Source organism: Clarias gariepinus, chromosome 13, assembly GCF_024256425.1.
Source record: "Clarias gariepinus isolate MV-2021 ecotype Netherlands chromosome 13, CGAR_prim_01v2, whole genome shotgun sequence".
In the NCBI taxonomy this organism is placed as follows: domain Eukaryota; kingdom Metazoa; phylum Chordata; class Actinopteri; order Siluriformes; family Clariidae; genus Clarias; species Clarias gariepinus.
In genome coordinates this window covers 26,475,001-26,987,500 of record NC_071112.1, presented here as the reverse complement: position 1 = coordinate 26,987,500, position 512,500 = coordinate 26,475,001, and the positions used below count along the sequence as shown (strand labels likewise).

General features: G+C 39.1%; 15 protein-coding genes and 1 non-coding gene across 38 annotated transcripts in view; 5 read left to right on the top strand and 11 right to left on the bottom strand.

The window, feature by feature from the left end:
• Window positions 1-48,173, bottom strand: part of tiam2a (TIAM Rac1 associated GEF 2a) — a 75,874-nt gene extending 27,701 nt beyond the window's left edge. The window contains exons 1-12 of one of the 5 annotated variants that reach the window (XM_053509891.1): window positions 48,114-48,173; window positions 12,365-12,443; window positions 11,149-12,196; window positions 8,502-8,979; window positions 7,906-8,078; window positions 6,075-6,299; window positions 4,480-4,665; window positions 3,829-3,975; window positions 3,363-3,407; window positions 2,829-2,885; window positions 748-918; window positions 14-118 (exon numbers count right to left, since the gene is read on the bottom strand). In XM_053509891.1, the coding sequence (XP_053365866.1) occupies window positions 14-118; window positions 748-918; window positions 2,829-2,885; window positions 3,363-3,407; window positions 3,829-3,975; window positions 4,480-4,665; window positions 6,075-6,299; window positions 7,906-8,078; window positions 8,502-8,979; window positions 11,149-12,189 (2,628 nt within the window). In that variant the 5' untranslated portion in view covers window positions 12,190-12,196; window positions 12,365-12,443; window positions 48,114-48,173. Of the gene's footprint in view, window positions 1-13; window positions 119-747; window positions 919-2,828; window positions 2,886-3,362; window positions 3,408-3,828; window positions 3,976-4,479; window positions 4,666-6,074; window positions 6,300-7,905; window positions 8,079-8,501; window positions 8,980-11,148; window positions 12,197-12,364; window positions 12,444-15,645; window positions 15,665-30,406; window positions 30,553-48,113 lie in introns of those variants that run through there. The other 4 variants (XM_053509890.1, XM_053509893.1, XM_053509892.1 and 1 more) reach the window with 4 other exon arrangements.
• On the bottom strand, window positions 47,374-75,645 carry scaf8 (SR-related CTD-associated factor 8). The gene is made up of 20 exons (XM_053509895.1): window positions 75,472-75,645; window positions 72,043-72,126; window positions 55,844-55,888; window positions 55,576-55,737; window positions 54,553-54,709; window positions 53,674-53,801; window positions 52,802-52,978; window positions 52,588-52,667; window positions 52,318-52,432; window positions 52,038-52,169; window positions 51,682-51,791; window positions 51,394-51,587; window positions 51,171-51,271; window positions 50,900-51,013; window positions 50,614-50,770; window positions 50,398-50,528; window positions 50,173-50,311; window positions 50,025-50,090; window positions 49,733-49,942; window positions 47,374-49,596 (listed from the first exon to the last, which is right to left on the bottom strand). The coding sequence occupies exons 1-20, from the start codon at window positions 75,499-75,501 to the stop codon at window positions 48,128-48,130; spliced, it is 3,801 nt and encodes a 1,266-aa protein (XP_053365870.1). The 5' UTR covers window positions 75,502-75,645; the 3' UTR covers window positions 47,374-48,127.
• Window positions 75,646-79,726: 4,081 nt separating this feature from the next.
• Window positions 79,727-91,206, bottom strand: map7a (microtubule-associated protein 7a). 4 transcript variants are annotated; one of them, XM_053509251.1, is made up of 14 exons: window positions 91,050-91,206; window positions 89,812-89,913; window positions 88,702-88,776; window positions 88,454-88,617; window positions 87,373-87,475; window positions 87,136-87,249; window positions 86,448-86,560; window positions 86,211-86,320; window positions 85,258-85,487; window positions 84,200-84,471; window positions 83,017-83,100; window positions 82,779-82,826; window positions 82,339-82,552; window positions 79,728-81,404 (listed from the first exon to the last, which is right to left on the bottom strand). In XM_053509251.1, the coding sequence occupies exons 1-14, from the start codon at window positions 91,156-91,158 to the stop codon at window positions 81,394-81,396; spliced, it is 1,749 nt and encodes a 582-aa protein (XP_053365226.1). In that variant the 5' UTR covers window positions 91,159-91,206; the 3' UTR covers window positions 79,728-81,393. The 4 variants fall into 4 exon arrangements, with proteins under 4 accessions (XP_053365227.1, XP_053365226.1, XP_053365225.1 ...); XM_053509250.1 differs by having other exon boundaries at window positions 79,729-81,404; window positions 86,448-86,584; XM_053509252.1 differs by lacking the exon at window positions 89,812-89,913 and having other exon boundaries at window positions 79,727-81,404; window positions 86,448-86,584.
• A 2,783-nt stretch (window positions 91,207-93,989) lies between these two features.
• On the top strand, window positions 93,990-101,876 carry si:ch73-204p21.2 (uncharacterized). 4 transcript variants are annotated; one of them, XM_053510209.1, is made up of 7 exons: window positions 93,990-94,270; window positions 95,737-95,820; window positions 98,343-98,492; window positions 100,372-100,441; window positions 100,528-100,570; window positions 100,666-100,728; window positions 101,441-101,876. In XM_053510209.1, exons 3-7 carry the CDS (start codon window positions 98,365-98,367, stop codon window positions 101,485-101,487), a joined length of 351 nt encoding a protein of 116 aa, XP_053366184.1. In that variant the 5' UTR covers window positions 93,990-94,270; window positions 95,737-95,820; window positions 98,343-98,364; the 3' UTR covers window positions 101,488-101,876. The 4 variants fall into 4 exon arrangements, with proteins under 4 accessions (XP_053366184.1, XP_053366185.1, XP_053366183.1 ...); XM_053510208.1 differs by having other exon boundaries at window positions 93,992-94,270; window positions 95,737-95,836; XM_053510210.1 differs by lacking the exon at window positions 95,737-95,820.
• Window positions 101,877-110,350: 8,474 nt separating this feature from the next.
• On the top strand, window positions 110,351-117,669 carry znf395a (zinc finger protein 395a). Of its 2 annotated transcripts, none has more exons than XM_053509177.1 (10): window positions 110,351-110,459; window positions 112,323-112,556; window positions 112,648-112,835; window positions 112,915-113,021; window positions 113,100-113,296; window positions 113,395-113,495; window positions 113,944-114,163; window positions 115,137-115,232; window positions 115,898-116,019; window positions 116,226-117,669. In XM_053509177.1, exons 2-10 carry the CDS (start codon window positions 112,362-112,364, stop codon window positions 116,335-116,337), a joined length of 1,338 nt encoding a protein of 445 aa, XP_053365152.1. In that variant the 5' UTR covers window positions 110,351-110,459; window positions 112,323-112,361; the 3' UTR covers window positions 116,338-117,669. The 2 variants fall into 2 exon arrangements, with proteins under 2 accessions (XP_053365152.1, XP_053365151.1); XM_053509176.1 differs by having other exon boundaries at window positions 113,941-114,163.
• Window positions 117,670-118,852: 1,183 nt separating this feature from the next.
• Window positions 118,853-131,268, bottom strand: pnoca (prepronociceptin a). Its single transcript, XM_053510082.1, has 3 exons — window positions 131,216-131,268; window positions 123,078-123,230; window positions 118,853-121,625 (listed from the first exon to the last, which is right to left on the bottom strand). Exons 2-3 carry the CDS (start codon window positions 123,198-123,200, stop codon window positions 121,032-121,034), a joined length of 717 nt encoding a protein of 238 aa, XP_053366057.1. The 5' UTR covers window positions 123,201-123,230; window positions 131,216-131,268; the 3' UTR covers window positions 118,853-121,031.
• A 31,463-nt stretch (window positions 131,269-162,731) lies between these two features.
• On the bottom strand, window positions 162,732-165,575 carry LOC128536075 (serine/threonine-protein kinase pim-1-like). Its single transcript, XM_053510231.1, has 7 exons — window positions 165,395-165,575; window positions 164,914-165,008; window positions 164,456-164,506; window positions 163,818-164,199; window positions 163,554-163,730; window positions 163,329-163,441; window positions 162,732-163,135 (listed from the first exon to the last, which is right to left on the bottom strand). The coding sequence occupies exons 2-6, from the start codon at window positions 164,983-164,985 to the stop codon at window positions 163,350-163,352; spliced, it is 774 nt and encodes a 257-aa protein (XP_053366206.1). The 5' UTR covers window positions 164,986-165,008; window positions 165,395-165,575; the 3' UTR covers window positions 162,732-163,135; window positions 163,329-163,349.
• An 80-nt stretch (window positions 165,576-165,655) lies between these two features.
• LOC128535322 (uncharacterized) lies at window positions 165,656-170,570 on the bottom strand. Its single transcript, XM_053509196.1, has 12 exons — window positions 170,492-170,570; window positions 170,002-170,052; window positions 169,533-169,914; window positions 169,270-169,446; window positions 169,056-169,168; window positions 168,103-168,232; window positions 167,717-167,789; window positions 167,473-167,611; window positions 167,041-167,155; window positions 166,572-166,668; window positions 165,899-166,001; window positions 165,656-165,820 (listed from the first exon to the last, which is right to left on the bottom strand). Exons 1-12 carry the CDS (start codon window positions 170,561-170,563, stop codon window positions 165,656-165,658), a joined length of 1,617 nt encoding a protein of 538 aa, XP_053365171.1. The 5' UTR covers window positions 170,564-170,570.
• A 332-nt stretch (window positions 170,571-170,902) lies between these two features.
• Window positions 170,903-173,236, bottom strand: LOC128535321 (serine/threonine-protein kinase pim-1-like). The gene is made up of 4 exons (XM_053509195.1): window positions 172,966-173,236; window positions 172,715-172,879; window positions 172,515-172,627; window positions 170,903-171,076 (listed from the first exon to the last, which is right to left on the bottom strand). The coding sequence occupies exons 1-4, from the start codon at window positions 173,234-173,236 to the stop codon at window positions 170,903-170,905; spliced, it is 723 nt and encodes a 240-aa protein (XP_053365170.1).
• Window positions 173,237-177,935: 4,699 nt separating this feature from the next.
• Window positions 177,936-233,451, top strand: kif13ba (kinesin family member 13Ba). 2 transcript variants are annotated; one of them, XM_053509449.1, is made up of 40 exons: window positions 177,936-179,076; window positions 181,737-181,830; window positions 196,534-196,546; window positions 196,661-196,721; window positions 197,748-197,840; window positions 198,766-198,946; window positions 200,959-201,046; window positions 203,671-203,805; window positions 205,802-205,914; window positions 208,170-208,281; window positions 208,816-209,028; window positions 209,185-209,295; window positions 209,381-209,515; window positions 210,349-210,479; window positions 210,608-210,694; window positions 210,787-210,980; window positions 211,293-211,521; window positions 211,867-212,029; window positions 213,214-213,360; window positions 213,442-213,591; window positions 213,696-213,821; window positions 214,385-214,558; window positions 215,396-215,553; window positions 215,853-215,985; window positions 216,292-216,438; window positions 216,548-216,577; window positions 216,655-216,754; window positions 216,884-217,010; window positions 222,107-222,162; window positions 222,257-222,381; window positions 223,027-223,203; window positions 223,406-223,498; window positions 223,594-223,746; window positions 223,867-223,944; window positions 224,098-224,151; window positions 224,247-224,385; window positions 226,431-226,528; window positions 226,680-226,745; window positions 226,825-227,482; window positions 229,144-233,451. In XM_053509449.1, exons 1-40 carry the CDS (start codon window positions 179,007-179,009, stop codon window positions 229,347-229,349), a joined length of 5,418 nt encoding a protein of 1,805 aa, XP_053365424.1. In that variant the 5' UTR covers window positions 177,936-179,006; the 3' UTR covers window positions 229,350-233,451. The 2 variants fall into 2 exon arrangements, with proteins under 2 accessions (XP_053365424.1, XP_053365423.1); XM_053509448.1 differs by having other exon boundaries at window positions 226,395-226,528.
• Window positions 233,452-233,999: 548 nt separating this feature from the next.
• On the bottom strand, window positions 234,000-243,791 carry hmbox1a (homeobox containing 1a). Of its 7 annotated transcripts, none has more exons than XM_053510245.1 (9): window positions 243,573-243,791; window positions 239,507-240,034; window positions 239,298-239,383; window positions 238,945-239,055; window positions 238,332-238,488; window positions 238,052-238,134; window positions 237,863-237,958; window positions 237,249-237,385; window positions 234,000-236,550 (listed from the first exon to the last, which is right to left on the bottom strand). In XM_053510245.1, exons 2-9 carry the CDS (start codon window positions 240,031-240,033, stop codon window positions 236,407-236,409), a joined length of 1,341 nt encoding a protein of 446 aa, XP_053366220.1. In that variant the 5' UTR covers window position 240,034; window positions 243,573-243,791; the 3' UTR covers window positions 234,000-236,406. The 7 variants fall into 7 exon arrangements, with proteins under 7 accessions (XP_053366220.1, XP_053366221.1, XP_053366223.1 ...); XM_053510246.1 differs by having other exon boundaries at window positions 237,249-237,367; XM_053510248.1 differs by having other exon boundaries at window positions 237,249-237,364.
• Window positions 243,792-249,018: 5,227 nt separating this feature from the next.
• Window positions 249,019-251,975, bottom strand: kcnk13a (potassium channel, subfamily K, member 13a). Its single transcript, XM_053510330.1, has 2 exons — window positions 251,633-251,975; window positions 249,019-249,988 (listed from the first exon to the last, which is right to left on the bottom strand). Exons 1-2 carry the CDS (start codon window positions 251,973-251,975, stop codon window positions 249,090-249,092), a joined length of 1,242 nt encoding a protein of 413 aa, XP_053366305.1. The 3' UTR covers window positions 249,019-249,089.
• A 7,489-nt stretch (window positions 251,976-259,464) lies between these two features.
• Window positions 259,465-312,778, bottom strand: tdp1 (tyrosyl-DNA phosphodiesterase 1). 2 transcript variants are annotated; one of them, XM_053509235.1, is made up of 17 exons: window positions 312,613-312,778; window positions 310,945-311,405; window positions 310,807-310,854; window positions 310,353-310,396; window positions 309,707-309,762; window positions 308,306-308,402; window positions 305,388-305,422; window positions 301,973-302,065; window positions 294,588-294,758; window positions 294,408-294,486; window positions 291,804-291,989; window positions 287,345-287,393; window positions 286,163-286,229; window positions 283,230-283,337; window positions 277,038-277,140; window positions 268,620-268,725; window positions 259,465-259,721 (listed from the first exon to the last, which is right to left on the bottom strand). In XM_053509235.1, exons 2-17 carry the CDS (start codon window positions 311,402-311,404, stop codon window positions 259,648-259,650), a joined length of 1,776 nt encoding a protein of 591 aa, XP_053365210.1. In that variant the 5' UTR covers window position 311,405; window positions 312,613-312,778; the 3' UTR covers window positions 259,465-259,647. The 2 variants fall into 2 exon arrangements, with proteins under 2 accessions (XP_053365210.1, XP_053365209.1); XM_053509234.1 differs by having other exon boundaries at window positions 310,807-311,405.
• A 712-nt stretch (window positions 312,779-313,490) lies between these two features.
• efcab11 (EF-hand calcium binding domain 11) lies at window positions 313,491-397,576 on the top strand. 3 transcript variants are annotated; one of them, XM_053510165.1, is made up of 6 exons: window positions 313,491-313,630; window positions 314,175-314,270; window positions 314,467-314,515; window positions 319,895-319,996; window positions 339,938-340,028; window positions 396,014-397,576. In XM_053510165.1, the coding sequence occupies exons 1-6, from the start codon at window positions 313,598-313,600 to the stop codon at window positions 396,135-396,137; spliced, it is 495 nt and encodes a 164-aa protein (XP_053366140.1). In that variant the 5' UTR covers window positions 313,491-313,597; the 3' UTR covers window positions 396,138-397,576. The 3 variants fall into 3 exon arrangements, with proteins under 3 accessions (XP_053366140.1, XP_053366141.1, XP_053366142.1); XM_053510166.1 differs by lacking the exon at window positions 396,014-397,576 and adding an exon at window positions 389,069-389,157; XM_053510167.1 differs by lacking the exon at window positions 396,014-397,576 and adding an exon at window positions 345,266-345,328.
• Window positions 313,969-314,041, bottom strand: trnak-uuu (transfer RNA lysine (anticodon UUU)). The gene has a single exon. It is a non-coding gene; the product is annotated as a tRNA-Lys (tRNA).
• Window positions 397,577-414,521: 16,945 nt separating the features above from the next.
• foxn3 (forkhead box N3) lies at window positions 414,522-492,346 on the top strand. Of its 2 annotated transcripts, none has more exons than XM_053509772.1 (6): window positions 414,522-414,774; window positions 440,423-440,985; window positions 454,877-455,013; window positions 465,606-465,673; window positions 484,830-484,938; window positions 488,993-492,346. In XM_053509772.1, the coding sequence occupies exons 2-6, from the start codon at window positions 440,437-440,439 to the stop codon at window positions 489,480-489,482; spliced, it is 1,353 nt and encodes a 450-aa protein (XP_053365747.1). In that variant the 5' UTR covers window positions 414,522-414,774; window positions 440,423-440,436; the 3' UTR covers window positions 489,483-492,346. The 2 variants fall into 2 exon arrangements, with proteins under 2 accessions (XP_053365747.1, XP_053365748.1); XM_053509773.1 differs by lacking the exon at window positions 414,522-414,774 and adding an exon at window positions 433,385-433,499.
• Window positions 492,347-512,500: the final 20,154 nt, after the last annotated feature.

Here is a 512,500-nt window from a genome sequence, read left to right as displayed (position 1 = left end):
ATAGTTCGGGTACCAGGTCCTGAAGCAGCTCGTGTGGTGCCACAGTCCAGACCTCCGTCTGACCGTTGATGCATCTGCGCAGACGCAGGCAGTGTCTGCTGGGGTCCAGGTTCTGCACCTTAAAGAGAGAAAATGCTCATAAAGACACTGCACACACACACGGAAGTACGACTCCAAACAATTACGGCTCATATGCAATGTTATTAATGTTAACTTAATACGGCAGCTACCTAGCGTGAAGGTTTTATGCTGTTGCCAAAAACTACAATAACGTAAGAAATGTTCATCAATGAGCGTATTTCCTAAATACATAAAAAAAAAACTTAAAACTCGTGATCAAATAAAATCAGATTTTTCTTAAGCAATCTAAACAAGATAGGAATATTTCTGTGTGTATGTGTGTGTGTGTGTGTGTGTATGTACTATCATTCGTGTGTGCTGTTGCCAGTCAGGCTGTGGCTGTGTGAATATGTAATTCATTCTGTTTGTGAACGACGACTCATCTGCATTTCTACATTTGCACTACAAAACAGCCTGAGTGAAAATAAATGTCATCTAGTGAAAAGCTTTAATCATTTTAGTGCGCGATGTGTCAAAGCGCACGCCGTGTGTTCTCACAAAAGAGTTAAAACAAATGCAACAAAGTCATTAAACATAAAATAGGGAAAAAAATCCCAACATTGCTTCAAAAAAGTCTGTGCACGATCAAGAGTTCTAATCTGAATGAAGTGTGTGCTGTTCCGGCACCTTGCAGGCCGCGCTCAGGACCTCCGAGACCGTGTGCTGTCCGCTCAGACTCAGAGTCACCGCCTGACAGTCAGGCATGCACACGCACACCGGCTTCTCAGGCACGCCGCGGCCCCACTCACTGCCAGCGGGTGGAGCTAGTGAGCATCTGTCGGCCAGGGAATCCAGTCTCTGTGAACATCAGAGCAGAAACCACACGTTCCATCAGAGAAAATGTAAAACCGGGCACAGACTCAAAGCTGCCATTAATTCAAGCAGCTCGTTACTTTGACTTTAACGAGCGTGTAGCTGGGAAAGAATCGCCTCAAACCTGGCATCGAGCCAAGATTAAAATATTAAATCTGTCGATGTCACTGATCCTGTTTAGCTAAAATACACATAAGAGCTTTAACAGCTACACTGAGTGTTTTATACAACCACAGGCTCAGATTTCTCCAGCTGTTGAGATATTATACATTAAAGAGGCACTAAACAACTTTTAAAGGTGTGGCTTCTTTTACCACTCCACAAATTATCATTATCGTTATTACTGTTGATAAAAAGAATAGAATTTGTTTTACATTTATTTTTAGTTATATTTCTTAAATTCTAATGGCATATTTCATACACATTTGTACTATAATAATTCTTAAATAAATATAATAAACCATAATTTACATCGATTTTTTACGTTGTCACACTACTATATATATATATATATGTGTGTGTGTGTGTTTAGTTTCCAACATTTTTTATGGCACACATTAAAGCTACACTGGGAAAAAAGGTCACAGACACACTAATATTTCGCTGAAGCGTCTTTTGCTTTGATAACAGCCATGGCATTTGGTTATGGTTATGTAACGTCACATTATTTATTTCTGACCAGAGTCGCTCCTGTATAAATGCAAGAGTGAGACCGCTGCATAAAGTTCACTCCAGCACATCCCGAAGATTCGCAAAATGGTTAGTCCCTGGATTGTGTCCAGCAATCCATGTGTGAGAATGATGCGTCATGCTACCTGAACCATGCTTTCATAATTTGAGTGAATCCTGGCATCAAAATATTTAAAAATGCCCACGCCGTCCAGGAAGAAAATATCAACTGATGGAAATTCTCATCATTCATTATATTCATTGTTGGTTGTTTGCTTTTCTTGATGCAGGACAATGGTTTGATCCTTCTGCAGTAACATCTTTGCCACAACCGCAGGTTATGACTTCTGACATAATTGTTCAAGAAATAAGAAGTTATGGTTATTATTATTATCTGTAATAGTAGTATTCATCTTTTTCTGTTTTCAATCATTTAATTGTTAAGCATTCACACTCCATTTTAACACATTACTCTTTTTATTTATTTTACTCCATATTTCATAATATTTTTTCCCTGTTTTTTATTTAAGTACTGGAGTTTTGTCTACAGTTTATTTCTCGTCTTCTTACAAGGTAAAACAATCTATAGATGTAATAAAGTGTATATATAAAGCTCCTTGGCTCCACCCCTTTTCCTTAAAAGGCAGGGCAGTAAATGCCTCAGCGTTTATGTCCACTGTGATAAAATGACACAGCGCCCTGTTAAAGCAGAGAATACACGCTTTCAAAAAGAACGTGACTCACCAGAAACCACAACATAACCGTACACAACGAACAGAACCTGAGTCTCAGAGAGTTCGGCGGTTAAAAGGAAACACTTAAAGTGTGCAGACACGTACGCATACGCACGCATACACACACCCACATGTTCCATCTTTGGACAGAACATAAAAGCTTCCATTGTAAACTTTCCAGCTTCACAAAGTCACACTGAGAATGTGCCAAGGAAAAGGGACAAGAAGTCCTGGCAAGGGTGCATCACCAGCGGAAAAGAAACTGTCTGTCTCTGTGTGTGTGGCGTGATGTTGGGAGTCCGGAGCGTTTCAGAAAGACCGAGAGACACATAGACGCCCTGCTGTAAAACACCAGCCTCCACAATTACACGTGTGTGAGTCAGAGGACTAAACAGACGTGACGAAGGAGAAACACACATCAACACACACCTCTTTCAATCTTATTTACATTAAACACATGTAAAACATCAAAGTAAACATGAGAGAATTTACCTCTCTGCTGTACGGAGCAGGAACGTTGAACTGCTCTGCAGAAATGCCTTCAAACACCTGCAACACACACACACACACACACACACACACACACACGCACTTTATAACATAGACTGGAACTGTCGTACTCTCATTTACTCTCTAAAAGAGAGAAACGGAGAGACCTTGACATGAGTATGAGTAATAAGACCCAGGTTAATATTGGCGTCCTGGTGCAGGTCTCAGGACACACACCATCTGTCTGTCTCCACAGTGTCACACTCCCCACACGCCTTTTAATAATGTATCCTCCCTCTCTTTAATCACCACTTTCTCTCTTTCTCTCTCTCTCTCTCAGCACTGAACACAGAGAAGCATCAGGTCCTGTTACAGCGCACACATCAGGGAGGGACAGGGACATTCCCCAAAAAGCACACACTGTGGCAGCAGTGTAGCTGTTCATGCAGTGATCGCATTTGCGTGCGTTACACTAAGAGCACAACGACAACAACGGTACGATAAAGCGCATGAAGCCAGTCGAGCTTTCCTTCTTACCTCACAAACCTCAGTTTGAGAGCAGGAGCTGATGGAAATGCAGTCCTTGCCAAAAAAATGAAATAAAAGAGAAACAGATGCTTTATATTTCCTATATTTAACTGTGTGTTTAAGTGTGGCATCTGTACACATCTAAAAAAGAGACGGCTGAGCTGGCAGAGTGTGTGACGTCTAGAAACATCATCTCTCTGAATGTAATCATTAGCAGAGACGACAGGATGTACAGAAGCCAGGAATACCCTCGCAACATGAAGAACGGCGTGATTTAAAAAATAAATAAAATAAAAAAACTCTAGTACTATAGCTTATTGATTACAATGTTAGACACTAACATAGCACTGAAACAACAGTAGATTTCACAGTCTTAAGGAGGATATAAAATGCTCAGCACTGCCACCACAGCGCTGTCAGATTCAGAAGACGATGAGCTCCACAATAGCGCCTGTTGAAGAGGTGAGTGCTGTACCTGTGAGGCGCAGGGTCTCCTCTCCCGGCTGCGTTTGCTCAAGCTGTCCAGCCCTTTGAGCGAAGAGAACACTCCTCTCCTACTGCGGCTCCCCTGGGACAGAGACAGAGAACGTTTCCTCAGCATGGCCTCATCTCTCGAGCAGATCTAAGAGAGCAAGAAAGAAAGAGGAAGAAAAACACTTCTTTTAAACACAGCGAATATAAAGAGAATTTTGAAGTGAAAACCTTTTTTCCCCCAGAAGATGAAGCATTGAGGCTGAATCTGGAACTGCGGCGTTATAAAAGATCACACCAGAAATCACAAACGATGCAAATCGTAAGTCAGAGTTAGGAGGAAGAAGCTCACTCATTAATGACTCGCTACTATGAGTGTTTTATTTCTCTTATACCTCAAAGAATTACAATTATTATACTTATAAAAGAAACATACATACAGTATTTATTTATTTATAGTTTTATTTGATTTACTTCAAAAACATTCAGCGATGCGCTGTATAACACAAGCCTTTGATCAAGTGGTCACTATGGAAACCATTAGAATTAGAAAACGAATAATTTCTTAGTTTTCCAGGAGAAATACATTACTGTGTTCTGATATAATGTGTGTGCGATCGAGGATGTTATTTGGTGTTAAAAAATTGAGACTAACCAGTGCGTGGAACGAGGAGACGGAGAAGATTCCCAGGCGCCCAAGAGCAGCTTTAGAGGGGCGACTGGCGGTGGCCAGGAGGCTCTTGGGGTTGGGAAGCTCACCGCCCTGCAGGCTGGACAGGTAACAGCGCAGCCGAAACAAGTCCATGTTGAACCGCTCCAGGTTCTGATCCCACTGCTGGATCTGTGAAAAAGCGAGAGAGGAGCAGTGTGAGATGGGCTACCAAGAATTCAGGGCTGAGGGAGAGAGAGATTTTAAGAGAGCTGACTGACATCTCACTGCTTCTGCATCCAAGTGCTTCTTTGAACAGAACAGCGGTCTGATAAAGTCAGAACCTGAACAAATATTTTGTGGTGAGAAAAAGCAGGTTGTCATGACCAGCAGGTGAAACAGAGGGAGACACACTGAGTGCTGAGTAATTACTGTGGGTCTAAGCAGCAGGGTCACTTTACCTACTAAAGCAATATACATTACACAACATATACTGTAGTACACGCTCACTGCTTCATAGCCCTGTCTGTTTTATTTAAAATGACCAGAAATCCTTGTCTGACCTGATTTATACACGTTTCTTTAGGTGTGTATGTACCGCATTCAGCCACATCATTAACACTGATCACCAGCTACAGTATATACCAGTAAACTAGTGACAGATCATGGGCACCCAAGGCTCACCCATGCCCACATGGTGTCAAAGGTCAGCCCTTCCAGTCCAAACCACAAAAAGCCAAATCGCAGAAAAAAATCAATACTGACCACACTAGAACACACGATAGATTAATTTAGAGGTTGCCACTCACAGGGCTCAGACACGACGTGCAGGTTCTACTAGTGCACTTGGTTCTTACAGAGAGGATGGAAAGGAACCCGAGAAACACATGCACTCAGCTGGCACTCATTTACAGAGACTTCAAAGAGGTTCAGCTTGACAAGGTCAACCTCTTACCCCTCCCCAAATTCCTCATACACTGCCTGGTACCCCGTCACTGAGGATAAGCTCCTGCTTCTTTGCCCTCTGGCCTTCTCCTGACCCCTGCACTGAGGCAATCAGCGTGACTGAGAACCAGGAGAGTTTCTTCATCGGACTGAAGTTCATAAGACAGAGAGCAGAAAGACGTACATCACACTGAGGTGAAGTCTAAACCAGCTGAACGAAATCACTTAAAAACATCAATCAGAAGCTCTTTCAGTGTTCCACCGTGTTTTCACTGTGAACCTTTACCAATCCAAACTCAACCGAAACCTGTAAGTTAATCAGGGTATCAGAGTTCTCCATCTCTTTGTAGAACCCTACATAGTTCTTGGCCATCAGTGAAGGTGTTTAAAAAGCTAGATAGCCTTAGAGCCTTTTAGAGCCTTAAAGCTTCTTTGATTTTCTTCCTGTGGGGAGAAAAAACTTAAAAGTTCTGCATAGAATCTAAGAACTCAAGTTCCACATAGCACCTTCAACCATTTCAAGAACACTGACACCAAACATACAATTATAATGGTTAAATTGGTCAAAATCAATAAAGTCTTAACACAACTGTGTGTCTTGTCCCTCCCACCTGGACGTCTGAAACCTGGCTCCACCCACGTTTCCTTCAGCTCACCTGGTTCTCAATGGCCTTCCTGTTCTTTGGATCGGTTACAATAGACAGCTGGAGCTCAGCCATCTTCTTCATTTTTCCATCCATGTCGATCTTCTGCAGCAGACTGCGGATTTGCCCGCGGAGCAGGGGCAGTGTGTCCTCTTTGCCATGGCGCTTAGCAAACAGAGACGCGCTGGCCGAGTGGATCGCTGTAACCCAGTTCTCCAAATCCGTCTGGCTAGTGGCCTAAAGAGAGTGGACAGAAGAACAGTTCTCAAGAAGGTTGGCATTATTATGAACGTGTGAGTATTATTCTTAAACATCTCCATTTTTGAAGAAACAAGGATATTCAGTTTCCTCAATCATTTCTAATTCTTTTAAAAAAAGCTAAGAACCTCCACCAAAAAAAAAAAATCCACGCAACAAGCGCCTGTGAAATTCGTTTTTAACAGCACAAATTATGGGTTCAGATCTGAGAGGTAAAAATTTCTTTGCATATACTGTATGCATAAGCTAAGAACCATTAACTATCCAAAGAACCTAAAGAACAATCCTACTGTACATATGTTTACTCCATGTAAAGACTGCAAGTCTATTTCGAAATACAAAAAAGTAAAAATGTATAAATCTAGAACACTTAAAGGTTTTTCATCTCTTTTGGATAGACTTTGAGTAGAGCTCTAATCTGGATCAACTATCCAAAGAACCCATAAGAAACCTATTTTCTTAGAAAAGTGCATTAAATGTTTACATTCCAGAGTTATCGTCCATCACTTCAGTGGATTCATGAGTGTTTTCAGATAAACAAGTTTATATCTAGAACTCTTCCTTCTCCCTTTAGGGTGATGCTTAACAAAAGAAACATGTTTATCACACTGAGAACATTTACCACTTCAAAGAATTGTTGTTTTCTTACCAATTGCTTCACACTAACATCAAAAAATATCTTCGGAAAAATATACATAAGTATTTAACAAAATAAGCTTCAATCATCAAAGTTCCCCCATCACCCTGAGCATGCATTAATGAGTTACAACATCTGAGAGTGTGTTCTTTACAACCATGTGTGCTATGTGAACTCTAACAGGGTCTGTAGAGAACCTTGTCAGTATAAGGAAGAGGAAGTGCTCAGTGAGGTCTCGTCTGAGATCCCTGGCTGAGCGAGCAGGAAGACGTTATCAGGAGCAAGCAGCTTGAGCGCTGGAACAAACCTCAGCTTTCACAGAGACTGTGATAAAGATGAAAAAAAAAAACGCAGTCGAGTTTCAGCTGCTTATTTCTGGCCTGAAGTGTGAACGGAGCTTTTCATGACGGCTGGCAGGACGTTCGTTCCGCTTGAGCGCTCCACATTCCCAGCATTCCACAGGACACACAGAGGCAGAGCTCTAAAACTCTCGCTCGGGAGATGAAAATAGTCTTGTTGAGATGCAGTGTAACGTGGAGCTGTATGAGTCAGTTCTGCACGGCTGGTACATCAGTTATTTATTTCAGGGCTATTGGGTTCTTGGTTTTGGTGCAAAAAAAATTACTTTTTCACAATTTCTTAAAGAAATGGAGAAATTATTTTAGGTTTTTTATTTATCTTTATTTAGGATTTCTTTTTTAAAGTCCAGAGAACACAGGTATTATAAAAATAAAACAATTCTTATTCAGAATCTCTTCCTTTCTACAACCACAGTGATTCTACTGATAAAAATTTCCCATTCTCGGCTGAGAGCAAAGTTTTGACGCTCTTACATATGTGTAAACAAACATTTATTCATTCTGTCTCAAAATATGAGATTTGTGCATGAAGAGTGCAGGCTGAAAGTTTAAGTTTCACGCTACTGCATTAGCCAAGTTTTGGACCGACCTGAAAGAGGTAGACATCTCCATAGGCATTGCTGAGGCAGAACACGTTCTCCTTTTTCGGGTGTTCTGGGACAGCCTGGACTATTCCATCCTCAGCCAGCAGAGCGTAACTCGGTGAAGTCTCCTGCTCTGGAGAACCTTTTCCATAAGTCTCGTAAAACAGGAGAGTGCAGCCTGAAGGATGAAAATGGTATTATAGTAGAATTAATATGATCTCCAGTGATTTCTTTACATTTATGAGAAAGTTTTATATTCCAATAATAATAATAGCTTTTTTCATTTGTAGATAAAGTGGAAAACTGCTTGCAACATGACAAGGGAAATATGAAACTTAGATAAAATTAATCAATGACAAACCCCTCACTATGTTTAGATTCCTTTCACACTACAACAATCTGCAAAATAATTTCTAATCCTTTTTCAACCAAACAAAATTTTTTTTAACGTTTTAGTTGGTTTGCATGGAGCCTCACTATGTAAATGGTCTGTTGCTATAGCAACAATCACATTTTCACTTAAACACATTAATATTAATCAGTGAGCTATAGCGGCACTACTTAAAATGAACCACAGGCGTTGTCCCCAAAAACCCCACACCTTTAAGCGTCACCCAGTACTGTTTCCACTTGCGCCTGGCCACCAGTTCCAGCTTGCGGTCTTTATGCAGCGTGAGCAGAGGTTTAAAAGTCAGCCACCCGGCTCTCCTGACCACGCCCTGCTCCTTTTCACACAGCAGATCCAGCTGCTCCAACGAGCCCACCGTTCCTTGACTGCTGCTCTCCGTGTCCTCGCCAGAGTTCTCGCCTCTTTCCTCGCCGCTTCCTGCCGCGGTCTGGCTTGTCTCCAGCTCTCTCATGAAGTTGTCGTAAATGTTTTGCCGCAGAGCGTCCGTGCCCGGGTTGAGGGCGCCGACAGACCCCTCACAGGAGGGCAGCACCTGGGATTGGGAGCGGCCCCTGGACTGAACCCTGGGGTACCCCAGAAGACTGGACACTTGAGAGGGGGAGCTTGTGTCAGCCGTCAGACCGTCTATACCGCTGTCGAAACAATCGAGAGGCTCTTTATATCTCGGCTCCTGGATGGGAGAACAAATAAACTGTGAAAATTCTGTAACCAGCTGTAAATAAAGAAACGTCTTCAATGATCTAAAATAAGATTTAAATTAAGAGCAACTAACTCATTAAGAATATCTTATTTCAAAATGCACACAGTAATAAAGTACTCAAATTTGCTCTAGAAGTAAAGGCTTCAGGCCTGTGTTTCAGTAGACTGGAAAATACCAGTCTTTATGCAATAATAAAGAGTTAGCACTGATACAGGCTAATGTTAGTTTTGAAGGAACATGAAAGAAAAGACAGCAAAAGCACTGAAGAACATTGTGGATACGAGAAGTCATGTTCCGTCACTACATCGCAAGTAAGAGATATTCCTTGAGTCTGGCTGCCATATTTATTTCCTCTTGAGATGTGAGGTGGCCGTTACATAACAGCACTGGAATTTATTTCCTTTCCAATAATCATTCAGAAACAATCTTTCGTTAATGCCTACATTCTAAAAATCCTGCCAAGTCGATTTATTGCTGATATTTAAAACTATTATAAAGCTCTAAACATAACAATTTATACATTATATATTGTAAAAAGCATTAACAAGTAAGAGTTAATGATTTAAACATGTTTAAAAAAATTTATTCTCAAAGTGTGTCATATAATATTTTATGGAAAATAAAATAATAAGAACACAGAGTTTCATGTGAGCACACGTGCTGCTCTAGCGTAAAGCAGACGAGTGCACTTCAAAAGGCGACCTGGACGCAGACGAGTGCCCTTCTCCATGACTCAGCTTTGAAGCCTTCATCTCTCCAGCAGCTGTGTGTCATTACAGAAGAGCATGTCGATGCCCGTTTAGATCCACTTTGCGGCCAGATGGGGTCCGTCATGACGGCTGTGAGTGAACACTACTAATTTTCTTCATCTTTAAACACAATCAATGTAAAGTGCTACATCTTTAATTTTCCTTAAGGTGAGAATAAACACAGGCAGTAAATTATGGTCGTTTATTTCTGGCCTAATTGCGGGGGGGGAAAAAAAGCAACGGCGTGACGAGAGCAGAACAAAACTCAAGTGTCTGAAAAGTGGATCAGTGCTATACTAAGGCACAACACCACTGTGATATATACAGAGATACAGACGGACTCCCTCTTAGAATGATTTCAGGACAGTCATTACCCTGCAGAATGAGGACACGCGTCTAATCAGGAATGACCCACAAACCACAATCTGCACATTCTCCACACAGACTTAGCATAATATCACAAACATCCCTAGCAGACAAAACAAACGGATCATGAGTACCAACCTGACTGTCCTGACGGACGGCGATTAATATAAATTAGTTGTAGATTAAGTGCCATATTAACTCACCTGGAAATTACCATATCCTTGTTCTTGCTTGCTAACTCTAAACATACAGAGCAAACCTGACGTGTGTTCCGAGCTCACCTTTGTTTCCTGGAGCACAAGACTGGACCAGCGTGTTGTGAGTTTTATTCGGTCACGCCCTGCCACCCCACCTTGCTGACAGCTGGCATGGTGCGACAAGCAATATTGTTCACCACATGGGACAAAAACAACAGTGACCGCGAGGACACTACGCACAGACCCAGCCAGGCCCTCGTTTACTTTATGCTAGTTTTCCCTCTTACAGAACTTCCCAGGTGTGCTTTATTCCTCTTGTGCCACAGCTATTTACCAACATCTGTTTTAGACTTGTAGAACATCTGTAAAACAAATTTGTTCCTGTTCTTGTTCGTGTTACAGAAGCTATAAACACACCCTCTTTATATTCTTCCAAATAAGTTCAAGTCAAAGCGACAGAAAAACCGAAACTCCTCCATCCTGAAGATGTCCGGAAACTTACAGCTTTACATCTGACTGTTACAAAGTGCTGAAACTGCAGACTCCTTCAAAACATGCTACCAAATGTGCCTCACTGAATACACACCATATCAACAACTACACACAGTTTTTAACCTGTTTATGCGGTGTGTAAGCCGTGCACTACCTCCACAACCTTCCTGAACCAGTTGTTACTCTAGAAACTAAAACAATTTATATAAACCTGTGATTTGTAGCTGCACAACTGATAAAGTTGCCATTATAAAAACTAATCAATGTCAAGTAACAGCCTGAACATGACTTGCCTTGCTTCATGGTCTACACAAACCCATGGAACATTCTCTTACCTTCGACTTCTTTTTCCTTCTGGTCAAGCTCCCGGTCCAATCACTCAGCCTTCTCATTCTGTTCCTGAGAATTTCCTTCTTTCCAGTGTTCTCCATGATGGGTTTGGGTTTGGGGCACGGTAAGGTGAAGGAAGAGTACTGCCTTGCCCCCGAGGACTCGTCTAGAACTGGTTCTTCCATCATGCAGACAAACGATGCCCTGTGTTTGAATGACGTCTCATTTGCAAGCGTCAGATCTTTGGCGCCAACGCCAGGGTCGTGATAAAGATGATGAGGAGGCAGCTGCTCATCAAAGTACTCTATGCGAACGGAGGGAAGAGTTTCTGAAATCCTAACGGGTGAGGCGGCGACATCGTCATTCACCTCGGCCCCCGGCCCCCAGGGCGAGTCGTACCAGCTGCCTTCTGAGCTCAGTGAGCTTCGCTTGCTGGTTCTGGTCTTGGGGCTGTTCGCTGCTGGAGCAGAATCACGATCCGAGGTGGACATGCAGTGTGATGTGGGGGAAAACTTCAGCAGCTGGACAGGACCACCATTCTCATCCGGAAGCGTTGAGTTTTTAGAGAGCTGGCTAAACTCGACCCGAACGCTACCGTCACTCTTGATCACAACTCTTGGGCTGCTGTGATCTTTTAGTTCCTCCAGTTTAGTCTTCCTCTCAGGCGTCTTGTACCCGTTTACGGTGTGACCGTTACAACCCCGTCCGTTTTCCTCGAGGTGGCCGTTCTCAGACGCTACACCTGCCTGCGGTGAGACGTTCCACTGGGCGCTAATTCTTTTTTTTGCTTCCCTTCCTTTGGCGAGGTAGTCATAACGTCTCAACATGGACGACTGATTGGACTTGTGCTGTGACAAACAGCCACGCGATGCTGCTTTGGATTTGAAGCCAGAAACACACGCTCCTGTCTTCCACCAGCCATGGGGTGACACAATGGCCTCTTTGGAAGAGCGAAGCTTCATGGCAGAGGGCTTCTGTCTGTTAGGGATTGTGAAGCTACTGCTTCGAGAGCCTTGCAGGCTGTACTGGCTGTCTGAGTTTCCCATCCCTGACCTGGAACACACAGATCCCACCAGATCCAATCAGACATGGCTTATCAACAGCGTTCATAAACCCATAAGGCGCCAGTGACATGGCTTTAATTAGGCATTCGTTACAAGCTCAACTATTATTTCATAGCCTTGTAAAAAAAGAAAGAATTTAAATGCCTTGAAAACTTACCAGTTTTAGTAATCACTACACAGCTAGAGAAACGGGTTCTGCATAGTCATCATCGTCTTTGGGTCATCTAGCAAGCCATCTTTTGGAGATAAAAAAAGAAATAAATAAACAAGTTATTAAGTAATTAACGATTCCCGGTCATAACACTTATGACTAAAGTGAACCCTTTACACTTACATATAGAGTAATGACTTTTTGCTACATGGACAGAAACTCATTATTCATTCTCTTCATAAGAAGCTTTGTTTGGTTCATGTAAATCTGCAGCTTTATTTTTACAATCAATACCCATTCAGACTTCAACCAAGCCTAAGTCGTGTCCTGCCCGGACAGTTGGGGAAAGTTTTTGAAAGCTGCCTTTATTTCAGTACGTGTTTATTTTTAAACACACAAATTCCAGAGAATTTTTTTTCCTCTCGTCTGAGTTGCCGAGCAAGTCTGCAGCAGCAAGAGGCCAAAGACAGAATGTCCAGAAAACACTTGTAACACAGTTACCACTGTACTGCATATACTGTACATATAAAAAAATACCTGGTACACTTGTGTAAGATTTACTGAAGTGTTCAGGTGTGTTTTACTGCCAAATATTCAATCACCCAAGGACATCACCCACACTGCCAGAATGTTTTTCAAGACACTAGCATACTTAAAAAAAAACTAAAAATTATACATTTGCATCGGTTTAAAAGTCAAATTCAGCTCGCAGGACCTCGAACACCTGAGTGTGGGAAAATCTGAGGATGGGAAACAGGAGAGCATCTGCTCCTCATGCGTCCCTTCACCAAAACTTTTCTCCAGCTGACCTTCTGATTAGCATCGACACAAGTTAGTGCTTCTGCCACGGAACAGGTGGAGACAGGAGGAGAAGCGTGCGCTCACATACCAATGAGCCGAGAGGCGCAGGTCAGAGAAGAAACGCTCGAGTCAGCATGAAGGACGCGGGACTAAGACACTTCTCTCACTGTATAAGAACTTCCAAAAAGAGAGAGAGAGAGAGAGAGAGAAATGAAGACAGAGAGAAATAGGCAGGAAAATATGGAGACAGTCAGAGAGGGAAACAGAGAACAGCGATAAAGAAAGACTGAGAGAGACAGCCAGTAATAAATAAATAAATAAATGAATAAATAAATAAGAGAGAGAGATGGACAAGCAGAGAAGAAAGAGACGAGCAGGAAAAGAGCAACAGAATGAGAGGCAGAAAGAGACATGGACAGAGAGAGAGGGAATGAATGTGGAAGAAAATAAATGGCACAACAATAATAAAGGATGTGTTTAGATGCACTGACAGACAAACAGAGACACAGACAGACGCAGACAGACAGAGTCAGATTAACAGAAAATCAGTTAGAGACAGAGACACAGACGAAGAGAGATGTGGAATATGATAATGTGAGCTGGATCTCGCTGTGGTCCAGCAGGAACCCAGAGAAGCTCACATCGAATGAAGGACGTGTATGAGTAAGTGTCAGGCCCTCAGATGAGGCTGCAGTGAGTGGCGTGTGTGTGTGTGTGTGTGTGTGTGTGTGGGGAATGTATTACTCATGCCAGAATAAAAATACAGCTCCACTGTCTGCTGCTGAGACATCACAACTGGAATGACTTTAAATAGAAATTTTAAATATTCTTATATTTTTATTTTGTCGACGCAGACGTGACCACACAGAGCAGAAGTTAGTTCCGTGGAGAACGTCAGTGACTCAGTCTCAGTCTCCACGTGTCTGTGTCCACCAGAGAGAGCACTCGTTTGAGTCTGACTCGCAACCTGGAGTCGCTCAGATCTGGTGAGGAGAAACCTCTTTATCAGCGCGCGGAAAAGTTAAAAACCTCTCGACCTTCAATGTGTGTTTGTAATGGAACAAAGACTCCATGCCACGGGGGAGTTCTCAGGTTTCACGCACACACACACACACACACACACACACTCACATGGACAGAGAGGTCACAGACTCGGAAAGCAGGGTTCTCCATTAGCGTGGTCAAAATCCATGCTCCCAAAAGTCACCTTCAAATGTCAGAATACATCTTACACACTCCTGTTCGGATCCGAACCCCGTGCTGTTGGCTAATCACATCATCACAGGGTTCCTCAGAGACGCTAACCTCCAATAAGCAAACCAAGAGCCTCTGTGTTACGCGCAACACTGCTACAATTAACTGTGATTCTTGCTAGCACTTCCTGCTAATGTCTGAGAGACAGATTTGTCTGCTAACACCAACCCTAGGAACTGACTTCACCCAAACTGAAAGGAGACAAAGGTCAGTCTGAGGGAGGAGCTCGCAATCAAGGAACAAGTGGAAAGAAATGGCTGTACAACACACACACACACACACACACACAAAGAGACCCCCACACACAGAGACACACTGACGGACACGTCCCCATGTACAGATTTTTTTTTCCATTTTGTCTGTACAAAAATGACAATTTGTTACCAAGCAACCACCTACAACAACAACCACCAATAACACACTAGCCAACCTATTTTAACCACCTGTGACATCAACTCATCCCACTAGATATACAAGATCAACCACCTGGGACACGATAGCACACAATTAGCAACACCCTAACTACCACCTGGACTACCAGAGCGACCACACATCAACCACCTGGCAACCCTGTAGTAATCAACTCGCCTAAAACCTACTGAAAACACCCTAGAACAGTGTATCAGCTACCGAGCAGCGTCATAGCAACCACCAGGGATACCGCTGCAATAACACAGGAACCCTCTAGGAATTACCTGGAAAAAGCATTGAATTTGGAAGTTTTAATGATGGAACATTTCGATCTCTAAAGATCCCTATTCACGTGAACAGACATTAACTTTAGAAAGCCGTATCCACAGAACACCCTGACGCCGGTCCTCACCAGTGGCACTCACGCCGACTTGGCGCGTCCCTGCAGTCTGCACGGAGATTCATCGTCCTGGCCGAGACTCAAACAGCCGAGTGATGATAATTAAAGTGTGCGAAGTGGCAGAGAAGCCGGAGTTACAACAAGGAGCAGAAATATTCCATCATTTAGAGTTTAAACAGTAAGTGTCCTTAAACCCCTGGCTGCGGAACACACAGCAGTAACTCTCTTTTAAACAAGGTGTAAACACACACACACACACACTTACTCGAGTGCCAGAGTGACTCCAGACCACCACAAAGCACACACCTGCAGGTCGGCGCCAAAGAAAGCAATACACACTGTTCTTTTTTCTTATCTTTAAATACAGGGAACAAAGACAAGAAAGAGAAATAATAAAATAAAAAAACGCATCTTTCCTTACCTGTGTGTGAAAGCTTTAATCTAAAGTGCTTTGAAGAATGAGAAAGGGAGAGAGAAATCCAGCTCTCAGTCTAATGACTCGCACAAAAAAAAGAGCTCTTGGAGTGACAAAGTTAGACTGAGCTCTGACTCTCCCTCTCTCCCTCCCTCACACACACACACACACACACACACACACACGTGGAAACTCCCACCCTGGTGGTAAGTCTGTGTGACTCTTAATCGCTCAGAGAGGGGAAAGTCTGAGGGAGACGGAGTCTCTCACTCACTCAACGGCTGCAGTGTGTTTGGATTCAAAGCCACATAAAAAAATAAATATATTTTCACTTTTACTGTACGTTTGGCGTCGAGCTAGAACGCTGCTGTCGTCCGTTTGGACCCAAACCCTTACACAAAAGATCCAGCGATTCGAAAGACAAAGGGATTAGCTCTGAATAAAGCACATAAAAGTTTGACTCCAGTCCAGAGAACATCACGTCCAGATCACAGGCATTTTTTAAAAACAATCTCACGAGGAGAAAGTGAAATAACGAGTCTGTCCTGACGAGTCATGGATTTTATCCTGGTGCATAACTGAACATTCAAACGGCTTTATTCACAAAACGCAGCCAAAACACACACACACACACACACACACACACACACACACACACACACACACACGGCACAACTGCGCTGCTGTTAGAAAACGAGGTTAGAGTTAGACTCAGTAGATTTGATGTGATGTCAGTCACCGTGTTGAGCACAAGAACGTTTTATTCATAATGACTCGATCCAGTGCAGTGCGGGAAACTGAAAAGTGTGTGTGTGTGTGTGTGTCGTGTAGTGGTATATAGTGTAATTTAACAGCATACAGCATGTTAGCTTCTAGTGATGGAGAAAAGTTAATTAGGATATTTATAAAATAATTATACAGTATTGTAATACAAATCGAATCTCACCTCGGTATCATGATGATATTGTATCAGGTGATCCCTGGAGACTCCTATACCTAATCGCTAGCTTGTGATGCACTTTACTAAAGACGAAAGGGAATAAACAGGGATATGAACCTCATGACATTTTTATTAGTATTAGGAGGATAACCCCTTGAGATGGAACATCTCGTTTTCGAGGGGGTCCTCAAACCTATGAGTGTCCTATGTTTATGTTGTGATCTCGAAATGTACAAATATTTTCTCAAATTGTGTTAAAATTTGTACTTGGATTAGAATAAAACATAAAGGTGATAACCAAATTGAGATGATCAATAATCTCACTGTGCTAAAGACGAGAAGAAGGCAACGGTTCTGTGAAATATCCGTCATGCGGAAGAAGGCGCTCGGATCAGGAGTGCGAGTCGAGCTTCACTCAGCAGTGTGAGCAGGCAGGGCGGAAGGGGAATGTCTTTGGCGGGATTAGTCGGGGGTCCGAGGTCATGAGTAAAGCCTGCAGGCTGTCCGGGACACGGAGCCGCGCTCTCGGGGCTTAATTAGGTTCTCCACAAAGCTGAGGAACAACAGCCATTGTGTTCAGTAGATACGCCTTACAGCCAATTACAGGCAGTGGCTGTGTCTCCTGATACATCATCAAAGCTTCTATAAATAAGACTAACATTACTAGTGATTTTTTTGAAGCTGAAGTCATTTATAATTCTGTAAAGATGCGCATAAAGATGATGAGACAGCCGATAAAAAAATGGTCACAGCAAAATCGCCTGGATGCTTAATTACTCCTTTTCTTTATCTTTACTTCTCAAACAGCGACACGGATAAGATCAAACTCCAATAAGGGGATGAGTAAACGTTCGCGTAACCCAATTTAAACTAAAACTTTTTAGTTTTGTTCATTTTTGTTTTACACATAAATTCATCGAATATGTTTTCTTTAAAAAATAGTTTTTAGTAATACACTAATTAAATGTCGTGTTGGCATGACAACCATAACATTTCCGTATTCAACCTTCTGCAAGAAATTCAGTCTGAATGCAAAGTTAGTGTGACAGCGAGCACCATTTTATTTCCTGAGTTATACAAGATAAGTTTCTGCTTTTTCCTTCGCCATGCAGCCGTTAGGTGACATCATAATCGGATTTACACAGACGTCATGAGAAGCATGCTTTACAAATGTGAATTCAGCGCTGAGACAAACACCCCGTGTTAAACTTTTAACACCAGTTAAACATTAACACACTGTTTCACTGTGTTAGTTTGAAGACCGTCTGCTTCTCCCATCTGTACCTCTCTGTGTGCGGACTGTGTGTGTGTGTGTGTATATATAAGTGAGAGAGTGTCTGTGGAGTCTAAACGAGGTTATCTAGTCCTAAATTGAATAAGACTGACTGGACCTGTCGCGTTAAGTCTCCACAGTAATCCGTCAGCGCTGGAGGAGCCGCGGCGCGTTTGTGAGACGGATTAGAGATCAGACAGTTCATCAGTCACACAAACCTGACCGGTGAGGAGCCACGGAGGTCAGATCGAGTCGGTCAGGGGCGGTCTCTCTCACACACACACACACAGATAGTGTTTGCACATCCTTTTGTTTGCAAGCTAAATAATTTTACGTCCGATATGTTTTATCATTTTATAAAGTAAAAAGGAAAAAAAAGGAAAAATTCTTGCAAAATTATTTTGAATGTACTGTAGCCAGAACGTAAAATCCTCTGCAATCAAGCTCGCAGCTAATCTTACTGAATTAATGTGAAAAACGGGCGTGGCCAGACACACACAACACATTTCTCATCCTCTAGCGATGTTAAAAAATGATGCCTGCGAATAGAACATATCAATCAATAATACACATTTTAAAACATATTTATATATTAATAGGCATATCTACTGACTGGTACACCACAAGAGGGTATTTTTAGCTGCCTGGTCTTTGCCGGCCTTATTGTGTTATTTTGGTTTGTAACCCCAGTGTCCATGTTATGTTACTACACAGGAAACACCACAGGAAGTCGTTCACTCGTCAGCTGTAGTTTCCATCACACAGTTTACTCAGGGATTATTTTTATTAATTAACATGTTATTATTATAACAAGTTATTAGTTTGAAGCACTGAAACTCTTTAAAAACTGTAATGAGAACATTACTACAATAATAATGTGCTCTAGACACAGATTAAGAAACATTACACACTTTTACTGTGTGCTTCCGGACCCTACTGTCGATCAGCGTGGGCCGAGAATCTAAGCAGAATAATTAAAAGACAGAATCGAGCTGGGAATCGTTATTTCTCTCATTACTGCTGACAGAATGGCTGACTCGGCAGATTTGCTGTTGGTTTAACAGATTTGTTGAGCTCTCACAGGGGGCAAAACTACAATAACTACAGCAGAAGCCACCGTGTCACAGCCCAAGACTGGGCGCAATAAACCACGTGTCACGTGTTCGGGGTAAACAACACCTCGAGACGTTCAGTCAGGTGAAGTTAATCGTCTTCAGTCCGCTAAAAATAATCACAATGAGAAGAGAGATGTGTGCGTGTGTTGTGTAACAGGAGTGCTATTCTGAGTGAATTAAAATCACTATTTTAATCCTGACCTTCCATCAGTGTGTGTGTGTGTGTGTGTGCTAGCATCGTGTCAGCTTATTAAAGCTCTGTTTGGACAAGCAAATGCAAGACTATAAAACACTCAAAGACACGCATTTACAGGAAAATCATCAGTGTCAGGGTGGCGTGGGGTGAAGCGGAATTATTCCTTTCTTCGACCAGATGTAAAGTGTTTTATTCCTCGTATACCACCGCAGTTGTTAACACCTTAAAAGACCTCTTTATTCAAAAGTAACATATTTTTTATATATTTATTGTTTGTTTCGCTGCTGCTACAGCTTTTAAACAGCCCTACCCCCACCATCCGCTCATAAATTATGGTTAAGTGAGGCTTAATGTGTATTCATTTCCATGTTGTATGCATTTACATTATTTTTTATGGCAAAATGCGTTTCGCAATATGAAATTGGATTATATTTGTATGCTTAGGTACCATTGTGTTTTTACACGCAACTCTGCTGTCCTAGAAATGTACAACTTTGCCTCTAACACTGGAGACTCCTTCCATAATGTAACGCATGCTTGCGTATTTACACTCTCCAATACATCAAATGGCAATATGTACCTACTTAGCTTTTGAGCCGTCATTAAACATTAAACAAGAGAACAAGGAAGGTAGCGTTTGCGCTATGCCTAATATTACTGATGCCAAGAGCTAGGCTCTCTTGCGCGCCTTCCCACATAATCACTTATGGCTGTGTAGGTCAGCGGATGAGATTGGCACGTGTTGTGCACACACACAGATTTTGAAGGTCACAGACAGCGCTGATGTCGTCACACTTAAACAGCGGTCTACTTCCCTTCTCAGGTACGATTGCTTCCATATCTGATTTGATTTGTGCCAAAATACACTGCATTGTGTTTAAGACCGCCTTTTCCAGGGGACTTATGCACAGTTCCAAAATGATTCTGTTCTCACTGATGGAAACGAACCAGACTTTGGGGCGAGGTGTTCTCAGAAACTATCCTGTTGACGTAATGTGAAAACACACTCAGCTTCACACATTCACACGTTAGAGCTAGCAGAAGTTCAGGCAGTAAACCTGACACACACACACACACACACACAGCAGGAGTGTCACGTGCAGCGTTTATACAGCACAGGTCGAAGGTTTGCCGAGCAAACGGCCACGCGTTTGTCTTTTCTTAACGATTGTACCGTGTCTGTACTCATGTCTCCACTGTTTTGGTAAATCAGCACCAACAAACACACACACAGTCATTATACACTACTGAGCTTAAAGCATTCGGAATCTTCTCTGCATTAAGATCTCTACAAACATCACATCACCAAAACCTAAAGCAAGATTTAGCACGTAAACTCAAGCAGAAAACTTAAAACAATGACCGACCAGATGATCACACACTACCACAAGCGAAAAGGAACACACTTTAATCTCCCTTCTGCAATCAAAAAAGTGAAAAAAATTCAATGCTAAAAAAAGGAGCGTACATAATGACCGAGTGGTGTGTGGTGAGTTTTTGTGATGTCACTGAGGAGACCCTGTGCTGGGGGAGAAAGTGATCATGAGCTCCGGGACACACGACCTGCTCAGCATCGTTTAGAGCTGAAGGTGTAACCTGCCAGAAAAACGCTGACACAGATCAGATCTCCTCCTGAACAAGGTTAGGGCAGGCTCTCAGCATGCACACACACACACACACACACACACACACACACACACACACACACACAGACTTACTCACCATGGTATATTTACTTAGGAGTGAGTAGTTTTACACACACACACAGAAAAACAAAAACACACACACACACACACACACACACACACTGCACCACAGGAACACCTGCTACACAGGACACCTTATGAGCATTGGCGCTTTCACACATCGAAACTCGACAGAATGCTTAAGCTCTTTACGGATGCTTTCACACCTGCCTCACTGTGTTGCTGTTGGTGTGGACCAGCCAAACTGTTTCTCACACACTCCTGTTCATAACACACTCTTCGTTTTTATTGCCAGGGAACACACACATTTAACAAAATAAGATCAGATCACTGTTCTTCTTTTAGACGTCAGTTGGATGATCATAAGACGTGAGCTGATAAGGAGACTTTACAGAAACGTGTGTGTGTGTGTGTTGGGGGGGTAATGAGGTCACAGGCTAACACATTTAGCATACGTGGCTGACTTTACTCAAATATCCGACAGATGGTTCCAGCGTCGCTTCCTGGGACGCCTTACACAAGCGTCACACAGCGGGAGCGGGAAGAAAAACACAACTAACATCACAAACACGTCTCGCTTTAAAACCCCTAAAATGAGTTGAACAGACCTGAGGAACAAGCAGGTGGCAAAGTGTGAACTTTTTGCTAAGTTAATTAGGTTGTTCAGAGCGTTCGGTTTTTGTTTTTTGTTTTTTTTCTTCACGAGACCATGAAAAAACAATACTCAGGTACTGATAAAACCTGACTTGATGAAACTAAACTGAAAGCTGAATGTCAGGAGTTTACATCAGCGTCGCTGTCTGAGCGATACATAAAGTCACGGTGGATAAGCACAGCCACAAATCAAAAACAAAACAAAAAAAGGAGCAGAGAATGGCGATGTCACCGTGTAATACGTCATAAATAAATTAAACCACAATAATTTTTTTATTCTCTGATAGATATGAGAATTATTCTAATATCTGTATATTAAAACCTGTATATTTCAATAAATAAACAGAAAGCAGCAGATTTGATGTCTAGATTTTGTAAATACACACATACCCAACTTTAAAGTGTTACGTTTCTGCATTAAAAATAAATAATAAACACAAATCCAATAAATAAAAAATTTAATAAAAACATTGAAAAAATACATCATGATAAAATATAAATGACTTAGATAATATCATGATATAATATTTTATCATCCCTCACCTTAATTCCTTCCATATCAATAAACTCCAAGCTTTTTGTTTTTCAGTTGAAAAAAAAGATAATACCATGTAGAACGAGCCGTTTACTGCCAACCAGCGGCTACTACAGCACAGAGCACGCCCCCTGGGGATGGAACTTACACCTTCCTGAGAGCATTTAATTGGATGAAAACAAAATAAAATTAATATGAAGGACCAAAAGAAGGTGGGATGAGCTAAAAAATTTGACAGGAAAAAAAAAGGTATTTGGTATTTTATTTTTAATAAAAAAATTCAACAACCTTTAAGACAAGTCCAGAAAAACAAGCAGAGAGTTCAGGGAGGACACACACCGGGACAGATGGGTGTGCAGCTGGACGAATATGTGTTAAGTGTTTTATGAGCATTACAAAGTGAGACTGATGTCTTGAATTGCTTTTCCTTTCTGGGAAACAGCCTCGGTCCAAAACCAACACACACAAGATCAGGGTTTCAACCATCCAGCCGATGTCCAGGAGACACGACTAGAGACTAAAAACAGCCTGGAGGACAGGAAGCTGAAATTCAAGTCTAAAGGTTAAAAGGTTAATAATAGAGTGAAAGTGAGGGGAGCATGCTGGAGCAGGTTACACATCGTGTTTACACCAGCAGCAGCTGATTACACAGTGTACAGGAACTCCTGCAGCGGTGCAGCGGTGCGTCTGATCACGCTGTGTACAGCAAGCGTTTACTTCAGGACATAAAGCTAGGTGAAGACTGATCAGCACACAAACGGTTCAGCTTGGGCAGGTCAGGCGCTTTTCTCAAATGAAACGCTGTTTGACCTTGAGTGCAGTCGCAGAAATCGACGCAGCAAGAGCTCTGATATGAGTCAACGTGTAACAGATCTGCCCCTCGAGAGGCTCCCGGAGTGCAATATTAAAAAGACACGCAGGCTCACATGCCCCACTGAGAGCCCGAGGCCAATCGGCAGGCATACCGCCAACGATAATAATACAGCAAACATTTTAACAATGGAGTCTGAAAACCAAAGCTCTAAACTCTGCCAGAATCCAGACAATAGCCACAGAAGCTTAATAACCATAATAAAGTGTTTTTCCACTGCGGGTTCTGACACGAATGCTGAGCCTCAACACAAACCAGCGGAATTTCAAGTTTGGAGCGACTGGAGTCAGCACAGCGACGGCAGGAAAAGCGCCCGTTAGTCCAGAGCACGATGACGCCAACATGGAGAATGAGCTCAAGTTAAAAAAAAAAAAAATCAGCCCTGAATGAGAACCTTAACGATGGAAACGTTTACAATTAAAACCAACAGGAAGGTGTAGTGATACGGCAAAGTCACTGTTCCCTCACTAAAGGTGCTTTTCAAATAACAGCACATCCCTCAGGCCTTTTATTCTCTTTATGCTACAATTAACATCTAAACGATGAGGTCATACTCTTTATTGTTTATATCTACGTTCTGTTCCTGTCTGTTAGAGCAGATCTGGACTGGCGTTCCTGCATCAGCCTTTTGTTTTTAATCTAATAAGCTGTAGCTTTCTTTGATATAAGAATAAACAGTCAATCAGAGGGGGCATTTAAACCTGCTTTGACCCTGAATGAGCCCAGAACTGGATGCATCTGGTTGTGTCGGTGATTAACATTAAACCAGGCTTTTACTAAATCACACCTGATCGGGTGTCCAGTAAATGTAGGTGGTGAATCGCTGTGAAACATTACACCACTGTATTCCACACTGCTCCACCTACACAGGTGTGTTAACATGTCTGCATCCTCACCTGTATGCTTTACCGGCTCAGTCGAGCAACAAGGGATGAATGGATACCAACAATAATAGGCAAATGGTCTGACCTACTATAAATAAGATATCTCCAGTTAAATCTAATATATATCTATGATTTGATCTACACTATATAGGATGTTTGCGGTCCAATCTACTCCATATCAAAGTGATCAGTGGTCTGATCTTCTCTACAGGGTGGGTGAAAATGACTATAGAACTTGCAGCAACACTGGAGCACCACTGGTTAGACCAGCATTTCCTAAGACGTTGGCTGGGACAACGCAGACTCATGAATGACCTCCAAGAGGTCCAGATCTCACTCCATGTTTTTTTTTCCTTTGGGGCTAGACAAAGAGGAGGTGTACAGGACAAAGCCTCACGCTAAACGACCTGAAGGCACAGATCAAGGAGGATCTCAGCAATATCCTAAAAGACTCCCTACAGACATTGGAATGTGCAGTCCATTCCTGGCCGTTTGAGGAATATATATATAAGATATCTGTGGTCTGATCTACTCTATACATTAGTGAGCCAATCTAACTGGAACTAACATGTGGCTTGGACGTTCCACAACATTAAACGTAACTATAAACAGGAAAAAAAAGAATTAAAGACTAAAATAGCAAACATTGTATTACTTTAAAGTTAAATGTAACGCTGTGGTAGCTATCTGATGCTCCTGTATGATCATAATAGCTTTAATGTCAATTAATTATAGATTTTACCCTGTAGTGCGTTTTATTTATTTAATCAGGATGTCCTATAATAAGGCAGCACTCCCACCGATGGTTGTCTAATCCTGGTTTATGGCTATTCCTGGTTCGTCACTGGAGAAGCTTTATGCTAATCTGTCACAGGTGATATTGACGTGAACGAAGACACTAACGTTTCCACGGCTGGCGTTTCCCTGACAGACTTAACGCTGTTTTCAGTGAAATGTTTCCTCCAGCAGTTTCTCATGTGGTCCGGCCTCGAGTGTGTGCTCGCGTTAAAGGGTTAGCGGTCACGGGTCAGCGCTGTCCCACCATGCTTCACACACTACAGGCCTTTTGTTGGGTCTCCCCCATGAGACGTTCGCACGGGAGTGGAATTTTCCAGAGCAGTTCACTGTGAGAATTTTACAGCTCAGTCACTTTCATTATTTCAAACAATCAGGTTTTTATATTATCGATATTCCCACGCCTCTCTTCCATCAGCAGTGTGTGTGTGTGTGTGTGTGTGAATGGTATAATGTTTGCATCTATTTTTATCTGCATTTCAATTATTATTTTTATTACCTATTATTTTTTCCTGGAAAATTTAATTCCTCAAAAAAAAAAACATTCATATGTGAGTCAACTCAATATTTATATAAAAGAGACATTTCAAAAAGTTAAATCACTATTTTCAACATTTACTCATTCGACTGTTTATTCCTTATATTTATACTCGCATTTCTCATTCCATTCCGTCTGTCCTGATGCGATCATAATCCCTCGCTGTAAACCACAAACCCGTCCAGCACACGTCCTCAGAGTGTGGAGATCTCTCAAGGAGGTCAAAGCATCTAATTATCAGGTTAGGGTTATTTTTAGCGTATTGTCTGTGACGCCTGCTGCTTCTCATGATCTGTGATGTGGAGTGTCCGGAGATTTCTGCTGGTTTAATTAGCGCTCATCGTTTTTAACGAGCTCTGCTGGATCCGAGGCACAAGCGGCGTCTCTAAGGACCTTAGGCGTGAGCGACGTCTTTGCTGGACCTGAGATGCAAGTGACGTTGGTTTTACGTTGCGTTTTTGGAGTTAAAGAAGAACTTGGACATGATGATCGCACAGTCAGTAAGAAACAGAAAAGAGCTTTCTCAGAGGGTCACCAGTGTGGATCAGGATCTCAGTCACAGCTGTGTGTGCACTTCTGATTAAACAGAGAACGTGAGTGGTGTGTGTGTGTGTGAGGGACAGCTGGACTCAACATCAATCACGCCCTTGACTAGCGATTATTCAGACGACTGAACATACAAGTGTTTCTTTATACACGTCATTTACACACGTTGCACCCAGTGACCACAGTGTGTTTAAACCTCTATTAACAGTAGAAAGTAATAAACTACGCAGCACTGACACCTCCATGTTTTACACTGAAAAACATACAGAACCTTTTTTTTTTGGTCAAAGCAAATGAACAATAAAAAAAATGTTGACTTAAACATGGAGGATAAGGCCTGTCTTGTTAGTGAGAACGGAAAAACGCTCCCGTGTATCTCTGTGATGCTCAAATCTACAGCGAAGACAAACAACCTCCTCATCACTGGAACTCCTGGAAGCTATATTTTACCTGCATTACTGAGAGATATAAAGATAATCGACACATCAAGCCTTGCTAGCTAAGAATTAAGAATAGCTAATAATCGTAAGAGCGATGTTTTTGTCAAAAAGTGTTCACATGCCTCGCATAATTGTTCAGCGCGACATACGTTCAGTGAAAAGAGTGTTGGAAATGAGCAGTGTGTTTGATGCGGTGTGTTCAGACATGTTCTGACTCCTGCAGTATAAAACTGAACAACACACTTGAGCTCTTGAATAGACTCACTGATACAACACCAGGATTCAAAACTAATACATCATTATGATGAACAAAAAAAATAAATCATTTCCCTCCCAAGCTGGGCGCTGGGCTCAGAGACGGTCCTCTGCTTACACATCTCCATGTCTCTCGCTGGTGTTTAATCTTATTTAATCTTGATACAAGGCAGAAACGTGACGGGAAAGGACAGATTAAAGTTGAATCTTGGCATTAATCTTTTCGTGGCTTTCAATTTGTCGCCGTTTGAAGAGGTGACGACCCTAACATGGACAAACCACATGCTTCCATCTGCTCACTTTCAGCTGATTCTCTCGCTCTCTTTCCATTTTGAATGGTCAATTAGCAGGTAACATTAGCATGTGAGGGGGAGCAGAAACTCCCTGAGCAGTCTTTCCATCTTAATTTACTAGAAAAGGGTCAAACCTCCAGTCTAACACATGACACGGTATTAATGAGCGTATTCTAATACCTCATGGTTGCCATAGCAACAGCTCGTTCACCGAGGTTTGTACAGCTGAAACGCAAAAAATTAAAAAAAGAGAATCCTTATTCATTATAAATGGAACTTTCCCCCACCAAGTCTTTAATACCGACGAGTTTATGCTGGTTAGCAATTTCTCTGTAAGACGACAAGCTGGGGGCTTTTTTTTTGTCTTACTAACAGTGGAGAAAGGGGTAAAACAGAGGCTGGTGTGGGAAAGAGTGTTTATAGTTGTTATAACAAAAAATAACTTGCTCCGATACATTAATATTAACATGTATTAACTTTTTATTAATTAAATACTGTAATGCATCATCCTATGTACTGTACACACACTCCTTCTACAGACACTGTTACTGTATTGTCAGTCTCCACTACATGACCTCCCCTGCTCTGTGACGTGTATAACTCTAATCCACACACTCTTGGTTATCTGGGCATTCGCCAGACGTGCGGTAGGGAAATCTGGGTCTACAGGAAGAGGAAGTCTCCCACACCGGTCATTTGCTCGTCTTCTTGCTGCTGGACGGTGAAGCTTTTTCCACACCAGTCACCTGCTTTATATAGCTGCTTCTTTCTCTCACTCACATACACACACACACACACACACACACACACAGTAGTCTACATGCAGCCACAGATAAATATAGTCTTACCCTTAAAAAAAAAACAAAAGGAATGTTGCAGCCTCACAACTAAAAAAAAAAAAAAAAAAAAAGCAGAGAACTGTTGCAGTTTTTAAAAGAGAAAGTTAAGACGTGGACAGAAAAAGGGTTTAAAAGACAAGAAGAAGGAAGAGAACTAGATTTTGAATTTTAAAAAGGAAAAATAGTGATAAATCAATGGCTCTGCTATACCCCAGGGGGCGTTTTTTTTACCCTTGTATGGTTTGTATTCACACGTCCCCCTAGACCGCAGGATCCCCTCATTATGGAGAAAAAAGGGATACGTTACGGTGAAATAAATCCGATTAATATAACAACAGCAGCAGCCCAAGAGCCTATTCTCATCATCTGAAACTAATTATAACTGAAATAAACATAAGAACCACGCTTATATTTCTGCATCACAGTGAACTGTTTATCTGTATAATGAACATTATATTATTTTATATGTATTATGAACTTTGGAGTTATTTAAAATGTTGTGGAGGATCTAAAACAGGTTGTAAATGTGTTATAGCAGCTATAAACAGTCACGCCCTCACCGACCTCACTGTTCATTCACTCGTCAATGTCAATAAGAAGAAAAAAAAAAACAATCACAGCACAAACTCCATAAAAAGCACAAACTCCTTTGTCATAAAGACCTATACGTCTGAGACTGGAGACTCCTTCCATTACAGAAAAACTTTTCTTCACAAACTAAGTGACGTTTTTTTTTTTTTACATATGCCCTGTTAAAGAGCTGTTGTTATAGAAACCTTAAGGTATTCGTTCATATGACATGCGTATTCATACAGATCTTTTATTTGAAGTTGCCCTACTGTATGAGCTGCTGTTACAAAAAAATAATCAACGCCATCTCTCTAAACCAATCAGAACGCAGAACTCCAAAGCACTGTGGTGTAAGAGATTTGCACTAAAAATAGTGCAGCTTCTGCAGTCTGTGTTTTCAGAAAGTGTGTTTAGAACTCAAATGTGCAGAAATAGCACTGTAAGGACACTTCATATTTTTAAAATAGCATCCTAAAAAAAAAGGAAAGGGTTTAGCGCTGAGGTCTGAGGCCACGTCCTCTGGTCTAAATTTGCTTGAAGTGGATTTGAATAAGTTCAACTGCCGCGTCAAGAAATAATAAACAAATAACGCTGATTCTGCAGATAAGCAGTACAAACACCATTTCCTTCAGTAATAAATAACCAGCGCTGTCATTAAGTGAGTGGTGTTTTTGTTCCCATGACGGATCTCTAATGGCATGTCTGGGCCTCGTTCCTGCAGCCGCCGTGTGTTTGTTCTGTCTCCTGCACTACCGTACACTTCCAGGGGTCTTTGTGTTATGGTTGTGCAAATGCTGAACCTGATACCGCACCCTGCCATTAGAGAAGCTTCCAAACATCACATGGCTCCGCTTAAGGACTACTGCAACACTGCAAGCCGGAGGGACAGGACGAGGGGGATTAGTCTTATCCCTGCCTGGTGGAGACGATATTTAACACCGCTCACATTTCTCCACCCCAGTGACCTTGTACACGCATACAAAGTATCACCGAGTGTTCCGGACTGATGAGTTAAAAAGACTGATTTGTTCAACTTCGCTGTCAAACACAGCATGAGTTAAATTAGCAATAAATGGTATTGGAAGGCAAAGCAATTCCAGAATTTTTCAGCTAGTTTAGAAAATTTTAAAAACACAACAGATCTCAACTTCTACAAACAAGGTAGACAATCTAGTCAAAAGCACACAAATCTTCCACATCCGAACAAGTACAGAATCCTCTTTCCGACATACTGTATTGTTACTTTATTTTGGCAGCAGGAATGCGTAGACAATTTATCATACGTTTCTGTCTCAGTATCTCATAATTCTCAAGCTCAAGTCAGAATTCTGCGATAAGTCAAACAAGTCACACTTGAGATATAATGTCAAAAAGTCAGATTTGTAAATGTCAAAATTATGACATGGTTTAAATTCAAAGTTCTGACATCAATCAGGATTAAAACTGTCAGGAATGTGAGGTGAAAAGTCAAACTTGAGATAATCAGGTGGGATTTCGAGTCAGATGCTTGTAGAAACCCGGATTTGGAGAGTGAGGAACCAAATTCTGATATCATAAAGTCAGAAACTATTGTTTGTTTTCTTTCCAGTGTTCTTCCAATCCATTCTACCCATCATTTTTTTCGACACGCTTGGGAACTGTTTCAATATATTCTGTTGATCATGAACTGAAATTATTACTTGATAATGTAATTCTGTTTGCATGGTGTATTGACAATAAAGTTGACTTGACTTGATGGGGGTATGATGGGTAGCATATTCTGATAAACAGATATCCCCATGAAGTAATGATTTCATTGCATAAAATTTTACAATAAATACTGTACATCCTACAGTAATAATAATAATAATAATAATAGTATCAAAACATTCTCCACCAAAGATTGTTTTTTGGAAGAAATCTGATTAAAAGAGGCGAATAAATTATTTACTCAATCAATGTAATAAATCGGATCAGTAAAACAGAAACGTTATTGGAGCCTGTGTTTTGGGAAGGGGGGGGGGGAGTTTAAAGAAAGTTTTTAAAGGAACGAACGCACGCGCACCCGCGCGGACTCACACGCACGCGTGGATGCGCGAGCTTGTGTGTTCGTGCGGACACATACACACACGCGCGCGCAAAGGTAACAAAGCACGACAGTCAAACGCCCAAAGCAAAGCACGCGGTGCTGTTTACAAACACTTTATTATAATACCTGTTTATTCCAGAAAAAGCAACAACAACAACTTCAGCACGCGTCCAAAAACATTTCAGTTTCACTGTGGTTTTAATTTTAAAATCTATCCAGACAACAAAACAAAACTCATCATTTACTCACCGAGCCCAAACGCAGAAGAATAACAACAGATTGTTCTCTCCTCTTTATTCCTCTCTTTATTCTCCTGCTGTTTGTCTGACTTCAGTAATATTCCCTTAAAGCGCGTGAACTTTCTCTCATTTCTCCCAGCAGGATTAAACACAGCGCGCGAGTCCGCCGCACACACCGCCTCTACCACGCGCTGCACGGCCCTGACTCCGCCCACATGTGATTGACAGCTCCATCATCCAATCGGACTGAAGCAGCCTCAGCGCTCATTAGTGCATGACTACAGAAAAGCCAAGTAAGGACAAGAAGCGTGTGAAAGTGAGAGTGTGATATTTATACACATACAGTATTTTACACAGATGTGATACTCACTCATCGTCTATACCCCTGAACTCAAAAGTGAGATGTTCAATTCATTTAAATCCAATTCTCATGGGCGTCTGTGTCAGGTTTATGTGTTAAACCTGCAGGCAGAAATTTAGCCACAAAATCTGTACTAAGCTAAGTTGCTACCACAGCTAAAGTAATTCAAGAGTTACACTTTAATTTATCTGTGATGATTAAAAACTGTAATCACTTTTCATTTCATCAGTCCCAGCAGAAAAAAAACTACATCCAACATGGCCATTTGGGTCACTGGACTGGGGTCATGAGGGGTTCAGGAATGTTGGTCAGTGAGGAAATGGGCTTTGCAGTTTAGGAGCTTTAGTGGATGTAATGTCACAGGTGTTTAAAAATGCTGGCTGATCGAATCGCGAGGTTCTAGTGCACGTGAAATGCCAATGAAATGCACAAATTCCAAAACTTGTTTGTTTACTTTTTTTTTTTTTTATCTTGATTCGCTCGTCTACAGAATCGACATTGACCCAAGCAGACACCTAAAGATCCACATAAAATCCACAAATGAAAGAACAGCAAACAGCAAAGGGGATAGCTACAAATACTGTAACGCACACAAAATGTTAAACTAGACATGCTAATGGAGAGAAGAATTTATCCCACAAGTTAACTTAAACCTGATACCTGGATCACGCTAATTAATTAAATTTCAGTTCAATTCAGTTCAATTCATATTTTATAGTGCTTTTAACAATGGTCACTGTTGCAAAGCAGCTTTATAGAATCCAAAATAAAATTAGAAAAATTAGTACGAAAAGTGTGATAAAATATGTATGAATCAAAATGATTAAACAGTCCATGATAAACAAGCTGTGGTGGAAAGGAAAAACTGCCGGAGATGGCAGTAGGAAGGAACCGGACTCAACAGGGAACACATTATCATTAGGGTGATAACGATGGTGTGTCTTGGCTACTGTTAGACTAGGCATCTGAACAATAAAAATGTATGTTCATAATCATGGCGTGCTAATAAAGGAGGATCAAGTGGAAGAGACATACCTAGTTTATTATTTAATATAGATTTATTAAAGTGAAATAAACCTATAAACTGTACCCTGACCACTACATAGCAGGTATTTTCCATGAAGTAGCCATTTTAGAAAAGGTGTTCTCTTGCATGGTAAAGGATACAAAATACCCATAATGCACTTTTCCAAATGGGTAAATTGAAATTTATTCCCTAAGGTAAATGTGCACAGCTTGTTAGTGACCACACACAACAAAACTAACCTTCTAGGAAAGGACAGCTAGCACTGCTGACTATAGGAATAATCCTTACACTTGATGAGTGATGATGTGTGTATGTGTGTGTGTGTGTGTTGGGGTGAGATATTCACCCTGCAGGCTCTTTTGTGTGTAAAGCGTTGGCCTGTCTGGCAGCTCCGTGGGCGCTCATTGCACCCGTATCCAATTATGTGCAATGGACTTTGAATGACGTCCTGCCTACTTCGTCCCTGATCTTGAAACGACACACGCATGACAAGACTCGCAGGACATGTACTGGACACGTGTCAAGCACTTAGCACATAGCTTCGGTGCACACTCACTGATTAACAATCGTTAAAAATAATAATAATAGTAATAATGTGCTGCTCTAACAAGCATCACTGTGTGTGGAATGTGCTACTAACACTGACATTTAATATGCACTAATAGGCATGAAAATAGGGTCGTCATGGCAATTGGGTCATGTGACAGGAGGAGGATGTGATGGTGTACACCATGGCCACACAATCCATTACCATCACCACCAAAACGCAATGCTTCCTCAACTCCTGTAATTGGCCTGCTAATTTATTGTGATACAGTACAAATGGCTGGGGAGAACTGGCTGTGTGTGTGTGCACGAGAAATGTAAAATAAGAGCCTTCTAATTTCACACTACTTCTTCTACTTCCCCACACCGTGCCGCTATAGTAATGGAAGCTAATGAACATGAACAGAAGTGAATTAGCTCTAATAAAACTTTCTCCTGACATATTTTCCAACGCTCATGATTAATTAAAGGAAGCATGTACTCAAGCCTCACACAATGCCAATGTCGTTTACAAAAAAAAAGAAAGAAAAAAAAAATCGATGGCAGTACAAGTAGAAGGAGCCAGTGGGGAGGGGGGGAGCACATGCCATAGGTAAATTTGTCCCACTTGTTCCTGGATGCCTGTAATAAAAAGCAATATATTGCTTTTTATTACAGGCATGCAAATATTCTTTTTTAATGTTATTTAGTTGGATATTTTTATGTTTGGAAATAGTGAATAATTTTGTACATAAAAATGTAGACAAGATAAATACATAAAATTTGTACTAAACAGAGATTTTTTATGTTATAACTATTGGAAAAGAGGTTTTGTGATGCTTGACACTTTTGGGCTTCAGGCCTGAGCTGAAAAAGTGAACAAGGTTGAGTTTAAAACAATTGAGTTTTAAAAGGGATGTACAAATACAAGGACAATAGATGACAAAGAAGAGGTGAATATTTACAGTCAATCGCCATCATATTATTAATGATGATGATAAAGATACGTCTGTGAAACACAACCCCATACACAATGCTCTCAACTCAGCATTTCTTTATCTCCTTCCTTCTGCCCTGAGGGTGTGTGTAAATGTTTAGACTGAACTTCACGGTGTGTAAGACGTGTTGTATGATGGTTTCAGGTTTCATGAGATCTGCTGCTTCGTTTCTTCACCGTGTGACTCTCTTTGTGCTCCTTTATAAATGAACAATTGCATTTTCTCACGTTTGAAGCCAGCATGCTTTTGAGACGCTGAGTCGTTTAGCCGTTGCTGTGTCAACAGCGTTATTTGTTTGAGGTCAGAATGATTAAAGTAACGCCCGAGTAGCACCTGCTGCAACATGATCCCGTTTCGCATTCACTGGCGAGCCACAAAAAGGAACGAGTCAGGGTCTATTACTGTGTTTAACAGCACAGAGGGTTAGTTACTGCTCCATGTGTGAGTTCTGGGGCTGCTAAAGAATGACAATTTTAAACATCTCTTATTAATCCAAACCTATTAATGCATTAATAATCATGAAATAGTGCTAGGAATACAATGAAAGTATAATTAAAAAGCCGCAAAAAGAACTAGAGTGTGTGTTACATGTCTCTCAATGACTGTCACCAACGTCTCCATGGCAACTCAAATTTTTTCGTGCATATTTCTGTTCTCACTAATATTATAGCAGCTATATAGCAGCAGTTCCCGCACCAGTCTCTCCTTTATATTTCTTTATTTAGTTATGATTATAAGAAGATTTACATTAAGAAGAAAATTGTTCTGAAAATTGTTAAAATTAAAGGGCATCACCATAGACTCCTTCCATAAGCATTAAACAAAACTATCCCTAAGGAAAAGTTCACCACATTAATGTCCCTGTGATTGAGCTGTTACCATAGAAAGAGAAAAAGCTGTTGTAAAACTACAACTAGCACACTGTGATTAACAGAAATCTAAAAAAAAAAAAAAAAAGTCAACAGTACTGTGAGATACATTGTGGAAAATCTGTAGTGTATGGTGAGATTTTATATTGTGTCATTTCCTAAGAATACTGTTAGTTATGATATTATTAGTTGATTACAAATATTTTAGATCTTATTATATAACAGTTAGTTCTGCCAGAGCAATCTGATTGAACAAGAGGCATTGCATGAGTGGTCATAGTAAAGAGTAGTGATGGGTCTTTCATGAACAATTCATTTTTTTTTCAACGAATATTTAACGTGACACAGAAAAACCTTGGAGAGACTACTTTGTTAATTTTCTACTGGGTGCGCATGCGCAAATCATCGCAAACCTCCGTAGGTTATGTACGAAAACAGAATTAAGCGATTCTTTCTCAATGGCTCTTTTACTCCGAGTCGTTCGTTCTTTTGTCACGTGAATCCCATAGATGCTATGCGGTGGAATAGATTCAAAAGAACAAACGACTCAGACTAGAAGATATGAGAGGTGAGCTACTCATTCTGTTTATTATAATATGTCTTTACTGTAGCTGCATTGTAATATTTTCATTACTGGAAGTATAGCCAAAATTTGTGTATGTGGACGTCTTTTTTATTGAAATAGCAACATTTTATTTGATCTCCGATCAAAAGAATAAAATGAACTAAATGACTCAAAAAAGATTTTTTTATTTTGATGAACGAGATATAACGAACAGAGTCACTAAAATGATTCCCACCACTAATAGAGGGGAACAGCACTGTCACTCTGTGTACCGCTTCACGCCCTAGGTGTTCTACAGTCGTTCATTACACAATCTGTCGGTCACCAGCGTTGGTGAAAGTAGATCAGTACTGAGGAGAGAGCAAGTGCCTGCCAAAACCCACATTCAAGTCTAGTCAAGGAAGCACTTTCCACAAGACAACACATCTGATAAGATTCTTATCTTAAACAACACTTTGTCTCCTTAATAATTCCTTCTAAATTGTTTCTGAACCATCCATGGTGTTTTATTTATGCCTAGGGCGAGCTACAAAGCTAACTAGCTTATACCACAAGGTTGAATCTTAAACTTGGAGTATGGAATAAAGGGTTGTACACTTCATTATAACTTCATAATTTCTATGTTAAAAAAAGGCAAACCTATCCACAGCATCATGTCACAAACTGGAGTCATTAATGCTGCTACATCTGCCGTTACTGCTGTTTCTAACCTACAGAACACCTCTTAAAACATGATCAAAAACCTTCTCAAACCTACTTCGGAATTCCTTTCCAGTAGTTTTAATAACTTCTCTGAAATCCAGGACTTCACATACGTATGTCACACCTATTATCCAGCGCCGCTCCTGGGACTCGCTTTACAGGCCGCCATGCTGGTGTATACACCCTCCAGGTAAAGAGATGTAATTAAGGTAATAACACACACCGAGGTTTATTTTCTAAATGAATACCAGGTGCAACATGGGGATTAGAATCAGGTTATGAAATTGCATTTCAGTTATTTCTAGCGTCAAATAGAACTGACTCTTTTCCATGTATCATATCTTTACACGTCTCAGTGTTAAACTATGAATCTAACAGAAAGCATTGGAAATAAATTGGAGAAAAACATTTAAGGCCATCAGGATCTCGTGTTATTTACTTCTACACACTGAACTTATTGAAGAAATTATGGACTACTGGAACTCAACAACTTCCCTTTAGACATCCATTATAAGTAACCTGACTTCTTATACACACACAAACTACCGATTCAGCAGATAGTTTGAGAGCCACTGAGTGTTTACTTTTAAGGCATATATGTGTGTATACAGTATAATGTGTGTGTATATAGACTGCACACATTCCTCACCCCTGAGTGAAAGAGACAAAGAAAAAAAGAGAGAGAGAGAGAGAGAGCGAGCAGGGCATTGCTCAGAGATGAGGCAAAGCTTTAACATGTAAACAGTGCTGGGAGATAGTGTCACTCCAAGACTCCGGGTGAGACCCAGACCACCCTCGCACCTCTCCCACACACAGCCAATCACCGCCGGGTGGTCTGGCGTCACCATCTCGCACAGATCCATCGTGCTTAGCACAGCCCTGAGATTCGCTCATGTTCTGTCACCATCACACTCAACGTTCCCAAAAGTCTCAGACGAAGCTCTCTGATTTTCAGCAGGACTGCACACCTGGGACAGAGCCCTCGTGGCTGTGTGCCAGGCTATGTTTCTCATTTTCACCACTGCTGTCCGGGGAAGGCTCCCTGCCTGTGTGTGTAAATGTGTGAAATAAAGGTGTGGAGGGGAGGCTGGAGAAACACCAGTCATGTTCATCATGCATGAGCTGCTCCTGATCGTTAGGACGAACCGAGGAAAGGAAAAATCTAAAGCGTGGATCCACGGTTACTCATAAATCCCAGATGCAGGGAAAATGAGTGGAGAGCAGGAGAGACGGCCGGCTACGATTATCATGCTGGCTCATCACTCCCCTGATACGCTCCTGTTCTCTTTTTTATTTCTCTCCTAGGAAACAGAGACAATGTACTGCATAATGGCAAATTCCTTATATGAATCACCAGTCAAGGACTCAAAGGCAAAAGAATCAGGAAAGGATTTTTCATTTTCACAATATACACCAGACTTTTTTTGTATCAGACACCAATTCACACTCAAAGAGTAGTTTGGCAGAAGGATCTTAAGGTACATTTTCCATCTGAGGAAATAGAGGCATTTGGTACTTACTGATTCATAAAAAGACAGATCTGGTTGTATTAATAAATGTATACTTGCAAAAACAAGATCTACCAGATTATCACAAAAAGGAGACATACTCATCTGAGGTCTTGCCTACAATCAACAAAATGAGGTGCAGTGTCCTATAGGCTTTCCTATATCTGGAAAAGGTGAAATGCAGTGCCATGTAGGATTCACTACATGCAGGACAAACAAAATGTAGTGCCCGGTTAGCTCCCTTACATGCAGGAAAATGAGATAAAGTGCCCCAAATTGCTCCTGTGTGTTAATACCTCATAGGCACTACATCTATTTTTAGCCCGTATCTACCCCTACTAAGCATTAGGTAGTATGAATATAATGTAATTGCTAAAATGTAAAATATAAGGAACAATCAAAAAATGCAGAGGTAGCCATTTGGGATTTGTGCTTCAACTAAATGATGACTTGAAAATCGTGCTGAAAAGCGAGGAGTAAACGTTACTGTGGGCGTATAAATAAAATATAAACATTTAAATTAATAAGAAACTGCAATAGCTGCACGATTGATTTTGCATCAGCGTCATCCATCATATAGTGACCAGAGAGTGTGTTCCGGGCCAGGGTGTTTATCCCCTGAGGCCGGATGCCACTTCCTGTCTTGCTTCTCTGTCTTGATCAGAGCTCGCTTTATTTTTCATGCATCAGCAACTGCATCAAGAAGCAAAGTCTTGTCAAATGTTCACACTTCAGACTTTAATCTCGAGCTCATATGCTCATGGTGGCCGGGTTATGGAGGAGGTGAGGGACTACAGATGTCCACAGTCATTAATAAACATGATGGTGAATAATTAAATCCGGTAAGTGGGGGGATATTGATGCAGCAAACTGGCTGAGCAGATTGGAGCAGCCACAGGGGAGGAGACGACTCAAACGCTGCTAAATGTCACAGATAACCTTAGATTTTGCTCTGAGCTCCTTAACACAGAGCAAACCTTTTTGGGGATCTACAGCCAGCACACGTTTTCACATTTGAATTTATAATAATCCATATAAACAGATTAAAAACGTGTAACTGCTGAAAAGGAGACAATTATTCAACATGTCTGGAAGGAGTCTCCAGTATCGGTGTGTGTTATAATCAGAGGTCTAGCTGTAAAGATGTTTTTCCATAGTTTTCCAAGTTCTATATTATATATATATTAAAAGATAAAAACACTCCAGGATATAATCATGTCTAGGGTGGTTAGAATAACTCTCTCCTTATTTTACTGACAGCAAAGCAACAAAGAAACAAAAATGTCATTCATTGAAAATTCTTTACCGTGTTGTTTAAAAAAAGGCATCAATCGATACACTGTGTAATTGCACACATTTCTTGGGGTCACACCAGAACAAACATCTCTTTGTGGCTCTATTTTAGACATTGTGTGTGGGTGTGTGTGTGGGTGTGTGTCCAGCATGTCTGGGACATGCTATATACTTAATGAAGAAATTTTACTGTTAGAAAACAAGCAGGAAATGAGGTTGAGCCTCAGGGCAAAGGCGGCGTACATGTGAGAGAACGACAGAGCTCTGAGGTGAGTCACGGCTTAAAACCAGGTGTAAAGACCTGAGGGAACGTTCAAGTGGAGTGTGAAGAGGTCTAAACAGACTGCTAAAGGAAAATCTTCATCGCCAGCTTGTGCACTTGGGTACCTAACACACGAGTGTTGAATTTGTAAACAACGTGTTTGTGAACAAATAGACTAATTTAAGGTTAAAAAAAAGGCAAAGTAATGATGATGTTTTGGTAATGAAACTGCAGAATAAAAGCTCCCATAAAAAGAGAAGAAGAAACACACTCGGACACAGTCGTTTGGGAACCAAAATATTCAATTGTTATTGAGCTAAGTCAAACATTAATAGTCTGTCTCAGTGAAAAATAAATAATTCCTATTAAAAAACCAACAAATAAATAGAAGCTTTTTTAAAAATGTTAATTGTGACATAAGAGCTTTAATTTTAGCATGGCAGAACTTTGTACCAAGTTGTTTTTTTTGTTTAAGCAAGCTTTAAGTTTTATGTCTGTGTCAAACCAAACAAAATTGGACGAAATGGAAATGACAAAGATAACAGGTCAGAAATCCAGATTTCTGTCAATTTTTTTGCATTATAATGAAGTTGCAAGTATATATATATATATATATGTACACACATATAAATAAAACAAATAAAAAGCCGAAGTGAAATAGCCAAGACGAGCGGGATGTTTACCCCTTCAGTCACTAGAGTATTTGAATCAGTCTGCCAGGAGTTGAAAACCGGCTTTGTCTCTTTTCTTCAATCTGTGACAGCTATAAAATATTCAGTGTTTTTTTATTCATTTATTTAATTAATTAGACTCGTGTCCCTGCTGTGATGTGTCCGAGCTCTAAGCGAAATGCATTTTGCTTGTTAAAGTCACTCTGGTGTCATACTGAAGCCCCTGTCCAGCTGACCCCTGACCTCCCACAGAGCAGCTTCCTGCCCTCCATCACCCTTCCCCGGAGCAAATCAGACAAAGAGACGGATGACTATAAAATCAAATGGGAATGAATGAAAGGCCAACATTAGCAGCAGGTCATAAAGATTAGACTTGGGCATGGCTGAGTGACAGACTAAACAGATTTAAAATAATTATGCGAAAAGTGTTAAACTAATGCTAGATTATTCTGATCATGTCATGGGGAATATGTGTGCGTGTATATATATATATATATATATATATATATATTTAACATTTGGTAAAAACAAATCATAAAAAAACAGGAGAACTTACGGCTATGTTTAATAGTGAAATTAAGAGCATTTCCATGCACACAACAAGGGATTGGGACTAAACAGTTGCATAGACTTAAGAAAACCATTCAATTTGCTAGGGAGTATAAAGCATGGAATGTGGGGCATTGTGAAAAAAAAAGGTGGTCAGACTGACCCTATTCCAGAGTGATGGGTGTGTCAGGGTGGGTAGGGCATGCGTGTCATTTTTTGTGTGCGTACACATTAATGTATATACAATCCCGATACCAAAAAAGTTGGGACACTGTACAAATTATGAATAAAAACAGAATGCAATGAAGTGGAATTTTCAAATTTCAATATTTTATTCAGAATAGAATGTAGATAACATATCAAATGTTGAAAGTGATACATTTTGAAATGTCATGCCAAATATTGGCTCATTTTGCATTTCATGAGAGCCACACATTCCAAAAAAGTTGGGACGAAGAAGGCGAAAAAGTTAAATGGACATTAGGAAGTTTGGACAAGAATTAGGAACTTATTAGGTTAACTAGCAACATAATTGGGTATAAAAAGAGCCTTTTAGAGTGGCAATGTCTCTCAGAACTCAAGATGGGCAGTGGATCACTCGTTCCCCCAATGCTGTGGCGAAAAATATTGGCGCAATACCAGAAAGGAGTTTCTCAGAGAAAAATTGCAAAGAGTTTGAAGTTATCATCCACAGTGCATAATATCATCCAAAGATTCAGAGAATCTGGAACAATCTCTGTGCGTAAGGGTCAAGGCCGAAAGACTGGATGCCCGTGATCTTCGGGCCCTTAGACGGCACTGCATCACATACAGGAATGCTACTGTAATGGAAATTACAACATGAGCTCAGCAATACTTCCAGAAAACATTGTCGGTAAACACAATCCACCGTGCCATTCGCCGTTGCCGGCTAAAACTCCATAGGTCAAAAAAAGAAGCCATATCTAACCATGATCCAGAAGCTCAGGCGTTTTCTCTGGGCCAAGGCTCATTTAAAATGGACTGTGGCAAAGTGGAAAACTGTTCTGTGGTCAGATGAATCAAAACTTAAAGTTCTTTTTTGGGAAACCATGTCATCCGGACTAAAGAAAACAAGGATACCCCCAAGTTGTTATCAGCGCTCAGTTCAGAAGCCTGCATCTCTGATGGTATGGGGTTGCATGACTGCGTGTGGCATGGGCAGCTTACACATCTGGAAAGGGACCATCAATGCTGAAAGGTACATCCAAGTTCTAGAACAACATATGTTCCCATCCAGACGTCGCCTCTCTTTCAGGGAAGATCTTGCATTTTCGAACATGACAATGCCAAACCACATCCCGCATCAATTACAACATCATGCCTGCGTAGGAAAAGGATCCTGGTACTGAAATGGCTAGCCTGTAGTCCAGATCTTTCACCCATAGAAAACATTTGGTGCATCATAAAGAGGAAGATGCGACAAAAAAGACCTAAGACATTTGAACAACTAGAAGACTGTATTAGACAAGAATAGGACAACATTCCTATTCCTAATCTTGAGAAACTTGTCTCCTCAGTCCCCAGATGTTTGACTGTTATAAAAAGAAGAGGGAATTCCACACAGTGGTAAACATGGCCTTGTCCCAACATTTTTGAGATGTGTTGATGCCATGAAATGTAAAATCAACTTATGTTTCCCTAAAAATGATACATTTTCTTAGTTTAAACATTTGATATGTCATCTATGTTGTATTCTGAATAAAATATTTATATATGTACATACAGTGGGGCTAAGAAGTATTTAGTCAGCCACCAATTGTGCAAGTTCTCCCATTTAAAAAGATGAGAGAGGCCTGTAATTTTCATCATAGGTATAGTTCAACTATGAGAGACAAAAAATCCAGAAAATCACATTGTAGGATTTTTAAAGAATTTATTTGCAATTTATGGTGAAAAATAAGTATTTGGTCAATAACAAAATTTTATCTCAATACGACCCTTTGCTGGCAATAACAGAGGTCCAACGGTCCATCATGCTGAAAAACCCAGCCACGTTTCATCTTCAATGCCCTTGCTAATGGAAGGTTTTCACTCAAAATCTCATTCATTCTTTCCTTTACAGGGATCAGTCGTCCTGGTCCCTTTGCAGAAAAACCGCCCCAAAGCATGATGTTTCCACTCCCATGCTTCACAGTAGGTATGGTGTTCTTTAGGATACGACTCAGCATTCTTTCTCCTCCAAACATGAAGTTCTATTGTCGTTTCATTTGACCATATGACATTCTCCCAATCCTCTTCTTTTTTTTTTTTTTTATAAATTTAGTCCTGTCCAATTCTTTTTTCCCCGATTTTCTCCCTAATTTAGTAGTGGCCAATTACTCCCCGTCACTAGGAGGCTCCCACACACATCAAGGCTACTACAACCACTCAGTCGGGAGGACGAAAGCTATCCCGTGTTTCCTCCGAACCACGTGACGCGAGCCGACCGCATCTTTTCGAACTGCTCGCTCACGCACCGTTAGGGGCGGAGTAACACACTCGGAGGAAAGCGCTAGCCGCTCCTTCCGTGTGCGCGAGCTTACAGACGCCCCTGATTGGCTGTAGCGCTGTGACTAATGTGGGAGCACAAGTACCTCTCATCCCTCCCCCCTGAGAGAGCTCGGCCAATCAGCTCTCTCTGTGCCTCCGGCTGTGAGAGGAAAACAGCATCACCCGGGGTTCGAACCAGCGATCTCCGGATGACCAATCCTCTTCTTGATCGTCCAAATGCTCTCTAGCAAACTTCAGACAGGCCTGGACACTGGCTTAAGCAGGGTGACACGTCTGGCACTGCAGGATTTGAGTCCCTAGCGGCGCAGTGTGCTACTGATGGTAGCCTTTGTTACTTTGGTCCCAGTTCTCTACAGGTCAGAGTGTGGTTCTGGGATTTTTGCTCACAGTGCTTGTGATCATTTTGACCCCACAGGGTGAGATCTTGCGTGGAGCCCCAGATCGAGGGAGATTATCAGTGGTCTTGTATGTCTCCCATTTCCATATAATTGCTCCCACAGTTGATTTCTTCACCCCAAGCTAATGCTTACCTAATGCAGATTTTGTTTTCCCAGCCTGGTGCAGGTCTACAATTTTGTTTCTGGTGTCCTTTGACAGCTCTTTGGTCTTGGCCATAGTGGAGTTTAGAGTCTGACTGTTTGAGGTTGTGGACAGGTGTCTCTTATACTAATAACGAGTTCATACAGATGCCTCTTAAAGAAGAAGTTACAGGTCTGTGAGAGCCAGAAATCTTGCTTGTTTGTAGGTGACTAAATACTCATTTTTTCTGAGAAATTTACCAATTGATTAATTACAAATCCTACAATGTGTTTTTCTGGATTTTTTTTCTTATTATTTTGTCTCTCATAGTTGAGGTATACCTATGATGAAAATTACAGGCCTCTCTCATCTTTTCAGTCTTGTGGGAGAACTTACACAATTGGTGGCTGACAATACTTTTTTGCCCCATTGTATGCATATGTAATAATGTGTATATATAGCTTTCTCTCATACACATGAAGGATTTGATCAAAATAAAAATTAAATATACACAGTATATATTAAAATATCTAGTGCAAAAAAAGTTTCCTTGCTAATGGTCTCGCTTCTCTCTTCCCAGGACTGATTTTATCCCTGCCTCTACACAACTCAAGAACTGAAAGCATATAATTTTTTTCCTTTTGATGCTGAACCGTTGGGTGTAAACACACCAGAGCCAAAGGTAGCAATAAAACACTTGATCACATGGTTGGCCAGGGTCTTAAACTGGAGCTGCATTTAAAATAGCAAAGCCACAACAGGAAAGATTCTGGGATAATCCCAGGCAGACAAGCAGTTTAAGACAAGCCTGAGGTCCATTTTGAGCATTCATGTATAGTTGCCGTCATGCTTGTTTCATATATAAAATACTCACATCCCTATAGAGTGTGTAATTAAGTGCAGGAAGTCTTTAAAGCAAGATGTCTGTGCCAGGAATTAACCCACAACGTAAATATCTGCTCAGTAGTGGCTCTACGGTGGTCGATGGGGGCCCAAATACATTAATCGCCATCTGTGGTTCTGCACCATCAGTAACTCCTTAAACATCTCCAGATTATCTTGTTAAAGTCTGCAACTAACTTGGGGTGTTTTTTCTGTCATAAATTTACATAAACCATTTTCTAGTAGGTAATGATCCCAAAAATGAAGCACGCTGGTGGTAGCATCCTGTTAAACCTTAGCTTTTCTTTACATCTCCAGCTAATCTCCTTTATACTTGCTTACCGAGTTTCACAAGACAAGCCATCAATCTCTTTTTTAATAATGGATTTAATGTTGCTTCACAGAATGGTTAAAGTTTTGGATGTTTTTTTTTAATAACCAAACAGCTTTCACAGATCTTCGTTGTGTCCAAATCAAGACCTAATTTAAGATTTTTACACCAATGTTTACTTGTCAATGTTAACTTGTAAATAAAAGTCCATTCCCAGGGAGTAAAACTACACAATGAGTAAATGTTTAAGGAGTAAATTTGTACGTAGAGCACTTTGTCCTATAAATTATTGATCATAAAAGACAGAGAGAGAGGGAACAATGCTTTATCTGCATGGCAACACCAGAAGAGAGGTGTGTGTGACCTCTAGTGGACACACTGAGCACATCAACTCAGAAGGTCATAATACCATGAAAGATTAAAATATTGTGTGACCTACATTTATTTGATAAGTGTTAACATCTAGAAAGAGTGATGTATTGCTTTAGCCCAGTAATCTATGCAGCTCTCTTGGCTTCCCAAACTTTAACTTTAACGCCAGTATCAACTGCCACCAACTCGTCATCTCAGATTGCAAAGTAGCAGAGACGTATCTCTACTGGGCTCCATAGCTGCACTGCATTTTGAGACATTAAGTCTGATGCTTGGACTAGCATTTCCGTTACTGGATTGGGTTTTTAAAAAACTATATAAAAACATTTAATGTTTTTCAGAGTACAATTTTCTTTTCATGCATCTGGAATATCATGGACAAAATAGAAGGAACACCCCATGAGGACAAAATCCATTTAATCTATTTTGTTTATCCTCCCAACAGCATTTAGCTTAGATTTGCATTGGTTTCAGTGTGGTCTAGCCTTGTTTTTTCCTGCATTTTTCCCCATCCCGGTTCTGGGCTCCATCCAGAAAGTCTGCAAAACCATCTCTAGAGCCTTAGTCTTGCCCTGGTCATAAAAGGCCGATCAGCTTTAGACGACCTCCAGTGTAGAATATCTCCATGATGCTAGCTTGTTCATTGAAACTGTTGTCCATGAAAGAGGACGTTAAATGGTTGTACAAACATTTGCACTACACAAGTTCCACAACAACCACCCACACTGGTCACTTCCAAATAACATCCAAAAGCTATGTGAACATTTTCGAACAGGATCGTTTCCTGAAGCAGCTCAGCATGCATTGAGAGATTGAGATTAATTAAACCTCATGGCTTGCTGTTTTGATTCAGGAAGACAAAAATGGATGCCAGAGAAGAACCAAGAAGCAGGTTGAGTACATAAATGTTGCAGTGGCTGGACTGTAAAAATAATCACCACCAGATAATAAATAATAAATAAATAACTACCACCAGAGGCCCCACACAAAGCTTTAACAGCTTGCCCTGTAAGAGTTTTATTAGCTCCCAAGTTAACTCTCAACACGGCTAACAAGCTACAAGAGTGCGCTTTCTCTTGCCGGGGTTTTATTCTATACATGTGGGGTTTTGAGAACAGCTTAGAGCAGGGTTCTGCTGAGAGCTGATTATAGAGAAAAGGCTGGAACTCCCTTCTCCCCAGCACATTTCTTTCTGTCGTTATTACAGCGATGTGAACATTCATTGCTAAAGTGAAATTCATTTCTTTGTGCACATCTCATGTCCCCTTTTTAAAGGAAAACGTCATCACATTTTGATCCAGGACCACATGGCCAGTTCAAAGGTCGTGTGCAGTCAAACTCACAACGAATCATGACCGTAAGTGTGTAAATACCACAGTTAGCTACCTGACAAACTACCTGACCATGACAGACCCTCACCCACTAATAGTAGGACATATTACATTACAAACTGGGGTCAATGGTGAAGGCTAACACACTTGCTATCCAGACCCTTTAACATACATGTGCTTAGGCAACTCCCATGATTCATCCTTGTCTCAGTGATTTACAGGGGAGTAAGTATGCCCTACCCACCACTCTCTCGGGCAGCTATCATGATTTAATTTTTTACATTTCCTTATCCTGTAATGAAGTTATTTCATAGTTAGAGCAATAATTTTTTGGGCTGATTGAAATGAGCCAAAATAATTCAGTGGCTGATTGAAAAAACAACCCTGCCATATTTGATGCGTATTGAGTGTGATGCGTGGTGTAGTAGACCCTCCATCACACCTGTTTGTAGCAGATTAACCATCCCTGCTCTGGTTACCTAAGTGACCTACGTTTAAAGCATGACTAAAGAATGTTCAGAAGGAACAGAACAGGCAAGTACGGATTTATCCTCCTTGTCAAGTTTGAATCAGATGGCTTTAGCATAAAGTGCAGCACTGCAAAAGAAAACATTGTTTTTTTTATTTCTAGACCCACCATGATAGTTATATCTTTAAAATGGAGCCATCATTTTTATTCATGGTCTTACTCACTTATCCGTAAGTTTGCAAACGAAGAGTTTCTTGAATGTGGAATCTCACGAATTGTATGTAAAAAGGGCTAATCTGTAATCTGTTTTAACTTCCCTAACATGAGGACAATCTTTAGGCCACCTTTTTAAATCCAGGCTTAAATTCTGTGTTGCATTCAGCTGATTTATTTTTAGTTTTTTTACGACATGTCTGGTCTGGGTATGTGCAGAATCCACACTGATGGTTCCACTGCATGCTAAATGAGGACAAAAAGATAAAAGAAGTGGATTTAAATTTCTGTGCTGGGTGATGAAAGCTGGCACAGATTTAAAGGGACGAGGCACAGTATTTCTATTTCTTCATCCTACAAACATGTGTTTAGTGTTTCACATCAGTAGTTTGCTTTTTTTTTTTTTAACCTTCTTTAACCATGAAGGCACTGATTTACTCTTTCATCTCATTATGTTTTTGTGGGTTGATGGAGGTTTGTCCATCAGAGCTGAGTTTTGATTCATAAGAGAATAAGAGAGTTCCAGTATTTGGAAGATCAACAGGCTGGTTGCATTTTTCCTGTGTGTAAATGTGCAAAAGAAAGTCACCTAAAAACAGATTAGCAGCTTGTTCTTGATGAAGAGACGTGAGTGTAGAATGATGCACAGTTCAGTGGTGTTTATGTGCTTCTCTAGACAATATTATGGTTTATAAAAGTCTTTGTATGTTATTGACTGAAACCTTATGAAAGATTTATGACAAAACAATAGAGCTACAGTGGTGGAAAGATTAGGTTTGCAGGGAGGCTTTTGTGCACATGTAGCCTTGAAGTTGTGTGTGTGTGTGTGTGTGTGTGTGTGTGTGTGTGTGTGTGTGTGTGTGTGTGTGTGTGTGTGTGTAGCCAGCAGCTGGAAGCCTCATGACATTTATTAAGACATCAGTTCATCAGATGGACTTCACACTACAGCTTCTACCTGCCCACGTTCAGTCCATTCATTGTGTTCACATTGTTCCGTTACAGAAAATACAGTCCTAAAGCATTTTTAACCAACAAAGCATGTTTATTTCATACTAAACAGAGTGCTCTTAACATCCATTCACCTCCTGTGACCTTTTCTGGCTGAGGCGAAGTATTTGCTGCGGTGTGATGAAGAAAAATCAGACATTTAAGATGGGGATAGTACATCATGTTTTTAATCTTTTGTATTCTTTTTTTAAGCAACTAGAACTGCATTACTGTTCTCACTGTATAGGCTGCACGTATAATTTGCTTAAAAGACAACAAGCATTAGGACACCACAAGGCATTAATTCATTTGAAACTCTGCAGCCGCTGGTTGGAAAACAAAACACAGAACAGGCCTTGACTGCTTTTCACTTTCTCCTTCTTCCCCCCTCATGCATTCTGCATTTGATCCTTTAGGGGGGAAAAGCCAGTGTCCTTTAAACTCTTCCATAGGAAGGTCACAGATCCCCACCCTCCCCAAATTACAATTAGGCTACACATTTTGGCAGGCAAATTTCATGGATTTAAAAACCTAGCTTTAAAACAGTGGGGTTGCATTTAAAAAAAAAAAAAAAAAAAAAACTAAACAAGAAATAACGAAATTAAAATAAAACATTAAAATCACCTACCAGTGAAATTGTGAGCCATCTATGTTGTACATAACTGGCATGAAAGATATATTTTTTTCTTATTTTGAGCAACAGAACTGAGCAGGTCCTGCAGAAGCCGTTTGAAATAAGTACAGAGATGACAACTATACAAAATCTTTTTACCTACTGAGTGACGATTATGTTTCCTCAGTGTCCGTTTTCACTAGCTCTGGCTCAGTTCCAGTCTCGGCTTCTTCCTTCGGTGCGGTCTGTCCGTCACCTGCAGGCGTAAGTGGGGAAGGGGACAGTTCGGGTCCTTGCATTTCATTTGAAGGATTGGCCATGGGAGCAGACGGAGAGTGGTGAGACAACTCGGCGGCAGGTTTAGGGTCAGGTTCAGGTTTAGAGTCCAGGTTGTGAACACTGTCACTAAAGGAGGCCTCCTTTTCTTGATCACCTGTGCTGTCTTTTTCGAGCTGCGGCTGCAGGGGGAGCTTTGCGTCTGGATGGGGTTCAGCTTGCCTTGTTGCGAGCTGTGGTTCATGCGGTAGGAGAGGTTTAGGATGCGACTCTGGCTGAGATGGAGGCAGGTTTAGCAAAGGTGTCGGTAGAGGCAGCAGTGGTTGAGATGGTCTGGGAAGGGGGAGGAGAGGTTGAGCCTGGGAATTAAGAGGCGCCCAGCCACTGCGCTCCCTGTCTCTTTCCTTATCGTTTTCTCGCTCTCTCTCTCGCTCCCGATTCCTATCTCGACCCCGTTCGCGGTCTCGCTCCCGGTCCCTGTGTCGGTTGTCGTTTATTTCTCTGCGAAAGTCCCTGTCATCCCGGTCCTTCTGCCTTTCCCAGGGCCGACGCCTATCATCAAAGTCCTGGTGCATGTTGGCATTGAAGGGACCTCCTCCTCCTCCTCCTCCTCCTCCCCCTCCCCGATTCCAGCCTGGTCCTACACCACCCATTGCTACTCCTCCTCGCATCTCAAAACGGTTTTGGAAATTCGGATTCCCCCGCTCCTCCTGAAAGCTCTTCGGTGGTCCTGCTGACATTCCCCTCATATCTCGCTCATCCAAGTCCCCGCGCGGTGCACCCCAGCGTGTCTCGGCTCTGAAAGGGCTTGAGACAGGTTCCCGTCTCCCGGGTCCCTCTCGGCCCTCCAAGTGCATGCTTCCTCTGGAAGGTCTCTCCAGCAGTGGAGCTCGAACAGGCGTAGGTTCCGTCCTCATCTCAGGAGGAGGCGTCCTCAGCAGGCCTGTGCTCTGTTTCTCCTGCGGTGGAAAGCGATAATCCTGATCACCTTCTTGTTGGCCTCCGCTGTCTGAAGCAGTCGTTGAATTATTATTATTGTTGTTGGCTTTGTCCATATTGTCTGGTGCAGGAGCTGCTGGATTGGGGGCCCTTGCAAAAGGACTTTCTACACGATTAAAGTGTTCCATCTGAGGGAACGGGGCTCGAGCACGAGCTTGAAGTGAGGTGTCCAAGAGGCTGCTGGCTTGCTGCGCCAGGCCTTGCTGCATGAGCATGGGAAAACGAGCCCCAGCTCCCTGAAGAAGGTTCGGCCGGAGGTCAAGCGGCAGCAGTCCAGGCATCCTCTGGCCAGAGAGAGGGTGAGAGAGGGTTGCAGAAGGATGCATACCCAGTAAACCCATTCCACTGCGCACTGCAGTCTGCATCCCTGTCAATAGGCAAAAAGAAAGGTTACTAGGTAAAGGCAAAGATTTAATAATATTTCCCTGAGGTCCACTCCCACTCCAGTCCTTAGCTTGTCTCATTTTGTCATAATAATAAGCGAAAACTCATGGAACTCTGACCTTGTAGTGTTATTTCATTAGGTGTGTCTACACTCTCTGCAGATGCAATCGTCTTCTCAGTGCTGTTTTGCTGTGCTTGCGCTCCCACGTGATTGAACACTGCCCCAGGCATTCCCGAGGGCATGAAGCTTGCTGGGATAGTGCTCGTCGGAGGGAGCATCGATCCAAACGTCGAGTCCTTGTTGCCATCTTGAGTCGGTTGTACCAGAGCTGTCAGCAAACAAATCGGACCCAATTACATACTATGCTTTAAAAAGCACCCTAGAGAGATTTCATTTGAGGATGGACCTACATGTTTGTGCTGAGGTGAGACCGGCTCCGACGGCAGATTGGGTAACCCCGGAAGCGGCCATGAAACCTGAAGATAAACACAGTCATTAATAAATCAAGCTTAATGCTCAACAAGTTGATTCAGTGGGGACCCATGGAAACAGTTGTACCTGGAGGAGGCTGTGTAGTGTTAAATCCAGCCCTGAGAAAGTGAGGTGGGGGACCGAAGCCTGGAGGGGGCATTGTCATGGTGACCGGAAAAGTGGATGGGACCAGGCTGACAGCAGGGACAGTCTGTGGCACCGGGATCTTAGGAAAACACAAATATTGTTTGTACTGTGCTAAGTATACTGAGAGAGGAATAACAAACAGAAATCCAGTAGAACCTCACGTACCTGCACGGGCATCATGGTGATTGGCTGTGTGAAGGTCTCGTTTTGTGAGGTGCTTGCTGCACTGCTCTCAGCAGCCACCGGCTGAACCTGGGGTTCCTTAGGCGCCTCTGTGTTCTTCTGAGCTTCCCATTCTACCAAAGTGAACAGAGCAGAGTTAGAAGGAAACATCTCACCATAACTGCTACACAGCTCCATTTCTAATGTATATTTTCTCACCACTGTTGACCGTTTCCTGGTCAATCATGCCCCCTTCTGCAAAGCCGTCTAGGTCGTCCAGTTTGACCTTCTCCCAGGGGATGTAGGTCACCCCTAGATCCACATCCCAGAACTGTTTGTATTCCTGTTTCACCCCCTTGTTAAGGGCCCAAGCAATCTACACACACCCGAACAAACATAAGACAGTACTCATCACAGTCAACATCTGCTGACTAATCAGAATTGAAACTGAAACAGCTCCCTGCCATAAAGACTGGTAAAAGTGGAACAGGAAAAAATTACAAACCTTTATAACCTTGGAACCAATTTTATACGAGCCAGTGCTCAATTTCTGCCGTGCGCGGTAAGCGTCCTGTCGATGCACCATGCAGATATAAGCACATCCTCTTGGAGGAATCATCTAACACACACACACACAAAATGAAAACGTTAGTAAAGAACAACTTTAATGACTTCTGGATGTCAAGGAATTTCCAAGATTCACAAATGTAAATCCAGAATGACATCTTTTATTATTATCGGGAGATAGAAAACAGGCAAATGAAAGTAGAAATTACATTGATGGATTCAATCTGGCCAAACTCTTCGAAAAGATTCGTAAGGTCTTGCTGTGTGGCCTTCTTGTCCACCTGGCCCACCCACAACGTGGTGCTACACACTGAAAAGGGAAACAAATAGGAATAATAACAAAAGCTACAAACTTAAACTTTTTTTACCGGCTATACCATTTAATTATATTATAATTTTTTTCCCCAAATAGAACATTAGTCCTTTGCGTACCACTGAGAAATTTTGAGCGGATCGGAGGAAGGCCTTTCTTCTGCCGCTCCTTTTCTCTCTCCCGTGCTCGTCGTTCGCTGGAGTACGAACGAGAAGATTTTCTCTTTCGGTCTCTGGAGCGCGAGCGTGACCGTTTCCGGTGTTTGCGTTTCCGAGACCCTGATCGTGACCTTGACCTCCTTCTCTTGGGGGATCTGCAATCAGAAGTGACAAGGGCTTAGCTTTAAGACTCTGAGATAAAGGTGCTTTCTGTGTTTTCAAAGTTTTTTACTTTAATGCCTGTCTAACCTGGAGCGAGACCGAGAGTGTGATCTGGAACGAGTACCACTGGTTTTCTTCTCCTCTGCCTCAAACATATCCTCATCTACAGTGTCCTGTCCCTCATCCAGGTCCATGTCCTGGATCAAACACAAAACCATTTTTGGTTAAGCTGTGAACAATTTTCTCCTTAAAAAAATGAAAAGATTAGTAATGTGCGTCACATGAGGTTGAAATGCATGTAAAAGTCACTAGAGTTACTAGAAGTTCTACATAAAAATCTGAAGATCCCAAAAATCCAAAACTATTCAAAATGCCCCCCCCCCTTTTTATCTTCTAAACTGTAGCAGTAAAATGCTTTTGGTGCATCTGGTATGTGGTCATACCTGTTGTTGGTTGTCAATAGAATCATCCAGTTTGGGTTCTTGTTCTTGGAGTTGTGGTTGGATGTTGCTCTGGGCTGGAGGCACCGAGTTCTCAGGACCAAAGATGCTCTCCTGGCTCTCCATGGCCATGGACTGAAGCAATACAGGAAGGAAAATGAAGAAAAATGAATAAATAAAAATCAGTCTCCTTACCCAATAACCGATTTCTAAGAATGAGGCTTTACTTTCACGTTACATTAAAAACAGTGTACAGAAGTAGTTTCTCCTAGGTCTCCTTTACCTTCTGCTGATGGTGCTCTAAGATTTGTTTCTGAAACTGTTCAAGGTTCTGCTGCTGGAGTTGCTCAGCCAACTGATGAAAGAGCGAGTTGTTAATGGACTCTGAAACCATAGGCCTGAAAAAGAGGGAACAACCTGTTAATTCCTGCAATCGCCCTTCTCCTTCCATCCTATCACAGATTCCCACAGAGGTGATGAAATGTCCTATGAGGTATAATTAGGCACCTCAAAGGACAACTGAAATCATTAACAAACGAAAGGTATTACATACAACTGAGGTGTTGCCGTGTCCTTTTTAGAATCCTCGATGGGTTCAGACTCTGCGCCAAAGTCAAACTGTCCCAAGAGTTTCTGCAAGAGAACAGGACAATGTCAAAACTGTGTTTGTAGAGCTGCTTTGCAACTATAACTGTTATTGAAAGCACTACACGAATAAAATGGGATTGAACTCAATTATTGTACGGAATTATTCTATTATTCTTTACCTTATTGAAGGAGGAGACTCTCTGCTCGAGTGGGTTGAGTGTGTTGGCTGCAGCGGCTGCTGTAAGCTGAGCAGTCAGGGCCTGCAGCTGGACCACCAGACCGGCGTCCAGCGCCTGCAGGAGAGACGGCTGAGGCTTTTGCTGCTGCATTTGCAGACTCTGTACCAGCTGCTGCAACTGCAACATAGAGTGTACAAAAATCGTCCTAACATCAGTGTATTGATCACTGCACAGCCTGGTATTTCAGTGTCTTTCTGATACAGCAACGCTTTAAGTTGCTGCGTTTAAATGGCTGATTCAAATTTGAAAAGCCATCTGTTGGGGGAGGATAAGATTAACAGGCACAAATGATCATCACTCCTCTAACATGTAATACGGCTCCATCTGCTGCCATCTCCACATCTTCTTGATGTAATAGGCTTGGGTTCGTGGCCTCTTTCACAAAGCAATATTTTAAGTTACATTAAGCTCTAAATACACTATAAAATTTAAATAAAAGTATTTAGACCATATGTGCTCACATGTCCTTTTATGTAAATTTTGCAAACACTTCGATTACTGGGTTAATTGATTACATTTTTTCTATTTAAAGACAAACACTGAAGATACTGCACAGCGCTAAACAGCAGATGGGAGCAGATTTTATGACTCGCAGCCAAGAGTTTTTGGAAACCCCTCCCACACCCTATTAGATTCCACTCCAATTAATTGCACAGTCAAACAGCTCTCTGTATCTCTGCCAAGCAAACAAGCTTGTGACTCAACTCAAAGATTCAGAGGCTCATTCTTACTGACTCAAAACAACAATTTACCCTCCCTACCATATATAAGAGTTAGAGTTATAAGAGTTAGAAAATAAGCCACGGGCTGACCTGCTGCCCTTGCGGGCTCTGTAGGATCTGTGCTACCGCTGCCATGGTGTCAGAGTTGGAGATCTGAGAGGCCCAGTCCGGTAAACTGGGCATGATGTTGGCTGGAGTGGCCGGAGTTGCAGGAGTGCCTGTTAGACAAAAAAAAAAAATAATAATTAAATCACAAAACAGAAACCTTATCAAATTAATTATGTGTTTAGTAGAGTATAACAATGTTTTGTGGTAATTTACATAGTTTACGATGCTTCTACAATTTGTAAAATGAACACTACACATAACGTGTTTATATAAAAAAAAGGGAAAAAACAAAGAAATAAACTCAAATCAAATCGATTGTCACTGAAATTTACAAAGCTAACCCTTGAGACAAAAAAAAGGTTATATAAAAGTATTAGAAAGGAATGTCCAACAGGCAGAGGTTTTCATTTGTAACCAGTAGGTGGCAGCAGAGGTCAAGAGAAAATAATATATGAAAGTAGATCTGCTAAAACAAGATGTACATGAGAGGATAAAATAAAATGTCTCTGCTTGAAATATAGGTTTAATGAATTGATGCATTGTTTTGTTTTGTTGTAAGTGCACAAGATGTATTTTGTTACTTTTTTTAAATTTCTGGATAACATCAACAAAATTAGATTACATCTTCAATTTCCCAACTAAAAGTTATTTTAAATTACAATAAATGGTTGGTATGTCAGCAAACACGTCAATGGTCAACACCGTATAAAGAACACGGGGAACCAAGGCAAACACTGACTGTTTAGTGCTGTTTACAGAAGATGTTATAAAATACTTTATTTGATTAGTTCTAATAATATATATTCTTTACAGCATTTCTTCACATGCATAGTACTGTGTGTGTGAGATGGAGTGTCTGACCCGGAGTGACATTGTTGACCGGAACAGCGGTGCTGGCAGGGACGGGTGTGACACTCGGGGGAGGGAGTCCCGCTGCCATGTCCAGTAAGGGCTGGATGATGTCACTTTTGAACACGCTGTTCTTCTGCCACAAGTTGAGGACCCGGACAATCTTGCTCTGAAACAAGAAAAAAGTCCTCCTTTACTAATTAGTTATCCATCGACATGGACACCATTATCGAAAATTTATCCAACACTGTGATAATCTTCTCACACTTGCAACGATATTCAGATGAAGTGAACCTGTGTGTGTTCTATCCTCTCCAAGTTTATTATCAGCTAGTGACAATAAATTTAATTTGATGTGCTAACTTTCTGTTCATCTCTCTTGTCCTGTTAACCATCTCTGATTCGAACAAAGTCTATGTTTTGTTTGCCTGACAGCAACTGTGTCCTGACACTCAAGCGACAAACGTTGAGGTAAAAATACACCATTTCTTACATTTGATAAACACAAACTGGCAACGGTGTTATATATTTCACCTCAGAAAAGATAACCAAAACAAAAAGATAATCGTCCTTTACAAATGTGTTTTTGATTTTTTTTTAAACATAATCCGAATTTTCTTATTTTTAAAAATATGATATTTAAATGTAATATTGCGATGCTGTTATTGTTTAGGAGCAGTTGCCATGGGAATGAAGAACCACAAAGAGCCCAAGGAGTAGATTTTCTGCCTAATAACATGTACTTCTTTTCTAATTAGAATGATTAGATACGGCATTCTACATGCAAAGCATTTTCAAGGGTCAAACACAAGCAACAGCAGGCGTGTTTAAATAATGTGCTTCAGACATGGGGCAATCCCAAAAGATCTGTTCACATTTCACACATTGTATCTTAGGACACAGCCAGGCACTGGTACCAGGGCATCTGCAACATTAACACAATGAAAGCTACAAGCGTGTGGTCAAAATAAGAACAGCAATAATAAAATTGGAGAAAACCAAGGGACTTTTATAATGGTAGGGAGGAGAGTGTACCTTATCATCAGAAGGACATCTGTAGAGGTTCTGGAAGGTGCTGATGATGTTCTTGCTGAAGCGTGGAGCAAACACATCCTTTTCCTGGCCAAACTGGTGCCGCGACTGACGCACGATTGAGTCGATGACGTACAGACCAGGGACCTTGTACTCAGGCTTGCACTACAAAACATTGTAACAAAAAAAAACTTAACTGTTAAGAGTCAGGGATAAACAAGTTTTAATGCCAAAATATTTTTGGATTTCTATGTTTTGTAAACTCGCTGACCTTCTGAATGAACTTCTCCACACTTTGGACCACATGTTTGTAGAACTGAAAAAAATAAAAAAAATAAATAAACAAGCAAAATTTTTATTCCCCCAGCATACATAAAAAATTATCTAGAACACTTAACATGAAAGCCCTGATTACATTGTAAGAAAACCTCCAACTCCAATTGTTTCAAAAATTACACAAGGGCTAGACTGAAAGCAATGTAACGGTGGGCACAACTTTTATATCATTGAATCAAAATCCTGACTCCTTTTTGAAGATTCCCTTTGTCGCAATTAATCGTCGCTCACTGCATTTTGTCTTTATTGCTTGTTCCCCCTCCTTAAAAATTCATCCATCTCTGCAAATTGTTTTTATCTCTGTAAACATTCTGTAGTGCAGTAGGAGAGCATCAACTATGACAAAGAAGATTTTTTAAAGAGGATTTTAGAATTGGGTTCAACGATGGCTCAAATGCATCACTTGCGGTGGATTCCATCAACATAGTGATGTAACAAGACAAAAACTTCCTCAGCTTTGATGTGAAAAATTACTGCCATAATAACTGCTTTATTAATGATTTTAAATAGCTCACCACTGATTTAACAAGATACAAGTCTGTAATCTCTATACATCAAGCAGTACAATAACGTCCTGTCTGAGAGAAAAATGCTAACCCAAAATAATAAACAAAAGAGCAATTTTTTATGAATAAATTTTTTAATATCATTAAGAAAGTGAAATTTAAGCATGAGACATTAAACCTTGCTTATATCTTAATTATGAATATGTTTTAAATTGCAATAAAGTTTATGCAGATGGAGCCGTTTACTCATTTTGCCTCAGGAAGTTTAAAAGACAGACGATCACAACTGTTAAACATAAAAACTTCAGGAAAAAAAGGTTGTAGTCCTACAAGTAAGAGTTTCTGAGCACAGGTGAATTTTAGCATAAACGCAAACAGGAGATTTGTTTCCCCTTAATAATAACACATTTCTTCTAAATTTGATGTGTTAAGTTTCACAACCGGTCACTTTCAAATAACATTTAATTAAGTCAGTAAACACATTATAGAGTACTGAACAAACTCATTTTTATAAAATCCCCCTGCACACTACAGAAAATTGAGTTACAATACTGACCAACTACATGGAGCTGATCTGCGTGGAGCTTAGTCTATTACTAGATGTGCAATGTCAGTGATAAAAGAAATAATGCCTTGTTCATGTCTTAAAAATACATATATGCCTTTACAACATCTTGCCAGAATTTTGATATTTCATTGAATAAACACAGTAAGCTCGGGCACAAGAATGAAACGATCAAGCTCCAGACTTTGTTAAAAAGGGTTCTGCCACCTCTGGTGTTTGAAAGCTGCTGAAGGTCTCGCTCAAATTGTTAAAAAGTATGCCATGTTAGCATATTCGCAAGATCTTTACAGGGTCACCATGAAAGAAAGTGATTCCTGTGACCAAAGTGGGCTTAATAATTCTTATTGAAATGTTGCACATTATACACTGCATCGGCAGCCATAACATTATGTCCACCTGCATAATATCAAATACAGTAGGTCCCCCGCCACCTTAACAGCGACGCACTGTGTGTTCCGACACCTTTGTATCACAACCAGCATTAATCTTTTCAACAATTTGATCTACAGGAGCATTACACGGACCAGCCATGAGCCTCGACTTGACTGTCGCCAGTTTCCCTTCCTTGGATTACTTTTGGTAGGTTCTGACCAATGCAGACCAAAAACATTCCTGCAGTTTCAGAGTTGACTCCAAAAGAGTGACTTTTTTTTTTTTTTAGAATTTTACTTTAAGGTAATGAACAGCTTTTTATTTATTTTCTTTTTTAACTCAGACTGGAAATTAAAGCTGTTAAATTTGCCAATCACACCTCATTAAAAATAGCAGTGTTAACGCAACAACACCTCGAGTTAATTAACAAAACTGTGACAGGATGGTAGACCAAAAAAAAAAAAAAAAATCAAAAAAATAAAATAAATAAATAAATAAAAATCTCTCAGTAAGTAATTTTATAAGTGGAGGATGTGTGTACAATAAAAAGGCTCAAATTGCAAAAAAAAAAAGCAAGGATACCCACAGCATTTGACTTTCCTGTGACCTGGTCCCTGTTTGGATTAATTCCATAATTGCCACTAGATTCAAGTGAAACAGCTGGACTGACACACTATAACTTGGTTATAAAGTTTATAATAAATTTATAGTCAAGACAACTAGTCAAAAATAACTTTACAGTAAACTTTTAAGTCTGCGCAATCCCCCAAAATAGCACAGTACAAAACAGTCACTCTGGGAAGTCTTGTTACACCTGCATAGATATTATTGTTAATTATATTACATTATAGACTTTACTTTAAATACAGATGACAATGTAAAAAAAGAAAAAGGAAAAAAAAAACTTAAAGATTCTTGATTTAAAAAAAAAAAGAAAAAAGAATTGAGCTGTATGATGCCTATTTAGAACCATGTTGTAGTTTTTAGTGATCTCCAAAAAAGCTATGTATTTCTGCACCCTATTTGTACAATGAGCTAGCAGCACTGCTACACTATTAACCTGTTTTTTGTTTCCTGTAACTTGTTTTCATACACCGTCACCTCACAAACATCAGTTTTAACAATTAGACACTTACATAGAGTCAGGAGTAGCTCAACTAACTCCCAACACTGTTGGGAAAACATGTTTGGAAAAGTGACGACCCTGGAGAAGGCTTTTAAAAACATGGGCAGGAATAAGGAAATGGGCTTAAATTCAAATGTCGAATCTACCCACATAACCATTAGACCTTGGGGGGGGTTGGGAAATCTATAGATCTAAAGATTTAATTTTGGTAAAGGTAAACTTCATCTTTATCTATCTTAGGGGATAAAAAATAGAAAATGTAGAAATCATAACTGAGATCAGACATCAGGTCTTAAGGTAACGTAAAGGTCTGTAACGTAAAGGAGTGGAGCTCAGTCTAGATGTTCCGATTTCTCTTCAGCTACATTATGTCTTTAATGTTTTTTTTAATTTTATTTAAAAATAAATAAGGGTATAATAAATATGCAAGGGGTCTGATAACTAAGGTAGTTTGTGAAGCTAAAAAGATAAACATGATAAACTAAAAAGTATTAAAGCCGCTGAAACATGTAAAAAAAAAAATTAAAGGCAGAAATATTTCTTGTGATTAAAGCTTTCTTACAAGTGTGATTTTATGTAAAATGCATTTTCCTTCATTATTGTTCATTATGGTTATTTAATCTCACTTTAGGATGAAATCTGAAAAGATATTATTTGAAGTATAAAATTATGGTAATTATAAAAGCATGCCTTAGAACTGAGCAGTTAATGTTAACTGGATATTTAAACTGAGGCACTGTTGTAAATCAGTGCCGCAGTTTAAATGTCCAGTGTTATGGCATGTAAGCCATAACACCCATAACATTGTTAAATATGTTAGATGCACATAGAGCAGCAGTTTTTAACCCTCATCCTAGAGGACATTTCTTTTGTTTTCCATGTTTTAGTGTTTTAAATGAGAAAATTATTATGTTTAAAAACCCCTTCTTGCATGCATTTCCCTGCATTCAGATTATGCGGCATTCATAAATTCACTCATTCACTTGACAACAATCTCAGATATATCTGGTTGGACTCAAACAGTGCAACACATAACACTATTAAATTACCATCAGGCCAGAGATTAGCAAATCATTTAGTTGTACAACTCAAATCACTTCTCATCTCTCTTTCTTATTTATGGCATTCCGCTGTCACTCACATTATGTGTAACAAGTAGGTGGAGCCTAACAAGCTAACTAGTAATTACTAGTACTAGCTGGGGAAGTATGCTGTTATTTTCAGGCCAAAAATTGTTTTGCACCCTGAAATAATTTTTGTTCGCTTAAACGCTTACTTACTTCATTAAAGTCACAATCGACGTTTGCTCAAACTGTATTTCCTGCGCGTTCTCAATATCACAACACTCAGCAATTTCAGCAATCATTAGCTTTATGAATTGAAAACACGACCTGTTCCCAATAACTAACTTTAAAGCTTTATGTGTCCGCTTAATGCATACGTATCGATCAGTTACACCCCTCTCACCTACGCGGTAAGACACAGCGAGGTCCCGCAGGGCCTGCAAGCTTCTGCAAGAACAGGCCCAAAATTAAACGTTTACTGTAACGTTTAATTTTTCGCAAGGAAAGATTGGAAACAATCACTACGCCAAAACTCTGAACTATACTTATGGCCACCACGAGAAACCGCGTAGGTGAGATAAGGGTGTTACATTTTCTTTACTTGTTGCGTTCATCATGGCATAAGTTAATTATGGATTTGTGTTAGTTTTATCAGCATATGGTAAATGTCTCACTCACATGCTAAAAAGTAAAAAATATACTACTGTCTAATCACAGACAGGCATGTGCAGTTTTAATTGGGCTAAAGTATAAGATAATTAAATCGGCCGTGTTGATTCGACCTGTTACACTCTGAAAACAGAAAGAAAGCTACAGAGGAGTTTACTGGAAGTGTGTTAAGATTGAGCAATAAATTAACCCTTTGACAGCAAAAAAATTCTACACTGTAAATGATGTATTTAATAACAAACTACCAAACAGTTACATTTACCTTATAATTATAATTTTAATTATTATAAAATAATATAAACTAACACACATGAACAATGTTGTTAATAAATAACACATGTTTCGTAGTTGTCTAAGTGTCCAAAATGCACAAGTGTTACTTTTGTTAGTTTTATGCATTATTGTTAATAATATATTTATGTACATTTCCTTTATTTACATAAAAATAGGGAAAGGTGACTTTATAACAATAGAGTTGAATAGAGTGTGACTTACAGCAAAAGGTGTTCATAATTAACTCGCGCTTCACAGCACCAACAGCTTTTACGTATACACAGTGGTTTGTGTGCTCTGTTGTGAATTCTGTATAGCACAGAACAGTGCACTTTCTGCATTCAGCTGTTTCAGTATTTTACATAGTTATTTTACATAGCTCAGCTGTTTCAGTGTTTTTTAGTAGTTTAAATATGACTTAAACTAAGCTGAGTGCCAGGTTTAGATGGTTTGAGGCAGTTAAATGGAGAGTTCATGGTCTTTCAAGACTGTTTATATCAAAGTTGAGGTGCAAAGGTCTGGGTCATTATAAATTGTTCTGCTCTGCACACTGAGCATGAACATGTATGGTTGTCGCCCAGAACACAAGTACAATGCAGGTAATCGGGGCCAAATTCCACTCTCAGTCCATGCAAAAATGCATGTTTGCAAAAATGCTCCAAGTTCAGCAGAAATTCATACAAAGTTTCTGCAGTCTTACTGAGCTAAATCAAGTCAGTATCTTTCAAAATTATGGTATATTCAGTACAAATTTAACTTATTCCTTTTCTTTTATAATTCTGAGTAGGATGGAATGAGCTAAATGTTGGAATGAAGATTGAGAAATTTGGCACCGATTACTTACATTGCACTTGCATTGAACTTTAGTTGGTCAGAAATAAACTAGACACTTATAACAGGGTCTAGTGGAGAGCTACATCACATGGAACTAGCGAAGAACTGCTTCTAGGACGTGTCTAAAACTTAGCACACCTTTTGGCATCACAAGCATTAACACGTGAAGCAGTGACACAGTCACTCCTGGTATAAATAAGGTGTTTGATTAATAATCACAAATGTCCTGTGCTGTATGCAAATACTTCAGCTGAAATGGAGCAAAACTGATTTATCGCAATATTTATGTAACAAAATATTCAAGAAAATGGAATTCTTCGTCATGTATTAATATGCATCAATAAAAACCTGATTACTAGCAACTGCAAGATAACAAACAAATCTCATCTCTTAGCATGAGACCTTTATAGATCTCACAGAAAATTTACTGTATTTCATTCCAAAAAAAAAAAGTTAAGATTTCAGCACTCAGGACTTTTAACAGATGGTTACACACTGTAAAATCTAGCAATAAGAAATTCTGAGATATTTATGACCATGAAAAAACATTAAAAAACTCAGGGACATGCTGTTACAGAAAAATAATCAATGGAAGGCCAGTACCAGTCCAATTAAATTTTTTCCAGTAACACCACGTCTACAGCAAGAGTTTTATTCCTCTAATTAGACAGAAATCTATAAACCATTAAACATTTTTTATTAAGGAATGACAAATCTTTTTATCACTTTATAGTCACTGCTTCACGTGTTAAATAAAAACAGGAGCTAAGTTATTCCCAAGATTGCATGTTACCAAGAAGGGGTTTGTCTTCTCTATACTGAACAAATTACACCTGATTGGTTTATTATGTATTTTCTGGATGCCCTATAACCAACAGTACCATTAAAGCCAGACATGTCACAAACAGTTTTTAGTTCAGTAACAAGAAGACTCTTAAAGCTAAAAGAAAAGCTCTCCACCAAACCACAGACTCTATGTGAACAGATTTAACAGCCTAATTAAACAGCACAAGCAACTAATAACCATATTTATAGGGAGCTCATCCTTTTACAAGCGCAGGTGTGAATGTTAAACAAGGGTAAACAATTTATATTTATCAGCAATCCCGTCAGGCAGGTTACCGCCCAAGCCCATGGTTTAACAAGCTTTTTTAAAAGTATGCCATCTTCATTCATTAATATGGACTTTCTCGTACATCGTATTTAGTTGGGTGTTGTTGTCTGAACCAAAGTGCCTTTGTCTTGATCATCTTATAATGACCGAACAGAATTTTCTCAATGTTGTGAGAAAAAACAACAACTTCTGTTATATTTTCAGCAGATGAAATACTTTACAGTGGGCAGAACTACTTCGTCAATGTCAAAGTTATATTCTGATTAATCGCTATAAGCTTGTAAATGCACATCTTATTAGATCTGTCCACATAAGCCGATGGCTTGACTGGAACCGCTAAACAGAATGATGCAACTTAGGGCTACATATGAGTAAATATTCACACTGCGATTTAAACTGCAATATTTACCTATTAAATGTATCAATTAGTGAACAAACTTATTTATATCCCCATGCTACTGAGCTGAAATTTGCTACAGAATCTACACAGATGTAAACAACCTTTATAGAACTCGATAGAGGTCAGTAACTTTTTTGGGCTCGGTGTGAATTCCGTTGTGTTCATTAGCCTTGTTAGTGTCAATAGGAAAACTGGATGTTCAAAAAAATAAATAAAAAATGTATGTATGACTATCTACAAGTGAGAAACTTTATTAGATCATCTCAAAATCAGTGCTCGTCAATCCCTCCGTTGTCCACATTGGAAACAGAAATGAAAAAAGATTGCTTTGGAAAGGGAATAATCTCCAAACTATATAATATATTAGTGGAGGGCGCCCCTGAATCTTCCTTAGGGAAACTTAATGCGTGGAGGGAAGACTTACAGGAGGACTTATCCTCCGAAGACTGGGAGGAGGTATGTGCTGAGGCACAAACACAAACTACCAGTACTGCAATATAATTGGCTAATGAGGACATATGTTACTCAAGAAAAGCTTAATAAGTATGGTGGTGATATCCCAGACTTGTGTTTCAGGTGTGAAGAGGAGAAAGGGACATTCTTCCACTGTATCTAGGAATGCAATAAAATACAACTGTTTTGGAAAGAGATCAAACAAGCTCTGGATACTATATTGGGTATACAATTAGATCTTGACCCTAAACTATTTATTTTAGGTTTATATCCTGATGGACATCTTACGTCTAGAAAGATAATTACCACCATGGACCTATGTCTACTGTTGGCAAAAAGAGTCATAGCACTCTCATGGAGGAAGACCAGTAAACCAAAACTCATTAACTGGATAAAGAAATTGTCCACAACTTGACCTATGGAGAAAATTACTTACATTGTCAAGGGGAAACTGTCACTTTTTCAAAACATTTGGGTTCCCTTTATGCAATATATGGCAAATGTGGATCTTAGTAGTATTGTGAATGAGGCAGATGAGATGTAATTGTTGTCGGTCATCTGCAGCTTCCAAAACTAAATAAATTAGAGTTTGAAATTTTGAACCATACAAAACAGTACAATTGAGGTTAAGTTGAGCAACTCTCGAAAAATAGAGAAACTTATTATTATTTTTCTTTTTTTTTGGGGGGGGGGTTCTTTTATTTGATCAAGTTATTATTTACAGGTCATATTTTGTACTTCCACCTAAATGTTGTTCTATCATCTTATAAATGTCTTACTTGCAAGAAAGGTTGATTGACTTATACAATAATTTAGTTGCCTTGGATGTTCCTATGGGTGTGGAAGGACTCTAATTTCTGTATATTTAAAAAAAAACTAAATAAAGATATTGTTGGGAAAAAAATGCATGTATGTAATGCATGTTCAAGTGATTTAACAAGTAATATATTTTACATGTTAAAGAACAATGAATAGAAATGTTCACCTAAAATGTTTGTGGTTTGATAATTTCTGGTAATTTCATCATAAAGTGTGATAAAAAAAAATTACCACAATTTTTATTCCGAAAATATATAGCTGCCATGTTTTTAAAAAGGCTTGAAAAAGAAAGATAATTGGTTTTGCATTTAAATAATACAAAAAACTATGCATCACTATTTATATTTATAAAAACATTTAGGGGCTAACACACCTGATTAAGAGAGACTCCAACAAAACACACACAATGATATGAGGAATGCAGCAGTGGAACAAAGAGTGTATGATGACTCCTGCTTACTCATTACCAAAGCTCAGAATCAAGTCAGAAAATAACAGAAATAAGTAGATTAAAAATATATACACCCATTTAACTGTGCAGTCAAACAAAGTGACACTAGGGATGTAAACTAAGAATAATAAAAATAATAAGAATAGTAATAATCATGGCATTAATCCTAATCATACTATCGCTACCATTACTACTACTAATAATAATTAAAATAAACGATAGGATTATGCTGCATGTATGAGTCTCTCTTGCTCCGTCTGTTTCTCTCCCATGATTTTCTCTTAACCATGTTTGTTAGCCTTTAAGTGTTCTTATATTAATTCTCTTAACAACTCTGCAAACACTGTAAATATTCACTAGTTTTGCTGTAAATGCATTTGAATGTCTATTTTATATACATTTTATATATATTCAGCACTATTATGACTGTTTCATATATTATTCCTCCTTTTGCATGGGTAATTTAAATCTGGTTATGCAAATATTATTTCTCATCATTTGGAGAGAACAAAGGGGTAGAGCCTCGTGGGACTATAAGACATGTGTCCCATGTTTCAATGTCTATAGGTCGGCGTCTATTCGTTAGACTTAATTTATGATTCTTCTTGGTACTGTCTTCTTTAACAACTAAGCTGAAAGTGGCTCCCTTTTCTTCTTTCTACTGTCCGTGATAACATTCTTGCTGGTGCTCTTGTCTTCACTAAATCTTTCACAAAATGCGAAAGAAACCCAGAAACCCACTCACTTGGCTTTCTACTAACAGGACATAACTTAGCCGGCAGTCGGTTCAGCTAATTTGCCGAAAATGCTTCTTATTCCGATTTAAAATTCTTGGAAAATTTCAGTTTTTATAGCAAGACGTTCACATGCCAAGGTACCACTGTAATATTGGCCATGTTACTGCAGCTAGTGAGAAAATTATTTAATCCTGAATCAACCCAAATACAAGATGTGACCCAAACATAAACGTTTTGAGGTCAAAGAACCCAGCTGGGAAGTGTCCACCCTTCACCATAGGGATTCTTATACTAGACATGTGCATTTCATAAAGTTTTGTTTAACTTTTGTTTTTGTCTTCTGGTCCAATAAATAAAAAAGTTCTACAAATGGCTTTTTAGCCCCACAAGCTCTTTAACAATTGATTTGCTTTGTCGTTTGTTAAATAAGAATCACAATTTGTCTTAGATTCTGACTAACAAAGTTTCTAATGCAGGAAGTCAGACTGTCAGACATTAGATCTAGCATTCTGTCAATCCTTACTTTAAAGGATGTAATTTAAGTCTGGTTCACAGCTTTTATCCCTTTTCAGGTGGGTAACCATGACACGGATCTGTCCAAACATGTAAGAACACTTGCAAAATAAACCAAGTATTAGAATTATAACCAAGACCTTAATACAAAAACAACTGACTATGAATAAAACAATCTCGCCATATTGAAGAGTACACAACTGATCCAACACTGCATCAAGCACCACCTTAATAGTCTAGGCCAAGCTGAACAAAATCACTGCTTAGATCATTCCTATCCTGTAAACCATGATGATCTGTAAAACTTAAAACAGGAACTTAAAGTCCCATTATTACGTCCTGTGTATGTCTGTGTGTGTGTGCTCGCATCTGTTCATGTAAGTCAGAGCGCTTTGAGTTATTTGGTTTCTTCATGTTCCATCGTCCTATTAAAACAGCCCATCTCCTACCTAAGCTGGTTAGAGGTTCTCTTATCACTTTGAAACTCTCTCTCTCTCCCTCTCTCTCACTCCCCCATCGTCCTGCTTCACTTTCAGTGCTTTGGGGTGCTGGGAGAGCTGCTGAGGGAAGGGAAAGAGGTGTTATTCACAGGAAACACACTGCATGATTAAACCAACCTGCTAACATCCATAAGACAAACTTGACAATAGTTAAGAAAATTTATTAGTCTAGCCTCCCAGTCTGTAAAGTGAACGGCAGATTTCAGGGATTAAAATCCTCCAAATATAATTTTTTTTTGTGGATGTATGTGGACATCCAAAGAATTTTTTTCCTGACGCCTTAGATTTCTTTTTACATTTCATGATGTCAAACAAAGTGGCATACGAGTTTAAAGGAAAGCCTTAGAGAAAAAAAGAAGAAGAAAAAAATTGTAGACATCAAAATAGTTTTGTTGGTACAGATGAACGTGTTACCTTTAGCTACTTGAAAACAATTTGCAAATAGCGTACTTATAACGTGGCTTGAGTTTACCAGCTGCTAACAAGTCTTTCGTTCTTACTCACAACTGGAGGGAAGCAAACCGGTTGAAGTGTTTAATTACATTGTTATAAAAGTATTTATTACAATATAATATTCGTTCTTCAGTGGTACTTTTGTTACTTAAAGAAAAACTTAAATAATTAGATGATAAATTGATTGTAATTATAATTTACAATGCATCATCTAACTATTTCTTTTTTTTTTTTGTAACAAAAGCACCACTGAAGAACAAATATTTAGCACATCTTTTAATAAAAGATTTACTTTAATGACATCACACAAAGTGCAAGTAATATGTTGCAATCGTAAGTTTAAAAAAAAAATTAAAAATAGGGGTAAAAAATAAAAGAACAGGACTGTGTGAAGAATCTTTTGATTCTTTTTCCTCTAGAAGCACTTTTCAAGTCATTTCATTTCTTTTTACCCTCAAAGAATTCAACAATTACAATTTCTATTTAGGATTTATTTTAAAGAAAGACCATGCAATAGTATAGTTTTTTCTTGCAAAATGTTATTATACAAAGCTTGTCATATTTCAGATAAACATCAAAATGTAATCTCCTGCTCACTGAACATGTTCCCAAAACTTACTACTGACTATTTAAGAATAGAGACTTGAATCAGCAAGTGTGAGGAGAACAGACACCTCTTGACATAAGTTGCATTATATCAAACGTTTATCAAATGATTTGTCAGAGCAGACTCTCATCACCGACCCAAATGGGGAATGGTGACTGGCATATTACAATTATGGTGCATATTAAACTAGATTAGATGGTGGCAAATATTAAAATTGCTTTTGACTGCATATTGTAATCTGGTGACCTCTAAAAAAAAAAGTGTGTGTGTATATTTCGTATATTTCATATATATATATATATATACATACACACATATACAAACACACACACAGTGGCTGATAAGCAAGTGATTAAATACTTATTTGACAGTAATTCACAAATAAATTGTTCAAAAATCATACAATGTGATTTCTGGATTTTTCTTTTTAGATTCTGTCTCTCACAGTGGAAATGCACCTATGCTGAAAATTGTAGACCCCTCCATGATTTCTAAGTAAGGGACTTGCAAAATCACAGGGTGATCAAATACTTATTGACCTCACTGTGTGTGTGTGTGTGTGTATATATACACATACATACACACACACACACACACACATCCATACTAATATGGTGTTTGACCACCTTTCGCCTTCAAAACTGCCTTAATTCTACGTGGCATTGATTCAACAAGGTGCTAAGGGCATCCTTTAGAAATGTTGGCCCCATATTGATAGGATAGCATCTTGCAGTTGATGGAGATTTGTGGGATGCACATTCAGGGCACGAGATCTGGTGACTGTGGGGGCCAATTTAGTACAGTGAACTCCTTGTCATGTTCAAGAAACCAATTTGAAACGAATCGAGCTTTGTGACATGGTGCATTATCCTGTTGGAAGTAGCCATCAGAGGATGGGTACATGGTGGTCATAAAGGGATGGACATGGTCAGAAACAATGCTCAGGTAGCCCATGGCATTTAAACGATGCCCAATTGGCACTAAGGGGCCTAAAGTGTGCCATGAAAACATCCCCCACACCATTACACCACCACCACCAGCCTGCACAGTGGTAACAAGGCATGAGGGATCCATGTTCTCAATCTGTTTACGCCAAATTTTGATTTTACCATTTAAATGTCTCAACAGAAATCGAGACTCATCAGACCAGGCAACATTTTTCCAGTCTTCAACTGTCCAATTTTGGTGAGCTTGTGCAAATTGTAGCCTCTTTTTCCTATTTGTAGTGGACATGAGTGGTACCAGGTGGGGTCTTCTGCTGTTGTAGCCCATCCGCCTCAAAGTTGTGCATGTTGTGGCTTCATAAATGCTTTGCTGCATACCTCGGTTGTAACGAGTGGTTATTAGTTGCTCTTCTATTAGCTTAAATCAGTTGGCCCATTCTCCTTTGACCTCTAGCAACAACAAGGCATTTTCGCCCACAGGACTGCCGCATACTGGATGTTTTTCCCTTTTCACACCATTTTTTGTAAACCCTATAAATGGTAGTGCATGAAAATCCCAGTAACTGAGCAAATTTTGAAATACTCAGACCGGCCCGTCTGGCACCAACAAACATGCCACGCTCAAAATTGCTTAAATCACCTATCTTCCCCATTCTGACATTCAGTTTGAAGTTTTTCAAGTTCAGTCTTGACCAGGACCACACCCCTAAATGCATTGAAGCAACTGCCATGTGATTGGTTGATGAGATAATTGCATTAATGAGAAATTGAACAGGTGTTCCTAATAATCCTTTAGGTGAGTGTACACACAATGTCATGTCCGCCGTTTGAGGTACACTGCCTTGCCACTGTGTGCTATCAATCATAAGTCACCTGAAACACGAAGTGTCAGATTTGCTGCATATACCTCTCTGCTTCACCAGCCTGTTAAGTGCAATTTGTTGATTTACAACCTTAACACAGACACAGCCTGTCCTCTGTGATGTTTTTGGATACTATAAGGATCATCACCATAGAACAAACTAGTATGGAGAAATGTGACATGGCAATTAATACACATAATCCCTATACTGCTTCAGTCAACAATGAGCAAACCTGGCAGAAGAACACTCACTCCTGACTCTACTTTTAGGAAAAAAAATCATTACATTGTCACTAAGTGACAGTATGCAATCACAGGTGGTAGAAACACACAAAGCTGTTTGTGAAAAGTAAAGAACATTTCAGGTAAACTGGGCCACAGTGATTACCTGCAAAGGTCCAACACATTTTAGTTACTTTTTCCTGAGAATGCTGAGAGTTACTTTGATATGTTTATTCAAAATCCAATATCCTCTTATGCTGCTGTCATTCTCTTGTACAATTACCTCATGTTTTTAATTTGGGAAACCAAAACTAATTACTGTACCAAATAATTAAGCTGCGGAAAAGCAACTTTCTTTATTATTTTCCTGAAAACCTTTAAGTAATTAAACTATAGGAAACTTTGGAAGATACCAATTAAAAAACAAATAGCAATTTAAAAAAACAAATCTTGGATGACAATAAATTACAAATTTAACCATCTGGTTATTGAACCCAGCGTGATGAACTCACATACACTCCTATCTGCTCTGGTTCTGAATACTAAACGCAGTCCTGTGCTCTTGTGCTGTGTTTGCAGTAAATGTTTCTGAATGCACTCACCGACAAACATGTGGCAAGTGGATGACAAAATAAGACATTTAACATGTAATTTGATATTTCCTAATTAATGTTAGATATTTGCTTTTTTCTTTTTAATCTCGTAAGCATTTGAAACTCATACAGTTTTAGCCAAGGACTTTTTCCTTACCCCCTGCCCATCCAAGCCATGCCTCCTCTACATCAGATGACATTGATAGAGAGAGTCAAGCATTGAAAGTTCTTAAGTAAAGTCATCCCATCCGGACTCGGTCAGTGTTCACTTAACATTATCAAATAATGCTAACTAAACTGTACCCTACCTATGAGTTTAAAGCAGTGAGGCTACATGACCTGTGTTTCCCCACACAGTATACTTGGGTGTGCCGTCCAAATATATTGACGGCTATCCAAGTATGTTTGCGACACCCTTTTTAAAAATCTGTCTAGACTAATAACGGACAGCTTTCTCTCGTGCTAGGAGAATAAACAGGTACAGGAGCGGTAGTACCAAAGAGGTGCACTGAGATGCAGTAAATGGAGCAGATGCCAGCTGCCCTATAAAGTATGAGTATACTGACTGTTTTGCACAGTAAGTCCTGCCAAAGTTATCATCACGTTTAAAACAAATATTAATGCTACCGGAATATAGGAATGATGTCACAAAAATGCAAAACTAAATGCGCATGTGTTTCTACTATTATTGCTGTTGTTGGTCACAGAAACAACCAAAAACAATCATAAAAAACAGGAGATCTGTGCTATTTCTTTGCCTATACGACCCATATTGAAAACATTTTTAGGTTTAGTGTATAGTTGGTTAAAATAAAATTCAGTTCAGCATATCACCTAGGTTGTGCTGAAAAAAAAAAAAAAAAAAAAAGTTATGTACTGCACAATCCCGAGCCTATCGCTATAAAGTACATGTGACAAATAATTAGAATTAAATAATGCCGACCTGTTCTGAAGACTACCACCGCAAATACTGACTAACATCATGAAAAAAGGATCAAATTTTGGCTTTTGAAACTTTGATTTGGCTTCCTCTGTTTTCCATCTGGATTTTAACTCAGTGTTTACATAAAGGATTAACAACATTTATAAAAAAAGCTACAAAAACATTATATTAGTTTATATATACATGTGTGTGTGTGTGTGTGTAATAATGCAAATATACTTTGTAGACATGTGATGTGTGACATTAAAAAAAAAAAGTGATATTTTTAAAAAATGAAATTATTAATCAGCAATTATTGACTTTTTTTTTTCTTTCTTTTAGTTTTTCATCATGTTTGTGCCTCTTTGCGCTTTTCGATGCTCAGCACCAACCTTTCAAAAACAACCTTTAACATATTAAAAAATGTAAATACTATCTATAGCTAAAAATGTGTGTTTATTCTTAGGAGGGATCCAGAAAAGCACACAGAAATAAGATTTGAGTTTGTGTACTCTAAACCTGATGCAGTGCCACATGGTGCTGTACCGCTTCGGCTGTTCATGCTGGTGCAGTACCAGTCATGAGACACACAAAACGAGTATGTGCATGTATATGTATTTACTCACTTTAAACCAAGGCCAGCATTTAAACAATACAAACTAACTTCAACTTCATACTCTATTAAGATTACAAAGAAACGGCATTGTTTAACCTCCTCCAACACCTTAAAAGTCTTAAAACTCACCTTGACACTGAGCTACTTTTCTACTCATTAGTGCTCGCTGTGTTTTGAGACTTGTATAAGCATGTGTATTGAGTGGGTTTGAAGCTAATTTGAGTTTTCAGAAAAAGGCAGATCAGAGGCTTTACCACACGTAATTTTAAATAAAGTAATGCCATTCTGTTATGCCATTTAGAAGCCAATGTATCTTATAATCTAAAAACCACAGGTTTTATTTCAACACAATGAGGAGATGTTTAGTGGCAAAGATCTGAAATAAGAAGGGAGTTAATTTATACTAATTTACATGAACTAAACCTTTCTTTTTTTTATCAGACTGCTATTTAGCAGGATGCTGAGTGGAAACCGCAAACCTTACTGGCCCTCCTCAAATGCATTTCTTTTGATACTTACCTTTATGGCTTTAATGGCGGACTTGGTGATCTGGGTCATCTTTGCCTTGGAGATTGGAGGTTTGTATTCATTCAAAGAGTACAGCTGAAAAACATCACACACAAACTTAATCTAAAAACTTCATTTTCAGCAAACATTAAACATGTACTAGCATAAGTAGCTGAAAATAATCCTCATTCATTGAAATTTCAAGACATTTAATTGCAGATCGAGTCATTTTTTTGTTGCCATGGCCCCGACAGCACTTGTTCTCCACCTGTTAACCTCCCCCCACTCCCGAACGCCTGTGATACTACCTCACCCCAGGTCTGCTGGGTTTCTGCTCAGCAGACCTGTTTATATAATCAGGAACTTAAATAATAATAATAAAAATTATAATCATTAGAGTAATATTATTATTGTTGTTGTTACATGTGTTGCAGAGGTGTCAGATAACATCTCCCCTGGCACTGTGTAAAACTCCACACCCTAGCAACCGCGAAACAGTGTGATGTATAAAGAGAGATGAAGCTCATCCGTGTGTTTAACATTTTATAGCTTGACTAAGTGATCTTGGGATAGACAGGTATGTGGTGACTTTGTAGTGTTAAAATGTACATAAGCATGCAGCAAGTGAGTACACAAGTGCTACATGGTATGGCAAAAGTCAACCATGACACATGCATATACTAGTCTAACAGCTTGCCCGCAATAAAAGCCTTGGAAACATGTCTACGACTTTTAATGTAATGCAACCAACTTCCAACAACCAATTTCAATTTATTATTTAAGGTTTATGAAGTGTAGTCCAAAAAAGGTTTTATCTTCAGTTACTTAAAATCTCAGTAGTTAGCCTTTAATCTAATCAAGAAAACTAAATAAGTTTTGTGACTGTGTGTAAAAAAAATAGAGAGCCTTTACAAACTGCATGAATGTTTGAGATTCTACAAAGAATAAAAATATTCGCATTGTAGGATATTCACAGTACTTAAGTATTAAATTTAATAGTATTGAAGTATAAGTGATGAAACATGGTGAAATGAGTAAACTTAAGTAACAGAAACTTATTTTGCCTCATATAATCCAAAAGTAGACAATTTTTTTGCAAATAAATAAAAAATTAACTCAAATAATTTATATTTTCACCATATAAAACTCTATTCTTGCTATCAAGCTCCATTTTTTACAGCTCCATTTTAAGAATAATCTGACAGCATGAAAAAATGAAGTGACATGTCTAATCAGTTTCAAAATGCTTTTTAGATACTGTCTCTCACAAACTAATTAGGCCTCTACTGAAATCTAATTTGTCATCAAAATTTGTATAACCCATTATTATTCAGCCACAGTCTAATGCCTGTGACTCTCAGGAAGTATTGAAAAGAATCGACATTCAAGATGGTTCTGTTACCAAAACAAAAATTTTGTATTGTGAACATGCGTGAACAACGCTGCTTGTGTTATTGCTGCTTCTGCACACATGCGCGTGTGCGCGCACACATGTCCAGTCTAACATTAGAGCTGATATGGTTTCTTATTAGCGTTAAGTAGATTAACAGTTGAAGTGACGAGGTATATATACGAGCTGATTACGCATATTGTGCAGCACATTTACTGAACTGTGTTTCAGTTTCCTGCATGCTGGATAACGTGTGTGTTAGACTCCGGTCATGGAATAATCATCATCTAACAAACATTTATCAGTCTTGTTCCCTGACATAAGTGGGTAGTAGTTTAGCCCTTTCTGACAGGGATTACACACACGTGGGGTCCAGTGAAGATTTCCTGTTTTATATGAAATACTCTGCAATTTTGTTTCTGTAACAATTAAAAACTTCTGTTTTTCCATCTGTCTCAGGTTAAGGAAATTACAGACCTACTTTTCTTTAAAAAAAACAAAAACTAACAACAACAAAAAAACTCAGCACTCTTAGAGATGGAAACAGGTTTGTGATTTTATCTCATCTCACACTTGGGAAAAATAATATTTCCCCTGATGCTTGCTGTATTTATCCACTCAGTCAGTATGGCATATCAGATATTAAATACTTCCTAAGTTGGGACAAGAATATAAATTAAATCCTTAAGAAAATAGTGAAAAGTGAGAAACAGCAAACCCAGGTATAAAGCATTATTTTTATATTCACATACACACTAACATTTCCATCCATCCATCCACTTAGGGACCTCTGTAGTCCTACCACAACTAGGGACTGTGGAGGCCAATGATCTGTTCTAATGATAAATTTGTTTTTAGCAGATAACTAATTTAGTAGTGAGATATTGTAACTAAAAGCACTTTCACTTCCTTAAATGTGCAATGAAGCCAACACCCAGGTTTATTTATAATAATAATATTATTTATATAAAAAAAAAACTACAACATGCTTTAAAAATAAATATTGCTACTCCAGTGCAAATTGTATTACAAGTAAAACACTTATTTAGACACTCCTGCTTATAAACTAAAACAATCCAAATGGGGATTTGGAGTTCTCCTCAGGGCTTGAATGTGCTTCTATCCTCACGAACACACTAATAAAATAATTCTACAGAAACTAAACACAGACATGAGGGTGAAAAGCAAGGTTTCTTGCAGAGCAGGACAGGCTTGCTCATCTGATATCATGGACTGATAATAGGACGAGCTTCGGAATTTTTCCCCAAATAATAAAATAAATATATATTTTTTAAAATCCAGATGTTTCCCATGTCTCCATGTTATGATTCATTTCCGGGTTCCATTCTCATCACAACTGGCAAGCCCACCTACCCCCCCCCCCCTTGCTTTCAAATTTTTATTTTATTGTATTCATTTCCAGGTTGTTTAAATCATCACAATGAGTGTCATGGTTATATTTATATATATATATATATATATATATATATATATATATATATATACACACACTTGCACATAAACTGGTGTAAATAAACTGGTGTTATTATGTACAGTAAATGATCAGTGTTGCTCGGTACAGGTAACGCTGTGTTTAACAGGTTGATGTTGAATTTCTCAGTGTGTAAACCCAACACTGCATATCCTAAGCATGCTAGCTAATTAACTTGACTAAAATAGCTTTACCTACGATTTGGTTCTGGTTTAAGTTTAAACATTAAATTCACTATAGGAATATATACTAGTTGTACAACAGTCTCTGCGCGTGCATTAACGGAACACAGTGAACATTGCTAACATGCTAGCGGCTTTTGTGTTAGCGTTAGCTCTGTTAGCAAAACCGCGCTGCACATTAATATTGTGAAATTTGTTTTTCCATGTTTTGTTCTTTAGCCTATCTGGAGTTCTTGTGTTTAAATAAACGAAGTAAAGTATATCAATTAATGCAGTTAGCCCCTAGCTAAACGCTCTCTCTCTGGGCCTACGGCGCTTAGCATTAGCTCCCAGAACTCCTGTTAGAACTCTAAACATACTGTAGATAATGAACAAACCTCTCCGTTAAACGCTTTAACAGCCTCCATGATGCACTCCTGATCTCTTCTTGTTTTTTTCTGTACCAGAGTAAATATTTTGGAGTTAACTCTCGCCCTGTGCGCGTCACGGCCCGGGGGATGGAGCTGCAGCAGGCTGAGGCTGCATGGCGCTGAGAGAGAGACAGTGGCTGAGATGGAGGAGACTCGGCGATAATATGGCTGACACTTGCGCGATGTTAGGAGCCGCCGCTAGGGGGCGACATGTATACTCCTTTATATAAGTAAAATAAAGGTTTTGGCTGTGTATTGGAGGACCCCAAATCAGTCTCAGAAAATGTTCTGTCTGTATGTCTGTCCAGCCAGATTATGTCACAACATCACGCAAAACTGGCTGGACAGAATTTAATTAATCTTTTATAATACATATTTATATGCTTGAAGTTTAACCCGCACCTTAACTGAAATCTAAATGTTGAGAAAAAGCAATGTTATGAACAGTTTTGTGACTGATTTAATAATTTACTTTAAAATAAGATACTAATAAGCAGCTTGTTCAATGTAAACAAAACCTGCACCAATAGATATTAATTAGGAAAGCTAAATTGAAACGCTGAAGCGTTATAAGAGAATTTTAACACGCTGGAGTCATTTTAAGACAAAACCTAATGTTTATCCGACCTACCTTTTTCGAATTCTCAGCTGTGGTTCAGTCTCTAATTACTGAATAGTAAGTGCATTTGGCTGATGACGAAAGAAGTACATCTTAGTGTAAACATAAACTCCTCTATATTAAAATTAGATAAGAATTTTGTTGTGAATTACATTTGTACAATTTCCTAATATTTTGCCACTGACACAGTGGATACCAATATCATATAATGTCACACTAAATATAAAATTACTGTTTAAAAAAAATTAAGGGGTTCATCTTTGTTGCAGGCAGACATGTACATGGCCTTCAACCTGAAATAATAATACCACTAATTAGGTTTACTCACAAATTAACATGAAAGAAACATGACATATTTGTGCTATGTGCAAGGGTATTAAGCTTGGGCAAGACAAAATAATAGGTAACAGAACAGCGAGTAATAATATGTCAAGTGCTTGGTTCAAATAACTTTCATCATTGTCATCTGGACAATAAACTGGTCACATAGCACAATGGCAATCTACAAGAAAGGACAGGGCTTGTATTTTCTGAGAAGGCTCAGGTCCTTTCATGTCTGCGCCACTATCCTTCGGATGTTTTATGAAACCATTGTGGCAAGTGTAATTTTTTTATGCTGTGGTCTGTTGGGGCTGTAACAACCAAGTGTCAGACAGAAATAGACTGGACAAAGTAATTAAAAGGGCTGGATTGAGGCTAGGAATTGAGCTTGAGAAGGTAGTAGCGAGAAGGAGGATTCTGTCCAAAACATGATACATCTTGAACAATCCCACCCACTATTTAGTGTTTAGCCAGAGACTGATTACCCCCCAGGGTTCTACAGAGCGCCACAAAAGATCTTTTCTCCCTATGGCCATAAAATTATACGACTCTTCTCTGTGACATGGACACTATAGAGAGAGACACTGTTAGTAACAATTATACAATATTATCACGTATCTGGACAATTTCTGCCATATCTACCAATGCTCTTAGGCCATACCACGTTTCAAGTGCAATTTCTGATGTACACGTATAACTTACCTGTGCACTATTTATTTAACAATGCTTTTGGGCCATACAACTTTCTAGTGCAATCTCTGTCTTTCCCATATAACTTGTGCAATACCTTTTCCTTTTCCCTCACATGTATAATATCTGTACTGTATATAGAATTATGTTTAGTGTGCAACTAAGGATTTACATTTTCCTTTCCTCTTGAAAAATGACTGTAAGCAACTGTAACCAAGTAGAAGCAATTTCTCTCTGGGATTAAAAAAGTTCTTTGAATCTTGAATTGAATCTTGAATTTGAATCTAACAATTTACCATCACATGGATTTTGAGCTACTAATTATGAAATGAATGATGTTAACATCGTAATATAATGGATGGCCCCTTTTGTTATCCATCCACTGATCCATTGATCCAGGAACCCTATAGTCAAACTAGGGACTGTGAAAGCCAATAGTGACCATTGTATGCAGGCCCATTTTTACGACCATGGTACATCCTATGGTCACACACTACAGGCAATTTAAGAACAGCAATTTGGCTAATTTGCACGTCTTTGGACTGTCGGACTCCATGCTCACAGACTTCGAGGTACTTCGATAACCAGTCAGCTACCTTGTAATATTAAATTATTAAACATTTTCAGCCACATTTTTGAGGTATAGATATTTGGCAAATATAATGTATGTTTTAATGTACCAAGTAAACCCTTTATGCACTTTTTAATAAACACAAACATAATCTTATACATCAAGTCTGACACAGCACACAAGAGCTCTTTAGTGGGCACTCTGATTCTGAACACTGTTTCAATCATATACTATGATATATATATATATCATCGGCTGCATTTCTGATGGAGATGAATCGGCATACAGGGCAGAGGTGAGAGCATCAGGGTGCCGCGACATTAACCTGCTGCTCAATGTCAGCAAGACTAAGGAGCTCATCGTGGACTACAGGAGACTGCAGGGTGGAAGCCACACCCCCATCCACATCGAGGGAGCAGAGGTGGAGAGAGTCAGCTGCTTCAGATTCCTGGGCATCAATATCAGCAAGGATCTGAGTTGGTCACACCACATTGGTGTGATCACTAAAGGGGCAAGACAGCGGCTCTTCTTCCTGCGGCGCCTGAGGAGGATCAGCATGGACCTCAAATTACTCACAAACTTCTCTCGATGCACCATCGAGAGTATTCTGTCTGGCTGTATCACCACCTGGTATGGCAGCTGTAATGCTTTAGATCGCAGAGCTCTGCAGAGGGTGGTGAGATCAGCACAGCGCATCACCAGGACTGAATTGCCAGCCATGCAGGACCTCTACAGACAGCGCTGTAGGAGGAGGACGCAGCAGATCCTCTCTGACCCCATCCACCCACGCCACAGACTTTTCTCCCTCCTGCCGTCGGGCAGATACAGAGACAGTTTCTATCCACAAGCCATCAGGCTTCTGAACTGCTGACATTTTGCACACACCAATATACACTCACCACAACTACTGGAAAAAAATGTCACTTAAACAAAATGTCACTTAAACAATGCCACTTTAAATCCATATTCGAAATACTTCAATGCACCTTGCACTGTTACATGTAAATACTAAACTATCTTAAAGCTTACTTGCACATACAGATACTTTTGCAATAATATTATATCTATATATATAATTTTTTTACTTCTTATATATATATATATATGTGGGCACTGGTGGCTCAGTGGTTTAAACAGTGTTATATCTATGTGGGCACTGGTGGCTCAGTGGTAGGTGTTTCACCTGCCATGCGGAAGGCCCAGGTTCGATTCCGAGCCAGTGCCCAAACCCCAGCCACTAGAAGCAGTGCCGGTCCCAAGCCCAGGTAAAATAGAAGGGTTGCGTCAGGAAGGGCATCTGGTGTAAAACCTGTGCAAGTTGTAGTGCAGACTGGGTATTCCGCTGTGGCGACCCCTTGCAGCTGAAAAAACAACAACATATAGGCCCTATATATAAATATATATATATATATATATATATATATATATATATATATATATAACGTTTATAAATGCTAATTATGCTTACTTTAGGTAAAATTATATTATTAATAACATTAAAACCGTATTACAGACAATAAATGAAGTAAAACTTTTTGTTCGTTTTACAGAACTAGTCTTTATTATTCCACCAGGGGGCAGAATAGAACTGCATTTTGTTTGCCAGCTCAGTGATTTCACTTTGAAGCTAAAGGTCAGGCTTCTACATGATCGTATTCTATAATTAATTAATTAAGTTAAATTATTACATTTATTCTCCTCTATTTTTAAGGTATATATTTTTAATGATTATAATGTGTGATTTAATTCACCAAGTAAAAATATTGCATTTTTATAGATTTCTTACAATATTCCCATTAATAAAAATCGAATTACTTCTTAAATTATTATAATTTTTAACATTTATAATGTATGTTAGAGGTTAATTAAACATACTTTAATGAAACACTTATACAACAAAGCTCAATTATAAAGCAAGTGAAGGCAAATATAATTTGTAATAAAACAATTTACGAATCATGACACTGTAAACACACACACACACACACACACACACATACAAAACATGGTATTCATGCAAACATTTAAATTAATTCTTTGACTAATATTATACAATAATGTTAACAAATACAGCACAATTCATACATTAGACAAATCAAATCAGATCATAGTAATTTTGCAACACATCCAATATTCTTTTTAAAGCAAGTTTATTTACATTAATAAAACACTGAATTAATTCTACACTCCATATTTATCATTTTAATTATGCATAATTTGTCATTGCACTAGCTCAGATCTGTCTCGTGGCTCAGAAGATCTTTTATTCTACCAGAAAACAGATTCATTCAATTCGATTCGATTCGATTCGAGAGAGAGTTCATTGTGACGCTACACTTGACCATTTCTTAATGATCTCTGTGCTTCAGCGCTTTTGGGAAACTGAACCCAGGATGGTTCCTTACTCGTATTTGGAACAGCTGAATAGCAGCAAGGCTAACTGTAAAGTTTATTAAAGGAGGAGCTGAGCTTAGAGCTCATGTCTCAGCAGCAGGACGTTTTACTGCACAACAAAGCACAGCTGATGCTCTTCAGTTCTTACCAATATACACAAAATAACTGCTTCACAAATAAGGACCTGAAGCTGAAGCCATATGCTTGTATAAATAACCAGTGAGTCTGTATATTTGTGTGTACTGTTTATACATGAAACACTTAGCATTTCTCCTCTAAAGCATCTTCACTTTATATAGGTGGCTAACACTTTCTGAGAAGCATGCAACGTAAGGCTGACATAACCACGTTATAAACCGGTCATGACTGACATAATACTCATTGACTACCAGGTGTTTACTGTGAGACCTTTTTAAAGTTTAATGACATATTAGCTGGCTAATGCTACAAGTTTTCATGGGTTTTATGACATATTGTATACCATAACTACAACAGTTACTCATTTCTGATTGTCTAGCATTTCCTAAAACATTGCAGTTACTATATTAACAACTTTTTTCACAGGTACTCGACAGTAGGTGTGTTACATAAACAACAAAATATATTATTACTTAGGAAAAATGTATAATCACTAATATGGTGGAGATGTTTATTTGACCTTTTATGGAAGGAGTCTCCAGTGTTAGCACTTACTAACAGCCTGTTTTACTTTCTTGTGTCTCTCCAAAATGACAAGCTGCATTTTTATGTCTTGTGAACGTTAAGAGGAAAAAACAAAGAGGCTGTTGAGGGAAAGAAGGTATGTACAGTAGCTGCTATAATGTAAGTGACAAGAGAATCTAACCTGTTTTAATGTAACTGCAAGCGGACAAAAATGAAATTGTATTTGTGTAAAACAGGAAAATAATCCACATGTTACTGCTACATCTACGGTAGCATCATTAGGTTGTTTAGATTAACATCTATCAAGCACACGCTCGCTAGACGTCACTTACCAAGAAATAGCATGTGACGTAACATATTGAGTGTGAACATGGCTGTGCCATGACATGGGTTTGACGTGGTTGTGTCAGATTTGTGTTAAAGTTAAATAGTGAGTTACCAAAAAAAAACCCCAAAAAAACAGCAAAGATAAATGAAAAAAAAAAGCAGAAGAGCAGCAGGGGTCGAATACTTTTGTTTCACTTAAAAGGTGCGAAATGTGTCAAAGGTTCTTAAAGTGCAGGTGAAGCGATTCTGCTTGTTTTCATACATAAAGTACAGAGTTTCAGACTCCTTGGAGATCTTCACATCTTTAAATGACTTCTGAAAAATGAAAATGAAAACATTTAAAAACCTGTGTTCAGTTTAGTTATCCATGAATGTGAAATTCAACATTATTTAAAACGATCTACCTTGTATTACATCTTCACCCACATGTAAATACACAGAGCTATAAATATACAATATGCAAATTCAGAAACACGTTCTTGTCATTTTACCATCCTAAATAACTAACCAACAGCTTGACATAAAGGAGGTTTTAGCATTTGAAAAAATATGAGGTTTATGCTATCAACAATAACCTGGTTAGTCACTAATATAAGTTAAAATAGTTAGTTTAGTGGCTATCATGTTACCACTTGATAACTTGCACATTTGTATGTGTTGTGGCGACCTTGTGTTGTGGCATCACAAACCGAGCTGTTCTGCATCAATTTGTACTTTAAATAGAATCCATGATCCAAGAACCACAGGAATCAGCTATTGCTTTAACTACAGACTAGCCAGCCTAAATTGCTAACAGGCTAGTTAGCTGTTCAAGATGATGTAATTAGCTTAAATTTCTAAATTCAATTGTCATCATAATGTTTTTTTTTTTTTAAGCAAACCTCACAAAATAGGAAAAATTTGATAACCTTAATAATAGAATGTTGCTTAGCTTTTTAAAGAGGTCGAAACATTCCAAATGTCTTGCCGTCCTCTGGTAATTTGCATTTTAGACATAATTGGTTAAAAGTCATTCTGCCAGTTTTGTGATGTCACAAATGATGCTACCCTGAAGGTTTTATAGAAAGTAGTTTTTATAATTTTAAGTTATGATTTACCGACATGGCTTTACAGTAAGTGTTTTGTCACCGCCTACGGGTTTGGCATGCGTAGATAGCTTGCTTGTGCATTTACTAACCAACATCAAAGGCAGAAAAAAAAGTGACAGGCATCCTCAAAAGTTTATCTTTGATTATTATTGGGTCCCCACCTGCCCTTTGATGGGCCTGGATCTCCTCCAGACCTGTGAGGGTACGGATGGACCTGCGATCCTTGAAGGCCACTGTAGGAAGTATGTCCTCCTCATCGGCTAAGCTCATCATTGAGCCTTTGCTCGGACTGGGAAGCTTGATCACATCCTCTAAGGGGAGGCTGTGGATGGGTTTTACATTCTCATTCAGCGTCGGGGAGGCGAACACAGATTTCTACAAGACAATGGTAATGTATGGATCAGTAAAAGCTCTTACGATAAAGAAACTGTAGACAAACATCTCAATGAGCCTGAGCTTTTAAACATTTTATTTCATTTATTTATTATTAGGGATAAAAGACCTAAAAAGAATTAAATTCTTAATATCCTTGCCTTGACCAAACAAGGGATATGCTACACTGGGGTGTTTTTTTAAGGAATAGTTTATAATTCTTTATTACCTTCTCAGCATCTGTTCCTCTTGTTCTTTTCATAATTTCTTCTAACCGCTGTGGAGACCAGTATAACATATTAGCACATAAAATAACTCTTGGTGTTTTTTCTGTAGGAAGATGAAGATAAGGATAGTTAGCCTGTAATTTTCTAGGATGTGAGATATAAATACAGTGGATGAGGCCAGCTCTCAGTCTCAGTGCTCATGATGACCTACATTCACTCCTGAGCTGATGGCCAGCTTACCTTCTTCCTCTCCTGCCGCTCGGTTTCCTCTCTCTGGAATCGCGTTTCTCTCTCCAGCCTCAGCTTCTCGTCGGCTTCTTCTTTCTGAAAGAGAAAGTTGTAAATTGTAGTACAAAGAGTGGCTGGATACTGAGCTTAGGTTGATTTAGTTAAAGGTGCAGTTTGCAGTCCCTTACACTCACTCACTCATCATTTATACCACTTCCTGTATTCAGGGTCACAGGGGCCTGGAGCCTATCCCAGGAGATTTAAGGCACAAGGCGGGGTACACCCTGGACACGGTGTCAATCCATCGCAGGGTACACACATACACACTCACAATGGCCAATTTGGAAATGACAATTAACCTAACCTACATGGCTTTGGACTGTGGGAGGAAGCTAGAATACCCGGAGGAAACCCACCGAGCACGGGGAGAACATGCAAACCCAAAACATGCACACAGAGACAGGATTCGAACCTGCCTGGGAATCGAACCCCCGGACGCTGGAGGTCCAAGGCGACAGATTTAACTATTGACCATTTCATTGGATTTAACCTCCTTCTTTGTGTGTGTGTGTGTGTGTGTGTGTTTCACAGAAAACTCTTTTTTAGGGCAAGAGAAATATATGTCATAACGAAGAAACTAGCAAGATCCATAACATGGCAAATATCAGGAGTGCGTTATGTAGATTATCTTCAAGGTCTAAAGACAATCCTCAAAATTGATCAATCTAAACTTTCTCTGTCAGAAGGGGGTCTGTTCAACAGGGTCAGGGGTGGCTCAGTAGTTAAGACACTGGACTACCGACCAGAAGGTCACAGGTTCAAACCCCAGTACCACCAAGTTGCCACTATTAGTTCCTTGAATAACTAAGGTCCCAAGGCCCTTAACCTCAGATGTGAGAAAGAAATAAAAGGGAGAGATAAAATGTAAGTTGCTCTGGAGTGTCTGCTAATTAATGCTTAAATGACTGTGGAGATTCCTTCCATAAATGTCCCTACAGACCACTTCAAAACATCAAAGTCCCTGTGCCCGAGCTGTTCCTATAGACATGATAACGTATTACGAAAAGTGCGTTAATAGTATTTGTACAGTAGCTGTGCTATTGTCAGAGCTGCTATTATTTCCAAAACAATTCATACCTTCTGACCAATCAGATCAGAGAATTCATTGTGAAATAGAAGCTTAGAAATGTATGACCTGTTGCTGAAGTCTCCTCTCCTCCTCTCTCTGCCTCTGGGCCTTTTCCTCTTCTGCCTTCTTTTGTTCTTCCTCCTCCCTCATCCCTTTCTCCTTACACTGAGCCTCTGCCTCATGCCTGGCTCGCTCCATTTCCTCCCTCTGCCTGCGTTCTTCTTCCTCTCTTTCTCTCTGCACTCGAGCTTGTCGTCTCTTCTCTGCCAGCAGACGTGAAGCCTCCTCAGGGTCTGTGGTTCCGGCTGAGGGTCTGCTCTGGAGTCTGAGACTTCGTTCTAAAAACCACAACAAGGAAGAACAAATAATCAAATATACTGCATTAAGTACAGAAGTGAAGAATTATTGAGAATTTTAAAGGAAATAATTAGCAATTTCTCTTGGGATTAAAATAAGATTTATCTTATCTAATTCAACTTTAGGGTGGTAACAGTAACTACATTTCATCACAACTGGATCATACCATGTGTACTTTACATGTCGTATTTGACAGGTTGCATCTAACCAACTAGCAATAGGAAGGGCTGTTAGCTCCACCTCCAATTAGTTTGTAACACCAATGCAAACATTGCACCAAATATTCTCTGTTGTGTTCATGCCTTGCACCTACAGGGTTTGGGTTCAATTCCTGCCTCAGTGTCTGTGTGATTGAAGTTTGCACATTCTCCCCGTGCTCAGTGGGTTTCCTCCAGTACAAAGGCATGCAGATTCAGCTAATTGACGTTCTCAAATTGCAAATACTGTAGCATGTGAATGTGTTTGTGAATGCTGATACAATGGAATTAAAAATGGGAATAAATACAGTGGTCAACATTAGCCTCCAAGGTCCCTAGATTACTGCAGGGGTTCCTAGATGGATGCAACCTAAACAACAAGTACCATTAGTTGGAGCTAATCTTATCCAGTAACCAAAATTGGAGATTTTGACCAATAAGGCAAAATAAATAAATAAATTGATAGATAGATAGAAATGTGATGGGGAAAGACCCTATGACTGTATCTAATTCTGTCCTGGTTTAAAGCTGTTAAACTGGCTATGGATCAGAAGCTGTTCTTTTCCTCACCATTAGGAGTGTGAGGGCATGCAGGAACTGCCACAGGTCTATTAGAGTCTGGGTTCTCCTGAACCTGTCCATCACACCCAACATCCTCGCGCAAACCCACAGCAGCTGACTGGTCACGCTGAGGCTGATGTGTGTTGTTGGGAGGTGTGTTCCCCTCCTCCGGACCTTCCTCTTCAGGCAGAGGGGGCAAACACTCCTGACTGGGGGACACTCTCAAAGTCTCCCGCAATCTAGTAACACAGAGAGAATCTGTTTATTATCTGTTGAATCTATAACAGCAGACCTGACAGTGTTGTCACATGTTTACACTGAGGCGCTCCTACTTATACTGTACACTTTTACATAATAACAGCTCGTTCACAGCAGGGTACGGGGTTTAAAAGGATTTTAAAGGTGTGTAATTGTTTTCGCTTAGTGGAGCCAAGTTCGCAAAGGTTAGTTTGTTGAGACGTTAGACCCCTTTAATGACTTATGAACTTATGAACTTATGTTATGAAGAAGCCTAGCAATAAGTATAGCAAATATTTTAACACAAAATCTTGTATAACCATTAGCTGTAGCCTGAAAAATAAATGATATAAAACGTAGTTATATGCACATGACACAGGTTATATACCGGTTACATGACAAGCAGGTTCACTTTACTTCCCGAGCTCACTACCAGGCAACAACCAATCACTGATCACCACTGTTCCCACTAGCCAATCACTGATCACCACTGTTCCCACTAGCCAATCACTGATCACCACTGTTCCCACTAGCCAATCACTGATCACCACTGTTCCCACTAGCCAATCACTGATCTCATTCTCAATGACCAATCAGATGATTACAGTAACTCTGCTTCCTCTCACCATCCTGTTACTGATTTTTCTATGACAGCTAATATTCAGAGTTGTATTTGTTGGGTAACATGAAGCTTCATGCTTTTACATAAGACATACATTACATACCCTGTTAGTGAGGATATTGTTTTGTTCTCTGTCTCTGATGTGGACGTGACTTTATCACAGGCTGTGTGAGACTGAGGCTTTTTCTGTTCTCGTCTCTCAAGATATGAGCCCTGGGAGACCCACAACACACACACACACACACACACACACACACACAAATAGGCACAAAGAGCTTTCACTACCTCACCAGGTCAGTGCATATTAATAGTGCTTAATAAGCAAATGCATAAATCCCACCGGTTTTGAGGTTTGATGGCTGCCATTGATCATCCCAGGCTTTATGATCTTGCTGCGTGTTGATGTTCCAACAGGTTTCGGAGCGCTGCTATTGGTCACAGTGTGGCATGAAACTGCACGTCGACAAATATGAACAACTGAACAATGGCAAAATAAGTTTTAGGTGTTTAAACGAAAAAGTGAAAATGAGTGAAGGAAAAGAGGACGAGAGAAAAGCAAGCACTAGCATTAGCACAGCTGCCTTACTTGCAGTTATCTGCAAATCTCAAGGCAATTGGATTTGCTATTTTTAAAAAAGCAGTTTGCAAGGCTCTCAGAGATTGCTGTCACCTTTTCCAAACCAGCTCACTCGTCAAGTCAACTATTATTAATTGCATCTTTAATCTTTTATCTTTAATAATCTCTCCCAGGTTACCTTTTCTCTGCTGTCTGAAAGATACCCAACTCCCTCAAAATTTCTCATTCCTTTAAAAGCTGTCATTAAAGAAGGTGATACTAAGCAGTATTGTTGCAACAGAAGGTTGAGCCAATTTCAGGGCCTTAATAATGTAAAATAACACTTTTCCTCGTCAGCACTGTCATACAGATATGCTTCTAAATTGTTCTTGATATGCTTTTTAAAATTACTCAGCTTGAGCATTGTTTTTATAATAATAAACTGCATCTTTAATACACTCTCTCCAGTTACCTTCTCCTCTGGACAGACATACAGCACTCCTGCTCCTGGCTAGATAAGAGATGGTAGGGGTCTGAAGGCGATTAATCAGGTTTATCTCCCACTGACTAAGAGAGCGGCGTTTAGCTGAAGAGGAGCAAATCACAGACATTTAAAGCAAAAAGGAATGTATGAGGTTAATAAAAAACAAGCAGGAAGCCAAAGAGAGAGGTTTTAGCTCTTTAAAGACATGCACTTGCAGAATTTTACCATTTGTGTTGTTCTTAGTATTGCACACTCTCCTCTGTGAACTTCTCTGCTTGGCTTTCTGGCTCCTCTCTATAGTCTTCTGCACCACAGACTCGTACCGTTCCTGAGAGAACACATCAGACTCTAACCCACTGGTCTCTTTGAGTTCCAGTCAAAGCTTAGTCTAGAGACGCGAGAACTGTAATCGGCTCCAGCAGTAGAGTTTGATTCATAATATATATGTAGAACATTCATGACCATGTCAGCACCTCAATTTATAAATAACCCCAGGTAAATTACAAGTCATAAAAATCACATGTCGAAGTCCAAGATCTAGAACCTGATTGAAACCTTGAAGATTCTACATCAAAATCTATAGTAGCAGACATAGGACCCTGTGAAAAAGCCAAGAAGGACTTCATGCAAAATTATCCAAAAGATCTGTTCAAGATGCTGTGTGTCCTTTACTCAAAGTAGCGCCACTGAACCTTTAAATGATTATGTGTTGAAACCCTTAAAAGTTCTATCTAATGACCTCTGTCAGAGCAAGAGTTCCATGAAGAACACTGAACTGTTCGAAGAGCCCTTGAGGAACACATTATTCAACTACAGTTGGCACAGACTCCAAACAAAACAAAATAAACATTTTTAGATGAAATAATGTTACTTTTAGGCCATTAAAGCATTGATTATCAGGTTTATAGGGAGGAACACAGTACCCCGTTATAGCAGCCGATAAATGCTGAAACCCAGCAAATGTTAAGTTAAACATTAAATCATTCTTTGTCAAGTTCGTTGGAGGTATTTGTTTATTGATTCTACATAGAACCCTAAAATACAACAGCATTGCTATTACACAAGGTATTCCATTCCGAACCTTTTACTAAGCTAAGAAACCTCAACTGTTCTTCAAGCCCATGAAGAACCCATTTTTCCACTAGAACACTCTTAGAAAATGGCAAACGGCCAAACGCTCTTGGGGAAAAAAGGCTTAATTCTGGAACGCTAAATGATTTTGAAAGGTTCTTAGTAGAAACATACAATGGAGTACGTCTTTAACAAAAAGGGATTCTAAAGAAAGCTTAAAATCTATTCAACTCACTCGCTCTTCTCTGAGCCTCTGTCTGCGTTTCTCCTCCACAGCATTCCTCCTTTTCTCCTCCCTCTGCCTTTGCTCCTCCAGCTTTTTCCGACGTTCCTCCAGGTGTTTCTCATAGAACCGTCGGGCTCTCTCCTCCCTGGCCAGCCAGCCATGCTCTCGTGATGCTAAACACAGCCACAAGCAAACAGTTGGCAAAAAAATATGTCAAATAAAAATTATCCAGAAAATTATACTTCTGGAATAAATACCCAGCTGTTTGAGATGCTCCTCTCTTCTTTCTCGAGCCAGTCGCAGTCTTTCATCTACATTCAGCGCGGGAGACTCTGAGGAGTACAACTACAGTCACTCGCTCTTATGTTCAAGATGGAAAAGAACATACGAAGGTTGATTGATCTGTTTATGTGGAGCGTGCAGTAATTTCAGCTTAGCATATCCTATTGAGTTTGTCAGTGTAGAAACAAAATCAAGAAATGTTTGGATTTGTTATCAGCCATCACCTACTTGTGCCACACGATATTGGGTAGCGCATCTGTAGGTAGCGCATCTTATATTCCCCAGGTAAAATTTCTGTTAGCACACATCAACTCATTTTGTATCATTCTGCATGGTTTTGGAGGTCTCTAGAAAGAAATTTATCAGCTAGAGATCTGGGGAAAATCTTATCCAGGCTTCGTTATGTGCTGGGGAATATGAGGCTCTGGGAACATAGGGATGACCTCAATATTGTTAACACTTGATTATGATTATTCCAGCTTTACCTTCCTTATACCTTTTAGTTGTAAGAAAAGATTAATATAAAATCAGGCACTTCCTTTACCTCCTTATAAAACATAGCTGGTTGATAAACAGGTGATATGACCCGAGTTAGCCTGTTTTCTGTGCTACTGCTGCAGGTTTGAGTAGCATCATTTAGCTGAAGTAGCTAGCATAATAAGTTAAATTGACAGATTATTGATGTATTAGGTTTTTAAAACAAAACAAAAAAATATATAATTTTAGATAGGCGATGAAAGTTTACATGGTTAAGATTTTACTGTCCTTCTCCAACCCCTTCAACGATCTGAAACACAACATTGGTCTCATGGTTAAATCCTGCTGCAGATTCAGTCATATGCTTTTTCTTATCTGATCAGCTAACTGGTTTTAGATTTTTTTTTTTTTGCCAAGAGCTTTAAAGAAAAACTTGTGTGTCCCCTGCCCCTACACACACAATTTCTTCTTCAATTTCAGGTGAACCGTATAAAGAGGTCCATTGTGTCTCTACACCACATCAGCATTACAATCTGGCCTGAGAGAGGTGAGGTGAAGGAGGACAGGAGGACACCGAGCGTGATGGTCAAGCACGAGATGATTCACACCTGCAGCAGCATTTCCGTTTCTTTTCTGGTTACTGATGTGAGTTGGGGAAGAAAAGGACCGGCGCTTCTGCTCCGGTTTGGACTTTACATCAAGGTTGGATTCTGGAAAACAGAATCAGATCAGATTCCTTACCCATGTTGACGGTTTCAGACCTTTAACATTCAGGAAATATTGTCCTATAGTCACAAAATGACTGTGTGATGGGTGTTGCTAACTCCTTACTTTTAGGTTTTTTAAACCACTGATATATCTGCTTCTTATGATTTGGAAAAGTCATCATTTAACAGTTCAATCTGTAAAAAATTACATGAAATCAGGAGCTAGATTAAAAGTATCTATAAACAGATTAATGCTTTACAGTACAATACAACAATACAACACCTCATTGTTGATTATTTTCCTCTAACATCACCATACCGGGTGTTTTATTGCTTCTTGATTGTCACCTATAAACATGAACATATCATAATTCGATTAGGATTTTTAAATTGTTGATTTAAGTTATTAGCGCTTATGTTTATTGTTTGGAGGTATTGTTGTTTTATTGATTGTGTAAATGCAACGTATTAATACGATAAGTACAGTGCAATATGTTTTCCTGCCAGTCTCACACTTCAGAACAGTAGGTGGCACCAACCAGCAGATTGTATTTTCTTAAAAAAAAATTTTTTTAAGGTTTGTAAGTTTCACAGGAAGGTAATCAGTTTAGGATCTTTAACAACTAGCAGGCTGATGTACTGTAAGCTGTGTCCTAAGCTGAGTCTGAGACCATTGTGTTGTTCTCCAGGACAGCCCAGGGCCTGAAGAGAGAGCTACAAAGACATTATTTGTTTGTGCTGAGAGTGTGTTGGGGGACGATGTGGGTGAGGCAACAGAACCAGAGCACCTGACTAGGGTTCCTCCACTCAAATCTCACATGAGCGATGTTAGTACAAAGCTTGTGAGAAGGGTATGATGATCTTTGGTGTGTGGGTATGTGTGTGTTTGTATGAGAGTGTAGGTGTTTAAGTGTGTGTTACATAACAGAGAGCCTTATGATTCCGAGAGAACCCTGGGTAATCAGTAAGTTCATCGCAGTCTGGGACGGTACCATGTAAAATGGTGACACAATTCTGTACTGGATTTATTAATTAAGCATCCTGAGCAACACACATGCTCCAGTATACATGTAAATGCCATTGACACAAATACCATCTTTAAAATAAATCTGTCTCATGAGGCTAAGCTGCTCACCTACCTTTCATCTTGTCTTCCTCTGGATGGATGGAGAGTCTCGGGAGTGTTGCCTTGCCAGCCTGCATCCAGATTCTCTGCTGCCCTGCCAGGCTTATACATGGAGCTGGCATTGTGAATGTTACACCCTGATTCTCCTCTGTGCTGTATCCGCTCAAGGATCTGTGTGTGTGTGTGTGGGTGTGTGTGTTTAGGGAGAGAGGGAGAGGGAGAGAGAGAGAAAGGGATGAGTCTCTCCAGCTTGGGCTGCGTCCCAATCCCAATCACTATGAAAAACATGAATCTATTTTAATTTGCACTCTTTCTCTTTAAGAGTTAGTATCGTTCACGTCATCAGAGATGAGAAGCACACACACACACACACATGCACACAGATGCTCCATGGGAGTTACCAGAGCAACAGTGAAATGTCAGATTGAAAGTGTGTCGACATGATGCCTCCCATCTGTGTTAATAAATGGGAGGATGAATATTATATAATAAAAAACAAATATAAATATTTTTTAAATTGCATGAACATGGGAAAATCTAAAAACAACAGCTGATACAAGTGAATCTTCAAATATAATTTGCAAAAAAAATGCAGCTACAGACAATAAATAATAATAATAATAATAATAATAATAATAATAATAAATAACAGTAGTATGAAATTGCAATTTAATCACAGGCAAATAATTTACCATGGTAAAAATTAAATGCATTATTTTAAAAACCTGAAAATTTTCTGTTTATGAAATGTTAAAGATGTGATGCTTTTGGAATGTTTTTGCACATCCCATAATGTGTCTCAGAGTGCACCTTTCTCAAACCACCACTAGATGGCGCTCCGGATCACATGCCACAGTGATGACGTCATCACCACACCCCCGGACTTTCAGTTACAGTATTTACTCTCAGCATTATCTCAGTTTCATATCCTTTAGATTAATACAGCAGAGTGCAAAAGTTTGCACCCCCTTTCGGCCAGGGGTGTGTATTTTACAACAGTTCGATTTTAAATTAAATCAATATTAGTTTTTTTATGTGCTAAATATGAAATGTTAATTCTTTTCTGGAGCAAAACACCAATACAAAGTATTGTGGGTGAATCTTAGCACTGTGAGGATCCAGAGGATGTAAGAGCATGGAGACAATTACAAAGGCAAAGCGGGGGGACATTTACATTTACAGCATTCATCATCTTATCCAGAGGGACACATCAGAGACATCGGAGCTTTATGGCTCCATAAAAGCAAATGTACACAAACAGATCAGCGTCAGGAGTAAGATCGTGTTAGTTAGTTGAGACAAGTTACATTCAATTTATTATAATCATAGTTTTATAAAAAATTTTCATTTACTAATAAGCAGTAGTAAGAATAAGCAGTAGTAAGAATATTACAAATGACAAAAACTAAAAAAAATAAAGCAGTGCAAAATAAAGATACAGAGAGACAACTAATAAACACATGAATAAAATAGACGAGATTATGAAAATGCCAGCCAGAAGAAAAAAGTGGCAGATTGAAGATGTGTTTTGACATGCTGAAATATTAGGCAGGAAGAATGAGGCAGTTATGGGCCATTTGTGTATAGACAAAAGGCCTATGAATGTGGGAACTCAGATGAGGAAAGGAAAATGTAAAAATAAACAACAGAAGGGTATCTCCCGTATTAACACAGTTTGAAACATGTCTCAGAATCAGAGGGAATCTCTGTGGGGATAACTAAATCAAAGAAGTAATACAGACTGGGAAGATCCATTATGAAGTTTGCTCATTTTTAAAGATAAATTGAATATGGAATGTTTGAACAAAATCTAATATTTAAACAATATTTCAGTATGGTAGTTGGTCCTTAAATGGCACAGTGGCTTAGTGGTTAGCACCCTGGTCTCAGGTCTTTGTGCATGGAGATTGCATGTTCTCCCCGTGCCTGGCTGGTTTCCTCAAATAATCCAAAAACATGCAGATTAGGCTAATTGATGCTCCCACTGAGTGGTACTAGTAGCCTTAATGTGGGTGTGCCCTAGTGACAGGGAGGTATTGGAATTGACCAAATTTCTACGAAAATCGTTGTTCCCAGATTGCCTGTAGGATTGGCACCACATCCAGGGTGTACCCTGCCTCCCTGCATATGCGATAAAGCGGTATAGATGAGTTGGCCCTTAAAATATGAGACTATGGGATTGTATTCAATCAGTTTATTCACTATTCACGTGTTTCTTCAGAGCAGACTGTTTTGAAGTGGACACTACATCATCGTTCTGGGGTTTGTAATCAGTGACTTAGCGCTAAATTTTTGTCATTTCTCCCAAATCATCCGCCGTTTCACATCTAACTGAAAGCAATGAATACTGATGTTACTTTCACTCATTACTACATCAAAACATCATGCAACATCACACCTGCAGATTATTGTCATAGATTAAAACACACATTCTTTGTAATCATCCAAGTGAATCTACAGGAATGTCGTTTCACATGGCAGCCACTTCTAGCAATTTTGCTTGAAAGGTTGACATCAAGCTATTACTCTTTTTAGACATAAGTTTTATAAAAGGCTTTCATACTTGTTTTTGCAACTTAGAAGAAACAAGGTTTTAGATGTGTGTGTGTCAAAAGTGGACGAAGCCTAGACAGATGCAAATGCAGATTTAGGGAAAGGCAGGAAGAAGATCTGTCCATGAATTAACACGGGTAAAGACAAAATCCAAAGAACAGAGGACAAAATAGAGTCAAATATCCAAATCAGCAAACATGAGAGAAATAAGACTTGGTAAACTCAGGTGTGAGCAACTGAGCAAATACTTTGCAATGAGACTGAGTTCAGAGTCTGTTTACATAGAGTGTAACTGATTAGAAACAGGTGTGCATGATTAGACCTCAGGTGAGTGTGAGCTTGGCAGCGTGATGCAGTGTTGGGTTCTAAATATAGTCCAGGGTGACCTTTGTGGCCTGTGATATTTTGTGGGTAATGAATTTGAGGCAGATGATGTGTTATAACAGATGAAAGAGTTCAATCAAGGAGCAAATTTCTTTCATGGCAGAGTAACAAGTCCAGTTTGTCTTGTGCAGGAATCCACGGCTGGTCCTCAGGGCTGTAACCCTCCAGTCAATGAGGTGCTCCAATTCGCCCCCTGTGTGGTGTGACTTCAGGATTATTTGTTTCTTAATTTGATAAACTGGTTGTCCATCAATGAAATGACGTGGAGAGAGGACATGGAGTGACCAGCTTTAGAGGGTGAGTCAAAAATTATCTGCACTCTGGCTGTAGAATGTATAATTAACCTTCATCATTTTTCAAAAGGAACTCCTTGCTTTTTAGTACACTTGAATCTTTGTCTTTGTAGGTTTGCTTTCAGACAGCCAAACAGGTAAAAGTGCAATTGCACAATACCATAGGGAGGATGCTTTACCACTTGAAAATGCAGAGTATCGACAGTGTGGGGAGAAGTGTGCGGACGTGTATCGTCATGCAAGTCCTCTGCGTTTAATCCAGAGTTTAGGCTTTAGCTCTTTAATAAGCGTTTCACTATAATGAACACTGTTGATTGTTAAACATTTTCTGATGATGTTTAAGTTCTGGCCCTTGAGAATCCCAGAGAACTGTAAGCATCAATTGTCCTGTTGATAGTTGAATTCTTTTACTACTTTTCCCTTTTCTCCATTCCATACTTTACTGTTTACTCTCAGGCTCGTCCTGATAAATCCATGTCTCGTCACCAGTAATGATTTTGTTTAAGAAATTTTCACCTTCCTTAGAGTATTGGTCCAAATTTTGTTTGCAGATACAAACAAGTGGGTATCCATTTTTGCTCACACAGCAGTTACAAATGACAAATAAAAACACATCAAGATAGTTTTTGAAACTTTTCTGTCTTTTTGCCTAATTTTAATGGGATTTTCACAGGTGTATTTGGCTGAGCTTTAACTTTTAGGGTTTGTTTCTTTAAGAAGATATGAGCATTTGAAATTTAAGTGAAAAATGCCTTTATACTATAAAAATCGGCCTTATAAATGTATTTCATTCCGAAATTAAACGGATGGCGTTGTAAATTTTTTAAGACCAGTGCACATCTGAAAAAAAAAGCATTTTAAATACCCATTTTAAATATTAAATAAAATGACAATTTTTTAAAATATGATATATACATTAATATACAATAAATTTGCAAATAATACCTGATTAATAAATAAATAAATAGATGAAAATATGAAAATAAAATGAAAAATGTTATACAGTATATTAAGTGAAATTTAAATCTTTACCAATCTAGTGTTTAAAATAGTTTTCTTTTTAAAAAATTGTTGCAAAAAAGTTTGATTTAGTTATTTGTTTTAATAAATGATTTATATAAAAAATAATTCTTGTCACTAAACCTTTACACATACCCTAGTTTACAGAGACAAATTTCCAGCTTCATAATCTAACTACACACATGTTGTGGTGTGACACAAAACTCTACCACAGTCTAGCATGTGTGTATGTAAATAACATAGCAAGGGAAATGCGTTCTGTAACTACAAAGAACACTGATAAGAGGGAGGGAGGGGGAGAGAGTGAGAGAGAATGAGCGAATGAGAGACTGAGAAGGGGAATGAGGAAGTAAACCTTTTCAGTAAGGTGTATAATACCTGTGTATGAAATACACACACACACAAACTCAAACTCTGCTGACCATCTTATTAATCCACACTGATATCCAGGACACACACATGGACAAAACGCTCTGCTTGTGATTTCAAGAAAAAGGCCAAGAGGTTGAGAAGGACAGCATCAGCAGCAGCGTGGTGAGCAGTTCAGCCTGTACGTGACTTTATGTTCCTTTTTCTTTCAAATGAAATTAAAGACTTAGTGCTTAGCTAGTCATGTCACATTTCATGATCACTTTTTATGATTTCACTTATTACTGTATTTTATTATTATAATTTTTTTGCTGAGATGAAGTGAAAAGTGATGCAGAGTAGAAATATTGAAATGTTTATGTCAGGCTCTAGGAACCAGTTCCCGGTTTTAATTGCAGCTTTGGGGTGGGGCTGAAACAGCAATCCTGAAACTTAACCATCACACATCATGAACTGACATTTTTATTCCTAAAATATATGTAACTAAACAATAATGCTAACGTCTCCAAATAATGACTGTGCTTATATTTTCTCCACCTGGTAGAGTTTGAACCAAAGTTTTCCATCATTACATCACAGCTTTAAACCCTGTCTCTCTCACTTTGTGTGTTTGTCTCTCTCTTTCTCTCGCACACACACTACCATTTCTTTTAATGCATAAGTTTCACAAAGTAAATTAGCCCCAAATGAAATTTATTTTATGAAAGTGAGGATTTAAAGGATGCACTGACGCACCCTGGACATTTACTTTACTGAAAAATCTCTCATTCAGGCAGCAGACAAACCCCAAATAATGGCACAGTGCCAAGTGAGCGTTCTCATCCTTTGTTTTAAGTTTCAAAACTAAAAAAAAAAAGCCTGCAGTAAAACTGCATTACACACTAATGTCCTCAGCCAGGACTGCGCTCTCCGCCCAGTGATCTAGCCCATGAGTTGGACACACCTGGTCTAGCAAAACAGGTGATGATCTAGATCAGAAGCACATTCCTGTAGTGTTCACCTTAAAATTATCTGATTGTGTGATTATGATTTTCACAACAGGTAGTTAATAAATACTGGGTAACATGAATGAAAAACTCTACATTATTTCTGATCTGCAGTTTATCACCATGATGAGGGTAGGTTGCAGCTGTTCCTGGAGCAAGAGAGAGTTTATTACTTGAACAAACAGCATCATGAAGGCAAATGAGCTTTCAAAATAAGTCAGAGGCGAAGCTTTGGAAATCAGGATTTGATTATAAAGAGCATCATGGTATTAAAAAAACTAGAAAGACTATTTAACAACCTTGACTCAATAGCCAAATGTTAGTGTCTGGGTATCGAGCAGATTTGGTCAAAGAAGCAGCCACAATTAAGGCCAACACTAAGAACAATGCTAACGCCACCATGCTTCACTGCGGTAATTTATTGTCCTTGAATTCACCTTTGGTATTACAATTTTTTTTAGAAAAATCCTAAGCCTCAAATTCACAGATTGAAGATTATTTGGCCTGCTGCATATAATATTTCCTTGTTCAAGTCATGTGCGAGGATTTAACTAGAAGAGGAGAAGTGTGAAATCACTCTGCCATTGTATTGAGCTGATTTAAAATTGGGATATTTTTTTAGTTGTGAGGTTAATTTCAGGTTATTTTGTGTATTGATTTATTTTAAATGTCATGGCCAAATGGGTGTCACAAGTTGTTATCCTGGTGCTCCATCACTCCTTGCTCTCCTTTACTGACAACATCTCTTAATTGTCAGGAACTACTCACAGAACAACTGTGCATTCTTTATAATAACACCATGATGTGATTTAAATATTCAAACATTATGTAGTCTTTTATGTAATGGATGTAGTAAATACAAATTATTGTGACTAATTGTTATTACAGGCTTCACAAACAATATTGGAGATTAATTCTTTAATGGCTTTAAGGTGGGGTTTTTAATCTAGTGATGTTTACAGTAATCACCTTAGACATTGTTTAAAGACATTGTTTAGTGACATTGTTCCACTGAAAAAACAGATCCTATGGCTTTGTTTTATATAACAAGCCCAGAATTAAGCTCAGACTAAAGACTTGCACACCTCAAGCCCATTTTTGGATAAGCAAAAGCAGCTGAAAGGAATCTGGTTGCTTATCAGAAGACACAAGAACGCAGGAGGGTAGTGAATTGTCATTATGACAATAGTTTTTACTGTAGGAAGCAGGGAGCACCAAGAAGCCCTAGGGTTAAAAATGTCTTAAAGTAGAAAGACTGGAACAGGGTCCAAATACAGAGTATTTAGGACAAAAATTAAGAGCTATGAAAATTCTGCATTAGTAAATCTAAAAAGTAATCAAGACGGAGCGCATCAGAGTTCTGTAGCAGGAAGCATCATCTCCTCATAGTTCCAGGTTTTAGTCCTGAACTCGGGTTACAGCGCTGACCAAGACAAAATGCTATATATACGCGCACACGCACACCCCAGAGGTATGAATGTAAAATCAAACTAGAGAGCTCAGCCAAAAAAACTGGGGGCAAAAGTACTAGCAAAAGCACCACCAAAGACAGGTGGACAAAAGATAATGAAAATAAAATTTACTCACACCAATCAGTTAAATACCTTGAGTATTTAAATACCTAAATAATTGCTGGATAGAGGGGTAATGTGCTCATAATGAGGTGTGGTGTCTCTAAAATTAATCTCTTGTGTTCTCTAGAACTGCCTTTTGGACCAGAATCATGGCGCCCATCTACATCGCCCCTCAGACATGGGATGCACTGAACCTCCCAGGACTAGCGTTCCTCTCCGTGGTCATCCTCTTCATCCTTACCATCACACTTCTCGCTCTCTGTTCGAGCTGTCAGAGGTGAGGGCCTTCGTGTCTTGTTGTCCTTAACACTCATGGGCTTTTCATTCATCTGCTCTCTTTACAACAACATTCCAGGACAGCACGGTCAAGTTTGTCAGCTCAAGGAATTTGTCAGGAATTAGGTGTGACCAGGCATACCACAGTCTGAAGACAAGAGCCACTTACATGACTCACTCCTCCCGCAGTGAATGGAAAACCAATAAATGAGAATTACTAAATATAGTGACGCTGACAGGATTGTGAGTTCAAATAAAATTACATTTAAGGCTTTATATAGCCTCAAATAAGAGCCGCAGTCTTCCACAGCAAAGTCTCACTTAAAGAAGTGTTATTTGTACTAATTGTATAAAATGAGGAAATTAAATTATTTAATTAAATACTCAATTGCGATATGTTACCTTCATACTGTTTTACTTACTATTAGCTTTTAAAAAGCATCTAAGTAATAAGAATAACTATTGGCACCCTTGAGAGAATAATCTAATCTAAACTAAACAATACATTTTCTTTTTTTTAGATAGTAGTATTGGTGATTATTGCTGCAACTAACCAACTAATATAACAATTTTCACAGTTCTTTTCATTTAATCACTTCATTTTTTGTGGACGGTTTCCAGGGCATATCCTGTTCTTCTTGTCTCCTTTGATCATTTCACTTATTCTTGAAGTATTCAAGAGATTGTGTCCATGTCACATTACTGAAAAAAAATGAGCTTTTTGACACAAAGGAGACACCTGGCTGTTTAGCCGGAAACTGACAACATTAAGTTATGGTGTAAAAAGGAAAAAAACATTCAATTCAGAATATTTTACTAAATGTCAAGGAGAAAGGGAGCACAAAAGAAATGAAACAGAAAATTGTTTAGCAGTTTTTCTTTTTATCTAAAAAAGCTGTTGGGGATTATAGAATGGCAAATCATGTTTTTTTTTTTTTTTTTTTATTAGTTTATAGTTATATTAATGTACTGGAATATCCTTAAAACAAGTTGGTTCCTGTTCTCATTTAAGTTATAGCACCTATAAACAGTACTTCACACTGGGGTGTGTGTGTGTGAAAGAGAGAGAGTGTCTCTCTCTCCTTCTCTCTCTCTTTCTCTCAAATCAAAAGGTGCTTTATTGGCATGACAAATATTTACATTCGTATTGCCAAAGCTTATAAATTAGGCACTAGAAAATACCAGGATTAGATGGGGAAAAACATAATAGTATAGAAAAAATAGTAATAAACAAATGTATACAAAATATGTAAACCTCTCTCTCTGTAATGGTAAAAAGTCATCTGTTATGAGCATGATGATGATATATAATTATTATTTCTATTTTTATACATTTTAGGCTTTAAAATGTCTCATTTTGGAATATTTATTTCCAAAAAAAGCAAAATTCTTATCTAATGAAATGAGACTGTTTAAAGAAAATGTATTAAATTGGGTGTAACAAAGATAATAAAACATAATTTTATTAATTTTTGTTATTTCGACGTTTTTCAGAGCTATTTAAAAAAAATAGATATAATTCTGTACTGCACTTACAGATTTTTCTGTAAAGTGTGCCATTAATTTTGCCGTTGGTTGGAAATACAGTAAGGTGATTTTTATTATTTTTATCCACTTGGAGTTTTAATAGTATCCTGTAGGGGGCAGTAGAGTATTTCAGTGAGTCTCTACGGTTTTTAAATGCGTTTGGGCTTGAAATTATCATTTTAGCCAGTAGAGGGCAGCCAAGATTTGTACGTTTGTTTGGGAATTGCTTACTGTAATAGTATAGTTCAATGAAAATGACAGCATGTTGTTAAGTGTTATAAATGTGTTTTGTTTTATTACATTTATGCTAATGAATGCTTTCCTAACATCAGTTCTTTTGTGGTGTTTAACAGACAGTCATTTTCTCTGGAAAGCAGTAGCAATCCCTCAGTAGAGAGGAGCACATCCACACTGGTTCGAGTTGTAAGTTAAGCCACAATCTAATTTTATCCATTTTATTCTGATTTGCTCTCAAAAAAGATTTTAAAGTTTGTAAAATATGTGAACAGGTGAACCCGATGACTAAAGAAGAGAGTCCCGCTCCTGAAAGGCGTAAGCATCACAACACAGCTGTACATTCCTGTCTGTAACTCTGTCAACACTCTTATGACCAACTGACCAAACATCCTTTACCCTTATCTCACCAGATCTCGCCGTGTTGCCCGAGGAGCTGCCTGACCCCATCAAACAATGGAGGAGTCACACATTTGGCATGTCTCTGTCCTTTTACATATACTGGCATGATAAAAATAATAATAAAAGGGAAAAAAAAGTCACTGGTAATGCAAGTTTGGTTGTAACACAGTCTGACTTTCTGCAGTGGGGGGAGGTGGATTTCCCCTGGGAACTCCTCCCACAGTCAATATTAACTTGCTAGTGCTAGTGTTAGTCAGATTGATCAGTGTTGGCTTTTCGGTACTTTTGCTGGTCTTGTCGACTAAATCTTGTTTCATACACAAGCTAAGCATAGCTGAGCAAGTCGTTCTGAATAAGAGCGTCGGCCAAATGCCGTAAATATAATGTAAAAATTAAGACGGCTGTTGGAGAACATCTTACCAGAACTGTTGCCTTCAAACACTGGAGTAAAATATCAGTTAAGGCAGTTTTCATTAAGTTTGTAATTTTACACTCTCCTGCAGATTGGAGTCCCATTGGGGGGGGGGCACTGCTAGATTTTAAAATTCACATAATGATTTTACATATTTAGAGCTTTATTTACAAATGACCAAGATAAAAATCAGTAAAAAGTGTCACAAAAATTGTTTAATATGCATATCGTACTGAAGGACACAATTCGGACTTCTTTGTTCCAAAAGCCTTTGTGATAGAAGTGTGTATATTTGTTTTATTAATAAGTAAGAGAAATGTAAAAATACATGATTTATTATGTTTGTAACATCATGGTGTGTTTTTGTCCTGCAGAACGCAACACACAGCCAGTGGTGAATGGTGCCTTATACTTCCAGTAGGGTGCTTGACGATGAGAACACTTCTAACTCTGGTAGTTTAATAATGCTTTGATGCACATGAGCGTGCAGTAAATAGAGCTTCTGTCTTTGATTCATCAATGCTCTTATCACCAAGAGCAACGCCATCATCTATCCTGGAATTGAGTCTCGAACTGTGTGTGTATACGCTCACTAAAAATGCTTATCCTGAAAGAACAGACAAATCCCCTTTAAAATATCATCTCCTATTCCTTGTTGTTCCAACACCACCACTTAGGACATCTGCGAAACTGTTGGGGAGAAGAAAGTTCCAGAACTATTCGTGAGTGGATTGCAAAATCTATTGGTGTTCTACTGTATATAATGACCCACTGTGCAACAGGGTAGAACTTCTGGCTACAATACCTGCATTATCTCACAAAGTGTGAGTAATAATGTAAGAGTTCTAGCAAGTATAAAGAGTTCTATAAGTGTTCTAATTTTCTAAAGGGGTAATGCATGAAACCAAATTGAAAAACCACATAGCAGAGGTTCCTTGAACAAAGCAACCCCTTTGAAGTGTTCACTGAAATGGTTTTTGCTTAGGATAGAAACTTTTAGAGTGAGATTTATCTCTACAATCAAGAGTCAATTTCATGGAAATGCACTGATCCATGTTTGTATTTCAGTCCTGAAACAATTTGTAGTTGTATGTATGAGGTGTAGGTCATGTGTTAAACATTATAAAACTGTATGTGGATGTCTGATTTTATTTGGTGTTGGGAATCCAAAATTTCTTAAATGAAGTTTACACAAAGTTTAGATGAAATTCAGACCGTATTCAGTGTCTGTATAAACTCGGCCACACTTATCAATTGTGGTGAGTAATTTAACTAAAGCTACAAATTCCCACAAAGATTTCCCTGATTTTCTTCATACTCATCTGCAGATGCTGATGAATGGCAATCTAATGTAAATAATAATAAAAAAACAATAGCTGTAAAGTGCTGGTACATATATTTAACCATGTACACAACATACCATTAAGACAAAGCTCACAGAGCGCTGAAAATGACAAAATGGCAACTAAATGCTAAATATTCCAGCAACGCAGCTCAGCCACTGCAGCACATATATGTGATATTATGGTGCCATTACTTTTGGCTTAAATGGAAAGTCTGATTTATGCTAATTTATACATTTATTGTTAGTTTCGCAAAACATTCATTAAACTGGTGTGTAGTGGATGACAATAGGTGATGTAGACGCTGTTATTCATTTATAAAATCATATAAAAACTCACTGTTAATTATACGATTTGAGAACGATCAGGCAAGGTTTAAAAATTTACTCAAATTACTGAGGGTGGCTGTTCACACAAACTTGTGCTCTAAACTAACTGGATTTTCATGAATGCCACATTTCAAACCTGCTCGTATTTGAAATGATAAAGGAGGCCCATTGTGAGCCAAAACCAGTTAATCAGTAATCACTTTGCACTGCACCGCTTCATGAATAAGTTGTGAGCCGTTACATAACCAAGGACGTCGTGTGTATCTGTGTGACTGAAAATATGCACATAGTTAACTCTTTGTAAACCCTTTTCTTTTCAACTAGTTTTGGTGTATATATCCAGGATGTTGTAAAAAAATAAATGAGAGATAAAACATTGTTCATTTTGGATTTTTTTTCTCACTTGGGGGAACTCTGGTCTCAGTTGTGCCTCAAGCTAAAACTGTAAACTAGACGTTCGATGAAAGCAGGACAAGCAGGCTTCTCTAGCTATCCGTCAGTCATGTTAGCTGCTACTACAGAAAACTCTCACTTACGCTCACATTAAGGAGTTGTAGGGTACTTGTGTGTTTTGGATATTATTAAGCCTTAGGTAACATCCAATAAATTTGCTGACTATACCTTTAAACGTAATAATGTTTATTACTTGTAATAATGATTGTAGGTGTGGATTCAATTCCCAACCATTGCCCTACAATTCACTTACTAGACACAGCACATATTTAGTAAATCTGGTATAAGACCTGTGCCAGGTAAAATAGTGGATCAATTGGACTGCTGTGGCAACCCCTTAATGAGAGCAGCTAAAAGAACGACTCTTATAATAGTTGTCCCTCCGGTAAAGTGAGTGTAGTAAGTAATCTATCCTTTGAGGCATTTTCCTACAGCATCAAGCTTTTCTTTTACATTAGCTTATTATAATAATCTGGATGCAACCACTAAGGTTTTTTGATACAATTAAAACATATAAAATTAACTTTGTATTATGGTTATTATTACTATCATTATTATTGTTGTTGTAACATAATACTGTGTTTAATACTGTTGCCTCAACTATCCAGGGTTGAAGGTTTAAATTCAGTTTGCTTAGCCTCCCTGTGCTTGGTGGGTCCTCAAGGTTTTGGTTTCCTCCAGGTTCTGTAGACTGCTGTAGGCTGATCTGTGTTTCCAAATTAGCTGTAGTGCCCATCCAGGGTATATCCCGAGTTTATTGGGACAGGCTCCAAGCCCTCTGTGACTCTCCAAAGGATAAAATTGAAGATAATGGATAAATAGATTTTCTGGATGGTTTAAGTTATTAATATATTAAATTACTTTTAAAATGTCAATCACCTTTAAGTGATTTTTTGTACGATATAAATACATTTCAGTTCATTATATGAATCAGGGAAACTATATAATTATTTTCTGATCAATATACAGAATTATCAGTTTATTATATTTAACTCTCTATGCCCAATAAACTGAGCATTGTTTTTTTTCCCTAGCTGAATTACCAGCTGGGTATTTAATGCAATATATACTATTTTTACAAAACTTACAGTACTGTACTCCAGGTTCATCTTTCTTCACGTTCTAATTTCAAACTGACTTTATAAATAGACAGCATTCCAATGCACAATTACCTTCCTCTCCACCTGTTAGTTAAAGAGTGCCTCAGGGATCAGTTTTTGGTCCCCCTATTTTTTCATACTGTTGTTCATTGATTTACTCTAATTTTTGCATGCATACCACAAATGTAATTTAGAATTAACAGATGGTGTTATATAATAGATATATACAAATACTGATATAAATAGGTGGTCCTTAAAAAAATGTGCCAGAAAGTTTTTTATGGTGTCATTGAGACTACAGTTGTACATCAGGACAGGGGTCCCATGAAAGGCAACAAATCTTTTTTTTTTTTTTTATCTTATCCTGCAGGCATGAATGAGCAGTCGAACATAAAGCTCAGAGCATAAACAAAGACTGTATTTATTAACAGGAACATGTGGTGCTGCATAATCCATTTATAACATCATTGGTAACTGTTGTACATCATAAACTGGTTTATTTTTTGGGAAATAAAGCCAGCTTTCATGCAAATTGGAGTAATGTAGCTAAGGAACTGTCAGATTCACACTCTATACTACTGACACTGCTGATGTTTCTATTTTTTTTTTTTTACATGTTGACTCATAGTCACATTTAACTATGAGCTCTCAACATGTTTTAATGTAATTCTGGGGATTTTGCCATGTAAAATGGATTCTTCCAAGTTATCTTGTTCACTTTTCTGATGTTAGTTAATTTACTAAACTTGTGTAATATCCTCATTGCGATATCGCTGACCAGGATTTTAAGTAATAGGAAAGATGCTTAAACCTGTGGTTCATGAACTTCCTTATTTGATTACTGATATGATTTCCTTTCATGTGGTCTCAAAGACATGGCCCTCAGGGGGCTGCATTTTTAATCAAAATATAATTACATGAGTTCTCACACACACCAAACAAATGGCACATATTTCATACAGGCTACTGGTCTGTTTCCCATGAACCAATACCAGGCACATTTCAACATGCAGGAGACCTTTAGATCATATGTCAGAAAGTCTTTTCTTGGGTTCACAGATGTTTAAAGTACCATATGTCATTATAATTTCAAATGATTATTTATGTGAGGCTAACATAACAGACATACAGAAATTATATATGTAAAATACATATATGATATATAATAGTTGAATAACTATGCAAAACAAAATAATGTTTTGCATAGTAATTCAACTATTATGGTGTTAATAACAGATCAACATCACCCTTATGATTCATCAGTATTTAACATTAAACAAATGCAACTTATGGTTTGTTAAATCACATTTTATTTCATGTCTTTTTTTTTCTTGAGAAACAGAATCACGCAATCAGGATTGATCTACTTAATTTATCTAGCTACTAACCATCTTACTACACTCTGAGCTCAGGGATATAGAGGTGACAGCTGATGAAAATCCCAATAGAGAAATAGATCTGGTTTTATGATGCTGGATATAATGATATTTTAATGAATATCAGTTAAACTGTTATAAATAATAAGTATACTTATTAAGATAGAAACATTGATTGATGTGAAAGCATTAGTACATCACACTCCATCCTTTATAATTAATGAGCTCGCACAGTGATTTTATTTTAGCACATTTCCTTATCCATGTCTAAAATGAAGTCCTGTTAACACCACTGCTTTGAACTCTCTACCTCTACATACATCTTAAATGGTATAAACTTTTTTTTTTCTGTTAAAGAGATACTCCAGAGCTTCCCAACTTAATCCTGTGCGTATGATTCCTATTCAGACATTTAGAAAAACAAACAGAAAAACAGTTTGTTTCAAACACACATAATGGAATTCTAAAGACAGCTGGTTTCAAATAATGCTAAACCACACTGTTTACATTGTGATGATGAAGACATGAGAGAAAGTCCAGATTCTCAGTAAGTCATTTTGACACACAGACAGGATGTACACAGTGACATCATGCTAAATTAAGTCATCATATGTCAGTCTCTTTATTTTTTTCAGAATAAGTCATTGTGGGTAACTTTTTTTATTTGGTGAAAGTGTTCTGAGAAAATTTACAATATAAGATACATGACAGTGACAAAACAAATAGCATGAAAGAAAACATGACAGAAAACATCATCATTGTTATTATTATTACTAATAGTGGTATTAGTATTGTTGTTGTGTAAACTACTCTCTTTAAAAAGGGTAATGTCCTACCTTTCAAAAAGAGTTCTAAGGAAAATCTAGAAACTTCTGTCGTGTGTTCCTAGAGGGAGAAACCTAGTAAGAAAGCAGCCCTTTAAAACCTAAAAGGCAAAAGGTCATCGCTGGTGGTGGTGCCGGCAGGGTGGATATGAAAGGCTGGGGGTGGTGTGGTCAGTAAAACAGTGTCATAAGATTTTATCTGAGGTGGAGTAATGGTATGGGGCTGTGATTCATTCATTCATTCTATTCTATTCATTTCCTCCCTGAAATTGTAGAATCTGTAGCCATTAAATTAATTTGTTTTCAGGTATGTTGATTGTTTTGTAACTTAGAAATTAAAGAATTATATTTAAAGTTTGTCTTGTAAAGTTCTTTGTGGAAAAACATCAAGTTCTTGAATACAAGTGTCATAAAACTTGGTAAGGACATAGTGTCCCAGGACTTTACTGCTTTGCTTCCAGTGTCCAACCCCTTTCCTTCAAAACTGTGCCTGTTTCTTTCTCTGCATTAGTATGAGGTTGTACTATACTGTGTAAGGTTTGCTCCTGGTTTTAATCTTTTAATCACTTCACCTCAGGGAAGCTTTTTAGAATGAATCTTTGAATTGAACTACAGGATCTACAGGACTTGCAAATGTAGTGACTATTCGTGGGCATTCAAACCTTCTTTGGAAGTTTTGTAAACGCCCCTCACCCACCTGAAAAACAACATGATTCAATCAAAGAGTAAAGGAATCGAATCACTTTGATGTACTGAACTAAATTAATCGCCTCGGTAAGAGGAAGCGATTTGTACACCTCTTGCAATATATTTTTTTGCTAAAATAATATGATGTTGTTATTATTATGAAGTTCGTATTATTAGCAGTTTCAAGCTAATGCTAATGTAGAGTCGTTTAACCGCGCGTGCACGGAGTCCCAGGGGGCGCGCGAGATGCTCGCGGAGCCACGTGCTCTTCTGCACGTACATGTTCCTTTCTTTGCAGAGCACAGCAGTTACTCATCAGCGCGCACGTAATAGCCGTAAACTGGGTGTGCGCAAGGAGGCAGATACCAGGCGGGTAAAAAAAAAACAAAAAAAAACACACGACCACTTTAATTATAGCAAAAAAAAAAAAATCCTCAGTTGCTTACATGCATGACGTCACCATGTCGTACTCCAAAAAAAAAACAACAACAAAAAAAAACAATACGAAACTCGCATATACACCGTGCATTATAGCAACCTCTGGTTTATACTTTTATTTTCTGTATAAAAATACAGGCAGCTTTCATCGATCTTTACTCCCTATCACGTATGGAAAAAACAGTGCAAGGGGTGGAGTTGTTGGATTTCTGTTTACGGATTAAGGATTTATGGAGTGTGTAATTAGAAACCTCACTTGAGCTATGCTATGGAGCAGTTATGTAATCACTTCCCTGCTTTCTCTGCACGCGTGCTGCACTGCACATCTCACTACAGCTCATCTGAACATGTGAACAACCAAATCTAGTGTCTACAGTATGCCTGATTAAAGTGCAAACCTGGCATAGTGGGATACTTATAATTTTTTTTTTTAAGTATCTGGCATGCGGTGGCATGCATTTGTAAGTGAAAATGCAAACTGTTCTGCCAGTATGCAGGTACATTGCGGATTCGTCTTGAGAGTGCTATTTTATAAAGAACTACTCTGCAAAAAAAAAAAACTTTGCTACTGTGGCCATTGCCTCCTGCACACAGGGGCATTGCATTAAACTTGTTTTGGAATAATATAACTTTAATGCATAATAAATCTCTTGCAAACTGCAGCTTTGATACATGATTCTTAGGTAATAAGTAATAAGTGATAAATTAATAGAAAAAAAGCTAAAAGCGAGTATAACCGCTGCTTTTTTCGTCTTAAGAATTAAGTTCAAAAATAGGTTTGGGGGATGACAATCTGGCAACCCTTGCCACCATTCTGGCGTAAACAAGTCGGGATTTTAGGGCGTGTGTCTTAAGAATCGCCTTTCAGCCAATCCAAGCTCACATCCTGCCCACATGGCTGGGTTGTTTACTACAAGAGCTGGAGAGAGGATCAGATAAACCCAGGAACTGACTCAAACCGGCATCTACAACACAATACACACAACGCTCCAAAAACACACTTCTGTACTGCTGTAGACAAAGTACTAAGGATTACACAACTGTTTACAGACAAATTACATAAAAAAAACATCAAGATGATGATATGTACTAGCCATACATTTAAATGTGCACGTGATTCTTCTTCTTCAAAAGCAAATATTAACTTGCGATCATTTAACCAGCAATGTGCAATTTAGTGTACAATATGTCAAGCATAAAACAATGTTATAGGATTTTTTTTTTATATAACAGCATTTACAACACAGCATGTTAAGGAATGAAAGTTCATACTATTTATACATTCTCGTTTACGTTATAATGTAGTGCATGAAGCATGATGATCTCAGTTACATTACAACAGCAATGAAATGTAAACTCCTCTGTCCTGAAGATATCAGAAGTTATTAAAGCACATTTACCTCTACTGTAACAAAGCACTGACACTGAAGACTCCTTCCACAAATGAAACATTAATCAAACATTTCCTTACAGAGTTGCTTAGTTACCACATGCGAAACCGTAAAGCATAAAGTCCACAATTCTGAAAATATCATTCATTCATCAATATTCCATACTGATTGTCCTGTGGTGGGTCACGCGAGCCTGGAGCCTATCCCAGGAAGCTCAGGAGATATGGTGAGAGACGCCCTGGATGGTCACACACACTTACTTAATTACACACTAAGGGCAATTTGGAAACCCCAGTAGGCCTAGATGAAATTCGAACCCCAAAGCTGGAGGTGTAAGGCAGTGGTGTTAAATGCTTATCCACTGTGCCCTTTCCTCTTACAAAGCACTGATTCTGGAGACTCCTCCAATAAATGCTGCAAGTTTTATTGTGTGAAATAAGGAGTGCTGTAAGCATGAACATGCAGTAAAAATCGTCTGCTACGGTTGTATGCTAAAAAAGATGGAGTGCAAAAAAATGAAACAAACAAAACAATGTAATCTAAATTAGTGCAAAAACATTGTAAATATTGTGCCCAGTCAAAAAGTGACACAGTAAAAGATTAGACATATAGTTACGGTCAAAATATCTCTTATAACAGAGCAATTTACCATATTAATTATTATACATAATTAAATAACAACACAACTTTGTTTTAAATTATGTGAAAGATTTGCAGTACACTCCATGTTGATGAGTAGTTACCTTAAAAACTATAGCATATTAACTTTAAAACCCAAGAAGCACAGATCACTCACTCATCATCTGTACCGCTTTTAATGTATATTTACCACTACCAGAATATGGGAATGACATTCCAAATATGTAGAACCTTTACATAAAATTGAAAATGAGCAAAAACAACCATAATAACTTGTTCATGTGTAATTGTGACCCTATGTGACCTATCTTTACATTCTTTACATTCTATAGTTGGTTAAATTGAAATAAATTGCAGTTCATCATACTGATAAACTCTTTTTTTTGGGCATATATGCTACACAGTCCTGAGCCCTATATGTTTATTTAAAAAGCAAACTGCATAAAAATAATGGCATAAATAAATAAAATGCAGGGAGTTTTAAAGGCACATTTTGTCAAAGCTGCAGTTAGAAAAAAAAATCATCAACAACCTTTGACTGTGTAAGTGAGCTGAAAGCTTCCGAACGCGACAGGCTTCATATTACAAACGCATGCGTCAGAACAGAACCTTTCCCAAAGCTGAAACGTATTAGAGACACACACCCACCCTCTGGTGCACGCCTCCTAGCACGCGCTCCTCCAACGATCCGGTGCGGGTTTTGTCACGCGCCTCCGGAGTGCGCTTTTGGAAACGTTTGCGAGTCGAAGCCGGTCAGAGCAAGTTCAGAGTGAAAAAAGAGGGGGAGTGTGATCTGGAGGAGACTACAAGCAGGTACGCAATTTTCATTCAAAAAATAACTAAGCTTTAGATTATAATTTACCCGAGTGCGCGCGCGGCGGTGCGCCTGAACGAGCGATGTTCGCGGATTTGTTTGGAGCGCGTGCGTGTTCTTTCTTTTTCTATATATTTGTATTTTTTGCGAAAGTGTGTGTTCTGAGTGAGTGAGTGTGTGCGTGCGTTGGGTTTGGCTTCAGGGACATTCCTTTAAGGAAAAAGCAAGCGCGTGCTTCGTGCATACGTGTGAGAACTTTAAACCGATATATTTTACAAAATAAAATAAAAAACCGTTAGCGCGTGCGTGTTGCATATAGACTTGCAAACACGCCTTCTTTTCACACACGGATCTTTATCAAACTTGTACTCCAGTAGCCACACACAGGAGAGCCACTGCAAGTAAACAAGGTACGGGTAAGAGCCGAATCTCTGTGTAGACTACTGCATTGTGTGACGTCACCCATACATAGATGACGTGCGCGGGTTGTGTGAAATGGTCAGTAAGCGCGCGCGTGATGGTGCTTTGTTTGCATTGATCTCATCTTTCAGGCTTTAGAACCTTTACAGTGCATTCAAGGCATTTCCTGTGGATGATGAGTGTAATACAGCTGGAGATGAAGTGACACACGCACACACACTCTCTCTCTCTCTGTCACACACACACACACACCCCACACACACTCAAATACTGCTGAGCTTTGCAAATGTTTGTCCAAAATATATGAAACCTGTGCATTTTTGTTACTACGGCTACTAAGCTATTATGTTTCTTTATTAACCATACAGGCTGCTGCAAAACATAATTACATTTGTTAGAATCAGACACGACAACGTTTATAGAGTTGCTCAGGGTGCAACAGGAGGAAACCGCTGAAAGTTCTATGGAGATCACATTCCTTCATGAATCAGCCTTTACTGGAATCATGGAAATTTAAAACCAGCTTCACATCAAGCTTCCCAGTGTCTTTCATTGTAATGGCTTTTAGGTCTGAACCTTCCCTTCTTATTATGCCCATAATGGTCAGAACTGTAACCAGAACCACAGGAGGCTTCTTAGTATCCGGGTGTCATCTTGTGGCAGCCCACCCTGATCTTCCCTCATACAGTACAAAGTTTAAAGATGGGCTGCGAATTTTGAATTTTAGCACTACGTGAGTCTGCTCATGTGAGTCTTGGACTGCTGATCATGAGATTGTGATGTCACTGTCATGTTTTGACTAGTTTTTGGTTGATGGATTGGTGAGTCACAGCGTAACACCCGGTCTTTCAGGATTTTGCATCATTTCGTGTAATGGTGTTTGAGTAGTTTGGCCAGAGAGTAGCCACATGCCTGATTGGCGCCGCCTGTGTCAGGCTGTAATCAGCGTGGGTTTGAGGGTACAGTTAGACTTTAATTATCACCTCGTTTTATATAGTAGTATTTTTAACACTACTCGTACCTAATCAAATTTAGTCACCTGCCGTGTTTCTCAGCAGCAGTGTGGAATAAAAGTGTTTCAAGGAGCGGTGTGTAAGCACTTCTACTTCTTTAATAAGTATGGGGCTTCTGTTTAGTGTTTAATGTCAGCAAAGCATCCATCTTGAAGAGTGTTTGTTTGTTAGTTGTCCTGTGGCTTTGCTAAATGCTGAAGTGCTAATACTGGAGAGTTCTTTTATAAATCTAAACATCTCCTTACTGGTGTCTACATGATCATCTAAACTACAAGACCCTATGAATGAGCTGTTACTGTAGAAGCGATAACATATTTAATCCTGTGATTTGCAGCCTTGTTACTGTTACTGCTGTCGTGTTAATTCGAAAGTCATTTGCATGTGTGAGACCAACAACAGGAAATGTTTCTTTCTGTTTCCTTTTTGCAGATTTTCTTTTGGTTCAGGAGATCTCCTGCAGGAGTAACGATGGAGAAGGTGCTACCAGTGCTACCGAGGAGCAGGTTAGGAAAGCGGTCTCCTTTGGGAGCCTTGCTGTGCAACTCTTTAGGAGACGGACTCATGGACGTCAGACATGGAGACACAGATGGCGCTCCTGTGATCTCAGGGATTGGAACAGGAGTCCATGGTGGCCATAGGATTAAACTGTATCCGGGACAGCGGGTAAGCCAGAGCGAGGGCGTGTAAAGTCTAAAAGTAATATGTTTCATTGATTTGCATTCAGTTTGATGGGATCATTTTTGATGTCTCTCAGGTGTACGTGCATTGCGGAGGACATGAGCGTGCTGGTGTCGTGGAGCAGCACAATCACGTGGACAATGAGGTCTCCATATTCATACAGCAGCTCAATCAGCATGTGCACCGGAAACTGGAGGATGTATGGTTGACTCCATCAAGCAGCGTTGCTCACACCGTGTCATCATCGATCGATGTGCCAAAAAGGTTTGCTTCTGTTATTATCAAAGAATTCATAATGTGGTCTTCTCAGCTTGGTTCTGATCGTTTCTGATCTTTTGTTCAGGAGTGTAGAGAGTGCGGACATGGACGAAATCATGGCTGCGATGGTGCTGACCAGTTTGTCTTGCAGCCCAATGATCCAAAGCCCCATTCATGAAGAACCAACTCCAGGTTAGCTGACTTCCAGTGCGGTCTTGTTCCCCACATCATGTATGTTGTTTTTAAATTCATGTTTAACTTTGTTTTTAGCATCAAATAGCAACGGGACAGACAGCACTGGGAGCGAAATGTCTGACGGTGGTTACTGGAGCTGTGACCATGGAAACAGCAGTCCTGCGCCGTCTCCACCTGACGCAGAAGCAGACCGCACCCCTCCTGTCGACGATGGCCTGGACATGGAGATGGATCAAGTGTTGTTTGATGAACCAGCACCGAGGAAACGCAAGGTATAAATATGTTTGCAAGGTTGGTTATAGCAGGGGATTTATCACATGTTTGTTTTGTGTTGGACTAACTGTAATTCTACCTGGTTTATTTCATTCAGAACTCTGTGAAGGTGGCGTACAGATGCCTGTGGCCCAACTGTGGCAAAATCCTCACCACTATAGTAGGCATGAAGCGCCACATTCGCACTCTTCACTTAGGGTAAGTAATGAGCAAGACAATTATTCTGTTTGCACAACAGGAACATTTTCAGAAACCTTTTCAGAACCCATTGTTAGAGCTGGTTCATAGTTTCAGAGTTGGTTAGATAGTGGAAGCAGAGCTTGCTGACTAGTCAGCGACATGTAACAGAATAGAAAAATTGTGTTCCAACATTAAAACGAAAACTATTATTCAAAGGTTCCTTGGATCAATATGGCTTCTTATCTTGTTAAAGTGGTTCTGCACAAAGTCTTCTTCATGTTTGTATGGTATTGTAGTGATCTGTAATATTAACACCCAGGAATATGGCATTTCTGTTCGAAAAAAGTGTTCACTTTTAGTTCCTTAGAAAGTTTGGGAACTGCAATAGAAACTTGAAAGGTATTTTGAAAGGTTTTAAAAAGATTTCTACCTCTCATGGGTGCACTGTACTTGTTTTCACTAGCAGACAGAGTGACCAGGAGCGTTGCCAACGAGAAGAAGACTTCTACTACACAGAGATCTACCAGGATGTGGAGCAATCGTCTGCGCCGGCCGGCTGCGGCTCACCTTCCAGTCTGAGCCATCAGAGATCCCCTCCTTCAACTCCTGAGCTTCTCCAGCCCAGCCCACTCAGCCAGTCGGCCCCCAGCAGTTTCTGGCAGGTCCACTCCGAACACTCGTACCAGGTAGGTCTTTTGACATGAGCATCTCGCCATGAGGGCTTTGAGATAGATCAGGCATGGACACTATATTACAGCGTTATCATAATAATATAACAGTAAACCTATTCGTTTTTTTTTTATCATGATTTATGGCGGTAATGCAGCTTACTTCATACCAACCACCAAAAAAGGAAAAAAAGAACAGGGAAATAATCTTTACTGTTATTAACACGGTCATGTAGTGTCCATACAGTATGTTGAACAACATGGAATTATTTATTTTTTATTCAAACTTGTTAACTAAAACTTAATGCTTAAACTAAATCCATAATGTTTAAATAATCTTTATATTTTTTTATACCAGGCTTTTTGTTGTAAGTCAGACTGATTGTGGTTAACTCCGGGTTTCACAAGCTTTGGTTGGGTTTTGTTGGTTTTGTTCTAAAAACCCCACTCATTTTACGTAAGCAATATTTCAGAGGAAGTAGTTCTAATCTCAAACCCTTACGTCAGCACATGTCATGACATAGGGCTCCCAGGTAGCAGGCGAGAACCAGCCATGACTAACCTGAAAGGATGTTGCGTAAAAAAGTATAAATCATTGCGTTATTTAGTTACAGAATGAAATACCAGAATTGCATAAGGACTCTTGGTGGCATGCTGTGTTGAGAAAATAATCAACTCCTCACCATTGTCTAAAATGAGTTACTTCCTGTTCTTCTTACTATCACTATTTATATATATAATGTGTGTGTTTATGTGCAGCGTCTGGTGTACATGTATCTAGAAATGTGCCGTTATCATAAAAATTATATCCTATTAATACAAACCTGTGATTTGCAGCTGCATTGCTGTCACAGCTGCATTCAAATTCACAAGCACTGAGATTTAGGCCTAACAAACGTTCAAGCATGCAAACCATTAAATCTTCTAATGATTGTTTATCTTTGTATGAGAATCATAACTTACAGACTCCCTGGCATATTTCTTGTTCTAGGCTCCGCCTCCTGTTGGTTTGACTCTGTGCAAAACTGTGTGTGTGCCTGCCCCGCCTCGCTGGACGCCTCTCGTCACGGCACACCAGAGCAAACAGGTCAGCCTCTTCTCCACCAGGTTAACCTTTCACTGGAAACGTGTTGAGAAATTCTGCCAGGGTGTGGAAGTACGTGCTCAGCTCATGACGTGCAGTTCGAGTCTCTGCTATGCAGTGTGACTGTGTGTGAGTCATTATGACTCTTGGTGAATGTAGTGTTGATATGTGCTGATGTGCACGGTGCAGGTTTTAGGCAATAAACAGGGCACAGTGTAAAATCTCACTTAGGAGGAAGGGTCAAATAGACTATTATTTTCATGCAAGCTGCTTGCATTTGTTCTGTGATTGCTCTACAACTCTGCCATCTAGTGGAAAAGGGATCAAATCGCAGGAGCTGGATTTATATCTTTGTGTAAATATGTGAGGTACTTGTGAATGTACTTATAATTTACTGTGGTACTAAAGGACAGATACTTCGAAAATATTACGGCTGTCTTCTTTACCTTTTTAATCACTTAGTGACTCAAAGTAACACGACTTAAGCGTTAAAATGTTTGATTTTGTTAAATAAATAAGTAATGAATGATCAGCTTATTTATTTGTTCACCAAGGCCGTGAAAATGCGCAAAGTATCATAATGTTGTCTGATATTTTGTCCCGTGGTTGATATTATCTGTATTGCGTTTGATGTTTTGTGCTGAGTTGCTGTTTCTGTGCATCTCCAGGCCACTCCATTTCGTCGACGTTCTGTCAGTGTAGGAGAGCAGTGGCTCCAGAACAACAGCGCCCCCTCCAGGCCTGTACACCTCGCCAGCGTCTCGCCTCCCAGAAGCCACTGTGCCGCGCGGTACGTCTGGTTCATCTTAGCACTATTTTTATTTTTTTAATTTCTTTTTAAGAAATATCAACAGGACATTAGGAAATTGTGCCCATTGTCGTAAATTCTTTAATTCAATAGCTGTTTTGCATAGTTTTATTTTGGTGTCAGGTATTTTCTTTTTAAGGTTGAGGGTTTCTTGTTTGTTAAGGTTTTCTTGTTTGTTCTCCTAACAGGAGGGTGCGAGGAGAGGCTAAAAAGTGCAGAAAGGTGTACGGTATCGAGCACCGGGATCAGTGGTGTACGGCTTGTCGCTGGAAAAAGGCCTGCCAGAGATTTTTGGACTGAAGTCGGTGCTGAGCTAAGCAGCATACAATGTAGAAACTGTGGGGGTAAAAAGAGCCGGTGGATCAGCTACACTGTGGTGGAGGGAAACCCGATGAACAAAGTTTTGTTGTTAAATTCTGGACATTTTGTGTGAGGCATTTCTCTATATGGTGCAGCGTCCTCACAGTGGTGCTGATTTAACTGTGGACTGTCTATCCTACACCTCGTCTCTCCACATCAGTCTTCCCGGGGGCCTCGAAGTTGTCCTGTGCTCCACCCAGTGCTGATTTCTTTCTTCAACAAACAACAGCCATATTTTTGATGGATGCAGGATAGTGACACTGCATATGGTGGTGATTTGTTTACCGTGAGAGATTCGCAGTCATTCCAGAAAACCTGACCGCCTTTGTTTTTTTTTTTTTTTTACTGAGAACTCTCCTTTTTACGGAAAGATGTTATGCTTGTTGTTTATTTTTCAGGGCAGGAAGTGAAAGGCAGCTCGACGGTGAAAGTGATTTGTACGGACATGCTTTAAAAGCATACACGCCTTTATGTTTATGTATGCCATGTATACCAGCTAATGTGATGTTACATGTTTTATAACGACAAACAGAACAAAAAAAAAGTTTTTTGTATTTAGAGTTGTCATAACTGTGACTGCGGTTATGATCCATCTCTTTCTACCGCTGTCTCATATCTTACGTGTGTAAAACATTTTGCTTTTTTGGTTTTGGAAGGTGAATGTGTGCTACATTACACTATTCAATGTCTCTGATCACAGATTTTAAAAATCGTGACCAGGGTCGGTATTGGAAATCAGTGTTGATTGCTTTTGTGCCATTTCTTTTTGGTTTTCCCCCAAATGAAACCCGTTTTTCTGTATTAATTGTACTTCTGATCACTCCTGTTATCTGCTCAGCTGCACTACATTGACCTGTATAAAGATGCAGAATTAAATTGATTATAAACATGCTTCAGCATGGATTTGTAAAATGATGTTGCTATTGACACATTATGAAAAGATCTTTCAAACTTACGATTGTGTCAAAAAAAAGAAAAGAAAAACCAAAACGATAAGTGGAAACTCTTAATATTTATGGGTCCAAGAATTTGATTCCTGGTTATTAGCTTGACCTGTTATGTTTTGCCATTTTAGTAGTACCAGACCATCAGATCTGAAAATTAACAAATACATGATTATTATTATCAGGATTTTCTTTTTAAACCAAAGTCTAAAAAAAATTCGTTTAAGCTTAACAGTTAGCACCTGTACAGTATTTTGCGTGAAATGACAAATTTTTCTTTATATTCTGAAGTTGTCATTTTCATGTTTTAATACACTTTCTATCTAAGTCAATGTGTTGTTTTTGACTTATTTTTACATACAGAAAGCACATATACATTAAGTAATAGCAATAATAACATTACAATGACACATTATGCAAAAGTCTCTGAAGTCTCTAATATGTTTTGCGACATCTAAGAATTTAGGAATTATTTGCTCTAGATTCTTTGTTTTTCTTTTTGTTCTGTGTGTTTGTTGCACAGAAGGAACTCAAAGATCCCTCACTCATCACCTGTTCAGCTGTACAGCTTAATATTTGTTTTTCTTCACTTACGTTAAACTAATAATACATTTAGCACATTTTTCTTCATGTTGTGATACAGAATAGAACGTTCAGGGTGTCTAATGCATTTATGCGATTTAAATTAAAAGTTATCATATGGATATGGAGCTTAACTCACTTTTTTCAACACACTGCTATTATTTTGAACACCATTGTATTAATTTTTAAGAACGTTCATGTTTCTTTTTAAAAACTTCACTGTACCAAAACTGCACTGAACCATGACTTTTGGGCACTGTCACACCACTGATAATAAAATAGGAATAACAGACAAATTATTATTATTATTATTATTATTAATAATAATAATAATAAAATATTATAGAAATGTTTTGCAGCAAAAACAACTCATTATGAGTTTAATTAAAGTTAAGTGATTGTATGTGTGGGTTTTGATTTAAGGATAATAAGGACCGTAGCACAGTAGCCTTACATTTCCAGGGTCCGGGTTTGATTCCTGTTTCGGGTCTGTGTGCATGGAGTTTGCATGTTCTCCCCTGTGCTTGATGGGTTTCCTGCGGTGCTCCGGTTTCCTCCCACAGTTCAAGGACATGCAGATTAGGCTAATTAGCGTTCCCAAATTGTCCGTAGTGTGTAAATGTTGACTGGAGGTCCTACCATGGTCGTAAAATGGAGATAAATACAATGGTCAGCACTGACCTCCACGGTCCCTAGTTAGACTATAGAGGTTCCTAGATGAATGGAGAATAAGGAAAATGCTGACTAATCCTAATTAAAGCTAACTATAAATTGAATTATCAATTTATATGGTTTGTTCGATGAAAAAACATCTAAAACCACTTTCGAGTCACTAAAATAACACTGAGACACACACTCATTTGCTTCACAACAATCCACAAAAGAAATAGTAAACTATTTTATTGATATCGATGTTTTCTTCTCTCTATACAATTAATATAATGATCAATACAATGTATTATCAATAAAGTTGAAAAAAAAGATCAATCATAAATATTTGTTTACATAAATACATTTTGTTTTTCTTCATTTCTCCATTTGTTTTAAATTACAAGCATTTGGTGTTGTTTTTCTGATGTAAGGAAATAAAAAGCAGATGCTAAGCATTTCCACTCCTGTATTATCAGAGAAATTGCAGAAACATTTCAGGTTTCTTCGCTGTCTGAATCTGCATTTCCTACTCGATGACTGATCACAGTGGTCTTCATGATTTATATGGAGGACAGATTGCTGTGTTTTAATGACCTCTAGATGTCAGTGTGGTTGTACTTTCTGGACAGAGCAAACGCTTAGACAACAAACAGACCACAACAACAACAACAAAAGAAAGAAAGAAAAAACCAAACCACTTGAAGGTTAAAATCTAGAACGTTTAGGGGTTATTTGGTTCTATTTGGAGTTCTTGCTGAAGTCATTTATCATTTGTTAAAGAACAACTCTTTTCTAAAAGGGTAGCCTGGTTGAAAGCCTTACCATGCTCTTCTGGAAATTTCTAGAATTGTGCTACCTTTAGTAAACTACGGTCCCCAAATCCACCAAGAGCTTATCATTAATCATTTAGCAGAAACGAACATAGAATGTAGACTAACACTTTCTATGAAGGCCATATGTACAGTATGCACTTATATATGCACAACCGATGAATACATTCTAAACACACCTCATTACACATCATATTGCCTTCAACAAACTGTTGTTAGAAATTTTCAATATTTAATGCAATGTTCATAATGCATTTTGGAAAACTATGGTAAGAAAATGAAGGCAGTGTTTATAACACATTACATCACCATGTGAACCGAAAACATTAAGCCCTAGTTTGCTTTGTGAAATTAAGTTTATTCATAGATTATTTCTAAAATTAAATAATTGAATACATGATATACAGAACTTTAACAGCCCTAAAATAATAAGAATTAAAACATTTAAACATTATAAAGACCCTGGTGTACTCATTCACTCATTCACTCATCTTCTATACCGCTTTATCCTGTATTCAGGGTCGCGGGACCTGGAGCCTATCCCAGGAGGCTTAGGGCACGAGGCAGGGTACACCCAGGACAGGGTGCCAATCATCGCAGGGCACACACACACACTACGGGTAATTTGTGACGCCAATTAGCCTAACATGCATATCTTTGGACTGTGGGAGGAAACCGGAGTACCCTGAGGAAACCTACCAAGCACGGGGAGAACTTCATGCCCACTGAGACATGATGTCAACAATTTGTAATGCATAACAAGAAGTGTTAAATAAAGAGTAATGCATTTTCATCGCTATTTATATCAGTATGCGGGATGTTATAAGGTAGAAATGCATTATATACATGAGGTGTGACTTTCATAGGAAGTGTTAGAGGATGTGTCCTAGCACACCTACAAACTACAACATGTACGGTGGTTCTCTGCATATCCTTGCCTAGCCTAATCTGTTGCAGTGCATTGTGGGATTGTGGGAGTGCACAGAATTTTCACACTAGCAAGCTACATTCACACTAGCAAGTGACAAAGCTAAAGCTGAATCATTTCTTCCTGATTTACCGTTTCAGCTCAATTAAATAAGATTAAAATAAGATTAGATATTACTTCGACCAATCCCATAGTGTATAAACGGGCAATCTTTCTTAATTTTCCCACTCAAAACTTTAGCTGCAGCCTATGATTTGTTCCAATTCAGACACACACACGCACACACACAAACGCATAAAGGAAGTAACAGCAACTGTCTGTGTCTTTATGTACCTAGCTATATCTTGAATAGTGTTCTTTAATGAAGCTTAACAAGAAAACTTTGATTAACCTCTTAATTAAGAGTGCTAACATGTGACATTGACCATTCAGTGTGTGTTAATTTTAGTGTTGTTTGTTACTTTTGCATGTTTATTTGTACTGAAGCATGGTACCAGTATCATCTGACCGAATCTTTATAATACATTACCTGGTGGTTAAAGAATAAAAGATTCTTGACTTCAGAAGGACTCGGACATTCGCTACCACATTGTAGAGGCCTTTTTTTTTTTTTTTTTTTTTTTTTAAATCGCATGTGAATTAAAAAGTGTGTTAACAGATGAAGGCATTGCTGGGAAAGTGTAGTGCTGTTGACGATGCTCACACCTTGTTCTGCCTGGTGATATCAGTGGACACGCTGTTAAACTCGCTAGCTCGAGTAGTCATGCCTAAATACTGCTTTAGAAACTCGCTGAATCGTTTCTGGTTGTTCCACTTGCGGGCCGACTTGCGGACACCTATGAAGCCACCATATCTCTTCTGCATGGACCGTCCAGGGTCCATGAACTTCCTGTAGCCATATTTGCTTTTGAGGAACCCTCCAAAACGTTTGGTGAGATTCACTGGTTCACCTTCTAGGGTGCTTTTTAGCTCCCAGTCTGCAGCATTGGGATCTTCCTGTGACTGAGGCTGAATAGTGGTGCTAAACTGGGAGATTTGGTTCTCTTGGTTGAGTTCATCCAAACCCAAAGCTCGTGCCATGTGATCGAACCTTTGCAGGGTTCCAGTGTATGTCAGACCTCCATCAGATTGGCCTCCTTCAGATTGAAGGAGAGTTTCTACTTCCTCCTCAGCTCGTTTCAGCATTGAATTCCCTATGGACAGAAAAGGCAAGGGTTCTTCATCCAAAGTGGTCTGACACCTCTTCCATGTGAGGCCCAGAGAAACCTTGCTGTGACATTCCACCATACAGACCTGAGATCATACAGGGATGAACAAATTGTGAGGCAAGATTTTTCAGTTTACTCTGGTTCTAAATTTGATCACAATCACCTTATATAAAAAGACCAGAGCACAAAGTCCTGCTTCTATAAAACTAATCAAAGATCGCTTTGTGAAAAAGTTTGAAGTCACGACGCATCAAATGGTGCGTTAAGAAAGCAGAGAAGGGAAAACCCCCAATCTCATTTCACCCAGAGGAATTAATTAGCTGACATAATTTAAAAGGAGTCGTGAAAAGAAATTACGATTTGCGAAAGAGCAAAAAAACAAACAAAAAAATGGAAAAGCCCTGATTCTGTTCATTCATGCTGCAAAGTTATAAAGAAGGACCCAAGAAGGTTTCCCCAAACATTAAACCGGGATGGCTTGACTGCCACCAGCACTAGATGATGCTGTTATGTTTTCCATTTAATTACGTGGGGAGTTAATTAAATCACCACAGCTGCTTTAGAGTTGAAACACAAATGAGTGATTCCAAGCCCTCAAACGTTTCCGAACAACATCAAGAAACATCAAGATGTTGAGATCCGGAAGGAAAAAGCATCCAAATGAAAGAATATGATATGTGGGCACTGCGGTCTAATTAAATATCTACATAATGGTTAATGTCTAATGTGTGGACTGGTTGTTGAATTCAGTGCAAATGTTTGTACATTTGATGTTTTTACAACTAATGTCATTGCCACAAAGAATGCAAATGGTTTCAAATCACGTTTGGGTATTAATAATTATAAATAATTATGTTTCTAATGAATAATTATATAGAGTAAGGAATCACCTCCGTTTTTTTTTGTGTTTTAACTTTTTATTACATATTTTGATTCCATTCTGGCTTTTTTGTGCTTGTTTCTTAATGGTGGTTTTCCTTAATAGTTTTTTTTACGTAATTTTTTTTTAGCTCTGTAATAGGTTAAATATTTGTGTTTCTGTCTTAGGTTTTGTTAGTTGTTTTCAAATGACTGTGAATGTAAAGTAAAGAATTTTGCATAAATGAACCACAAATTAAATAAAGCTAATACAGAAATGTCCTGACTGAGACTGTCTGGCTGAAATATTTAAACAGACATGGATTTGTCTTTTTGTAAATATAAAGTAAAAAAAAAGATTCCTTTAGAACACATTTGCAATCAATTGCCTATAAATCCAATCCATGTTTTGCAAGGGTATATACTGAATCTAACGACGTATTAAAGGAGCCAGTTGTAGTAAGAGGGTTGTTTTCTGGAACGGAGCTTATTTCCGTTTTGTAAAAAATTTAAACAAGTGTTTGAAATAAGGACACATGAAACATCTATTACATAGCAAGTTTGAAAACAGTTTTTAAAAATGTCAAAATTTTCAAATCATATGTTAATCACGGGTTTGGAAACAATTTTACACTTTTTTTGTTGTTGTTGCAATTTTAATAGATATGATTTGTCTCACCAGTGTGTCAAAGCTTTGGTCTTTGAGAAGGATTTTGCTGCAGGAGAGACAGTCTCTCTGACAGTCACTGCGTCCGGGGACAAACAGCCCCATTAGCAGGAGAGTCCATAACGGCGTCTTCATTATACACTGATTGTGGTAATAGCTGATATTCTGGATATAAAAGAGAAAGGTGGGGGGGGGGGGGGGGTTTGATTTCATCATTCTAATTAATATGCATGAATAAAAAACAACAACAGTACACCAAAAAACGATTAGAGTAGCATTTGACATCTGCAGTCTAATTAGCACCACGGTGGAACACATTTCAATTAAAAAAAGCCAGTGAATGTTTGAGCAGATTAAAACTATTGACCTTAGATTATGATCAGAGGAAAATGCTAGCATGTGTTTGTGTTTTTTACAAGCTCTGCATCTGCACCAGTACTTCATTAACAAAACTCATCATCGTCTCTAATTGAAGCTTGAATTTAGCTGGTGGTGTAATGAGAACAGAATAAAAAATAAAAAAAACAGGAGAAGGAGCTAGGATTCACTAATTTAGCATGTTGCAAAGTCACTGTAGAGTAGAAAAGGTGGAAAAATCAAAAGGAATAACATCTTAAATATAAAACGAGAAGAAATAGAACTGATACTCATGTTGACAAATTTCCATTTGATTCAGATAACAAACCTCTCGTAAGCATTTGGAGGTCAGCTTGATGCAGAAGCAGCACTGACAATTTCAGAAAAAAAAAAAAGAATTAAATGTAGTGTCAATGTGTGAATCGATACCACTCGGGAGATATTTGCCAGCCTGTGCAGAACCCAAAGAGAAGCCAGGAAAAGAAATTACAGCATGGATAGAGTAAATTACATACAGTGCACAGAACTGCACACACTGTATATTGATTTTTCTGACTCTTATAAGAGTCATAGATTATATGATTATCTACCTGTTCAATCTGGTGTAGATACACTGAAGTCTTTAGAGATTAAATAGCAACTCAGAGCAAAGCTGATTGTATAAAGAGACCAGGCATGTATCCAGACTTACTCTCAAAATAGTTTATTACTATCACGCTGAATTTGAGTCCGGCTGTTATAGTAAAACAGCCAACAACAGGGTGGTGTGTTAGCATGAAATTACTGTCATCTTCCGAAGGCTGATAATGTTGCTAAAACAGTATATCTTGACCCATCCATGAGTCACCACCTTATTATGGTGGAGGGGTTTGCAGACCCCAATGATCTTAGGAAGGGTTTAATAGGGTCTTTCAATGCAAACTAGTCCTAGATAGAGGTGCTGACTAAAAGTGACTCATCAACCCTTATTAATGACAGATCAAAGGACCCAGTAACTTGGCCCCAAATAGAGAAACTGTTGCCCCAACTTGAAGCCAGCTGGGAAGGTTAGCCAATCATTGGCCTACAAAACTGCCTTTTAGAACAGGGAACGTTACTTTACTGAGGAGGAATACAGCTGAAACACTAGGAGGAAGGCTCATTTATTATGGAGACTGAACTCTTTAATAGTGGATGTCCTGGACATCTGCTGTGAGTTTTTGAAGGATCTAAATGCTGTTGGGATTTCTTGGTTTATATGCCATTGCAGCATAGCGTGGAGGCTGAGGACAGTGCCTTAGGATTGGCAGACTGACAGTCTCCTTGGTAAGGTCTGTGCTAGTGTACTAAAGAGGAGGGTCTGGATATTAGTTAAACCTCTGATTAAGAAGAAGCAGTGTGAATTCTGCCCTGACTGTGGAACAGTTGGACCAATCCTCGGAAGGATCATGGAGGTTTCATGGGAGGTTACATGTGATTTGTGGCCAACCAGTTTACATGTGATTTGTGGACTTGGCAAAAGCATAAGATTGTGTCTCTTGTTCACTGGGCTTCACCAAGGCTGACCATTATCACCAGTCTGTTCATAGTCTGTTCAGGTCATTTTGGTGACCTGAGGATTGCATCTCTGTTATTTCATTAAGCAGTATCCTTCATGCTCTGCGGTGGTTGGTATCTGAATTTGAAATGGCTGTGATGAAGGTCAGCATATTCAAATATGAGACCATAGTTCTCAGTTGGAAAAAGGTGGATTGTCCTCTTTAGGTTGGAAATGAGATTCTGCTTTAAGTGAAGAAGTTTGGTTATTTTGGGTCCTTAGACATGAGTGAAGGATTGGAGCAAGAGAAACTGGAGCAGGAGGTCAGTGCAGCATCAGCAGTCAGCATGTGTTTTTTTGGGCATGTCCAACACAGAAAAGTAATTATAGACAGAAGGTCAGACCCAGGACTAGATGGAGTGTTAGATATCTCTCGTCTGGCCCGAGAGCACCTAGTAAAGACAGGTCTTTAGTCGTCGCATAAAGATTGCCAGTGACTTGGTTGTATGGACACATAGAGGAAGTTCATTCCACCACCTAGGAACTAGTGCAGAAACAGAGATCAGAGGGAACATAATGCAGTGCGGCGTGTGATTAAAGCTTTGAGGTAAGTGGGTGTTGGGCCATTTTTAGCTTTGTAGGCAAGCATCAGTCATTTGTTGTGGGCAGCTACAGAAAAGCCAGTGGAGGGAGTGGAGAAGAGGGGTTGGATGGGAGAATTTTGGAAGGATTTAAAATGAAGGATGAATTGTCCACAAAGGCAGACCTAATAGGAGTGAGTTGCAGTAATCCAGTCTTGAAATAACAAGGGACTGAACAAGCACCTGAGTGGCCTGTGTGGAGAGAAATAAACGAATTCTTTTGATGTTATAAAATAGAAATTGGAGCGCAAGTAAGGTTAGAGATGCATGGTGAAAAAGACAGTTTATTGGCCAGAGTTTTTCCATGGTTGCGAGCAGTGACTGACGGAGTGATCTGATTGTTGTACGGGAAGATTTTAAGATCCCGACCGATGGATAAATCACATGGGATGAACAGCAGTCAGATTTTACTTAACCATATCCTCTACCTTCTCTTGTTATATATTGTTTAGTGCTTAGTACTTCTCTGATCAGTCATGTGGAGATGATCTTCTAAAGACAGACAGGCCTTTTATTCGACAGTTAATTAGCCAAATGTTAATTTGATAGCAAACATATATTACACAATATAATAGTTAGCCTTTGCCTAATGGCTTGCACAATATAATTACCGAATAACTCAATATATTCAATTACTCAAAGATATTATTGACTTTAATGCTACCTGAGGATGCTTTTTGCAGTTTTGGTAATAGTTATTGGCAAAATGTAATGAAATAACAGTATAATATTTTTTTTATTGTTTGCACCCAATGTATTCCCTACTAATGATCAAAATTCCTGAATAAACAAATATGTTTAAACCCCACAATATAATAATTAAAATATTTTTTAATTGCCATGTTAACCAGTTCTGCTACAACATTCTGCTGTCCCTAGCCCAATGTTACACACACAGGAGACAAATCTCCTGCTACTAGACTACACACTAACAGCTAAGCTTTAAGAAACAAATGTAACAGTCAGTACCTATCATTTCATATGTTTCTGAAGTTGAATTGGTTAAGAGCTTGATTGAGTTCTTGAGGCCAATGGTGCTGCATATCACAGCTCATTTCACAGAAACATCATAAGTAATTATAAACGTCAAGGCATTCTCAAATACTCTCAAATGGGGATGCTAAAAATACAAACCCGATTACAAAAAAGTTGATACACTGTACAAATTATGAACAAAAACAGAATGCAATGATGTGGAAGTTTCAAATTTCAGTATTTAATTCAGAATACAAGATAGATGACATATCAAATGTTTAAACTAAGAAAATTTATGATTTTTAGGGAAACATAAGTTGATTTTACATTTCATGGCATCAACACATCTCAAAAATGTTGGGAGTTTAGGAATAGGAATGTTGTCTCATTCTTGTTTAATACAGTCTTCTAGTTGTTCAAATGTCTTAGACCTTCTTTGTCGCATCTTCCTCTTTATGATGCGGCAAATGTTTTCTATGGGTAAAAGATCTGGACTGCAGGCTAGCCATTTCAGTACCAGGATCCTTTTCCTACGCTGGCATGATGTTGTAATTGATGCGGGATGTGGTCTGGCATTGTCATGTTGGAGAATGCAAGATCTTCCCTGAAAGAGAGGCGACGTCTGGATGGATATGTTGTTCTAGAACTTGGATATACCTTTTAGCATTAATGGTGCCTTTCCAGATGTGTAAGCTGCCCATGCCACACACAGTCATGCAACCCCATACCATCAGAGATGCAGGCTCCTGAACTGAGCGCTGATAACAACTTGGTCCTCTTTTGTCTGGATGACATGAAGTCCAAGTTTCCCAAAAAGAACTTCAAATTTTGATTCGTCTGACCACAAAACAGTTTTCCACTTTGCCACAGTCCATTTTAAAGGAGCCTTGGCCCAGATTAAACACCTGTGCTTCTGGATCATGGTTAGATATGGCTTATTTTTTTATCTGTAGAGTTTTAGCCGGCAACGGCGAATGGCACGGTGGATTGTGTTCACCGACAATGTTTTCTGGAAGTATGAGCCGGTGTGTTTTCTGGAAGTATGAGATGGTGTGATTTTCATTACAGTGGTATTCCTGTATGTGATGCAGTGCTGTCTAAGCTCTGAAGCTCTGAAGATCACGGGCATCCAATATGGTCTTTTGGCCCTGACCCTTACGCACAAAGATTGTTCCAGATTCTCTGAATCTTTGGATGATATTATGCACTGTAGATAATGATAACTTTGCAATTATTTTATTGATATTTTTCACCACAGCACTGGGGGTATTGGTGACCCTCTGCCCATCTTGACTTCTGAGAGACACTGCCACTCTGAGAGGCTCTTTTTATACCCAGTCATGTTGCCAATTGACCTAGTAAGTTGCAAATTGATCCTCCAGCTGATTCTTATATGTACATTTAACTTTTCCGGCCTCTTATTGCTACCTGTTCCAACTTTTTTGGGATGTGTAGCTCCCATGCAATCCAAAATGAGCCAATATTTGGCATGACATTTCAAAATGTCTCACTTTCAACATTTGATATGTTATCTACATTCTATTCTAAATAAAATATTGAAATTTTAAACTTCCACTTCATGGCATTCTGTTTTTATTCATAATTTGTACAGTGTCCCAACTTTTTTGGAATCGGGTTTATAATTCACCACAGTAATAATTAGAGAAACTGTGGTTTCCATCAGGCTAAACGCAGAGACGATACAAACAGCACTAAATGTTTCTGTGTAGCTTAGTAAAACATCAATGACACAATATTCTAGCCATCCTCACTCGTTGAATTATTGCATTAGCTATACAATCACCTCCATTGAATGAGTTCAAAACAGCAAAGCAAATGAGCTTTGAGCAGCCCTTGCTGACAGTGCCAATTCTGAATATAATTCTAATAATAATATTCTTAGCTAGCTTACCTAGTAAATTCACACTTTTTCTCATCAAAAAAGAGATTTTCTCAGGATCTCTAACAAATAAGACTGAATAGTGGTGAATCTGATACATCACAGGATGATAATGTGGTACCTGTAAACGATCACCTAGCTAGCATCTCAGCTAGCTAGTTAAATAAATTAGTTAATATTAGCAATGAACAAAATTGTGGGTGTAATTGCAATGTTCTAATTTGATACTATGATGGAAATTATATCACTAGTCATAAATATGTGAAATAAAAAGTTTTTTGTAAGCAATTTAAAACCTAGCCAGGTAGCTGTGTAAGATCATTATTTGGATATTTGATGCTAAAAGTGTGGATATGTTACTCAACCATTTTAACAATTTTTAGTGATGTAATAAATGTTTATAGGTTACTTTTAACAGTTAAACAGCCATGATTAGACAAAGAGGAGGGCTACTTTGAGGAATAAGTAGGTTATAAATAGCTTATGACATAACGCTTTGACTCTTCAGCTCAAGCATGACTTTAGAAATCATTATTACAAAAGTAAAAAAGTAATCAATGAAGATAATTGTCCAGCATGTAGCAAGGCTCAGTGCTTTTACCACTTGATTTAAGATAACCATTAGAATTGGTTGTAAACATGCTGGTAGCATGCAATCGATGAAGGGACGAAAATTACCGTAAGTCATTCTGAGGCATAAGCAGGTGAACGTGTTCTGAGAGATGCGAATGGAAGGATTGTTCAGGGTGGCCGATGAACAAAATCCAATTTTGGGAGGTCTGATTACTGGGATGATTCATCATCATCATCCTCCTCCTCCTTCAAATCATCATCATCATCATCACTACAGTCATTATTACCCTACTGTGTGTTCCAAGGTCATAGGTAGCACATGGACACACACGCCGGTGTGACACACACAGTAGTTTCAGTAGCACAATATACTTTCCCACTCTTCTATAAACAGAAACTTAAAATAATTGAAATAAGGTAAAAAAGAAAAAACACCACACGATGATGCGGAAAGCTGACGATGACCCGAAAGAAAGGCTAATTTTACTATTAACACTGTTCATAATGACACTGTTTACATTACAAGTGAAGAAATCTGCTATAGTGGTGGTCATTTTCATATAAAATCAAGTGCAAAAGTTTGCATTCCCCATGTTTTTTTTTTTTTACTTAGGAAAAAAAGAGAAAGGAATTAAGAAATAAAGAAAGAAACATACAAGGAGGGCATAAATCAACTGACAAACGTAAATAAACAAGATAGAAAATAATACAAATGTGGCAGAATAAGGGAAAGAAACATACAGGCAGATGTATAAGATGGATTGATAACCAAGCAAGCTAGCAAACATGTAAACTAACAAAAAAAACAACAACAAATATATAAATAAACAAGAAGGAAACCACAAGTGGTAAGAATAAACGACTACGAATAATAATGTTAGCCCCCAAATAGGGGGCTGAAAAAAAAAACATGAATTGTAAAGGAAAGACGGAAATGCAGCTCTGTTTAGATAGGTGACTAAAATTCAAAAAGCTGGAATGTTGGATAATAAACCTAAAAACAAATACAAATAATAATTTTAGGATTGTAAAATGCAAGGCAGGAAGACAGCAAGGCAAAATCAAGAAGAGCAAAGATTTATCTGTGAATTTTTAGTCAGAGGTCATAGAAGTCACTTGATATTCCCTTCTTTTCTGGGGTGTACCAACTTTAGCACTAAACTGTAGCAATAGAAATGGAACAAGTTACAAACTCCAAATGGAAATAAACCTGGGTGTCTTACAAAATGCAAAAGGTAAGTAAAAGGTGTCTTTTTTGTTTATTGTTTTGGAATAATCACTTCAATCACAACAATGTTTGTACGCCCTTTCCCTCCAGGGATAAAAAAAAACAACAAACCAAAATCGACAAATTACAGATTGTTTACATCTAATTATCAATTAAATATCACTGTATCAATGGTTTACAACTTTTTTAAACACAATGAGCAATATACTATTGATAATATCTTTTAAGGTCGTTTATTTTACTAAGCACTTCAGTGTAGGGAACACTCAATTTATTTCACATATTGGTTAATGGTTATTAAAACACATATATTGATCTATTTCATATGATTTACAAAACTTTAAACAGATGAAAATATCACATTTAAACACTGCTATGTTCTAAACACCTATAAATTCATATATTAAACTTGCATTTGTGGTAGTTGAAGGTTCATTTGTTATGTCACTTGCTTTTAAAATTTTTTTTTATGTGTGTGTGATGTGGAAAATCATGTAAAGCTTGTAGAAATGAGTGAATAATTATATGACATGTGCAGTCCTTTTCCAGTCCGCTCAAGCAAAAAAAAAAGGAATATTTGCCTTAATTTAATACTTGTAATGCATTTATTTAAAACTTTGATCCAAAGTGTCCTGGATGATAGCATGGATATCAGGACAAACCGTTTGATGAAATAATAATGATGGGATGAAGAATAATGTAGCTTTTGTATGGATGAATAGAAAAGACATAGCATGGTATGTTTGCTTAGATGCTGTACCATTATTAGATGTTGTACCAAATATTAAAAATGTTCCACTTAAACTAAATCTGAGTAAGTAATGTCAAGTTTTTAAAGTTGTTTTATAAATTAAATAATAATTCTTTTAAAATCATAATTTATATATGTTACAATATGTGATACTTAGTTAACTTAATTAACAACAAAAAAGAGATAAGGAGATAAGGAGGTGGACGTACCTGTGCTGAGTGCAGATGTGTGAAATGACAAATAATGTGCCAGTAGTCTCCTGTCTCTGCTCCTGTTAGAATGTGAGAGGATGCTGTTGCTCCACTGTCTTTATAGCAACACGCCCCTCTCTGTGCACCAACCCCTGAACCCTCCCATCCTCCCTTCCCCCATCCATTCATTCATCCATCCACCCATCCATCCATCCATTCATCTTTCTCTCCCTCCTCCTGGTCTCGTCAAAAAGATAATGGAAATGTTGTAAAAAATTATTTTCAATGCTAGAACCCTTGATATAAAAAATAAAAAGAATAATTTTTTTCCAGAGAATATAGAAACAAACAAAAAATATAGAAATAATTGATCATTAATTGTTCTTATTCTTTCACTACAAATATTTAAAACAGCCTCTTTGCTAGATTTAGTTGCTTGTTTAAATGTGTACAAACTAAAGTCTGAATGATGTGAAATGAGTCAAGGCAGTAGACTTGAATGTGGTTGTTCAGAATTCTACGCTCACTTTATCAAATTGACGCTCTGTGTGTCTGTGTGTGTGTATATGTGTGTGTGTGTGTGTTTTTGTGTGTGTGTGTCAGAACCGGGGGTCAGAAACCAGCAGATGGGCAATGAGCTGTTTAGTATTTGGGCTTATATTTTTACACTCTCTCTGTATCTCTCTATGTATCTCTCATTTTACACAACAAAGATCTATGTGAATGAAAAGTTGACAGGGACAGACGAGGACGTCTATTCCCTCCCACACTCCTGTAGCTTCGCCCCTGACTGACAGCAGTTTGGTTGGATTTTGTTCAAATGTCACAAGATATTCCATTCCAACCCGTTCCCAGGAAGTTGCCTCAGGTGATGACTTTCGAATTTGTATTCAGACTCTGCTGGGGTTCTTGGGAACTGATCAAAAATATTTCTCCAGAAATCTGAGTTCAGCATTCTGTGTAACAGAAATACATGACAAGAAGAAACGTGTATGTGTGTGTGTTTGTGTGTGTGCCTGCATGCGTGTGTGTGTGTGTGTGTGTGTGTGTGTGTGTGTGTGTGTGTGTGTTTGTGAGTAAGTGTGTGTGTGTTTGTGAGTGAGTGTGAGTGTCATGTGTAGAAGATAATGAAAAGAAAGCAAAATGAAAGATTGTATCTATGTTATATATACTGTATATACACTGTATATAATTTTTTTTTTTTACCTAACAATAACCTTCTAGCTATGCTGAGCTAACCAGACAGGATTTTCAGGATTTTCAGGATTTTGAAGTCCGATTCTTACCTTCGCCAAGCTCATTAACATGAGGTAACCTAATAAAATATATTATAATGATATATATAATATTAGCCAGCTACTTAACATGAGCTAGTGTAATACGCTTTCCTTGACATTATATTATACAATCAAAAATGTTCATTTACATCACTAATAAATACTTAATTAGCCATCTAAGCCATATAGCTTGTTTGTATATAATATACACACCAACATGACATGATGTTCAGAAACCATATTATATATGTTTAAATGGGCCAAATTAAGAAAATATTTCTGAAAACCTTTTTGATCACACTCACTAAACTATGCATATTTAGAAAATGGAAACTGCTGAATTAGCTTAACTACCTGTCCTTGAGTAAGAAACTATGAATTAAGAGCCACTTCAAGGCCATTTCCTTAACCACAACAGCAACATTTCAGTCCCACACGCCAGCAGAAATGTGTCTGACCCCTATTAGCTCCTGTCCTCTCTGCCCGTGACCTTACCGATAGTCCTGTCTCTGTCATGGCCACAAAGGGGCCTCTGCACAGCATTCACAAATCCGCTATATTTAGCACATCACATATCCAAGGTCTAGAATCAATCATCAAACACCAAAACAGTTTCATGTGCCTAGTTTGATTCTTACTTTTTAAGAACAGACACACAGCACACACACACACACACACACACACACACACAAAGTTTGTGTCTTGTGTCTTAAAATAACAACTGTTAAAATAACCTGCTCTTGTTGTAGTTGTAACAAATTACTTAATTCCATATGTGGTATTTCATAGTTTTGAAATCCATGGTATTGTTGTAGAATGTAAGAAAAAAATCACAAAACAAAAACAACGAAATTTGCAAGTGATCCCAGACTTTTGAGTGGTAACAGCATCTCAGATTAGAGCGGTACTATATATGGTGAACCCATGGATTGCGAGTAACTTGTAAGCGTTTTGCAAGACAAGCAAAAGTTTTTAATAAATTTTAACTTGATAAACGAGCAATATCTTGGCATACGAGTAGTGCACATGTGCTTTGTCACATGATCATAACTGAGCCAATGGTTCTTCTCGCTCATATAATATAGTCAACATCCATGCACACGTGTAGTGTTTATTATAACATTGTTACCACATGTGTGTTTGCACATAAAGCAAAAGCAATTACTTTTTACTCTAATTGCCATTAGAGAGGTTCCTTGTTAAAGATCCAGAGCCTCTGACTCTTTCAGAGATCAGTGATCCGTTAGTTTGTGTGTGTGCATGTGTGTGTGTGTATGTGTGTGTGTGTGTGCAAGTATGTGCATGCACGCAAGTGTCATTACAGATGTGTGTGCGTGTGTGTGAAAGTCCTCCTACACAGTAACCCCCTTCTCTCCTCTCTCATTGTACGTATCCACTATCCATTATTTTTTGATAAACATTCTTTGATATACAAGCATGCTCCTGGAACACATTATGTTCGTATTCCAAGGTTTAAGGTTTATATATATATATATATATATATATATATATATATATATATATATATATATATATACACACAGTCTTGCTTAATGACAAAATTTGGAAATAATTTGCATTAGGCATTTGTATTTGCCTAATACTGAGACCAGCTATGAATAATGTTTTGACAAAAACCTATATAATTAAAATAAGGGGTCACTAACTTGTACACATGATTGTAGATTTGTTATATTGTAAAAATCCTTTTATATGTTTTGTGAGTGAATGCATTTCAGTTTCCCTTCAAGATTTCTGCCTGGAGTCGACGCATGGGTGAGGACAAAGTGCTAGAAGTGATGCTTATTTGTGCAATAACATTGTGCACCTGTTTCAGCACTGCTGCAGTGTCCAAACATGGTAATCTGTTCAATAAGCGCACACTTCGCCCTCCTGTGATGAAAACCCCTTCCGGGCTTAAAGCCTTTAAAGTAAAGTGTGTCAACATATTGTAGTCATGGCATAATTGCTTCAATACAGTGTTCTTTTTTTGTGGTTTGTTTCCAAATGCTGACCAACAAGGTTATGAAGTACTAAAATGATACAACAATGTAAAATTACACGAATAATTATTTCCTGTGACGTAGTGTGCAAGAAGATAATCAGGATGCTGCCTAGACATAGAGCCCTTATAGTTAATCTAACCTTAAAGTAAGATTGCAGTATCTTTATAATTTAAATACAGTACATTCCTGTTAGTAATATCTCTAGCCTGGACTATGTGGAAAAAAATTATTGATCTATAATTGAAGTTGAGTGTAAGGTACCAAATACCCAGAAGGCCTTAGTTCAAGAGGCCTTAATCCTCGCAGAACTTGTTCAAAGAGACGCCTGCACAACAAATTGAGGACGTGAGAAAAACATGCAGGCAGAAGGCAAGAGTTAGGTAATAGAGCAATAAGATAAGAAAACTAACATCAGGAAAAATAATAACCTGTAATCTGTAATAATAATACTAATAATATTCACTACGATTACGCTTAAGATGATTAACGATGGTTGGGTAATGTAAATTAAGAAAATATCCAAAGTGGGACCCAAGAACCACCCGTACACACAGAGTGCAAAAAATTAAGGAACTTTATTGGAATGGAAAATACAGAAAGTGCAGGCAGTGATCCAAAATATAAAAATAAACTTTCGGTTCTGCTTTAATTGGGACAAAGTGCAAAAAAGCCAGACTTCTGCTCTGAAAAACAGATAAACAACATAAATCAGATTTATCAAATTGGGGGAAAAAAATATAAGAAGTATATCAGGTAAATTGTTAAAGTAAATCACTGATCTTCAGCTGTATCATCATCCTCGCCCATCAGAGCTCAAATCAGACGCAAATTGTGACGATTTGGGTAAGGGAAGGTGTAGCCACCTGCTCCCAGAAGGAATCTTAGACGAGAAGGTGTACGAGAAGAGCGCTGCCTGCGAACTAGAACAATAAAAAAATCTAATGCACAAATGCACTCTGCACATATTAAAAGAAATATAACAAAACAAAGCATACTGCAACATGCACAACTAAAAAATTAATTATTATTAACCAAATTGAACTAATATTGTAATATACACAATAATAATCTATATATAAGAATACATGTAATCACGTAATCTTGATTTTAGTAGTGTAGGTTCAAAACTAGCAATAGAAATAATCATGCAATGATCAGATTAATGTGATTGTCTTAAACTAACCTTATATTCCCACATAATATGGGAATAGTAAGTAAACAAAATATAAATATTAACAAACATAATCAATTGATTGATTTAATCTGATTAAAGTCATTTCAATACTTTACTCAGATTTAAGCTGATTAAATTCACATCAATGCTTATCTTAGTTAAAATATAGGGGCAAAATCATTAAAATAATCTGTTAAATTAATTAGTTATAAGTATAATCTAAATTAATAACCAGAACATATGTTAAAGTACTAATAGACAAATAATTTCTATAAATGTCTCTTAAATATCTACAATCTCTGAAATATATGTAACGGACAGTTAAAAACGAATAAGACAAAATATACTGTGATGGGAATAATAAAAATAATTAAATATAATTATTTAAATAGAACACTTACACATCTTGATGAGGAAAATTTAGAAAAATTGATTGGGGCTTCAACAAAACCCCAAGTCACCAGCGGTGGTCAATGGTCTGGTCAAGAAAAAGGAACAAACCAAATTTTCTCCAAAAAAGGGAAAGCATAAGACTTCTTAGGCCCAGATTTAAATAAATATGAGATGGAAAAAAGAAAAAGAAGAGATTACGCAATTGGGAGGCGCTACATCAATCTAACCTAGGCAAAATTGGCTTACATCTCATAAATATTAAGTGATTTCTTGACCTAAGGAGGAGCAAACAATGATGTAAGTGTTAAATAAAGGGATATAAACCATGTAAAATTAGGGAAGTTAGAGGAGGTGAGAGATAGACAGCTTCGCAGTTTGTCGGTTTGTCTTTTGTCTGGCTGGCCCAGTGCTGTCCATTTACTTTTGGCTGCAATAAACTCCTTTGCTATTTCAGTGCTTGAGTAGTTATTGATTTTGTTTTGAAAAATTGGCATAGTACACAGCAAATTTGCCACGACAACTATTATTATACAAAATGTATTATATGGAAAATAGACAAATCAGAAGCTATAGCAGAAAAAAACAGGACTAAAAACAGATAAATGCAAGATTACTCAAGTAACAGCACTACAGTTTGACTAACACCATTGCTAAATATAATAATATTTTTTTTTAAATATAACTACTTGCCAAAGACAGTAATGTAGCTCCTAATTACAGTGTTATATTAAAGTGCTTGTTTAAGTACACTATGGTTTCTATAGTAACATATTTTTTTTCCAGGCATGTTTAAAGTCAATTAGATTTTAAAAGTGTGTGTTTTAAGTTTCTAAAAGCAGTCTTCAGTGTTTGTGCTTTGTTTCAGTCAGAGGTAAAGCTGTATCTTTATGTTGTGGGAATTTTAAGGCAGATGAGTTAGAGCCAAATGTTAAATCCAATTAAGCTACTAAATTAGAACATTTTTTGCTTTCATGCTTTTACACTTTGCTTTTTACTATGCTGTCACTATTTTTGAAGTGCAAAAATATCATTTTTTGATCAACAGCCAATGAAATTTATCCACAATAGCGACTGATCTTCACATTTCCTTTGAGGATTATAATTTTCCGATACATTTATTCTTATTAAAACTTTAAAATCATAAGCTTTTCTGTTGTTAAGTAAACATATCTTTCTAAATCACACACAAGGCTGAAAGGATGTTAATTGCATTACTTTGCTTTGTTTTTTTAATTAGGAAGGTCATAATCAGGGCTCTTTTCTCTGTGTTCTTGTTCTCTTAGATGTTTTTGTTTTTTTCCTCATGTAGATGATTAGTTAAAGCTTCCTCATTAACTAAAACTTTTCACAGTCATTCACTGCAGCAGTATGAAGGGCTGGTACCCCATCAGCGAGCTCAGTGTTACATCTGCCTCAGTTTGGGAATATTTATAATGAGATTCTCTCTATTTTTAGAAGGTCTCCCAAACTGTGTGTCCAGGGTGAATGCGTGCTCTGCATTGTCATCTTCTGACGTTGCCAGGACGTCCCAGAACGGTGTCTCAGTGACATATGCTTCAGTGAGTTTGTCTAGGTGTGTGTGTGTGTGTGTGTGTAAGGGAGAAAAAGAGAGACAGGGAGACAGACAAATCTCAAGATTATTTAAACAAAAAGATTATTATGATAGACAAAGACTGAAAAAGTATTTCTCAATTTCTGTTGTTCATTCATTTACCATATACTTTCTCTTTCAACCAACATAAAATTATTTATTTATTGCAGCTTAAACCTAACCTAATGTTATCAGGACTTAAACCCTGAACTGTACACCCAAACAAGTTGGCAAAACTAAATAAAAATAGATGTAATCAGTTACATCAAACAGATGTAAACAGAATTATCAGTTTTTAAGTTTGTTGTACTCGTTCATATTAAAAATTCTTTATTTGCATTAATGAATAGCCTAACTCATACTATTTAATAGTAATTATAATTTTTTTTAGTTGTTACAAATCAAAGAAATTGTTATGCAACCTTGGCAGAGATTTTTCACCAGATGCCCTTTATGAAGCAGCCCTCTCATTTCATTTGGTCTTGGGATAGGTACTTCATCCAGTGGCTGAGAATCGAACCCGGGCCTTTCATGTGGCAGGCAAAACACCTACTGTACCACTGAGCCACCAGTGCCCTGTCACAAGTAATTTTCTTTTTTTTTTTTTCAGTTAAATCTGAAAGTACAACATCTATGAATATTAATACTAAAACCAAAACTAACAGAAATTCAGGATTTATATTCAAACCCAGTAAACCGGAGTTGTAAACCTTACATTTTCAAAAACAAAACAATTTATGCTAGTAAAGTAGTCGGTTCAAATTAAAGATTGATTTTTGCCAATTACAAGAAAACTTGCTTTCTAACCTCCTAAACAGTAGGTCGCAAAAAGTGGAGCTTTTGTTTTCTCCCATGCGCGCCTAAACACATTCTATTCATAACTCTAGAGAGCACCAAACTGTCGACAATCAGATGACATACAGTAAATCAAAAGCATCAACTTTAGGGTCTCCAGATTTTTAAAGATTATACTTACAGCATCATGCAAAGACAGACCAATCCACCATCTTCATCAAAACAATTCAACGTGGGCAGTTTACATGTGCATTGATGATGTCATACACAAAATCTCTAGGCTGAAAGATTTTATGTTGGTGGAACTTTAAGGAGACAGTTACTGTGGCTTAAAATATCAAAGTTGTTCAGCTAACTTGAAAAGTGTAATTTCTACAAACTCATGAATTCCAAAAAGTTCTAAATACTCATCAAGGTCTATTAATTTGGACTAAGTGTAATTATTTAAGTTAAAAGTACTCATTATGTTTAATTACTTTGACCATTAGGGTTGACAGTGTGGAGGAGCAAGGCCACAATGCTAAGGCAACTCACTTACCTACACCATATCTACTTAACTGTAGTAGCATCTAGGTATATGATACATTCATGTGATTCCTACGAGCTAAGTTCTAAAATTTATTGTAGAAGTGCACTAACTATTTCATTGTATCACGTATCTCTGAAGCAAAGGTGACACAACGGCTTCACTAGCCATCATCCATCTTTGTCACACGTTTTCCCTCTATCTACAACTCCTCCTAAACCGTTCATGGGAATTTGACCAAACCTTAACCGAACTTTATTAGGAAGCATAGATGAACATTAGCTACATCATTTTTAGAAGTAGCACAGTCAGTGGGTAGGCTACACATGCCTGCCTTGTAATACATAACCTTTTATAACTAATGCAATTATTAATGGCGTCCAACAATCTGTTCATCATATTTTACCATGAACATTTTTAAAGTTTCACAATGAAGGTGTTGGCTCCATAGCAGCTGATGGATCAATATGTCACCATGTGTTTGTGCTTTAAAGCTTACTGACTTAAAGCTTACAGACTCGTTAAACCTAGAGAGGAATGAAAAGGCGTGTCTGTCATGTTTAATGCCAGATGAAAAGGACCTTTTAGTCCAGTAGGTCTGTACTCACCAGAGAGTGTGTGCATAGGATTTGTCAGGGGAGGTCCATTAAGTTAATGCACTATGACTCCTGGCTGAAATGGAACAAAGAAAAAGAGATAGAAAATGCCTGTCGCAGGCAGAAGGAGGCAGGTACCGTAACCTTTCCGCCATATTTATTGGGATGAGTGACACACTCAAGTGGCTCGTGAATGAATGCCATCTGTAGACATTAATCCTCTAAGAGACTTGCCCTTTGCCTAAAACCAGCTGAAAAAAAAACAGCAACTATCCTGGCCAGTGAAATAATTGTGTACATGATAAAGAGAGAGATTTTTTTTTCTTTTCTCTACTTCACCTCAAACCGAGATTGGCTTCCTCAAGTGTTCTTTTAACAGTTTAAGCGGTTTATATTAAGCCTACATGGAAAAGCCACTAATAATTTGGCAGAGGGACAAGCTCTTAAAATTTTTTAATTTTGCAGCATTCAATTCAACTCAAGTCAATTTTATTTATATAGTCCTTTAAGCAATGGTCATTGTCGCAAAGCAGCTTTACCAAAAAAATTTATTTTTTCAATTAAAAAAATTATGGAAATGTGTTTGAAAAGTGTAAGGAAATATGTATAAGTTTTAATTAAAAAGTTTTTCCCTGATGAGCAAGCCGAGGGAAACAGTGGCAAGGGAAGATGCCAATAGGAAGAAACCTTGAGAGGAACCAGACTCAACAGGGAACCCATCCTCATTTAGGTGATAATGGATAGGAGGAATTGATTTGCAGTCGTACTGTGTGTTAGGAGGCTGGAAGTTCATTATAACTGGAAAGGTTTGGAGACTGCCCTGTCCAGGGTGTACCCCGCCTCGTGCCCCAAGTCTCCTGGAATAGGCTCCAGACCCCCGTGACCCTGAATACAGGATAAAGCAGTAATGATGATGAGTGAGAGAGAGTGAGTGAGGCACAAAACTGCTTGGGATGTGTGTGGTGACTGGAGACGGTTCAACTTAGCCATGAAGATGGTGTTGGACTGGGCTGATGCAGACAGCTGTTCTCTAATGGCTTGTGACTGCACTCGATAGTTCAGCGATAAAAGAGTATCAGCGAGAATGAAAGGAAAGGTGTACAGGACAGTGGTGAGACCAGCGATGCTCTACGGCTTAGAGACAGTGGCGCTGAAAAAAAGACAGGAGGCAGAGTTGGAGGTAGCAGAGCTAAAGATGTTGAGGTTCTCTTTGGGAGTGACAAGGATGGATAGGATTAAGAATGAGTTTATCAGAGGGACAACCCACGTTAGATGTTTTGGAGATAAAGTCAGAGAGGCCAGATTGAGGTGGTTTGGACATGTTTAGAGGAGAGATGGTGAATATATCGGTAGAAGGATGCCGAGGTTGGAACTGCCAGGCAGGAGGTCTAGAGGAAGACCAAAGAGGAGATTTATGGATGCAGTGAGAGAGGACATGAAGTTAGTAGGGGTGAGAGAAGAGGATGCAGAGGATAGGGTTAGATGGAGGCAAATGATTCGCTGTGGCGACCCCTGAAAGGGAACAGCCGAAAGACAAAGAAGAAGAAGCACTCGATAGTTCAGGGCTGAAATGTTCACAGTTTTGTGCCTGAGTCTCCAAACATTTCCAGTTATAATGAACTTCCAGCATACTAAAACAGTTGAATACATACAGTACAAAGGAGTTACAAGAAAGAATAAAATAGAAAAAGAAAGAGGAAACTATAAGGAAAGAAATAAGAAAGACGAAGAATAAGCAAAGAAAAGTAAGAAACAATTAAAGAAAGAACAAAAAGATTGAGGAAAAGACAAAGAGAAAGAACAAAAAACTAAGATGACAGGTTGAAGTGAGTATAACTGATTTGTACCTAAGAGAAAAAAAAAATCACCGTGTTTATCTGTACACTCATGATTAAAAAGGAAGAGGCAGTGAAACAATCAAGGGCGATGTAGACCAATTACTGTGTATATTTATTTTAAGTTTCAATTAGATGGAACAATTTGAATAATTGTGTTGTATATTATGTTTTTTATTTAATATTTTATTATTTGTAATAAAAATATCTTTCTTTAAACCTTGTATGAATAACCAATAATGGTTAAACTCCCAGCTTGACCTCAAGCTTTCAATAGGAGACATTTTACACAAAGCGCAATGACGCATATTCATTAAAAACTATTCATGCACTGGGTGGAAAGTTCTGGAAATGCAATTAACGACATCTTTATCAGTGTTATTGTGTTCACTGGAGGTTTCTGACGCTTAGTGGTTTCAGGCTTGTCCTTCTGCCAGTTAATTATTTAATCAGCTTTGGAAGCCATGTAGTGTGAATGTGGAGCGGACACACTCCCATGCTGCCTTGCTCCACTTCACTTCAAGCAATTCCATTTCTAGAAATTAGACCAAAATTGCACTCGGCTTTTGAGAAAGATAACACCAAAGACCTAAACAGAGAGGAAGTAGAAGTAAAGAAGTAGAGAGGGTATTTCACAGCTGGTCAGACTTTACCGAATCGCAGAGTAAGCTCTGTGAGGTTTTAGCATGCGGATACAGCATATATACAGATATAAAGTTTACACACCCCTGTTAAAATGAGAGGGTTTTGTGATATAGAAAGTTCAAACCAAGATCAATCATGTCAGATCTATTGATGTTTTTTAATTCTGATGATTTCTCAGCAAGAAGATTTTTGTGCTTGAAGGGAAAAACTGTTTAAGAGTTTCTGTCACGTGAAAAGGCTGTGAAAGCCTCGGTTCACAGGGTTCCGCATGCATACTTAAGACCTCAACAGAGGGACAAGCTCGAAAAGTGTGGGAAAAAAATGAAAGGACGAAAGAACGGAATTCTAAATGTTAAAACAGTCAAAAAAAGATACAAACAAAAGAATAAAAATAAAGATAGAAATATCAGAAAAAAAAAAGAAAGTAAGTGAACAAATAATGAAGAAAAGAACAAAAACATAAAGAAAGAACTTGAAATTTAGATAAAAAGCCTTGGCAGAAAACTGGGGTAAAAAGGAAAAAACAAAAAAGAAGAAAAGTACAGAAAAGAAAGAAAGTTAAAACTCTGAATTCATTAGTTTTGAAAATGCTGATGAAAAGCATGTAATTAAATCTGCTTTTGAATAAAAAAAGTCACTTTTTCTTTTTTCTTTTCTGTTCTTTCTTTTTTAAAATAAATATATAAAATAAAGCACATCCTTCTGCAACCAACAATGTTTACAATGATGTATAAAACCCAGTTATTTTGTACAAACTTTCAAAGCTAGAGAGTCACTGGATTCCTCGTGAAATTCCTTGATTGGATGGGCAAAGCTGAGCACCTGCAGGAAGAGATAAGCCGCTTATCTCTTCCATGCACTGAGCACCGAGTGTTTTCCAGCTCATTTTGCACAGGAAGCCCGTTCTGCTACGATCAGGGAGAAGACAAACACCTAAATGCAACCGTAATTGCACTTTCACTGTCACAATTACAGCATCACAAAGCTGTGAAAAGTAGTAGCATTATCATTAGCTTCAAATATCAGGCAGATGTTGATGGAAAACCACACGGCACGCTGACAGGGAGGCAGATGCGCCAGGATGTACGCGCCAAGGGTTTTTATTGGGGAACATTCAAGAAGCGTAACTGGGGCTCAGAACACAGTTTAGAGAAAGTAATTGTGAGTATAGCTATTATCATAATACTGACGGAAACACAGACAAACACTGAAAAAGGGTCAAAATGAGGATTTGATTTTATTGAGAGGGAAGGGAACATGGAGAACACACTTAGAGTATGATTACACCTTTACAACACACAGATGGGGCTGATGATTATGGTGATGAAGATGATGATGATACACACACAGAACACAATGTGATCTCTAATTCAAGCGAAAGGAGGGTAAGAAGCACTGTCACAACCTGTCACATGGTATAACATCTGCTATGGTTTTGACAGGGTTATGTCAGATCAATGACAGGGTTGTATCAATTTTCTGACAGGGTTAATTTAGATTAACTGACATGGTTATGTCATGCTTTTGACAATTATGTAACATCCAGTATATATATACTCATTATCACCCATAAAATTAACATATTAATATTGATTATCAATTATATTGACTGGATTATGGCCACTCAAGGCTCGTTTATGCGCACAGTGACCAAGGGGCAGACCGCCCGGTCAGATTACACAGAAAAGCCAACACTTTTGATGGAAATGACTGAAATGCACAGAACACCCAGCGCACCACACTGTAAAAACTAGATATCCAACTAGATTTTTGTGTTCTTGAAAACATTTTGTTTTTGAAAACTTTAGAGACACAGACTGAATACATAAAAAAAACTCACCTTGAGCCAACAATTTAGCATTATTGAGATGCAATCACATGATAACGTTACAGTATATATGTGAAGCTGGTGTGTTTCGTTATATATATCGTTATACTGAGGCACCCTGACATTACTGAGGTAAGCTTAGCTAATGTACAGGAGTTAGCGAGCTAAATGTTCATAACCGTATCTATTTTTCCCCCACTTTGCCCTGACTTTTCCCAACAACAGCGTCCTGCTCCACCCCAGCACAAACCGGCCGCACAAGCACTCAGCTAACAAAAGTTAAGGAAAAAAATGATTTAACATTAAGGAGTAGTGGCGCTTCGGTACTCAGTAATTTGAGGGATGTAAAAATGTTTGTGTTAGTTTGGGTTTAGAGTCACTAATGCTCATCTACAAGTGTTATATCAGTTAAGTTACCTGTATAAAAAGCGGATTGATTAGATACCCAGTTATTTTAAAACATAACTCCACACAGTTACTCCCGAGAATGAAAAAGTAAAACCTTGAAAATATCAAAACCTTTTAAATATGAAGCAATATGTAGCTTTAACCCATGATTATAATTCCAGAAACACAGTTTCACACTCTCACACTCTGGTGGTGTATAGCCTTATTAATATCTTTATTTTTTTATTATAACTAGATGTGGAGTGACGATGGTTTGAAGCTACTGGAGCAGCCTGAACATTCTGTTGAAGTTGCTATGAATGTGTTATAAATTAGGTGTAGTAGTTCCTGAGGGTCTGGATGACTACGCAACAGCTTTAGGAGTGATGTTTGGTCAGGTCTGTGGTCTAAACATTGAATTCCAAAAGGACCGAACATACAGTACACCTTTGAAGTCATCCAAAGCATTTCTATTGGACTTGGAGAGACCGGCTCCCCTCAGAGTCTCATGCTAAATAGTTCTTATAGACTTTTTTTGTGTGTCTGACAGAAAAAAAACTCATCATTGCTAGTTTTTAAAAATGGTTATGATATTGTAATATAAAAGAATCAGTAACATACTGATAAGTACTGGTTTTATCTGGGTATTTTATTGACCTTTAAGCAAAATAAAAAAAAACTTGTATTTTCTTGTTTTATGCAGATCACTATTTTAACTTTGACTAGTTTTGAAACAATAAAGTTTTTTTTTAATGTTTGTGTTTTAATTGTTGGAGTATTGTTAAGTTAACTTATTTTTATAGAAAAACAAACATTTGAATCAACTACTGTACATCAATTGGCAGAAATTGGAAACAGCTTACTTCTTTGTTAAATCAACCCTAGAGAAATAAAATCAATTGAGCCACAACCAATAGTACTTAAGCTAACTTAGATATTTGAATTTTAAGTCAACTTAGGATTTTGAATTAGGTACACGTGAACAACAATGTAAAATCTCTAAAATAATCTAAAAGGTGGGTACACTTTAAAAAGCTTTTTACTAAACTTTTTAACATTGAGGCGTTTTTTTTTTTTTTGCCAGTTTGCGAGTGTTCCGCAAGACAAGTTTTTAAATAAATTTTGACTTGAAAAATGAACAAGTCTTGGTTAAGCATGACGCTGAGCTTCACATGATCTAATGTTTTTTCTCTCTCTTGTGCTGCGGAATTGTGGGTAATCGTCTCCCCTGCTGGGACTTAGTGCACATCCTGTACTGGTATAATCAACATCCATGCACGCGTGTACTGTTTACTATAACACTGTGACACGTGTGTGTGTAAAACATATTTTATTTTGTATCTGTATGCATGTGTATACAGCGCTCATGTAAAGCAAAAGCAAGTCTCATTAGAGAGGTTAAAAATCCAATTTCTCTCTGTGTATCAGCCTGGACTTTGTGTCTGTGTGTGTGCGCATCATTGGACACCTTGCCACACACACACACATTTTTTTTTTTTTACTTTATATTTTGTGTTAATTATTTTTATGTATTTATTTTTTGGGGCTGTGGAACGAATCATTTGGGTTTCCTTTATTTTCTTATGGGAAAACGAGTGTTTTAAAATAGGAGCCCACTTTCAGAATGAATTATGCTTGTAATCCAAGGTTCCACTGTGTATATAGCACTGGTTCCACTGTGTGGTTAGCACTGTCGCCTTGCACCTCCAGGGTCTGGGTTCGATGTGCATGGAGTTTGCATGTTTTCCCTTGCTTGGTTGGTTTCCTCCCACATTCCAAAGACATGTAGGTAAGGTAAATTGATGTTCCCAAATCGCCCGTTATGTGTGTGTGCCCTGCGATGGATTGGCGCCCTGTCTAGGGTGTACCCTGCCTTGTGCCCTAAGCCTCCTAGGATAGGCTCTAAAGCGGTATAGAAGATGAGTATAGATGTCATCATCAATAATAAAAACGTATTAATATATATATGGTTGTTCCTGATTTTTATATCTTCTTAATGCTGAAAGCATCCAAAATATGCAATACAATCTCTTTTGACAGGTAATGTTGAGATGTATCTGCTGCTCTTGATCTGTAAAGATATATATATATATATATATATATATATATATATATATATATATATATATTTTTATATATATATAGATATATAGATATATACTGTATATATATATTTATATATATATATATATATACTGTATATATATATATATATATATATATATATATATATATATATATCAACTCAGCAACAGCAAAAGTGCTGGAAGACCATAAAAGACAACTAAAGTGGATGACCATAAAATCATTTATTATTCAATAAATAATTCCAAATATTTTTTATTTTAATGTTGATAACATTAACAAGTTTTTATCATTGTGACACAATAAGTCAGAAAAGCAATGTGTATGCAAATACGCCTGTTGTCAGTAATTATCTGTGATTTGATTATGCAGTTTTTAATGAGTAGCAAATTAGGGACTATAATACCAAATAAAGAGCAGAAATTCTCCACAGGAGGCACAGTGGGGTTCAGATTGACGTATAGATTTAGTGTTATTTTTGTAAATAAATAATAAAAAAAAAACGTCACGGTTATTATTATTCCTGACTGTTGCATCTGTGACGAGCACTCAGAGCTTATTTATTTAAAGCTTTTCAGTTAATGTTAACTTGGACTATTGTACAAGATTTAGTCTTAAAGAGTCCATTCAGAGTTTCTATGGCAACTCACACATCTCTTAAAGGAAACAGGTATTTTTATATCACGGGAGCTTGGAGAGACTGAATTGCAAAACTCTCGGTTTGTTTTTGTATCAGGACAGAAATGGAAAAAAGAATAAATTATACATACGTTAAAAAAGAATGTTGAAGGTGAGGTTTTAAAGAAAAAAGTGAAGAGTCATCATGGACACTACGTGTGTCTAAACTATGACGACAATCAAATTTGTTAGTGAAACTATATTTAATTTAATTTATATTCTTTGTTAAAAAGTTTAAAACTCTCGGCCTAGAAATATGATGGGTAGTAGAAGAAATAATCCCTATTGTTTTCATGGTAACAGCTCTTTTACAATGGCTGAGCATAAACATATGTACAAATTACATGTAGTTATAGATGAAGTCTTATTAACTTTAAGAGAAAGAGAAATGAACAAGTGAGCATGGTGAGAAAGTTGTTCTTTAATTAAGACAGTTGGTAAATTGTCATAATGTTAGAGGAATAAATCACTTTGGGTGTCCAAAACAAAGAGGCATTGGAAATTTACCCAAAATTAATAATAAAAGCATGCCATGTGATAAATGTAAATTCATTTTCAGAGTGACAGTAAAGGTGTGTATAATAAAGATTACATAATTGTTTTCAAATCAGCATGTGCAGCAGGTCTGATTTCAAACAAGTGGTTGATACACACCACTCCACCTAACGTAATTCACCGCACAGCATGCAGCTCTCCACACCGACCCTCACATCATCTGTGGAGGTGCCCGCCAGTCCAACGTCACAAGTAAATCACTCAAAAGTTCCTACTTGCTGTATATACTCATTGTATATTTCAACTTCTCAACTATTGTTATAAAACCACCATTATAAAATTATTTTTTACCTTCTTTTAAATAGTTTCATAGCAGTATTGGCTTTACATTAGTTAATATGCAGACACAGGGTTGATTGTAGGTTTATGAATAAAGCTACTTGTTAAAAGTCTGCTGTTGTTGCTGTGTTGTGATTTCAGTCCAAAATGTTGCATATAAGTTTGATTACAACAGAACCAGCAGCCATTCAGTACAGAAGTTATAAAAAGTAATTAGTTTGCTGTGACAAAGAATGAACTTTACATGCTTTGACACACCAAACTAGACACGATTTCCCCCCATTTTTTACACTGAGTGTAAAAAGGTAAGGAACAACGTTATTACAATTTGCAAATTACCACTTACACATCACCAGGTCATAAGGAGGCATAACAGCTCACATCCAGTCCTACAGCAATGTCATGATCTTTGTTGAAAGTATCATTTTACACCATACTGAAGTATCATTCATCACCCATTAAACATTTCTCAATAAATAAATGAATAAATAAATAAATAAAGCCAATTAGTTTCCAAAGACACCATTCCAAACATAGACATCTATCCAAGGCGCGTAGCTGTGAATTTGATTTGGGTCTTCATTACTGAGCTAGCATATATATTGTATCATGATTTTATTTAGGTAATGTCCATGTCAATTTTTTATTGTTATGTGATAGCTTCTATGATTATGGCTCAGAGGACGCCTTTAACTCTGTTCTTGTCTCATACATTACCTCACCCCATAATCAACAAATATAATACATTACCTCACCCCATAATCAATAAATCACTACTTTCCTTGTAAAATATTTTATAGCAGATGTGCTAAATAGCACGAGAACTGCTATTCCATGCACTGCCATATTAATCAATAACACCTTTTACTCCAACCTGTGAGCTGTGTGTGGAGTGCATGGATTGATTATTTGTTTTCATTCAAATTCTTTTTTTTACCACACAGTAAACATCATAAGATGAAAAATAAGGTTATTACCGCCTGCACATTACCACTTACACATGACCAGGTCACGAGTTACCATGACATCTCATACTGAGTCCATCAGCGATGTCATCATCTCTATTAAAGTGCTGTTTAACATCATAAATCACATCGTTTTGAAGTGGCATTCTTCACCTTTAATTTATTAACAAAATAAGCTTAAACACCGATCAGCCAAACCATTAAAACCATCTTCCTAGGTCCCTCTTGTTCCACCAAAACAGCTCTGCCCCTACAGACACCTCTGAAGGTGTGCTTCTGGCACCAAGACATTAACAGTAGGGTCATGTAAGTTGCGAGGTGGGGCTCCATGGATCAGACTTGTTAGTTCAGCACATTCGACAGATGCTTAATTGGATTGGGATTTTGTGGAGTCAAGTCATAAATTCAAACTCATACTCGGATTGAACAATATTTGCAGTGCGCTAGGGCGCATTATACTACTGAAAGAGGCCACTGTTCTCAGAACCAGAATTTACTTTTTCAACAGTTTGTGCTATAGAAGCTTTTCTGTGGGATCAGACCAGATGAACTACCTTTCACTTCCCACATGCATCAGTGAGCCTTGGGTGGCCATGACTTGTCGCTAGCTCACTGGTGGTCATTTCATGGACAATTTTTGGTACTAGTACTAGCCACTGTACTGTAGATTACCCCACAGCTGGAATTCTTAACAAACAAAAACAGCCATGCTGACATCACAAATCTAAGAATCACAAATCTGGTTCAATCAAATAGGCCCAATTCTAGAACTGTTCTAAAACATCCCAGTTTTGATGCACATTAAAAATAAACATGTGTTCTAACCTGACTGTGTAACAGGGAAATTGTTTTGCATTATCATTACTAAATTATCAAACACAAATTCTAATTGGTGATATTCACGGCATGAGTGAATCCGTTTCCACTTAGCATTCTCTCTCACCTTTTACAGACCACATATACAGATTAAGATTTTTTTTAGCTAACATCCTTGTCTTATTATCTAAAACACTACCTGACACCATAATAAAAACATAAAAATAATATATAAAAATAATAACATGAAAATAATATTAACATTAAAATAAACAGACATTCTATCTAAGCTGCGCATAGAATGTGATTTGTGTCCTTATTAATGAATAAGCATACATGAGTTTATTTAGCTACTATCCTTGTTAAAATGTTAATGTTATATAATAGCTGTATGGTTGTGGCTCAGATGACTGATCTTATTATGTTCTTGTCAAAACATTACCATAATCAATATATCACCACCTTCTTGTAAAACCCATTTTACAGCAAATGAGGTAAATAACACAAGAACTACAATTCCATACACTGCCATGTTAATCAATAAAACGTTTTACAACAGACCTGCGAGGAGTATTGAGTTAAGGGTTAGAATTTTCATCTCACAGACTGGGTTTTACCAAAAAAAAAAAAAGGAAAAAATTTATTTTCCTCTTTGTGTATATACTATATATGCAATTAAATGTTATTCGTATAGCAATTTTAACAATTGTCATTGTCTCAAAAGTATTCATCAGAATCAAAATAAATAATGGGAGTTTGTATGAAATGTGAATATGTATAAATCAAAATGATAAGATTGTACTTGATGAGCAAGGCAAGAATGATGGCGACAATGGCAAGGAAAAACTCCCTCAGATGGCAATAGTAAGAAACCTTGGAGAGGAACCAGACTCAACAGGGAACCCGTCCTCATTTGGAGGAAAACGGATAGCAGGGATTGATCTGCAGTCATACTGTGTGTTAGGAGGCTGGAAGTTCAGTATAACAGGAGACCTGTTTAAGTTAATATGGAGTCCAGTTCGTTATTGGAGGCCCAGGTTTCTCTGATAGCGGACTTCAGCTCTTCTGCGTTGTTAAGTCTCGCATCTTCCCCGTCACAATATGCCTTAGCTTCTCCATGGGGTTAAGGTCGGGTGAGTCTGCTGGCCAATCAAGCACAGGGATACCATGGTCCTTAAAACCAGGAATTAGTACTTTTGGCAATATGGGCAGGTGCAAAATCCTGCTGGAAATGAAATCAGCATCCCTGGTAACACATTAGAGTACTTGGATTACTTTTTTGATGTAACAAGTAATCTAACGTGTTAGGTCCGCCATTAAAGTACTCAATTATTTAGTTATTGTTTCAAAAATGTAATTCGTTATTCAAATTCAAATTTTTTAAAATTCAAATTTTATTTGTCACATACACAGTCATACACTGTACAATATGCAGTGAAATGCTTGAACAACTGCTCGTGACCTAAGAATAAAAGAATAGGAATAGGAGTAGGAAATAAATATGAAAATTGAAATAAAGGGTAAGTTTAACCTAAAATAAAGGTTTAGGTTATTTAGACAATTTATGTAATCCATGAGCCAGACAGCAGTGATTCCCAATCCGTTAGTGTGTGTGTGTGTGTGTGTGAAAGTCATTCTACAAGACCCGCCCTCGATATCCCGCCCCCCTCTGTTATATCTGCTGTAATACCAATGCGGTTTGACTATGTGAGGACCGACACGTGGAAAGATGGAAACCTAAACACAGCACCAAAACAAAAAACCAAAGGGGTATTATTAGTTAACAGATTGTGGGCCAAATTTCGCTGAGTGATGATGCTGAGTGATGATGATAGAATATTTATTAAGGTCTTGAATAAAACAACATGCATGAGGAATCACAAAGAAGTTTTCATTTTTCTGCAATGGAAAAGTATTAGAACTAGTTACTTTTATCAGAAGGTAACGCTGTAATGTAACTAATTACTTTTTAAAGACAGTAATTTTGTAATTTAATTAATTACTTTAAAAAATAACGTCCCCCAACACTGGTGATGACCTTACACCTGATACAACACAGTGGACCAACACCAGGAAATGACATGGCTCCCCGAATGACCACTGACTGTGCAAACTTTACACTGGACCTCAAGAAACTTGGATTCTTTCTTCCTCCAGACTCTGGAACTTCCAAATGATTTTCAAAAGGGCAAAATTCCCTTTCATCTGGAAAGAGAACTTTGGCCCACTAAAGAACAATCCAGTCTTTTTTGTCCTTAGCCCAGGTAACACGCCTCTGACAATGTCTCTGGTTCAAAAGTGGCTTGACACAAAGAATGCCACAGCCCATATCCTGGATACGTTTGTAAATCTTTCCTAAGTTCTTGTATGGGCTTTGCTTCACAATCCTCAGGGTTATCCATGTTGCAGTTTTTTCTACTACATTCTTTTTCTTCCATTCAACTTTCCATTAATGCGCTTGGATAAAGCACAGCTTCTTTAGCAATGACCTTTTGTGTCTTACTCTCCAGAGTGTCAATGATTGTCTTCTGGACAACTGTCAAGCCAGTAGTCTTCCCCATGACTGTTTAGCCTTCATTATTGAACAATATAAAAATTTTCTGAGATACTGAATATTGGGTTTTCATTAGCATTAAGCCATGATTATTCAAATTAAAAGAAATAAACATTTAAAATTTATTAATTTGTGTGTAATGAAGCTGTATAATATATGAGTTTCACTTTTTTAATTGAATTACTGAATAAAGTTTTCTAATTTATTACGGAGCACCTGTAACATATGTATATATAAAGATTCCTGAATTCCAATGTACAAATGTCTATAATTTTTAAGAATGCAGGTGTGCTGAAAATGCTTCTTTCATATGACTTGATTGCATGCTGCCAAGCACACCAGTGCACACAATTTCCACACAAGCAGTTATTCAATGATGTGCAATGAGCAGAAATGAGTCACAACTGCACTTCAACTGCAACTGCATTCAGCCTTGATTAATAATCTTTTTCTGCTGTGTCTTACTATAAAATCCTTGCTTGGGATCAAAGTGTCACTAAAATTGATATCAGTTTTTTCGTCCTGTCTCTTAGTCTTATGGACACAAATACAAGAGTATATAAAAAAAAAACCATTTTAGAATATTCTCAAGTTTATTTTACATATTGTTACAGTAATTATGCATGCTTGTTCAAATTCTGCCTTTGATAAACGATATTGTTTTAACTTTCACACTTTCAAGCTACAAAATAGGAAAAATGTTTGTCTTTAGTTAGCAAAGACTTTATGGGTGCCACTGATAATGCTCATAAATAATTTTTGGACGAAGCTTAAACAAAAAACAAAATGACAATATAACATCCAATAATGTAATTTATTCGTAATTTTATTTCGTTTCTGAGTCAGAGACACACCGAACGCCCTTCGGCAATGCCACACTAAGATATTAATAGAAGCAAACTTTTTCAATTATATTTTAAAGTGAAGTTCCAACACTTTGATTGACACCTCTTCATAACTGTTTCACTTCATTTTAATTTGCCCTTGGATATTTAAATTTAAAATTCACCTTGACTTGATTGCACTTCGCTGTTACTAATTGACAAGGGCAAGAATTTCATTCACAAGAAACGTATAAGCTTTCCCATATGCTTTTATTCCAGAAAAATTTCAGGGTACAGAATTCACATACTTTTATAACGTAGAACATTTCCATCTTGGTGTCTCTGGTGTCAATGCTTCAGGACAGAGAAGGTTTGACACTTTCTTGACTGGGCCAAGCACAGGTTTTAAGACTCCTCTTCTAATTATCTAAGATCAGTACATTTAATTAGCTGGCATGAGCAAAGATTTGTTAAGCTATACCCCCCGTGTGGAAGAAGTGAGAGCAGAGAGTTTCTCCCAGTGAGTGTGTGACGCACAAGCAGGCAGCTGAATCAATGAGACGTCAGTGGTGTCTTATCGTCATCTGGTGCAGCTTGACTGTGGTTCATCTCCTGCTGCTAGCGGTCTTGCTGCATAATCCTTCATGTCCATGAATCTCACGACTTTCAGTCTAAAAGATACTAAAGTGAATACTGAAAAATAAGTTCACTTTTATATTGTGGTTTAAAATTATTTGACAGTCTTTTTAAAAATATATATATTTTAAATTATTTGCAGGATAGACAGTCAGTAAGATGTTTAAATCCTTGAAACTCCCTCGTTTTGACCAAACATTTTCCGTGAGACACAGAGCACTAAGAAAGCTGATAAAAATGTCATAGTTTAGTTGAATTAATGTACGGCCAACTCCTGTATTTTTTTTATATATCTTTATGCAACATCAGTGCATTAACAACGATGTTTTCCAGTTGTAGGCATGATTCATTTTCAAACATTATGATTTATCTAAAGAGGTAAATGCAAGCAATATGATAAAGAATCACCAGGGCGACGACCTACCATAGGTTAACCTCCATCGTAAAATTGTCTCTCCCATGCAGTACCAATTTTGTCTGCTTATTTTAATTTAGTTTTAGACTAAAGACTAAACTAGATTTTTTTCTAACATTAGTTTTACTCTTATTTTAGACTTTTAATAATTGTTAGTTTTAGTTTATCTTTAGTTGACAAAAACCTTTTTGTTTAATTTTGTTCATGCAAACTAACTTTCATGACAAAATGTAAAATTTGTTCTGCATCTAGTAATACAATAACAATTATATTACATACTGTTAGGCCACATTTTTAATTCAAATATTCCCAATTTAAATGACAATTTCACTGATTGACTTGTGACTTGTGTTTTGATAACCCGTTACAGTGCAGTACAAACAAATTGGTTTCACTATGACTGTACTTAGTTTTTAACTCATGCAATTGCAGTGTTAAAAGAATAACAAAAGGCTACAGGACTATCAGAGCATTATAAATCTGGAGATTTACATATTTCAGATAACAGACTCACAGAACTCTCTCTTTTTATAAAAACAGCTGCGAATTACAGATAAACACTGAATGCACAATGCTAATACTTCAACCATCCCTGCATAAAGCAGCTTCACACAGCTGACATTAACGTGCGTCGTTAGCTTCGTTCAATTAGTGATTGCAGTGTGCAGAGCTGTAGTATTTCTGATGCTTTCCAGTTTGCAGGAATCACTTTCATTCGTAGGTTATTCAAATTGTGACCACCTCCAGGTTTTTCCGTTAGTAAGTCAAATGAAAACAGAGTATAACTTTACACTAATGTTACCAACTCAAGAATGGCTAACATGTTAGTAAGCAGATAAGCTAATGATAATAACCTAATGTTATGTGCCTTCGGTCAATAAAATGACTACACAAGGTTAAGGTAAAAGTTAGATCTGTAGACATACACACTGACACACTGAGACTTCCATGTCACAGCAATAAGCAGGGTGAGATTTAGCCATGGATTTGGTATCTATTAGAGCGGACTCTTTAGTAGTTTAGTTCAGGGTCAGATTTATGTGTGGATTTAGGATCTAATAAGAGAACTATTTAGTAGTTTAGTGCACAGGCCTAATGTCTGGTAATTTAATGCCACACCTCTGTTCAGCAATAAAATTATCCAGCTAAATAAGACAAGCTAACATTAACCTAATTTTTTTACCACATACCACCAATTTTTTCCCCGGAAATAAATACAGTTAAATAAAGTGCAATCTGAAAAAAACTTTAATTTAATTTAAAAGTTAATTCTGTGTGTTTTTACTGCAAGCACTTATAACAAATTAGAGAACAAACATCTTACACTGCAAGTAAAAATCAGATTAAAAATTATGCTTGTATATGGATGGATGGATAAGATTATTCATCTAAAATTAAAAATGTAGCCAGTTCATGGATTACACAGGAAAATATAAAAAAAACAGGGTACAGAACAAAATACATTAAAATAAAATAAATTTTATGAAAAAAGAGAGTTACAATGTATTTTAAAAAAAGAGATAGAAGAAGACCAAAAACATATGAAACACAGTTTACAATAGTGCAGTCAGGTGGGAATCTAAAACCTACAGATTACGGTGCATCAATCTGGTAATACGTTGCATAATAATAAATGATACTCTTCCTATGTACAGTGGAACCTTGGATTATGAGCATAATTCATCCCGGAAGCGGGCTCGTATTCCAAAACACTTGTAAACCAAATCTTCCCATTAAAAATAATGAAAACCCAAATTATTTGTTCCACAGCCCCAAAAAATAAATACAATGGTGTGAAAAACTATTTGCCCCCTTCCTGATTTCTTATTCTTTTGCATGTTTGTCACACTTAAATGTTTCTGCTCATCAAAAACCGTTAACTATTAGTCAAAGATAACATAATTGAACACAAAATGCAGTTTTTAAATGATGGTTTTTATTATTTAGGGAGAAAAAAAATCCAAACCTACATGGCCCTGTGTGAAAAAGTGATTGCCCCCCTTGTTAAAAAATAACTTAACTGTGGTTTATCACACCTGAGTTCAATTTCTGTAATCACCCCCAGGCCTGATTACTGCCACACCTGTTTCAATCAAGAAATCACTTGAATAGGAGCTACCTGACACAGAGAAGTAGACCAAAAGCACCTCAAAAGCTAGACATCATGCCAAGATCCAAAGAAATTGAGGAACAAACGAGAACAAAAGTAATTGAGATCTATCAGTCTGGTAAAGGTTATAAAGCCATTTCTAAAGGTTTGGGACTCCAGCGAACCACAGTGAGAGCCATTATCCACAAATGGCTAAAACATGAAACAGTGGTGAAGCTTCCCAGGAGTGGCCGGACGACCAAAATTACCCCAAGAGCGCAGAGACAACTCATCCGAGAGGCCACAAAAGACCCCAGGGCAACATCTAAAGAACTGCAGGCCTCACTTGCCTCAATTAAGGTCAGTGTTTACGACTCCACTATAAGAAAGAGACTGGGCAAAAACGGCCTGCATGGCAGATTTCCAAGGCGCAAACCACTTTTAAGCAAAAAGAACATTAAGACTCGTCTCAATTCTGCTAAAAAACATCTCAATGATTGCCAAGACTTTTGGGAAAATACCTTGTGAACCGACGAGACAAAAGTTGAACTTTTTGGAAGGTGCGTGTCCCGTTACATCTGACGTAAAAGTAACACAGCATTTCAGAAAAAGATCATCATACCAACAGTAAAATATGGTGGTGGTAGTGTGATGGTCTGGGGTTGTTTTGCTGCTTCAGGACCTGGAAGGCTTGCTGTGATAGATGGAACCATGAATTCTACTGTCTACCAAAAAATCCTGAAGGAGAATGTCCGGCCATCTGTTTGTCAACTCAAGCTGAAGCGATCTTGGGTGCTGCAGCAGAACAATGACCCAAAACACACCAGCAAATGCACCTCTGAATGGCTGAAGAAAAAAAAAATGAAGACTTTGGAGTGGCCTAGTCAAAGTCCTGAATCCTATTGAGATGCTAGAAAACCCCCAAATAAAGCTGAATTACAACAATTCTGCAAAGATGAGTGGGCCAAAATTGCAAGTTATCGCAAACGCTTGATTGCAGTTATTGCTGCTAAGGGTGGCCCAACCAGTTATTAGGTTCAGGGGGCAATTATTTTTTTTACACAGGGTCATGTAGGTTTGGATTTTTTTTCTCCCTAAATAATAAAAACCATCATTTAAAAACTGCATTTTGTGTTTACTTGTGTTATCTTTGACTAATAGTTAAATGTGTTTGATGATCAAAAACATTTTGTGTGACAAAAATGCAAAAGAATAAGAAATCAGGAAGGGGCAAATAGTTTTTCACACCACTGTAAATAAAAATAAATAACATAAAAATATAAAGTAAAAATAAAATAAATTAACTCTCCCCCTTCTCATCTTACACAGTTACCTTTCTTCCACTCTCTTCACACATGCACGCACACAACGGAAACACTGTTTTATCTGAAAAATAAACAAGAAATCTCTTTAATGACACTTGATTGAGCGACACACTAACAGAATCACAGCTGTAAGGTAAAAATAAAAAAAAATTACCTGCACTTGCCTGCACAAAGTAAAATATGTTTTACATATTTTTACGTGCACGGATGTTGATTATACCAGTAAGAGACGTGCACTAAGACCCAGCAGGGGAGACGATTACCCACAATTCCGCAGCGAAAGAGAGAGAAAAACCACTTGCTCAGTTGTGATCATGTGGCGCTTGGCGACAAAACAAGAAGCGCATGCGTGATACATAATACTCGGTAGACTTGGTACAAGATTTGTTAATTTTCCAAATCAAAATTTATTACAAATCTTTGCTTATCTTGCGGAACACTTGCAAACCGTGTTACTCGCAATCCAAGGTTTCATTGTATTTGATGAATGTACAGTATAGAAATGAAAAAATAAATGTGCATGCACTTAGTGCTATCAGGTAAAAAATCTGTGGATTAAAGTGCATTGATGGGATACAAGTACTAAACAAAATGTATATGACCCTATTTGGGCATCTACAACTATCCATACAAGATGATTGTGAAATATGTCAAATTCTTAACAACAGGTTTATTAACAAAATGTAAGGTTTAAATAAAAATTTAATCAACTTGGAGCCATCAAAACCAAACACATGCAGTTAAACATGCAATTGTCAAAACTATCATTCCATGGGTTTCTTCTGGAGAGGATAATAAGAGTAGAATAAAAATCTACATAAACATTAAAAATTAAATAAATTAATGTAATAGTACTGTAGTTTTGTATGACTCCGCGCCAGTCTCACTCTCACACACACACACACACACAAATCATTAAATTACTATTATGGCATTTCAAAATCTATTTTTGACCCTTTTGTACTCAAGCACGTAGGTAAAGCTAAATTAAACAAATTGGGTAAAGAACTCGTCTTTATAATCATTAAAGCTGTCAGTCATTTTGAGACCTCCTGTGTTTATGTATCATACCCTCAGTTCTCTTCTTTTTGAAATATATTAAGTTCAAGTAGGCTTTATTGTCACTTTAAACATATTCAGTTAGTACACAGTAAAACGAAACAACGTTCCTTCAGGACCAAGGTGCTACATGCAACATAAACTTACAACATAAATTAACAGAGAAGCTAAACTAGCTAACTAAGAGGCCTAGTTAGCTGGCTAGCAGAGACAAGACAGGACAGATTGACCTAACATAAATAACATCATAAATTAACAAAAACTACAAAAACTAACTAGCTAAGGAACATAAATTAACAAAAACTAACTAGCTAAGGAACATAAATTAACAAAAACTAACTAGCTAAGGAAGACTATCTACAGGTTTTACAGACAACATAAAGTGCACGTGCAAATGTGCAAACAAGAGCAACAACAAAGTGACAGTGCGACAAACACGACATAACAGAACAGAATAATATGGTGTTAAGGTAGTGGAGAAACAGTAAACATTCCTTAACACAGCAGCAAGAATTAAGGAATTAGTGCAAAAAGTAATGAATATTGTGCAAAAGAGATAAACAGTGAAGCATTAACAGATTAGTGTGTACGATAGTTTGGTAGTGGAGGTCAGCGTGTCTGCACTTGTGTTGATGAATCAGTCCCGTCTTAATGTTTTGAGGTAGCTGAGTTAAGCTGAGTGATAATGTTTGTGTGTGTGTGTGTGTGTGTGTGTGTTTATCAGTCCAGACCCTTCAAAAGCTGTGCTTGAACTGTTCTCTTAGCCATTGCGAAAAGCGTGAAAAATGCCGCAAATTGCATGAGCTTATGAGCAGCGTGTTACAATATTGATTGGCTAATAACCATTATTAGTTCAAAGATGATAATATTTACAGTGTTTTAATATTTAATTTTCATGACAAATTTTACATAACACACAGCATTTTGAAGGGGGTGGGGTTTTTACAGAGGGGATGGTTTTTTGGGTTTTTTTCCAGTAGGGGGAGTCCACCACAACTTGCAACAACAGACGGATAAAAGATTTTGCTGCAGATTAATGAAGTAGAGTCTCCTCTTTTCCTTTCGGCAGACAGCATCCATGTTACATTTACAATCCAGCTTGTTCTTGAGATAAACTATACACTACATCCACGCCCTGTGATCTACAATAATTTCCTTTATCCTAGCTAAATTCAGGACCAGGTGGTTTCTCCCACACTATTCCACAAAACTGTCCACCAGGCCTCTGTACTGTAGTCTGCGTCCTGACCACCACTGGCAACTGGCAACCACCACTGGCCACAACCACAGAGTTATCTGAGAACTACCTTGATGACATGATGTACGTGTCGGGTTACTTTACTTTGCTGTAACCCTGTTCCCTGAAAAAGCGGGAATGAGATGCTGCGTGAAAACATTATGGGAACATCTTTCTGTGTTGCCAGTTGTGAAGCAGGTGTGTGTCAAACACGCCAAATCTTGGCATATATAACCTCGGCCAGGTGATATCATCTGATGAAGCGCACCTGCAGGTTATGAATAGGAGTGAACCGGAAACATTCCTTAGATCAATTTTGTCTGAAAGGACGTCTAGTCATGCAAGCAGTGCGGCAATGGTAGCGCATCATCTCATTCCCACTGAGGGTATGGCAAGTAACCCAAGACATTCCCTTTCAAAAGCTACACTTGAAGCTGCGTGAAAACGCTATGGGAACGAGAATAGCAACGCCCCCGCACTGCAAGTGTCTGGACTCCCAAGGTTGTGTAGCGTGTGCGCACAAAGGCCAAGGAAGTCTCAGAGCTAGCCTATACCCAGGGTAGCATAAACTTTTATACTCTTGCTTTTTTTTCCCCCTGAAAAATATTGCTGACATTGACATTTCCAGTTCATCATGTTAGAGCTATTTCACAGTAAAGATTTTTTTTTAAATAACAACAATTGGCATGATTTTTGTGATACAATAAAATATCTGTTTATTATTGACCATTCGTTGGTATGATTGTTTGTAAGAGCACACTATGGCTTACTTTAAGAAAGCGTCAGTTGTTTACTTATGCCTCTTCCTTCCCACACACACACACACACACACACACACACACAATACGCAGAGATGTGTTGCCCCTAAAATGCAAACACTCTGTTTGCATCTGTTTGATTAGCAGTCGGAAAAACTACTTTGTAATCGTGAGATCTTAACGAACCCCTGCTATAAGCAGCGTCGGCCTCACTAACCCACAAAACCCTTCGTAAATTGTCCCTTATCACATCTTATTATATAGATAAATTACATTAGAAATCCTAAATGAAACACGCAAACATCCTGCTTTAGACTGTTCCTTCTGCAGTTAATCAGACTTTTCTAAAATTAATGATAATATTCTCCTTTCGTCTGCTCTCATTAGGGGCTATACGTTATACTTAGGTCGTATAGTTATACTTGGTTATCAGAAGGATGTGAGGTCAATCCCCAGAGATCTGCTGATGGGACAAAAAAGAATTATGTATAAATGAATTAAATGAACATACTTTCTTACTGTTAGCCCAAATGTGGTCAATCAGACAAGACATAATGCATTTTGGGTGTATGAAATGTTTTCTGCACCATGTGAAGTAAATCTTTACATTATTAAACTTAGATGAAGCATTCTGTTGTCACAATAACTGCATTCAGCCCATTTTATTCAGAAATAAAAGTTTTTGCAGCAGTTACAGATCTTTTTAGAGTTTTATAATCTTTGCACATTATAACAATTTTTAATTCTCTTTCTCTTAGATTACATGAGAATTACTGGTGGATAGCATATTTTAGGTCAATACTTATATTTTCTCTTTAGATTTAAGTCTGGAAGTTCCTGTTCCTCTGGGTGTAACCTTTTTTTCTAACATAATCAGAGAATTAACGTTTGTTTCAGATCATATTCATCACTCTTTAGGACTTGACTGTTGGTGACAAATAGTTTACAGGAAAGCTGTCAGGAGGAGGAGGAGGACAGCATCATCACAGGTTTCAAAGCCAGTGGCCTCTCCCCAGGACACCTCAGCTAAATACATCACATCACAGCGGCTCCCTCTAAAGCCCAGTGAGAGTTAAAAACACTGTAACATTTACACTAAATTACCGCACTTCAAAGGGGACCATGTATATTTAGAAAGGAATAATGAGGTCCTGACTCTAAAGGGACATCAGATGAGAATCTTTTAATTGAATTCATGATTAAAATGAAAATAAAACAACTATTGTGGCGGGCTTCACGATGTGGCATTGCTGTGGACTGTTACTATGCTGAAGATTGTTTTATTTTTTATTATTTTAGAAGATCCGATTATAGCTTCTCTGGTTTACTTAATACGACTTCCTCAGTATGTGTAGCTAGATTTTTTGGGAATGAAAAGGCAAAAAAGTTTATTCTTCCTCAGTCAGTTGCTTCATGAGTTAAAAGGCAAAATGTAAAATACAATACAATAATGCACCATCAGACCAACCAGGTCATTTAAGTTGCCCTAGTGGTGCGGTGGCAAAGAGCATACGTGTGTAAAACCACAGAGGGAACTCAGTTCATGTTTTTTTATACATGGGCACCTTAGAGGACACATCATGTTTTCTTGCACCTAGGGATACTGTAACCAGCAAACTTTATAATGAGCATTTCATTACATTTAATCCCAATAGAGCATTTTTTGCTATTGTGAGGACACACTAGAGGACACCGTATCCCATTATACATTCCACTGGGGTACCCTAAAGGACACTTTTGAAGAAATTTTCTTTTATTCCTAAAGTTGATACTCCCCGAAGTCATAAACACATTATCCTCTTTTAATTTTTAAGTTTAGTTAAGCTTTTGAAATTGCTATTAGATGCAAAAAGTATCAATATTGTGGACAAATTCACATACTACATATTTCTTCGCTAAGTGCTAAATATAAAGCATTTACACATTTACTCAGTGTCTGGCTCCATCTAGTGCAACAACCAATTCACACCCTGCACATCATGAGCACAGTTTATTTCTGTCAGTCTATTTGATCCTATATTTAGGCAAATACAATGCGGTGCAAGAGTTTTTGTGGACTTTAAAGCTAATGTGAAAACATGTACTGTGCATAAACAGTACAGTGCAAAAGTTTTTCATTTTATGACATTATTATTGAGTACAAAAACATTTTGAGTTTTCAAATGATTCTGCATGATGCTCAGTAAAAATTTTGTAGCAAATTCTCTTAAAGAACTGTACAAATTGTAATTCACACTAAAAGGTCCTTTTATAGTTGTTTGTCACCATACAGTACATTGTACATACCCACATTGGATCACACCACAATGCTACAATGCATCCCTGATTGTCCCAAGTTTTATAGAGCATCCTGCAGAACGACCCAAAGTTATTCTAAATGTATGAAGGTAGTAAAGTAAAAGAGAGCTATAGAGAGGGGCCAGTACAGTGTAAAAGTGGTAAAGAGACAGTAAGGAGTGATAGCAGTAGGCAGTTACAAAAGTAATGTTTTTACAATATATTATTTAATTTAGTAATTGAACATTACTTTTCATTCTTGTTTTAAATAATTATTTTCATGTTATCTAAGTGTTATGAAGGTATTATCAAATGAGATTCAGCAGGAGGGTTCTAAAAAAAATAGACAGGTGAATGTTAAAATGGAATCAGAATCAATTTACATTCATATCTAAATTCAAGCATTCAAGTAGAGAATTTTGTCCTAGACTACCTACAAACTAGCTATATATATATATATATATATATATATATATATATATATATATATATATTATTATTTTTTTTTTTATTATTTTTTTTTTACCTTGATTGTGTCCTGAGCATTCTACTTAAGCCACCTATGATTCAGGATTTCCTCAAATGTTGGCCGACATTCAGGCTGTCGTTTCAGGCACCACATTATCAGACTGCAGCACTCTGTGTGAACAGTGATAAAACCAAAGATTAAAAATTGAAAGGAAAAAAAAAAGAAATAAAATTTGCAAAGGAAAATGCATAATTAAAACGCAATGCTTATGCATTTTCTCACCATGAGACAGTCCAGAAACAAACCGCAGATTCCCATCAACAATCTTCTCCTTACTTTTGAAAGGCAACTTTCCACAGACCAGTTCAAACAGAACAATCCCAAGACTCCAGATCACAGCAGGAGCAGCAGAATACTTTTTGTGCAGATGCCACTCAGGAGGACAGTAAAAACAAGTGCCTGAATGAAAAAAGAGAAATCAACACAAAACGTGATTCTCCTCTGCATTAAGTATTTGACTGTATCACAGATCTATAGTGACCTGACCTGAATAGTCGGAGTATGGTTCGTTCTTTAGCAATTCACCACAGCCAAAATCGATCAACTTCACCTCTAGCGTGTCAGGATTAATTAAAATATTCCCAGGCTTGATGTCACGGTGAAAAACTCCACGGACATGGCAGTGCTGAGCAGCCTGAACCACCTGCCGAATGACCTTCTGAGCCACTGGTTCAGCCAGTCGCCTTAAGTTGTTTTGTTTACAGAACCGATGGAGGTCCATGCAGGGGTTGGGTAGCTCCAGCACCAAGATGAAAGACCTGGATGTTTCGAACCATTCCAGCAGCTGCACCACATTCTCACAGCGAGGAGGCCTGGACACCATCTTCATGAGCGCTACCTCCAGAGGCAGGTTCTGCGTCTCTCCTGGCTAAATTACACACATTAGTTAGCATGGGCTAGCAAGACTAGAACGGGGACTAGATCTGAACTGTGGTAAGCAGAAATGGAACAGTGATGAAGTACTGACTCTAGATCAGCAGTCTTTCTCTACAATTATTCATAAAAACTGTAATGAATAATGAGAGGTAATAAAATGTGAGCCTGGGACATAAGAACTGTTTGGGTAATGATAATGTTAGCAGCAATGAGAAACTCAGCACAAGTTTGGCAACAAGTTAACTTACAATGGAGATGTATTTATCATGGTGATTTCTTTCTGCACGTTTAATGGCGACCTGTCCAGATGAGACAAAAATGAATTTCTTAAAAACACAAACCATTATTTTACTAATTAGTGTAATTAGGACATTTAGACAGATGCTACATTTTAGGGCTCAGCAAAGCAGCATTACATGATATTCGTTAATCACACAATCATACATTAATCACAGCAGGTGACTTTGGAGACTGTGAAATATTTTACATAATTCATTTGTCTCATGTTCTAAACTATACTTCCGCTCATAAATTTAAGCTGTAACATGCCAGACGCTGTTTTTCACTTCCAGCAGTTTGCAGTCCCACAACTGAATTCTCAATTGCTGTTGCGTGTTATGTTTAAAGAACATGATCTCAGTAAAACTCATTATTATTTAAATCCTGTAAAGCATTAGTTGTGATTTTTAAATAACAGATTTATTACCTCTTTACCATCTGCCTTACGGACTCCCACGTAGACGGAGCCGAAGCCTCCTTTCCCCAATCGCTTTCCCATAGTGTATCGTGATTCAAACTCATCTGTTACAAATAAGTTTTTATGTAGTTACATTTTGTTATTACACAGCACAATGCTGGCTTTTATGTTTATAATAAACCACTACATGGTGCATACAGCAAACGTTTTTTCCCCGATTTCAAATGATAACGTGTCCTGTGTTTTCAGTATTTGATAAAACTCATCTATTAGACTTCAATGTATGTTTGTGATCACAATGTATTCTTAAGCAGCATAACATCCTCACCTCTCTCTCTCTCTCTCTCTCTCTCACACACACACACACACTTTCTCTCTCTTTTTACAGCGATTTGTTAGGAGGTATAAGTTATGAGTTCACTAACTACATACAGTGGCACTGTACACACCTTCCTACTGTATGTAACAGTTGCTGTGCTTTGTAACCTACTTTGTTCTGAAGGGTGGATATCCTTGAGAGTTGTGTTCTGACTCTTAGACCTACATGACCTGGCCTGCTTCCTGCCATTAGAAGAGCTGAAAGAAGCAAATCTTATTTTGCGGCACAGGCTCTGAAGATTTTTCAGCCACTCTGGATCCTGGTTTGATTTTGTTTTCAATTGTAGTAGTTTCTCAGAGAGCTACATGACACATGGGAAAGGAAAACAGCTGATTAAATAAAGATTTTACATCAAAAAACCTTGGTGCTATTTTACAAAGAGATTTTCTTATTTACCATTTGAACTGCTCGTATCACATGACCATCGATGAGGTGAGGAAATTTAAGGAGCGTTCCAGCAATGCTCTCACAGTAATTAAGGGCCTGGTTATGAAGTCCCCTGTCGACTAGCTCAAAGGCATAAAATACCTTAAACATCTAAGATGAATACAGAACCATTAATTCTCTGTATAATGGACCCTTAAAATTGACATGAAAAAAAAAAGAAAATCAAACCTGGAAATGTGGCTGGCTAAACCCTGAGGTCAGATAAAGCAGATACTCATAGACCTCAGTTCTTTCAATCGCCTCTCTCAGGGCTGGTTTCGTGTCTGACTCACTGGTGCAAAGAGGAAACCATGTTGAATAAAAAAAATAAACACAAACACAGACACCTACACACAGATGAACACCCACACCACAATGTAAAAACTCCAACTAGATAAATGTAGAATTAATTAATATTGTATTGTTGGCCCAACTTTTTACAGTGGAATAGACAACGGGTAACACTGTGTTCTTGACAACTTTGGAGACACAGACCGAATAAAATAAAAGAATCAAGTTGAGCCAGCAATTTACCTTCCCTGAGATGCAATTACATGTTGGGGTGTCGTTAGGCCAACTTGTTTTTTATAGAAAAACAATCACTTGAACCAACTACTTCAATGGGCTACAATGGGACACAATATACCCTTTTTCAGGAGATGAAAAGTTGGGCTAAGTCAACCCTAGAGAAATATAATCAATTGAGCCCACAACAAATACTATTTGATACCAATAAATCTAGATTTTGACCTGGGTACACATTGTGTCAACTAAATAGCAATGTGAAATATTTAGTTTGGCCAGGAAATTTCTCTAAAAGTTGAGTAAAGCCTTGAGGCAGCCTTTTTTTTTTACAGTGTACCTTTTATATCCAATCAGTTCAAAGTGTTGTCGTGATCCAAGCTCTATTTGTGCCTCCACATAGCAAATATGTGCTGCATACATCCATCCTCTGGAGGCTGATGATAAAAAAAAAAACATGCATTTGAAGATCAGTTTTCATAAACAAGCTCACTTTATTAGGAACGCCTGCTTGTTGATGCACTTAGCCAATCAGTCTGTCAATCATCTTTATTAAGTCCTGAAATTAACACTAACAATCGCCATGGTTACACGTCCTGCGATCACTGACATTTCTATGAATTTTGAGGTTTGATGTGAACACTAACTAAGCTCTTGATCTGTATGTACATTATTTTATACCTTATACTGCTGCTAACACATGATTGATTGATTGCATAATTTCCATGAATGGGCCAAATGTTTAGGTGTTCCTGATAGTCAGTGAGGGTGAAGCATTTTAGAAAAATTGTGTTTGCACATATGCATACCAAAACTATCTCCCGTTTTAATAATCTCTTCTCTAAGTTCATCTGCTGGAGACTTGGAGCGTAAAAGATTGACCAGATAAATACACCATTCTTCCTGGTCTTCCACACATCCAAGCTGGAGCAGAAAGCAGCACATTAGTGAATGTAAATCTGACAAACAACACACAGTACAGATAGAGGCTGAAACACTTAATTTTTATGTAGAAGGATGCGAAGAGAAGCAAGGAGATTTTCCCATCATTACACTCTGTTAATATGATCTAATTATACACAGATTAATTTATTCATGCACGTCCCCGACTATTTAAAGACTACTTGAGGCTGCTTAAAGCCAGACAGTGACTAGCAAGCTGACTTAACTAGGTAGGGAGCATTTCTGCTTGTATAACAGGAAAATAATGTTGGTAGACAGAAATTAACTCCAGCACTTACTCCATATTGATTACAGGTGTGTTTCATAATTGACCAGAAGAAATAGCAAAACTGTTGCTCAGGATTATCCAGGTGGCACAGGCACTCCTGACATTTCTCCTGGATAAATCTCATCAGCTTGTCCATCTGCATATTAGCACTGTAACAGATGTTGGAACAGCTGACTTATATGGATCACTGCACACACTTTAACCATCTTATCTGTTAGAATACTAAAGGGGTGAGTGGAGGAAGAATTGCTTACCTCATTAGAGGACCAGGAAATGATAAAACTTCTGATTTGTAGTTGTTATCACAATGTGGAACACTGGACTCCCCTGGAGTCACAGACACACGTGCACACGCTCACACACACACACACACACACACACACACACATTACATACACAAATTATTTTCATTTTCAGCAATGTTGTAATAACCAGTTTGTTCCTGTAGGATTTACTGCTTTCTGTAATGTTTCTATATGTACTGTATCTGGTAAAACTCATCACTGTATTTTGTGCTCACAGTGACACCTTAACAACCTGCAGACAACTTAACACCCTTGTTATTATCTAAGCAACACTGTTCAAACCATGCTAAGTGATTGTAAAATGTTTAAAATAGTTGCTGTTGATTATAACCAACCTTGTGAATGGTAGACATCACTGAAACCTGAGTCATTAGAACATCTGGAAGAAGCTAATCGTATTTCACGGCACAGGCTCTCAAGTTTTCTTAGCCACTCAGCATCTCCTTCTTTTGTCAATGGAAGCAGCTTTTCAGATGGCCATATAAGACACAGGGAACATAAACTGCTAGTAACTACTTTTCATTTGAAACCTGGAATCTTATTGAACAATATAACTGTTCAGATGATACAGTTACAGGATTATAAGTCAAAACTGGCCAGGGTTGTGACACAGTCTAGCCTTTTGTCCACAAATATATGGAAGAGACCAGACTAGATCAATCTTTTGTACTGTACAACTAGCCCAACCCTACAAGTTATGGCCCAGGAATTAGCAGCAAAAACTTCCTTTGCTGCTCCCCAGTGCCACCTGTAAGTTTCTGGAAAATTGGTAGGCCCTAAATACTAAAAGAGTTAGGCAGTGACCTACTGTCTGCAAACAGCCAGGTAAGTGCAAAATGACTTACCACCTTAATCTATTAAAGAAGTAGAAAGAACTAGTGACTGCTTACTCAGTGCTTGACATTGTCTCTCTAGAGCTATGTGGGTGTGATCTGAAGGACATCCCCAATCAGCATCAGGAACTGTGCTAGTTATTCGACAAGGTTCAGAATGTGTTCTCTGCCAAACCCATGCTCAGCCATTTAATTCAACATTATATTAAAACTTTTCGAATGCTTTTTCATGGGCTGAGCAAAGCACAGTCCCTGGGATACGACATCAGCCGATGCCTTCTCAAACCCCCAAGGAAAGAAGGTAGAAGATGTCTGCACTTCCCCTTGGCTTAAACCAAAAAACATGTAGGCCCATCCAAATTTTAAAATGACATCATTAGGAGGGCCTATCAATAATGCCCCGCCGACCCGGTTCTTTCAGTGTAATTAGACCTATTATATTCTAACAGTCTCACCTTGACTGTCTCCTGAACATTCTCTTTAAACCACCTGTGGCTCAAGATTTGTTCAAAGGTTGGTCGACGTTTACTGTCTTTGTCCAGGCACCACGTTATTAGCTCACAGCACGCTGTGTAAGGAGTGATAACACAGCAATAAAAGGTTGAAAAGAAGACAAAAATTCACAAACAAAAATCAATCATAAAAAGTGATGCTTTTAAATTTTCTTACCACAAGACAGATGAGAAATAAACCACAAATGACCATCAGTTATGTCCTCCTTGCTGGTGAAAGGCCACATGCCACAGACCAGTTCAAACATGAGAATACCCAGGCTCCAGACTGCAGCAGGAACGCCAAAATATTCCCTCTGGAGAACATACTCCGGAGGAGAGTAAGCGGGAATTCCTAAGTAAAAAAAAAAATAGAAACCATCATATGTTTTTCTACTGCATCCTATATTTGACTGGATCACATATCTATAATGAACTGACCTGCATAGGAAGTGTAGGGCTCATTCATTAGCAGTGCACCACAGCCAAAGTTCATCAGTTTCACCTCTAGCGTGTCAGGATTAATCAAAATATTCTCAGGCTTTATGTCACGGTGAAAGACTCCACGAACATGGCAGTGGTGAGCAGCCAGAACCACCTGCCATATGACCTTCTGAGCTACTGATTCAGACAGTCGCTTTAAGTTATTACGTTTACAGAACAGATGAAGATCCATGCATTGGTTGGGCCGCTCAAGCACCAAGATGAAGAACCTGGATGTCTCGAACCATTCCAGCAGCTCCACCACATTCTCACAACGAGGAGGCCTGGACACCATCTTCATTAGCGCCACCTCCAGAGGCAGGCGCTGCGTCTCTCCTGGCTTAAATTACACACACATGGTTAGCATGAGTTAGCATGTACGAGTCCTCATCTAATATTGTTGATATTGTAATGGAAGTTTACTTACGATGGTGAGAAATTCATCAAAGTGTTTTTTCTCTGCATGTTTAATGGTGACCTATTTAGACGGACAATGATTAGTTACATTTTAGGTCTCAGCAAAGTAACATTACATTCACTAATCACATAATCATACATTAATCACAGGAGGTATCGTTAGGGACTGAGATCATTTTCATCATTTGTTTGTCTCATGTGCTCCTGTTTAATAATTGGTTGTGTGGAATTAATGTCACTGTATAAGGGGTATAATGTGCCACAGCATGGCCTCACTTCTAAAGACTCTAATTATCCACAGCTGAAAAGTTCAGACAGAGTAAGAAGCGCAACACACCAGCAAATAATTAAGATGCTGTTATTGAACTTTGAATAGTTTCAGAGCTACTAAATATATCAGATGAACATTACTGGTGTGTGTATTGTACTTATTTGAGTAAAGTAAATATTTAAATCCTGTAAATCGTTAATTGTGATTTTTACAATAACAGATTTATCACCTCTTTTCCATCTGCTTTACGGACTCCAGCATAGACAGAGTCAAAGCCTTCTTTCCTCAACATCTCTCCCATAGTGTATCGTGATTCAAACTCATCTGTAACACACACACACACACACACACACACACACACACACACACAGTTAAGTGTACAGTATTTCCAGCATTGGTAACAGTTGTTTTTGTAAAAAAATAGAATTACTGCTTCATTAATCTTTCTGTACGTATCTGGTAAAACTAATCTATTAGATTTTAATGTATTTTGTGCTGACAGTGTCTTCTTAAATACATTGTGACATTCTAACAACCTCATCTCTCTCTCCACAGCTACTCGGTACGGGGTTACTAGCCGTACAGCACTGTTCACATTACCTAAGTGGTATTAAACGGTTAGATATAGTTGCAGGAATTGTTACATGCCGTGTTGTGAGGAGTTGAAATCCTGGGCCGCTGAGTTCTGAAATTCAGAGCTACATGTCCAGAAGTGCCTATGGTCATCAGAAGAGCTAGAAGAAGCTGATCCTACTTGGTGCCGCAGCGATTCAGAATCTCCCTGTTTTATCCTTTGAAGCAGCTTCGCCCAGCTCTATGTGTCACACAGTGAGAGAAAAACATTGATGAAGACTTTATAATTAAAATCTGGAAACACTTCCACAAATACAGATTATCTCATACAACAATTGAAGGTGAGAGGTGGAGGGAGGGGGCTACTGTGTAGGATGACTTTCACACACAAAAAGAAACTAGTCAATTCATTCATATATTGATACATTGTTGTTTGACTTTATGATACAGTTGTGTGAAAAACTATTTGCCCCCTTCCTGATTTCTTATTCTTTTGCATGTCACACAAAATGTTTCTGATCATCAAACACATTTAACTATTAGTCAAAGATAACACAGGTAAACACAAAATGCAGTTTTTAAATGATGGTTTTTATTATTTGGGGAGAAAAAAAATTCAAACCTACATGGCCCTGTGTGAAAAAGTAATTGCACCCTGAACCTAATAACTGGTTGGGCCACTCTTAGCAGTAATAACTGCAATCAAGCGTTTGCGATAACTTGCAACGAGTCTTTTACAGCGCTCTGGAGGAATTTTGACCCACTTATCTTTGCAGAATTGTTGTAATTCAGCTTTATTTGAGGGTTTTCTAGCATGAACCGCCTTTTTAAGGTCATGCCACAACATCCTGAAGCAGCAAAACAACCCCAGACCATCACACTACCACCACCATATTTTATGAAATGAAATGCAGTGTTACTTTTATGCCAGATGTAACGGGAAACGCACCTTCCAAAAAGTTCAACTTTTGTCTTCAACGTTTGTTCTCATTTGTTCCTGAATTTCTTTGTATCTTGGCATGATGTCTAGCTTTTGAGGTGCTTTTGGTCTACTTCTCTGTGTCAGGTAGCTCCTATTTAAGTGATTTCTTGATTAAAACAGGTGTGGCAGTAATCAGGCCTGGGGGTGACTACAGAAATTTAACTCTGGTGTGATAAACCACAGTTAAGTTATTTTTTAACAAGGGGGCAATCACTTTTTCACACAGGGCCATGTAGGTTTGAATTTTTTTTCTCCCTAAATAATAAAAACCATCATTTAAAAGCTGCATTTTGTGTTCAATTATGTTATCCTTGACTAATAGTTAACGGTTTTTGATGAGCAGAAACATTTAAGTGTGACAAACATGCAAAAGAATAAGAAATCAGGAAGGGGGCAAATAGTTTTTCACACCACTGTAACTGCATGTGTGTCACTGCCAGTGTTGATGTAGAATGTCTACATTGTATGTGATCAGGCTTTGGTGAAATTTATGTTTGAGATGGCCTTTTAGTGCTTGCTTTGATCAAGAAGTAACAGTTTGTGTTTATGGATAGGATAGATCTGCTATATTACATTTATGAATATTATAATGGCGTTATTAATAGGGCTTATCAATAATGCCCCGCCCACTCTGTGTTTAGAGTCTAGCTCTGGTCGCCCCCATGTAATTCGATTTATTTCACTCTAAATGTCTTACTTTGACTGTGTCCTGAGCATTCTCCTTAAACCACTGGGAGCTCAAGATTTTCTTAAATCTTGCACACTGTTCACGGAATTTGTCCAGACACCACATTGTCAGCTCGTAGCATGCTGTGTGAGAAGTGATAACACAGAAATAAGAGTGAGAGCAATGAAAACAAAAATATATCATTTGCATTTTCTTACAATAGGACAGACCAGAAATAAAGCGTAGATGCCCATCAGTATTCTCCTTCTCGCTGGTGAAGGGTGAAATTCCACAGACCAGTTCAAACATAAGAATACCCAGGCTCCAGACTGCAGCAGGGGCGATAACACACTCCTTGTGGAGTGTGTACTCAGAAAAAGAGTAAGCAGGTGGGCCTAAGGGAAAAAACAGAAACCATCACAAAATCTGATTTTCCAATGCATCCTTCATGCATCATGTATCTACTGTATAGAGAACTGACTTGCAAAAGACTTGTAGGGCTCATTCGTTGGCAGTGCATCATAACCAAGGTTCATGAATTTCAACTCTAGCATGTCAGGGTTGATCGAAACATTCTCATTCGTTATGTCATGGTAAAAAACTTGACGAACATGGCAGCCCTGAGCAGCTTGAAGCATCTGCCAAATGACCTTCTGAGCCACTGATTCACACGATCGCCCTAAGTTCTTATGTTTACAGAGCCGCTGCCGGTCCATGCAGGGGTTGGGCCACCCTGGAATTAGTTCTACCATAGTTATGTATCGTGACTCATCTGTAACATGGCACACACACAAACACACACAGGTAGAATAATTGTATATTCAGCAGTGGTGTGATAAGTTTTTTTGTAAGAGAAATATAATTACTGCTTTTTGTAATCTTTCTGAATCTATGTCATAAAACTCATTCTCTGGGGACTTGACAGTTCGATAGTTCATGACTGGAACTTCTTACAAGTCTACCTGGGTCTTCAATAACTACCTGGACTCCATATTAACATCAATTAACATCAGCTATTTTAGCTGAACTGCCTCCCACCCTACACACTGTATATATGCAGATCATTTACTGCTTTTTGTTTCACCCAAATGAGGATGGGTTCCCTGTTGAGTCTGGTTCCTCTCAAGGTTTCTTCCTCTTACCATCTCAGGGAGTTTTTCCTTGCCACTGTCGCCCTCGGCTTGCTCACCTGGGACAAACTGACCATTTTGATTCATACAAATTCACATTTCATACAAACCTAAATAATTCTTTTGACTATGTAAAGCTGCTTTGCGGCAATGAAAATTGCTAAAAGCGCTATACAAATAAAATTGAATTGAATTGAATTGAATACTGTATATTAATAAATTTCAGTGTATTTTGTGCTCACAGTGTGTCTACCTAAAAACCTCATAACATCCTAACAACCGCATCTCTCATCTACCACTTTCGCTCTCTTTACAGCTACTTGATACTGAGGTATGGGTACTATACAGACCTTTCCTAGTTTTACTGAAAGGTTAGATAAAGTTAAAATGAATTGTTATGCACCGTGATGTGAAGAATGGAACTCCTGGACAGCATGTGTTCTGAGATTCAGACTTACATGATCTGAGCTGCTCCTGGTCATCAGAAGAGCTAGAAGAAACTGATTTTACTTGGAGCCACAGGTTCTGAAGTTGCTTTAGCCACTTAGGTACTTCTTTTATTGTCCAAAGAAGCAGATTCTTAGAGAGCTACACAACACACAGGAAAGGTAAAGGGGTAATAAAGAAACTACATTTGAAACCTGGGACTCATTTCATAAATATAAATGACCTTTTTTACTAATAGAATCACTTGCATCGCCTGAACATTGATGTGGTGAGGAAACATAAGGAGCATCGCATTGATCTCACAGTAATCCAGGGCCTGAACAATATGAGTGGCCTTGAATATGTAAGACAGATACTGTACATTAATTCTGATAATTTCTCCTTGACATTAGAAAGAATAGTAGAGAACCTCAAGGTTAGAGAAAGCACATACTCATATACCTCAGTCCTTTCAGTGGCCTTCCTCAGGGATGGTTTTCCTGTGTGGCTCACTGGTACAAAAAAAAAAAGCTGTAAAATGTGGAAAATACAAACACACACACAGTACCTTTTAGATCCAATCTCTTCTTAAAGTTGTTGTAATTCCAGCTCTAATTGCGCCAAATAACAGATATGGGCTGCATATGTCCATTCTCTTGAGGCTAAAGATAAAAAAATAAGCATGCACCTGCTTTAATAGATTATTTATTATTTTCTGAAATCTGGGAACTGACACTAAAAAAACATAATTTTTCTAAACCTTAAATTATGTCATTCTTTTCAAAAAACTGCTTTTTGTTTAAAGACATTAATTAAGTTTATAGTTACCAGGTGCTATTAAAAAGAAGATATTGCAACACACACAACAGTAGAATACGGGTCTCAGGAGGTTAGTTATTTTACTGCTGAATACAACATTACTATTTCTGGATTCACTTTTTATTTGCATAAATGTGATGTATTTCTCAGTTTATATAATATTTAGTTCCTACTGAGCAATCTGATTAGAGATTCATGCCACAATTGGTGACAATGGATGTTAACACAACGAGGAAAGGGACTATGTGTATCACTCTTTAATTACATTATCTGTCAGACAAGACATGTGTGAAACTCTGTGACTGGTTTTGAATGTACTTTTGAAAGGCAGTTGCTCTCTCCTCTGTACGGTAGGTACAGAGTAGAGAGCAACTGCCTTTCAAAAGTACGTTCAAAACCAGTCACAGATGCACTTTCAGCAAGAAAACACATCTGATAATGTTTTGTCATCTTAAACAACACTTTGACTCCTCAATAAGTTCTTCTAGGTCCTGTTATTTGAAACATCTTTGTTCTTTTATTTACAGCTACAAAGCTAAATAACTTCTAACACAAGGCACAATCACCCTGATCAATACTTCATCTGAATCTGATCGGCACAATTTGGGATTTAACCCCAGGACATGGAGGTTGGGGGATCTGATATTCTAAATATTCTGAATAAGTGGTAATTTAAAGAGAAACTTACAAGACTTACAGGACTGTCCACGACCTCTGTGGAAGTATATGCGTTGGTGGAGCAAATAACTGGTTAAATGAAAACAATCATAATCTGTTGATGAGAAATTGTGTTTATGGGTCTGTTTTATAAAAACCATATCTCACTAAATGTCATGTCCTCCTGCCTACAGCTGCATCACAGCCATGCTGATAACAAACACAACGGGGGCTGCTGAGATATTGCTTAAATAAATAATAGTGAATATATTTTATTAAAAAGTACAGTTAAACCACATTAAAAGTTAAAGATTTTATTCATTAATATTTTCAGTAATAAAAGTAATATAGTGGTGTGTGAGTGCTACCGTGTTTAGTTTCAAACAAATTTCCCTAACTTTAAAACTCATTTATTTAACTTTTTTAAAACAAAAAACAAATAGACATCATGATATGCCCAGAATTGTCCAAATGACAGCGAGTTGGTAGCAGATTTTAAACAATCTGTGCTAAAAACCAAAACTTACCTAAGTCTCTTAATTCAGTCAGGAAATGTGTGTATCAAGTGTCCAAAGCTTGAGCAGGTCATTAGCCACGCTTCTGATTAAAGCAGTCTGCACTGAAAGGAAAATCAAAACCAGCGGTAATACAACACTGTAGTCACACCAAGTAGACACGGCAAGAAGACACGACATTATGTCATAATTGGCTTCCTGGTGGTGATGTTACCGTAGCAACGCCCCGACACTGCATACAATACAGCTCTGCTGTTTATTCCTTAATTTCATCTGATTTGTAATAAAATTCAGAAAGTCTCACTTAGCTTTTATACTGCTATAGACTTATACTATATATATATAGAGAGAGATAGATAGAGAGATAGAGAGATAGATAGATAGATAGATAGATAGATAGATAGATAGAGAGAGATTTAATTGATCCCATGGGATAAATTATTATGTTACAGCAGCAGCAGGTTACACAAACAGCAATGAGGGAGAAAAAAAATATTTATAATAATAATAATAATAATAATAATAATAAATTACAAAATGGCAGTTCTAAATAAAATAAAATGTGCAAATTGTCAGTGTATGTATGTGTGCGTAAAGTGCCAGTGACAGACCACCTTATGCAATGCGCATACTGTACAGTATCATACGATGTACAGGGGATGTAATGAGCGCTTCTTTCCAGCAGATGTCGCACTAACATTATAGTTTGACAATACAGTCTCTGTCAACATTTTAACTGAAACGAAACGTTGAGTTCATGACATGGAATATTAAACACAAATCGCAATATTGATTAATTAAAATTGATGGGTTGCACAACAATAAAAGAACATGCCAAATTTACTGTTAGGTGTAATTTAATAACTGTGTCCGAGCTAAGTTTTCAGCTAAGGAAAGAAGAGTTATGGCTTGTTGTGTCCGCTGCACCTTGATACACTTACTGGTCCAGGCCCAATTGACCGGGAAAGAAACACACACACACACACACACACACGCAGGAATGATCTCTGTTATGTCCGAACATCATAACTGTCATTAACATGTCAGTCACAGAGAGACCCGGAGACAGACAGGAGAGAGGAAATATATTTACATTCTCCTGATTAAACAAAAGGAATCTAGCAGACAAGAGACCTTTGGATGTTTATTCGTCTGGGTACAGGATATAGAAGGCGTTACCACAGAAGGCATAAAGAAGCACAGTGAGGAGTCTGTTCTCAGAGCACAGGAAACTTCCTATTAGATTACAATGTCTTACAATATTATAAAACCTTACATTTACAAATGTCGTAAGGTATCTGTGTGTGTGTCTATATAGCAGAAAGGTGTATGATAAAGTATATCACAGTACTGTATTGGTATTAAATAGTTTGAACATGTCACCCAGCCCCAGTATATTTATTTGTCCAGCGTTCCTTGGGTTCTCGATCAGGTCGGATTGCTGGGCCCTTTGTGTAGCGGGCTGTGGTGCACTGGGGTGCTCTGATGCCTTTCCATCATAACTGGCATTAACCTTTTTTTGACACGTGGTGCTGCAATGGCTTCTCTGTGACCGGATAGGCATATATGCACTTAGGTATAGTAATAAGCAAAGGTAATTTACAAAATCTAAAAAAAAAAAAAAAAGAGTTAAATAGATTAATATATAAATATATGTTTTATATTGATTTATTGATTTTATGGTGACGTAGTACACTAAACTATATATATTTAAATTACTAATAAACTATATATTTTTAAGACATATTTATACATCATCTTTAACCTTGCCACAAGCGCATTAACCTGACCTCACCACAATGGCCTCACCAAAATGGTGTGTCGAGCAGTCTAACATGTACGCAAAAAGCGGAAGTAAAGAGGCTGGGCCTATTCCAGTAGACTGATGGGTGGAAGCTAACATGCTAGCTGAATTTAACGCACAGTAGCGAATTTCCAGTCTGTCGGGCGTGCACTTGGCTACGACAGGAATTTCTTCATTAAATAACGTTTTACTTTTTATTTTTACTTTTTTTTCCATGATATTACACCGACACAGAAAATATGACTCTCGGGCTAATCTTGAGGAAATGGTGTCGGTTTCGCCGGGACGGATTTAATTTAGTGTCACGCGCTGCTCTGTGGGTTTAATAATGAAATCGGAGGCGATTCCGTTAGCCAGTCAACGCTGTTGCTATGTAACGTTAGCTAACTCTATCGTTTAAAGTTGTTACACTGACATGGTTTAATGATTTAACTTTGTCTTCTAAACGATATATCTATTGTATAGTTTTTATTTTAATAAATTGATAGCACATCAGTTTGAAATAAATGTTCGGGGATTCCGACATTTCGCTAGCTATTAAATAAAGTACTTAGATTTATAATTAGCATAGCTGAGTTAGCTTGGGAAATTCCTAATAAACCAGAATAACGGGCTAGCTGTTCGACTTAGAGGAGGGAATTTGGTTTTGCAGTTTACGTTCCCGAAACAGTGCTTATTATATTTTTTTCTTGCACAGAACAGTAATCAATATTCAGCTCAGTCCCATGGTTACGCTAGTAAGTTGCTTCCGAATCGACTTCTAACCTGCTCCCCTGTTTGTGAGGTTAAAAAGTTGTAAGTGCTTTGACAGTTTCAGTTTTAGCGAGTTAATAACCGAGGGCCTGTCTAATGCCCAGCTGAGGTTTGTGACACTACAGCGTGAAGTTGGCTTTCTGATTGACTCTTAGGATTATTTATTATCTTGTTAACTCTTATTAAGTCAACATGAAGAACTATACGACAAAGATGTGAACTGGAAAAGGTTGACCTTATCATGGATTCCTTCTCTCAGCATGACACTGGTGTCCCGGGGGCTGAAATGTTCCAGAAATAAATACATTTCTAAGGATTCTAAGAGATTTATGAATATGTATGTGGATCTGTCTAGATCCAGATTTTAGATCTCTCTCAACGTTGGTCTTCTTGTGGAGAACTGGGATTGATTGCAAACATGGGAGAAACCAGCTTGAACGACTCGAATGTCAAGGTGGCCGTCCGTGTTCGACCCATGAACCGGAGAGGTGAGAGATCTCATATCTCATTTATTAATGATGTCATTACACATTGTTCTGTAGATGATGTGATTGATGGGGGGAAGGGGGCATGTGCATGTTTTGTCATTTTATGTCATTTTCTTTAAAAAGGTCTAGTTATGTAGCTTTAATTAATTTTAAGCTAATACTAATTAAGTTTTAGGGTTTAGCGGCATGATTATGCAGGTTTTTAAAAATTTTAATTTCGCAAATTGGCATAATGATCAAAATTAGTATCAGCAGAAAATTAAAAGAAATACTTTGCAGTAAATAACAAAAAAAAAAAAGTATTGCAAGTAGAAATAACAAGCCTAAAGATTTGGAAAATTATTAGGTGGTGTATAATTTCTTTTACTGTTACACCACATAATTTGTACATTGAGCCTACTGTAGTGCATTATGGGATTACTGGAGTGCACCATGCTTTTAGACTTAATAACTCATTTACTAAATATAAGGCCCTTTGTCGGACCCAGGCATCGTTCCACGGAAATAATAAGACCTGTTAAAATATTTACACATAGCAGTTGGTCTCAGCCCCTGGGGCATGTTTACTAACTGGGGAGGTTTTATTGGAAGTGGTTTGTCATCATGCTATCGTGTAGATAGAACACTATGAGGGCACTGCTCTGTCTGTTGAATCTCTGGATCATTCCCAGAAAGATAAGGTTCAGTCTTCAGTCTTTACGTGAAAGTCAACCATCAAGATGACGGAGTCTCCGGAAGGTGAACTTTGTTCTAGGAGAACGCGTGCTGCAAAAAATATGAGCCATTGAAGCATGTGGAGTAGTCACGTGTTAGATTTGTGTGTAAAATTCTGTCACAAGACATCTTGGCATCTTAAACATTATAAGATTAAACTAATCTCTAATCTTAGCTTGGAGTTAGATTTAAGATTATAATTTTAGATGAATGTTTTTGTGTAGATCTTTTTTTTTTTAAACTTGTCAAAAGAAAAATCTGCAGATGTGGACCACTTTCTGTTCTTTCCTTACTTCCTCAGCTCTCTCCATGATTTCTGTTTCTTTGTGTGTGTGTGTGTGTGTTTGTGTGTGTGTGTGTGTGTGTGTGAACAAAAGAAGGAAGGGAGTCTCAGTCAGCCGTAATGAACTGTTTGCTAACGTTGCATAACAGCAAAATATTCAGGTTCCCATAGGCGTACATTTTAGAAGCTCGAAGAACCACCTTGAACCTGAAAACCGGAGTGCGGAAATTGCCAGACGTTTGAATAATTTCCTGATGCTCCACGTTGACAGGCGATGACATCACTTGCTTATCTTTTGTCAAGCTGATGTGTAGTGTTTGTGCATGGTGCATGACTAACGAGGCAGTGCTCCTTAAGAATCTGTTTATTTAGTTACTCAGAAATTTAAGGATCCTTTTTTTTTTTAAATATTTTTTATCTTTTTAACCAATTTTTTACAAATAATCATGGTTATTTATATTGTATTTTATCTCTCTTGTTCTCTTTGTGCTTTTTAACATTTTCCGTATGTCAGACATTTCTTCATGCTCTCTTTCCCAGCTGTAAGTTCCGCTCTCCCAGTTCCTCCTGCCGGCTCTCGCTGGAGGCAGGAAGCCGAGGCTTCCTCTTTAAACCAGGCTGCTCGTTGGCATTTTGGTTCTAAGCCGTGCCCGTGTCCTCGCCAAGGATTTCTGAGTCAGCGACATTTCCTCTATTAGTTTCCAAAACCAAGCTGCCATAGCATCTGAATAGATATTTATTGTCGAATAGGATTGACTTTCCTGGTCCAGGGCCACTTTTATCACCTCAAATGCTTACTTTTATTTTCCGATCCGATCTGCTTTGAATGTGGTTATTGAAAACCTGCTGGATTGTTTTGCATACATTTCAAACAATTCAGCTGTATGTTAAACTGATGCTATTGCTGTAGAATGATTTGAAACCAGGATAACACATTTTCTCAGTTTTTTTTCTCAGTTTTTTTCCCCCTTTACAGAATTTTAAAATGTTAAACCGGAGAAGCTTGTTCTGTACCTAGGTTTCTATTTTTGTTGTTTTTCCTCAAGGCTGGCACCAACAGATATTTGTGGTTAATTAATAAATAAAACACTTAATGTTCACCCCGTTGAGTGTTCTATTCGTTAAGTAACTACAAAAGTTACAGGAAAATATCAAAGTGGAGCATTATTGATAAATTAGTATTACTCTTATGTTAATTTTTTTTAATTTTTTTTTATTTATTTATATTTTTGAAAACGTCACAAAATAGTTTATTGCTCTTAGTCCAATTTAATCATATTATTTAAAGAACAATATGCCATAGTAATTATCTGTTACAGCTTTACCTCTGTCTGGAGACTCCTTCCATTATTTAAACCTATGTGAATTTAAGGGCTGGAGAAGTACATGACGTTCTTGTGATTATTACCTGTTTTGTCACCACTAAAGTCAACAAAACATGTTTGATTCAACAACCATTCTAGGGTGCAGTTTTGCTCTCTCTCTCTCTCTTTCTCTCTATCTCTCTCTCTCTCTCAATGCTGAAACATTTCCATGTACTCTTTTTAATAATTTTTTTGTCAGCCGCTTAAGTATTTATTAGTTATTCATCATGCATAAAATGTAATATGTGTGTGTGCAGTAACGAGTGTTAAATCTGCTATCTTTTAATATTTGTCAACAGAAAAGGACCTGAACACGAAATGTGTGGTCGAGATGGAGGGGAACCAGACCTTCTTGCATCCAGCCAGTGGGAACCTGGGAAAAGCAGACTCTAGGTAAGTCATATCAGAGCGGAGTTTTTATCAGCTTGAGGAAGACAACTTTCTGTCAAAAGTTTTTTATGGGTATCATTATTGTTTTATACCAAAAAGAAATTGACCAGTTTTAACAGCATGAAATTTGGCACAAATGTAAATTTCGTCCAGAGAAAGGTCACTTGTGTTTTTTGGAATTGCAGTTTCTGCTGTAGAGTGGTTTAAGCTTGGCTGATTGTCATCAACCTGGCTTTTTAATGGGACAGATTTTTCCTAGTAACGTAAATATTAGCCGACAAAGAACACAACAAATCTGGTAAAAACTGGTATTTAGTATGCCTGGTAGGTAGGTGACGGGACTTCAGAGACTGCAAATTCAGTATAATACAGTAAAGTGGCTTATCTAAATTTTAGTCCCTGTTCACATGCGACAGTGGTATCGATTTCTCCATGACTGCATGTGATAAGCAGGGTTACGCTTTGCAGTTTATTTTAAGTGTCTCATTCCTGTCTATGTCCCTGAATGAACATTGTTTTGTCCCAGCTATTTCATTTCACCGGTGATGTGTGTGTAGTGTGGCAGGGGTGTGAGATGCTGAATTATTACTACCCCCAGGTGTGTCACATGACCCTGAACGAGGAGGCTTGTTTTTTTTAAACCTTGGCTACTAATTTATTAGCTCCTGATTTGTGCTGGACATGTTTATTGAAAGATCAAATACAGAAACAACAACACGCAGTCGGACTTCAGTGCGTACACACTCATGGCTGTTTCAATGAGGAGCAGAGATGTGTAATCGCAGTGAAACATCTTTTCTGGGTCATTTAATTTGTAATTATCCCTACAGTGTGTCCACTCACAGCTGGACTTCAGCAGTGTAACCTTGGGCCTCATTTAACTGTAATGCCACTCTCAAGATAAGCTCTGATATTTTCTAAATTCCTTTAGCTTGTACAGAATGACCCACTTTGTTCCACTGTTGGATCCATTTACAGAAATTAGAGTGGATTCACGTGACAATAAAATGTGAAATGTACGCTTTTCTGGTATATCATAAGTGAGGAATAAAACATTCTGTCTGGTGCTGTTATTAGAAAATAATCTAGAACACGGTTAGTGTGATGAAGCAGAATAAACAACTTTCTTTTTGATTTAGTGAATTTTTTACTACATTCTACAACAATACTGAAAATTTCTAAATTATGAAATAACACATAGAATTAGTTAATTATGTAACAACAACAGTCAGTTGTTATTTTAGAACATGGCAGTCAGCCTTTATGGAATAGTTCTTGCAAGAACAGTACTGTCCAGTGCATTTGCAAAACCCATCAAGCACCATCATGAAACTGTCTCTCATGAATACCTCTGCTGCAGAAGAGAAGTTCATTTAGAGTTACAGCTTCAGAAATCATCAATTATTAGCATCTTGGATTAGAGCCGTTATGAAGACTTTACAGATCATGAGTAGCAGATACATCTCAACATTAACTGTTTAAATAAGATTATTGCATATTTTGGACACCTTCAGCATTGTTTTACAATGTAGAAAGAAATAAAAAAAAATCAGGAATGACCATGTAGTTAAAAAATAATCCAAAACTTTTAAGCGGTAGTGTCCAGAATCCAGAATTTTAGCACTTTGTAGACATTTGCATATAATGTTTTTCCACCCATGTGTTTGACAGGGGAACCTAAATATCAACATGTATTACACGTGTGTGTGTGTAGCTTAGGGTGGGCAAAGCTGTGTATAACTGCTGTGCAACCCTTTGCCATGTGTCAGGACATAACTCTCATCCATCTGACTTTTCCCTATTTTCTTCAGCTTTAAGTTGCCATGACAATGCCACAGGAAGGTTAACCCTAGGTCACCCTGAGCCAGGGATGGTTCTCCATGTAAGACAGCAGCTTATAGAATTTAGCTTTAGCATCTGTTGGCCATAAACTCTTGTTTTATGGCAGTAAACAAGAGAGCACCATTAGCGCTTTCTCTCGATGTAACGCGTGCACAAAAGGAGCCGCTTTTAAACTTGAAAGTGAATGGATGCACCGCCTGCTGCCTTCACACAACAGACACTTTAATTGCAGACCGGAGTTCATGTGCTGAATTTCTGCTCGTGTTAACCGCACACCAGATGCCTCATGTTGGCGCGGTTCACATGGGCCCAACAAGGCCAATTGCACCTTCTGCACACTTTGATTCATATTCATTGTTCAGGTGGGCGTTAGACAGCATACGGCTTTCCCTCCACTCACACCAATCACGTTTTTTTTTCCCTTTGTCATGGACAGGAACCCCTTTCCATGCCTTGGTGTAAATGTGTTTGTTCCAGCATGGTTTAAGGCAACTCGCACCACTGACTCAGATGGGTCACACTATCCAAATAAGATTTGTGTTTATGATCCACAAGCTTGCTTTTGTTTAAATTGGCAGTCTGTGTTGTAGGGTTGGTGGCTGTGGTGCAACTCGCACCAAAAATCTTACTGCTGTTTGTTAGCTACTTGTCAATTATCTAGTTTGTCATAGTATATAAGTAATAAATATATATTCAGTAACATTATATTTATTATGAATAAAACTCTTCTCAGTGGAAACGATGATTTTTTGCAGACATTGGCAGTCTTATTAGAATTAAAATATCGGCGCTGTGAATAAAGTCGACACACTTCTGGAGCCATGGTGCTTTGAGGCGTCTAGTAAGAAATAAACACACTCTCACTCAACGTCTATACTGCTTTATCCTGTATTCAGGGTCGCGGGAACACTGGGGCCTATCCCAGGAGGCTTAGGGCATAAGGCAGGGTACACCCTGGACAGGGTGCCAGTTCATCGCAGGGCACACACACAAACTTATTCACACATTCACATACTACAGGCAATCTGGGAATGCCAATTAGCCTTATCTGCAGGTCTTTGCAGTGTGGGGGGAAACCAGAGTACCCAGAGGAAACCCACCAAGCACGGGGAGAACATGCAAACTCCATGCACACAGAGATAGGAATCAAACCCGAACTCTGGAGGTGCAAGGCGACAGTGCTAACCATTACACCACCGTGTCGTCGAAATAAACACATTTTGGCATATAGTTATATATTAAAATCACTAAATTTTAACTGAAAGCTATAATTTAGGTTTTTAACAATATAAAAAAAAAACTGCATAAGAGCTGGATCATCACATAGACATCACACACAGCAAACATACCAAAGCTTATACCGCAGTGTAGAGGAGTAACCATGGAACGGTGGAGATCAAACCGAAAAGGGAAGGAGGAAATTACTTTCTGTAGATTTTGTATTTTCTTCAAATGTTACAGTTTTGATCGGAGTTGAATGTTGACCGAAGTTGTATGTATTATAGATATCATACATAGAATACTTTATTATGGATTTAAGTGTTTAGGTGATGATCATTCCGCATCTCATTAGTTTGCGGTTCAGTGTTTTAATAGTAAAAAGCTTCTCTCTCAGCACTTGTTTTTTTTGTCCTGGTTTACTGCACCATTGTTTGTGAAGGTGTGATTGTGTTTTTTTTTTTTTTTTTTTTGTTTATGTATTTTATTCTCTATTCTCCATGTTGTCACACCTGTGTCATGTTCTGGCAGGTCAATGACCACTGGACTGTGCAAGGTAGTTTAATTTCTCTTAATGTGCTAATGTCATTGTTAGCACTGTGAGTTAACAAAGACAAACTCAACAGTACCGTATTTCAAATTAGAGTTAATGGTGCAATAGTGCTTTTTTTAGAAATGGCTTGCTAATAAAATAACCTGGAAAATATATAGAACATGATAATGATTTAAACATGACTGAGATGAATCTAAATAGGTCTTTATCTCAGTTTTGCAAGCAAAAAGCATACATTAAAAACCTACCAAAACCCTCCAGAATAAACATCTGAATCATGTTTCACCTTATTATCTTATTAAACCCCCCCTGTCAAACCATTAAGTTGTCAGACCTAATGTTGATGGATCTAAAAATCTTGCCTAATGCCCCTTTAAACCTTGCCTAATGCTTTTTTTTTTTTTTTTATTGTCTCGAATTTCTAACTAAATTAAAACAAATTAAACTAATTTTCTGATGTTCAGATGTCGGGCCTTTTCACAGTAGAGCGACATCTTATCTGCTTTATGTGTGGAATTTTGCAGACATTATTCACACACAAGTTGTAAAGCAGTAATGTACAGCTGTTGTCTGGCATTAGGGCTTATCTGTAATATTTCACCACAGTTTTAACCACAAACTTAGAAGAGAGGATTGCATTTAAAAAAAACAAAAAAAAACAACACTTTAATAGTTCTTGTGATGATTCTTTGAAATTGTGTTTTTCCAAGAAGCTTTCACTTTGGTATAATTTATGTCTTGAGCAAACCTTTTTCACTGGAGCTGGTGAGATGCTAACATTATGCTTGAAGTAACAGTTCAGATATGACGTCAGTGACTTTAAAGAGGCGATTCAGATCGCACAATATATTTATTTGAACAAAGCTGGGAAATTCAAACAAACAAGAAAGTCTTTGTCACTTACAAGTACAGTCAAGTGAAAATTTTCTTTCTTTTTGGCCAACCTAATTTGTTCTCATGCTGAGGTCAGTGTACAGGGGCTTGAACTCATGACTTCCTGATTAGTAGCCCAGAGTCTTAACCAGGGGGCTGATCTGACAAAACATTTGATACAATGAGCTCTGTATCATGAAACAAAGATTTTTTTTACGAACTGCCAATAAAATAATAATGGATCATTTAAAAAAACTTCCATCTATCTGATCTCTTTAATCTATTTGATGATGCTTTACTACCTCCATGTTGTAAAAATAAATATATAATAATAATGCAGAAGCCCAGTCACCACCTGAGGTTGATTATTTTCAGCACAGCCTGAAGTGTTTTATTCCTCTTATATCACAGATTTATCCTCCATGACATTTTGTAATGTTAAATCACAACATAAAAAAATCCCTTTATAGTTACCTTTAACAAGCTAGACTCTTGTTCTCCATTATGTTATAGCTGTTCTAAACAATCTCTACATCACCAGCACCTGAAACAAATCTGCAGCTTGACCTATTTTGTACTTGTATGCACCCAAGCAAATGTCTGCCTGTCTATGATGTAGGTCATGTATTATACACAGAGCCTGCACATTTGCAAACAACCCAAGCAGAAGAATAAAATTTTTAAGCAATAGTGAGCGATGGAGAGAGTAAGGCCACAAGTAATGTTAAGTACCGGTTGGGTACAGAAACCCAGGTCCAATATGGCACTTGTACCTCTATAACCGGTATGTGTTAGAACCGAATTAGAATTTGGTTCCTCACTTTTGTTGCTACCACACGTGAAAAATAATTTCCTGACTATGAAAATTTATTTGAACGCGTAAAAGTGTGGCTGTATTTCACAATAAGGGATGCCGACAGCGTGATATGAAATGTCTTTTAACAATTACATGTAAAGCAGGAAACACGTAATACCTAATGAAACATTTAAGGACATGCAGAATGAAGTATATGCACCGTATTTAACAGCTTGCGAACATCGGCTAGCAGTGTGTGCGTTCCCGGCCCCAATCACACCAAGTCAGGAGAGTTGTCGTATTTTGCCAGATAAGGCGAATATGGTCATGTTTTTGCAAAAGTATTGCGGAAATTTGATGCTGGTTTGTAGCATACCAAGAATTCCAATTACTTTGCTGTTATTGGTGTTAAATGATTGTAATTGAGTTAAGGAGTGTGTAAATTAGTTGTTTTATATCTACATATATTTATGTATACTCTAAGTATATTGCTTATTTTATTTATTTATTTTTTTTCAATTAAAAGCTGTTCTTTAATGTTATCCAGCATTTTTTGTGGCTTATTCTTTTTTAAGTGTCAGTTCAGGTACCGGTACCGTTTTAAAAGTATTGATTTGGCACCATTATCGTAAAAACCGTAACGATACCCAACCCTAATGATAAAACAGCTTCCCTCATCTTTCTGACGTTGTTATGTGTGTAGGAGGTGAGCCATGGAGGTAGGCGTGTCTCTTAATCACCCTGCTGACTCACCCTGACAGCTGCCTCTGAACAGCAGTGTTGGTATTCCTCCAGAGATTTACTCAGAGCTCAGAGTCAGCAGCACATGCCCCAAAGTAGGAACGATGTGCATGTAGGATGCAAACAAGATTACAAGCATGTTTAGACTCTGTGGTGTGGTTTTGCAGGGCATGTCGCATAGGAGTGCACCAGGGCTATTTCCAACACTACAAGAGAAGATAGCAGTTTTATCTGGTTAGAAAATGAATCACCTTGGGTTTGGCTTGAGATGATCAGCTCATCGCGATCAGGAATTACACATCTAGTAACTGCGAAAGTTTAAGAATCAGTCAGGGAAACTGCGTGTCCTAACATTTAAGATCGATTATAATAAATTGTTTAATAAATCTCATAATAAATGTTTAATGTTCATCTTATCCTGTACAAGCCTCATAGTCTTAAATTAAATTGAAAACAAGAAACAATTGTGCTCATCAGGGCTGCTTCACTCTCTGAAAACTAAAGACATTAATTTCTGCATTAAAGTCGATTATATAATTTTATTTCAATTTTATAACCAAGTTACAGTTAATAACTTTAATTTTTTACTGTTATTTTACAAACATTGTGACCATTTCTGTGTTTATTAATAAACAAAAACAACCACCTCATTAATAATGCAGTCAACATACAGCTACACAGCAACAGCCATCTTGTATCCTGCTTCCCCCCCATGTTAGGCATGTTCGGCCACGCCCAATTTCTTTTCCTTCCTTAGCTTTAATTGTAGCTACAGCCTACACGTCTCAGCAAAATGATGGGATATTGCACATAATCGCACATCACTGCTTTGCCATTGATACAAAAAGATAAAGCCACTCAGATCATCCCCCTTGGAATAAATTGACTTTGCTCTGTGTGTAACGACCAGTCACAGGCTTTTCTCTTAGTGTACTGTACATGCAATTTGAAAATCTAAGGCGATGGACAGCTCACACAAGGAATTTTTTCCCTCATGTAGAAGAACGACTGAAATATAATATATATTGTATTTGCATAGCCTTCGGTCTCATCAATCATGGCTTAGTTTGGTTCCTGCTTTTCAGCTAATGTACTGTACACTCTCTGTCTTGGCTTAGATTTTGGTACTCCTGCCTCTGGTGCTGATTTATAACATTTCACAGCAGAGGCGAGTTCTTGAGAATGTGCTGTGTCATAACAGGGTGCTTTATTGTCTGATATTTTCATCTTGATCATCTCTAACGCTTAAGGGAATCATGGCTATAAGGGTTTTGGTGAAGAATAGAATTTATTTAATTCAGTGTCTGTATATATAAAATGTGTATTTTGGTCAGAAAAACATGACCTCAGTGTGTTTTGCAACAACAGCATGTACCACCATTGTGTAGATTTTAAAACAATCGATCGCTAGAGACTTCAAACAATTAAGTTTAATGTCAAGGAAAAAAAATAGATCTATTGATTACACACATACTGTAGAGTACCATATGCATTTATTTAGGGCTGCAACTAACGATTATTTTCATAATCAGTTAGTTGGCTGATTATTTTTCCGATTAATCGAATAAAACCTAGCGCTTCTTTAATTGGATGTTTTGCTAATAACTATTTATTAATGATCTTTAATTTTAAAATGTGTGTATATATATATATATACACCGACATATTCAGTTGTTAAGATATAAACAGCTAAAATAATGTAATTTTGTATAATAAAATAATGTATGCATAAGTAAAACCACAGTAAATTACGTTTGTTTTAAGTTAAGTTAACTTAAGTTAACTAAAAACTGTAGAAATGCAAAAAGCTAATAATCACAAATAACCTGTTATTTGCATTTGCTGAAAACCACAACAAATCACTAAATGTAATATTCTACTGTTATACGCACCGTGTAATTTAAGCTAATCTACTGTAAAGTAGCGCCATTTAACTAATCACTATTGCTCATGAGATGATTGCGCAATGTGATTCTAGCGAGTAGCACGTGAACAGATCTAGCACGACTGTCTCGAAGTTAGCAAACAGTTTAAACCAAAGCACTTAAACTATACAACTTTTACACGATGAAGTGATACAGTTTTTACTGACCCTGCTGACGTTTGGCCATCTGTAACACCAACACGTTTTCTTTTTAAGTGTTCGTGCATGACATGCCATGAAAGCTCGGTCTTGTATAGCGTGCAGGTTACCGTCTTCTCAGAGGAATTTAATGTAAATTGCTCCCCTACCATGGAGGACTCGAGGCGCACGCTTTTTTTTGCAGACGCTTCTGTAACCTCCATTGCACGAGCGGCTGTGTATCTTTGTGTATTTGTGCGTCTTGTGGTCGCGCTCCTCAGTGATGTAAGCAGCTTAACTAATCGATAACGGCATTCGTTGACAACGAATTTCATTATCGATAATTATTGATTTTATCGATTAGTTGTTTCAGCCCTACATTTATTTATATTAGCTACACATTAGTAAACTTCATTTATCCATTGAGATCCAGGCTTTTATGTCAAAAGAATTATAGCAAAGTATGATATTTAGATTTGTTTCCTAATGCATACAGTAAGTGTTTGCACTAAAGACAAAATGGGCCAAGCTTCCCTGTCAGTCCAACAATTAACAGAAGAGACACTAGGCAATCTTGGTTGACTGTGAGATCTTTTATGCGGTAGAGGGTAGATAGCGCTCTCTTCCCAGTGTATTATACCAACCCGTAATGTAGCATGGAGAAAAGCTTTTAAAAGCAATTATTTAAAATATTGATGGGATATTTCTCAAATCTAGTCAATGATTGGTTGATTTCTTGTGCATTCCAAGAAATTAATTGTTTATTGTTTTAATTAATTAGTTAATTGTTTATTGTTAATGTTTCGTGTGTTTTTTTTTCTGTCTACCCTGAAGATTTGTGCAGATAACTATGCTTGCTCACAACACACAAGTGTATGGCTAACCAGGAAACATAATTACGGCTAACCGGGAAATAAGTTTGCGGTATGGCTAACTGGAAAAGAAAAGCGTTAAATTTTTACATAGTAAGTTTGTAAAATACCAACTCAATTTAGCCGAGTGCGACTGCAGAAGCTTCACATGAGTCTCGGCTTAACTTTGGAATGCAGTTTTTGGGTTGAATAAGTGTTGTGAAATTTGTCTTCTATTACTAACACTGTACTTGCACTTCAGGTGACAAGGAAAAGAATTATAAAGATTGAAACCTGTTGATTGCAGACTTGGGGGTTTAACTTTCAGTGAAGCATTTTAGTGTCCGGTTAAATCAATTATTGGTTGGGTTACTCCCATGATGATAGATTATGGATTATATTACTGACTCCCATTATTATTCTAAAAGAAACATGGAGTCTGATATCTAGAAATCAGCTGAAGCAGTGTTCAGACATAACATGAATAATACTCATGCAGAATCAGAAAAGCAGAAGTTAAAGATGCACTCGCATTTTCGCCACATGCCACCTGTGATGTCTTTGTTTGGACATGGACTATTCTCTTTATGGTCATTTCAAATGGAGGAGATGCTAATTGTTAAACAGACATTCGTGCTGCATTTTTATTAACAGCGGAGAGAGGACAATTAGCCTGTGAAATGCACTACAGTTATTAAAGATGGGACTCACCAGATACAATATTATTGCGATACCTAGGTGCCAATTCGATATTTCATTTTTCCCTAATTATGTTACAATATTAAACCTTTGACCTATAAATGTTATGGTAATTTTTTTCTCTTCTGTTAAGATTATCTTTTGTGACTTGTTAGTAGTTTTTACAACTATGGATGTTTGGAAACATTTAGAATTATTTCAGATTGTAAAACTTCCTGGCTGAGCATAATTTATTTGATTTGTGATATTTATTTATTTGGGTCTAATTTTATTTCTTTAGTGTAGTTTAAGATAATTAAAATATAAATAACCATTATAGTTGTATGCTGGTAAATTACAGGTGATTGGACAGAACATCTGTGTTCAGGGTCTTTTTTAACCAGAGACAAAGGAACCATGTCATTCTTCCTCCTGTCTTATGGAATGTCTCGCTTTAGTGGATCCGATGGCCTTAATTAGTGTCTAGACTCCGGACCTTCATTAGCCAAGAGTTATTTAGGATTCCATCGAGCCCTGCTGTAATAAATTGAAGGAATTTAGAAGCATGTGTACTGTTGGCCCTTTTCCACAAAATTTTAACCGTGCAGCTTTGCAGGAGTGGCAGCTATCTCTAGGGAAATGAATGCTATGTATGGATGTGTGTGTAAGTGTGTATTCACTGCAGGAGTTTAGCAGCTGCAGATGCAATCCTCACATTGTTAGTGCTCACTCAAATAATCAGCACTCTTCCTGCAGTCTGGTTGTTCTTGTTACTGTATTACCTTTAACATTGTAAGCCTTACATTATACCCAGACCTGATATACAGTTACGCCCCAAAATATTTGGACAGTGACACAAGTTTTGTTATTTTAGCTGTTTACGAAAACATATTCAGGATACAATTATATAATCAATATGTGCTTAAAGTGCAGACTCTCAGCTGTAGTTTGAGAGTATTCACATCCAAATTGGAGCAAGGGTATCAGTTAAGCAGGTAAAAGGTCTGGAGTTGATTCCAGGTTTTTCGTTTGCATTTGGAAGCTGTTGCTGTGAACACAGAACATGCAGTCAAAGGAGGTGAAACAGACTATCCTGAGGCTAAAAAAAGGAAAAAAAATCTATTAGAGAGATAGCGGAAATGTTAGGAGTGGCCAAATCAACAGTTTGGTACATTCTGAGAAAAATTGAGTGCACTGGTGAGCTTGGGAAATCAAAAAGGCCTGGACATCCATGGAAGACAACAGTGGTGGATGATCGCAGAATCCTTTCCATGGTGAAGAAAGACCCCTTTGTATCATCCACTCAAGTGAAGAACACTTTCCAGGAAGTAGGTGTATCAGTATCTTAGTCTATGAGGCTACATGAGATTAAATACAAAGGATTCACCACAAGGTGCAAACCATTAATCAGCCTCAAAAATAGAAAGGCCAGAATTGACTTTGCCAAGAAACACCTGAAGAAGCCAGCCCAGTTCTGGAACAGCATTCTTTTGACAGATGAGACTAAGATCAACCTGTACCAAAATGATGGGAAGAAGAAAGTTTGGAGAAGACTTGGAACAGCTCATGATCCAAAGCACACCACATCTTCTGTAAAACATGGTGGAGGCAGAGTGATGGCATGGCTTCCAATGGCACTGGGTCACTTGTGTTTATTGATGATGTGACAAAAGACAGAAGCAATCGGATGAATTTTAAAGTGTATAGGGATATACTTTCTGCTCAGATTCAGCCAAATGCAGCAAAGTTGATTGGACGGCGTTTCAAAGTACAGATGGACAATGATCCAAAACATACTGCAAAAGCAACCCAGGTGTTTTTTAAAGCAAAGAAGTGGAATATTCTGTAATGGCAGAGTCAATCACTAGATCTTAACCCAATCGAGAATGCATTTTACTTGCTCAAGACAAGACTTGAGGCAGAAAGACCCACAAACAAGCAACAACTGAAGACAGCTGCAGTAAAGGCCTGGCAAAGCATCACAAAGGAGGAAACCCAGCGTTTGGTGATGTCCATGGGTTACAGACTTCAGGCAGTCATTGCCTGCAAAGGATTCTTAACCAAATATTAAAAAGTAACATTTTACTTAGGGTTATGTTTATTTGTCCAATTACCTTTGAGCCCCTGAAATGAGGAGTGTTTGTATAAAAATAGCTACAATTCCTACATGTTTAATTGTATATTTTTGTTCAACCCCTTGAATTAAACCTTAAAGTCTGCACTTCAATTCTGTTGTAGTTGTTTCATTTCAAATCCAGTGTGGTGGCATGCAGAGCCCAAATCATGCAGAGTATACTTAACTGTATACTTATCCTTGAAATCCCCCATTTTTAATATGCACACAAAATTTTAAACAAACTCCATTTCATGTTTTTTTGTGTTTATTTTTGTTGTTTCCCTTATTGTATATTAATACTAAAGACATTAATATTATAAAAGAACAAACATAGAGTTATGTAGTCAACAGAAATGTGTTAAATAACTCAGAATATGGGATTTGGGATTCTTTAAATTAGCCTCCTTTTGCTTCGATTACAGCTTTGCACACTCGTGCATTCTGTCAGCCTCATAATGTAGTCACCTGGAATAGTTTTCCAGAGATATTGAAGACATTTGCCATGGCACCATTTCTGCCCAAGATCCTGTATTGTTAAAGGGATAGTTGGACTTCTTTGTAAAGTCTTCTCCAGCACATCCCAAAGATTCACAATGAGGTTAAGGTCTGGACTCTGTGGTGGCCAATCCATGTGTGAAAGTAATGCGTCATGCTCCTTGAACCCCTCTTTCACAATTTGCCCGACTTGGCGTTATCATTTTGGAATATGCACATGCCAGCACGAAAGAAAATATCCACTGATGGAAAAAAAAACTTGAATATTGCATTCGGGTAGTCAGCTAAAAGAATTTTTGGGCAGATGCGGTGCTAAATCTAGACCTGACCAATTGAAGCAAACCCAGATTATAACATTGCACCCCACAGGCTTGTGTGGTAGGCACTAGGCATGATGAGGGCATCACTTCATCCTTCTTTCCTCCTACCCTGATGTGCCATCACCATCACAGGGTGAATTTGGACTCATCAGACCACATGACCTTTTTCTAGTGCTCGGCAGTCCATTCTTTATGCTTCATTTTTTTCTGATTAGCCACACTGATAGGAAAAGTGATTAGTTATCTTCTTCTTCTTCTTTTTTTTTTGTTAAATATATATAAACGATTTGATTCAGTAAGTGTTTAAGTGATCTCCCATTGTGCTCATTCAGGATTTTTTTCCAACCAAATTTCTACTATCCAGTGTGTTGGATAGTTCTTAATCCACTTTTAGATTCAGCATCTTTCTTAGTTTTTGTTCTATTGATGCAAGCCAACAAAATTTTAATCTTCTGAAGCTTAAGAATGTCTTTGCTACAAAAACAGGATATGTCTTCTGACATGGTTGATTAAGAAATGAGAAGCTCCTTACTGCATCATTTACGGTTAAATAAATTGTTGCCAGCTGAACCATGCCAATCACTGCAATAATTATTCAATGGAAGGCTTCTTTTTATTTGTTTAGTTAAATCCAGGGGGTGACTTTTTATATATATATATATATATATATATATATATATATATGTATAGAATGTAGGTGCGAAGTCACCTTTCTTATTGATTTTATTAGACATTGCAAAACTTATTCTCTTGGCCTCTGCCGGTGTTTGAAGATGTTTTCCTGCAATTCGTTTTTCCAGGAATAGTCTCTAGTCTCTCCTCAGTGATTGGATGAACTGATTCTTTTTATTTTCTTTTGCTCTTTTTGATGTTATTTTTTAAATGTCATTCTTGCATGTCACTTCAAGCAAAAGGCCCCCGATGGCCCAAACACGCTCCACAGGAGGCCTAAACACTTCCAGCTCACTCTACAGCATGACAGGAGACTCTGTTGTTCTGCTTGTTATCCAGCGACAGAGCTCTCCAAGACTTGGCCTGATTTAAACGACAAGCCGAGCCCGAGGTCACTGCAAACAAAACGCCATTTTGCTTTCTGCGTTTGTTTTCTCAGTCTGCTCACTCTGGGTATAAAACTCTGGAAGGGTTTCTGTTCATAGCAGTCAGAATATTTTGACACTTTTAAATGTCATTTGCAGAAAATAGAAATAAACTGAGTAATTGGTGTTTATTAATGGTAAATAATTGTGTTTGTTCTTCATAAACAGAATGTGTTCACACACATAGGTGCAGCTTATTTGTGTTTTTAATTTGCTTATGACATGCAGTGTAAAAACGAACAAACAAAGAATACATTTTACTTTGGTTTAAGACAGGTGTAAACTCTCCCATTAAAACAGGGATGGTCAACCCTAGTCCTTGAGAGGCACAGCCCTATACGTTTTTCAATTATCTCAGCAATACACACTACCGATTACCTGGGGCAGGTGTGTCCCGTTCATCAGATGCTGGAATATACTGATTCACTTTGTCTTCCCCCACTCCACCCTCAACCAAGATGTTATTGTCTAGCTTTTGATTGACTAAACACAGTAGTGCATGGATAATTGGCTATGGATCTCAAGGACCAGGGTTGACCACCCCTGCTCTAAAATAATGTTAAAAGATAAAAATAGTCATTCTAAACAAAATGTCATGATCATCAGACTAATTGTCATGTCATGCAGCATTATGGTATGGTGATAGTCCTTCAGTAGCATACTAGTTATATTTAGACAGGATGTTCCCTGTGTATAGCAGGTTCTGTGAGCAATGGTAGAACTACTCTGAGTCATAGCTGTGTGTGTGTTTGTGTGTGTGTGTGTGTGTGAGGGTGTGTTTATTTTTACCCTCTCAACTCTCTCTCACTGCGCAGTCGCCCCTTTATGGTTCATTGACCAAAGTACAGCTGATGACATGGACTCTGGGTCCTAGTGCATGCTAACTTTTTGGATGAAGAGCTATTTTAGTCTGTAGAATGTGTAAATTGTGTTGTTGACTTCATTTTTTTATTATTATTTTATTATGCACATTCATATTAAAAAACGATTTTATCACTTTCCACCATCCCCCCCTTCCCCTCCCTGTATGTGAACTGGTCTCTTGTTGGAACATCCTGCACCAGGAGTCAGCCCAAGGTAATCTAATCTTAAGGACACTCTTTAGTGCTTTCCACCATATAAAAGTAACCCTATGAGCAGATATAAACTAAAATGGTTATCTTTTAATCTGATATTTTTTCTTTGTTTTAGACTTTTGCCTATGATTACTGCTTCTGGTCCATGGATGAATCAGAAAAGGAAAAATATGCAGGTATTTTTGGGACAGCTCCTTTTACAAATCTGACAGACATTTGTGTGTATTGGTGCAAAGCAAAAAAAATTTATGTCCAAGGAAACTGTTGAGTTTTATGAGCCAATGGACAACACATGACTGGACATGACCCTAATGAGGGTAACTAACGACCACCAGGAAGCCCGTCCTTTTTCTCCACATTTCACATAAGAAATTTTAATTTATTTGGATTTTTATTCATGTTAAATGGCTGCATGTATATTTACATTATATTTATACAATGGTGGCACAGTAAGCACTGTCGCCTTGCACCACAAGGATTGGGGTTCAAATCTTTTTCTGTTGTGTGATTGTGTTTAAGAGGAACCTTTGTTAATGATCGTTTTTTGACTCATTTTTTTTTAGCCTGTAAGAAGTGCCGTCCTTGCTTTCTGGCACTATCTGTAAATACAAGCCCTTGATGCAGAACTGAAAGTCCAGAGGGTTGAACTGGATCTGTTACAACTCCTCCTATAGGCCTGTCTGAACTATAGGATTGACACCCACATGAGGCGCTGCATTAGTTCTGACTCCACCTCCTAGACTTTTTAATGTGGAGTGAGGGATACTGAAGGTTAACCCAAAAACAGATAAAAAAATTTGGAATGAATCATGTGACCTAATTAATAGGTGATTAATATTTTGAAAATGCAAAAAAACTAATGAAAATTAGGATGTAATTAAAACTCTTTCTTGCTTTCCAGCAAATGTCAGCTGTGTGAAAGCATTCCCCTAATTCCTTTGAGGAATGTCAGACAAGTGATTTGTTAAATGCTTATGTAGAAAAAATTTAGGATCGTGTGATTTTATTTTTTATGGCTAAAAAGTCTGCTTCTGTAAACAGGTTTCTTTGCATTCCTTCTGAGTTAATGATTTATCGTTATAGCACAACAAAAAGTAACACTTTGTATAAAGTATGAGACCTAGCAACAAGAATTGTGTTTATAGCTGATTCATGGATAATTCTAAGGGACTGTCTCTTCATGTATAACCCTTTATGTGCAGGACAAGATATAGTGTTTCAGTGTCTTGGGGAAAGTCTGTTGCACAACGCCTTCCAGGGTTACAATGCCTGCATCTTTGCATACGGGCAAACCGGTGAGACACACTCGATACACAACTACACTGTTCCACAATGCCACTTAGTTCTGTCATAATCGTTTACACCCAAGGCAGTAGGTGAATATGCGTGGAACTCTGACAAGATTAATCTCCAATAAAATCTAAAAGATTTTAAAAAATTGTTAGACGTTCATGTACAAGGAAAAAAAAAAAACCCTACTAACCAATATGAACTGTGCCTTCTCTTTTGACTGAATTTTTTATTTATTTATTTATTTTTGGAGGAAAGCGTCTGTGAGCCCGCATGTGCGAGCTCACAGACGCCCCTGATTGGCTGTAGGGCCGTGATTAATGTGGGAGCACCTCCCCTCTGAGAGAGCTCGGCCAATCAGCTCTCTCTAGGCCTCCGGCTGTGAGAGGTAACAGCATCACCCGGGGATCGAACTAGCGATCTCCGGATAATAGGGCGAGCACTTTACCACTGCGCCACTCGGAGGCTGCTTTAATGAAAAAAAAATAATAATAATTTCTGAATGTATTACCATTTTTGTGTACATTCAAAATAAATGTATTTTTAGAATTTTTTAAAAGTAGGGTCTGAATAGAACAATAGTACAATACAGCTGGATGCTGTAGTTTGTGAGCAAGCCTAAATGTCATGATGTCTTTATTGTTGTGGCAACCTTTTGTAGCATTTAGTTTTTGTGTGTATATATATATATGTGTGTGTGTGTGTGTGTGTATGTGTGTGTGTGTGAGAGAGAAAGTCTGTATGTTTGTTTTAGCAAGCTAGCGGTGATTAGAGGTTGTTAAATTAAATATTAGGGATGTTGGTGAATGTGAGTCATTCTAGGATGACTGGGACATACTGGATAATTTCCTGAAAACTGTGCCAACCCCTGAAAGTGTATATTTGTGTATGCTGATTTTAGTGTCTGTCTATCTGTGTGTCTCAATATAGGCTCGGGGAAGTCATACACCATGATGGGTTCGTCAGACCAGCCAGGTCTTATTCCACGGCTCTGCAGCTCGCTGTTTGAACGGACACTGCAGCATCAGCGAGAGGGGGAGAGTTTCACCGTGGAGGTCTCTTACATGGAGATCTACAATGAGAAAGTTCGGGACCTCCTCGACCCAAAAGGGTGAGAAGGAGCATATGACCTTCTTGTTTGGACTCATTAAACAAAAGACAGCTTTTGACTGATCTAATGTCTATTCCTTGTATTTCTCGGCCTTAGCGAGTCTCTGTTTGTCGTTCTTCAGAAATAATAGTTACTTTGCAGTATTCTCCGAGCAGTGGATGTGCATTTATGCGGGCTTTTTTCTGAGATTTCTGAGGCTGGTCATTTTAATAAACTTAACCTCTGCAGCAGAGGTAGTGCTTGGTCATGCTTTTCTGGTTAGGTTTTTTTTTAAGGCAGATTATTAATACTTTTATAGCTGAATTGTCATTAAATAAAATTAATCAATGTGTTCTGACCAATCCCAATTTAGAAAATTAAGGGTGGTCATTTTTGGGACAAGCTGCAAAAATATAAATTAGATTTTCCAGACATCTTTTCTTTGATTACAGCTTACAGCTAAACAATCTTGGCCTTCCCTCTGTCACCTGAATTGACTTGTTTGGGCTTTAGAGCTGTAATAATTATTATTTGATAAAAAATATACAGTTTTAAAGATAAAGTTAAAGGTAGAATTTTTTAAACTCCTTTTAAATTCAGTTTTTCACAATTAGTGACATTAAATCTTAGTAACTGTTTCCTGTAATAGCTCAGTTAGGCTCACTACTTTTAGAATGTGAAATGTCAGAATAATAGGGTCAGAAGCTTTGCTCTTACTTTCCTGGGATGGTCTTTATGAGAGCCAGTTTCATTGTGGTGCTTGATGGGTTTTGCAAATGTATTTACATTTAAGCATTTGGCAGATGCCCTTATCCAGAGTGACTTACATTTTTATCTCATTATACATCTGAGCAGTTGAGGGTTAACGGCCATGCTTAAGGGCCCAACAGGGACAACTTGGTGGTTGTGGGATTTGATCCTGGGACCTTCCGAACCATAGTTAGATAATAAATCCAATTTTGTGTCCACCTTTGACTGATGTGTCCAAACATTCCTGTATTGGTTCTCTATGCTTGGCGTCGTTTGGAAGACCCATTTGTGACTAGGCCTCAACATCCTGGTGAGGTCTTAAGATGTTGCTTCTAGTACAGTATATCCACATGACCACCATTCCTCTAGATGTCATTTATTTTGTAAAGTGCATCAGCCCCTTCTTTAGCAAAGCACCTTATAATTTTGATGCTGACCCCAGTTTCACAGTTGAAATTTGGGTTTCCTATGGCTTGCAAGCCACCTTTTTCTCCTTCAATCAAATGACAATGATCATTATGGCCAACAATACAGGTCAATTGTTGTTTCATCAGTCTAAATTTCTCTAAAAGGTAAGATCTTTGTCTCTATATGCAGCTGCAAACTACAGTCTTTACAAAGGTCATTTTCTTTTGTTCTGGGATCAAGTTTTTAAACTTGTTGTAGTAAGTTTAAGTCACCTTCATGAGCAATATGATGGCTGTGTGGTCCCATGATGTTTATAGTTACATAGTATTGTTGATGCAGATGGATGTGGTAGCTTCAGGCATTTGAAAATTGCTCCCAATGCAGGCCCGTTTTTTTTTTTTTTTTTTTTTTTAATTACTGATCCCCCCCATGGTTTTAAACAAAGATGTACTAAGTTTGACAGTGGTCCTTAAAATACTTCAACAGGTACACCTCTAATGGGTGTTATCAAATGATGCTAATTACCTTTAGAAGATTTTTAAAGCCATGGAATTATTTTCTAAGCTGTGTACAGTATGTCAACTTCTGGCCCAGTGAAATTGTCACATTATAAATTAAATAATATTTGCTTAAACAAGTTTAGGGAAAAGGAAACATTCCTTTTTGCCAAGTGAAGTGGTTAAATCATGAGAAATAAATTTTAATGACTTTAACCTAATAGTATATGAACTTTTGACTTCAACTGCACCTCAATATATCACCACACAAAAAGGGACTAGTGTGGGGTAATAGTTTCACGTACATCAGCTCCAACAGGCTTCTTCTTTATCATTTCCTCCATGTTGATTTAATTTAACTTAATTTTTTCTTCTCAGGAGTCGTCAGGCACTGAAAGTGCGAGAGCACAAAGTCCTGGGCCCATACGTGGATGGTCTCTCACGGCTCGCTGTGGCCAGCTACAAGGTACAAGTCTAATACAAACAAAATCAGCAAAGCAATACAATAGTCAATACAAGGCCACCGTTGTTTTTAGCCAACATGTTTTCACAGCTGCTTGTGCAATAAAATTAATTCAGGATTTTCAGGATAATGTGATAAAGCCACACTGTTACCATGTTGAAGTCGATTATTGTCCTTTAACATTATATTTATTATATCTGATCTGTTTTATTCCTCTTTCATTACAGCAATTTGTTAAAAGTAGGTTTTTTTTGTCACACTTTTTAATAAAATAGTCATTATGTCACCAACTTCACAGTGTCAATCCGTATACATTTTTATGCATAATTTGTGATAAATAATATTTTAATGCTACTGAAGTATACTAATTTTTAAACTTTTTAATATAAGCTTTTAAGTCGTCCCCCCCCCCCTGATTTTCTCCCTAATTAACCCACGTTAAGGCTACTACTACCACTCTGTCGGGAGGGTCGAAGACTATCACGTGTTTCCTCCTAACCATATGACCGCATCTTTTCGAACTGCTTGCTTACACACCGATGGGGGCAGCGCAACACACTCAGAGGACAGCGCTATCCTCTTCTTCCGCTTGTGTGAGCTCACAGGCGCCCCTGATTGGCTGTAGAGCGGTGATTAATGTGGAAGAACTAAGTACCTCTCATCCCTCCCCTCTGAGAGAGCTCGGCCAATCAGCTCTCTCTGGACCTCCGGCTGAGAGAGGTTACAGCATCACCCGGGATAGGGCGAGCACTTTACCACTGCGCTGAAAGCTTAATAGCTTTCAGCTCTCCAGAATGTGTGTTAAAATGTTGTAGCTGAAATACAGCTTAGATGCTGCATTTTCCATCTTTTTCACACTTTTTTAAAATGCCCCATTTAAGTGAGACTGCCATAGAACACCCCATTGGTGATGTGCATTTTCTTAGCCCATCAGAATGCAGAAACCAGAAACTCCTGGGGAGAAAATACCCCCTTTTAACCCACTCTTGTAGATATTATAAGGCATTTCCTACCCATTTTTGACTCTTTTTCCAACCTGTATTCCATGGGTCCTGAATTAAAATTTTAAGAAAGTTTGGTCAATAAAATTTGGTCAATAAGTCGAGGTCGAATTTCATGTTTGTCAGGATTCAGATATCTGTATATGCAGTCATTGTAATTCTATAAAAATAAGCTTTTTGGTAACTATGTTATACAAACAACAATATTTAATCAACCTTTAGTGAATCTTCATTTGCATACTGCTTGGCTATGAATGAATGTGAAAGAACGCAAACTACAGTATGATTATGCTGACTTGTCAGAAAGAAGCTGGAGTGTAGTGATTTTGCCCTGTGAATGATGCGTATAACCACACCCACTTCGAGGGAAAAAGTGCCAGATTACTAGTATGGTACTTATACTAATTTATCAGAAAAGCACCAGGGTCCGGATAGAACTGTTACTCTGTCTTCGCAGTCCACCATTTAGTGCTGTATTCTGATCAACAAAACATGGAAAAAAGTTTTTTTTAGTAGTCATGATTTATCGTGTAAATATTTGAGTTTTTATTCACAATGACATCCTCAATATTCAGTCATATAAATATGGAAACACACCTAAGAGCTAAAAAAAAAAAAAGGATGGAACCACAGCGCTTCGTCGACAACGAGGGTGTCATGCAGCTCAATATTTTTTTATATATTGCCCTGTTTCTGTACTTTCCCTCTAGCTTTGCCTGTACTGATCTATCCCCCAAAGTGCTATCAGACATTTCTCTTGGTCCTCTCCCTAGGAACTATTGCTCTCCATTTTTAAACTGCAGTTAAGCCAACCACTTTTCCTAAAAATACATTTCATTTAGTCGCATGGAAAATTCAAGGGCATGACTTTTACCTGCTTAGTGCTAAAAGAAGAAGTAAGACCTCCTAAAGCATAGCAGCCTAACTTTCTACAAAATTATAATGATTTATTTTTATCTTCCTTACTTCCATCATCTCCCTACTCATTTTTTTAACCATGGATCCCATGCCATGTGATCATGTGTAACTGTAATTTTGAAATTCGATTTGGTAGATCAGGTAGAGCATTATTTTGTCCCCTTTAATATAATGCTTCACTATTATCAGAGCTGTTTTTGTAGAAAATTAATCAGTATCTTCTGACCATCTTCTGATAAACTTCAGTAGACCTGTGGGTTTTAAACACTAGGCAAGAACACAACCACCATATGTTATTCTGATTATTCTTACAGTTAACTCCTGATTTAATTAAGATTTTGTGTTACCAATGGAGATGTTTTGTACGTAAGGCTGCACAGTGGCTCAGTGGTTAGCACTGTCGCCTTACACCTCCAGATCCTGGGTTCGATTTCGTGTTGTGTCTGTGTGCATGGAGTTTGCATGATTTCCTGAAGCTTGGTGGGTTTCCTTCAGGTACTAAGGGGTTACCTCCCACCCACCAAAGACATGCAGACTAGACTAATTGGCGTTCAGAGGTCCTACCATGGTCGTCCAAATGAGAGTGAATACAGTGGTCACTATTGACTAGTCTCTGGTTGGTTGGACTAGTCTGGATGGATGGATGAGAAGTCATATGTGAAGGCTTAACCATTTGAACTTCTCTTATGTCTGTTTATTTCCCCACAGGACATTGAGTCATTAATGTCAGAGGGGAATAAATCTCGCACCGTGGCTGCCACCAACATGAATGAAGAGAGCAGTCGCTCCCATGCCGTTTTCAACATCATCCTCACACACACTCTCCGAGACCTGCAGTCTGGGGTAAGGCCCAGCCTTGATGACCTCATGTCCCGTCCATGTTTGCCTTTCTTTTTATCGCCTGCTGTTAATGCAAATGCACTTTAACTCTGTCTTTTCCTGTCTGATTTTTCCTTTATGTCATGACTCATTTTCATCTAAGTACAAGACTGATTCTGGATTCTTGTTTTGTAATGAACGCACTAGGGTTGCCAAACTTTAATTTTAAATATTATGTGTTTTTTTTATGTTTTTACAGAAAATGCAGAAGATTTTTTTTTTTAATTGAGGGACATCATATTAATTTTTTTTTACATTTTATTATAAACTTTTAATGTTTAATTATTCTTAATTATTTCTTTAAACGATGGAAACGGCTTTTCAGTTATTTCATCTGCTTCCCACAAAAGACATGACATAATCACTTTTAAGCTTTTATTCTAGAGATGCTAAAAGGTAGTATTAGTGTTTTTGGTATATGTTTTTTTTTTGTTTTTTTTTCTATGAATATCGAACTGATTAATTCACTGTGTAACCATGATTAAGAACTACTAGCATTGACTCAAGAGCTGCTTGACCTGGATATCCACGCTACTGAATCACTCCAATTTGAAAATAATTTAAAAGTTGAATGAGTCAGATTGTGGGGTGCCAAAAGATTCCCTTTCTTATTGACCAGCTAATCATCAAGGAATTTAGGTGAAATCATTTAGCCCTTGAGCACACATGAAGCTTTGAGAGCTAGCCCTCCAGTGGGAAGGAAAATCGATGAATAAGTCATGCCATTTTCTGACTCGAGTGTCTTTTGGTCTCAGTCCCACATGCACATGTCACCATGTCCCTCTGCACTCCCCTGCTAAGATCGCTTGCCTTTTAGATCAATAATTCAGCAGCGACTGAAGCATACTCATGAATTGGCTGCAGCATTCTTTTTCACAGTGGTGCCCCAAACACAGAGCTTTTGTCCCCTCTGACAAGGACGCAACTTTACGTGGTATTTTACATGCAAAGGTTGCAATTTGAATTTGTGAGCAGGTGAGGCTCACTAATCCATCTTGACTGCTTTGTAATCTCCCTCTAGCACTTTAGTGCGAAAGATAAAGGAAGCTTTTTTCTCTGTAAGGTCTATGCCCGGTCTGTTTGCCATGTCCTCAGACTCTGAGAATTTGGTCCAATTTGAGCAGAATGATCGTTTCAGCACAATTGTGTAAACATGAAAATGTCTAAAAAGCTCATCAACGCGGCCAAAGTGCAACCTCCTGGATTCTCAATATGGTTTGTCTTATTAAAATGTATTTTTATTTACATTAACTGTATATGGTCGTGAGATAAATGATGACAGCATCTTATGATACAGAAGCCTTTGGTTAGCTCTAGTGGTTGTTTTTTATTGGTTCAGCAGGTTACCATACAGTATGTGCTGTGTAATTGTTGTTTTGTTTGTTGTTGCTGTCAAAATCCACAGACATGTCAACATATGTTGTTTAATAGTATTATTTCCATAATGCTACAGCAATACAAGAAACACCTGAAAGCTACAGTTTTTAGCTCATTTGGTGGAAAAAAACATTTCACTGAAGGTGTACAAAATGAGATGTGAAGCGCATGCTTTAGAATTAATTAATTTAATCAATCAGTTGTTGGTCAGTTTTTAATTCAGATTTTTGATTCACCATGTAATCAATAACACAAGATACACAGCATTTCAATGTTATTTAATACTTGTAATAGTTTTTAATACTTGCCACTTAAAACTTAAACTAGTTTTTAACTTGCCACTTAAATCAAACAGTTAACATTATAGACAGTTTGTTAAATAAACTTTCTTTATTCAAGTAATTATATCTTCTTGAACTTAATAGAGGTGTAACGCTGTGTGCACTACAGTAACAAAGTCAGCTTCAGTTAGTCGAGAATCAAGTCTTGGCCCTTGGTCATGTTTTGAATGTGCTGTGGAAAAACACCCAAAGTGATTTTGATTTAACTTTCTCTCTCTCTCTCTCTCTCTCTCTCTCTCTAGACCAGTGGGGAAAAAGTGAGTAAGCTGAGTTTGGTGGATTTGGCTGGAAGTGAGAGAGCAGCCAAGACTGGTGCGGCTGGTGAGAGGCTGAAAGAAGGCAGCAACATTAATAAGTACATACATTTGACTTTTTTCATAACACTATTAATTTATTTTATGGCTACGTGCAAACTACCTCATTTAAATAGCACAGATCTGTTTTTCTCTCAGCGTCAAACAAATAAAAATTTCTCCAAAGAAACCTGCTCTAAAATTCAGTTATTATTTCAGTTTGATTAATTAATTAGTTTAATTTAGTTTTATGTGTAGTGCTTACTTACGGGTGCTTTGATCGATTGGCCGCTGGTAATCACCTTAATTTTTTACAGACCGTTTTTGTCTCAACCGGCCGATCACATAAAATACATCAGTCAACAGGCACCGCATGCGGTCACAAGTCTGAGTATATTACTGATGTCTCTTTAAAAGATGTCAAATTTACAATATGCAGTTGTAAGCAAAACCATGTAGACACACACACAAAACAAATTACTTGCACACTTAAGAACCACACACACAAAAAATTATTTGCCACTTAAGATCCACACACTGTGAATAATCTAAGTGTAAATAAGTTATCCGCAAAGGCAGCAGCTAAATCTTGTAAGTCGACCCTCACTTACCCTACTACCTATAGCCAAAACTCTCAAAAATTTACAAGAGTAAAAAGGCTAAAACCAGGGCAAAAAAATGCAGACATTCTCATTTTCATAAGGAAAATCCCCTCTGCTTACTAATGAGCAGCCATGATTGGCTTGCCAAATACAAATGGACAAATATATGTGTTTATTTAATGATGTTAGGTACAAAGTTTTAACATTTTTTTCAATTGCTAAATGTTTTATTGAGTGAGAATAGTAGAGGAGTTGCATTTTAGATAAGCATTTTGGTGTATGTATTAATGCTAGTTAAGGAATGGAAAATTTTGCTTTTGATCTTTTAGTCAAGCATAGGCTATTCTATTTCATTTTTTTTTTATAATTTATCAGAAATAATGAGAGAATGGTATATGTTGCCTTCCAATATATAAAAGTTAAAAATTTATAATACTTTTTCGGATTTAATTATATTTGTGCACTGCCGTTTAGAATAGTTTTTTCCCCCCTTAAATAGTAAGTATATAAAGAATACTGCACAGTAAAAATAACCCCCATGCACCTGTGATCAGCAATCAGGATTGCGGGATTCTGATTTCGGTGATTGGCCACAAAAGCAGCATTATGAAACATCTGGATTTTGATCTAAGTTTGTATTGAGTGTAAAAGTATAGAGGTACAGAAGAGGTAAAACATGAGGTATGAAGTAAAGGTGTGTTGGAAGGATGAACATATTGGGAATAATAGTCATGGAATGAGCACATTTCTTTTTACAGTTGACTTTTGGGTCAAAAATCTACAGTTAAACACAGGTATAAGCTGACACTTGTGGCATTATAAACATCCCATTTTGTCAAAATTCTTACTGCCCTCTATATCTGCACCTTTAACTAAAATAAAAGCTATTTCAACAAAATGTGTGATGAACCAATTAACATTTCAGCTAGAATTAAAGAAAGAACCTTTATCTCAAGTCCTGAATACTAATCGTGGGAATTTCACAGCTGCGGCACAGGAAAAGTTTCTGCTCTGTGCTGTAGTCTTCTTTAATTTGGGTACTATTGAGGATCTGCACCTTTTGATCAGATTGACATTGCATTGTTTAACAGACTAGAATCTAAGTAAAATAGACAGTCAACACTGAAAAGGCATCTTTAGTTGTCTGACCTGAGGCAAGTTCACACATTTTATTTACACCACTTGGCTCAGTAAGAGATGAAATAGCTCTGTGTCTAAGCTCTTTTTTTCTTTTTTTTTTTTTTGGCTATCCTTCAATTTGCCCTAATCCTGAAAACTCAAGAATGGATTAAGTGTTGTGATGAAAGCTTAAGATGCTCAATTTGTAACATAGTGATGGATTCTCATTGTGTTGTGAAGTACCTAAACAGTTTAAGTGATTTTTAATTTCTATTTTTAATTTCTGTGTACTTTTTAAATGATTTATAGTTCTAATAGTATTATTTTAAATATCTAAGTCCTCATTGGATTTATTTGTTTTGATTACGTGGCTGTTGTCTCTGGCAAGCTTAAAAGGATCATTTTTAGGTGGTGAATGAATTCTGGAAATAGCCATGCTTTGCTGTGTGTGTGTGTGTGTGTGTGTGTGTGTGTGTGTGTGTGTGTGTGTGTGTGTGTGTGTGTGTGTGCACAGATGAATACTGTTCTCTCTCTCTCTTTTTCTTTTGAACATGCACTCATTCAGTCTTGCTCTCTTTTTATGGTGCACTGTGCAGGTCGTTAACCACACTGGGGCTTGTGATCTCAGCGCTGGCTGACCAGGGTGCAGGGAAAAACAAGAGCAAGTTTGTGCCTTACAGAGACTCCGTACTCACATGGCTGCTTAAGGTAACACATCAGGAAAAATTTCAGTATTTCCCAGATTATTTATTTTTTCTTTTTTTCCAGTACTTACTGAAGGGATTCCCTCAAAATGTATACATCACCCATGAAAAGAAGCCAGTTTGTAATAACGTCCAGTCTTTGCTAAGATGTAAAAGTTGGCTCAATGCAGTGTCTGAATTTTCTGCGCAAAATTGACACAAAATTGTAAAGCATTTCCATATTTTCGGCGGCTTAGTTATTAGCTCTGTCGCCTTCTCTCCAGGGTCCGCATTCGATTTCCGCTGCTTCTCAGAATATATGATGAGAAGATGATGATGATGATGATGATGATGACGATGACGATGATAAAAAGTGTGCTATAACATGCAGCTGTATAGTAATCTACTCTGTATTCGTGAGCTTTATAAGTACAAGTTTGTAGGTTAATTTCTGGATTCTGACTAATCAGAAGATTTAAATTAAAATGACATTGTTTTAATAGTAGCAAATCATTTACAGGGATATGAATGTCATTGGTTTACTTTTCATTAACCCCAGGACAGTTTAGGAGGAAATAGTCGGACCGCCATGGTAGCCACAGTGAGTCCAGCTGCTGATAACTATGATGAGACCCTGTCCACGCTGCGCTATGCTGACCGTGCCAAGAGCATCGTCAACCATGCCGTCGTGAACGAAGATCCCAATGCCAGGATCATCCGAGAGCTAAGGGAAGAGGTGGAGAAGCTCCGGGATCAACTCACACAAGCCGAGGTAATTGTTGTTGTTAATAATAAGAACTATAATAATTCTTCTTAATATTACTATTATTATAAATATTATAGTAATATAAGAATCCTAGAATGTGACATGTTTGTCAGTGTATTAAAAAGCTAAATTTATATTATCTGTGTGTGTCTGTTTCCTCAGTCCATGAAGGCTCCAGAGCTGAAGGAGAGGCTGGAAGAGTCTGAGAAGTTGATCCAGGAGATGACGGTCTCCTGGGAGGAGAAACTGAGGAAGACAGAGGAGATTGCACAGGTAACCATAACATAGGTGTAAAAGTGCGCTGTACTCACAACTTCGTGTTTTATAAAGACTATAAAGTGGTGACTCGTCTGTTTAGGAGAGGCAAAAGCAGCTGGAGAGTCTGGGCATCTCTTTGCAGTCGTCTGGGATTCGCGTAGGAGAAGATAAATGCTTCCTGGTCAACCTCAACGCCGACCCTGCCCTCAATGAACTGCTGGTTTATTACTTAAAGGTAAACATACCCTGGATTTCTGTGCAAATCATCATCAAACCTCTGGCAAATGATCATCAAACCTATCTTTAAACCTGTGTTGACATGTGCTGTATCACAAACATATGAAGTTTTTTAGCCTTAAGAAATATAAATGCATTCCAGTGTGTTTGCGGTTCATCTTATTGCCTGTTTGTGCAGTCTGCTAGGCAAACTATGATTAATTGGTGCCGTTTCAGTGTCTTCATGTACTTCCTTATTGGAGAATGGGTGAGGTTTTTCTAGGATAAAGCTTGTTTAAAATTACAAGAGTCTCTCAGCAGTGGGAGGCAGCAATAACCCTCTCTCTTTACCTTTATCCTTCGTCGTGAATTCACAGATGATGCAAATGTGAATATAAAAGGCTTATCAGTACCTGGTTTGATTGAGTCTGTGTTACGTCCTGTGTTACGTCCTGTGGAATTAAAATGTTTAATCATTTATTGCTTTTGATTGTTATTATGTGTACTACATTCATGTTATTACTGGAATTCTACACTAATGTTTATAAATCAGATTAAACAACATTCAGTTCTGACTGAGCAATCTGATTGGACGAGAAGCATCCCATGAGTGCAGATAATAGACTTTAACAGCACTGGGACTTTTAACTATATGTCACCAGCATCGGTGAAAGTAGGTCGGTATTGAGGAGAGAGAAACTGCCTGCCAAAAGCCACATCCAAAACCAATCACAGACTGCCCACTGCATTCCTTGGAAATATAACCTTGAAGTAAATAGAATTTGCACCTGATTAGTCAGTGTATTTGGTGCGATTGTGAGTCAGTAGCGGATGTGCTATTGCTATTTGCAGGAACACACAATGGTGGGCTCAGCAGACTCGCAGGACATTCAGCTGTGCGGCATGGGCATCCAGGCCGAGCACTGCGTCATCAACATCACCTCTGAGGGAGCAGTTTTCCTTAATCCATACAAGAATTCAAGGTATTTCAGCATTCACCTTACAGAAAACATGACCTATTTGCACTACAAATTGACTGACAATGCGAGTAAACAGAAACAAGCTCTGTACATATTTGGTGTGAAGATGACCTGCTGATGTGTTCATGCAGGACATGTGTAAACGGATCTCCAGTCACGAGCCAGCAGCAGCTTCATCATGGCGACCGTATACTGTGGGGCAACAACCACTTTTTCAGGTAAGACCCATCACCACTACAAAGAGACATGATGGGTCGATTTTTATTTTTCGGTTCTACAGTATGTAGTTTGATGGTCATGTGCCCTGCAGAATAAATCTTCCGAAGAGGCGTCCTCGTCCTGCAGCCGAGGAGGAGGAAGGGGAGGGGGGTAACATAAAAAACAGCAACAGCAGTGAGCAGCTGGATGCAGATGGGGACACAGCCAGCGAAGTTTCCAGCGAGGTCAGCTTCAGCTACGAGTTTGCACAGACAGAGGTCATGATGAAGGCACTCGGGAGCAACGGTGAGTCCAATTTGTGGAAAAATAAACAGTTTGTCTGAACAAACACAAAAGAAGATTTGAGACGTGAGCTACAGTGACCAGGTTACAGTGAGCCGCAGTCAAAATCAATGTAGTCTGCTGCTGTTGTAGCCTATTCTAGTCCTATGTTGTGCACACTGTGATACACTTCTAATCATCATGGTTGTACAGAGTGGCTATGCGAGTTATCATAGATTTTCTGTCAGTCTGTATACAGTACCTAGGGACCAAAGCATATAATCTTTATAAAGATGTAAACTGTAAAGCAGTTCGTTCCTTCTCTCTTTCTCTTAGACCCCATGCAGGCAGTGCTCCAGAGTCTAGAGAGGCAGCATGAAGAGGAGAAGCGCACAGCCTTGGAGAGACAGAGGCTGATGTATGAGCAGGAGCTTCAGCAGCTGCGCAGACGGATCACACCTGAACGGCAGAGCACGCAGACCCAGCAGCACTACCGCAGCATGGAGAGACTCAGCCTCGGCGGGGCGTCATCGTCTTCTCGTCTGCGCCAGTGGAGTGAAGAGAGGTGAAGTGTTTTTTTTTATTTTTTATATATGTTTAGTAACATATTTCAGACTTAATTCAAAACTTTTTAGTTTTCTTTAATTTCTGATATGGCTGCAAATTTTTATACTACGATCATAAAATTTCCCAGCTCCGCACTATTTTTTTTATTTCTAATCCATAGATACATTTTGGTTTGTTTATAATCGAGTCATTAACTGCTTTCCTCCAGAGTAGTACTTTCCCCAGGGCTTTAGGGAATTAGAATTTTTTTTTTTATGATTTAACATCATAGAATTAAGACCTTAATGAGAGTAGACAATAACTCTAATTTATGTGTCAACTTTATCTATATTTGTGGCTCTAGGGAGGCAGTGCTAACGCGGAGCTTACGGAAACTTCGAGAACAAATAGTTAAAGCCAACCTCCTGGTGCAGGAGGCAAGCTTTATTGCCGAGGAGCTGGACAAGAAAACCGAATACAGAGTCACTCTGCAGATTCCTGCTGCTAACCTCAATGCCAACAGGAAGGTAACTTCCCCCTTACCCATGCTGAATGTGCAGTGATTATGCCTATTCTTACAATAGCAGGCATCACAGTGACAGATGATTCACTTCCTGTGGATTTCCGGGAAATAAGACAGCTAATGTTTTAGCTTATTTTTTATTTTTTTTTGCAGTAAGTAACATCTGGAATGTAGTAAATACAGGGTACTTGTTCTGAAATTGAAATCATGCAGTTTAAAAAAAATTTTAAAGGAAAGATTTAAAAATTTTGTCTGTTAGATACCCGTCTGTTTGCTGTGCTAACACGGTTTTCCCTAATGTAAATCACATCATATTACTACTCTGTTTACATTACGATTACTCATGTTTTTTTAAGAAGGGGAAAGAACCTTGTAGTTGTCTGATGTCTTTCTTTAATCTCATGATTAGTTTCTTCCAGCCTTTGGTTTCATATTTAATGGCACACAAGCAAACATAAAAGGGTCCTTATATACTGTACACCTGAACACCTGGACATACCACTCTAACCTGGAGCACAGAAGGTGGAGTCACATTGGCTGCTAATCCCCTGTAAGCCTGAAGGCTTGGTTACATTTATGAAACAATAATGGAATAGCATTACAGTGGAACCTTGGATTACGAACATAATTCGTTCCAGGAAGCAGGCTCGTATATCAAAACACTCGTAAACCAAATTTAATTTTACCCTAAGAAATAATGGAAACTAAAATTATTCGTTCCACAGCCCAAAAAAATAAATACATAAAAATAATTAATACAAAACGTAAAGTAAAAATAAAACAAACTAACCGGCACTTTACATAAAAAAAAGTAAAAATAAATCCTGACAGATAAGTGTTTCCGTTTGTGTGTGCAGGCGCTGTGTGTGTGTGTGTGTGTGTGTGTGTGTGTGTGTGTATGTGTGTGTGTGTTTGTGTCAAAAAAAAAAAAAAAAGGCCACTTTAAAGAATCAGTTTCAGTGTGGTTTTCAACAACCATCATGCAACACTGTGAGGGGAATATCACGAATAGCATGATTTTAGATATCTTTTTTTTTTTTTGGAACTGACAGTTTACCTGTAATTATTATGAATTAAATTTGTTTTCACATTCCCATATTTTTACAGAAAGCCAAACACATTCTATAACACATGCAGTCACTTCACCGTAAGATGCCTACTACTACTTCTCTTTTTGTGTCCTTGTAGCGTGATGCTGTGCTGAGCGAACCTGCCATCCAGGTGAGGCGTAAAGGTAAAGGCAAGCAGATCTGGGCTTTGGAGAAGATGGAGAACAGATTAGTGGACATGAGGGAGCTCTATCAGGAATGGAAGGACTATGACGAGGATAACCCTGTATGTCCTTTAGACAGGAATATCATCAGTATCTCAGTAATGTCATTTTTTTTAATCGTGGTTCTCTTGTATACCTCACAGGTGATGCGTTCATACTTTAAAAGAGCAGACCCTTTCTTTGATGAGCAAGTCAATCATAGTCTAATCGGAGTGGCAAACGTCTTTCTGTCCTGCCTGTTTTATGACGTAAAGCTGCAGTACGCCGTGCCCATCATTAACCAGAAAGGAGAGGTGCGCTTACACAGACTGACGGTGCTCAACTGGAATTGTATTATCAGTTATCCATTATTGACTAATCCATTCAATGTGTGTTTGTGTGTATATGCACATTTCAGGTAGCAGGACGATTACATGTGGAGGTTGTGCGTGTTGCCGGAGGTGTAGAGGACAGCATGGCTGGTGGGGAGGACGGGGACAGCAGCCCTGAGGGAGAATCGCTTGAGCGCAAGCTCATCTGTATGGTAAGCGTTAAAGAAATATTGTGATATGAGATTTATTAAGGTTCTGAACAAATCCACTATAGCAAATGTTAGATACTTGTAGTGTTTTAGCTCATTAGGGCATGTTTAGTAAGCAAGATATGAAAAGGTTTATGAAAAGCCAGTTAATTTAAGAATGGTTTAGTATACCTCACACGGATCTGTTGCAGCCTTTAGTTACCATTTTGTGGTTTTCAGCTCAGTTTTTTTTTTTTTTTTTTTTTTATTTGGCTAAATTTATATACAATAAGCAGTAAATGTTCATTGTCATTTATAACTGAGACCCGATGGGCGTTGATCAACATACATATGGAAGGAAATCAGTATGCTTTTTATTTTTGCCCACATTAGACAACCTTTAATGTCTAAGTAGTTAAAGTAAAATACAGTTGTAATGCAACTTCTTACCTGAGTGGCTTCACATATTCTCTACACATCTGTGTAATTTGCTTGTTTACAACCCCCCCCCAAACACCCCCCCCCCCCCCCACCAAACACACACACACACACACACACACACAATTTCATTCCTGTTTCTCTTACAGATTAAAATCCTGCAGGCTACAGGCCTGCCCCAGTACTTGTCCAACTTTGTCTTCTGTCAGTACTTATTCTGGGATCAGGCCGAGCCCATCATCGTAGCTCCTGAAGTGGACCCGTCAGCCTCATCTCCTAGCAGCAAAGACCCTCACTGTATGGTGGTGTTCGACAGCTGTAAGGTGAGGAATCGAGTTACATCAATCTGTGTGCTTCTTCTCATAAAAAACATCAGCAACAGGTCTGGCCTGAAAAAGGAGATCCCTTGTGGGTGGATGATAATTAAAATCGTGTTGAAACTTGATATCGGATTTAGGATGCAACATGGAGGAAAACATTTCTCTGGCAGTTACAAAAGCACAAAAGTAAATGGATGAACTAGAGAAGCCATATTTTTTTGTAACTTTCATAGACATCAGCAGTTGAACACTTACCTGTACAGGTCTCACAAGGGTGATTGCACTGAGGAACATATTATCTGTCATTTTGGCTGAATAAAGGAACTAGGCTGAGATTAAGTTCCAAGGCCATACTTCCCAAAAATCAGACTTATAATTTTAGGTCAAAGGAATCTATTGCACGCATTTATTGGACAAATGGTCTCGTACATACTATTAAAAACCTACTTGTAGTTAACAATTACTTTGTACTGTGATTTATCTTTGGTGGTGGGAAATTAAGGTTCCATTTACACTTTTAATTTATGTTTATCACATGTAGACTGCAGGTGCAAAATTAATGTAGACCTTACGGTTTCCAGCTGCACTAGTATCAGAGCTGCTGTTAGTTAATTATAAAAAATGAAAAAAAAAATGTGATGTAGAGCTGTGCTTTTAATGCTGTGTTTTAACATCACTATACCACCTTTTTTCCCCTAAATTTTCATTCTGGATATTTCAGGGTACTTTTTGGTTTATCTGAAGGTTTTTATCTCAAATCATAAATCATATCTTTGTGATTTATCTTCAGTTAAATTAAATCTAACGGGTATAATTATAATCATGTGTATTATATGTTAGGAGCTCGCTGTGGCAGTAACAGAGGATTTCATCGAGTATCTAACAGATGGAGCACTAGCTATTGAGGTGTATGGCCACAGGCAAGCTGATCCAGGTAGGAACCTGGCCCTGTGGGACCTCAGCATTATTCAGGCCAAGACTCGCACACTGCGTGACAGGTGAGCCACAAAGAAAACCACTTCCTCTTCTATAAAACAGACTAAACAAACTGCCCACACAGAATAGAACATCGCCTCAGATAAGTTTACACTCTAATGATTCATATTTTGTAGCATACTTTAGCTTGTCTGGCTCAGGGCCACGTTTTTTTGTGCACATCATACAATACAGATCAGTACAGTGCATCCTGTATAATAAACAAGTTCAAGCTACACATTGCAGAACAATGCATCTTTGTTAATCCACGCAAGTACATAAAGTGCGTGTGTTACAAATGCTTTGTTTACCTTCTGCCCAGATGGAGTGAGGTGACTCGAAAGTTGGAGATGTGGGTGCAAATTTTGGAACTGAATGAGAACGGAGAGTATATACCAGTGGAGGTGGTGTCAGCTGGAGACGTTCGCACAGGGGGTGTCTTTCAGCTGCGACAGGTAGGGTTAACCTCTGAACGTCATTTTAAACTTTTGAAATGTCCACGAAACACTTCTATGTCTTCATCATCCAGGAAAGTGCATATATTTATGAATATGCAGTATTATGAAAATATCATGCTATTACTAATTACATTTGAGTACTTAATAAAACAACTAATTTAGTTTAAAGTAATTTATTTTTGATTTAAACTTAAATTAAAATATTTTTGAAGAGAAAGACAATTCAATTAAATTCATAAAAAAAATATATATATATATTCTATGTAAAAGTGTGTAATACTTGTTTGCGCACACGTGTTTTAGGGCCAGTCTCGGCGGGTGCAGGTGGAGGTGCGTTCAGTCCAGGACTCTGGCACTATGCCACTGATAGCAGAGATAATTCTAGGTGTGTCTGTCGGGTGCGTGGAGATCAGACAGGCTCGCCCTGGTAAAGGAAACGACTCACAACAGGTGCAATACAAAACCACATTTACTTCCAAGGAAAATTTAATTATTTACTCATTCCAAATGATTGCCAAGTCATTTATGAGGCTTTAAGGGTCATCTTCTTATTTTGTAGCTGGAAGTGGATGAAATGGACAGTTATCAGGTACAGTGGTTTGTAGATTAAACTTTTGTTGAAGTTGCTTCCTTTTGCAAGGTTAATAATTAACTGTTGGATCACAGGAGCGAGATCTGGAGCGGCTGAGGCGTCAGTGGCTGGCCGCTCTCACGAAGAGACAGCAGTACCTGGATGAACATCTCCAGAGTCTGGTCAGCAAAACAGGTAGAAATATCTGTGCTGCTTTGCTCTTCTGCTCTGGTACAGTCAAAAATATAGCAAAAGCCTGGAATCTTAGAAATGAGGTGCATGTCGACGTTAATCTGGTGAAATGTAAATCCTGTGCTCGATCAGATAAGTCAGAGGACGATGTGGAGCGTGAGGCTCAGCTGCTCGAGTGTCGTCTTACTCTCACAGAGGAGAGGAATGCGGTGATGGTGCCCTCTGCTGGCAGCGGCATCCCTGGAGCTCCTGCGGAGTGGTAAGCCTTTAGTCTAAAGGTTTTTTTTTAACAATATTTTTATTGTTTTAACAAGAGACATAAAGTAAACATTTAGTGTGCATTTCAAGGTACACTTGTACAACCAACTAATCAAAGTTAAAGTTGATTGAACTATAAATTTATATGACAAAGGTGAAGGAAGGGCTCCCACACCTGTTGAAATGATTAGACTGTCACACCTTAGATGGCAATAGGAAGAAACCTTGAGAGGAATCAGACTCAACAGGGAACCCATCCTCATTTGGGTCATAACAGATAACAGGGATTGTTCTGCAGTCATATTGTGTGTTAGGAGGCTGGAAGTTCAGTATAACAGGAGACCTGTTTAAGTTAATATGGAGTCCAGGTCGTTATTGAAGGCTCAGGTAGGCTGTAGCAAATTCCAGTCCTGAACTATTGAATGACTGCAGATGTGAGTCCCCTAAGAACAGCATCAGGCCGTTTTTGTGGAAAAGTGGAACCATCCCCAGTCACCACCCGCATCCCACACAGGGCATCCATGCGACGAGATCTCCAGCCAAAAGGGGGCACCAGGATGAGTCATACAGGTCCAGAGGGCAGAAGGAGGCTGGATCCCTGGCAGCTTATGAGAGACATGTTTAGCTCGATAGAAAGGCAGGGAGAGTTAAAGAGAGACAGAGAGAGAAGAGGAGAGACAGCAGAAGAGAAGGAGAGATTGCAGTTAGGTACAGTATGGTCACACTTAATGTGAATGTATATTTAGTGCAGAATGCAAGCAGGGACATCGGCAGGACTAACTATGACAGCATGACTAAAAGGGAGATCCAGAAGGAAACACAGACATGAGGGCTCCCTGTAATGTAAAGTGTCCAGTCACTTTACCGTCAACAAACCTGAGTGATCAGTAAAAGTACACAATAATACTCTATGTCCATAAGTCCCCCAGATCTGCTCCTTTACCTAAGGCAAATCAATGGACAAAAATGCTTGGCTAAATAAATAGTTTTTTTGCCTAGACTTAAACACTGAGACTGTGTCTGAGTCCCGAACATTCAAGGCAAGGCAAGGCAAGTTTATTTGTATAGCACATTTCATACACAGTGGTAATTCAAAGTGCTTTACATAGAATAAAATAAACATGAAATGAAATAAAAGATAATAGCAATAAGACATTTTAACAAAAACTTTTAAATTTCATTTAAAATAAAAATAAATAAAACTAATAAAACATAATTTAAAATAAAACAGTTTAAGAAATTAGATACAGTCAGTTCGGACGTAGCACAGTGCTCATTGAATAAATGCACAGCTGAACAGATGAGTTTTGAGTCTAGATTTAAATGTGCCTAATGTTTTAGCACATCTGACCCCTTCTGGAAGCTGGTTCCAACTGCGGGCAGCATAATGGCTAAAGCCGGACTCCCCTTGTTTTGTGTGAACCCTTGGTATTTCTAACTGACTCGATCCTAACGATCTGAATGGTCTGTTAGGGTTATATTCAGTGAGCATATCTGTAATGTATTTAGGTCCTAGGCCATTAAGTAATTTATAAACAAGTAAAAGTACTTTAAAATCTATCCTAAATGTTACAGGAAGCCAGTGTAAGGACCTGAGGACTGGTGTGATGTGCTCAGATTTTTTGGTTCTAGTCAGAATCCTGGATGAGCTGCAGCTGTCTAATGGTCTTCTTGGTAAGGCCGGTGAGGAGACCATTATAATAATCCACCCTGCTGGTGATAAAGGCATGGACTAGTTTCTCCAAGTCTTGATTTGAGACAAAACATCTAATTCTTGCAATGTTTTTGAGATGATAGTATGCTGATTTAGTTACTGCTTTGACATGACTACTGAAACTAAGGTCTGTTCCCAGAATCACCCCAAGATTCTTGACTTGATTTTTAGTTATGTGACCCCTAGAGTGAAGGTATGCATTCACCTTCAGAGCTTCATCTTTGTTTCCAAATGCAATGACTTCAGTTTTCTCCTTGTTTAATTGAAGGAAATTCTGGCACATCCAACTGTTAATTTCATCAATGCATTTGCAGAGAGTCTATGGGGCTAAAATCATTTGGAAATAAGGCTAGGTAAAGCTGGGTATCATCAGCATAGCTGTGATAGGCAATTTGGTTCTTTCTCATTATCTGACTTAGAGGGAGCATATACAGGCTAAACAGGAGCGGTGCAAGAATTGAGCCTTGTGGAACTCCGCATGTCATGGATGTCCACTTGGACTTGTGCTCTCCTATACTCACATAATAACCTCTCCCTTATAAGTATGACCTGAACCATTTGAGTACCATCCCAGAAAGCCCGACCCAGTTTTCCAGTCTTTCTATTAGTATGTTATGATCGACACTGTCAAACGCAGCGCTAAGATCTAGCAGTACCAACACTGATATTTTGCCGGAGTCAGAATTTAAGCGAATATCATTTATTATCTTTAGGAGCGCTGTCTCTGTACTGTTATGCGCTCGGAGACCAGATTTAAAACTGTCTAGGTATTCATTAGAGTTTAAATGGTTGTTCACCTGATGAAAGACAACCTTTTCAATAATTTTACCTGTAAAAGGAAGATTTGATATTGGTCTGTAGTTATTTAATACGGAGTTATCAAGATTATTCTTTTTTAGGATTGGCTTAACAACTGCAGTTTTCAGAGAGTTTGAAAAAGTCCCAGAAAGAAGTGAGGTGTTCACCACTTCTAATAAATCTGTTTCCAAACAGTTTAACACACTTTTGAGAAAAAATGTAGGAAGTGTGTCAAGGTCGCAGGTTGACGATTTGAGGTGCTGCACTGTTTCTTTCAAGATTTTGCTATCAATTGCTTGAAAGACAGACATAGTAACTGTTTTGTGAGGTTGTGTTTGAGTTTTTCTGATCTCTGCACAACTTGACGTGTTAATAGCCCTCCTAATATTACTGATTTTCTCAGAGAAAAAGAAAAGCAAACTCATTGCATTTGCTGTCAGAGAGCATTTCAATAGGAATCTGACTTGGTGGGTTTGTCAGTCTCTCAACAGTAGCAAAAAGAGTGCGTGTTTTGTTTATATTGCTGTTTACAATGTTTGAGAAGAAGGTCTGTCTAGCTTTGGCTAGTTCCACACTGAAAGCACGAAGGCTGTCTTTATAGATGCTATAGTGGATTTCAAGTTTCATCTTCCGCCACATCCGCTCAGCTTTTCGACATTGTCTTTTTATACTCTGAACTGCTGTTGATTTTCTTCGTGGTGATTTCTGTCTGCCCGCCTTTCGGACCTTTTCTGGAGCAATATTGTCAATAACATTCTTAACTTCTGAGTTAAAGGAATCAAGGAGAAGATCAACAGAGTCTGCAGAAATGCTTGGTGTTAAAGATATAGCCTTCATAAATAGTGCACTTGTGTTCTCATTAATGCATCTTTTTCTGATAGACACAGATCTAGATTCGGTGGTAACAGAGATCAATATATCAAAGAAAATACAGAAATGATCAGATAGTGCTATGTCCTTTATAATAATGGATGAGATATTTAGACCCTTACGGATGAGTAAGTCTAGAGTGTGTCCACGATTATGTGTGGGCCCGTGCACATGCTGAATCAGGTCAAAAGTGTTTAAAAAACTTATCATTTCTTTTGTAATATTCATTTATTTATTATCAATGTGAATATTAAAGTCCCCTGCTATGGCAAAACAGTCAAACTCTGGGGAAATCATTGTTGAGTTACAGAATCATTCTGTAAACTCTTCAATAAAGTCTGGAGAATTTGGAGGTCTGTAAATAATGATAAACAGAATGCGTGGGGCACCTTTCAGCAATATACTCAGATATTCAAAAGACAAATACTGACCAAATGATATTTGCTTGCATTGATAGACATCTTTAAATAGAGCAGCTACACCTCCGCCTCTCCTAGCAGTTCTGCAGACACTCATGAAAATAAAGTTAGGAGGTGCTGTTTCATTTAGGACTGTTGCTCTGCAGCTATCATCTAACCAAGTTTCATTAAAAAACATAAAATCCAATTTGTTCGTGGTGATCAAATCATTGATTAGAAATTATTTATTTTTTAGCGAGCGAATATTTAAAAATGCTAACTTGATGGCATTACTTTTTGTCCCCACAGTAATCTTAGTTTGATGTATAACAGGTCGGAAATTAGATGAGTCAGCTGTACGGCTTAAGAAGGCCTTGGGCTTTCTATCACGTGATAGAACAGAGATAGAGAAAGCTACAGGCACACTGGGTTCCCGCTTGTTCTGTAAACATTTGTAAATGTTTCTGCTATCGTAGCGGGGACCCGACGCACATCACTGAGAGCTGCTATCTGTTTGTTTTATTTCATTTATTAGAAGACTATTCCATAACTTTGGGGCTTTGTAAGAAAAAGCTCTGTCCGCAGCGGTAGTTTTCATAGTACCTGGTACTGACAAGCAGCCTGCATCCTTTTATCGAAGTAGGCATTGTTTATCGTAAGTCACTAGCAATTCACTCCAATACGGCAGCGTGAGACCATTTAATGCTTTATACAAAAGATAGCTGCTAAAAACTAAGCAGCAAACTCTTCTTTATGTCCATATTCCACCAAACAAATCTTCCTGTCGCTCACTATACCATCTTCAGCTCTGATACATAAACTTAAGTATTAGATAAATACAATTTCAACAATTCAATACTAAAATCTCCTAGTAGCCATTGTAGTTCAAAAATAGGGGACTGTGGGGTAAACTATATAAAAAAAAAATACCCTAAAGAGTAAATTTAACATTTAGGAATGTATTAAGAAGTAAAAAAAAATTAAGTATTGATCTGAGTGTATGTTTTTCAAACTTGCTTCATGTGGTTACTAACACTAAAGTCCTAGTCTGAAAGTTTTAATACTTAATTTTTTTACATTTAATTTGTCCTGTTGTCTATTTTCTCATGAAGAAAAACAAACAATTCTCTCAGAACATGACAAGCAAAAAATTAAGCAAGGTAATTTCTGATACTGTATTGTGCGTAAATGCACCGAGTGTAAATGAGTTTCCTACACAATGAACACTTACTTGTGGTTTCAAAAGGTTCAGTAATTTTTTCTGGTTTAAAATGACAGGTTTTGGATAATGCCATGTTAATCATTTTGTTTTGGCAGGGTACCAGTGCCTGGGATGGAAACTCACATTCCAGTCCTCTTCCTTGATCTGAGTGGTATGTTATCATGTTAGAAAGTCCAGATCTCCGGTTTTGGTCACTTTTTAAAAATCCCATATAACCAGTATTTTCCTTTCTTTTTCCAATTTAGCTGATGATTTCAGCTCCCAAGAAAACCTGGAGAGCCCTGAAGCTGGTGGCTGGGATGCCTTGCTGAGTGGAGAGGACGAGGATTACTTTTTTGATCTTCAGATTGTTAAGCACTATGACGGAGAGGTGAGAGATCTGCTTTTAGACCACTGGTATGTCAAAAAATTTTGCAAATGAAGGATGCCTGGTGATCACCTCTCACGTGGTCACAGAAAGTAATCTAAATTTATATAAAAATAGTATTTGTATGGTGCTAAAGTATGGATTATTTTTGACCAAGAGCAGCACCAGCAGTGATGAATAATTAATAAAAAAAAAACATAGGTCTTTCATTTAGTGTGTTCTTGTGTGCAAGCATAGCAGTCACCTGCCCTTGAAGCTCAGGCAACACACAGGTATCACTATCAATTGACTCGCATCTGGGTCATCGTCATTCGTCAGCTGTCGTTATTAAACCTTTCCTCTATCTGCAACTTCTTCTAAGCCATTCATGAGAATTTGACCAATCCCTCACAGAACCTGTATAAAGAAGCTAGCTACACTAGCTATTTGTTTTTTAAAAGCTACATGTTCAGTAGGCAGGCAACACGTTTCCCTTCGGCCTTTAGGGCTTAGGCATAATAGTTTTATTATAATAATAATCCTGAGTGACTCAACTGAACAGCCAATTGTAGAGCTCTCCTCTTTCAATAAAAAAAAAGTAGCCACATTTCACCCAACTATGGAGCTATGTTACTAGCATTAACCTAGATTGTTGCTGTTTTGACACAGGTGAAGGCTGAAGCCTCCTGGGACTCCACAGTTCATGAGTGTCCTCAGCTCAGTAGAGGTGGTGCTCCAGACCAGAGGGTCTACCTGACCATACGCACCGTGGTGCAGCTCAGCCACCCAGCTGAAATGCAGCTTGTCCTGCGCAAACGAATCTGTGTGAATCTCACCGGACGACAGGTTAAAAAACTTTTTTTATTGGTTTTGTGGCTCATTTAGATATTACTGTAAATTTGTCTATGAAATCTTAAGAGACTTTAAAAAACATTTTTTAATCCAATGAAATGCAGAGACCCATTACTTTCCCTGTTCTAGGGCTCGTACCCAAAACTGATTGATTTTTGATAACAAATGGATTGTTATTTTTGTTGTGCGTCTGCAGGGTTTTGCCCATAACTTCTTAAAGAGAATGTCTACGCGTAGCACCGTGCCTGGCTGTGGCGTGACCTTTGAGGTTGTCTCTAATATCCCAGGGGTAAAGAAGTTTACACTAATGCTGCTTGTAACCTACAGCTTACACTATGTACTTAAAATAATGTTTAAGTTATCTACAACTGTGTTAACATTTAGGATGCTCAGAGCTCAGAGGACAGGGAGATGCTCGCACGCATGGCAGCCAACACAGAGAATCCCAAATCATCTGACAATGAGGCAGCCATAGAGAAATACCTGCGTAGTGTCTTGGCCGTGGAAAACATCCTCACGCTGGATCGTCTAAGACAGGTCACTTACCGCTCAGTTAAGAGTTATCAACTGGATTTAGATAAGTGTTCAATTGAGTAATGAGATGTTGCTGCAGATCTTTGAGGATGTTTCTCAGTCATGATGATTTTACGTTCTCAGGAGGTGGCTGTAAAGGAGCACTTGGCTGGGAAAGGAAAGGGAAGCAGAAGGAGTCTCAGCTCGCCCAGCGTGCATAGGGCAAGTACACTCGTGTTTATAGAATGAACAATCCATTTTAAATGTTCTCATTCTGTTTTTAGCATGAGCAATATTATACCGTTAAATATTTTAAATTTAACGCTACATTACAAAAGACTTTTTAGTGACATTAATCTTTTTTTTTTTCAATAGCTGTCTGGGAGCAGACAGGATCTGTCTCTAAACTCAAGTCTGGAGGACAACAAAGTAAGCAAACTGTACTGTACTTCCTGTTTTCCTTATGCCTGTGTACAATTCCACAGGTCTAAAAATGTTTTTCTTTTCTTTTTTTTTTGGTGAAGAATCGATGGGAAAGTCAGCAGGACATCTTTCTGCCAGCTCCACAGGTCAGCCGTACACTGCCTCGGCCCACCAGAGAACCCACGCCACCTACACAGTGCCAGAACCAGAGCCTACCACAAACCCAGGATCCAGAGCAAGGTAAACTGTCCATGCCCTTCTCCTCACGAGTGCTTTTAGACTGAGTGTCACTTCACCTTCATTCCAGAGTCTTCTCTACTTTAAAGCTTCAACTTTCTCTTAATCTAATAGAGTGCTGCATTTGAGTGACTGTACACTTTCTTGTATGCTTCTTATGCATGTTAATTGCAACATTTTAAGAACTAATTTTTTCACCCTCATATATGAAATACTTGTCCTAAATAGGCCACAACTTTTATAAGCTGATGAATTCTGTGGTTGAGCATTAATTTTGTGTTAATTTTACAAATTTATTATTTTGGCATTCAATTTTTTTTTCCAGACTTGTAATGATGTAATTTTCGTAGTTTTAAAGAAACCTTAAAACCTTTATTTGCAATATTTCTGTCTGTGAAATTTTCTCTTAACCCTTGTAATGGTGTTCATGTTTTTGTTACTCAGCCAATCATTGTCATGATGTTATTAGGTTTGTAAATCAAAACAGCTATAATTAAAAAATACTTAACATACAGTTTGTTCATTATCTGTTAATAACAAACAATATAGATATGCACACACATATTCAAATACACACATGGCACCTACAACTTTAACACTTTTATTATCTCCAGGTGTAGTCTACCTGGACACCATAAATGTAATGTATGGGTGTGTTCACGCTCGTAGTTTGGTTATCTTGGTTCGCACCAAAACTTAAAATGAAAACACTAGTTTTAGTTCACTGCTGTAAAGTTCTGGTCTGCTTAGCGTTCACACTGCCACTTTTAAACGATTGATAAACGGACAAAACAGAAGTGGATTATATATGTTGGTATCTTTACCAGCTGAAACCTCATGAGTTTATAAAATGAAACATTTGGCGAATTAAACATTTGCCATTGTTCCTTATGTTTTATTTTGCTAAATAAAACCCTCGTATAGTATAAGTAAAATTAAAATTAAAAGGCCAGCAGACATCTTTAATAGACTCCCTTTCCTGTAGTTGCGTCTGTATAATACAAGAGCACAGGAACACGCATGATAGTGTAGCAGGGCTGTGCTTAATAATGAGAGCGCTCAAAAACGGATGACATTTCATTAATCGTTTAACTGTTTAAATGTTCATGAAGGATTGCAAGCGTTATTATTGAATACTTATTAAATTTAACATTTAATCTGGCCTTTTTACATTTATTAATGACCTTGGGTATATATTTAATTTTCCCTTTTTAATCTCTGCGGCTTTTAAAACTTATCTAGTGCCATGCTAATTAACACATGTAACATAGCTAGTATGTTTTTTCACTCTCTGCCTGTCCAAAAACTGCCTCTATATCAGATGTTACAAATACGTTTACCAGTGTTGACCAGTTAAAGTTACAGGTACAGTCATCGGTGTCAGATAACGCAAGCGAAGCAGCATTATATCGGTTTTTATATCGTTGGTCTGCAATGCATTCCCATTTCAGTTGAACGGCACCAGATTTCATTTAGAAGCAGGCCGAGACCCACCTTTTCAACCGTGTCAGTGCAATTGCTTGGAGTTTTGGACATAGAACAACTGCACCAGAGTTCGTTTTAATCAAACCAAATATGTCAAGTGTGAACACACCCTAAATGTGTAGAGGTGCCGTCATTGAAATGCATTCGCTTGTTTATCTCAGAAAATGAGCCAAGGCCAATAAGTCTGAGGAAACTGACCGGTTTCACAGACCTGAACTCCATACAAGGGTTAACGAGCAAATATATAAGGCAGACATGATCAACCCAGCTGATGTGGCTAGAGGACAAGAATTTTGCTTTGCATTTTCATTGCAATAATGAATTAAAAAATGTATGAATATTTGACTTAGTTATTTCCGGTCGCTGTACAAACGGATTCTTACTCCACATGTCAATGTGGCCTTCAACTTCTCACTGTCTTCCCTGTCCGCCTCTATCATGTCTGGTTTTTTTTCCTGTCACCGTCTCTTCTTTCTGTGTTCCTTTTCGCCTTCTCTACCTGCGTCTCTTGCCCGGTCTCCCCTCAGGTCTTTCAGGGCTTGCTGCTTCTTATCTCTCCCCAGTCAAGGCCCTCGTCCCTCAGATGCCCAAACTCCTTAAATCCCTTTTCCCTGCTCGTGAAGACAAGAAGGATCTGCGTCCCTCTCCACAATCACAACAGGTTTGTGTGTTGATTTTCATGTTAGCGATGTTGGCACTTCTGATGTCCTTATAAAAGCATCAGAATAGTTAATCCCTGAACAAAAAAAAGTCAATTTGTTCAATCTGTAACATAATGTCAGCATGCAAGTAATTTTTGTCCATCCTTCCAGCACGTGCCTCGTATCATGATGCAAACTACCAGCAGCCCAGATGAAACCAGAGTTCGAGCAGAACCAGTAAGTTCCTAAACTCTTGAATGGAAGTGTGTGATACATAGTGTGTGTTGAGTTATTCTTTGTTTATGTTTTAACTCAGGTACCCGTGATCGGAAGAAGTCCTGACTCTGAGAAACCCTCAGACAGCTCTGATGCAGTCAGCTCCTCCATGCAGGACTCGCATGAGCTGCCCCTCAGCCCGGTCAGTGAAGCTTCCAGTGGCTATTTCTCCACCAGTGTCTCCATGGCAACTCTTTCTGATGTTTCTGCCGCTTCTGGGGACCTTACCCCAAGCCTCAACACCCATGGTGCAGATGAATTCAAGGATGACACCGTTTCTCTTGCAGAAACTGGACAGAAACGTGACGAGGAATCTCAACAGAACCTATACTCCAAAGACCCACAGCCCACTCCAAGGAATGGAGTTCCCAATTCTCACTCCCAGGCAAACCTAGTAACTGTCCCTTATTTAGTACCTAAAGCTGCTACTGATTACACATTCTCCCTCCAGAGAGTCAAACCCTCAAACCTCAAGTCTTTCAGTCCTATCCTGCCTGAGGATGTGAAGGAGAAAGAAGAAAGAGGCAGGGCAGAAGGAAGCTCTGACCAAATGAACAGAGACCCTGAACTCCCTTGCTGGCTCAGAGTTGGAGAAAGTGTCATGGTGGCCAACAGTAAGAGGGGAACAGTGCGTTATGTTGGGTACACCGACTTCTCAGAAGGCATCTGGGTTGGAGTAGAGCTTGATGCACCTGCAGGTCAGTCATGCATCAGTGTGCATCATGCAACCAGCTCTGCTGGTTGTGTGAAAACACCATGTTTCCAAATGTTGTGCAGGTGATAGTACACAAGTACTGTAGAGTATATCATATATGATGCTTAAACCATTTTCACCACATACAGTGTGTATATAGTCTTGGGTAAAAGTTAGTGCCCCCTCTTTTAATTTAGTTTTTTATTTAAAAACATAATAAAAAATAATCTGATCGTAGCAGGTCTTAGTATTGGGCAAATACAACCTCATACAGACAACGTATAACATTTTTCACCATGCCATTATTGATTTAACAAAAATTAAGCCAAAAAGAAACACAGGATTTAAGAGGGTAAATTGCATCGTTGATCAACAGGTGTGCCTTTTTTGTCTAAAAAGAACACAGAAGCACGACTGACGTTTGCAAAACGGCATCTGAACAAAGCACAAGGTTTCTGGAACAACCAGAGGGAGTTATTTGGCCTTATTGTACGTGCCATGTTTGGCAAGAACCAGACGGCATGTTAGTACAAACACCTCATACTCACTGCCAAGCACGGTGATGGAGTGATAATGATTTGGGCTTGTTTTTGCAATCACAGGACCTTAGGACCTGGGCAACTTGCAGTCTATGTGTTGACCATGAACTCCTCTGTATACCAGAGTATTCTAGAGGCAAATGTAAGGCCATCTGTCCGACAAAAAGCCGGTCATGCAATAACGACAGTGGGTCTGAAACACCAGTAAGTCTAGATCAGAATGGCTGGGGGAAAAAGGATTAGGGTTGTGGAATGGCCTAGTCATTAGTTGTTGTTTTTTTAGATTGATTTTTGTTAAATATCAGAATCAAAGAGTTTTATTGCCAAGTACGCTTGCAGGAACAAGGATTTTGTTTTAGTAACAGAGCTTCCAGAACAAAACAATAACAAAACAACACACAAAAAAAAGTTAACAGCAAATGGAGTAGGATGTGAGGGTTTTTTTTTTTTTTTTTGGTTTTAGGAAAAGGTTAACAACAAATGGAGTAGGGTGTGTGATTCTATCAAATAAGTTAAATAAATATCTGTGGTATTGCACACAATATTGCAAATGTATTTATTGCACAGTGAGAAGAATGTTTAACTGTTTATGAGGTAAATTGCCTGTGGGGAAAAAAACTGTTCTTGTGCCTGACTGTCCTGGTGTTCGGTGCTCTGTAAATGTCTAAATGTAAACTTAATAAATATGTTTTGGGAAAGTTATAGATAAAACCAGGACAATCATTTTTCAATTTTAAGGCACATTTTTTTTTAGCATCACGTCGGCTGCATGAGTAGGTTTATAATTTAAGGATTTTTTGTTGTTGGAAAAAAGTTTTACTGTATAGAATTTACAACATTTCAATTTACAATTATTATTATTATTATTTTTAATGGGATTATTCATCAAGGTAACCGATGAAAGTTAGAGGTTGTTTTATTTTTTCCCATATTTAACCCAATTTATTTTTTAAATATTGGAAATGTAAAGCCACAGCATTGCCTGTTAGCCGACTTAGTTAAAATTTGGGAGAAACAAAATCCTTATAGTTGTGATAAATTTCATCAGCTTTTAATGTAAAGCCTGCTTCTTGAGTTCTCTGGTATTTAAAAAAAATTTTGATTTTTTTTTTTTTTTCCCTGCCAGGTAAGAACGATGGAACTGTAAAAGGCCGTCAGTATTTCCACTGTAACCCTGGCTATGGAGTCCTTGTGCGGCCGGACCGAGTGAGTCGGTGCGACACCCCTAAACGGCACACAGAGGACCGGCGTAGTGGGGAGTTTCTACTGCTTAAGTCAGGTTCTGGCCTGTCCAATCAGAAAGCAGAGAACCGCAAATCCTGGAGCAACTAAACGCTGCTGTTTGCTGAATGATTGCATGATCACAGTTCCGCACTTGTGCTATGTAACCCTGGTACTCTGGGTCTACATGAAGAAGATACAGCATTCCCTCAAGACCAACACCAGCTTACCTGCTCTTGTGATAAGTCCCATATCAACACTGAATAAACTGTGCGAGTTGAACCTCGAATACAACTCCTGAGGAACCCTGGTGTTTGGGGTCAAACGGTTGATTTTTTTTTCTACCTTTTGAGTACCTGCTTTGTTTAATCTTCCTCCCCTTTATTCAATAATCTGTGCTGAGAATCCCGAACGTGCCTTTGTGATTCAGGTTGTTTTTGTTTTTATTTTAAGTCATACCTTATTCCTCTTTAACACTAGAGAGAAAGCCTTCCGTCAGCACGTGGTCTGATCTCAGGGATTGGTCAGGGACAACGGTTATGTCTGATGTAAGAGAAAGCTAGGTTCTGCATCAGAGGATGCCAAATGTGTGGTTTGTGCATATATCTATTTAAAGGCCTATTCATACCATACACACATTTTCTGCAAGATGTGCTGAATGGCTGTGAAGCTTTTTTTTCTTTTCTGAGCTATTTTTGAAATTTCTTTTTTGTCCATAAGTTGCATGACTTTAAGCACATCATGTCATCTTATTATGATTGCACTGAAAGGTTGATAGCTCATGTTAAAGCTATATGATACTTGTTCTAAAACTAAATTAGTGCTTTAGTGAGAAAAGCAAGTGCAAGTTTATAACTCTGGCATTATTTTGTTGCCGATGTTACTTTAGTAGATTATCTAATCTTATAACTGGGACAAATGACACAAAGTAAATACTGTAGGTAGACATAGGGCCGAACGCTGAAAAGTACGGCTCACTGCAATTTGTTAATTTTTTTTTCTTTTCAAATGCTTATGGAGGCACGTGTGCTGGGAACAAATAATTTACAATTCTTTTACATTTCCATGATGCATGATGTGTGGTATGAATAGGTCTAAAGATAGAAAGTTGCATTTTTAATGTGATGTACTGCATTTATTGCATGTGAGAGAATATGGAGAAAGGAATTGCTTTGGGAGAAAAGTCTGTAGCTCATATGAGGACAAGGCCACTACATACCTCAGAGCATGTAGCATGTAGATCTGAGTGATTTTAAAGAATGTGTAAGTTTAACTGGGATAAGAGGTTTTAGTGTTGCACTGGTATTCATGAGGATAAACCTCCAGTTACTGACACCAGTGCAATCATTTTAGTGATTCATTCGGTTCAGTCTTCCATGAGGAATTTAGCAAACATGCCATGTACGAAGATACGAGGATGGACCAATTCCGGGCAGTGCCTAAGGCTACACTATATAATTATTTGCGTAAAGTGAATAAGTGGAAAAAAGTCATTCCAAGAGAAAGTATTAAATGTTTTGCATCATTACACAGTCAGAGGTGCACATACTTCAATATGAAGGAGCACGAATGAACTGTCTTGTACATGGGAGCAGACCAGAAAGATGGGTTATACCATTGCATTTTAAACCGTACCCTCCGTTCACACTAGCACACGTGTTCATTGTACGTTCTTGCACAGTACAGTAACAGCTATATACAGCTTCTAAAGCAAACCAGTTAAAAAGATTAAAATAATGCACTAATCAGTGATTGATCTTGATTTACGTGTAACTGGCAAATGTTAGCAGCGTGTTACAAGCTTTATTTGTCTCAATACATATTTATTGACGTGATTCATCCATTTTCGAGCATCAAACAGTTAACAGAATCATCAGACCACAGGTCAAACCGAGGAATTATGTGAGCCAGTTTTGCTGTTATATGGAGTTTGCATGAAATTGGGCAAATCTGGATTAAAATCTCACTCACTCACTAGTGTGAACGCAGGGGTTAATGTGATTTCTTAAATCGAATGCAATATTGATTTTATTAAAGTATATTTTAATTATTCTAGATAGCTATATGGAATTTATCAAGTTTTCAATTTATGAATCCCTTTGAATTAAAACATTGCACATTTGATTTAGATTATATCCCTGCCCACCCAGTGGGTGTGTCTTCTTGTTTTATAGAGGATTTAAAATCAAACTTGGACTTGGTGCTGAAATAAAAAGCCATCACCTTTATAACCCGCAAGATTTCCCAGGAAGGGGTGAGATTTCCTGAAAGTAGTATTTATTTTCCTGATTTTATATTTCTTCAGTAGCTCCAGAGCTTCTAACTAACTGTGTGTGTGTGTGTTTGTGTGTGTGTTTGTGTGTGTGTGTGTGTGTGTGATCATTACCATGGCTTCATCTTGTCATTGCACAAGTCTTTAAAAAACTGTCACGGAAATATATCTTATCATTTTTTAATCATCTTTGTGTGCCTTGTGCATTTATTTGAAAAAGTACGCACAAGTAGCTGAGAATCGTGCTGCTCTTTATTGGAGTGGGTGGACAGACATGGGTGGGCGAGATGAGTAAATAAATAAAGATCTTAATTTTATGACATGCAAAGTTAAAAGAATCATTAAAATATCTGTAGGAATAGTTTTGCATATTTACTTTGTACTTGACTCACTTTGTGCGGTTTCACTTGTAGTTTAAATGTTAAGTGCAACTTGCAGAATTTTTTGTCTAAGCTCCACCCCCATCTGCGATTAGTAATCAGCTGTCTGCTTGGCTCCTCCCTCGGGATGTTACAGTAATGTCTAATTGTGTGTTTTCTACATATAGCATGAATGTTAGCACGTCTGTAGTGATTTGTAGTTGTAAACCTGTATGTTCATAAAATCCCGATGTTCTTCCTATGATTTATTACATGGATCATTTTTGTGGAGCAAGCCGTTTGTCTGTCTACTTGTCTGTCTGTCTGTCTGCCTGCCTGCCTTCCTTTCCGTCTGTCTATCTTCCTGTCTGTCTGGGTGTCTTGGTTGCTCTCTACACTGGGGTTTTTATAAGTATTATGGAGTTACTAAACTATTTGAGTGATGCTTCTTGTATCCAGTGTTGTGAAACAATGACCATCTGTAGCCAAACAATAAAGAATAGCCGGGTTTAAAATGTACATTTTAAGTCATGATTTTGCAAGTCAAAAAATGGTTCAAAATAAGAATATTTATTTGAGATCAGAAGTCGTATAACACAAAGCAACCATCACAGTACTGTATTACACTTAATTTGGTGACCGAAGACAAAGTTCTTGGTGTGAAAATGTTTTACTGTTTACCCTGCAACAACTAATCTAAAGACCAACCAGAAGGAGAAATGTGTTCTTACGTGACCGCTAAGACACCATAGCAGCGATCAAAATGTAAACATGTTAACTGACAGAAAAGTATCTCCTTATCTCCTTATCTCCTCTTGTGTTGAAGAGCGTTTGTGTGTTTATGCATCACGCTGATCGTTTTCGGAACCAGGAAACCAGTCAGTTAGAATCTGACAGCTTGTGCACCTTATCACTACTCATTAGTTTTCAGTGTACAGTAGGAGCTTTACAAAGCACTGAAATTATACGAGTGCAAACCCGGCCAACATTTCAGCTACTGACATCATGTATTACTGACGCAAAAGATTTTGCCAGGTTTAAGGCTCAAGTGCAATTTATCAATGATCCCCGATTTACTGATGTCATGTTAGCCTGTCAGGCGTTTTCATATCTGACATTTCACAACTTTTCTCAAACCTGACACTGATCTTCAGCAATATTAAATTGATCACAAAGTGTCCTTTCAGCTCCGTTCCAGCCAAGTTCGGTGACTCAGACACGGCTCAGTGTGTCCTGTTTAACCCCAAAGCGCCATAAACGGTTTCCCCGCATCGGTGCACCGACTCCCAGCTCTTTTTCCTTCCAGAGCTTCGTCCTGGAGTTTTGCTCATATATGCTCATGAACCACTTTTTACAGTGTGTAACGTGTGTGTGTGTGTGCGTGTGTGTGTGTAAAAAAGTGTATTCTTAGACTTTAATCTGAGCACAAATTTGGGATTAATTTAATGATGTGTAATGTGGTGCTGATATCCAAAGAGTAATCGTGTATAATAATTCATTTATAATTTCTTTTTTATTGCCTGTACAGTAATCTCTGTGGACAAGAAAAATAAAAATGACTGATTTACCAAAACGACTGTCATCCCTCTGTCTTCTCCAGTCATTAGTCATCACTAGTGCTGTGACTGTTCTCCATTCTCTTTTTCCCCAATTTTTTTTTCTCACTCTTTTCTCGATCTTGAACAATTTTCTATTTTCTCTTCTTTTCTTAAAAAAAAATCTTTAAAAACCTTTTTAAAGGTTTTTGTTTCCTCACTTTTCTTCATTCTGATCATTTATGTCTTTTATTTTTTCTGCCTGAATGTGCTGTCCATCCACATACCTGACCTCACCTACGCCCAGGTTTGGCGAAATGCAGTGACTGACAGGACGGAGGGATTTTCTTTTTTTTTTTTTCTTTGTCATTAACTTCACTTGGATATTTGTTTTTCTTTCTGCTATTTTTCTTTACCTTTAAAAATCTACCTTTATAATTGTTTTATTTTATTTGCTTTTAATCCTTTAAAATGAACTTTCACCATATTTCTGTTTTACTCTAGCTTTTCCCCTTTTTCCTTTTCTTTCTTTCCATTCAGAGCACAGTCAGATTCTACCAGTTAACAGTTTCAGGAAAATGCAAAAAGTTTGAAATTTGTCATTGATTTAGACTTTATTCTCTAGAAGATACAGTACTAAAATAAACACAAGTTTAAAAAAAAGTCTTAAAAAAGTGATAAAGCATACATTATACTACATATTCATTACTGAACAGTCTACTGTCCAAAAAAAGGCACTAAATTCTGAAATAGGAGTTACAAGATTGAACTATTCTCAGTTGATACAACAGTATTTGCGTCATATAATATTTATATATATATATTTATATATATATTTTAACATATTCACATATTAAACATGGACAGAACAACAAGACAGTCAAGCTCCTGATCTCTCGTCAAACAGAAAGCACAGAATGCTCGTCCACCCCAATCCAACAATTTGGGTTCTTTTCTGGACATCAGTAAAGGTGGCGTGCGATATAAAAAAAAAAAAAATCATAATTTAAAGCTGGATGTTTAACTAATTGGGAATAAAAGGATTTCTATTAGAGGTCATCCATCAGACTCGAGCTAACGATTTCAAATCTAGTTAAATAAATATTAAGTGCAGCAAAATATCAACTGAAAGAGTGTGAGCTCGAGAAAATTAAAGATTGTCCAAATGATGGCACATTTGAACCCTAAAGTGAAATCACATCTCAAATTAAAGGTAACAAAAAGTGCAAAAGTTTCGGGAGCTTTATACTCCTGAGCAGTACGTGAAGACAATACTCTGCAAATACAAACAGCAGAACTGAAATTATTTCAACTTTGGGAAAGTTTGTGTTCTTTCAGTCTTGTTCAAAAGTGAAAGCTTATTTGTGACTCAGTTTTACAACTGAAATTCCTCTTAAACACTAATCCCTAGATCAGCCAAGAATGCTGATTTGGCCAAACGTTTTCTTTTTAGGATTCAATTTCATTGCAGTTCTTTGATGTCCAGTAATAATTTGGATAAAATGTTTTGACTTCAATTCTTCAAAACTTAATTGAAAAAAGTGGACTGACTTCCTGTGCCTTAAATGTTAAATAAACATTTGCATGTTTTGTCTGTTTGTGCATGCCTGACTTATTACCCTTGATTTTTTGGGGCGGGTCTATATAAGTGTGCAAAGCAGACTCATTGCAAACAGAATGATTTAGATATTAGTGTAATCATTCAACCTAAAAGCCACTTCAGGAGTGGTAGAGAGACTCTTATCTGCAATTTACCAAAACTGGACAGCATCTATTAAATTTCAGAATTCCATTAGACAGATGAAGGTCAATTTAGACTGTACAAAAAGGTTTATCTAGAATCTCCAAATGTGTTTATATTTTGTAGTTTTTAATCTGAGATACTGAAATGTAATTTACCTTTCATTTTCTTCCACTAAACGACACCAACTTTTTGGGTGCGTTATTCTCGGTAAATCAGGGCCTGGGTGTTAAAGCCGACACTCGTATGTCGCTCAGTACAGCATCCTGATGCACAAAACTATGAGGTTACACATGGTATGTTAACAGCATTTGTCCCATTGCTTTTAAAGAAGCCTAAAGACATGTAGCAGGCTCTGGGTGAGTGATGAGGAGGAGGAAGATGAAGCACATGATCATTGCTATGGCTCATGTGTTTTTAGGACCAGATCTCACTACTGAGGAGACTCGGCTTTACAGGTAGCTAGACGGCAGGAGGCTACTACGTCAGGTCAGGAGGTGAGGAACGTCAGTGCTTTATTTACACAGAGAGATATGTATCCCTCTTTTTAATTAAAAATCTTAACACTGGCTGTAAGAAGTGGGAGTTACCACCTGGGTAAAACTGTACTTTTTCATTAAAAGGTGTCAGTAAAGGGGCGGAGTCAACATATGGAAAATGGGTCAGTGTTTTCACTGTAACTGTAATTTACTTTACAGGCAGCAGAGGGCGCTAAACAAGACAAACTGCTCTATTTAGAGAACAGTTAAAAGATACTTAAAAAAGACATCTCTCTTTTTTTGTAATTTTAATGACCAGATTCTCCTAAAAGTGCATTTTCACATAAGAATCTCTGTTTAGAGATTGGGCTTACGTGAGATTAACTGATTCCTCTTCACCTTTAGTCGTGTGACAACATTTTCCCTTTTTCCAAATTAATCACTTTTTTGTTTTACGAAGGCCTGAGGAATTAAACTAGCATAATGGGCATTCAATAAAAGAGTGTTAGTTTCTCATAGGGAGGTTAAAGAAGAGGAGGACTGAACTGAGCTTAGGTGTTAAAACTAAAATAATTAAATTCTTATTATTTCCATTCAATTTGAACTTAGCCAGTTATTAAAATGCGTGAACTGCTCCGAGATGCAGGAGTTTGTTTTTGTGGTAAAAAATTACCAAGTCTAAAACTCACTCCCTCCTGACCGCAACGCCGTCTCCTCCCTTGGCAGATACAATGTGTGTATGTGTGAGAGTAAGAGAGTCGTGTTTGTTGATGGAAGTGTCCTCAGACGTCCTCGAGCACCTCTGCCTTGACGTCGTTGCCGCCCCTGCCCTGCTGCGACAGCGCCAGGATGGAATGATTGACTGCCGCCATCTCCACCGCCAGGCTGATGGGGTCCTGGTGCTCACCCGGTCCCGCGCTCTCGTCCTGGTGGGGGAGGGGCGATAAGACCAGGACACAGCCGTCAGTCTGATGCCAATCAGCTTGATGCCCTGCCCCCACTGCTTGAGCCCAGCCCTGCCCCAATGGGATGCTCCAACCAACCAGAGAGCAAACTTGGTACCTACAAACGCAAGAGTGGCCTTTTAGGGTGTTTGTTTTGTTTTTCCACTGCACTTTCAAAGCCAGAAAGTGGCCCAAGCAGGAACCAAAAGTACCTTAAACAAGAGACTTAAGGTGTGTATCAGGACATCCTGGTGTGTTATAACCAGAGGGAAACAGCTAAACAATACCGATTCATCTGATGAGCTGTTTTATCTGCTCTCTTATTAGCCGAGCTCAGATTCAGGATGAAAGGCAAGTTTATAAGACTGTTTTGAAAAGTGCAGTGGAAATCCATCCATCATAAGGCCATGAAAACTTTCAAAGCTAGCTAATGTGATGTACGTAAAGAAAGGTCCCAGCTTTAAACACATCATGTGAACCTGAAAGCAGGATGACACTACCCCGCTACTGAAACCCCAAACCTCTGGCCACTGCTCTCTTTCACACACAAAACAACCCTCACAGTTCTGAAGTCTCTAAATGTGTCTTTTACAGTCAATATTAAAACACAGCTGAACAGTGGAGACTGGAAATGTTAAAAATAAATATTTATTAAAGGTGGAATTGAATACAACCCTTACCGTCCCTAACCCCGGTTCGGTGCCCGGCTCGCTGAAGTCGTTGCCGTCGATGTCGTCACTGTTGGAATGACCGCCTGGACTCTGCGCATCGATCCCATGAGTCTCTAGGATTGCTGCTTCTTCGGAAAATAACACACCTTGCCATAACATATCAGGGTGTTAGGGTGGACATTTTCACTAATTTATCTAATACATTTTATGTGTATTGCATGTGCATTAACATTGTTTTATCATAAATTAAAAGAGCAGCTTGTAATTTTTCAAGATGTACACGAAGAGACTGACTCAAGATTTCCTCTTCCTGTTCTTTTGAAACTTCAAATCTCTAATGCATTGCCTTTTACGTGAAACGAGAGGATATCATTCCAGGCCCAAAATATACAAAGTTTGAATAAATTAAAATAATATCTTTAAAAAAAATCTTTAAACAAATATAGTAAGTAGTTTCAGTAGTTACAAATGTAGAAATGACAAAAAACATTTAAAAAAGTAAATAAGTATTTTTAAATAATTAATGAATCATGAAATAACTGTACTGCATGTAAAGGAGATAACGTGCAGCTTCGTAGAGCCGAGACATTTTCATAAACCCGCCCGCAGGGCTTCAACGTTACCTATACTGGCTCGTCTCTTAATCTCCTTTCGCCGGTTAGCAAACCAGTTGTACACTTTAAGAGATGTGACCCGCTCCAGATCAGAAAGCTTCTTTCCTAAACAAAAAGACATTGTAGGGAGGGTCAGGGAGGAGTTTTATGGCTTTGGCCTGCATTTATAAAAGTCTTTATTATTATGTGTCACTTCACCTGGCTTCTGTATCACAGCATTGCAGGCATTGGCAATTTCCTCGCGTTTGGCCTCATCAGGATACTGGTTGTCGTTAAAGTAACTGAAATGACAACACCACCAACGATAATAATAATAATAATAATAATAATATCACTGAGTCAGCTCTTTTAATAAACTCTGCAGGTGACAGTAGGACGGTCACTAAGCTCATTAATCAATTAAGTAAAGACTCAATTACTGGAATCAGGAGTGTTATAGTTAAGAAAAAAAAACTAAGCAGAAATTCCCAACCCTGACCTCTCCATGACTGCAAGACACTCCTTCCTCCAGGTGAAGCGGCTGCCGCGGCGCAGGCGGAAGCTCCCGGGGCTGCAGTTGATGGGTGGAGCGCTCTGGTGCCACTCTACAATGTCCTCCAGCGCCATGGGGGCGGGTCTCATTGCCAGAGTGGCACCTGGGAGGACAAAAAAAAACAACCGTTTATCAGCTCTACAGCTCTCAGCGTAGGATAGTACGTGTGGTTTTAAGCTTACAGGACACGGTGGTTGCTCTGGATCTCTGGAATTATCTTCACCTTGCATATGGCATATACAGTACCTTTATACTCATTTGTTAATATTTCCTTTCTAAACTCTGCACCTAATGAACTGAAGCCAGAAAGCAAAAATGCATTTTTTTTAAAAACAATGTCTGAAGCAGGTATGAAGTACACCAACCTAAAGTGATCAAATACATTTTGTTTAGTGGAACGATTCATAAAATATATCAAACTCCTGCAGTCACGGGATGTCACGGTGCATAATATTTAATAGTCTGTGTACACAAAGTTTTGCCATGAGACACAATCCACACATCACAGCAGAGTAACAGGGACGGAGGTCAGGCCTGTGTGAGGGGAGTGTGGCATTACCAGGTGTGGTCTTCTCCAACTGGTACCACCTGTAGAAGGCTCTCTTCTTCTGCTCGCTCAGATCAGAACCCTGCTGCAGGAGCCAGTGGGAGATCCGACTCTGACTGATGCCTGGGCAACACACACACACTATTTTATCAAGAGCGACAATCAACTCAGGCCAGTTTGTAGATGTGCAGGTTTTGACCAATATCTTGGCTGTTATGTAAAATCGTGAAAATGGTTTATTTGTTAACTGATAACTTGCATAACTCACTGTGCATGGAAAAAGTGCTGAACTGGAGTGTTTTACAAACAGCGCACATGATCATTGGCACACAGAGCTGAGTGAGAAGCGTGTCATGAGCACTGACCTGTGACTTGAGCAACAACGGCTTGTGAAATTCTCCGGCTTCCTAGGAAGGCCTTGATCTCCTCTTTAATTATATTGCTGTCCTTCCTAGAAACAGAGAAAGAATGATAAATGATAGATGTTTGAAAAATGACTAAAATGCAATCTATAATAATAAAAAGAAAAAGAAGAATAAATAATAAATCATCATTTATTGATTACTATAGTGACCTCATGAGCTCCTCCACCCGGTCATCAATGTCCACTTCCTCCTCAGTGGATTCGAAGCCGAAGGCCCGAGCGTGTACAGGGTACTGGGGAGGCGAAAGCTTCCCATTGCTGACAGGTGCCAAGCTGTCGCGCCCGTTCTGAGCCGCTGCCGTTACTATGCCCAAGGGCACAGTAATAGTGGGGGGCGGAGAGGTATCGTAGCTGTTTGGAGATGGGGACGGAGTGCTGCCTTGGAAAACGGTCTGAGTGGCCACAGAGGTGGATGAGGACGAGGTAGGAGCGGTGCTGGACAAAGCGGCAGAATTTGAGCTGCTATGGCTGTTGACTCCTCCTGCTACTCCTCCCGCACTCGTCCCTCCTGTGTAGGAGTTGCGCGGGCCGAACTTCTGCACGTGCTCGCGCTCCAGGCGCTCCAATGTGTCCAGCGCTTGCAGGATCTCCTGCTTGGTCATGCCGCTCCCACGCAGCCGCTGCAGCAAATCGATCTGCTCGATGGTGAAGCGAGGCTCGTCGGTGTAATGTGACATTCTGACCAAACATGAGGAGAGAGCAACCACAATGACGCATTTATTAAATATTATTACCGATGTGCTATATGCATACACAATGACACGTCTGAACAATGCTCGTTGCTAGGCAACCAGAAAAAATGGTCGCTGAGCATTAGAGAGCGAATGACTAAGGCTATCAATTTAGCTGCCAAGATCTCAGCTCACACGTATTTTACAGATCTTATATCAGACGGTATTTGGAGTGAGAGGATCATCAGGAATAAACCTTAACAAAAGGGAAGCTGCCTCAGTTACAAAAGGGGTTAAGAACAATATAAAACCAGTCTGCTCATAATCACACAGATCTTTTAGCTTGATAATAAAAGCACAGAGCTGTGTGAGGGTTTGCGCTGGCTGGATTATTCATTTCTCGTCTGGTATAGGTTAGCGAAGCAATTCCTGATTGGAAATTCATATGGAAAGCACATTGCGGTGGCACTTGAAGACAGCACTGCAAATATGTATGTGTGCGTGCATGTGGGTGTTTGTGTGTGCACATGTGTGAACACGCATGCACCAGACCTAGTCTTTATTATTTCTAAAATTCCAGGCAAATCCCTATAGCATTGTGTGTGTGTGTGTGTGTGCCTGTATTTAGTTATTTGTGAGGACCAGATTGCAAGATGACTGTAGAAATGTGTGATGAATTGGAGATTAGTTATTTTATGTGATGCAGATTGAAAAGTGTTGCTTTTATTTAAAAAATAATTAAAAACGATGCAAGTTCTTAGAGGTTAAGGTTTAGCTACTTGACTACACAGTCAATGTAATTACCTCAAAAATGTGTGCGTACGTGTGTGTGTGTGTGTATGCACTTGCGTACATGTAGACAGGCTGAGCTCAGCACTGAGAGAATTATTCTCAGATAAAATTCCTGCTCTGAGGCTCTTTTGTTAAAACTAGCTCAGCTATCTTGGATGGATTTTTTTTTCCTGCTCTGTGGTTTTTCCTTAAATTTCTCTCCTCCTCCCTCCCGGGTGCCGTCTCAGCTCTGCCGCTGCGCTGCGTAAAAGGCCATTTAAACTCCTGCAGGAATGCATGTATTATCCTTGCTTTCACCTCACAGAGACGCCATATTTCACTGCACACACTGGAGAAAAGCAGCGGCACTCAAATAGATTTTAGATGAATAATACGCATCTCAAATATTATCATTATTTTTAATTCACAGGAACTAACTGAGGTGTTCTGCAGATGTGTCACAACATTAGGAATAATTACGGGGGTGGGCCAAACGAAAGCCTTATTTTTTTGCATTGTCTACTGCCAGCAGGAATTGCAAAAGTGTATCATTTTCCTACACAATCCTGCTTGTAACCTGACAAAAATGTATCCAATTCTTTTCAAACTGATAGTTACAGTTTATACATTTTTAAATTCATTTACTTTTTTTTTATTCAGTAAAGCTGCTTTGCGATAATGACCATTGTTATAAGCACTACACAAATCAAGTTCGATGATGGGCTTTTTACAGTTTTACGCCCCCTCATTAAAATTAGGACATGATCCATAATAGATTTTTTATAATGTAATGCAATTTTAAATAACTGTTGTATAAAATTCAATTGAATTTAGTTTTATGTCTATAGCACTATATAGTCATTGTCACAAAGCAGCTTTACAGAATAAAAAAAAAAAAAAAACTACGCTGTTATAAATTATTCTGTTACTGAAACCTAACTTACATCCTAACACTAACTCCACTTCGCAGTTGATTATTTTCCTATAAATGCTGGACCAGAGTGATGTATTTCATACAGATATGGTATAACACAAAATACATAAACACATACCACAATTAGCTTTTTCCTTGAAAGAGTTAAGAGTTAAACGTTCTCTGCAGGACGTATTTGCTAAACAGTGCCACTGTTCTTTCCACGATGCAGAACTAGTCTGGAAATTTTCAGGCTTTTCCAGAAAGCTGTCCTCAGAACACTGTGACACTGCTTCTAGTAAGTGTTTCGCTCAATCTTTGTCTGAGAATTTTAGAATTTTCCCACAGCACACACCCACCTCCCTCTGATACTCAGGTATGATAATTACTTCTTTAATTTATATGCAAATCATCATGCAGTGCTATTGAAGCTGCAGGAGTGATTTTGAAGGAATGTTTGAGTCAGTTTTGTGCAATTTCAAGATCATCATCTTCATCATTATTTGAGATCAATAAAACAATTTTCCAGACATTAATACTGTATCACCAGTGATGCTGTAATGAGTGACGCTGCTCAGTAATCAATCAGAAATGTCACAGAGCAGGGTTTTTTTATGTTGGTTGAAGCCAGGTGCTACTACGGATGACCTCCTCGATTTTGACATGAAGGATTTTACTGTTTAGGTTAAAAACGGAACTGTTTAGTGTTTAAACGGAATTGTTTAGTGCCGTAAATAGTAGTGTAGATGTGCTGTGTGGAGTGCCCAGTGCTCACAGGGGTGAGCTGCTCAAACAGTGTGATCGCCGATACTGAAGACACTGTTAAAGTAGGAAGATCCTCCACTTCATTTTTCAGTTTTGTCAATCATGGTGAACTACGTCTGGATCATTACATCACAGAGTATCACTTCATAACAGATGTTTGGTATTTGAGCATTTTTTTTGTATAAACACCAACCAGCCCTTTCTGACTAATCCCCCAAAAGCAGGTATTATATGACACCAATATGTGTATTGATGCAGCCCTAATTACTATTACGATGTTTGTTACAGAACAAATTGTTTAAGCCTCATGGTGGCATGGTGGCTTAGTCGTTAGCAGTGTCGTCTTGCACCTCCAGGGTCCGGGTTCGATTCCCACTTCGAGTCTGTGTGCATGGAGTTTGCATGTTCTCCTTATGCTTAGTGGATTTCCTCCCACAGTCCAAAGGCATGCAAATTAGGCTAATTCCCAAATTGCCCGTAGTATATGAATAAGTGTGTGTGTGTGTGTGTGTGTGTGCCCTGCGATGGATTGGCACCCCGTCCAGGGTGTATCCTGCCTCGTGCCCTAAGTCTCCTGGGATATCCCTGTATACAGAATAAAGTGGTATGGACAATCAGTGAGTGAGTGAGAGAGACTCAGGATCAACACCTACTGTACACTCTTTACACACGGTTACACACCCAGGCTGCGTCCCAAACACCACCATGTTTAAGTGCACTTCACAGAGGTTGTGTGAATCAAGTGTTTATTTAGGATTCTACAGGACCCAGAAGCACACTTGGACCTTAAGCTAAAACCTGCTCAAACATGAAGTACTGATCTGGATAAACTGATCCTGATCTCGGTATGATCACTCGGGATTAATCAAAGATGCGCTTAATATAATAATAATAATAATAATAATAATAATAAGTCCGTGTTGGTTTATGCATGCAGTGTTTGTATGCTGGTGTTTCTGTAAGAGCAGAGAGAGACAGACAGACAGAGACACAGGGACAGAGAGACACAAGCCAGCGCGAGACAGAGACAGAGAGAGATGAAAGTGTTGCTCGTGCAGCTCCAGGCGCTCGCGCCGGCGCTCGCGCTCGCTCCTACCTCGAGCCGGGCCTCCGTCCAGCAGAACATTGAATTTATTTGAGCAGCAGAATTTTTTGGTCCCAGAGCAAAACAAAACGCGCGTCCTTAAAGTTCCTTTGTCACCAAAGCCACGGCGCCATGTCCTCCTGCCCCTCCGAGTCCCTCTCCCTCCGCCTGCCCTCCTGTTTAATCAGCGAACCCGCAGCTCACTGCAAAACATCATCTGCCTTTGTGTGACTGACAGAAGCCATATTGATATGAACAGTAAAGCCGCGCGGGGCATCATGGGAGCTGTAGTTCCGCCCAGGGAACTTGGACTACAACCAGAAACAGAGCAGCTGGATCAAGTGCATGTCTTTGTTGTCTGTTTCCTGAAATTGAAGCGCACATGTTTATTATTATTATTATTATTATTATTATTATTATTATAAAATGCCTTACTCTATACAATCCTGGTTATAGATTTATAAAACTCCTTTTTAACATGAACATCAACTGTCTTCTTTTTTTAAATCTATGAAGCTAGGATTATTTTTTATTATTATTAATAAATAGATAAAGGGGTCTGTCTATGAATCCTAAAATTTCAGATTTTAATTATGATTATGATAATTATAATGATTATTTTAGGTATTTATTTTATTACACAATAATAACAATCATCATCACTGATCAATAATCTAGTTGCGTTCGGATGTAAACCTTGGCGCCCTCTAGTGTGACCATGATATTATTTCTCGTGTGTAGTAGAAAGATAAGCTTTTATGGAGAAAATTTAGCAACCAGTTCTTACTCACCCACTCACCCACTCACTCACTCATCGTCTACACCGCTTTATCCTGTGTACAGGATCACAGGGGGCCTAGAGCCTATCCCCGGAGACTTAGGGCACAAGGTGTGTGCAAATCCATTGCAGAACACACATATACGCATTTGCTTACACACAACGGGCAATTTGGGAGGTCAGTTATCCTAATCTGCATGTTTTTGGACTGTGGGTTCCCAGAGGAAACCCACCAAGCATGGGAAAAACATGCAAACTCCATGCACACAACCCTGGGGGTACGAGGCGACAGTGCTAACCACTAAGCCACCGTGATGCCTCAGTTATTACTTACTTAAGTGAATATTAGTTGGTATTCTATCACACAACCCAAACCCTGATACGCTCTGCTCAAATGTAAATGTAGAATTAAATATTTAGATTTATACAGATTTATAACAGCACTGCTAGGTGTATATGTTTGTAAAAAGTAAAAATATATTTAGCTTGATATTTAAATGATCCCGAATGATGGAGCATACTAATAAATACGAGTATGCTGTAAATATCCAAATGACAAAAACCACCCTTTCTTGCTTTATTTAATAATAATAAAAAAAATTAACTTGCTAACAACAACAAAAAATCAACAGCAGCAACCAACAAGATTGAAAGTCACTGTGCAGATCTTTAGTCCATGATCAAAAGAATTACTTTAATAAAGCTGTCTCAGTTGGTCCCTGAATGAGAACATGTCTTTGTAAGCCTTAAAGGCATGCATTTGCTGGTCTGGTCGTGTTTTTACTGAAGATCAGACTATCATGACACAGTCAGGGTACAGCAGGGTTGTTTAACTTTTTTTTTTTTGCTAATGCGAAAATAGTATTACACATATGTTATTCCTGCTCAAATGATACACACACACACACACACACACACACACATACTGATTTCACGCACAGTGTCTGAGTACGTGTAAGGATATAGGAAGACGTTTTATTTTGTCCTCATTTCTTACCTCTACAATTCCTTCCTCATGGTGACTAAAACACAGTGTCAGGATTGTGCTGAATGAAATAGCATGAAATTAGTCATGACATAACAAATCTCCAACAAAACACACAGAACTGAGTGAATCTGACCCAAACCCAAGAACTGATTATTTTTAAACATATATATACATATATATATTTTTTAATAAAAGACCACTCATATATATTATAATGTGACAGAAGACACAGGGTACAAATGTGGTACAAATGTAAATTCTTCCCGATGCACGCCTACACAAATCAACTCTCAGGTCACATGGTTCATAAACCTGGTTTTCTAATACAAAGTTCTCAAAAAGCGTTATTCCTCTGATGTCCTGCATCATACACATTGAGACAGAGTTTATTAGATATCATCACCCATCATTTATTTCTCTAACTTCATAATAATGAGCAGATCTCACTTAAACAGTATGCTTGTCAGAAAACAGGTGCTTGTCATTGTGTGCGACTTTTAACATCTTGTTTCTTTAGATAAGTTAGGTTTGTTGTATTGCTATACATCAGGTACTTGATTTGATGTACAGTACAGATATTAGACAGGTGCTTGATTAACAGTTATTAGACACTCCGGAAAAAAAGTGCACTAACCTGTACAATTCAGTCTCGTTTATTCCATGCCATAACACATAGTTTTGGATCTTAACTATGCATCATTATATCTTTAAAATGATCACTTTTCTGACAACTTAAGCTTTATATAAGGTATAAGGTAGACAGTCTGATAGCTACAATGGAGTACAAACTACCACCTCGGTGATAATCAAAAGTACTGTCTGCACCTTTTGGTCGAAGAGTGTTGCATATACTGTATAGTACATACACTGTATATTTCATCTACCTTTAAATTTCAAAAAGCATAAAGGACCAATTATGTATCTTAAATGTTAAAACTACACTTCACCCACACAAGGGTATCTCCACCTTAGCAGCAAGCGAACGTAACATTTAGTACCATTCTTACTCATAATTGTAGCATTAATTCATGGTAGTATAAAAGTAGCACATTTTCTGTAATGTTTCTTATATTTTATAAGATGTTTATACATTAACCTCAGAATACTTTAGCAAGCCACAGTGTTATAAAAGCAAACTTCAATATAATCGGCATGATTTCATAAAATTTGTCTTTTCATCAAAACTGTTATAAACGTTGTGAGAAATATATGAGAACTATTCAGCAAGGACGCCAGCTGTGCTGTTACTCAGACCACAAACTAACCAAATCATGAGAAGTAACTGATTAATATAAAATGTAACAGCTGTAAAGTGACCCAGTGCTTCATCTCAAATGGTGTACTGTGCACTCTATGTTGCAGTCTTAAGTTTGCAGTTCCGGATTTATATAAAACAAATCCCAAATAAAAACAGCAAATTGATGCAATTTTAAAACCTAGTATGCCTAGATTCCACTTTCTCAAGGTGACATTGGCTTTTTATTTGTGTTTCTGTCCCTGTCCTGTCACTGGTTTGTTACATGACTGTGTTCACCTGCTTTGTGTTCGTTTTTAATCACATCATTTACACTGTTTTTTTATTTTATTTACAGCAGTCCAGAGGTTAACAAAACCTAACTTACAGACAACGTATATCCAGATAAGCCACAACTTTATAACCACCTGCCTAATATTGAGTAGGTCCCCATTTTTGCCACCATAACAGTGATGCACTGTGTGTTCTCACACCTTTCTATCATAACCAGCATTAACCTTTTCATTAATCTGATCTACACTAGCGATTCTATTAGAACAAACTACGCCAGTCAGCCCTGCTCCCCATGTGCATCATTGACCCTTGGCCACCCTTGACCCTGTCGCAAGTTTACTGGTTTTCCTTCCTTGGGTTACTTTTAATATATATTTAGCGCTCCCAGGCTACATTGGTCAGAACCAAAAGTAAGCTAAGGAAGGAAAACATTTTAAACTGCCGACAGGGTCAAGGGTGGCCAAGGCTTACTGATGCACATGGCCTGTTTAGTTCAATCAAATAGAAGAGTTATTGTAGCTTAAATTAAAAAAAGTTTAATGCTGGTCCCCATAGAAAGATGTCAGAACACACAGGTCATTACTGTTTTGGTGGTAAAGACAGGAGACCTGCTTAATATTAGGCAGGTGGTCATAATGTTATGGCTGATCAGTGTACTTACATCACAAAAAGACTGCCATGAAGTCAATTATAAAAAATGCGCAAGAACTAAGATAGATACTATAGTACTTAATAACAAACACACTTTGTGAGGTGCATAAAAGGATTGCGAGGATTCAGTGGTGCAGCTTGCAGTAGGAGAACCCTTCAGTGTGCAGTTAACACAGAAATCATGTTATAAATACACTAATAAGACCCTAAATGTGCTGTTTTCATCATATTTGGTAATTCACATTAAGCCTCCTCAGTGTGTGCTTTTAAGAAGTGCGGCCATTCCGCTATCAAAGGATGTGTGTTGTTTACCACAACATTATCTTATGTGTGACACTCATGTTGGAAATATCACACATACTATCGCTTTCAAATAAACAAGGGTGAGTGAACTGAGTGTTGAAGTGCTTTTGTTAGTCGTGGACATTTACATGACTTATAAAACGTAGTGCTCTGCTTGCAGCTTGCTGTCCCCCAGAATAAATGCTAATGCATGACAGAAAAGGGAAACCATCGCAATGGAAAAGAAAGAATAATATAAATATATATATAATAAATATATAAATAAAGCAAAAATAATATAGAGGTGAAACACCTTCTGACATTAAGCAAGTTACAGTACTTATAAAGTACAGCTTGCTGTCTCCTTTTTGTGTGTGTATGCACTGTGTTTAATATGCATAGAAATGAACAAAAATTTGACTGACTCGAAATAAGAATCATATGTACCAGATTCTAACTTATTTTCAAATTGGACTTAGTAAGGGATTTGTACCCCATCGACTGCCTCTGTTTGAAAACCTTATTTTGATTTGAGTTTTGTTATCATGTTTTTGCCAGATATCTTTTAATGCCCAAGATGTATTCCAATACACAAGAACATGATCAAGAACAAATAAAAAACATATTCTTTATTCTACCCCCAAACTCTTTCTGTGCTTTGACCCAAGCTACTGGATATGGTGAAGTTTCTATTACATACTGTACACTGACGTTATACATCTTATACCTGGTTTAAATATTTTGCTCCTACATTGCATACACACTTTATTGATATTCTTGTCCATTGTCTTGGTCTTCCCCATAATTTACACAGGAGCTTAAACAGGCTCTGCCCATTTGTTTCACATAAAGCAGCCTGTGCTTACCCAGTGCACAAACACGCCCACACTTCTCTTTAGATGCCTTAACATCATTTGGGTATCAACAGCACAGGATGTCACCGCACTCACACTAATTAAACCTGAAGTATGCCAAGTACACCATTTGAAATAAGCCTTTCAGCAAAGCATGCATGCTGTTATAAAAATGGCTTAATTTGTCTAAATGGGCTGAACTAGATTGCAAATATCATGCAGCCTACTTTACAGAGAAGACAGGATTTTAGTTCTAAACATCTTTCTGATGCAGCAGAGTTTATAGAGCTTATAGTTCTTGTAAACCACACCTGAGCATATGGGCCGCTTTTGCAGACATTTAGAGCAAGATATAAGCAGCAATTTACGTGTAGCTACAGAGCTGAACAAATGAGTACTGGATAGCCTTAGATTTTTTATGTTTTTTTTGTTTGGTAACCGAGGAGATTTATCTGTCTACACTTGTCTCAGCTAGTCTGTTGTTCATGATTCCCAGAGCTCCAACTCCTCCGGAGAATTCGTTGTGTCGGTTCATGGAGCCGGGTGGTTGCGGATACCCGTTGGCTGTCTCAGACAGCTGTTTCTGCATGATGGCCAAGTTGACCTTATTAGCCACCAAAAAGTCTCTCATTGAGATCATCTCCCCCGACATCCTGCGGCCATCCGTTTCGCTCTCATTAACGGCATCTGTGTCTATTGAGATGTTCCGGACCCGGGTGCGAAAGTGGCTAGGCATTATGGCATTCCTCCCTGGACGCAGGTTCCTTCCTGGGCAGTGGCGGCATGGTATCTCAAGCTTCTTCAGAAGCCAGTTGAGAACCTGCTTGATGACGATGGATATCACATTGAAGAGTGAATAAATACAACAAGCACCCATGAGAATGAAGAAAAAGTTGCCCAGGCTGTACAGGGTCTGGTTGTCGTATGCAGCGCGCTGACCACTCACCATGTCCCCAAAGCCGATAGTGCTAAATGCTACAAAGCAGAAGTACAGCGAGTCCAAATAACCCCAGCCCTCCATTGAGGAGTACATGGCAGAGGCACAGCATGATATAATGATGGCCGCCACACAGAGAATGAGCATCACACAATACACTGATGGTTTCCATCCTGCCAGGCTGTCCTCTCCATGCTGCCTCGCGTGACTGTCATGCCTGCTGTTGTGAGGTAGCACGCCTTTCCTCCGATGTTGAGCTTCGTGACACGACTTCAGCACAAATGCAAGTACAGTTATAATTCTCTCCAAAAACAGGTTGAAAAACAGGATGGTGGCTGCACAACCGATTAGTCCGTAAAAAATCAGGAAGATTTTGCCTCCCACTGTGGCCGGCGTCGTCATTCCGAACCCTGCATACACCACAAGGAGAGGAAGAGTTTAGCTTAGTGAGAACTTAGCCATACTTAATCATATTTAAAAAATGTCTTCAGGGAACACTTTTTTTTTTTCAAAGACATCACTTAAGCATTTTTTTGTTTTACAACTTAACAGTGTTAAGTCTAATTATTCTGTATATTATAATTAGCACCATATAATTTGAATAACAGAAATCAGCTTTTGATTAAAAGCAAAATCAGTATAATTAATAATATTTTAAGTTATGTGGAAAGATTTACAGAATTGTCTAGTTTGTCCTAAAACCATGATTGAACTGAAATATCCAAAATTGCTAAAACGCTGGCCTCCTATCAACTCTTTTGCTCGGCCTAACATGTGGAAAAGGCTTGGAGCTGGGATGTGGCAGTAATTCCCAGCCGAGTTCCAGTAATATACAAGCGGTGTACATGAATGATTGTGTGTACATTTCCTACAGTCAGATGAATCTCTTCTGCATGCTGGCAACATGTTATCAATCACTTTTCAAAGATCAGGATAAAAGAAAGAAACCTGTTGTATGCAAAAATGATTCCACCAAGAGCAACAGTTGCACAAAGTCTGGCCTTCCAAATGCATGCAACAGGGGAATCAGAGTTTTATGGTGGTGTTGTATCCATAACGTAGAAAACCCTGAATCAATCTTTCTCGCTCTTGCTCTCTGACTAACTTATGTAGTTGTATTTGCATGTGTTTCACCTAAACATTAAAGGTGCATTTACTGTACCAATATCTTAATAAATGAAGATCTTATGTGTACAATAAAATATAATCTTGTCGGCGTTCCTGTTATGCATTTCACTTCTTAAATAGTCATGAGAATGACTGCAGGGCTCAGAACCATCGCTGCCAGGATCATCATTCATAGACATATGGCCTTCTTTAAAACATTTGCACTCAAATGGTGGCGACAGTTCTGTGCTTAAAGTCTTCTTCAAAAACAACAAAAACTCCCTGACATTATAATTCTAACTTAATTAATTTATTTGTTATTTCAGTTGTGTGGATTGTTTATAGTCCAAACAGTGAGTTTTTCAGACCTATGAATTATTTAATATAAAGTGCCACAATACTCTCAAGAGCAGAACTTATACATTTTACACATACAGTGTAATGGCTCATATTACAAAAGCAATAGACATAAAAGCCACAAGGGTCAGGATTAATCAGTACTAAAGAGCCAAGAGTTCTACCACATGCATTATGTTCAGTAATTACAGGCTATTTAATGAGCTGAACTGAGAACTGAACAAAATACCCAGTGTCCACTTGACTCCCACGCTGTTTATGAGTTCAGAGCCACACTCTGTGTCTGCGGTTGTGCGCTTTTCTGCCTTCAATATTAATCTTTGACCAGAAAATCAGGATCAGCATTCGTGTACTTTAGGGTGGTCAATATTTCAGTACCATTTCGAGTAAAGATAAAGTACACGGATCTATCTAGGTAAAGGTACAAGGACACACAGGTACAAAATGTACGGCTTGTGCATCCTTGATGGGAGCACTCCACTCCAGCGACTGGGAATGGCTTATGCAACGATATGAAAAAGTTTTCCTACATCTACCCTAGATTTTCGCACACAGTAAATTCAGTGATGTCTCGGACTTTTCTTTCTTACCGATAGTGGACACAACAGTGCCGACGAAGTAGAAAGCTCCTTGGAAATCCCAGCGAGCCCTGGGTCTGTCCACGCGTATGCCGGCTCCGGTGGCCTGCTCGTAGTCCTTGAGGAAGCCCTCGAGCTCCCTGTGGCTGACGTTGTGCTTTCGGCTGAAGTGCTCAAAGCTTCGCGCCCAGCGGCCTTTGGCCTGCTCCTCCTCCGGCCGCTCCAGCGCAGAGAACACGGCGGCGCCGCACACCAGGTAGACCAGGATGAGGAGCGCCAGCATGGCGAAGCGCGCCGTGTCCTCGCTCGCGGAGCCCAGACCCAGACAGCAGCACGAGCCTCGGCATGCCATCATGTTCCCACCGTGAACAGGACGGGGCTCCGCATTTTACACTGTCTCCGAGCCCGCGCGCAAACAGCCCAAATCTCGTGCTCACACATAGCCATAAAGTGCTTGATTAATCAGACTGAAGGAGAGAAAGCACCCGAGTTCCCAACCAGATACGCACCACAAAGTGCCACATCCTCTTTTATCATGATGCGCGCACTGTTCTCTTCATAGAGCAAAAAGCCTCTCGCGTATTACAATAGACATTACACAGTCAAATGCAGTTCATAAAACATCATTCATATAGGTACAAAATTTTTCTTTTGGAAAAGGAAAACAATTTTCCTTTTGAAATAGAGCTTCTAGTTTCCTTTTACAATAAAATATTGATTTCACGGGATTAAAGTATTACAGGTTGTGTCTGGTTTGCAGATGCGTCTTCCTGATATTGGTGGATAACTTTAAATAGAAAGACGATAAAATCTTCACACAAAGCTGTCTCACGATGATGAAGATGCCTTCGCGTTTCTCACCACTTACAGATCATTCTGTGGATGAAAATGCGTTCGGCTCGCGCGCCGAGTTATAAGTCTGCAGGTTTCCTACTTAGGCTCTTCATTACGATGCATTTTATAGACTTGGAGAAAAAGAATGTTTTACATGTCCAGAAACGTGTTTAAATGACATCAAATGTGTTTCTTAGAATGAAACCCGTCACTCCTACAGTCTCTCCCGCACACGTCCATGCGCATCTTCATTCCGGGAATGTAAAAAAAAAAAAAAAAAAACTTAGACACAGACTGTTTTTTTGCATTTAACCACATGAGCAAAAAAAGCATGTCTCAGATCCACAGAAGAGTCATCCTTATTGATAGATCGCATGGACGCACCATGGTCGCAGGATCCGCGCGCAAATGTCTGTGATGATCTCTGATAGACTTTAATAATGTACATATATATTTTTAAACCATAACACAGCCAAACTGAAACATTTTAGGAAACCTAAAGCAAACAAAAGCACGACTATTGTTGAGTTTCTGCATTTGATGATAACAGGATATCCTCCGTGGAGCTTTAGCGCATCATTTCAAAGCATGAGTGTTGGTGCGCGCAAGTTTTTATGATGGCACCGCACCCGTGTGCAGAGAGAGAGAGAGAGAGAGAGAGATGAGGATGATGATGAGATTAGAGGCGGGTCCCTAAAACTTTACTAATCACGTGCGAACAAACTGTGGATGGAGTAGGTTTTTAATGAAATATAACTTACATAAAGTGATGGGTTAAATCAGTTTTATTCTAAGAGCCATTAAAAACAATTGGTCATCCAGGTTTCGCTGTTGAAACTGTTGTGGTGTGAGGCAGAGCCACAGAAGACTGCAGTGCAATGATCCACTTTCCTGAACAGCGTCAGTTACTGCGCGAGCGACCTGTAAAATCCTTTATCCTGATTTTCCCCATGTAGAGTGCACACCACATCTAAACGCTCTGGTTTTGGAAATTGATAGCCAGTTTAGTTTGGGGATGCGGACCCGAAAGGAAACAGGCGCGTCGCTGCGTCAAGCTGATTTTTCTCCTTCTGTATTATTAAGCTAAATCAGCTGTAGCTAAAAGAAGGGTGAGACTTTCCTTATCTTTGACATTATTTATAATTAGCGGAACCTACAAAAAAAGCTTCTATACGTTTAGTCTGTACAGGAGACTTTGGGGACACATTCACTCACATGCTCAATCAAACACTACAGGCAATTTGGGAAACACCAGTTAGCCTAATCTGCATGTCTTTGGACTGTTGAAGGAAACCAGAGAACCTGGAGGCATGGGGAGAACATGCCTACTCCAAGCACAAAGACCATGTTGGGAACCGAACCCTTGACCCTGGAGTTGCAAGGCTAACCACTTTTACCCTGCTGACAAAGTGCATCGGCTAAAAATGCAACAATTGGCTCTACATACAGTATAAAGTAAAAGTCCTAACACCAATTTGTTCCTTCTAAGCCAGAACAAAATATGTGACTCACTAATTGGTTCCAGCCTATTTGGCTGAAGAGTTGTGCCAATTAGATAAGTAATAACTGGATAAGTTAATGAATGAAACAAATGTGGCAGGATTTTTATTTTCTGAAGCTGGAATGGCCACCTCAACAGGTGACACTAGTTGTGGGCTGCTGTAACTGTTAACCTTACTTCTGGATATTTAAATATGAACCCTCTAGAAAAGCTGCAAGTCTGACTCCACCAATGATACCACCATGATACAAGAAAGGAAGCTACAGTATCTCTGCTGTCGATCACAGTAACACTGGCTGTAAGCTCATGTATGCAGAATAGAGTAGCTACAGTATAGTACTCTCCTCAGTGTGTGTTATGCTTTACTGTGATAGAGCATGTTGATGTGTATTTTAGATTAACGTTTTAGTCATCGTTTTCATCCTCCATGTTTGATAGCTTTTGTATGATCTGAACTGGCTGGTGGGTAGGAAATTGGCCAAGACAAAAAAAATCTTAATCATGGTTTTTGTCTGTACATGATCTCATAATGCAACATACATGCACACTGAAACCATAACAAGCATAATAACATTGTTTTATATTTTGTAAATGATAAAAACCAGATTGCATGACTATGAATACATTAAATATCAAGGGGTCAGGGGTAGCTTAGTGGTTAAGGCATTGGACTACGGTTCGGAAGATCCCAGGTTCAAACCCCACAACCACCAAGTTGCCACTGTTGGGCCCTTGAGCAAGGCCCTTAACCCTCAACTGCTCAGATGTGTAATGAGATAAAAATGTAAGTCGCTCTGGATAAGAGCGTCTGCCAAATGACTAAATGTAAATGTAAATAATCTAGCCATTGCTTACAAGTTGCCATTTATTTACAAATGGTGTTATACTTTTTTTTTATCCTGTTCTCAATTAACATTGTAACAGCTACAGTATAAAAATCATTACATTACTTATTATTGAAGTTAACTCCTTTGTCCTGAGAATATAAGGCAAGTAATGAATGAATGAATTAATGCTCCACACCTCTGGAAAGTTGCAGTTGCAGTTTTCATAGTGCAGTAGTAGGTCAGCAGGTTAAGGATGTGTTAGTGATTAGAAGATCGTCCCCAGGCTGCCACTGTTGGGCCCTTGAGCAAAACCTTTAACCCTGCCTGCTCCAGGTGTGCTGTGCTCTGACCCCAGCTTAATAACATGCTGGGATATGTGAAGAGAAAAAAAATCTTACTGTGTAGTAATGTATTTTTTATGATAAAGGCTTAATTTCTACTCCATTGTATAGTATTTAAGCAGCTGAGGGTTAAGAGCCCAACATTAACAGCATGGTGACACCCTTTCAATCAGCTGACCAGCACCTTAACCACCAAGCTATACATGTCCCCGGAGAACATACAGATTCCTTAAATTCACTGACACTGGAGGCTGCTTCTGTACATGTTCTGTACATCTACACATTTGACCAAATATTTGCTGCTGTTTCATTTCATTAATTATAATTATTAAATTTTTAAGAAAAGCAACAAAAGAAACAACAAAAGCACAAAAGAATGCCAGTAAATGTACATGATTTTTTTCTTTAACATTTAATTGCCATTGCATTGTTTACATAAGAGCGTTTTTCTTTCTCAGTGTGACCCCTAATCTCTGCTTTATTATCTTAGAAATGCCAAGTGTCTCTAAAAGGATACTTAATGTAAAGTAGGAATGAATGATGGATTTAACCACTACAATAATCTGTAAATAAAGCACAAGGTGACATTTAGCATTTTAAATCCCTCTGTAGAGTCAGTCATCTCTTGCATGGCTATTTGTCTTTGTTCACTGTAGATGATATTGTTGACGATCCACTGAGGCGTCTTCTGTACTCCCACAGTGTGCTTTCCCTCCTCAATGTATTTTTTGTTTCTTAAAAAACATCTAATGGGTTGTCTCTTTTGCTGATTGATTTATTTTGCTTGTTCCGGCTTCATAATGATCTGCTTAAGTGGAGTTGATGCTTTTCGATCCTCCTGAGAGATAAAACAGACTCCGGATGTAAATAAGACAGAGATTATTACTATGGACCTTTCATTAGCTCTTTTGTGCATTAATTAAATGACGCAGCAATGGACTATGGAGTCATGTGGACAATTACATAGCCCTCATCTATTAGAGGTCTGAGTAATAATAAAAGGAGCAGTTTTTGTGGAGTTATTGGGCTGACAGGAAGGTGGGATAGGGCTGTGATATGGTAATACATACAGGTGCATCTTAATGAATTAGAATATCATCAAAAACTTTATTTCAGTAATTTAAATCAAAAAGTGAAACTCATATTACATAGATTCATTACACACAGACTGAAATATTTCAAATGGTTGATATGTTCAAAATGTTCAAATTTGATATAGTTCAAATTTCTTTTAGTTTTGATGATTATGGCTTACAGCTAAAGAAAACCCAAAATTCAGTATCTCAGAAAATTAAAATATTGTGAAAAAGTTCAATATTGGAGTCATGTTGTTGACTCTAATCAGCTAATTAACTCAAAACACCTGCAAAGGCGTCTTGAGCCTTTAAATGGTTTTTCAGTCTGGTTCAGTAAGCTGGCGGTTTAGAAAGTGATGTATCTAAGCACATTAATGAATCAATAATGAAGAAAAAATGTGGTAGAAAAAGATGCACAAGCAACAGGGATAACCGCAGCCTTGAGAGGATTGTGATATGCCAATACTGCCAAAAGTACCAATACCTGGATTAAGGACTATGGTAAAGACCTCTGTGCTTAATTGGCCAGAAGACTCACCTGATCCAAACGCCATAAAGAATCTATGGGGTATTGTGAAGAGTAAAAGTAAGGCACCAGACCCTACAACGCGGAAGAGATAAGGGCTGCTATCAGAGGAACCTGGGCTTCTATTTATATAAGCCCAGGTAATATTATTATAAAATTATATTTCTGAGATAATGAATTTTGGGTTTTTCATTAGCTGTTATCATCATTAAACCTCAGTAAAGCTCAGTAAAACCTAACGATTATTTTACGTATAGTACTGTACAAAAGTCTTGGGCACATACAAAAAATATGGCATAAGCAAAAGATGCTTTTGAAAACATTTCTGCATAAAAGAAAACTTCTTTAAAGAACAATAAAGAGTAATAAAATAAACAATCAATATTTGGAGTGAAAACTCATTGCTTAAAATCAGAAATTTTAGACGGAGATTTGTGCAGTTTTATAAGAAAACAATACAGCATCAATTAGTCTTGGGGATGACAGATATGAGTCCTGCACAATGGCCAAAGGGATTTTGAGCCATTCTTCTTGGTGGATAGTGGCCACATCATTATGTGATGCTGGTAGAGGACCTGCTCCTCCAAAACACCCCAAAGTGGCTCAATAATATTTACCTTTTCTAAAGGGGTCACATTTAATATCTGGTGACTGTGCAGGCCATGAGAGATGTTCAACTTCATTTTCATGTTCATCAAACCACTCTGTCACCAGTATTGCTGTGTGTATTGGTGCATTATCATCCTGATACACAGCACCGCCTTCACATACAATGTTTAAACCACTGGGTGCACATGTTCCTCCAGAATGGTTCAGTAGTCCTTGGCAGTGGGCCATCTGGGCCTAGGGAATGCCATGATATTGCGGCCCAAACCATCACTGATCGACCCCCATGCTTCACTCTGGGCGGCACATTTCTTTGGGCTTCTCCACACCTATAACTCTCCCGGATGACAGTGAAGGTAGACTCATCAGAGAATAATACGTTTTACATTGTCCACAGCCCAATATTTTCGCTTCTGTCACCATTGAAACCGACGTTTGGCATTGGCACTATAAACAAAAGTTTGGCTATAGCAGCCCAGGCATGTACATTGGCTGTACATAAATAAATTAGCATTTATTAATTTACCCAAAACAATGAACTAAATTCAGTTAGAGGCGTTTAACATTTTTAATGCTTTAGGACAATATGTATCCCATAACCAGGCCTGCCAGAGTAATGTTTTTTCCTTTACTTTGTATTAGGTTCGAAACACAGTCAGAAGCAGAAAAATAAGTCAATGGTTGGCAGTTGAATGACTTTAAAAATAACCACAACTTATTAACAAATTAATTCTGCTCTTACATTTGTTTTTAAATCGAGCTATAATCCAAACTTTATGAATTAAAAAAAAGTAACTAAAAAATTTAAAAGGTCTGTAAAAGGTCTAAGTGTCCAGAATATTATTAAACATGGGTTAAACCTAAGCCTAATGTTCATAAAATAAATAAATATACTTAACTAGAGCTGATCTGGTCTACAAACCACAGAACCTCCCATTGGTACGGTTTCATACTGCCAACATCCTTTGGGATAGTTCCTAGTCTTTTGGTGCATTTTTTGAAAATGGAAAAAAAAAAAAAAAAAAACCTGAGAAACACACTCTTGGCCATTTTGACCCAGACTGCAGAAGGTATGACTAGGCTCCTACGGCATCATGCATCAAAGCAGAAACAATTGTTGGTGCATGAAATCAACAGTCTAAAAGTTGGTAACCTTTCCATAAGGTCACATGGACTGGGAAACATGATACGTCCCTGACATTCGGTCATCCTCTGCTGACAATGTTTAGAAATAACTGAAATAGTCAGAGATCAATAATGAGTGACCTTTTTAGGATGAAAGACAGAATTCCTTCAAATCCAAAAAAGGGGGTCGGTAAATGTCACAAATGTCCATGTAGGCTATGAACGACATCCATAATTCATAGTGCTTTCTCAAGTGCCGTGTACTCTACTTCGCTTTCCTGGTAATGTATGCAGATCTGAGATGCACTGGTGTTTAAACAAAAAAACGCTTCAGGTCGTGAGAGATCAAGCTGTTACAGTGGCGGTAAAAGTTTTTTACAACACTGTTCCTAGGCAACATATAAATTTTCTGTGTAAAGACACTGAATAAAAACTAGTCAAACTTTAACGTATTACTCATGTAAGGTGTATGTATATGAGTCTCATGTAAGGCTTATGCAAGTATAAGAATGCAAACAAGAAGCAGGACATGAGAACCTGAATTGCACATCTAGAATACTGCCTTATATTTTCTTACCCACATCATTTATTGTTTATCATTACAGCCTGTGGTTTCCCTCAGCAGCCAGACTGCACTCTTATGTTGTATTGCAAAAAAACACACACACACACTTCAAAGAGCTCTTACTATGAGATGTGAAATGATTACATTTAAATGGTGCCCAACTGATTGGGTAAGGTTGAGATGAAAACTAATTCGCAGGCCCTCAGTTTGAAGCTGGAACATAATTACTGATGTCTTATTGTATGCAGGTGCCATTCAGAACAAAAAAAAAAGCCACGCTTCTTCGAAAACAGCAATTTGTCTCAAGAGGGCCTTTTCAGCTATTTGCATCAGTCTGTGGTGAAAGAGGTCAGGGTAAAAAAAAAAAAGGCTTTATAATCATGACAGTGTGGATTACACATCTTAAAATACTATTCATAAATAAAAATACAAGCTCAAGAGTCTTAACACATTGTCAACTAATTCTTTATTACTTAACAATACCTATATCAAAAATTCACAGTCTGATTTTTATAATTTTCAATGTTTACTGTAGCCGAGAATCGCGTTGATACGACAGTAATAAACAGCAGGCACTTCCTGTCCTCGTTTGGCCCTTTGTATCCAAGCAGCAGTGGGAATGGGTTTTAGGATGGAACCCAGATATTGCCATGTGTGTCCGGCGCTTGGGTGTATGGAATATTCCAAATCCACGGTTGGTCTAAAGAGACAGATATACATCAATGAGTATAAACATTCTACAGATGTCCTTTAAAACATGAAAGCAACTTTAAGTTACATATTTTTTCTAACTACATGCTTAAGTATCTTTTAAAACACTTATACATAGTGGCATTTCTGAAGAGAAATTTATTTTCATTCAGTTTTGCCAAATCTCATAGAGAAAAGTCGTGTTTAAAAAGGCTCTAGAAATCACAATGATGCAATAAACTAATTTGCATATTCATTGTATTTTTATGATCTCATAATACAACATATTGTAGTGTAACACAAGAAAAATTATTTTTCAAAAATAACAAACCATAACAGAATTTGGAAATACTGTACTGTATGTTAATTTTAGTCGAGAACGCAAAAACGAGGTGTTTATGATAAGTCAGGACATCACAACTCGCATATATTACTGTAGATATCATCAAGAACAGAGTTTAAAACAAAATTAAGAAGTATGCGAGTAAACAAACAACAGTCACTGGTTTGTTAATACCAGCCTGTACAAATGAATGTCATTCAGGTTGCTCAACTCAAGTTTAATCGAGTCACTGCCAGGAAATAATGGAAATCTGCATTAAAAAAAAAAAAAGTATATATATAATATCGAGTGCAGGATGGTTGCTAACTGTTGCTCAAAAGGTTTGATGGATTTTTCTCTATAAAAAATAAAATTAAAGTAGCTAAAGGGGTCTAAACATTTGAAAATCTAGACAGCATGATGGAAGACTTTTAAAATACTTAAAATTTTAAAGATGGTACTAACTCGTTAAATTCAGCAGCAAGAAAACCTAAATGACCTAGCTCACTAGCCAGGTAGCTAATAAAATGTTTCTAGATTACTGTATTATTAGATATCTGTGAATTACAAGATAGTAATGGGGTAGAGATGTTACTGTGTAATTGTTAATAGTTCCTAAAACATTTAAAACATTTTCGGCATAATGCAGATTCATTCTAAAAGGTAGAGGGAATAGGTCTAAAGACTCAGTGGTGCGCTGTGTTACAAAGACTTTTTAACAAATGTCTGGATTTCCTGAAGAGGAGGATCTAGGCTGAGCAGTGAGGTGACCATGGCAACCAGCAGACACAGTCGGATTAAACCATAAAAACAAAGCAGGCAGTTATAGGAGGATAAGACCTCTGTAAACACATTAAGAAACCAGTAGATTATGAGTTACCCTCCATCACAAGCTAACATCATAAAGCTTCTTATCCTAGTAAAGGTCATAAAGGATGACCAAACTGAAGAAAATATGATTTCTGATACACTGCTACATGCTCCCAAACAGCAGGATGCATCATTATTAATAAAAGCAAACTGCTGACTACTAAATGCAGAGGATGGCTAAATGCTCAATTAGTCTGATATATTCACGTTCAGGTCGAAACATGACTGAAAAAAGAAATGCTACTTTCAGAGGAAGCGGAATGATGCTTATCACGAGCATTACAGCTTGCCTAAGGACATGACTGGAGAATTCAATTATCTAAATGAACAACAACAGCAACGGTGCGATCCTCCACAATATGAAAATGTTTTTATCAATCTGTCAGTAAATGTTTAGCAGCTCATATAAAAAATGTGAAATATACACAGTATATAGTTTGGATGTATTTAATATTTATGTACGTTGAATGAGTATATACAGTATACACACTGTATACTGTATATACTCATTCAACCAAATAAATAAATATTTTATCACTTGCTTATCAGCCAGATTTCTGACCCTCAATGACCTGTTATTTTGCTTTTAAATAGTCCCTTTGTTTTTTCTGGAGCCACTCCTTGGTTTTCCTGGCTGTGTGCTTTGGGTCATTGTCATGTTGGAAGACCCAGTCACGAGCCATCTTTAATGCTCTGATTGAGGAAAGGAGGGTTTTGCCCAATATGTCACAATAAAAGGCCCCGTTCATCCTCTCCTTAATACAGTGCAGTCGTCCTGTCCCCTGTGCAGAAAAACACCCCCAGAGCATGATGCTTCCAGCCCCATGCTTCACTGTAGGTATGGTATTATTGGGATGATACTCATCATTCTTCTTCCTCCAAACATGGCGAAAGGAGTTAAGACCAAAAAGTTTTACTTAGGTCTCATCTGACCACAGGACTTTCTCCCATGACTCCTATGGATTATCCAGATAGTTCCTGGCAAACTTCAGACGAGCCTGGACATGGGCTGACTTAAGCAGGGGAACCTTCCGTGCGATGCAATATTTTAAACCAGGACGTCTTAGTGTATTTCTGATAGTAGCCTTGGAAACGGTGGTCCCAGCTCTCTTCACGGCATTGACCAGCTTCTCCCGTGTAGTTCTGGGCTGGTTCTTCACCATTCTTAGCATCATTGATACCCCATGTATCTACTAAGACTTTGGCTGATTGTGGGGTGCACAGGTGTTATACTTATTTGACACAGTAATTTACAAAAAAAAGTGTTAAAAAATTATACAATGTGATTTCCGGATTTTTTTTTAGATTCTGTCTCTCACAGTGGAAATGCACCTATGCTAAAAATTGTAGACCCCTCCATGATTTCTAAGTAAGAGAACTTGCATAATTACAGGGTGATCAAATACTTATTGACCTCACTGTGTGTGTGTGTGTGTGTGTATATACACACACATACTGTATATATAGTCCCTGACAAAAGTATTGTCGCTTATCCATTTTGTAGAAACACCTGCTACCAACCTGACTTTTAATTAATCAATTGGTTCCAGAAATACCTCAAATGAAAGCTAAAATGATGAGCAAATGATGTTTAATACACTAAAATAAAATACATTTGTTTCAATGAAAAAAGATTTATCATTTAATGAACACAGAAAGATCAAATTTTGACAAGACAAAAGTTTTGTTGCCTACAGAAAGTAATGTAAAAATTAAACAAATAATTTACTTCAAATACAAAAATGTGTTGCATATCGTCAGCGAATTAAATTTAATAACTTGTATGACTTCCATGAGCTTAAAGGACTGCATTACATTTACATTTAGGCATTTAGCAGATGCTCTTATCCAGAGCGACTTACAAAAAGTGCTTTAAAGTTTACATCACTGGATACATACTTACACTGGGTTAACTAGGTTAATAACTAAGTGTCATTAGTCCAACACAACTTTTTTTTTTGTTGCTCCGCCCTGTCTATGAGGCACCGAACTCTGCTAGCATCAGTGCGCGAGACCGAGTCTGTTCACTCCGCTCCGCACTCAACTAAAGTTTTTTTTTTTTAAATAATCAAATGTCTCCGCGTCTCTTTAGGAGACGATCCTGGCGCTTGCTGGACTTTCTTGGATGCCCTGAAGCCTTCTTAACAAGAACTGAACCTCTTTCCTTGAAGTTTTTGATGATCCTATAAATTGTTGATTTAGGTGCAATCTTAGTAGCCACAATAACCTTGCCTGTGAAGCCATTTTTATGCAACGCAATGATGGCTGCACGCGTTTCTTTGCAGGTCACCATGGTTAACAATGGAAGAACAATGATTTCAAGCATGACCCTCCTTTTAACATGTCAAGTCAGCCATTCTAACCCAATCAGCCTGACATAATGATCTCCAGCCTTGTGCTCGTCAACATTCTCACCTCAGTTTACAAGACGATTACTGAAATGATCTCAGCAGGTCCTTTAATGACAGCAATGAAATGCAGTGAAAAGGTTTTTTTTTGGGATTACTGTAAGTTAATTGTCATGGCAAAAAGGGACTATGCAATTCATCTGATCACTCTTCATAACATTCTGGAGTATATGCAAATTGCTATTATGAAAACTTAAGCAGCAACTTTTCCAATTTCCAATATTTATGTAATTCTCATAACCTTTGGCCACGACTGTACACATACAAGTTGGCAGAACAATTCTGAGAGATTTAGAAAGATGTAACACAGTTACGAAATTTCATGGTTCTGGGAGTGTACTTTTGCATATGATGGGAAATCAACATGTGTATATTAGTTTCTTCTAGGAGAAATAAAATAACAGATGACAACAAGGTAATATTGTTTTTCATTTCATTTCAGTACTGTATTATTTTCCCGCATACTGTAGCTACGCTTAGCTTTGATGTCAGCTTGGCACATTCTTTGCATTCTCATATTAGATTCTTGTCACAGTTGTGTCTTGTAAAAGGTTTAATCTGTGACAAGAAAGTCCAGTGAAGGAAAAGCAGCCAACAATCATGCTACACCTCTGGGAACATCTCCAAGATCGTTGGAAATCCATTCCAGGTGATTACTTTATGAGGGTGACTGAGAGAATGCCAAGAGTGTGTAAAGCTGTAATCAAAGCAAAACATGGCTACTTTAATAATATTCTGGGTTATTTAGCACATTTTTGGTTAACGACATGATTCCATATTTGTTCTTTCATAATTTTCATATCTTTAGAATAAACATAAAATGTTGAAGACAATAGAAAAAAAAAAGCTGGTACTGTACACACCACACACACATTTTTCACAACCTAAAATATATGCAGATATAAAAGGAATATTAAATATAAAAATATGAATAAAAACAAAATAAGAAGAACAAATTATTTATCTTGCTACAAGTGCTACCAGTGTCACACTGTTGTAATATTAGTCTTCCATCAGCTGCTCCCCTGACATTTCCTGAAAAGCGTGTGTGTGTCCGTGTGTGTGTTTTTAACGGGTGGTATATGGGAAGGGTCCTGTGGCGATTTATGGGCCAATTAAACCATGTCCTTTTCATCATTGACATGTAAGGTGTGAACAGTGGGGGCAGAGAAAGCAGGGTAGATAGGGAGGAAGAGAGAGACATGGAAAGAGGAGAAGACTGATAGAAAGTGTGATAATAGAGACAGAGACAGTGAGAGGAAGGGAGACAATAAATGAAAGGGAGGAGAGATAGAGGGCGAGTGAGACATACAGTATATGGAGTGGAAAATAGAGATGGAAAGAAAAAAGAAGAGAGACGAAGAGAGAGTTAGAGACAGACACATGGAGAGGGGGGGGATGAGAGTTGTTATTCCTATGTAATTGACGTAAAAGATACAAAAAAAAGAAAAACATATGAACGTCTACTCGTCCTTTCCAATTCATTATTTTAAGAGTGATTTACTATAAACACTACAGAGACAGAAATACACTCAGGAGGTCAAGTAAACACGGGAGAAGTGTCATTGAATTGTCTGGAGGTGATCTGTTTCTTCTCTTAAAAGCTTTAATTGTTCATGTAAAAGCTGTCTAAAATGTCGCTTTGCACCCGTGTTGTGTGCAGCATTGTGGTGGAGAGTAAACTTTTTGGACAAGCACAAAGAAAATTGAAAATGTGTTCACATAATGGTAATTTATGAGAATAACTGAAAATCCAACCATAAATAAATCCACTCACTTTAAGCTGCACTGCATTAACATTACATACAAATCCCTTACAGTGTATTATTGTTTTAAGGAGAGAAATTACACATTCTTTTAGTTTAAGATTAAATACCACACTCAAGGCCATGATGATGAAGACTGTGTACTTTTTTCATAAGATTTATAAAGTGGAGAACAAGGAGGCTGTTCTGACTGCTGCTCTGCACATGTCCAAGGCCATGAGGTTGTGATAACATTCAGCAGAAAAACACCCGAGGACTGCAAGTCCTCATCATGACTCGATAAAAATCAGTGTTCAGCATCTCAGGCTGAGAAGAAAAAAATTATATATACACTATTTTATTTTTAAAAAATCACTTTTAAATTTTTAGTAAACAAAAAGAATGGACTTTGGAGCAATACAAAAAGGTCATGTGCTCTAAGAGTGACCCTATTCCATAATGATTGGTGCATCAGGGTAAAAAGTTGTTGGATAGATGGTCTCACATTTCTGTCTAAAACAGCAGGTATGCAGTTCATGGTTGACTCAATGACTGCAAGGTGCCCAGGTACCGTGGCCGCCAAATTATCACCCTTCCACAACTGGTGTTTCTGCTGAAATGTTGTTTGGTTTTCACGTACAACACTGTTCCAAAAGCCTTGTGCTTTGCCAACCTTAATTTTGCTTCATGTCCTTTTTAAAGGTTTCTCCTGGCAAACCTTCCAAACAAACCATACTTACTCAGTCGTCTTCTAATTGTGCTGTTAGGACATTTAAGATGCTGAGTAAGGCCTGTAGTGCCTAAGATATAATTGTTTTGTATTTCTCTGTGCAATGCATAGCCTGACCTTGGGGTAAATGTGCTGGCACATCCACTTCTAGAAAGACTGGCAACTGTCTTGAATGCCTTTCACTTGTGAATAATTTTTCTCACTGTAAAATGCTGAACACCTAATTGTTTGCAAATGGTTTTGTAACCATGAAAAATACAGCTGGGGGCAGAGCTTTTTCTTACAAAGCCCCAAAATTATGGAATAGTCTTCCAAATAGTGTTCGGGACTCAGACACAGTCTCAGTGTTTAAGTCCAGGCTAAAAACCTATTTATTTAGCCAAGCATTTTTATAAATAGATTTGCCATAGGTAAAGGAGCAGATCTGGGGGACTCATGGACGTAGAGTATTATGGTGAACTGGTATGTTTGGATGCTGTCTTCCTCACTCTCATTGATCACTCAGGTTTGCTGACGGTGAAGTGATTGTTTGCTTTACATGTCAGGAAGCCCTCATGTCTGTGTTTCCTTCTGGCTCTCCCTTTTTAGTTATGCTGTCATAGTTAGTCCTGCCGGAGTCTCTGCTTCCACTCTACAGTTAATATACATTCACATTATACATTGTGTGACTGTGACCATACCTAACTGCCATCTCTCCTCTTCTTCTCTTTCTCCCCCTCTTTCTCTTTCCTCTCTTCTTCTGTCTCCCCCTTTTACTCTTTCTCTCTCTCTCTGTCGAGCTACACATGTCGTTCCTGAGCTGCCAGTGATCCAGACTCCCTCTGCCCTCCGGACCTGTCTGACCCATCCTGGTGCCCCGCTTCTGGCTGAAGATCTCGTCACATGGATGCCCCGTGTGTCTCTCTGGGATGCGTCTGGTGTCTGGGAATGATTCTCTCTAGAAAATGGTTCTGGCCTTGACTGGTGTTGGCAACTGTTTCTCTGGGGACTTGACAGTTCGATAGTTCATGACTGGAACTTCTTACAAGTCTACCTGGGTGTTCAATAACTACCTGGACTCCATAATAACATCAGTTAACATCAGCTATTATAGCTGAACTGCCTCCCACCCTACACACTGTATAAATGCAGATCATTTACTGCTTTCTGTTTCACCCAAATGAGGATGGGTTCCCTGTTGAGTCTGGTTCCTCTCAAGGTTTCTTCCTATTACCATCTCAGGGAGTTTTTCCTTGCCACTGTCGCCCTCGGCTTGCTCACCAGGGACAAAGTGACCATTTTGATTCATACAAATTCACATTTCATACAAACTTAAATAATTCTTTTGACTGTGTAAAGCTGCTTTGCGGCAATGAAAATTGCTAAAAGCGCTATACAAATAAAATTGAATTGAATTGAATTGAATTAACCCTTTCCAGACTGAAGTGCAGAAACAAGTACTTCTGCAAGACATATATAGTCTTTTCTTCTTGGCATTGTGTTAACACACACCTGAATGCTCCAGATCAGCAAGCTGCCAAAACTTTAGCTTTTATAGAGGTCTGCTCACCTGCTGATGATTAATTAGTCAAGAGTCGATGATTACCCTTAAACTTACCCTTTCAAATCCTGTGGAAGCAGTAAGGGGTACTTAGTATTACCCATATGTTTTTTTGTCATTATTTTGTGTTAAACAAATAACTAGATAGTGAAAAAAGTCATATGTTGTTGTTTGTCTGAGGTTGTATTTGCATAATATTACTGTATGTCCCACGATGATCAGATGATTGTACAATACCTGTATGTAGCAATAAATTGTCTGACAAATACTCAATGACCAGGTTATCACACGAATAAAGTTTTTCTTCCCTAATGGAATGGCCATATTTTAGGACTCAAATTGTGAAACAGTGATTCTGGGTACGTGAGGAATCATTTTCACATATGAACTGGCAACCACATTGTATGTAATAACCAAAGCTAAAGGTGAAATCTTACTGTGTGTGTTTTTTTCTGTTGGCCAGACAGTGTATATATTTCTGTAAAACCCACTAATCTTAGTACTAAGCTTTTGGCTAATTCGTCCTCTATCATTAAAGATGTGCACTGCCATGGTAACTGCAGATGTTTTCTGCTTCAGTTCATATATGACACCTCTGTTCGTTTCAATGGCTCTTCTGATTATTGCCAGTCCCTTTCCTTGTTGTGATTAACGGTCGTGCAGACAGAGGATCAGGGCAAAGACCTGTGATTATCTTTTACAGAAATGTAGCAAAGGCGATAGATGAATTTTCTATAGCAATTACAGACTGAGCAATCACAATTCTCAAATACATACATACATAGACTTCAGACATTATTCAAACATTGATTTGTCTAGTAAGCAGTAAAGAAAAGAGTAAAATACTTTTATTGGAATTAACTGCTCAGAATTTGAAGCATGACAGGATTGTGATAAATTAAAAATGTCTCTCCCCCAAAAAATATTGTGTTCAAATTTAGGTGCTATCTAATTGTCGATTTGGTCACAAAATGCCTCCATCTTCTGCAAACCTCAATCTTTAATCTTTAGAGACATTTCTGCATTGCTAACTACCCTGCTGGCTGTGCTTTCTGGGTAAATTCTCCTCCAGTTTATCATAGTCCTGTTTTTTTAAACCATAAATTAATTTGCAGAAATTCAGAAATTACATGCATTACATCTTTGCACCAAAAATCTTCAGGTGTCTGAAGATTTGATTCAAACCCCCATCATACCCTACATGATTTATAACCATGTGCACTTTCAAAGTGAAAGAATTTTACACAAGACTGTCTTCGAGTTGAGTTACACGAATGACGAGTCTATTCTCACCTTTAGTGGAGTAGCGAAGTGGTGGCAAATCAAAAGGCACAGGGAAACTTGTAGAAGAGCTTGAGATGGGGAAGATGTTCTTCTCCACTGAAAATGTGCTCATATTCTACAGGGAGACATAAAAAAGAAGAAATTATAAAAAAAAGATGATGAAAAGTTTTTAGCCATATTATTGAAAAGTCTATGTTTAATCCCTGCGGAGCACAGTGGAGGAGAGAAAGCGGAATAACATTTATCTGGAATAAAGTTTTATTATGTGTCAACTGCATTGAAAGGCTAAAATAGATATGTATGGCTCATTAGGTTCATTTAAAACCATTACAACTGTTAAGGCTAAATTAAATAAAAAACATGCACAATTTAAGGAATAAATGGAGTGCATTTAGCAATAGCTCCGAGCTGTGATTATTTAAAGATAAATCAACTGAAGCAACCCCAAATCACACTGCCTCCAGAGGCTTGTACAGTGGGCACTATGCATGCAACGCTTCATGCGCTTCCCTTCTTATACTAACATACCCACTACCCTGGAAGAGGGTCATTCTGGACACATCATTCCACATGACCTTTTTCCATTTCTCCAAAGTGCAATCCTCATGCTCCCCAGCAAACTGAAGCCTGTTTCGGCTTAGGTTTACTAACAAGTGGTTTTCGTATGACCACACAGCTGATTAGCAAAAAATCCTGTGAGTTCTTACCATATTTTGTGTGTGGAAATGTTCTTTCCTTTACTATTAAACTATAGCTATGATCTCTGCATGGTATTTTCACTTCACCAAGCGTTTAGTTGAACTCTCATTACCCTAATTCAGGATGTTTTTTTGACCACATTTCTTCTGTGAAGTTTTTTATATGTTCTTACATCAATTCCACTGACTTATTTGTGTGATAAAGGAGAATTATTTGACCCTTCTGAAACAGTGGCTTTTTTTGGGCAGGCAGTGTATGTTCTTAAGTCATTTATGGATAGGCCAAAAAGAATAATGTTTTGTTACCGTTTAATTGGAGAAAATGATGTGCTTCTGGCTTTTGATATTTTCCAGACACTCAAGTAACAAATCTTTAGGCCTTAAATGGAGATAGATATGAAGTGTCATCGGCATAGCGATGGAATGAAATCTTGTATTTCTTGATGCTTTGCCCAGTAAAAGCATATGCAGTGAGGGGGAAATAAATATATACTTTAAATCATATACTTTTCATTTTGTTATTTAATATCCCTAAAATTTACCTACAAACCTATTAGATTCTTGTCCAGTATGTCACAGTACACTGCTCCGTTTATGTTTCCTTTAACGGCATGTATTTCTCCTGCACCAAATGCAGAGAAGCAGTACCAGGAAAGTCTTACCTCCAATCTGCACTATGGCCATAATGTTCTTGGGATCATTCCTTCTTCAAACATGACGAACTGAATTACTGTTTTTTTTTTATTTTTTATTTTTTTACCTCTGACCAAGGTACATGGTTCCATAAGTGTTCATATTTGTCTAAACGTTCTGCAACTCTTTTCTCTTTTCATTAAAAAAGCTAAATGAAGTGGAGAATACCTGCTTCCCCTCTATAGCAAAAAGAGGACTGCACCTAGTGTTGATCAATCAGTGAAGAACATTTACTGATATTAACTGTGAAAGTCTTGCAGCTAAAGAGCTCATGATCCACTCTGTCAAAAGCAGCACTGAGATTTAGCAAGATTAGAGCATGACAGTTTCCAGGATCCACAGTAAGCAGCAGATAATTTGTCACCTAACAGAACAGATTGTGCACTTTTACAATGTCTGAATTCAGGCTAAAGAGTTTATATTTTTCCCCTTTAATCTGGTGAGCCCACATCTGAGGGTGTATCTCTTCTTTTCTAGCAGGTTCGAAAGTTAAAGAGCATTACAGCTGTACTCACAACTCCAGGGTAACAATAAAGAGAGGCGAAGGTAAAGTGTGGCAAAACTAAAAATGTTGGATTTCGTGCTGTACTGTGGGAACTAAAGCTTATACAAGTTAGCACTGACTCTGATCAGTCATCTTAACCTGCTACTGCTTACTGATTATACTAACTGCCTGCAGCTTAAAGGTTTCAGCCTGAAACTCCTAACTAAAGCAGATCAATGAAAATACAGGAGGAGAACACTATAATGTAATTTACTCAAAGCGTCAATGTATCTGCACTGTGAGGGAATTTTCCACTCGCTCACATAACCATGGAAACTTCAACTGGTGAGGAAGCTGTGATTATTTTTTTTTTGCTCCAGTTCAGGTCCTAACACATCATCTCCTGTAAAGGAGCAGTTTGTTATGTCTGTGATTCACAATTTTAAAATAAAAAGTCACAATTTTTCAAGCACCTGCGTTTAAACTATTTGCAATGTGAATTGCCTTTTAAGGAAAAGAAACTGTGTTTCAGCTGCGGTGGAAATTATTTTAGCTAGAAAAATATAAACAAACCCTGAATGAAAAACCTAGCATGGCAGGTCATTAGTGCTAATCTGTTTCTATCTTAGGTTACAGTTTTCTTGTTATGTTTAAAATGATGTACTTTATTTACAGGTACAGGATTTTTTTTTTTTCACTTTTCTCAGTTTATTATTACTTCTAGAGTTACTAAGTGAATATTAATTCCTTTATTGTTTATTTAATATTATTATTGGTTTCATCTTAGCATAATATTTTACAATTCAAAAGTTTGTATTCCTATTGCCATTATTGTCAACCCGCTTATCTAGCCATCCATCCACCCATTCATCCATCCAACCAACTGTCCAATTTATTTCTCAACCATCTGTTTGTCATTCAACCTAATTTCTACATCTAGAAATTAATTGATCCCACTATCTATTCACCAAAGCATTTGTTTATTGGTCATTCATCCATCAACCAATCATCCATCTTTTCATAATTCATTGACCCATTACTTCATCCATTCATCTTCCTAATTTATTCACTAACCAATCCCTCGGTCAACCAACTAATCCATCCCACCTACCAATTAACTTAACCATCCATTCATCATCTCTTCATCCAACCTGTTATTACTTATCAATCAACTCATCTCTTCATGCAGGTGACCCATCTCTTACATTCTTCAATTCCTAAAAACCAATTCATTAGTCTACCTGTCCGGCTATCTATCGATCCAATCTGTTAGTCTGTTAACAATGTAGTAGATGATAAATTATGTGTGGCTCTACACAGGAGAAGGTTAATAAGACAAACCAACACTGTTTAAATTGTCTCTACACAATAAAAGAAGAAGCAAATGACTGACTGAATGATGCGAGTTCATGCCATGTTCTCACTGCAGCGCAAGAACGTGACTTTTACCACTGCTTTGATTTTAACCACTACACCAGACAGGCAGATCCAACACTGAGTTAAGCCTGAACAGGGTCGATGAACTGATTACGACTCACTAGCATTCACTAGAGCATACACTCCAACTGTTGTATGGCAAGACTTTATAATTAAAGAGACGGAGTCCTATCTGCTAATGACTTAAATAAATGACATTTCAGAATTTGATTATGCTATAATTACGAACACAATAAAAATTTTGTTCGATGAACACATCTTGTGTTTGACTTTCGAGACTTTCAATTTACACACCATTAGGAGCAAATGTTAAAACAGATCAGCATTATAAAGCAGAAGCTGAAATGTGAGCTGGTTTTCTAGTAAGTCATAAAATATCACATTTTGCATAGAAAATATTTGATTGCATTAATTTGGGGTTCAGATTTAAAACATTTACGAGACCTTTTAAATACTTAAGAGATATGTTCAGGAAATAACTAAATAAAAAAATCTTGATTGCAGTCAGTTCAGCTGTCTAGTGAGAATGGCATTATGAAACGTACGACATCTTTTCTTCAGGAAAAGAGCACATCCTATGCTGGCACACTTTTGGTCACTCACGGTCCCCCCCATTTCTAGCACAGATAGAGAACTGAGCTTTACTGTTGCTAAGCAACTTTTGAAGTAATCCAACAAGGACAAATTACCCAGTGAGAATACACACGGACTGCACAAAAGCCGCCTCTGTTCATACACACGGGGGGAAATAAAAAGAAATGTGCTCTTGTACAGCTTGGTGCAGGCTTTACTACATTACACTACCTAGCAGCGACTGGCACTTACTGGGGGAGAAAATCTCTTTTCATCTAAATACATAGTGCTTAAATAACTATCAGTGTTTTGTCAGAGAAATGAGCAGAGTTTATTTACTTGCAGAACCAAAGTAGACCAAAAAAAAAAAAGAAAAGGAAAAAAAAGAAAAGAAATTAATGCACCTTAAAAACTTTGGCCTGTTTAGCATCCAATTACTCTTTTCCATATTAGCGGGTGAATAAATAAAATACACAAAAGCATGACATACCATTAAAACAGAAAAACATTTTTAAGAATCTGTTTAATCGCTTAAAATATTTAAATACAGTACATAAATAAATGGTGTTTTCAGATTTTTTTTTCTTTCTACATTGTACAAAGCTGGCATCAACTCAGCAATTTTGCAAAACACTTGAAACAAAGTCACACTGTTGAATATGAAATAGTTAAGATATTGAACATTTTCTTTATTTGTCTTGAATTCTTCAGGATTTGAAAATGTGTTGATTTGATGAGTCTTTCAGGGGAGAACAGTGGGGAGAGACAGATGACAGCCGGAAAGACGGCAACCTGGGGTGGAGAGGGTTGGCAGCCCAAACCACTTCTTCCGAGAGGAAGAACCCAAAGCAAGCTACAAAACTTACAAAGGAAAGATACTCCCAGGGGTGCCCGAGAGGGGGGAAGGATGAGCACCCCAATAGGACGGACCTAAGAACGACGACACAGGACAACGGAACAACGATAAGACAGTACAGTGCATCTGCGCCAAGAGCTGCAAGAACGAGAGGGGCTTAAGAATCCATCAAGGCAGGATGAGATGTCTGAAAACAGCAGTGACGACGACACATCGCACACAACTCAAGTCACAACTCCTGGTAAGACGCAGGCATGCCATGCAAAGCTGCCCTTAAGTGATAGTACATCCTGACAGCACACAGAGCCCCCAACGCCAGCAAGCGGAAGCCACAAGAACTGACTGTGGCCCTTCGGCTCAACCAAGGATCCAGTGGCCTCAATCCTCAAAGAAAGCTGAGTGGCACCAGTTAGATGAGAATGTGAACCAGATCCTGGAAGTGACATGCAAGAGGGATGTGGACCATCGACTGTTAACAATGACCACACTCATAGTGAACATTGCAGCTGAGCAATTTGGAATGGTGACATCCAAACCCACTCCATCGGCATACACTCCAAGCCACAGAGTGAGGAAAATCAAAAGTCTCAGGAAAAACCTAAAGCTATTGAAGAGGCACACAGTACAAGGCAGCAGGGGAAGTAGAGAGGGTTGGTCTTGTAGATCTGAGAAGAATCCTAAGGAAACAACTCTTGACCCTTTGTAGGGCAGAGTCCCACAGGAGGAGGCGGAAAGAGAGAGCAAGGAAGAGGGCAGCATTCTTGGCCAACCCTTTTAAGTTGACCAAGCAGCTCCTTGGCCAAAAGAGGACTGGCCAACTCACCTGCTCCAAGGACGCTATTAACAACCACCTCAAGGCTACTTAGTCTGACCCAAACAGAGAACGACCGCTGGGGCCATGCGATGCACTGCTGACACCACCAGAGCCCACATCAGATTTCAACCTGAAGGAGCCCTGCCAGAGTGAAGTGGAGAAAGGTCAAGCTCAGCACCAGGCCCGAGTGGAGTGCCTTACAAGGTATATAAGAACTGCCCAAAGCTTCGACACAGGCTCTGGAAGGCCCTGAAAGTTATCTGGAGAAGAGGGAAGATTGCCCAGCCATGGAGGTATGCTGAAGGAGTGTATATCCCTAAAGAGGAGAAGTCTGAGAACATCGACCAGTTTCGGGTCATCTATTTGCTTAGCGTGGAGAGCAAAATATTCTTCAGAATTGTGGCCAAGAGACTCTCCTACTTTCTGTTAAACAATAGATACATCGACACGTCTGTGCAGAAGGGAGGTATACCGGGGGTCCCAAGTTGCCTGGAACACACAGGTGTGGTAACTCAGGGAGGCAAGAGAAGGCAGGGGGGACCTGGCTGTGTTGTGGCTAGATCTCACTAATGCCTACAGCTCAATACCCCACAAGCTGGTGGAGGTCCCATCGGAGAAGCATCACGTACCCCAGAAGGTGAAAGGCCTCATTCTGGACTATTACAGCAAGTTTAGCTTGAGAGTCTCCTCTGGCCAGTTAACATCAGATTGGCACCAGCTTGAGGTAGAGATAATCACTGGTTGCCCTCTCAGTGACCCTCTTTGCGCTGGCAATGAATATGATGGTCAAGGCAGCCGAGACAGAGTGCAGAGGCCCCCTCAGCGAGTCCGGAGTAAGGCAACCTCCCATCAGAGCCTTTATGGACGATCTTACAGTGACAACATCCACGGTACCAGGAGCAAGATGGATCCTCGAAAGGTTGGCGAGACTCATGGCATGGGCACGCTTGAGCTTCAAACCTGCAAAATCCAGATCCTTGGTGCTAAAGAAGGGGAAAGTCACAAATGAATTCCGCTTCAGGCTGGGACAACATCAAATCCCATCAGTCACTGAGAAACCAGTGAAGAGCCTCGGGAAGGGCTTTAACTGTAGCCTCAATGACAGAGACTCCATCAGGGAAACCAACACTGACATGGAGGGCTGGTTGAGAGCAGTGGATAGATCAGGGCTCCCAGAAAGATTTAAGGCTTGGGTCTACCAACATGGAATTCTCCTAAGACTTCTCTGGCCCCTGCTCATTTATGAGGTCCCCATGACTGTGGTTGAAGGTTTTGAGCAGAAGGTGAGCAGCTATCTACGTTGATGGCTGAGATTGCCACGTAGCTTAAGTAACATCGCTCTGTATGGGAATACCAACAAGCTTAGACTCCCTTTTGGCTCAGTCAGGGAGGAGTTCATTGTGGCACGGGAACACCTGCAGTATTCTGGATCCAGAGATGCGAAAGTGTCTGGGGCAGGGATTGTCGTTAGGACAGGGAGGAAGTGGAGGGCAGCAGAGGCAGTCCAGCAAGCTGAAACTCGGCTGAAGCACAAGGCCAACTTTGGGACAGTAGTGCAAGGCAGAGCCGGAGTCTAGCAGCAACCCGGTACGACTTGGCCAGCGGGAGGGAGAGGCAGAGATTGGTGCAGGAGGAGGTGCGTGCTTCAGTTGAGGAGGAGAGGATTAGCAGAGCAGTGGCCATGCGGCAGCAAGGTGCCTGGATAAAGTGGGAGCAGGCGATGGGGCGGAATGTCACCTGAAAGGATATCTGGACATGGAACCCCCAGAGAATCAGGTTTTTAATCCAAGGGGTCTACGGCATTTTTTCCAGCCCATCTAACCTGTACACATGGGGCAGAGTAGAGACACCGGCATGCCCGCTGTGTTCCAAGCCAGGGGCGCTAGAACACATCTTGAGTAGCTGCTCCAAGGCACTAGGCGAGGGCTGGTATCGGTGGAGACACGATCAGGTCCTTAAATCAATTGCTGAGGTAATCAGCAAGGGGATCAAGGACAGCCGATACCGCCAAGCCACAGCCAAGGCCATTTACTTCATCAAGGAAGGACAAAGGCCAGAGGAAACATCAAAAAACTGCTCTGCTGGGTTACTCTCCACGGCCCAAGACTGGTTGACCTAGAGAGGCAACTGAAGATTCCACAACACATCACCCAGTCTACATTGAGATCTGACAGAATTTTGGTCTCTGAGGCCACAAGACAGTTAATCTTGCTAGAGCCAACAGTGCCCTGGAAGGAAAGGATGGAGGAGGCTCAGGAGAGGAAGAAGAAAAAAAATATATATATATCAGGAGCTAGTGGAGCAGTGTCGGATGAATGGGTGGAGGGCCAGGTGTATGCCAGTGGAAGTAGGCAGTCTGGGATTTGCCAGCCACACTGGGGAGACTGGTGGGGGCGGTAGCATGCCATTTGGACACAGGCCGGGGTCTGATCAGCCTCGGTCGGGTCGCCTGGAGGAGGGTGTCTGTTGTAAGACCCGAAACAACACTGATGATGTGTCCAAGGTTGTGCATCAGAAGATGTTCTCTGTAACAGTACCCCACTTTATGTTTTGAAAAGAAACCTTTTTTTTTTTTTTTTAAATGATTTTGTTTTTGTTAAAACAAAGCAAAAAACTTGCTCGTTATATAAAAGTTCATGTAGCATCCACTCAAAGTGCTTTTGAAGCAACTGGACATGAAGACTTTTGCCCGAAACATCCTGTTTAAGTAATACTATACACTGACGTTTTATTACTAAAGCACATTGCAGGTACTTTTTGATTTTCTTTAATATTCCACATTATTTTATTAATTTATTGTCAACTCTGACCATTCATACCTCCAACAACATAAAATGATAATATCCATATTATAGGATACTTGGGTACTTACAAAGGCTGAAGGCAGGTACAGAACTCCCAGCTCATAGGAACGAATCATCATCTGAGTATTGTTTTTCTCCAACGCCCCCCAAGCAGCTTTGGACAAATTGGCACTGTGGATCATATATACAGGCAGTATTACTATTGCAATGTCACAAAATATGTTCACAAGATCTGATCACTTTCAAAATGCAATATGACTTTATCTGGAAACACAGCCACACTCCTCATGCTAAGCTGTCTAGCTAATTTAGGCAGAAATAGTGCTCACAAAATGTGACAAATGTGAGCTAGTTTAGCAGATAAGTAGCCAGCTATCAGTTCGTAATTATTTTACCAGTTTAAAAACATTAATTGGTACTTGATGGAACAATTACATTACCCCTGAAATATCGAACATGTGTCTTTATTTCACAAGTCATGTACAACACACAGTAGATTCAAACCAGTGTTGGTATAAGTTTCCAAATCTATGTCTATATGCATCTCACATTACATATGCAATAACTAGGATAAAAACAATGTAAACTTCAAACATTACTCAGAAACAACATTGTGAGATCTCCCAGGCCTGAGTAGACTGAGCTGAAATGCTGATGGAGGACTAAGAATGTAGTCTGCCTCAAGAGACTTTAATCTTCATGAAAGAGAACTTGGTGCTGCTGACCTGCTCCAAATCCACTCCACATCCCTGTGTAAATTTAGTGTGTGGCACTCTGAACACTCTTTAGACTGATGCACACCAACTAGCAAGAAAACTAGAGTGGGGAAATATAATGGATTTTTAAATGCACTGCGATTACCGATGGTGGGAAAAAGTCAAAAAGAGATATTAACTTTTCTGTACATTATCATAGGAAGTGATGAGAAGAACTGGAAAGAATAAATCCTAAACACAATATGTAAGTCTCTGTCTTGATTTTTCAGAAGAAATTGTATAAAAATCCGCTCACATACACCAAGACATCACCATTACAAGTATGTTTATCACTGTAGTGATACAAATGGTACATAAATATTTTGTATTTGTTGATCCATTTCACTATAATAACTGGGCACATGTCCTTTAGTCACTGTGTTTAAATAGATGGATGGATAGATGGATGAATAGATCGATAGAGTACTTCATTAATCAATTAAAGAGAAATTATAGAGATAGAATGCTGTCAAATAATATGAATATGAAAACACTGCTTTTGTAAAATGGCAAACAGCTTTGGTTTAGAAACAAAAAAAATACTTAAACATGTGCTGTTTTGGGATTTTTTCTTAAAAATATAACCGCATCTCCATGTATTTTATTTATCTTATACAATAGGATTTGGTCTTACTTCGCACCCTAAATCTCCAAGGAAAAATAGTAGTATTAGTAATAGTATTTTTTGAGAAATGTTAGATGTCCTAAAATAATACAGAAGAACCAGTATTCTCCAAGTACTAACCCAGTCTCTCCTGCAGCCTAATTTAAAAGCTGTTCGATAGGAATTGAACACCAGTGCCACACTTTGTTGTGTTTTACAGTCCATAGGGTACTCATTCGCTTAACTAAAGCACTGATTGTTAGGCAGTAACAATTCAGACAAGCCATCCCAGTCTAGAGCTTGAGATGCTGCGCTCACACACACGCTCACTCAATAAAACACATGAGCTTCAAAACAGTGCAATAAAGGCAGAAGGTTATGACTCTGCTGCTAGGTGATAGCCAGTGAAATGAAGCTTACCATAAGCCTGACAAAACACAGATAAACAGGGAGTATTTTTGGTAAATATGTGCATATTGTATTAGAAATGACATCATGTGAATAATTCATACACTGATCAAACAAACACGTTGGAGAAAATGAGCTTTGTGCCCCATTCAAGAAATTGGAGAGAATGAGAATGTTTCCCTTGAGATGGCATCAGATTATTTGGCTGAGTAAACAGATGACTATTCTTTAAAAAAATAAAATAAAAAAGGAAAAAAGGTGCTCTTATCTCTGTGCCATTACTCCAAGTCGCCATGCTGATTAGGTGTTAAGGTGATGATGTATGTTTTGTAAGAGATCGAAGCAAGCTTTTTGGACAGTACTTAGTTATCTGGACTTCACTGTACTGTACCCCTTAATATTATTGGGTTCAGCATGATCATGAAACTAACAAAGAGCCACAAGCACACTGTGATTACTGTGTTCTGTCTTAAGATGTGTGAGATTGTGATCAAGCATTCCAACCCAATAATATTCAAAATAGTAACCCAGTGTTAAGATCTATCCAATGATGCAAACTACAAAGCACTTTTGTAAGTCGCTCTGGATAAGTGGCTTCTGCCAAATGCCTAAATGTAAATATGCAAATATCTCCTTTAAACAGTTGATATTAAGAAAGCCTTCATAACGGTTCTAATCTAAGGTGCTGTCAATTGGTAATTTCTGAAGCTGGTAACTCTAGTGATCTTCTTCTCTGCAGCAGACATAAGTATTAGTCTTGCTTTCCTGGGATGGTCTTCATAAGAACCTGTTTCATCATTATGCTTGATGGGTTTTGCAAATGCACTTGACAATACTGTTGATGCAAGAACTGTTTCATGACAGCTTCGCATCTTAAAATAACTGCCTGTTACTTAATTTTAATGTTACTTCTTGTTGTGCGTTTTGAAATCTCCAGTATTGTTTTAGAATGTAGAAAAATAAATCCAAACTTTTGACTGGTCCTAAGTGTGGGTGTGAATAGGTATATACATGAGAGAAATAGAGCTGTGCAGTCTTGCTTGAGCCATCCCTCAATTATTCATAATAAATTACATTTATTTATGCAAATTGAAAAAAAAGAAAAGAAATGGAAACAAATATAGATTGCAAGATTTTGGAAATATAAGTTCAACATTGCATAATTAATAAGTTTTAGTCAAATGTGGTAAGTAACCCAATTGTTGACTTTCTGTAAAACAAATTAAAACATACTGTAAGCCACTGACATTTAAAAATAAATTTTACCCAATTAGTATTGCATGTGACAGTCTAAGTATAACATGGAAAAATAACTCAACTGTGAAATCAACATAGATAATTGGAAACAGATTTTGGGTAGAAATGATAAATATATCAGGGAAACTAGAGGCAAGTTTATTCGAAATAAAATTCTACACCGTATTACGAGACACCATCTAGTCTTTTAAAAATAGGATTAACAAGTTGGAACACGTACACGTTGGAAATGCATAAAGAGAGACAGGCACCATTATGCATCTCACATGGAAATATTCTATGATTAAACCATTTTGGTTGAAAGTACTGAAATTTTTTAAGACCTGGCTAGGAATAACCTTGCCGGCTACCACTGACTATGCCTTTTAGAAGACTGAACTGAAATGACAAATCTGACAAAAAGTGCATACTCAGTCCTGATGATTGGTATAGTCTTAGTTGTTGAGGCACTAGAGATCACCCACTCAACAAACAGTAAAACATCATTGTTTGAGGTTATGTTAACTAGGATATGGAGCAATGGGTATGTGGCACAGAGAATTTGGGCTTTTTATGCTTTACTTGACTTCTAACTAGCAACTTAAACTACAAACTGTACTGTAATTTAGTGACCTTGATAATCCCTGTATATGGTCTGTGTGTGCTTGTACTGTACATTCTTTACCCTTTTACCAGAAACCCCTGTGCCTTTACTGATTTGCCATTTTATTTTCAGTTTTTACTCGTTTCTCTGTATTTTGTACCATCTGGTCCACTATATACAATATTTACTATTAAAGTTTTTTAAAATTAAAATTACAAAAATAATTAATAAAAAAAATATTTTTTTTCATTGTGACAGGCTGCAAAAATCTTAAAGATAGAATTTAAGCAGAAACCCCATTTTCCCGCCCATCTTCTCCAACCAGTCAGCATTCGGCATCACCAGCATATCAATCACCTCATCATCTGTCATCATCTGCACCTGTTTCTCACTGGTTCATGCCATAAGTTCTGGGCTGGTTCTTCACCATTCTTAGCATCATTGATACCCCATGTATGTACTTAGACTTTGGCTGATTGTGGGGTGCACAGGTGTCTTTATGACAGCTAACGACCTCAAACAGGTGCTACTAATTTAGAATCATGAGCAGAGTGTAGCTAGACTATTTAAAAGCAAAATAACAGGTCTTAGAGGGTCAGAAATCTGGCTGATAAGCAAGTTATCAAATACTTTTTTGATACAGTAATTCACAAATAAATTGTTAAAAAGTCATAAAATGTGATTTCCGGATTTTTCTTTTTAGAGTCTGTCTCTCACAGTGGAAATGCACCTATGCTGAAAATTGTATACCTCTCCATGATTTTTAAGTAAGAGAACTTGCAAAATCACAGGGTGATCAAATACTTATTGACCTCACTGTATATATACACACATACAGAGGAAGAGAGAGCAAGAGAGAGAGAGAGAGAGAGAGAAAAAAATACTATAGTATTCCAGCTTCCAGCAGATTCATATAACAATGTGCAAACATTTGATATACTCTGTATCCCCCCCCCCGCCCCCGATTTTTGCCCTAATTTAGTCGTGGCCAATTCCTTCCCGTCACTAGGGGGCTTCCACATTAAGGCTACTACTACCATTCAGCCGGGAGGGCCAAAGACTATCACGTGTTTCCTCCAAACCGCGTGACGCCAGCCAACCGCATCTTTTCGAACTGCTTGCTCACGGAGTAACACACTCGGAGGAAAGCGCTAGCCGCTCCTTCTGCGTGCGCGAGCTCACAGACGCCCCTGATTGGCTGTAGAGCCGTGATTAATGTAGGAGCGCTAAGTACTTCTCATCCCTCCCCCCTGAGAGAGCTCGGCCAATCAGCTCTCCCTAGATCTCCAGCTGTGAGAGGTAACAGCATCACCCGGGGATCGAACCAGCGATCTCCGGATGATAGGGCGAGCACTTTACCACTGCGCCACTCGGAGGCCCTATACTCTGTATTTTGTATTTTTATAAATGAAGAAATTATCAATCATTTATGTTAAGGACTGCAAGTAACTTGGTCTGCAAGCATTTGTTACAGGTGGTTCGATCTCGCACACAGCTGAAACTTGGGTTAAAAGTAACTGGATAGTAATAAATTTAAATGAACAAAAAGATCATCAGCTGTCATAAAATGACTATCAGGCAAATTCTTACAGGATTACAGTGTACAGTATACTTGTTTAACGTACATATACTATATTTAACTTTTGATGTACTGTATTTTGTTTATATCACAAAATATAAGACAAGGTATAAAAAATAAGTAATTATACAAAAATAATTCAGCAATAAATAAAACTTTTTTTTTTACTTTGAAGGCGAGAGGAACCCTTCGTTTTCACATGTATTGTTTTGCGCACCTCTCTTTGGGATAATCGCTGATGTGAAGGAATGGAGGAGAGAAAGATGGGCAGGGAGGAGGTTATTGTTTGGAAGAAGAGTCTCCTTCCATACCAACACGGGTAATTCTCCTTCAGGGGTTTTTTCTCATTTTTGTTTCTTGGCCCATGGTTCGTATATAGCAGCTGGTTTCACTAAAAATGGATCCAGAGACAACTGTTTCTTCTGTGCTGCACACTTGCACAACTGCGGTGCACAAAAAAAAAAAAAAAAAAGACTCTGTTCGCCACAGTTTCAGATGATATCTTTTGGCAAAGACTTAAACGTCAGTCCACTTTGCACAAAATTCTTTTATCATGTGCATGATCCGCAAACAAAGCAAAACTGGTGCAAGGTGACGTAGTCATGCATTAGGAGTAGTTTGTAAACAAAAACAAATTTTAGGCTACTGTTTTTATCGTAAACCGATTTGTTCGTACTCCGGGTCATTCGTGTGCCAAGGTTCCATTGTACATGTGAAAATTTGGGATCACAATATGGAAAGCAGAAACTTTAGCTAATTAGATTGATGAACAAAATCATGATTGTTACAATTTATCGTATTAAATGAATAAATAAATAAATTTTAATCACCTCACTGATTATGAGATTGCAGTTATGATGATTGGTGATGAATGTGTTAACTAGTTTACAAGCAGGCTAGCTAAGTTAGGGAAGGTTAATGCTGTTTTGTTATTCGGGATTGTGGCTACAATTTGTAGATCCTGTCATTTAAATGAGGGTAAAGGAATTTAAGATATGTTGTTATATGTTGATATTACAAAGATTAAAATTAAGACTTTAAAGTGTACTGGATTTAACAGGAAGAGTATCTAACCTTGTAACGAGAAACCAGGCCAGCTGAGAGAAATCCGCTGAAGCCCTCATGTAGGTCTTAATGTGGGGCATCGCTCTGCTCCTGCCTGAGGTTTCAGCTCTCCATCCACTGAGAGAGAGAGAGAGAAAGAGAGATTGGTGTCAGAAAAAAAAAGAAGATGAAAAGACAGAGGTAGGGAGACAGTGAGAAAGATAGAGAGAAAGGGGAAATAGAAAAACAGGGAGAGAACGAGAGAGACAGAGAAAAAGAAATAAAGACAGGAATAGGAGAAAGTGGGGGGTTAACTTTTACAATCCTTTATTTTACACAAAAGGCAGAATTTATATATTAGTTACACTAAAATATAGCATGTCAGGATAAGAAAAGACAATAAATTACTGACATACAGTCATAAACTGCAGGTCAGAGATTCTTCTGCAAGTCAGAAATATACATCTTGATTGAAAAAGCACAAAAGCATCTGCATTTTCTGAGGAGACTTAAAAAGTCCCACCATTTGTGCAGGATACTGGAGAACTGAATGATTGAGGGCATCCAGACAAACTGCATCTCAGTGAGGTACAGCAACTGCAAAGCTTTGGACCATGCGGCCGTCCAGAGGGTAGTGAAAAAATGCCCAAAGAGTCATTGGTATTCAGCTACCCACCACAGAGGACATTTACAAGAAACGCTGTTTGCAAAAGGGCAAGAGGCATTATCAAAGATACCTCTCACCCTGACCATAGACTGTTCACCCATCTCTCATCGGACAGGCACTACAGGTGGCTCGGATCCTGCACAAACAGACTAAAAACAGACTTTTTCCATGTGGCTGTTACTGCACTAAACAGCTGATTATGGTATGTTAACCAATACACTACTGCACTGTCATTTTTAGTCTATATTGCACTGCTTCATCCACTGTGCATCTTTGCACCACATAATTTATGTTCATCATTGCACTACTGCATATTCCCCCCTATTTATTCTGTACATACTGCATAATACAGAAACTCATATCTGTATAAATAAAAGAGAGGTGTATTCTGTATATTGGTCAGAACTAGTTCTTTCAATAAAAAAGTAAAATACCCAGATTAACAGTGCATCATTATGCGCTAAAATCAAAATGTTGAGTAAAAGTGATGTTATAAACTGTTACTGTATGTGCCGAATTTAATAATCTACTTTAAATAGGGAGTGTATTTGGCTGACGACTGACGATGTACAACTTAAAGTAAACAAGGTGTAAGATAAGTTTACAAAATGCAATTTCTTTGTATAAGTTAGGCAAAAGGTTCAGCCATAAAGAAAGACAAGCATGTACATGAGCTTTAACCTGAATAATATCACTTATTACATTAAAAGATGACCATGGACTGATTGACTTATTTTTAGCCTTAACCTTTTAACAATTTCTACAAACTCTACCCGTCAATGCCAATAGTATGTATAGTCCCTTGAAAAAGTATTCTTTTTAAAACTGCGCCAGCTCCTTCATCCCGAAATGTTAAGTTTTATTCTCATCTGACCAGTGCACCTCCCTCCATACATTTGGGGAGTCGCCCACATGTCTTTTGGCAAACTCAAAACGTGTCTTTTATTTTTAACACTAAGTAATGTCTTTTTGGCCACTCTTCCATAAAGCCCAGAACTATGTAGTGTGTACGGCTTATTGTGATCCCACCCACCAGGTACACCAGTCTCTACTGTGGAGTCTCTGCAGCTCCTTTAAGGTTACACCTTTGGTCTATGTGCTGCCTCTCTAATTAATGCCTTCCTTGCCCTGTTTGTGAGTTTTGGTGAGCGGCCCTTTCTTGGCAGGTTTGTTGTGGTACCATGTTCTTTCCAATGGAAGATGACAGATTTGATGGTGCTCCAGGGGATCATTAAACATTTGGATATTTTTATAACCCAACCCTGACTTGTACTTCTCAACAACTTTGTCCCTGTCTTGTTTGGAGAGCTCCCTGGTCTTCATGGTGTGATGCCTCTTAATTAGATGCGACACTTAGATTGTGCACAGGTGAACCTCATTTTACTATCTATGTGACTTCTGAAGCCAATTGGTTGCATTAGAACTTTTTCATAGCAAAAGGGGTAAATACATATGCACATGACAATTTTCAGATTTAATTCTTTTTTATATGCATATCATGTTGGGCATGTAATCTTCTGACTTGTCGTTTCCACTGCACAATCTTTGCATGGTTTTTTTTTTTGCAATTGTTTGTTGTTTTTAACCATATATACTTATTCTTTTTAATCTTATGGTTAGATGATAACTGCTTTCATTTCACTTTAATTTGCTGCAGTGATAATAAAGAATAATCAATTATAATCTTATCTATTTCAGTCTATTTTTATGATAGATTTTCAACTTAGATACAGAAATGATTTCAAGCATACACAATATGCAATTTAACCATTCATTTCTATTTCTCTTCTGCTTTAGTTTTTCATACTATCCTCGATCCATTTGTATTTCAGAATGCATGCAAGTCAGCAAATGAATATTAATAAGCACTTGGGCTCTGCTTATGAATAATAACAACTAACAGGCATTCTAAGTGAAAACAGACTGCGATTCCAGAGAAATGCAAATAACATGTTTAATTACAAATAGCCTACATGAACAGGAGTAAAACATCACTTTAAGATGTGTTTTCGAGGCACCAAGAAGAGCACAAAAACTAGAATTTAAAGCAAAGGCTGTCTGGTGATGAGCCATTTTTGATTTCTAAGCCAAAAGAGAAGATTTAGCCATCATACTGACTGTAATGTCGGAGTAAAGGATCAGAAGTAAACAATCGTTTAATAAGTTCCTAAAAAGGTATGTATGTATGTGGATGGCATTTTTAAAGACATTGTTTAAAAATAAATAATTGAACAAACTTATATAGGTGAGTTATATAGATTAAAACTTATATGGGTTATAAATGTGAAGAACTCACTGGAAATATGAATGGAGCCATATCTGCTTCTGTGCTGTCTGTATACTGTAGGGTAAAGAACCTCCAGCTAGACAGATAATAATAGGTTAAGATAAGAATAATTTAATTATTGATAACATTTAATAAGTAATGAAGCCTCTTTTATGCATGAAAAAATTTCAGCAAGCAAAAACCATCAGTGTGTGTGTTATCTGTAATTTGATATACAGTGAAACCTCGGATTGTAAGTAACACAATTTGCGAGTGTTCTGCAAGACGAGCAAAGATAAATAAAATTTAAAATTTAAATAAATTTTGACTTGGAAAACGAGCAAGTCTTGGTTTACGAGTACCGAGTATCATGTTTCACGCATGCGCTTCTTGCTTTGACGGCGAACGTTACGTGATCACAACTTAGCCAACGGTTTTTCTCTCTCTTGCGCTGCGGAATTGTGGGCAATCACATCCCCTGCTGGGTCTTAGTGCACGTCTCTTACTGGTATAATCAACATCCCTGCACCCGTGTACTGTTTACTATGACACTGTGACCACGTGTGTGTGTGTGTGTGTGTAAAAATAGATATTTTTTGTGTTTGTAAGCGCGTGTGTACAGCGCGCGTGTACTGTTTCTTATAACATACGTGTGCGTGCGCGTAAAGCAAAAGAAACCGGCGCGTAATTTGATACCGGCGCGGTATCAAATTACGCGCACTCACCCACGAAAAACACACACAGCGCCTGCAACGAAAATACTTATCTGTTAGTATTTATTTTTTTTGCTTTTTTTTAAGGTAAAGTGCAGGTTAATTTGTTTTATTTTTATTTTATATTTTGTGTTAATTATTTTATATATTTATTTTTTGAGGCTGTGGAACGAATAATTTGAATTTTCATTCTTTCCTATGGGAAAATCTGTGTTTTAGAATACGAGCCCGCTTCCTGAACGATTTATTCTCGTAATCCAAGGTTCCACTGTATTTGTCAAAAAAAATAAACAACCAAAAAATTCACTTTTTTTGTAGTTGAGTTAAAAAAAAAAAAAAAAAAACACTTAAAAATACAGAATATATATATTTATATATATATATATTTTTTAAACCTCTTTTTAAAAACAGAAAAAAATCTCTTGACATGAACGCAAAACTGTGTTAATGTTTAAAAATATGTACAATAATTATTTATTAAGATAAATGCAAAGCACACCTGGATAGCCTTCCAAACTGGTTCGAACATTATTCACTGAAGGATAAACCTAGGGAAAGAGAGAAAGAGAGAGAGAGAGAAAGCAATAAAGGATCACCTTGATTATAGCACAGTGCTGCTAAATTATGGATTGTGATCGGTACAAATGTGTTGATTGATTTCCTAGAACAGCAGCTTGAGCAGTACAGCTACAAATCACTGGTTAATATTAATGTTATATTAGTATGTTATGGTTTTTATAGTAATTGCTGATTCAGAAAGACTCGCACAGTGGACGCTGCATTTAAAGGATTAAAAACTTAAATGCATTCTTTAAAAGAAAAAAATTTGATATTAGTCTGCATGTTTATATTTATGGAGATAATTCTTAATAAATTGTCGTCTGTTTCACAGCTGCGTGAGCTGTAAGACTGAAAGCTGGACACACGCTCACTGCATGTCTGTAAACTCCTGGCGCACCGTTGCACAAGGGCATTCAGCTGGTTCTTCTCTCACGACAGAATGAGAAACGTCTCAGTGTTTCCTTTTTATTAAAAACACGTAGAAGTGACATTCCAGAAAACACTGGCACAGACGGCACACGGATTAGAGTTAAACTCCTGCTGCTAAAATCTCTGCAAAAAATGAAAATCAATCTCCCTGCTTGATCCTACACTTTTTAATATTGCACTGCATTTATTCAGCTAGCAGGGGTGTAACAGTCAGGAAGTTTTGGTTGAGGTGCTGATTTAAAAGGCAATTATTACAATTTGATTATTATAGAAAAAGCAATAAGATGGTATTAAATATCAAATTCTATGTTAAAAACTATTTCAATATTAAACTGATGTGTAAATAAATTATAAAATTTTTACAAATCATATAATTTTGTAGCAGATTCTTCCCCCTTCATTCGAGGGCTGTCACGACAGCACAATCAATAGAACTTTATCATGCCTTGATACATTGTGCAATATTATTATCACAATAACAATATCACATGCAAAACCACCAATTATGCAATATTATGAAAATCATGTGCAATATATATCCAGTGTGCAATATTATTACTACTCTATATGCAATATCAAATATTATGTGCAGTATATATCCTGCAATAACATATACAGTATACAATACACAAAAGAGACAATCCTGCACCTTCCTGTACAGTCAGTAGTTTTTTAGTTTTTCTATATACAGTATTTTTATTCTATTTATATCTATTTTTTTGATACTATAGTACATTGTATTTTATTTTTTCCTATTATCCAATTGTATTTGTATCATTTACATACAGTATGCAGTCACTGGAGTAAGTTTCCTTCTGGATTAATAAAGACTTATTTTATTTACTGGCATCAATAATTATTATTATTAAATCATTGCCTTATGATCTGAGCTGTGTTGTAGCGGTATTGTTAAATTTTGAATTGGTACTTTATGAATATAACTGAATCATACTGTATTATACCACATTCAGTAGTAGGTAGAATTATAAACCGCCTTGTGGATTAAATTGCTTAGTGTTGTATTTTTAGGGGATTCATTGGTGTTGTCCAAATACAGCAAATGAAGACCAAATGTAATGACTAAAACCTTTTTAATACCACATCAAGAAAAAACAATTATTGCAGCAAAAGATAGCAACAGATGATCTAATAGTTTTTAAATAACAGAATATTCAGTGCAATTTAGCAGAACATAACTGCCCTCTCACTGTCGAAAATAATGCTCTGTCAGTAGACTTAGTCCAATGCATTTACCTACAAATAAATGTTAAGTTATAGCACCGCTACTGTCAACATGATTATCAGTGACTTCATTTAAAAATTAACAAAAATGATTGTGTAATGAATCATGTTGAATCATTAAATATGGAATTATAAACATTCTTATAAAGCAAATCACACTGTAGGCCTACAGTGTTTCTCACATGTAGAGTATACTTAGGCGGGCCACCCAGGTATATTTGCTCATCCTTTTTAAAAGTCTGTCCAGCAGACACAGTGGCATCCGCAAGTGATTCCACTCCTACTGTAGTTAAAGTACACCACCGCTTCCGCGCTAGCAGAATAAACGGATACATGAGTGGTAGCGTGAGAGCGGTCTAATGTCTGCTACTAATGAATTGATTGCGGATAATAAAGAGAATAAGAAGGGTGTACTGACGGGCGCACATGCTCTGCAGAGACACACAGTTTCACACAGTGAACGGCTCTTCTTCATGAAACTCAGGAATAGTAACAGAACTCAAGCAGCACGGATCCCTGCGGCAACACAGCATCGGTCAATGTTAAAAAAAATAATAATAATAATAATTGAACCGCTAAAAAAAATTTGCTTATATGGAAGTCTTGCAGGTGGGTGTGGATGAAGGAGGCTTTAGGCATTACACTGTGCATTTATGTTTTCTGATATGTCCTGTAGAAGTAGTTATTGTTTCTCTAAAACGTGTAAATTTTACTGCTCCCGGAAAATGGGAATGATGTCACAAAAATGCAGAACTCACAAAATGAGCATATTATAATTATTTCAATAACTACTACTACATAAAACAACCATAAAAACAAGTGATCTCATGAACCTGAGCTATTTTTTTTCTTTATTATTATCATTTGTTTTTGTTCAGCCATGTGTGTATAGTTGGTTAAAATGAAATAAAATTCATCATATTGCCTAAGTTGTGCTAAAAGAAATAATATATCTAAAGAAAACTCTATATTGCACAATCCTGACCACATACTTTATATATTCATTAAAACATGGTAATGCAAAAGATGGCTAAAATGCTCTGGTTGTTAAGAGCTACGTGCTCTGACAAAACACCTTTATTTTTGTCAGACTCTAGATATGGGTGGATGGAGGGGAAGGTTTTATAGGTTGGATCTCTAAAATGTGAAATCAATAGAAATATCAAATAAATAAAAATATTGTATTAAAGATTATATTTATTTGTTGTTTGTCGTATGTAATAGACCACTTTTGTGCTGGCAGGTGATGATGGCCCATTCAACTGGCTCCCACCGCAAGTATATTTCAGTCCTGTTGGAAACACTGCTGTTGTGTATGGTAGCAGATTCTGTGGTGCTGGCAAATGAATCGTGCGGCATGAACAAATCAAAGCAGATTTATGGTCATAAAGTATTGTATTGTTGCAAAATCAGTGGCCATATGAAACAAATCAATTTCAGTGGTACTGTATCATCAAATATCTAATTGTTTCTTTAGAACGGAAATGATATTGCATCAAGATCAGATTTAGTATAATCGATTACTGAATTATTGCCTTGTTAATCAACTTAAATAATTTGTATCCTGTCAGATTAATTAGTATTTTTAAATATTGACTCACTGTCTTAGAATTCTAATTTTGTCATAGGAGATTTAGTGGGATCATGTGTCTGGTTGAAAAGTGTTGTCAAATTTCTGAACGTTGCCATCTAAAAGCAAGATTCAGAGGCATCATTGAATACTGGATCACTGCCTTATAAATAATTTCCCTTACGACTTTTTAATTTCCCTTACAATATTGTACTATATTATACTGTAGTAGATTCAGCGGTTCTCAACCCTGGGCCTGGAGAACCCCTGTTCTGCTCAGTGTTTTCCCTGCTCTATCTCTCCCGATTTAACTAATCAGCTGATTAAAAGCCTTTTCTGAATTGAAGTGGATGTGACAAAGCAGGGAACACACTGTGCAGAACAAAAACCCTGGGTGACAAACAATTTCATAAAACAAGGGAATAAATCTATTAAAAATTCAACCTGCACTGTGATTGTGTAACTCTGCCTTCAAACTTTAGGCCATGTCTCTATTATTAGAGCTGAGTCATATAAAACGTCACGGCGAGGAAGAAAGTGATAACACAATGAAGTTTTCTCCTTTGTTTTAGATAACAGCATCACAAATCACATGCCGATTTAGTGTGACATTTTAAACTGGTTGCTACTGTATGAGCCTTCTATATCTGCACATGAGCTTTATAGCTCCAGCACAAATGTAAGGAAGGTACATTTAAAGCATCAAACCAATCCAATGTGTTTTCTCTATTTTTAGAGAAGTCAGAAATGACAAACAAATCAGTGAGGTAGTAAACAACTGTACAATGTTGTGTGTGGGTTGGTGTTTTAGACTTTTGCAGATTGCTGAGCCTTTACCAGGTGCACCATTAGATGAGGGAATAAAACAAGCCCCGTAATGAGATTGAAAAAGATCAGTTATTTCATTTGTCACAGCATATATATATATATATATATATATATATATATATATATATATATAATAAAAATCTATTTCATTTTGCTGTAAATGTAAATAAATCAACAATTTCACTGCTTGGAGTTCTGCTCAACTGCTTTAATGAAGTCATCAGGGCAAATGAAGTACTCATTTATCCTAATAGGTGAAGTAAATTAGAAGGAGGAAATGATCAGTGTGCATCCTCGCACTAAAAGGCAAAAATCTTGAAATACTTACCAGCATGAGTGGTGTCTCTGGAACAGTTAATAGTTTCCCACTCTTTCCTAATGTCGTCAGAGTATGCTGGAACTCTGCTGAGAGCCACTTGGTCTTATCGAGGCCCATAGAGCCAATGCTGGAGAACTGACCAATCACAGGCCAGTTCTCTGCGTTCTGCACTGGTTGTGCGTTTTCCTTCAGCAACTGGACAGAAAATGTTTATTAGAACTGCATAGGAGGAATACAGTTTAATAATACAGTGGTATTTGACAAGATGGTGATAAACTTGTCACAGTCTTTGTACAGTAAAATCACATTCTTCGTACAAAAACTCAAATTAAACATGTAGCATTTTTTTTAAGATATTTGTAATATATTTATTATACATAGTGACTAGAACATGCAGATTTCGTATTAGGATTTTGTAAAAAAAAATTCTAAATTCTAAAATTGGCAAATGGTATCATCAAATATTGAACTGTTGCTTAAAGATTCCAGTCGAGTCGTATCATAGTAGATACACACACACACTCTAAAAAATGAATCGCACACTCTAAGACTTCATTAAATCACCTCTAGCTTGGATTGCGGCACACAACAAGGGGCCAGTTCAGGTGTGAAAATGATTCCTCATGCTCTCAGAACACACACACACACACACACACACACACACACACACACACACACACACACAGTACTGTGCAAAAGTCTCAGTATTATCATTATTACAAAGGTTGTTATATATTGTATGTCTATCTTATCTGTATTATTATGCACAAAACCATTCACCATTTCCAAACATACCGTAAAAATTAATAAATAAATAACATCACAGAAGAAATACGCAATTTTTTCTTAACTTTACATAATCAGTTTTAGTTAACCTTAAATTAAGAATTAAGAACTAAAAATTAAGTTCCCTCTTATGGCTTATCCTTCAGAGACCATACTGTCCTCATATACTGAGACATTTTCTTCCAACTACTTTGTGCATATAGACATGTTCAAAGGTTAGTAGCCCCTTATTTAACTCTATGTTTTTGTGTAAAAACATAGTAGAAATCATTTCAGTTGGTCTCAGTATTAGGCAAATAAAACCTCAGACAAATAACATATAACCTTTTTACCGCTTCCACAGGATTAAAGACAGTAAGTTGCAGCCAGGTACTGCTAATCTCAGTACTAGTGATGGGAAGTTTGAATCATTTTAGTGACTCGGTTCTTTGAATCTCATTCATCAAAATGAACAATTCTTCTTTTGAGTCATTTAGTTCATTTGAGCAGAAATGAAATAAAATGTTGCATTTTCAATAAAAAGACCCCTACAAATTTTGACTATAGTTTAAGTAATGAAAATATTACAATGCAGCTAAGGACATATAATATTAAACAGAATGAGTAGTTTACCTCTAATATCTTCCAGTCTGAGTCGTTCGATCTTTTAAATCTATTGCACTGCATAGCGTCTATGGGAGTCACGTGTCAAAAGAACGAACGACTCAGGACTGAAAAGACTCAAAGGTAACTACTCATTTCTGTTTTCGGTACATAACGTACGGAGGTTTGCGATGATTTGCGCGTGCGCCCCCAGTAGAAAATGACCAAATCACTCTCAGAAATGCTCATTCATCTGAGTCATGTTAAAGATTTGTTAAAAAAAAAAAATCAGTGGTCTTAGACAAGCAATTGCTACTGAACATTAATCTGCAAAGGGTTATCTAACAATTTCTAATCAATGTGGTGTTCAACTTTCTACAGTGGGAAAGATTCATCTCAAGCATTAAAGACATCTTCCCACCAGTAGACGACCCAGTACGTTTCAGGAGGTTCCAGGTCAGACCGTGCAATGGTCAGAGAAATACAAATAACAAGCGCTACATCTCAGATTTTACAGGCCTCACTAAGCATGTTAAATGCTGAAGTCCATAAAAGCAAATTTAAAAGAAGACTGAAAAAGTATGGTTTGTTTAAAAGGGTTGCCAAGAGAAAGCATTTTCTGCCTAAACAGAACACGGAACTGAGGTTCATTAAACTGCATCTGAACATAGCACAAAACTTCCTAGTGTCATGTCCTATAAACAGATGATACCGAAATTGAGTTTTTGAGCCCAGTGCCATGTTTAATTTCTGTTAAATAAATAATGGCGCAGTAAAAAATTATTTCGTTGATCTGAGGGTGTAATACTGAGACCTGCACCTATCACATGTTTTTTAAAATGTTTTTACACAAAAACATAGCAATAAAAGAGGATAAGAACTTTTGGACATGACTATATCATTGTGGGATCCTCATATAAGGAGTATATACTGATTAGGTTCATGCTGATCAGGTGCTAATAAGCAGAAACAGTGGGGAAAACTGACAAGGTACACCATCAGTAGAGCCTGGGTTTCAGAAGGTTAAAGTTAGCAGCTATCTCCTGTTATTGCTTTACTGTGTTAAAAAAGAAAAAGCAGCTAGTTATATTCCTGACAAACACAAACATACATTCCTCTGCCCTGAATGTCATTCCATCACATGAACAAACCCAAAAAAATAAAAATTCTTAGATATACAGTTTGGAAAGGTAAAACTGCAAATAGAGCTAATTAGATTGTCCTTCTCCTGGGATTCTCACATACCTTCCTCAACTTTAAGTGACCCCACTTCTCCATGTCAGATCCCTGAAACCTCCCTGGTGTGGAACCAATAAGGTAGATCCTACAAAATAAAAACAAAACATATAAAAGGGGTCATTGAACACAGACGGCCATGATCAATGTTTCAGGCCTTGGCTGAAGAACAGCAGTGAGTGTTTTCACCTGGTTTCTGACAGGTCATGTTCTTTGATGCGCTCGATCCACTCGGCCAGCTCTGGGGCTCTGTATGCAGTCAGGTACTCCAGCAGGTCTCGTTTGAAGTGTGTAGGAGACTCGCCCTCCGTTTCAGGGCTCCCCTTTGGCAACCGTGGGTACAGAGGGCTCATCCACAGTCTGGATGAGACACAGAGAGGAGATTTATTTTCCATCTTAATTCATATTTATTTATTGATTATTGATTTAGTATTGTGCCAGGTAGCCTCCTTGAAATTAAAAAAGAGAGAAAGAAAGACAGAAAGGGAAAAAATGCTAAAGAACAGAAAGACAGGATGGAAAAGTGATAAGAGAATACTTAATATCATGGAAGTGTCTGCATTTATTATATCAGGCAGAAGGACGAAAGCAATCAAAGAGACAGAAAAAAAACATGGAAACAAGTAAAGAATAAAATGTAGGGAACAAATAGAAGAAAGTTTGAGGAAAAACAAGTATACTGTATAAATAAATAAAGATATAGGGTAGGAAAAGAAATAAAAAACAAACAAAAAGAAAGGAAGGGCAGAAAAGAAGAAAGAAAAGAAAAAATGTGGAAAATAAAAGAAAAAAGGAAGAAAGAAGTAAGGAAAGAAGAATATATGGAATAGGAAAAGCAATAAAGTATGAAAACATGACAAACAGAAATAATTTAGTAGAAATAAAGAAAGTAAAATGAGAGGGAAGAAAAAAACAATGAAAAGGAAAGAAAGACGGATGAAAAGGCAAAAAGGAAAGAATGAAAAACAGTGGCTGTCTATAATTAAAACACAGACTAGTGCTCACATTTCCCACTAGAACATTTAATTCGTTGGTTCCTTCTAAAGGAAAGCGGATAACTAATATTTTGTCTAATTTATAGACCAGAAAAACACAAGATGAATATGCATGGTATTAATACTGCTCACAGCAAATATATAAAAAGAAACCTTAAAACCACAGTGATGTAGCTCTGGAAACTAGTAAACATAAATAACAGCACCATTCTACAGCAAGAGCACAGATAAACCCTGCGTAATAGAGGAGCACACAGTGTGGAATGTGTCTCTCAGCCAGAGGAGGACCCCTGCGATGAAGGACGATGTGTCCTGATTAAGAAATCACAGAAGGACTGAAGGTACAGCATGAGGCAGAGTGAGAAGGTTTGTCTCATAGTCTGCACACTTCCTATCAGTCATCAGCGTTCTATCTGCTAGACAGTTTATTTCACACACCAATTAAGGGGCCTGAATGTCAGAGTGGGGTTACTGCTTCTGAGAAATTCTAAATTAATTTGGATTTTAAACAAGGTTTTTTGACTCCTTTTTTCGATAAACAGTTAAAAGAAACAGTAAAGCCATTAACTGTTATTAGCTTTTTGGCTCCTACCCTCGAGGAGTGCCACAGAGTACCATCTGATCTGCCCACAACTTGGCTCAGGTTTTACTGGATGAATGCACTTCCCGACTCAAACCCCAGCACTTTATCAGGCACTGCAAACAGTGGTTGTGGTATGTGCATTGGATAGGAATCAAACTTGGGCCTTCCGCATGACAGGCGAGTAACATACCACTGAGCTTAATAAACTTTATAAACTATTTAATCAAATAAAATCATGTGTGTTTTATAATAAAACTTTCTTTTGGGGAATATTGTTGATAGTTAATGAGTAAATCATTTGTAAATGTTGTTTAAGACATTGTCATGCACAACTTCAGGATGCAGTACAAAAAAAAAAAAAAAGGATTTTATTTCTGTGGAATTAACCGAGATCAAAACAAAATACAATCAATTACAAAATACAAAAACTGGAACATTTCAAAGTGAGGTTTAGATATCCCCGACTTCAACTACCGCTGGGTGAAAAGAAAAAATAACTCAGGAAACATTACAAAAAATACAGAACAACACAATTAAGGAAGAAACAAAAGAAAGAAGCGATGGCAAAAAATAAAAAAAGGCAAAAAAGAAGGATAGCAGGAAAAAAATATGCAAAAATAAAAGAAGCAAAAATGAGAAAGGAATGAAGGAGAAAATGAAAGGGAGGTGTGTATGACTTGCAGTGACCAGATCTGCTCATGAAGTTACCTGGAATCTCAAAGAAAGGAATAACAGAATAAGACATCATAAGTTTTGTCAGGAATAAGACACACACATAAGCCTTGTACTGATGGAGGTGAGCAGTGATGTGCTAGAACCCATCAATTCCACTATTATTTATGAGTCTCCCACAACATATGCAGTTTTTCCAACCTAAATAAGAAATAAAACTGCCATGTTTTAAGGAAATTTTACAAAAAGTTGAGAATGTAAATTACACTCGGTTTAAACACAAATCAACCAAAAAATAAAAATAAATAATAATAATAATAAAAAAAGGCTAAAATTGTTTTCACTAAAGACCTGACAGCCGAGACAGCAGCCACATGAATAACAACGAGCGAGAGAAGGAGGCTGGAATAATGAGAGGACACATGGGATTAGATGTAGTCTGATGAGGGAAACAGCAGGAGGCTAATGAGGGCCCTTGTACCTCTTTCTGTATGATGTAGAAATGATGAAGGAAATGTGGCACTTGAAAAATGTCAGGTCATGAAGAGGAGGGAAGAGAGGATTTATAACAGTCATAATCAACACCACATGATGAACAAACCCATCGTCATTAAGCTTGTGATATCCTCTCTAAACATCTAAAAAAAATCTCTATATGATAAATCTCTATAGGAGATGGGCTTTTCTATGAGCTTTACTCATCAGCAATTTTAAACATCCGGTTTATGATTCAAGTGCCACACCTGCACCTTACAACTATGGGCTGAATTTCCTTATTTATCATGAATCTGCTATATAGGTATAAAGTTACCCAACAGCAATGTAAAGAAATTGCTGAAGAGCATGCCAAAAACCATGTAGGCTGTAGTTGCAAATCAGGGTTTTCCACCAAATATTAACTTCTTAATGTTATATAGCCAAAGCATTACCATAATTTGTTTACAAATTATTTGCATTTTGTTTTATTTGAGTTATTAAAGCTCTGCAAATACTTCATGATCTTAGGTTTTTTGATGTGTTGTGATTATTTTATTTCTTTAAAATATACACTAAATAACAATAGTTATATTTAGAATTTAGGGAAAAATATTGTCAGCAGTTCACAAAAACTGTTTCTCACCAATTCATGCACCTGTAAAAAAAAAAATAAAAAATAAAATAATAAAAACACTGAATATTTTGCAGTGGTCTCTTTCCAGAGCTGTATATACAGGATTTGGACAATGAAACCGAAACGGTTGGTTTTAGACCACAATAATTCATTAATATGGTGTAGGGCCTCCTTTTGCAGCCAATACATCATCAATTCGTCTTGGGAATGACAACGACAAGTCCTGCAAAGTGGCTAGAGGGATTTTAGGCCATTCTTCTTGCAGAATAGTGGCCGGGTCATTACGTTATACACTAAACACATGAAAATACATACACTCTCCAAAAAAAAAAAAAACCCAAAGTGGCTCAATAATATTTAGATCTGGTGACTGTGCAGGCCATGCAGGTTGATGTTCAACTTCACTTTCAGGTTCATTAAACCACTCTGTCACCAGTCTTGCTGTGTGTATTGGTGCATTATCATCCTGATACACAGCACCGCCTTCAGGATACAATGTTTGAACCCTCTAGCACAAGTATTGGGCCTAGGGATTGCCATGATATTGCAGCCCAAACCATCACTAATCCACTCCCATGCAACAGTCTGGGTGGTACGCTTCTTTGGAGCTTCTCCACACCGTAACTCTCCCATATGTGGGAAAAACAGTAAAGGTGGATTCATCAGAGAACAATACACGTTTCAAATTGTCCACAGCCCAAGATTTTCACTGCTGGCACCATTAAAAAACGACGTTTGGCATTGGCACGAGTGACCAAAGGTTTGGCTATAGCAGCCCAGCCATGTACAGTACATTGACCCTGCAGAGCTCCTGACGAATATGACGAAGATAAGCCAGGAAGACGTGCACCAATAATTTGTCCTCTTTTGAACTCTGATATTTCACCCATTATGTTGTGTGCATTGCAATATTTTAAGCAAAATTGTCCTAGTACTTTGCGAATTAAACCTTCATACTCTGCTCTTACTAGTGGAATGTGCAATCAATGAAGAGCCACCGGGCTGGTCAAATTTAGCCATGAAACCTCCAACACTAAAGTGGCCAGTGTTTCAGTTTCATTGTTCAACCCCATACTGTGTGTGTGTGTGTATATATATATATATATACACACACATAGGAGACAAATAAAAACCTTCCTTTTTTAAAAATTCAGCATTATTTAGAATAGTTTATTTTATTGTTATTGCTCAGAGTAGAAAATAAGTAATTAAGTAACAGTCCTTATGTTGCATAAAATACACAGAAATTAAATTAAGAAATTAAAGTTTTTTTATATAATGTAAATTTTGTATCACTTGTGTTCAAACTCTAAACACATGCCCAGATTTCTCATGATCAAATGTAAAAAATAAAACATTCTCTTATTATTTTGTGTTTTGCTCATAATGAAAAACTGTTTACTTAGTAAGTATCAATTAATTGTTGATGAGCAATAACAATATAATACTAATAAACAATCTTTTTTCTTAGTGTAAAAGAAAACAACAACAACAACAATAATAATAATTATTATTATTATTAGTAGTATTATTTATGTGTAACCTATTTTCATACTAAGCAATTAAAGAATCCATTTAACCACTGTCCCTTTAGCTTTACATTTATAATCTAACTTTGGGCAATAATATAATTACTTCATGTGACATAAAATACTTAGTATTGCAGCAACATATTAGCTGTAATATTTTTGTTGTAATGCTGGTCTGGCGTAAGAAATAATAATAATAATCTTCTGCTCACCCACATCTTTGGGAGGGCAAATTTCACACTCTTACATACATGCGCTTGCGCGCACACACGCACACTCTCACGCACTCACACTCAAAGCATCTACAGTGATGTGAAAAACTATTTGCCCCCTTCCTGATTTCTTATTCTTTTCCATGTTTGTCACACTTAAATGTTTCTGCTCATCAAAAAACGTTAACTATTAGTCAAAGATAACATAATTGAACACAAAATGCAGTTTTTAAATGAAGGTTTACATTATTAAGGGAGAAAAAGAACTCCAAATCTACATGGCCCTGTGTGAAAAAGTGATTGCCCCCTTGTTAAAAATAACTTAACTGTGGTTTATCACACCTGAGTTCAATTTCTGTAATCACCCCCAGGCCTGATTACTGCCACACCTGTTTTAATACAAAAAATCACTTAAATAGGAGCTACCTGACACAGAAAAGTAGACCAAAAGCACCTCAAAAGCTAGACATCATGCCAAGATCCAAAGAAATTCAGGAACAAATGAGAACAAAAGTAATTGAGATCTATCAGTCTGGTAAAGGTTATAAAGCCATTTCTAAAGCTTTGGGACTCCAGCGAACCACAGTGAGAGCCATTATCCACAAATGGCAAAAACATGGAACAGTGGTGAACCTTCCCAGGAGTGGCCGGACGACCAAAATTACCCCAAGAGCGCAGAGACAACTCATCCGAGAGGCCACAAAAGACCCCAGGACAACATCTAAAGAACTCCAGGCCTCACTTGCCTCAATTAAGGTCAGTGTTCACGACTCCACCATAAGAAAGAGACTGGGCAAAAACGGCCTGCATGGCAGATTTCCAAGGCGCAAACCACTTTTAAGCAAAAAGAACATTAAGGCTCGTCTCAATTTTGCTAAAAAACATCTCAATCAATGATTGCCAAGACTTTTGGGAAAATACCTTGTGGACCGACGAGACAAAAGTTGAACTTTTTGGAAGGTGCGTGTCCCGTTACATCTGGCGTAAAAGTAACACAGCATTTCAGAAAACGAACATCATACCAACAGTAAAATATGGTGGTGGTAGTGTGATGGTCTGGGGTTGTTTTGCTGCTTCAGGACCTGGAAGGCTTGCTGTAATAGATGGAACCATGAATTCTACTGTCTACCAAAAAATCCTGAAGGAGAATGTCCGGCCATCTGTTCGTCAACTCAAGCTGAAGCGATCTTGGGTGCTGCAGCAGGACAATGACCCAAAACACACCAGCAAATCCACCTCTGAATGGCTGAAGAAAAACAAAATGAAGACTTTGGAGTGGCCTAGTCAAAGTCCTGACCTGAATCCTATTGAGATGTTGTGGTATGACCTTAAAAAGGCGGTTCATGCTAGAAAACCCTCAAAAAAAGCTGAATTACAACAATTCTGCAAAGATGAGTGGGCCAAAATTTCTCCAGAGCGCTGTAAAAGACTCGTTGCAAGTTATCGCAAACGCTTGATTGCAGTTATTGCTGCTAAGGGTGGCCCAACCAGTTATTAGGTTCAGGGGGCAATTATTTTTTCACACAGGGCCATGTAGTTTTGGATTTTTTTCTCCCTAAATAATAAAAACCATCATTTAAAAACTGCATTTTGTGTTTACTTGTGTTATCTTTGACTAATAGTTAAATGTGTTTGATGATCAGAAACATTTTGTGTGACAAACATGCAAACGAATAAGAAATCAGAAAGGGGGCAAATAGTTTTTCACACCACTGTATATGATCATAGGAATTCCTGCATTTGCTCCAGACATTGTGCTGTAGTCAGTTCTCAAACTATAATCATTCTTTCAAGCTCTCTTGCTTTACGTGCAGGATGTACAACATGTAATTTTTGTCCTTACATTGTAAGAACTAGTTAAACCAAATAAACAAACAATGAATTATATTCATGAGTGTGTGAAAATACACAGCCGTGAGGTTAAGTGGGTTTGCGGACAGTGTGTGTCAGTGGTTTGACTAATTAAAGCACAGAGAAATCTCAGTTCTAGTCTATTAAAACCTATTTGGAATAAATCAGCTTGATTTCAATTTCCAGCATCTGCTCGCCATGTTGGCATGGCAACTAACCAAAAAAAAAAAAAAAAAAACCCACAAAAAAAACAATAACTAAATGCTTAAACTGTCAGAGAGGAATGAAGTGCCTTTATATAACCAGCGTACAAAAGAACTTTTTAAGAGATCAAGAGCTAAAAACAACCCCACACCCCCCCAAAACAAACCAAAACAAAGCAGTCACTACACTTTTTGGTTGTATAATAAGTGTGTGTGTGTGTGTGTGTGTGTGTGTGTGTGTCTGTGTGTGTGTCTGTGTGTGTGTCTGTGTGTGTGTCTGTGTGTGTGTCTGTGTGTGTGTCTGTGTGTGTGTCTGTGTGTGTGTCTGTGTGTGTGTCTGTGTGTGTGTCTCTGTGTGTGTCTCTGTGTGTGTCTCTGTGTGTGTCTGTGTGTGTGTGTGTGTGTGTGCACGTGTTACCCTTGAGTTTTCTGGTACCAGTCAGCTTGGATGAGGTTGGAAGTCAGGATGATGACTCTAAAGCCTTCCTCGTACCACAAGAGCATCATCTTCCTGGAACATAAGCACACAACTCACACTTGTTAGCATCAAATACCACAGGATACATGCTCATTAAATTACATTAAAGAGGCAGTTTTCCTTTCTTGTAACTGATAGAAAAGCCAATAACAAGCTTTTCCTTTCTGCCACAAACTGAACAACTTATTTAGTTGGATCTAGTTCCTTAACCCACAGCAGCACATTTGCTGTGTCCCATTTCTGTATTTCGAGTATGAGGTTCTTTTTCCATGAGAGGTCTCGGCACAGATTCGATTACACTTGAGCCCAAAGTCTGGTACATTTGCATAATCTGTACACTATGTACCATGTTTAGACACAAGCCAAGTGAATCATGCTTGAGGCCATTTGACAAGGTGATCTCGAGTATGGAACGTGTTATCAGGCACAGGTCGAAGTAGGAATGCGGGAGAGAGGGTTGCTCTTGACATTTGGGCAAAGTGCAAAAGTTCTTGTATAATAGGTCCCCTGCATACAAACATGCGAGTTATAAACTTTCAAGGGTACGAATATGTGGCCCCGGAGTGGCCCAGCGGTAATGTACTTATGATTTACGAACAATTTGGACTCTCGTAACAGAACTCATTCATATGCTGGGTACCTACTGTACTCCTGTTCTTTGGGTTTTCATGTCAGATTGCAATCCAAGTATGAGCCACTGGGTCAAGCAGATATACAGTACATTGCATTTAGTATACAATGTACTTAGTGTGTACTTAATGTATTTAGTGGTATTTAGTTCTGGTATTTAGTCGACCCCTCGACAGGATCAGCAGAATTACTAATAGTTTTTTTTGCTTTGTTTGTTTACACATGTTTATTAATCTATTTATTTACTTACTTTATTTCATTTTTGTTTTTTTCTTGCATTTTAATAATTACTTAATCTTACTTTTTATTTTTGTTTATTAATCTATTTTTGTATCTTTTGTGAAAATAAATGCTACACAGAATGTTGTTAATAAATTTAGAGCCTCAGTCATGAGTAAATTTGTTGTTGGGTAGCATTACAAGTCTAACTTTAACTGAATAGGTTTATTAATAGCTGATCATTTAATTATTTAGTTATAACAAGAAATCAATTAAATTAGTTCTGCAGATAAGCATACAGCTAAAATAACTGATTAAATGTGTTTAATATTATAATAAAATAGATAAGTGTAATTTTAGTAGATTAATATGAATAAAATTAGTGAGTAATAGCAGTGATTTAGATTTAACATGAAGTTGCTAAATCATGACTGTACTTCTTTTGACCTTGTTACTTACTGATGCATCAAAGCTTTATTAGCCAAACTAAACTTCATTAGTTGCAAGTTAAGCCAAATACTTAAAGATGGATGTAATGCAGAGACTACATTTATTTACATGGCAATAATGCAAATCATAGCTATGCTCTTTAAGGTATGACAGAAATGATGACTGATGGGAATATCAGCACCATCCGTGCGAACAGTTATAAAGAAATAAAGAACAGTTATAATAAATAAAGTGTTTTCAACCTCCCGCTGATCGGGAAGTTTGATCGACCTGAGGGGAGGTTCGGGTTGCCTGGCGCAGGTGTAATCATGTCCATAATCTTTTATTTACATCATTAAGTGAGAGAGGGGAATAAAGCCTGCTCGACTCTTCGGTGCTTCCTCCCACTCACTTGCTCCTGAATAAAACATGCTGATCCTTTTACACATGGTGAACCAGGAACACACTTCATTACTATTCAGCGTTTAACATGTCGTTTAAATTTGCTAGACCAGAGGCTGCTGCTGCTCCAGACCCTCCTTAGGGATGAACACGTTCTTCTTACCTTTCAGTTGTATTCTGGATCTTGATATGTCAAAAGGTGTTGATTAATTCTCTATATCAGCAGCTCTGACAGTAACGGGTTCAGATAAATACACTTTTATGTTATTATTTCTATAGCAACAACTTATTCACATGGCAGATGCTCCACTAAGATATGTAATCACTGATATTGTAAAGTTTTTTCTTTAACAGTTATGGAGGAAGGCTCTAGTGTTAATGCTTGTTATCAATAAGAGGAAAACTGTACATTTTTCCACATCCTCAGAACTTTAGGGTTCTGCAGTTTTTCAGTAACACCACAATGAAGTTTGGAGAGGGAACAGGAATTGCTTTTTGCACAGAGGTTCCACAACATCAAATAGAACCACAATGTGCAGTGTTCTTTAATGAATAAATAAGCGATAACTATTAAGCTATATAAGCTTAATAATAAACTATATATTGCTTCATTGTATTAACCTGTTGTTGATTATTTTCCAATAACAGCATACCCATATGAGAGTAAGTTGTGTTTTATTTCTCACTTATTAGACACTCCTGCAGACAGCTGGTCAACTGGTGATTTTGACACATATTGATCCTAACCCATACTTTATGAAGAAGTGATTCAAAGCTCGGGTGGAGTTTTGGGAACACAGACACAGAGGGCACATAATGGGAATCTTAGACAGACACACAGCATGATATTTTCACACAAGTGATAGAGTCGGGTCTTTTCAGAGAATTTGATTATTCGGCTCAGATCAGTTCAGAGTGTCGACTCGTTTGTGAATGACACATTACCATGACACATGTCTGAGCTGTCTGTCTAAGCTATCCGTCAGATTAGTCATACTTTAACCTTGACTTGATTCATTCATCAGTTGTGTTTGTACTTTACACAGATAAGCGCTGGTTCTGTTCAGCTGCGGGCTCGCATACATTTCTGTCTAAATTTAGAAACCAACCATAGCAACAAAGCGGCTGCACAAATAATGTGCATTCGAGTACTCTGAACAGCATAAGAAAGAAATGTCACATTAACAGGAAAGTTTTAAAGTCTTTTGTTACTACCTTGAAAATTATCATACTGTACACTTGTATAATGGCTTTAACCTGGCATTTAACACAAAAATAATAATAATAGTAATAATAATAATGATAATACAGCATTTTTGACATTTTGACATCGTCCTTTAATTTCTCTCTGAGGAAGGACAGCATAGCTTAAGGTTAAGCTTAAAACAAAATTTCTCCAAAAATAAATTACACCATTAAAAAACAAAAAGTGCATTTAAAATCATTTTGGTTTGCACACGATGGCCGCATTGTGTATTTCTCATTATGCTAGATGTTGAACTTGTGCTGTGAGTTTAGGTTAAGGCTCTGCTCAAACTGTGTTACTACTGTAGGTCCAAGCAAGTGATGAATTAAAATCTGACAGCGAATTTATTTAGGTTTATTGCAGAACTTAATTATGATGTAATACATTTTTATATTAATTTAAATGCATTGATTTGATTGATTTACTTACGTGTGATGTGTTCCAAAGGCAATATCTAGCTTAGCCTAAAAAAAAAGAAAAAAACAAAAAAAAAAAACAAAGACGAGTTGAGTTTTTTTGAATGTCTGAATTATTACATCCAGTTTAATTCTCACTACAGTTACAGTTATTGTTTATGGATAGATTATTTCACTTATAATTAACAGATTCCAGTGGGTCAGAGGTTTATATACACTCAGATGATCATGTCTTAAAACAGCTTGGAAAATTGCAGGAAATAATGTCTTCTGATAGGCTAAATGACATCAATTGGAGGTGTACCTGTGGATGTACAGTAAGTAAAAAAAACTGAAATATTACATACAGGTAAGCGTAAGTATTTAGACCCTTTGCTGTGACACTCATAGATTTAACTCAGATGCTGTCCATTTCTTCTGATCATCCTTGAGATGGTTCTACATCCTTATTTGAGTCCAACTGTGTTTGATTATACAGATTGGACTTGATTAGGAAAGCCACACACCTGTCTATATAAGACCCTACAGCTCACAATGCTCGTCAGAGCAAATGAGAATCATGAGGTTAAAGGAACTGCCTGAAGAGCTCAGAGACAGAATTATGGCAAGGCACAGTGGCCACCATAATCCTTAAATGGAAGACGTTTGGGACGACCAGAACTCTTCCTAGAGCTGCCGGTCCTTCCAAACTGAGCTATCGGGGGAGAAGTGCCTAGGTGAGAGAGATAAAGAAGAACCCAAAGATCACTGTGGCTGAGCTCCAGAGATGCAGTCAGGAGATGGGAGAAAGTTGTAGAAAGTCAACTATCACCGCAGCCTTCCACCAGTCAGGGCTTTAAGGCAGAGTGGCCCAACGGAAACCTCTCCTCAGTGCAAGACACATCAAAAAACACCTGAAGGACTCCGTGAGAAATAAGATTCTCTGGTCTGATGAGACCAAGATAGAACTTTACCAGGTGTGAAAGACTTGTTGCATTTTCCCAAAAAAGACTCATGGCTGTATTAGATCAAAAGGGTGATTCTACTAAATACTGAGCAAAGGGTCTGAATACTGTACTTAGGCCAATGTGATATTTCAGTTTTTCTTTTTTAATAAATCTGCGAAAATCTCAGCAATGTGTTTTTCTGTCAGTATGGGGTGCTGTGTGTACATTATTGAGGTAAAAAATGAACTTAAATGATTTTAGCAAATGGCTGCAATATAACAAAGAGTAAATTTAAGGGGGTCTGAATACTTTCCGTACCGACTGTATGTGGATGTCCATAGTCTTTTCCTGAAGCCTTAGATTTCTTTTTATATTCCCATGATGTCAAACAAAGTGGCATGCGAGTCTGAAGGTAGACCTGTATACCTCAAAATAGTTTTGTTAGTACAGATGAACATGGTACCTTTAGCTACTTGAAAACAATTTGCAAATAGCTGAAGGTACCACGTTCATCTGTACCAACAAAACTATTCAAGGGTAAACACCATGAGACCACACAGCAGTCTTTGTGCTTTAGTACGAAGTGTACAAATCAGTCGGTTCCAGAACAACAGCATAGAACCTTGTGAAGACACTGGAGGAAACAAGTACTAAAGCATTTATAACTACGATTAAACAAGTCTGATAGACATAACCTGAAAGGTTGTTTAGGAAGAAAGAAGCCGCTGCTCCAAAACACAGCCAGACTAACAGTCGCAGCTGAACATGGGGACAAAGATCTTATTTCTTTTGGTCTGATGAAACAAAAAATTTAACTGCTTAGCCATAATGACCATTGTTGTCGGATGACAAGGAAGAGCCAGACAACAGAAGAACCATACCAATCAAGAAGCACACGGTGGCAGCATTTTGCTTTAGGGGTGCTTTGTCCAGGAGGGACTGGGTAAAATAGGTAGCATGAAATAAAAGCTGTAACATTTCTCTCCACTATTATCCAGACATATCCTCTATTATTATCTCTCCTGTGTTTCTAACTGATCTAAGACAGGGAATTTTATGAAGATTAATACATCAGAAATTGTAAAAAAAAAAAAAAAAAAAACTGAGTTTAAACGTATTGGCTAAAGTGTACATAAACGAATTCAACTTCAACTGCATGGTCAGTTTCCGAACTGGACTGCTTGGAGCTTAGAGATCTTGCTTATCTCCTGAAGCAGTCTAGCCCACCCTAAGCACTTTGTTCAGCTACTGTTAATCCCAAGAATCAGCTCAGCTCAACTGGGGAAAAAGATATTTACTCAAAAAAATTCTTAGAGTTCCAGAGAACATCAAGGATGCTCTGTTTTCCAAATATATTTTCAGTCTTTGTTTTTTGTTACTGGATCTAGTTTATGCTATGATTTCTTCAATATCTGATCCACCATTTTTTTTACTGGGATTAGTACTATCTCTAACAAGCACGACATAAATACAAATGTATGCATGTCTGTAAGTGCGTATGCACATATAAAATTACATTTTAATTGTGTATGCAATGTAGACTGTAGAAGCTTTAAGCTTGGAGCCGGATGTACAAGGACAAGGCCCATTAGACCAGAACAACATAGAAAAGGAACGGACTGATTGTAGCCACCACTGTATGATATTTTTTTTAGACAGGGCATAGATTATGTTGGCAGAGAAGTTATAAAATGTAATGGCTGAAAGAAATAATTCACCTTTCTCTATGCTGCAATTGTTCACTGTATGAGACTGGTCATTTGATCTTACCCAGTGCATCAATTACTTGTCTTTATAGTCTTAAAGGACTTCCACCACATATGTATGTATGTATGTATGTATGTATGTATATTATTATTGTGCAATAGAAATCTGATGTTCTTAGCTTGTCACCCTTTCCAAAGCTGTACATGTCCCCCCAGTGGAGAGAAAGCTCATTACAGCTTCCATAAAACTAGTCTGTTATTTAGAACACATATACATAAGGTCAATTTAAAAGCCGAACCTGACAGAAGCGAATATGGCTGTAGGGCTGAGCCTGCTGGATGAGCCGAGCCTTTGACTCTCGCTTCTCTCCATGCACGATAGTTACAGGATTATTCCTTAAAAAAACAAAGCAAAAATATAGAAATAAACCAGTCAAATATCAAAACATGGATATGGCTTTACTGGATTATACACACTACGGTTGTGAAAACTGCTTTGATATCATGCAACTTAAGCTCAATAAAATGTTCTCTTTGTAGATTTGATCATGATGATTTGGCTCTGGAGCTCGTTATAATGATGTCATGATCTTTACACTTCGATATAACATTAATACTGATGCACTATTCTGAATAGGACAGGTAGCACAACTGAATCAGAATGACTTGTTCAGAGATAACCATGTCCATCCGGAAAGTATTTACAGAACATCACCTTTTCCACATTTTGTTATGTCACAGCCTTAATCTAAAATGGATTAAATTTATTTTTCTCCTCAGAATTATACACACAACACCCCATAATGACAACATGATTTTTGCAAATTTATTAAAAATAAAAAAATTGAGAAAGCACATGTACATAAGTATTCACAGCCTTTGCCATGAAGTTTAAAATTGAGCTCAGGCTCAATTTCCCAATTTTCCCCTGATCATCCTTGAGATGTTTCTGCAGGTTAATTGGAGTCCACCTGTGGTAAATTCACTTGATTGGGCATGATTTGGAAAGGCACACACCTGTCTATATAAGGTCCCACAGTTGACTGTTCATGTCAGACCACAAACCAGGCATGAAGTCAAAGGAATTGTCTGTAGACCTCCGAGACAGGATGGTCACGGATTTAAAACGAATTATAATTTACAGAAAAACAATATAATATAAAGTGATTTACTGGTGATTTCAGGATTTTTATATTTATTCATGTGAATTACAAGTTTGGCAGGAAAGAGTCCAGTAACAGATTATTAAAAATAGTATTTTTAATGCAAAATGCATTATTTGATTTAATATAATGTGATTTAAATCCTCCCAGGTGCAGCTTGTGATATATACAGGTGGCCTGAAAGTCTATGAGTATTTCTTCCCCACTTGAAATTTTATATTTTTCTTTTCATTTCAGATCCAATATGACTTCTGTATATCTGGAAATTCTATCAGCTAGAACCAGACCTAATGCCACCCTGTCATCTGGCTGATCTCAAGCCAGTAGTCTCAGAACACTCTCCACACCAAAGCAGGAAGTATCTCTGCATGAAACAGCATAGGTTCTGATTCAATAAGAAATGTTTAAAGCTCTTGTAGTTGCACAACTTGTCAGAGTCAAAGACAGAGACCTTAATGTCTGCATTTGCTGTAATTTATTGTTTTAAATATACTCGTTTTTGAATTCAGACTTTTGCACCACACAATAGATCCTTACCTAAACTCAGGAGGATATTGTTGCACCATCCATGGAATATCAAAGCAGTAGTTAAACTGTAAAGACAGAAAAGAAAAATCAATACACACCTCTAATGGCAATGTGACAATAGACCAGTATGTGGTGATTTAAAAAATCATCAGTAATGATTGTTATATCATTATTACACCTGGGCCCGCTTCTGTTTCTGCTTTTCACTTCTGCACATACCTGTACATTTATGAATTCAGTCTTAGTCTCAGTGTATATACTGCATGGGCAATGATATACAGGTTGTTTGCATGTAAAAATATTTTGTGACATTTTACTTTCTTCTAAGGACTTTTAACTTTACATTCATGAAAGGAGGTTTTTTTTTTTATTTGGTGTTCATTTCACCTGAATGTGACTTGAAATGCAATGGTGCACGATTTGTAAAATGAAGAAGATATCACCAACTTATTTAAGAACAATGCAAAGATCAGGCAAAAAAAATCTGTACAAGTTTTTAATAAAATTAAATCACTACAGCTGAGAATCATGTTTAAGAAAATTACATAATTTTATCCTGTTCGGTTATCATACAAGGTATTTACCATGTCAGCATTACATCTCGAGTAATTAACATATGTTCAATGTGTGAGTGACAGGAAAAAAGAAGTAATACCTGGACAGATTCCTTTAGTGTGCCAAACATGGGGGAAAGAATTTCTGTGAGAGGAAATAAAAAGGAAATGTAAGTAAGCTCATCTGTAATATATACAGTACTGTGCAAACGTCTTGAGCCACCGTCATTTCTTCATATTTTACTTCCAAAGAGCCAGACCTTTTTATATTTTAATGTAGTCTTGAGGAACAGTTCTCCAGGGTCACATTTTTGAAAAAATATAAAACCATCTAACCTAAGGCATGAACCAATGAGATAAGGTGCAGATGATTAGTATGCTGGTGATGCTAAATGCTGCGTGGTAGAAACAGACAGGAGAGGAAATGAGGTTGCTGCTGAGTGTGTTACATAAACCTGTTACAGTAAGACATTTGTTCCAGTGTTTTTAATTTGATATGAAGAAATAGGGGTGGTTCAATACTTTTGCAAAGAACCATAAAATATGAAAAATTACCTTTAATGTGTAACGCTCCGGTGTTGTACTTCTTTTCTATCCCTATGACTTTGTTTAAATAAAAGCGATACATATCATTCATGGTGTTCAAGCTTGCCTCGAAAAAATCACTGGGTTCCTCTTTATAATAATTTTCACCATGTGGGCTTGGGGGCCGACTCCTCTCTGGCTTCTTTCTAGGAGGACTTGAGTTCTGCAGTTTGGGTTTTTGTTTGTTTTTGACGACTGAAGAAGGAGCTTTGTCATCACCATCATCATCACTACTAGAGAGGTTCCAGCCTCCCTCGTCTGTTTCTCTCTTCCGTTTCAGTGCTGGTGAAGAATTGCTGTCATTTCTCACTGGGTTACTGTGATGTCCCATGGCAGAGTCCACGGCAGGGATGGACGGCTTTCCAGTCAGGAGTTTTTTGGTATTTTCTTTCTTAGGCTCAGATTTTGGCTTCAACAGTGTGTTAACTGGGCTGGCTTTGGGCTCCGGGTTGGGCTTGATGTGATGTAGGGGTTTTTTGATGTCTTTGGGTGGTGTTGGTGGTATGATGTTGTTATCATCATTATCATCGCTGTCAGAGAGCGTCCACTTGCCATGCTGGCTCGCCATTCTGTTAGACAGTGGAAGCAAGAAGTCTTTTATTCATGCTTTTTTTTATTCAAGGAACATAAACATGACATGAGCCATTAAAACTTCCCATTACATATGATTAATGAGCTGGAGGCTGATTATTATTTATGATAAGAAAATCCTCATTCACACACATACCGCTTTATCCTGAATACAGAGTTGCAGGGGGAGACTTATGGCACAAGGCTGGATGGAATGCCAATCCATCGCAGGGCACAAATACATACACAATACAAGCAATTTGGGAACACCAATTAACCTAATCTACATGTCTTTGGACTGTGAGAGGAAACTGGAGTTTCCCAAAAGAAGCCCATCAAGCAAGGGGAGAACGTACAAATAGACCCCAAGATGGGAATTGAACCCAGATCCTGGAGGCACAAGGTGACAGTCCTAACCACTAAGTCACCGTGCCGTCTATTCAGGTAATCCTGGGATAAAGAAATCCAAAACTGTTAAAATATTATGAATGCGGTACTGTCACTCTACACAAAATCAGACAGTAACTTTATTCCAGAAGCAGCTCCACTGAATAAACTTTTAAATGGTTAGGCAATAAAATTATTTATCCCATCTGTTCACTACACTTTCATTAAGAAAGAACTTAAACATGATTTCTGTTCCACCACCCAATAAATGTCTTTTCAACACACTACACTATTTACATCATGCTGATTCAGTCTCTCTCTCTCACACACACACACACACACACACCTACCGTGAACCGACTCCAAATACAATGTTTTACTGCGCGCGTGTTGATACATTAGCAAACCCATGAGCTTTTACTCTTGTTACAACTTCAAAGGACAGAACTGTAGAGAAATGAGTCGCTGCTCTAACGGTTACCGAATCAAATATCCAAAGAATCGTTTATATGATTCATAAACACATTTTCGCGGGTCTCAATGTAACGGATTTTGAAGCGCTTTTAAAGCTTATACTCCGTGTTTATTTGTCACACACCTCGTGTTTACTGCGCTGTGTCCACAGGAGAAAAACAGACTAGTGCTTGGAGCTAACCTACTGCATTCCCTGTTAGCTAGCTGGCACGACAAATAAAGCCAAGCAGTGGGATTTACCCTGTCTTACAGTGTTAATACTGAATTATTCACTACTTTCTAAAGTTTAACTTTAAAATAACCAAAACCATTCAGTCATTTAGTTAACCAACAACAGTGACTTACCCTGGCGGGAATCTGCAGATTAACCGTGTTTATACAGACAATAAAAAAGAAAGTAATTAAAAAAAAAAACACTAATGCGACTAAGGTGATAATATATATGCGCAAACTATATCTAATACGGCATGAGTAAGAAATCTGAAATGAATCACTTTGCATTTGTTGTGGATGCGCCGTACATAGACAGGAAAAACATGAAAATAAAAGTCTCCTAACAGGATCCTAAGTCGAAAAAGTGGCTAATAAAAATTATAAAATGTATATTTAAAAGCTGAACTTAAATATATCTCATTTTATCCAACTTTTTCTGATGAAAACAAAGTATGATTTTTAAGTGTGAGTAAATCAAATACTTAATAAATAACTTACACAAACTAATTCCAATCTGATTTTTATTAACTCGTTTGTGTGAGAGAACATTTTTGTAGCCCTCTTCACACACACTTGGCCGCATTCCACTCGGCTTCTAGTGAGAGACAGTAGTGCACTGTGCAGTGCGCAGTGTCGGGTCCTGTACAGCCTCGGGAGTGCACGACTATAGTGAGACGGAAGGCTTCTGAAACACACCAGTCTTTTCCTCTCTAACTCTCTTACTTTAAAACGGTCATGAAAATGATAATTACATTTTATACTTTCCCGAACTAATTCACAAAAAGCACAAATGTTTATTTTTTGTTATTGTGATGAAATATACACATTAGATGTAAAAACGTCATTACGATACTACACTAATTCCAATCTGCGTCCTGTTGTACACAGAGTGCACTATGTAGCGTGTACACGCGCTTGATTTACACCCTGAACTAGTGCACTAATATAGTCACTAGCGAAGGTTAAGGCGAGAACGTGATAGTTGGAGGATCTCGTTACCATGGAAACTTTTGAAACCTAACGTTTACTCAAGTTTTTTTAACCGAACGCGGCTGCTTGTAGCGTTTAAACGTCTCTATATATCGGAGCTGCTGTGTGAAGTAACGAGGATAGACTAATGAGAGCAGCTGACAGGAAGAAGTTTGTTTCGGTAAGGATGTTTAGGGATAAGATAAACTGTTTCTTACAAGCAAGCAAAGCGTGTAACAGTTAGCTTCAAAACATATAAGTTGGCTAGATAATTATGTTAGCTAAAAAGTGTTAGCCGGCTAGTCAGTGCTAAAGTATTAACATTCGTAAAGTGTACGAATTGCCCTCCTAGTTCACACAGATAATACAGATGGGTTTAAAGTTAGTGCTTGCATTTTTAAAGTTTTTGTGTCGGCAAAAATAATTAATGAAATAAATAAATAAACAATGATTGTAATAATAATAATAATAATAATAATTGTTATTATTATAAATAAATAAATCTGAAAAAGAAATCAGCGCCCGAACAGGGACTTGAACCCTGGACCCTCAGATTAAAAGTCTGATGCTCTACCGACTGAGCTATCCGGGCTATAGAAGTGTATGGTATCTCCGTAACTCATAATCATTGCGCATTAAATCCTGTTTAGGCTGCGATGATAAAACCCAATAATATATTTCTTGAATGTAATTACATTTTATATATGTTTGTATTCTTTGATCAGGTGTTTGATCAGTGTGATGTGGAGAAGAAGGGATACTTGTCCAGGGAGGATCTTAAGGTCGCGGTTGTCATGCTGTTCGGTTATAAACCTTCAAAGGTAAAACCTGGTGCAGCCACTAGAGGGTGACATTGTGTCGGTTATAATCTGACAACGTCGACTTGTTAAAATTATTGAACAATTGCGTGTTAAACTTCAGTTGATCTGAGACACATAAAAATATAATATTTACTATGTGCGAATACCATTGTTGATAGATAATTTTATTCTCTGTCTCTTTTTTTTCAAACTGAAGTCAGAAACAAGTATGATGATGGGGGCAGGTGCTGTGCCAACATGTCCAGGTATGACGAGTTGGTCAAGTGTGTGTGTGTGTGTGTGTGTGAGAGAGAGAGACATGACATGAGAGTTTTATCAGGTGCATAACAAGTCCACATATTTGAATCATCATTTTTATACAGGCTATGACAAACATGTGCGGATGTGTTTGAGTGTCCTCAGGCGTCTCCTGAAGACCAAGTCCATTACTGTTTTCATCATAACGTTACGACTCACTGAGTTGACTCATCTCCAGCCAAGCCTGAGCGTGATAGGTGGAATTTTCTCCTGATTTCGATGGAGAAAAACATGCTTTATGTATATCACTTAAGGGAAATGAAAGCTTGATTTGATTTTGTGTAATCCTTTTTTACACGTTGCCACGAATGAAAGGACCCCTCACAAAAAAAGGCACCAAATAATTTTGGCGTGAAACATGCCATTTGACAGACGGGGACGCCGAAGAAAAGAGGGTTGGCAAGCCGGATTTTAAGGCGAGACATTAAACGGTTGAAGACCTAGATTAGTAAGCAATTTGTCTCTTGTTTTACGCCACGAGCAAATTGCTTTTGTATACTGCCCCACAGGAAAGCACAAGATAAATTAGTTAAAGTGGCTTGCTCGCAGTGATGAAATACTCCAGCGTTAAATCTTGCTCAGAGCAAGCAGCGTATTAAATTGCCCCTCTTCTGAATTTCGTGTGATTACTAAATTAGTGATGGCAGGAAGGCAGGAAGGAGTGGGTTTCTGGTCGTAATGGGGAAGGCTTGGCGAGACCGAGCACAGCCTCCCTCAGGCAGACTTTCCTAAAGGATAAAGACCACGCAAACAGAGGCGTCAAAGCCGTGTTGAGTCTTACTAGCCCACTCACACCCCATCTTTACCTCACCTTCCCTTTCTCCACTTAAAGTGATACATAGTGCACGAGAGGCTGGGAAATTTTCATAAAGCTGTCTTGTTCTTGTGGTTTGGGTTTTAAACACCTCAGTGTCCATGGCGGTTTAAGAAACAGTCCACATTTCATCATAGGATAGGATAATAAGGTAGAAGTGCCTGATAAATAAGAAACAAAATACTCAGTGTCATGCAGTTACAGGAAGTGAACCAAGGATGGCGTGGTGTGATGGAGCATCGTTACGAAGAGCAGCTCTACACACATGAAGTTAAAAAGTATTCTAAAGGTCTTTCACTTCAATCACAGCAATTTAAAAAACATTTGCATTTTTTATTTACTTAATATGAAACAGGTATGAAACAACTCAGCTCCTGTTATCACTTGTTTTTATAGTAGACAGTAAATAAAAATTACCTTAATCTATTAAATCTAATAAGGCAAATTAATATATGTCTTAGAAAAAGAAACAGAGCTTGTTAATAAGTAACTAAGTAACATCACATCCTCTGATTGTGCGGAAAAAGTTCCCGCCCTGACTTGTCAGTCTATAAACACAATTTGAGTAAAGCATTATCAGATAAGCTTCTTCAACCTTCTTGGGGCTAAAACACACACCTTTTTTTGGCCTATTGTTTATTAAACAACAGAACTAAAGAATTCTGGATTCTGATTGGTTATCAGCTGGTGATAAGTTTTAAAAATTTTATTATGGGTCGGGGCGTGCAAAAGTGTACAACGACAAAACAATAAAAATTAAACCCAGTGTTAAACAACTATTAGAAAGAAAGGAACAATATCCTTCTGCTATGCAATGTTGTATGATTACAATAAGCTTTAGTTGCTAAGCAACATAGCAGTTACTGTAAATATTAGGGCGTTCCATGGACAGGACTATGGTTTATGCATCACTGTTTTGTATTTAAACAGTTTAAATATGCATCACTTTAGATTTAAGACATTTTTTAAGAGAAATTGGGGCTTAAACCCTCGCATAACGAACACGGCTGCCCTGATCATATTAACAGGAAGTGTTTATTATAGTGTTTACACCCTTCATACTAACACTACCTGATCCACTCGTACCTGTCAGTAGCACGCACACACACACACACACACACACACCCCGATATGTCTATTTCATTGCTGCACTAAGAACCAACTATCATCAAAAAAATGCAGAGCAATATTCAGTAAATGTTCACTTACTTTAAGAGACCTTTGTTGTTACTGGACTTGATAGAAGAACTATTCAGGTGACATCATCGGCCCATGATGTCAACTTTCCAACCGAGTTCTGGTTTCCTGGACTGGAAGACACACAGCTTCCCAATCCCATGCACATATTTTAACATTAAATTTCCCTAGGAAATGTTGGCTTTATTTTGCAGACAGAGTTGCGTACCTTTTGTGTAAACTACACTCACTCAGGGAGCACCCAGTTTGTCCAAAAACACTGCAGCTCTTTATGTGTACTATATATTCAGGAGTCATCAATATCACAAAAACAAAATATTGTTTATGCAGAATGGAATGGTGTGCAGCTTGTGTAACCTGCACTGCCAAAGCACAGGGACAAAAACAGTGCAGAATGGGATGATCAGTGTCCACAGCACTATATGCGATTTACACTATACACACCTTCATATTAATAAACATTTATTCTGGAATTTATGCTTTCAACCAGAAAACCAAAAGGTAGACGACTAGGTAAAAGACAGTACTATTACATTAAATTCTACTGTTCTAACAGTTAAAAACAGTACTATTAAGGTACTATTTTTTAAGGTGGACACCTTTCATAGAGATAACTGCCTTATTATAAAATTTCTTGAATCTTTTTGGTCAGAAGGTGTGTATTTTAATAGGAGGGGCATTCAGGTCAAGGGGCACTTGACTGGTACGAGGGGCATGTCAAACCAATACTTTTGATTGTGCAGAATAATAGAATCTAAGAGAAAAAAAACTACCTTTACTTTTCGATATATTCCTCTGCTACACGAATGCACTTATGCCAGCATTTACTGGTAGATACCATGAAGTAGAAAGATTTATCAGTACGCCAGAGCCATGATCTCACTGCTTGAGCCATGTCAGTATAACTTTACCTGGTGGGGGTCTGTCTGCTTCCACTGTTTTTATGTAGGCTTTTTATTTCAACCATATACTGTTTAGTTCACAGTGAATCGAAACAATGTTCCTTCAGGACCAAGGTGCTACATGCAACATAAATTACCAACATAAATTAACGAAACTAATTAGCTAAGCACAAAGTGACAACACAACATGACACATTTCAATACTTCTGGTGATGTATTGATGTACCTCTGGTGATGAGGTAATGAGTTGAGGTAGTGGGAGGAGACAATTCAATCGAGAAAATCTTGGCTTTCTGTGTGAAAACATTCTTTTAACTCACGGCAGATAAGCAACCTCCCGGAGCAGTTGAAGCTCTTGCTACACCCAACGTGCACTTACCTTCCGTATATCCAGGTGTTCATGAATGATTGTGTGTACCCACAGACAGATGCATCACCTTTTGCAAGTTGACAAGAAGTTGGAAGAATTTTTGTTGATTTTCAGGTGTTGTTAAAGGATCAGGTGTTCCATTAGATGAATGTTTACAGGAATTACTGCAGTGAGCTCCAACCCACGTTGGGATCACCATTCATGACCTTCTTTATAATGTTTGCGCAACTCAAATGTTTTACAGCGGCTAAGGGTCTGATCATCGTACTAGGTTTAAAGTTTTTTATAAATGTCAATTAGCTTTACATCTTTATTCATCAGATATTTAATGACATAACGCTGTTGCATGCTTGCACTTACAGTAGAATTGTTGCACGTCATTTTGCTTAACATGTGATTTGCATGGTCTGGCACGTTAGGGCCAATGTGCAGTAATAGGCTCCGTCATTTAAGAGCACACCTAATAAGATACACTCGGATCTGGTTTGACTCAAATGCCCCTCGTACTGTATAACTTGTACGAGTCAATTCACAGGGATGTAAAAAAATTTAAGTTATAAGACATTTATTAAACATTTATGGTTAGGATTTAGGTTCAGGGTTCTAGTGCAAGCCTAAAGAAACAACACTTTGGGGAAACAGACCTTGTTATCTTAACAAAAGGTCAGAACCAGGTTTGCACAGTGCAATCATATGCACCATCAAAGGAAATCTGACATACTCCCCTTTAACCTGATAACCACAGTTTAATTTGACTAGTCACTAAAATAAACTGAAAATTAAAAAGGGTTTTAACATATAAAATATTATTATTCTGTAAGAGCCCTGACAAAACACATCCTACTCCATTATAGCTCTTTAGGGCCCCCTACCACAGTTTAATTTGGGATCTAATGTCCTGGACTAGAGAGTAAACCGAACCACAATCATGTCAGCGTCTAATTTTACAGGCCGAATCGTACGTCATTTATCATGTTTCCTGTGTAAGCTATGTGAAGTGACAGGATGGCTGTTGAGTCACTCTGCAGAAATGAATAGAGGGATTGTGCACAAAAAGGGGTAGGGGAAAAGAGGAGAAGAGAGGAAAGGAGATATGAGGACAGGATAAATGACAGGAGCTGAGACCACCCAACTGACACCTTTCTGTGATGGATGGGTCCTGTGTCTGAGGGAATGGCAATCAGCCATCCAATGGCTTTCTTCTCCATAGCACCGTATGAGAGAGAGAAAAAAAAGAAAGATGGATTTTTTTTAAAGAGAGCCTTCTTTACCATTTTCATTAATTTTATGCTGGTATAAACATACTGTATATAAAGTGTGTGCTGAATATTTAGATGCATTGACGTTTGAAAAAATATTTCATTATTTCCTCAAATATTCATGCATTAGAAATCTACATGATTAGGGTAGTGATATGCACTTCCCCCGTGATGTCCTTTAAACCTCCCGAGGCTACGGCTGCCCTAATTCTCTCAGCGTCAGAAGCAGCGCAGGCCAGAAAGGGATGGGCTTTTATCAGTCATTAGATAATCCTTATACATCTCTCTCTCACCCTTTCTCTCTTTCTCTCTCTCACATGCTTGTTTTATTATTTTTGTCACCAAATGTTCAGTTTTATTATTCAGCTTCCAGGTAGAAAGTGTTTTTGTCATGTTAATTAATATGTTGTTTAGTTTTTTTTTCTTTAATATCATGTATTGTGATACATCGTCTAGACTCATATCTGTTAATTAACAATTCTCTATTTCAAAACATCCCAGCCTCATACGCATGGCTGTCAAGGCAGCCCACCCTACAGGGCTCAGCCAAGTCCCGCTCAGTGTTTCCCGAAAAAAACGCCGTCTCGAGCCCTGCAGTCTAGCTTTTTCATCTCAATAACAGCACTCAAAGAAAAATGACTACCCCGCAGGCAAGAGGGAGACGTATTACTCCTTTAAACACAGAGCCTTCAGATGACTGCCATGTAAAGGAAGTACAGGCACTTGTGAGGAGAGCTCTGTAATAAACCTGCCTCTCTCTCACTCTCTTTTTCTCTTTCTCAAAGGGGTCCCTTTGGAACAGTTTGTGTCTCTCATGGGGAGGAAGTCATCAGCAGGGGATCCGTATGAGAAGACGAGACAGATCTTCAGCGCATTTGATCTACACTGTATGTTCCTGCTCTGTGACTCTATCTTTCTTTCTGTCCTCTGCATTGGTAAAAGGAATACACAGTTTTTCACCTTTACCAGTAGCTTCTGTGTGAATATTGTAAATGTTTTCCTTGTGTTAAAAAAAACAACAACTTTTATATGACTTGTGAATTGAAGTCTTTTGGAAGTATACACTATTATTCAAATATATAAGTTTCTAAAGACCTCTATTTTTCTTATACCCCAACAATTGAACAAGGCTATCCTTTTCTATTAATCAAAAAACACCATACTATTTATATGTTCATAGTTTAATGTTGTGGTTTCTTGCTTGTATTGTAGCACAGTCTTTCCCAAACTTTCAACAAATTCTAATTTAAATTGTGAACATGTGACAGGCTGGTCACATGTTTAGTGGTTAGCACTGTCACCTCACACCTCTTGGGTTCAGGTTTGATTCACATCTTGGCTCTGTGTGGATGAAGTTTGTATGTTCTCCCTGTGCTTGGTGGGTTTCTGGATTGGCACTCTAGATCCAGACGCCCCCACTGACCCTGTATACAGGATAAAGCGGTATAGACGATGAGTGAATGAGCATTTATACAGTATGTTATAATTATCTATGAAAATGCATTATCCCTAAATGCTTGTGGAGTGTGTGTTATGATCTATAAGTAATCTTCAGAAAACGTTATAACAATACCATAGAAACTCCGCTCCACATTTGTGATATTGTTTTACTTTAATAAATACAAAAAAACTTGCTTTAAAACATTCTTATTGCTGCAGCAAGTTAGTGCTCTGAATTGATATAAAAAAAAATGCATTAAAATTTTGACCATTTATGTAGAATTTTGACCATGTCTTAATTAAGTACTTGTTATTGTTGTAAGGGCTTGTTAAGAAATCGGACTAAGCATAATGCACTAGGTAAACTGACACTGAACGTTCCTGGATAGCAGTTAACATTTTTATTATAAATATTATGAACCATAACGGCTTGTCATAGATACTTATAAAAGTGGTTATACTATTAACTGTTACAAAGCACATGAATTAGACATTGGAGACTGTGTGCATGTACAAACCAAAAAATTGATGAAAAACTGAGACGTTAAATCACTTGTTAAAGACATTCACCATATCTCGATTACTGATTTTTAATCGTTAAATAAGAACTCAATTTTATCTTTTAGCCAATTTTTACCCTTAAATAATAATAATAGCTAAATAATTAGTTTAATATTATCATGTGCTTTATTTGTACTGTGGTAGATTTAGTATTTCTCCAAAGTGCTTATGAAGCTTTTCACTTTGAGATTAGTGGGTGCTCTGTCTCTCCAGCTCTCACTCACTCAAACAGCCTGTTTGTGGTCTTTAAATTTTCCAAAAGTCAATAGGTTGTGTGTGTTCTTTGTACAGGCCTGTGTGCAAAAACTTTTTCTTCTTATTTAGGCTGCAAGAAAACTCGTGCATGTCTTTGAGTATTGCATTCTTTAAGTAGTTTGTATTCTAAATTAAGTCATTATCTGAAATTAAATGAATGAAAGAGTTTGGGGAGGAAAACAGGGGGGTAACCTACAGTAGGTTGTGCAATCTCAGTAGATTGTCCATGCCCTTCTCAGGAAATGTTTGTTTGATATATTATCAGAATTGTGTGTAATTAAGTAATTTAATTGTACTGCTAAAATAATCTCAATGAATTAGAAGAAGAGAATCAGGTGAGAATGATTTAATCTGGATGGAAAGCCCAGGGATATTTTTTTCATTTAATTAACCTAACTGACTGTTGCTAAAGAGATGCATGGATGTATTTATGCCGACCTTGGTTACGTCTTTGCTTTGTCCCCTCTGGAAGGGGCTTAATACTCACTTGTGGCTTAACTTTGAAATGTTCTAAACTTGTTATAGCTTAGCCATCCATACTGCAGCTTTCTGAAGATTGAAGGTTAGAGACCGTGAGAACGTGACATCTAACCAGTCAAGCTTCAGGTAAAATCTACAAGGACCGACTGTTCCTTTAAATCTATATAAAAGAAAAGTGATTATCATCAAGTACTGAAGCTTGTTTCAGGTGGGTGTTGATTTGAAATGAGATTGCTAGTGAACCATCAAATTCATCTGAAGGGCCAAATTACTTTGCAAGAGTTTATTCATCCTTTCTTTAAATTATCAGTGACCTGAAAATGAGCTAATTTAAGAATGGCAAATTAGGTGTTTGTGCCAAACTTTGGCGATGAGACTTTTAGTAACGTTTTGTCAGCAAAAAAAAAAATCAGTGTAAACCAAAGTTCTTACTGAACAACAGGAACTTGCTTACTGTTATAGGATGTTATACAGTCAGACGTTTACACACACTCATGAACATGAAGGTCAAGCCAATAATAGGTTGTAATCTCTTGAACTAGTCTTTTTCTGGGACAAAATAATTGTACAACAACTAATATTTTAAAAAAAGAAAACCCCAAGGATTTATGAGTTTTGATGTATTTTCTGAAATTAAGACATGGTCAAAATTATACATAAATGGACAAAAATATATATACAATATATATATATATATATATATATATATATATATATATATATATATATACACCTGATACATCCCTTAGCAATATTCTCAAATGTTCAATATGTTTGAGACTTATAGTCCTTAAAGGTAGCCTTCTTTACCCATTCTACACACAGATTTGGTGTGTTTGGGGTCATTTCTGTGTTGGAACAGGTTTTTTTTTCTGTCTAGTTGATGAATTGAGGTTCTCCTCTTTCATCATAATTCCGTCCACTTTGTGAAATGCACCAGTTCAACTGGCAGTAACACAGCCCTAGAGCAGGATGTTACCACCATCATGATTAACAGCCTCTATAGTGTTCATGGGATTTAGTGACTTACCTTTACACTTCTGAACATAGCTCTGGTCAGAACTTTAATTCAGAAGCCTTCCTTCTCTGTCCATGTTGGCACATGCAATTTTTAGTTGAGCTTGAACCTGTGGATTTTGTAGCAGGAGCTTCTTTCTTGGACAGCAGCTTTTTAGTCCATTGTGATATAAAAATGGCTTTACTGGAGAGACTGGTGTTCCAGCAGCTTCCTTGGTGGTTACTTGGTTGTTCTTGACCACTCAAAGAATTTCCTTTCAGCTGAGGTGTGTTCAGTCAGTCAGAATCTGGAAGATACCAATTCATTTTGTCTTTCCTCAATTCACCCTCCTTTACTGTAATCTAGCATCTTCCAGCTTTTGACTAACTGAACACACCTGATCCAGCAGTAAGCAGTAAGTAGTGCAGGGATAATTGGGCTAAGGCTCTTTAGCACAAGGGCTGGGCACTGTAGTAGAATATCAAGATGATGCTTACCAGGACCGCTGTTAAACTTTTTGAAGGGTTGTTTACTTAACTTGCTTGCTTAATTTTGTTGAATATATTTTCTATAACAGCAGCTCTGAGAGAAGTGCAACAAGAGGTGATTATGTATCATATTTACCGTATTTATAGATGAGAACCGGAACTAATTTAGCTAAGTATAATTAATCATGGATAATACTACAATGTTTTGTTCTGTAATACGTCTTTACTTGTTGTGGTATCAAAAGAATAAAATATTCCAGTACTTCAGGATGGCATCATAAATTTACAGGGTGTTCCTTTTAAATACTACTGTGATCATTTCCTTTCTAATCAGAATCTGTCACTGCACATAAATGCATTAAAAAGACATCAGCATTAGAGCCATCACTGCCAGAAAATCAGTTGAGTTCAAAGTTTATATCACTGCAACACGTCTCAATAACTCCATCAGCTCCAGGATAGATTGCCTTTGTTCCTCTGCCAACTTAGCTTAAAACCTCTGTCTGGGTTTTCCGTGCGTGAAGGATCTGACAGCACGCCAACGCCATCGAGCCCTTCGCTGTCTTTAGCTCGCCTGCCGCAGCTGTGTGAGGTGTTTGAAGGCTCCGTCAGTGCTGTCACCCCGTCCTTGTCTTCAATGGGAACAAATTGAGGGGAAAAGCACGCTTAAGTGTGCTGCCGCCATCCTGAGCCGACGTGGCAGTGTGCCCAGTGATGGAGAGTGCTTGGCACTGCCAGAGAACCTGTCATTTTCTCATGCAGGCCACATTTCTCCATCAAAGCAGACACACACACCTTATTGACTTATCTCCTTCCTACCTGTTACCACACCAGCTAGGTACTGTGTGGGATTTTATGTCAAAGCATATGTTCTACATAGCAAACCTGTCTGTGTATACTTTATACTAGTGTTAACATTAGTTAAAAAAGTAATTGTTAGATATAAAGATACTCTGTAGATAGATTAGGTTTGAAATTTTTTAAAATATTGCTAAAATTAAGATATCGCTTTTATTCATTGCACTGTGGGTAAATAAAAAAAAGAAATCTTAATAGCAAATGACAGACCTAAATAAGCCTTTAAATCCAGCCCAAATCAATCACATGATTATAAAACTGATTTAAAATGCTTAATCTAAGGTAACATTAGTTTCACCTTTGCTGGTTAATATTCAGAAATCACAAATAATTATATCAAAGGGCATCAATTATTAACATTTTAAAGTTGTATATTAAAAACAATAAAAAGATAACCAAATTCTTTTGCAAGCAAAAATGTTTTATAAGATTAACAAAGATGTTTTTTTTTTTATTCATACTGTATGTTGATGTGTATGCAAAAGATATTCCTAAACACAACTCATTTGCATGCAGCGATGCCCATAAAACTCCATAAAAGTTCTTTAAAACTAAAAATTTGGGTAAAGGCTGAAAAGCTGAAGAACAGGAATGTTTTTACTTACTTCTATGCCAATATACTATTTCATAGTAATTATATTAATAATGATGAGCAAGCGATAAATCTTTAGTTAGCCTGGATCTCTGATTACGGCTTACAGTTGTACTAAGGATCGAGACCAAGGAGTTACCGAAACACTAATGTCGGGAGGGGGCAGCTAAAATCTTTATACATGTTTCAAGTTTCCTTCCAACACTAATGAAGCTAATGAACAAAAAATTGAATTTACACAGAGCACAAAAGATGTTACCGGCCTCTACCGAGCTCTTCAGAGGTCGTAACAAATTTGCATCAGTGTAGATTCAGTAGCAAATTCGGCTTACTGGAATAGGGATATGATCTGGTGAACCAGCATGGGGCTGTGTTGTTGATAGAAACTTCAAAGCTTTTCTCTAAGTCAAATTTGATAACCTGTCTGGTAAAAACTATAAATATAATAAAAAAAAAGTGGTTTTATTTTTACAGTATATTCCAGCACAGTAATTCATGCAGATTATATCATCTAAAATTGAGGTTTTCTTTAGTAAGTATTTTTATGTGCTCTTATACAAAGAGTTCTCTGAATTTAAAAGATTCTTGTGAATGAAAATTTCATGAATAATCATTTGTTCAAATCAAAGTGCTTCAGGATAGATATATAGGTAACCATCTTGGTGAATGAGGCTTAAAGTAAATACTACCTGTACCAATGATTATATTATCCATGACTAAAAACAAATTTTACAAAATGTTGTTTATGAGCTGAGCATAAGATCGTCTGGGCAGACAGAAGGAGGTGAACCAGTATTAAAGTAGTTAAGTCCCCATTCAGTCACTCTATGATGTTCTGCCCCGCCCAGTATCTGCACTTTTGGGGCATGGCAGATACCCCAGAGTGCCAACTACACCAAGGGGTGGCATAGATGCGGTCGCTGACAGGTACGATCAGAACAGCAATTCAAAACTGCAAACACCAGCATACCCCATACGTTCTATGACCTTTGTCTTTGTCAATTCCTACCAGTAAATGGGCAGAAAAGACGAGCCACAAGATACAGTGGGGTAAAAAAGTATTTAGTCAGCCACCAATTGTGCAAGTTCTCCCACCTAAAAAGATGAGAGAGGCCTGTAATTTTAATCATAGGTATACCCCAACTATGAGAGACAAAATAAGACATAAATCCAGAAAATTGCAGTCATCTCAATACTTTGTTATATACTCTTTGTTGTCAAATGATTTCTTTAAGTCTTTACAAGGTTTTCACACACTGTTGCTAGTATTTTGGCCTATTTTTGTTGATGTTTTTGGGCTGTCGCTGGGCAACACTGTCATGCTGAAAGACCCAGCCATGTTTAATTTTCAATGCCTGTGCTGATGGAAGGAGGTTTTTACTCAAAATCTCATGATACATGGCCCCATTCATTCTTCCCTTTACAAGGATCAGTCATTCTGGTCCCTTTGCAGAAAAACAGCCCCAAAGCATGATGTTTCTACCCCCATGCTTCACAGTAGGTATGGTGTTCTTTGGATGCAACTCAGTATTCTTTCTCCTCCAAATACGAAGTTTTATTTTGGATTTGTCCTCTTTTGGATTATCCAAATGTTCTCTAGCATACTTCAGACCGGCCTGGACATGTACTGGCTTAAGCAGGGGGACATGTCTGGCACTGTCCCCCTGCTTAAAGTCTGGCACTGCAGAATTTAAGTCCCCTAATGGTACCCTTTGTTACTTTGGTCCCAGCTCTCTGCAGGTCATTGACAGGTGTCTTTTATACTGATAACAGATGGCATTAATACAGGTAACGGGTGGAGGACAGATGAGCCTCTTAAAAAAGAAGTTACAGGTCTGTGAGAGCCAGAAGTCTTGCTTGTTTGTAGGTGACCAAATACTTGACAATGAACCTTGAGAGCAGTTTGCATCTGTGGCAAGGTGCGCAAGAACCCGAGTGGTCTGAATCCACCAGATTGAGGTGCCCATAGAACAAAAAGGACAGTCGCCTGCTATAATGCCTATTTCTGTGATTCTTGGCCCTAGCAAGAGCCTTTTCTTTGTTCTTCTTAAGAATTAGTTTTTTTGATATAATGCCTATTTTTTTATTCTTTGCCTTAGCAAGTCACTTTTGCTTGTGCTTCCAAAGTAATGGTTTCTTTGCCGCAATTTGCTGGCAAAGTCAAACAATCACACAGTCTGCTCTGACTAGTGGATGTTGAAAAACATCTGTTGCTTGAACTCTGAGAAGCACGGCTCTAATCTGAGGTGCTGTAAATCAGTTCAGTTTCTGAGGCTGGTTACTTCCAATAAACCTATCCTCTCCAGCAGAGGAAGTTTTGGTCTTCCTTTACCACACTTGGGAATATATTCAAAATTCTTATGATTTTTCATTAAATGACCATTTCTTAAAGCAATAATGAGCTGTTTTTTTTTGTACTTACCTGAGCATTTCTTGCTAAAATATGGATTTGTAGGACTAATAGGGCTATTGACTCTGTATAAAATCAAAAAAAAAATCAATTCATTTCAATAAAATGAAATGAATTTTTATTTTTGTATGTTTGTAGTTTGTATGAAATGTGAATGTCTATGAATCAAAATGATGAAGATTGTCCTGTCAGGAACTAACCGAAGCTGAACAGAAGACGTAGCGATTAGCAGTTCCCCTGTGTGGCGTGGATGGTAAACCCAAACGCGGAAGTGACACGAATAGGCAGGATAACCATGCTTGTTATTTTTAGGACTCTCCCGAATAGAGCGCAAGGGAAAACACAAATTAACCCGCGTCCTAGTGACACACACTCAATTTAGAAGATGACCAAATAAAGTGAGTACTCACAGATTAGCCTATGTAGGTGAAACAACATGGGCGAACTCAATGACTGAGCGATGAACCCTCGTCTCCAAGTCTCATTGGAGTGGTCCCATTCGGGATGGTGGGAGGACAGACGCGGGGTCCGCCCGGGTGGCCCCCTCTTCATGTTGTCTTAAGAGGGCGTCGGCCTTGGTGTTTTTAAATCTCGGGTGGTAGGACAGATAAAAGTTATATTGTTCAAAGAACAGGGCCCACCGCGCCTGTCTTGGGTTGAGTTGTTTTAAATTTCGTATAGTAATCAGATTCTGATGATCGGTCCAGACAATGAAGGGCTCGCTGGCGCCCTGGAGCCAGTGTCGCTATTCCTCCAAGGCCCACTTTATGGCCAGCAGTTCACGGTCCCTTACCCCGTATTGCTGCTGAGTGGGGTCAAATTTTTTTTACACGGGTGTAGCTTCTGGTCTGGACCTCGCTGAGGGAGGAGCGCCCCGGCGCCCACATCCGAGGCATCCACCTCCACAACGAATGGTTTGCTAGGGTCTGGGTGGAGAAGAATGGGGGCAGTGGTGAAGCGGCAGCAGAGTTCTCTAAAGGATGAGATGGCATTGGGGCTGAGTTTAAATGAATAAGGTAAAGGTCAGGTCAGGGTTGTCAAAGGGGCAGCTACTGTACTGTAGTCCCGGATAAAGCGACTATGGAAATTCGCAAACCCGAGAAACTGTTGAAGTTGCACTCACAATTCAACGTTTTTAACTCCGGATCTGAGCTGGCCGAGTGAGATCCTGAAGGACAACAAAGGACGCGACACAAAGCGGTGGCCCCGAGGGAAACGAGCCGGCGTCAGGAACAGGCTGAGAGCCAGTGCACACCGCACACCTCTGCCTAGCATTCTGCTCGCCAACGTCCAGTCACTGGAAAACAAGCTCGATAAACCTCAGGGCCAGGATAAAGTTCCAGAGGGACATTCGGGACTGCAATCTCCTCTGCTTCACCAAGACATGGCTTAACCCAGTGGTGCCGGACCACGCCATCCAGCCGGCCGAGTTCTTCTCGGTTCACCGCATGGACAGGACACGGGACTCGGGGAAGTCAAGGGGAGGCGCCGTGTGTTTAATGGTGAACAGCAGCTGGTGCAACAGCGTGAGCGTTGTTCCTCTCACACGCTCCTGCACACCAAACCTGGAACTACTGTCCATCATGTGTTGTCCTTTTTATCTACCTCGGGAGTTCACATCGGTCATAATCAGCGTCGTTTATATTTCACCACAAGCGGACACGGACACTGCCTTATGCGAGCTGCATGAGGCACTCACACAGCACCAAACACAACACCGGGACGCTGCGGTTATTGTGGCGGGGAACTTTAACAGTGCAACCTCAAACGCGCAGCGCCGAACTTTTATCAGCATATCACCTGCCCCACTAGGGGCGAAAGGACAGTTGATCATTGTTACACAACGGTCAAGGACGGCTACAAGGCACAATCTCACCCTCCGTTTGGTAAAACCGACCACGCCGCCATCTTCCTCATGCCAAAATACAAACAAAGGCTGAAACAGGAAGTTCCGGTTCAGAGGTAGGTCGCGCGCTGGACGGACCAATCGGTGGCCGCGTTACAGGACGCACTCGATGACGCAGACTGGGACATGTTCAGGAACAGCTCCGATGATGACGTCAGCGTGTTTACGGAAGCGGTTGTGAGATTCCTCGGGAAACTAGCGGATGATACAGTGGAGACTATTAAAACGTTAAGACTATTAAAACGTTTCCCAACCAGAAGCCGTGGGTGTATAAAACCATCCGCGACGCTCTGAGATCTCGCACCGCTGCCTACAACATGGGACTCGCGTCGGGGGACATGGAACCATACAAGGCTGCGTCATACAGCGTCCGGAAGGCGGTAAAAGAGGCGAAGCAGCGCTACGGGAGAAAACCAGAGTCACAACAACGTGACTCTAGGAGCCTGTGGCAGGGATTAAGGACAATTACGGACTATAAAGCACCAACACCGATATGACGAAAGCAGACGTGACTCTGGCAGACGAGCTGAACACTTTCTATGCTCGCTTCGAGGCTGCAGCTAAAGACGCTAGCGATGCTAATGCTAGCGGCGCTAATGGCTGCAGACAGGAAGACACTGCCAGCCCTGGAAGCGCGTTCATCATCACCGAGCATGACGCGAGGAGAGCCTTCAAGAGAGTGAACACCAGGAAAGCAGCAGGACCAGACGGCATCTCATGCCGTATTCTCAGAGCCTGCGCAGACCAGCTAGCACCTGTGTTCACTGAGATATTCAACCTCTCTTTATCTCAGTCGTTGAATTCCACATGCTTCAAAGAGTCCATCATTGTTCCTGTCCCAAAGAAACCTGAACCTGCTTCTCTTAATGACTATCGCCCTGTGGCTCTCACCTCAGTAGTGATGAAGTGCTTTGAACGCCTGGTCAGAGACTTCATCATTTCTTCACTACTAGACCCACTCGACCCACTACAGTTTGCATACCGCCCCAACCGTTCTACTGATGATGCCATCTCTCACCTCCTCCACACATCACTCACTCACCTGGACGCTAGGAAAGGGAATTATGTGAAAATGCTCTTCATCGATTACAGCTCTGCATTTAATACCATAATTCCCTCCACACTCACCACCAAACTGGAGCACCTGGGACTCAGCTCATCTATGTGCCAGTGGATCTCCAACTTCCTAACTGGCAGACCACAGGCAGTAAGGATGGGCGGTCATGTCTCAGCCTCCCTCACTCTCAGCACTGGAGCACCCCAGGGCTGTGTTCTGAGCCCCCTGCTGTACTCGTTGTACACCCACGACTGCGTAGCGACTACCAACTCCACTGCCATCAAGTTTGCTGACGACACTGTCGTGGTGGGCCTGATCGCCAACAACGATGAGTCGGCCCACCTAGAGGAGATAGGAAATTTGGAGAAATGGTGCCAGAGGAACAATCTCCTCCTGAACGTCAGCAAGACAAAGGAGCTGATTGTGGATTTTTGTACAAAGCAGGAGAGGAACTACCAGACCCCAGTCATCAACAGCAGCCCAGTGGAGAGAGTGGACAGCTTTCGATACCTCGGTGTTCACATCACGCAAGACCTGTCATGGTCCTGTCACATCAACACCGTGGTAAAAAAGGCCCGGCAGCGTCTCTACCACCTCAGACGCTTGAGAGACTTTAGACTGCCCTCCAAGGTGCTAAGGAATTTCTACTCCTGCACCATAGAGAGTGTCCTGACGGGAAACATCACAACCTGGTTCGGGAACAGCACCATGCAGGACAGACAAGCTCTACAGAGGGTGGTGCGTTCAGCTGAACGAATCATCCGCACCGAGCTCCCTAACCTGCACTCGATCTACAGCAAACGGTGCTGGACTAAGGCGTGAAGGACCTCAGCCATCCCAACAATGGACTGTTCTCTCTGTTGCGGTCTGGGAAGCGATTCCGCTCCTTGAAGACCAATACAGAGAGATTAAGGAGGAGCTTCTTCCCGCAGGCCATAAGGTCTCTCAACCACACAATACAGGACTAATATCATCTCTTTTACATCCAACAGTGGGCATTCATGGACAGTATGGACACGTTTATGCACAATTTTTGCACTATATACTTATACTTTCATTATGGACCACTGCACAAATCACTTTAATAATAAGACACTTTAAGAAGTCAGTCACTTTTTGCATATTTGCACACCTCAGCCATTTTTTACATTACTTATGGACAAATTTCTATTTTCTTCTTTCATATTTCTATATTATATATATTTTGTTCTTATTTGTACAGTATATTTTTATTCTTATTTTAGGTAGCACAGTATATTTTTACTTTTACTAGTTAATTTCATTTTTCTGCAATATTTCCTTTACTGCACTATGTCTTTATTTTTACTTGTACAGTATATTTTACCAGTTAACTTTATTTTCTACCGTATTACCTTTTATTTATATTTATTCTTATGTTTAAGTTTTTATTTTAAGGTCACTGGTAGTCGAAAAAGCATTTCACTGCATATTGTACTGTGTATGAATGTGTACGTGACAAATAAAATTTTAATTTGATTTGACCGTCCACAGATGTGATTTTAACAGGCTGGGATAACGCCTCGACTTTTACCCCCAATTTCTTAGCGTAAGCGGTGTCAATGAACCTGCGGCACCGGAATCGATAAAGGCAGTACTTCTGACTAGCTTGTGACCAATTTGGAGGGTTACCTGAATCGTGTGACGAGAACAGGTGTCGGTGGTCGTGAAGGAGAATTGGATGTTCCCCAACATCCCCAACAGTCTGGGCGTTTCCCGGACGGATAGGACAGATTGCCCGATGGTGTTGTGCTGACCCACAGTACGCACACAGACCCTCTCTAAAGCGGCGTTCGCGTTCAGTCACGGTTAGGGAGGTGCGTCCTAATTGCATGGGTTCCCCGGCTCCGGTGTCAACAACGGCAGAAGGTGGAGATCCGACATTTCCAGTGATAGAGGTGACAGAAGGTGCCGGGGTACGAGGTGCAGTGTAGGAAAGCATGGATTATGGCGGCAGGGTCCGTGGAGCTGGCTTCGGACGGGACAAAAGGCGTTGGTCGATACGAAAGGGCTAGCTGTATTAATCCTGTCAGAGTGGCTGGAAGTTCTCGTCCGGTAAGCTCGTCTTTAATCTGTGAAGCAAACCCCTCATAGTAGGCTGTCCGTAGTGCGGAGTCTCCCCAAGCCGTCTGCACTGCGAGAGTGCGGAATTCTGCGGTATAGCGGCTCGCGGACCAACCTTCCTGCCGTAGGTGATATAATTTGGTGTCGGTCTCCACCTTGCCCGCAGAATGTTCGAATGTAAGTTTGAGTTGACCGGTGAATTCTTGATAAGAATGTGCTACATCAGAGTCAGCACAAAGGACTGCCGTGGCCCACTCAGCTGCCTGCCCAGTTAGCAACGAAACTAGGAGAGGAATGTGCACCCGATTGGTGAAGTATTTGGTGGCACTGAACTCAAACACCAGTTTGAGGGCTGTTAGAAAAACACTGCATCTCCCGTTCATGCCATCCCATTTGTCAGGCAAGGCCGCAACGTCTTGGATGCTCCGGCCCAGAATAGCGATCTCTCCGGTTAGCTTATCAATCAGCACCGCATGCTGGTCCACCACATCGCAGAGGCGCGCATGATTCGCTGGGTTCACCGCGGAGGGCTCAGTCATTCTGTCAGGAACTAACCGGAGCTGAACAGAAGACGTAGCAATTAGCTGTGTGGGATAACCACGCTTGTTATTTTGACTCTCCCGGATAGAGAGCAAGGGAAAACACAAATTAACTCTCGCCCTGGTGACACACACTTAATCGAGAAGATGACCAAATAAAGTGAGTACTCACAGATTAGCCGATGTAGCTAGTGAAATGACATGGGCGAACTCAATGACTGAGCGATGTGCCGTGATATGTTTACTCCTTTTATACTTCCTGGTTCACGACCGCATAACTTCCGGGTCCTAGTGCCGGTCGCGGGTTGAGTGTGCATGACATGTCCCTGACAAGCAAGCCAAGGATGACGACGACAGTGGCAAGGAAAAACTCCCTGAGATGGCAATAGGAAGAAACCTTGAGAGGAACCAGACTCAACAGCTAACACTTCCTTGTTTGGGTAAAAACGGACTGCAGGGATTGATCTGCATCATACGGTGTGAGACTGGATGTTTAGCATAACAGGAGATGTGTTTAACTCGCCCTCGGCTTGCTCATCAGGGACTATCTGACCATTTTAATTTATTCCATTTCATACAAACTTAAATAATTTTTTTGATTGTGCAAAGTTGCTTTGCGACAATGACAATTATTAAAAGCGCTATACAAATAAAATAAAATTGAATTAAGTTAATATGGATTTCAGTCCGTTATTGGAGGCTCAGGTAAACTTTAGGAAACTCCAGTCCTCAACTATCGAGCAACTGCAGTCATGCCTATTCAAAGCACTGCAGAGTGTCCTCTTGCGGTTTTGCCTCTTGCAAGACCCGCATAATTACAAATAAACTACTTGTTCAATGTAAACACACCACAGCACCAACAGATATTACTTTGAAAATCTAACCTAGATATTTCTCCTGGAATTACTTCAAATTTTTTTACTATTGAAATAATAGTACCTTAAAAACTTTGTGGTTTGTTTAGATGCAGTTTTGCAAAGCTTAGTCATGCTTTCATATTTACTTATTTATTTATTTTGTATTTTTCTGAGCATTGCATGGTCTGACCTTGGGGTGAATGTACTGGGACATCCTGGGAAGACTGTCTTGAATGTTTTCCGTTTGCGAATAATCTTAATTACAATTGTTTGAGAATAACACTGTAGAATGGTACAACTACCATGTTTGGAAATGGTTTTATAACACTGTCACGGCACGCTGGGTCACGCCCACATCTCAAGTAAGGTCATGATTACCTGAAAACAGCTCCACAATCCATCCCGCTCCTTGCTTTTCACTGCCTCATTCATCTGTCCATATACATGCACCGATAGTTGACTGCATAATCCCCACATCGCCTGGGCAAGGAAAAGCATCCTGGATTGGTGTCCTACTTGCCATTCCTTATGCCTCCGTTCTGCCACTACAGAAGGGTCGTGCCCGCCTCTCTAGAGGGGATGCCTAATCTAACTAAACTCCACGCCAAGTATCAGCGTTCAGCAAGTCACATGCCATCTCATTACCTCCTCACTGTCCATAAGACTGTGTCATCGACCTCCTTCCGGGCACTACGCCACCTAAAGGGCGACTTTACACTCTCTCATGTCCCAAGAGACATGGAACAATACATCCCTGAATCACTTTCAGCTGGAATCATCCGCCTTTCCTTCTCCCCCGCAGGGCGGGCCTCTTCTTTATGGAAAAAAAAAGGACAAGTCCCTCAGACCCTGCATCGACTAAAGAAGACTTAATGAGATCACGGTCAAGAAACGCTACCCGCTTCCCCTCATGTCCACTGCATTTGAGTTACTTCAGGATGCCCGCCCAAGTTAGACCTAAGAAACACCCACCACCTGGTCCGTATGAGAGAAGATAATGAGTGGAAGACTGCACTTAATACCCTCACGGGTCATTATGAGTACGTGGTGGTTCCGTTTATTAATGGCGTTCTCAGAGACTTTCTTTTTGTTTTTGTGTTTGCTTACTTCAATGACATTCTAATCTTCTTCTGCTTCCTACGGGAGCATAAGCTTCATGTGTGTCAGGTCATTCAAAATTTACTGGAAAATAAGTTCTATTTCAAGGCTGAGTAATGTGAGTTTCACTGTAAATCCAGCTTCTTCCTGGGGTATGCCAGTTTACCATCAGACATTCAGATGGACCCAGTCAAGTTAGGGGCTGTCACTGATTAGTCAACACCATCTCCAAGGCAGCAGCTTCAACGCTTTTTGGGCTTCACCAACTTCTATCGATGTTTCATCCGTGACTTCAGCACGACGGCGGCCCCAATCACGTCTCTCACATCTATCAAGATCCCATTCTGATGGAACTCCCTAGCAAAGAAGGCTTTAAGGGGCTCAAGTGGTGCTTCACCGCTGCACTTCCCTAATCCTTCCCTCCAATTCATTGTCAAAGTTGATACATCCGAGACAGGAGTGGGAGCTATGCTCTCTCAAACAACACTGAAGGACAACAAACTTCGTCTATGCTCTTTCTTTTCTCGTCAGCTCATACCCCCTGAATGGAACTACGACATTAGGGATTGTGAGTTGCTAGCAGTTAAGGTAGCCGTTGAATAATGAAGACACTGGTTGGAAGGAGTTAAACACCCGTTTCTTGTTTAGACTGATTACAAGAACCTAGAATATCTCAAGTCGAAGAATGGGGCCACAGCTCCAGGCTAGCCTGTCACTCAGAGGCAACCCGCACCTACTCATTGCTTAGTTAACGCTTCTGGTGGCCAACCATAAAGGAGAATGTCAAAAGCTTTGTGGCATCCTGTGATGACTGTGCCAGGAACGAGCGCGCCGCTGGATTATTGTGTGTTTTTTGCCGCAGTTCTCTCGCGTTCACGTTCATGATTTCTTTCTCACGTTACCGACCACGCTTTGTCTCGTTTTGCCTCTCGCCTCACGCTCAGGATTTATGATCGCACTTGGATTTAACGGCTTTGAACTTTCGCTTTCGTTTTTCGACTACGGCTCTGCTTAGTGTTTGTTTTGGCTCGTCGCCCCCGCTGACGGATTACACGGCTTCGGACTTCCGCTCTCGCCCCTCGACTACGATCCAGATTCGCCCTTCTACTGCTACACTGCTCCTTATCTCTTTGCTCTGCTCGCCCAACGCCTCACAGAACCACCTGCCTCTCTGCACCTGGATCCATCTCTCCGCCTGCTCGTTCTCACCCCGTGACAAATTCATGCTCCATCAGACTGGCCCTTCCATTATCCCTGCGCCCAATTAACCCCACGTTCCACACCTCCCATGTCCGCCGACTGGTCCCGTGTGTTTTGTTACCACCCCCCGCCCCCTCCTCCACCTCGACTTATAGACTGTGGTAAAGCCTTCACCATCCGTAAACTCCTTAAGTCCCGTCGCCGTGCTATCCATACCTAGTATTTAAGCATTTCTTTCTACTTTGACCTTCTGGATCTCGACCATGCTTTGTTTTCACAACTTCCTCTTTGGCTCATGTTACAGATCCTTTGCCTTCGCAGATTTTCTGAGATTTTCACAGACCTTATTCAGGAAAAACAGTAAACGGTCACTCTGTGCTTGGATTCTTTACCTCCACACCCTACTGTGACAAACCCTTTCAAAATTGATGCACAGCAACAATTGCTTTTCAAAGACCATTGCTTATTTCTTTTATCTTGGCATTGTGTTAACACACCTGAATGCTCCAGATCAGCAAACTGGCAAAACTTTACATTTTATAGAGGTCTGCAAACCTGCCGATGATCAATTAATCAAGTGCCGATGATTAGCAGTACCGTCTAAAACCTTGTGGAAGCGGTAAGGGGGTAGTTGGTATTGGCTGCATGTTTTTTCTTTTAGGTTTTATTTTTGTTAAATAAATAATGAAGTTGTGTTGTTATTCTTCCGAGGTTGAATATGTTTTTAAACACACAGAATTAAAAGTGGGGGGTAATATGCCACAGAATATAAACATGTAAATAAAGAATGACACTTAATACTATTTATTACCCACGGCTCCATCCTGATGCCTGCATGCTACCATTACCTGAGAATGGAGTATGCGGTCAACTCACTGCTGCTCCTCACGCTGCTCCAATGTTTTGGCAGCCCTTTATTCTGCCTGTTGTATGCGTCATCGACCTAAATGCTTTTCAGTCTGATTCAGGCTTTAATTAGCTAAGAGCTCGGTCTGACAAACCTGTTTTCACTGTAGACAACACTGCCCTCTGTTAATTCAGAGAGAAATATGTTTGACATGTTTGTGATAAAACTACCTGTGCAAACACCAGCCACAGGCCAAATACACAAACAGAAATTGGCTTATAAATAAAGAATGACACTTCATTTTGTTTATTACATTTATTGTTATGAAATATCTGTAAAAGTAGTTCGTACCTGTTATATCAACTATAAACAGTAATAAAGCCCATATACTGTTAGAAGAACGTTACAAAGTGCTGACATTGAAGCACTGACATTCAGAGCAAGAAGCACTCTGTTAGAGCAACAGTTATAAAAAATAGAGAATTCGGCCGTGTTGTGGTGTAATGTTATAAAAAAATTTCATTTATATATATATATATATATATATATATATATATATATATATATATACACACTTAACAAAAATATAAACGCAACACCTTTGTTTCTGCTCCGATTTTTCATGAGATGGACTTAAAGATCTAAAATTCATTTCAGATACACAATATTATAATTTCTCTCAAACATTGTTCACAAATCAGTATAAATGTGTGATAGTGAGCACTTCTGCTTTGCTGAGATAGTCCATCCCACCTCACAGGTGTGCCACATCAAGATGCTGATCTGACATCATGAGTAGTGCACAGGTGTACCTTATACTGCCCACATTAAAAGGCAGTTTTTGCTTTATTGGGGGTCTGGGGACCGGTCACTATCTGGTGTGACCACCATTTGCCTCATGCAGTGCAACACATTTCTTTGCATAGAGTTGACCACCATTTGCCTCATGCAGTGCAACACATCTTCGCATAGAGTTTATCAGATTGTCAATTGTGGCCTGTGGAATGTTGGCCCACTTCTTCTTAATGGCTGTGTGAAGTTCTTGGATATTAGTGGGAACTGGTACACGCTGCCGTATACGCCGGTCAAGCACATCCCAAACATGCTCAACGGGTGACATGTCCGGTGAGTATGCTGGCCATGCAAGAACTGGGACATTTTCAGCTTCCAAGAACTGTGTACAGATCCTTGCAACATGGGGCCGTGCATTATCTTGCTGAAACATGAGGTGATGTTCATGGATGTATGGCACAACAATGGGCCTCAGGATCTCATCACGCTATCTCTGTGCATTTAAAATGCCATCAATAAAATGTACCTGTGTTCTTCGTCCATAACAGATGCCTGCCCTACCATAACCCCACCACCACCATGGGCCACTCGATCCACAACATTGACATCAGCAAAGCGCTCACGCACACGACGCTACACATGCTGTCTGCCATCTGCCCTGAACAATGTAAACCGAGATTCATTTGTGAAGAGAACCCCTCTCCAACGTGCCAGACGCCAGTGAATGTGAGCATTTGCCCACTCAAGTCTGTTACGGCGACGAGCTGGAGTCAGGTCAAGACCCTGATGAGGACGACGAGCATGCAGTTGAGCTTCCGTGAGGCGGTTTCTGACAGTTTGTGCAGAAATTGTTTGGTTATGCAAACCAATTGTTTCAGCAGCTCAAGAGTTCAAAAGTTTGGAGTCACTTTCTAACTCCATGATCGTTCCTGATTTTTATTTCTTTCTATATTGTAAGTGAATGCTGAAGGCGTCCAAAAATGCATTAATCTCCTTTGAACAGTTGATATTGAGATGTTTCTGCTACTTATGCTCTGTAAAGACTTCATAATGCCTCTAATCTAAAGTGCTGTTAATTGGTCATTTTTCAGGCTGATAACTCTAAATGAACTTATCGTTTGTGGCAGAGGTAGGTTTTGGTCTTGCCCTCCTGGGATGGCATTAATGAGAGCCAGTTTCATGGTGCTTGGCGGATTTTGCAATGCACTTGACAATACTGTTCCTGCAAGAACTATTACAGAAAGCCTGACCTCTGTGTCTTAAAATAACAACTCACTGTTGTTTTTGTTGTTGTTACGTAATTACCTAATTCCATATGTGTTATTTTAGAGTTTTTTTATTTGAAATCCGCAGTATTGTTGTAGAATGTAGAAAATAAATCACTAAACAAAAACAAAAAAATTTGCAAGTGACCCCAAACTTTTGAACGGTAGTGTATATATTAAGTATGAAATACATAATGATGTAATTAATTTGTAAGTAAAATCATCATCTGTTAGCTGACACCTAGGGTATAAATAGTTTGCATTCATACGCTACACGTTTATACGTTTTGAGTGTTTTTCTCCAACACTCAATTGATTTGATCTCAGTAAAATGCCATGAAATGGTCAGTCCCACTGATTGATATTCAGCGCACCATGTTCACTCTCATCCCTGTGATCCCAACTCCGAGCTGTGCCATGCCCCCTCATCAGTTCAACAGACACGCTAAACATATTCCACTTTCAGCCCTGACTTTGGACGGCAGTGCTCTAAGTCTCCTCGGGGGAGCTATTTCCAACGAATCAAAGTCCACAGGGCAGAATGATGAGCTCAGAGACAACAGAATCTCAGTATTCTCAGGAAACAGCTCCTCATCACTCTGACACTCGACCAGCATTCTGTTCCTTTCATTCAGATTTCTTAGACAAAACAACAAAGTCTCACCAAACCAACACTGAGAACAGGAAACGGCAAATCAAGTTTATTCCTGAAATCAGGTGATTTTAAGATATTTATCAGATGTTCATTTATTCAATTATTCATCCTGATCAAGCATGACTTGCAGATGCAATGAGGGATGCAGAATTCAGGCTAATCATATAGACCATGGTTAAATGTCTATATGATTAGCCTGGTTGAAATGTGTCTTAGTTGGTTAGATTTTTGTGGTCCACATCATGTGTTTTTCTGTTTTCTGAATCTTATGCACCACGTAGACTGAACATTCTCTGAGCAGATGTTTTATAAAGAACTATAATCTTTATATAACCTTTATAAGCCCTTAATAATATATAAAACCTTAAAAAGCAGCTCTGAGCTTTGTACTAACAACCTTTCTAGGAGAAACTATAGTGGATATAAGTCTCATCTCATTCTTTTTGCAGGCCGTGGATTCCTAAAGTTGGGAGACTTTAGAAGTGTGTTTGCTCGCATTGCTCCTCACCTCCCTGAACGCACCGTGCTGGAGGCTTTTCGGTAAGGAAATGTCTAGTTCCCTTGGCAATGCTTTATTCAATAAGTAACATATTCACTTCAGTGCATCTTCTGTCTGTGTGCTGATCATTGTCATTGAAACTGTCTGCACTTAAACAAGATCCAATGCTAACCAAGCTCTTTGCTTCTGGTGATCTTTGTTTTATATATGTGTGTATATATACAGTGAGGTCAATAAGTATTTGATTACCCTGTGATTGTGCAAGTTCTCTTACTTAAAAATCTTAGAAAAATTTTAAGCATAGGTGCATTTCCACTGTGAGAGACAGATTCTAAAAAGAAAAATCCGGAAATCACGTTGTATGATTTTTTAACAATTTATTTGTAAATTTGTAAAAAGTATTTGATCACTTGCTTATCAGCCAGATTTCTGACCCTCAAAGACCAGTTATTTTGCTTTTAAGTAGTCCATACGCTTCTTACGGAGCCACTCCTTGGTTTTCCTGGCTGTGTGCCTTGGGTCATTGTCATGTTGGAAGACCCAGCCACGACCCATCTTTAATGCTCTGACTGAGGGAAGGAGGTTTTTGCCCAGTATGTCACAATACATGGCCCTATTCATCCTCTCCCTAATACAGTGCAGTCATCCTGTCCCCTGTGCAGAAAAACACCCCCAGAGCCCCATGCTTCACTGTAGGTATGGTATTATTAAGATGATCTTCGTTCTCCAAACACTGCGAATGGAGTTAAGACCAAAAAGTTCAACTTTTGTCTCATCTGATCACAGGACTTTCTCCCATGACTCCTCTGGATCATCCAGAAGGTTCCTGGCAAACTTCAGACGGGCCTGGACAAGGGCTGACTTAAACAGGGGAACCTTCCGTGCGATGAAAGATTTGAAACCAGGATGTCTTAGTGTATTACTGATAGTAGCCTTGGAAATTATGGTCCCAGCTCTCTTCCCGGCATTGACCAGCTCCTCTGGGTAACCAGTAGTTCTGGGCTGGTTCTTCACCATTCTTAGCATCATTGATACCCCATGTATCTACTTAGACTTTGGCTGATTGTGGGGTGCACAGGTGTCTTTATGACAGCTAACGACCTCAAACAGGTGCTACTAATTTAGAATCATGAGCAGAGTGTAGCTAGACTATTTAAAAGCAAAATAACAGGTCTTTAAAGGGTCAGAAATCTGGCTGATAAGCAAGTGATCAAATACTTATTTGACCCACAGTAATTCACAAATAAATTGTTAAAAAGTCATACAATGTGATTTCCGGATTTCTCTTTTTTATATATATATAGGTATATGATTATAACCTGTCTTGCTCTGTGTTTTATGTGCTTGATCTCTTTCCACCATATTCACTACAAAATCATCTCACAGTTTGTTTTTTCACACTTTAAATGAGCTGCTCTTACCAGAGAGTGGAGCTTAGGGTGTGGATTTCTCCTGCTGAGATGATGCGTGATCACAGAGTGATTTATGAGGGATGCATTTAAATCAGCCAGCAATTCAATATGACAGGATGTGTAGTCTTATGGTATAATACAATGCTTTTTGAAAAGACCCTTACAGAAGCTGAGAGATGTAGGCAGTGCAATTACTTATTTGGGGCTCACCCACAGTAAGGTGAAAACTGAATTATTTTACTTAAACTTTCACACAATAGCACATGGCTGTTGGAGTAAAGACTTTTTTAGAAGCCAGCGGACACGCCTCCTACACTGGGGCTGACACACACAGGGGTCACACCTTCCTAACTGGGACTGACAGAGAGGGCACGCTACCTACGCTGGGACTGAAACACATAGAGGCCATTCCTCCTACACTAGACACAGAGTCTACGCATCCTACATAGGGCCTGACAGACACATGGGTCACACCTCCTTCACTGGGACTGACAGACACAGAGGCCGCTCCTCCAACACTGGAACTGACTGACACAGGTGTCACGCCTCCTTCACTGGGGCTTTCACTGGCTGGGGCTAGTCAAGTCAAGTCAAGTAGGCTTTAATTATCATCTCAACCATATACAGTTCAGTATTGAGTAAAATGATACAGCATTTCTCCTGGACCAAGGTTCTATAAACACAACATAAATTAACAACATAAATTAACTCCCTAGCAAGACAATTAATTATCTGACTAGCTGAGACAAAACAAATTAACAATATGTTTTTACAAAAAACTAAGTACTATACAAAAAGATGACAAAGTGCACATGCAAATGTGCAAATGAGCAACAACACAACAAACAACATGACACAATCCAAAACTCAGGCAATGAGGTAATGAGTTGAAGTAGTGAGAACAGTAAACATTTCTTGTAATTAGCTGCGAAGATATAAAAACAGTCCTTGTGCATATAATAGGTAATAAATATTGTGCAAAAAGCTTTAGGTTGGTATGTGAGATTGCTGGATGGTTGATAAGTGTGTTTGCATGTGTGCGTTTATCAGTTAAATCCCACTGTTTTGAGGTGATTGAGTTTATCTGAATATATGTGTGTGTGTGTGTGCGTGTGTGTGTGTTTTTTTCTTAGTTCAGTCCCTTTTTGTTGAGGAGACAGATCTCTTGTGGAAAAAAGCTGTAACACAGTCTGGATGTGAGTGTCCGAATGCTTCTGTATCTTTTTCCAGATTGCAGGAGGGTGAAAAATGTATGAGAGGGGTTTGTTTCCTCAGCCACAATGCTGGTGGCTTTGCGAATACAGCGTGTGGTGTAGAAGTCTTCAATAGAGGGAATAAAGACCCTGATGATCTTCTTGGCTGTCCTCACTATCCACTTTAGGGACTTGCGGTTCGAAATGGCACCATTCCCAAACCAGGCAGTGATGTAGCTGCTCAGAATGCTCTCGATTGTCCCTCAATAAAAGATGGTGAGAATCAGTGGTGGAAGCTGGGCCTTTCTCAGCCTTCTCAGGAAGAGGATATGTTGCTGAGCTCTCTTGTGCAAAGAACGGGTGTTAAGGGACCAGATGAGACTCTCCTCTAGATCGACACCCAGGAGTTTGGGGCTTTTTACGATCTCCACAGAATCACTCCGTGTCCTCCTGAAGTCAACAACCATCTCTTTTGTTTTATCATTGTTCAAAGACAGGTTGTTGTCCTTACACCAGTCTTTTAGCCTCCGCACTTTTCTGTATGCTGACTCGTTATCCTTGCTGATGAGACCTACCATGTCATCGTCGTGTCATTAGCAAACTTGATATGATTAAAGCTGTGTGTCACTACACAATTGTGAGTCAGCAGTGTGAACAGCAGGTGACTGAGCACACAGCTCTGGGGGCCCCATTGCTAAGTGTGGTGGTGCTGGGGGCGCAGTCTCTGATCCGCACTGACGGATCAGAATGAACGGATGAGGCCCTTCAGTCAGAAAATTCAGGATCCAGTTACATTAGGAGGTGTTCAGGTCCTCCAGGCTCAGATTCCCGATCAGGTGTTGGGGGATGATAGTATTGAATGCTGAGCTGAAATCTATGAACAGCATTGGAGCATAAAAAGTCCTTGTTTTCTAGGTGTATGAGGGCCAGAAGGATTGTGGTGGAGATGGCGTCGTCCTTGGAATGGTTAGGATGATACGCACACTGTTCAGCGCATCTGTAAGGGAGCCGTCACTGTCACTGGCAGCTAATTATGTTTTGTAGTTGGTGTTTTTGTGGTTGTGGATTCTCTGGGTGTGTGTGCGCTTCACATCTCTGATCACCCAGGAAAGTTTGGCCCTAGTTGTTCACCTTGTGCCACGCTCTGAAGGCGAAGTCTTAAGTCTTCAGAAGGGCACGCACCTCCGCCGTAAACCATGGTTTCTGATTTGGGGCGTGAGATGATGTTCTTGGAGACAGTGATGTCATCAGTGCACTTGTTGATGTAGCTGTTCACTGATGAAGTGTACTTCTCTAAGTAAAGTCGCCATAAGTCGCAACCTCCCTCAACATGTTCCATGATATTTGTGTAAACAAGATCTAGCATGTTCTCCCCTCTCGTTGCAAAGTCGTGTATCGATGAAATTTAGGAATCACTGATCTTCAGTGACAATAAACAGTCCATCGGGGTGTGTTCTGCAGTTCACTAATCTTTTCATACAGTTCACACAGTGTTAGCATTAGTGTTCGGTGGAATGTACTGTACACTCCGATAAGTCCCGCGGTACATAAAAAGGTTTGTATCTAACAGTCACGAACTTCACCAGTGATGAGCGATAGCTAGAAGCTAGCACAGAGTTTTATATTGATGTAAACACAGAAGCCCCCGCCACGAGTCTTCAAATTCAAATTTTTATTTGTCACATACACAGTCATACACAGTATGATATGCAGTGAAATGCTTAGACGATTGCCCGTGACCTTAAAATAAAAGACTATTAATAGGAAATAATTATGAAAAAGAAAATAGAAGGTAAATTTAACTACGAAAGAACAAAAGACCTATACAGTACAAAATATACAATATAAGAAATAAAATATAGAAAAATATAAAAAATAATGTTGTACAATTATTCAAATATAGAATTTATGGAATTTTTTTGTGTGGGAATGAAGTTGAACATAAATACAAATGTCCAGGGGGTTTGCAAATATGCCTGAAAGTGACATATTTAAAGTGACTTGTGTTAGAGTACTAACGAATGTGCAGGTGTGCAGTGGCCACTAGTGTCAATATCCAGAATGTCCAGAGTGAGTGCAAGACACATGTGTGGATGTGCAAAATGGATCAGTACTGTGTAATGTACTGATTAAGAGACCGTATCGCCTGCGGGAAGAAGCTCCTCCTCAGTCTCTCTGTGTTGGTCTTCCTGACCTCAACAGAGAGAACAGTTCATTGCTGAGGTGGCTAAGGTTTTTTACAATCTTCCTGGCCTTGGTCCAGCACTGCTGTAGATTGGGTGCAGATCAGGGAGCTTGGTGCAGATGATGCGCTTGGCTGATCGCACCACCCTCTGTAGAGCCCGTCTGTCCTGCATGGTGCTGTTCCAGAACCAGATTGTGATGTTTCCCGTCAGGATGCTCTCTATGGTGCAGGAGTAGAAATTCCTGAGCACCCTGGAGGGCAGTCTAAAGTCTCTCAAGTGTCTGAGGTGGAAGAAATGCTCTCGGGCCTTTTTCACCACGGTGTTGATGTGACAGGACCATGTCAGGTCCTGCGTGATGTAGACACCGAGGTATCTGAAGCTGTCCACTCTCTTCACTGGGCTCTTGTTTGATGACGGGGGTCTGGTACTTCCTCTCCTGCTTTGTACTAAAGTCCACTATCAACTCCTTTGTCTTGCTAACATTTAGAAGAAGATGATAGTGGTGAAGTTGGTAGAGGCTACGAAGTCGTGCGTGGAGGATCTCACTTGGCCATCTCGGATCCAGAGTTAAAACCGTCTAATTGTGAGTTCATTGTATACCAATAGAAATAAGAGTATCTTTATTGTACTTGATGTACTTAATAGTGATGAATTAGCTAGTTTAAAGTCACTTAATGTTAACTTAAAAGGCGAAAGCACGAAACAGGGTTAGCCCATCTAGCTGAATGGCGGTGTCTGGAACTCTGTCACTGAACCATGTCACTGTGAAAACAAAGACGAAGCAGTCTCTAAACTCTCGCTGGAGTGGGATGTAGTCCAGTTTGCACCTGCTTGCCACGCTTTTGCTTCCTCTCAAACTGCTTTCGATGTCCCTTTCTCCGACCACCGGCAGCACTGAGGGGTGGAGGCCTGGTTTCCTCAGCAAGCCGTAGCTTTTGCCGCAGCTCATCATGTACGTTATTTATGCAGTATTTCTGAGCTGCAAAAGTGTCTGGTGTAGTACGTACTGCTCTCCACCAGAACTCCACATAGGACTGGACTGATTGGACTTGCTACAGTATGTTTCCTTCACACATGTTGGAGCACACCACCATACCAATCACACTGCTTATTTTGATTCTGTTTATACATAAATGAGGACTAACTATGCACTTTAAAAAATTGACAATACCGTAGCTTATTTTGTCACACACACACACATCATCTCATTTCACACTCCATGGCCACCCATAGTGCTGCCGTTATACCAACATGCCATATTTTTGCTTTTGCACATTCCATATAATTTATATATTTTATACTTTTACATTTACATTTTATATATCTCTATTATAGAGTTTATTTTATTATAACTGTATATTGCATATTGTAGATTTCATATTTTATTTTTTTTTTCTAGCGGCATTTGTCTCTTCTTATCATCTTATTCTATTTCATCTTTCTTTTTTAGGTCATAAAGAGTCGTATAAGCATTTCACTACATATCATACTGTATATGGTTGTGTATATGACAAATTAAATTTGAATTTGACTAACGGACACAGGGGTCACGCCTCTTTCACTGGGACTGACAGATACAGAGGCCATACCTCTTTTAGAGAAAGAGTGCACAACGAACGTTATTTAATAACAGGCATTTATTGGTGTACTTATAAGCAGTGATGTTATTATCATATTAATAAGAGTGTTGTGGTATTGGAAGTAGAAATATTTGGATCTGTTTAGTTGTGATTGCCAGTTTGGTTCAGCTGTACCACAAATATTGAGATGTGTGCACCGATCAAAATCTCACAGTCTTTACACCCCTAGTGGAATCTCCTCCTGTGTGCACACTGTGTGTTCACGCCCATTCCCAGCATTTATCACCAAGCCGAGATCCATTACCAAATCCCAGCCAATACCAGGCTCTCAGTGTTTTATCCCACTGTGTGTTTTGTTCAGTGGTGGTTTGGGCTGTCAGGAGGTTTGGGCTGCCGGCATGTATCTGCAGTTTTTCTCACACATTATTACCACCTCTTTGCTGTTTTGGAGGGAGAACGTGAGTGCTGGCTGGAGCGCAGAGGGGCCGTGCTGTCTCTACACCCTATGTGAGGAGAAGCCCTGGAAATTCTCTGAGGTGTGACGTGGGCAGGGGACAGCGTGTGTTGGAGTGTGTGTGTGTGTGTGTGTGTGTGTGTTTGTGAGAGAGAGAGAGAAAGAGAGAGAGAAAGAAGATTTAGTGCCGAGGTGGCTGTGACTCATCCACTGCAGTTAGGATACGGTGGTGCAGTCACTGCTGAGAACACCATGCTGTCTTTATAGCCTAGTTACTAAGCAAACTAAGGGTCTACACACACACACACACACACACACACACACACACACACAATTTTTATGGAGGTCAGACATGCATGTTAAAGGCACAGCCCCATTTTTAATATTGTTAACTGTGTTCATTAACATGTACATATATGATGATAAAATCCCAGCTTTGCTGCCTCAACTGTTTTGACTGTGACCCCTAGTACCCCCGTGATTCTGTCAAATATGTCCATAAATTAGCATTATGCTCAGAACAAACTGTCTGACTGAGGGACTGGAGGTCACATGACAAACAGAATAAAGATGAAGAACTGTGATATGTTACTCAGTGGTTTATAAGGACCTTTCCGTACCTTAATTAAGAACATTAATTATCTTTTCACTGATTAAGTATTACATCATTTCTTTTTAAAGAAAAAAATTCGGTAAATGTGTACATTGCAAATTGTCTTAAAATTACAATCATATAAGGTTTGTTGTCCCCTTAGCACTAGTCTTGTATTGAAAAGCCAGAACTCTTTTAAACTTCAGCTACGAAGTTAAAGAAACCAAAATTTAGCCTGCTAACATTAGTTATACAGTATAAGTAGTGTTCAGTGTATTTACAGTACCTTCTCAACCCAACCAGCAGTGCAGTCAGAGTTGTATATTTTATAACCTAATATGTGCTGTATGTTGATTGATCTAATTGATGTTGTATTTTGCATAGCTAGATGTAGGACATTCTGAACTTTAGTCAAGTGTGGGATGTCATTAGATCAATCCACAGACTTCCAGGCAAAGACCAGACTTCTACTCACAACATGTGCTTTATTTTTAGTTAGTGGTACCAGTTATGTTCTCTGGTCCAGAAATGTGGTCAAACTACGGCCACTGACCGCATTAAATTAAGCCTTTATTTGTCACATATACATTACAGCACAGTAAAATTCCTTCTTCGTATAGCCAAGCGTAACTGGGGTTAAAGTGCAGGGTCAGCCATGATACAGTGCCCCTGGGGCAGATAGTGTTAAGGGCCTTGCTCAAAGGCCCAAAAGTGGCAACCTGGTGGAGCTGGGGATCGAACCACCGATCTTTCGATCAGTAACTTCCATAGCCCACTAGCCCACTGCCCTAACTCACCATTAAATGAGTTCTATGGATTGTCACATATTTAGATATTAGGTTTACTATTTACATTTATGCAATCTTATCTCATTTATTTATTAAAACCACATTTACATTAGGTACTTTTGCTTTGCACTGTGCCTGAGTATGTGTGATGCTCCTGTCTCAGCTCAACTTTTACATTAGTAATGCTGTTCTGCACCCAAGTACAGGTGTGTATCTACACACTCCAGTCAAGTAAGTGGCACTATGTACAAAATTAAAAGTGTACACTTAAATGTAACCATTCTTTATATTTTTGCGGTTGTGTAGCATAGCATGCCAGATCCCAAGCCTATTCACTGGAGTCAACGTCTGAAAATTTGGTATAATTATTTACATTTCATTTCCTCATTTGGCTAGGAAGATAATTTCCCAGCCTTGTTTGATTAAGGCAATCGAATAATTATAGTATGACAACATACTTCTGTGGTAAAGTACGGGAGTTTTCATACAATTTTTTACGGTAACCGTCCGTGAGTGTACAGAATCGTACGTAGTAACTGACCACCTGTTTACCTGGAACCAGGCCTGGATCAACAAATGAAAAGATTCAACTTCAATAATAGAATAAACTAGACTTTCCATCGAAGGAAACTCAGACCTGAGCCCATGGTCTTTAATGCGGAAGAACCCTGGGATGTTCTTGAATTTTCTGGTGAGAGACCAATTAGGATCATTATTATTAATAACAAGAACAAGAAACAAATAGTTCACACAGGCTGATTACTACATAGACCTCATTATTAAATATAATAACGCTTATAACACTGGACTTTGATTTGCAGAGCTGTAACACAATAAGATCGCAGACCCCACATTGGGAAACAATGCTCTGGTTTTGTAAAGTTCGAGCATGTGCACTTACTGAGTTTGGCCTTCCCTGTCCTCTGATTTTCATTTCAGTTTTCATTAAGATTAATCATAATCACAAATTATGAAGACATACTGTACATTTTAATATGCATTTTTGCTTGTATTTCGAACATCTTCTGTGCACTGTGACTATAATGAAAAGTCTGTTTTACACTTATCACAGAATCCCAGGAGTCTAGCAGGTAGTTGCATCTGTAACTCTTAACAGTTTCAGTTAGTAATCAGAAACCTCCCACTGATCGTTGAGTGTGTGTGTGTGTGTGTGTGTGGCTGTGGCTCCCCAGCCAACAGCAAAGAACTACACTCAAAGTCATAACCTTCACACCACTGTGCCATCTTGTTTTGTTGCCTGCATCACATCGCCCTCCTCCTCTTTCAGGCCATCGCTGCTCCTTAAACCGGCATGTCTGTCAGTGGATGGCCAGGCGAGATGGAGAGACAAAATGCAGCAGGAAAAAGAAAGCAAAGGGAAAGATATGAGACCTGGATCCACCGTTGTGTTTAGAGTTTATCGGTGAGCCCAGGGCTGTGTTTAGGACAGATTATCACAGCAAAGTGATAAATGAGAACACTTGCCTCTGGAGGGTGCACATACCTGTGTGTGTGTGTGTGTGTGTGTGTGTGTGTGTGTGTGTGTGTGTGTGTGTGTGTGTGTTCTTCATGTACACTTTGTAGCCTCAGCTTTAAGTATGCACATTTGCAGTCCTTTGTGCAGAAAAAGAGCAACACCCTTGTCCTGTCCTTTTTCATCATAATTATAGCAGAAGAATCAAGCACCCTGCAGGCTTCACACCATTAGAGAGGAGGCTGGTGCCTCTTTATGCACAGCAGATTTATGGGCGCGCGCCTGGCGCTCGCCACAAACGTTAACGCCGTCATCGCTTTTCTTCCGCCCGCCTGTTGCCATGGCGACGGTGTACTCCGAGCCAGGGCCCCAACGCACCTTGAGCAGCGTCTGCAGTTTTTTTCCCCTTCCCTTCTTTCTGCCTTTTCCTTTTCTTTTCCCCCTTTCTCTGCATCTTCTCTTTTCTTCTCTTTTGTTGTTGGTGTTTCCAGAGCAACTATCTGTCATCTCCTTTCCATAAATACTTGCAGCTCACATTCTTGAGAGATCGGCAAGCTCAGCTTTCACATTTTTTGCTCTGAAGGCTCACAGCTGTAATCAAACTGTACACTTAGATGTTAAGTCTTGCTTTAGTATAGCACTTTAAAAAAAAACAAAGCTATGTGCATTCATTTACACAATTAAAAAAATCTGTTTAATTTAACTTCTTTGTGTAGAATAGTGATGAAAAGAAGTTGAAATTTGAGACAGTGAGCTAGACAGTACTTTCATTCAGGGTCAAATTTATTTTCATTTCTTTAAAAAAAATTTTTTTTTTGATCTGAGGGTGTATAGTCTGTTATGTTATCAGTGCCACTGAAATAAAGTAAACCAAGCTGGATACAAAAGCATTCGGTCTTATCAGAATGAAATAATGAAGTAATTATATACAACTCTGAATGTTTCAGCACTTGAGAGTAAAAGATTAGTCAGTTTACCCAAAGACTCATCTAAAACTTCTGCTTCCTCTGCCTTCTGAGTCGCTTTAATCAGCTGAAAGGAAGCCTGATGAATATGAGGATTCATTAGCAATCTTAAATTAAACTTGGCTAGCAGTTGCTCTCCTATGAACTACTGGTGGATTTTTTTTTCCTTCCCTCCATAACAGTTACGCTCCTCCACAATATAATGCAGAGACTGGAGCTCAAACCAGTGCATCTCAAACCAGTTTTGTCTGGGAACTGACCAGTCAGAGTAAAACAATTTCAAGTCTCTTTGATAGTGTTCACACACAGTGGACTAGGGTCATGATCTTGCACGAGCAGTTTTTCTTTCATGGGAGAATGAGCAAGAGAAAGAGAGAGAGACAGCGAGAGAGACTCCTACAGATCAGCTGCATAATTAGCCTCGCTTGCTCCCAGCATGAGTGCGTTTACTGCATATTGAGAGTTTGCCCTTTTCTTTTGCCACCATATCAAGGTAATTACATTTCCTTTTGTTGCTCCGTGAAAGGAGGCATCACTGGCCTGCAGTTTTACTGCCTGCCCATGGAAGCTTGGAGTACATAAATCCCTTAAAGTAGCTCTTTTCCTCCCTCCTCCCGCTGACACGGTGAGCTTAATGAAAGCACAATGAGGCAGCCTGAGTGCAAAGTAAACAGCTAATACTTAGCGTGGCTTTTGGGAGCTGTGTCACTTTTCATAGTCATTCCCACCACGCTTGTGCGATTCTGATTGGTCAGAAGATATTGATTCATTTTCTGTAGTTCTGCTGTAAGGCAGGGTTTATGTTTTTGCGCTCGTTCTAATACTGTACACTACTGCTCAACATTTTACAATGCGAATGCTCCATATTCAATTTTATTTGTATAGCGCTTTTAACAATTGTCATTGTCGCAAATCAGCTTCACACAATCAAAATAATTATTTAAGTTTGTATGGAATGTAAATGTGTATAAAGTAAAATGGTCACATAGTCCATGATGAGCAAGCCGAGGGCTACAGTGGCAAGGAAAAACTCCCTGAGATGGCAATAGGAAGAAACCTTGAGAGGAACCAGACTCAACAAGAAACCCATCATCATTTGGGTGAAACAGAGAGCAGGAATTGATCTGCATTCATACTGTGTGTTAGGTGGCAGGTAGTTGAGCTATAACAATTCATGTTAATTGATGTTAATATGGAGTCCAGGTAGTTATTGGAGGCTCAGGTAGACTTGTAGGAGAACAGGAGAGGGGAGAGCAGAAGAGGAGAGATAACAATTAGGTATGGTCACAGTCACATAAAGTATAATGTGAATGTATATTTGAGTGCAAGCAGAGACTCTGTCAGGACTAAATATAACAGCATAACTAAAAGGGAGAGCCAGAAGGAAACACAGACATAAGGGCTCCCTGAAATGTAAATCAATCACCTCACCGTCAACAAACTTGAGTGATCAATGAGAGTGAGAGAGACAGCATCTAAACATACCAGTTCACCGTAACACTCTATGTCCATGAGTCTCCCAGATCTGCTCCTTTACTCCTTTATAAAAATGTTTAATTAAATGCATAGGTTATTAGCCTAGACTTAAACACTGAGGCTGTGTTTGGGGCTTTGTAAAAAAATTTTTAAAAATCTGCCCCCAGCTGCAGTTTTCATAACACGCAGTACTGACAAGCAGCCTGCATCCTTTGATCAAATCAGGCGTAGCGGATCGTAAGACACTAGTAGTTCACTCAGATACTGCGGAAACGTTTACAACGCAAGACCATTTAATGCTTTATATGTCAAAAGTAGTATTTTAAAATCAATGCGAAATTTCACAGGGAGCCAAAGAAGTGAGGATAAGATAGGGGTGATGTGTTCGTATCTTCTGATTCTAGTGAGGACTCTCGCTTCTGCATTCTGGACTAGCTGAAGCTTGTTTATGCACCTAGTTGAACAACCAGAAGTAAGGCGTTACAATAGTCCAACCTAGAGTTGATAAAAGCATGAACTAGTTTTTCTTCATTGTTTGGCGACAATATATTTCTTAACTTGGCAATATTTCTGAGGTGAAAGAATGCTATCCTGGTAATATTATCTACATGAGCTTCAAATGAAAGACTAGAATCTATCATCACACCGAGCTCTCTTACTGTTGCACTAGATAGAACAGAAAGGCCATCTAAAGTTACAGTGTGATCTAAAATCTTGCTTCTAGCTGCATGCGGTCCTATGACTAGAACGTCTGTCTTATCAGGATTAAGCAGAAGGAAGTTAATTAGCATCCAGTCTTTTAAATTCTTTACACATTGTTTAACTTTAGCAAGCTGTTTTTTCTCATCTGGTTTTGCTGAGACATATAACTGTGTCGTCAGCATAACAATGAAAACTAATACCATGCTTATGGATTATGTTGCCCAGAGGAAGCATGTAAAGGGAAAAAAAGCAGTGGGCCTAAAACTGAACCCTGTGGAACACCACTCTCTACTAGAATAATGGAGAATAATCACCATTTAAATCTACATACTGATAACGATCGGTCAAATAGGATCTGAGCCAGGAAAAGGCTGTTTTCTTTATTCCTACTACATTTTCTAATCTGTGAGGAAAAATACTATGATTAATGGTGTCAAAAGCTGCTGGTTTGACTTCGGCCTGTAATATAAATTCCATATAAATTCAGTTTTAAAAATGCCCAAATGTCGAGATGTTTATTCAACAAATATGTAAGCAGTGTCCAGCATCAAATCTTTGTGCAGACACTGGTGAAGCTGGAATGTTACAGTACAGTAAGAACTCTATAGGGGTGCTAATAATAATCATTAATAGATTATTTGCCATTACAAATTTGACTTATTTAAAATGTTTTAACAGATAATATTTATTATGATTAATATTTTTCCGTAGCTCACATATCTGTTAACTTTTATACCACAAAAGGGACACTTGTAGTTTGGTCACAGTGCACAATATTGGACTGTATTTTTGGCAGATAGAAATGACATGTTTATTATTAAATATATTGCTATGGTTTTAGAGGAATAAACCAAGCTGTTTTAACACAGTAATCCACATTGTGGTGTTAACCCTGACCCCACTTCATACCCCCCTGTTGTTGACTATTTTACACAAAAGATCTGTGCCAGCAAACATTATAATTAAAAGTTATTAAATAATGTATACAGCAATCTAATTTCAGTTTATTATATTGTTCACCATTGTTCACATTTTTGTGATCAAAAATATGTTTGTAGAAGTTTTTCTTTTTTTGTACCTTCCCTAATTTTTGTTGTTTCATCAGCAAGATCAAGGGAAACAGAAAGGAAATACAAAAAGACGATTGAAGATTTCCTCAGTCTGCTTTGCTGTTTCATTTTACCCAAACACGATTCTGTTTTGTGTTAGTTTGTCGTCTGGCTGTGCGCTTCTCAGTCGGCTTGTTTTTGATTCAGAGGGAGAGGGCTGGGTGAGGGCAGGCTGGGCTAGCAGAGGGTAATGCAGTAATCACATTGGTTCCCCCTGGAGTGGGCGAGAGGGTTAGCAAAGTGCTGCCCTCTGCCTGTGGCGACTCCCCCAGCTGCTGCACTCCAGAAAGCCTGGCTGTCTCACAAACCACGCTGCTTACTGAAAGAGTCAGACACACACGCACACACACAAACACATATTCATTTAAACACACACATGAAGTGTATATGAGGACACCTTTTACATCAACTGTTCCTTCCAGTTATATGTATTTGAATTTCATTCACTTCAACCATTTCCATTTTCATTGCACTTGATTAATAAACTTGCACAGAACATTAACTGAAGCTATACCACGCATTTAGAAAGTAAACATAAAAAAAGAAAGCCCACGCTAAAGCATACTGAAAAAAATCACATCTTAACAAGTGACTCTAGACATATTTTTCTAATATTATTTTCCTATGAGATTTGATGAACCAAAAACATCTAGACATTTTTAGAAGCTTCTATTGGCAGATCATTTTGATAATTTTTAGCATTTATTTCTAAAATGAAGCAAAGATATCTGCAAATAGATTTATCCAGAAATGTATAGAAACAGCTAAAATGTTGTATTTGGTTTATCAAATCTTATAGAAAATACATAAATGGGCAAGCATGGCATGTTGACATAATGGCGAAAGTAGCACTGTGGCCTCGCACCTCAGAGGTCAAGGGTTGGTGTGAGGATTCTTCCTCCTGCCTGAATCCCTTAAGCAGTAAGAGAATGACTGAGTAAGTGTTCGTAGTCACTTGCTGAGAAGTATTTTTTTTACAATGTAAAAAAATAGGTTAAATATATATTTTTATGTTACTAGAGGATACTACACTTGGATGTGTCTATATTCAGGGTATTTTTGCTTTCCTGAGATATTCCTGATTGTTTTAAACAAACATTAGCTTAATATTCGTGGCACAGTTACATAGGACACACTGTATAATGTACATGCTGTATGCACTCTGTGTCATGCATTTATAAAAAAAAAAAACAGTAACAAAGTGATCTAATGAAGTAAAGTAACTGTAATGCTCAAAAAGGTGATTTTTTTTTATCACAGAATGCCCCAAAATGTTTAATTCTTCCTGTACTACAACACCAGTATCAGAGTACATTAAATATCACTTTCTGACCACTAGATGATTCAGTGCCCTTTTTTAAACTGAGGCACAAAAGATATAACAGAAAATAGAGTGTAGTGTAAAATGTTATATATTTAAGTGTTCTTGTATAATTTTGTTTTGGATTTGAATAAATACATGTCTTCACTTAATTAGTATTAAAGTACTGCAATTAAAAAAATACAATTCTACTTTGCAGTAATTAGACATCTCATTATCCTCTTTCTGGGAGATGGGGTTGATGATGGCAAATATGGTGTACTGTAGAAGATGGTGGTGGATTTTTCATGGTACAGTGTTGAAGATGGTAAAGGACAGGGAGGGGAGATGATAGAGTAGATGGTTGACAAAACAATGGGGAAGATGGTGGGAGAAATGATGGAGGATATAGTGAGAAGGAGGAGTACATTTGGGATTATTTTGTAACATGCGTAGTTGCCATGACAGCTACACAGCATTAGTGCATCTTAGAGGAATTCTGATGATAATTTTTATTGTCTTCCCTTTTTGGTGCTTGTGTTTATCAGCAATCACAAGTGGTAAAAGGGGAGTGTGTGCCTTGAAGTGAAATTATACTGTAAGTGTGTGTTTTAAATACAGCTACGGAGACTTCAGCATGCTCCTAACTGAGGGGAAAAAGCATGTTGGTAATGAAAACTTTAAACCATAGTTGTTGTTTTTTTTGGTACATAGTTCTTTTGGTTCTTTTGCTCCTACATTTTTGGCCAGCTGCTGGTCAAGAAAAAAAAAAAATCCACCTGATGGCATTTTGATACGGCGATAAGACTGTAGGATTTCATGCAGCTCAAATCTAACAGGAAGATCATCACTCAAGGAGCTTCTTGTATGGTGCAAGAATCAGCAAGATCTTATGTATAAACTTAACCGAAGTATATACCAGAATAAAAGCTTATACTGTATATACATTATTGGTGGTTAATTTTGGGGTGAAAATTGCATATTGATTTTAATATTGTAAGGAATATACAGTGTAAAGCCACATAGCTTTCTTGGATAAACAAACTAACAAAAACCATATGTAACAGCACTATCTATAGCAAATAATGCAAACACTGTTTTTTTTTTTTAATGAAGAACATTTAACAAATATTTTTAAACATTTTTTGCACTATTTGCTTCTGCTGATGGTACTGTTGCTATTTTTGTATGACTAGGTGACCCCTTCTTAACAAAAAAAAATGCAGAGTCTGTCATAACATAAAACACCACCACAACATACAGTAACACTGAGTTTCCCCTGTTTACAAAGTAACGTCAAATCAGCACGTCTGCTTACAGCATAAGAAATAAAGCAAAGTAATACTTGCCTTTAAATGAGTTATACTAAATTAGCTCTAGATTAATAAACTATTTTTTCTAGTTAAATTTTATTTAATTTTTTTTATTTAAATTTTCTATCATATTTCTTCTATTGATATTTATTACTTATAAGTTTTAATTCTCTTTTTAAGGTCACTGGCGGTCGTGTAAGCATTTCACTACATTTCCTACTGTGTATGACTGTGTATGTGACAAATAAAATTTGAATTTTGAATTTGAATTTTGAAACCCACAAACATATTCATTTGTTAAATCTAAAAATCGGACTATAATGCTTATGGGTTGAGAAAGAAAATATACATCATTTACAAACATGCATATTTACACTTTGTCTGTCAAACGGGCCAAAGTCAAAAATGATGAATGAATTCTGACCAGCAAATTAGGATAAATTATATTTTAAATAGTTCTTTATCTGACTGTTTAAACCTGTATACAGTGGTACCGTGGCATATGAATTTAATCCGTTCTTAAGGCAAAGATTTTAGTGCAAAATGCATTTTCCCATAGGAAATAATGGTCAAAACAGTAAATGCTGATTATTCGTTCCAGGCGCCCAAAGATATTACCAATATTATTTCACTAGGAATAAACACTAGAATCATATTTTTTCATATAAAAACAATCAAAACGTTTAGAAAATACATTTTAATAAGGTAAAATATGAAATAAATAGACATTAAACCTCACTTAATCTTAAAGTATGATTTCTCTTGCACCCAGCTGCTTTAAAAACAAACACAGCATACAGCGAAGTGTCACAGCAAGGTGTCTCCTTTTTCTTCTTGCTACCGTCCTTGCCACCTTTTTTTTGGGACCCATGGTACTATTCACTTAATCTTGCAAAACAAAACAAAAAAAAAGCAAGGTAACCCAAATTTTAAACTCGCTTCTCTTGGCTATCCACTGCAAACAGGTTTTGAACAGCTCGTGGATATGCACAAAACGTAGCTGGCATCAGGGTCAGCTCAGTTCGGTCTCTTGTATGCCAAAAATGCTTCATATGCCGATGCTAATAATTTGCACAATTTCAGTTCAGATTTGCAATATATATATTTTACATATACTGTATATGTTTTTCTATTAGTTAATTAGTGATATAAATATACTTTTTCTAACTGTCAGAACTTGTGATGTGATGTGATAACTTAGAAATTGTGATGTGTTTTGGATGACTTTTGCATCCCTGGGACAAGACAAGGGTAGCAATTTTTATTATCATTTATGATATAATATTGTGGTTCATTAATATTTTAAAATCCTCCTTATATTATAGTAGATGTCCCTCCGACCTTTAAACACATCACAGTGATGATTGTTTGATACATTTCTGTCACTTGCTTTCTCTTTATTTCTTCTTGCATAAGTTATAAAATTATATATATGCCTCAAATAGCAAAAGTTGTAGTTCATCATGTACTGTTAAAATCTTCATGTGTCCTGATGGTTTCTGTTCTGTCCTTCCCTGCTGTGTGACACATGCACTACAACAGCGTATAAACATGCTTATGGCATTTCAAACAAAGATATGAGGTTTATTTGGAGAAATCTAGACTTCTTTTCTGTTCATCAAAACACATGTGTTCTTTTTGATTAGAATTTGTTGGCTTTCTTGACCTTCGAAGTTTCAAGAGCGATGCAGTACGTCTGTCAGCAATCCATTTTAAAGACGAGCTGCGGTGTACGTGTGTGTGTGGCTGCACTGCATGTCTTAAAGAGAAAGCCCTGAGGTGGGAGACCGCTCTGTCTCCAGATAGCTGTGAGCCACGTAAGCTGCTGCTTATCGATGATTATTCGTCTCCCGGTACTACATCAAGATGTTTACTTGGGCCAAAGCCACGAGATGAGTAAACTCTCTCCGGGGCAAGGCAGAAGCAAATAATACAGCATGTGTGCCAGCTTCAGCTTCAAGCCAGACTAAGCAAAGAGACTTTAATATAAATCCACTGCTAGCTGTTCTTGTGTTGTGCATGTGTTTGTTATTGTTTGAGTAAATGTGTATACATACATACATACATATACATATATACACTCACCTAAAAGCTTATTCGGAACACCTGTTAAATTTTCATACATTAATGTAATTATCTAATTAACCAAGCACATCGCAGTTGCTTCAATGCATTTAGAGGTGTGGTCCTGGTCAAGACAATCTCCTGAACTCCAAACTAAACGTCAAAATGGGAAAGAAAGGTCATTTAAGCAATTTTGAGCGTGGCATGGTTGTTGGTGCCAGACGGGCCGGTCTGAGTATTTTACATCTGCTCAGTTACTGGGATTTTCACGCACAACCATTTTCAGGGTTTACAAAGAATGGTGTGAAAAGGTAAAAACATCCAGTATGCATCAGTCCTGTGGGCGAAAATGCCTTCAGGCCGACTGATTCAAGCTGATGGAAGAGCAACTTTGACTGAAATAACCACTCGTTACAACCGAGGTATGCAGCAAGCATTTGTGAAGCCACAACATGCACAACCTTGAGGCGGATGGGCTACAACAGAAGAAGACCACACCGGGTACCACTCATCTCCACTACAAATAGGAAAAAGAGGCTACGAAGCATACAAAAATTGGACAGTTGAAGACTGGAAAATTGTTGCCTGGTCTAATGAGTCTCAATTTCTGTTGAGACATTCAAATGGTAGAGTCAAAATTTGGCATAAACAGAATGAGAACATGGATCCCTCATGCCTTGTTACCACTGTACAGGCTGTGGTGGTGGTGTAATGGTGTGGGGGATGTTTTCTTGGCACACTTTAGGCCCCTTAGTGCCAATTGGGCATCATTTAAATGCCACAGGCTACCTGAGCATTGTTTCTGACCATGTCCATCCCTTTATGACCACCATGTATCCATCCTCTGATGGCTACTTCCAGCAGTATAATGCACCATGTCACAAAGCTCGATTCATTTCAAATTGGTTTCTTGAACATGACAATGAGTTCACTGTACTAAAATGGCCCCCACAGTCACCAGATCTCAACCCAATAGAGCATCTTTGGGATGTGGTGGAACGGGAGCTTCGTGCCCTGGAAGTGCATCCCACAAATATTCATCAACTGCAAGATGCTATCCTATCAATATGGGCCAACATTTTTTAAAGAATGCTTTCAGCACCTTGTTGAATCAATGCCACATAGAATTAAGGCAGTTCTGAAGGCGAAAGGGGGTCAAACACCGTATTAGTATGGTGTTCCTAATAATCCTTTAGGTGAGTGTGTGTATATATAACTAGCCATATATAACTAGCCATCCATAACATTATAGTATAAAGTTGTAGGGCAATAATGAGTTACACTTGCCCTGGGCTGAGGCTTTGAGAGGCACTGGTTTAAAGCAATATATAAATTTACATTTAACTTATACGCTGTACCATTTCGCCAATCGTAATTCGCAATTCAACAAAGCAAAGCATTAATATTTTGAAACTTCAATCTTTTTCTTCTTTGTCTTTCGGCTGTTCCCTTTCAGGGGGCGCCACAGCGAATCATCTGCCTCCATCTAACCCTATACTCTGCATCCTCTTCTTTTACACCAACTAACTTCATGTCCTCTCTCACTGCATCCATAAATCTCCTCTTTGGTCTTCCTCTAGACCTCCTGCCTGGCAGTTCAAACCTCAGCATCCTTCTACCGATATATTCACCATCTCTCCTCTGAACATGCCCAAACCACCTCAATCTGGCCTCTCTGACTTTATCTCCACAACATCTAACATGGGTTGTCCCTCTGATGAACTCATTCTTGATCCTATTCATCCTTGTCACTCCCAAAGATAACCTCAACATCTTCAGCTCTGCTACCTCCAACTCTGCCTCCTGTCTGTTCTTCAGTGCCACTGTCTCTAAGCCGTAAAGCATCACTGGTCTCACCACTGTCCTGTACACCTTTCTTTTTATTCTCGCTGATACTCTTTTATTGCACAACACACCTGAAACTTTTCTCCACCCATTCCAACCTGCCTGTACCCGCCTCTTCACCTCCTTTTCACACTCTCCATTGCTCTGGACCGTTGACCCTAAGTACTTAAAGTCCTGCACCTTCTTTACCTCTGCTCCCTGTATCCTCACCATTCCTCTTGGGTTCCTCTCATTTACACACATGTATTCCGTCTTACTGCAGCTAACCTTCATTCCTCTGCTTTCCAGAGCATACCTCCACCTCTCCAAATTTTCTTCCACCTGTTCCCTGCTCTCGCTACAAAGCACAATGTCATCTGCAAACATCATAGTCCATGGAGACTCCTGTCTAACCTCATCTGTCATCCTGTCCATCACCAGAGCAAACAAAAAGGGGCTTAAAGCCGATCCTTGATGCAGACCCACCTCCACCTTGAACTCTTCTGTCACACCTACAGCACATCTCACCACTGTCTTACAGCTCTCATACTGTATATGTCCTAAAACTTCAATAGGGTCAACTTATTTCTCCTGCTGGTTAGACTGTCAGACTTGGACCTTCAGTTACTGTACAGTATATGACCTTGTTCAACTGACGTTCATATTATGTTTTTAAACTAAAACACATATAATATAAAAGGTCATTCTTGGCTGTAATAAATCTAGCACCATGTCCTTTCATTTTAAAAACTGTTGAAACTGTTCTTCAGGGAAGATCACCTACAGTGCAACAGTCTCTAAAGTTCAATAAATTAAAAAGATCCACATATTCCTCTCCTTCAACGATTCACAAGCTACTGTTGCAAAAAAAGTTGCACAGATCACTAACTAGAAAAACTCCTACAGTATGTTGTGATTATAATGCAGTATCACAATAGTTCTGGCAAAAAACTAAATACACTTTTGTTTTATTCTAAATAAATTAAATATCTAGATAAAAAATTAATCGCCATTCTTTAAAAATGTACATGCACCAAAAATGTTAATTTATGTCTTAATTCAATTATGACAGGAGCCTTTCAGCAGAGCCTCAGAGAGTGACCACATAGCAACAGCAGGGAAAATATCTGACTGACTGAATTTTATCCCACTCCAGGTCCATAAAACACAGACTATGGCTCAGAAAATGTTTATGAATAATGCAATAATTAAAGTGTGACAAGAATACCCCCTCACACACACACATATAATTTATAATTTGAGCACTTTAGTTAGTAATGAGTATTTTGCTAGGTTAACCATAAGCCACTGCGACGTAACATCACATTTCCAAGCTGTGTAGAGATAATGTTTATTATTATAAATAAATATAAATAAAAAAAAAAATAAAGGTAATACAATTTTTGTATTACCTTTATTTATTTATTTACATTTATTTATAATTACCACTTTATCCTGGTATGGGTAATTGTGGCTCTTGAGTCTATAATATTTTTATTTTATTTTTTGAGTTTTTGTCTTGTGTTTGTTTACTTGTCTGCTTTTTGGCTTAAGTTGATTTTTGCATTCTAATCCATGTCGGATGAAACTGTCAGTAGTTTTGGGGTGGGGTAAAATCTAAAATATGTGTATGTGAGTGGGATAAGAAGAGCAGAAGCAGATACAGTAACTGTGACAGGAAGAACGCCCTGTCTGTCAGTGTCACTTTGGAAGTGCATTATGTAACTCCTCAGCGTGTCCTCAGTGCAAATCCTCACAGCCTTCCTTAACAGAAGTGTGAAGAGCTGCCAGGTTTGCAAACTTGACGCTCTGCCTTTACAGCTGACTTTAACCATTCTGGCTTTTAAAAAAGTCTGTTGCCTGGAAGTTAATTAAAGTGGTAATGAATGACCAGCCATTCCTTGATGCAGTCGGGGGTGGTGGCGTTAAGGCCGCCAGGGTTCTCCTGACAGAATCAAACACTTTTTTACAAGTACAGCATGAAATAGAGATTTTAAGGAATGCATACTGTATGTCTACCTTGAAGCCAAACAGATGCCAGAAGAACCACACAATTACACTCCGTGTTCTATCTCCTCCATCTGTCCCCTCATGCCCCTATTAACCAGGAATGCATGGCTCAACCTTCGTAGGCCGCTTCTGTCTCATTATTCTGCTGTATCCCAAACAAAAGTATGATTATGGTGCTTCTGTTTGACACAGCCTATTATTTCTATTTGAATGAGTAGTCCTTGTGAGGCTATGATGGATGGCAGTGGAGAGGAGATAAGAGCTGTCTGAACCACTTAAAATCACAGTCTTCAAGGAGGCTCAGAGAACCAAAGCTCTAACTCCTGCCATTCATTAGAGGAAAATAAGCAGTGTATGGGTCCTTAAAGTCTCAGCCATCCAATATCACTTCATTTACACACACACAAAAAGATTTATGCACTAGGACAAGTCGCATCTATTGGTTTTATGCCATATTTTACAGCCACACAAAGAATTACTAAAAAAACTCTAATTTAAATTTGAATTTCAGGACACAGGGGGTTTTTAACATTTGGAAGGCGCTTGAAGGTGTCTTATATACCTGTCATATTGTTGTGTGTTCACACGGCTGTTTACCCCACACCCATATAGTATGTGCTTCTGCCCCAAACTGTTGCCACAAGGTCTGAAGCACACAACTGTACAGAACATCTCTGTGTAGGGCTGTAGCTATCGGAAATTTTAGCAATTGAGTATTCTACCAAAAATATAATTGATTAATCGAGTAATTGGATAAAATGTAATTTTTAATTAAACAGCAATGTAAAATATATAAAAGAAACAAAGATTAATTGGTTTTCTTTTTAGAAAAAATCTACTTTTATTTTTTAAATGCATACAGCATTTTATCAAAAATAAACATTATTCTCATTACAAGGATTAGCTTAAAGTTGACAGAAATGAATTAAGTGCATTACAGTGGCATACATTCTTATTTTAAAGCCTTTTCTCAGATGCAAAAACTAAAAAAAGCTATTTCAAATGACTTTCAAATGACACATTAAAATCAATAATTAAACAAAAGCACTAAGTTGTGCAACTTAACTTTCAGAATTGAAAGTTTCCAAATCTACAGCTCAGGCATAACATAAGCCTTTACTGACAATTTTTGTAGTTTTCTCTTGCTGCTTTCTTCATCTCTTGGGTCGCTGATATTTTTATCGCTCCTTTCCATTTTGCATTCCGCAACAGAACGCTCTATCAAACCAATACACAGCTAACTGTTTGCATCTTCTTCCGCTTTTTTGGGTGACGTAAGCGCTTCTTCTTTGTTGGTGTTTACTGGCGGCTTGCATTCGGATGCGCGCTGTCACGCCAAACAAATAATTGCGCAAAAACATTATGCAAGCTTGTAAAATTAATTAAAAGAAGCTTCGAGGCAGAAGATTTTGCCTCGATCATTTTTTGTAATCAAATTACTCGAGGAATCGTTTCAGCCCTATTTCTGTGTGCTATAACTTTAAAGAGAATTTAGAAACCCCAAACACTTATATAGCATGACATGATCTTGCCCCTGCAAGATCCAGAAAGCCAGCTCCATGAAAACATAGTGTGTTAACGTTTGAGTGGAAGAACTCAAGAGTCTTGCATAGAGTCCTGACTAAACTCAACACCAATTTCCTCAACAGGTATTGGATATCAAGTCCACATCAGTATTGGATAGTTCACCACAGCATTCATCCCGCTCAAGTGGTGCCTATGGAAGACAGCAAACATCACTATTAAAACCACAATCTGTCTCTTTTATAGTCTTATTTAGCTGATACTCTTCTTTGGTTCAGAAACATAGACCATGCTTCACGTGAGGTATTCCAAAGACAATGCCCATGCCAGAACCAGCATGTCAAGACATTTGCACTAACCAACTCCTGTTAGGGGTTGCCACAGTGGACCATTTGTTTTGGCCATGTAGCTCTGTCTACTACATCTTCCTTTTTAACTTCAACCTTCTGCATGTCCTCCCTCACCACATCCATAAAACTCCTCTTGGGCCTTCCTTTTCTCCTGCCTGGCAGCTCCATCTCTAACATTCTCCTTGCAATATATGCCTCATCCCTCCTCTGCACATGTTCAAATCATCTTAATCTGGCCTCTCTAACTTTGTCCTCAAACCATCCTATCTACACTGTCCCTCTAATATACTCATTCCTAATTCTGTTACTCCCAAAGCAAACAGCAGCATCTTTAGATCTGCCATCTTTGGCTCTGCTTTCTGTCTTTTTGTCAGTGGCAACATCTATGTCCAAACCATACAACATTGCTGGTCTCGCTACCATCCTGTAAACTACTTTTCTATCACAGATCACCCCCGCTACTCTTCTCCAATCTTCCCACCCTGCCTCTCTTCTTCACTTTACTACAACACTCAATTAACCTTAAAAATTAAGAGGCTAAGAGCCGATCACTGATGGAGTCCCACTTCCACCCTAAAACGGTCGGTCGTGCCTACGGTATGCTTCACCCACTGTTACACTTTCCTTATACATATCCTGTACCACCTTCACATACTTTTCTGACACTCCTGACTTCCTCATGCAATATCACAGTTCATCTTTATGCACCCTGTCATACTTTCTCTTAATCTACAAACACGCAATGCAACTCTTTCTGACCCTTTCTATTCTTCTCCAACAGCATTCTCAAAGCAAACAAGTCTGTGGTGCTCTTTTTTGGCATGAAGCTATACTGCTGCTCACAGATTGTTACCTTTTATCTCAACTTAGCTTTCACTACTTTGGCTCATCAGCTTTATGCCTCTGTAGTTGCTGCATCTGTGCGTCTCCCCTATTCCTAAAAATTGGAACGAAAACACCTCTTCTCCACTCATAAGGCATCTTCTTTTTTTAAAAAAAACTTTTTAAATAATCTAGCAAGCAGTTCTACTGCCATCTCTCCTAAACACTTCCATGTCTCTACTGGAATGTCATCTGGACCTTTCCACTCTTCATCCTCTTCATACAGTAGCTGTTCTCACTTCATCCTTACTAATTCCCAGTACTACCTGATCCACTACCTCCGCCTCCTCCACCTTTCTCTCATTTCCCCCATTCATCAGCTCCACAACATTCCCTCTACCTTCTCTTTGCTTGTCAGTACATCTCCGTCCACATGTTTTATCACCTAAACATGCAGTACTGTACATCCTTCCCCACTCTGTCTCTCTGTCTGGCCAGTCTGTCAGCCTTTTTCCTCCCTTTGAGTTTAGCAACTCACTGCTTGTTGCTTAGCCTTCCCCACTTCACGCTTTACCTTACATCGCATTTTCTTATACTCCTGTCTACTCTCCTCATTTCTTTTACAATCAAAATTATTTTTTGCAAGCCTCTTTATCTTAATGCTTTTCTGTACCATCTCATTCCACCACGAAGTTTTCTTATCTTTTTTCTCTGTCCTGATTTTATGTCCTACTGTAGCTGTCTCCCCTACCACTTCTGCAGTGGATGACCAGTCGTAGAACATCTCTTCACCAATACCCATTTTCTGACTCACTCCCCTCGCATTTCAGTTCTTTAACATTCACTATCTAATCCTGGGTTTAGTCCTCACTCTCCTTTTCTTCTTCTGTACCTCCAAAGTCATCCTGAAGGCCACTATCTAATGCTGTCTAGCTACACTATCCATTGCAACCAACTTAAAATCTCTAATATTCTATAGATTGCAGCTCCTACACAGCAGATCGATTATCTTTCACCACTCTTATATGTCACACTGCATTCCTCTTTCTTCTTAAAATATGTATTCACCACTGCCATTTCCATCCTTTTTGTGAAATCTACAATAATCTTTCCTTCCACATTCCTCTCCTGGACCCCGTACTGTACGTACCCATCACCTCTGTTCCCTTCTTCGACATGCCCATTAAGGTCAGCTTTAATCATCAATCTTTCTTCTTTGGGGACACTTACTACCACTTTATCTAGCTGACTCCAGAAATCCTTTTTCTCCTTCACATCACATCCTACCATTGGAGCGAATGCACCGATGACACCTTTAATTACCTTTTCAACTTCCAGTTTCATTCTCATTGCTCTATCAGACACTCTCCTCACTTCTACTACACTCTTTGCATAGTCTTGTCTTAGGATCAGACCTACATCATATTTCTTATTTACACCATAGTAAAGCTTTAGGATTGCAAGTGAAAAAAGCAGAACATTCCTGTATGAGTGCTCGGAGCTGCAAGATTCTCTTTTGTAATTGGCTGCTGGTGGCGGCAACCTTAGAAAGTGCTCTGTCTCTTATCAGCCCTTACTCTTTTACCTTTTTTATTATTAAACATCACTACATAGAAGGTCTGCTTTAAAGCCACAGGCCATTAACTTTTTTGCACTTGGGATTTAAAGCAGAGTGTCTGACACAGATTGTATAAGTTTCATCTGGTCCAAAGATGCCCATCATTGGTCAGTTTTGCTCTCTAGAACTCCTGGCCACAGTTGACTGAGGAATTATTCGGATAACTTGTGACCGGGTGAAAAAGTAAAATTTTTCTGTGACTTGTGAGTCCCATTACTTGCATTTCAGTAATTGTAGTTAAAAATAAAATTTGGCCATTTAGCCCACACAGCATTCAAAATACTGTCTTGAAGTGCAGTCAGTTCCACAACAATGATCACTTAAACAACATAACATTGTGCTTTTGATCTAGTTATAGTCAATGTTTTGTTAAGTAAAAAAACAAAGTTATTGTCGTTACAGGTAAACTTGAAGACTTAAAAGTAGCATGCACGCGTTCCCCTGAAACAGCTAAAAAAATTTGTTATGATTATTGATGCAAGAAATGATGCAATAAAGCCTCCAAAGAATCACTTGGCGAATGTGAAAGTGATAAAATTACATCAGATTTGGGTATTGGCTGATATCCAAAGCTCAGATATCAATGGGAGAAATTGCATGCAAAATAAAGTGTTTATTTAATTAAAACCATAAAGTTGAACATTACAGGACTAATTGTTATTAATGAAGCGTACTGTCAAAGCTATGTTGTAATTCTGGCTTTTGAATCTAGTCCTCTACATTCCAGTTGAGAATAGCAGACTGGCTTTTAGATGAGGTACATAAGTACAAGACAGCTTCTACACATGCTGTGGTCTTCCTGCAGACTGCACTGGGAGTTGTTGGAAGAAAAATGACTTTGACCGGATTACATTTCTTTGGCTGTACATGAGTAAGGGCAGCTTTACACATATGAATTAAACATAAGCTAGGGAAAGGAAAAGTTTTCCTTGAACACAGCATCGTATTTTCTCTTCCAGTGAGAAATTGGAAATTGAGTGGTGCAACAGCCGTTTTCTATACATCTTTAAAAGCTCACAGTCAGATTCAGATTATTCTTGGCTCTCCAAGCTGTCAAACAGATGTCCCCCTCTCCCTCTCTCTTTCTCTGTCTGCAAACAGACTGAGAAAAAAAGACAGAGAGAGATGGAAATAGTATTAACGTGTCTTTCCTGAAAATAATAAAAAAGATAACTGCCAGGATTGTACTATGAATAAAGCTATCACATACACGCAGGTATAATTATCGTGTCCAAGCAGGAAGGGAAGACACGACTCGCGTTTCGCACCAATTATCACACTGCAGCGTGGACAAGTGAGCAAACCCTACAGACTGAATGAAGGATGATGCTCAGTGTGGAGTCAGCATGATATATAAGGGCAAAGTGTGAGCATGTAATATCTTTGTTCAGTATCAATGGCAAACAAACAACACCTAAAAGAGCTGATGCACCTCCTCACACACGTCCTCATACCACCCGTTCTGCAAGGTGATCTAGACTTGTCTGTAGTTTTCCTTCAAAGGAAATGTAATGGAAAATTGTTTGCAGTAGGCTCTCCTGCACACGCTCAGCGGTCGTCCTCAGCCGTTGTCTTGGAAACAGAACTTCAGCCTTTTGTAGATATGACATTCTATCAATCTTCTTATTTCGGGAAGAATTGCATATAGCGAATCAGCAGAGGAAGAGAGGGAAGAGAAGAGAAGGTAAAAGAAGGAATTCAAACCCCAGGCACCTTTGAGAGTGCACTTCACTCGGGGGGTCATCGCACAACAAGCCCCATCTCATGCCAATTAAAGGGTGCACCAAGCTGGTTAAAGCGTGCATGCATCTGCCTTGAGGAGTCTGAGAAATAAACACGTTAAATGGTGTGATTAATCCATCTCACAGAGCCATGAAAACAGTAAGCTGCTGAACTGTGATAATGAAAACATGGGCCTCTGTAGAAGGTGTGCGAGTATGTGGTGGTCTTGGTGTGTTAGCAAAACTGGAAGGGCATTCAAGGTTCTAGTCCACATGCACACCAGAAAGAGTGTTCAAGGAGACATTTAATGTTTTTCCTAACCAACCTGCAGCATATAGCTTGCCTTCACGAGTTTTAGGTTTAGGTTTTCCACCTAGAATATCCTGTTGTGGTGGTATGAGAAAAGACAAGTGCTCAAGCAGCAAGCACAGTGTAGCCATAACAACATTCTTCCCAGGCCTAGCTAGTGCCGGCTAACCTGCTTTATCTCTAGATGAGATTTTTACTCTGAGTAATGCAGATGAAATTTTGGTTGGGGTTAATTTGTTGTTGTGGAAGGTGTAGCTTTGGAGACAGGAGACTGTAAGCTCCTTGTGTTACTTTACTGCCCTAAGCTACAGTTAAATTGTGATTTTAATTCATGTAGAAAAAATACACACGCTGGTGTTTCATATTATAGCAACCTCTGAATATCGGCAGTGAGATTATATTTTTAGACTAGTCCGTGTTTGTTTGTTTTTTTGCAACTTTTGACCTGATTGGTCAGTAGGTAAAAAGTGCTTGGTGCAATAAAAAAAAAAAAAAAGGGTAATTTCTTTTCTGAAATTCTGGATCACTTTCTGGATTTATACTACTCAGAATAACCTGGCATGCTAACAAACTAGCTAATTTGGCTAATGTTATTTAAAAGGTTAAATCTGATTATGAAAAAATTAAGACTTTGATACTGAATTCACACTAATATGGCAAAACACTGCAAAATAGACAACCTAGCAAGCGTCATGTATATTAAATCTAATCATACTGTATGTGTCTACTGTTTCTTACTGTACGATTACAATGAATCAAATATTGTAAATCAAATATTGATTATTAAACTTGTTTTTAGAAATATTTTTTGATTTTTAAGCTTTAGATGTTTTTGTTTTATTGGTAGATTTGTTCACAAACTTTAATTTTAGATTATTATTATTTTTTTTAAGTTAAGGATTTTGCTAGAAGATAACTTCTAGTTTAGGATTCCAAGAGTGAAGGTGTAAAGGTGTTACTAAGACCTATTAAGCTGATCAAATATTAAACAATTATTATTCTTTTCTACATATTATTAATTAATAAAAAATTTTCCTGAACCAAATTTAGGATGTACAGTCTGCTTGAGAGCTAACATGTGTGCCGTCTTTGCTTTTTGCCAGTCACACTCGCATTTATCCAAAAAGGTAACGCTTCATCTATTCATATTTCATCATACCAGCCAGCGAGATCAAAATGCAGGGTTAAGAGTGTGCACCAGAACTTCCACAAGTCCAAACCAAGCCTCCCTATCAAAACCAAGCCAGGGTAAGTAAGGAGATCTGAAGCAGATTATACACTGAGAGCGCCTTGAGCAAGGGCATGGGTTATCGCCGAGCAGAGACAGGCTCGTTTTCCATTTCTTTGGAGACCAAAAGACCAGCACTTATGGGGAAGAAAAGGAGAGAGGGAGGGTAGGTAAGTAAGCCACATGCTTCCTGCTGGGAGATGGTAAACAACAACAGCAACAACAAAAACCTAGGAGTTTGTTTCACTTCAATCAGCAGTGCTGCAGTTCAGGTTAAGCAGAAACAAACATCTCTCATGTTACAGTATCTGCTGTTGACATTTCAGCTGCCTGCCTCCACAGAAAGAGCGCAAGAGACGTACTGTACAAGCATCACTCTCTCCCTTCTTTTACTGTGTTTTAACTGCAGTACTGAGTGTATCTCTCTCGCTCTCTTTCTCTGTCTCTCTCTGAGCTGAGCTGAGCTTGAACTTCCTTTTCCAAAGACTTGTAACTCTGGGGTTCCTCTCTGTGGTAGGCCCAGATTGTGTTGAAAGTGCTGCTCTGACTGACAAGCTGATAGAGCTGTCTAAAATTATTAGGATCCTTTCCCCCTTGCTGACTTTCTGCCCCAGATGGGCTGCCCAGTTTCTGCAGTATGGTTGTTGGGGGCAATTAGACTATAGTTTCAAGGAGCCTGAGTCCACAGAGAGGCGATTAACCATTCTGCCACGATGAGAAGATGGCCACACGGTGCTTCAGATCTATCCTGGTTTCCTTCTACTCTTAGACACAACACTGTGTTGTTCAGTTCCTCTGTGTGTGTGTGTGTGTGTGTGTGTGTGTGTGTGTGTGTGTGTGTCATGACTCTGCTCTCCCCCGTTGTTTTATTTTGCACAAGAGCAGATGGGCTCTCAGTGTAACGTGCTCCTTTTTTGCCCAGTCACCGGGAGCACACAGCGCCACACGTTATAAAGGATATACTGCTCCGCTTCTGCAAATAGAGCACAATCTGTTACTGCGCCAGTTTCCACAGGCCTTGCAAGGGATTTGTTGTAAAAATTATTTCACATTCCTGTGTGTCTTTCAATACAATACAAACAACTGTACTCAGTGTATTTGTAAGAAAGTGTCTAGTTTAGGAGCACGCACTTTCTTCAGCTCTGTAGCACTAATATACAGAGTTCGGTGTCCTCATTTCACATTTCTTTACTTTGCTGTAAATCATTAAATGTCTGAATCCTCTCAACCCCTCCTGTCTGAGTGAAATAATCATCAGGTGCTAAATCATTCAGGTCCTTAAACAGAAATCTCCCAGTACACCAAGTGAAGGGGTGGAGCCAGATTTTAGGTTTTACCAGATCACCAGTAAAACTAAACTTTTTAAAAGGATTTCTAAAATACATTGGCAGTTTATTCTTTTCAGTTTCATTTTATAATTTATCTGAGATGTTTTCTGTTTGTACCCTTTTTCTTTTTAAATACAAAATATGCTTTAAATTATGTTCATTATGTTAATTAGTTTCTAATTTAAAAAATGTCTTGTTTTTATATTTTGAATACTTTTATATATTATTAAATAGGTTTTATACTTTGTCTTCACTAACATTCAACTGAAGCCTTATTTATTTATTATGTTTTCTGTGCTTTGTTTCTTCTTTCATTCATTAATGGGCTTTATAAAAGAAAATAATGCTGTTCTGGAGAAAGCAACAGACCTGTGTGTGTGTGTGTGTGTGTGTGTGTGTGTTCTGAGAGGATTAAATGATTACATCTCACAATGCTCCTGATCTTATAATCAAGTTCAGAATGCCACAAGCAACCTCTTAGCGAAGTGATTAGAGCTCTGCACAGATGTGCCTGAAGCCTAATGGAGCTGGTCGACTCTCGTGCTGATAGCTGAGGACTTTCTATTGGCTGACTGGACATCAGCGACATTAGTGACGGCCGCATTACATTCCGGCGCAGCTCCCAGTCCATGAGCTCTCTCCTGGCAACAGGAGATTACGCATCTCTGTGTCTGTGCTAAAGCTCTCCGGTTAAACCCTGGGTACACTGCGACATATTTCTGCTTTAATCTCTTTTTCAGGCCACACGGCTCTCTTAGGCTCTCTCTTAAGATGCACAGGGAAGAGAAAGGAATGTCTTTAAGCCTCTCAGTTTTACCCTTTTTGGTGTTTGTGAACAAAAAAAGGTGTAATTTTAAATTCAAATTCAAATTTTATTTGTCACATACACAGTACGATATGCAGTGAAATGCTTATACGACTGCCCGCAACCTTAAAAAATTTAAAACAATTAACAAGAAATAAGAAAGAGAAATAAATAGCTGAAACTATAAGAAAGTAGAACAAAATACAAAAAAGCAGAGATGATTAGTCCTTTGTATTGATCTGGTTCAGAGACTGTTATCGCCTGCGGGAAGAAGCTTCTCTTCAGAATCTCTCAATTGGCCTTCAGGGATTGGAAGCGCTTTTCTGACTGCGACAGAGAGAACAGTCTATTGCTGGAGTGGCTGAGGTCCTTCACGATCTTCCTGGCCTTGGTCGAGCACCGCTTGTTGTACTGTAGATCAAGTGCAGGGAGCTCAGTGCGGATGATGCGCTCAGCTAAACGCACCACCCCTTGCTTATTGCTAAAGTCCACTATCAACTCCTTTGTCTTACTGATGTTTAGAAGGAGGTTGTTCCTCTGGCACCAGTTCTCCAGATTCCCAATCTCCTTCAGGTAAGCCGACTCATTTTTGTCAGAGATCAGACCCACCATAACGGTGTCATCAGCAAACTTAATGATGTTGGTGGATCTGGTAGTGGCCACACAGTCATGCGTTTACAAAGAGCACAGCAGGGGGCTCAGAACACAACCCTGGGGGGCTCCAGTGCTGAAAGTGAGGGAGGCTGAGACATGTCCACCCATCCTTACTGCCTGTGGTCTGCCATTTAGGAAATTTAGAGATCCACTGGCACAGAGATCAGCTGAGTCCCAGGTGCTCCAGCTTGGTGGTCCAGCTTGGTGGTGAGTGTAGAAGATTCATATGGATATTTAACTATCTGTTTCTGGCTAAATGATGCTAATTGGGGCACATGATAGTTACATGTCTCATAGGAACACAGAGTGCTTACATTGGAGAGCAGCCAAAGTACTTGTGTAGCATTTTACTATGACAGCCTCGAGGATGTCATTGTGGCAACGAAAGTCAAGGTGTTGCCAAATCAAATGTCAGAAAATCATCCACAGTAAATTTAGCCATTATGGGTGTCTCCTGAGTAAAAATGCAACTTAGACCTAGATTTCAATATAGCTAGCTAGTTTCTTGATGTATAGTACTGTAGGTTTGTTGAAGCAATAAGTAAAATAAAGACATTTTTGCTAACTAGCAAGCTGAGCCTGGTAGATTCTTAGTTATTATGCCGTCACTTTATATGATATGCTACTTAGCTACATAGCTGAACTCACAGCTCCTCAGACCAATTGTCTCTCCTAATTGCTTGTAACCCCACCCTCTTGAAAAGGTGTCCAGTTTAATGCTCTGATGTATAAACCAACATATTTTCTGATTCTGACTCCAACAGCGTTTTGGCTGGTACTAATCACTGTTGTCTCATTTGACGTGTGTCACTTGGAGGTCTTTTGTTCTGATTTCAGTGGCAGCACATATGCATCAATTCTTCTTAGGGAAGGATTTAGAAAATCATAGTTTGATGAATGTACAATAGGGGATACTTTTTTTCCTAACTAGGTTTAGCGTAATATTTTTTACGACTTTAATTAATCGCAAATTCGCTTTGTAGAGTCTCTGAGGCTCAGAAACAAGCTTCCCTATGCAGCCATTAAAAAGCGTCTCGGAGTATCGCGGCAGCGTCCTCATCATTTATTTTCTCATCAGAAACCTTTGAAGATGGAGTGCCCCTGAAGGCCCTGTGTCTTAAAGGCAGGATCGTGGATGGCGCACCTTGCATTGGCTGTGTCATGATCAATTTAGGGTAACTGTCTAAAACAGAAGCAGTGCCTCTTTCTCCATCTGTTAGCAATGACCTAAGAGTGTGCAGAGTAGATCCACTGTGTGCGAGACAGCAGGAGAATCAGCCGTGCCTCTCTCCTCATACAGCCAGTGAAGCAGGTTGCTGTAGCACATACGGATATGTGTGTGCTTTTATAAACATTTGATATTTTTTTAAATTAGCTCCCTGTGATTCTGTAGTAAAAAATATAAAGGCTTTCACTTTCTCCCAGGTAACCTCATGCCCTCTGTTAAAACTGCACATTAGAGATCATTTCACATACTGTTAAGTATCCTAGTCCAGGTTAACAGTTTAAGCTACAGTGTGTATGGTGTAAACCATGATGACAGTGCTGTAATAGGAATTCACAGTAGTTTACAATCAGGCTTGAGTTCATGAATGCACCCAATATACATTGACTCTTGAAAGTAGAACTGCCAAAGATGTGACATAACTGACCTAGAAATCTTACGATTAGCCTTAAATACGCACATAGCCTATGGACAGCTAACTTTGTGCTGGTTTGATTTGTCAGAATGCACACAGTTATACAGTGTTGTTGCTATGATTCACAAACATAATGCTGCAGAATCGCAATAAATCACAAAGGCTTACTGTGGGTAAAAGAGTACCTGGAAGTAATTATGAATTGTTTTCCTCATTATGTGCATATATTTGATAATAATATTAATAATATTTAGAAACATTTTAACTGAAATATTTAATACAGTTGTGTGTCAGTGCTAGCCGTAGTCAAACCGAACCAAAGTTTTCCACACAATTCACAAAATTAACTTTATTTTTTGTTCACATGTGAATCACCCATAAATTGCAAAACACATTCCTGACAACAGCTTGTTTGCATAAAGTGATACTCACAAAGCTCCACATGTGCAAAGACAGCTGGAGGAACAAAATGAACATTCAGAGAAAAAGACTGGAAAATGTATTAAAGGTTATTTTGCCTCACTGATGTGCCAATAAAATATTCAATTACAAATAATATTAACAAGAATGAAAATTTTTTCATTAGCTAAAAAATTTTTATGGATTATTTTTACATGCCACTATTTCTTTTGTCATTATTAAGTCATTAGTTGTATTTCTTTAGAAGTTATTTTGTATATTTTGTATTCTTTAATTAATGCTAATACTATATTTTAGGAAAAAAATGTTGGATGGATGATACTCTGATCTAGTGTACTAGCATGAGGATGTGTTGCTGAAAGAGACTTCCAAGCTCTTTTGTAAGTCGCCCTGGGTAAAGGCGTGTTTAAACAAAATAATAAAAATAACCAATTTAACCTAAATTGAATATCTCAGATACAACAGTGTAGTAATTCTTATAAAGTATATTATATAAAGTATTTTAAGTCTTAAGTTTTCATTAGTTATTCTTACACAGGAGCATGAGTCAAACATTTTCCCTATCCCTCTTGATGAAATAAGTTTTTGCCATATTAATATTAACAGAAAACATTCCATATTGTTAGTTGTTGTTTAAGTGGGAGCAGTACCCTAAAGCTGTTCTTCCATCAGGTTTATAAATATTTTACCGAGGCTTCTGATAAAAAAGGGGGGGGGGGGGGTAATAAAAGTGACACTTAAATGCGGTTACAATCTCTCAAGTTATCAGCAGAGACTTGACAGGACTCATCCAAGCACTGACTTCATTCACACTGAGCGCTAATCACATCCTGTCAAATGATCAGAGCCGAGCAGTTAACAAATATTAGCCCATCATTCTGCAGCCCACTCAAGAACTGTTTGGATGTTTCTAATAGAGTTCCAAATCTGACATGAAGGAGGCACCGGCAGCCCTCAGCACCGACATGCAGACGGATTTCTCTTCTGCTTTCTCTTGCTGTCTGACATGGTTCTGGGTATTTCTGGATATTTTCCTTTCTGAATGGATGTAATTAGCATGCTAATGAATGAATTGCAGTGCAGAATCCCTCAGCTTTTGCTCCACGGAGCGGCAGAGCTGCGAACGCTCGGTTCTAGCCGCTCTCTCTTTCTCCTAGCTGATATATAAAACCTGTAATCAAATGAGACAAGGGCTCGATCAGCTGTGTTTTTCTCTAGCAGGGCCTGTTTACCCCCTCTGTGCCATATCTGAATTTCCATTTGTGCTGAAAATGTAAATATGTTTGAGAAGAAGGCGGCGGTTAACACCAGGCCAGGGGCTTGTTTGGGATGTTTAGCATATCCATCATCAGCTTTTGTGGCTCTAATTCTCCATTGTGACCTGGCTTGTCAAGTCCTTTTCATTAGGAAATTGTGCTGTTGTCTGTCCTGTTCAATCCAATACCGTTCCGAGTTTGACCTCCATGCGTCAGGCAAAAGGAAACGGAGACTTCCTGTTCAAATGTGATCACAGTGATCTCCTCTTTGCACAACTGATGAGTTTATATTTGAGTTAAATATGTAAATCTCATTTCTGTTTTAAAAACAGAGACTTTTTTATTTGTAATAAAAAATTAGGCCATGGATTATGTCCTAAATTGATGTACAAAAATAAATATGCTAATGTTAAGTAATACTTCTCACACATATACATTAGAGGAAGGATCCCATAGGAACTGGCAAGTCAGCACAAAAAAGCGTGGAGAAATAGGAAGTGCTGCTGACCACGTATTTCATCACTTAAAAGTTCATTCTTCTAAATCATTTTTATTTATAACAAACGTTTGAGACTATTTAGAGAACTTCGTCTTTTAATACTGCTTGACAATTCAGCACTTTGGTGACAGTTTGGAAATATTATAAGAACCCACTGCTGATTGTAAGAAAAAGCTTGTAAAGTACAATTTTTTTTTTTTTATAAACCAGATTGTATTAGCACTATTAATGCTCTCCAGTCCTTTACTCATGCAAGGCTTTACATCATAATGACTACATTGTATTGAAGTTGTGTTTTTTGTTTAGTCCTGAGCTCCTTGATACTGTAGCTCTGATCTTTCTTCTTCCCCTCTGTATTAAAGTATGTCAGCTTTTAAAATACATTGGTGTTCACACTGTAGACGTGTCCCAGGCACAGGCTGGACAATAAATTCAACATTCATTTTAGTCACAGTGTAAGCCCATATTTGCGTCTGCATTAAGCTGAGTCTGATTGGACTGATATGTCATGCATTATACAGATCATTAGAAATCACATTGGTGCACATGGAGACACTGAAATCCTACTTGTGTTATCTCTGTGCAAGTTTACTTAGTTTTGGTGGTATTGTTGTACGCATACAGTATGTGGCAGAAAGACACAAACTCAAAACTCAAGTAAAAGTACACCACAAAGACGTACCTAATAATGTCCTCCACTACAAGTAGCAGGACGACTAGAAGAACTAGTAAGTATAAAAGTACAAGCCCTTCACAAAGAAACAGATTTTTCTGGGTATCTTTTTGACTGTGTAACTGATAAACACTATTTTAAAGTATTTGAAGTCGATGCTATTAAAAATAAATACATTTAAATTTAAATAGACTTATATACAATGATAATAAAATAAAATAAAAAGCCAATTCATTGGCTAAGTTTACAAGAAACCTTGTAGGCATTAAAAGAGATGTTGTAGGCCAATTTTTTTATTAACACAAGTTATGTTAATTATATGACAAGTTATGGTAATTACATGATTGGTTTAGACGTGACTGTGCAAAGAGGAGTGAGCACGGAATACGTTTTTTAGACAAGGGACATTACAGATAGAATATTTAATAATCATCTTTGGTAAACTGTATCTTTGTCTGTTAGCCAATAATGTAGTGGTTGGGAATATGTCTCAACATTAAAAAAAAATTAATCCAGAGCTTTATTTTTTTATAAAGGCAGATAAAAAAAAAAGATAACTGGGAGATTAATTTACTGAAGCTAATAGAAAGGAGCTCCTTATGCCATGACTTGGGTGATAGCGACATGATTTGACATTAATTAAACAAATGGCGAGCAACATTGTTAGCATCTTTAATTACTTCGGTAGTTAATCTAGCTAGTTGCTACCACTCCTGACCTGTATAATACAAATAGTTTACATAATTAAACATGACCCAGGAAGCCCAAAAGAACCCACAGCCCAGAGACTAAGTGGACTGGATCCTTTGCCCAGGTAACCAGGAATCCAGTCAACAGCATCATGAACTCTTCAGCATCTTTTTCAGCTGCATCTCTCTGTGGTAAAACACACAGGGGGAAGTGCTATTCACCCACAATTGTCTATTCTCGCTGTGATTGACAGGTCAAAAAGAGTACACACCTACCCCCTCCCGCATTGAGAGCAGGGCCAGGTTAAGTTCTGGGGTTCGAACTTGTGATCTCAGGACGAAATAGGAAACAATGTTTCGGTTATTGTTGCACCACCTGACCTCGAAGTTTTTAATGAAGGTAAATGTGTAGTGGGCTATCGTAACCATTTTTTAGGTATTAACAAAAGCAATAAAACAATTATCCCAAACTGACTTTTTATCAGCTTACACATTGTTTTAGCAGCCCATACTGCCTCGTAGTGTCCTACCTGCAAGATAACCTGAATGCTCTGAAGGACACACACAGACCGTGGTGTCGTCTTAGAAGAGCTGTTATTGAGTTTCTTTCAAAATTCCCGCAATATGTAAGGCATTTCTCAGACTTTTGACTGCTTTCATCTGACACTATTTTTTAATTCACTCTGATCTAATGTTCATACAGACCAAATATTTATTACCAGTCCTGTCCTCGCCTGAGTTTCAGTGTCAACCTAAGACAACCTTGACTTCCTCTGTGTGTGTGTGTGTGTGTGTGTGTGTGTGTGTGTGTGTGTGTGTGTGTGTTTGTTTGCTTTTTCTGTTTGACTTGAAAATGAAATAGCATGTGCTCCCCTTGAAGAATTGTGAGATACCAGTCAGAGGGCATGTATAATGTTCTCCTGGTGACACAACGGCCTTGATGCTTCTCTCCGGGGTGCCACAGGTCCTTCTCACTTCCTTTCAACAGTTCCCCTTCCATTTGATTTCAACAACACTTTAGATTCCAACAGATTCTCATTCCACAGATATAGATTTTTTTCCTCGTCTGCTGGCTGTTTAAAGATCGTGGCGTCCCTGACTTTTAATGCTGCTGGACCTGGGCCCAGAGGATTACTACTGCTCTTTTTTTTTCTTGGAGAGCCATTAGAATAAAATGTAATATATCAACTCGCCATTAAGTCAGATTAGTGAGATCAAACACTTGACTTACTGAGAGAGATTGGAGTATCTGAATAGAAACCGGGGCTCCCTCCATCAAGAGGAACGAATCTCTGAGTTCTTTTCTGTAGTCATTTCTCTCGACTTGTGCAAATGATTAGGAAAGAGATTATCTCAATTGTGTTTGAGTTGAAGTCAGCTTGAATTTCCACGCCATTTATTCAGCTCTTTGCATGAAGCGCCTGCAGAAATCACAGTTTTGTTTTGGTTTTTGTTTTTTTGTGGATGTAAACAGAACAAAAGGGAAAAACAAAGAGGCACAAATCACTGCTCTAATGTGTCCTGAGGAACTAAGGGTTATCATCCACCCTCCCAGGGCAAGTAGTATTTAAAAATGACAACTGTACAACAGTCAGTGCTTGTCACATCATCAGGAGTTTACACTTTTTTGGTGGATTTATCTATGATCAATTAGATGTCGTAAATGGATTAAACTTAACATCAGGTAAGGTTTTTAAATTTGTGTCATGCTGTATGCAGCGAGTTATAGAAATATATTTATTCAACAGCATTGTGCTTTACTTCATACTACGAATCCTGTAGCAGATTATTTTGATATAATATATACTATGGCAACAATTTATTGCAATACCAAATTTTTTTTTTTTTATATCAGTGTGTCTTGTTAATTGTAAATTCTTCTTGTGATGCCCTCTGTCACGAAGCCCATGGGTGGAAGGACACTCTTATCTGAAAGCATCGCTGGTCCTCGACTTTGACAGCCCTCGCACTCATATGTCTGATCTCAAAGGCCCACATTGTTCCTGACATTTACTGCAATGCTCCACATTTGAATTTCCTCCCCAGCATGTGTTGACTTTTTGAGTGGGAGGAGTGAAACGCGGACTTCAATGTGCTCAGACAATGCCGCAAATTAGGAATGGCGCCCGCCTCAAAGGCAAAACAGCCCCGGAGATGGTGCTTAACATGACGTGCCCGGTGCTGGGTTCCCACGGGACTTCTCACACTCAGTCAGTTAGTAGACCATCACAGGACACGGAGGACTTATATTTTCTTACAGTAGAGTACTAGGGAAGATCTGTCAGAGTTGGCACAACGTAGCGTGGCATATATCACCACTCAAAAGCAACAGGAGCACACTTCCAGTGCTGTCTTTGAGCTAGCGTCTAGACACCAAAGAGAAATCGAAAACACAAATCCCATCAGCACCGCGCATTTCTATTGATTCTGACAGAATCGCATGTGGCGTCTCTCAGCGGGCCTTCTTAAAACATGAAGGGCTTTCATCCAGCCGTGTGTGACAAAAAAAATTGGGGCTTGGTATAAAAGCAAAGAAGCATATTTCATGACACACAAAAAAAGGCAAGCTCTCCTTTCCTTCTCAGCCACATCCAGCATGAACACAAGACCAGTATGCTTTCCTTCCCAGGGAAAATCCTCTGATGTGTGTGATTTCAATATGCAACTGGAACACATCCAAAGTGCGTGTTTGTGTATATCTTAAGAGTGTGTTGAATAGTGCACACAGCTGCGATTTGGGGTGTACGCCAGTCTTTGAGGCCGCGAGGTGCGCTCAGAGATTCCCCACTTTTTATATTTGATTTCATATTTCAGCTCCCCTCAGGTGAGTGAGATGGAGTCTTAATGAAAGGAGCGTGGAACCCTGGTGCTGTCCCATCAGCCCACTGGCCCAGCTCAGGCAGCCGAGCCCCAGTCCTCAGCACCGCCTAGCAAGATGCCATCCTTGCCTTCTGAATAGCTGGGTCATTTCATCCCCAGCAGGGCTTCCTCATATGGAACCTCATTTCTGCTGTGGATTTCTCATCTCTGCCCAACGTCTAGCTCGCCTCTGGCTTTTTTTAAGCTTTTACATTTGATTTTGATCATGGCTCTCTGCCAGGCGTGATGAATGGCCTTTTGATGCTTTGATTTGTTCATTTAATGGCTAATGCTATGTTTTTTTGTCTCAGGTTTCAGGGATCTCCTCAGCTTCCACTGATGGTCCGATTGACCGATAGTCCAATTACTAATCCATTTATCGCTTTGGCAGCAGGACATACCTAAAGCCTTTTACCGAGGAACTTTCTGGTAGTACTGAGTCAGTGTGTCAATGTACTGAATATTGATAGGGCTGTCAGGTTTTATTGGATTACTGTTTATGTCCGGTACTTGTGATTGCAGGTTAAGACAGGTTTGTTATTATTGGATCAACAGGGGATTTGCGTGTTGCTGTTGATGGTAGATATAGAAACAGCCCAGCTATGATGTCAGCATTTTGACATTGAATCCTGTGCTACAGAAGCATCCCGCATAAATTTTTTTCTTGGTGAAAATATTCCTGTTGAATATTTTTACCGCTTTCAGCTTTGATTGACACACAAGATGGCTGCCTTGCCTTTCCTGTGTTTGTTGTGCATGTTCTGGGATTAATATGTTTTCTGATTCAATATCAGCGCAAACACTGGATGCAGTAAGGCACAACATGACACGACAGCACCTTCTCATGCTCCTATTGTTTTTTTTTCTAATAGATTGATTATAGATTGATATAATTGATTGATTATTTTTTCTAATAGATTATTAATCCGAGTGGAACCTCGGATTACGAGCATAATTCGCCGGAAGCAAGCTCGTATTCCAAAACACTCGTAAATCAAAGCACATCTTCCCATAATGGAAATTGAAATAAATACATACAAATAATTAACACAAAATATAAATTAAAAATAAAACAAATTAACCTGCACGTTACCTTAAAAAAAGTAAAAATTAAAATCCAGACAGATAAGTGTTTCCATGTGTTTTTCTCTCTCCTGCGCTGCTGAGTGTGTGTTATGTGTGTACGCGAGCGTAATTTAACACCGTGCCGGTTGTGTGTAAGTGAAGCATCCCCTCTCTGTTTCACACACACACACACACATTAAAAACACATTAAAGGCGAGAGAGAGAGAGAGAGAGCCGGCACGGTGTCAAATTACGCGTGCACACACATAACACACACTCAAACGCTGACACACACTAACGACGAGAGAGAGTGTGTGCGAACCTGCGTGGTGTCAAATCACACATAACACACACACTGCAGCGCAAGAGAAAAAAAACACACACACATAACACACACACTCAAACACTGACACACAATAAAGGCGAGAGAGAAAGAGCGTGTGTGTTTGTGTGTGACCGGCGCGGTGTCAAATTATGTGTGCACACACATAACACACACACTATGCAGTGCAGGAGAAAGAAAAACACACACACACGGATGTTGATTATACCAGTAAGAGACGAGCACTAAGACCCAGCAGGGAAGATGAATATCCGCAGCGCCAGAGAGAAGAAAAACCATTGGCTCAGTTGTGATGATGCGACGCTCGGTGTCAAAACAAGAAGCGCATGCGTTACACATGATACTCGGGGCTCGTAAACCACGACAACGCTCGATTTTTTAGTCAAAATTTTAAAAAAATGTTTGCTCGTCTTGCCGGACACGCGTAAACCGCGTTACTCGTAATCCAAGGTTCCACTGTATCTCATTTATTTTAAAAAATTAGCTCCCCAAAATGGTTATGAAAAAAGCCCAAAGGTAATTTCAACATTCTCTTGTACTCGACATTTTAAATCTAATAATAAAGACCAAATAATTTGAAGCCTTAAGTATCTATTTATGTTGGTATTCACTTCTTCCTGAAAGATGGTCATGTAATTATGACCCCTAAGTACAGTTGTACCTCGGCCGTTTCACCTTTGAAATTTAAATAGAAATTTTGTAAGAAATTTGCATTGGCATATAAAGCATTATCGCATACGAGCGACCAAACCGCTTGCACGTAGTTCCAGTTACGCATACTTCCGGTAACCAATTGAAACTTGTTTTAGTCAGCGGAAAGCCACGGACTCAAACAATTATTTTTAGCATTTTGTGCAAGATTTAGTAAATACATAGTACGATGGGTCCCAAGAATGTTATCTGGGATGAAAAAGAAAGCAAGAAGAAAACAGCCAGCTTTGGTCTAGTTTTTAAAGCAGCCGGTGCCAAGAGGAATTATAAATTTAGGTTAAGAGAGGTTTAATGTCTATTCATGTCCTATTTTACTTAATTTACATGTTTATTCTAAATGTTTTTATTGTTTTTATATGCAAAAATATAACTATGGTGTTAAAATTGGTAATATTGGTAATATTTTTGGAGCGGCTGGAACATGACATGTGTCCATGAATCATAATCAGTGTTTTAAAAAAGTATGTTCAGTCAATCAAATCTGAATGGATACAACCATAATTTGTCATATCTATAATGTGAGTGTAATGTGTAACTTCTGAATGTTACGGTTAATTGATTATCTGGATACATTTTTTTCAATATTTCTATAAGGACTTTGCAATGTGAGGTTTCTGGACATAGGAAGATGTTCAGGAAAGTTTACCCTCCTTGGTAAGATGAGAAGCTGTCAGTGTTTATAGCTGCTATAACACAAGTAAGAACTGAGGCTAATTTACTTTATGGACATTCAACATGAAATGTAGCTATACATGCATAAAAATATGACAATGTATGATTTTTAATAAATGAAAAAATGCAGTCGTTGTCATGTTATTATGTTATAAGAGAAATAAACCATTTTAGGGTGGTAACTATTAGAGTTTCATCACTCGATCCAGTCATCCACTGTCTTTTCTACAAAATTACACTATGGAGTGATTTACACTTTAGTATTATGGTTACTGTGACAGCCCTAATTCAAACATGAATCCACACATGTATTCAAAATTAAGCAAATGAACAAATTCCAGAGTGTCCTCAGTTTTCAGGAATGCACGCTGCTTTCACAGATATTCTTCTGCTTGGCATAAAGCAGCAGGTGGTGTCCCTCTAGGGACAGAAAATAAGATTGATTACTCCAGCAGGCTAGATTTCCCCTTCTTTGTGTTCTGAGCCAGACAAAGAACAATACTGGCATGGTACCATTCAGTACCGCTGGTCTGTATCAGCACTCATTGCATGTTCTGTTCTGTATAGGTGAATGCTGTCACTTGTCAGCACAGAGACGTGCATGCCATTAAAGAGGCTTTATTGTGGAGGCTTGAGAAGAAGTGCCGTGAGAAGCTAAAGAAGCTGAGTGTTTGAATAGAGCAGAAGTGTCAATAGGCAAAGGAGGAGGAACGAGTCGGTCTGAAAAGACTACAGAAAAGACTGTCTCGCTCAGTCTCTCTCATTACACTGATTAAACACTGAGCAAATTTGATGATGATGTTGGCTTCTTCTAAAGAGCTTCTACTTTTCCTTCTGTCGTCTTTTAGAGTGGGATAAATAATCAAGCAACATCAACACTGAATCACACGCAGTAGATAATGATTAAATATCAGTTTCTCAGTAATAGGACCAGGAGTTATAATGATAGCCATGCAAAACAGAGACGGTGGCATATGACGGCTATTTGAGATAAAACCCACGCTTCTCATCCTGCGACTTAAAGAGAACGCTGTTAAGAGTTTTGAGACCAAAGTAAGCTGCAAACATTTATTTGAAACCCACTGCCTTGGAACAGGCACCAATCGTTCATGTGGTACCGTTGCCAGTTTCATAATCCATTTACCACCTGCAAACCCTGGCCTACTCACAAACACACACACTGCCTCAGCCTCCAGGTTCTTGAAGATGTCTCCCAGACGTCTCTTTTAACTAGGATGCGTGCAGATGTGAAAAGTCGCTGCAATCCCTTATTAACTAAGCGGGAGAGTCGTAGAGTCATGAGATGCGCGCGGCATAGTCATCAATCTTTCCTCCTCGTAAGCACATTCTAATTTATAAGTGCAAGCTATGCGCTTGTGGCTTTGTGCTGAGAACGTGTCGGTACGGCGCGACGCCACTTTCAGCCTCCTGCATTCCTGTGCATAATGTCATATAACATCACATGGAGAGATTAGAGCTGACTGACTTTTATCAGTGTGTGTGTGTGTGTGTGTGTGTGTGTGTGTGTGTGTGTGTGTGTGTGTGAGTGAGTGACTGTGAGATGTCCATTCGTCTATTTGGACGTGTTGGAGTGCTTGTGCAGGCTTGGCAGGCCGTGTGTTTGCCTGTTTGGCTTGTTCAGTCTCCAGAGATGTGCAGCTTTGTTTTTTTTCTGTCCACTCCTGCAGGATATTTAAGAATTAGACTGTCCCTGCTGACTGCTGAGCAGTTCTGCAAACATGCTGAAAAAAGAAAAAAATTATAAAAATAAAAGAATTCAGGGTAAAAGGCTAAAATTTAGGGTAAAAGGCTATGTCATCTTCTTTTTATAATTATTATTACTATTACTCTGTGATGGTATAAAGCAACAGAGTTAACATTAGCAGTAGTGCACACTCAACAGGGTGAATTTTTTTTTACATAAATGAACATGCCGTTTAAAAAAATGCTGAAATATCAAGAAAATAAGCAGTTTATTATTAATAAGCAGTTTTCCATGAAAACACAATAATTATCCTAATTAATAATAATACTTGATGTACATAAAGATTAAGAGAAAACAAAGGAAAAAGTGACCTAATATTTGTCCTTTCATTGTATATATAGAACATTCTTATGCAGGTGGGAAAAAATAAAGCAATTAGAAGAAATTAAATGATTTATTCTGAGCTTATAGAGAGGCACAGATATGTTGTGAGACACGGGCCAGAAAGGGTTCATAAATGGGATTTTAAACATAAGAATTAAAAGCAATTACGTTGACGATATCTCTATCTACTGATACACTTATTGGTTTGAAGAATGGAAATATAGTGCAGTGGGTTTTTTTCCATTTCGTATCTGTGCCTACTCCAGCTTCAGATACTGGTTTGTTACTAACAGCAAGGGAAACTGATGGAACCTCTATTCTGAGATGCTTTTCAGTTCCTCGTGGATGTACAGAGTGCTTATTTGAGTTAGGGTAGTCTTTCTGTCAGTATGACGCAGTCTGTCAATTTTCTTTTGACTTGGCACATTGTCTATTTACATTGCATATACCTCACACTTTACAGGATGTGTGATATTGTATCTACAAGCTGTGAGTACAAATCAAGCCTTCTGTTGACTGTTTGAAAAGAACACAGCATACCAGCAGATGTGTGATGGTGTGTGTGTGTGTGTTTGTTTAGGCAGGATGATATATAATGTGTATATGTTCAGGGGTTAGATGTATAGATGCTCGTAGTGTAACACGACTTGTTTGTAGGCTCAGCAGGTAGCACAGGCAGGTGAAAACCAGCCAACCATAACAACAGCATCAATATCACTTCTAAAGTCTACAGGCAGGGAAGACATTTCTGCTGCACATTTCACAACTCCCATTGATGCTTTCAGGGGTTGCCATGACAGCACAGCGCTCGGCTTTTTAACGGAGGAGATTTAGTTAATCTAAAAAAGAGGCTGTAGCTGTAACATCTCTCCCGTGGCGAGGCGGCTCTCCATCGATCAGTGGTGAGAGAGCGGTGACTGCAGCTCACACCCCTTTCCGTGGCAGAATGCAGGGAGGGACGTGGAATAAAAAGCAGAAGCGCTACGAGAGTTGTGAAGCGTTCCCAATTAAGACACAATCAGAGCACGGCTGAGCGGTGCCATTGCTCTCCCACAGGCTCCCAGTCTGCCGGAGTGGAATGGTTTCATCTGTGAGATAGTAAGCGTCTTAGATTGCCCGTGTGGTCCCCATGCCATACTGCCATATGCAAACCCAACAAACCTCCCCCATTTTAATTCTCGGTGATGAGCCAAAGTAATGCATCCAATCGCTAAGCGTCTGTGATTCATTCAGCTACAGAAGAAGTGAATTGTAAAGAATAGTAAAGGTAGAAAAAGGCCAACAATGGTCAGGTGATGAGATGTGCAGTCTGTAACAGTGGATTTAATCTTGTCTGAATCTGCAGTTTGATACAGTGTGGAGTCGAAGAAAACATACCAGTTTAACACCTGCAATGTGATTTACTTCTCCCTGAGAATCACTTTAGAAACAGAGATTATGTGTGTAAATTAAAACCTTAGGGTGGACCGTAGTGAAAGAACAATAAAATGCATCTTCTTACATTACTTTAATAACCTAAGCATTATTTGCTGTAGAGACCTACATTAAATTGCATTCTGGAGTGCAGGAATGGGCTTGTCTCTACGGCTTCATTCAAACACTGCTGCAGAATTGAACACTTTAATGTAAGGGCTTTATGGAGCGTTTGTACTCCAGTTTATTTAAAACTCAGTACCACAGCAAAGGGGATTTTTTTTTTTTTGCAAACAGCAGACACTCACTTAAACCCAATGTATACCCAATAATACATGTAACAAATAATCGAAATAAAACAAACCAAATAAATGAGGTCACTGACAAATTAGATCTTATTCATGCATCAGTGCATTTTAGTTCCACATGGAGCTTTATTATATATGTTTATATAAACTACAAGTTTTACTAAAAGTTATGTAGTTATGTGTAATTGTTAATATTTCTATTTATAAAACAGTGCTTGAATCTGATTGGTCAAACTTCTGGTCAAGGTCTGATTGTGCTCATTCTAATGCTAACTAACGTATATCAGATGTTCCACAGCAGTAAATCTAATTAATAAATCAGAAGGTAGCTGCACTCCATTTGCGTGCCTTGTAGTGATGGGTCGTTCATAAACGATTCATTATTTTTGAACGAATCTTTAACGTGACTCAGAAGAACAAGTAGTCTCAGAGAGTGATTTGTTCTTTTTCTGCTGTGCGCGCATGCGCAAATAATCGCAAAACCTCAGTAGGTTATGTAAAGGAAACAGAATTCTTTCTCAATGACTCTTCTACTCCGAGTCGTTTGTTCTTTTGTCACGTGACTTCCATGGACGCTATGCAATGCAATAGATTCAAAATAACGAACGACTCAGACTGGAAGATATGAGAAGTGAACTACTCATTCTGTTTATTATAATATGTCTTTAGCTGCATTGTAATATTTTTATTACTTGAACTATAGCCAAAATTTGTGTATGCAGACATATTGTTTTTTTTTTATTGAAAATGCAACATTTTATTTCATTTCAAATGAATGAAATGAACTAAATGACTAAAAAAAAGATTTGTTAATTTTGATGAATGAGATTCAAAGAACCGAGTCACTAAAACGATTCAAACTTCTCATCACTAATGTCTTGTTGCATCACTGAACCCATACTCTGTCATTATATTTAACATTTAGCTTTTTGTTGAACTTACATATTTTTCTGCTTAAAAATACTGTCACATTAATATTTTGATCCGTGAATTCTGTATTTACTGTAGGGATCAATTAATTTGTTGTGTGATGAGGCATGTGTTCACTAGAGCTGTGACTCACAGGTATATTACTATTTTGGTTAGGTTTTTGGGCATTGCAATTTTAACAGAAGTTTAACAAAACTAATGTTTACTGATTTGCCTCAATTCATGTAATTTATTACATGAATTAAAGTATTATTATTAAAAACCACTAAAAGCATCCAATAAGCATCAATTTGGTACACTTGATTGTTTTAATTGTCGTGTGAGGTAAAAAGGGATACAGTAAATCCCCAAGATATAAATGAGTTCCGTTCAGAGAGCTTGTTTGTAAGTTTAATTTGTTCATAAGTCCAACAAACATTGTCTAGGTACTAAGATACTAACACAATTGGCTATACACAGTACAAAACTAACATGGTCCATGATCTTGTCTTTGTTCTTTAAAATTGTGCCAATGGTTTAACAAGAACAAACAACGTCTGCCATCTTTTCACCTCGCTTCATTCTCTCACTTATTTTCACTTAGCAGAACCAGCTTCATTTTGAGACTGCTTTTATGCTTGCTTTCGGACATCCTGGGATGCACGCAAACATGAAGTTTGTAATTGGAATGCTTGTATGTTGGGGACTTACTATAATTACATTTTCTGTCCAGGCTCCAGCTTTGCACTCCAGTCCCATAGGTGGCAGCACCAACCGCCTACAAACTCCATAGAAGCAGAAGCAGCAATCTTTTAAATTGATAACAATTAAGGAAGATGGAAGCAGTCTTTATTTTCTTTAAAGGTTGTGGTCTATTTTCAATAAATGTATAAATTTTAGACTCTTCCTTGTTTCCCAGTTTGCAGTACCTGAATTCATTTTATAAGCATGGCTCAATTTTGAGTCAAGAATTGACCCACTGATCTAATGAATTTAACAGACCTCCAAAAGATGGATTAAATTGCATAATTAATTAAATCTCATACTTAAGTGTTCATCCTACACAATTAAAACGTGGTAGATGTTGTATATTGTTACTCTAAGGCCACATTACCCTAAGGCCAAGCTTTTGTTTTGCATATAGACAATATATATCAATGAAAATAAATGTCAACAGCCTGAAATGATTTGCAAGCACGTTTTGTTTTCAGTAAGAAAAATTATTTTTAAAGAGGCCAATTTCTGTCTTTATTTTGAATAGAAAACAGATTTTTGGTACACAGAGAAGTCAAAAATCTGTCAAACATGGCTCACGTGCCAAAGAGCATAATTCATATCTGGGTTCTGCTGTGATGATGTCATCAGCATCAAGAGAGCCTGTGAAAGGTTTTTCTAAAGTCTATTTGAGACTTGAATATGTTCCCTTGTTACGGTTATAACATGCAAAAACCTTAATTACAGCACTGTCTTAATTTCACCCATCACAAAGTAGCATGTTATTATTCCCCTTTACATAAGCAACTGCTTATACAGTTTACTCGAGTGAAGAAAGTGAGCTAGCTATAGCTTCAGACGTTTATTGTTGCAGCTACCTCAGTGTCATGACTTCCATTAAAGAGCAGTAGGTTAAGAGCGAAGCTCATTACTTCAGCTAAAATAAGTAGAGAAATGTAACTTGCATTAAACACCTCCTACACAGTCCTATTCATTATTTATGAAAGTCTTTGATTTGTCATTGCAAACCCAAACAACCCATTTTTGTAAGTTAAAATTTTTTAACAGATGTTGCATATTTGTTTTTTTTAAGCTGATATTGTAGATTTCCTGTCTCGAAGCACAGTCTGGACACATGCTCCAAGCCATAACACTCAGCACATACCAGCATTAGCACGGAGAGCTGATATAAGTGGAACTAGCCAAGCAGATTTTCCTCCACTTTTCTGCAGCGTCAGTTTGGGAGCTAAGCATGCATCCTCTGACAATGACAGAGTATCACTTGGATTCTGCCATGCCGCTTTTCCCCCACTGCTCCCTTTTGAGAAAACAAAAAACACAAGAGGGGAAAACTGGCTAGCAGCGCTCAGATTAATATAGCTGTGCCTTCAGTGCACTCTGATGATGTCATTACCCGGCTTGGTCTCCTGGGAAGGCCACTGCGTCCTACCAAAGGGAATTCTGGCACACAGAAATAAGAGCAACACATTGCCCAAGCAATATTTATCTCAGTTAGGGTTGTCCAACACATTTTTGCTAAGGACACATTGCCCAGCCTTTTTTTTTTCCTGCTCACAGTTCCACAGTGGTTCTCATCCCAGCAGGAATCCTGCCTGGTTTAGGACAGCTCCTGCTCCTCCATCTCTCTTCACTCAGGTTCCATTTCTCCTGGGTGAAATGACACAGATTACAAATGTTTTATAATGCTGTCTTTTAGCTTTATAGCCAATCTTCCTGGCTTGAGTGCTCATAGAGTGGTTCAAGACACACGGAAAAGCTCCATATACCTGCAGGAAGATCCTGAACTGCATGTCTTTTCAAGGCATTTCTCAGTTCATCTCGTACAGATGGGTCATAAACACCAGACGAATCTGCAGCATTCTTGCTTGTAAACATTATAGATGTTTGACATGTGAAATTTATTATAGCGCAATCACAAGCCTGAAAAGGCGGGGTTTTTGTTGTCCATTAATCCTTGTGCGTCACCACAGGAGTTTTATTTTGTCTTTTACTGCAAAATATGTAATCAGGTGTACACTAGAGAAACCAAGAGGAAAAGACCAATGTTTTTGTCAAGCACCTTTGTACTGTCAGGGTGAAGGATTTTTCAGAGTCAGTGGTGGGACATCTCAGCAGCGATGGACAGAACATTATTGACATCACTGTTTGCATTGCCTGTTGTTGGTATGGGAGTGATAAATGAGTAAAATGTAAAGAAAACTAAAGGAATAAAGAAACATCATGCAAACGCAAGGAACCTGATTGAGTTCAGAGATTTTGAGTGAGCACTTGTTCCCTACTGTACATTTGCATGATGTTTCTTTATTCCTTAAGTTTTTGTACAACAGTTATTACATCGTTAACCATTCTGAATACTGAGTGAGTTAATTTCCTGCAACATCAGAAGCATTTGTAATGCCCAGCTGATGAAGGAATTTGTTCACCAACCCAGTAACCACCGTTGGCCTGTGATTGACAGTGGATAGAAAATATGCCCCGCCCACAGCACAAGCCAAGTCCGCTGTCAGACTCCTGACCATGCAAGCTGTTTTTTTTCTCCTCAGACAAGATGTTAATCATAGCAAACTTGAGATCCATGACTAGTGATGTTTTTACTTTTAAAATTATTGTATTTTTTTTTAAAGTTAAAGTTTACATTTTTTTATAGATTTACTTAACGACATGTCAGGCTTAAATTTGCCAGAGTACATACATAATAACTTGGTACTTCATGTCATTATTTTAATAATAATGAATCTCTTCTAAATCTGTACTGAGTCCAGCGTGGTGAACGACAGTGCTGTGGAAGCTATGGCACAGCTTACTGAATCAGATGTGTGTGTGTGTTCACTTAACATGGTAAAGACAGTGGAGACAGCAAAGCCCCTCCAGCACTTGTAGCGATCCGATAATTTTGTAGGCGACTTGACGTGTTGCTTCAAAGTTAATATCAGATCAGTCAGTCAAACACTCTGGTATTTGATGCAGCCCACATTACCACTTAATCGCTTCAGCACCCACCGTCCTCATCACACACACAGTCCAGCCTTAATGGTGATGTTTTGTGATTATGGAGTCCTGACAGCTCTGGAGCACTGAATGGTAGGGGTTCGGGTCTGGAGAGGGCCACCGTGGACGTCCCAGTGAGCCTCCTAAAACAGGGAGGGCTGCTTTAGAATCTAATTAGATCTTTAGTGCACTACCATTTGAACGAGATTCACCAGCATGGAACGGGAAAGTGTGATTTTCCACTTACTGGATGCCTAATGTTGTTTTAATTCTCCTCCCTGTTGCTACTGAATTTCCCTCACATCTGCTGGGTTTGCACTCCATCAGTCTGCTGCTCGGAGTAATAGAGAAATCACCTAGCGAGAGAGCGAGGCAGGAAAACACACAAGCTCCTGACGAATATCCTCACACACACAGGAAGAGAGACCTTTTTTCCATCGATTCTGCCTTTAGTTACATCGTCCAGTTTATTCCCAGTGCGGGCCCTGGCTTATCAAATACTGCAGCACGACGCTCTCAGATTCATGCGATAGCGTGTTGGCTGAATAGGAAGAAAGATCCAATGAGCAGGAAAAAGGAGAATCCAGTTTGGCTATTTACTCTGTTTAATTTAATCTGTGCAGGAAGTGGGCAGCGAGTATAAGAAGAAAAAAAGTACTCTCTAACACTCTCTTTTCTCACACTGATGCAATTGCTCATGCATCATCTTTATCTGCTCATTCATCCTCGGTCATCTGACGATGTAATCGAGCGTCTGCTCTCTCGGTGAGCTGCGCTTTATAGAAACGGCTCTGGGAGTGTGTGATAAGTCTGGACACTGCCTGAAGTCACTTTGAATTTGGATCCAGGCATGCACAGCTCAACCTGGTGACGTTTATCTCCATATCACTGCAAACACTGTGTCCTAGTTTTGACCTAGCCTTGTAAGACATCCTGGATTTTATATATACACACACACTCAAACACACGTACACACAAGCATGAGTGAACATCGGGAAAGCAGATGGGGATCTTCAATGCCTGATCAATTTAAACAAACAGGACAATGTGACAGCATTGCCAAATATTTTGGAAAGCGTTTCAAGCATGAATCATGAGCTTTTATATGAAACTGAGACGTATTCGAGTCACGTTCTCACTATGATGCAGTTAGCTTCAAAACAGTTGGCACCCGGTTGTAGTAATTTAGGCTTTAACATATGCATGCGGTCCAATTTCCGAGATTTAACCCCTTATAGTTTACAGAAGCTTTGGGAGCTTTTTCTTTGTTATATCATAACAAACAGACATTATGTACAAAAAAAAGTCCAAGATCTCTGCTGTTTTTTTTCCTTCCTGACTTCTCCCTTGTTGATTTTAAAACCTGTTCATGAACCTGTGCCATTCTTGAAATCTTGTTTGTCTCCTCATCATACTCTCACCTCAGTGATCATATGTCTCTTCCTGATAAACGTCCTCTAAAACTGCAGCTGTTTCACATTTTTTTTAACCACCTGTATGATTTATAATAATTTCATAACATGTGCAGATCAACAATTTGGGAAATGTTCTTTCCTTACATGAGCTCAGCGTCATATTTATACCCTAGGGCAACAATAAAATTGATTGAAAAGGTCAAAGTAAAAAAAAAATAATAATATTTTTTGTATGAATTGTATGAATTATTAAGGTGTGTAAAAAAATTAGTAAAATGTTAAATTCTTATTAAAATTATTTTTGTTAGATTGAAGGTGAATCAAGAAATGTGAATACTTTAGTATAATGTTTTAACTATTTTATAACTATTTTAAGGCTGATTTTTTTTTCTCTCACTCATTCTCTTGCTATTAATTCTGGACCTGACTGTAATTCTTATTTAATGTCCATGATGCAACATGCTAAACCATTGTAATAGATTTAGTGTGCGTTAGTGTGTATATATTAATATAAGAATTGCGCTGCACCTGAGACGTAATGCTTTTTGCTTTCATATGATCTCCAATCGTATTTATAGTTCCACAGTAATATAACCTGTAGCTAGATGTATTAAATATTTAATATGGAAAAATATTAACCGGTTTGCATTTAGCCGTGCTATAGGAACACCTCCCTCATTGTCATGTGACTAACCCTCCATTCTGATAAAAGGCCCAGGCGGGTGAACACGACCCCATCAGAACGTGAAATAAGTCAAGCACCGGCTCACTTACTGTAAGTCCCTCAGACTGCAGACAGTGTTAGCGTGTCTCTAATGGTGCTTGTGAAATTTGACATTCCCATGGAGCTGATGCTGCGAGTTGACTTCTTTGGCTCTGGATTTGTAGTTTTTACATCAATTTAATCATAATTAAAACCTATCAATATTTATCATAATCAGCATTCAGATAAAACTGCATGACAGATTCATAGACCAAACTGACCCAAACACACTTCTTACCTCCTTCACATTGGCACTGTACTTTACATTATTGTGTAAAAGGGTTAGGCAACATTTCCATGTTCCCAAAGAGGCTCTGAAGCTCCATTCAGAAGCTATGATGCTGTCATGCTTTTCCATAATACACAACACCATGATAGAAATGTATCATGTCCCTGTATGTAAGGGTTTTATTAGTGCTTCAGTAGAGAAGCTCAGAGCTTTCTGCGTCAACACCAAACAAGGAGCTCTGCATCCATTATGACAGGGAAAAACCAATTACAACGTCTATGGACCAAAATTCACCTTCAAATAACTTAGACAATTCATACAACTGGTTTATTATTCATTTTGGTCAATGAGTACATTTTTGTTAAGTGTGGTGGAACCAAACTAGTTCCAGACTTTGAGGGACTTCTCTGATGATCTCCCTATGGATTTTAACAGAAGGCCAGTTTATAATGTTTCTTCATTGTAAACATGATGTTATTTTGTAAGAGCAGAGTTTGGTAAAGGTGTTTGAGTTGCATTTGCGCTGGTCTTGATTGCTAACATTTCCCACAATCTTTGAGCCATTACTACAGCTGGGAGAAATCAGAAACCCGTTTCTTCAGCTGACACAGCAGCCATACGAACACAAATACATTTCACAGAAGTGCATTTCTTTCTGGTAATATGTACTAGGTGTACTTTGACCTGTTAAAAATTTAATAAATAATAATAAAATAATAAATAAATCTCTTGATTATTAAGTAGCATCACAGTTGATGTTTGTGTTACTCTTCCCTGACTTTTGCTTGGCTCTCTACTATAAAGAAGGACTAGGACCACAGATATATGCAAGGTTTTTAATACCTTCTATGATATTAGGCTTGACTTTGGCCTTATGTGATGGACAGTGAACGCAAATTGGAGTGCACACTCCTGATAGTCACTGCAGACTTGCTCTGTGGGCATGGCAGAGCTCCACTGGCTGGATTTGTCACAGGTTTCTAAATAATTTCCTTGGAAATGACTGAAAGTAATAGTGCCACAGGCCTACAGCTAGGAGTTACAAGACTGATTACTATGACAAGTATTGACTCTAAAGACAGGGTGGTGTATTGTATTTGAGAAACGAAACTGAATGTTTTTCGGTTTTCCTGTTTTCTGCTTCATGTTAAGATCTGTGCCCAATACACTCTTAATACTGCCTTCAGTGTTCTGCCTCTCTTATGTTATGTGTGTTATGTGTGTGTGTTGTGTGTATTGTGTGTGTGTGTGTGTGTGTGTGTGTGTGTGTGTGTGTGTGTTATGTGTGTGTGTGTGTGTGTGTGTGTGTGTGTGTGTGTGTGTGTGTGTGTGTGTGTGTGTGTGTGTTGCATTTTGGCTTTTTCTCAGTGTTTCAGGCTTCTGTGCACTTGCACTTAAGATCCATCAACTAACAAGATTACGCACTTGCCTACAGGACTATATCTGCTTCTAAAGCTGGAAATAACCATCAGGCCTATTATAATGTGTTTGTATGGGGAGATTTTTCTGTGTGCAGTCAGTAACTGGGTGAATTTTATCTCCTGACAGACACATGGACCATGACTCAGATGGACACATCAGCTTCAAGGACTTTGAGGACATTATGGGTTACGGGCTGGCCAACAGCTCAGACAGTGTAGTGAAGCAGAAGGTTTGTGGAACAGCAGATTAAAAAGAGAAAGAAAAACATTTTAGTAGAAAAATATCTTAATTCACAAAACATCGCATTTTGTTCATTTATAGAACCCAGGACTCAAAACTCATCATGACTCTGATCATATATTTTGGTGTTTGGATAAGAGTTGGATAAGAGACAGTCACATTTTACATTTCATTATTTTGGAAAAGTATTTCTGTATAAAACTAAGTGCATGTGAGTTGTGATTATAAGGTCACAATGCAAGTCAATCAGACTTGCAATATAGATTGGTTCAGAAAGGTAATGAATAAAGTCCTCTTTGTAATGCTGTTAACTATCACCAACATGGGTGTGTTTAGAAGCAGAGTTACTGTTTTCTCTCTAAATGCCCAAACAGGTGCAATCTCATACGGAATTATTTTTTTTTCTAATCTCATATACTAGCAATTTTACAATAGCTTTTTTAAAAATGTATTATGGAATAATATGTAGTGCAGTTATTAATAATATTTTGGAAAACTATTCATTCAAATCATCTACAAATGACCTTAAAACCTTTGCTGTGTTAGAAAAGGCTACAACTTTCTATTTATGAAGCTCTGACACTGGAGTCTCCTTCTTCCATAAATATAAATAAAAGTCTCCTTTTAAAAATTTTTACAATTAAGGATTATTTGTTTAATAGATCTGGACAGAAATATTAAATCCAATTTATAAATTGCCAAAAAATAAGGCTTCAAATTGATTCATTTCAAAATTCAGAAGTACAGATTCAGACTGGTTTGGCAGTCTTTTGTAGGTTCTAACCTCCCCTCATCCTTCTGACTTCCTGATGTGCAGCAACGAGCCATTAGTGAAGTGCACTCTGGCCTCTTTGTTAAAAGGCAGACGAACTTCAGTGCCTGAGAGTCGGGTTTGATGATGAGCTTTGATGTCATATCGATCCAGTGGGCGCGAGCCTGTGCCGAGTAATAGGCAGACACACATTTCTATTGTACAGTCGTCTTACAGGCTGCATTAAGGATGAACCCAGTCCCGGCAGGTCTAATTCACTTGCTCCACTCGTGCAATCCTCACTCAAATCAGCGTTGCCGGTGGGTTTACAGCTGAGAGCTCTTCAGGTATTTCCCGTTCACTCCTGTGTGTCTGCCATTGAGTCACTTCAAACCCATTACACAGCATGTCGAGGGCTGGATGTTTTCTAATCCTTCTCCACTAAACCCATTTGCACCTGAGGAACAGGCGGCTTGCTTTGGAGTTCTGAAGACGAGAGCTCATAATCAGATTGCATTTTTAATCAGTTTTGCTGAAAAACGCCGCTGTGCAGCCATTAGGAAAAGGCCCAGGCAAACTCTTGCTGAGGGTTTTATACCACTCTTGTTACACACAATAATGGAACTGTAAATACATGTTTGTGTTTTGTCGAGATTTACTGCACTCCCATCTGAATAAAGATTAATTTGTTTTTGTAATCAGTCCCGCGTCCTCGTCTGTACGACACAGCACGTGTGCGCACTCTCCCCAGCAAATCCACCAGGGGCTCAGAAGGCAGCGAGCAAAAAAAATGGACTTGCAAGAGGAGAAAAAAAATAATAATAAAATAGTTTTTTAATCAAATACATGTTTAATCCACACACAGCTCATTCAGCGATGGACCACTGTGGAAAAATGATCAGGAGAGAGCTGGTTTAATCCACACCTGTGTGTGTGTGTGTGTGTGTGTGTGTGTGTGTGTGTGTGTGTGTGCGTGTGTGTGTGTGTGCGTGTGTGCATGTGTGCGTGTAAAATGCCCAAGCCCCCTACAGTAATGTAGGGTGTATGATGTACTGTATGCCAGCTTGATGATGGCACTTTCCTTGCAACTCTAACTTTTGAAGACATTAATTCTGTGGCTTATGGTTGCTTAAAAGATCCTTTGGAGTGATTTAGTCATCATAAGAAGAGAAAAGCAGACCTGCACTGAGAGAGAGAGGGAGAGATGCTGCTTGTTTGGACTGTCGGAGATAGTGGGGGCTTTATAGCTACTGCAGTAGCTCAATAACACGTGTGTGTGTGTGTGTGTGTGTGTGTGTGTGTGTGTGTGTGTGTGTGTGTAAGTGTGTGTAAGTGTGTGTAAGTGTGTGTTAGTGTGTGTAAGTGTGTGAGTGTGTGCTCGTGTGTGTGTGTGTGTGTGTGTGTGTGTGTGTGTAAGTGTGTGTGTGTGTGTGTGTGTGTGTGTGTGTATGTGTGGGGAGGGAAAGGTTGCTGAATCAGCATGACAACCTGGACATTATTAAACACTTTATACATGTTCTCTAAGCTGAAGCACTTGTAAAGCAAACATGTACAGTGCAAGCACAGGGATGCCAAGTTTGGGCACTGACATGACGTGTCCCAATAAATGAAGTTGCACCCCCACTCTGTACCAGCTCCCACATTAAGCAGGTGGATGAAAAACAGAGGAAAAAAGAGAGTGAGAAAAGCAACGGAAAAGAAAAAGGAGAACACGGAGAGGATGAAATATCATTAATCAGCCTTGACAGATACAAATGAGGGACCTTGCTCCCCTGCTCTACCTGCTTGCAGATACACCGAGAGGGAAAAGCGAGAGAGAGAGAGAAAGAGAGACCCTGCTCTGTTCTCTGTCCTCCATCAGATGTTTAAAGTGTCACTGTAAAGGAAAAGTTGTCTCGATAACAGAGTAATCAGGTCCAATTGCTCAGGGATGGAGATGACCAGGAGAAACACGATCATTACCAGAGGAACTTGGTGAAAAGGAGACAGGAAGTGCACACACTGTGTTTCTGTGTTTCATAATGAAGTGTTAATTACAGCTGTAATAAAGCAGAAATAAGCCCCCCGATACCTCAGTCAAACCTTAATTGTGCTTAGTTACCCAGCACTATGAGTTACGAGAGCCAGTTACATCCATCAGCCACACTTGTGTTTTGTTTGATATTATAGATTTTGGTATAACCTAACATATTACAATACACTGTTGTAGTTACTGTCAGTATTTTATACACCCTTACAAATAGGGCCTCCGAGTGGCGCAGTTGTAAAGTGCTCGCCCTATCATCCGGAGATCACTGGTACGATCCCCAGGTGATGCTGTTACCTCTCGCAGCCGGAGGTCCAGAGAGAGCTGATTGGACCGAGCTCTCTCAGAGGGGAGGGATGAGAGGTACTTAGCGCTCCCACATTAATCACGGCTCTACAGCCAATCAGGGGCGTCTGTGAGCTCACGCAAGCGGAAGGAGCAGATAGCGCTGTCCTCCGAGTGTGTTACGCTGCCCCCAACGGTGTGTGAGCAAGCAGTTCGAAAAGATGCAGTCATATGGTTCGGAGGAAACACGTGATAGTCTTCGGGCCCCTCGACTGAGTGGTAGTAGTAGCCTTAACGTGGGAGCCCCCTAGTGACGGGGAGGAATTAAACATGGCTAAATTAGGAAGAAAATCAGGGAAAAAATCCCCCAACCCCCCCAAAAAAAAAAAAAGATTTACAAATAGAAATGAATGTAGGTGGAATGAAATATCCTCAGTTTAACACTTTTGCCATAATTCTGTAAATAATTTCAATAACTTTTTAACATTTTATACTCATATGGTATTTCTGGCAAATATTCCAGCTCTAATTGCAGTTAATATAAGGCAGACTATGTGCTATGTAAAATTCACCTTTTAGTCAATTTTGAAAATTTAGATTAATCGTGTGTGCGCGCAAACCAAAAATATAATGTGCTTTTTATCCTCCTTCTATGTTTGTATTGGGAGTTTATACTGTCCAAATAAAATGTTTCCCCATGTTGTTGCAAAGCACTTGCACTGCAGACTCCTTCCATAAATGTTACATAAACACGTTTCTCTTTACAGATTTTTGACTGGATGCAAATATCTAATTCAGTGGTCATAATAATAATAATAATAACAACAACAACAACAACAACACTAGAATGCCATGAGTATAATCTGTGATTTCCCAATGAACGTCTGTCAGAGCTACTGATAACCTTCTGATCATTAAGGATTAAGAATTAAACAGCACTGTGGTATACACAGTAACATTTATCAAATAGTACTGTACAAGTGGATCCTGGATGCACTGACTATAAAAACAACAAATGTGATTGCGATAAATAGATGAAATGAAGTAAAGAAAAAAAAGGGGGAAACATAGTTCGTTTTGACTTTTGATTGTTTGGAAGTGGCATAATTCTATTAAGAAATACTGTATACTGTGTATATGAAGCTCAAGCCTATATATATTGGCATAAAAGCCACTAGGGTCCAAGATTTTTCTTTAATTTGACTAAAAGTAATAAATAAAACATGCTAATATATTGCTATATAAAATACTGCTTTATAAAGTATAACAACTGATTTGTGTGCCAGGAAGAATCAAATGTACCTGAAACTTTTTCTAGACTCTCATTATCTCGACTCAGAATTAGATTATTTTAAACATGATCACATTTAAGGTCAGTGTGGTTGGATTTAATTGATATTTTCCTATAAACAAATTTCTAAGTAAAACTATGAACTCTTACCCCGACCCATACAAAATTTCACAGATTGGATTCAAAATATATTTTTTAATAAAGGATATACTGCTATCTATTAGATAGAGATGGATAAGAAAAGGAAATAGTGATAACTGATAAATCGGCATGTTCCCTTTTCATACCTCTGTTTTAAAATATCTCTTCTGAACAAATGTTACTCAGGGAGCAGTCGTCACTGACAAATGTTAAGTGTGACTCTGAAGTTCTGAGGTGCAACGGGTATATCGATCTTCCTACAGGGAGCTTATTAAACATGATTTATAGATACGTTTCTCTGTCTTAAGGCCTTAAGCTGAATTTAGCTGCACAAGAGCTCCAATGTAATGGAAAGGATTCCAGGGGAACTGCGTCGGATTTATTCACGCTCTGCCACACAGCCGAAAAAGTCAGACGCCTCATAAAGTTCTCAGTACCTGAGGCAAGCACACACCAAATAGCAATACGTCAAACCTTTTTTATTTTAATTTCATGGTTTAAGGAGGTTAAAATGAATAATTAAACATTATTTGTTGTTATTTCCAGGTTTAAATCAGATCAACCTCCAGGACCAAACCAGTAGAGTGAGAGCTGTTATTATTGTCAGTGAAGATCGTTACTTTGGACGTCACCGTGAAACTTTATTTCTCACTTTATACAGATTAGGAATTTAATGATATTGTGTAATATTTATGCATATTATCAATATAAAATGTACTGTATATTTTAAAGGTCCTAGAAGTGACAATATTTAAAATAATGCTTTAAATCTCTAAGGAGTCAGCATTTGTTCTAAAATATAATAAATATGCTAAATTGTACAAAATCTGATTCTGGAAGTCAGTATGCCAGTGAGAAAACTCTACCACTCTACAAAATATATATTATCACTTAAATATATGCCTAACTACTGTAGTATATATACTACTATATATGCCTAAGTGTTCAAGAAAGCAATTGGTTCTTGTTGGCATTCAGGTTATAGCAGTGATAAATACTTGTTCCCTTACCAGCCTCTCTTTATTCTCTCTCTTGAAAAAAAGGGGGAAAAAACAAACTGCAAAGCATGAACACCACTCTAAACATACCGCTCTCCTCCTGGCACTGGAGACTCCTTTCATAAAGGACTCATAAACATCTCCCTACAGCAAACCTTCACTGTATCAACAATGATGTTTGTTTCTAAACAGTTGTTTTTATAGAAACATATTTGAATGCGTGTATTCGTATCAACCTTAGCTGCACTGCTGTCACAGCTGCTCTTGCAGAAAATTAATCAAGACTATCCCACCAACCAGAATACAGAATCGAGAATAGTGCTGTGGGATAAAATCTGGTATCAGCTGCTATTACATGTATTTTGTTTATTGTTTATCTGGTAATTGAAGAATCAGATAACGATCATGTCATTAGTGAGCATGTTAATGCATTGAGTGCGGAGTGGATCAGTTGGCAGCATGTAGCGATGAGTTGATCATTATTGATCTGGATGATCATTATTTCTAGATGATTAATTAATTTGTCTGATTCGTGTGGGAGGAAAAAGGCGCATATATCATCAGTCAGTTAAGAATTTACCGCTGATTAGTCTTTGAAGTTGCATTAATGAGCCAATTACTCTTTGAAGTCACGGTTAATGGGGTGGCATCTTGTATCATCTTTAAGAGGCTGTTGTGTGATACTCTGAGGGAAGACCATGTCCTCTGCAGGTGAGATTTTAAGGACGAAGCCTGTAGCACCCAGGCACTTGATTCCCCCAATACATGCTTTCACTTTGTCATGCCTTCGCCTCTCGGTGCAAGTCAGAGCTGTAATTATATGTGCAAACAGAGCATGACCTCTTGATATCCATATTACAGTAATACAGTTCGCCGGGTAAATGGCACCGGCAGCTTCTAAGAACCTCTTATCGGCCTTTAATACGCCAGCGCAGGAAAAGGCACTGCCTGCTTTTTCAAGCCCTAATACATAATTACAGGTACGGTGAGGAAAAAAGGCTGGTTAAGACATTTTTATTTAGCCACCTCTCTGTCTGTTTGGAGAGGGAGAAGAGTAATTTCCTCTGCAAAGGTGAAGGTCTTTCATTCATCAGATTTGTACAGCTCATTCATTATTTCATGCCGTGTATTCATTCACACAGCGAGCGCGTTCAATTCATGCGGGCTCAAGGACACACTGTTCCTGTACACTAGTTTAACACTTGCTCAAAAGACTGTATAAAAGATATTCATTGTGGAGTTGTTGTGATTTTTTTTTTGCCTCGTGAACTCGTTACTATTTCCAGATATTGTATTTACTCTGCAGGCAGAAATATCTCTCCACATGCAGGCGAAGCCGTAACTCAGCAGCGCAGAGCTTTGGGATTTAAAGGTGCAGTATGTAATGTTCGGTGACATTATGTTTCCTAGATCAAAGATACCAAATACAAAGTTACTATGATTTGCAATATTGTGACATGGGTTTGGGTAGAAATTAGCTCTGCATCTGTCTTTACTTTAAGAGATTACTTACAAGGTACTGTATAAGCAGTAAATGTTCAGTTTAAAGCAAGAGGAATGCTAGTGTAGACTGCTAGCCTTTGCCCAATTCTGGTTTATTTTCAAATTTAAATTTTATTTGTCACATACACAGTCATAAACAGTGCGATATGAAGTGAAATGCTTATACGACTGCCAGTGACCTTAAAACAAAATTAGTAAAAGCTTATACATAAGAAATAATATGAATGAAAGAAATATGTTAAAAAATAAAATTAACTAGTAAAATATGCTGTACAAAGTAAAATATACTGTAATAAGAGAAATATGTTAGAAAAATAAGATTAAGTAGTGCAATATACTGTACAAAGTAAAAGTAAAATATACTGTACAAATAAGAACAAAATATCTATAAAAAGCAAAATATTAATATATAAAATATAGAAATATAAAAAAGAAAATAGAAATAGGAATTTGTCAGGAACAAATTTTGAATTTTTAAATGACTGTGGTGTGCAAGTATGCATAAAAAGTGACTTTGTAAAGTGTCTTATTTAAAGTGATTTGTGCAGTAAAGTTACAAAAAGATGGTAATTAGTCCTGTTTTGTGGTGAGAGACGTTATCGCCTGCGGGGAGAAGCTCCTCCTCAGTCTCTCTCTCCTTCAGGGAGCGGAATTGCTTCCCAGACCTGGTCCAGCACCGCTTGCTGTAGATTGAGTGCAGGTCAGGGTGCTCGGTGTGGATGATGCGCTCAGCTGATCGCACCACCCTCTGTAGAGCTCGTCTGTCCTGCATGGTGCTGTTTCCAAACCCGGTAGTGATGTTTCCCGTCAGGATGATCTCTATGGTGCAGGAGTAGAAATTCCTGAGCACCTTGGAGGGCAGTCTAAAGTCTCTCAAGCGTCTGAGGTGGTAGAGACGCTGCCGGGCCTTTTTTACCACAGTGTTCATGTGACAGGACCATGACAGGTCCTGCATGACCAAGAGATATTTACTTTGAATATTATTTTCCCTCTGATGAAGATATCTATTTCTTAAAGGTTGTGTTTCACCTCAGCAACCACCAAGTGCCAATAGTTTGTCTTTTGTTCCAGTCCTGATTCCCTCTCTCCTCTCTCCTGTCATCGGTTTGTTGTCTGTTCCTATTGGCCTGTTTTGTAAGGTTTTGCTTATTTGTGAAGTCTTGTTCACTCTTCTCATGCCTGATGAAATTACTTATGTATTCATATGCCTTTATGTACCTGTCTTGTTTTTCTGTGCTCTGACCCACTGGAATGAGATACAATACATACAGTACATTTAATGACTCGTTATAATAATGGTATATCACTCAAAAAAGACAAACTGCACTTTACATTTCGTGAGCTACAAATAGATCTTCTCTAAGAATATTAGTCTAGCAGGTATCTAGTAGTGAGAGCAGGTTCTTACACAATGTCACAGAGATGAACAGGGCAACGCCGCTGTACCAGTCGGCATTAATGATGTGTGACTTGGCTGCTCCTCAGCACTTTAGCATGTTGTCAGTTTTCTGCCAAAGGTCAATTATATTAATTTCACTACATGACCCTACGAATGGGACACCAGTACCGATTGCTTCGGCTTGTCTGTCCACTCTCTGCGGTTTGTCTACTGGTTAGTGATTCATGGTGCAGGAGCCTACTAATTACCAGTGTCCATGTTCCAGCTGAACTGGAAGATTAACCGGCCTACTCTTTACTGCAGTTGACAAAAATGGTGACACAGACAAATGGACAAACTACTCAGGAGACATAAATGCGAGCACCGTCTGGTGGGAAGTGAAAGACTTGAACAAAAAAATGAACAAGTCAGCTGAGACATAATCAGATTCACCTCTTTTTTTTTAATAAAAGAAAAAAAAAGACAAATGAAAAAGGAGAAACCTATGTGTTCTCAGGTCATTTGCATGCAGATTAATTTTAGGGTGCTCTTCAGTCCTACAGTGAGTAAAATATAATTAGTGAGCATTGTCCCGGAGTAAAGCAGGAATGTTTTGAGGTTAATAAAGGGAACTCAACCTGTGACTATATTTGTGGAGTATATTTGACTCAGCACACCGCAGCAAAAAGGACCTTTCAGTTAAAGTGCAATCTGCAGCACTTTTATTAAAAGTATAGTCAGCGATTTCAAATGAATACAGGTCCTGCTTTCAGTATTCTGAAATCTACAATGGCTGAATACTACTTTCTAAATCTCTGACATTGTCCTGATTGGATAAATGTCAGGCATTAGTTCCTACTGAGGTGCCATAAAAACCCGAAATCAAAGTGTTTATTAGTGATTTACTGTAAGAGCATGACTCTGACAGTAGTGGCAGCTCTAAGTGCAACTTTCTGTGTTTGTAAAAGGAATAAAGCACTACAGGACTTCAGGATTAAAGGACTAAAGCACCCCTGCATCATGGATTATTTTATTATTATTCACGTACAATATCTTTTTGTGCTGAAAAGCTTATTTTGGTTGGAGAAATGTAAAAAGGATTCTTTGTACCTGGCGATCGTCCTCCTTGGGGTTAGCACCACAAACAGTTATTTGGTTTGGCCGTCTTTTCCGAATAGATATGGTTAAAAATTAATAGCCATACAACCCGTTATTACAGAAAAGGGTCCATGCTTAATGAAAAACACAGAAGTTTAGCTGTTGTGTGAGAGAGGAGACTCAGCAGTTAAATTGACTCTGGACAGAATTGAAAAAGAATGAAATGAAACAGAGATGCACAGCAGTAGCAGTCCAATGCAAAACACATTTACAAGCGAGCTGGTTCCAAAGCTAAAATGAACCAACTGTGACTCTCATCCCAACAAACCATGGCACAGTCTGTAGAAGGACCAGCAGCGAGTGAGCGAGCAGCGCGATAAAGGCATGAAGAGGCAGATAACCATATATAATGCTAATCAATAAGATGGGGTCAGTGGTTTGTGAAGACTCCTACAGACCCATGTGAGGATCCTGACTTCAGAAACACGTAGGATAAAGTGCTTTGTTGTTAATCCCGCTTGTCTTCTTGCCAGCTCTAGTTGGACAGCAGAATCGTGCTTGGCCCCCTGCTTTTGGCCCACTTTTAAAAGGGAACCAGTTTGCCCCAGGCATAAATGAATCAGACATTCAAAGGAGTTAAAGAAGTGGAAAAGTCGTGTCCTGTTAAAAATGCCTCACATGTAGGCAGTGATGAGAAACAGGCAAGACATGGCTTCGAGCAAAAATGATGAAAATAATGAAATAGATTTGAAAATGGACGAGTCAACCTATGAAGCTGTACTTATCAGAACGACTGGCTCGCTGTTGGCACAAGGCCAATCTTCATAAATGTGAAAATGTGATGAAAATCTATCCCTTTAACTCCAGGCCATGAAAATCGACACGCACGGTAGCAACAGCACACAGGCTACGGCCCCAATAATGCTGCCTCTCAATATGATTTGCAGGAAATCGATGAGGGAAGCCATGATGACGCTGGCGTGCGCTCAGACAGTGTTAAATCAGTGCATATTTTTCTCTTAGTATTTAGAGCATGTTAATATGATAATTTGTTGCTGACACACTGAGCAGATTATACTGACAGTAAACATCCAGACGTGTAACAGCAGAGGAGAAAGAGTTTGGTTGCCATAGAGACAGCCCTGTTGGTGTGCAGTCAGTGGCTGAACCCTTTTTCTTTCTCAGTGGGATCGAGTGACTTTTACGAGGCCTTTTCTTTTTTATCATATTAAACACATTGCTGATGTAGGCTGTATTAATATGAGAGGAATGCCTGAGATTGGGCTTGAGCTGGACCGTTGTCTCTTTCGTTGTGATGTCACTGTGTCACGGTGGGTTCGTAGTCAGAGGATTTCGATGATTTTTCAACAGTTAGGCCTGTAGCTATGCTTCTTAGACTAAAACAAAATCTCATTAATAGCAAGAACATGCAGGTCAGAAAAATGTCTGTTTATATGTTACCATAGTAACAACATTTGTAGCCTTGAAAGCTGGTTAATGAAATAAAATGAAGCACTGTTGTTATATTATCCAGCTACATGGAAGCAAAATAGCTAAAAAGCATCAATTTGTTTAAACAACGTTAAGCAGTCAGGGTGTAAGTGAGATAACGGTGCGTCCCAATGATAGAAAATAAAGACCATAGCGGAGGAAACGGCAGAAAATAACCTCCTGCTTGTCTGTTATTTTCTGTTATCATGCGCTTTGTTCAGCGTTATCTCTCACTTACATTACACATGGGAAATGTGACATTGCACAGAGAATAGACTCTCCTTTCCTCTCATTTGTACTTTAATCTGCTGTTGGTTTTGGTCCAACAACGTGAACCGATCAGGGTGAGCAGGAACGGTAATGATTGTGCACGCACCATGCCAAAATGTTGTCCCTGAAGAGCACGTTGCCGCTGCAACAGGTTTGGGTCAGTGTTTTATTTGACTTGCTCTCCTGGCACTTTTTTCTGTTGTGTTTGATTTACTCAGCCTGCTGGTCGTTTTGACCTCTCTGGTCTGAAGCGTTTGTTTTTCAGTTAATATGAAGCAGCCATGCTGAAAATATTTATTTTACCTCAGTCTTGACATTCTGTCGCTCATCGACAGGGTGTTCTAACACACAGCTGAAAAAAGTCTGATTTGTTGTGTCGGAAGATCTGTATTCAAATATTTATACACAGTTGTACAAAAACACTGTCTAGTACAGAGATTAAAGGGACAACTATAAATATAATTCAAAAAGTGATAAAATAATGATACAAATTGTGTGCAGAATTATTGCAAGTGGAGCAAAAAAAGAGGCGGGGGGGGGATTATTAGAATTTTTAAATACAAACAATAAAAAGGGTACATCATGGTCCAAACTCTAGGGGACATTTTCTATAAGGCTCAACAGTTTTAATTGTTGATAGGAAATGTCTTTTCTGTAATGCTATAAAAACACACTTTTCCAGATGGCGACAACGTAAAAACCATGCCGGCATTTCTTATTCAGTTTATTTCAAAGAGCAAGTCAGAAATGTGTCAGGTGTAGTGGGGTATTTTTTACCTGTTTACTGAGAACACCGCTCATGCAACTGGCAAGGAAGCAATACAGAAGGATTGTGGACAGTTCACCACTGCTTTGTGCTGCTCGCTGCTGGCTCTGAACAAAAACCAGCAAATGATCATGTTAGCATAGAATCCCAAGCAGTACCAAAGCAGTGTAGTTCCTGGTGTTAAACTACTTGAAATGCTCTGTAGAGGATCTAGGAAATGCAGAGTACAGATTGCCAAGACTAGATATAACGTCAAATCCTAAAAGTGGTACAAAATGCGTAAACTGGTAGCTAGACTGTGTGAGCAGAACAGACACCACTGCCATCTATGTGGAAGAGAACAGCAGAAGGGATGGAAGTAAAGTCTGTACCTGATTATAAACACATGTATAAGTGTGCTTTCAGTGCGAATCTAAATTAGAGTGAAATTTATTCTGAGGGTTTCATGAAGAACATAATTAAACAAACAAAAATCATCTGTCTAAGTGTGTGTCTAAGCAGCATCCTCCACCTTTTACTGGTGGGAAACAGTGATGGTAATCCAAACCTCAAGTGCACATGGCATCAAGTGCAGTGTTACAGCCCTGTGCTTTGGTTCTGTTCAGCAGCTCATATCTACGAATACAGCCCTTTCGATCAGGAGTCGATTCAGAGTCAAATCGTGACACACCATGGTCAGCCAGAATAAAATTTTTATCCCAGGTCTGTATTCAGTAAAGCCGCACCAGAATGACACACCGGTATCACAAGTAAATGAGAAGACAAATGAGCTGTTCCACTCTGCTGCTGCTCACTGCTGAATCTTGGTTTTGCCTCACATATTCAAACTCGCTCCATTAACTCTACTGCGTCCTTGTGCCAAAATGCCCGTGGCAGGCTGTTGACATTGCAGTACTAAAGGTGACCGTAGGCTGCGTATGAGGGTCGAGTGGATGAAAGGCTTGATATTTCTCAGCGCAAATGACCCACTTGGGCTTTAGTCCATTAGCTGGGTGAGAATCTGGACAAATAACGCCATCTGCACTACATGTGCACTCGGAGTGCTCAGAGAGAACAATGAATAGGCTTGGCCAGAAACTGCGTCAGGACGTGCTGGTGTGGAAGACTCACTGGATATTCACAGAACCATTACATACGTTTTACAGGCCTTAGGAGTCTGAAGCCTGGGATGGTGTGAGAGCATAAGGAATCCATGGCTGGTTTATTTTCCTCTGCACTAGTGTGTCTCATTACGGCGAGGACATCTCAATCCCGACAGCAGTTAATACCACTCTTCCTCTGCTGTATTATCTAAGACAGATGGATGGAGAGATTGCAACGATAGCGTTCTGAGAATTTTAATGAAAACGAATTTATTGTTTGGATAATGCATTAATGTTGGGTTCTTCCGGGTATCGTAGCAAAACCGTCAGCCATTACGGTGATTGATTTTTTATTTTTTTTTCCCAGTTCACAGATGTGTTAGATCCATCACCCCACTTGCCTGCTCTTTACTCACATCCTCACAGAGAGTAAAAAAAAACACTGACACTGTTCTCCTTGCCTTCCCATTTCGTCTTGGATGTGTATTAAAAATCCCAGAGCTCAGTAGATTAGAATAATGCCTATTGTCTCTCGAGTCCCATTACACGTATGATCTGGCGGCGTGTTCCTCCCTGAAAGAGCATTTTGGCTCGTGGTGTGAGGCAACTTACCCATCGACATGTCCCAGCAGGGGGATTCACAGCTCAGCTTTTTCAGCACTCATATCAATTATAGATGACTCTCATGCATGCTTTACTGGGTTATTTCCACACAGACGCTCTTAATAAAATGGTGATGCATGTGGAAAATACCAGTAACTCCTAGCTCTGTTTTTTAAAGTACCACTAAACTCTAAAAACATTAATGTAAATCTGTTAACTCAGCGTGTCTAGTTGATCGCACTTATACAGATGGGAGTTTGAATTAAATTTACAACCAATGCTAATATTACACAACAGTGTTGGTATGTGATGTCAGTAAATATGGTGTGCAAAAGCAGGACGCACAGGATTAGTAATGGACATGTTTCTTATGGTAATGTTGTTCTGACAGGTTTAGTTATGTAATAAATAAAAACACGCCGTGTGTTGTTAGAGGAAATTAATCAATGATAGTGTAATAACAGCTCAAAGGTCTTGTAGTGTGTTAGTTCCTTTGTAATGCAACGGTTTGCTCACAGCTGCTTTTAAAAAAAATCTTTTTAACTTTTGTTTAGCTAGAGATATTTTTAATATTTTTGAAACCATCCACAAAACAAGCTATTACTTATTAACACGTTCATCATAGGGTTAAAGTATGGTAGGGTTACTAACCCTAACTAACCTTAACTAACCCTAACCCTAACCTGCCGATGGATTCTCCTTTCATTAATGCCTCATCACAGAAAACTTTACTATATCAACGTTTAGGTCAAGTGTCAGCTGTATTCGTTTTTGTGAATGACCTGTTACTGTAGACACAATAAAGTATAACAACGAGCACATCAACACATTATACACCTGCTGTTATAAATTAGTTAACCATAAATTAATATTAGGATCGTGGAATTATACTAAATGAATCACAAAAACTCAGAGGAATGAAATATAACACTAAGTGTGTGAGGTCACTTTTTCTCCCACCTTATGACAGACAATGTAAGGACAAGCTATCATCACTGCCACCTTTCCACTGCTTGGCTTTGCTTCGAAACACATTTTGCTAGCATTTGATACACATTTACTCATCCAACCTAACTCTATTTCAAGCATTTTGATGACGATGATTTTGAAGCATTTCTGTGTGTGTGTGTGTGTGTGTGTGTGTGTGTGCATGTGTTTCCTTGTATTTTGTCATAATATTTTAAGGAACATGGTGCAGTTCCTGTAAGAACCTCAGTGTAATTTCCTGTTAGGAGTTTCTTTGAAGACAATAAAACATCCGTTCTGTGTAAAAAAAAAAAAAAAAAAATCCTAAATCAGAGTCAGAATCAGTTAGAAATAGATTGTAGAGTGACGTTTCTTGTTATTCAGTGTCAAATTTTGTGGTCGTTTTGTGTCAAGCTTATTCAAGGTAAAATTAGCAGTTTGTTCTCACCCTCTTCATGTCCTCGGGTTCAGTGTGATCACTTTCACAAACCTGCCCAGCTTGCACACATTAAACGTTTATTTTTTCCATTAAGTGCTTTAAATTGAATTTAAAATGCATATTTCTAATCTTTTGATTGCACCAGGCGTGTACATGTATACACGCTTATGATATGGTATGATAGAGACTTTCATCTGTGGTTTGTTTTTCAGCGGCTTTTATAAAAGTGTGTGAGAGAAGATGATGACTATGGTAGGGACGAGTGATGCGGGATTACATACCTTTCTAAAACATGGGCTAACATAAACTGGTAATATTTTCTTCCATTTGACACTGACATTTCGTGTCTGGGGTGAAATTTTACTTACCAGCCAAATTCGCATCCACAGAGAAACGTACCACTGAGAAAACCACTGAGAAAACCACAAAGAACTTCTGTCCTGAGGAAAGAAAACTAACAGTTATAGCTTTATCTCTGACACTAGAGTCTCCTTCCATACATGGTCTCTTCACAAAAAAGAAAAAGTTAATTATCTAGCTAGGTAGGTCTATGTCGGGATTGTGCACACAAAGTTAAAAGGATCATACTGACCTGCAACATAAACATTAAACATCTTTAAGATGTAAACAGAACGAGGCCTGCTCTGTATAATGGCTATATATTAATAGACAAAAAATTTGGAGCTGTAACTATCGCGAGCTCCGAGTTCTGTTCATAAGAGACCTGTGAGGAACGCAGACACACCTCATTCAGTTCAGCAGTTCTGGTATAAAACTCAGTGTGCCATGTGCCACCTCTGGCAGGTCAGCAGTCTAATAAATTGCCTATGTTTCTTATTTCCAGGGACAGCAACTGATTTTCGATCGCTTTATTCACCCAGAGCGCACGTGTCATAGCTCAGCTAGCGTTACATTACTTATGAATTTCAAAGAGGGGTATTGATTTTGTGCTGGAGATTTTTCTCTCTCTCTCTCTTGTCGAAATGTAAGACACGTTTTTAGAAAAAGTGCCTTTAAATGGTTCTGTTATTTGAGCCGAGTGAGGAACAGGCAGAAATTTTAGCATTTTATTTCTGGTGATGCAGGACACAGACAGGACCTAGTGTGCCACCTGTGTATCTGGATGACGGGTGAGATGGCGTGATGATGTTGGCAGGGTTTAGAGGCCCAACAGTTTTGGCAACTGAACTGGTATTGAATGTTAATATCTCCCAAATTGGGAAATATACTGATTTGAATGAACTCACTGTCGTGGGTCAGCTGTCCACTTAAATAACATCAGGCTTTAGCCTGCGAATTCTTCTTTTTGGTTAAATTTTTTTTAACCTACAATTGAACAAGTTATTTATGCACATTGTACGGCGTGTGAAAAGCAGTTATAAGTTCTGTAAAAGTGTAAAATTGCACCCCGCAGAGGTGAGGAGCCGGTGATAGCCGGAAGCCTTAAGCACGATCCTCCTGACAGATTCAGGCAGCCCGTGTTTTCCCTCGCTGGTTTCTCCGCCTGCACTTTTCTGTTGCTTGTGGTATTTATAGACTCGCCTGCAGTAGCTGCACACTCCCTAATGGCTTCATCGCTAATAATGATCTGCTCGCCTCTGCTTCTGGTAACAAACCCTTTACAACAGGCAGGAAATACAATCATTCTAACAGAGCAATGTTTTTAAAATAGGATTTTTTTTTCCACAGGCACAATTAGCTTCCAGGATAGCTTTTTTATTATTGCGCTGCAAATAATCAGAGCTTTACTAAAACATGCAATATACACATTTAGCACATTTAGCACATTTAGCATTGTGTAGCAGGCTGTTTTAGTGACAGTGTTATGACACTAAATTACGCTCCTGATTTATGTTTTTGAAGGCAAAGAGCATAAAAATGTAGCTTTGCTTAGACAATATTCTTGTACTCTTAAAATTTCATTATGGACTCTCTTAATGATCAAATAATATTTTTGCAAGTTTTATTTCTGCTTTCACATATTCACATATCTACTTTCCTTCACTATTTTCTTTTAAATCACGACTTTTTAAAGTTTAAAGTTTGTTTTTGAAAGTGTTTATAAACTTGTAATAAAAACACAATTACGACGATAGCTTGGGAAAATTCGCTTTATACTTGTTTAGTTTCCATTTATGCCATTAAAAAAAATAAATCAAGCCCAGAAATTAGCTCCAGCTCTGATCAAACACAGAACTACACAGGTCCTCCCCGTTTCCCCAATTATAAAGCAGTGGCGTTTCTACGAAAGGGATGGGAACATCTGGGAAAAGAGGAAGTCTGGTCAGTGTTTTCGCTTTAATCACAGTTCTCCTCACAGCCAGCAGGGGCGTCTAAACCTTACAAACTGCTCCTTTAATAAAAATAAAGCAACAATAAAAAATCAGCAATGAAACATTTCCATGTTACACCTTGGATTTTTTGGTAATTTTGTGGATCTGAACTATGCTTTATTAAGTCTGACAGAAAGAAGCCACACCCAGATCAGCTGTGTGGTTGGACAGCCTTTTGTATGCATAATTAAAGGTCCCATAATTGACCTACTGTAACATGGGTCTCAGAGCAACCACAGAGAGAGAGCGAGTGTGTGTGTGTGTGTGTGTGTGTGTGTGTTAGTGCTCCAGCTAAACTAACCCTCAGATAATGCATTTTTAACCTCATACTCCCTTTAATTCATCCCTCCGTCACATGTTTCAGTGTCCATGTGAATGAGCTACGGCCGAGCCACACCCATCCAGAGAACAGGCCAAGGCAGGAGCTCTTCTTAGATGAGTTCACATTAGGGGGGATCTAATGAGCTTGCAAAACTAATTAAAAATAGAACAAAAAACAGGAGATGTTTTTTGTCATCATGTTTTGTGTACTGGAGACCTGCCTGCCGGTCTAAACCTGATTAAAAAGTGAATTTTGAATAATAGGTGTCCTTTAATGTTCAGCAGACATGGTTGTGATTTCTGGTAAAATTAGACGTAATTAATAAATGAATTGAGAATGAGATCATTGACAATAAGTTAAATGATAATGAGATTTTGCCTAAATTAGTACTAAAGTGTGGACCTTCAGGTAAATAAAAATAATAATAATAAAATAATTAGTGATCTTTGCTATGTTCCAGCGCACTGCTACACTACAACACACTGAGGAGCGTCGCTGAGGGTCACACACACACACACACACACACACAACAGGAACAATGCCGTCCTTTGACTGAACCCATGCGGCACTAGGACCCGGGGCTCCGCGGTTCCGCCGCCGCCGCTGCCGCCCTCCTCCTCCTCCTCCTCCTCCTCTTCAGGCTCCTGTAGTTCCAGAGCGGAGCGAGACAGGAGCACAGAGTGCAGAGAGAGAAGGAGGGGACAGACTGAGACACACACACACACACACAGAGACAGAGAGAGACAGAAGGAGCAGAGAGGAGCGGAGTGAATGTTCAAGCCCACTGTGCTCCCCGCTACACTCCTGAGTCTGTGGAATGGACGGATTAACCCGTGGGATTTAAACACGCTGGAGCTCGAGCTCATGAGGAGGCGTCCAATCAGGAGAAGATCAGGATTCAAAGGTCTTTATTGTTGACTGCTCATTGTGGGTTGCTTGCTGTGATCCGTGGGCTCCCGGGGTCATGCGTGTGTTTATGTGTGTGTGTGTGTGTGTGTGTGTGAGGGGGCCATGCTGCTATCTCTGTGGAAGGACACTGAGGGGATTAGAGCCCATGCATGTGTGAGCAGTGTGAGGTCCAGGCTGGCTCCGCATGAGAGAGCCCACTCGGGTTACACTCCCACGTCCTTCTCTCTCCGGGCTCTCCCTCTCTTTTCAGACATTCTCATGCTTTTGTGCTTGTTGAAGGTCAGCTCTGGGGTCTGAATCCTGCAGGACTTTGCTCCGAGTCTCGGCACCAAAACCTCAGCATGCAATAAACTAACAGAAGTTTGGAGGCGTGCAAACATCTGCAGAGCCGAGGAGCCAGGAGAGCCTCAGCAGTCTGAGTGCCAATACTTTATGATAGGAAACTGTGCCGAGTGTCAGTGTTCTGCATCCTCAGGTCTACAGGAGAAGTGCAGGGCTTTTTATTTCCTCTGAGCTTTTTTATCAGCATCTCGGTTCTTCTTTCATTTCTCACCCGGCCAGCTGCACCCAGGCAGATCTCCGCTCGCCCCCTTCCTGTTCAGGAGTTCCTCTTTCATTTATTTATTTATTTATTCATTCTTGATAAATCTCTCTCTCTCTGTCTCTCTCTATCTGTCTCTGTCTCTCTCTGTCTTTCTCTCTCTCTGTCTCTGTGCTCTGCTAATCCTAAGCTTGCGCTTGTTAGCATTCAGCAGCATTAAGCGCGTGCTCAGCCTAAGCCTGCCAGTGTTTGCCTCTTAACTCAAGTGCAAGTGTGTGTGGATACACACTCTCACACACATCACAAAGTGTCAGGGCTTTAAAGCCGTCAGGGCTGGACTCTTCTCTCTCTCTTTCTCTCTCTCTCTCTCTCTCTCTCTCTCTCTCTCTCTCTCTCTCTGTGGCTGTTTAACTGCAAGTCTCTAAACCACATCTTTCTTGGAATTTAAAATGCTGACCTTGTATTTTCCATTAAGTTTAAAAAAACAAAACAAAAACAAGCCAGTAATGTCCTTCTGGAAAAAAGCGGCACTGTCTATTTGGCATGCATCATCTTTTTACTATAAATAGCTCTGGACTTCTATTCCCATTGGAAAGTTCCATTATGCACACTTCTGCTCCAGGCCTCATCTTTGCACTGTGCTTTTTAGGAGAAGCAATTGCTTTTGTTGTTGTTGTTTATGGTGCTGTTGTTAATTTATTTCCTGCCAGGAGTAAGTTTTTTTTCTCCCTGACCCTCTGTTTCTATGGCCCCCCCATGCGGCCGGTCTTGGCTGCCTATAGAGAGAGCTCTGCCCGCCTGTGAGAGCGCCACAGCTGATTGGCTGATTCTGCAGAAGCACAGGAAGTTCAGGGTTTCTAATAACAACCCAGAGACACAGTTACCATAGAGACAAAGATAAGCCCCTCATACTAAAAAAACGTGGCTGCATGTCATCACAGAAGCCAGCAGAAAGCGTCTACTCTCTCTCTCTCTCTCTCTCACTCCCCCCTTTCCAGCTCTCTCCCTCTTTCTCCCTCTCCCCTTTCTCTTTCACGTTCTCTCTTGTGCTCTCTCTTTCTCTCTCTCTTTCTCTCTCTCTCTCTCTCTCCCTCTCTCTCCCTCTCTCCCCCCTTTCTCTCTCCTTGCCAGTGCTCCCATTAGCAGCTGTTTAAACAGAACAGCTTCTGCCTCACGAAGGTCAAACTCAAATGCTCTGAGCACTTAACACAAGTTTGAAGAACTTTTCTTGCTGCTAGTGTGTGTATATGTGTGTGTGTGTGTGGGTTCAAATCTTTGAAGTAATGAGGGGGTTTTTGTGGCTGAATGTTTTTATCATGACTTAAGGCAGCGACCCATGCCAAAAGGCCGTCTGTCCGCTTGTGTGTGTGTATATATGCGTGCGAGTGTGTTGTTCATGAGCTGAGGCTATGTTAAAATCGTCCCCTGCCTCCAAGCTGACGGAGGTTATTTCTGAGCGCTGAGGTAATGGGACGCCGTGTGTAATGCTGATCCCAGTCTCTGCACTTTAATTGATTTCAGGAGCATTGTGCAAAGCTTTTTAAAAGCCTGTCTCTCTGACCAAGAGCGTTTGAAGGTCTCGGGCTCACACACACCCGTTCATGGTTTCGTCTTTCCCCTCTGTCTCGTCGGGTCGCCCCCAGAACATCGAGGAGAGGGAGGGGGAGAGGGGGCTGAAGTTGTGTAGCGTGCTGAGAGGCGGTCGCTGAGAAGACTTCCTGTTGACAGGAGCGTTGTGTTATCGGAGGAAGGGTTTTGCTGGCAGGAAATGTGTCAGCCACTTGTTTTCTTCAAACCGTCATGGACGACGCAGTTCTGGATCTCAGTCCTCCGTTATTCTTAGTTTTTTTTTTTTGGTTTTTTTTTTTGGAAATTCGATACCTTGACAATTTCTCTGCAGCCAGAGTTCTGCTTATTGTCATCACAGCTCATGAAGAAAGCCACGATCTTGTGCCTCCAGCTCCAGTCTACGCCTGCACAACACCACCACCTGTCCAAACTTCTTTCGTATTCAAACACCAGACAAATTCCTGCATAAAAAGTGGCCATTATATTTTTCGATACGGTTGTCAGTGCAGTCTGATCGGCTCTGGGTGCGAGTTACAGGCATGTCCCTGTACAATCGTCAGTTCTTTTCAGGGCTTTAATGCGTTTTTAGACTCGAGAGCTCAGCCGGTGGGACGTATTTGCATCGTAGTAGAGGGATGCCCAGTGGCCCAAGTGGGAATTATGCAGACGTCTGTCACAGTTCAGAGGTGAAAAAACAAATGAGCAGGAGGTCAAAAGCACTTTTTATTTTGGGGCAGTGAAGTGAGGAACTTTTGTCTGCTTGAGATCTTCTAACAGCAGTCAGCAGCTTGTCACCGCCCCGGACGTGCCGCCCCTTTAGATCCATCAAACAGCAAAGCAAATCAGTGAGGTAGAAAATGCATGAGTGAAATGCTTGTAAATATGGACGAAGCTCATGGTGCTCAGACGACACGTTTCAGTTTCATTCACAGCGCTTTTGCTTTTCAAGTCACATCACAGAGATTAGCAAAGCAAGAACACTGAAATACTCTGCTTCAACTCCATTCCTGAATGCTCTTCCTCATGCATGTTTTTATTTTAATAAAAAAAAAAAAACAAGGCCGTGCATTGTCTCTCCATCTCTCCTTTCTCTCTCTCTCTCTGTGTCACTTATCCTGTACCATGTATTCTCTTCTCTCTGTGACCTTCACGTTTCTCTCTGTCCTAGTGATTAAGCGTCTGGAAGGTGTGTGTGATGATGGAGGCTGCCTAATGAATGATAGACCCTTGACTGCTTTCCCTCTGGGAGACTTATTAACTGTCTCAGCCAGAGCCTCATACCCACACAAAGCCGTGTCATAAACCCCGCTCTGTCATCCCTCTTTCTCTCCCTCTCTCTCTCTCTCTCGCTCTCGTCTTCTCTATACTCCACACTTCACTTTCTTCACCTGAGTTGAAGCAAATCTGCCCTTCGATTTTTCTTTTTTTTTTTTCCCAAAGCCGGCGCACCTGCTGCGTACTTGACAGGAAATAAGATGACACAATGGAGTCTGATTAGACTGTTCTGCAACAGGGAGGCGTTTCTGAAATGGAAATGTGTGTGATATTTTTAGTTGATGATTTAAGAATAGATCCAAATCACATGATAAAGATAGATGGATTAGATCCAGTTTTCTTTTCCTGTCTGTGATCCAAAATTTTATTTATTTATTTTTTTCAAGAAAAACTGATTATTCATTAAGTAATTTAAAGATCTCTGTTGGTTTGGAGAGACCAGCACTTCTGTCTTACTGGTTTCTTTTGCTCAGTTCTTTCCCATGTCTGTCTCTTTGTCTGGGTTTTACGGGTGTCCTGGCAGCACTGAGGGGAAAAACTCACTCCACACATGATGGAGCTCAAGCTCAAGTTCATTTAATCCAAAGCTGAGCTTGTAAAAACACGGCAGTGACACCTGACCCCTCTGTGTAGTCCTTCACCTGGAAGTCAGACACACAGATACAGAGCTGAGGAGCTGGAACCTGATGTGTGAGGAATAAAACACTCTGTGCATGCTGTTACAGGAAAATAATCAACTAAAGTTAGCGCTATTTGTATAGGATCAGTCCCAAAGTAAATAAGTAAGTAATTACTACAAACCTGTGATTCAGACCTGCACTACAGACAGAGCTGCTGGTCCAGAGAATTATTCAACAGCTTCTGAATGCAGAATTAGTTCGTAGTCTCATCCTTTAAGATTTAAGACTGTATATGGTGAGAGAGTTTTGTGATTTTCAGGCCCGTCTTCTACAAACCTCGACCTTTTTGGACCCCAAACCCATGTGTGCTGTTTAGACATCACATGCAGTTTGGAAGCGTCCCAGTGGAGCAGCTCTGTTTTTGTTTGGAGACGGAGCTCATTTCTGGGCTGGAAAAAAAATGCAGGAATCTAGAGGGAAGAATCTAGCAACTTTTACTGAAAGGAATCTAATGAGTTTTTTTAAATAATAATTTCTTTGATTAACTGAAATGATGTCAGGTCTAGAGACAGCTTTAATATTACAAATGTTCTGCTTTAACTAAGATCAGTGTAATAAACTGTAACGAGCAGAAACAGGCCAAGGTTTCCACACAGTCCTCTGAAAGGTTGAATTTTTTATTAAGATATTTTTGAACATCAAGGACACACTGGACCTCACTCAGAGGAACAGCGGGACCTGCAGAAGAACTCGTGCGCTCGAGGTGGACTAACTTAAAAGCATTTGGCTGTCTGGCAGCAATCTAACAGAGACGACTCATGTTTTATTGCACACCAGTCAAACAGGCTGGAGAGGAGGTTTATTAGCGGCGCCGCTCGTCCTTCTACGCCCAGTTTCATGCAGTCCTACTGGATCTCCTGCTCGTCTCAGGCTGTTCCCGGTGGACTCCGTGTCCTGATTGTCGGAGAAACCTGACGAGCTCCAAATTCTCATCCGGACGGATCCTGTTCTGGAAGCTCGGGAGATTTCAAGTCATTTCCATTTCCACTCCCGAGCCATCATCAGCATCATATTTCATTTGGATTGCTTTCATTCTTGCCGTGTCAGAAAGGAGACAGCCGGACTGCCAAGTACATAAACAGTGATATATTTTACCTGCTGCAGGGCCGCTCTCCCGAACAGACCACTCTCTGCTCCATCACTGTGCCGTCACTTTCTCCGTGTATCTCACTCCAGTGACCTCAGTCTCTTTATTTTTTTCTCTCTCTCTCCTCGCTCTCTCTCTCTCTCTCTCACACACACACACACACACACATAGCCTGAACCTCCTGATGAACCATGGGGAGTATGAGCTTTCCAAGACTAAGTGATATTTCTCAATGTCAAAACACATTTAGAGCGTTGTTCCCATCCTGCATTGTTTCTTGGCTTCAGAAAGGTTATGTTTTATCACTTTCAACCTCAGGTTCCACGTCAGCCTTCTTTATTTATTCAGAAAGTAGAAATTCTTGCTTGTGGCATCCTCAAAGCTGTGCTACATTTTCACCCTTTAATGTGCAAATCAGCTCGCAAATCATAAGCATGTACACACACACACACACACACACACACACACACACACACACACACACACACACCCTGGCTGCTCACAAAGCACAGTAATTCCCCCTCTCTCTCTCTCTCTCCAGCCCTTCGAACCCATTTTAGCTGTTTTTGCGGGATGGTCCTCAATTTCTGCGGCGACTCTCCCACATCGCCAGCCTCCTGAACGAGCAAGTCAAGTGGATTTATTGTCATTTAAACTATATACTGCTGGAACAGTAGAGGTTGAAAAGCGATTCTCCAGTGTGTGAGAGAAAACAGCACAGACCTACAGGGGACTACACAGATCTGCTCAGGATAGCACAGTGCAGACAGTGCAGTGACGTCCAGTAAGCAGTTCTAGTGTGGATTAAAGTGGGGAAAGATCTAATGATAACGAGAGGGAGAGACGAAGCAGGCTGCGATGCCTCACCCAGCGCGGTCATGCCGATTATAAGAAGGACTTTTCTGATTCCCAGAAATTAACCCACAACCATGCTTATATGAATGAGATGAGGATTATGAGATGTGTGTGTGTGTGTGTGTGTAGTGAGAGTGCTGAGAGGTTGCACGCTAATCGTCCACTTGTTGATTTGAGAAAATAAAAAAATATGTATATCAGCAGTCTTCTGAGCGATGTGCTGTGTCTGTGGATGAGTGAACTGACATAGTGAGTGTGTCAGTATGTGTTTATTTATACAGTACACTCATGTGCAACATACTGATGTAACACAGTGGCATTGTTTTCAGCAGTCCTGAGTTCCAGCTCCAGAATATTTGCATCAGCAACTTAAGCGTGAAAGAAATAATCCATGCTCTCACGGTTTCTACTAACAAGGTGCTAGCGAAGGTTCAGGGAACAAGCAAACCTTTTGAGGAACCAACTCGCACTTCCTCCAGCGAAAGAGTGCAAGCCTTACTGAATACGGTGAAGTTTGTAAATGTTTTATCTCTGATGTAGACCCACCCAAGGTCAAATCTTTCATTACACAAATTACAAACCGAACTTTTAGTAACATCGCGCCTTCTTCCAGCTTCTAGTAAAGCAATGGTGTCTTTCTCAGGCAGCTTCAGCTGCTTAAGTTGTTGTCATGGCAACACAATGACTCCTAACATGGCCGGTCCATAGGGTTTCAGTGCTCTAACCCACACAGAGCCGTGTCTTTCAGTGTGGAAATGCAAGGAGCGGTTCGGGATTAGACACAGACACCTTGTCAGTAGAAATGGCCTCTCTGTGGCAGGGAGATTGGTTTCAGCTGCCGCTGTCGAGCGCTCTTTAATACGACAGAAGAGTGACTTTGAAATCGTACTAATGACCTTGCTTATTCCGAGACGGGTGTCTTGAAGGTGAGGGCGCCTCAGCGTGCATAAGCGGGGCCTGACAGGAGGATGAAGGGAAGAGGGAGACTGGAACACTACTTCTAGGTCTATGGAGAAACCTCTGAACTGGATATACTGTGAGCCTGAGCAGCCTGGCATTTCCTAGAAAACACACTCTATGATGCTGGCGTGGTCGCTGCTCAGACGACCACAAATTGTTCCCCATGACTAAAACTTTGTCTGCAAGCTTGAATCCTTTTAGTGCTCCGTCTCATGTCTGTGTTTTTCTCTAGCACAGTTTTGTGTGTGTGTGTGTGTGTGTGTTAGCTCATGTGTACATTAAGGGCATTGGGAGAATTTGGTTGCTTCACGTGTCTGAATAGGGTCATATGATCATGATGTCACCACCAAACACTACTGTCTGAATCTAACACATCCACAGAGGAGGTCTGATTGTTAAAATTCCCTCTCCATAAATCGGAATTCTCTTAATTGCAGTACAGTTTCGATCCCTTGTCAGTGTAACTGTATGTAGTGTGTGTTTGTGTGAAATGAATAATGGAATGGACATTTAATTTTTATTAAATTGTATTTATGGAACGCTTGTAACAGTGGTCATCGGTGAAAAGCAGCTTTACAGAATCAAAAGAAAATTAGGGAATTCAGTGTGAAATGTGTGAGAATTTGTATAAATTAGAATTATTTGATTGTCCCTGATGAGCAAGACAAGGAAGAAGGTGGAAAGGAGAAACTCTGTGCGATTGCAATTGGAGGAAACCTCGATCTACATCTGTGCAGGATCTTTACCTTAAACAGCTTTATAAATAATGAAACCTCCACCATTTAAATAATAATCATGAATTATTATAAACATATAATTCATTCATAATAATAAATAATAAACATGAATAAAAGCTGATGAGGGATGGCCGAATTTCCGCTCATGTTCTGAATAAGCTCAAGCTCCCCTTTTTCACACAGCTTCATGTTGCCCTGAACTCATGCTGCCTTTAGTGAACCTCCGTTCGCACTCTGCTAGGCTTTTATTGGAGCGAGGACTCGGTCTGGTCTGTCTCAGGCTCTCGGCTTCGTGTGTGTGTGAACTGTAATTTAATCTGGCATTGTTAAATGTTCTGCATGACATCAGTTAGAAGTAAATGAGGAAAGTTCAAGCATCATACACCAGACATGTTTTAATACACTTTAAAATAGTATCCCAGTAAACCCAGTGATCGCTTCAACACGCGCCGGCCAGGAGAAGTGGCGCTATGCTGCTCCCCCTGTTGCCATGGCGTTATCAGCGAGAGCAAACTTTGGGCCTCTGGCAGTCGGCCGACCCTGGTGTTTGCAGAAGATAAGCGCAAAAGGGCCACGAGACTGGAGACATCCGAGTAGACGACTTCACTACACGGAGTGGGTGATAGAGAGAGACAGAGACAGAGAGAGATGCACTGTTTGGAATGTGGAATTGTTCCCATTCAACAAACACACACGCTGCCAGGCCTCGACGTGCCACTGCTCCCTCGTGCTTTGTAGTGTTTTAACTCAATTATCAGAAGAAAAACGTCTGCAACACGTCCAGCAGGCTGCTCTGTCCCGTCAACTGCCTGCCTGTGTGTGTGTGTTTTCCTGGGCTGAAACAAATTCAATTGGAAATGTAATTTTGTTTGCGAGGCAACTGATTAGCGGAGCAGTGTTTCACTGGGGACAGTTTACAGCGCGGTAATGGAATGACATGAATAAATTGTCATCTGACACAAAGATTAAGTACAGCACAGAGCTGTAAACATGGGCGTCGGGTTTCAGCTCAGCATGCGGTCAGCTGTCACCTGTAGCCTTGGTGGAGGATGGCATGAAGCAGACACACACACACACACACACACACACTCCCAGGCCGTTAACTCCGCCATACCTTTCTGTCTTCATCCAGCGGAGTGTAAAACATTAAGCAAATTTTATGAAAAGACTGGTGAATGCAAATCCCGCTTTCCCTCATGTACAGTTGGCTGGAAGCTCTGAGGGCGTCAGCAGAGGAGCAGCACGGCGCGGACGGGGTGGAACACCGAGCAGCTTCTTTAAAAACACACATTTGTTGGAAAAAATGTGAATATTTTGTGGTCAGAGGAATAGAGACAAAAAAAAACAAGAAGTTGTTGTGTTAGATCCGATTTCCTCAACCCCAGGATCTTTAATCAGTTCTGTGTGGAAACAGGGCAAGACTTGAAGCACAAAGACTTTTAAAGTAAATCAGGAATAAAACATTCTGAAGCTTTTATATAAAAACAAGCAGCGATGGTGAGTCATACTTGATGATTTCACAAGATTTCTATTTATTAAAGAAGGATGCAGTTTATTACCTATTCAGAGTGACGTTGCGGGAAAGCGACCTCTTTCCTGTCACAGAGAACCTGCAAGTGGAAAGTCCTGACACTGGAGACTCCTTCCTTTTATGAGTTATAAATAAACATCTTCTTAAAATGATTCAAAGTTTCTAATTTGAATGTCGCGTTTTTTACAAAGTGACGACGCTTTGATGCCTTTGATGCTGAGCTGTTGTGATGTAAACACACACATTGCACACATGGCAAGGTGAGATCAAAGTGTTAGTTAAGTGAAAACAAAACAACAGATATGGACCATGATTGGGTATGAATTTGTGTTTGTGAGAGAAAGTTGTTATTCTACCGTGCGTTTGTTTGTCTGGTCATTCTGCAGCTGTGTCAGACAGTACTGAGGTCTGTGTGTGTGTGTGTGTGTGTGTGTGCGCATGCACACCTGGCGCCTCCTCTACCAGTAATCAGTACAGATTACAGGCTGCAATTAGTCTCTGAGCAGCTCGCCTGGCTGTGCCAAGACCAGAGCTCTTATCCGCTAAAATCAGCCCTGACTTGGCGGGACAGCAGGCGATCCCAGACACGTCCTCAGTCTGAAAGAAGAAGACATAAAAATAACAGACATGCAACATGGAGGCTCCCATGAGTGCCCTGTCCACAGTGACTTTGTTTTCTTTGTGTGTGTGTGTGTAAGTGACTGTGTAAGTCCAGCATGGCTTATAGCTGTTTAATCTGTTCAGATCAAATAAAAGTAGCCGTGGATGATAAAAACTCCCAGCTGCACAGCGTTGGCCCTCAGCCGGAGACCACGCTCCAGTGTTGCTAGGCAACTGTATCACAGGAGGATTGTGGGATCGTATGGCACAGATACAGGAGCCTATAAACATCTCACACAGATTAGGCTTGATTTAAGTGAGGAGAATGTCTCAGATGTTGATCTGCACCTGGGAGAGAGAGAGAGAGAGAGCGAGTCTCTGATCTCCATGTCCTGTGCTGTGGCGATGCTCGTCTCGGTGCGCAGCACGGCTCTCCGGTTCAATTCCCGGAGCGTGGAGAAGTTCTTCTTCACCTTACTGTTCTCTGACTGGTTTATAGAAACGACTTCACGGATTAGATCTGAGATCGGACCCCAGATTGCTTTCATGTGTACAGTTTGAGCAGAACCCTGGTGTGTTTTTATGCTTGGTGCGGTTCTTAAGGCAGGAGAGAACACAGCGGTTGAACACATGGCTGTGGAGCAAACCACGCCGTCTCAGGGCACTCTGAAGTGCACTCCAGTGAGAAAGTAATTCGACGTGATTAGGAGTCGACTCTGAATCAGTTTGAGACAATTTGGAATGTTAATTCAGTGATGTCTTATATCTTTCAAATTTGATGTTTGTGCTGTGTGTGTCGCAGTGTATTAGCAAAGTTCAGTGGCATTTCCACCTGGGATACATGAACCCCCACCGCGCACGACGCGGCAATTGTGCGCAATTTGCACGTGAAAAACTGTTGACACAAGTATTTACTGTTTAATCGTGTTCACCTTTGCATGCACGCGAGTCAGTTTCGGAAAAACTAATTTGCAACCATTTAACCTTATCTGCTAATCAAAAGCAATGAATAGCAGTTTAATTACACTGTGTGTGTGTGTGTGTGTGTGTGTGCGCATGTGTGTAATGAAACGGTGTGATGCACAAAGTAGCTGTCCTTATTAACAAGAATGGGGCGAGCATTTAAAAAAAAATTACACGTTTACTCATTATGAAAATAAATTTAACTTTAATCTATTGTTAGTTCAGAACTCTGTGTGTGTGTGTGTGTGAGTGAATGCCCATTCACCTACCGGATGAATGACTGGAAACGTACAAACAGTGTCTCTCGCATTCTCCCACATTATTTCATTCTCACTCGCTATCATGGCTGGGGAAATGAGGTCGCGCGGCTTTGTGCGCGGTGTAAAAGCGGCGGGATGGCGGGGCCTTGAGATTTGTTTAGTTATATCACACGGATTATAGGACAGCTGGCTGATGAACGAGCTTTTACCTCGACAAGGCCAACCCCCGAGACATTTTCCCCCTCCTAAGGATGTGTACTGGTTGTGTTACTTACATAGTTGGATTATTAAATGAAAAGTGTGTGTGTGTATGTGTAAAAAAAAAATTATAAAATAAATAAATCAAATGTGTATGTGTGATTAGCTTAGGACACAGCCCAGAAAAAAAGCCTTGGTGTGTGCGCAGGGGTAGATACGGCGGGACAGGAGGTGGCATTATCAGTGGTGCGTGAATGAGCGCTACTGATCCGGCAGCACTGATTAAAGATTAAGACTCGAGTCGGGAAGCTCATCTAGCCGGATTTCTCCCCGAGCTGCGAATCAGCTCCACGCGTCACGCTGGGTGAGCACAGGAACCCAGAGTGGCTTCTCTCCCATACCCCTCTCTCGCTCGCTTTCACTCCTCGCAGACCGTCGCTGCATCAGGCTCCACTGTGGGAGGCTCATCACGCGCCCGTGCCTGTACGGCTGCGCTCTGCATCACTGAGACTGCTTCTAAAGAACTCGTGCGTTTAGCTCTCCTGACTCTCGGCTCTGACGCCCAGAGCATTTCTTATATAATACTTGTAACCTGTCTGCATGGAAACCACAAACATGGCACAGCTGAATATAATACAGACATGGAAACACATCTGATTAAGAACAAACTCGTGTTTTTCTATCTGTACTAGCTAGCTACTTCCTACTTTCTTTGTAATGTCTTTGCGTCGTGTTCCTGTTGTGTAAATCACATTATAAACACACACAGTTTTGCATTCTTAAGCAGAATAAATAGAATGGAACTGACAGCAAACATTAATCCTCCATCCATCTTTATGTGCTTGTCTGTCCAAGACTCTCGTTAGCGTGATCGCTGAAGAACGAGCGCTTTACCGTCTGTAGGATTTAGATTTCTCATTGTGGCCAGCAAATGAACTGATTAGACTCTGGGATTGATCGGAAGGTCACGGTAATGTCAGAGGTGTCGGAAACGGTTTCTCTACTCCGTAAGGGCTTTAGAGGCGTATAAATTACTTACTGGACTAGACTTGACGTCTCCTTACATGCGCTCACTGACGACAAAACAGTATTTCTCTGACAGCGCTCTGGCATCCAAGCAGGATTTTCTTACTTGAGCTGTATCCTGATGTGTCCCTTAGGTCGTTTAAAAAAAAAAAAAAAAAAAGAACTAGTGACGTGACATGCTGGCTTTCTGGGAAGTCAATGACAAAAAGATATAGCGCCGAGCGAGCTGAAAGTCACTGAACGTTTTCATCTTGATGTTCTGATCTTTTGCCTGCTCCAGTTAAAGGGGTCACCACAGTGGACCGTCAGATCCGTACATTTGACCAGGCACGGGTTTGACCCCGGATGCCCTTCCTCATGCACCCTACCTAATTGTTTTCTGGTTTTGGGACCAGCACTCAGAATGCCCAGTGTCTAGTTTGGGGGCGTCGGCTGTAACATGGGACATTTACAACTTGATAGTGAAATAGCATGCACTTCGGGCAATTTGACTTTGTGAGGAGGCCGGTGATTGTGGAGGACGCCCACTCTGCATGTGCATCACAGGTCATTTACACTAAAAGTAGAATTCACCAGGTGACTGTGGATTGTTCAACACTGAAACACTCACAGAGAGACTTGTTCTAGGGTGACGTTCCAGTGAGAACCGGCTTCACGCGTTCTCGCTGCTGAAAATCTCCATATGGGCACGGCACGCATGAAAATCCCCTCGTGTCCGGCTAAAGTAAATCAATTAGCACATTTCTGGTAATGGTTTGCTCATTGATTAAGTGATAGCATCACATAACGAGCACTCATTCAGCTCGACTCCATCATGATCGCAGCTCCGCTTCTCAGACTGTAGGGTTAGTGCGCAACGCTATTAACTGTGTTGTGCGATGCTGCGCTGTTTATTAATGAAACACATCACACACCGACACAGTTTGTGCGCATTTAAATGGCCTGTTAGCGAGAAAGCAGCTGTCCCGCACTCTAGTGCTGGAACAAAAAAGAGAAAAAAAAGTCCTTGAGAGAAGACAGGCGTGCGTATTTAGGTAAGATTCATTCAGAAATCTTGAGTCTCATTCACAGACTGATAAATCGAGCGAGTTAGGAACAGTGCCTTAATTTTCATTAAGTGCCCTTTCCCCCTTGAGGGTGCGTAACCATGGATTCGGCTCCTAACCGGGTTTCCCTCACCGCTGAGCCCCAGCTAAATTTAATTCTGCATCTCCTGGGTGCGCTACCCAGGCCCTGAACTACGCACGCATCCTCACAACACCGTGCCACTGCTGTGTGTGTGTGTGTTTGAGAGTATCTGGGCTTCTTAAAACACACACAAACACATACACACCTTGGCTTCTTTTCTGGAGCACGGCTTGGTTGCACCTCTGTAACCTGGGATTACATTAGTTTCCATTCTCATGCACGACTGCCTAGGTGTATTAGCCGAGCGCTAGCCGAGCAGCGGCATTCACGGAGAGCAGGCAGGAAAAATTGATAAAGCTGTTGGATTTCACATCAGACTTTGTTCAGTGACCTTCAGCGAAATGTTCGAGCTTAGCCTGGTCCGACTGGCCGGCCGAGCCTGTCTCAATCTCCGAATCAGAGAGCTCGTTTACAGCAAAGATAGAAACCCACAGGGACGGATTTGTTAGAGAACAGAAATGTCGAAGTGTGTGTGTGTGTGTGTGTGTGTTGTAGAGTTTTCACACTCAAATCCCAGCACATTATGATCATATCTTTACCGATAATGTTTGACCTTTCAAATATGTATCATTCACTAACTCCCACAAACACACTGCTCAGACTCTGTGTTCTGATTGGATGTAGGAGGAGTTCTGGCGGTAGTGCAGCTGCAAATCCCAGGTTTATATTAACGCACACACGGTGCTCCACGTGATATTCCTGAGAAGATGTTTATTTAACATTTATGGAAGGAGTCAGCTTCTGCATGTGCCATGTGTTAATAAACAAACCTGTCTGTTGTCCAGGGGATTTACTGTGGAATGAAGTGGATGCAATAGGATGCGGTGGTGTAGGAAATAAAACAAGTAGCAGTGCTTCATCAGAGCACCAGGCCGTTGTTGATTATTTTCCTGTAGCAGCGCTTTGTGCTGCTGAAGATGCTGACCCAGCACATAATCCTGACCCAAGCACAATAAGCCAGACAGAATCTCAATTATCCTGCAGCGAGTAATAAAGACACGGGATGTGCTGTAAAACACATTACACATCGACACACAGAACACACACACACACACACACACACACTCCAACCTGCTCGGCATCCCTGTATCAGAGCACCATCTCTCTTCTCTGCTTCATGCTCTGTACTGGAACCGAGCTCACTGATGTCTCCATCGCGCCTTATGTCCACACTGCCCCTGGCTTTACACGGTGTGTTAAGGCTGGACACTTATCACATGCCTGGAGCGGACAAGGGCACCGGGTAAAGGCCGTGCACGGGTCAGGTGTTATTTTATAGAAAGTGTGACCTCACCTTGCTGCTCAGCCTCGGGGATGTGATTATCCTCTGCAGTGAAGAAACGAGAAATTAAAACGTAAAACATTTTGCAAGAAACCAGACAATCTGCAGGCAGGAGGAAGCCGGAATTCCTCCGAAGGTTTTTCTTCAATTTGTACCACTTTATGCGATGTAACCTCGATAAATGATGGCAGAACAAGGGGAAAAATGGGGGTAATAACTCAAACCTCGGTGCAAAAATAATACTCTTAATACGATGTCAAAGACCAGCGGGAATGAGGACAAATGGCGGAGCTCCCCTGGGGTTCACGGGCGGAAGAATTAACAAAGCCTGTCACCCCGACCCATTCGCCGATGTCGCCATGGAAACGGACGCCCGGGCGCCTCTGGGTAACCGTGGTGACACAGTTGCCGCAGCAGCCAGCCTGCACCTCTACTCCTAGGCAACAGCAAGCTAGGAAGAGAGCGCGGATAAGAACCTGCATCTCAAACAGCACAAACGAGCTGTAAAGGAGCTTAATCACGTCTGAGGGGAAAATTCACACAGTTACAGACTTTATCATGTCCTCATCTCAGCCCTAATGAAGCCTCAGGGCCAAGGTGCAACGCTGCTGCTAATCTGCTTTACTGTATCTGGGTGATTTCTGGATCTCATCGTCTTAATCCACGACAGCTTTGTACAGGTTTGAGAGGCTAGCGAGCAGAGATTAGATGAGCTTATTAAAACATCCACAGACGCGGCCAGAAATCCTGTACCCACGCGGTCATGTCTTACCTTCTTCCTGTTCTGGAGATTAGACATGCTAACCTGCTGGGAATGAAATTAACTCTGTAGCTCATTAATCGTTAGTTGCTTTTAAATGTATTATCCATGCAGTAGATTTTCTCACACACACACACACACACACACACATTCCTTACAAGTGACTGGGACAGTTTTATTTTATACGAATGATCGCCGAGTCTTAGCTGATATTGCTTTACGTAAGGCTTCCTGTAAGTAAGAGCTAACACAAAGGCGGGAGTGCCGTCATAGGAAACTAATCAACAATATAACGGTGTCCTGAAGAGGAAGTCACTTTAACAAACCTAAAGTTTTCATTTTGTTTTCTAAAGTAATTGATCTATCTCAGTACATCTATAAGTGATTTATTCTCCTTATTCTTCTTCTCACTCGTTCTCACATCGGTCTCTCTGTTTTCAGCTTATGGTTTTTTGCTACTGAGAAACTGTAGAGAAGTGAAAACTCTTCTGTCCTAAAGATGTCAGTAAACTTTGAAGTTCCAGTTTCAGCTCTGACACTGGAGACTCCTTCCATAAATGTTAAACTATCACTTTTCAGGAAACATCAGTATATCGATGAACACAACAAAGTTTCACTTTGTTAAACACAAACAAAGTATTTTAATCTGTGTGTTATTCGTCTCAGATTACACAACGTGAGCGTCACATCATGTGTGAGCTTGTAACTGTAGAACTGTTTAGACTAGCACTGTGTGTATCCTGTAATACACACTGCGTGAACATTACAGTAAGATTGAGCACCTAAGTGGCTTTTAATATTGCCAGTGCCAGATTTTGATCTCTATTTGACACCCTGCTTAATGTTACTATTAATGGAGAAAAAGCCAGCTAGGTTTTATGCAAGCTCAGTCCCACCGGCTCACTTTCAGCAAAGACTTCATCTCAGACACTGGCTAAAATATCACTTTGCAGAGTTAATGCGTAAAAACATTTTACATTTCATTCACTTTGGAACTGGAGCTTAAAATACACTTAAATATAAAAGCAAATTTATTTTTTATTAAAGACTTGTGTGTGTGCAACTATGAGGAAGTTCTCCGAGCTCCGGAGCCCCCGTGGCGTCTGGGATCTGAGCCGGGGGCGACTCACGCGGGAGAGGCAGAGCCAGATAAAAGGGAAGCCCCCGCTCTGCCAAGCCCTTACTGAGATCCCAGCTGTGTTCACTTTAAGCTGCTGTCCCCTCTCACCTCATTTAGATCGACAGAAACGAGACGCTGCTCGAAAACACGTAGAGCTCGGGGGGGTGCACAGGTCAGAGAGTGAGAGGGAGAGAGAAGGCTAATGCATCGAATTACACTCTCAGATCCACTCGGAATTATAATTCACAACAATCTCTTAAAAAGAGAGGGGGATCAGAAAGTGAAAAGGAGAGACGGACTGACTTACAGAGAGACGGTGGGGACTTAATGGAGGAGACAGTGTGAGAAAGGGAAACCGAGTGTCAGTCAACAAGGAGAAAACGGCAAGACGGAGAGGGAGACAGGGAAAGACAGATAAAGAGTGATGGGACGAAAGGCACAGAAAGAGAGAGTGATGGAGAGAGACAGTTTATTCATTTACTTACTTACACTAACAATACGGTGACATGGAACATTCACACCAATAAAGCACTGCTACATTGAAATAAATGAGTGGGGGGGGGGGACAGAAAGAGAGTGACAGACAGACAGACAGACGGGGAGAGAGAGAGAGAGAGAGATCAGTGCTGTGGATGGAGAGAAAGCGAGGTGGATGTGGAGGGATTACTGCTGGATGTGGGCAGGTTTCTGCTCTGATTAAATACACTTTAGTGGATTAATCAAAAGACGGATCGTAAATCATCTCTACACACACACCAACCTCCTGCAACCCAACCTAGAGCTGTGGAAACTCTTACTCACTCCTTCAGAGAGAGAGAGAGAGAACAGAACGCGTATGCTGTTGTCAGAGTGGAGTGACTTCCTCTCGGTCCCGAGTTTGAACTTATTTACTCATTCTGATGTCTGAGCGTTCACGCTTCCGGCTCAGGCTCTTAAACACAGCGGCATCATTGATCCAGTGTGCAGTCGGAAGCACGCCTTTCACGTCACCGTGTTCATACCACAGCACTAAATTCTGACCAAAGGTGTTCCTTCACCCTCAAGTGCATGAACAGGAGGATAAAGTGACTTTTTGGATTAATGGCTATAAAGGAGTCTCTATTGTCAGCGCTCAGGAACATGACGAGATGCATTTTTGCCTTACGTCTTCATGTATAAGTGAACAGTAAACCCTCTGACGGGTAGTCCTGGAGGCACACACCTGTAGAGTCCAGGGTCACCATCTGATCAGAATAAAACAGCAATCAATTAATAAGCAATATAAACGTTTACAAATGAAGCAAGCAGCATTATAAAGTTATGTATTATACTGCCTATTTATTGTGTAAACGTTTATATTGCTTATTAATTGATGAATAAAATCAGTCTGTACAAATAAGATTGTAATTCGATTTAACACACAGCCTTGGCTCGGATGCCCCACCTGATGCAACTCTCTCATTCTTTTGATTGTGTGAAGCTGCTTTGCGACAATGACAATTGTTAAAAGCGCTATACAAATAAAATTGAATTGAGATAAAATTTTATCCATTACATTTATTATTGTATCATATTAGCTGTAAGTAATGTAAGTGATTTTTGTGTGAATTTAAAATACTGTATAAAACAGTTTTTTAAAGAAATTATATCAGATATCAGTTAATACTTCAGTATATACTTTTCAGACTGGAACCAGTAGGAGATGTAATTAACTACTAAGGCAGTGATGTGAACAGAGAAAGCGCCTCCGGCTCTCGGTGCGAGTCCCGAATCTTGTAACTTTCTTGCGCCTTGTTTTCCTCGGAAATAAATCCTGGCTGCTACCGTAGTTGCACTTCTGCACAAAACACCACCGGACTCCAGAAACGCCTGAGAACCCGGCACTCGTCACACAAGTTACTGAGACATGTGACATGTGACACGTGCTGAAGGAGGTGTTTCACACAGGTCACACCCTCAGCCAGAGCTCGCGCAGGTAAACAGCAGGCGGATGAGTCGTGGCTTGCTGAGGAGCGTGAAAAACCAGAAGCTGTTCCTCCGCTTCCTCTAAACACCATCCTGATAGAGCAGAGGGAAGCATCGAGCCTCATGAGAGCCTCCTTAGTGCAGGTACAGAGTTAGCTCCTTCTCTCTCCTTCTCTCTCTCCTTCTCTCTCTCTCTCTCTCTCTCTCTCTCTTTCTCAGAGAGAGCTTCATTATCGTGTTTGGGGCTGTAAGCAGATCTCAGCTCGGTGTTCAGGTTTGCGTCACTCTGCATTCCTCTGCGTGTTTATTCTGAGTTGAGTTCGGCGCTGAAAGCCACAGCCACATGCTTTCTTTCTTTCCAGTGAAGAAGTTTACTTGTTTGGAAGAAGAAGAAAAAAAAGAGGGAAACATTGTTCGCTTCACTCTGGAGAGAAACTATTTGGATTTAAAATGCTGCACAGAAACTGTGTGCTGTTGTTTATAATGTTTTTGTGTGACTGATCCAGACGAGTCATTAGCACCAGGTCATACTACAGCAGTGCTGAATTCTGGCTGTCTGATTGTTTAGGAGGTGTTGGACAGAGACACGTTGTGGTTTCTATGGTAACCACACATGTACAGGAATGTATGCGGCCCCTCATGTCTTCACAGATTAAGAAATATGTAAAGGTGAAGAGATGTTTAATGGACAATTATGGAATGAGTCTCCAGTGCCGGAGCCATATTTATCTTTTTTTGTGGTTTATTAAGTACAGTCATAAGCTTTTTCTGATGTAAGTATAAAGAAATAAAAAGTATGCTATGTTGTTCTTAAATCAATAAAAAGTAATTTTTGGAGAATTTCTGTGGGATCAGAAGAATAAATCACTTTAGTGTGTTGATTATTTTTCTGTTCCTGCACAACACTTGAGTGTGTATAAACTGAGATGACTACGTGATATGAATTTGTTAGTTTGTCTAGCTGCACGTCTGCGTCTCGTCTGCCAGCATATAAATACACTTCTGATAAAAAAAAACTCCTTCGTTTCCTTCAACTCTTGCTGATAAACATTAAACAGCTGAAATCCTAAGTGGAGATGCACTCTGTACACAAACGGTTCTGCATCTTCAGGCAGAAAAAGAGGAGCAGATCGATGGATTCAGTAAATGCCAGAGTGAGAAAGGGCTCGGCCCGAGGAAGAACATACACTTCGGAGTTGCTTCTCTAAATATCTCATAGCTTGTATAAGAACTCTGCAGATTCGTTTTGGCAGACATGAATCTCAGGCGACAAGCTTTATTGGTAACTTTTCTTTAGCCAGCAACTTGTGTGTGTGTGTGTTTGCTGCTTAAAGATTTTCGACACCTAAAGCTAATTCCCTGCATAATTCATCCTAATGCGCTTTGATTATTAAAAGGCGTGCACAGATTATTAGACACGTGTTCCAAGGCGATGGCAACGAAACACCGTCCTCAGCTGCAGGAACCATAATGGATTTAACTCCCAAAAAAAGTCTGTTAATTAATATCCTGATAATCAGCCCCCCGACACAGACCTCAGACTTCAGCACAAACAAATGTTTTAGGGAGGCAGATGGTGTTTGGGCTGTGAACAGAACGTCACGCTTAATTATCCACTCTCGATTTCAGCGCACTCCCGTGTGCTGGCCAGCCCTGGGCCTTTTTACTGCCATCTACAGGCTGATGGTGAGCATTTCGTGAGCAATAAACTATGCTGGGTGGAGTCAGTGTGTACACAGGCCCCTTTACAGCAGGCGTGTGTGTGTTCAGTTATATGTGGCCGTCTTTACTTCTTCCCAGCTTGGTGCAAAGCAACCTGTCAGACAACAGAGTTTGAATCTTATTTTAAATTCTTCAGATGTCCCAGAGGCTCAGAATCGTATCTTTAAGGCTGATTTGTCCTTTTGGTCATAGCACAGCTTCCAGAATTAAAAGCATGCTCGAGTTTTTGGAAACAAGCTGGAAAGTGATTTTGAGCACTTCGGGAATGAAAAAGTAAATACGTCATTTAGACTGTGTTACAGTTCCGGCGGTGCAGTAGAGCTAAAAATAAGTGTGTTTGTATTGTATGTTTTGGGGAACTCTCTGGTACGCGAGGTGTCGAGTCACTCGAAGCAACTCAAACACTCATCATCTAAAGCGACAACATCCAGAGCAAACAATCTCCTGATCAACACTGATCTTAATTCCATCTGCATTACTGAGGATAATGAATCTAATCTACAGTGAACACTAGGCTAGTTTCTTCACCCACATAGTAAAGGCTGGTAAAATCCTTGTTACAGCCACAGTGGCATGCAGAATGAGCACAAAGGGTTTCTGTTTTAATTCCAGCACAAAAACAGAGCTCTGGCTAGCACTTTATGTAAGGAAAAAAGTTTGAAGTACTTAAACACATCTTCACAGTTAGTCATATCTGTGTGAATTTTCTCCATTTAAATGTGATTAGGATATTTTTTAATCAGATCTCAGTGTCTGTTTAGAGACAATTGTTTCTCCAAAGGTAGTGTTTGGAAGCCCAAACGCTGTGACCTAACAACATCTAGCCAATCAGGACCTGCAGTCACAAATCACTTACATTGAGAGGTGGCACAGTGGCTTAGTGGTTAGCATTGTCGCCGTGTCCCTCCAGGGTCGAGGGTTCAATTCCCCCCTCAGGCCTGCATGGAGTTAGCAGGTTCTCCCCGTGCTTGATGAGTTTCCTCTGGGTACTCTGGTTTTCTCCCACAGTTCAAATACACGCAGGTTAGGTTAATTGGTGTTACTGGATTGCCCATAGTGTGTGTGTGTGTGTGTGTGTGCTCTGTGGTGTCCTCAGTCTCCTGGATTAGGCTCCAGGCCGTCCCTGACCCTGTAAACACAATAAACAGTATAGAAGGTGAATGAATAAATGCTGAAGGGATGTGGCTATTCATTTGTTCTGATGTAACATCTAAATGCCTTCAGCCTCAGGCCCAGAATCACTTACTGCACCTTTAATCTATGCCTGCGCTCTCGTACTGTCAGTGTCGAGTATTATCAGTGATATGACACAGTTTACAGTACGAGGGCGTGTTTTGTTTATCACAGAAGATGAAACAAAAGAATAAAGTGATTAATACGGAGATGAAACAGCACTGATTGCACACACTTATGTGAATGGTGCCGTGGTGTGTGTGTTGGAAACACCCCGGATGGCCTTGCGCGCTGAGGTATGATGGGTGCCCATGTCTGTGTCCTAAGGCGGGGTAAGTTGTTATGCACTTTCTTGAAGCACTCGTCTTTTTTAGCGCACTCGATCTTTAGCGGTGTAGCGCGTTTCTTTCAGTCCATTTTGGAGAAGATGAAAGGAGATGTTGATAACGGCAGCAATCTGGCCATCGCCCTGCTTCCTTCTTCACCGACTCCACGCTGTCTCAGCCCTTCCTAATGACAGAGCACCAGTTCCTGTTGAGCCTCATCACCTATATTAACACCCGACCTGACACACACACACACACACACACACACACACACACACACACTTTGAGTGAAATGAAGAGAGAGAGAGAGAGAGAGAGCATCTGCATCTACGTTACAGTAATAAATGCTATCACAAACAGCACACGTGAAGTGTCTTCAAATTGTTTTTTTTTTTCTCTTCAGAGAGGGAAATTTGGTCAGGAATGATGCGTGAAGTCTCTTGGAATGCAGTTGGCAGTAAATTAAGCCCAAACAGAGCCCTGCGTCACCATGGCAACGGCACAATTAAATTACTTTCCTGTCAGTTGTAATATAATGTTCGGTGCAGAGACTCCTGGGACCGCAGCTCCCCACCCGCAGGCGAAGCTACATCAGCGCTCCTCGCCGGAGAGATGCAGTGCATTGATTTTTTGCATGAATGATTCCAGTGTTTGCGTTTGGCGCTTCGTTCTCGCCGTAATGAAGCTGAATAAAGTTTGTTTTTGCTCTTTAAATTGCCGATGCTCTTAAGAGCATCTGAAAAAAGAAAAAAAAGATTTTGAGATTGTTGGCTTGGTTTCGGGTTAGGAGAGCGGGCGAGCGAGTGTGTGAGCTCATTTTCATGTCAATAGAGAATCGATGTTTAGAAAGGCGTCCTTTATGAAGTGATTGCGAGCACTAATAGGGGCTTCGGTGTGTCAGTGTCTCCAGCAGACGCTTTATCGCCGAGTGTAAACCTGCACATTAGTGAATTAACGTTTAAAAGAGAGAATAGGAGAGACGTGTGTGTGTGAGTGTGTGTGTAAGCTAGCTGGACGTGATCCCTGTCACACTGCCACACAGAGCTTCCCTGACTCTCCCTGCTGTCGCATTCTTATCACGTTGTTCCGGATTCGATTGAATTCCCGTCCCACTGCCGCAGGCCCTCAGGACTCAGCCGCATCACACAGAAATGGATCTCAGTGATAAGGCTGATAAAACAGGCCCGTGGGGTTCGGCGTGGCCTTACACACATCACTGAGCGCTGGAGTCAGTCCCGCTGAGGAGCTAGCTAACAATTAGCATGATCTCAAAAATATGACCAAGTCATGTGTGTTTAGAACGTGCTCATGATCTTTCAGAGGACGCTGATTAAAACTATATTTATTTAGAATGTTTTTTCCAGTAACACTAACCATGTAAATACTTATAATAAACATGCGGAGTCATTCATATGGTGAGGTTTTTCTTCCTTTTTATTATTTTGGAAGGAGATGTTTGTTCTCATCAGAGCTTACACTGTGTGACAGTTTCTTGGTAACGTGACATGCTGTTTTATTTTTGTCTTATTAACTTAAATACTGGTGAAGGAAAGACTGTTAATAGCTGCTATAACATAAGCTGTTCCACAGTTATTGTTGTTGTCGGTCTTCCGGCTGCTCCTGTCGAGGGGTCACCATCCCATCCGTACACAACTCGGCACACAAGCCGGATGCCCTTCCTGACATAATGGGTGGGAATGTAACCAAGGCCTTCTGCATGGCCACCGATGCCCTGTTCCACGGCTATTACTGCAGCAATAAACTGATAAAAATCGATATGATGTTTTGCAATAAATAATTCAGGAAAGGTGCGTATAAGATGAATAAAACACTTCGGGATGTGGGATGTGTTATGCTTCTAAACAGTAACTTTGGGTTGGTAAAAAAAAATAATAAACAAAATTTAAAAAAACTGTAATTTAGGAATCTTTTATTTCTTTCCTAGCAGTGTATTCAGGAAGAGAATTGAAAGTAAGAAGAGCGGTGCGGAGGTGTTGGAGGAAGGAAGGCGCGTCCCGACTCGCCGTCAGACGTTTAATACAAAAACTCTGTTGTCCTGTTCAACTTTAAACAGAAGTTTCTGCTAAGAATATTAGTGTGTTTGTGTGTGTGTGTGTGTGTGTGTGTGTGTGTGTGTTTGTGTGTGTTCAAGACGCTCTGTGACGGAAAGATGGTGTCTCGTCTGAGTGTCACACCCGATCCTCCAGGCACAGAATCCTTAATGAAGAATTGTCTTTACAGACTGTGTTTAACTTAGTGGCATAGCAGACACGTTCACTGTGTGTGTGTGTGTGTGTGTGTGTGTGTGTGTGTGTGTTGTTTAGGCCATGTTGTTTAGTTCTTCAGACAGGAAGTCAGCTCATGTTCACGCCACCCCCTCGTAACGCGAGCACACAGGAATCTCAGTCATGCGCAATGGCTCCATTATCAATCCATAAATCTCCTCAAAAGTGTGTGTGTGTGTGTGTGTATGAGATCACTCTGCCAGCTCTTCTCATTAAGTCCTGCCTTCAGAAGGAAACCTTCTTTAAAATGAGGTAAAGCTTTGTGTGTGTTTTTTTTGTGTTTAAAACTGGACGCTAACAAGCAGAGATGCTGAAAGACGTTCCTAATTTGCACAAAAAACAAAGTTTTTAATTTGCTTCATTTTTTTTTTTTTGTTGTTTTTAATATGGACACGGATGTTAGAGCAGACGTTTGGTGCTGCATGTTTTTTTTTGTTTTTGTTTTTTAAGTAGATGTTACACAAGTGATGTATACTACTGTACACCTGAAAGCTACATTGACTGACCAGCCAGTTGAGTTGGTTTAGTGCCGAACACACGGGTGACTCAGCGGGTGATGGTGTGAGGTATTTTCCCCCCTGACCATCACACCATACTGTATGTCCGGTAGTTATGTAAGGTACAGGACGTCGAAGAGAACTGAACAACCCCAAACCCTTATCCAGCATGATGGTGCTCCTGTGCGAACCACAAAGCCAGCATGGTGTGTTAAGGTTGGAGTGGAAGATCTCAAATGTCCTAAACAGAGCTCTGACTGAACGACATCCAAACAACAGCGCCTGAGCTCACTAATGCTCTTGTAGCTGAATGAACACAAATCCCTAAAGTCACACACCAGCACAGAGTGGAGAGCCTTCACAGACGGGTGGAGACCATCCCGTGGAATAGCACATGTAGTCATGGGTGCACATACATTTGAACACATACCGTAGTGTATATGCAATGTATTTTTTTTTTTGTTTTTCTGGTGCAAAGCTAAGCATTGTGATGTAATATATGATTCATGTATTTTGTTCTACCATTAAATAGAACTTAAATAGAAAAGTTTATTATATATAAGTAATACTTCCTAATATGGTTAAAGAATAATTTTTAAACTTTTCCCCTAGTTTTAAAAAAACTATGCTGATCTTGAAGCAGGTGAAGGCACTGGGCTGAAATATATATATATATTCTGTTTCACAATGTTTTTGGGCCTTAATTAAAAATGGGGCAGTTTGAGTTTTTTCTTTTTCTGATCCTGTTTATGAAAGCTGGTGTGGTTTAGAGTGATTGATTGTTGAGAAAACACTGAGATAAAAATATCCGTGATGAAAATGAAAATGTTATTAAAAAAAAAAGGTTCTTGAAGTGCGACATCAATAATTCTGTTATTTCTTTATACTGTACTCTGCAGCCTGTGAAATTCCCTTACAGACAGTGTTAATTACAGCTTTGTGACATTTCCTTATAATTAACACATGGAAGGTGTGGAAGGTGATTTTGAGTGAAATGCAGTGATGTAAAAGAAAGATTTTACCTCAACCAGATGCTGAATGTGTGTTTTATTTTTCTCACACAGGAGCCGTGGTCTAAATGGGTCCGGTCATGCCTCCCAGCAAGAAGCCGGAAGCTTCCGGGGTGAGCGTGACGAGTGGCTTGAGCCAGCTCTACCAGGTGGGCTCCATCACTCGGGCGCTGTGTGAAGACGACGAACTGGAGCTGGCGTTGCCCGTTCCCACCATCAAGTTGGAGAAATCAGGTGCTGAGGATGAGGAGCTGACCAACCTCAACTGGCTGCATGAGAGCAAGAACCTGCTGACGAGCTTCGGCGACCCGGTGCTGAGGAGCGTGAGCCCCGTGCAGGAGCCCGACGACGACCCGCCTCCTTCTCCCGCCACCTCCGACCTCGCCTACGACGCCAAGCACAACCCCAACTGCAAGCCGCCATACTCCTTCAGCTGCCTCATCTTCATGGCCATTGAGGACGCGCCCTCCAAGAGGCTTCCCGTCAAAGACATTTACAACTGGATCCTTGAGCACTTCCCCTATTTCGCCAACGCCCCGACCGGCTGGAAGAACTCCGTCAGACACAACCTCTCGCTCAATAAGTGTTTTAAGAAAGTGGACAAAGACAGAAGTCAGGTAAGGGCACTCTTACTGCATTGGTCATGCCTCATCTATCTTTCAGTGCGGTGTGGGAGAGAGGGAGGGCCATGCTACCGGGAGGCTCTTTATTTAACCGCCACACTGGAGGACTTATACATGATTACTTCGTGAGACAGAGCATTGTTTTATATCCTCAGAATCCTGAAGAATGCACTGTAAGACATGCACAGATGCAGACGGATGTAATTGTACAAAGTATGCAGGGTAAGAGTTAATAAATAGCCAATGGGTAGCCAATCAGAGCATCACTTTTTTTTTTTTCTGTTCATCCATCACGCTGAGTAAAATGGAACACTGACCTTACGCTAATTTAGACACCGCTCGTTGTCTTGCTGCTACTGAGAACCGAGTTCCTGGTATCTTATGTTAAGTTTAGAAAGTTTGGTATTTTAATTAGTTTTTGCCAATTATACGATGCCCTTAATGCACTTAATGGAACATGAACGGCACACTCTGGTACTGGACACGCCCCCCTAATCACCAAATTGAACCAAAATGGCTGACTGGTGCAAGTGCCACACCCACTGTTGTTTAACCATGTCTGCGCAAACGCCTTCATTTCAGAGTGTAAAAATAGCAACGAGGAAAATTTGCCCAACATACAAACTGCTGTGAAAATCTAATCAAATCAGCATGGGTCTATACTGTACGTTGTGTGTGTGTGAGTGTGTGAGTGTGTGCCAGTCGGAACAGTAAAGCCGATCTGCGAGACTCCTCATACTGCCATCTGGTCTGCGGCTGCAGTGCAAAGAATTTTTTTTTGTGTATGCGTTGCTATAGAAACAGCTTTGCAGTTGACATGGAAAGTAAGCTGTTGCTGTAGCAACAGAGAAACTGCTGCGAGTGTACTCGTGCATGCTTGTGTGTGTGTGTGTGCGTGCAAGCATGCTACGTGTGTGTGTGTGTGTGTGTGTGGTGCTAATCCAGTGGTAATGGAGCAGTCATGTTAAGGCAGCTGGGTGGGCTGGACGCCTCACTCCCTCTCCCATCACACACACACACACACACACACACACACACATACACACACCACATCAGCCTTGATCTGTGTCATTCTGTTAACCTTTTCGCTGCTACACACACACACACACACACACACACACACACACACACTGTTGGCTAAAAGAGTGTGACATTAAACACAAGCAATCTGAAGCACCTTCCACTATTGGATCTCCTTGTCCTTTAAAATATTTGTTTTTGTGTTGATTATATCATGTTTATTTTTCTTTTGTGTAATTTTTTTTATAATTTAAATATCTAATAAATTTTTTTTTCTTTTTTTCTTTTATATGAATGAACAAACATAGATCATAAAATTTGTAATTTTACAATCGTCGCTCACAGTAACACGTGAACGCAGCCGAGTCATTTGCATAGCACCGCCTACCCGCTTTTGACTGCACACACGCTCACATGTGCGAACCTCAGTGTCTGCAAAAATGCTTGGATTACTGAGGCCGTTTTCACATTGGCACTCACGGGATGGTTTCCGGGTACACGTGACCCCAAACTCACTGAGAATACGAACTGTGTCCGAGACCGCTGGAAGAGGAGGTCTTAAGAACGATACAGCGCACTCGGGCACTGATCAAGTCATATAACGAATGATCACACCTGAAAACGTAAGTGGACTTGACGTCATCAATGCTGTCTGTTTCCTCTGAAATCTCTCACGCCATTTCACACGCCAATCTTACACGCCATCCTCGGACCTACACAGCCATAGCCAACACAGTAGGAAGGCAGCTGAGAGAGTTACACTTCCCCGAAATATCAATAATATTAGGCAAAACACAAAGATTGACGGTGGCTCACAAATCACCAGGGTGCATACTGCCCCCTGCTGTATTGGAGGGTGAGAAAAATAATTATGTGAACGCTGGCCAGTTGGAGAGGCGGGGTAAGCAGTCGTTCCTGGGCTTGGTACAAGGGTCTAATGTGAAAGTCTTTGTATGCATGCTGAGAAGTAGTTAGGGGCAGGGCTTTCTAGGACTGCTCACTGCTGATTGGTTAAAACGTGTGGGGTTTTCTGGTCCTTTGAAGTAATTTCACTCTGGGGTATTTATTTATTTATATTCCTTCATTAATGTACTGGTCTTAATGAATGTAAAGCAGCATTCCTGAGCGCTGTAATGATGATGCAGCAGCTGCTTTCTATCGTTTGCACACTGAAAGTAAATACATATTTCAAGTAAATGCACAATATTTAAAAACATTTAGGAGGTCACGTCCGTGTGCCTATTAATTTCAGTTCTGCCTTTCATTTGCATGGCCTCGTTGACCTACTTAATTAACGCGCCAGACTAAATCGGTTTTAATTCCACTTCCACAGCGGATGTGTTGTGTATTCATGCACCACACTCCATATTGAAGCAGTGAGAGGCAAATTAAAGAAGCAAAATAAAAGAGTAAATAAGTAAACATTCGACGGCGGCGCAGGTCTCCGGGGTTTGCTGAGGAACGGCGCCTAATTAGTTTCCTCCGAGAAGAGACGGGATTGAGAGACGCGCCACCTTTTCCATCTTTAACTCTTAACACTCAAGCAGCACAGCGTTGGTCAGTGACCGATTTAAAAAAGAACAACAGCTGCTTATACGGACGTCGTGCCGGTGTGTGTCGACACAGGAAGTTTCACACATCAAACTGTGCATTTGGGTTTTCTGGTTGTCACGTAGAACCGAAATGATCATTTCTTTTGTAAAGTGTAAAACTTTGACCACTCTTAGAATATGGGAAAGACGTCGCAAAAATGTCGAACTCACCAAATGCTCGTATTATTTTTTGGTCACAGAAACACTCCGAACATAAGAACACGTGATCATGTGTGTCTGTGCTCTCTTCTCCTGTGTGACCTGTTTTTTTTTTTTCTTTTGCTCAGTCAGGTTTGTATGGTTGGTAACAATGAATAAAATTCAGTTCATCATATTGCTTAGGCCAGTGGCTCTCAGCTCCGGTCCTGGAGGAACACGACCTGGTCGAGTTTTAACTCCCAGCACACCTGGACTTAACTAATCAACTAATTAACAGCCTTTTCTTAAATGAAGAAATATGTGTTAGAGCGGGCAAAACGCTAAAACACTCCAGGAAAAAGGTTGAGAACCCCTGGCCTATGCTGATAAAAGCACGTCACTCTACACTGCACAATCCAGACCCCATGCAGTTATTAAAACACAGGAATTCAATAAATACCTAAAATGCTCTGGGCTTTAAGGGATATCATTTTTTTTCAGGTGCTAGTTTTGGCATTGGGCAGTGCAAGGCAGCTTGTATTTTTAAGTTTAATTTTTTTTTTTTTTTTAAGTTAAGCCTTTATTCGTCACACATACATTACTGCACAGTGAAATTTTTTATTCTTCACATATCCCAGCTTCTTGTTAGTAGGCAGGGGTCAAAGCGCAGGGTCAGCCATTTTTTTTACGGCGCCCCTGGAGCAGACAGGGTTAAGGGCCTTGCTCAAGGGCCCAACAGCGGCAACCTGGCGGAGCGGGGGCTCGAACCGCAGATCTTCCGATCCGTAACTCAGAGCCTTAACACACTGAGCCACCACTGCCCCACATTTGTGTTTGTGTGTGTGTGTGTGTGTGTGTAAGGGATCTGTCACACGTTCCAATTTCAGTGTTAAGAGAAAACTATACTAGCTTTTAACTTCATGTACTCGCATGCATGAAACATCCTGAGAAATTAGCATGACACGTCCATACTCGCCCAGAAGATGCAATACACATGTGTAAACAGTAGGGGCAGTGTAGTCAGGAGACGCGGCAAGAAGGGAAGACAGTTACAAGGTTGTGCAACCAGACCTACATTTACCCCGCGCTGTATAATGTATCTTTACCACTGCACAGTGACAAATATGCATGTCAAAACAGAGTGTGTGTGTGTGTGTAAGAGAGGTGGAAGTTTTTTTTGTGTGTGTGTGAGAGAGAGAGAGAGAATGTGTGTGTGTGTGTGTGTGTGTGTGTCTGTGTATGACATAGAGAGAGAGAGTGTGTGTGTTCAGGTCTTTACTCTTTTATGTTAAACATGCATCTCTTTAAATAATTGAGCGGAGGTGAAGAGGACGCTGTATCAGGCGAGCAGCGAGTTACCAGCGCAGGTGAAGCAGCAAGCTCGCGTTTTTTGCGTCCGCACCACCACCCAGCCTCAACCTGCATACCTGTGTAACCTCGCTTTCCATGACAACCAGAATAACAGGGAAAACCATACATTAATCAGACTGCTTGTCAGAAGCCATGGCATACACACACACACACACACACACACACACACACACACACACACACACACACTCACTCTGTGTCCCGGTATACACTCTATATCTCAGTCTTATTCTGTGTGTATGGCATAAAATAACCATCCACGTTTAACGATCTGTGGATCTTTTTTTTATATATATATATATACTCCTCCCCCAAAATGGTGGTGATGATTAAGCCCAGCTGTGCACTAGTGTGTTGGTTATCCAGCTGTTGTGTTGTGCATGAACAGATGTTAACAAGGAGACGGGGCAAAGTGAGTGAACACTGCATCCTATTCCCTTGACTCCTCGCACCACACACATGTAGTCCTGGTCAAAGTGTTTCAGGGGGTTGGTGTGTGTCAGTGAGCCAGAACGTGCTGACGCTGCAGACTGGCCTGATCAATACTGTGCTCTGCCTTCTTCTCCTCCGTCTGTGTGTGTGTGTATGTGTGCGCATGTGTGTGTCAGCAGCGCCTCACCACTTCCTGTTTCACAACAAGCTCAAACACAGTGTGTGTGTCTGTTTACATAATGACAGGGAGGACCGTTCTGACTTGGTCAGTGCAGCTCACACAGAGCCAAGGCTCATAACCCTTGCTTAACACTGGGAGGAAATAAAAAGCTGTCTTTGCTCTTGTGATGCACGAGAGTGTAAGGGCGAGCATAAGTGCGAGAGGGTGAGGGCGAGCATAAGTGCGAAAGGGTGAGGGCGAGCGCGTAAGGGTAATGGCGAGGGCAACTGAGGGTGAGTATGAGAGCCAGTGTTAGAGGGTGATGGTGAGCATGAGAGCATGAGGGTGAGCGTGAGGGTGAGGGTGAGCATATGAGGCCGAGGGCAACCGCGAGGGTGAGAGTATGAGGGCGAGGGCAACCGCGAGGGTAAGAGTATGAGGGCGAGGGCAACCGCGAGGGTAAGAGTATGAGGGCGAGGGCAACCGCGAGGGCAAGCCTGTGCATGAGGGCGAGTGTGAGGGTGAGGAAGAGGGTATATGCGAGGGTAAGGGCGAGGGTGAGAGCGCTGTTAGGTCTAAAAGAACAATCCCGGATGGTGTTGATAAAATTTTGACAAGCTGTAAGGAGTAATATCGTTCCCACTTTGTCTCTGATTAAAGGTGCATGACACAGAGTCATTTATCAGAATATTTAAGTTGTTTCATACGGAAGCGGTGTAAATCAGCGGGGTTCATCTCATGTATTTATTTTACTCTAATAAGGTATGTGAGCCTTTTAAAAGGAAATAAAAAGTGAAAAGATTTAGAATATAAGAAGATTTATTTTACAATGCTAATTTTACACTGCAGCTCTCTTGAATTCTGTATTCTGATTGGTCAGAAGCTGTTAATTAATAATTATCAATCTAGCACAGGTTTATATTAATTGTGAACTGTTAATTGTTCCAATATGTCAGGGTTTCTATAGTAACAGCTCACTCACATAAAAATAAATATGTGTTGAGATATGGATGTATCGATTCTGGAAGTCTCGAGTGTTAGCGATGTGTATCAGTCAGAGAAGCTTCGCTGGTAGGAGAGAGTTTGTATAAGGTGACATGCCAGTGAGAGAGAGACTGCTGGAGGACATGAGAGCAGGAGAGACCAGACCGAGCTCATGCTTCACGGATGAGGTATTACTCCTGTGGACCATCAGGAATCAAACTCTGGGTTGTGCTGTAAGAGGAAATGAATCATTTTCAGGGATCTAACTTCCATAGAGTTGATTCAGCTTGTGAATATGTTACATTTTCCTTTTTCAGAAACTTATTGTCTATACATCAATGGCTTTTTTTATATACATAATACATGTTTTGCAAGCGGCATGGGGACGTAGTGGGTAGAGCTAGTGGCTTGTCCTCTGCTGTGTGCGTGTGTGCGTGTGTGTGTGTGTGTGTGTGTGTGTGTGTGTGTGTGTGTGTGTGTGTGTGTGTGTGAAGGTTGCACATTCTCCTTGTGCAGAGTGGGTTTCTCTGGGTTCACTGGGTGTCCTTGTCCCCTGTGATGAGTTGATATCATATCCAGGATGTCCCCTGCCTTGTGACCTTGTGCAGGATTATCATTGTAGGCAGATACCTGTTTGCAGATTGTTGTCTGATTTACTTAAAAATAATCTCACATCCATCAAAATGGCATGATCATCATCATCCCATAATCTCTTACAACACCAAACCACTTAATCCCTCATTTATTCCAGTACATAGTCCATCACCAGGAGCCAATCAGAAAGCCTTCCTGTTTAATGCCAGAGTGACCAGTGGAGCAGCTACATGGAGAACTCGAATCATCTCAGGGAGAGTGTGTATCGATACACCGGGCTGTAAGGCGAGAAAGTGATGTGTGAATATTGCTGAGGGGGGGGAATCTCAATTTAATGATTAGGAGTTTAGAAATAGATAATCCAGTGTGTTGAGCTTAAAGTGATAATGATTTTTATGCACTTTAAAAACTAGAGCTTTAGAAAGAAACTTTCTCAGTCAGGGTTCAAATCTTCTTTAAGTGCTGATGAACTCTGTCCTGCTCCCGCCGTCTCAGTGATCGCTGCATGGCAGAAGTTACACACCGCTCTGCCTTTTCTTCTGAGTGATAAATATGAAGGGCGATGTTAACTGTATTAAACTTTTAAGTTAAATTAGTTATTAGTGATGTTTAGTAAATAAACCAGAGACTGGACAGATGAGTCAGCGATGTCCCCGCGTGCAAGACAGCGATGTCCCTGCCACAGGTGTGGTCTTAAAATCAAATCCTGAGTCCAGACTGAGATGAAACACAGACCTTCAGCTGTTTGTTTGTTTGTCTTTGTAACACACTGAGACCTGCACATCTGTGTTTTTATGCAGCTGGTAAAGAAGCTATGTAGCTAATAAAAATACACACACAACCTAAAGTCACCTACATTAACACAGACATGTACACTCACAGACATGGTATTTCGTCCTGAGGTTTATTCCTGATTTACAACAGCAATTTGGTAATGAATTATATTTTTGGGGACAAAAACAACAATAATCTTTTGATAAGCTTAAAGTAATACATACCCGTGATTTGCTGCTGCAGTCCTGTCAGAGCTGCTGATTTAGAGAAATAATCAAGCTGACAGCCAATCAGAGTCCAGCATCCTGTAGCATTGTGGTTCTCACTATATACTGTATATACATCCGGTACGTCTGTGTGTTTCTGTTTGGGGTGGAAGTGACCAGGGCTGACTGCCACTGCACCTAAAGCACAGCCTCTGTTTTATTTTTATCTTTCGTCATGGGAATTCAGAGTGCACAAGCTCAGCAGAACCAGCGCTGGGGCGTCATTAGGCTGGTCTTTTACTGACCCTGTACTCAGCATTATTAGTGCTGCTCCCACCCACACGCACACACACACACACACACACACACACACACACACGCACACACACGCACACAAACACACACCAAAATAACCCTGTGTTATGCAATGACGAGGTCATTTGGGTTACCCAACACATACTCTGTGATATTTTTGTCCATCAGTTTAAAACTAAAGTATGGACAAAAAAACTCCAGATGTACGGAAGTCTATATTTATCCTGTGTGAAAAACCACAAGTCAGGGAAACCTGCGTCTGACAGAGTTGAAACAGGAAGGCGATGGAGGAAGCGGCTGGTCGTGGCTCTGGGCCGTATGCTGAGCTGGTGGGGAGGCCATATTGCCTGGGTATAATCGCAGCATGCGGCGAGTGTGTCAGAACAAACATGGCCCATGCATGCCAAGCGAGACCATGGAGGCTTGTGAGTGTGTGATTTAGAGGGACTGCATCTCAGCAGGACTCGATCTGGCTGCCCCGTGTTTTAGGCATGCACATGCGCACGCACAGTCATATATATACACACACACACACACACACAGACACTCTCTGACTGACTCACACTGTCCTTTCGGCACAGGACTTGTCTCCGTTTATCATGTCATCGCTTGCTTCCATGTCCTCGCACAGAAAGGGAATTCTCTATAATTAGGATTACATTTTGCAGGTAATTAAATATCAGCCCTGTCTTCCCTGCATCTTTCCAAGTCCCTACTTTATGGTCTGGTTAAATGAATCCTTGACTGTGAAGGATTGATGGCCCACTTCCGACCCACACCTCTTGTCTAACGTTGCGAATTTACAGTGAACTCATTCAGATCATGATCTCTGATGAGCTCACACCTGCGTACTGGAATCACATCCTTCTGAGCTCAGAGTTGTATTTTGCTCAGAGCTCCTCATCTCCTCTTAGTGGTTTAACTAAACAGAAGCTTCAGCATTCTGGGCATCGTGCTCAGGAACTGCTCATGTCCTCGTACAGCACAACAGATGGAAACGTAAACACTGCTGATCCTGAAGACCTCGTAAAACTCATCATGTGGGTCCCTGACTAGCAGGAGATTTAAGAAGATCATTTATTGAATATTATCGCTTTTATTATTCCACACTAAAACAACGTTGAAGATATCCAAAACATGCAATAATCTCATTTTAACAGTCATATTTTTTTGGATGATGTTTTGTTTTTTTGTCTAAACTAAGCACAGGGCCAGTGTCTGATCATGTGACCTTGCTGATCCGTGTACAAGGTCACCTTTACCTCGAGTGTATTCCTGCTCCATGCTGAGATTTCAGCCACGGAGCATCATGACAGAGATGAGGCTGATGAGTTAGCTGGTTAGTAATTAGGTCCTGATGGCCAGAGGGCTTTCGAGCAGCGCACAGTGGTGTTATTTCAGACTCCTTGATTTATCCCACCGTGGTCGGGTGACTCTACTGCGCGCTTATAGATTGCTTTTCCAGGGAAGCCGTAATGAACTTAATTTAGAGAATCAGCGCTCTGTCCAATTGATCTGATGGATCGCTGACCGTCAAACTTCTGTTGTCAAGCAAATAGCTGAATACAGCAAAAAAAAAAAAGAAGATTAAATTCATATTGGGGCATTTATTTCAAAGCCAAGTCTGACGGGATTTGCTGTGTCGTTTATGATGAAGTCCGGCGTCTGTAGAATGAACCATCCTTCTGCCAAGACTATCAAACAGCCTTATACACTCCTCCATTGCCTGTTGCCTGGGAAACCAGTGTAATCCATGTATTTTTCTCTCTCCTCCTCCCTCTCTCTCTCTTTCCCTCCCTCTGATTGGAGACTCTATTGACTCGTGCCATTGAGCTGGCCTTCAGACCCACACAGCAGCTGTCAGAATATGAAAATAAATAAGAGGGAAAGTGCTCTAAAACCTATTGATTTTTCCTGATTACTGAACATTTGGAAATTTAGACCAGCGCAGCCTCTTCTCTGGGAGGCAAATCTGAATAATCTAACGCTTCGGATGTCAGTAATATTATACACTCCTGGGACGGCCACATCCTTGCTTTGGGGTTTTTCTTTTTTCTTTTCTTTTTAAATCTTTTGAAACACACAGCCACACAGCACAAATCTATTCCAGATAAATAATTAACATTTTATCAGCTAAATTCAACTGCAATTAACTGTTAAAGAACTCAAGAATGAAAAAAGAAATATTATCTCTTCCCTGCTTTGCTTGTTTTATTTATTTATTTATTTATTTACTCCTCAGACTTTTCGATTTATGATCGTTTGTTAATTAAAATTGATTGTCTTGGTGTAATCCTGACTGTTTTTCTGCGATCCCTAGAGATAAAAGATGCATGTCCCAGCTTTCTGGGCTATATCACAGGCTTTGTTTCTCCACCTCAGAAAAACAATTTGTTTTTTTATTTTTTAAACCTCACTAAGCACCTCTACTTCCTGTTGTAAAAAATATATTCATGCAATTAAATTTCCTGGCATTTCTATCTGTCCAGTGTTTTTACACCCCAGTTTATCCCTATACCATGTGTAAAGATGTCATGTGCTCATGCGTTAAGCCCAGATACGATAAAAACTGATGTGAAGTTGACAGCTTAATTATGCAGACAGTGTGAGTTTAACCTAAAAATAAATGCCTCGGAAGGAAATTGGACTCTTTTGCTAACAGACTTTTTTCCTTTTATATAGATGTAATATTAAGAGCTGTCTAGACTTATCATAAAGTGTCATTTTTCCCCCCCATAGCCTTAAATCCAGGTATTTATGTTCAACACTTCTATCGTCTGCTTTATATTTTATTAAACGCGTTTCCCCTGCTAGCACTGATTTAGATCAGGGTGCTTGTATAGCCTGGGGACATTTCTGAACGCAAATCAAACCTGAATTATTATAAAGTTTTTGCGTGCATTGTTGTAACTTTTAAGTACGGGTGCCTCATAATTTTGCGGTGACATTATCCGTATGCAAACGATGGTCACAAGTCAAACCGGTGTTTTTTCTACAATCAGCTTGTCTATAATCAATAGGATGTTAAGCATTTCCCAGCCTCGTCTCTACAGGGTCTTCATTAGAGCAGGGCCTTTGCTCAAGTGCATCTTCTACCACTCCTTTTCGAAAGTGCTTAAACAGGTTGCAGACACACACACACACACACACACACAAACCGTTCGTGTTTTTCATGTTGTATTTTGAGCTGATATTGATTGCTTTTTGATTTTAGCCATTTTATTTTTTTTCCAAGTTTCAAGGGCCAAAGTTGTCAGGTTTTTTTTTCTTTTTTTATCGTTGCTCAGTCAAATTATTGTGAACTTTCCACTAGACATAAAAAAGATAACAAGATGATGTAATTGAGGATTTCCTCTGTGTCATGTCTGATCATGTTTCTTTGACCGCTATTTTTTTATGAGCTCTGTCTGTCTGTCTGTCTGTCTGTCTGTCTGTCTGCCTTTTTGTCTGTCTTTTTGTGTGCCTGTCTGTCTGCCTGTCTCTCCGCTTGCCTGTCTGCCTTCTTGCCTGTCTGTCTGTCTGCCTGTCTGTCTGTCTGCCTGCCTGTCTGTCTGCCTGTTTGTCTGCCTGCCTCCTTGTCTGTAAGACACATTGATGAAGAGACACATGATTATTTTTATTTGTGTAGAGGGTAAAAATTTCATCTAAGAGCTTATACATGGGTAAAAGATCGCGAGAAAAATGACACGCTTTCTATCATGTTGTTTAACAAAAGCTGAACATATTAAAGCACAACGCATCAAAGATCAGTCAGACAAATGTTTAAAATGTTTCTCTGTAAGGTGATGGACTGGATTGTCATGATGCAGATGAAGTGTAAAGTAAATATTAGACTGAGAATGTTTTTCAATTCGGTTTCCTGTTTAACATGCTTCTGATTGGTTGGTGATAAATACGTCACATCTGTTACACAAATCTGATCTATAGTTACTTTAAGTGGGTTTCATGCCCCCCCCCCCCACACACACACAAAATTCAAAATGGTACTGTATTGTTCATTTATTTAATAACCTATTACAGTGGTGTGCCCCCTTCCTGATTTCTTATTCTTTTGCATGTTTGTCACACTTAAATGTTTCTGCTCATCAAAAACCGTTAACTATTAGTCAAAGATAACATAATTGAACACAAAACACACAGTTTTTAAATGATGGCTTTTATTATTTAGGAAGAAAAAAAATCCAAACCTACATGGCCCCGTGTGAAAAAGTGATTGCCCCCCTTTTTAAAACATGAGTTCAATTTCTGTAGTCACCCCCAGGCCTGATTACTGCCACACCTGTTTCAATCAAGAAATCACTTAAATAGGAGCTACCTGACACAGAAAAGTAGACCAAAAGCACCTCAAAAGCTAAACATCATGCCAAGATCCAAAGATATTCAGGAACAAATGAGAACAAAAGTAATTGAGATCTATCAGTCTGGTAAAGGTTATAAAGACATTTCTAAAGCTTTGGGACTCCAGCGAACCACAGTGAGAGCCATTATCCACAAATGGCAAAAACATGGAACAGTGGTGAACCTTCCCAGGAGTGACCGGCCGACCAAAATTACCCCAAGAGCGCAGAGACAACTCATCCGAGAGGCCACAAAAGACCCCAGGACAACATGTTAAGAACTGCAGGCCTTACTTGCCTTAATTAAGGTCAGTGTTCACGACTCCACCATAAGAAAGAGACTGGGCAAAAACGGCCTGCATGGCAGATTTCCAAGGCGCAAACCACTTTTAAGCTAAAAGAACATTAAGGCTCGTTTTAATTTTGCTTAAAAACATCTCAATGATTGCCAAGACTTTTGGGAAAATACCTTGTGGACCGACGGGACAAAAGTTGAACTTTTTGGAAGGTGCGTGTCCTGTTACATCTGGCGTTAAAGTAACACAGCATTTCAGAAAAAGAACATCATACCCACAGTAAAATATGGTGGTGGTAGTGTGATGGTCTGGGGTTGTTTTGCTGCTTCAGGACCTGGAAGGCTTGCTGTGATAGATGGAACCACGAATTCTACTGTCTACCAAAAAATCCTGAAGGAGAATGTCTGGCCATCTGTTCGTCAACTCAAGCTGAAGCGATCTTGGGTGCTGCAGCAGGACAATGACCCAAAACACACCAGCAAATCCATCTCTGAATGGCTGAAGAAAAACAAAATGAAGACTTTGGAGTGGCCTAGTCAAAGTCCTGACCTGAATCCTTAAAAAGGCGGTTCATGCTAGAAAACCCTCAAATAAAGCTGAATTACAACAATTCTGCAAAGATGTGTGGGTCAAAATTCCTCCAGAGCGCTGTAAAAGACTCGTTGCAAGTTATCGCAAACGCTTGATTGCAGTTATTGCTGCTAAGGGTGGCCCAACCAATTATTAGGTTCAGGGGGCAATTACTTTTTCACACAGGGCCATGTAGGTTTGGATTTTTTTTCTCCCTAAATAATAAAAACCATCATTTAAAAATTGCATTTTGTGTTTACTTGTGTTATCTTTGACTAATAATTAAATGTGTTTGATGATCAGAAACATTTTGTGTGACAAACATGCAAAAGAATAAGAAATCAGGAAGGGGGCAAATAGTTTTTCACACCACTGTATTATAAATATCACTCTAATTATAAAGACAGATTGTGTTAAATTAGGAGTCTAAAAGTTATTGTAGTCTTCATAACCTTGTAACTGTATACAAGATTATTGCCCTGTGCATTTATTACCACTAATCAAACTAGCATTGTGTCTCAAATTAGCAGTGCTTCCCTGCCGCTTGACATTTGACTGAATAAAGGATTAAAAACCTTGCATGGAGCCATTGGACCGCCTAAAAGGCTGTTCTTAGATCAGGTCTTTCGGATTTCTTGACTAGTAATTTGAGGTAAAGCCTGTAACAGTAAGATTTAACGGAGCTTCTTGTGGCTGTAGGGTTTGTGAAGGCCTGCTTTACCCACCTCTAGAAAGACGTGGCTTAAGTGTCTGAAATTCTACACCATGCTACTGTTACTCCTCTCAGCCTCACTTATTTCAAATGGCTCCATATTTTTCTATTCCATCTTTATTTTGGCACTAAATTAGCCACCCAGTGAGGTTAGGAAGGTCTGTGAATGTATTTAGGCCTGGAAGATAAATACCTAAAGAAAACCAGATCTGATTGGGAAAGTGCTTCAGACATTATAGAGGATATGGAGAGATTGAAAAAAATAGACAGTTTGAGCAGATATTCCTCTCCTGACGAGTCTTTAGTCTCCTTACAAGACAAGTCTGTAGAGGTAAGTTCGTACTGATGGATAGCGTTTGAACTGTTCTGTCTTTCTCTGTGCAGAGTATCGGGAAGGGTTCCCTGTGGTGCATAGACCCAGAATACAGACACAATCTCATCCAGGCGCTGAAGAAGACGCCTTATCATCCCTACTCCCAAGTGTTCACCACACCTCCCACCTCTCCTCAGGCATATCAAAGGTAAGCAAGTGCCTTGCTAGAGATATCGATCCTCTCTCTCTTGCTCTCTCTCTCTCTCTCTCTCTCTCTCTCTCTCTCTCTCTCAGGTGTGCTAACAGGTTCAGTTAACGCCGGCATGTGCAGGCGTAAAAAGGCCGAGAGGATCTCAGAGAGACGAGTCTGGCGCCAGGTTTCTGAGCTTTTTCAATTCATTTAAATTGAGCAAACACGTCCTCACATGGAATGCGTGCTTTACTATAAATCCTGCAGTGTGTAGATTTCAGTTCATTTTATTAAATATATCTGCACACATAAAAACAATTTAAGAATGCCGACATGAGCATGTCCTCATAAACCTCAGGAGAAGCCTGCGTTACACAAGAGCAAATGCAGAAAATCTCTAACTAACAAAAGTTCTATATGAACCTTAGCAGGCGTGTATACTGTAGCATGGAAGTAATAAACTCTACACAACCTTAAAAAGGCTGTGTCTAAGGTGCAATACTCTCTAATGATTTTTAGGAAGGTCATTAAGTTCCTAGCACAGGTGCACATACTATACCTCTTCATATACTGTATGTTGGGGTCATGTGACCTACTAATACTCAGATGCAGTATACATGGGCGTGCCTCACCAGGCTATTATTCATTAACAAGAATGAAGCCAAGAAGTAAAAACGTGGGGAATACTAAGTACCCGCCCTGATTCAATAGCTCTTTCCATCCACTTTTTGCAGCAATAACTTAAAGTGATTGTTTCCTGTATGACTTTATCAGTCTTCCGCATCAATTTTGGTCTGTTCTTCTTTACAACATTGCTTAAGTTCATTGAGGTTTTTGGGCATTCTGTTATGCAAAGCTCTCTTAAAGTCCTGCCACAGTATTTTACTTGGGTTGTGTTCTGGACTTTGATTAGGCCATTCTAAAACCTTGATTACTTTAATTTTTCTGATTAATGGTGTGCTTGGGTTCATTGTCCTGGTGCCTCACCCAATGTCGTGTAAGCTTAAGCTGTCAGACAGATGCCTCACATTTGCCACAAGAATACTCTTGTACACAGAGGAGTTCAGAATTAACTTAATGACTGCAAGGTGCCCAGCTCCTCTGGCTGCAAAATAAGCCCAAAAACTCACCCCTGCATCAGTGTGCTTGACAGTGGGTATGAGGTGTTTCTGTTAAAATACTGTTTGGCTTTCCCCAAACGTGGAACTGGGCATTAAGGCCACTTGACCTAATGCCAATTTGGTCTCATTTGTCCATTGGGACAGAAGTGCTGTGGTTTGTTCAGATGCAGTTTTGTGAACCTCAGTCGTGCTTCCTCGGTTGTTCTTTCTAGACAGAAGAGGCCTCCCTTGCCACCCTTCTAGACGAACCCTACTTGACCCACCTTCTTCTAATTCCACTGCCACACAGTAAAAGAAAAAAATGGTGCCTTAACGTAAAAAAGTTTAGTAACAAGTTGCACAGCTTTTTTTAAGTTTCCTTAAGTTTTAGAGAAATTTGCTGACCAAAAACTATTGTACATTGCCGTTTAGTTGACACAACTTGACACAACCTAGTTCAAAATCGTCAGTTGACTCAACTTGTCTCTAATTCAAATATTTAAGTCGGTTCATTGTTTGTGGTTTAAAAAAATTAATTATATTTCTGTACGGTTGACTTTCCACAATGTCTTTTTTTTTATTGTCTTCCATTGTAGCACATTGATGTTGATTCAAGTGTATATAAATAAGTCCAACACTACCCCAACAGTTACAACACACAATCATTACTTTAAAAACTTTATTTTAAGTTAAAACAGTGATTTGCATGAAACAGAAGAATACATACTGTATAATGAAAATCATTTGGATGGTGTACATCCAGTCCTTTTGGAATTCCATGTAGAGAGCAGAGACCAGACCAACCATCACACCTAAAACTGCTGCATAGTCACCCAGGCCCTCAAGGACTACAGTCCCTTTCAACACCACAGCAAACAGCTTGATCATTCTGCTCCAGTAGCTCCAAAAGGACAACCGTCCCCCCTTTGACCCAGTCCTCCACAGCAGAGCTCTGGTTAAAAAAAAAACAAGAGAAGTCTTGTGAAGACAAATATAAATATATATTAATTATAAAAATAAAAGATAACAAAACGGCTATATATCACCAGAGTGACTGTTCCTGGAATTGTAACGATGTGTTAAAGTTAAATATTTATAAAATCACCTGATTGCATCTAGTGAAGGTAAATTGCTGCTCAACTTGAATCTATTCGTTTATTCAGTCTGTGTCCTAAAAGTTTTCAAGTGCACAATGTTACCTGTTGTCTCAACAAATACCAATGTAAGAAGTTGGACCAAAAATACAATATTAATTTATTCAACATTTAGTTCAACACTTATCTAGTTGAAGTTTTTACAATGCATGGACTTTAATATTTAACATACACAATAATTTCTGTAGATTTTAAAATGTAGCTTTTGGGTAAAACACTTTCCAGGCTGATCTGCAGGAAACAATTTCTATTGCTTATGTCGTTTATGTCGTTCCCCCTCGTCATCGTCTAAACACACATCCATCTGCTCCAGACCAGCAAACTGACAAAACTTTTATAGCGGTCTGCACACCAGCTAATGGTCAATTAATCAAGCAGCATCTGGCTGCAACTTACCTGTGGATGCAGTAAAGGGTACTTAGCCTGCATGTTTTTGCTGTTGTTGTTTTTGGTTTGTTTTTATATTTAATAAAGAATAGCACAGTAAAGAAAGTCATATGTTGTCCTTTGCAGGTTGTATTTGCCTGAGACTGAGAGGGTACCAACTTTTGAACATAAATGTACATATGTGTCAGAAATATTATCTGCGGAAATGAGAAAAAAAACATCTGAGCAATTCATTTCTTTAACATTTTACCACTGCCTGGTATGTTATTTTAATAGCATGATTCTTTTAAGCTAGGTTATGAAACTATGGAAAATATAATGAGACGTTCTAATCAAGACCAGTGAACAGCTGGAGAGAAACACAAGACTAGGTGTTTGTAAAGAATGTAAAACAGCTGGACAGGATGGAGAGACGGAGGTAGGATAGAGAGCAAGGTTTTTTCAAGTACAGGGACAGGCATTATTTCAGAGTGAAAGAGGAGTTTCGTGGATGCTTCATTTCACCTCAGCTGCTTTTACTCCACTCAACTTTTTTATATTTAGTGTTATAAAAAGCTCCATACGATCCGACATAACCGTCCTGAATGAGGGCACCTGCTAAAAAGCCAGTACCTAGGCAGACGTGTGCAGGTTTTTATAAAGAACGCCACCTGATTTTGCAGCACAGAGCGCTGCGTCGTACAAATTATTTTCACATCAGGTAGATTCCTGAAGATAATACGACGCTGACACGACCTTCACGTCTTATCTCATGAATGTTCATTATAGATTTTCATGATGATAAGTGTAAGTGTGTGTGTGCAGTGTGCGCGTGTGCAGTGTGTGTGCAGTATATAAGCTTGCAGGTGTGTGTGTGCAGTATATAAGCGTGCGCTCAGGTGTGTGTGTGTGCACATACGGCTGTGTGAGGAGTACACACAGGGTCTCGACTTCCTCTCCTGCTCTCAGGCCAGATGGCGGACCGGCATGTAGCAGCGTGTAATAAAGTGTTTATCTGGCCACTGCGGCTCACAGGAAGCAGAATGGAGCTTTTTATAGTGTTCCGCGCAAATCAGCTGAGTCACACACACTCACTTTTTACTCTTTTCCATCAGCTTTAAATGGACCTTGAATTATAATTATTTTTATTTACTCACAGATAAAAATGGTACAATTAATGATGCATTCATTCTATTTTCCACTGGATTAAGCAGTACAATACACCTGATACCAGTGCATTGCTGATCCTGATCCAGCATGAATCCAATACTGGGCTGATTGTAATCCAGTAGTGACCTGACACTGATTTAGTACTGACTTGGTACTGATAACGTACTGACCTTATACTGACCCAGTACTGATTGGATACTGACCTGATACTGACCCAATATGAGCCTGATATTGATCTGATACTGAACTTATACTGACCCAATATTGGCCTAATACTGATTTAATTCTGGAGCTTATCCTGATATGAAACTCACCTGAAACTCAACTGATACAGACTTAAAATAATCCAGTACTGACCTGATACTGATCCAATATTGATCAGATACTGAACTGATACTGATTAAGTACTAACCTCATACTAATCCAGTACCGACCTGATACTTATCTGATATCGAACTAATACAGAATAATAATAAGAATGATTAATTCCTGATCTAATAGTGATTCGGTACTGCCCTTATATTAACAGTCATGCTTTCTTTTTCAATATCATGAAAAGGGTTTAGGTAAGGAAACTGGAGAGTAAATGCAATTAGAGAAGCCGTCTGTTTCATCTCTGTGCTTGAATTCGGGCAGGCAGCCATGGTGGCACCCCAGGTACCGGGTACTGGTCCAACTCCTCAGAGAGTGTGTGAGAGAGAGAGTGATTAAATGGGGGCGTGTAAGACAGGCCCAGGCAGATTCACATTCCTTAACACGCTAAGCATACAGCATCAGAGAGAGAGAGAGAGAGAGAGCAGGTGAAACAGCTGGCCCTCTGAGTCCTGCCGCACACGTTTGCCCTTGTAGGGTTACGAGCGTGATGGTTGCCACAGCAACAAGCACGCCTCCATGGTAACACATCGTGGCAGAGACAGGTGCAGTTGCATCACGAGGCTATTTGTTGCCTGGCAAAAGGACAGGCCATTAGCGCAGGAGAGAAATACGCCATCGCCCTGGCAACACGCGACTTTCCATGGCAACGGCGCACGGCTTCCAGACTATTTTTGGGAGTTTTTTCTGTACCTGCCTTTGTCCATCTCTACGAAGATGCACACATGTGTGAATTATCCGAGATGACAACTGGAGGTCCAGTAGCTGGAGGAGATTCATTTTTAATGGAAGTGTTTGGATTGAAAAAAAGACAAAAAGCACAGAGACAGAGCTTTGTGTTTAACAGAACTGTCCTCTCTGTCCTCTGGCAAAAAAACCCTGAGAAGCCGAAAGAAATAAACCAAGTAAACCTTGTCACTTTGTGTGTGTGTGTGTGTGTGTGTGTGTGTGTGTGTGTACTGTAATACTGAGATTATCTTCTCTTCTTTTCTTTTCCATTTCCTCTCTTCATCTTCTTTTCCATTATTCCACTCTTTCCTCCAATAACTTCTTTCTTCTCATCTCAAATGTTCCTTTTTTCTTTTTCTCTTTTTTGTCTCCTTTCTATTTTCTAATCCTTGCCTTTTAATGTGTCCTCTCTTCCCATGTGTAGTCTTTTCTCATTTCTCCTCTTCTTCTTATTTTCCATTCTGTCATCCTCTCCTCTTGTGTCGACTGTGCTTTACGCATCCTTTTTCTTCTCATTTCTTTTTCCCTTCTGTTCTCTCCTCATTTTTCCTTTTTCTACTCTCCTTTATTTCTTTCACAGTTTCCTCATTTTCCTAGTCAAGGACACGCAGCCTCTACCTCAGCGCTTTGGCATCTGCAGAGCGATCGCTCAGCCCCGATCACATTTCACGCTGCTGTAAACGCTGAAAAGAACAGTTTTTTTGTATTTAGTTTCATGGCGCTGGAATCAATAGGGATTTCAGTGTTGAGCATTGACAGAATGAAACTGTGGATGGGTTGTTTCCTTTGATAAACCCATTGCTTGTGTGTGATATTATTCCTTCTCCGGGGCACATTAAAGAGAGGAGAAGTGTAACGGCTCTTTTGTGGGCGCTGGTGAGTGCTGAATGCAAGCGAGTAGAAGCGTGTCTCTGTAGATTTATTGTTCTTTGGGGCTTTTTTGTTCTTTTGGAAGTTTGTCAACAGCCAGCGCATGGAAAATACTCCAGCTGGTTTTACGAAGCCGATTCCTCAGCTGAAGCTGCTTTCATTTAGGTGTTCCTGAAAGTTTTGGAGACTTCTTGAGCGAGGGAAAAAATCCACTCTGACTGACTTCTGTACATTTTGTAATGAAATTTATTTTTTGTAATCCTGCTCTAATTTTATGTTGCTTATTGGTTTCTTACTTACAGTGCTGTGGGATTTATCCCTCACTTTATCCTTGATTGAAGACAGCAATGCTGCAGCGATTATTTTCTTCAGTCCCTCATCTGTACATGTTGCTTCCAGAGCTGTCACCCTGTATGCACTGCATTCTGGGACTTTTGAGTGCAGTTTTTGCTCCTCCATCTACCACTTTTATGCTGGATTTCTCATTAATATGACTGTGGCTGGGGAATGGTGTGTGAGGGGAAAAAAGCTTGCTCTTGTGGGTGGAGGATTCAGTCCTGGAACAGTCAAACCAGCCCAAACAATTCTAGACATCCCTTATGGGAAAGGTTTCCCCCACTAGTTTCCTTTTCCACCATTAGGTATGGTCAGTGTTTAAAGGCGAGCCCTGAAAGCACCGCTGGATGAGTTCTTGACTTTGGTCACTTCCTCCTGAGAGATTCTGGTTTGAAATTCCTTCCACTAGTTGTGCACCGAGTCCACAGAGCATCCGGCCTTTGGGATAGCTCCATTGTGAGCACAGGAGAACGGTACTTCAGCTCAGGGCAAAAGTGAGACGTAAGGAGAAGGGGTGGGGGCGCTGAAGAGTGTGGAGTAACACCAATTAGACTGTAGATTAGTTAAAGATAATTGTGATTGCAGACTAAAGGAGCAGGCAATGGGATTTGGGACGAGATTACTGAATGAAGTAAAAGTGTTCTGTTTGGAAATGAATGCCTCAGTCCTGTTCGAGTAAGGAGTGTTTTTTAGAGTTGTTTGCATTAACGGACTAGATGCACAGACTGGTGAGAGTTAAAAATAGATGGGGCGTCGACCCAGAACCCAGCGAGTCTCCTGCCAGTGGCACATGTGGTTCAAATGAAAAAGCAGAAACCCAGCACAGAAGAATGCATGCTCCTCTGGAGTACAGAACATAAAACACATCAGTCACCGAGTCTCCTCTCATGGGCGTGGCTGTCATTCCTTTCTTACTAACACGCTCGTTATTTTGTGTGGAACCAGAGCGGACTCGGATGGCGCAGGACGGCTAGAAACCACGTTTTGATTTGCGTCGCTGAAAACAATAGCTCCGTTATATCTGAGAGCTCAGACGCAGATTCCATTACTAGCCGTTTCATTGTTCTTGCTTCTAAATGTGTAACATTTTACTGTCTGAAAAAAATAATTGCAGAGCCTATTTGCTTTTATGATGTTCCTTGCATGGAAAGACTGCAAGAGCAATAAAAGACTGTTAATTTTTTATTTTTTTTTGTATTTGCAGCTGATTAAAAAAAAAAAGAAAAAGAAATGGTGGGTCGTCTGTCATGAGGCATGCGGTTTCTATGGCAACGCATACCGTAGATGTAACCTGATACGAAGCATATGTGCAGCTCTTGGGGTACAAACAGCGGTTAGAACTTCGAGCTGTGTGTGTGTGTGTGTGTGTGTGTGTGTGTGTACGTGCCTGTGTCAGGATGTGTATACTGTATGTGTGTGTGTGTGTGAGAGAGAGAGAGAGAGTGACTGAGAGTTTCAGCATCCAAGAGAACTGTGTGTGTGTGTGTGTGTGTGTTAAAGAGCTTTTAAAATAAAGAAAAATCAACAAAAAAATAATAATAGATAATAAAGCGCCAACAACACTAGGACAAGAACCAAAGAGTCCCTGAATGTAAAAGTTGGGGATGTTTTAGTTGCTAGGTGACTGGTATGCTAATGAAGTTGTTCGTCTTAATCTGAGATTGGTTTTAATCACTCTCAGTGGGAAAAAAAATCTGACAAACTGTAATTAAAGTATCCATAAAAAAGCAGAGCCTACATTATCCCTTGGTAAATTATTAGGAAGTGCCGGGTCCGATCCAAGGTGTGTGACACGAGCGAGGGGAACACGGAGTCAGGAAATGAAAGCAGACTGACACAAGGCGTTTAAATGCAGCGTGTAGACAAACACACTCGAAGCCAAGCTCCTCTGCTTTCTCTGTGTGCTCTAATTCTCAATTAACTAATATACTCTAAGACGATTAAGAAGGAGAACAGAGCACAGCCAATGCCGAGAAGAGTGTTATCTGCTCTGGCTGCTTCAGCTGGGAATGAGATATCAGGAGAGAGAGAGAGAGAGAGAGAGAGAGAGCGAGCCCACGGTTATCCCAGAAGCAAGAAGTCAGAACTTGGACTTGCATCATTTTCGAGCTAAAAACCAAGAAACAAACAAAATAAATGCCTCCATGTTTGATTGGCCCCAAGCTAGGCTAGCCAGCTAACTGTGATGCGCAATGTATATTTTCTTTTACTTTAGGTTTTATAAGTAAATTCATGTGTTTTCTGTTTGTTAATGAGTAACAGGATGTGGACAAAACAGTAACAGTGGACAAAAGTTATTTGCGTTTTCCTTGGTGCAATAATAACAATAATCAGTTGATAAAAATAACTGTAAAAAACAATTACAATAATTGAACAATTGTTAAGAATAACTATAAATAACACAAAACAGACCCCAGGGTAGAACTCTTCCAAACGGTTGAGTTATCGGTCATGAGCTGTCACATAAATGCTAACATTTTATGCAATAGTTCAACAGCACAAATGTTTTTGGACATTCGATTTTTCTTAGCATAGCATATCTAAACCAAGTGGTTGAGATGACTGTAGTCAGGTTGAGTTCAACAAATACTATAATATGATATAACATGTGCTCTAACAAGCTGCGCAGAAAAGTTGAGCAGAAAGTTAAGGGGTAATTTTGACATGGTTAAGGGGGCTATAAAGGCAATACTGTGCCTAATATACATAATTGCACCAAAGTTTACATCCCGTCTCTAATTTACAGATTATATGCAAACATAAATATGAATCATTGAAAAGTGTTTAAATTCTGTAACAAGATAGAACTTTGAAAATTTTGAAAGCATATTAAAGAAAAAAAATGCAGTGAGCCTCTTATTCTTTGCTTATATTGAATTATATAAAATTAGCTTCATAATGCCTTTAAATTGATTACATTTAATTTTCATGATCATGATTGTGATAATGTGGGAGCATCTGTCAACCCAAGTCCTTGTTTTCCTTTAAACGGTGTGCAAACTTTTGCACTTTTTGTGCGTCACCATTTCATCTAATTCTCTTTTCTTGGTCAGAAAAATCAGAGCGAAATCAGAGGAAATGACCTGACACTAATGGCTTCCTGTTTCACACCATTGGAATTATTTCACTTTTAAATTCGTTTCTTCACGTTCTTTCCTTTTTATTCTTTTTTTTATCAAAATTTATTTATTTATTTAGTTGTGCAAAAATAATCCTACCATTAAAGTTTTACATGTAAACATAGAGAACGGAGGGGGAGTTTGCTTCCATGTCAACGGTCATGACCACCATGTTGACTTGAACAACTCCAAGAACTTAAACAACTCTTTGCTTAAGTCAGAGATTTCAGAAACTCAGACAGGTATAAATACTATTTTATTATGGTTATATTATAAAAGTATAATAAAAATTTACGTAAAAGTAGAATATACATTACAAAAAAAACCACATCAGATTTGTACATTGTAAGTGATGTTATATGACTTTGCTTTCACACCTCAGGCTGTTCAGTTTTCCCGTTAGGTGCTGGAGCGTGGCTGTGAGGATTTCTGCTCATTCAGCTACAAGAGCATTAGTGAGCTCAGGTGCTGATGTTTGGATGTTTGGAGGACGCTCCTATACTAGTTTATCCCAAAGAGATTCAGTGGTGTTGAGTTCTGTCAAGGCTCTGTGCAGGACACTTGAGATCTTACACTCCAAACTAAACATACCATGTCTTTATGGAGCTGGCTTTGTGGATCTCGGAGAGGCATTGTCATGCTGGATAAGGATCTCGGGTTTCTTCGTTCTCTTAGGAAATTATAATGCTTCAGTTTTGTGGTGGTCATGGGGTGCACATACTTTTGCATCTAGAGTATATCTATGGTAAGTCACATATAAGAGGAAAAAATTCCAGACCATTTTTGCCCGCAGTGTTGAAGCCCAGTATAGTGACAATCGAAATATTTTCCTGCCCACAAAAAAAAAGCATCTTTTGCAAAGACATTAATCGTGCTGACCTCGATTCTGTCAAAGAATAACGATCTGTGCTTTGTATTAGTCTGTCTCCCTCATCGACCGAGTCAAGACTCAAAACAGAGACCCTTCATGGGTTTGCTGTGGGACAGAGAGGGGAAAGGGGAGGAGTCAGTGGTCTTGGATGTGGCAGTGGTTCCTGTCGCGTGGTTTGATCAGCGCAGTGTGTGTGTGTGTGTGTGTGTGTGTGTGTGTGTGTGTGTGTGTGTTACACACATGCGCTGACTGGTCATTTCAGCCTGTAAAAGCAGTGATTAATGCACTAACGCTTCATTCTCCAAATATAATATAATGACTAGCTCGCACTGTGATGATGTCTAAACACCGTGATCGCTTTCCAGGGTGAAGGCTGGCTTTTCTAACCATGCACAGCTAAAGCCCAGGCTGTGCGAGCACACAGGCACACGCACACACACACGCACACACACACACACACGCACACACACACACACATAGAGCTATCTTATCATTCTTATATGTTGCGTTTTTCTCTCTTCAGCCTGTCCAGTCCTCCAGTATGGCCAGGGAATCACTTCTACCGAAAAAACAAAGGAGTCCTTCTACCAGGTATCTACTCATGTCTATCCTACCAGGTCTACTCATCCTGTCTGTCTCTCTCTCTCTCTCTCTCTCTTGCTCTCTCTCTCTCTCTCTCTCTCTTATCCTGTCTTTCTCATCCTGTCTCATCCTTATTTTCTCAGCCTGTCTCACTCTCAATCTCTGTCTCTTATCCTGTTGCCTTCTACCAGGTATTAAATGTCTCTCATCCTTTCTCTCATCATGTCTCTGTTATTCTGTCTCTCTCTCATCCTCTCTATCTGTCTCTCTCCTCCTGTCTCACTCTCAGTCTGTCTCTCTCATCCTGTCTCACTTTCAGTCTGTCTCTCTCATCCTGTCTCTCAATCTCTCTCTTATCCTGTCCCTCTCACGCTCTCTCTCCTCCTCTCTTTTAATCTGTCTCGCTTATCCTGTCTCTTACTACCAGGTACTGAATATCCACCCATCTTGTCTCTCTCATCCTGTCTCTCTCTCAATCTGACTCTCTTTCCTCCTGTCTCTCTCTGACTCTCTCCTTCTCTCTCTTCCTCTCCCTCTCTCTGTGTCTGTTTTTCCAACTCTCTGGTTGTCTCTCCACTTCTTTTTTTCTCTTTCAGTTTGTCTCTCTGACTATCTGTATGTCTGTGTCTCTCTTTGTCTGTTTATCTGTGTAAAGGCATGCTAGGCTCCTACATGAGGATGTGGGGTCTGGTTGTGTTAATTTTTAAAGTACAGTAAAACCCCGGTTTGCAAGCGTTCCACAAGACGAGCAAAGATTTTTAATAAATTTTGACTTGGAAAACGAACAAGTCTTGGTTTACGAGTATCAGAGTATCATGTGTCACGCATGCGCTTCTTGTTTTGATGCCGAGCGTCACGTGATCACAACTGAGCCAATTGTTTTTCTCTCTCTTGTGGTGCGGAATTGTGGGTAATCGTCTCCCCTGCTGGGTCTTAGTGCGCGTCTCTTACTGGTATAATCAACATCCGTGCACGCGTGTACTGTTTACTAGAACACTGTGACCACGTGTGTGTGCGTAAAACATATTTTATTTTGTAGCAAGTCTCATTGGAGAGGTTAAAGATCCATTTTCTCTCTCTGTATCATATTGCTTTGTGCCTGTGTCATTGGACAACGTTGCCAACACACACACAGACCCCTTCTACTTTCGCTTTCACAGACACACACACACACACACATACACGCACTCTCTCTGCTCAACACAGAAACGTTGCTTTGTTGCAATTCTTTTCAAAGGTAAAGTGCAGGTTAATTTGTTTAATTTTTATTTTACAGCAGTGATTCCGTTAATGTGTCTCTCAATCAAGTGTCATTAGAGAGATTTCTTGTTTATTTTTCTGATAAAACAGTGTTTCCGTTGTGTGCGCGTGTGTAAAAAAAATTGGTGGAAGGGTAACTGTGTAAGACGAGAAGGGGAAGAGGGGAGCTGATTTACACACACACACACACACACACACACACACACACGAGCGTCTCGCGCATAAACAGAAACACTTATCTGTCGGGATTTAATTTTTACTTTTTTAAAAGGTAAAGTGCACGTTAATTTGTTTTATTTTTACTTATATGTTGTGTTAATTATTTAATTTTTTTTTTTGGGCTGTGGAATAATTTGGGTTTCCATTATTTCTTTTGGGAAAATTTAATTTGGTTTACGAGTGTTTTGGAATATGAGTTCGCTTCCGGAAACAAATTATGCTCGTAATCCAAGGTTCCATTGTATATTTGAAACGTAAGGCCATTCAGTGCTATATTTAAACCGTTCACTTGCTGTGAGGTCACAATGTGAGCTGTGTGTGTGTGTGTGTGTGTGTGTGTGTGCACAGGATAATGACTTGTTCCCACAGTCCAGGCTTTAGGGGCTGAGCAGAAAGTTTTTTTTTTTTTACCTCCTGACCAGTGAGGTCACAAGAGAAGCACAATCATGGAGGCGACTAATGAGTCTTATGAGGAGTAATATGTTCTTGTCAATATTTAAGTGATGTGACGTCTCACTTCAAATGTGACACTCCACACCAGTCTTTATTTAACCTGCATTATTGATAATAAGAAGTTAATCAAAACAGAAAGGTAGGCAAGTTAACCAGCTACAGCTAAGTGTAAATGCAGTTGGAGATGTCTTACTGTAATGTCTTTGAGTGTCTCTGAATATTAATACTCATTGGTGTTAAGTGGTGGCTAACAGATATTCCGCCTGTGAGCGGAGACCTGAACCTGTGGTAAAAGACGCTGTTTAGCCTCCTGTACTCAGACATCAAACTTATTTCTGTTCTAAAATGATAAAATGTTATTTTTTCATCCACATTACATCTACACCCCCCTCTTATCAGCTAACTAGCAAGAATAAAGGACAAAAAAGTGGGTCTTTCACACACTTAACATTCCACACATCTCTTTCTCTGTCTCTCTGCACACTCGCAGTAATTCAACATTCATGACACACTCGTGGGAGCGGCACCTTTACAGAGTTGCAGAGAGAGAGGCGCCCGTGCAGGCGGTGGCTTGCTCGCAGTAATTGGCAGTTAGCGGAGTGTTTTGTAAACTCTTTTGTGGCTGTGATATTATACGGAGCGCAGGGAGGCGGCGGAGCCCCAGGATGCACCTGTGACGGCTGCCACGTGCGTAGGAGGGCCATCTGCTGGGTGCAAGCACTTAGCTCACACACGCTAACACACCTCTGCATGTTACGCTCAAAGAGAAAGCCAAGCCCAGACCCACGGCCTTCCCTTTTATCCACCTCGGCCGAAAAACATCCGCTCTAATTAGCCAAAGACACTAGCATGCTGTAATTAGCATGGCTCGCAGTGAAGAGTCTCATTAACACTGACCCGTTTAACGTTCTCTTTCTGCCTTTTTTGTAATTGACATTTTGTGAACAAGAGAAAAGGCACACACTTCTTCATTACTATTTGTTAATCGACTGATGGATGAGACTTTAATCCGGACAAAATAAAAGACAAAGTTTACCCGCGGTGCTATTAGAAGATGTGCACCTTTATCACACAACCTTTTCATATTGAACAAACCACACAAACAAAACTAAACTTGCTCTGAATTCTGACAGGAGCGAGGGAATGACTTATTTTTATTTTCCCTTCTTCTACCACAGCCACACTAGACTTCACCAGATGTCTAGATCCTATAGTTTAGATTTTAATTTAGTGTTCTGGATACACTGGATTCCACTTCACGTATAGCAGCTATGAAAAGTCGCTCCCTCACCAGGCCCTATTTTTGTCTCTATGTAATTTAATAAGAACAGCAGCTTATGTTGCTGAGAAACCACAAAGAATCGTAAACTCCTCTGTCCTGATGATGTGGAAAAAAAAAAAAAGTTGTAAATCCTTATTTAATCAGACGTGTGTAAAAATGTGGAAAACAGCAACACAAAGTGCTGATACTGGAGACTCCTTTAGTTCATGTTTGTCACAGGTTTATAAACAGGCAGGTTGTTGACAGGTAAAGAGTTTGTAGAAACACAGCTCAAAATTTTAATTGAATTTATGGCATAAGGTTAAGTTTTTATAGTGTTCTTACCAGTTTCAGCGTATGATTTGGCGCAAGCTATATTGAGTCGTTCTGTCGTGTCTGTGTATTGAGGATTGTGCCTGCTTCTAGGTGCATTTTGGTTGTTTCTGTGTCTTTCCTGTACACACGATAAACTATTATTGTTGAGTGACGCGTATAACCACGCCCACCACGAGGGAAGAAGGGCTGAATGAGGCAATGTGAAGTAATCTGGCACAAAAGCTCATAACTTCACTTCTACAGACAGACAGACATATGGACAGACAAATTTGTTTTACTGGGTTCGTGTCCTCTAACATATGAAATGTAAAGATTGAATGACATTGAAAGAGCGAGATCTGAAAACATATTTTAAAAGCTTTGTGAGGTGACCTGGTCAGCCTGTGTACAGGAGTCTGATGTCTTCACTTCATGATCAGCATGGTTTAGCCTGAATGTCGTTACTGGACAGCTCCATGTGCTGGAGCACTTTGAGCAGCAGGAGTAGTGCTCTCTGCCCGTCTGTCTCCCTACCTGCCCGTCTGTCTCCCTACCTGCCCGTCTGTCTCCCTACCTGCCCGTCTGTCTCCCTACCTGCCCGTCTGTCTCCCTACCTGCCCGTCTGTCTCCCTACCTGCCTGTCTGTCTCCCTACCTGCCTGTCTGTCTCCCTACCTGCCTGTCTGTCTTCCTACCTGCCTGTCTGTCTCCCTACCTGCCCGTCTGTCTGTCTACCTGCCTGTCTGTCTCCTTATCTGCCTGTCTGAGCCTTTTTTTTCTGCCCTTGCCTTTTGATCTGTCTGCCCCTCTCTCAGTCCCTCTGTCTGTCTGTCTCTCTGTCTGTCTTTTGTGTTATCTATCTATCTATCTATCTATCTATCTATCTATCTATCTATCTATCTATCTGTCTGTCTGTCTGTCTGTCTGTCTATCTGTCTATCTGTCTATCTGTTTGTCTCTCTATCTGTCTGCCTATTGGCATTTTCAAATTAGGGCACGGGATCATTTCCAAGTACACTTGACCCCCAAAGTCTGCTTTATTTAGTTCATTTTTACTAATGTAACCCCCGGCCAGTTGGGGAGTGGAGGATCACTCGTTCCTGGGCACGGTAAAAAAAATGTACTATACACGGTACTATTTTGAAAATGCCCTTACTCTTTCTTTTTTTTATCCGAATATCTATCCATCCATCCATCCATCCATGTATCTCTCTTTGGGAATACGTTGGGGAATACTTTAAGTGAGTAGCAGGAAGCTCATGAGATGGTTAAAATCTCAGAAATTTACCCCCAGACACCTCAGAGGGATTAACTATTAAACTTGTAGTTTATTATTTATTCATAGATGTTTTATTCCCTCCCACCCGATCTGCCTGGGGGCATGCAGGAGATAATCTACAGTATACTGTATCACAGATAAGAAGTTGGAAATTGTTTATGGTTTTATTTTGATTTCGGCTTCTGAGCTGAAGAATTTTTTTTTGAGATGCGTGCTGTGGAAAGAACCCAGACCTGAAGTGACTCAGGAGATTGGCAGTGATCTCAATGCAAAGTCTGTTGTCCATTAAACTGATTTATGAGCCCTTTGAGCAGGAGGCTAATAAATAAGGCGAGTTGGAGGAATGGTGGAAAATTGGAGAGACTGGAGCGTTGTTCTTCAGCGTGATTTAGTTAACGCCTGCTCGTTTATAAAAGCTGAGGACTGACCAGTCGCCCTGCGCACTACAGCTGCACCTGAGACTTAACGCCTGCCTTGGGACACAGTTTATACATGTTTGTGCAGGAGAGAGGACATCAGCGCACACACACGCACACACACATACACACACACACACACAGTAGTAGCAGCAAGCTCTCAGTAACTCTCACCTCTCAGTTCACTGTGCAACAGGTTGGGATTGATTTGGGGCTTGCTGAATCCCTTTTCACACTCCATGAAACACGATCCAAATAAACCCCATCCCTTCTTTTCTTCTTTTCTCTCTTTTCTTGCCTTTCACACTAAGTTTGGAGGCTGCAGGTAAAAGCATGTCCTGATTAGGATAAGCACCACTCTCACTGTGACTGTGTGTGTGTGTGTGTGTGTGTATCTGGGTATAGCAAAGCAACACTGATTATTAAAAAAACATGGCTTTTATGCCAAAATATTATAAATGAAATTTCAAATAGAGTAAATATAATAATGTACATGTAGGACAAAACACAACCTATTTGCAGTGGCAACACAAATCTTCCTCACTTCTAATACTTTTCAATTTTGAAAAAATTATATTTAGTGATTTTTTTTTAATTCTATCATCTACATTTATATTCTAATGTACTGATAGAAAAACAATGTCCCAGCGGAAAAGTAAAGGTTTATTAGTGAACAGTGGGAAATCTGCTGTCTGAGAGCTTAACTGAAAAGCTTATTATTTGTGTAACTCAACAGCATGACTTGTAGTTAGTGAGCTGTGCTGCTTCTTCATACATCACAATCTTTGGGAAAAAAATGCAGCAAATTTCCAAAAATCTCTTTTTTCCCTGTTTGTTTAAATCCGTCTTCGTGCGACAGTTGATCGTCCCTACTCCATCTCACATACATCATTTAGGCTAACCTTCTTTTAAGACAAAAGAAAATGTAATGGTTTGACTTCCTCCGGCTCACTTTGCCTGTGGAGGAGAAATGCTGTCAGGATGGGACGGGGACGTGGAACTTTTTCCGTAATTCTTTTCAGACATTATTATTGTCAAGGCCTGGAATTGTGCGCTGGAGCGAGCGTGCTTGTCTCCTGCCTCCCTCTTGCATTTCTCTTTTTATCTCCTCTTTGTTCCACAACAGTTACATCAAACGAACGTGACAAAACTAAGTCATGGGTTTGAAAGTATTTCTCATTGTGTTTGTGTTTCTGTGTGTGTTCTGGGCTCTTTTCAGTCTCGTTTTTTTTTCAGGTTATCGATCATGTCATCTACTAGCATCTCTAAAGCTCTGCGCTTCTGTGAGGAGATCTAAGTGACACTTATCGTATTAGCCGGTGAATGGGCTCCTCTTTCATCTCACGCTCGCATACCACGAGCAGCTAAACGAGCAATAAACACGCTCGTTTGAGCAGCTTCCTCTTCGGACTGGTGTGCGTCCTTGGAGTTTGATCTCACTATTGATGCAGATCAATCTCATGTCTCTTTTCTCAGATATCAGCAAAAAAGGCAAATGATAAATGGGCTTCTGCCTGAGCTGTTGTGCTGCTGTTCATTCAAATCACCACCTAACCTGAAACCTATTTCCGACAGACAGCGAGTAAGGGTGGGGTGGGGGGTTGGAGGGAATTGAGGGAAAGGAGAGATTGGATAAAGAAGGAGGGAGCAGACATGCAGTCGGGAGCTGAGATAGGATAAAGTATGTTGTCGAGGAAATGACATCATGTAGCTTCCCTGGAGGTGGGCAGAAGGTCATTTTCCAAAGCATCCCTGATTCCGTCCTCCTTTTTCATTGTCCACTTGTTTTACGGAGCTCAAGTTCCAGCATGAGTCAGACGGGTGACTAAGAAGTCACATTGAAATGCCTGCATCTCGCCTGCAGCTCCTCTCTGCCAGAGTTAGCATGGTCTGCATCTGCTAATATTCACACAGCCATCACAGGGGAAATGATGATCATGTCTGGGGGAAGCGCATTTCCGCAATTCCATGACGCTCATTCTGTAGCTCTGCAGCGTGTGTAGTCAATTTAAGGAATATATTGGCTGTTGCCTCCTGACCCATCCGTTTAAATGGTTGCTGATTGCCCGGGGGTCTGGCCTTCCATCACCAGGACTTTCTCTTCTTTCCCCGAGTCTGACTCAGATGATGAACGTTTTCTTTCATGCTAGTGGAGATGTTAAAGTGAACTGTCAGAGAATGAAGGATAAGGAATAACCAGGATGAAGTTCTCAGTCTTCCCACAAAAGAGAACAAGTTCTGCTCGGCTGCTCCGGTTCCACTCCTTCAGCTCGGACGTGGGCGGCACATCTTGCCGAGCAAATTGAAAATTGCCGAGCAAGAAGCAGAAGTTAATTAACGTTGCATAAGTTGGAAAGTTTATCAGAGGAGGTGTGTGTAGACAAAGTCACTGTTGTTCAGCTCCACAATTGTTAAGGTGTTTGGTTTGTTATTGGAGACAAGCTGTGCTCCTGTGCCAAACACTTCATCGGTAGAGATGAGCGGGTTTTAAATTAGTCAGACCAGGAGTCAAAGGCATGCTCTCAATTCATCTCAATTAAAAATGTCTCCATCCACATCCCTCAAGGTCTCTCCAACTAAGAATGTTCGCAGAGTGACACCTGCTGCTTTTATAGAAATGACAGCCTGAGTGAGGGATGAAGCTTTCCGTGTTGGGCTGTTATAGGAACATAATCAGTGACAGTAGTGGATTTATTTCCGTCCTGAATGACTGCATGTCCATGGGGCTTTTGTTCCTCTTCTATGACACAGTTTGCTTTTATTTGCTTTTGCTTTTATTTATATATATATAAAGCGAGAACTTTAATAGCACTTTAATATAAACCTGCACTACTACTGAATATAATGCAATAGGAATCAGCAGTCACCCCAATACGATATTATCATCATACCCATGTGCAGATTTGATTAATTTTGCGATTTTGTAAGGATCACAATTTTATAAATATCTTGACTTGATATAACATTTTTTCTAATTTTGTTTTCAATTTTGAAAATGTATCTTTTAATCTTAATTTTTTTTATAATCTTAAAACTTTTATGCCTTGGCTTTATTCAGCAGCTGCACAAATTAATTAAACATGAGTAATTACATGAAGCCCATATTAGTTTCCACACATAAAAAGCAAGGGCAAAATTTTAACAATACAAACTAACTTTACATACAATCCACCACCTGTAGGATTCTAAGGAAATGGTGACGATTTACCGCATCAAATGCCTCCAAAGTCTTGAGTGTGTGTTAAGCAAATGTGGGCAGGCACCCCCCCCCCCCCCCCAACACACCCCCAAAATTCTATAGTGCAACCAATAAGTGCTAATAATATCCAGTAAATGCCAATGTTATTGATGAGAAACCTCAGAAGCAGACCTCTAGACCAGACACTGCTTGAACATTCAGCATATGGCCTTGTTCCATACCGGTAATCCACCCCTTTAAAGAGACAATCAGATTCTACGTCTAGTTTGATGCAGGAGATACATAATATTTGCAGGAAGTGAGAATTTCAGAGAGTTTGTAATAATAAATAATAAAATGAAGTACAGTTGTGCGTTTTATCTTTTATTGTTCAGGTTTTTTTCAGATGTGATTCACATTTTTAAAAATTATTTTACTTTGGATAAACTTTCAAATGTTAAACAGTCTAAAATCGCTAATCCCTTAAAATATACCAAAGCTTTTGCAGAAAATACAAACCGTTTTCAATTTCTGCAAAGTACTCCATCTCTTCTTTTTCCCCTTTTTGGTGGGAGGACACCATCACCTACTGGACTGGAGTGAAGTATGGAGCAGAAATAAAGATAACCTTGAGAATCAGCAAAACAAGTTACACAGCATTTTAGTGATTATTGGATACTTTTGGTAGATTTAAATTCTTTAAAACCCATAAGAAATATAGCAGCTTAAGCCATATGGGCACTAAATATTAGTGCTACCGAGTCAATTCAAATTTCAGAAATGTAATGCGCAGAGTTTACATAGAATCAACGGTCTAGCTCTGATTCACAGCTCTACCAGCTAGAAGTACACTTTATTTTTATCCTATAAATAAAAAAGTTGTATTCCTTTTTTTACAGCAACTTGACAAACAGTTATAGTTCTTTTACAGATTGGGGTTTTTACAGATAGGTGATACACATTGGGTTTTTTATGCGTTTTTTTTTTTTTTTTTTTTAACTATTTTTTCTAATTACAGTTATAGTTACTACAGTAGTTCTAATTATACATTGAACATCTAAAGTGATAAAACGAGTCAGTTGCAGTTGTCAGTTATAGCGGCTTTAAGCAAACAGGTGTTCTTTTACCAGCCTCTCCTCAGAAAGAAACACAGTGTAAGCTCTTCTAATCTGAACATGTGACAAGGTACAGTACATAGTGCGATTATGATGAAGGCTTGTGATTTAATGGTAGAACAAAAACCAAAATTCGAGCTTTATATTAAATGACAAGTCAGATTAAGTTAGTGTGATGTCACATCCTGCACTTAAAGAAGATTGGATGTTCAGCTGAGACACTCCTGATGGTTTGTCCTTTAAGGCTGTTTTTGTAACAGACAGGTTGTCGACATTCCTGAGGTCAAACGGGGCACAGGATCTTGACCACATCGATGCTGATGTCAATGCTGAGCATCGTGATGTTCTGTGGCTTCAGGCTGCCTTTTAGAGTCACAGGTTTAACAGAGGCCCATCTGTTTGGAGCGCTCTACTTCACTCTGAAAGCCTTCCCCCTTTTTCCCCTCGCTCCATCCTTCTCTTCCCCAGTTACGTCTATAAATAGGCACTGAAGTCAGAGGCTCTGCATTACAATATTACATCGCCTTCCTGTGTAAACTCAGGAGGGGTGTGTGTGTGTGTGTGGAGAACAGTGTTAGTGTGTGTGACATGGGGTGAGAGATATATGCACACATATATGGTTATATGTACTGTATGTGTGGGTGTATCCAGGGTCATAGAATTCCAGCTCATGCAAAAGCCCTGTATATGTGTGTGTGTGTGTGTGTGCGATTCCTCCCCCGCCATGGCTCTGGTTTCTATTACTGGCAGTAAACAGAGCAGAGCGGTGCTTTTTGCTCCTCTCTCAAACACGGTGTTAAGTTTCCTGCTTTAGCTCCCACCTCACATGCCGCTCCCGAGGAGGCAGAACAGGAGCAGTTGCCATGACGACGGCAAAACCCCGGCCGCGGTGGAGGAGCAGGAGAGTGCCGGGATTGTGAGCAGAGATGGGTGACGCTTACAGATCGCAGCAACCACAGAGACACAATCTCACCACGCTTCCTAAAGAGCTTCTCAATTATTAATCCCGGCACCAGGAAGGTTATTTTAGAAAAGAAAAAAATAGAGATGTGGAGGGGTGAGAGAGAGAAAGAGAGGATGTGTGTCACTTTTCTTTTGATAATGTTTAGGGAATTACTGAACTTACTTTCTTGAGTTACTTTCTCTGATTGAGTCTGTCTTTTATTATCCAAAATCAAATCCTTTAGCATTCGTACGCACACTGTATGTATAAAACACTTTGTGTTCTACCATCATGCAACTGGAAAACAATCAGCACCAGGGAATTATGAAGTCTGGGTCCGCCAAGCTGATTAATTTCTGACAAATCTCTATTTCCCATAATCTCCCCAGCTGATTATGCTAAACCTCATGTTAAGTTGTATAGACAACAGACATATACTGCAGTGTGAGGCTGTGTTATATCTCCATTATAGTAGACTGTGACGACTACGTTAAATTACGTGGCTCATGTAACCTAAAGTTCACCTAAAGCGATTGAACCCTGGACAACACATTGCACCCCACTTTTCTGCTAACGAGTAATGGGGATATGAGGAAGTGCACACCATATACACTCATTACTGCAACGCACACTGATTAAAATCATTGCGATGTCCTGCTGCTGCTTCCGCTAAAACCCCTGTTTGGTTTCAGCTATAGATTATTTTTATGGTTGGGCGGAGCTCGAGTGATGTGAAATTCATAGTGCTTTTATCATTTAGTGGCTGTTAGAGCGTTCCAGTGCCATGACTTTGATGGTGCCCAATGATGCCCTCATTACTCATGGACCTGTCCTGAACGAGACTCAGCTCAGCTAGTTGGCCTTCTACAACATGATGAGCTTGCGAGTGTTGAAGCGGTCATGTGACCGCAGACCAGCGCGGTCTCTCTGAATCTCACCAAGCCATGGCAGTCATGGAAACCCATTTGCATGCCCTCCGGTTTACTAGCGCAGCAGGGATGCGACCTACTACAGATGCCAAAAATGACTTCAATCTTCTGAAAATGAAGCGGCTCACCACTGACTGCGTGCCTTCTGTTTTTGGTCCACACTAGATCTCACACTCGCCACTGGAACACTCGTCGTACTTCAGCATACACCTAAAATCACAGGCTCTGGATGTCTGTTCTGTTTCATTCCTCTTCTACAGTTCTGCCTAACATTTGCATCCTTGGTGTCACACAGTATACACACACTGCTTCTGTGTTTACGAAACAAGGTGTATTTTAGGACGGCATGTGATTAACTGCGCTATTAAACAAAGTCATTACTGCAAACAAGCAAGTCCCTGTCCACATCATTACAGAAACGCTAATCGACCTTTTTCAGGTTTTTTTTTCTCCTTCACTTGAGTAACAGACCACACACGTCTGTGATCTTTCTTTTCTTTCTTTTCATTAATATTGATATTGCCATTATTTTTTTTTTTGTGATTTACTTGGTAAGACCGATAAATATGAGGAACATGCAGGTGAATCATACAGACAGGAAAAAGAGTGTGTCTCCTTCAGAATGACCCTGCCCCCGTGCCGAGAAGCAGAACATTGACCTAGTAGACAGCACTCTCTATCATCATCATCATAATCAAAGCACCAACTGATGGACTGCCTTTTAGAAGAATACTGTTATCACTCCTGTTCAGTTTCTCTCATGCTGCTCTGGAGGCTTACTAACAATCTCCATGTTGTTTTTTTTACTTAGAATTTCTTCGTTTACTGGTTTTATTTCATGATAATGTCAACTGTCAGTCAGCTGTGGAAGGCAGGAACAGCTAAAGGTGATAAAATGGGAGTTATCTTAAAGGTGGAGGAAATATTATATTTCTGGCAGATTAAACACTTCACAGCAAGCAGAAATCCTTGCTCTGAGAAGCTAACACTACTAACGCTACTGCATTAGGCCTTATGGCAATCTGTTTTATTAATTCAGAAGCTAATGGTAATACTCGATTCCATCTCCTGGGTTTGACTGACAGGTGACAAAGCAGTAAATAGAGAGATAATAAAACTATAGTTAGAGTATGTAGAGTCAGCTTCTTTGTCTTTCGGCTGTTCCCTTTCAGGGGTCGTCACAGCGAATCATCTGCCTCCATCTAACGCTATCCCCTGCATCCTCTTCTCTCACACTAACTAACTTCATGTCCTCTCTCACTGCATCCATAAATCTCCTCTTTGGTCTTCCTCTAGACCTCCTGCATGGCAGTTCAAACCTCAGCATCCTTCTACCGATATATTCACAATCTCTCCTCTAAACATGTCCAAACCACCTCAATCTGGCCTCTCTGACTTTATCTCCAAAACATCTAACATGGGTTGTCCCTCTGATGAACTCATTCTTGATCCTATCCATCCTTGTCAGTTAGAGTAAAGTTTTGCAAAGCCTTAAACACATAAAGGTAACAGTGCTCTCTGCTGGGTCGCCGTATAAATCATTATTCATATGCCGAAGAATACAAGTACTTTCGTATATTATTATTTATTTAACATGTTGTTTCACAGTGCTGCGTGTTAATCTGGCCGAGTGCTCGTTGTAGTTCTTCCTGCATCACTTAAAAAGCTTTACAGACTCCGACTGCTGTGCTTTCGCTCTGAGGTGCTGTTAATTTCACTCTGTACCAAAGTCCCATCTGATGCCTCGACCAAAATCAAAGCTCAGGTTTCTGCTCTGTGAATAATAGATCTTATCTGATTGTGCTTTATTCTGATTGTGACAAATCAGCAGGGCAGATTTGTCGTGTCTGCACAATCAAAGGCCAGCATTAAAACTTCAGCAGCCTCTGCTTCCGCTGTTAGCCGGTGTAATGGCTGCAGAGTAAAACAGCAAGATGGGTAAAGACTAGTGTGTGTGCTCTGCTCGGAGTTTGAAGGCCGGTTGATGGTGAGCTGTGTGTGACACTGGGACATGCGTGTCGTTTCCCCTTCACTAACTCAGCGTGCAGTCTGTCGGGACACAGCAGCAGCCATAAGGGCCATCTGAACATGGACGGAATGTCTTGGCTGATATTTCAGCATTTTAAATAGATGTAACGGAGATGTGAACACACTTGATCCCTAAGGAGTTCACTTGTCTAACTGTGTCCTACAATGGGCTTCTAAAGCTCTTCCAGCCATGTGCCAAGGTTTAACTCTTACACCTGAAACCCTCAGGGGTGCACAAAGCCATGTCCTGGAGTTCTGAAGGGGATAAAAAACTAAACCCATGTGTTGCTGGTTTGTTGCTGGCATGTTTTGGGGCAGCGATCAATGTTTGTTTGTTTGAACACTCAGAATGAAAACTGAAAAAGTAACACACTGTTCAAGGTAATAAAATATGAAAACATAGAAATATCCAGAAATAAAAATTCCTCTTTGTCTTGTAGATGTCTGTATTCTTTTTATTTTGAATTGCTGTGAATTAGCTGTGAAAATGATCCAAACATGCAAAACGGTCATCTAGAGATGCTCTTCCTGTATTTATTAATCAGTGAACACTCGGAGTAAGAGAAAGGGAGAACCAGACGATGGACTGGACGTGTCACTGGGTGTGATTGGAGGCAGGACTGGGCGCTGTACATCTCCCATCCACACCCAGAAAGAAACCAGCTGCTAGCTACGTTCTGCGTAATACTGTCATTTATCACACTAAAATATTTTTATATTTCTTTAACCCAATTTCCCTCCAGTCCACTCTGCAGCCTGTCGTTCATCAGGGGAAAGAATTAAACTAAATGCACAGGCTTTATTTGCGCTACAGCAGGTGCCAAATTCATAGAGTGCCGCATATTTGTCAAACACATCTCGTCATTCTCTCTCTCTCTCTCTCTGAGAAACTCTACTGCAGAGGACACAGTAGAGGAGAAATGAAGTGACGTGACGAGGTGTATAAATGCAGAATGCCTCGTGTTTTTCTGCTTTCTTCTCCTGTCACACTGTCATGGCTGCGTATCACCATTAAGTGGAACAGCGGTTAATCTGAACTCTGTGTGCCCCATCAGATATTCACGGCCCAGCAGGATGCATAGTCTCTCCTGGATCTGATCTCAGGTCAGGCAGAGCAACTCACTTCTCCAGCTGTGGGGAAAGATGGGAGCAGCTGGGAGCAGTGCGTGACCCCACTGCCAAAACTCGAATGCAGGAAGACAGAAGCCGAGAGAGATGCGCCTAATTGCTGTTCTGTCATTTCTTTTGCCACTGCAAATTTTCATTTTGATGATCCTAGTGGGTGTGGCTTAAAATTTCACTGTACTGTACAAAGTAATTGGGAATGTTTAAGCAACGTTTCACAAGCAGCAGGGTAAACTTGCTAGTTAGCTTTTGCTAAGCACTCGCACTGCTTCTTTAGCACTTTATTACGGTTTTCTTTTCTCTTACATTTGGAAAATGTTACAGCTATACTAATCATCAAACTAAAGCTCAAACTAATCATCGACAGGAAGAGAAAGTATAAAAGCTGATCCATCTTAAAGTCTTTCCCAAGTGTTCCAAAGAGCTGAGGCTAAAGACTTTCACTAAGTAAGGTAGAGAATTAATGAGAGCTGCATGAGCAGGACCAGCAATAATTATCCATGTGATTGGGAAAATCAAGCTTATGCTAGCAATAGCTAAGAATAGCTCTTGGAGTGCATGAAGGCATTAGAATTTCACCAACTATTTAGACTTGTTCCTGTAGACTGCATTCATAAAAGCCCAAATTAACCTCATTAGCGGGAACACACAGAGTTTACCTCCTCGGGGTTTTAAAGACATTTTGGTCAGCTTTTTTTCCAGTCACAACACAATCGTTTTCCCCTTTTCTTACTATCTGTGTCAGAGACTATGTGTGTGTGTGTGTGCGCACTCGATCTTAAATCCATATGCCTCTTATCTCAGAATTATCAGCATAATTGCTTAAGCTGCACATCTGTGATCTGTACATCTCAGTGTGGTGTCTAGCCAGATTCCAGCACACAAGCCATGTTGATTTCTCTTTCCAACCGAAGAGGTGAAAGAGCTCTGTGTCCCCGAGGCAAACTCTCATCTCTACACAGAAGCCATAAACAAACAGGGCCCTCTCTCAGTCCCTCACACAGCTCTGCCCGTGGCCTTTGACCGGCGCTTATAGAGAGAGAGGAGCGTGTCAGCTCACAAACACAGTGAGGAGGCCCGAGGCTCAGACGGCCCACTCCTGAACCGGGAACCCCGCAGCTCGCCTTTGTGTAGTCAGAAGCTCACACTGTGGAACCAGTCGTGCGTGTCATGGGCCCAGATGTAGAAGCCACACACCGCCGTCAGACTCTTGCTTTATTGTGTGAGATAAAAGCACTCCAAATGTCTTATGTTAAAGACACATCGTTTTAAAGAGACTTTCCATCAAAGAGCCTTGTTTGCCCAAGGACAGTAGAGCCAAACCTCTTTCAAAAACACCAAGATGGACCATTATGGAGAGCTCTGAGCAGTTGTATCTCATTCAGCACTGATTCTAAGTGTAAAGGTCCTAAGACGTGTAAAGAAAGTTTTAAAGCTGTTTCTAAATTCACTGCTCCAAAGAACGAGAGCGAAGCGTGTCTGAGATAGATCCGAGCTAACTCTCAGGAGCCAGACTCTTCCACAGCCACAGACTTCTACTACACAGGAATTCTTTCAGTGTACTTTGGAAGCAGGTTAAATTGAGTTTGTGAGTGTGGTATTACATGTTCTCATTTGTCCATGCAGGTTTCTTCCAGCCGTTCCAGGTTTTCTTCCTGCCGCCCCCAAAATATGCCAGCGACCTGGCAGGGTTTTGCGTGCGTGCGTGCGTGCGTGCGTGCGTGCGTGCGTGCGTGCGTGCGTTCGTGTTCGGCTTCTCATTTAGAGTGTTGCTATCACTGTACTCAGGACAGTTTTTATCCCAAGGGGTCCGAAAAAAGTGATCTTTATAGATCCATTGGATAATTAGGTGTTCCTCTGCTAGAGAAGCAACAAATCACACACACACACACGCACACAGGTTAAAAAAAAATTAATATTTCAATTAGTTCCTACTTTGAGAAATTGTTTGCGTACTAAGTCAGTGCAAGGTCATCTTCATGACACTTTGATTTTTTTTTCTGAAACAAATGTGCAGTTCTGCACCATCCACCTGCTGGCCAAGCCATGGTATTGCAGCACTAGGAGTCTGACTTGGGATGTACTAATTAGAATGTTTGAGATAAGTTTAAAACAACTGGATGATGATGGAAAATGAATTAAATCACAGTTTTAACAACCAAGAGAGAGAGAGAGAGAGAGAAGCGGTTTAGTTGGGGGAGGGGGGGGGCATAAGTGCTGAAGATTGATCTCACAGAGGCTCTTTATTCAAGGCCATAAGCCCAGGACATTAATACACTTCAGTGGAAGAGGCTGTAGAGAAAGAACATAGGGGTATGGATGGCATCATTTTCCTCCTTGCACTCAGCGTGGCTTTAGTGAGAGGATCAGGGCATCTACCCACAAGCTCTGAGATCCACCAAGATACGAGATTGGCTCTTTTGTCGCTTGTGGAGCAGCAAAAGCACTCCGTCTCTCAGCGTGAGTGTTTGTACTGAAGCCAGAGCCTTACAGGAGTCACTCTGGCTCATGCGTTTCTGGGTTATTGTAAGTTTTTTTGTTATTATTTATTTAAGTTTCCTCGTTTCCTGGTCATCACCATGTATTTCTGTATTTAATTTTTTTATATTTTTAATTCATAGTGGTAATATGAAAAAGTACAAGGTTACAGCTTAACCCCTGACTGCCTTCCATAAGCCTGGAGACTCCTTCCATAAACATCCTCTTCTACGATTACACATGCTTCTCTTTGATCTATGAAAAAGATATCGTATTACAACTAGCATATTAATCTAAACTGTGATTTGCAGCCACGTTACTGTCAAATAAATCAACCTCCACTGACCGACAGAACTTGGTTATAAAACTAATAAAATACCAGCTGGTATACTGTTCATTTGCATATGCAAAAAGCTTCTTGGTAGAATCATAGTTATTGCTTTTAAATGATTAAAATGCTTCTTTGTTTATTTTTTGATCGCTTTTAACATACAACACAAATTACTTCTTGCTCACACACACACACACACACACACACACACACACACACACACACACACACACGATTGCCTGAAGAGGACCTGGTTGTCCTTTGTGTCTTGCTATTGTTGCTGATGGCTTCATTTGAAGTAAGCTTATTAAGGATTCAGTTTGGTCGGCCATCCTTGCTAATCAGGACCAGGGCTGCGTCCTTCTGTCACCTCACATCATGCGCTTGCGTAGTCGTGCTGTCTCTTCACCTTTCTGAGGGGCAGAGAGGGCCGATCCCAGCGCAGCTGTTCTTCTCCACGCTGCACCTCACACTTCTGAAAGTATGGCATATACAGAGGGAGGGAGGGAGGGAGGGAGAGAGGAGTTGCCAAGGCAACTGTGCTTCTTCCTAATGGGAAGAGGGGTGTGCTGGATTTTGTGCGGATAGTTGTTTTCCTCCTTTTTTTCCCTCTACATCTGCCATCTGCTTTTGATCAGAGGCCATTTCCTGGACGGAGTGAAATTACGCCTCGTCCCAGAATCAGCCAATAAGCTGAGCTGTCGAGTCTGTTCAGGTCTGCTCTTATGGGCTTCATGCACTCTCCATTCAGTCTCCTCCTTTTCTTTTGTGATCTGCATAAAAGTTTTGACTTTTGGGTGGGAAATATGGTGCACATAGTTCCATTAACAGTTTGCATATTTTGTTTATTAGATGTGGGCCATTTGGTTACTGTTACTATTTTTTTGGAAGTTAATGTGGTCCATGTGGATTTTCTTGCATTTTGGGGGAAGATGTAGTCACTTAGTTACACTTTCTGTATGGTTCAGGCAGGAAATGCGTTCGCTTTGGTCCCAGTTGTTTTTGTAAGCAGGAAACATGCTAAGTTGTTACTGTATATTTTTGCAAACGATTTTACTTACTTAGATGATAAAACTAGATAATCTTACACTTCAGTATACTTAAATAGTGACACACAGATGAAGTAAGTGAAGTCAAGCTGTTTCTTGGGTTGTATAGACGCTGCTGTCTCGATCTTGTCTTTAAATCGTCCTGAGATGCCCAAGTTCTGGGAGTAGAGGCTGAAAAGATCCGTCCTGTGAGACACACACTGATCAAATACAAACTCCTCACATTAACTGTTACTCTCACTTCTCTTACACTCTGCTGTTCTTTACTGTAATCATTTCTTTTATGGTCCATTTTCCAAACCTAACCATTTCTGTGAGAGGCATTTCTTCCTCGCCGCCTTTATAAAGGTATAATTCAGCTATTTTTAGAATGAGGGGGAAAATTAAAAATCGTCCTTTCTCTGCCTGGCTGTTGGAAAAGCAAGCTGGTGATGTGCAAAGCAGACAGTGGAAGCCATTTAATAGCGCATGCTAATGTTGTTTGGGTCACAGTGATCAAATACGGTGGTGTAGCTTTGCAATGAATCAATATTTCCCTCTCCCGCTGATTTTTCTCTTATGTCTGTTTATGACTCGCATTCATCTTTGTGCCATCTGTGATTATGGCTGAATCGCATGTACTCACATGCCGTAGTGTTTGTGTGGGGTGATGCTCACTGAGGGCCGTGCATATGTGTGTGTTTAAGTGTGTGTGTGTGTGTGTGCGTGCATGCTGTAGGTTTGTTGGTGATGTAGATACTCACATGGCTTCATATTAATGCCCGTTTTCTCCATTTCTCCTCCCCAGTCCCTCAGGGAGTGATCCGGAACGGAGCTTGTATGATGAGCCCGGGCCTTTTCCCAGGAATTCGACCTCTTCCCATCAATCCCATTGGCAGCAGAGCGGCCGCCGTCAGGTCAGTCCCACCCCTTTTCTCTCATCCACCACTCCACATTTGGGCTTGTTCTTCCTCTGTTACTTTTGTCTACTGTGACAGTTAAAGAGAGTCTATCGTGCAACATTCACATTGTAGTCATGTTTAGACATTTAAACATGTGCGTGTGCAAACAAAACACTTAACCCTGTCCTTCTTCCGTGTGTGTGTTGGCTGGGGTTCAAACGGACCAATTAGATTCCCCCCATAATGTGACCTCATATAAGAAGAGTTCCTCCTCACCATTGAAAGCGGTGTGGCTCAGCAGTAGCTCATCTACATAGACACTTGTTAAAGAAATTGTTACTTGTTAGTCAAATATGGAACCTTTAAGTTGGAAACTGTGGCAAAGTAGTTAGATTAAAAAAGATGTGTGAAAGCACTGATAAAACTCTACCAGCATTAGACGTCTTCAGCCCACTTTTAAACACCACACTGTAAAGTGGGGTAAAATAACTCTGTTATAGCCAAACCCGCCTGGCCTGGGCACTCAGAAATGAGCGAAATACACAATGATAAATAATGAATCGGATACCGGAAGTAGTTCCTAAGTGGAGTGACATCAGGTAAAACTTTCATAAGCCCTAGACTCCTGAGTGCGACCTTCCTTGCTCACGCACACACAAAAGGATGTTCTTTCCTCATCGCACAGATGTGTTAATGCTTTTGTCCATCCATTTGATCAGATCATCAGGTTCCTCATAAACGAATGCTAGGATTTAAGAACAGTGACAGAGAAACCATCGGAGCTGCCGGCCTGAACAGGTTCCTGGAGAGACAGGTGTGGAAGGGGTCGGTCCATTTCCTGAGCATCCCTACCGTTTTCTACTTTCCACTGTAACACATTGCTCTAAAGAACATCACTCGCTTTTAATAGAATGTGTGACCTTCATGCATATGTGCTCACATATACACACACACTCATCGCATCACTCAAATATGCTTATACAACCACACGTTTCCAATGTGCTGTGTCTGAGATGTTAGCATGCCAACTCACAGATTGTGTTACACGCCTCAGAAATGAGTGACACTGCATTTTGGCCTACATAATGCCATGTGTGTTGTGTCCCTTCGCACCACGGCTATAATTCATCAGCCAGAAGCCCAGAAATTAGACAGGATGTGGAAAATGTATACGAGGAAGTGGGACAGAAAGCGAAGCCTACAAGTCTTCACTAGACCCTGACCAGCAGCACTGAGCTGCTTGAAAAGGCATTTCATTAGAGTAATTCTGCGCTTTGTTGATGAGGGACATAAATGGAAATAAATGTGCTCCTGTGCCATTTCTCTGCATTACTTCTCCACTAAAATCAGGCCGTTTTGTAATCCAGCTCCATTAATTAGGTTTGTAATAGCGCTGTCGGTCAGCTGGAGAGGTGCTTCAAAGCTGAAGTACATTTCAAGGCTGTGAGACGTGTTTAATTTCATTAGCTCATGACTCACAGTGGACTGGCCTGCTTAAAAAAAAAAAAAAAAAAAAACCCTACAGCTCAGACCAGAGAAGCACATCAGCAATATGGCCAGAATAATGCTTACTGGATGCAAATAAAACCAGCTTTAACAGCACATCTCACACACATCAGCACCAGACCAGTTTCTTACCTCAGGTTCGCAGGAACACATGCTGAAGTGACAGTCGTTCAACTGTTCTCAGTGTAAAATAAAAAGTCACAGATTCAGGGATAAGATTTGGGGGGGGGGGGTTGTTGTTAAATAATTAATTCATAACGAATTAACTGTGATTAACTGTCAATCACTTTTTCCGCGGGACTCTGGCATGAATGCTCTGTGTCGTTATAATGGCGTCGACAAACTTGGTTGGTAAAAAAGGTGCAAATTCACCTATCTGGCAATATTTTGACCGATTGAAAGAGGACAGCTATGAGATACGTCTGAAGCGGGGTGTAGGATTTGCGGTAAAGTAGTCCGCGCAAAAGATGCGCAGACGACAAATTTACATGACCATGACAGTGTACTGACGCTGTGACCCGCTACCTAGAGAAAGAAATGGTTTCTTTTAATACGGTAATGTTGTTACTCCACTTTGCAGCTTATTAAAGCCAGAAAAGGTGAACATGTTAGTATTTCTGTCCAGAAACCTTCATATTTAAACTTGTTTTTTGTTCCAAGCTCTGTTCGTTATGGTAAAACCATGAAAAAGCCATATTTGGTGTAGTTTATTTAATCTAATTTATCTCCGAGGCGGAGGATCGCGATGGCATCGTCTATCGACCCAACCCTAGTAAAAATATAAGACCTCGAAGCAGCGAAAACAAAATTAAGCTCGTAGCGCAGAGGGTAAGATTTAGCCATTTTAACGGATTTGTTCTGCCCACTCTATGAGAGGTATAAAAGCTGTATGAAAGCACTTGACATCAACACTAAACAAGAAATTCAGCGTAGGTTTGGGCTCTATAATCATTTATGAAAAGGTATGAACCACCTGCACACCTCTACAATCTACTACGAATAATTTCTGCACTGCAACGATGTTCTTATAGTTTATTATTCTGAGTAATGCCGATAAATAAAAACGCTGGTGATAGGGAGGCTGCTTGTCTTCGCTGTGGTTTTGGAGTTAGAAAATAAAGAGAAAGTGGAGCTGCTGAGAAATGTGTGACCTGAGTTGAGCAGCAGTATTTTGTAAGGGGTTGGAGCTAATAATAAAGCTTCTAATAAACCCATTTGGATTCATTACATAAGAAATGTGCAGTTTTCGAAAGTGTTTTTAAAATTATGTGATTATTACAGGACTACAAAACTTGAAAAAATTTCAAACTGCAGCTCTAATTAGAAAAAAATCCTGAGTTGTTTATATTTGGTAAATATATTGTAGTAGCTTAATTTCCCTGAAAGTGAACCAACAGCGTTTCCTGCAATACAGAACACATGTTTCTGACACTACAGCTTCACTGAACCTTTAACATCACAGCATCAGCGGGAACATGAGTCCAGGAACTGGAGAATAGAAAGCTAAAGGAATGAATGGCCTAGTTAGAGTGTGACCTAAATCCGACCGGAGTCTTCATACACTGCATAAAGATGAAAACCAGAGCAGGCTATAAGAGCAGGATGGCAGAGCTTGACCAGGTTTATACATTCAGAGACAGATATTTGCATACAAAGCAGTGGATTTGTGCAGGAATTGATAAAGATTAAACAAGCAAACAGCAATGATTTACATAGTTTATTGAGCGATTCAGTTCAGTTTGATTTGCACAGTGCTTTAACAATAGACTTTGTCATGAAGCAGAGATCGGGGAGAGGAAAAGCTCACTGAGGACGGATGCTTAGGACAGAAAAGGGAACACATCCTCTTCGGAAATAAATTAATAATGGCATGGTGAAAAAAGTTGTTGTTGTTCGTCTGAGGTTGCATTTGCTCCGCAGACGATATTAAGACCTGCTACAATCAGATGATTTCTATTATGTTTTTACACAAAACACATAGAATTAAAAGACACTAACTAATTAGGGGTCGAGTGAATATCTTGCAGCATGAGTAGTACTAATTGCAATAATCACACTTGGTTTAATTAAAGACAGTGGCTTATGCACTCGTTGTTCAGCAGTGCATAAAACAGCACTTGATCCAGTACATCGCCAGTATTTTGTCTTTTACATATATTTGTGTGCACAACATAGTGAGTCCAGATAAACAAGAGACTCAACCGAGGTCCTTACAAAGTTGTTTATTGTAAGGTGTGTGTGAGATGGAGCTGATTATAACACTTTTCATTAATTTATAAAGTGTTGCAATGGATTAAAAGCTGTGTGGGGCTTGTACTTCAGCCTTCTGTTGTTAAATTAATAAAAGAAAAGTTGAAGACTAGAGTTTGAAGGAGAAGCTGCCTGAGCACTCATCTAGTCTTTTTTTTTTTTACAAATTAATTTATATATTTTATCCAATAAAAGCTTTTTTTCTGTTTTTTTTTTAAACAAAAGTTGTTTTATGCTAGAATTACTTCTACTTAATAGCACCGTGTTATTGTGTTTCCTAACCATGTGATGTATATTTTGGCTGTGTAATTAGGTCCGTCCTGGCCGGCTGCAGAATTCGCAGTGAAAGCGAGCCATCCTGCGACTCTCCTCTGGTCAGCAGCGACCCCAAGGAGGACCACAACTACAGCTTTGGCAAATCTTCCAACTCCACACCCGGAGAGAAAACGCAGCTCGACTGTGGCGCGTCCGAGTTCCACAGTCACGACGCCGCCAGCGACACGGACGACGATGACAGGGCCAAGATAAAAAAGGAGCCCAAAGAGTGGGCGGTGGACGCTCTGGCCCTGGCGCAGCACAACAAGTGGCACCATTTAACAAAAGTCAAACAGAGAGTGTCCAGTGACATGCTGCCGTTAAAAAAGCGGCGCACAGAGAAGCCTCCAGAAAGTGATGACGAGGAGATGAAGGAGGCAGCAGGTTCTCTGCTCCATCTGGCTGGCGTCAGAGCCTGTTTGAACAATATCACCAACCGGACGGCCAAGGGCCAGAAAGAGCAAAAAGAGTCCATGAAAAATAACTGAACTGTGTTATGAGGAAGAGAGAGAGGGGTAAAAAAAAGAGAAACATCACTTTTAATAGAATTTACTATTTTTTTCCAGGACATCAGGTGAATTCTACTGATTTGTGGCAATATCAAAAATTAACTTTGTTTTCCTATTCTTATAGGTGAAGTTATTGAGGGTTCTTTATTTTTTATTATTTTTATTTTTTAATTTTTTTAAAGGAGATTAAAGCCATAGCAAAAAAATTCAGCTGATTTACTAATGGGTTTTATTTGGCTGATATCAAGATTAAGGAAAAGAAAATTCCACATGCACTTAGATGAGGCCGAGTGTCCCGTGAGCAGCCATGTGGCACTGGACAGCAGGAGTGTGTGTAGGGGGTCCTTGTGCATGAGGAGTAGTGTACACTTCTCTTAGTGGTGTGGTGGGAGTGCACTCGCTGCCCTGAGCACTAATCCAATCCGAGGGCACGGCCCACCGCATGTTCCTGGATTACCATAAAGTTCCCGAGTTCAGCGCTAATCTGTGTAATAAATCCCAATTCATGAGCCTTTGTGCTTTTTGGAGGCAAATATTCATTATATGTAGGAAATTTATATATATATATATATATATATATATATATATATATATATATATATATATATATATAATTCTCACTGCCCACCCACACTCTTCCCTTAAGCAATCAGAAGGAGTGTTCTTACTTACACCACATCATGTGACCCACTGATATTCCTCTTACTAAACGATATAATCATAATTCCTGAGACAACCCACGCTACTAAACCTGCCAATTGTAATTTACTGATAAAAAAAATTATGAAATGACTGTGGAAATGTTTTGTGGGATTTTTTTAATTTGTTTTATTTTTTGTATAAATTCTTTCTTATGTTTTAATTTTTCTAATCCTCATGATGTAAGAAGCAATTTCATCCAGTCAGGATAACACTGTATAAAATGTTACACTAGACTTTTTTGTTTGTTTGTTTGTTTGTTTGTTTTGTTTGTTTGTTTTTCTTTCCTAATTTAAGCAATGTAGCCAGCAGGATTTTTTTTCCTCCAAAATCGTGTTGCATGGGTTCTTGTAAAGAAGACGATCCTTTTTTTTTTATTAAAAAAAAAAAGTTGTAAGGTAAATAATGTATTTAGCATGAAGCATGAATTATTTTCATATAAATATAGATCCTAGAGAACAAAAAGGCACCGCCTCTAATCTAATTTCTATGCCCATAGGCCTACAGTCACTTTTCTTTTTTTATGTTTTAACTTTTTTGTTTTTTGGTCTTGATTTGTCCTCATCGCACAAAAGCAGGCATTTTACAGAATAACCTTCTTCAGGGACAAACGCTGACTGTTGGGCAACACTCTGTGCAATATGGGGACTTCACCTTCTCTTTGAGTCTAGGGCTCTCAGCCCCCTCTCCGCTCTCTCCATCAGATCAGCTCCGGTGTGTGTGTGCATGCGTGTGTGCATGTGTGCGTGCACGTGTGCGTGTGTGTGTGTGCATGTGTGCGTGCCTGTGTGTGTACGCATGTGTGTGTGAGCAAGCGTTGAGTATAGTTGCTTGGCGCTTAGCTCTGTAAGGACAAGTTGGTAGTGAGTGCCTGTTCCTTTTCTTCCATGTTTTTGGGGGGGTCTTCCATTTACACAGCACAGGTAATACACACGCTCACACACTCTTCCCTCTACGTAGCACTGTTCAGTATTAAAGTTCTCCCCACATACACACACACACACTCACACACAAGATAATCCCAGAGCATGTTATACACTACTGCATAGTGTACTCTATTCCACCTAATTGCACTTTTTATTAATTAAATCTGACGCACTTAGCTTTTAATACGAGTCTGATTTTTAAAGTTCAGTGCCAAAGCCGGTTTAGACACAACAACATGGCCAATATACACACACATGCACACAACATAGATTCTTCGATAATACTATGTGAGAAACTTGTAGCATTTCTGTCATGTATAATACATATAATATTACACAGTAATCATATCCGTCGCTTTCATGTTAGACATTATTGGCTGTAAATTGCTCATCGAGGTGTTTTTAATATCCATATCATACACACACTTTATCCTTATCATCGTGAAATGTTTATGATGTCGACCTTGATCATTTGTGCCGTGTCCTGTTAGCATGCCTGTCCCAATCATGCACGTATATGGACATTATCTGTGCCTCATTATCATCATCATCATCATCATCACCATCTCTCCTGAGACCTGAATTCTCCATCCTCACACTGCAGATAAAATGAAAACAGAGAAAAGGCAGTATTTGTGAGTCTTTATCCATTCTTATTTAGGAAAAAGGGAACACTCACTACGTAACTTTTCCTTTTTTACGAATATCTTCCGAAGGCAAAACCGTGAGAGGCTGAAAAGGCAAGTGGAGGCGCATCAGAAATCTCAACCCAAGCCAGGCAAATAACAGTCAATACCAGTCTTCTCCTTGTGTTTCCTTGTGTTTTGTCATTGTTTGTTATTATTATTATTATTATTATTATTATTAAAAGCTTCATGTTGTTTCATGTTGTTAGGGTTTTTTTTTTTTCTTTCAAGCGAGTAGAATTGAGTCTCAGTTGGTTCGTTCTAAATTTTTTGAGGTCTGATGGCATGTGCACCCTGATAAAGTGTCGATATGGAGGCATTCTTGCACTCTATTTTCCTTGTTGTGTAATCATATTGCCAAAGACAATTTCATCAATCTGTAAATATCACTTTGTCCATTACTATGAAAAAAAAGATTCCTTTTAATTTTTATTTGATTTTGTGTTCCTTCGTTATTTCAACCTGCCATCACGTTTATGTGCTGTATTGTCTTCCAGTTGCAATAAAGAAAAAAAAGAGTTGCAAAGGCGAACTTTTTGGACTAAATGTGTGATTTTAAAATTCTAAAATAAGTAATTCATAACAATCTACAAAAAAAACATTTTTGTAAAATAGCTGCTTGAAATTGTGTTTTTCTTTATGAACCAAGCATAGCTGAAAATCTCTAGTTACTACTGATGTTTTTACTTTATACAATAGTCGAGCCAATCAGGATTCAGTATCTAATACAGCTGTAGATAGGAAAGCTTTCTGATATCAATGAATTGTTTTTTTACTCTTGTGTTTAAAAGTCTAGTTGCTTTTTAAATGTAACATATTAAACCATTTATTATTGACATTAAGTGATATATTTATTGGTCCAAAGTTCAAAGGTTCAGAAACTTAATACTGATTATAGGCTTATTTGTCTTCAAATTATTAATTTTGTGAGAATTTACCATCTTTCCGAGCAATTTAAAACCCTTTAGCACCACCCACAGCCCAGTGTGCACATTCTCCTCAACCACCTCTCAGAATCTTCATTTCAATTCTGTAACACTTGTTCTGTAAAAGTATACAGTATACAGGAAGTTGATTGTCTTACTTAATTTGTCCATGATTAAACTTAAACTGCCAGGACTCACAAAACTGTCAAGGTATTTCCATTACTGTTTGCCAATGATTTTTAACTTGTGTTCACAGCACTTAAAGGTTGATAAAGGTCACCAAACCAAATGCTGCAGCATTCTCGGTTTTTGTTTGAATCAGAGATCGCTGTCCAGTTTAAAAAAGCAGTGAATACTTTTGGAGCATGGACAGAGACAGAATCCTAAAGGCAAATGAGAATGAAGACTGCAGGTGAAGAGGAGTCAGATAAGGAGCTTGGCAACCACAACAGGCAGCATGATGGACAGGTGAGTCCTGGGTGTTGGTGGTCTGCTTTTGAAGCACAAAGACTTGAGTTTGTACTTTATACACAGATATTTTATTAAAGATTTTGTTTTGTTTTGTTTTTTCTTAATAAGTGTTGAAGTTACTGATGGCTTTAACTAACACAGTGCACAGAACACAGACTGACAGATTATTTTTGGTGTGTATATTGTTATGATTGAGCCCTGATCTCAAGCTCCTTGTTCCACACTGATGTAGTGACACAGAAACACAGATGTGTTTACAATCTCTTCATAATTCAGAGTTCTGTGTGAAAGCCTTGATGGTCGCTCTTTTAATTAAACAGGGCGAGTCAGGAAATCCTACAGAGCCCCGTCCCTGTTCGGTGTCACCACACCCAGCACCCAGGCTCGACTGGGTTGCTATGCAACTGCAGCAAAAGAAAGAGCGAAAAAAAATGCACAAGAATGCCACAATGCCAGACACACACATGCACACACTCACAGTTCATGTATTTTGCAGGGCTTATTTGCTGGTTAAAGAAGTAGACCCGGCATCAAACCAGGTTTTTTTTTCTTTCACCACATTTAGTTTCATAACAAATCAACACCCAACATTAATATATTTCTGATCAGTATTAATAGAGGATGAACTTATGGCATGATCCTGACCTCGAAAAATATTCACTGCAAACATCACCATGGCACCCAAAGAGCTGTTTCACTTGTTCTGTAGATGTTGTTGTTTGTCTCCTAAGGAAATCTGGACCATGGTGCCAGAAAAACACACACAGATTGCATGTTTGTTGCCAAGGAAACAAATAAAGGCGACTTTTATACCATACATCCTAAACTTATAATAATAATAATAATAATAATAATAATAGCAATCATCATAATCTCAGTTTTATCAGTTGCACAGACTTTGATGGACACTCTTCTCATGTTTTAGCATTAATATGTTTACATGTTCATATTGTATGTTTTTTTCCGATTTCTCCGACTTAGTGATTTCTTTGCACACGTAATGTACAGTAGTTTATCCTAGATTGACTCATCTTACATATTGGGGGGGTTGATTTTTACACAATCCACCACACTACACATTTTTTATCTTTTTATTAAATATTTTTATACCAACTTTTTTCTGCATTATTAAACTCATTTCATTCTCTAGTTTTTGACTTTTTCCCAGGTGGTCACATGATTTACACATACTGTATATTAGATAATACATTTACTAATTTTTCTCTAAGTGTGTTAATTTAAAATTGTCCTTATGTGTAGTTATTCTTAACCCAGTCTGTGTTTTGGGGTATCATGAGATCCCACCATTCATCAGCGAGACCCTGTCTGTAATTATGCTCTAATTTATCCCCGGTTTCCAAGGCAGCGGGAAACAGGGCTTTTTCTCTATAGTTGGACGAATCATTGAGTGCTTTCCCCCCTGCAAGGAAGACACGCTGTGAGCTGATAACCGTCCAAATTCTCCGCACACATTAACCGCCTCTAATTTAGCCTGCAGGCTTGTAAGTCGCAAACAAACACTGGGGTATTACTGCAAATCTGGGGCATTAAGGTCTGGGTGTTCAGATGCCTTTACAAGTCCATACATCTGGACCTAATCTGTCTGATTTGCATCCAGGCACAGGTTGAGGATTTGAGCAGAAATCCCTGTGGAATACTTTATGCGACGGCTGCATAAAACAGTCTGGCTACTTCATGAGCATGGATCCTCAGTTCACTCCATCTAACCTGACATGAGACTAATCCTAGGACAGGAGATCCTGGGTCCAATGCATTACTACAAGGCCTTACTCCTGTGTATCATCTAGTGTTTTTGATATATTGTCTTTAGGACTAAATTTTAATGTAACCTTAATGCAATCCATGTTATCTCATGGCATGGTTATATTATCTCATGGCTTTAATATCAAGGATGGGATTTATGTTTTATGTCTTAAAACAAAAAGTTATGAATTTCTATTCAAAGTATATCAAAACACTTGTATAGCAAAGTGAATTCCCCCCTAAGAAACAATGGAAACTTAGATGATTTGTTCCACAACCCAAAAATTTTCATATAAAATAATTAATACAGAATATAAAGTAAAACAAATTAAGCTTTACTTTACCTTTACTATTAAGCTTTACTATACAGCATCCTGACAGAGCTGTGTTTCCACGCGTGTGTGAAGACGAGACGAGAGGAGAGGAGGAGGGAGGGGGCTACTGTGTAGGATGACTTTCACAAGCACACACACTAACGGAAACACTGCTCTCTAACAGAGAGAGACTCTGGGTCTTTAACAACGAACCTCTCTAATGACACTTGCTTTTGCTTTATGCGAGCACACACACATCGTCACAATGTTATAATAAACAGTACACATGCATAAATGTTGACTATACAAGTGGTACATGCACACTGATTCTGAGCATGGGAGATGATTATAAATAACCTCGTAGCACACGAGAGAAGAACCATTGGCTCAGTTGTGATCATGTGTACTACTCATATATTAAGACCTCGCTCATTTATTAAGTTCAAATTTATTAAAACCTTTTGCTCGTTGCAAAACGCTCACAAACCAAGTTACCAAGCTTGATAGACATATGGTTTTATTCAGGCACCTTTAGCTCTTATTACAGCACGCAATTTGATGACCGGTTCATGTGTGAAAATGATTCCTCATGCTCTTTGAACAACTCTTTTACAGTTTGAGCTCCAAATTTCAAACTTTATGCTCCCTAACAAATTGAAACCTTTTTTTCGGGTTAGCCAAACAGCCTGTTTAGTCCCGATTCTGTGAGGTCTCATCACATTATGTTTTTATGCTCTTAAACATAGCTATGGTTTTAACAGTTGACTTATTTTACCATGTAACTTCACTGGGTGTTTAAGTTGTCTCAATTCATGATTTTTTTTTTTTCTGATTACATTTCTTCTTCCACAAAGTTGACGGTTCAGCATTATCCTTTCAAGTTTTGATAATGTGTTGAAGATTTTTTGAACCAGTTTCAGTAATTTTAAATCCTCTTAGCCCAATAATTTGACTCTTCTAAAATGGTGACTTTTTTGACCAGGCAGTGTATTTTATTTAATTTAATTATGTATTATCTCAGGACATCAATATATATTATATTTTGGCCATGCAAGCTTCAAAAGATCAGTTTGTGATCACATTATACTGTATTACCGTACTGTATGTTATGGTCTTAATATAGTATCTAATGGACTAGATTTATTGTCTTGTGGTTTTTGTCATCATGTTGTGGTCTCATGACACTGGAATATTATCTCATGGACTACATACATTGTTTTCTGACTTTAAACGCATATCTTGTGACTTAAATATATTAGATTTTTGCCTTATTATTATGTATGATATGGCCACACCTTCCAGCATGTCAATTAGAGGCTCTAGAGTCACTGTTCGCTTAAGGTTTTTTTTTTTTTTTTCATTCGCAGTGGACTGGCACACACACCTACCTGTACCGTGAATCATGCTTTGGAATGTGTGTGAGAGAGAGTACAGGTAATGAATTTGACATTTTCCATGCAGGCTGTGCTGACTGTGCAGGTGGAAATGCCAGGCTGAATGACTCCCATTTCTCTAGTGCGGCTAAGTTGATGTTTCCGTGCCTGGTCACCAGTCCTGCCCCACTTCTACTCCCCCTCCCTTGTGTTTGCCTCTTACAAATGAGTCTGCGGGAAAATTAATGTCCTGTAACGCTGCTGCTAACTGCAGGTACCCCATTTCTTCTCTCACTGCAGCAAATGCCCTTGATCTTTCATTAGAACCCAAAGCACCTGCAGGGGGACCTGATACTCTTCTTTGTCCCTGACTGCTTGCTTGGCCTCCATTTTTCTCTCAACTCCCAAAAGGTTGTGACCGAACAAAAATAAAACGGTTGTGTAAAAAATTGTGCATAACTACTGCACACTAATGCAAAAACATCTCAAAACACCTCACTAAACACATTTATTTAAAATCCATTTAAAACTGGCTCACCTTGAATCTAGTCCTGATTGGAGATCTTGAATGAGAGATTTGTAAAATTTTGTTCAACTTGTCTGTTCTGGCCAAGCTCTACACTGAATGCAAAGGTTTTTGCACCCCGTTGTAATGTGTAAAAAATTTGTAATAGATTTTACAATTTATCTAACAGGCAGGATCTTCAGCTGATTTTTGTCTTATTAACAAAGAGAGAGACTGGTGAGGAAACAACTGTTTGTATCTGTGGGCAAGACAGGATTTAAAATTTTCCACACCATGTAATGTAACTAGAACATAAAAGCTGTGAATCATATGAGAGTGTTGCAGGTAACTGATCAACATGTTTCATTCCTTATTTCCATGAGGTGTGTTTAGGAGCTCAGATTTTTTAAGATAAAGAATGTTGTTGTTTAGTCAAGTGTACATAAGTAGATTTGGATATTGACAGGAGTTTAAAGGACAGTATGGTACACTGGGTGTGTGTTCTCAGTGCCAAATGTGCAAAGCCACAGCCACCAGTTATGACAGGAAACCGGCCATGTTGTTTGAAAGAGTGCAAAAAGCCATGATTGAGCAGCGTGAACTGAGACAGTGGAGGTGTAGGGACAAACACTTTCTCAGATCGATCACAACTCGGAGCGACAATCAAACCCAGTCTATTATTAGTCCAATCCGAGTCCAGTCAGAGCCACCTCTCTTCAGAACCACGGCCCAGCCAGTTGTCAGGATCTAATTAAAAACTTGTTCAGAGAATTAATGTATCTTGGCATGCGGCTGCAGTTGCAATGTTCTCAAGTGACGTTATAAAATCAGCCTGTTTTGATGGATTCATTTGTGCCTGTTTACAGATGCGGATCTATCACTGCAATCTAATCTAACCGGACAGATTTACACCAGCACCATGTCCATCTACTGTACGTTCATCAGACTTTTACAATGCCGGAGGGGATGGAGTGAACCTAAATAGATGAGACATGAGCATGAGACTTATTGGATCAGCTCTCAAATTAAAACTCACAAGAGACAGGTCATAATGTCTCACTTAGAGCTGAGGGAGGAGTGCGACTGGGTTATAGTTCTGTTTACCATCCACGGGTTTCTCCAGTGTCAGTCCTTTACCTCACTGTACCCTTACATTATCAGATATCTTCAGGACAGAGAAGGCTAACTGGCAATGACTAATTGTCCACAGCTGCATTAATGTAGATGAGAAGATCAACAAGTATGTTTCACGGATCATTCACAACATTAAATAATTGTAAATTATAAACAGATAAATAAAATAAACATGTAAAACAGTTTTTGTTTAATTAAGTAAAAGCTTCTGTGTTATCAGAGAAATAACACTTTTTCATGTCAATCCATAACATTATGCTAGTCAATTATCTATCTATCTATCTATCTATCTATCTATCTATCTATCTATCTATTTATTTATGTTTCCATAGTCCATTTGAATAAATGTTTTTGTCAGGGTGACTAATGGTGACTAACAACCAAATAGTCTTTATAGCCTAATATGTAGGTTGTCAAATTAAGTACCATAAATACAAATCTATACTCTATTTACATATAATAAAACTGTAAAGTTGGCGTGTCTGTACATTCAAGATATTTGCAAAAAAATAATTTGGGGGGGGGGGTGTAAGATGAGTAACAGAACACATCAACATAGTTTTTGGAATTTTTGTCTGTCTGTTTGTCTGTTTGTTTGTGCATGCATCACATAGAAACTGCTAAACTAATTTTAATGGGTTTTTTACAGGTGCATTTGGCCAAATTAAAAAAACATTAGTTCATTTTAAAATTCAATAGATGGTGCTGAACATTTTTAATACACGCTTAATAGGTCAAAACAATGCACTTGACTTATGAATGTGTCGCCCCTACTGGGGAAAACCAGCGTTGCTATTAATAAAGTCAAAACTCTTTTAATGAAACCAAACCTGCTGGCTTCTGATGCGGCTGAGTATTGCTGCAGTACCGCTCACATCCGACAGATGTCACACTCACACAGATTAAATCGCCACAGACTGGAAAAAAAAAGGTTACAATTCAGAGCTGTTCTGGAAGGTTAATTACAACATTAATAACATTCAGCATTGTCAAATATGTACAGTCAAGTGCTTAAATATGTAAATTTACATTCCCTGAAGCTGCCAGTATGTTTTGGTCCCACTTTTCTAAGCAGTGGACAATTATCATAAGGAACAAAATTAATAATAAACCAACTGTTGCTTCTTAAATGTCCCCTATTTGTTCTTGAGATGAAAATGAAAACGAGATATGGACGTGTAACAACAATGATGATGATGATTGTAATGATGATTACAATAAAGATTATTAGTAGTATTTTATTGATTATTAGTAGTTTTATTTTAATTAGAAACACTTGAATATACTTTTACATTTTGCCCAGACCCTGGAGGTGCCAGGCAACAGTGCTAATCACTACACCACCGCTCCAACTGGACAAAAACAACACATTATTATTTATTAACATATTATTTTATTTATCATTCATATTTATTATCACATTATAAATTATTTGGTGCAATGTTATTAAATGTATGTTTATTGAATAACCCTTTAATAATATGAATTTTTGAGGAATATACTATATACACTACCATTTAAAAGATTCGGATCACTTTCTACCTTCATGGTCTTATTTGATTTTTATTTTTTTCTACGATGTAAAACAATGCTGAGGGTGTGCAAATATGCAATAATTTCCTTTGAACAGATAATATTGAGATGTAGCTGCTACTCATGATCTGTAAACTCATGATGCTACTTCATAATGGCTCAAATCTAAGGTGCTGTTTGTTAATTGGTGATTTGTTTAGGCCAGAACTCTTAATGAACTACTCATTTAAGTAAGTTTTGGTCTTGCTTTCCTGGAATGGTCTTTTTCAGAAACAGTTTTATTATGGTGCTTGATGGGTTTTGCTAATACGCTTGACAATACTGTTCTTGCAAGAACTATTTTAGAAAGGGTGACCTCTGTGTCTTAAAAAACAACTGACGGTTTTTGTTGTTGTTGTTACATGATTACCTAATTTCATAGGTGTTATTTCATAGTTTCAAAATTACCAGTGTTGTTGTGATCCCAAACTTTTGAGCGGTAGTGTACTATTGTAACCACATTGCAACAAAAGGTTAATATATTTACAAACAAAACATACATGTGTATATATATATATATATATATATATATATATATATATATATATATACACACACTACCATTCAAAAGTTTGGGGTCACTTTCTAACTGCATGATCGTTCCAGATTATTTCTTTCTACATTGTAAATGAATGCTGAAGGCGTCCAAAAAAATGCATCTCCTTTGAACAGTTAATGGTGAGATGTGTCTGCTAATTGGTCATTAATTGGTTAATTGGTCATTTTTCAGGCTTATAACTCTAAATGAACTTCTCGTCTGAGGCAGGGGTAGGTTTTGGTCTCGCCCTCCTGGGACGGCCTTCATGTTGTTATGTAATTACCTAATTCCATATGTGTTATTTTATAGTTTTGTAATCCCCAGTATTGTTGTGGAATGTAGAAAATAAATTACTAAACAAAAACAAAGAAATTTGCAAGTGACCCCAAACTTTTGAACGGTAGTGTATATATACAGTAAGTTCATATATATATATATATATATATATATATATATATAGAGAGAGAGAGAGAGAGAGAGAGAGAAAGAGAGAGAGAGAGAGAGTTAAAGATAAAGAAAAAGTTTTTTTATTGCATCTTTAGTGTCTACTTTTGAAGAAATGTTGGATAATGATGGATAGATAAAAAATCTAAGCTGCAGTGTAATTCTGTGATATACTGCAGTGTAATACTTTCTATTTTGACTGTACGTTATTAAATACAATGGTGTAAAAAAAGGATTTCCTGATTTCTTATTCTTTTGCATGTTTGTCACACAAAATGTTTCTGATCATCAAACACATTTAACTATTATTCAAAGATAACACAAGTAAACACAAAATTCAGTTTGTAAATGATGGTTTTTATTATTTAGGGGGAAAAAAATCCAAACCTACATGGCCCTGTGTGAAAAAGTAATTGCCCCCTGAACCTAATAACTGGTTGGGCCACCCTTAGCAGCAATAACTGCAATCAAGCGTTTGCGATAACTTGCAACGAGTCTTTTACAGCGCTCTGGAGGAATTTTGGCCCACTCATCTTTGCAGAATTGTTGTAATTCAGCCTTATTTGAGGGTTTTCTAGCATGAACCGCCTTTTTAAGGTCATGCCACAACATCTCAATAGGATTCAGGTCAGGACTTTGACTAGGCCACTCCAAAGTCTTCATTTTGTTTTTCTTCAGCCATTCAGAGGTGGATTTGCTGGTGTGTTTTGGGTCATTGTCCTGCTGCAGCACCCAAGATCGCTTCAGCTTGAGTTGACGAACAGATGGCCGGACATTCTCCTTCAGGATTTTTTGATAGACAGTAGAATTCATGGTTCCATCTATCACAGCAAGCCTTCCAGGTCCTAAAGCAGCAAAACAACCCCAGACCATCATACTACCACCACCATATTTTACTGTTGGTATGATGTTCTTTTTCTGAAATGCTGTGTTATTTTTACGCCAGATGTAACGGGACACGCACCTTCAACTTTTGTCTCGTCGGTCCACAAGGTATTTTCCCAAAAGTCTTGGCAATCATTGACATGTTTTTAGCAAAATCGAGACGAGCCTTAATGTTCTTTTTGCTTAAAAGTGGTTTCGCCTTGGAAATCTGCCATGCAGGCCGTTTTTGCCCAGTCTCTTTCTTATGGTGGAGTCATAAACACTGACCTTAATTGAGGCAAGTGAGGCCTGCAGTTCTTTAGATGTTGTCCTGGGGTCTTTTGTGGCCTCTCGGATGAGTTGTTTCTGCGCTCTTGGGGTAATTTTGGTCGGCCGGCCACTCCTGGGAAGGTTCACCACTGTTCCATGTTTTTGCTCTCACTGTGGTTCGCTGGAGTCCCAAAGCTTTAGAAATGGCTTTAGAAATATACAGTTAGTACACAGTGAAACGAAACAACTTTCCTCCAGGACCAAGGTGCTACATGCAACATAAATTTACAACATAAATTAACATAGACACTAAACTAGCTAACCAAGAGGCCTAGTTAGCTGGCTAGCAGAGACAGGACAGGGAGACCTAACATAAATTACAAAATAAATTAACAAAAACTAACTAGCTAAGTATAACATTTTTATAGACAACATAAAGTGCACGTGCAAATGTGCAAACAAGAGCAACAACAAAGTGACAGTGAGCAACCACGACATAACAGAACATAAAATATGGTGTTGAGGTAGTGGGTTTTGCGGTCCGATAAGGCACAATTCCCAAACCAGACAGTGATGCAGCCGCTCAGGATGCTTTCGATAGTTCCTTTATAGAAGGTGGTCAGGATCGGTGGTGGAAGCTGGGCCTTCCTCAGTCTTCTCAGAGAGAAGAGACGCTGTTGGGCTTTCTTGTGTAGGGAGCTGGTGTTGAGGGACCAGCTGAGGTCCTTCTCTAGGTGGACACCCAGGAATTTGGTTTATTCACGAGGTCGCTAATTAATCTGACTGTGTTTCACTGCAGTAATTAGCAGCTGCCCAAAGTGTGAGAATAAGTATTGGAAATATTTATAACCATGAAAAGGGATATTAAAAGAATAGAAAGAGGAAAGTGACAAATTGGAGAAAAGTGTTAAGCTAATTTGTTTAATTCGGAAAAGGCTAGCTAGTGTTTTTAATGCCCTTGCTGTTAGTGAACCAACAGCTCTAAGGCATAAAATATTGATTTGGCTTGGAAAAAAAGCGTATTTTAAAATTAAAACCCCTTTAATTTTCTAAATGGAAAGTGAAATGGAGGGATAATGTGGGTCACTTGATTGTCGGTGCTGTTATTTCCACATGGTGTTTTTTTTGTGTGTGCTTTGAAGTAAACTAGTTATGTTTTGTTGCTTTTTTTTCTATAATAGTCATAATAATAATACAGTGTTCCGCAAGTTCCACAAGACGAGCAAAGATTTTTAATAAATTTCGACTTAAAAAACGAACATTGTCTTGGTTCACACATACTCTCTGGTCTTTAGTGTGTGTGTGTGTGTGTGTGTGTGAAGCACCCCCTCACACAAACACTCTGATCTACACAAAAACACTGCTCTGTCGCGATTTTTTTTTTTTGCAAATATTTTATTGAAAAAAGGAAAACAATACAGTACTTGCAGATACAGACATACAATTGACCTCTTCATTTTTTTTAAATAAATTAATAATAATAATATATAAAAAAAAAAAACTAAACAAAAACACTCAACAAAACACAAAACACCCCTTTCCAAGGATTCATTAAACACAGATAAAAGCAATGGTGCCAGTTTACCAATAAATGTTTTATAAAATTCAATTGGAACCCCTTTTGGGCCTGGGGCTTTATTAGACTGCATAGCTGTAACAGCATTTGATACTTCTTTTTTCTTTATATATATATATATATATATATATATATATATATATTTATTTATTTTTTTTTTTCAATTTTCTCCCCTAATTTAGTCGTAGCCAATTCCTCCCCATCACTAGGGGGCTTCCACATTAAGGCTGCTACTACCACTCAGCCGGGAGGGCCGAAGACTATCCCGTGTTTCCTCCGAACCGTGTGACGACAGCCGACCGCATCTTTTTGAACTTCTTGCTCACGCACCATTAGGGGCATAGTAACACACTATGAGGAAAGTGCTAGCCGCTCCTTCCGCGTGCGCGAGCTCACAGACTCCCCTGATAGACATGGCTGTATAGGCTGTTTTGGTCCCACTTTTCTAAGCAGTGGACAATTATCATAAGGAACAAAATTAATAATAAACCAACTGTTGCTTCTTAAATGTCCCCTATTTGTTCTTGAGATGAAAATGAAAACGAGATATGGACGTGTAACAACAATGATGATGATGATTGTAATGATGATTACAATAAAGATTATTAGTAGTATTTTATTGATTATTAGTAGTTTTATTTTAATTAGAAACACTTGAATATACTTTTACATTTTGCCCAGACCCTGGAGGTGCCAGGCAACAGTGCTAATCACTACACCACCGCTCCAACTGGACAAAAACAACACATTATTATTTATTAACATATTATTTTATTTATCATTCATATTTATTATCACATTATAAATTATTTGGTGCAATGTTATTAAATGTATGTTTATTGAATAACCCTTTAATAATATGAATTTTTGAGGAATATACTATATACACTACCATTTAAAAGATTCGGATCACTTTCTACCTTCATGGTCTTATTTGATTTTTATTTTTTTCTACGATGTAAAACAATGCTGAGGGTGTGCAAATATGCAATAATTTCCTTTGAACAGATAATATTGAGATGTAGCTGCTACTCATGATCTGTAAACTCATGATGCTACTTCATAATGGCTCAAATCTAAGGTGCTGTTTGTTAATTGGTGATTTGTTTAGGCCAGAACTCTTAATGAACTACTCATTTAAGTAAGTTTTGGTCTTGCTTTCCTGGAATGGTCTTTTTCAGAAACAGTTTTATTATGGTGCTTGATGGGTTTTGCTAATACGCTTGACAATACTGTTCTTGCAAGAACTATTTTAGAAAGGGTGACCTCTGTGTCTTAAAAAACAACTGACGGTTTTTGTTGTTGTTGTTACATGATTACCTAATTTCATAGGTGTTATTTCATAGTTTCAAAATTACCAGTGTTGTTGTGATCCCAAACTTTTGAGCGGTAGTGTACTATTGTAACCACATTGCAACAAAAGGTTAATATATTTACAAACAAAACATACATGTGTATATATATATATATATATATATATATATATATATATATACACACACTACCATTCAAAAGTTTGGGGTCACTTTCTAACTGCATGATCGTTCCAGATTATTTCTTTCTACATTGTAAATGAATGCTGAAGGCGTCCAAAAAAATGCATCTCCTTTGAACAGTTAATGGTGAGATGTGTCTGCTAATTGGTCATTAATTGGTTAATTGGTCATTTTTCAGGCTTATAACTCTAAATGAACTTCTCGTCTGAGGCAGGGGTAGGTTTTGGTCTCGCCCTCCTGGGACGGCCTTCATGTTGTTATGTAATTACCTAATTCCATATGTGTTATTTTATAGTTTTGTAATCCCCAGTATTGTTGTGGAATGTAGAAAATAAATTACTAAACAAAAACAAAGAAATTTGCAAGTGACCCCAAACTTTTGAACGGTAGTGTATATATACAGTAAGTTCATATATATATATATATATATATATATATAGAGAGAGAGAGAGAGAGAGAGAGAGAGAAAGAGAGAGAGAGAGAGAGAGAGAGAGAGAGCGAGAGAGTTAAAGATAAAGAAAAAGTTTTTTTATTGCATCTTTAGTGTCTACTTTTGAAGAAATGTTGGATAATGATGGATAGATAAAAAATCTAAGCTGCAGTGTAATTCTGTGATATACTGCAGTGTAATACTTTCTATTTTGACTGTACGTTATTAAATACAATGGTGTAAAAAAAGGATTTCCTGATTTCTTATTCTTTTGCATGTTTGTCACACAAAATGTTTCTGATCATCAAACACATTTAACTATTATTCAAAGATAACACAAGTAAACACAAAATTCAGTTTGTAAATGATGGTTTTTATTATTTAGGGGGAAAAAAATCCAAACCTACATGGCCCTGTGTGAAAAAGTAATTGCCCCCTGAACCTAATAACTGGTTGGGCCACCCTTAGCAGCAATAACTGCAATCAAGCGTTTGCGATAACTTGCAACGAGTCTTTTACAGCGCTCTGGAGGAATTTTGGCCCACTCATCTTTGCAGAATTGTTGTAATTCAGCCTTATTTGAGGGTTTTCTAGCATGAACCGCCTTTTTAAGGTCATGCCACAACATCTCAATAGGATTCAGGTCAGGACTTTGACTAGGCCACTCCAAAGTCTTCATTTTGTTTTTCTTCAGCCATTCAGAGGTGGATTTGCTGGTGTGTTTTGGGTCATTGTCCTGCTGCAGCACCCAAGATCGCTTCAGCTTGAGTTGACGAACAGATGGCCGGACATTCTCCTTCAGGATTTTTTGATAGACAGTAGAATTCATGGTTCCATCTATCACAGCAAGCCTTCCAGGTCCTAAAGCAGCAAAACAACCCCAGACCATCATACTACCACCACCATATTTTACTGTTGGTATGATGTTCTTTTTCTGAAATGCTGTGTTATTTTTACGCCAGATGTAACGGGACACGCACCTTCAACTTTTGTCTCGTCGGTCCACAAGGTATTTTCCCAAAAGTCTTGGCAATCATTGACATGTTTTTAGCAAAATCGAGACGAGCCTTAATGTTCTTTTTGCTTAAAAGTGGTTTCGCCTTGGAAATCTGCCATGCAGGCCGTTTTTGCCCAGTCTCTTTCTTATGGTGGAGTCATAAACACTGACCTTAATTGAGGCAAGTGAGGCCTGCAGTTCTTTAGATGTTGTCCTGGGGTCTTTTGTGGCCTCTCGGATGAGTTGTTTCTGCGCTCTTGGGGTAATTTTGGTCGGCCGGCCACTCCTGGGAAGGTTCACCACTGTTCCATGTTTTTGCTCTCACTGTGGTTCGCTGGAGTCCCAAAGCTTTAGAAATGGCTTTAGAAATATACAGTTAGTACACAGTGAAACGAAACAACTTTCCTCCAGGACCAAGGTGCTACATGCAACATAAATTTACAACATAAATTAACATAGACACTAAACTAGCTAACCAAGAGGCCTAGTTAGCTGGCTAGCAGAGACAGGACAGGGAGACCTAACATAAATTACAAAATAAATTAACAAAAACTAACTAGCTAAGTATAACATTTTTATAGACAACATAAAGTGCACGTGCAAATGTGCAAACAAGAGCAACAACAAAGTGACAGTGAGCAACCACGACATAACAGAACATAAAATATGGTGTTGAGGTAGTGGGTTTTGCGGTCCGATAAGGCACAATTCCCAAACCAGACAGTGATGCAGCCGCTCAGGATGCTTTCGATAGTTCCTTTATAGAAGGTGGTCAGGATCGGTGGTGGAAGCTGGGCCTTCCTCAGTCTTCTCAGAGAGAAGAGACGCTGTTGGGCTTTCTTGTGTAGGGAGCTGGTGTTGAGGGACCAGCTGAGGTCCTTCTCTAGGTGGACACCCAGGAATTTGGTTTATTCACGAGGTCGCTAATTAATCTGACTGTGTTTCACTGCAGTAATTAGCAGCTGCCCAAAGTGTGAGAATAAGTATTGGAAATATTTATAACCATGAAAAGGGATATTAAAAGAATAGAAAGAGGAAAGTGACAAATTGGAGAAAAGTGTTAAGCTAATTTGTTTAATTCGGAAAAGGCTAGCTAGTGTTTTTAATGCCCTTGCTGTTAGTGAACCAACAGCTCTAAGGCATAAAATATTGATTTGGCTTGGAAAAAAAGCGTATTTTAAAATTAAAACCCCTTTAATTTTCTAAATGGAAAGTGAAATGGAGGGATAATGTGGGTCACTTGATTGTCGGTGCTGTTATTTCCACATGGTGTTTTTTTTGTGTGTGCTTTGAAGTAAACTAGTTATGTTTTGTTGCTTTTTTTTCTATAATAGTCATAATAATAATACAGTGTTCCGCAAGTTCCACAAGACGAGCAAAGATTTTTAATAAATTTCGACTTAAAAAACGAACATTGTCTTGGTTCACACATACTCTCTGGTCTTTAGTGTGTGTGTGTGTGTGTGTGTGTGAAGCACCCCCTCACACAAACACTCTGATCTACACAAAAACACTGCTCTGTCGCGATTTTTTTTTTTTGCAAATATTTTATTGAAAAAAGGAAAACAATACAGTACTTGCAGATACAGACATACAATTGACCTCTTCATTTTTTTTAAATAAATTAATAATAATAATATATAAAAAAAAAAAACTAAACAAAAACACTCAACAAAACACAAAACACCCCTTTCCAAGGATTCATTAAACACAGATAAAAGCAATGGTGCCAGTTTACCAATAAATGTTTTATAAAATTCAATTGGAACCCCTTTTGGGCCTGGGGCTTTATTAGACTGCATAGCTGTAACAGCATTTGATACTTCTTTTTTCTTTATATATATATATATATATATATATATATATATATTTATTTTTTTTTTTTTTCAATTTTCTCCCCTAATTTAGTCGTAGCCAATTCCTCCCCATCACTAGGGGGCTTCCACATTAAGGCTGCTACTACCACTCAGCCGGGAGGGCCGAAGACTATCCCGTGTTTCCTCCGAACCGTGTGACGACAGCCGACCGCATCTTTTTGAACTTCTTGCTCACGCACCATTAGGGGCATAGTAACACACTATGAGGAAAGTGCTAGCCGCTCCTTCCGCGTGCGCGAGCTCACAGACTCCCCTGATAGACATGGCTGTATAGGCTGTTTTGGTCCCACTTTTCTAAGCAGTGGACAATTATCATAAGGAACAAAATTAATAATAAACCAACTGTTGCTTCTTAAATGTCCCCTATTTGTTCTTGAGATGAAAATGAAAACGAGATATGGACGTGTAACAACAATGATGATGATGATTGTAATGATGATTACAATAAAGATTATTAGTAGTATTTTATTGATTATTAGTAGTTTTATTTTAATTAGAAACACTTGAATATACTTTTACATTTTGCCCAGACCCTGGAGGTGCCAGGCAACAGTGCTAATCACTACACCACCGCTCCAACTGGACAAAAACAACACATTATTATTTATTAACATATTATTTTATTTATCATTCATATTTATTATCACATTATAAATTATTTGGTGCAATGTTATTAAATGTATGTTTATTGAATAACCCTTTAATAATATGAATTTTTGAGGAATATACTATATACACTACCATTTAAAAGATTCGGATCACTTTCTACCTTCATGGTCTTATTTGATTTTTATTTTTTTCTACGATGTAAAACAATGCTGAGGGTGTGCAAATATGCAATAATTTCCTTTGAACAGATAATATTGAGATGTAGCTGCTACTCATGATCTGTAAACTCATGATGCTACTTCATAATGGCTCAAATCTAAGGTGCTGTTTGTTAATTGGTGATTTGTTTAGGCCAGAACTCTTAATGAACTACTCATTTAAGTAAGTTTTGGTCTTGCTTTCCTGGAATGGTCTTTTTCAGAAACAGTTTTATTATGGTGCTTGATGGGTTTTGCTAATACGCTTGACAATACTGTTCTTGCAAGAACTATTTTAGAAAGGGTGACCTCTGTGTCTTAAAAAACAACTGACGGTTTTTGTTGTTGTTGTTACATGATTACCTAATTTCATAGGTGTTATTTCATAGTTTCAAAATTACCAGTGTTGTTGTGATCCCAAACTTTTGAGCGGTAGTGTACTATTGTAACCACATTGCAACAAAAGGTTAATATATTTACAAACAAAACATACATGTGTATATATATATATATATATATATATAATATATATGCATATATACACACACTACCATTCAAAAGTTTGGGGTCACTTTCTAACTGCATGATCGTTCCAGATTATTTCTTTCTACATTGTAAATGAATGCTGAAGGCGTCCAAAAAAATGCATCTCCTTTGAACAGTTAATGGTGAGATGTGTCTGCTAATTGGTCATTAATTGGTTAATTGGTCATTTTTCAGGCTTATAACTCTAAATGAACTTCTCGTCTGAGGCAGGGGTAGGTTTTGGTCTCGCCCTCCTGGGACGGCCTTCATGTTGTTATGTAATTACCTAATTCCATATGTGTTATTTTATAGTTTTGTAATCCCCAGTATTGTTGTGGAATGTAGAAAATAAATTACTAAACAAAAACAAAGAAATTTGCAAGTGACCCCAAACTTTTGAACGGTAGTGTATATATACAGTAAGTTCATATATATATATATATATATATATATATAGAGAGAGAGAGAGAGAGAGAGAGAGAAAGAGAGAGAGAGAGAGAGAGAGAGAGAGAGCGAGAGAGTTAAAGATAAAGAAAAAGTTTTTTTATTGCATCTTTAGTGTCTACTTTTGAAGAAATGTTGGATAATGATGGATAGATAAAAAATCTAAGCTGCAGTGTAATTCTGTGATATACTGCAGTGTAATACTTTCTATTTTGACTGTACGTTATTAAATACAATGGTGTAAAAAAAGGATTTCCTGATTTCTTATTCTTTTGCATGTTTGTCACACAAAATGTTTCTGATCATCAAACACATTTAACTATTATTCAAAGATAACACAAGTAAACACAAAATTCAGTTTGTAAATGATGGTTTTTAATATTTAGGGGGAAAAAAATCCAAACCTACATGGCCCTGTGTGAAAAAGTAATTGCCCCCTGAACCTAATAACTGGTTGGGCCACCCTTAGCAGCAATAACTGCAATCAAGCGTTTGCGATAACTTGCAACGAGTCTTTTACAGCGCTCTGGAGGAATTTTGGCCCACTCATCTTTGCAGAATTGTTGTAATTCAGCCTTATTTGAGGGTTTTCTAGCATGAACCGCCTTTTTAAGGTCATGCCACAACATCTCAATAGGATTCAGGTCAGGACTTTGACTAGGCCACTCCAAAGTCTTCATTTTGTTTTTCTTCAGCCATTCAGAGGTGGATTTGCTGGTGTGTTTTGGGTCATTGTCCTGCTGCAGCACCCAAGATCGCTTCAGCTTGAGTTGACGAACAGATGGCCGGACATTCTCCTTCAGGATTTTTTGATAGACAGTAGAATTCATGGTTCCATCTATCACAGCAAGCCTTCCAGGTCCTAAAGCAGCAAAACAACCCCAGACCATCATACTACCACCACCATATTTTACTGTTGGTATGATGTTCTTTTTCTGAAATGCTGTGTTATTTTTACGCCAGATGTAACGGGACACGCACCTTCAACTTTTGTCTCGTCGGTCCACAAGGTATTTTCCCAAAAGTCTTGGCAATCATTGACATGTTTTTAGCAAAATCGAGACGAGCCTTAATGTTCTTTTTGCTTAAAAGTGGTTTCGCCTTGGAAATCTGCCATGCAGGCCGTTTTTGCCCAGTCTCTTTCTTATGGTGGAGTCATAAACACTGACCTTAATTGAGACAAGTGAGGCCTGCAGTTCTTTAGATGTTGTCCTGGGGTCTTTTGTGGCCTCTCGGATGAGTTGTTTCTGCGCTCTTGGGGTAATTTTGGTCGGCCGGCCACTCCTGGGAAGGTTCACCACTGTTCCATGTTTTTGCTCTCACTGTGGTTCGCTGGAGTCCCAAAGCTTTAGAAATGGCTTTAGAAATATACAGTTAGTACACAGTGAAACGAAACAACTTTCCTCCAGGACCAAGGTGCTACATGCAACATAAATTTACAACATAAATTAACATAGACACTAAACTAGCTAACCAAGAGGCCTAGTTAGCTGGCTAGCAGAGACAGGACAGGGAGACCTAACATAAATTACAAAATAAATTAACAAAAACTAACTAGCTAAGTATAACATTTTTATAGACAACATAAAGTGCACGTGCAAATGTGCAAACAAGAGCAACAACAAAGTGACAGTGAGCAACCACGACATAACAGAACATAAAATATGGTGTTGAGGTAGTGGGTTTTGCGGTCCGATATGGCACAATTCCCAAACCAGACGGTGATGCAGCCCCTCAGGATGCTTTCGATAGTTCCTTTATAGAAGGTGGTCAGGATCGGTGGTGGAAGCTGGGCCTTCCTCAGTCTTCTCAGAAAGAAGAGACGCTGTTGGGCTTTCTTGTGTAGGGAGCTGGTGTTGAGGGACCGGCTGAGGTCCTTCTCTAGGTGGACACCCAGGAATTTGGTTTATTCACGAGGTCGCTAATTAATCTGACTGTGTTTCACTGCAGTAATTAGCAGCTGCCCAAAGTGTGAGAATGAGTATTTGAAAAATTTATAACCATGAAAAGGGATATTAAAAGAATAGAAAGAGGAAAGTGACAAATTGGAGAAAAGTGTTAAGCTAATTTGTTTAATTCGGAAAAGGCTAGCTAGTGTTTTTAATGCCCTTGCTGTTAGTGAACCAACAGCTCTAAGGCATAAAATATTGATTTGGCTTGGAAAAAAAGCGTATTTTAAAATTAAAACCCCTTTAATTTTCTAAATGGAAAGTGAAATGGAGGGATAATGTGGGTCACTTGATTGTCGGTGCTGTTATTTCCACATGGTGTTTTTTTTGTGTGTGCTTTGAAGTAAACTAGTTATGTTTTGTTGCTTTTTTTTCTATAATAGTCATAATAATAATACAGTGTTCCGCAAG

What these genes read in the sequence shown, in the direction of transcription:
- efcab11 (XM_053510165.1), top strand. Translation starts at nt 313,598, where the DNA reads ATGAGAGCAGCTGACAGGAAGAAGTTTGTTTCG. An exon ending in CAGCGCATTTGATCTACACT is followed by an intron (nt 319,997 to 339,937) that starts GTATGTTCCTGC and finishes TTCTTTTTGCAG; the next exon opens with GCCGTGGATTCCTAAAGTTG. An exon ending in ACCGTGCTGGAGGCTTTTCG is followed by an intron (nt 340,029 to 396,013) that starts GTAAGGAAATGT and finishes ATCTCCTGACAG; the next exon opens with ACACATGGACCATGACTCAG.
- kif13ba (XM_053509448.1), top strand. Translation starts at nt 179,007, where the DNA reads ATGGGAGAAACCAGCTTGAACGACTCGAATGTCAAGGTGGCCGTCCGT. An exon ending in ACTCGCACACTGCGTGACAG is followed by an intron (nt 215,554 to 215,852) that starts GTGAGCCACAAA and finishes CCTTCTGCCCAG; the next exon opens with ATGGAGTGAGGTGACTCGAA. An exon ending in CCTGGAGCTCCTGCGGAGTG is followed by an intron (nt 217,011 to 222,106) that starts GTAAGCCTTTAG and finishes TTGTTTTGGCAG; the next exon opens with GGTACCAGTGCCTGGGATGG.
- znf395a (XM_053509176.1), top strand. Translation starts at nt 112,362, where the DNA reads ATGGAGAAGGTGCTACCAGTGCTACCGAGGAGCAGGTTAGGAAAGCGG. An exon ending in AACTGTATCCGGGACAGCGG is followed by an intron (nt 112,557 to 112,647) that starts GTAAGCCAGAGC and finishes GATGTCTCTCAG; the next exon opens with GTGTACGTGCATTGCGGAGG. An exon ending in CAGCACCGAGGAAACGCAAG is followed by an intron (nt 113,297 to 113,394) that starts GTATAAATATGT and finishes TATTTCATTCAG; the next exon opens with AACTCTGTGAAGGTGGCGTA.
- kcnk13a (XM_053510330.1), bottom strand. Translation starts at nt 251,975, where the DNA reads ATGATGGCATGCCGAGGCTCGTGCTGCTGTCTGGGTCTGGGCTCCGCG. An exon ending in CACTGTTGTGTCCACTATCG is followed by an intron (nt 249,989 to 251,632) that starts GTAAGAAAGAAA and finishes TGGTGTATGCAG; the next exon opens with GGTTCGGAATGACGACGCCG.
- LOC128535321 (XM_053509195.1), bottom strand. Translation starts at nt 173,236, where the DNA reads ATGGTAGAACTAATTCCAGGGTGGCCCAACCCCTGCATGGACCGGCAG. An exon ending in GCCCTACAAGTCTTTTGCAA is followed by an intron (nt 172,880 to 172,965) that starts GTCAGTTCTCTA and finishes TTTTTCCCTTAG; the next exon opens with GCCCACCTGCTTACTCTTTT. An exon ending in ATGCTCAGGACACAGTCAAA is followed by an intron (nt 171,077 to 172,514) that starts GTAAGACATTTA and finishes TGTGACACATAG; the next exon opens with AGCTGGGCGAAGCTGCTTCA.
- scaf8 (XM_053509895.1), bottom strand. Translation starts at nt 75,501, where the DNA reads ATGGAGGCTGTTAAAGCGTTTAACGGAGAG. An exon ending in TGGAGAAGTTCATTCAGAAG is followed by an intron (nt 55,738 to 55,843) that starts GTCAGCGAGTTT and finishes AATGTTTTGTAG; the next exon opens with TGCAAGCCTGAGTACAAGGT. An exon ending in TTGGTTCCAAGGTTATAAAG is followed by an intron (nt 50,771 to 50,899) that starts GTTTGTAATTTT and finishes GGGTGTGTGTAG; the next exon opens with ATTGCTTGGGCCCTTAACAA.
- tdp1 (XM_053509234.1), bottom strand. Translation starts at nt 311,404, where the DNA reads ATGGCGAGCCAGCATGGCAAGTGGACGCTCTCTGACAGCGATGATAAT. An exon ending in GCCTTTGGAACACATCACAC is followed by an intron (nt 302,066 to 305,387) that starts GTAAGTAAATCA and finishes CTTATGTTCCAG; the next exon opens with GAAGATGATGCTCTTGTGGT. An exon ending in GTCACTTAAAGTTGAGGAAG is followed by an intron (nt 291,990 to 294,407) that starts GTATGTGAGAAT and finishes TTTTCTGTCCAG; the next exon opens with TTGCTGAAGGAAAACGCACA.
- pnoca (XM_053510082.1), bottom strand. Translation starts at nt 123,200, where the DNA reads ATGAAGACGCCGTTATGGACTCTCCTGCTAATGGGGCTGTTTGTCCCC. An exon ending in ACCAAAGCTTTGACACACTG is followed by an intron (nt 121,626 to 123,077) that starts GTGAGACAAATC and finishes GTATGATCTCAG; the next exon opens with GTCTGTATGGTGGAATGTCA.
- si:ch73-204p21.2 (XM_053510210.1), top strand. Translation starts at nt 98,365, where the DNA reads ATGGCGCCCATCTACATCGCCCCTCAGACATGGGATGCACTGAACCTC. An exon ending in GAGTCCCGCTCCTGAAAGGC is followed by an intron (nt 100,571 to 100,665) that starts GTAAGCATCACA and finishes TTATCTCACCAG; the next exon opens with ATCTCGCCGTGTTGCCCGAG. An exon ending in ATGGAGGAGTCACACATTTG is followed by an intron (nt 100,729 to 101,440) that starts GCATGTCTCTGT and finishes TTTGTCCTGCAG; the next exon opens with AACGCAACACACAGCCAGTG.
- LOC128536075 (XM_053510231.1), bottom strand. Translation starts at nt 164,985, where the DNA reads ATGGGAAAGCGATTGGGGAAAGGAGGCTTCGGCTCCGTCTACGTGGGA. An exon ending in ATGATAAATACATCTCCATT is followed by an intron (nt 164,200 to 164,455) that starts GTAAGTTAACTT and finishes TGTGTAATTTAG; the next exon opens with CCAGGAGAGACGCAGAACCT. An exon ending in TGTTTCTGGACTGTCTCATG is followed by an intron (nt 163,442 to 163,553) that starts GTGAGAAAATGC and finishes CTGTTCACACAG; the next exon opens with AGTGCTGCAGTCTGATAATG.
- foxn3 (XM_053509772.1), top strand. Translation starts at nt 440,437, where the DNA reads ATGGGTCCGGTCATGCCTCCCAGCAAGAAGCCGGAAGCTTCCGGGGTG. An exon ending in TGGACAAAGACAGAAGTCAG is followed by an intron (nt 440,986 to 454,876) that starts GTAAGGGCACTC and finishes TTCTCTGTGCAG; the next exon opens with AGTATCGGGAAGGGTTCCCT. An exon ending in TCTCCTCAGGCATATCAAAG is followed by an intron (nt 455,014 to 465,605) that starts GTAAGCAAGTGC and finishes TTCTCTCTTCAG; the next exon opens with CCTGTCCAGTCCTCCAGTAT.
- hmbox1a (XM_053510245.1), bottom strand. Translation starts at nt 240,033, where the DNA reads ATGTCACATTACACCGACGAGCCTCGCTTCACCATCGAGCAGATCGAT. An exon ending in CGTTGTTGCTCAAGTCACAG is followed by an intron (nt 239,056 to 239,297) that starts GTCAGTGCTCAT and finishes TGTGTTGCCCAG; the next exon opens with GCATCAGTCAGAGTCGGATC. An exon ending in GTTGGAGAAGACCACACCTG is followed by an intron (nt 238,489 to 238,944) that starts GTAATGCCACAC and finishes TTGTCCTCCCAG; the next exon opens with GTGCCACTCTGGCAATGAGA.
- LOC128535322 (XM_053509196.1), bottom strand. Translation starts at nt 170,563, where the DNA reads ATGGGAGAGATGTTGAGGAAAGAAGGCTTTGACTCTGTCTATGCTGGA. An exon ending in TATTTCTCATCTGTCTTGTG is followed by an intron (nt 169,169 to 169,269) that starts GTAAGAAAATTT and finishes CTCCTTACACAG; the next exon opens with CGTGCTGTGAGCTAATAACG. An exon ending in ATGTTCAGGAGACAGTCAAG is followed by an intron (nt 168,233 to 169,055) that starts GTGAGACTGTTA and finishes CCATCTGAAAAG; the next exon opens with CTGCTTCCATTGACAAAAGA.
- map7a (XM_053509250.1), bottom strand. Translation starts at nt 91,158, where the DNA reads ATGCCAGCTCCATGTATAAGCCTGGCAGGGCAGCAGAGAATCTGGATG. An exon ending in AGAGGAAGACAAGATGAAAG is followed by an intron (nt 89,914 to 91,049) that starts GTAGGTGAGCAG and finishes TCTGTTTTCCAG; the next exon opens with AATCCAACCTTGATGTAAAG. An exon ending in ATGTCTGTCCAGAGGAGAAG is followed by an intron (nt 86,585 to 87,135) that starts GTAACTGGAGAG and finishes GCCATTGTTCAG; the next exon opens with TTGTTCATATTTGTCGACGT.